This window comes from Urocitellus parryii, chromosome 3, assembly GCF_045843805.1.
Source record: "Urocitellus parryii isolate mUroPar1 chromosome 3, mUroPar1.hap1, whole genome shotgun sequence".
In the NCBI taxonomy this organism is placed as follows: Eukaryota; Metazoa; Chordata; class Mammalia; order Rodentia; family Sciuridae; genus Urocitellus; species Urocitellus parryii.
Window position 1 is genome coordinate 42072466 of NC_135533.1, and position 549655 is coordinate 42622120.

A 549655-nucleotide genomic window follows, 5' to 3' on the forward strand; every position below is an offset into this window, starting at 1 on the left:
TGTTCTTCTTATCATTAAAGTTAACATATTTCCTTTATAAAAATCCTTGTTAAAGAGCACCTGGAAAGATTGCTCTCATGCAAAAATTAGTTCTCATTACTCCGTTGGCTGCATTCATTTGTCAGATTTGCAAAGTGAGAGCAGCACCCAAGAGGTTAGAGGGATAAGAAACAGGAAGTTGGTGCTATAAAAGGAAGTCTAAAATGGGAAGGAGAGGACTAGAGGCAAAATTCAGTCTGCTTTTGATTAAGGCAGGCTGTGATTTTTACATAAAGATGTGATGAAGAAAATTGAGACTGGAGTCTTCACTTCCTAAATGACAGCCTCAGGGCTCAGGACAATTCTCAGTTCCACCCCAAAACAGTGTTCTTTGCTTGGTGCTCTCCTTCTAGTAGCAAAGTGGGGACTCCTGCTTGAATGTCCAGCCAAAGCATGAAGAGTGAAAGTAATAAGAGTTGCAAGCTTGGGATTGTCTGCATTTATAACACCTTGCATAAGACCTGACCAGCTGATGCTACCTGAGATCTGCATTTTAATGAAAATGTGAGAAAACCAAGAACTCCTCCTAAAATAGCAGAAGGGTGAAATTCCCAATGCTCTTGATCAAATGCAAGTTTCACTAAATGATTTTACTTAATAACAATATTAGATTCTATCTTGCATCTGGCAAAGATGACTTTATTTAAAACACCAACTTTTGCTAGTCAGCCATTAATTTCTCCATTTCCTGCTTTATACATTGCCTGTTGTTTCTGCATCTGGGTGATAGGTTATCATGGTCATTCTAATATGTCAACCATTCTGAACCTGTATTTCCCCTTGGTTTCACACTGTGCTTTCTGGAGTCTCTTGGCTACAGGGGTCTGTTCTGCTGTGGTATAAAAAGTACAGAAAGTTCTGTGTTCGTCTTGTTTTTCATTTTTTCATAAGCAAAACATATTTCATTATTGTGGGTATTTCATTATTGTAGGTTTTTTTAGGTCTTTAACTCATGCATTTAGGATACTGCAGGAAATAAACAAGATAGTTCTTGGAATTACAGTCCAACTGAGCAGATGCCAAAAGGAAGGAAAATGTTTGATGTTCTTTTGGTGGATCCTAAAAATACCTACCAAACAAGATAAGACTAGAGCATCTTGTCCCAGAAAATAAGAAAATGCTAAAACACATGTGCGCGCACACACACACACACACACACACACACACACAGAGTTCCCAGTGGGCAAATCTAGAAAAATTTGAGCAACAAAATAGAGTAGTATTGGATTATAACTTAAAGCGTAAAATGAATATAAATTAGCATTAATTGAAGGGAGAAACAGAAGGGAGGGAGGAAGGAAGAAGATTCCTGTGTAGTAGATAAACCTGACAAACTATACCTTGGCCAGGTAAACAAGGTCAACATCAACAGTCATGAGTCATGTTGACAATATGTGTCCTTGAAAATTTCAGGTAAATCCCAATTTAATAATATTCTACAAAATATCTAAGCAATTCTCATCAAAACTATCAAGATCATCAAAAACAAGGAAATTCTGAAAAAATATCATCACAGCCAAGGGAACCCAAGGAGATACAAGGACTAAATATAATGTAGTATCATAGATGAGATCTTGGAACAGAAAAAGAACTAAGATAAAAACTGAGGAAATCAGAATAAAGTACAGACTTTTAGTTAATAATAATAATGTACCAATATCAGTTTGTTCATGGAGACAAATGAAGTATACTTATGTAATGTCAGTAATATGAGAATTGGTTGTGCAGCATATGGGAACACTAGACTGTCCTTATACTTTTTCTGCAAAACTAAAACTATTCTAAAATAAACAGCTTATTTTTTTCTAATTTATTTACTTATGTATTTTTCCTTTGATGTCCTGACCTAATCATTATATCACTCAGAGTCATTTGTGAAATATTCATTGAAAACCAAAAGTAAACTGGGAAAAGTAACGTGTTAGCACAGTTTCACTCTATATGTTAATTCCTATTACCCAAGGTCTTAATTTTTAGATATCATTCTCTCAACGAACCCTAAGCAATGGTGGGGCATCCTCTAATGCATAGGCCTCCGTTCCTCACCCAGAGTGTATATCACCCCCAGAATCAGTAGCAATATACTGGCAGGTGAAAGAAGCCACATGGCAATTATACTGGATGACAGTTCAGGGTGAGGAGGTGGGGCTGTGAGGAGGGGTTGGTGGTAAGAGTTAAAAATATACCAGAGAGGGCTAGGGATATAGCTTAGTTGGTATTCTGCTTACCTCACATGCACAAGGCCCTGGTTTCAATCCCCAGCACCACACACACACATACACACAAATACATCAGAGAATACTAATTTCAAAATAATGTATTTGCAGGCTCCTGTTTAGACTCCTTGGGCATTCAGAACACTTCCGCAAAAGCCAAGTATTATGTATAGATTGGATACATGATACATAAACAAATATACATGGATACATGTTACTGGTTTTCAAGGATATATGGATGCTGCTGTAACTAATAAAACTCACTCACCATGGGTCAGAAGAAGGACAGGTCATGGAGAAGACATCCAATCTCTTGCTTGAGTTCAAAGTCCTTATCTGGTCACCGTCTTACACCACCTTCTGCACACTACTTCAATTCTCCTGGTTCTGACCTCCAACTTCTCTCCCACCTAGGTTCCCTTCTGTCTCTTTTTCACCTGTTGACTCCTGTTGCCCAGTGTCTGTTCAATAGCCATGCTTACTGCTCCCTCTGTAAAGATAAAATTGCTACTTGGGTGGTGCCTATCCATTTACAACTCATCCCAGTCCAGATCTAGTATCACAACTCTTGTATTTTTAACTTCTGCTGATTTTCTTAATTATTTCCCCCTGAAACCGAAAAGCTGAATAAGTACTTGATTTTCCGAGCATTAGCATGGACTTATTGTGAAAAGTCGTCCACATTTTCAGACTAGTTCCCATAACATGACAACAGAGCTCTCAGAAAATACATACCCTATATACCTGCTTTATTCTCATGGTGAGGTCCAGGGAGCATACAGATAGAGGAGGAAAGAGAATATAGAGTGTATCAATTTGTTAGGGCTGCTGTAACACAGTACCACAAAATGAGTGGCACAAACAACAGTTCTGGAGGCTGGAAACCTGAGTTCAAAGCATCAGCAAGGTTGTTGTCGTTGTCGTTGTTTAATATTTTTTGGTTGTTGATGTACCTTTATTTTATTTATTTGTATGTGGTGCTGAGAATCGAACCCAGTGCCTCACACATGTTAGGCAAGCGCTTTTCCATTGAACTATAACCACAGTCCCGGGGTTGATTTTTTTTCTGAGGACTCTGAGGGAAAATTTGTATTATGAGAATGAAAATGAGAACAAATATTTATGGAACATTCTTTGTTCCAACTTTCATGCTAATCTTAAAAACATAATGTGGAAGGAAAAGTTTGACTACCACAATGCATATGGTATTGGGATGCATTTTTAAAGTTCAAAAATAAGGAGAAAGTACTATGTAAAAATACCTACATATATAAGGTAAAAATATAAACTCCAAATAATTGACACAAAATTCAGGATGGTAATTACCTGGGGTGAGAATATGAGATGCATAAAAGGAGGGGGCGCATAGTGGGCCTTCAAATACTGGTAAGATACTCTACATCTTTAGCTGGATGAAAGGTACATGAATGCTTATTTAATTATCCCCTAAATGATACAAATTTTTTTATACGTGTCACAACTTGGTGGGAAGCTGTCTATGAGATGGAGATTCTCATGTAAGACATTAATTTGAGAGTATTCTTAGAATGCAATGAAAAAAGCAGTATTGTGTAGAGGGTGTGGCTGATGCTCAATTTCATCTCAACAGAGTCTCAGCCAAGAGTATAGGGAGTTTGGAGCTGGGATGTCCCTTTAAAGTTGTCCTGATTTGGTGACGGGGGATGAGTCTTTATACAGCCACACTGATCATTCCTGGGATGCAGGCCACCTCAGAGAATGACTTGACCTTGGGCAAAGCTGCTCTCTTCAGCAGGAGTCCTCCACCTAGGGATGACCACTGAGAACTATTGCCTGTAACACTCCCAGCATCTGGGACAAAGTCCTTCATTTTTAAAAGGGATGGAGCCACACACCACAGTGTTTACCACACCACCAGTTTATGCCTGGTATTTTACACACACACACACACACACACACACACACACACACTGTTTAAAAGAAAAGAAAATGTAAAAGGCAGAAAGTCCCAGTTGTAAAAACTCATGATTTAGGAGTGGCACAAGATAAACACAAGACAGAGTCATGAACGTACGTAGAAGGAAGCTGATGAAGAAGAAAACTGAGCCCAGGGTTAGAAGTTCTGTTCATAAAGTGATACCACCCTATGACCAGAGGAGGTGAAACCAGTGAGTCAGACGTGAATTGGTACTATGACCCAGACTAGGATTAACAGACATAGCTTTCCCAGGTGAGTTAGTTTAACAACTACCCAGAAATTAACTAGATACTGCTTTGTCTGCACCCAACTGAAGGCAGCATGGCAGCACAGTGATCCACTATTATAATCTGATCATATTTTAAGATTAGAATTCTTTTTTTTTTGACGTTGTTGTTGTTGTTTTGGATACCAGGGATTGAATTCAGGGGTACTCGACCACTGAACCACATCCTCAGCCCTATTGTGTGTTTTATTTAGAGACAGCATCTCACTGAGTTCCTGAGCTCCTCACTTTTGCTGGCTTTGAACTTGCAATCCTGTCTCAGCCTCCAAAGCTACTAGGATTACAGGCATGTGCTACAGAACCCAACTAAGATTAGAATTCTTGAGATACCTTTCACCAGTAGTAGACCCTATCCATTTTCCCAGGATGAGGATCACCTTGTTTTCTCTCCTATTGCCAACCATCTCATAATAGTAAATGTTAGTGTACATTACTCCTTCACTGTGAACTAGGCAATGTTCTAAGTGCTTTGTGCTTTATATGTATTATCCTGTTTTGTTGTTGTTGTTGTTTTTGTTTGTTTGTTTTTTACTAGGGATTGAACCCAGGGGCAATCAATCTCTGAGACACATCTTGTGCTCTCTTTATGTTTTATTTTGAGACATGATCTCTCTAAGTTGCTTACAGCCTCGCTAAGTTCCTGAGGCTGGCTTCAAACCTGTGATCCCCCTGCCTCTGCCTCCCAAGCCACTGAGAATTAACAGGCATGCACCACTGTACCTGGCTCCATTCATTCTTTATAACAGCTAAATGACACAGGCACTATAATTATTTTTCTATTTTATTATAAGAAAAAGTAGGCAGAAGTGGATTAAATTGATTACTCAACTTCCCCAAGACCAGCATTGACTCTAAGAGAGATTGATTTCTGTCTGAACAATCAAATGCCTCCCAGAGACAGGGGGGAATGAGTGCAGCAGGTATGGGAGGTCTGTGTGTTGCACAGTTCTCTGTGCATGGATGTGGTCAGACTAATTGGTCGTGGGGATGGCTCAGTTCTGAGACTCAGACATAATGTCCAGACATGGAGGGCATTTCCCCCCCGGATGGGAAGAGCAAGTGCTCTGAGCACCAGAAACAGGTTTCACTTGGCTCCAGCTCTGACTCCACAGCAGCCTCCAAGGAACTCCCCTCTGAGTCTTCAAGATAGTTCTACACAGAGTTCAACTCCCAAGAGTAATATAAATAAATAGCTTTTATATTATAAATAAATAGTATTTATTTAAATCTCATAACTAGGATTGTGACCAGAAGTTCTTGTCTGCAGATGGATTCCGAAAGTGAGGTGAGTAGTCACTGTAGATAAGGAAGGATGTGGACAATTTCTCAACTTTATGGAGAACAGCAAAAGCTAAGTGAAAAAGAAAGCAAAAAAAAAAAAAAAAGTATTGGAATAGGAACTTTCAAGGCTCTCCATATCAAAGAGGGGTTAAGAGCTAGACCATGTGGTCAGACTGACTAGGTCAATGGATTAACTCCACAGCTGAGTAACTACCCCTGTACAAGTGGCAGAAACCCTCTATGGATACGCTGATGCCCACCTGGTAGTACCACCATGAAGTAAAAAGAAGCAACAGGTGTCAAGTGCTTACAACCTCATGTGGCCCAAATTATTTTAAGTATCTTTGTTCTATTATTATTTCTTCCTTGGGAGTAGGACATTGTTGGCCTTGACAATTCCATTCCGGGCTTTCTGTTTTTATCTCCAGGAAATCAAGGAGGGGTTCCGGAATCAAGATCATTCAGACTAACAAAGTGACTCACCATTCTGTCTAGAAGGCAGGCAAGTATCTAAGTTAAGAAGCAAGTGTACCTAGAAACGCATCAAACTTTATGATTTAAAAAACAAGGCAAAATCACACTTTCTGGCCCTCTGATTCCTTGTTAATATAAATGCGGTGGATGGAGTGGATTCCATTGGTGGCTCACAAATGGAGTTCTGAAGAGCCCTGGTGTTGCTCAGAGGAGTGTTAGGCATGGAAGGAAATCTGTGCAGGCAGAACTCTACTCCCCACTGCAACCGCAGGGCTCCTCTTGCATCTGTTCCCCAACTGCTACAACTTATAAGAATAAAATACTTGCAGGTGGCAATGGAGCAGAACTACAGGCCCTTGACTCAAAATGTAATCAAGCTCTTCCTGGAGAAGAGTCTCAAAGCTCCTTTTTTTTTTTTTGTAATTAAGGATGCAGCCATTAAAATACTATACCCTTTTCTTTTATTCATGACAAATCCAAATGAGCACAATTTGGAAAGCAGCAGGGAGGAGAGTGAACAAATTAAATTAATTCTGGTGTTGAATATTAATGTAGTGCTACAGAAAAGGAGATACTTTGTGAATTGAAAGCAGTTAAAAAAAATACTTTATCCTTCTTAGGAATTTAGGTCCATCTTTGAGAAGTGATTTTCTCACAATAGATCTATGCATTTGGTCCAATAGGCAAACCCCTGGTAGATTATTTCTCCATTAGACAAAGTGCCTAGGACCCATTATATTTACAAGGGCCCATGAAAAATATTTTAATTTTCATTTTTGTTAAAATCAGAAGATTATATATATATATATATATATATATATATATATATATATATATACATACATACATATAGATAGACACACATATAATAATGAATTTAGAATTGACTATATTTATCTTGATACCAATGCAGTCATAAAATATAATTTTAAATATTTATTTAGGAAGGAAGGGGTCCATGAGGCAAGTGTGCCTATAGTTCCCTCATGTCATAACTCAGCCCCAACTTTCTGCTACTTAAAAGAGTGAAAGGTCACAAAGGGCACCTGATGTGCTGACCCTAAACCCAGCCTGATCTCCACTTCGATGTCAAAACCCTGCAATGTGTCATAAGCTTGTGCTAGCAGCCCTTCCCATTTTTCTCTGATGAGTCAGTCACTTGCTTAAGAATGTTAAAGAAAGTCCCTATTCCAACTATGGTAGCAGGTCAGCAAGATGGGCCTTACCTGGGAATTTGGTGGAACTACACAGTCTAGAGCCCCACTTCAGACCTACTGAGTTTGATTCTTTACTTGCGTAAGATATCAAGAAATTTTACATCCATTAAAATGTGTGAAGTTAAGGATTAAGCCAAATGATTCAGAGCTGCAGAACCCAGAGCAAGATTAAATTCCTGAGGGTAACTGGGATTTCCCTAAAAAAAGGATAGAGGTAGGGGTAATGTTGAAGACTGGGGACCCCAGAGGGAATCAGGAATGGGATAGAAGAGATCCCTTGGTGAAGGTACTACCTTCCAAGGTGCTTTCCTAAAGGACTGGAGTGGGAAAGAGGTTCTTTATGTTTTCTTGGTATTCTAAGTTTGAACACTTAGCTACCCCATGTGAAGATTGCTGAAGGGCCAGCACAATAGAATTGACAGTTACCATCACCACACTCTCCTCCCCTACCTAAGCCCAGGTGAGGAGACTGCATCCTGCCAAACTTGTGCACAGGGCTCCAAGAAAACAATGAGAAGCAAAATGAGCCCAAGTGCACAGTGGAGCCAGAATTAATGCAGAAGATATAGAGACACCAAAGTACCACTTCCAAGTAACCATCTTCCTTGGGATATGAGACCAAAACACCTGCATTCTCTCTACATCCTAGATAGAAGGGAGATTCATACTATTTCTTATGTTACCTTTTTTTTTCTTAAAGAGGTTGTTTCATTGTTTTAGAATCTTTGAAACCCCTTTAAACATCTACCCCAGGTGGATGATTTCTCCATTAGACAAAGTGTCTAGGATCCATGATATTTACAGGGGCCCATGAAAATATTTTGCTTTTCATTTTTGTTGCTTTAAGCAGAACAAATTCTTTGGGGGTGTAGTTCAGTAGTAGTGGTTCCCCAGATTCAGGTCCCAGGACCACAATAAATAAATAAAGCAAGCAAACAAATAAACAGAACAAAACTTCTAAGTTCCTCCTAGCTGTCACATTGACTATTAGGCCTTATCCTACCTCCATGGGGAGGTTTGGGGCCACCTGTCATACTTGCCTTCTCTTCAGCTTCTAACCATTTGCAGAAACACGCACAAGGAGCCTGAAGATGGTAAAGGGAGAGTACCAGGTTTATTACTGGTAAAGTGAAATGAGGAAGCAGAAAGAAGTTCCCACACCAGTAGATAAAGTCTGATTGTTCTATAACCATATTGGTAAATGGCTCTTGGAATCAGCTTGGTCCCTGGTCAAGCCATCAATAAGAATTTGCCTCCATGCACAACTCTTACAAGTCAACCAATCGGCATCAGCCCCATATTTCTGAAAGTTAGCCAATCATAAGCTCGCCTCAATAAATACTCAAAAGAGACAACCTGTCAACAGCTTCATCGGTGCAACTATACTTCTACAGGTATGTCAAAGTCCGTAAACCCCTATAACCCATTATTCTCTGAGCTCCACAATTCCTCAAAACCCTGTGTATGGTGGAAACCCCTTCCACCAGATGATGACACAGCGAGAAGGCACTGTGAACCAGGAAGCCCTTGCCAGACACCTGAATCTATCTGCCTGTGCTTCCATCTTGGACTACTACAAGAAACACTCTCTGTATCTATAAGCTGTCCAGTCTATGGTATTGGGCAATGGGTATCAGAGATTGAATTCAGGGGCACTGGACCACAGAGCCACATCGCAGCCCTATTGTGTATTTTATTTAAAGACAGGGTCTCACTGAGTTGCTAAGTGCTTCACTTTTGCTGAGGCTGGCTTTGAACTCCTGATCTTCCTGCCTCAGCCTCCCAAGCTGCTGGGATTACAGGCATGCGCCACCATGCCCAGCTACTTTGTTATAGTGTCCCATACTAAGACTCTGAGCAGTTGGTGTAGGGAAGGCATTCAGGACCAGTTATGAGATTCGGTACAGCTCTGCCTACCACTGAGACTATGCGCTTTTCTGGGAATGTCAACAAAGGGACATCTTACCCAGCATTATATTTAACAGAATTTATATGTAGAGAAAAATTAAATGCTTTCCACATAATTGTTTCCACTACTTGAGTGAAATTAAGAAAAACATTTTCCTATCACAAATTATTCTGTTTGTTTAGCTCCTAGAAAGAGTATACAGTCTTTTTCACTTGAGAACATATCATCATCTTTAATATCTTTCAGTGATTTGTAAAATGTCAAGAGGAGAATCTGAGACAGTTTCCCAAACCTACTTGACCGAGCATTCTTTATTCTTGGAGCACTGATAATATCTCCTGAAACCAATATTTTGCCAAATAATTTGAGATTCACTGATGAAAATAGTGATTGGAATCACTTAGTATTGGAATCACTTAGTTCTTCAAAATGCAAGTGCCTCTGCCCCATCCAAGACCTGAAGAATCTTCCTTCAACCAGACTGTACCCATTCCAGTAATTCTAAATTGCAGTGAGGGTTGGAAACAGCCAGTCTAGATCATTTCTAAAGCTCCTTATAAGAAAAAAAAAGTGGGACAGGAATATTTGGAAGAAAGGAAATTGTCTGAAATTTGTTTGATACAAGTCAAGTAAAATAAGGCATAAGAAAATATGAAATACTGAAGAAGTGGTAGCAGTATGGAATAGTTTTAGGGCACAAGTGTTTTGACCCAAGTAAATTGAATGCTACTCATTTCCCCCCAAACACTTTCTGAGCTGCTTACCTTTCCACTTATACCTTAAGCTGTGGAATCACACAGGGCCTTGGCCTTGTGCATGCTAAGCTCATGCTCCCCTACTGAGCTACAGCTCCACTTCAAAAGCAAACCCTTTTTACAGATAAACTGTAAAGTACAATCAGGGATCCCTTTCTTGGGTGCTTGACCAAGAATTCATTTTAATAACCATTTTGATTCCAATGTTCTCCTACCCTTTACTCTGCATCTTGGATTTGGGTCCAGAGACTGCTTTTCTGGTTTGACCATGGACTTGCAGTCTGTCAGATTTGTATCAACCTAAGACTCAAGATCTTTCAGAGTGCTGGCACTTCTGCAGACCTCAGTTCCTTTGCAGTTTCACTTGCTCAGCCTGGGAAACCCAGTTTCCCTTTTCTGTGAGCCACGTGGGGCTGGGGTGGGGGCTCTCTTTTCCTCTTTCTGCTCAGTCTTCTTTCCTCTCTATTCCCCCAGTGTTCCCCACCCCAGGGTTCCAGGGTCCTGTGGCCCAGTCAAAGAAAACTCCCAGAAGGTCTTTTACTTCTTCCTGTAGGCTCTGGACACTCATGAAAACAATTTCAAATTGGCAAAAAAAAAAAAAAAAAAAAAAAAGTATGTGAGTCCTGATTACACAGAATCTCAGCTTCCTCAAAATTGCCTCTTTATCTCACACTCATATTTTAAATGTGAAAACAAGCACAGCGAAACACAGGATCGTTTTTATGAAATCTTCTTTGTGACTTGTAAGTCACCATTTTTTGTTCCCTCATAGATCTGCCAGAGCTGTCTGCTTGATTTGCATACAAATTTGAGTTACAATGAGTACTCCTGAGCCACGACAGGCTGTCCACTGTTTGGGTCCTGGATTAGCCCTCATTACATACCCCACTGCAAGATACTTCACTCCTGGGGAGCTGTTGCCTTGATTTACACTATTAAATGTGGCATCAATAGGGTTTCATAACTATTTAACTACTCCTTTTCCTTCTCTTTTACTTTTTCACTAACATTAACGAAAGTAAATTTTGTATTTTCGTAAGTAGAAGATTGAACTATCCCAGAGGTCATGCAAGTATGCAAGAATTTTTTTTTCTCATCTTTCACCCTCATTATCACCTCTATAAGAGAAGTGAAAGCAAAACCCAAGTATTCTCATAGCACTAGAAATGAAATAGCTGTGGGCAAGAGAAAATTAAACTTAACTAAAATGTGCCTTGAAATTTCGTACATTTCTCAGAGTGCTAGAATTAATCAGGAGGCTCAGGATCCTATGCATGATTTTAACAGAATTGTATCAGGGCAAAAAAAAAAATTTTTTTCTAGATTTATATTTTGAAAAGTAGGCCTCGAGCTTAATAATAAGAACACAGCTCAATTTTAAAAAGGACCAAGACCTTAAAACACACATCACCAGAAACACATAGATGACAAACAAGTGTATGAAAGGAAGTCCCACATCATATGTTATCAGGGAAATACAAAGTGAAACAACATTAAGATTCAGCTGAATACCCATCAGAATGGCCAAAATCTAGAACACTGAAAACACCAATGCTGACAAGGATGTGGGGCAACAGGAACTCTCATTTATTGCTGGTGGCAATGCAAAATGACAAAGCCATTTTGGAAAGACAGCTTACTAGTTTCTTGTACAAATAATCATACTCTTATCATGGGATCCAGCAATGGCATTCCTTAGTAATTACCCAATGGAGTTGAAAACATGTCCACACAAAGACCTGCACACTTATGTTTACAGCAGTTTTATTCATAATTTCCAAAACTTGGGAAGCAACCAAGATGTCCCTCAGAGTGTAAATGCATAAGCATTGGTATATCTAAACGGTGGAATATTACTCAGTACTATTATTATTCAGTGCTAAAAAGGAAAGCACTATCAAGCCATAAAAAGACACAGAGGAAATTTACATGCATAATACTAAGTGAAAGAAGACAATCTGAAAAGGTTGCCCAATGTATGATTTCAACTAGAAAAGGCAGTTCTAGAAAAAGTAAAACTATGGAGATAGTGAAAAGATCAGTGACAATGGGCTAGGGAAAGAGAGGGATAAATAGATTTGGAGAGCATTTGAGGGCAGCAAAACTATTTTGTAGTTTATTGTCATGGTAAATACACATGATTAAACATTTGTCCAAGCCCATAGAACATATGAAACCAAGACTGAATCCTAATGTAAACTATGGACTCTGGGTGATAATGACCTGTCACAGTAGGGTCACCAATTGTAACAAATGTAGCACCCTCGTGAGGATATTGATAATGGAGTAGGCAATTTGTGAATGGGAGGAGAGGATGTAGAGGAAATCTCTACCTTTCACTCATCTTTAAAATATAAAATTATATTTTTTGAAAATATGCTTTTGTGTTTTAAAAAAGGGACAATATAATTATTACCCAAGGTGAAAATCACCATTATCACTTATTAATGAAAGGCAAATGATGTATATTATCAATTAGTTTCTAGTAAATAGGATATTCATCTTCATAGATAAGTTTAGATTTCAAAACTGTTAGAGATATTTACAGATTACCAACAGCGAAACAGTGTGATATATAGTATTGTAGTTTCCAACCTTTTCAAATACAAAGACATATTTTGAATATCAACAATATTTCAGGGGATGGAGTTCAGAGGTAGAGCTCTTGGCTAGCATGGCTGTGCCCCTCCATTCAATCCCTGGTAATGAAAAAAAAATCACAATATCACTTTATAACTGGTTTCATTTATTAATCACTCATCAAGAAAAATACATCTTATTTGACCCAGGGAAATCACCTAAGAGTGGACTAAGAAGCTATATAATGAGATCTTTGCACAGTACAGATGATAGCTACTAATTCTACCAAAGTCTCTTTATTGCAAGTTTGAACTGAACACACAAAAATATAGAAAGTCAGTAGTCAGCTTGAAAGAGCAAAATCCTTAAAAGCCCCTAATAGAATTAATAAGAAGAAACCAGGTGATTGGGACGTATCTCTCTCCACCCAAGTCCTTTCTGATTTTTCCTTTTTATTCATTTATTTATTTATTTTTTCCGGACAACTGAAAAAGAGGTGGGACAAGGAGTAGGCGTGAATTAATTGACTTATAGCTTTAGAAGTGGTAGTAGCAAGGACAGAAAGAAGTTGAGTAGAGATTGATGAGGGGATCAGGCATCCTAGGTATATGACCTGCCCTGTGCCTGTCTGGAATGGTCTAGCAGGTCCTGAATGCAGTCTGATCTCTAAGACTCCTCAGGTTCCTATTTTTCTACTGAGACCTGGACAGTTCCTTTTCTTGATATCTCCATTACCCAACTGAGAGGCTTATCTTTCTCAATTTTCCAGTTTCCATGGAATAAATACCTCAGAACCAAAGTAACTTGAGTTTGTCTCTGACCTTCATAACTAAAAATCATAAGTAACATAGAAATTGTTTAGTTAATTTGTTAGTCTTTTCAGAGTGGCTTCTTTCACTTTGTATCATGCATTTAAATTTCTTCTGTGTCTTTTCATGCTTTCCTTTCTAGCGCTGAAAACAAATTTTAAAATCTTAGCACTCTGCAGTACGTTTTTGATCTCCCCACTTTTAACTTTTTTTTTTTTTTTAAGAAAGATGCTCTGTTTAGGTGATATGCAAAATGAAACCCTACTCTCTATACCCATCACTGGTGTAGTAAGTGTGCTCTTTCTTACCGAGACAGTTACCTACAGATGAGGCCCTTCTATGTGTTTTCCTCGTTAGAATGTGACGTCTGAAGGTTCCAAATATTTGTAGTGCCCAAACCCAATTCACTGATTTCTAGAGGGGAAAAAAAAAAATCATGTTGAAATTTGGTTGCCATTATGGCAGTACTGGGAAGTGAGGCCGTTAAGAGGTAATCTGGTTGTGAAGGCTCTACCCTATGAAAGGAATAATCACTTCATGAATTGCCATTAATTAATGGGCTACCACAGGACTGACTTCATCATAAAAGCAGGCTTTCTCTGTATCCCCATGTTTCCCTTCCATGTATGAAGGAGGCAACTTTCAGCAGGAAGGCCCCCGCCAGATGCAAACTAGATATTGTGCCATGCTTTTGGACCTCCCAAATTATAGAACTATGAGTTAATAAACCTCTATTCTTCATAAAGTATCCAGTATCAGGTACCTCATTATAGCAACAGAAAATAGCCGAAGACAGGAAGGTAGGGAGGGATTTCAGAGACACCCTTAATATTCTCTCAAAAGCTCATGTGGATAAGAATTTGGTCTAATTTAGAATTACTGATTGTAGTAACTAGGTACAGAGCTTATTTTTATGTATCATGTCTCAGATTTATTACTTGTATTTGTTACTAAATATGTGATAAATTGTATATGTCTTTGTGTATATGTGTGTGTGAACCATTTCAAGGTTAATCATTCTATTAGTTAAAATTCTAATATTATGACTCTTAAAGTTCTTAAGTTTATGAAATATGGCATAATTGCAATACACATAACATAATTGATTTACAATTTATTGACCTTTTCTTCTTATTGAGAGTGACTACTGGGTTTTTGTTGTAAATACAAAACAAATGAATATTTACTTTCATGTTGTACAATTGAATAAATGAGCTAAAACTTTAAGATATCTAATCCCATAAATACACTTTTACAGAATGATAAAGTCCTAAATTGATATTCGTTAAACTATCCCAAATTGAAGTTTAATTTATATAAACCCATACATTTCTACCTTCCATATTTATTTTTCAGATTTTACAGATATGGCAACCTGGCTTACTTATCAAAGTGCTTAAGGAGGAAGCTTCGCATTCTTATATTGCTGCTTTGGAGCATTTATGACTTGCTTCTTGCTGTACTTTTAACAAAAAGCCTAAATATGTAGCTGGGCACATGGTGCATACCTGTAATTCCAGCAGCTCAAGAGACTGAGGCAGGAGGATCCAGAGTTCAAAGCTAGCTGCAGCAAAAGCAAGGTGCTAAGCAACTCAGTGAGACCCTGTCTCGAAGTAAGTTACAAAATAGGGCTGGGGATGTGGCTCAGTGGTTAAGTGCCCCTGAGCTTAATCCCTGGTACAAAAAAAAAAAAAAAGCCTAAATGTTTAAATAAAGACTCAGGCAAATAGTTGCACAAATAATGGTTTCTTTATTTTTATAGCTTAGTTTAGTATTTGCTTTTATCTGCAACACTCAACTAATGAAAATATCTTATTGGTCCCTGGAAAAGCATAAACTATTTTAACCTAACACATTATTCAGTGACCAAAGGGCTTACAGAGAACCAAAAGAAGGCTATATAGTAGAGCTGAGAATATGAGGGAGGTGTGGTGAAAGGTGAGCTGGGCATGCCAAAACACACAGGACAGAGGTAAATGACTTGAATACTGGGGGAGGGGGTGGCAAATAATTTGTGAAATGACCAGAGTAGGATAAGAGGGAGTGGCAGAACATAAGGTAAAGTGGAGAGTATAATCCTGACCGAGTAGTATTCAAACTCATTTTTAATTTTAAACAAAACAACAATACTCTACTGCAAAATTATACATACATACATGTATGTATATATATATATATATAATATAATATAATATATATATATAATATTTTTACAAATATCTAACCTTTCAATTAAATTAAGCATTAAAAAGCATTTCCCCTAATTTTGTTTTTTGACCTTGATTTGTGCTATAATTGCTCTGGATAAAAGCCTTTATAAAATAGAAGGAAGAGTATGCAGCTTGAAATATACAAATTTCAGGTATATATATATATATATATATATATATATACATATATATATATATATATATGTATATATATATATATGAATAATGTCACTCAAGTAGAAGTAAGGTGATGCTATTAGATTTGTATTTTGAAAATTACAGTGTTTTAGAAAACTTAAAAACACAAAAACCTCTGAATGTGCTTACAGTCATAAGATATTGCACCCATGAAAACAAAGCTGGGGGTTCCTTACAGCTGTGGTATACTAAGGGATTGGTAAATTTGATGAACACACGTCCGACTTTTTCTTCCCTATGATACCCACAAGAAGGAAAATTTTTAAATAAAAACAAACAACATGAGAAAAGGGAAAGGAGGCAAGGCTACCGAAATGCCAGTCTAGAAAGAAGATGGAGGATCATAGTAAAGGAGGCAAGGCTACCGAAATGCCAGTCTAGGAAGAAGATGGAGGATCATAGTGCACTTGAGACCTCCAAAAACCAAGTCCCAAACTGGTGGTGTGAAAGCACCAACCAGGAGACTCCAGAGTCCACAACTTGATAGCATCAAGTACCTTTGGAGATGAGGGTAAAGTGGGGCCCCAGATTAGGAGGTCAAGGTGTAGACTGGGAAGCCAAGTGAGCCTCAGATCCCCTCCCCTATCTGTGCTGCTGAGTGTCCATCTGTCCCTTCCCTATCCTGGTACAAGTCTGGAAGTTCTTTCCCTCTAGTAAAGAGATTTGGGATGATGGATACCATGCATAGTTAAAGGTGGAAATACCATGCCAAAGGCAGGAATTAAGGAGATGTCTGAGCAGCGAATGAAAGGAAAACCTGCTCTCCTCCCATTCATGGTTGCTAAATTACTCCTTCCAGGCCCTTCCCCTTCTGAAAGGAGATGAGGTGTTCTGCTCTGGGGATTCCCTGCAAAACAAGATGAGAATCATAGAAGGACAAAGTCCAATCATCCCAAGTAAAACTCAACTACTTTGTCAAACACCTATAAGCATGAACACGTGCTTTGTTCTGGAGGGAAGTATTATCTTTGAAGGCTATTTGCTTTGCAAACTTCCTTAGGAGAGGTAATTCATAACGAAGGGAAGTTCGGCCTGCTTACTATATGTGCAGACACATGAAAGACCATTAAGAATTACCTCCCCAACCTATACACTCAGACCACCCCATATATTGCCTTCACCACTTTTACAACTAAATTGTAATTACGTAGTTATTTGAGGGAACGTGTTCTTACTACTTTTTTTTCCTTCTCTAAATAACCAGCTTCATAAAGGGAGGGGCCATGTCTATTGTGTTCATTACTACTTCTTCAATCTAGCAGATTGAAGGTACAGAGCACAAGCACAATAAATCTTCTTCAGGAACTGGTTCATTGATTATTAGAATAGAGTACATCAGAGATGCAACCTGAAGGAAGATGAGTGACAGAATACTAATGTCACAAGGTGTAATGTATTTTACTATTTCTTCACATTCTAGGACTTGTTATTTTACTAAGCATCTTTCATACATACTTCATGAAAGCTTCACATATATCTTTGAATTAGATGACAAAGTTAAGAGACTTGTCCAAGATCAATGGATTTTTGAAGGAGAAAAAAATACCTGAAATTTGAATATTTCAAACTACATACTCTTCCTTCTATTTTATAAAGACTTTTATCCAGAGCAATTACAGCACAAAACAAAGTCAAAAAACAAAATTAGGGGAAATGCTTTTTAATGCTTAATTTAATTAAAAGGTTAGATATTTGTAAAAATATTTTATTTATTCATTTTACCTGTCACAGCAAATGTGAATGAATTGAGCTCAATTTCCATCATTCTACAGATTAAAAATAGCAACATTTTATATATTTATAGAATGTTCAACATTTTATATCATTTTATCCTCTTAAAACACAAATAAGGTAGATATTACTACTGCTTCTCAAATGACTTGAGGATCTGGAGGATTTAAATAATAGACAGAAATTGCATAGTTAATCCCCAAGAGTTGAAATATAAACATGTTAGATTGAAAATATGCCTTCTTATAAAAGGAAATTGCCCTCCCAAGATGCAGAAATCCCCTTCTTCAGTATCACTCAAAACAGTATTTTCTAATGTTTTTTGCTATACATTAATCTTTTACTTTGTCTTATTATGTCAAATACTGTGAAATTAAGAATCTATTTCCTAAAATAAGCCTACTCACATAAAAAGTGGCATATAAACTCATGGAGATAATCACATATATACTTTAGAATTTAGATTTTCCCTGGATGTATGAAAATTAGATTTAAATAAATATTAGTAGTTTAAAATTATACTATGCTTTAAGTTCACACTAGTCACGAGATCAGGTATAGCAGATAAAACAGAATTCATGCAAGTAGAATTTTCAAGTGTTATTTCCTCTTTTCATTCATTTTTTCAGTCTCATTTCATATAAAGAAAACATTTATCATTTGTGCCGTTTATTTGGCATTTACCACTTATTCCTTTATAGGGTCATCTTTTTATGCATTGAATTTCTAGCCTTTCACAATCAGAATGTAAGTCACTTTAGGTCGTGGATCCTGTCCTATGGTTTGCAATTCTCTCTCCTCCCCTTCTCCTCCCCTTCTTATTCAGATGAGTTCCTGGCTTTGATCTTTCTATTCTTCTTTATTCACAGGGATAATCTGAGGCAAAAGTAAGTTACAATCCTTCAAAAATCAGCACTTGGGGGCTCGTTTTCAAGGCTATTCCAATACAGAGGAGATGATTTCAAGTTTGACAACTGGTCTTCTATTCCCAAGCTGGACCCCCAAAGTCCTCAGGTGCACAGTCCACCCCATATTTTATTGCTGTTCCCATGTTCTTTATCTGATAAATTTTCATAATATCTTAGTTTCTCGTAGGGTTGGGGGGAAAGCAAAGTTGAGATTGGCTTTCTCCCTAAATAGAAATCCGAATTGCAATTTATACCTCAGAGCTTTGCCATCCTGAGGCAAAGATACTTACTTGTTTTTTTGTTTTTTGTTGTTGTTGTTGTTGTTGTTTAATTCCAGCATCTGACAATCACGGGTAAGATCTGCTCCAGAGAAGCCAGACTTACAGTTGTGTGCTTGCTGGCAAAGCAGCCCTGGTAGCACAAGGGGAGTACTCCAAAGAACAATTGTGGGTACTATAAAGTGAGGGTGGAAAGCAATGAAACACAGAAATAGTGAAAAGTGTTCTGAGGGTATTTGGTCATAACACGGTGTCCCTCTCAGCTCTACTCACCAGAAGCAGCTTGCAAGAGAAGACTGTGGAAAACTGGGTGCCCTAATACACGGCCTAGGACAGTGACTTTGATGGCCCAGCACTTATCTGTGATGTATACAGCTAAAGTTACAAGAAGGAGAAAACAAGGTGATATAAGCATGGAGCCCTCCATCCTGGGAGCAGATTACCAGGAAAGGTGCCAGAGCTACAATGGAAGATATCTGATAGGATAGCTAGAGCTGCAGAGGTGATGAAGGTCAATGTCAAAGAGAAGGACGGCAATGTTAGCACTTCCGAATGTACATGAGTCACTGTGACATTCCGAAAGAACTGAGATGCTGCTGCAGTTCTCTGGACTAGACCTCAGCTAGAGAAATTCTATTTTAATAGGAGATTAGTGTGGCTTGGGGAAAGACAGATGGCAATCTCGTTTTGCTGTCACAGTGCTATTACTGAGTCCAAATAAGAGTTAAAATTATTATCAGACATCATGGGTAAAAATTAAAGATATTCAACCTATCTTTTCACTTCCTACCAGCAAATCTGTGCAAAGTGTTGCTGTCCAGGTCAAAAGTCTTTTCATTCATGTCCTACAATTTACATTGCTACAGAGGGAGGTGGGATTTTGTTTGTCTGTTTGTTTGTTTTGCCAGTAATTTGCCTAATTAATGTCTTCTATTCATGTTGTATATAAAACTATGTCAGAAATCACAAAACTATTTTTTGCATTTTATAGATATACGTTAAACTGAATACCACACTTGATGGACATAAAAGAGAAAAAGGAAGGTTCTTAGTTTGAAAAGAATCAGCATGCATGCAAATAATAAGCACAAGTTTCAGTTTAATTGTTACTCGTGGGAAGAATGAAAGGAATTGGATTTGGAAGGGGTACACTATGCTTTTTTTGTGTACCCAATATATTTTGTACCAAAAATCCAAATAATTAAATGGAAATAAATGCAAGCAATGGTATTTCCTTGCCTCGCTCTGAAGGATCAACCTTGGACAATACTTCAGTGTATATTTCATTTCATTTGGGACATTGTGTAAAGATGCTGCAGCCTAGAATTTATAGGGACAAACCAATTAAACAGTAAAAAGTCAATTAGAGAGATATTTAAGTGGTGACTGTATGTGGAGTTATAAGGAGTACGAGTTATTTGTATGATTTTGGAGTTTCTAGGAAAATTGCTTGCTCTCCTACTCTAGAGTCCCCAAGCTACATTTTAGGACAATCTCTAAGTCCCCATATAGATCATTAGCTCAAACTTTCAGTTCCCAATTCAATATGCGAAATGAAAGAGTCAATCAGTAAGTGTTCCAACAAAGCCTTTTCTAAGCACTTTTGTGCCAAACACTATATGTGCCAGACAGCTAATTAAGAGATAGGCCATGTCCTCCAAGAGCCGATTGTTATTATAATAAGATGATAATAGCTAACATTTATTGAGACCTTTAGTAATGCCTGTGCTTGGTGCTAAGTATTTTACCTGCATTATCTCATTAAATCCTTAGGACATCCCTATGAGGGAGGTACCATTATCCCCAATATACAGATGAAGAAGCAGAAGTTTCCAGAATAAATAACTGAGGGTTAGCTGGAGCTGAACCAAGATTAGAACCCAGGACTTACTGATTATAAAATCTGTATGCCTCATCACTAAGGTACATGGCAAAAATCAATGAAAAAGTTTCTATGGATATCTTAAAGAAAAAATTACTAGCTCTAGCTATAGAACTTAATGATAGGTTCAAAGAAAATGATGTGACTGGACAGAATTTTAAGAATAGATAGGTGCCAAAGAACATTTCAGAAAGAGACATGGTGATGTATACCTGTAATTATAGTGGTGCATGCCTCTAGTATTAGCTATTGAGAGGTTGAGGCAGGAGGATTGCAAGTTCCAAGCCAGCCTACTGCTTCAAAAATAAAAAGGGGCTGGAGATAAAACTCAGTGATAGAGCACTCAAAGCACTTGCTTAGGGTATACCAGCCCCTGGGTTTAATCGCCAGTCAAAAAAAAAAAAAAAAAAAAAAAAAAGAAGAAGAAGAAGAATTCCAAAAAACTTTAACAGAGGCATGAGATAGACAATATTATGTGTAAAGATGTGTAAATAGCTTTCTGTGTTTCAGTGATGCATGCATTTGGGTTCTTAAATAATATCAGCTGGATGCTTAGTTGTTACCAATTCTTTTACCTAAGACTCATTAACATGTAAAATGAGAGGTTTGAACTAGAGTACCCTAGGATTGTGATTCTACAAAACCAGAGGCCTGGGGTATAGCTCAGTTTTGGAGTGCTTTCATGTGCAAGGCCCTGGGTTCAGTTCCTGGACAAAAAGTTTCCTGCTTCAGTGCTGGGAAAAAAAAAAAAAAGTAAATGGAAATAGGTAACCTCTGATCATGAGAAGTTTGAAGTGATAGTTGAGAACATAGAGCACATGCACAGGAAAATAGATTGACATGTATACTTGTAACTTAAAAAGAAACATTACCAAAGAACAAAACAACAACAAAAACCATAAAAAGGAAAAAGAAAAGAACCTAAAGAAAAGATCAGGTCTGGTGCACTTAATTGGAAAACCCAAGATCACACCATTAAAAGAAGGTGAGTCTGGAGTTCGAATAAAAAAAGGGTAGAAATTCTCTCTTAGGTAGCATTGTGTGTAAGAGGAACTTTTGTTTTTTAGTTTTTCATTTTAAAATAACTGATTATCAAGAATACTAGTGCATTTCTCCTTACAGTCATATGATGATCATTTCAATATTTATAACTATTTTGTGTGACTGCTTGAAATCTTTCCAGGTTATATAAAATCTATAATTCCTTTAAATTTTATCAAGAGGGCGGTATTGGGAGGTTACTGAAAGGGTTATCAGAAATTAAACATAATTGCTGTTTGTATCACTATGGGAACCATATGTAAAGTATCACCAAGGTTCCAAGTATAAACATCTATGACTCAAATTATTGCAAAACATTACCATATTTGGGTAAGGTTTTTAGAGGAAGAGAGCAGCCAGTTAATCAAGCAACAACATTTACTGAGTACCCACTGTATATATTACACAGTGACACATTAGGTGTCACTGAGTAAAAATGAAAATATAATTGGAGGAAAAAGCCTAAAACTCAGGAATACATTGATGCAGCAGATACTGTAAACTGAATGGATGGGATGGCAGAGAAATCATCTTCACTCAAATTTTATTTGGTGGAGCGTGCCTAGACTTTAAAGAGGGAGAAAGAAAATCTTGTAGTGGAAAGAATATAAGATATAGACTGAATTATTCCAATCCCAGCTTAATCTTTTAGAAGTTTTGTAGCACTGGACAAATCATTTAGCCTCAGTTTTTCTTCTGTAAAATGGGTGTAATAATACAAATAAGTACCTTACTTCATGAAGTTACAATGAGAAATCAACAAAGCATTGACTTGTAAACTGTAAAAGAGTAAACACGGTATTGATTTATATCCAGTGAGGCCCTTGAACAGTGTGGTTTATTATCTTTCATGTCTTCTTCACAACATCTAACTTCAACAGGATACCTGCTTTTTCCTGCATGTGTCAGCATGCTTCCTCTTCCTGTTCTCTCTCCAAATGAACACTCAGAAAATTACTTAATAATAGTGTCTTGCACCTGAATAGTTATTTGAACTCTTTAAGGTATTCTTACATGTCAATTATATGCAGCTGTCAAATTTGTCCTTCTGGACATATTTCTGATAAAGTCATATCACAGTTCAAATGTTTTCAACAGCCTCTTATTTTCTACTGAATAAAGTCTTAACTTCCATCTAAAGCCTTGCTTCTTAAGACCAGTAGCATTGGCCTAACCTGGGAGCTTGTCAGGAATGCAGATTCTCCAGTCCCATCTCAATCCTATCAAATTGCAACTTCACTTTAACAAATTTCCAGTTGATTCACATATATAGTTTTGACAACAACTTTATCCTCTTGTAAACTTGAAGCCTCAGTGATAGTTGCCAAACTTAGCAAATAAAGGACAGCCAGTAAAATTTGAAATGATAATGGCTTAATATCTCTCAAGTGCTTCATAGAAAAATACTTATAATTTAAAATATTAATTGGTTGTGTGCAATCCAAAATCTCTTAGGTGTCCTATATATAATCTGGCAAGTCGATTCAGGAGGGTAGGCTCTATGTCTAACATTGTATTGTATTTCCCTGCAATAGTACCATGTCTTCCCTAAGTGCTCAATGTTTGTTTAATGAATACAGTTAGCTTCATTACGATTTCTGTGACGGGTACATAATAAAAGACCAATAAGTAGATTGTTGCATGAATAAATGAATATATCAAGAGCAATCTCACAATTATGGACTAGGTTGTGTGTGTGCATATTTTAATTAAAGCTGAGTATTTTTCCTATATTTAAACTGTTTTAAATTGGTTCAGCTTTTCACATTTCAGCTGGCAGAGTTCAGGCCTTGGTGGGAACATAATCAAAGGCTCAGAACGTACTCATCACAGACTGGGTCCATCTGGTCATCAGTTAGGAGAGAACCCTATATTCACGATGCTGACAAGCCTGCAGCTGGCTGGTAGCAGACACCGCCCCCTCCCGGCGCCGCGCACGCGCACCGCTCAGCCGAGCCATCTCCGAAGGCCGGGCGGAGGAGGCGGGGCTCTAGGGGCGCGTGCGCGGCAGCTTGGGCGACGGGCCCCTCCCTTGGCGGGGGCGCGCGGCGCGGAGGACCGCACGGAAAGGGGGAAGTCAGGTGGCCGCTGCCGCCGCCGCCACGGTTTGTCGCCAGAAGGAAGATGGCGGATCTGGAGGAGCAGTTGTCTGATGAGGAGAAGGTAAGAGCAGCGGGGGCGGCGGAGCCGATCCGGTGGAGCCAGCAGCACGGCGTCATATGGGCCCTGAGTCTGGCCTCCAGGGAAGGGCACTGGCTATGCGCTCGGTGCCCTTCCTCCCGCCTGGTTGCTCCCGAGTGCCTGCCCCTGTCAGTCACCCGAGGCCCCGCGCGGGGGCAGGTCTCTTCCAGGCCTGCTAACTCCGCTCCTTGTAGGGTGTGTGCTCCGAAAATAGGAAGCGGGAGCGAGCGGACGGCCGCGGGCCTGCGCGGCGGGCGGGGGCGGGGGCGCGGGCGGCGGCCGCGGGGGACCCCCTAAGGTCCCCGGCCCTGTGCTAGAGACTGGAGACCGTGGAGGGGCTGTGACCTGGCCCGGAGCGGCCCAAGGGCAGTACCCTGCCCAGCGGCCTGGCCTGGGAGTGTGGCCCAGCGAGGGGAAAAATCGCTTAGGAAGCAGACCTTCACTTCTACCGCCTTATTCCCCTCCCCAAAAAGAAGTGCTTCCTTTCCTGATTCTCTAGGGTGTTTCCTTTCCCGTGGAGGTCTCTACCTTCCGCCCTTCCAAACACACACACACGGCCGTCTTCTTTTTTTTTTTTCCTCCTTTTTTCTTTTTTGGCTTTTGCTGTAAGCTTTGCAGTTCCCATGTTCCCTGGAAGGCAGTAGAGTTGTTCACATAGAGATCCCCCCACTCCCATATCTGTTTTCTGCCCAGGATGGCAGTTGTCCCCCTGGGGGCCGATTTGGTAGCAGCACCCGGTCTTGTAGGACTTCTAAAGAGAGGAGATGGTGCAACTCCTTTTACTGTGTGTTAGATGAAGTGACAGCATTGGAACCAGATAAACGACTCAAGTTCTAAGACATTTAAAATTAGAAATCTTATCATTGAAGTAGTTCTCTTTTATTTGCCGGTTTCCTTTGGCAACTTAGAAGGCTCCATAACCGGGAGGTGGGTAAGATGAAAGGGAGGAATTCTGCAGATTTTGAATATTTCCTGGAAAGGACCTTGACTTTTTTTTTTTTTTTAACTGAGAAGTAACTGACATGAATATATCATGATAGCTACAGTTTTGGAGATATCCAGACTCTTAATTTAACAGTGCTTCATTTTTTAAGTTCTGAAACAGTACAGTCGTATAAGAAACATGTACAGTTATATTATGGTGTTTAGGAAATGCCAGTGTCGCTTAAGGAGATTTCAGTTAGAGCCCTCTGTTTTTATATTCTGTGTTCTTGCACCTGAATGTAAAGTTCTGTTTCCTTCCTGATGTGAGCGTGCGGAAGTCAACCTCATCTTCATTTTTGGAAGTCTTTTTTTTTTTTTTCTCCCCCTTCTGTACTGTATAGTTCTCTGAAATCCAAAGAACAGATAGGTAGGTAGATCCCTATATCCTCCAAAGTCGCTTTGCAGTATTCACATGTGTAGAGCCACAAGTTGGTAGCTGAAAATGTATAAGAGTGGGTACATACATACACATACTTAAAATTAAGCAGTGCTAAGAAGTTTTAGAAAGAGTGTGTCATTTTTTTCCCTAAGGTTCTTAAGTGGTTATTAGTATCTCAAGTATCTTGAAATCTGAGGTGAGTGTATTCAGCATGGTAGTTGATATAGACATGCCAGTGTGTTGAAAGGCCTAAAATAATTTTTTTTTTCAAAATGAGATAGAAGATTCTATATTATCTGGCACTCAGGACATTAAGCTTTATGAAGAGGTGTTGTCTTTGTCTACTAATATAATGTTCTATGAGTAAATGAATGAAAAGTCTAAATTTAATTTTGATTTTTTTTTAATTTGAAGTTTTGTAAGAATATAGATACTTACATAAGATTTTATCACTGTATTTTCTAATCTTAAAAACACTGACCAAAGTTTGGGTTAAAGTCAAGTAACCATTTAAGTGAAATTTTAACATTCTTGTCTCTTTATATTTAGGTATTATTTTAATCTTTTGGGAGGAGGATGTTGGGTTTAGGATCAGAAATGGAGAGAGTTTAGAGATGATATTTTTGAACTAATACTTAAATTGTATTACTCTTCATGCTGTCTTATTTTTAATTTTCAAAAAATAAGCTTTTAATACTTTTAAGCTTTTGAAATTTCCATTATAGATTGCAGATATAAGGAAAGAAGCTGTTAAGATGTGTGCTACAATCATGTGTATGCCTGGCTCAGTTAGACAGATACATTTGTTACTTAATTTTTTTAAAATCAGGTTTAAAAGCTTTAAGTAATTCACCCAAGGACACCTAGCTAGGAAGTGGCAGAGATGGAATTTAAACGCAAATTTGTCTGAATCCAAATCTAAGGTTCTTGTTCTTATGCTCCCTTAAGCAAAATTGATTTTAGGACTCTTCTGATTTTGTATGTTGGTTTTTAATTTGTTGACAGCTTATATTGTATTTTTAAATTTTTTTTAAGTTGTAGATGGACACAATACCTTTATTTTATTTATTTGTTTTTATGTGGTGCTAAGGATCGAACCCAGTACCTCATGCATGCTGTGCAAGCACTCTGAAACTGAGCTGCAACCCCAGCCTTCGACAGTGTATTTTGAAAAAGAAAAAAAGTTTTTCCTGTTTTATTTTTTAATAAAAATTTTACACACCTGACATTAAATAGTGTTGGGTTAGTTTATTTTTAACACATTTAAGTGCTTTATGCTACTGATATAGTTTTCATGTATGCCCTATGGTGGAAAGTATTTTAGGAATTAACCTAGAATTATAGCTTTGCTTTTAAAACTTGTATGCAGATGCTTTTTGAGGATTACCACTGTGAAACCAACAAACTGGATTAATAGGAAATAACTTTAACTGAAGAAGCACAATGAAGTTCTTTAAATTAATTAATTGTACTGTATCCCACAGATTTTTTTTTTACATTGTAATAGAAACTCTAGGCAAAAAGCAATTCACGTTTTCCATTCCTGGGTCAGCCATATGGTATGCTAAAGCATTTTTGTGAATTGGAAATAATATGAAATTTTGGTGTAACACTCAAATGAAAAGAACTATTATTGGGCTAGGGCTGTAACTCAGTGGCAAAGCGTTTGCCTAATACATGTGAGGCACTAGGTTCGACCCTCAGCACAACATAAAAATTAACAAATAAAATAAAGGCATTCTGTTCATCTACAACTACAAAAAATTTAAAGAAAGAAAGAAAGAAAGAAAGAAAAGAACCATTACCAAACTTCCCAGAAGGAAGATAGTCATTGATGGGAAAAGCTCTTCCTTTTTTCTTCTTCTTCCTTTCCCCATCCCTCATCCCCCAAATAACCCACTCCTATAGATTCAACTATTATGCCTTTGCAAATATGTCTCAGGTATTTAGCTCTAGCTCTAACTCTTCTCCTGAGCACTGACATTTTAATCTGCTGACGTGTTTATAGGAGATGGTTAACTAGATATTTTCAAATGGAGCTACCTCAAAGTAAATTTATAATCTTCCTTCATTTTTCCTCTACTCAAAGGAAAGCAGAAATCTATCTTCTCCTGCTCATTTTTCTCTTTATTTCTATTGTTGCATTCATCTAGGACTTTAAACTTCAGCTTTATTTTAACTTTTTGTTTTTTCTGTACTTTATAATCTGTATTTTGCCACTTCATTGTAAAAAAAAAAATGCCTTATACAAATTATTTCTTTCTTGGAAAGTTAATTCATTTGTGTTAATATTTGGTTTACTACCTATCAGTTGACCAGATTATTTGGTGACAATACTTCATTGTGCATACAGAATGGAAATTGATTGTACCTGTTATGTGACAATATGACAACAGTAAAGGAAGGAAAATAAAGGAACAAAAGGGGTTAGAAATGTGTCACAACTTTTGTTTCCTTTCTGTTATATTTGTTATTGTTAGGTTTTTAATTGCAGTTTCTAGACTAAACCCCTCAGCTACCTATATCTAATCTGTACTTTAATATATTGGTTCTCTGCTCTCAAATTTTTAGTGGATAGATCCTCCATTCCTTTACCGGGAAGCCCAACTCTTTAAATAGTATTAATGGCTTTGTATTCCATTCTAATCTCAATTGTTCTGACATTTTCAATACATTCAGACATCTAAATACTGGTCCATTTGTAGCAGCTTGAATGAATTATGTCAGCCTCAGTCTCCTCTGAAATTCGAGGACATTATAATAGTAAATGCCTTCTCCATTTAACTGATTATCAGTAGTGCCTGGCATGTTGGCAGCACACTAATAAGTGGTAGATGTTTTTCTCTGATCCTGGCTTCTCATCCCCTTTGGAGTATTGGTACTGCTCTCAGGTCTGTCTCCTTTTTTTGGAAAGATGAACATTTTACTCAACCCTCAAGATTTAGCTCAGATCTCATGGCCTATTTAATCTCTCTTCTGAACTCTATAACACATCATTAATATTAAATACAGTTTTGCTTAATACTTCTTTTTTCCCCTTTTCTCTTGGAATCCCTAAGTACAGAAATAATGTCATTTTTTTAGCATCTGTCATTATTCAGCATGTGATAAAGTAGAACAGTTCAATGAGTAAATGAACATAGAAACCATGGATTCACAGAATTAAGAGAAAATGCTGCAGTGATGCAGGCCTGTAATCCCAGCGGCTTGGGAGGCTAAGGCAAGATGATCATGAGTTCCAAGCCAGTCTCAGCAAAAGTGAGGCACTAAGCAACTCAGTGAGACCCTGTCTCTAAATAAAATACAAATGAGGTCTGTGGATGTGGCTCAGTGGTCCAGTGCCCCTGAGTTCAATCCCTGGTACCTCCCACCCCCCAAAAAAAGAGGGGGAGAGAGAGGGAATGGAGCTAAGTGTGGTGGCATATGCCTGTAATACCAGCAACTCTGGAGGCTGGGGCAGGAGGATTGCAAGTTCAAAGCCAGCTTCAGCAACTTAGTGAGTCCCTACGTAATTTAGCAAGACTCTGTCTCAAAATTAAAAAAAAAAAAAGAGCAGGGGCTGAGGATGTAGTTCATTGGTAAAGCACTGAGTTCAATAACCCATTACCAAGAAGAAGAAGAAGAAGAGAGAGAATGGTAAATTTTATGAAAAAAAAAGTAGTAATAGCATATAATGTCAGGTTTTCAAAGGAAAAATCTATTATGCCTAAATTTTTCATTCTTACATATTGTTATAGAATTTAAAGATTTAAAATGAAGTTCCTGGTGCTCTTTGAGGTACAGGTGATATTGGCCAGGGTTCAAATGGTAAATATTCTTTTTAGGCAGTTGATGTACTTTTCCTTCACTATCCAAATATAATTTTCTTCAGTTATATCAATATAACTTGATGTGTTAAAACAATATAGGCTGCCTTTATATTTCATCATAATTAATAAAAAATTAGTAGTATTCCTATTAACCAAAAGGTAAACTCAACCAGTAAACTATTCATTTAGGATGTATTCATTCCTAATTTCCTTCAGTAGAAGAATTGTTATTTCACAAATATCTACTGTAGACAGGAACTTGGTGGCAGCCATAACATTAGTGAATTTTTCAGATTTGGCACATTAAGGCAGATTTATAGTACATTTCAGTGCATTTGGGAACCATTTTTACATAGAATAAAGGTAACTCCATAGATAGAATATCACATTTTAGTGTAATAATGCAGATATAAAAATGCTTGGAGCAGAGTACCAAAAAATGATTGAAAAGCCCAATAGCAAAACCTGACCTGGATTTTATACTCTGTCCCAAAAGCCTAATCAATCCCGGGAAGTGATAATTTATTGCAGGAGATTTATGTATATCGAAGAAAATAAGATCTTTGTTTTGTAAAGACTACTCTTCCAACAGGTTCCAAAAATACCATAGAGCCTGGCATGGTGGTACATATGCATAATCCTAACTACTTGGGAGGCTGAAGCAGGAGGATCACAACTTCAAGATTAGCCTGAGCAATGTCAAGAGACCCTGTCTCAAAACTAAAAAGGAGCAGAGATATAGCTCAGTGGTAGTGTGTTTGCCTAGCAAACAGGAAGCCCTAGTTTTAGTCTTTGGTACTGGGGTGGTGGGAGGACCAGTAAAAACAACATACATAGATTTGGTTCTAAAAAGAATTTCATAGATTTTATTTTGAATGTTAGATATACAATCTTTACATTCTTACTCATAGACACTTATTTATGTTCAACTATGACTCTAATGGCTGAGAACTTTTCTATCACATTTTAAAATGTTCAGTGTTTCTCTTGAAAAAAAATCAATGGAAATAACTTGGGATAATTGTTTACCTTTACATTCATTCATTTACCAAATACAGATTGGATGTGTCCCTTATTAGAAATACCTAGGATCACAAGTGATCCAGATTTCAGATTTTTTGATTTTGATATACTTGTATGTAGATATCTTGGGAATGGAACCCAAGTCTAAACATGAAATTTATGTGTGTTTTATATATACCGTGTACATATAACCAGAAGGTCATATTTTTAAATTTTGTGCTTGGAACAGAATTTCATGGTGTGGAATTTTCCACTGTGGCATCATGTCGGAATTCACATTTTTGAGCATTTCAGTTTCAGACTTTTGGGTAGAAAAATTCATCATGACTTGACTTTGAGGGGTCAGCTGAGAAGAGAGACAAAAGGGGTAAGAGCGACCCTTGAGTAGAAATGTTGCACACTCAGAACAGAGTCAGAGTTTGCAAAGAGGCTTTTGAGAAAGAGCAGTGCCCAGAAGGACTATGAGGTTGAAAAACACCTTTGGAATTAAGAGAAAGTGACAGGAAACAAATTTTATCCACTACATGCCAGGAACTTTAGCACGTATGCTCTCGATTGTCAGAATAACCTTATATTTTCCACTTTATGGATGGGAACACTGGTGTAGATAAGGCATACTCTGTAAGTAGTGGACTAAGGGGCATCAGTGGCATTCAAGAGAACAGTTTTACCAGGCTTTGGAGTAAGGAGGGAGAAAAGCAGATTACCAGGGTCTGAAAATGAAAAGTATGTTTGTTTTCCCTCTTTCAGAAGTGACCTGTCATTCTTGTCTGCATTGTAAACTACTTATCCTTAAGTACCCAGACCCAAAGACTTCCCAGGTCTTCTTTTGTATCCTGACCTGTCTCTGCTCCCTTAGCAGTTTGTACCTACCTTTGTTTGACCATTTAGCAATTAGAATAGATTTTTCTGGTGTTCTTATTTCCTGTGTTCAGAGCCAGGCCCTGTGTCTTAGTCATCTCTGTAATTCCATTAGAGTTCCTAGCATATGTTAGATTAGATGTTTTCAATTCTGGCTGCAAGTAAAATCAACTGGAGACTTTATCTACGAACATAGACACACAGGCTCCACTCATGGGTGAGGCCATAAGTGTATTTTTTTGTGAAATACAACAAAAATACTTCCCAGGTGACTTGAATATTTGAACATGCAATGTGGGGTTAAGTCTTATTGTAATAGGTGCTCAGTAAATGTTGACCGAAGTACAAATTATTCTTGAAAAAATTAGGTAGAGAAACAAAAGAGAAAGAACAGTTTTTCCTATTTTATTTTAAGGATTTTTTTTTTAAATAAATTTTTAGTTGTAGATGGACACAATACCTTTATTTTATTCATTTGTTTTTATTTGGTGCTGAGGATTGAACCCAATGTCTCATACATGCAAGGCAAGTGCTCTGCCACTGAGCCACAATCCCGGCCCAGGATTTTTTTTTTTTTTTTAAGACTGAAAATTTAGGGGTATTTCGTCCCTGAGGTAAATGATTCGAAGGAGAGAAAAAAAATTGAAGAAAGGAACAGTTTATATAACCTTTTCTTTCTCATTTCAGCCTACTTTGGGTTCATGGGTTTCTAAATGTTTTAAATAAATGATGAAACATCTTTAAAGAAGAATTGATTTTAAGTTAAATAGATGACCTAGATTTAGGTTAAGTCCTTGGGCTCTATTTTTTATTACCATTCAAAATGAGAATTATAAAAGAAAATTTGTTAAGAAAAACTTACTAAGACACATTACCACTCTTCAGTTTACTCATTAAAATAGATTAGTTTATAACACATACATTCAGTAGCAATCACTTGGTCATAACCTATTTAAATAGCATAAAGTTCAAAAAAAATTTTTTGTTCTTAGTTTACTTGTAACTCTCAACAAGGCATAAACAATTTTTAGAGAGTTGTGGGAAACAACTTCAAATAAGTCAGTATAGAAAGTGGAAAAGTGAGTAATAGCTCTTTTAACTTTACTACCAGTTTGTAAGGTAGTGACTCCTTTTAGTGACACATTCCTTAAGAATCAAGTGAAACCTGTGATTTCTTTCTCTGTTGTAAGATCAAACCTATAATTTTCCATATGTAATCCCCTATAGGACATGAATGCAGTATCTGGTTTCCTATCAGAATCACCTGGATTCAAAGTATAGATTTTTAGGTCCTGGTTTGGGAGATTGATTTGGTAGGTTTGGAATGGAGCTTAGGAATGTGTTTTTTTCCCTAAAGCTTTTCTGGTGACTCTGACAGACATCCTTATTTGGGAAATTCCTACCCTAATATCTCTTTGATCACAGAGGAGATGTGTCATGTGTCATGATGTTCAACATGTGGACATTACAGAGCTTATAGGTAGTGATCTGAGATAAAATACAATGCCTGACTCATTTGAATTTAAGATAAACATTCGTTTTTAGTATACATATTTCCCATATACTATACCTTTGAACTAATGGAGAGTACACGACTGTTTGCCTCCAAATTTCATGGTTTCTGATGGCTTTTGTTGGTGGTATATATGCATGTGGTCCTATGCACATGTTGTCTTTTTTTTTTTTTTTTTTTGCTACTGGGGATTAAATCCATTTGTGCTTTACCATTGAACTATCCCCTTTTGATTTTTTTATTTTGAGACAAGGTCTCACTAAGTAGCTAAGGCCTGTCTCAAACTTGCAATCTTCCTGCTTCAGCCTCCAGAGTTGCTGGAATTACAGGCATGTCCTATTCTCCCAGCTGTGTTGTCTGCTTTTTGTATTTTCATCTCCTCTTTCTTCAGTTGCTCAAGATTTTAAAATTAAAAAATAAATAAATATATATTTTTTGGTCAGCTTTCTATAATTATAGCCACTTTGATGAGAATTCCATTTCCTGCTAAAGAGATTGACAGCAGTTTATTAATAACATATACTTGAAAGCTTAGTGAAAGGGGACATAGCACTATGCTGGGCCACATAGGTGTTGCACTTGGGAAGAGTGAAAAAAATGGACTGTGGGAGGTATGCTTTGTAGTAACAAGAAGGTGGGGTGACCCCTGGTTCCTGAGGGATGTTTTGATTGGTTTGAGTAATTCACTGGACTGGCAGAAGCCTACTCCTGAGGCATAAGCAAGAACTGTGTCTGTTTCTTGTGATAAGCAGCTTGTTTGGCTTAGAAACCTTATCTGTGGAAGCAGAGCAAAGAGGGGAACTTACTATTCAAGACATATAGAGGGCCTTAATTTTAGGCCTTAGACCATACATCTCAGTAATACTCTTATCGAAAGTATCACTAATACTACTATAATGAATGATTGATCAGGATATTTTTAATATTATGAGAGTTTCCTTTTCTTTATGACCATTTCTTCTGATAATTTGCAAAGGTTAAGATATTCTACTGCTGTGTGCAATTTTATCACAGTACATAAAAGGTGGCCAGATCATATACATGAAGTGGTATGGAGGTGTGAAAAACAAGAGCCCTTTTTTGAGAAACTGACTGGAGTGGTAAGGTTCTCGTACTGTGTGTATGTGGGAAAGAGTGGATATATTGAAGGAGCTAGAAAATGACAGAAAGAATAAGGAGGCAATAAGTTACTGTTCAAGTGCTTACTCTGTGCTAAGCCCTTGTCCAAGAATGTTATCTCACTTTCTGTAAGACAGGAAATAGTTTTGTTTGCTTAGGGTATACAGGTTGTAAGGAGTGGAACAGCTGTAGTCTGAACCCATGCAGTCTTACTTAAGAGCTTGTGCTGTTAACAGAGTTTACAGCTTTGGAAGAGCCTTGTGTGTCATACAAAGGGCATCATTTTGCTGCAGTGGGGAACCATTGGGTGATTTTTAAGCAGGGAAGGAGCATTGGACCTTGCATTTAAAAATATCAGTCTGTGGGGAAAGTGGAAAGTAAATTTTGGAGAGGGGTGAAACTCGTTGAAGGGCATCTTTGTAAGGAGTATATCAAGCGTCTAACAACAGTACCTGAATGTGAATGGAATAGAGTGAGAAAAGGGGGTTATATTTGAGCAAGAAACATTCATTGTGTGACTGTGGAAGAGAGGGGGAAATGTGCAGTAATTTTTTTTAAGGCAGTGCCAATAATTTCAAGAACAGAAAAGACTAGATTTGGGTGAACAGTCCAAAATATCTTTGAAGCAATTAAATGAAGATTTGTAATAGATAATTATAGTTAGGAAAACTGATCTTGGTTTTGAGATACTGCAAATAGGATTTGAGAGCTATCCTGTGTTGGTAATGTAAGCAATGGAAGCAAGTAAGATTATCCAAAGATTTCTTTTGTCCCCAGCCTGTCTTTTGACAGATCATAAGAATACTGTTCTGTGTTGAGAGGCAGCTATGTAAAAGTCCCTGGACTTTATCTGAAGACTTCATTTAAATCCCAATTCTGGATCACTGTTTCCACTTCCATAAATTAATAATAATAATAGCTGTGTCAAAGAATACTTGTAGGCAATATTTTTTTTAAAGAGAGGATTTTAATATTTATTTTTTAGTTTTCGGCGGACATGACATCTTTGTTTGTATGTGGTGCTGAGGATCCAACCCTCACCGCACACATGCCAGGGGAGCGTGCTACCGCTTGAGCCACATCCCCAGCCCCTGTAGGCAATATTTTAATCTAACAGAGTCAAGGGTTTTTTAAAAAATTAAGAAATAATGACACGTTTTATTTCCCTTAGTTTACCTTTTTAAAAATTGAGAGACCCTTGGTTCATTCCATAAAATTGAGGTTTATGAAGTTTAAAAAAAATTAATATTTGGCTAGAGGTCATTTGCTTTGACTTAGATAAAAATCCAAATTTTAGTGGCACATAGTTACCATGTAGCTAGGAGTTCAGCTTTTTCTCCTGTGTAGCTATCACCAGTGTTTGAGATGAGCAGGTCAAATTAAGGGGAAGGGATATTGGTATATGGAAAGTGAATGCCCTGCAGACTTCGTAAAAGCATAGACATAAGCCACACTTGTGTCACTGTAGGGCACAAAGAAGCTAACATGCAAGTGAATTTACTGTCTACTCCTTTTACTGCCAATAATAGTAGCTAATATTATTTATTAATGCAAGGTCACATAGCTAATGAGTAGTAGAGGTGAAAACCCATCCTGGTCAGTCTTACTCCAGGGATGGTACTCTAAACCATTATGCCATAATGCTTGCTTTATATTAGTATAAGATTTTGCACTTTTGAATATAGGTTATTTGAAAATGAATAGTGTACACACAGAATCCCAGTAATGATAACTCTGAAATGTTCATTTCATTGAAATACTGTTTTTTTTTCAACACATGGTCATAATTACTAACTGCTGAACATGGGACAGAAGCAATACGTTACCTGTCTCCAGGGGAGATTGTGTTTTGAGACTTTGCTATTTGCAAGGCGTCAGGCTAAGCCCTGAGATGTGACACTGGGTTCTCACTCTCTGTTTTTCTTTTTCTTCCCAGACTGAATCAGTGCTAAACTTTGAGGAATCTGGAAGCAAAAGGGCTGGAAAGTTAGCCAATTTTTTAAAAAGGAAATTAAACAAAAATGAAATATGAAAAAAATCACCCACTTGTCTCAGTAAAGTGAATACACAAAGTCATTATTATATACTCTATATATGAAAATAATTTGTTTCTAAGTCTCCAAAATCTTAAATTGATTGAAATAGTTTTTAAACAAAAGTGATAGGATCATATTTTGATTAACCAGAACTCAGACAATTAGAATCCTGTTATCCAAATTTGCTTGACTTGGTTTTAAAGAGACAATGGCTCATTGAGAATTACAGCAGTATCTAAATAACCCTACTAGAATTTTTGTGCATAAATATGAATTATTCATTACTTACTGAGGTAACTGATGAAAGTTTTTAAATAAGTTTTGAAAAAGAGAAATAGAATATTAACTTGCTTTCACATTACTTACATTGATATTTTCTTAGTGTTCATCAAGACCTCTACTAAATACTGTGATAGCGTCTGTCTGTCTCTTTCTCTCTCTCTCTTTTTTTTTTTCTTTTTGGTAACGAGGATTGAACCTGGGGCTACTGAACCATTGAGCCACATCCCCAGCCCTAGTTTGTTATTTAGAGACAGGGTCTTACTTAGTTGCTTAGTGCGTCACCATTGCTGAGACTGGCTTTGAATTCATGATCCTCCTGTCTCAGCCTCCCGAGCCGCTGGGATTGCAGGTGTGTGCCACCACGCCCAGCTCTAGATCTCTTCTTCATTCTGCTCATATAATTGAAATAGAATTTACTTGAGGAAGAAACATTCTAGATTTGCTACCTGAATGATGACCATTAAATTCTTTAGATGGTTTTCAGAAAGATTTTTCGAAATTTATTAAACTGTAGTAAGGGCTGGGGGTATAGTTCAGTTGATAAGAGTTTTTGCCTAGCATGCACAAGGCCTTGGGTTCAATCCCCAGCACCATCAAAAAAAAAAAAAAAAAGTAATGTGCTTTTCATATTCCTGACTGAAAAAAAAGTAACACATTTTGAAAATAGTGCTGAATATATGAGTTTTTTTTTAATCAAATGGGGGAGAACAGGTTATTTTAACAAATTTGTACTAGAATGTTTTATTTGTCCACATGTTTAAAGTTAGAAAAAAGAAAGTTTTTTAAAATATTTACTTTTTAGTTTTAGGTGGATACAGTATCTTTCTTTTATTTTAATATGGCACTGAGGATCGAACCCAGTGCCTCACATGTGCTAGGCTAGCATTCTACTACTTGAGCCACAACCCCAGCCCTAAAGTTAGCAAAATTTAAGGAGAAAACCTACACAGCTTCTGAAGAAAAAAATGTTTTCCCTAATCTCTAAATACATTATTGTTTAGGGCATTATTTTATATAACTACAGGACAGTTATTAAACTTTTGAGAATTTAAACATTTAGACAGTACTATTATATAAATCTACAGATCCTATTATCACTGTAATTACTAATGTTTTCTTTTTCTTCCTTTCATTTTCTTTTCCCCTCTCCTCCTCCTCTTTTGATATAGAACTCAAACCAGAATCTAATTGAATTTTGTGTATTGTCTCTCGTCTTTAATCTGGAGCAGTTTTTCAGCATTGTTTTTCTTTTGTGACCTTAACTCTTTTGAAGAGTTCAGACTAGTTATTTTGTAGACTGCCCCTCATTTTGATTTGTTTGATGTTTCCTGATTAGATTCAGTCTATGAATTTTCTGCAGGAGTTTCACAGAATTGATGGGTTCTCTGTGTATCTCAGAAAGCAAATAATGTCTGTTTTTCTTATTATTATTGATTCCTTTGATTACTTTGTAAAGGTGTGGTTGCAGTACACCTCAATATAAAATTAGTATTTATTCCTTTGTAGTTAACACATTGAAAGATGCTTACAAACCATGTAAATATCCTGTTGTAGTTTTATAATTTTGCCTACAAATTTGGCATCCATTGATTTTGGCCTACCAGAATTACTAAGGTGGTTGGTTACTCAAAGTGATTTTCTTATTCATACATTCCTTCTACAATTGTTAATTGGCATTCTGCTGTAATGAAGAGCCTTCTATTTCCCCTATTTGCTCATTTATTTTATTAGGTCAGTATTGACTCACAGATTCTTATTTTATTCTATACATTACTTTTACTATCACTGATTTGTTGCATGAATTGTAGAATGCTCTTTTTTGTTGTTGTTTTAAAATTTAGTAAGAAAAATCACCCCCAAAAAGTTTGAGTAATAACTTTTGTAATACTTTAGTGTAACCTCAGACATCTGATGGGCAAAAATTATTTTTTTCTTAGTGCTCATATGGTTTACTAATATTTATGATATTACTTTGAATATATCTTTTATTTCCAAAATACTTTATTATCACTTGTGGTCTATGCTATTCCACAAAAAGTGCTATCTAAAATGAGTTTATTGAAGGCATACCCCCATTGTAAGTTGAGAAGTATTTGTAATATTGTTTATTTGAAATTATTATAAAAATGGAATCCTATACTATGACTACATTACCTTTTGAGATTGGTTTATTTCACTCAGCACAATGCTTTTGAGATTCATTCCAGTTGTTGCAAGTATTAATAGTTCCCTGTTATTATTAAGTAGTATTCTGTTGTGTAGATGTACCAGTAAATTGGTACATTTACCCATTTTATGGATATTTGGATTATAAAATGTTTCTAGTTTGGAGCAATTATGAATAAATTTTTGCATGAATGTGAGCTTTCAATTCTGTAGGGAAGATACTTTGTCGCCAGCTTCTGGGCTGGCAACTAAAAACCACACAGAGAAATACCTTTTTGGGGGTTCAGGGACAGCTCTGAGACCTCAGGTTTCAGCTCCCATGCTAGAAGGAGAGGGGAGTAAGGGAGACAAGAGGCAAGAGAGAGAGAGAGAGCACACCTGAAACCACCATATTGGAGAGAAGCCATTCATAGAATATCCCACCCAAATAAGGCAAGGGATTGGGTTTTGGAGGGTGGAGTCTTGCTTGGTGATGTCTTATGGTCAGCAGGTTGATTAACATTTGGAAAGCCACACCCATCTCAGGTGCTGTGTGGGATAACAGGCAGAGCAAGAGGAAAGGCACACATGTGTCGCACAGACCCCAAAGCATGTAATGCTAGACCAGTCCCCTCATATGCTCAAATGCGCCCAGCTCACACACACAGCCCATGACTTGCAACAATACTTGGAGTGGGATTGATCATTGTGTCTTATGGTATGTGCTTACCTTTGTAAGAAATATCTAAAGTGTTTTCTACACTGGTTGTACAATTTTGCCTTTCCTTAGTAATGTATTGAGTTCCATTTGGTTTTCATCCTCATCAGCACTTGTTGTTATCACTTTTTTTTTTTTTAATTTTAGCCATTCTCTTTTGTATGTAGTGGTAGTTCATGATTTCATTATTCATTTACCTAATGACAAATGATATTGAGCATGTTTTTGGTACACTTATCTGTCTTACGTATATCTTCTTTGGTAGAGAATTTTTTCAAGTCTTTTGCTTATTATTTTCGAACTGTTAAGTCTTAAGAGTACTTTACGTGTTTTGAATTAATTCCTTTTATATGATATGTAATTGGCTGATAACCACTTGGAGTATCCTTTATCTGAAATGTTTGGGGGCCAGAAGTGTTTTAATTTCTTTCTTTTCCTTTTCTTTCCTTCTATACTTTTTGGATTTGGGGATATTTGCATTAACTTTAATGATTAAACATCCCTAATCAGAAATACCAAAATCTAAAATTCTTGGACATCATGTCAGCATTTGAAAAATTTCAAATTTTCATATATATTTTATATAAAATATATATTTAAGTTGCAAGATTACCCTTAATTTCCTGGGATAAACCCCATTTGATTATGTAATAATCATCATGTAGTATCGTGTAGTAATTATCCATGATGGATTACCATTTTATATAACATTTATATTATTATACATATATATGTATAAAATAACTATTTTATATAAAATACAAAATTTTTTCAGATTTTCAGATTAAGAATGCTGTACCTATACTTTTTTTTTTCAATTTGCAGCTTGTTTTTTCATTCTTTTAATAGTGCAAGTCCTTGACAGAGCAAAAGTTTTTAATTTTAGTGAATTCTTGCTTATCAATTTTTTTAATAAACCACAATTTTGGCATTATGTCTAAAATTTTTTTACTAAGATTATTAGATCACTAAGATTTTTTCAGGTTGTACTTTTTTCATTTATCTTAGTTCTGTTTTACATTTAAAACTATGATCCACTTAAAGTTAATTTTTGTATAAAGTGTGAAGTTTAGGTTGAGGTTTTTTCTTCTGCTCACGAATATCTAATTATCCCAATATCATTTGTTGAAAATATGTCCTTCCTCCAGTAAATTGCTTTTCTACCTTTATCAGCAATCATTTCACTGCGTATAGATATATATATTTTTGGACTTTGAATTCTTTTCTGTTAATTGTCTCTCCTTTCATTAAACCCAAACTATCTTGATGCTTGTATTGTGGTTCTCAGTTTTGTTCTTTTTCAAAATTGTTTTGACTATTCTAGTTGCCTTGATTTTACTCCTTCACAGTCTTTATATAATAAGCTCCTTCACTAAACGGTAATGTTGGCATGTCCTTTAACATCTCAGAAGCATTTTCGTTAAGTTTTAAACTCTTTGTCAAAATTGGCTTTATTCTTTTAAAATAGGCCTGTCAGTACACCTGTTGAAATTTTTTCTTATTTATCTTTGAACTAGAATTTCCTGAGAACTAGTCAGGTCTCATATTAAACTTTTTGTTAAACCTTCTTCCCTGATTTCTCTCCATATTTTCATGAATTTGTGATTTTATAGATCCATAGGTATGTTAGATTTCTTTAGCATACATAATGCACATTTCTTCACACATAAAGATTTTCTTGTTTTTTTTCACTTTAGTTTAAAAAGAAATAAAATTAACTGTAAGAAAATGTTTATCTGTTGACATCTTTTAATCAATCCTTAACTTCATTGAATTATTTTATTTACATTCAGCCTATGTTGTGGTTATATTAGATAATTAAAACGGTAATAGGAAATTACTTTTAAAGTGTTTGGGTGGAGAAGTATCACTGTGAAAATTTTCTTATCATTTTCATTAAAACTTTAAAGTTGTATAATTTTGTATGATTTTGGGTCATTTAGCAGAGATGTGTGCTATGGTATATTTATATCTTCACTTTTATTTTAGGTACGTATAGCAGCGAAATTCATCATTCATGCCCCTCCTGGAGAATTTAATGAAGTTTTTAATGGTGAGTGTTTAATTTGTAACATTAAGTTTTGATATATGAAAAAAAGCGCTCTGTTTTTCTATCTTTTTTAAGCATAATCACCAAAATAAGCTAAAGATAGCATGGGAAAGTCTGTTTTCTGATTTACAATGAAGTTTTGTTAATTTGAATTTTTTAATGGCTAGATATAATGTACATATCATATATATGATAATTCTGTTTGAACATATTAACCCTTTTTAAAGGATAAAATAAACTTTATACTAGTTACTGAGTAGAATATAACCTTATTCTGGGAAAGGAACATCTTTTTTGGTAAATTGTTTTAAGTAGAACTATAAACACACACAATAAATGTTCATTGAATAGATCATTTAAAGAAGAAAGACAATAGAATTTTTCATTTTAACTGTTTTTTAAATTATGGAGTACAGTTTTGTATTTCTTTTTGAGAAAAACCTATTAGCAATACAAACAGCCAGTAAAAAGGTGGGGAAGCCATTTTCATCATGCATAGAAGATGGTAGCACATGTCAAAAGTTTTGTTATTTTAATTGTATATTATACATCATTTCACAGTATCCCTTTCTTTAGACTTCATTAGCAAACATTTTCATAATTATTTACCTATGGATCACAAGTTTAAAATTCTAGATAATCTTCTGGTTGCTATACAGACTTTGATAGCAGCTGCTCTTTAGCAGTAAGAATGACAAGATTGTAAGAATCACCAGAATAATGGCCTACAGAGAGCTCCTTGCAAAACTTTTTTTTTCTTTTTTTTTTTTTTTTTTTTTTTGCGGTGCTAGGGATCAAATCCAGGCTTTGTGTGGGCTTGGCAAATGCTGAACCACTGAGGCACATCCCCAGCCCACAAAACTTTACTTACACAGTTAAAAGAGAAAGTTGCAGCAAGTATTATAAATATGCTATTATTCCTACTTTATATAAATGCTTTCTACATACGCTTTATATATATTTTGGCCTTTTCACCATGTCTTAAAGGTGAATTTACACATGGCTTTTGAGCTACATTTTTAAACAGTCTGCTCCTGAGTTAAAGTTATAGGCTACATTTGAACCTAAGCAGAAGAGAGACTTCAGTAGATAATGGTGAACCTGTACTGAAGTCAGTAGCTCACAAACTCCCCTATAGTTCAGAGTCAAGAATAAATTATAATTTTAAGAAAGATTTGTCAAATACTGTTCTTATCTTGAATTAAAGACCCTACATATTTTTTAATCAGGAAGGTCCTAAAAGAACTTATGAGTTCTGAGAATTACTTTTCTAAGCCTCATTTGAAATTGACATTGAATTGATACGTCTGTGTTGAGTTCCCATAAATTTAGGCATTTAGGATGAGGCATTAAATAGGTCTAGAGTGGAGAGTGAGCTGTGAAGTAGAAGTAAGATATGGAATTATCTAATAAATTTTAACTTAGGGGATATTTTAAAGTTAAAAAGAAATTAGGGGCTGGGGATGTGGCTCAAGCGGTAGCGTGCTCGCCTGGCATGCGTGCGGCCCGGGTTCGATCCTCAGCACCACATACAAAGATATTGTGTCGGCCAAAAACTAAAAAGTAAATAAATATTAGAAAATTTAAAAAAAAAAAGAAATTAAATATTTGAAGGAGAAATCTTGTATCAGTTTGTTTATTTTCATTGAAAATGTGGAATCAGAATGATTCCAAGAGAAGCAAACAATTTTAGAATTATGAAGTAATAAATATCAGTTCAGTTCCAAAATGCTATTTCCTTAGGCTGGTTACGTTAGAATAAGAGAAAGATAGATTTCTAGTCTTCTTTCATTCTTAAAAACTGATTGGTAGGTCTGGGCTTGGGCTCCAAAATCTTTATTTTATTATTTATTTTGACTATTTTTTTAAAGCCTCTACCCACTACCCTGTGGTTCCAATGGGTAGCCTGGCTTAGAATTATAGCCTAATTCCTTCCTTAAGAGTAAAATTTTATTTTATTTGAATTCTTGTTAGGTTTTCCTTTTTTCTATACTCTCCTCATTAAAAACATGCTCTTTTTTTTTTTTTTCAAAGTACAACTAACTGGATTGAATAGATTCTACTTTTAAATTATTTTCCCACTAAAACTAGAAAAGACATAACTATCATGAGATATCACTGTTGTAAAGTATTATATTTAAAATATTGAACATAAAATCATATTTAATAGAACTTCTCAGTTTGCTTTTTGGGATAAAAATATACATAATTGTCAATGTCTATATTTTAAATTTTTTATGCAGCATCTTAATGGCTGCCCAGTTTTACAATGTGTATAACTATAGCCTGTTCATCTTTTATTTAACCAGTTTCTTAATGTGAAATATGTTATTTCTTTGTATTTTCATTTAATGAAAAAATTAAGATACATTGTTTTATGTACTTTAAAATAGCAACTATGTAAGAGCCAAGTACTTGAGAAAAATAATGAAAGAAAATATACCAAGGCTAGACTAGAAGGCTTTTTGTTTTTGGTGAAACCGTATGATTTTTCTTTCATGTTTTATGAAGTGCTTGGATTTTCCTAATAAAAATATTATTTTTGAATTTATATTTTAATGATTAAAAGCCAAATGTCTATGTAATAATAGTTGAGTCTAAAATTAGGACTGACTTAAGAATCAGTTAAAGGGAAATCTAATGATTTGACTTACTAGTCAAAGAAAATATAATTATTCATTTGTTCCTTGAACATTAGCTATAAAAGAACAGAAATATCTGCATCTAGACTCTGGTCACAAACTGTTACTTAATCACTTTTGTTTTTTTAATACAGAAAATTTATTTGAAAATGATTGTTGTGTTGTCAAGTTAAGAGGCATAATCCTGTCTTTTCTGCAGATCTTATCACACCACTTTTCTGGTGTAGCTTATCTCTACTTTAGTTCTTTGATAATACGTTCCAAACTTCCTGTATCAACTATTAAAAGAGTACAAAATTGCATGTATTTCTATTTAATTCCTTCTTCTATTTCCTAAGAAAAATGTTTTATTTTGTTAAAATACCATGGTGTGTATTTTGTGAATATTTTTGGTCATTAAGTGATATTTGATCTTGCTTTCTATTGGTGGGGTGTTAACACATAACTAAAATTATCTGCATTTCTTATAGTTTTCAAACAAAACATAATAATATAAAAAACATAATGTTTGTTTTATAGATGTTCGGTTACTGCTTAATAATGATAATCTTCTCAGGGAAGGAGCAGCCCAGTAAGTATTTCATATTATATTATCATAACTAAAGTGACTTGGAGAAAGAAAAGATGTTTTAAAAGTGATTTGTAAGCACTAATCCCTGACATAGGTGTTTGTACATCAAGTTCAAACATGTGCAATATGTATGTACTAGACTCTAGGAGAAATATTTTTGATCACAAAGGGACTTTTGAGACTCAACTATAATATAAAATTCTGTATTTATGGTATGTTTGGCCATTGGTCTTATATAAATCATTTGGTACTACATTTTGACATTTGCAAAATTTGGTAAATTATTTTTGAAATGGTAATTGCCTTAATTTTTATGTATATTTAATTTTATTATATGTTTGACCCTAGTAGATTTCTATATCTATGAGGTTTGGGAGTTTATTTTATTCATCTATAAATACTGAAAATAGTCTCTAACACATAAATGTTTACTGAATTTTTGCATGATTCAAAGAAGTGGGCAATTCGAATCCTAATGGTGTCATCTTTGGACTTCATCTCTTTTAATCTTTTTTTTCCTTTTCCCTCTCTTTATCTTTTTGTGAAGGAAGGAAACAAGGCTGTTATTCTTTAGAGTGATTCTAACAGGACATCTTTACTAAAGGGCACAAACTCTCTGTGATTCAAAGTAAAATTAGACTTACTACTGTCAAATCTAGAACACTTTGAAACACCCTGAAATAGCCTTTTATTCAAAGACAAAAGAATGTCAGACTTCACTGTGATGATAAGATAAATAAGCCTTTTAGAGATTTTTTCCAGAGTCAGATATGTCTAATAACAGTCCAAGTTAAATAAAATATAATAATAGAGGCATATCAAAAGCTTATAGAGATAAAGAAATTTTTAAAGTTTTATTTAAAGATGTTTTAAAATAAGATTTTAATATTAAATAAGGGAAATGGTATAGCTAAGCTGAGGGAAAGTATCAGATGTGATCTGATGAATAATAGCAAAGGATGTAAACTATAGGAAGAGCTGGGAGACCTTTGTTGTCTCTATGTCTAGTAGAATGCTTAGCACATAGTAATAAGACCTCAGTAAATATTTGCATGGTTGTAGGGGCCACTAAGTGAATGATGAATGGGTACATGGAGTTTTCTCAACAGAGAGACTTTGGAAGTCATCTAGTCTAAGGTAATGATAATTGCTGTTATAGATGATGGAGCCCATTTTAGCTAATGGTAGGATTGGAACAAAACCCAGAAATTCTATTAGATTAGTGAGTACATTTTGCATTGTAGCATAATTGTCATAATTTAATTTGCTTTATGCGTGTAAGATATAATTCTACTTATTTCATATTCATTATTTCTAATACTAGTTTCCCTTTTCTTCCTTTACCCACTCCCCCCAAGTTAGAGGTGGATGGAATTTGATGTTATGGGCAGTAATTAATAATTGCTTGGCTACGTTGAGGCAATTCTTAGGAAAATTACAGATTTACAGAATTAAGAAAATAAGAGGTGAACAGCTTCCTTCTCCCTCCTTCTCCATGCACTTATATATTTACCCCCATCTTTTTTCGACATGAAATATCAGGTATTTGATAGTTACTAATTTAATGCTGGGTTGCTATTTTTATATTTACTAGTCTCTTTGTTAACTTATCAGTAGTGCTTTGCTCAGTTAAACAGTTCTTTCTAGGGGAGGCTTAAGAGCTAATACAGTGAATAATTGGCTAAAAAACTTTTGAGAGGCATTCATAAATTTTAAAATTCTCAATATGTTAGATTTAATGGAATAAATATAATCTTTTTTGGCGGGGGTAGGGGGATTCTGGGGATTGAACCCAGAGACTTGTGCATGCTAGGCAAGCATTCTACCAACTGAGCTATATCCCCAAGCCCTCAAAATAAGTATGATCTTTATATCATTTTTTGGATAATTTTTCATACTATTAAGTTTTTCCTATGTGTGACAAAATTATCTGATAATGTATTATTCTTTCTTTGTATGAGAATAGAGATAGAGACTTTAATGTTGAATTCAGCTGGTCACCATTTCCTTGCTCATACTCTGCACTTCTAACATGGACGTCTGGGAAAACCTAACTGCTCTTTCCAGCTGTAGTTGCTCTGCTGCCCAATTCATCATACACACTACTGCCAGATTAATCTTCAGAAGTACTTCTGTGTTTTTCTTTCTCAAAAAATTTCTGTGATGCTGCTTTGCCTCCCAAATAATCATTCCATCATCCATTCAAGGCACTTCAGTTTAGTAAATGTCACTGAAGGCCTGCTCTGTGCCTAGTGCTCTGAGCTTGGTGTTTTCTGTGGTGTTAAAAATCCTATGATGTTGAACCTGATTGGCTTCTAGCCATTTTGCTCATACTGGTCCCACTAATTGAAATACTCTTTTCTTACCCATCCCTCCAACATCTACAAAATGGGACAGACCCAATTATTTCAAGCCCATTTGTCAGTATCACATCCACTGTGACATTGTCCCAATTGTCTTCTTACTCTTGTGTTAACAGAATGTTAAAATTACACACACGATTTTACAGAGCATTATTGGTAATTCTCTTATGGTACTTTCTACTTTGTGTTACCAGTATGTTCATCCGTTTTCTCTCTTATTTAATTGAAAACCCTTTGCTGATTTTCACAATCTGTAGTTCGTTTCCTGTTTTTTTAAATATATACAGTACTTAAATAAGTAGCTATGTATTTTATAGATAGCTAATCTTTACTTTCAGGATTTTGAATGAAAAGGCCAGTTATACTTTCTGATGTAATTTTTAAAAATATTTTTTTAGTTGTAGATGGACATAATATATTTATTTATTCATTTATTTTTATGTGGTGCTGAGGATCTAACCCAGTGCCTCACATGTGCAAGACAAGCACTCTATCACTGAGCTACAATCCCAGACCCCTGATATAATTTTATGTTGCTAACATTGGAAGCTGGATAGCAGTTTTTAAAATAGCTGTATCTATGATATATGTCTAGTTAGTTAATATTTATAATAGAGAATTATAATTGTATTAATCTTGCCATGTACAGTGTAGTAGAATTTTATTGACAGGTGACTTGTTTAACTATCATTTTAAGAAGCATTAGATACGTAATTTTAAATAATTGGCCCTTTTTGTTTTTTAGTGCATTTGCACAGTATAACTTGGACCAGTTTACTCCAGTAAAAATTGAAGGTTATGAAGATCAGGTATGTTTAATATAAACATAGAATCTGGCTAATCCTTGTTTGGTTTAAACAACTCCAGGGACATGTGAGAGTTATAAAGTGGTGTATGCTTAAAGATAAAATAAAATATTCATTTTAATCATAGGCACTTATTGACAAAATAATTTAAAATTAACTTCTGTTTTTTTTGAGACTAATATTAGCACAGTTCCTTTTAGAAATACTTAGTTGTAATGCATTTAAGATTTTAGAAAATAATTGTTTTAAATCTACTTTCTTGTTTTTATAGAAAAAAAAATCAATCCTTTATTAATCCAAAATCTAGAATATGTATTAATAAGATTTATGTCATAATTTGGTTGCTCTAGAAATCTACAGTTCTTCATGTGAGTAATTTAGCATTTAGTAATTATTAAATGTTTTTATTTGAAAATGCAAGTTAGAATTAAGTTAAGAAAAGCCACAAAAGGTCACTAGTTTTTTCTTTAGAATTACTAATAATTTAGTAATGATTATAGTGTTGAATCATGTCATGCCTATGTGAAATACAATTTATATAAAACCTTATGAGGAAGGAAATGATAGAATATAAGGTAAGCGGTTAAGAAGGAAGATAAAAGAAAGCCCTTAAGTGGCTAATTATGTCAGAGTTTGTGTTTGATATTATTCATTATATAATACATAGTCTCATAGTTTCAGGGGGAAAGTGAGATGGAGAATGCCTGTAACTGAAGAGGAAACTTAAGCTTGTGTAAACATGTACATGTGTGATTACACAAATGTATAACTCCATATTTACTTTATTATATCAATTGCCTGAATTCTCTGGAGGTTTTGGTTTTTTATCCTCCTTTTTTTTTAAACTATTATAAATATTGTTGCCTTGAATCTTTGAACCACTAGTCACATTGACATATGTTTTTTTAATTGAGATAAATCCCTAAAAGGAAATTTGCAGAATAGAGAGTACATTCTTTTTAAATGCTGGAAAACTTCCAAAATCTTTTTATAAGTATAGCATAATTTTAATACTTAAAAAATATAAAAAGTTTAATTGTATACTAATTTTACATGTGACAAGAGATTTTAAAACTTTGAATATATAGGATCTAGAAATATATCAAAAAGAATAACATAGCAAAACTAAATAGTTTTTTTAGGAATGTGAGAATGGTTCCATGGAAGGCAGTGTTTTTGTCTTATAACAGAAAAATCTGGTATCAGTAGATAATGAAAAAGATTTGAAAAACTCAGAAACCATTTCTTTTTTTTTTTTAAGATAGAGAAGAGAGAATTTTTTTAATATTTATTTTTTTCAGTTTTCAGTGGACACAACATCTTTATTTTTATGTGGTGCTGAGGATCGAACCCAGCACCCTGCACATGCCAAGTGAGCATGTTACTGCTTGAGCCACATCCCCAGCCCAAGAAACCATGTCTTATTAAAAGTAATCCCATCAACTCAGGAGGCTGAGGCAGAAGGATCATGAGTTCAAACCAGTCTCAGCAAAAGTGAGGTATTAAGCAACTCAGTGAGACCCTGTTTCTAAATAAAATACAGAATAGGGCTGGAGGTGTGGCTGTATTGCTAATTGCCCCGAGTTAAATCTCTGGTACCTTCGCCAAAACAAAACAAAACAAACAAAAAAAAACCCTAAGTAAAAGTAGAAATAGAATAAAATCTGTTAAAACAGAGTTGTTTAACAGAAACCAATAGTAAATATTATAAACTATAAATATTAAAACAATTTAAAATTAAAAATTAACTAATTATACCTACTTATTACAGTTATCATTTATCATAAATTAAGGTATACCAAATAAAACAAGAGAATCAGAACTTATAAAGCTTAGAAAAGAAATCTCTATGGTGATATGTTTAAGGGTACCCAGAGTCTGTAGTAGTATAACCCTCAACAAAAAAAACCTTGATGAGATGATTGGATTTAAGGTAAGTACTACATACAAAGTACATTAGCTGTCCTCTGTTGCAGTAGGTAAGTACCTAAACCTACACAGTGGAGATGGGATTGGACAGTTAGTTTCACTTAAAATAATGTTATGAATTTTACATTAAGAAATAAACTTAACAAGAAACACATAGTAGTGTGAAGAAAATAGTAGTTGTTTTCATGAAAACATAAAACTAATATCCGGACAGTAGAAAGGCACATTGGCATTTCATTCTTAGAAACTTTTAAAAATTAATAATAAATCAGTATGGTACAATTTGCATTAGACTATTGATCAGTTTTTTTTAAATTAGTATTTTCCAAAATTTTATATGAAAAAAATACATGCTTGAAATAATCAAGAAAAATGTACAAGAGAACAGTAAGGACAATGAAGGAGAATTGGAGAATTGCCTTACTAGGTAGCAGAAGATGTTTTAAAACCAGTGTTAAGTCACTGTGTTTTTATACATAGTGGATGAATAAGCCAATAAAGTGGCATGGAGAACCAGAATTTAATACATGAATATATGAAAGTTTTATACAGATATCAGCACAACTGATTTCTGCCAGAAACAAAGTTAAGTTGAACCTCTGTCTTACACAATATACAAAGTTAAATTTCAAATGGATTAAAAAATTGTATAATGACGAAAATTTTAGGAGATCTGAAAGTCAGCATGTACAATATAAGGGAAGAAGACCATGTTAAATAAGACTATAAACTCAAAAACTCAAAGATGGGTATTTTGCAACATATAAGTTTTTTTTTAATTGTATACTGAAACAGATACATTAAGCAATGTTTTTTTTTCTTTTTTTATTGATTTTTTTAAATAATTGACAGCAGGATGCGTTAAAATTCTTATTACACATATAGAGCATACTCTAAATGGAGCCAGAGATATGAAAAATTGTGTTCTACATTAAGCAATTCTTACAAACTGATATAGAGAAAAAAAAAACAGCTAAGGGCTGGGGATGTGGCTCAAGCGGTAGCGCTCTCGCCTGGCATGCGTGCGGCCCGGGTTCGATCCTCAGCACCACATACCAACAAAGATGTTGTGTCCGCCGAGAACTAAGAAATAAATAAATAAATATTTAAAAAAAAAAAAACAGCTAAGTATTAAGGAATATTTATTCACAGAAGAGCACATGGCCCACAAAGATAAAACAGTGTTTAGATCTATAGCAGTCATTCAGAAAATGAAATTAAAATCATACTTATTAGACAACTAAAAGTGCTATAATGCCTATTGATGGTGATAATGTCTATTAAAAATGTATAAAATGTATAAACCCCTTACCTGTTCTTCTCACCACCGTTGCTGGTAATCTATCCAATAGGAGAATATCCTTAGTGTGGTTGACAATAGTTAAATATATATTAAAATAGCTAAGAGAATGGGTTTTGAATGTTCTCAACACATAGCAATGATAAATGCTTGAAATTATAGATATGCCAGTTATCCTGATGTAAACATTGCACATGGTCGAAAATATCACTCTGTACCCAGTAAATATATACATTTAGTATGTGTTGGTCACAGTTTTAAATAAAAAAATACATCCAATGGAAATAAAAACATTAGCACATAAAAATATGCACAACAATATTTGTTTCACAATTTTTTAATGTGGCCTTTCTCTCCTTTAAGAAAATAGAATATCTTGGACTGGGGTGGTGGCTCAGTTGGTAAAGCACTTGCCTAGCATGTGTGAGGCACTAGGTTCAGCGCCACATATGAGTAAATAAATAAAGGTCAATCAGCAACTAAAAATTAAAAAAAAAAAGAAAATAGAATATCCAGAAATAAAATGATGGTAATCAGTGGGAAATTGGCTGAATAAATTGTTAAGTCCTCATCATTGGGATATTATATAATCATTAAAAAAAATGGTAAGGGGCTGGGTATACAGCTCAGTTGGCATTGTGCTTGCCTCACATGCATAAGGCCCTGGGTTCGATCCCCAGCACCACAAAAAAAAAAGAAAGAAAGAAAAAAAGAATGGTGAGAAGTGTTATCACAGACTTGGAAGGTTTCTATAAGATGTTTATGTTTTTTTAAAAAAGCCAAATGCAGAGCAGTGTGTTTGTGTGTGTACATTTTTATTCCATTCTTATAAAATAATGACCAAAAAATCATGTATGTATGTGTTTGTAAACATATGTATATATTTATGTATGTAGGATTTCATGATCATGAAAAATTTTAGAACGATGCATTCTGTGCTGTTAGCATGATTTGCATCAGGGATGAAGAAGTCCTGACATAGGTAAAATGGGAAAGAATGGGAAAGTTGTAAGTGAAGGAAATTTTTCAAAAATTAAAACACAGAATATTAAATTTGTGCATGTTTAATCTAAATGTACATAAATGGGTAAGTTATGTTTTTAAAAATTTGAAAGTTAATTAAAAATAACCACAGTGATTAGTTTATAAGAAGCAGAAGCATATACATGAGAGCAGGTGAGACTGTGGGCCCCACAACAGGATAGGACAATGTACTGAAGAGCTTCTTCACTGGACTACAGCCCTTCTTGTAACCTCCCTGATTGAAGGTGATCACTGGTTCCTTAGTTTTGAGGAAATGGAGTCTGATATCAGAAATAATAAACTAGTTCTCAAAGGAAAAGCTTGATTCCAGCAGTATACTAGAGGATGCATGTTTTTGCTAGATGTTATGTTGGAAGAAAAATCTGATCTACTCTGAATGACATTGTTTTTACAGTTTACTAATTTGAAGTATTAACAGTTGTACCATGTGTGAAACCAGTCACTTCGAGTAAAATTGTTTTATAGTTTTTTAAGGGAAAATTTTAAGCAAATGTATACTAGTGTGTATCAGTACTTAAATATTATTTTAAATACTTTTTTCCTAAATTTATTTCCTCATTGAAGGTATTGATAACAGAACATGGTGACTTGGGAAATGGAAAGTTTTTGGATCCAAAAAACAGAATCTGTTTCAAATTTGATCACCTAAGAAAGGAAGCAACTGATCCAAGACCTTACGAAGCAGAAAATGCAATTGAATCATGGAGAACTTCAGTAGAAACTGCTCTGCGAGCTTATGTAAAAGAACATTACCCAAATGGGGTCTGCACTGTAAGTCCTCGTGGGGAGCTTTTTTAATTTTATCTTACGCAAATGTGATGAAGTAGCTATTCCTAGGAATTTTACTGTTTTTTCCAAAAAACTACTGTATTATTATATCGAAAAATAGAAAATGCATTGTACCTCAAATCAAATCCCTATAGAAATTCTAACACATTGATTAAACGTGAGATTCTTTAATCTCATGTTCATGACTCACTTCCATTAAGTCAAATTTCTTTTCACTAATTTACAGAATTTTTGAATAAATAAAATTAATTGAAAGTGGAATCATGGGGCTGGGATTGTGGTTTAGTGGCAGAGTGCTTGCCTAGCACATGTGAGGCACTGGGTTAGATCCTCAGCACCACAAAAAAATAAATAAAGGTATTATGTACATATACAACTAAAAAATTTTTAAAGAAAGAAAGAAAATGGAATCGTGTCCTCAAGTATATTATAGTCAAATTTCTTACTTTTTGATGTGCTTCTTTCATTGGTTTAGCCTGTTTATGTTTTTTTAGGATGAAATGTGTAGAAATTAGTGTTTTTTTTGTTTGCTTGTGAACTTTCATAAGACTGTACCAAGACAGGCTATTTAATAGCACCCAGTTTATGCTTCAGTGATCTTCTCTATAGCTATGGTGATTTTTTTTAAATGCAAATCAGATCATGAAACCCCCCTGCTTGAAATCCTTTATAGAGATTTCCCATTTTATTTAAGATAGAGTCTAGGCATCTAAACATGACTTACAGAGCTGAGTAGGCTTAGCCTCAGTTTGCTCTTCAACCTAAAGGGACCATATGCTGTGTTTCATACCTGCTTTCCCAACATAATTTTTAATATTACCAGTAGCACCCCATTTCTCTCATAGAAGTTTCCTGGTTAGTACTGAATTCATATAATCTGCCTAAGTATTTACTGTCAATGATTATTTAAGAAAAACAACATAACTAAAATAATATTTAAAATTCTTTGAATCATAACTTGATTAGAATTACTTTGGAAGAATATCTCAGCAAGAGTAAGAGAGTGGCTGAGTTTGAGAGTCATCATTTGTACTGGGGGAATTGAAACACATAAATTATTACTTTGAAAGTAGCATAGGTGAAATAATAGCATCATACATCCCAGGCATTCTCTTAATGATCTTTCTTGTCTGTAAGTAAATTAATTCTCTTACCCTTATCTCGGTACTTTTAAAAATGACTCAAGAAGTGGTACCCCCTAAGATTGTGAAGTAAACAAAAATGATAATCAAAAATTAGGTCCAGTTTTTACTTGTGTGGAAATAGTTATATTGGTATCTATATGTTGAAATGTATTACCTAGTTTCTTATGATCCCTGTGTTTGGAATGAAAACATGATAGATCTAATGGACACTTATGAATATAGTACATTTAGTTTTGCCCCATAAATTTGAGCTCATTTGTGATCCACTGATAATTTGATTTGGTGTGCATTTTTGAGAACTTGTTTTTCTAGTTACTATGTTAGAATGAGGACTTACTTTATATCCTTTTGTGTGTTTTTGCCAAAGTGCTTTACAATTTTAAATATTTTATGCATGTTTAAAGTTGAGCATTTTGTGGTCCTAAATTCTCTCTTGTTCTTATTTTCTTTCCTCATAAGGTGTATGGTAAAAAAATAGATGGACAGCAAACCATTATTGCATGCATAGAAAGCCATCAGTTCCAAGCAAAAAACTTTTGGTAAGTTAAAATTTTGTGTAATTGAAGAAATTTTGGTATTGATTATATTGTTGGGAGTTCTTGGTTTAATGATCTGGGCTGTACCTTTTTGTATATGATTGACTAAAAACAGTATATACATGGTATAAAACTTCAGCCTATACTGGCTCCACAAAGGACCTAATCATTAAAGGTAGCAGTAAATCTGTTGACATTCAGTGAAAAGAATGTGGGAGAGCATAGTGTTTTTAGAGTCTAGCAGGCAGCACCCTAAGGGAGCATGTGTGCATATAAGCAGCCCAATTGGCAGGCCCATATGCTCATTCTGTGAAGTGGGTGTTCCTGAATGAAACTTATGTGGGGAGGAGACAAGCAGTTATAAAGTGAAGAACCATTCTGTTGTGAATCTGGGGCCTCTGAAGCAGATGTTTTTATTGGGATTGCTTTGTGTTCGGTTGGCCAGTGTGGGGAAGTAAAATTACAAAAATATGCCTTGTAATTTTGCATACAAATAATTCAATTATTCCTATAGAATCTAGCCCCTAAAAGTACTACTTGTCCTGTTAAGCTCAGATATTTGAAAAGTTGGTGACCTTTTTTATTATTAAACTTATTTCTGGTATACTCCCTGTTCCAGGATTGAATTTTTCCTCCAAGACTTTACAAGTTCAGAATTGAATGAAGTCTTTACTTTTTTCCCTTTTTTTTATTAATACATGCTGAAATTATAAGAGTAAATAGTCATAATGTTTACCTTTTAAGTATATTATTCTGTAACTTATTAGCCAAGTTCATTGGTGGTGCTGTTGAGGGTAAGTGTCAGTAACCCCAATGGACTAGTTTGGACCTTGGCCCGAAGGTGCCCCCATACTTAATTATGTCAGACATAAGTGCAAGGTTACAAGATTAATCAAGAATATTTGGAGAAATGCAGATCCAGCATCACAGAAGGAAAATTATTTCCATATCATTTCTATATGTAAACATATGCCTTAATGACAACATGCACTTTCCTAAAGATACTGGCATACAAAATTACTTTCATGGACTTGATATAAATGTAGTTTCTCTATTTTAGCTCTGTAAACATGTAGTATTAATCTAGCAGAATCCTAAAGCATAAGGCTTTGCAAAATCATTATTAATACATTGTGTCAGGAAATATATAATAAAATCGATCTTATTGAGATTGAAGTACTGTTAAAGGAAAATTCTTATTGTCTTACTTTAATAAAATCTGTTGAAGATGTTATAATAAATTATTAATTAGAGGGGAAATGAAGTCTTGAGTTTTTGCATATACAAAGTGAAGAAAATGTCTCTTGGCATTTTATTTGCACTATTTTACCCCCGCTCCAAGCCCCTCATATTGGTGGTGTTACCTGAACCACCACTATGAGCATTGTATCATTGAAGTTAAAAGTGATTTTCACTTTTTGGAAAAGTAAATTGTGGTTTTCCAAAGTACTAAATATCATGGCACATTAATCTCATGGAATCTAGATATTTAGATACAAAGAAACTTCATTTTACCTAAAATGTAGGTAAAATAAAAATTAGAAGAAACTAGTCTTGGGTGTTTCTTGGATTTCACTAGAGACCTTCTCTCCTTATTCTCTACTTTTTCCTAAGTGTTTAGCGGTATTAGGGCTTAATAAATGTTTATTGAAAGAATGCATATTTGTAAGAGAGGTGCAAAATATTAAAGACTTGGCCACTTACTCCATTGCTGAAGGGGCACTCTCAGTGTCTCTGGAAGAGTTTTGAACTGGTTCTCAAATTGTTACCATTATTACTTGGACTGGAATTCCTTTTTTTCCCCTTTCTTTTCATAATCAGTAGTGATGTATGTATCTTGTCATTATAGTTAGTAATGTATATGTTTAGAACTTACTAGTTGCTTGGTATTGATACCTAAATAAAAAGAATAACTTCTTTTGGAATCTTGAAACAAAGTGAACAGACCTAGGGTCTTTTTCCATTGAGCTGCTTTGAATGTTCTTGAATGTGCTGCTCAAAATCAAGACACATAAGAAAATTTTCTTATTTTGTAGAACATATACATTGTTATAATAAAACTTTCGAGTGGGGGCTGGTGCTATGGCTCAACGGTAGTGCACTTGCCTGGCATGCGTGAGGCACTGGGTTCAGTTCTCACCACCACATATGAATAAATAAATGTCTGTCAACAACTTAAAAAATATATATACATATATATATAAAACTTTCGAATGTTAGGTGTTAACTTTAGGTAAGAGAGTACTGTCATTCAACAAACATTATGATTGGGTAAACTGCAAAAATATTAAAAGGAGCCCAGAAATAATTTTTATAGCAAAATCCAGTATGGTAATCCACTAACACTGTGACTATTTTAGAAAAAAGCTAACAGGTATTAATTTGCATATCAGAAAATCTTGTGTGTGCAAAGAGCAAATAAAGGTGAAAAAAGAGTTGCTATGAAAAGACTATCAGAAAAATAGGATGAAATTCACTGCTAGAGATAGTATACATGTTTGCATTTTCTGTTTCTTACTATGAATGTGTATGACATTTTCTAGTCACTTCTTAAAAATTATTTGGTACTTTGTATAATTTAGGAGATGTTAAACTGCTCTAATTTATATGTATGAAAAACTCTGGTACTGTAACATTTATTTTATTCTCTCTCCCTTAGTACTGGGAATTGAACCCAGGGGCACTCTGCCACTGAGCTACATCCCAGCTCTTTAAAAAAAAAAAAAAAATTAAATTTTTGAAACAGAATCTCTCTAAGTTACCCAGCTTTGCCCCAAATTTGTGTTCTTTCTACCTCAACCTTCTAGGTCTCTGGAATTATAGGTGTGTGCCCTCATTTTATTCATAATTAAAGCATAAGTGATTCAGTTGAACAAGCAAGTTAAAATTTTTATCCAAGAAATAGCATAATATGATTTAGTTTGAGTTATATTTCTAGTCTTAGCTTTAAAATTCTGAAATGATATTTATTTTGTAGGTCGTTTTTTATCATAGGGTGAAGATTAAATTAAATGTCTTATAGCTGAACTTAACCTTTTGATTCTTTTGAATATTTCAGTGATTAAAAGTGAATGTCCAGCACCTATCCCCCAGTACTCTCACACTGTAGCATTGAATTTAAATCTGAAACTTAATATTGATTCAAATTATTTTCCCTGCCTTATTTACAGCTGCTGTTTTTATTTTTAAGGAATGGTCGTTGGAGGTCAGAGTGGAAGTTTACAATCACTCCTTCATCAACCACTCAAGTGGTTGGCATCTTGAAAATTCAGGTATGAAACAACAAGTTTCTGATGTCTGGCGTGTTCTGAACAAAGAAACAACTAATTCATGAGTTTACATTTTCAGAGTATACCAAATGTCTTTTCCAGATTTTTCTTTTTTGCACAGTGAGAAAACTAAGTAGTTCTGTTTAAATCTTTTAAATAATCTTGCAGTTCATTCCCTAGTCATCAAAAATCTGCAAGGATAGCTGACAGATTCTAAAACACAGCTAAAATTAGATGCTGCCATTTGGTCTGCTCTTCATACAATTTGTTCATCTAAGCGTCTTCTGAGTTTGAGTTGTACTCTTCTGTCATCTCAGTTTAGTGGAGTTAGGTGAAGTATAATATTAAAATTTCTGTGGCTATATAACTATATATTACAATGTATAATCATATTACATATATTTTATAAATGTCTCCTGTACTCATCATATTTGGCTTCTTACCTGAGGTTCACTAGAAGTGAATTCTTTGACTCTTAATGTGAACTTAAATGTTTATATAGAACATTTGATAACTATTACAGGCTGATCTTTTTCTGTTTTAGTTCACTAATTTGTTCAGTACATTTGTTGATCAACTGGCATGAAAATAATTATGCCAAGAGCTGTGAAAGAATAAAGATGAATCACATTGCGGCTCTGTCGTCTGACTCTAGTATACATTTCTAATCTTAGACCCATTGCCTTTGTGTCTTGGGACCTGTGCCTGAGGGAACAGAGGATAGAAGCCAAGAGCATGAAATTCAAAATCATCTGAGTTTGAATCCCCAGATCTGCCAGTTATTAATTGTATGATATGAGGAAGTCATTTAAGTTCTTTTTGTTTGTTTCCTCATTCATTAAACAATAACATTAAAAAAGCTTGCCTGATTGAGGATTAGTTAATATGAGTAAATAAATAAAAGAGAAACAATATTTTGAAGGGAATAATTTGAATTCAATTTTGGACATCTTGGATTTTGGTACCATTAGAACAGCTTTGAGGCAAAAGTATCTGGCAGACAGGTCAGTGGAAATTATTCACTTGCCTAAATGCAGGAAAATGTAGACTGAGGACAGGAAGAGTCTTGCTAGAGTTCCAAAGGTCTGGAGCTCCACAGAGAAGTCTGGACTAGAGCTGGCATGTATTCAGTCTACATTGATATAATTGCTGAAGCCATGAGGATCTTGATGGTTCCTATAATGTGTTGTGTGTAATTTCTTTTTCTAATAGGTTCATTATTATGAAGATGGTAACGTTCAGCTAGTGAGTCATAAAGATATACAAGATTACCTAACAGTGTCTGTAAGTATAATTTCACAGGAAAATGAAAACAATATCTTTTGAAAAACTAGAGGAGTTTCAGAACTAACATTTTAATAATATTTTCTTTTCTGATTCTGTTTTTCAAATAGATTAAAAGTGATAATCATAATTCTGTACCTAACATTTTTTAAGCAGCTTTGTTGAGATATAGCACACACCATTGAATTCATGCTTTTAAAATATAAAATTCAGTGCTTTTAGATTAACAGTCAACAATTACTGCAAAGTAATTTTAGAACATTTTCATATTCCTATAAAGAAGCCCTCTATCCCTTTCTCCCCAGCCCTAATCCCAAGCCCAGCCTAGCCCTAAGCATCTACTAATCTACTTTCTGATTTACAGACTTGCCTATTTTGGACATTTTATATGAATGCAGTCATAAAATAATATGCAGTCTTGTGTGACTGACTTCTTTTACTTAGCACATTCTGAATGTTCATCCTTGTTGGATGATACTTCATTCTTTCCTGTTACTGGTATATACCTTTTAGCCATTCATCAGTTGATAGACACTTCTATTATATTTTTACTTTTTGCTACTATGAACATTCGTGTACTGTTTTTAGTATAGACATTTGTTTTTTGTTTTTCTTTAGTATATACGTAGGTGTGGAATTGTTGGGTTGTGTGGTAACTGAATTTAGTATTTTGAAGACTTTCCAGACTTTTCCTGAGTAGCTGCACCATTTTACGGTTCCAAGCAGTATATGAGGATTCCCATTTTTCCACATCCTGGTGAAAACTTGTCTTTTTCATTATAGCTATCCTAGTCAGTATGAAGTAGTATCTTATTGTGGTTTCTCTTTGCATTTTCCTGATGGCTAATGATGTTTAACATTTTTTCATGTATTTACCAACCATTTGTATGTCTTTGGAGAATGTCTGCTTAGTTCCTTTGCCCATTTCTTAACTGGTTATTTCTGTTTTTATTATTTAGTTGCAGCTGTTAATATATTCTGGATACGGATCTGGGATCAGACATGTGTTGTGTAAACATTTTCACCCTTTTGTGTGTTGTCTTTTTCCTTCTTGTTTTTTGTAACAGGGATTGAACTAAGGGACACTAGACCACTGAGCCACATCTCCAGCCCTATTTTGTATTTTATATAGAGAAAGGTTCTCACTGAGTTCCATAGCTCCTCACCGTTGCTGAGAATGGCTTTGATCCTCCTGTCTCAGCCTCCTGAACCGCTGGGATTACAGGCAGGACCCACTACGCCCAGCTCTTTTTACTTCCTTATTAAAATTATTTAATTAATTTATTTATTCAAATTAGATATCTATGACAGCAGAATGCATTTAGATTCATTGTAAACAAATGCAGCACAACTTTTCATTTTTCTGGATGTATATGATATAGCGTTGCACCATATGTGTAGTCATATGTGTACCTAGGGTAATGATGTCTATCTCATTCGACCATCTTTCCTGCCTCTATGCCCCATCCCCTCTCCTCCCTCCCCTTTCCCCAAAGTTCCTCCATTCTTCTCATGCCCCCCCCAATTATGGATCAGCATCCACTTAACAGAGAGAACATTCTCTTTGGTTTTGGGGGATTGGCTTACTTTGCTTAGCATGATATTCTCCAGCCCCATCCATTTACCTGCAAATACCATAATCTTATTCTCTTAATGCTGAGTAATATTCCATTGTGTACTGCAAATTAGTGCGACCAATCTGAAAAGCAGTATGGAGATTTTTTAGAAAACTTGGAATGGAACCACCATTTGACCCAGCTATCCCACTCCTCAGTCTATACCCAAAGGTCTTAAAATCATCATGCTGTAGTGATGGAGCCACATCAATGTTTATAGCAGCTCAATTCACAATAACTAACTGGAACCATCCTACATGCCCTTTGATAGATGAATGGATAAAGAAACTGTGGTGTATATATACACATTGGAATATTACTTTTTTTACTTTCTTAGTGGTATAATTTGTAGAACAGAAATGTAATATGTATATAGTCTCATTTTTCTTTTATCATTTGTGTTTTTGATATATATTACTAGAAACCATTGCGCAACCCGAGGTCATAAAGGTTTGCTTCATTTTCTTCTAGAGTTTTATAGTGTTAGCGCTTATATTTAGGTATGTGATCCTGTCCCTAATTTTAAACTGCATTGTATGTTATGTTATTCCTCCAGAGTTCTTTTCTCATTCTTTCTGTGGCATATATGGCATATATGTTTTCTTGTGAATTTTTTTTTACCCCAAAGATATTGAGAATATAACATTAATGGTGACATTTGTCCATAAATGTTTGTGTTCGTATATAAAAATACCACTTTAGTATAAACGTTAATTGCCAGTGTACAAAAATTAACAAATAAACAATAAAGAAAAGTTATTTTTAATTTTAAGAAAGTTTTAACTCTGGGGTAGAGTGGATACTACCCCAGACAAAGATGCTGTATGTTTTAAAAAATTCTACAGTATTTAGATGGTTTCTACAATTGTGCTAGGTACTATTCTGGTTGCAAAGTCTGCTAGGGAAAGAAACCTAACTTCTGTAAGATTTTATGTGGTACTGAGGATCTAACCAGTGCCTCATGCTTGCGAAACCAGCGCTCTGCCACTGAGCCAAAACCCCAGCCCACATGTCATGTTCTTTGCATAACAAAAGCACTTGGTATTGTCTTCTTTGGGAGTGTGATGTTAGGGAAAAATTCTTCCTAAGAGGGATTTGTTCAGAAAATTATAGACTATGGGATTATAAGAGTTGGTCATAGTGATTACCTTGGCTATTATGTTGGTTCTGAATCTTAGTAATTTTTTTTTTACTTCATTGTATGTAGGTTTTGTTTTATTATTTTAGGAAAGAGAAAAATTTATCTCATTTTCACACATATATTTATGTAATGTATTTAGATACTCATGCACACACATAAAATATAAACAAAGGTACCAATGAATTTTACATTTTTAAAAAATGTAGATTTCTCTTGACTTTAAAATTAGGGAAAAGGTAAACAAAACCAAATACTGGCATGTTAAAAATTTTTTCAGAAAATATTTAGATGGTAAAATAATTTCACTTTAAACTTTAAGATATGCACTTCCAGATTAATAGTTTTGTATATTGCTTTAGCAATAAACATTGCTTAGTAGATAACAATATTTAGGTAAAGATAGTCATTAGTTAGAAATCTGTGTCTAATTTCTTACCTATAAAGGTTGTCTGTTGGATTGCATCTTAAATATTACACTTGAATTTTCATCAGTGTACATTATTAAGATTTAACTTATTTTAATAAGTTAAATGTAGATACCAGGCTCATTCTGTGGACTTTTAAAATACTTTTGCCAGGTTCCCCTTGGACTTAGAGTAATTGATCATACAGTTTTCCTTTTACTTGTTACCATCTTCATCTATGTTATTTATTAAATTATAATATTTTATTAACTATGCATATATTTAAACATAATAGTGTCCTTAGTTTTAAATTGCTGTTTCATTTACTTTTTGTTATATTTTTTATTCAGAGTGAGATGCAGACAGCAAAAGAATTTATAAAGATTGTAGAAGCTGCAGAAAATGAATACCAGGTATGATTTTTTTTTCCAGGTATGATTTTTAAAAGTATAATGTATTTTCACTTATGAATGGCATTGAAATTTTAATTTCAACCATACTCCTGAGTTTTTTCATTTTTTTACCATATGAAATACAGTCATCTTCTTGTGTGTTTGCTTTGAGTACAAGGGCAGACTTGTAAAAGTAGAGTCAAAAAGAGTGGGAAATAAATTCAATTAAATTTTATAAAATTTGTAAAATTTTTAAAATAATAAGCGTCAACTTTAGCTAACTGAAATTTCTGAGTATGGGTCAAGTATGCCAAGATTTCTAATTTTAAGAGATGTTCCTTAAACTATTTGAACTGTTTGTAATCTGCTTTAGATCACATTTGATTTTATGTTCTACCATTTACATTATTTATCAGTTTCTAAACTACACACTTGAATTTAAGCATTTAATTTGTGAATCAGATAAGTTCCTACCCCTTGTAAACAGTCATTCATAAGTTGTTCTGAATGAAATAATAAAATAGATTTAAAATGAGAACAAGTATTAAATCTAATTTATAATTTCATTTCTTTAAATTAAATTATTTAAAATGATTATAAGCTTTTTGTAAATGGTTTTAAACAGCTTTTAATAAAACCATATTGGGATTTTTTTATTTGACTGTAAGCAGTGAAATAGGCTGCTTAAATAAAGATTGTTATGAAAACATTAATGTGTTTATACATTGTTTTGTTCATTTCATTTGTTTTAAACTTCTGACTACTGTTTTTCATAGACTGCCATCAGTGAGAATTATCAGACAATGTCGGACACTACTTTCAAAGCCTTACGTCGACAGTTGCCAGTTACACGTACTAAGATTGATTGGAACAAGATTCTTAGCTACAAGATTGGCAAAGAGATGCAGAATGCATAAGATGAACATTGCATGACCGGATCATTTTAGTGTCTTTGCGTTTAAAAAAAAAAAAAATTGTTGCAAAAGTATTCAGAACTGTCAAGCTGCCCAGTCAACATGGGCTATTGCCATTTAAAATCACTGTAATTAATTAGTTTGGTTAGAGCACAAAGCTTAGCTAATCAACCATTATTTTTCTTTTTTTTTGTTCGAAGAGGGCTGAAAATGAGTTTAGTTTAAGTGTCCTTTACTTTCTGTTATTATTTCCTTTCTTTCTTACAATGAAAAGATGATTCCTCTAGTTTATGGTTCAAAGTTTTTGAAGTATTTCAAAAATATTTTACTTACTGTAACCCTAAAATTGTCTTTTGGCTTATGAAATGGGTAACTTTTGATATTAGCCCAATTCTTTTTAATGGGGTCAATAATGGACATTCTAGTTTAAGGTGGTTGATAGACTTAGCCATATATGCTGCTAAAGAAATTGTCTACCTTCCCTCCCCCTCACCTCTTCCACTTATGTAAGATTGAGATTAAAGAAAAAGCATTTTCTATATCAATTGTGTTAAACCTTTCAGTAAGGTTATTTAGCTAGCTTAGTGTTTAACTAAACTTTTTTTAAACAAGGCCAAGGTCTATTGCTATTTTGAGATTCTGAAATTAAATGAGAATACTTACTCCAGAAATGCATCTAATGCTTTTTTTCTTGTGACAGTTACGCAAATTAGCTTGAATTCCGTATGTCCCTGAGTTATTTTTATCATAAAGCCACAAATGTATTATAACAAGGCAAATTGTAATATATATAATCCTGAACTCATGACCATGTCTCGGTTTATTTTTTTTCCTTGGATTGAAAAGTACTGAAATTCAATGTGACATTAAAATGAAAATTTTCCTATTTATTTGAGTACAAAATCACCAGTGAGTCCTATACTATTTTGAAATATTTTCTTTGGATATTGTAATTCTCAATTCATTGTAACTTAAAAAATCTGGGAGTACATATAGTGTGCAGTCTTAAGTTTTTCCATCTTCCTATGCATCATGAGCATGTTTGTAATATTTTAAAAAATAGATTTACTGATACCACAGGAATTTTAAGCCTGTGGTAAGTGTTAGTATTTACTATAAGGAGTTGGGTGGATTTATGGGTTCTTTCAGTAGAGTTTTAATGCTTATACTGGAGTGGAATCCATTCTTCACATACTCCTACAGATGTCTGGGCCTGGAAATGTTTTTTTAAAAAACAATAACAAAACACCACTTTTATTATGTATAATAAAATATTTCATTAGCTTGAGTTGTATAGATTTTTTAAAATTCTCTCAAAGCATGTTATTTAATTTCTTTTTAAAATCACTTGGACTTTGAAAGCACTGAGAATATAATATGAAATTATGACATCTGGGGCTAATTTTCTCTTTAGTTTAGAAGTTTGGGCATATTGGGATGCCCAGGGAATAATGAATTGATAGCATTAATTATCTGCTCTTGTTTTAAAAGATACTCTCAAAAAATTGAAAACGATTCTGAACTATAGATACCAGGTAAATCTGTATTGAAGCTTGTTTGTATCACTTGGATTATTGTGGATTTATATGGAGACCAATTATTTTGGCTGTTTTATAATTTGGAAGACATTCTTGAAAATAAGCAGCTGTTTTTTAAGATTTGCATGTGAAAGGTAGAATTATCAAAAGTAATTCAGAACACATGCCAAAATAATGGTTACTCAGTAGACTAGTGTTTTGTAGGCTATGAATCACGTTTTATTACAGTAAAAGATGAATGAAGTTCAGAGATATGGTTTTAATAGGAACCTTAAAGGCTACTATGTTGAATAGGCTGAAGTGTGGGAGCAGAAGCAGAACAAGAAGGAGGCTACTGCAGTAGTGCTGTTGAAAGAGACTGCTGTTGTGGACTGAGATGGTTATAGAAGTGGTGAAGTGGTAGATGAAACAGCTAGATTTGCTAAGAGCATGATTGTGGAACATGAAATAAAGAGAATAGATGAGGGTGTTTGAGGCTTGAGAAATTGGGGAAGATTCTGGAAGGAGCAGGTAGGGGTTTGGGGCAGGGATCTGGTTAGGAGCTTGGTTTTAGATTTCAAGGGGAAATACCATGTAACAGGAAGCAAAAGAATGCTCTGGGTTAAAAGAATGGGAGAGAGAATGAGCCTGGGAAACAGTTTGATAGCCAAGATGAAAGACTCCTCCATTAGTGATAACTGGTTTAAAGCTACAAAGTGCAGGCATAGAGTGCTTGAATTGAATTCAAGAATTCTGAATTCTGAATTCAGAATTCTGATTTCTTACAAATTCCTAAAAAGTGAAATTCTTAGTAAGTTAGTTAAGGATAACTATAGACAAGTGTTTCTAGCATTTTAATAGCCTTTTCTATGTTTAAAATTATTTAGACTTTTAATACCACACTGAAAGCTTTGGAAAACGGAAGATGCTTTCAAAAGATCTTCACACTGAGCATTAGCCAGGTATTGAGTATAAAATATAAAGTCACAGTTAGCCAACAGTTGACTCAGGCTTTATAATGGATGCATGTTATAAAACGTCCCAAGAAAAATGTGTCTTTCTGTTCCCTTATGGTGGATTATTTCAAAGCAGAATCACAAAATCGTCTAGATTTTGGTACTTGAAAAACTGAGAGCTTTTTAAAGATACACTTTTTGTTTTGTCATCTGCAAATTCGACATTTTGGGTATTATGCAAAAGCTTTACTGTATGATTGGCCAGGAGTGCTAGCTATTGAAGAATATACAAGTAGTTACCAATTAAATTTAAAAGGGCCAATTAAACTTTTAAGGTCTTGTAGATAACAGAATTCAATGTCATGTCATTTAAGATTAATCAGACTATATCCAAAGGACAATTCTAGGAATTATAAACTTATGAAAATATGAAACTGTTTCTTAAAGGAGTCTAAATTTGTCATGGGCCTGTAGCAGCATTTTCCAGTCTTTTCCTCATCACAACATATATGGAAAAGGCTGGAACTCATAAGGCACATTGCAGAGAATGGGTAAGTCAGCTTGCTGGTTGAGGGAGTCAGTTTTTAGCACACTTTGAATCTACTTAGGAAGTAGAGACACAAATAATACATTGAAGGACATGTTTATTTTAAGATTCAAGGTGGTTCTAGTTACAGTGGTGCACACCTGTAATCCCAATGGCAGGAGGATTGTGAGTTCAAAGCCAGCCTCAGCAAAAAGCAAGACGCTAAGCAACCCTGTCTCTAAATAAAATACAAACTAGGGCTGGGAATGTGATTCAGTGGTTGAGTGCCCCTGAGTTCTATCCATGGTAAACCCCTCCCCCTCCACCACCATCAAAAACAAAACAAAACAAAAAAAAGATTTTAAGATTCTTCAAACCTTACTTACCTAAGGTGTCTAGCCAAGGAAGGTTTTCTGGAAAGGATGAGTTTTAAGCTCTACTTGAGCACACTAATATATATGTATTTTTTTTTAAGTATGCATATAACTGGTAGGCAGGAGATCCCCTCATATCAGTAAAGCAGCAGAATACAGATAACAGACTCCTACAATAGAGATGTCAGAAATCAAAAAATATCCAGTTGAAAACTAAATCTGAGAGCTGGGGTTGTGGCTCAACAATAGAGCACTCACCTAGCATGTGTGGGGCCCTGGGTCCAATCCTCAGCACCACATAAAAATAAAGTTATTGTGTCCAACTACAACTAGAAAATAAAATAAAAAAACCTAAATCTGAGTTGTTAAAACACTACAGTACAAAATGAAATTACTCAGAATAAAGTTAAAAATATAAGTGTTCTTATAATCTATAATATGTCTAATGAGATAATAAGATTTTTTTATCCCTAGTTTTGATATAACATAACAACAGTGTATATTAATTTAATTCAATTTTCATTTTGTGCATTGTGACTGAATCAGACAACAAACATTTCTTCTACACAGACTGACTAGAAAACATGTATCACAGATGCCTTATCAGCCACTCATTGTAGCAACAAATCTCCATTCATTAGCTTGTAGGACTACATGGAATTGAGCTCTGATTTATAGATTAAGAGAAGACTGTGAAGGAAATAAAATTGTTGTTTCTTAGAATAATGGGTTCTTAGGAAAATTTGTAAAATACCCAGTCTTTTTAGCCAAATAAATTTCCAAGCAGTTCTCTTACTAAAAGAATACCCCAGTCTTGCTCACTGAACTGTAGAAACTTATCTTCATCTTTGTCTTCATGTTGTGTGGTGCTAACTTGCCTACCTAGCAAAAGCTATCCTGATTCTGAATACAGATACCTGTCTTCCCAGACTTTTACCTGGAAAAGTGAGTGCTTGCCTCCTGTTTCCCAAAGTAATACCCAAAGGAAATACCCAGGAACTGAAGCTGCAGCTCTCCTAGGTATAAATTAAGCACTTGGGAAGACTTTTTAGTTCTTTTCCAACAGCAAAATATGGAGGATCAGGGTTCTGCCAAGTGTTTCAGGCCCTGAAAGCATCTCAGTTGATGAAAAAGCAAAATGAGGAAAATGAGGGGGAAAGCCAAGAAAAGAAAATCCTGCCCATGTACAGTGACTTTTTTCCTCACTGGGACTTTATGGAGGAAAAAGGAAATAAATTCCATTGAAGGTACTAGAAATGTCAAAAAACCTTAAGCCAATCTAAATATCTGGCAATGAAGAATGAATGCACATAGTGTGGATTGTTCTATTGCATAGCATAGAACTTTTGAGAACTCATAATTCAGAGCTTCATATAGTAACATACTACAAAAATGTTGAGAAAAGCAAGTTATGGAAGGTACACTAGGATATTGTGTTTAAAAATGTGTAAAATAATATATTTGTTTTTATCATTTTATATAAATCAAATGTATAAAACTTGTAATGGACTACAAAGCCAAATCCAGATAATAAATGTGAGGAGGACATATTAAAGAGTGGGATTTGGGAATGGCACAGAGATTCGATTGCACCCCTGGGAGTTTCTTAAACTGGTTCATATGTATATGGGTGTTCATTTCAACATTCTCACTTTTTTATTATGCCTATTTTTCACTTAAAAATTATAACTTAGGCTCACATTTAGAACTTCATGAAATAGATATAAAACCTGACTTAGGTAGAAAAGTGGCAAAGTTCATATCCATATACTAAATTGAAGAGAAAATTTTCCAATACCTTTTGAAAAAGTCACTAAATTCATATGTCTTATAGTGAATTTTATCTGTTTCTGTATTTAGATAATTTTCTGTGTTACAGGAATTGTTCTAGGTGGTAAGAAAAAGTGTAGCAAAAGTTTTAAAATAGTGTCAAAATTTTTTAAAAAACTGATGAAATTTCCTTGTAAAGTTGATAGCAAAATTTCTTTTTTTTTTATTGGTTGTTCAAAACATTACAAAGCTCATGACATATCATCTTTCATACATTTAATTCAAGTGAGTTATGAACTCCCATTTTTACCCCAAATACAAATTGCAGAATCACATCAGTTACACATTCACAATTTTTACATAATGCCATATTAGTGACTGTTGTATTCTGCTGCCTTTCCTATCCCCTACTATCCCCCCTCCCCTCCCCTCCCCTCCCCTCCCATCTTCCCTCTCTACCTCATCTGCTGTTGTTCAATTCTCTCCCTTGTTTCCCCCCCCTTTCCCCTCACAACCTCTTATATGTAATTTTGTGTAACATTGAGGGTCTCCTACCATTTCCATATGCTTTCCCTTCTCTCTCCCTTTCTCTTCCCCCACTCGTCTCTGTTTAATGTTAATCTTTTCCTCATGCTCTTCCTCCCTGTTCTGTTCTTAGTTGCTCTCTTTATATCAAAGAAGACATTTGGCATTTGTTTTTTAAGGATTGGCTAGCTTCGCTTAGCATAATCTGTTCTAATGCCATCCATTTCCCTGCAAATTCTATGATTTTGTCATTTTTTAGTGCTGCATAATACTCCATTGTGTATAGATGCCACATTTTTTTTTATCCATTCATCTATTGAAGGGCATCTAGGTTGGTTCCACAATCTAGCTTTTGTGAATTGTGCCGCTATGATCATTGATGTGGCAGTATCCCTACAGTATGCTCTTTTAAGATCCTCAGGGAATAGTCCGAGAAGGGCGATAGCTGGGTCAAATGGTGGATCCATTCCCAGCTTTCCCAGGAATCTCCATACTGCTTTCCAAATTGGCCCCACCAATTTGCAGTCCCACCAGCAGTGTACAAGTGTACCCTTTTCCCCACATCCTCGCCAGCACTTGTTGTTGTTTGACTTCATAGTGGCTGCCAATCTTACTGGAGTGAGATGATATCTTAGGGTGGTTTTGACTTGCATTTCTCTGACTGCTAGAGATGGTGAGCATTTTTTCATGTACTTGTTGATTGATTGTGTGTCCTACTCTGTGAAGTGTCTGTTCAGGTCCTTGGCCCATTTGTTGATTGGGTTATTTGTTATCTTATTGTTTAATTTTTTGAGTTCTTTGTATATTCTGGATATTAGGGCTCTATCTGAAGTGTGATGGGTAAAAATTTGTTCCCATGATGTAGGCTCCCTATTTACCTCTCTTATTGTTTCTCTTGCTGAGAAAAAACTTTTTAGTTTAAGTAAGTCCCATTTGTTGATTCTTGTTATTAACTCTTGGGCTATGGGCGTCCTATTAAGGAATTTGGAGCCTGACCCCACAGTATGTAGATTGTAGCCAACTTTTTCTTCTATCAGATGCAGTGTCTAATTTGATAACTAGGTCCTTGATCCATTTTGAGTTAAGTTTTGTGCATGGCGAGAGAAAGGGATTCAGTTTCATTTTGTTGCATATGGATTTCCAATTTTCCCAGCACCATTTGTTGAAGATGCTATCCTTCCTCCATTGCATGCTTTTAGCCCCTTTATCAAGTATAAGAAAGTTGTACTTTTGTGGATTGGTTTCTGTGTCCTCTATTCTGTACCATTGGTCCACCTGCCTGTTTTGGTACCAGTACCACGATGTTTTTGTTACTATTGCTTTGTAGTACAGGTTGAACTCTGGTATCGCTATACCTACAGATTCACACTTCCTGCTTAGAATTGCTTGTACTATTCTGGGTCTTTTGTTTTTCCATATGAATTTCATGATTGCTTTATCTATTTCTACAAGAAATGCCGTTGGGATTTTGATTGGCATCACATTAAACCTGTAGAGAACTTTGGGTAATATCGCCATTTTGATTATGTTAGTTCTGCCTATCCATGAACAGGGTACATTTTTTCATCTTCTAAGATCTTCTATCTCTCTCTTTAGGGTTCTGTAGTTTTCGTTGTCTAAATCTTTCACCTCTTTTGTTAGGTTGATTCCCAAGTGTCTTATTTTCTTTGAGGATATTGTGAATGGAGTGGTTTTCCTCATTTCCATTTCAGAAGTTTTGTTGCTGATATACAGGAATGCCTTTGATTTATGAGTGTTGATTTTATATCCTGCCACTTTGCTGAATTCATTTATTAACTCTAGCAGTTTCTTTGTAGACCCTTTTGGGTCTGTTAAATATATTATCATGTCATCCACAAATAGCGATAATTTAAGTTCTTCTTTTCCTATTTTTATGCCTTTAATTTCTTTTGTCTGTCTAATTGCTCTGGCTAGTATTTCAAGAACTAAATTGAATAGAAGTGGTGATAGAGGGCATCCCTGTCTTGTTCCAGATTTTAGAGGGAATGCCTTCAGTTTTTCTCCATTTAGGATGATGCTAGCATGAGGTTTAGCATATATAGCTTTTACCATGTTGAGGTAAGTTCCTGTTAACCCTAGTTTTTCTAGTGTTTTGAACATAAAGGGATGCTGTACTTTGTCAAATGCTTTTTCTGCATCTATCAAGATGATCATATGGTTCTTGTCTTTAAGTCTATTGATGTGGTGGATTACATTTATTGATTTCCGTATATTGAACCAGCCTTGCATCCCAGGGATGAATTCTACTTGATCATGATGCACAATTTTTTTGATGTGCTTTTGTATTTGATTTGCCAGGATTTTATTGAGAATTTTTGTATCCAAGTTCATTAGAGATATTGGTCTGTAGTTTTCTTTCTTTGAAGTGTCTTTGTCTGGTTTCGGGATCAGGGTGATGTTGGCCTCATAGAATGAATTTGGAAGAACTCCTTCTTTTTCTATTTCTTGAAATAGCTTGAAAAGTATTGATATTAATTCTTCTTTGAAGGTTTTGTAGAACTCCACTGTATACCCATCCGGTCCAGGGCTTTTTTTGGTTGGTAGTCTTTTGATGGCTTCTTCTATTTCTTCTTTTGTTATTGGTCTGTTTAAATTGTGTGTGTCTTCCTGACTCAATCTGGGCAGATCGTATGACTTAAGAAATTTATTGATATCTTCATTATCTTCTATTTTATTGGAATATAGGGTTTCAAAATACTTTCTAATTATCTTCTGTATTTCTGTAGTGTCTGTTGTGATATTGCCTTTTTCATCCCGTATGTTAGTAATTTGAGTTCTCTCTCTTCTTCTCTTCATTAGCATGGCTAAGGGCCTGTCGATCTTATTTATTTTTTCAAAGAACCAACTTTTAGTTTTTTCAATTTTTTCAGTGTTTTTTTTTTGTTTGTTTCAATTTTTTTGATTTCTGCTCTAATTTTAATTATTTCTTGTCTTCTACATTTGCTGTTGTTTTGCTCTTCCTTTTCTAGGTTTTTGAGGTGTAGTGTGAATTCATTTATTTGTAGTTTTTTCCTTTTTTTTGAGGAAAGAACTCCAAGAAATGAATTTCCCTCTTAAAACTGCTTTCATTGTGTCCCATAGATTCCGGTATGTTGTGTCTGTATTGTCATTTGTCTCTAAGAATTTTTTTATCTCCTCCTTTATGTCTTCTGTAACCCATTGATCATTCAGTAACATATTGTTCATTTTCCATGTGATGTAGGATTTTTCCTTCCTTCTTTTATCATTGATTTCCAGTTTCATTCCATTATGATCAGATATGGTGCATGATATTATCTCCACACCTTTATATTTACTAAGAGTCGCCCTATGGCATAATATGTGGTCTATCTTTGAGTAGGATCCATGTGCTGCTGAGAAGAACGTGTATCCACTTGATGATGGTTGATATATTCTATATATGTCGGTTAAGTTTAGGTTATTGATTGCGTTATTGAGTTTTATAGTTTCTTTGTTCAGCTTTTGTCTAGAGGATCTGTCCAATGGTGAGAGCGGTGTGTTGAAGTCCCCCATAATTATTGTGTTGTGGTCTATTTGACTCTTGAACTTGAGGAGAGTTTGTTTTATGAACGTTGCAGCACCATTGTTTGGTGCATACAAATTGATAATTGTTATGTCTTGATGGTGGATGGTTCCTTTTAACAATAAATAGTGTCCTTCTTTATCCCTTTTGATTAACTTAGGTTTGAAGTTGATTTTATTCGATATGAGTATGGCCACTCCTGCTTGCTTCCGAGGGCCATGTGAGTGGTATGATTTTTCCCAACCTTTCACCTTCAGCCTGTGTATGTCTTTTCCTAGCATCTGAAGGCAGCATATTGTTGGATTTGTTTTCTAATCCAGGTTACTAGCCTATGTCTCTTGATTGGTGAATTTAAGCCATTAACATTTAAGGTTACAATTGAAATATGGTTTGTACTTCCAGTCATGTTTATTTATTTATTTATTTTAGTTTGGCTAGTTTTTCCTCTTTGGTTATTTTTCTCCACCTTTACTGAGATACCTCCCACTGTTAGTTTTGGGCACTATTTTTCAATTCCTCTTCTTGTAGTATTTTGCTCAAAATGCTTTGCAGTGCTGGTTTTCTGGCTGTGAATTCTTTTAGCTTTTGTTTATCATGAAAGATTTTAATTTCATTGTCAAATATGAATCTTAATTTTGCTGGTTACAGTATTCTTGGTTGGAATCCATTATTTTTCAGCGTTTGAAATACGTTGTTCCAGGATCTTCTCGCTTTCAGCGTCTGTGATGAAAAATCCGTTGTTAACCTAATTTGTTTACTCCTGAATGTGATCTGCCTCCTTTCTCACGTAGCTTTTAATATTCTCTCCTTGTTTTGTATGTTAGCTATCTTCATAATTATATGTCTTGAAGTTGGTCTATTACGGTTTGGGATGTTTGGGGTCCTGTAGGCTTCCAGGATTTGGCAATCCATTCCATCTTTCATCTTTGGGAAGTTTTCTAGGATTATTTCATTTAATAAGTTGTCCATTCCTTTGGTTTGAAACTCTATGCCTTCTTCTATCCCAATGACTCTCAAATTTGGTTTTTTTTTATGAGATCCCATATCTCTTGGATAGATTGCTCGTGAGATTTAAGCATCTTTTCTGTGTTGACTATATTCTTTTCAAGCTGATAAACTTTGTCTTCATTATCTGATGTTCTGACTTCTTGATCTAGTCTATTTGTAATATTCTCGTTTGAGTTTTTAATCTGGTTTATGGTTTCTTGCATTTCTAGGATTACTGTTTGGTTTTTTTTTTTAAATCTCTATCTCCTGGTAAAGCTCGTTCTTTGCAGTTTGAATTTGTTTGTTTAGTTCGTTTTCAAAATATACTTTCAATGCTTGGACTTGCTGTCTCATGTCTTCTCTAATATTCCATTCCAACTGAGTTAGGTATGCCTTGATTTCTTTCCCTGTCCATGTTTCTGATGCTTCTAGGTCCTCCTGTAGATTTAAGTTGTCTTGCATTGTTTGTAGTCCTTTTTTCCCTTGTATTTTCATGTTGTTCACGTTACTTTCCAGCTCTGTTTGACTGCTGTGTAACTGCTTTCTCCTATACATTTGTTTTGGCTTTGTATATCTCGGTTGTCTCTCCTTTGTGGTGGGAGATAATGCCTAGAAATGTTGGGCTTTATTGTACTTTAAAGCTGATTCATTCAATTCATAAAAGGCTTCCAGGTTCTGTATGCATATAGTGATTTGTTGTTTGTTCTTAGGACTATATATTTAGGTTAGGTGCTATGATGGTACAAGGGTTAGTATGTCTTGGCTACTTTAGAAGATTGCTCTACTGAAGGTGGATACTAACAGGCAATTGGATCAGGGTGTTGGTAGTAGCTAGGTATTTAGGAGGCCTATAGACAGCCTCGAGACATTCACCTATTTGCATTTAGACAATTACATGTAATGGAAGACGTAATGCTTGGGATGAAAGTGGGGGGGTAGGGGAATGAAGATGCTCTTAAAAAGAAAGAAGGAGAGAGAGATAGATTAGAGGAGAATGAAAAGAACAATAAAACTTGAAACAGGAAAGAAAGAGAAGGAAGAGGGGAGAACAGAGAGAGAAGAAAAAAAATATATTGAAGTCTGAGAGATCCATTTTCTTCTCTTCCAGTAGGCGGAGCTGTGCCCTCCGAGCAGAGCTTCTGCTCTCTACCTGCCCATAGCAATCCCTGTAAAGCGTCTCCTGGGAGTCTCTCAGACTTGTCAGTCCAGAGCCGTTTCACTTCTCCGGCCCTTACCCCCCTTCCTCCTGTCAGCCAGCCAGCCAGATCCTGTTCACCAGAAGTGGTTCCCCAGAGATCTAGTTACACTTGCAGCCCCACCGCGTGTCCCATTTAAGCCCCAGTGCTGTGGTAAACTGGCTGCTAAGACCTTGGGAGTCACCACTGGTGATATGGGGGGTTGGGGGTCGGGGATCCCCTCTACTTCCCTACAGACATGACCCCTGAAAGGTCCATGAACTTTCCTGGCTGCTTGTATCTGGATGGGGAGGGAGTCACACACCTGCTAAAGTGTATTTTGCTGGGAAGGAATTCCATCGGCCGAACTCCGATGACGTCACCTCTCTGCTATGGCAGGCCCCAGGCTCCTTGCCGGAGTATCCAAAGGGAGGGGTTGCCGCAGTCTGGCTGGGCACAATTCAGGAGCCACTTGTCAAAAGAAACTAACTTTATTTTTAGAACTACAAACGCCAAGCAAAACAGCTCCTCAGGAAAAACCCTCAGAGCCCAACTGCCACCACCGGCTTCCACAAGCCTCTCCCCACACAAACCACTCCACCTCCCACAATCCTCCTGCTCTTGAGGCCGATTGGCTGGGTCGCGTGGGCGGAGCCAAAGAAGTCCCCCAATGAGCAGTTCCGTAGTCTGAAGGGCAGGGAAACAGCCCAATGAACATCACCGCAGAGAAGCCAATCAGCTAGATGTTGCTGGGGCCGCTGTGAGCCAATCATCAGCTGGCAGTCTGAAGGGCAGGGAAACAGCCCAATGAACATCACCGCAGAGGAGCCAATCAGCTAGATGTTGCTGGGGCCACTGTGAGCATCAGCCGGCAGCTGGAAGTTTGCTGGGGCCCCTTTGGCTGTGGCTCTCAACATCTCCCCCTCTCTGTTTAAACAACAAGCATGTGGCTTGGGGACCGTGCCTGCCTTAGGTTGTCCAATACTACATATGGTCCTTACCCGTCTTCGGATGAGCTGACCTCAGGGCGTCAGCCTCCTGTCTTAGGTTGGTACCATTGTAATTGGATCTTACCCGTCATTGACTACCGGTCCAGTATACAGCCACACCTGTGGAGAGGTACCAGCGGGGGGGTGAGGTTCTTTGCCTCACCTCTGTTGGCTCCCAAATAGTTGAACGATCATGACAAGCAGAAGGGAGGAAGATATACCAAGCCAATCGATAGCTCTTGTTGGAAAAATTGTACCACCGATGACATCATCAGCAAAAATACTCCAACACTACCACAAGTCGCTGCACCAACATAGTTCACAATGCATACAAGTGAGTTTACAATGCATACAAGTGACACATAGTTTAGGCAAGTTCTGTAAGCGGTTCAGTGATGGCTATTGCAGAAACTGTAGATTAGTTTTATCCTTGTCTTCACTGGCACAGGGATGAAGATAGGAATTCTGGCAATAATGGCTAAAGAAAAAATTATATAACATTCTAGAAGGTACTAAAAGAAAATAATTTTCTTAACAATTTACATTATCTTCACTGGTACTGGGATGAAGATAGAAATTCTGGCAATAATGGCTAAAGAAAACATTGTGTAACATTCCAGAAGGCACTAAAAGAAAACAATTTTCTTAACAATTTACATTATCTTCACTGGTACTGGGATGAAGATAGAAATTCTGGCAATAATGGCTAAAGAAAACATTGTGTAACATTCCAGAAGGCACTAAAAGAAAACAATTTTCTTAACAATTTACATTATCTTGAAAAGAATTATTAAATATAATGAAAAGGATAGGTGAAAGTAAACAAACAGATCTGTTAACCTCCTTTTTTGTTTATATATTAAAATAATTCTTAACAGTTATTTACCCAATTTAAATTAAACCATTTAAATCACGTGAATAAAAAAAATTTTTTTGGATCCATTTTTTTTTATGAGTGCTCATCATATATGATATATGGACATATGTACATTCAAACATATAACACAAAACACAAGTGTGCACACATAACATAATACATACAACACATAACATAATAGTAAAGGTCTTATAACTTTTTATAGGTGAAATCTCCATTGCAATGTTTAAAAACTCTATAGTCAAAAAAAAAAATAGAACTGATCAGCAAAACATTAACCTAGGTCTGTATGAGCTCAAAAAACAAAATAGAACTTCATGATATGGGAAAGGGCAATAATAAAACAGATATTGAAAAAAGCATCCTGGTTCTGTCGCAGATGTAAGGATAGCCAAATTGGAGTTTTGGATATCAGCTATTATTGATTTGAGCCAAATCATCTTCATTTTGGTCTGTAGAATTCGCTTTAGTTAATCTCTCTGGAATCCAAATTGGCTGCTGTTCTCCCTGTGGAAACACACAAACAGACCCCCGACTCCAGACAATCACTGGGTCAGGATTTTAGTTAATCTCTCCGGAATCCAAATCGGATGCTGTTCTTCCTGTGGAAACATATAAACAGGCCCCCGACTCCAGACAATCACTGGGTCAGGACCTTGGTTAATCTCTCTGGAATCCAAATCGGCTGCTGTTCTTCCTGTGGAAACACACAAACAGACCCCCGACTCCAGACAATTACTGGGTCAGGACCTTTCCATTGTCCTGTTAGAATATCTTTCCAAAGTACCTTGGGCTTATGTACATTTTTTGGACACATATGCCTTTCTGCAGCACTAAGTCCTGATGAATCCAAATTTAAAAAGTTTAGAGTAAAAAGGGTTATTTTATGTTTATCTTTGGGGAATATATACCCCTTCCCAATTCCGTCTTTTTGCTTTAATAAGTACATTTTAATAGTTTGATGAGCTCTTTCAACTATGCCTTGTCCCTGTGGATTGTATGGGATTCCTGTTATATGAGTAATGCCAAATGATGAGCAAAATTGTTTAAAAGAAGTAGACGTATAACCAGGGGCATTATCTGTTTTTAACTGTTTTGGAACGCCCACAGTGGCAAAATTTTGTAAGCAATGAGCTATAACATCTTTAGTTTTTTCTCCGGCATGAAGGGAGCCCATCAAAAATCCAGAAGAAGTATCAACTGTAACATGCAAATATTTTAATTTTCCAAATTCTGGCAAGTGTGTGACATCCATCTGCCAAATATGGTTAGGTATCAGTCCTCTAGGATTGACTCCAAGATTAACTTGTGGTAAAAAGGTCACACAATTTTGACATTGTTTTATTATTTGTCTAGCTTGTTCCTTAGTTATTTTAAAACGCTTTTGTAAAGTATTAGCATTGACATGGAACCTTTTATGAAAATTTATAGCTTCTTCTAGTATAGAGAAAATATGTATGTCATGTGTAGTTTTATCTGCTAAATCACTGCCCAAACTAAGGGCTCCAGGCAATCCTGTATGTGCCCTGATATGTCCTATAAAGAATGGATCTTTTCTGTCCCAGATTAAACTTTGTATAGTGGAAAACAAAGAGAAAACAGTAGAAGAAGGCGAAATCCTACCAGCATCTTCAAGGGATACTATAGCATTAACTATATATTGACTATCAGAAAATAAATACAGAATCTTTATACATCAAAAATGTTTGTAATACTGCATTAAGCTCTACCTTTTGAGCTGATTGTTTGGGTACTAAAAATGTAAAAGTTCAATCAGGTGTAACTATTGCTGCTGTACCATTATTTGACCCATCAGTGAATATATTTGGAGCATTCATGATAGGTGTTTTTCTTGTCATTTTTTGAAAAATTACAGGATGCAATGACCAAAAAGACAATAAAGGATTAGATGGTAAGTGGTTATCAAATGAAACATTAGATTTGCACATGATTATTGCCCAAGTATTTAACTCATTAGCTAATTCATCAATTTGATTCATAGTATATGGAGTAATAATTTTATTAGGAGAAATTCCAAACACTGCCTTTGCTGTTTTTATTCCTTTGAGTATTAATTGTCCTACAGCCTCAGGATACCTAGTAAGAATAGTGTTAGGAGAATAAGATAAATGTATCCATAATAATGGACCTTCTTGCCAAAATACTCCTGTAGGAATATTTTTTGTTGGTAGTACAATAAATAATAAAGGCAAACTTATATCAATTCTATCCAAATGCATATTTTCCATATATGTTTCAATGATTTTTAATGCCTTTCTTGCTTCAGGCGTCAACATTCGGGGTGAATTTGGATCTGATGGACCTTTTAGGATATCAAATAAAGGTCCCAATTCTCCTGTTGGAATACCTAGATGAGGCCTTATCCAATTTATGTCTCCTAATAACTTTTGAAAGTCATTAAGTGATTTGAGTTGATCTACTCGTATTTGAATTTTTGGTGGACAGACCATGGTTGAGGATAATAGAACTCCCAAATAATTAATTGGAAAATTTAATTGTACTTTATCTATTGCTATCTCTAGATTATAATTTTTTAATAAGTTTGTAAATGTGGCATAACATTCTAGCAATGTGTTTTTAGCTTTGTGTGCTAATAATATGTCATCCATATAGTGAAATATTTGTAGCTCAGGATTTTGATTTCTAAGTGGCTGGATTACTTTGTTAACATAAATTTGACACATAGTTGGGCTGTTAGCCACCCCTTGAGGGAGTACTTTCCATTCATATCTCTGATCAGGACCTTCATGATTTAGTGCAGGGATAGTAAATGCAAAACGTGGACTATCCTCAGGATGAATTGGAATTGAAAAAAAACAATCTTTAATATCTATAACTAAAACATACCAAGTTTTTGGCAAAGCAGACAACTGAGGAATCCCCGATTGAGCAGGTCCCATAATGACCATTTCATTATTAATGGCTCTTAAATCTTGCAATAATCTCCATTTACCAGATTTCTTTTTGATGACAAAAATGGGAGTATTATGGGGAGATACAGAAGGTTGTATATGTCCTTCCACTAATTGTTGTTTGACCAGATCATGGGCTACTTGTATCTTTTCTTTAGTCAAGGGCCACTGAGGAACCCATACTGGTCTTTCTGATTTCCAGGTAATTTTTATTGTCTCAGTGGCCCTTTGTGAAAATCCAACCCATGTCTGTCTGTTCCTTGATTTATTTGTATTGGTGCTGCTATACCTTGTTCTTGTTTTTCTAATCTTTTTCCTTTCCTAAAACCTTGTCTAGCCATAATAGTGGGTGCATTTTGATTGATATTATTTGTTAATGTCAAACCTAATTGATCTAAGACATCTCGTCCCCATAAATTTACAGGAAGATGATCCAATACATATGGCTGTATAGTTCCTTCACATCCTTCAGGATCCTTCCAATCTAATACCATTGCACTTCTATCGGGATTATTCGCCACTCCTAGGCCTCGAAGCGTTTGAGTGGCTTGTTGTAATGGCCAATGTTTTGGCCATTCTTGACGAGAGATGATGCTAAGGTCTGCACCTGTATCCAGTAGCCCATTAAATTCATGTCCTTGAATATTTAGTTTTAGCATGGGGCGAGAATCTAAATTTAAAGAAAGCATAGCCCAATCTACACCTGTGGAGCCTAATCCCTTGGAACCTCTTTCTACAGCATGACTGGAAAATTTATCATGTAGGCTTGGTATTATTAGTAACTGTGCTATTCTATCTCCTGGTGAAATTACTGATATACCCTTTGGAGAACTGGCTATAATTTTTATTTCACCTTCATAATCGGGATCAATTACCCCAGGACTTATCAAAAGTCCTTTTAGAGTAGAAGAGCTGCGTCCCAATAATAAGCCTACTGTTCCTTTGGGAAGAGGTCCTTTCACCCCTGTGGGAATGATTTGAACTCCCATCTCTGGAGTTAGTACTGATTTGGCGGAGGCGCAGATGTCCAACCCTGCGCTCCCTCTGGTTTGTCTGATGAGGGATCTGATGCCCTGGGCACTACCCTGATGGGGTTGCTGGGGTTGCTGGGTTCCTCCAGTGCTCCGTATATTTGTGGTTTGGGGCCCCGGAGCATTGGGGCACCCTGTCCATTTTTTGGCAACGGAGCCCGATGCCTTTGTCCAAGATATTGTGGATAAACACCTTGTCCTTGTTTTTTTTTTGATAATGGAGTACCCTCTATGGTGGTTTGAGAACGGCATTCATTAGCCCAATATAATGGAGTACCCTCTATGGTGGTTTGAGAACGGCATTCATTAGCCCAATGTCTCCCTCTACGGCATCGTGGGCAAATACCCGGTATTCTACTCCTTTGATACCTAGTTTTGTTAAATCCTCCTCCTATGGGGCAATTCCTTTTAAAATGTCCTGTTTGTTCACAATTGTAGCATGTTCTTGGCCTGGAATCTAAAGCCTGTTTTACTGCAGCTGCCACAATTTGCCCTTGTTCATTAATGTCTCTGGCATCTAAAGCCTGTTTTACTACAGCTGCCATGACTTGCTCTTGTTCATTAATGTCTCTACATTAATGAACAAGAGCAATGTATCCAAAGGGAGGGGTGGGACTGGCCCGTCCCCCGTTGGCTTCAGCTCCCAGCTCGCTAATTCATGAAGGCTTGGCTAAAGACTTCTTCCTGCCAAGCTGCGTCTTGGAGGCTAGCGGGACCCAGTCACGTTTGCTGCGGGCGGACGGGCCGGCAGCCACGCGACTGTGGCTGGCAGATCTGGACCTTTGCATCTCATGGGGCAATCTGTCACTTCAAAAAATCCTAGTAGCTCCCGGCCGGTCTCCAGTGGAATTTTGCTAGGAGATTCTCCGTTGGTAGAATCTAAGCGTTATCTATGCGTCTTTATGACCCCATCACTGGGGGGGTATTGAAAACGCTGCCTCTCCGCCCGCCGCCATGTTGGACAGCAAAATTTCTTAACCTATCAATAACCAAGAATACTACATTGTGGCCAAGTGTAATTTATCCCTGTACTGCAATAATTATTTCTTGTTGGAAAATCTAGCAATGCATCTTAAAGCTACATTAGTATAGTAAAGAAGAAAGACATATAAATCTTCTCAGTAAATACTACTGTAGCATTTGATAAAACCTAGTACCCCCTCTACAACTACAAAAAAAAAAAAAATTTTTTTTAAAGACAAACCATCCGGGCTGGGGTTGTGGCTCAGTGGAAGAGCGCTCACCTAGCACACGCAAGGCCTGGGTTCTATCCTCTAAAAGGATTGTTTCCAACTACAACTAAAAAATAAGCATTTTTTAAAAAGAAAAAAAACATCCACAGGGGAAAACATTTGCCAACTTATATAATAAATTGCTCATTTTTCCTAATGTCAGATTAGTTCCTGCAACACAATAAAATCTGAAAAGTGATCCTTTGACACCTGAGTCCTAACATCCTAACAGCCCTGGTGGTCTCAGACTGACTGGTGGGACATTTATTGAGGAATAAACATATCTTGTTTAAGTCACTGCTGTTTTAGGTTGGTTCTGGTTTTGGTTTTTTATTACTTCTGCCTCTCATCCTGCACAGAATTTATCCTGAAGGTGTAAGGGTCCGGCGGAGCGTCGGAGGGAGAGACCACACAAGAGACTGGCTTCATGCAATTGCAGAAAGGGATTTATTAATTCAGCATGCTGAGGTTCCAGGCTCACTCAGGAAGATAGAGCAGCCCAGAGCCCAGAGCAGAGGTCAAGCAGAGCTTAAGTACACTTTTTGGAGAGGGTGGGGGGCTTTGCATACATCAGAACAAATCATCATGAGGCACGGGAAAATTGAACAACAACTCTGAGACAGGATTAGTACATTCATTGGCGGGAACAGTCTGGGCAGGGGTGATTGGTTACTCCTAAGCGGGGTACACATTTAAACTGATTGGTTTTGGGACCTGGATGCTTACGTGCTGAGCTACTTGGAGCCCTTAGCTATTAAACAACCAGGGAACCAGGAGAAATATTTACTGGGCAGTTCAGGTATTGTCCTAACAGCTACAGGGATTACAGGTTCCGGGGGTAGCAGAGGAATTTTAACAATACCTGGTCTTTTACTCTTTAGCCCAGGCCTTGCAATTTAGAGACTTTACAATGCCCAGTCTTTTACACTTTAACTCAGGCTTTTGCAGCTTAGAATCAGCTTAGAAATTTTACCTTTACAAAGGGAGGTCCTGCAAATAATAAACCCTACAGTGTGGCTTTGGCTACAGTGTGTGTGAACAGGGGTCCTGCTGACCTTGGAGTACAGTGTGATATGCTAGAATGCTGTCTGCTCTATGAGCCCTATGTCACCACTGCTCTCATCTCTGCCCCTGGGCACTAAATACTAGTGATCTCTTCTAAACCTTCTGACATCCAAAATTACCCATTAGAAGAAGCAAGTATTGTCCCCAGTGACTAGGGGAATTCAGTAAAGCATACATATGGCAGGCTGGAAAGTTGGTGTCCCTTGGTTGGCAATGACAAGACATGAATTCTAACCTCAAATACCTTGGAAAGTAAATTAACTCCGCTTTAACAACTGAAAAGATTTAGAATGGTGACCTGTGCCCTCAGGCTGAAGATGGCTACAAACTGAGGTAGAGGGCCTTAACAGCTATTGTGAGGCGCCTGGAAGGTGGGAACAGACTTCTGAGCCCAATTCAATTCCTTACAACTCAAATTTTACAAGGGTTGCCAATGTACTAATTACTAATTCAGAAATGTTACCAAATCCACTGAACCTGTCAGGATTGTTGGTTCTCACTTGTAACTAACTGCAGATCCAGAACGATAATACTAACAGGACATAAGGTTGAAGGCAGGGATGAAAATACACTAAGCATATTTGCTTTAGACCCAAGTCCATCGTCTGAGAAGGCCTATTAGTTTTCTGTTGTTGTGTAGCAAATGACCACAAAATTAATGTTTTAAAATAAGTTTATCCCCAGCAGCTCAGGAGGCTGAGGCAGAAGGATCACAAGTTCAAAGCCAACCTCAGCAATGGTGAGGCACTGAAAAACCTAAAAATACAAAATAAGGCTGGGGATGTGGCTCAGTGGTTGAGTGCCCCTGAGGTCAATCTCTGGTACCCACTCCCCCCCCCCCCAAAAAAAAAAAGAAAAAATATAAGTTTATCTCAATTTCCAAGGGTCCATTCACATTGTTAGCTGGGTCCTCTCTTCCAGGCCTCACCAAGCTAAATTCAAGATGATATCAGGGGCTGCTATCTCATCTGAGAATTGGATTCTTCTAAGGTCAAGTGATTGTTGGCAAAATTCAATTCCTTTGGAATTTAATTCAGGAATGGAATCACTAATTTATTACCCAATAACCACAGTATGTTTGAGGAAAAAGTTTTTAACCATTACATTGAAATAGAAAGTGTAAACCAGAACTATTCTGGGAAAACTGCTACTTTGGGGTCACCATGGTCAATTACAGTAAGCTTTGAAAGCTGTGCAGCCCCAATTGTAGCCAGGAAGGATAATAGACATTGGAGAAAATTCCCCAGGAAATTACAAGGAGTTCTTCATGGAGAGCAGAAACACAGGACTTTTCCATGGGTTAACCAAGGAACTTAACTGCCAGAGTAGAGACCTTGAAATTCATTTTTACTGTAATTGACATATAGTAACTATATATTTATGAGGTATTATGTGACATTTCAGAACATGTATACAATGTGTTGTGCTCAGATCAGAGTAATTAGCATACCTGTCACCTCAACCATTAATCATTTCTTTATGCTGGGAACATTCAAAATCCTCTCTACTAGCTATTTAGAAATGCCCAATTAATTGTTGTCAACCACAGTTATCCCGCTGTGTGACAGGATGTTAGAAGTTATTTCTCCTGTCCAACTGCACCCATGCAGAGTGGTATTTAATAAGCTATGATAATGTGTTACTTTCATTGTGTTCCATTTATGAATTGTAATCATTCCATTTCTACACCTTCATTATATATTGAGTGTGTGGGGGCAGATAACATTTCACTGGTCAAAGGGATAAGCCATGACAGAAACTCGTAGTTGCTTCTTGAATCTCTATTGTTAGCTGCTCATCAGCTTTCTCAGAATATTAGTGACATTTTCCATCTTCCTTAGATCTAGGCTCAGTTCTGGCTGTTGGGAAAAGTGAATATATTGAAGGGAGCCTTCAGGGTCTTTCCTCGGGGTCAGAACTCCTGCATTCCCTTCTCCTTTCCTTCTTTCTCTACCCTATGCTGGAAACGGATGCCCCACCTTGAGCCATTACATCCAGGCACAAATGGTGTTTCAACCCAATGCTTCACACATTGGAGCCCATGCCAGCAGGAACCATCTATTTGGATTTTTACCAGAGAGGGAATTAAGCTTCTATTTTGTTTAAGTCATTGCTATTTTATTTCTTGTCACTTGCAGCTTAAACTAATCTTAAAAGAAAGAGCCTTACTCTTCACCTCAACCCATCTCATCAGATATATAAAAAGGAAAAAAATCCAAATGGGATTTAAGGTCTAGCCAAATAGAATGATGGACATTTTGGTAGTAATATTCTGGAGTTAAAGAATAACTTTCAAAAAACAACAACATACAAAACAAAAAAAAATCACAAAGGAAAAGATTGACATGTTTCTCCTCCCAAAACATTTAAACATTTCTGACTTCAGAATGTATTCAGTATTCTATAGAAAAATATTCACAAAAGAACCTGTTAACAATGGTTACATATGGTCCCTTCATCAGCCTTTTACCTATTAATTTTGTGTTTGGCATCTTTTGTGGTCAGAGATGTTATCACTACATGACTGACTAAGCATTTCAAAGTATCTGCTTGAAAGGAAAAATGGAGGCTGGGGTTTTGGCTCAGTGGTGGAAAGGTTTGATTCTCAGTGAATATAAATAAATAAAATAAATGTCCATAAACAACCATAAAAGTATATTTTAAAAAGAAAAAAAATCAGTTTGAGATTCTGAGCATACCTTTGAGTGGGATGAGATCATTTTTCTGAAATTTTCACCAGAATGGATGTGGTTGTAGTTCCTGAGAGACGCCAACAGATGGCACTGTTCTCACTTCAGGCTAATCAGTTTATGGAGATGTTGGGAGCGGGCGTTGGGGAGAGGCTAGGACACTGTATCTCACCCTCTAGAATACCTAGGTTTGTCAAACTTGGCTGATACTCATCAGAGGGATGTTGGGAAGGAAACTACATGGTTAGCGTCCAAGAAAAGAATGCTGAGAATGTGCAAACATTTAGCCATAAGTTCAGTTATTGCTAACAAACATTTGTAGAACGTTTGAATACATTCAAGGCAAGAGTAGTAACTCAACTGTTCTTGGTCAGCAGCTTATTTGGAGATCTGAAGAAAGTTATGATTTCTCTTCCCAGAATAATGCTTTCATATCTACACATTGCACACGCACTTTCTCTCTCTTTCACCACCCACCCACATACTTCTTTATACAATTTAAGTGTTTCCTGACCTGAATACTCTCTAGAGATTTTATAGGAAATAAAAACTCACAGACCTCCAGTATTAAATTATTTTCAGCATAATTCATTTACTTAACAAACTCTTCTTGAATTCTTCCTGGTTCTAGACAACTTAGGAATCCAGCAATGAATGAGATAGTAAGACCCTTACCCACTAGTGGCACTAAACAAGTTAACAAAAACAAGAAGTCAGGCAGTGAAAAGTCTATAATAAGAAAATAAAACAGGGCTGGGGCTGGGGCTCAGTGGTAGAGCGCTTTCCTGACATGTGTGAGGCCCTGGGTTTGATCCTCAGCACCACATAAAAATAAATAAATAAAATAAAGGTATTGTGTCTACAACTAAAAAGAAAACAAGGGAAAGTCCTCAGTAAATCTATGGCATGTAAACTCAGAGGAAGGAGTGTGGGGGGGGAATACAGTGAAGAGTATTTCTACAAGGGAACAGCCTCCATGAAGTCCCCAAGGTAGCAACTGGGGGAGTGAGTGAGTTTCATGGAGCTGCTGACATTATTCTCACTTCCTCCCAGGATCCTCTTATTAACCACCTCTAATTGATAAAAAAGAAAGAGGGGGCGGAGGGAGAGAGAAAGGAAGAGAGAGAGGGAGGGAAGGAAGGAAAGGGAAGAAAAAAGGTAGCACTTTTTCTTTATTTCTATAACCTAGTTTAAACCTTAAAGACATCCATTGTATAAAAAGGCACATTCTGCAGTGTTAAATGTCCAGAAGGGCAACATTGCCTTCAGATTTTTGGTCTCAAAAAGATGATGGCCCATGAAAATTAAATTCCTCCTTTGAGAACTTTTTTTTTTTTTTTGTACATATGGGCATTGTTTGTTTTCACCAACTTGTATAAATTCATGAGAAAAAAAAAAAAAAGCCGATTATGTCCCTTCCCTTACTAAATGTTCAGCAAATTTCAAGTTAGAAGCCCTCTGGGTAGAACTACTCAGTCATAACATACCTACCAATTAGCACAACCTACTTATTCTCTTATAAAGCCCTATTTATCTGCAGCATAACATAAGGCTATTTTTGCACCCTAAACATATACCTAACAGTGTCCAGTTTATATTTGGTGCTCTTTAAAATCAACTTGTTCCACCCCCTCAGGACACCTATGAAAATAAAGAAAGAAAGAAAGAAAGAAAGAAAGAAAGAAAGAAAGAAAGAAAGAAAGAAAGAAAGAAAGAAAGAAAGAAAGAAAGAAAGAAAAAACAGGCTGACACACAAGTCAGTAAGTTAATCCATTTACTTTATAGGCTCATGTGAAAGAAATGTAAAGATTTTCTTAGAAGGTGATGAAGATATGAAGAGTGTGACTATATCTTGATTATTATTTCCTGTCTTCCTTCTTTCCCATCCTCTTACTCCCCACCTGTCCTTGGTTGTAAGCTCCCTTAGGGCAGGGAATCTTTCTTTTGTTCACCCTTGTGGAGCTCATCTAGAACACCAAATCCCTGGTGAGTGAATGAACTAAGTGGAACAGAAGGTAGCATACTTGTAGAGCAAGTAGCCTATAAAGTATTGTTTGAAATGTGTGTTCATTCACTTTCCGTTGCTATAACAAAATATGTGAGGTTGGACATCTTACAAATGAAAGAGGCATTGGCTTTGGCAAGGGCCACATGACAAAGAGTATCGTGCCAGAAAGGCTTGCAGGAACAATCACATGGCAAGATAGGAAGCTAGAGAGGAGCCAATCTTGTTCTTGTATAACTACTTCCTCTCAAGAATGCACTTAGGATCCCATGAGAGCTGCCTTAATCCCTTCCAAGGGCAGCACCTCCTGATAGTTAAATATTCCTACTAGATCCCACATCTTCAAAAGGTCCCCCACCACCTCTCATCAATGCAGTACAGGATACTGAGCTTCCACCATGTGAAGCATTGATCATAGATCATTTCATCCATAGAACAAGAATACTTTCTAATATACGTTATTTATTCCTAGAAATAATTTCACAAAACTATTCATACCATGATGCTCACTTTCACTCCCATTTACCCCTCCACTGAATTCCTCATTACATTGTACTTCATATCCCTGTACCTTGTATGCCTGTTCTTTTTTTTAAAATTTTTTTTATTGGTTGTTCACAACATTACAAAGCGCTTGACATATCATATTTCATACATTAGATTGAAGTGGGTTATGAACTCCCAATTTTACCCCAAATGCAAATTGCAGAATCACGTCGGTTACACATCCACAATTTTACATAATGCCCTATTAGTAATTGTTGTATTCTGCTACCTTTCCTATCCCCCCTCCCCTCCCCTCCCATCTTCTCTCTCTATCCCATCTACTGTAATTCATTTCTCTCCTTATTTTTTCCCATTCCCCTCACAACCTCTTATATGTAATTTTGTATAGCAATGAGGGTCTCCCTTCATTTCCATGCAATTTCCCTTTTCTCTCCCTTTCCCTCCCATCTCATGTCTCTGTTTAATGTTAATCTTTTCTTCCTGCTCTTCCTCCCTACTCTGTTCATAGTTGTTCTCATTATATCAAAGAAGACATTTGGTATTTGTTTTTTAGGGATTGGCTAGCTTCACTAATCATAATCTGCTCTAGTGCCATCCATTTCCCTGCAAATTCCATGATTTTGTCATTTTTTTAGTGCTGAGTAATATTCCATGGTATATAAATGCCACATTTTTTTTTATCCATTCATCTATTGAAGGGCATCTGGGTTGGTTCCACAGTCAAGCTATTGTGAATTGCGCTGCTATGAACATCGATGTGGCAGTATTCCTGTAGCATGCTCTTTTAAGGTCTTCAGGGAATAGTCTGAGAAGGGCAATAGCTGGGTCAAATGGTGGATTCATTCCCAGCTTTCCCAGGAATCTCCATACTGCTTTTCAAATTGGCCGCACCAATTTGCAGTCCCACCAGCAATGTACAAGTGTACCCTTTTCCCCACATCCTTGCCAGCACTTGTTGTTGTTTGACTTCATAGTGGCTGCCAATCTTACTGGAGTGAGATGGTATCTTAGGGTGGTTTTGATTTGCATTTCTCTGACAGCTAGAGATGGTGAGCATTTTTTCATGTACTTGTTGATTGATTGTATATCCTCCTTTGAGAAGTGTCTGTTCAGGTCCTTGGCCCATTTGTTGATTGGGTTATTTGTTATCTTATTGTTTAATTTTTTGAGTTCTTTGTATACTCTGGATATTAGGGCTCTATCTGAAGTGTGAGGAGTAAAAATTTGTTCCCATGATGTAGGCTCCCTATTTACCTCTCTTATTGTTTCTCTTGCTGAGAAAAAACTTTTTAGTTTAAGTAAGTCCCATTTGTTGATTCTTGTTATTAACTTTTGTGCTATGGGTGTTCTATTAAGGAATTTGGAGCCCGACCCCACAGTATGTAGATCGTAGCCAACTTTTTCTTCTATCAGACGCAGAGTCTCTGATTTGATATCAAGCTACTTGATCCATTTTGAGTTAACTTTTGTGCATGGCGAGAGAAAGGGATTCAGTTTCATTTTGTTGCATATGGATTTCCAGTTTTCCCAACACCATTTGTTAAAGATGCTATCCTTCCTCCATTGCATGCTTTTAGCCCCTTTATCAAATATAAGATAGTTGTAACTTTGTGGATTAGTCTCTGTGTCCTCTATTCTATACCATTGGTCCACCCGCCTGTTTTGGTACCAGTACCATGCTATTTTTGTCACTATTGCTCTGTAATATTGTTTGAAATCTGGTATCGCTATACCGCCTGATTCACACTTCCTGCTTAGAATTGCTTTTGCTATTCTGGGTCTTTTATTTTTCCATATGAATTTCATGATTGCTTTATCTATTTCTACAAGAAATGCCATTGGGATTTTGATTGGCATTGCATTAAACCTATAGAGAACTTTTGGTAATATCGCCATTTTGATAATGTTAGTTCTGCCTATCCATGAACAGGGTATATTTTTCCATCTTCTAAGATCTTCTTCTACTTCTCTCTTTAGGGTTCTGTAGTTTTCATTGAATAAATCCTTCACCTCTTTTGTTAGGTTGATTCCCAAGTGTCTTATTTTCTTTGAGGATATTGTAAATGGAGTGTTTTTCCTCATTTCCGTTTCAGAAGTTTTGTCGCTGATATACAGAAATGCCTTTGATTTATGCGTGTTGATTTTATATCCTGCCACTTTGCTGAATTCATTTATTAGTTCTAGTAGTTTCTTTGTAGACCCTTTTGGATCTTCTAGGTATAGAATCATGTCATCCGCAAATAGTGATAATTTAAGTTCTTCTTTTCCTATTTTTATGCCTTTAATTTAGTTTGATTGTTTATCCTTTTTTTTTTTAATTTAGTTTGTTTCTCCATGATTATCTTTCCCCTCGCCCTCTGTCTTTACCAAGGCACTTCCCACTGATGGTTTTGGTTATTGTTTTTCATTTCTTCCTCGTGTAGTGTTTTGCTCAAGATGCTTTGCAATGCTGGTTTTCTGGCTGCAAATTCTTTTAACTTTTGTTTATCAAGAAAGATTTTTATTTCGTTGTCATACCTGAAGCTTAATTTTGCTGGATACAGAATTCTTGGTTGGCATCCATTGTCTTTCAGTGTTTGAAATACATTGTTCCATGACCTTCTTGCTTTCAGTGTCTGTGATGAAAAATCCGTTGTTAACCCCTGAATGTAATCTGCCTCCTTTCTCTTGTAGCTTTTAATATTTTCTCTTTGTTCTGTATATTGGATATCTTCATAACAATGTGTCTTGGCGTTGGTCTACTGTGATTTTGTGTGCTCAGTGTCCTGTATGCATCTACAATTTGTATATCTGTTTCCTTTTTTATTTCTGGAAAGTTTTCTGTAATTATTTCATTCAGCAGGTTACTCATTCCCTTGGTTTGAATCTCTGTACCTTCTTCTATCCCGATGACTTGTAAGTTTGGTTTTTTATGTTATCCCATAACTCTTGGATGTTTTTCTCTTGATTTTTTACCAGCCTTTCTGAGTTGGCTAGACTCTTTTCAAGATGATATATTTTGTCTTCATTATCTGACCTTCTGGCTTCTACTTGCTCCATTCTGTTAGTGATACTCTCAATTGAGTTTTTAATTTGGTTTATCGTTTCCTTCATTTCAGGAATTATTGTTTGATTTTTTTATAATCTCTATCTCCTGATAAAGATGCTTAACTTCTTCTTTTATCTGTTTATGTAACTCATTTTCAATGTGTTCTTTCACTGTTTGAATTTGCTGTCTCATATCCTCTTTAAGGTTCCATTCCATCTGTCTAAGGTGTTCCTTGAGTTCTTTATATGACCATTTTTCTGATGACTCTAGGTCCTCCTGAATATTTAGGCTGTCCTGCATTGTTTGTATTCCTTTTCTTACTTGCTTTTTCATGCTGCTCATGTTACTTCTTTTTCTATTTGACTGCTGAGTTACTGTTTACTCCTATAAATTTATTTGATGCTTGGGAGGAAAGGTATTAGAAGGGAAGGGAAGAAGTCACTAAAGAGAATGAGAGTAAGCAGGTAGAATTCAAGGAAGGGGGAATAAGAAAATTGAAAAGAAATGAAAAGACAAAAGAAGAAAAAAAAGGAAATAAAAAAAGGAAAAAAAATTTTTAAATAATAACAATAAAAAAATAAAAATTAAAATTAGAAGAAAAAAATTTAAAAAAATTTTTAAAAACAACAAGAAAGAAAAATGAAAATGAAAAAAAAACCCAAATCAAAAAAAAAAAAAAAAAAGAAAAAAAAACTAATAAATGCAGTCTTAGAGTTTGATTAACTTCTCTTCCAGTAGGTGGAGCTGTGCCCACCAGGCCAAGCTTCCCCTGTCAATACACGGGAACCAATCACTGTGCAGCAGCTCCTTCTCCCAGACTGGGCGAGTCTCCAATCCTGAGTGCCTAGGGCCTCCTCTTGTATCTAGTCACTTCCCCACTTTTCCTCTAGCCAGGCCCCTCTCACGGGTGCCGCTCACCACAATACTAGGTACACTGGTGGGAGCGATACCCTGTAGTTCCGCACCGCGGGTCCTGCGCCATGTCTGATTCCCTCGGTCTGGCTATCGCGCTCACGGGAGAGCTGGGAGGGGCCCTTAGGGGAGAGCTGGGAGGGGCCCTTAAGGTTTCCCCGATGTGTGGAGAGGGAAGGCTAGGGGATTACACACCTGTAGCCGCAGGTTTCAATGAAGTTATCTCCTCCGCCGCAGTCTGATGACGTCAGTTCTCTGCCATGGTGGTATCTCTTGCAAATGGCGACAGTTCGTTTCCCTTTGCCGGGTGACCAATGCAACGGGTGGGTCCTTACTGTCTCTCCCAAGCCCCGTTTCAAACCTGTGGCCGCTACCTATGAAGGCTCGGTTGGCATTACCTCCGTAGGATCAGAAGGGCTGACCAGTTGTTTCAGCCGGATGGATTAGTGCTGAGTCGCAGCTGTTTGTCTGCGGGAAGCAGGCGAACGGGAGCTTGAATTCAGCCGATCTGGGCTCGGTGTGTGTTCTGAGAAGCCCAGACTGCTCGCCCCAGATCCACGTCAGCTCAGCATTGCCTAGTGATCCTGAGCAAACAGAATTTAAACTGTTTACGACTCCCTATGCCCGCACAGCTGAAGAGGTCAGAGACTTGATCTCTCCACGCCAGCCGCCATGTTGGATCCAAGGCTGTGTCTGTATGCCCATTCTTTAAGTCCAAATTCTACCCAGACCTTAAGGCCTGACCCAAAAGCTATGCCGTCCAAAAAAAAAAAAAAAAAAAAAACCTTCTGAAATCAGCTTCTCACCTCTTTCAAGTCAGTAAAATATTTAATTTTTACTTGTCTTAAAAGATTCAACCAATTTGTAAATCTTATCATTATTTGGAGGGCATTTTAATGGACTGTTGCTCCATTTACTGTCACACCTGAAACAGTGAGATGGACAGAATACAAGGAACACCAATTTTCAAGACCCTGGACATAAGATAGTAAAACACAGTGATCCCTAAGAGTTGGGAAACAAGTGAGCACTCCTGAGACAGTTTCCAGGCCCCACTGTGTTGAGGGCAGATTGAGGCACAGACCAAGAAGAACCCTGAATGGAGGAGACCATGCTGAGAGTCTGGGGAGACCAAGGCAGCTAGAGTTCAGAGGAAAGACGTTGTGGTCATTTGTTTTGGTCTTGTAATGCCAGATTCGTGGGACCCCAGTAGATCTCCAGGAGCCAAATCTGATGCAATCACACAAGAGTCTTTATTGCAAGCTCCAGCCTGGGCTCACAACTCTTCCTGATATAGCAGTCCCAGGGAGTGAGTTCTGGTCCTTTGTTCAGTGAGATTTTATAGGTTTTGGGGGGATACTCTATGCGTCACAACATCACACAGCAAATCATTTCACATTGCAGGAAAGTCAAACAACAACTCTTAACATTGATAAGCACATTCACTGGTGGGAACAAGTTGGGTAGGGGTGATTGGTTAGTACAAGAGGGGGATTCCTTTGAACTCACTGATTTAAGCCCTGAGGGGTGTACGTGCTAAACTACAAGGTTTCCCAACATGTTATCAACCACCATAAACTACTGGGGGGTCATCTGTCATCCCAGATATTTTCTCTGTCTCATGCTGATTGGTGGTTGCTAGGGGGTTGCTATGGTTCCTCACCTAGCCTAACTGAGTAGGGACACCTGGCTCCGAAGATCTTTCCTGTTATTTGCAGACAAACCAACTCAGCAGGATGGGTATGTGCCTAGGAGTGCTCTGTGGGTTTTTCCAAGGACAAGGGTCACGCCCCCTTCCTTGGACAGGCTTTGAGGTAGAAGCTTTTTTCAAAAATGGAGTCACATCAGTTTCTCAGTCTTAGAAAAAACTAACATAGGCAGGATGCAGTTGACCAGGAAAACTTGATTGTCTGAAGGGTTATGCCTCAGAGCAAATTTTCATTGACTCTTTCTTAGCCAATGGAAAGATGAAGACTTTGAGAGTAAAATGTAAAATTGCCACAGAGGGTGACGTGTCATTTTGGTAATACAGAGTTAAGTGTTCCTTTCCCTCAAAAGATCGATAGAGATGAATGCTTGGTCTCCATCCAAAGTCATTTTAGATTTAGCAGCTGTAGGAAGCAATGGTGTCATATGATTTATGGGAGTCTGGCAATCTTGAAATGACAGTAAGTTCTCCATCTTGCTCATCTTTAAAGTGGGTGCAGGCAGTCTAGCGGCACATAGATAATCCACAGGGTGCAGGGTGGCAATGCTAAAACTTGTGTTTATGTTTAACTCATGCATTAAATGCCTACATATTGTTCATTGTGTACATAGTATATTAGTATTGTGGATCAAATGTATAACTAAACAGATTTATATACTTTGGGAGTAAGATTGAAATTTTTTTTTATATTGCTGGCCTAAGTTTGGAGACCATACTTATAAGTATTTACTTACTAACTTAGTAATTTACTTACTAAATTCCATGTTGCTTCTACAATATCATGATCAAAACCCTACCAATGCATGGTTAATATCTGAATTTGGAATTTCATTTGCTTACCTCAGTGTTCTCCGCCTATAATTTCTTGGAATTCAGGTGTTTTGTGGACAAAATTAAAATGGCAATCTTAATTTGTGAGAAAGAGAATTATTTTGTCAAAGTTGCTTCTTTCCCATGCTTTTCTGTGAAACCTTTGCTCGATGCTATTACACTCACACAGGATGTAATGATGTCTCAGTCAACCATGTACCATGTGTGTGATGATGTCCCCAAAGTTTATATCACCTAATGATATAGTCATCTTAGTTTGTGTAAGTGCATTCTATGATGTTTGTATAACAAAATCACCTAACAATGTAGTTCTCAGAACATAGCCTGTCATTAAGTGCCATGTGACATGTATTTGCTTTCTGGAGTCTTAGTAGACCAATAAAACAGATGAATAAGTAGTAAATTAGAAATGAAAGAAATAGCAAAGCATAGATTTTTGGGGGGGTGGGGTGGGGAGGTTATCTGCTTTTTTATGGATACATGTTCTTGGTTGTGATTTTAAAATTTGCAGATGTAGAATATATACTCAGATTTATTCTGACCTTGTATGATGGAATTGAATTTGTCAGTATATTAAGGTTTGCTATGAGTCCCTTGACTCCCCAAATATGCTGATGCCCAGAAAAACTTGAGAAGGATTATTTGGTTTTGTGGCTCTGATATCTGTTATCTGTTAATAGTACTTAGAAGAATAACTCTGTGGGCTGGTATAAATTATTTATGCAAAAATAATTGTGAAAGCAGATTTTGAAAGTAGACAAGGAAGGAAGAAAAGTCCTGCAGGAGCTGAAGAGTACAGAAAGCCCAGTAGGAGGTAGAGAAAATAAGCTTCCTTCAAGTTTTGCCTGGGGTAGGCCCTGTATCTTAGAGACTTAAGACTTAAAGTAAAACTCAAAGGTCATTTAGCCCAACTGTGACAGGTGATTAAGGGAAGAGAATTTCAGTTTAAAAAATGGGAAAGTTCCTGCAAACCAGGATGAAATGGTCATTCAACTCCATACCTTCTCCAAGAATCCCTTCTGATATGATGGTCCTAATTTACAGATGAGGCTGGGTGGTCAGCCAAATCTTTATTAGAATATTCTTAGTGATAGAAAACTAGCTAATGGTTCTGTTGGATACTTCCACCTCAAACTGAGATATGTCACCCTGTCATTCACATGCATTAGTTCTTTCTTACATGAAAAGCACACAGGACTTCTATGTCGTAAGTCTAGAAAATCAACTCGTTGAGAGATCCAAAAAAATCAAACAACAACCATACTCATTTTCCCTTCCAACTCGACATATATCTATTTCAATTTAATTCAGCACACAAAATCTGTGCTGAATCCACAAGGGGACCTAATAAATGAACAATGAACAAAACTATGAAGAATACTTAATAAATGTGTCTAAATATGATAGCCCCAAATAAATGACTTTCTTTCAAAATAAAAGTGTAATATGCAATGCATACAAGATACCGAAGTGTGGTAATTAAATCTAGACTATAGGAAATTATTTGCTATAGTTTTTCCTATTAGTCATGCTTGACAAGTTAATTCAAATTGGCCTGGTTTTATAGACATCTTCAGCACAAAGGATGAACAATACACTTGCTCAAAGAGACAAAATTGTACTATAAATAGTATTATAAAGATAATTTTGAGGGGGAGGAAAAAAAACTCAAGGGAAGCCACAGCTTCAATCATAATCATATTCACTAACTTTTATAATTAACAGGGAGATAGAACCCATTATATTTAAATATGCACAAGATGCTAAATTTAGCCAATGGCATTGAAATGCAGAATAAATAAAAATCTGAAATAAATTTCCCAATGTAAGCTAAAGAGGTTAGATTTAATATTAGATATACAGCTAAATGATGATGGAGTAGGAAATGCATTATTTAATATTAGCCTGAAATTCACTTTGAGATAAAAATACTTTGGTTTTTTAATCCTTCCTTTTTTTAAAAAAAACAGGTTTCTGCCAAATATGCCAGATAATTGTGAAATTTTCACACCTCAGTCCTACATGTCAGAAATTAGAACAAAATTATAATCAGTAAAATATAAGAGAATTTATCTTGCTTAAAAGAATAAAATTAATTTTTTAGAAATTTAAGAATAGCAGCCATAAAGAAAAGTAAAATTATGTCACTTGCAGGAAAATGGATAGAATTTGAGAACATTAGGTTAAGGGAATAATCCAAACTCAGAAGGGCAAGGGTCTTATGTTTTCTCTCATGTTGAAAACTAGAGAGAAAAAGGGGATGAAATGAAGATGGGAGGTGATCTCATAAAAATTGAAGGGAGATAGAGAAAATGGAAAATACTGGGGAATTATAGTGGCCAAATTATAGTGTTATATTGTGTGCATATACAAATATGTAACAACAAATCCCACCAGAATGTACGCTATACTTGACCAATAAAAATATGGAAAAAAAGAAATTTGAGAATAAATGCTCTACACTAATCTGTAGAATATATAAAGAACTCAAAATCCTAACACCAAAAAAACAAAACAACACACACACAAAAACAAATAACCCAATCAATAAATGGGCCAAGGAACTGAGTAGACACTTCTCAGAAGAAGATATACAATCAATCAACAAATATATGAAAAAATGTTCGACATCTCTAACAATTAGAGAAATGCAAATCAAAACTACTCTAAGATTTCATCTCACTCCAGTCAGAATGGCAGCTATCCAGTGTTTATAGCAGCACAATTCACAATAGCTAAACTATGGAACCATCCTAGATGCCCCTCAGTAGATGAATGGATAAAGAAAATGTGGTGTATGAACACAATGGAATATTATTCAGCATTAAAAGAGAATAAAATCATGGCATTTGCAGGTAAATGGATGGAACTGGAGAATATAATGCAAAGTGAAATTAGCTAATCCCCAAAAAACAAATCCTGAATGATTTCTCTGATTTAAGGATGCCAATCCATAACATGCTGCAGGGTGAGGGGGAAGATTAAATAAACTCTAGATAAAGCAAAGTGGGAAAGGGGAGGGAGGGGAAGGAAGGGGGCATAGGGGTAGGAAAGATGGTAGAATGCAATGGTCATCATTATCCTAAGTACATGTATGAAGACACGAATGGTGTAACTCTACTTTGTGTACAGAGATATGATAAATTGTGCTCTATATGTGTAATATGAATGTAATACGTTCTGTTGTCATATATAACAAATTAAAATTAAAAATCAAAAAGATAAAAAAAGAATAAATGCTCTATGTCAAAAAAATGAGCTTCACTCATGTCACAGCTATCAGATTTTTCTTATTTCTACTGATAATTCTGTAACATAGTCTAACTGGATTTCTTATTGTTTTAATGTAAAAGATTGTTTAATTATGTATCCAAATCTGTTCCATGATGCCAGGTCGTGGTGGTGCACACCTGTCATTCCAGCAGCTCGGGAGGCTGAAGCAGGACAATCACAAGTTCAAGGCCAGCCTCAGCCACCTAGTGAGAACCTTTACTCAAAGTGAAAAATAATAAGGGCTGGGGGTAAGTTAAATCCCCAGTATGGCAGCAAACAAACAAAACAAAATGAAACTTCTGTCTTGTGCTTTGGAGGTTTGTGTGCATGAATCTGAAATGTGAAGCCAAAATTGCAAAATAACATAGTATGCATGTGGGAGGGGAATAGACAGCCTGTTATTTTTGTACTTGAATTATTTTATATGATGATTATCACTAGGGCTGAATGTTTTTGAAATCATGTCATTTTAGCAATGAGATATCTAGATGTGACTCTGTTTTCTGAAATCCTAGTCCAGTTATGGACTAAAATCAAACAGTTTTAAAATAAAATAATAAGACTGTTCGTTTTAAGATGGTGGAATAGAGAAGGTCTCTTTCCTGGCTGCTCCATGGTGTGAAACCAAGAAAGCAGACAGGCAGCTTCTCAGCAAGGTGGGTGAACTAAAAACAAAAGGGTGGGGGACTTTTCTGAAATTTAATACTGGGCACTCAAAGAAGATGGCAGACTTATAAGGTTGGATATAATAAAATAAGGAAGAAATGCCCAGCACCACAGCCACGGCTACAGCCAGAGGCACCAGCCAGAGCAGTCCCTACAGGGGCACAGTGGAGAGATAAGGGAATTAAGAGAATTTGCATTTTTTAGGAGAACTGGGTATGGAGAGTTTAGAGATCAAAGACACTGCCCAACTAAACCGAAAGACAGTAGAATGAATCACACATAGTTTTCCTATGTTCATACATGAACATACAACCAGTGAAACTCTGCCTTATGTACAAACACAAGAACGGGAAATTATACTCCATGTATGTAGCATATGTCAAAATAAATTCTATTCATGTAAGGCTAAAAAGAAGAAATAAAAAAATTTTAAAATAAAGTAATAAAATTGAGATAGCTGATGATATTTTACATATTCAAAGTATTTTCAACAATCGATTTTTATTTTGATTAAAAGTGCTATAATAAAAACAACTCTTGGATTTGATTGTCAAAAAAATTTTAAAAGGATATTATTACATTTCCACACTATTTAATGTACAACAGAAGGATTAATCCAATTTAGAGTATCTTCTCAAGAGTAAAAGAGATTGAGTGCCATATTAAAGAATAACTAAGTAAGGGAAGTGGGTAATATTTTGAACTCTTAGGATTATTCAGCCTCAGATACAATGGACCAAACAGAACTTTAAAGCATTCCTTAAGATAAAATTCTGATATTTTTGTTGAACATATCTGATCTCTCTGCTATCTCTAAAATTAAAAAAAAAAAAATCCCTTTCATCTTCTTCTAGTCCCTTTGTAACAGTGGTCTACTTTACCTTTTGAATGTAGTTCTGAGGCTTATTTTTAAAAGGGACATGTTTTCCTTTCTTCTTCTCCCTCTCCCCTTCCCTAACCTGGGGGCGGGGGAACAGATTACCCTAGTTATCTGTACTCCACAGGAAGGAGATATCTGCCAGAGGACCTGGGAAGTGAATAATTCCCAAATTAAAAAGTGAAAAGTGAATCCTAACAACCATCAGGGTGCCCTACGACCCCCTGCCAGGGCACACTTGGAATGCAGCCTTTGAAGAGCTTCTTTAAAATCCTCCCCCAACCCCACCCCCACCCCCATTCCTCCTGATGGGCAGAATCACAGCCTATGGGACAGGAGTCCCTTGTGTTTCTCCTTTGCTAGCAAAGCAATAAAACACATTTTTTCTTTTTTCCCAAAACCATGTCCTCATGATTAAATTGGCATTAATTCGCTTTGGGGACAAGGACTGAACTTTCTGTTATACTTTCTTATTATATATTAGCAGTGTAAAGGAAAAGGCTCTGTTGACTTCTCTACTTCTTTTCAAAGGAATCTTAAATTATGGGTTTTTTAAAAATATTTGTTTTTTAGTCATAGATGGACACGATATCTTTATTTTTTATTTTTATGTGGTGCTGAGAATCAAACCCAGTGCCTCCTGCATATTAGGCAAGCTCTCTACCTCTGAGCTACAACTCCAGCGTTTTGTTTTGTTTTGTTTGAAAATAAGGAATTACTGTCCATTGACTGTGAGAAGATGGGATTAGGTTGTCTTCAAATTCTTTATACAAGGCTGGATCTATTTGTGCATTCTTGCATCAGAATTATTCTGTATATTGACAAAACTTATGAAAATAATTCTGATTTTAAAACAAAGCAGGATGCTAAGAAATGTCACTAAGTATTGGCTTCTCTGGGAAAGGCTTTATATAGCTTAACTAAGATATCTTTTTTAGGCATGGGGAAACAAAAGGTAAATATAATTATCACTTATATAATTTCTAAACCTAGCCATGTGAATAGAATCATTCACTGTATATGTCTAAGATGTATGTGCTTATTGTTTATCAACATGCATTCTTACGTATACGTGCAGAATTATTTCTTAAGGAATTTCTCCCCAGGCCTTATGCTATCTAAAGAATCTTTTCAACTATATACTGATAGCTGAAATTCCATCTGTTCAGTACTCTTTGGAGAGTATGTTGACTTGAAAAAATTAGAAATGGCAAATCCTCATACAAACCTGTTTTTCTGCTTTTACCGGTTCTCAGAACTAAACCAGGTAGGATTTGTACTTGTTCAGTTCTAGGTAAGTCACTAAATAAGGATAACCATTTAGGTAGGATATTACCTATGAACATAGGAAACTGACCAATTAATTCATGGGTGAGATTTTTCAAAAAATCAATACATAGTTGCAGTTTCCTTCGTAAGACAATCAGCTCCTTTAACCTTATACATGCAGGTCCTTGAGTTTAAATCTCCAATGAACCCTGAATATCATTTACAAAAAGTAGATTATTAAATTTAAAACAAAGTATAAAACTGAAGACCTGAATCTCATGGGTGCTTTCAAACACTGCTTACAATATGAGAAACAAAAGAAAATACATTTAAGGAACTTTTGAAGTCCTTTGTTAATAGTATTGGTTTCTTATTCAGCTCATATATTTTATGAGAATAAGATATGCATTTTAATATAGCCATATGCAATTAGACAATTTTATCCTTGTGCAAACAAACATTATAAAGTGTACTTACATAGACTAAGATGATTCTGATATCACTAGGCGATATAATCTTATTGGACCACTCTCATATATGAAGTTTATTATTGCTCGCAGTGTTGTTTTGTCTGACTATATATTTATAAGCCAATGTAAAAGGAATTTAGGAACATATTATTTTGACATCATTCCCATAAGTTAATGATCCTTTAACTCCTAGTATCCAATCCAATTCAAATATGATTATACCTCCCAAAAGAACCATTCAAAAAAGCTTACCAATCTGGGCATGGTGGGGCACACCAGTAATCCCAGCAGCTCTGGAGGCTGAGACAGCAGGATCCCACGTTCAAAGCCAGCCTCAGCAATGGCGAGGCACTAAGCAACTCAGTGAGACACTTTCTCTAAATAAAATACAAAATAGGACTGGGGATATGGCTCAGTGGTCAAGTGCCCCTGAGTTCAATCTCTGGTACCAAAAAAAAAAAAAAAAAGCTTACCATATTATGAAAGACCAAATCTTAAATTTTACTTTACTCCTGAAGGTTTTTGTTTGTTTGTTTGTTTGTTTGTTTGTTTTTGGTGTTGGAGCTCAAACCCAGGGTCTCACGCACCAAGTTAAATCTACTTAATGGTATTCTTCTTTGTGTCTGTCTGTAGAATGTAAGATTTGGAATTTCTTTTTATTTCATTGATTTTTCATTCATTCTTAAAGCTCTCAGTATTTATTGAACATGTACCTTGTGCCAAACACAGCACTATTTGTTGTAAAGAGGACTAAAACCATGAACAATAATAAAAATTACTTAACACTAAAGGACTCAATTTACTAACAGAGGGGAAGGATGGGTAAAATTCCCTGCAAAAGGCCCTTTGCACATCTAGATTCAGCCTTTAGGTGGACTCTGGCAACATGGTGGCTATGGTGTTGGCAGGGAGCCCACTGCTTCATTTTTTTTTTTTTTTTTTTAATGGTGCTGGGGACGGAACACAGGGCCTTGTACATGTGAGGCAAGCACTCTACCAACTGAGATATATACCCAGCCCCTTGCTTTATTTTTTATGAATGATGATCAGGCTATCACTAAAAGCTGTGACTGAACAGAGCAAAGTGACACTCTGAGTCTTGACTCCCAGGTAAATGCAGGGAAAAGGAGATGCATGAAAGGGACAGACCTGGGTGAGATGATCTTCCCATTTCTTAACTGGGAAGCCAGAAAAGTGGTTCCCTGAAGTACTCTAGAAGGAGGAGCAGGTGAGGTAGGGTGAGAAGCAAAGAGCTCTCTGTTCTGGATGTGGTAAGCTTGGGGTGACTGTGGGCCATCCCACTGGGAGAGGTGAGGGGAGATTTACTGGGAAATTTGTCCACACAGTTATGGAGACTGAGAAGTCCTATGGCAGACCTCCTGTAAGCTGAAGAACCTGGAGAGGGTGGTGCCTGTGTCAGCCCTGGAGTCTGAAGGCTCAGGAACATGGAGTTTTCAAGTCCAGGGAAAAATGAAGCTCTAGGAGTCAGACACATTCTTTTTTCTTTCTGGGCCCCTGGATGATGCTTGTCCACACACTGAAGATGGAAATTCCCCACCTAGTCCACTCAGTCACTGTTGTGATGGGCAAAAGTTATGACTTACGCAGTAGAGTGGGAGAAATAAAGAATGTCCATGTGCTTCTGCTCTTTTCAATGCTTTATTCACTCAAATCACTCAATAAAATTTCACTCTATAGGTTCTTAATCAAGAAAATGACAATCCTTAATGCTAGGCACTGCAATAGACATAATTCACAAATCTAGAGTAATTCTAAGCACTGCAAACACACTTACTCATGACAGGCTCATGACAGATATTCCCTCTGCATAATGAGCTCAAGTGTCAGATCAAAAGTCTCAAGCCTCAGGATCTAAGTCCAGCAGATGCACACTCACTCAGACCATAGTGATCAGATCAGGAACAAAACAGGCTTCTTCTGGAGTGGAGTTGATAGAGGAGAGGGTCTTAGGGAGAAGTCTTTTTCTCACCAGAGTCAAGAGGCTGCTGTAGTTTGAGAGTGATGAGAACAACACAGAGGATCAGGCAGATGAGAAGAGTTGGCATGTCGGTCTAGGTCCTCATCAGGTTCTCAGGCTTTTGTGCATCATTGTCGGCTGGCTGAATGTCTGTTCATTTGCTCCATCATTTATTCTAAATTTGGGGGCTTCTGACCACCTTTTCAGTCCCTATCAGCTGCTACCAATTTCTCAGTGACATCATTCATCCTGAGGTTAAAGTATCTGGTCTGGGGTTCCTCACCCTGATTTTCTTGCTTCTTGCTCTTATAAGAGTGAGGGCAACATGCCAGAGACTTCACTCTGAGTTTGTCAGGGTGGGGAGAAGTGACTTGTTTGTGCCTGAGGGCCATACTGGAGGGCTCTGTAGGTGTGCCTGGTGAGACTGCAGGTTTTAAACTGGAGTTTTAAAATGGAGTTGTTTAGGCTAAGGCCTAAGGCCATCCTTACAGTCACACACCAATCTTTCCTAGAAATTGAAGGACATGGAAAATAGGTCCCAGAACATTTCCATTATCTATAGCCATTCTCCCACCCACCTTGTCCATGTCACATAGGAGGTTTGGTCACTTAAAGGCTCAGTCCTCAGCTAGAGGGAAGACTGCTGGAGAACATAAAGGAACTGGCACCTGACTCCCTGCCCTAATTGATCTGCTGACTCCAATACAATATACCCTAGGAATTTCCCTACCTATCATCCTATCCCATCCTAATGGATCAGTTGGCCCTAATAAACCCCAGGAACTACCTTCCTGCCCCACCGTAAATGAATCCTATAAAACACAGATAAAACGCTTGTCTTGGTCCAAGGTTGGTTTAAGCCCCTCAGCTGTTTGATAGGCTCCTCTGATCAACAAAGAAGAGCTTGTTGATCCCAGGTTAGCTTCCTGCCTCATTCCTTGTTTTTTTTTTTTTTTTTCTTGGTACCAGGGATTGAACTCAGGGGCACTCAACCACAGAGCCACATTGCCAGCCCTAGTTTGTATTTTATTTAGAGACAAAGTCTCACTAAGTTACTTAGTGTTTCGCTTTTTGCTGAGACTGGCTTTGAACACTTGATCTTCCTGCCTCAGCCTCCTGATCCACTGGGATTATAGGCGTGCCCCACCATACCTGGCTACCTCTGTTCTTTATGCTTACATTTTTGGTTCCCTGACCAGGAATTCACTTCAAGCACCTTTGTGCTTATAGAAATACCTTCAGAGACACATCCCAAAGTAATGCCTTACCATGCTTCTAAGTATTCTTTAATCCAAACTGACACCTAAAATGAACCACCACCATCACCAAGGCCTGTCAGTGGTACTTCATTAGTACTTATTAAATCCTCATATATGTACATCTTTGGATTAGTCCCTACCACTGGTGTGGGCAATATCAAATAAAGAGAATAAATTATTAGCATTTCTACAAAGCCCTTGAAAATCAGGTTATATTTATCCGTCTTTACACCATTCTGCATAGAACCTGCTCTCCAGCCATACTTAAGTAGCCATTTTGCAAGAGCTCATGTTTTCACACTACTGTGTTGAAGCATAAAGGTATGTCTTCAACCCTCTTGGCTGACTGCATACCAGGAAGAAGCAATGATGAGCAATAGAAGACTGTCCCCCCTCAGGAACACCTAGTAGACAATTAGAAAATTGTGGTTCAGCTGAGTCATATTCATGTCCCTTCACTGAGGTTCATTGACAGCAAAATTTAGGTCCCCTGGATGTTCATTTAAATTGAGCAGACAATATCTAGTTTTATGAATTGCAAAGATTCTGGTAGGTTAGTTAATCATTACAGGAAATATACTTATGTTGTTTTATTCTACTAAGATTCTGGGCCTAATTTTTAGATGCAAAAATCATTTGGTAGGGTGCTGCCATAAATAACTACAAAAAAGTATTTTTGTGCCAATTTTTCTTATCTTGGCCTGTATCTCACTGTGGTAGATAAAAAGTGTGGAGGAAACAGGAGCTGAGAGTGAGGAAGAAATTTGTGAAAATATGAGTAGTTCTATTATGCCAGAAATAGGACCTGCACATAAAAGGTTAAATGAGCTGATTTTGTTGTGGAGGAAACTACAACTGGGTGTTGTGACGGAAAAGTGCAATACCTTTCCTCACACAACATAAGGGTGGCCCCCAACACTCCTGTGGAACAGGTCAACAAGAGAAAAAAATAACAAATATATTTAACTAAAGTTTTACACTACACAGAGCCTTCAGAAATGAAGACCCAATGACCCAGGAAAACTCTCTGTTTTTTATGCTCAGGTTTGAGGAAGAATGGACAGTCATTTGGACATGATTGGAAAAAAGAATATGATGTAATGGTAATAGATTGAATGAGAGCCCCAGCAAGCCCTTTGTTTGAATTATTTTTGCTTCTCTGTATATCATACCTTTCTTCCTCTGGAAGTACCCGGCAGGCAGGACCCCTTTAGTATGAGGGTCTCTAAGAAGAAGGGAGGGGATGATGTTTTGTAAGGATGGCCTTGGGCCTTAGCCTAAGCAACTCCATTATAAAACTTCTTCTTAAAATAAACCTGCAGTCTCACCAGGCAAGTCACCAAGCCCTCCAATATGTCAATCAGGCATAGCCTGATAAAAGCAAGTCACTTTCCACAACCCTGGTAAGAGGATGAAGTCACATGTCATTTGTTCTAAACTTGATAAGAGTCAGAAGTATGATATCAGGGCCGAAATCACCAGACCATATGTCCTCTCTAAGAATGAATGTTGTCACTAAGAAACCTGCTAACAGCTGATAGGGACACAAAGGGTGAGCAGAAGCTCCCAAAATTTAATATAAATATTGGAGCAAATGAACAGAGGTTCAGCCAGTGGACACTGATGCACACAAGCCTAAGATCTATACTGACATCCCAACTCTTCTCATCTGCGTGATCCTCTGTGTCGTCCTCACTTCTCTCAAACTCTACAGCAGCCTATTGACTCTGGTGAGAAAAGGACTTCTCATTATGACCATCTCCTCAGCCAACTGTCAATTCCACCCCAGGAAAAGCCTCTGTTGGTTTCTGACCTGATCGCCATGGTCTGAGTGAGTGTGCATCTGCTGGACTTGAGACCAAAGACTTAAGACTTTGAAATCTAACACTTAATGTTAGCATGCAGAGGAAATGGCATGATTAAGTGTGTTTGCAGTGCTGAGTTAACTTAGAATGGTTTGCTTTGAATGGTTTGATTGCTTTGAATGGTTTGATTATGTCTGTTGCAATGCCCAGCATTAAGAATTGTCATTCCTTGATTAAGAACCTATAGAGTAAAATTGTATTAAGTGATTTGAGTGAATAAAACATTGAAAAGAGTAGAAGTGCATGGACACTCTTTATTTCTCCCCTTGACTGCAGGTGTCGCACTTTGCCCATTGCGACACCTTTCTAGGTTTTATGGCTGACTTTGAAGGGGAGTAGTTCTAGCTTTTATGATGCACCTCCAAGTAGGGGAATTCTGGTTTCTATGACTCACTTTGCTTTGGGGAAAAAAATAGGGTCTGGAGGCAGATGGATGGAGGTCAGAAAGACCTTACTTCTGAGGCCTTTCCAATTCCTTCTGACTGAAGTAATCAGCACACCAAAGCAGCCAAAGTGCTTTAAAAAAATTAGTTTTAGTTTTTAGTTGTTGATAGACCTTTATTTATATGTGGTGCTGAGAATCGAACAGTGCCTCACATATGCCAGGCAAGTGCACTATCGCTGAGCCCCAACCCCAGCCTCCAAAGTGCTATACTTTGAGGTATTGCATTCTGAACTCCAACATAAGCAACACAAAATTTATGAATACTTTGCTGTATGCTCAGATTTCTTAATCTGCCTTGGCCACAGCTGTGTGATGGGAAAAACCAGCAAATGCTTCATTGACATCTAACATATAGAAAGTCAAATAATCTATGGATATAAACAGACTTGAAAATTTCAGGAAACTTTTATATAATAAATACAATTCAGCACAAGCAGAAATTTTTCTTAATTTTTTTTGTTTAAAATAGTAGGTTCAGGAAAAGCCAAAATTATCACAGAGAATTGTTTATATTAAAAACAAGCTAATGGGTGTCGACCTACTTTGTATATAAACAGAGATATGAAAAATTGTGCTCTATATGTGTAATAAGAATTGTAATGCATTCCGCTGTCGTGTATTTAAAAAAATAAAATCAATTAAAAAAAACAAACAAGCTAAGAGTCATTTTAATTGTTACCGGAAAAAAGAAAAACAAAACAATAACAACAACAACAAAAAAGAAAAACAAAACCCCAAAACAAAAATAACAAAACACAAAACCTGGAGGATATTCCTCTTGTCAATGTTTCTTTGGAAACTCCCTCCCTATGCTGTTTCAAAAGAGACAGAACAAAGGTAAATACCGTCTGTTAACCAAAAATCTGGCTAATCAGCGACTTCAGACCTACTAATTGGTGACAAGAACACAGCTCTTAAGACTAAGTGTCCTGGGTTCATTCATCCCTCTGAGCTGGAGTCTTGGGAGAAAGAAATAGTGCATTTGGTTTAATACCTCGGTTCTGGAACTTATGATTGCAATTGGGGTTTGGGCTCGACCTGGGGTAAAACATGGGGACAGGTATGAGCCTTAGTTTCTCTGTCCATTCAAGAAGGATAATAGTGTGAACTGTTATAGGGATTAACGGAGATTATACAAAGGGGGAACTCTGCCTGACGTATAGTAAGCGCTCAACGTATGTGACTTATTACTACGTCGAGTTTCCTTCAACGCTCCCCTGGGCCTGTCTTTCCAAATTTGAGTATAATAAATATAAAAGGCATCCCAACGCGGGGCAGGGGGCCACGTGATCGCTCCACGCAAGCCACTTGTAGGCCTACAGAGAGTTAGCCAGGAGCCTGGAGCCGGGACGGCGAGCGCGCCGCGGCCCGCGCGATTTCCCGCCGCGCCCGCGTCCCCGGCGGCGGGCGGGCTCGGGGGCGCCCGGGCCGCGGCGGCGGCGGCGGCGGCGGCGCTAGCGGCGCCTCGGGGCCGGTGAATCATCCCGGCAGACACCGAGAGCCGCGGCAGCAGAGAGCAGCGCTGAAAAATGGCTGAAGCGGCCACGGGCTTTCTGGAGCAGCTCAAGTCCTGCATGGTTTGGTCCTGGACTTATCTGTGCACCGTGTGGTTCTTCATCGTGCTCTTCCTGGTCTACATCCTGCGGGTGCCCTTGAAAATCAACGACAACTTGAGCACAGGTAAGGCCAGGGCAGCGGGGCCCGCGCTCGCCCCTCCCCCGCCCGGGAAAGTTAGTGCAACTCGCGCGGGGCCGCGGCCGGCGGGGGCGGGCGGCCGGGCGCGCGCTCGGGGCCGCGCCGGGGCCCGCGCACCGGACGCCGGCGGCCGCCTGCCCGGGACGCGGCGCCTCAGGTGGCAGCCGGCGGCCTTCTGCGGCCCGCGGGAGGCGGAGGAGGAGTGACGCCGCCTGGCGGGCCCGGCCGGCCGCGACGGCACCGCGGCCCGGTCCGACCTCCGGCCGCGGTCTCCTGGCCGGTTGGCTGGACACCCGGGAGGACGGACGTCGGGAGCGAAGGACTTCCCGGGACGGCTTCCCGTCGGGAGACTGCGTCCGAAGCGCGGGGCCTCAGTGTCAGACCGCTTCCTTCCCCCCTTGCCCCGAGGTGGGCGCTGAACGTCAGAAGCTCGGTCCGGTCCGGTCCAGTCGGAGTGGGCCGGCCGCTGCCCGGTGGGGAGCGGGCCTCCGGGACGCGCCCGCCGCGAGCGGAGCCCCGCAGAGTAGTTGCTCTGATGTTGGCAGGGCGAGGGATTCCCGCAGGTGTGCACAGGAGCTCGGATGACGTGTCAAGTCACCAAACGGAATGTGGAAGGGACACCAGGTGAGACAGGAGATCTGGAATTTCCGATGGTCCCAGTTGAGGTTTTAAAAGATCGCTACTGGTCTCTCCCCCAAAGTTCCACTGGCTAACCCGGTGCTTCCCGCGTGTCTCATGGCCACGGTCTTCGGTGCAGAAGCAACTGGAGCTGAGTCGATAAACAGCCACTACAGACAAGACTACGCCAACAGTAACACTCCAGAGACAATGCAGAAACAAAGTATTTCAAAGGAAGTGTTACAATCCTTGAAATGTGAAAATGATCATGGATTCAAGATAGATGGGCGTTTCTTAAAACAACAGCCACCACCCTTTAATTTCACAGGGGAAATTCCCGTAGTTCCAAATTATGTATGGACATAGATAAGTATTAACACCTGTATCTCCCAGCGAGTGATTTACATACTCTGGAAGTCTAGGTCTGGAAATTCATTTTCTTGTGTATGGCTCCTTTGAGAAAACACTTTTTAAACACTTGCAACAATGTATCCAGTTAGGACTTGTTCATTTAAGATACTAACTTTCAGCATCTTGATTAAGTTGAACTCTTTCCTGTTTACATTTGTTTCATACTATCTCTTGGATTGTATCCCTCAGAGGATACTATCTGTAGGATTCTGTACCCAAGAATCCTCTCCCCATTTACATAGATACTGCTTAGCCCACTGGATCCAGTCATTGTAGAGACCCTGGCTTTCTGATTTTTCATTCTTTAGGGTGGCTACTTGTCATATAATATTGTCTTCCTTGCTTCAGGCAAATATATCACTTTCAAGCCCCAAATAACTTTTTTAAAAAGTTATTTGAGTAGATATATCATGAATTTATTGGTAAATGCATTGATTTTTTTCTTCCTGAAAATTAACTGTAAAAAGTTTTAAATGTGAATTTTTCCCATGAATACACATTCAAATTTTAAAATTTTGCTTAAATTAAGTTAAATTATCATCTGTGCATGTATGTGCGGATGAGCCCACAATACAGTGGCCACATGCCAATTTTATACAGAAGAACCAATAAGCAAAATATTTACTGAGAAAGGGTGCAGTTTTTAAAGAAGAAAATTGTTACATTTTATTCCAGCAACATTAAATCTAGCATTTCTCACTGATACTTTGTCAGTTTGGGTAGGAGCAATTCTTATCTAGGTATATAAGAGGTAGAGTGAGCCTGGGTCTCTTTCCCAGTGATGCTCGACTTCTGTTTCCTGTGTGGTTTCTTGCACATTTTCGTCATAAATGAAGATAAAAGGAGAAGCACACAGAGAACACTCACCTCTCTGATATTTCTATGACAATATAAAGGAGGAAGGAGACTTTGTATTGAGAATGTAAAATTAAGACTAAACCATTTCAGAAAAGATTAGGTTTTTCAAAAGTCAGTGACAGACATTGGAGGCCTTTTTCTTCCCTTTTATTTTATTTACTTTTTATATTTTTGGTATGGGGGATTTAGCCCAGGGGCACTTCACTACTAAGCTACATCCTCAGCCCTTTTTATCATTTTATTTTGAGACATAGCCTTGCTAAATTGCTGGGGCTGGCCTTGAATTTGTAATCCTCCTACCTCAGTCTCCTGAGTTGCTGGCGTTTATAGGCATGCATCACCATGCCCAGTTTTTCCCTTTTAAATTAAAGTGAGAAGCTGGAAGTTAGAAAAACTGCCAAAAGTTTGCTGTCAACTTAATTTCTTCTTTCTCTTGCTAGTTTCCCTTCTGTTTGGGAACAAGTTTCTGAAAGTTCTTGAGGAGGAAGGCTCAGAGAAGAACTCACTAGCTAGCTCCTCCTCTAGGTTAGGCAGACACTGTCTTCCTCTGGTCAAACTTCCCCTGCAGGGAGATCTCAATGGGTCTGACAGGATTAATTTTGCTCTTTAGCATTGTGGTCCTTGTTCTTCCTATGATGAAGGCAAGTTTGTTCTTGGAAAGGCTGTGAATCTAGAACTGCTTTTAGGTGATCTGCAGGTGACACAGGCCTCCCACACCATCACAGTGAAGCAGAGCTATGAGACAGGAGCCAGGGCTTCTGTGATGCAGAAACTGCTCTGCACCTGTAGGGGTGGAATCTAGTAAAAATGTTCTGAGTTGTTCTTAGATCAACTTGGTGTGTTCTTCTTAATATCTTGATTATCTATGGCAATTTTTAAAAAAATATTTATTTATTTATTTATTTATTTATTTATTTATTTATTTATTTATTTATTGGTGTAGATGGACACAACACAATGCCTTTATTTTTATGTGGTGCTGAGGATCAAACCCGGGTCCCACCCGTGCTAGGCAAGCGCTCTACCACTGAGCCACAATCCCAGCCCCAATCTATGGCAATTTTAATATTTTTAACTTTATATGACTGTTTTGTAGCAATTGTGCTTAACTTTAAATTGAAAAAAAATAATTCTCGAATGCCTCCTATGCATAGGAACTGTGGTTGGTACTATGATGAGAAGGATGTTTGTAAAACTCAGGCTAAAAATAAGGAGTTTATAACATGAGTACAAGTTTCCATAATGTAAGGTGGAGGAGGACAACCCAGTGGAAATTTCCCTGGAACTGAACCGGGAAGGGTGAGAGAATTCTAGTACTGAATTTGAGATAGAGATGGATGAACTTTCTCCAAAGACACAAAGATGTGAAAGTGAAGTTCAGATCCAGAGAACCATGAATTGTGGAATTTCATTTAAAACAATAAAGGGAAAGGACCTTAGTGAACAAGCATACCTGTTTTTAGCTCACATGTAGTTTTCTAAGTAAAAAATATTAAGTGGTTCTTTTCAAGGTGTAGTTTAGTTTCATTATACTACTTCCCTGCTCTCACCACTGGGTTTGCTTGATCTTCACTGCTGAGCCAAAACTATTTAGAGTAGGGATACAGTTCCAAGAATTTCATAGTATTCGGTTAGGTCACACACAGAAAACTTTGCAAAGGCAACTATATCTTATATAAGAAAAATGAATTATAAAAAGAAAGGAGAAAATAAACATATTAGAGGAGTAGCTCTACACTGATTAGCTTTGATAATTGATTTTTGATGCTCAGCCTTTAAATTGGATAGGAGAGTCTTAATATAATTTTATGATTTACTGAAAATAGAATGAACTTTTAACCTAATTTTAAAAAACCCCTTAATTATATTACTTGTAAGATTTCAAGTGAATTAATATCATAAGATAATGCTTTTCTAGAAAGCAGAAAATTGATTATAGATTGGGGTAGTCATGAAGTTATTATTCAGAAAAATGATAGATTTATCTTAAAAAATGGCATAACTTTATTCTTTGATGTGGATGGCACTTTCTCTTATAACCTATGTTCTAAGGTTTTAGAGTTGTCTTTAAAACACTTTGCATGACACACTTTTTCTTAAAAATATTCACTTTTGCCATTTTTCACCAAGCAGTTTAAATGATTTTTCAATGTTGTTTCTAGAAATTTCAAAGATGTTTGAAATTCTATGTCATTTCTTTTAGGAAACAAATGCATGATATAATATCTTGGCTTAGGCTAAAAGTTGTTTATATGTTTGCATTTTAAATTAAGATGATAAATACAGAAGCAATTCTCCTGTATTGTTAAATCATATTAGCTACAGCTCAGTTTTTTTTTTTTTTTTTTGGTACCGGGCTCTGAATCCAGGGGCACTCAACCACTGAGCCACACCCCCAGCCCTATTTTGTATTTTATTTAGAGACAGGATCTCACTGAGTTGCTTAGTGCCTCATTATTTGCTGAGGTTGGCTTTGAACTCTCCATCCTCCTGCCTTAACCTCCCAAGCACTGGAATTATAGGTGTGTGCCACTGCATCTGGCAATAATAGGTCTTTATCATTCACTGGATGAATAAATCTCTCAAGTTATAATATGCAAAGTGACTTGGGATTGGAACACTAGAATTGATCAAACATATTACTGGGCATATGCTCCAACTAAATTGTCACTTTTAATTGAGGTCAGAGGCTCAATTCTATGGTGGGTCATATATATCTCACTCATGGTGGTCCAGTTTGTGGACACAGAAAAGGACATTTTTCTGATTAATGTCAGTTTTGAGTTTACAATGTATTTCATATACCTTAGTTGCCTTTACTTACTGTTGGAGATATTTCGTTTAGTCATTAATGAAGCAATCTGTATGATGTCTTTTTCTCAGCCTTCCAGTTTATGTATCTATTTAAAATGAAACTTTATATTCCTAAAGATTTTTTTTTGACTCCAAGATTTCATGTTGGTGTCTTGGGATGAATTTCATTGAGTATAGGTATAGTAGCAATCAAATACATGGACTATATATGTATTTTTCCCCCAGTTTTGATTCTAATTAGTGAATACAATTCCACATTTTATGTGACTTCCTTAAATGGCTTTCCATTGCACAGAAAATAAAATATAGATATATTACCCTGGCTTGCAAAGTGTAATGATCATCCTACCCTTTGAATCTGAACTTCTCTTTTCTCTGATCATGATATCCCATACAAGCTGGGATTCCTTTTTAAACATCCCTAGCTTGTACCTGACTTTGCACCAGCTGTACCCTCTACCCAGAAGGCTTTTCCAATTGATTTGGAATGGCAGTCTACTTGCCATTCACATCTCTGCTCAAATTCTTTTCTTTAGAGGCTTTCCCTACTGACCCTATCTAAAATGGCCATTATGTCACTGGCATCTCACCAGGTTTGAATTTTCTGTATAGCACCAAACACTGTTTAAAGTAATTCTGGCTTATTTGTTAATTTTGCATTGTCTTCATGTCCTTGTAAACTCCATGAGAGTAGTTCTTGTCTTTCTTAGGATCTAGAAAAGAGTGTATTTTGGCTTAACACATGCTGAGTTTGTAATCATTAAATGAATGAAAATTATGCCAGTTGGTTGTGGTGACTCAGCAGTGGAACTGTCCTTTAGGAAATGATTTGGAAATTTACCATGTAGTAATTTCTTATGAAGTCAAGAATTGTGTTTACTGAGTAAAATTATGCATGTTTACTGATGTTTCAGAATATTAATACATTTGATGTGTTCTTTAAGGGAAGAATTTAAGAAAGGATGTTCTTCTGGTCCATATTATAAATTTAATATAAAGAATGTTGAAAATTACTGGCTTTGGGAGCCAATTTGTGTGACACACCTTGTACTTTCTACCAATGCAAGAAAAAAAAATTGCCTATGTGGAGAAGAGGGAGTAGAAGAAAGATTTAGTTGGGAAATTTTTTCAGAACAATATTGGCAGGCACAATGAAACATAATTTACAGAAACATAACATGGCTAGAAATAATTTAGCACCATTTTAAGTTCATGTATTTGCCTGTCCCCTCTTCTAACTTTAGCACTCATTTCTAAGGTTATAAGAGAAGCTAGAGTAAAAATAGTTTTTGATATTATATAAATTTGCTTTGTAGCCAGTTTTACTGAAATATTTCTTTACAAAATATTTTTTTGTCTATTAAGAAAAATAAACTATAGCTCTATTATTACTGTCAGTTATTATTTGGATACACAATCTCATGTCAGTTATATTCTTCCAAGTTTCTGTTCTTGTTTTCCATGTTGAACAATTAGTGTCTTCTAATATGTTGTCTTGTCTGATGTCTCCAGATGTATTTTGTTTCCTTAGAACAAGGACTGTACATAGAAGTCACATCTTAGAAACAAGTTTGGGGTTGGGGATGTGGCCTGACATGCATGAGGTCCTCAGTTCAATCTCTAGTACCACCACCAAAATAAAATTATAAATAAATAAATAAATAAATAAATAGAGTGTAAACTGTTGATTGGAACTAGGGAGGGATGAGGAATTAACCTTTATGAGTCAGGCACTATGCTGCCTGCTTTATCGTTGATCCATAGACTCCTTGGAATTGCTCACAAAAATCTGTTAATATCCTTAATATAGCTGATATTCTTTTTTGTATGTGTAGAATAAAAATTTTTCAAAACAAAATGAGGGGTTGGGGTTGGGGTTCAGTGGTAGAGCGCTCACCTAGCATATGAGAGGCACTGGATTCAATCCTCAGCATCACATAAAGAAATAAATAAAGTAAAAAAAAATTGTTTAACTCCACATGCAAAAAATATGAGTACGGTTATAATACTAGTTGTCCTAACAATACAAGTAAACACATTAAAAGTATTTCAGTAGGGTGGGGGGAAATATTTCAGTGTGAAGGCAGCTTAATTTGTAAACGAGGATGAGAACTTGGTGGAGACTTTTACAGTGCCTTTAGAAGGGAAGATTTCCTTAGTATACTCTGAAGAGCTAGAGAGCAAGGATTGTAACTTTCTCATCTTTGTATTTCTATCAAATGTTGTTGCCCAGTGGCAATACATGACAAGATGGCACACAGCTCAGACTGGACATACCCAAGGCTTTCCAAGATAGATGGCACTAGTGGTCCATTACTTGTTTCACTTCACCACCTAAGTTTTTCCTTCCTCTTAGTTCACAGGGATATTGTTAATACTCAGCACTATTATCATTTGTTTGACAACTAAACTCAAGAAGATTCTCCTGAGGTAATTGGGCAAATGTTCAATAATAAGGGAGAAAAAGAAAGAGCATTCCTCTGTGTTCAGAAGAGGTGATTGCCAGAGAAGCAACTAATGGAGAAAACACTAAGGGGATGAAGGGATGGTGTGGTGTAAACATGACTGGAGAGATGGGTCACAGTAGCTCAATGGTTGCCCAGATGTGGGTCTAAAATGGAATTGACAGTGTGCAAATGCACAAATACCACAACTTAAACAGCCATAAGCACATGCTTAGGCATCATTTGAATGTTTGTATGTTGCCTTCCAGCTTGGTGAGAGAATTGGTCTTTTGATTAGAATGTAGCTTCATAGAAGACGGTTAAATGAATGAGAAAGTGCTTTTAAGACTGCAAAATGCTATATAAATCCAAGGCACTCTGGTAGCTTATTTCCCTAAACTCTTGTATTCTATAGTCTTGCATCTCACAGTGAAATGACAGGTTAAAATAGATAATGGTATCTCTTATGCTGGATATACTTTCTCAGATTTCAATAGTCAGGACAATGGGTTATTGATTGGAACCACATACTGAACGTCTATTGTACACATCCTTACTGTACTTGAGATGTCATTGTGAAGATGTCTATAATGGGTTTTGCATCTTCCAGAAGAGAGAAAATGTGTAATGAAGTGTTTTTTGATGTTACAGTGGAGCAGGACAGTTGCTCATGTGTTCCTCTTACCCATCATTTAAATATAGCAGGCATTCCTGCACTACGTACTGAGCTAAAATAAGAAAGTGAGGAGGCCCAGCTAGTTCCAGCAGTGTTTTGCTAGCCATGGCTGTAGCTAGAGGAATCAGTGTGTAATTTTGGTGCAAAATAAGGCAACGTTTATTTTTGCCCTCTGAATTTTAGGAAACTGGAATTGTGCTAGTTATACTCTTACTCTGTGGAGAACTCTAACTTTGTTTTTGAAGTTGATCTCCAAATCTTGTAAAAGCTCTGGGTAAGTATCCATCTTTTTAGAAGTCTTGAGTAAGCCTGTGAAGAGTTAAAGACTTTAAAGGAATGTTTAGGTCAGGGAACAAGGCCTATTTGTTTTGCTATTTAAAAAAAAAAAGCTTAACAATTTAAAATAGCAGAAACAGTAGAAATACTTTGATGAATAAAATAGTCTTTAAAAATGAAGTAATTTTTACACATAAAGCAGTTTGAGTCTGGAGCTTTGTTCTTTAGAGGTATTTGGTGTAGCTACAAAGTCAGTATTTTATTAGTAAATAGACACAAGCAAAGTTCATACAGTTCCTTCCTTTGGTAAACTTTTATAATTTCTAGTCTACTTGCCTTGGGAATAAGAAATTTTACTCCCCTTTCAAAATTCATCTTTTTATTTCATTTGATAGGTGCTGCTTATTGAATATTCCTAATAGAACAAATAAAATAACGCTGTTGGGGTGTTTTGCAATTTATTACACCCACTTGACTCAATTGGTTCTTTTTCTATGACGTCTATTTAGATTTGTAAAGTGTTATATAGTAAGAATTGGTGTGACCTGGTTTGCAGTTTTCCTGAGGGCTGGGGTTGGTGTGGATGTGTGTATGTATGTGTGTGTGTGTGTGTGTGTGTGTGTGTGTGTGTGTGTGTATTTATTGTATGTGTAGAATTATCCTCATGACATCTTTTATTTTAAACAAAACTAAACAAATTATACTTTTCTTAAGTTCAGGCTCAAAGTTGACATTATGTTTCAAAGAGAAATTTCTTTTTTACATATGTTGCAGAAATGTTTGTAATGACTCTTTGAGGAAGGGATGTTGTAAGTTGTACCCTTACATTTGAGATATGAAGTGTAAGAGGCAAAAATGGAATTTTAAACATTAGAAACTAGCTTCTCAATTATTTATTTTCCCCTAAACTGGAAGTTATGTATGTATTATTATAAAATAAATCTAAAATGTATCTTTACAAATCTTATGACAAATCTAATCAATTATAAAGTCACCATCCTAAGAAAACCTTTTTCTTGCTCTTACATTATTTGAACAGATTCTATTTTTAGAGGGAAAGCCCAGACTGGATGACAATATAACATCAATGAAGTTTGAGAAAATATTTGTAGACATTAATTAGTTTGGATTATAAAAGTATTACTATAAATAGTTGGGTTTTACATTGATCTATTTTTTATTGCTTACTACAGAAAATAATGTAACAATTTCTGTAAGCTTTTAAAGAACAGTTAAAGGATCTATGATTCTTAAAAGTGAGCATTTTTAGTTTTGCCATGTGAATAAATGTGATAGAGAAGAGTAAAGAGATAAAACATGCTGTTTGGATTGGAGATCTAAATTCAAAGCTTTGTTGGACTGGTGAGCTGTTAAGAGAAAATAAAGATTTATTATTGCTCAGTCCAAAGAGAAAACTTAAATGATGTCTTTAAGTATAGTGATTAGTAGGGGAAAGAAGTTGTGTATCAGTGGTCATAGGCCAGGGCTTTTTCCCTACTATTTCTTGAATATTAAGGGCATCCATGGTTTAATGCCCAGCTCAATTTCTAGGTATAAATATGATTTACATGTAAAATATGGGGGCTCAGTGGAAGTATACTTGTTTAGCATGCATGAGGCCCTGCATTTGATGCCTAGCACCTAAAAAAAAAAATAAAAAAAAATTAGAAAAAATAAAACGCTTTTAGAAGTAAAATATAAAGTCCTTTAAAAGTCTTGTTTGTAGCACCTGCAAAAGGAAAATAATATATAAAATTATATAAACATTATGACAGTACCTTTTTAGTGAATTATGCTTTTTTGGTGGTGGTGGGGACTGGGGATTGAACTCAGGGGCACTCACCACTGAGCCACATCCCCATCCCTATTTTGTATTTTATTTAGAGACAGGGCCTCACTGAGTTGCTTAGTGCCTTGCTTTTGCTGAGGCCGGCTTTGAACTCATGATCTTCCTGCCTCATCCTTCCCAGCTGCTGGGATTCCAGGTGTGCGCCACCACACCTGGGGCATTATGCTTTTTTGTTGCAGCCATTTATTATTTCTGTAACATGTTTCATTAAAAACATATGTGAATACTTTTGATAGTTGGCTTTATGGAAATCTCTTTTTAGCATTGATTAGCCAGTCAGAAGATTGAAAATTGCAGGTAAATAGTGTCAGTCCTTTCAAATCAATTTATTTGTTGGAGGTTTTAATTAGTTTAGGCAAAGTTCAGATAGCCTCATAGGCAGGAAGCCCAATTGTCTATGAAATGATGTTTCCACCTTGCATTAAATGAAAACAGTTCTCTCTTAGTCCTGGCATATTGCTTTCGTCCTTTTCTTAGAGCCCCTGGAGAACAAGTAACTATTGCTTCTTGCAGCAGCATGGTGTGCCTGTGAGTCCTTGTCCTAGATTTGTTACAGAAGGATATAGTAATGTTTTCAAAACATGATCATACAATTCTTAAATCAACAACACTGAATGCATCATATGTTACTTTTATAAATAAGATAGATGTTAGGAAATTAAACCACCTATGGTGAATGGCATAAAGTATTGTAAAATATCAAACGATTCACTTTAAGAATTTCTTTCTTTTTTTTTTTTTTTCACCCACTAATGACAAAGCAACTCAGTCTGGGTTTCTCAGGCTATATTTGCCTAGAGAGTAGGACTATAAATATGAATACATAATTACAATTCTGAGTCCATTCTGGAGGACCCCAGCAGCACTTGCCTACCCCAATGGTGATCCCTGATGCTCACCTTCCGTGTAAGTGTTCCAGCTGCACTACTGTCACTTCTGGCTCCTGGTGTTTAGGAGCTCTGTTTCCTCTTCTCACTGATTGCTGCTGTTGGGACATGAAAGAATGTCTTCAGGGAGTCTGTATAAGTCATTGTCCTGGGGGCAGGCCAGGACTGCAGGCCCAGCTGGTCAAGTCCCATTGGATCTTTCTGCTAATTATATCCAGACTTTCCACTTTAAAATTATGACCTAGCTGGGCATGGTGGAGCACACCTGTAATCCCAGCAACTCAAGAAGCTGCGGCAGGATTATCACAAATTTGGTATCAGCCTCAGCAATTTAGTGAGACCTTAAGCAACTTAGTGAGACCCTGTCTCAAAATAAAATATAAAAAGGGCTGTGGATGTGGCTTAGTGGTAAAGCAATACTAGGTTCAATCCACTTACCAAATAAATAAATAAATAAACTTATCTGTAATGAAATTGATGGTGCCACATTTTAGCACAAGGTCAGTGAGGGCTCATTTACGAGTTTTATGATCTTAATACTAGTTACCTTGTTTAAAATTATAGTAAGCATCTCATAGAATTGTTATGAAGACTAACTGAGAAAGAGGAGCAAGGCCCCAGTGATCATCTGCATGCTCAGCACATTGAAGATATTTAGTTATAGCCCTCTGTTGCTGCTGATTCTGTAATCCCAACTTTGTTCTATGACCCAATCAGCTGTTTCTCTTGAGTTAGTTTCTAGATTGATAGTTTTTCAAAAATGCCTCTGTTCATATATTTGTTGATTGATTGTATATCCTCTTCTGAGATGTGTCTGTTCAAGTCCTTGGCCCATTTGTTCATTGGGTTATTTGTTGTTTTGGTACTTAGTTTATTGAGTTCTTTATATACCCTAGAGATTAGTGCTCTGTCTGATGTGTGAGGGGTAAAAATTTGCTCCCAGAATGTAGGCTCTTTATTCACCTCACAGATTGTTTCTTTTGCTGAGAAGAAACTTTTTAGTTTGACTCCATCCCATTTATTGAATCTTGATTTTAATTCTTGTGCTATAGGAGTCTTATTAAGGAAGTTGGGGCCTACTCCCACATGATGAAGATTAAACTTCTTCTATTAAACGCAGAATCTCTGGTGTTCATCATCTATAGCAATTAGAGAAATGCAAATCAAAACTACTTTAAGGGGCTGCGATTATGGCTCAGTGGTAATGCACTTGCCTAGCATGCGTGAGGCACTGGGTTCGATTCTCAGCACTACACACAAATAAATAAAATAAAGGTTCATCAACAACTAAAAAAAAAAAAAAAAAAACTACTCTAAGATATCATCTCATTCCAGTCAGAATGGCAGCTATTATGAAGACAAACAACAATAAGTGTTGGTGAGGATGTGAGGAAAAAGGTACACTCTGGTGTACATTGCTGGTGGGACTACAAATTTGTGCAGCAGCCAATATGAAAAGCAGTATGGAGATTCCTTGGAAATCTGGGAATGGAACCACCATTTGACCCAGCTACCCTCTCCTTGGTCTATACCCAAAAGACTTAAAAACAGCATACTACAGGGACATAGCCACATCAATGTTTATAGCAACACAATTCACAATAGCTAAACTGTGGAGCCAACCTAGATGCCCTTCAGTGGATGAATGGATAAAAAAAAAATGTGGCATATGTACACAATGGAATTTTACTCAGCAATAAAAGAGAATAAAATCATGACATTTGCAGGTAAATGGATGGCGTTGGAGAAGATAATGCTAAGTGAAGTTAGCCAATCCCCAAAAAACAAATGCCGAATGTTTTCTCTGATATAAGGAGGCTGACTCATAATGGGGGAGGGAGGGTGAGCATGGGGGAATAGATGAATTCTAGATAGGGCAGAGGGGTGAGAGGGAAAGAGAGGGGGCAGGGGATTAGCAAGGATGGTGCAATGTGATAGACATCATTATTCAAAGTACATGTATGAAGACACAAATTGGTGTCAACATACTTTATATATAACCAGAGATATGAAAAATTTTGCTGTATATGTGTAATAAGAATTGTAATGCATTCCGTCATTTATTTTTTAAAAAATCAATTAAAAGAAACAAAAAAATGCTTCTGTTCTCCTTTTTCATACTTACTTACATATTTTTCCTCTGTATATTTTCTATTTTCCTTCAATTTTGAGAAGTATAAGACGTGAGGCAGCAGGAGCTCCATTTCTGGTCAGAATGAGGAAGTTTTTATTATATTTTCTAACTTGACTGCTTATCTCTTTATACTCTGTGCCTACTGTCATAATTTTTCTGGAACTTGTTAAACCTCAGGGTCATTTCAAAGCCAAATCACTATTCTCTTCACAAACCTTGTTTTATTGATTTTTTGTACTGTAGAAAAGGACTTTTTATGTTGCATTTCTAGTCTCTTACCATCAGCTAATAAATTCATTGAGTCATACTATTAGCAAGTCATAGTACTTGATGTGGATGTGGAGGAGTGGAATGATGACCAAGACATGGTCTCTGTCTTCAGTATTTTTAGGTATTTAGCATAAAAGGAAAGAGGAAAAGTACACCGCCAACTCTAGTCCAAAATATAGTGTGTAGAGCAAAAAGGACTCAAACAGTACTAAAGAAGGAGATGAGAGAAAGCTTTAAATTTAAGGTGGTAGTTATTGAGTTGCATTGTGCTGTAGAAATTCCCAGGCTGTTGGTGAATATGGGAATGTGAAAACCCTTGATGCCTTCAAAAAACTGCCATGTGTTTGACAGGAGGGTAGAAAAGGAAGAAAAGGTATAATCTGTTGGTCTTAAGTTGGAATTCATTTTTCAAGATAAATAATAATTGAAACTCTGATCCATTACTTATATAGAAAAGGATTGGAGCTGGGTGTGGTGGCACATGCCTCTAATTCCTGCAACTTGGGAGTTCTGAGGTAGAAGGCTTACAAGTTGGAGGCTGGCCTGGGTAACTTAATGAAACCGTGTCTCAAAAATACTAAAAGGACTGTGAGTGTAGCTCAGTGATAAATGCTGTTGGGTTTAATCTCTAGCACCACATACCGCACAAAAAGGATAGGAAATAATAATAACCAGGTAGCACACAACCAATATTTAAAGTATGTTAACTTTATAATAACTTTAATAAACTTTTCATATAGATGTTTTCTCCTTTTAAAATTAAGCTATATTTTTGTAACACTTTCAGATTTGCAGAGAAAATTATGGCAGTAATATGTTTTCTGTGTTCATGTACTTTATACTCCCTTATTAATATCTTATGTGGTATGTAAGATGGCACTTACCATATGGTATTGTTGTTACAATTAACGAACAAATATTTGTACATTATTATTAACTGAAGCTCATACTTTATTCAGATTTTCTTAATTTTTATCTAATGTCCTTTTATTATTCTAAAATATCACATTACACTTAATATAATAGTCATGTCTCCTTAGACTCCTCTTGGCTGTGGCAGCTTTCAGTACTTTCTCTGATTTTGATGACCTTGACTGGTATACTGGTCAAGATATCTGCAGACTGTCCCTTAGTTGAGATTTTTTTTTTGATATTTTTCTGGAACTGTTGGTCTTTGGGAGGAATAACACAGAGGTATTGATTAATACAAAAGTTGTGTACTTAGATCAGGCTGCTCTAATAATTTAGGTAGTTTGTTTGTTTGTTTGTTTGTTTTTTGTACTGAGGATTGAACTTAGTAGTACTCAACCACTGAGCCACATCCTCAGCCCTATTTTATATTTTATTAAGAGACAGGGTCTCACTGAGTTGCTCTGCACCTCCTTTGCTGAGGCTGGGTTTGAACTCACAATCTTCCTGTCTCAGCCTCCTGAGCTGCTGGATTACAGGAGTGTGCCACCATGCACAGCTCCAGATTGGGAGGGGTTTAACATACATTTATTAGTCAGTTCCAGAAGTTGGCAAGTCCAAGATCATGTGTTGGCCGATCTGGTGTCTGGTGAAGGCCTGCTTCCTGGAGTCCCTCACTTCTAAATATGATCACACTGGAGCTTAGATTTCAATGTATGAATCTGGGGGAGAAACAACATTCAATTCATAGCATTGTGGTTTGGCCTTCTAGACTGATTGTTGCAGGTTGTGGGCCAGAGGTCTGTTTTTATATATGGTGTGGTTATTGTTTGTTTTTATATTCAGCTTTCACCCTCCTCATGGGTAGAGAATCTTCATCAATTTTGGTATGTTTTTTGGGTATGCTGTTGTTTTTATGAATTAAAACCATCATGCTAGTTTAGGGAAGACTTTACTTTGTTCAGAACTTTACTGAGAATTTACCATTTTGGAAACTCATGACTTCACAAGCAATACCATCCATAGTATCTGAGTCTCTAATACACCTGTATCAGTCTGCATTTGTAGGGTTTGCATTCATGGTGACTCATGGGTACAAATATCTGTCTACTTCATAAAGTCACAAAAGTATTTGCATTTTTTCGAGGGGGAGAGTACCAGAGATTGAACTCAGGGACACTCAACCAGTGAACCACATCCCCAGCCCTATTTTATTTAGAGACAAGGTCTCACTGAGTTGCTCAGCACCTTGCCGTTGCTGAGGCTGGCTTTGAACTCGAAATCCTCCTGCCTTAGCCTCCCGAGCACTGGAATTACAGGTGTGCGCCACTGCTCCTGGCAGAATTTGTATTTTTAATACAATTAAATTGTTTTAATTAGGGCCAGGATGAAGTAAGACAAGTGAGGTTGCCTTGCTACAAAATTTAAGGAGAGACTTTTAGGGTCCTGCAAGTTCAATTTCAGTGCTTAAATTTTGCACTAGAAGCACCTTGTATACCTCATCCTAGTCCTGACCTTATGACACATGATTTTCTGTTCATTACTTTTTTATATTGTATCTAGGATATTGTGTTGATTTTGAAAAAAAATGTGTGGGGATAGAACAATTAAGTTTGTTAAAGTACAAAAAAATGTGTGTTTAAAATGATCTGTTTATAAAAGAAAGTGTTTGTTAGATCTGAAAATCACTGCTTTAGTGCACATATATGGAAATGTCCATTTCTGCGCTGTATGAACATCTTCTATTTTATTAGGTATTGCCAGATAGCTTTATAGAATGGCTCATCAGTCATACATTGCTATAGTAATGTCACATTAAACAAACAAAATGCTTCAATATAGTGGTTTAAAGCAATAAGTATTTATTTTTCCCTATGAGTTTGTGGGATATTGCAAATTAGATAAGCTGGACTGGATTCTAAACTCCAGATTCTGGGTTCCAGTCTACAAATATGATTGAGGTTGGGTTCAGGTCCACTCCATTTCTCTTATTCTCTTGGACAAACAACTAGTCAGGACAAGTTCTTCTTATGGGAAATTGCAGAACCAAAAGAACATAGGTGAAAATACGTAAATCCTCATGTGTGTCACGCCTAGAACTGGCTCAACTGCATAGGCCAGAGCAAGTTACATAGCCAAGTCAACATATATGGGATAGGGAAATATGCTGTGCTCATTGTAGTGGGTGATATTGCAAAATCATTTGGCAAAGATGTGGATTATAATGCTAATACAGGGAAGATGTCAACATTATGAATAATGATTCAGTTTACCACAGTGATATTACTATTATATATTCTATCTGTAACATATACAAATTCCTATTTTTCAACATCTTCACTAACTCTTTTTTTTTATTGGTTGTTCACAACATTACATAGCTCTTGACATATTATATTACATACATTAGATTGAAGTGGGTTATGAACTCCCAATTTTTACCCCAAATGCAGATTGCAGAATCACATCGGTTACACATCCACATTTTTACATAATGCCCTATTAGTAACTGTTGTATTCTACTACTTTTCCTATCCCCTACTATCCCCCCTCCCCTCCCCTCCCCTCCCATCTTCTCTCTCTACCCCATCTACTGTAATTAATTTCTCTCCTTGTTTATTTTCCCATTCCCCTCACAACCTCTTATATGTAATTTTGTATAGCAATGAGGGTCTCCCTTCATTTCCATGCAATTTCCCTTTTCTCTCCCTTTACCTCCCATCTCATGTCTCTGTTTAAAGTTAATCTTTTTTTCCTGCTCTTCCTCCCTACTCTGTTCATAGTTGCTCTCATTATATCAAAGAGGACATTTGGTATTTGTTTTTTAGGGATTGGCTAGCTTCACTAAGCATAATCTGCTCTAGTGCCATCCATTTCCCTGCAAATTCCATGATTTTGTCATTTTATAGTGCTGCATATGCAAATTCCTATTTTTCAACATCTTCACTAACTCTTGATGTTACCAGATTTCATCATTTTTGTTTGTTAGATTAGTGGGTGTCAAATGACATATTGTTATTTTCATTTCCAATTTCATGTCCTAAAATAAAATGTATTCATTTTCAAAGATTATTTTTTTTCCTCCACTATGAAGTCAGGTAGTGAGAATGATGAACTTTTTGTGACAAAAATAAAAATTTGGAATTTGAGTTTTTTATAAGTATAATTAGTTACAAACTTTAACTATGAACTCATTTCTATTTTCCTTTTGCTTACATGTGTCAGATTTTCTGAGAATCATTAAAATGTCTAGACTCTATTCATGAAAGGCCCATTTGTTCTAAACTCTCATTCTGTAGACAGGATACATTCATAATTTTCTTCCCACTTCTCAGTAGTCTAATTTTACTAAACCCATTTAGTAAGTGAAGTATAGGAATTGTAGTCCAGATTTCCTCTTTGAAAACATGACTCTATTCCAAAATATTGTTAGTTTCAGTACATGAATTTCTGTGCATTTCTCTGGGAAATAAACTCCTTATTTACTGGCACTCCCCTGATATAGAGGCAGTTCTTACTGAAGAGCACCATCCAGGTGAGAGCAGGGTGGGAATGTAAAAGGCACCACAGAATTATTTTTGCCTTGTGAATATCATCTCATTTATTCTAGGGTCTCATAGGTCATTTCTAGGATGGGAGTGTTTAAAAAGAAATATTGGCTCTACATACCAAAAAAAAAAGTTTAACAGGAATTTTATTCTCCACAGCTATATCATAAGACCATAAGTTTTATAACCCAAGCAACAGTTCTAGTGGCCCATTTTATCTTCTGCTTCTCATAAACCAATGGTCTCAGTTATCTCTCCTATTCTTGGTCAGCTGGGCTTTTGCCATCCTGATTTGATCTGCTTTAGTAATTTATCACAAATATTGACTCAACTCCTCTGCAATAAGCCATTTCCCTCCTCCTACCCTCTCAAGTCTGATGATGCTACTCAGGTTGAGTTCTCTGTTCATCTTTATTCTTCTCCATCACAAAAACCCTAGAACTATGGACTAGGACTAGGGTTAGTGGCTTGATGGATTGAAATTCTAGGGAGAACATCAGTTTGAATTCTCCTTGTCAGCTTGTCGGCAAGATGATGGCATCTACACACATACCAACATTTGTGCCATTTCTGTCACAAAAGGAAATAACGACTACTTTTTATTCTACTTTTTGGTTCCTAGCAGCTCCTAGGCAGGAAGCATCCTTCAGAAATAAGAATATGGATAAGAGGCAGGGCTTTTCAGAGGTGCTATTGGCTTCTGTAGGAATCAAGGGGCATCATGTTGCCAGAGAAGGTCTCTTCTGTATCCATAAGGAGTCTGTTTCTTTCACAGATAGGAAAAAGGCCTCCTCTGTGTCAGGGGCTGGTATATTCCATCGGGCTAAAACAGCATATTCTCTTATGACTTGATACTCCAGACTTTAGGATATTTTCTGTGTGATGCTTTGAATTTATGGTGGGATTTCTAAAACTCTCAAGGTCAGTTTTGGTGCATTTCCATCCCTAAAATCCAACTCCTTTGCACCATTGTCTTTACTGCTGCTAAATCAGGGTGAACATCCCTGTTTCATTCTAAATAGGTGATTTTAATCTGGAGCATAGCTGACTTACATTCATATTCTGTATGGTAATGGAGTTTGAATCTTGAGGCCACAATTTCAGTGGGTTGGTTGGGCATACTAGGATTCTCTTAGATAGCTAGTCTTTAGTTACTTGCTTTATTCTTCAACATCAATAAATTTTATCCTGTCAAGTAATCAGGGAAAGGTTAGTTCACTAATGCCAGTAGCTTACCTGAGCCATTCTCTAGCCCCTTCTGGCCAGCCTCACATCCTTTGGTAAGATAGGTAACTTATGGGCCTTTGGCAGACATCTTCAAGGAGAGGAACCATGAGTTATGATGGCTGGGCCAGTGTGTATGGAATATGTCTTTTACTAGAATAAGGGAGAGGTTACTTAATAATATACAGGTGCAAGCTTTTCTGATGTCCTCATATCTCCTTTCCCCAGGGACACTAGTTTCTACTGGGGCTGGTGAAGATGTATCCCACTTCTGATATTTTAATTTCTGCATCCTGAAAGATAACAGAAGAAAACAAAGATAAAATGGACCAGTTGGATTCTTGAAAAAAGGCTCTGGGCTGAAACTTTTCATGAGAATAGTGGGGGAAATGAAAAGCTTTAATATTTGTTATGGAGGTAATTATGGCTGATAAAGATAGAGAACTATGTTAATGAAGGTCCTAGAAGGAAACGGATCATACTTCCAAGCCGGTAATTTAGGAGAATTTAATAAAAGTGATGTTTACAAAGATGTGGGTAGGATAATAATGAAGAATTTTTTATTGATAACAAAGGATCACTTTGTTGATTCAGTTCACTAACTTCACATTTTTCTCTTCTTCCTGGTAGAACTTAATTTTGCTAAAGGATCCTTCATTTTTACAGTTCATAATAATCATTATCTATTCTTTCTTTTACATGTTTAGTTAGAAAATCTTGTCAAATTGATAGTGTCTCATGATCTCTTTTCAATTTCTCTTCTGCCTTTATTTCAGCCCTTATAATCTTATTACAGTAATCTCCCAACTGATCTTCCTGCCTCTAATCTCTTCTAATCTTCCCTGCAACCAGGATATTGCTTTCAAATCCTTTAATATCTTTCTGTTGCCTAGCAAATAAAATAAAGACATCTAAACCTAATGTCTTAGGCCTTTACCATTAGTACCAGTGAACCTTTCTAGCTTGAAGCTCAGTACTTTCCTTCAGGCTTATATTCTTAATCGTTTAAAAAATTCTTCACTTTTGTTATCATGGAGGTCAGATGATTTATCTGCAATTTAGATGCCTTTCTTTAGTTTACCTGAATACAGATTATTTTAAATACCTCAGGTCCTAAATACCCCCACATAACCAGATGTCTCTATCATCTCCTTGTCCTGTGGTTCCTGAGGGCCTTCACCTTTCCCTCCATAGTTTTATTGCTACATTATGATACATCCAGGTCTGTCAGCCCTTGGGCTCTGAGGCTCCCTGGGTCTTTTACTCTCAGTGCATGTTCCTGTGTAACATGAGCTCTTTTATTTGATGTTGGTCACATGAAGCAACGGACAGTTTATATGAAGGACCATCTAATAGTCCTGACTCAAAATTTTTATTTTAAGATAATCTCAAATTTAAAGAAATTTATTGAAATTTTTCTACTGTTTTTTTCCAGGGCCATTTGAGAATACATTGCTGATGTGGTTGGTGCTCTATTACACTGAAAAACTTTGGTGTGTGTTCCCTATAAACAAAGACATTCTTACGCAACCACAGTACAACCATGAAAATGAGAAATTAATTATTAATCAGAAATTGGTACAGTACCACCATCTAATTCTCAGATCCTATTCAAGTTTCACCAGTGGTTTCAATAATTTATAGCAAAATAATCCAGTCTACAATACTATCTTGCATTTATTTGGTTGCTATGTCTCTCTAGACTCCTTTAGTCCGGATTAGTTCCTCAGTCTTTCCTTGACTTTCATGACAAGAAATATTTCTGAGGAGGTGCTTTTAAACTATGTAATTTCTTCATTAGGTTTTAATATATTCTTTAATTCTTTAACCACTTTGGATTCTTGGTTTCCTTTTTTATTCTGTGGACTTGTTGTTTCATTATTATTTTGATAAGTTATCTCATATTTTATCCTGCAGGAGCCTCTGTAATCTGATGTCTGCATTCTCTTGACACATCCCATCATTCTTTAAGGATTTGACTACTTTCTAAGATGTTCAACTTCTTCTTATACTTTTTTTTTTTAATATTTATTTTTTAGTTCTTGGCGGACACAACATCTTTGTTGGTATGTGGTGCTGAGGATCGAACCCGGGCCGCACGCATGCCAGGCGAGCGCGCTACCGCTTGAGCCACATCCCCAGCCCTTCTTCTTATACTTAAGAACCTATTCCAGTCTTGGAATCAGCCATTTCTCTCTAAGGCTCCCTTTTTCCTGTTACTTATTTATTTTTTGGTGTTGGTAATTGAACCCAGGGGTGCTTTACCATGAGCTACGTCCCCAGCCCTGTTAATTTTTTCTTTAAAGATTGATGTGATTATTTTCATACCTTTATTTTATTTATTTATATGTGGTGCTGAGGATCAAACCCAGCGCCTTGCACATGCTAGGCGAGCGCTCTATCGCTGAGCCACAGCCTCAGCCCCCCTAGCCCTGTTAATTTTTTTATACTTTGAGACAAGGTCTTGTTAAATTGCTTAGGACCTTAGCTTTCTGGGATTATAGGTGTGCATCTCTGTGCTGTTTTAGATCACAAGATATACTTATTGCCATTTGGGAGTTGCTGTTCCTAATCCTCTCAGGGGACAGAGCAAGGGAGTATAAAACATATATAGACGTATGAATATTTTATTTGTAAATTCTTTTTGTATCTAGCTCTTATTTGCCTTTTTCTCTTGAAATTCATGTTAATATCTCAAATTCCAACCTTATCTTCAGAATCTACTTGGGCTCTAACATCTGAGGCAGGGCTGCTCCATGCATAGATGCCCTCTTACCCTGCTCTCCACCCCTCTCGGTGTTGTACTCCAAAATAGATGTTTATCTTAGTTGGCCCCAAATATGGCTCAAGAACTGGATTAGTTAGGAAGGGAAAGAGAAAGAAGATGAGGGAGACTACTTTTTTGGGAGAGAGAGAGGTACGGGGGGGGGGGGGGAACACTCAATCACTGAACCACATCCCCAGCCCAATTTTGTATTGTATTTAGAGACAGGCTCTCACTGAGTTGCTTAGCACCTCGATAAATTGCTGAGGCTGGCTTTGAACTCTCAATCCTCCTGCCTCAGCCTCCTGAGCGACTGGGATTATAGGCATGCGCCACTGTGCCCAGCAGAGGGAGACCCAACTTTTATCATCTATTTCTACTTCCCTTCCTTTCTTTTTTTGAAAATCTAAATAATCCATTAATCAATTACTGCAGACCCGGAATTTCAATAGCAGTCTCTTTTTGACTCCTAAAAGTTTTGTCTTCTTTCATTAAGCTATTCCTTCACCTTTTTCTTACAGCCTTGATTCTTAAGGTACTTTTGACATAATTCTGTGAATATGTAAGGATGTGAAGAATTGGACCTTGTTACAAAGAGCATTCAGGAAACATAATTCTGAATGTAAGCTCCACATTGCACACATTTTTTTTTCTCTCTCTGTGGATTGTATTTGAATCTGTGTTTGTGCTGGAGAGAGAAGAAATTTTTTAAAGTTTGGATAACTAATTTATAAAGGCTTCTCTTGTTGTGAAGGGGGTCTTTGTTTTTTCAGTTTCAGGAAATTTCTCCTTTTTTGCCTGGAATAGGTTATAGATTAAGCAGCCTCTCCCTGTGTGGTAGAAGGGCCACTGGTTGTCAGCTTCTGCACTAGTCTGCAAGAAATTCAGGGACATGACTTGTAGGCTCTGTGAGAGCTGGGTATATCTCTTGTGGTTACCTTTGTGTGCCTAGCCCCAGCACTATGCTCTATCACCCAAGAGGCCCTGATGTCAGTTAACATTAGTTTGCCAGCCCTGGTTTGTTCTTGGGTCTGATAGCAAAGTCCATGATCTTTTCACTACACCTTGCCAAGTTTAAGACAGGATGGGCTCTGTCCCCTTAAACTAGTATATGGTGATTTCTAAGTCTGAGAGATTATTATCTAACATATCTTTTTTATTCATGTTGGAGTCTGTTATTTGTGGCCTAAACTCAGTGCTCAGTGATTTTGTAGATATTTCAACTATTATATTATTTGTTCTCTCATTTTTTTCAAGTACCCACTAATAGATGAGAGGTAACTTCATAATTTAATATCTGTGTTACATAAGTTGTTTAATATCTTAGGGTCACTTTTCTTACTTTCACACAGGGGATTTTAATTACTTCTTTACTGATTTTCTGTGAGGTACAGCATATGTAAATATACTCCCACAAGTGGCAGATCGGGTGCTCAGTATGGGTATCATTTGTTCCCTTGCACTTGAAGAAGTTCACAAAAGGATGTTAAGACAGCTGAAATGCACTATCCCAACCACTATTCATTGTTGGGTATTTCATAAAAACCGGTGCTGGTGGGGCACGGTGGCGCACACCTGTAATCCCAGCAGCTCTGGAGGTTGAGGCAGGAGGATTGTGAGTTCAAAGCCAGCTTCAGTAATTTAGCGAGGTGCTAAGCAACTTAGTGAGACCCTGTTTCTAGTAAAATACAAAATAGGGCTAGGGATGTGGTAGTGCTCCTGAGTTTAATCCCTGGTATCCCAAACCAAAAATTAACAACAACAACAACAGCAACAACAACATAAATGGTGCTACCCTTGATTCAGTAGCTGCATAATTATTAAATTATTAAATTTGTTAACAAAATTGGGTTCTGTGCAACACTGTTCATGATTTGAATTTTTGGTAGATAGGTAGTTTTCAATGGCCTCTTCTGCAGTCAGTGGTGGTTAACAGTTTATTCAGAGTAATTCTTTTTGCCACTAGATGGTGCTTGTCCCTGTATTTTCGAGGCTTTTCTATACAAAGTTGCATTATTTGGGGAAAAGCAGTAGGATTGTATATTGGTATTGATATTCATACATACCCGGTGGATGAGATATTTTAAGGTTAAATTGTAGGGTAAGAGGAGCATTTAGATGAGAATTTTAGAGTTCTTTTAGATCATTGTGTTTACTTAATGTCCTTAAGTTTAAACATAAGGTATTTACTTTAAAAAAATGAGAAAAATTAATGAAATTATTGTATTCTTTTTTTTGAGAGGTACATAAAGTTGGGCCTAGATTAACTCATGAGTTTGTTAGAACTATTAAAATAATAAAGCAACTTGTAAGCCCACGTAATGTCTTGTTGATTTTTCAATGTAATCAGAAAACCTTAGGAAACAATTCACACTCAGACATTCTAATAATGGATAATCAGCATCATATATAATTCAGTGCCTCTCATTTTGAACTATATAATGACTGTGAAAAAATGTGCAGCATTTTCTGTACCTGATGAAATCCTGTAAACACCAAGCTGCCTAACGTGGTAATACATAGATAAAAGATGGTCTCTCCCGTTCATGAATTTAGGGATGATTAACTGTGTTTAACTGAGGTTAGTTGCTATGGTAGGGATTGTGTAGAATGAGATGAAAGGATCTTCAGAATTTGTTGCACAGGATTATTTTAGATGAGCTGCAGGAGAAACCTGTTAAGAGATTTTCTACTCATTGTGTTTTCTATGAAGAGCTGACATGACCAGTTTGTGAACCAATACTTTGGTGAAATACAATTTTAATTTTTAGAATTTATCAAATAGCACTCAGAACAGTTCTGGGCACTGAATTATATATGATGCTGATTATTCACTATTAGAATGTCTGAGTGTGAATTGTCTGCTAAGGTTTTCTGATTACATTGAAAAATCGACAAGACATTATGTGGGCCTACAAGTTGCTTTATTATTTTAATAGTTCTAACAAACTCATGAGTTAATCTAGGCCCAACTTTATGTACCTCTCAAAAAAAGGAATACAATAATTTCATTAATATTTCTCATTTTTTAAAAGTAAATATCTTATGTTTAAACTTAAGAGCTGTTATAGTAGAAAATGGGATGACTCTACCTATTCATTCTAATTTAAATGGAAAATGAGGATAGGGGACAAGAGTTAGTGACCTATTGAGAGTTGGTCCTAGCAAAGCAGAGTCAGTCAATTGAGAGCTGGTGGTTAGATAGGGTGAGGAGTTGGTTTTTAAGCAACAGGAACTGACTCTGACTAAGAAAAAGTGAAAAAATTTTGAATCTAATGAAAAACTGAAGAATTAGATTTCAGAAAGGACAACTGTAGAATGTCTTCAGGGATCTAGGTAGCAGGAAATGATGAATAGTCTTCTTGGAATAAAATAGTTTTCATAGTGAATGAATTCAAGCTACTTAATTTTTTCTTTTCTTTTCTTTTTCTTTTTAACCCTGCTAAAGAGACTGTGAGAGCATGAGCATCCATGTCCTAATCCTTATAAGTATCAGATGAGATGGGGAAAGCTAGTGTTGGTGGGGAAGCAGGCTTTGGGGGAAGACTGGATTTACATGTGTTAAGTTGGAGATATTCAGACATTCAAACTGAGATAGCAAGTGGGTATGAGTTGGAGATAGAGAGAACAAATTTTGGATACATGAGTTTATAGGAGTATTTAATGTCATAGGAGTAGATGTGCTTATGGAAGGAGAAAGTATACATAAGAAGGTTTCATTGCCTTTTGGGGCTTTCCAACCCAAAAAAGTTGGGAAAAAGAGAAAGCACCTGCAGAGGAAGTTGAGAGGGGTAATTAAGTTTCTTAGTCGGACCTTTTAGTGAGAACCACACATATAAATATGTTATCTTCTGATCTCCAGCCAGACTCCTCAGCCAGACTCCTTTCAAGTCCTTACTTTTTTAGCAGGACACTAGCCAGAGCCCAGGAATTTATATAAAGTCTGATCCTGTGCCTTATTTTCTTGCAGACAAAGGGAGAAAATCTATTACTTGAAAAATCTCCCTTCCTCACTGTTTTTAGTCCAAAGAAGGGGTTTAAACTATGAATGAGTGTTTGTTAGATTTAGAGACCTCTAAATGGGGATGGTATTTTCCATCTTTTGCCAGCTAACAGATTCCCCATGAAGCGAGATGTAGTGGAGGTACAGGAGTCCATCTGCAGGAGTAGGCTCCCGGGGAGTGTGCCTCCTGGCAAGCAGCCTCCTTGGCCTTTAGGCCTGTTGTGGCATCTGTCCTAGCTATTCAAAGCTGTCGCAAGAAAACTCCTTTTTCAATAATGTTCTGTGCTTAGTCCCATATTCTTGTTCTGGCAAGTGGCCTCTGGTTTGGTTCCGACTCTGTACCACTCACTAAAATTCATCATATCAAATTCCTGTAAGATTGCTCTTGGCACTCAGTTTGAGAAAGGGGGTGGGGGAAAAGATAAATAGATAGATATGGGGAGGGGAAAAGGAGGAGAGGAAAATGGAGGTTTGGGGAAGAGAGAAAGAGAGAGAGGCCCACAGGCACAGACATTACTGACCTTACTACTTGCTCAGACAGAACCTGTCACTAGAGTCTCTTCTCATTCACTTCTGGAATGGATCTTTCTCAACTACCTGGAATCATGCACTGTAACTACACTATTTCTTATTTTCTGAAAATTACCTAGCCATTCCTAATACTATGAACAATTTTTCTCTGTTTTAGAGATGGGTTTCTGTTACTGTTCTACAGGGACAGTCCTTTGGTGAGTAGTTCTGTCTTTGTAATGAGTCCTGTGCTGATGGTATATCTTATCCTTAACACACAGGCTCAGTATAATTCAAGTGCCATTTTCAACCTCCAAGGCCTCTGTAGCAGTCAGGTTGCTCTTCATATGTATGTCACAACATATTCTGTACCTTAGCTGTGCACTGAGATTTTTAATAACTCTAGATATTCCAATCAGAAGAAGGTTACATCTGGTCCCAATTGGTGGCTTCCACCAGCTGTTCCGTGAATCAGCCTAGAGGCCTACCCTGATGAAGCTTGTGAACACAGACCCCTCTTCCAGAATTTAGGTTTTACTATGTTTTCCTGAGTCATTTAACATATTATGAGCTGTAGGTTTTAGAGTTAAATTTATTTTAATTTTCACTATAAAGCAAATTGATCTTTGTGGACAATGTATTCTAATATTATTATGAGCACTAGAGGGCACTCTGTAAAAGATGAAGCAGTTTTTCATTTCTTGATTTTTGAAATATCTGTTATAGCTATTGAAATAATTGAGGCGAGTCATTAAAAATCATTATATTGTAATCAAGTATGCAAGGAATAAATCATTATATCTAAAAGATACATAACATACTTCTCATCCTTGACGAAGGACAAGAATGAGCATCATTCCTTGAATTGACTACTTTGCCTCAGGATGTACTTCCAAAATGCTCATGTTAAAAATGACAGTCTTGGAGATAAATAGTATGAAACCATTATTTATTTATTCAATGAATACTCACTGATGATTTACTCTATTGTAGGCTTCCTAAGGGACACAAAAATGGTGGATACAAACCTTCAATAAATTATAATCAAGTTTGATATTATCAAATAGAAACATGGTATACAAGCCACACACAAAATTTTAACTTTTTAGAAGATACATTAACAAAGTAAAAAGACCACGTGAAATTGATTTTGGCAATATAGTTTATATAACCCAATATAGCAAAAATACCATTATTTCAAAGTGTACCAAATATAAAGAAAAATTATTGCAAGTTGAATATCTTTTATCAGAAATGCTTGGGACTAAAAGTATTTTGGATTTAGGATTTAAAAAAAGATTTTAGAATATTTACATATATGGAATGAAATATCTTGATATTTTGGTATTGGGACCCAAGTCTAAACATAAAATTGATATATGTTTCTTATATACCTTAATGTCCATAGCCTGAAGGCAATTTCATATAATATTTTTAGTGTGCCTACATTTTGGCTGTGACCAGTCGTGTGAGATCAGATATGGAATTTTCCACTTTGTGGGCTTGTGCCAGCACTCAGAATCCTTCAATATTTTGAGTATTTTGATTTTTACATTTTTGGATTAGAGACACTCAACCCATCCTGGTTATTTATGAGATTTACACTTTTTTTTTGTACTAAAACTTTGAAATCCAACATGTACTTTATACTTATAATATGTCTTCTCTTGGATTTGTCAGATTTCAGCTGCTCAGTAATCACACCTAGCTGTGGCTTCCCTTTTGAACAGCACAGCTCTGGGGCCCAATCTTCTGGACAGGCTGCATTCTAGAAATTTAGCAATAGCCTCACTCTCCTCATTGAGGCTTTGTGTGTGTGTGTGTGTGTGTGTGTGTGTGTGTGTGTGTGTGTGTGTATGTTTGGTTCTGGGGTTGGAACCCAGGGCCTTGTGCATGTGAGGCAGACACTCTACCAACTGAGCTATATCCCTAGCCCCATGAGGCATCTTTTATATTACCAAAAAATTTACCCATTGAAGTGTACAATTCTCTCACCTACCTTTTAAGAAAACAGCATCTACTCTTATTCCCAAGATGTAGCATCTTCTCTTGCTTCTCCAAGGTTCTTTTTGTAAAATTTCCTTTTCTGCTTTTATAGTCTCTATATTGTCCACATTTATTTTTAAAGAAAAAAACATTTTGTTTGCCCCCACCCCCACACTATCTCTTCTGCTTGGAAATATCGTCATGTGTCTAGTTTTCCTTGATGAGTAGAAAACTGTATGTGGGTCCTTAGGGGTGAGGAGATGGGTTAGCATTTAACCTTTGATTTCTCTATTGAATGAGCAAATAAGTGAAAATGATTAAATTCTCTTCCAACTTCTTCTTCATTCATCTTAAGCCAGTTTCTTTCTAGATTGGATGAACTTTACCCTTCTACTTTTGTTCAACATGTTAGTTCTGAGTGTACCCAAGAGTCCCCTTCCTCTAGAGCTTAGTAGTCTGGTTTGGTTTTATTCTGTTTTGTGTACACATGGGGAAACTACCTTTTAAAAAAGGTTATAATGACTTAGGTTGCTATAATTCCATTTAAAAAAAGAAAAGAAAAGAAAAGAAAGAAAGGAAGGTAGAAAATGGGTGAACTTTTTTTTCCCCCTCTGTGTTATATAAATAGCAGCATGCAAGCACAGATCTATTCTGCACTCTTCCCTAGAAATCATCAAGGCTCACACCCGTACTCCTTTCCAGGCTTCTAATCAAAACTTACCTTCTCAGTTAAGCCTTCCTTGACCTTTATAATTATAAGTTCCCTCCCATACTCATCTGTATACCCTGGTATTCCCTATTCTCTTTCCTTGCTTTGGTTTTTCTTTAGTACACTTATCACCTGAAATTCTATATACTTTACATCTGTCTCTTTCCCTTCAAAATGAGAGCAGATTTTTTAGATGTTTAATTGAATATAACACTAATACAGAAAAGAATTCGTAAGTTTGCAGCTTGATGAATTTTCACAAAATGACATACCCAAGTCATTGTGTCCCAGATTAATAAATTGAGCATAGCAGCATGCCAGAGGTTTTCCTCATACTTTTCCCTGTTCACTAACACTGACCCAAGCCTTTTTTCAAAGGCTACTCTCTGGTTTTCTATATCATGCATTAGTTTTGCATTTTATATAAATGGAATAAGTGTACAATGTATTTTTCTCCAGTTTTCCTTACTTCAACATTATATTAAGTTTCATCTGTGAAGTTGTATCAATAGTTTGTTCATTTTCATTGATGTTGTATCAATAGTTTGTTCATTCCAGTACTTCATTGTATGATCACAATTTATTTATTCATCCTATTGTTGATGAATATGGGCAGTTTCCAATTGGACTTTTAGCTACTATAATTATCTTTTGTTTTGAAAAAAGCCTGTAAGGATCTTAGGCTATTATTTTTTATTCCCTTATAAATGCTTCCTTTGAGGCAATAAACAGGGCTGTCTACCTGCTTAGATTTGGGGAAGCAGCAATGTTATCCAGCCATATTTTTTTTAGTTGTAGTTGGACTCAGTATCTTTATTTTATTTATTTACTTATTTTTATGTAGTGCTGAGGATCAAACCCAGAACCTTGCACATGCTAGGCAAGCACTCCACAACCCCAGTCCTCCAGCCACATTAGTATCCTCCACTAACTGAGCTCCATGGGAACACCTAATCATCTTTGAAGCAGCAGTGACTCTTGGGTGGGGGTACATGGGGGAGTTAGCCTGGTTTTTATAATAGAATCTACTAGATGTATCTGAGAGGATATATTTACCTTCAAACAAGCAGAAACCAATGGACACAATATTTTTAGATTAAAAAAAGCCTTTGGTGATATTTGTATGCTTAAGACTTAAAAATGAATTCAGTATGGCATTAGATGGAGTATTTTGACATGGAGATCTATCTAGGTACCACAATGGAAAAAAGAAGTAAGTATGCAGTTGTGGAACAGGAAGATTTAGCAGCGGTTTCTGTTGGAAAACTGATGCTGGCAATATATGTTATATTTTTTAGTCCTTTTAAATAAACGACTGGATGATGTACCAGTCATCTTCTGTTTCCTCTTTCAGATTCATATCTCACCCTTTTCCAGCTCTGTGTCCTGCCCTGGAAAGTGCCAGTACTGACTCCTGCAGTCATCCATCTTGCCTCTCACTTCTGGTGGCATATAGTCAACGGGAAGGAGCTGGTAGGAGGTGGGAGGGTGTAGGGGAGTGAGTCATCTGGCAGGGACTCTCCACCAAACCTTTTTCACACTTGCTGTGTAAGTAGCTCCTTTACTAAAATTCTCCTCAAAGTATTCTAATTTTTGTGTGGGATCTGCTTTCTGCTAGGACCCTAAAAATACACATGACAGAATCTGGAGGGTAGTTGAAAGAGAGGAAAGATCCACTCTTCCAGGAGATCTGGATACTAGTCCTGGCTCTGTCCTAACTTGTGAGACAACGTAGTCTCTTCATGTCTAAATTTACTGTGACAAGTTAGCAACAGCAATATTAACCCTCTCTAACTTGGGGTGGATTTGTGATTACATATATATATGACTTTGTCCTAAGTCTTTTTAAAAAATAGCCTACCATGAATGAATGGCATTATTATGATGATGTTTTTCACCAGTGTAAACTGCCAAGTGAGATTAATGAACCCTTCCTAGAGGTGGCATGAATGGGCAGGAAGGTAACATCTAAGCCTTAAGTGGTAAGGGCTGGCACTTGATTGGGAGTCCCAGGACATAGCACTTGAGTGAGAGGAAAGTGTTTTATAGAAGGTCACGAGTGGCATGGCACCATGTCATGTCCTGATTTTCCTTGGATTGACTATGCTACTTCTTCATCACTCCTGGTATTTAGCTCCTGGCATGGGTGATGACTATGAAGAGTAGCAAACTCAAATGCTTGTGGTAGGAGGTCGGTAGGTGAGTGAAATGCAGGAATGTATTAATTCGAATCAGTTGCTGCAGTGGGGGAATGTAGATTGTCTCTGCCTGCAGCATCCCGGATAGCCCCAGATGGCCCTGGGGAGTGTCCCGGACTCAAACTGCTTCCAGGCACAGGTTTGGATTTGCGCTCTCGAAGTGGCATCCTGGTCCCCGGGTGGGGGGCAGGGAAGAGCCGGCTGCCTCCTCTTAGAAAGTCCTTACTGCGCCATGACTGGCTCGCGCATGTGGCAGCCGCCATTTCATGCACCCTTCGGTAAGGAAATATTCAGTAATAGCCTTTTGCTGCAACTTTTTTCCTGATAATCCTTCTTCTTTTGAATTTTCTTTTTCTTTCTGACTAGAGTTCCTGGGCTTTTATCAACACATGCCCTAATTGCTCTTGGTTCCACTGGGGTGCCTTCTTCCCTTAGTAATTTACTTCTCACCCCTTCCATATTTTCGTCACAAAGACAATACAACATTTCAAGACAAAACAAGACACAAACATACTGTATCAATTTTCTCAAAATGGCCATATTTCCTCTCGCCCTATCTAGGCACGAGCAGATTTGCTCCCATCCTATCTATGGACGGGCAGCTTTTTTTCGTCACTTACCCCCGAGTGTCCCGGGGCTCCCAGTATGGGCCACCATCTGCCGCAGTCCGGCTGCAGCAAAATAACTGGGGGGTGATGAACAACTTGTGTACATTGACACAGCAGGAGTGGGAGCCGTTTATTGTAGAACAGGAGGGGTATATATGCATTCCACTTACAGCTTATCTTAATTAACATAAACTAGCAGTCAACCAATAAGGAATCTCCACACTCAATGGCTCACTGGTGTTACTTCACAAACCACTCCCTCTGCAAAATGCCAGGCGCCATCTTGACTTGTTTACAGACTCTAACAGGCAGGTATGAAATCTTTATTATGTTCTCTCCTTCAGTTCATTAGTTATCATTTTCTGAATAAGCCCATTACTCTTTATTGATCTTAGAGTGTCACTTGATATGATTTAGATATTTCAGTGTTTTTTTCACAGTGCAAATGAATAACTCCCTTTGCCAAGGTATATGGATAAAATCCCTAAATGACATTTGGATAATATTTGTACTTTCTAGTACAAAATTGAATGGGTATCTATAACTGATTTTTCCTTCCAATTTGTGTCCTATAAAACATTAGTTCTGGAGATGTTCCACAAGCAAGGGGTTCTAATATCCATTAATTTGAATAAATACCACTTACCCTATGGCCCTCTTGGAGAGTCACAAGGCAAATTTGCCTGCAAAAGTTAAGTCCTGCAGGGAGGCAAGTTAACCTTGTTTAATCCAGAAGTATATTCATTTACTCAGTCATTCATCTGTCATATATTTATTGAGCATTTACTATATGTCTCTTTAAGAAGTACCATTGACTTTTTATTTGATGGAAGAACTGTGCTGTTCTTCCAGGATATACTGTCCTCATGGAACTGATGTTCTGATAGGAAAAACTGATAATGAAGAACTGAGTTAATAAATGAATTCCTCATAGATTGAGAGAAGTAGCAGGAAGAAACTAAACAGAGGGCAGTGAATAAGATAACCAGGGCATGTACTGAGCTTGAAGAGGCAGGGAAGGCCTCACTTAGGAGGTGACACTTAAGAAAAGAAACCTAAAGAAAGAGAAAGAGCAAGCTCTGTGCACTGTCAGGGGACAAATATTTTAGGCAGGAGGAAGAGCAAGGGTAAAAGTAACATTAGTAAAGTACTTTGTGCCCCTACCATGTGCTAAGCACTTTGCATGAGTATCTTTTTCATCATTTTATAGATGAGAATCTCAACTCATGATACCTTCTGCCTGAGGTTTCAGAGCTTGTCAGTTTGTGTGGGACAGGGATGGAACTCAGGCATACTTGTGATGTACCTCCTTCCAAATTACTAGAGGTTGGAATCTCCACACCCTCCCTTTTAAAGTAGTAGGTTTGTTAATAAACTTTGGTGCTCTAGATTGGATAACTCTGGTTTACAAGAAATTACAAGAAAATCACTTCCTCCTCTTTAGAGCTTCAAATAGAAAAATACTTCTATAGCCTTATCAAAATCTTTTAAATGAGTTTATATACTCAGCATCTTATATACTTGGAGTCCAGATTTCTGGGCTTCTTCGTGGGCACATTTCCAAGATGTGTTATATGTGCTAACAGCAGACTGAAGTGAGGAAGTGTATACAGTGACAGATGAAGATGGGGCAGTCCTGAATTTGGAAGGAGCAAATAGTCACCTGTATCTCTGAGGCTTCGGAAAGCTACACAGAGGGGCTGGGATTGTGGCTCAGCAGTAGAGCGCTCGCCTAGCACAGGCCGGGTTCGATCCTCAGCACCACATAAAAATAAAGGCATTGTGTTGTGTCCATCTATACCTAAAAAATAAATATTAAAAAAAAGCTACACAAAGTCATGGGAAGGTCTTCCTATATTAAAAAACAAAGTTTGGCCCTCAGTAGGTGATATATAGTGAAGAAAGAGAGTTAAGGGTCATTACTCGTCTTACCTGCACCAATTAACATTATCTTATAGAACAGTTTATTTAGGAGCTATTGTGAGGGAATTGATCCATTATGTGGATACAGAACAACTTGTTCTAATATTAAATTTTCTGTTTCTAATGTTGCTTGTGTTTGGAGTTTTGTTCCAAAGCCAGTTGTTTAAAAAAAAAGTTTGGAAATAATTGTGGATTACCTAAGTACTCTCTATTATGGCCACTGAAGAATTCCGTCTTTGCCGTGGACCACTCTCAAATGAGGAGGCAGGTCATATGCTCAGGAAGCCTTAGGGCAGTGCTGTCCAAGAGAACTTTTTGCATTAATGGAAATATTCTGTAACACAGTGTCTGTTTACTTTGTGACTGGTGTAAATGAAGAACTAAATTTGAATTTGAACTAAGTTCAATAACTGGTCAAAAAGCAGAATGACCTTTGGGACTTTTTCAAGAAGCTTGCTTCATAGTCCCTTTAGGTATTATTCCTGTATTCCATATCACCGTCATTTGCATTTGCAGTTAATTCTGTAATCTATAAAAATATTTGCATTATAAAGAGAGGCTGCTTCTGAGATTTGTGTGACTTAAGAAGTAGTGAAATATATATATGAAGGTTGGGAGGGCAGCCCAGAGGCCACTAGAAGCCACACAGAACCCTGCCTGTGGGCTTTGTGTTGACACAGTGACAGGTTTTGCTATGGGGCTTTAGTGCCTGTGGGCTAGGGAGGCTAATTGTAATTATATTCTTCTTAAAATATCTATAGTGCGTCTTTGAGAGGTACCATTGATTTTTTATTTTATTTTATTTTTGACAGTAAGAGTTTTATTAAAACTTAGAAATCTCAGAATTCAAAGTTTTCTGAAAAACTCCTATATTTGGTAGACATTCTTCAAAGCTCTGGACATGAGGGTTTTCTGCACTAAAGCCTGGGGTGTTGTGAATCTAGGACTTTATCCCAGCACCACGCAGGTAGTAGAACATTTCAAAGTTAACGTTGAAAGATGCTGAAGAAGCTATTGGTATTTGTTTAGAGCAGCCACAATGAACCTGGAACCTTGTCTAGTGGGCATACAAATCCACAGAACCACTGAAACACTGTCATGCTGCAGTTGAAGGAAACAAAGCAGGAGGTCTCATCATTTGAGCTGGAACCTCACCCCAGCTGCATTCACCTTCCTGTTAGAAGACGGATCAGTCAAACTGCTTTTGTACTATGTAGACCATGTACACATTTTCAAGTTTACAGGCATCGTCTTCAAAGAACACAGTAGAAAACTACCAATCCTAGGTGCAGTTGAGTAGTTTCCCTGCTGTTTTCTGGTGCACAGATATCTGCCTAGAAAGGAACTGGCCACTTGGTAAATGAGCTGGAAGGAGAGGCTTTATGTTCCTGTGAGTTATTAAAAGGACAGTCCTTAGGTGATAAATTTGCAGGGATCAGATAATGATACTTTCCAAAGAGATCCACATGGACTGTTAACAGACTTTACAAGCCTTCAAGATTGTCCCTGGGCCAAACTTGGAAGATAGTATACCTTTTGTAACTCATTTGACCAGAAACCATTTTTAATAGTCTTGTGTTACTTCCTTTTAAAGATATTTTTGTCGTAATTATGGCTGCTAGATTGTTATTGCATAAATTATTTCAGGAGGTATATTTAAAAAGGGAAAGATGACCATTTTGCTCCATTTTACTTATTTTTCCATCAATATCATAGTAACTGCAAGATGCTTATTTTGTTCTAAGAGGACATATTTAAATACAATTAGATATATCTATTATACCCAAGGACAAAACATAATAAAAGTAGTCAGAAACACTTGACTGAGTAATTTTAGCTGGAGATCAATTAAAATATATATTTTTTAAATGAACACAATGCCTTTATTTTATTTATTTATTTAGTTTTATTTTGGAATTTCAGAGTTCTGATTCAGTATTGTTTTAATGCAGTATTTGTTTATGTTTATAAGTTTCATTAATTAACCTAAGGTAATAGCATGGGAGGTTTTCAGTATAATCTATTTTAAATTAATCAAATATATAGAATCTGTTAGTTTTCTGAGGGTTATAGTAGTGGCTGTGTGTGTGTGTATGTGTGTTTTAAAGGCAGAATCCTATCACTGTGAACCATTGAATGAAAAAAATTGTGCAAATCTATAATGACATAAAATCTGTTCTGTTGTTTATAATAATCAGATGCATCTATTGAATTAGTTATTTTAGAATATGCCTTTTTTCCCCTTTGTGTGGGCTTCAAAAAGTTTCTGAGGAAGGAGTTTGAATGGGTTGTCTGTAGGCTGCAATTGTTGCTAATCTGACAACATTACATGGAGGGTGTATTTGCAGGGTGACGATAATCTGTTTAGATATCTCTCTTTCATTTTTAATTGCCTCTACAACTCTGAGGTCATGATCTCTCAAAATGATACTGCTGCTTTTGTCAGTTGTCTACTTTTCAAATTGAAGAGACTGACTTATGGTATCCTACTATCAATCCTATTTGGGTTCATTTTTTTTTCTTAAGTTTCTTTACATTCATATGAATACTGAGTAGTATAGGTAATATATTTTTGACAGAATAACTTGATCCTAATGTAAAATGTCTTGTGTATATTGAAACATTGTTAATTTATGGAGGAAAACCCCCAATACTTGAGAGTGATTTCCTAGGCAATGATAATCAGAGGTTTAGGGAGGAAGCTCAAGATGTTTTTGACCTTACTTTTGTATTAACTGATTGGCTCAGAATTTTAGTGTTTCATCATGGGCAAGACTCTGGAAGAAAGGATGAAATATTCAGCTTGTTTAAGCTCCTAAATATTTAGAGATATGTTGTCTATGTTGAAAACAATTAAATAGTGTGTAGACATATTTTTTTTTAAATCTTGAAAGGTAGGCATTTTTTGAATTTTTGAACTTTTGAATTTGCAGTCAGTGTCTGCAGATGGAGGCATTTCTTTTGGTAGTTCATTTCAGTACTATGGTATAAATGTATAGGCATAGATTCTAGTGATGAATGTCTGAAAATAGACTTTTTTAAAAAATATATTTATTTGACAGCAGAATGCATTACAATTCTTATTACATATATAGAGCAAGATTTTTCATACCTCTGGTTGTATACAAAGTATATTTACACCAATTCATGTCTTCATATATGTACTTTGGATAATAATGTTCATCACATTCCACCATCATTTATAACCCCATGTCCCCTCCCTTCTCCTCCTGCCCCTCTGCCCTATCTAGAGTTTGTCTATTCCTCCCATGCTCCCTTCTCCCTGAAAATAGACTTTTGATTATAGAAATAAAACATGTTTTTTTCTTTTTATGCTTATTTTTATATTTAACATTTAATGTACTTAAACTTTATATCTGATGTTTAAAAATATCTATAAACCCTTATTTTTAGCTTGCAATGCTTTAGAGATAAGTGGTATTAGTATAATTTAAAATTAGTATGCATTGGGCATAGTGGTGCGTGCTTGTAATCCCAGCAACTCCAGAATCTGAGGCAGAAAGCTTGCAAATTCAAGGTCAGCCTCAGCAACTTAGCAAGACCTTGTCTCAAAGTAAAAAATAATAACAGAAAGGGCTGACAATGTAGCTGAGTGGTTAAATGCCCCTGAGTTCAATCCCTGGTAACCCCCCCCCCCAAAAAAAAGTACATAAGCCAAAAATGTGTAAGTTGCAGAAATGATTAAAAGATAACTTACCTCTCCTGGAATATATTGGGTAGAATGAAACCTTTATAGCACTTTAATTTGTATTTATTTCTTTCTTTTTAAAAAATATTTATGTTTTACTTGTACATGGACACAATCCTTTATTTTATTTTTATGTGGTGCTGAGGATCAAACCCAGTGCCTCATGCATGCTAGGTGGGTCTCTACCACTGAGCTCCAACCCCAACCCTTTAATCTGTACTGCTATAAGGACGATTCAAGTGGAGTTAGGAGTGCTTTAGGTAGTGTGTGGGAAATTGTCATGTTTTATGTTTTCCTTTCCTCAGCTATTTTTGAAACATGGCTATATCTAAATATGTTGCTGCTATATAATGCCTGGAAGTTCACTGCCCTTTGTGTTTTGTTCATTATGATATCATCTCTCTTAATGTATGCTTTTAAAAGAAAAAATACACACATTCCTAGTGTCTTCCTTTTTTTGAGACAGGGTCTTACTAAGTTGCTGAGAATCTTGTTAAGTTACTGAGGCTGGCCTTGAACTTGCAATTCTCCTTTCTCAGCCTCCCAATCCCTGGGATTACAGTCTTGCATCACTGTGCCTGGCTCATCTTTTACATTCTTAAGGAAATGATGTTGGATATAATTTTACCGAAGTGGGATGTGTTTGTTAATACATTGTAATGCTGTTAAAATAATTTGAAACACTTCCATCTCATGTATCATCATTTACTTACAACTTATTATGAGAACAAGTTTTAGATGTTAGGAAGTAATATTACATGAACATAAAATCCAATATTATTTTAACACTGGATAAAGTAGTAAAATCTACAAGTCATTGATTGCCCCAGTTTCAACCAACTTCCCTTTCAGTTATCTCCTGTCTAAAGTGAGTAATAAATGACTTGTTTTCCTCTCTGTGTTCACATTGGTTGTTACTGTTAATATAAAAACATTTTCAGTTTTTATAAAGCTATGTGTCAAATTTTTTTATGAAATGTTAACGGACATTACTGAGAGGTCCCATGAGATTCAGTTCCTTCTTTGCACATTACGCTTCCTCCTAAGTGCTCATGGGCTATGGAAACAGTGACTAACATGGAGGACTGTTTTAAGATCCAGTGTGCTTCTGAATTCCCAGACATCAATACAAAAATAAATTATGCTCATGAAAAGTATGTAGGACGTGTCTCTGCTAAGTAGAAAGAGGGGGCAGGGATGTCCTGGGAAAAGAATCAGAATAGAATGAGAAGATGGAGTTACTTTTGAAAGAATGGTTCCCCTGAAGGAGATCCTCTGACTTTAATCAGGCATTTTAATATTCAAAAAGCTTATGTATTTTGTTTGTTTGACATAAATACATTGATTATACATAGAAATGTTTCATTATTATTATTATTACTATTATTATTATTACTATTATTTTTGTGGTGCTGAGGATTGAATCCAGGGCTTTGTGTATATGAGACAAACACTCTATCAACTGAGCTATATCCCTAGCCCAAGATGTTTTATTATTTAAGAAAGTCAATAATTGTAGCTTAATTAATAATAATAAGCAATACCAACTCCTGACATTTTTCCATTTACAGGGTACTTTTTTCATTATCTCTATGTAAACTTCAGGGCAGCCTCTTTCTTATGTCAGAAAGCCGAGGCACAAGAGTTGCCTAAACAAGGATCCAAAAAGGGATCTTGCTTTAATCCTAGTACTTTCCCCATCTCGCCTTTTTCATGGTCCATTTATAAGTAGAGCCAGTGTACCTTTTTAAAGAAGTATCCATGTTTTTGGAAATAATAAAGCTTTTGAAGGAGGACAGCTATTGTGAGTATGTCACCCTCTTACTTACATCTTTACTTTTAAAATTTCAGTCATTAACTTTTTCAAATCCTACTCATCATCCTTGTATTTTAAGGCACTGTTATCAGTGGGTAGCTGAATAACATAGTCATCTATTCTGAATGATTCCTGTGTTTTCTGATATTTAAGTTGCTTTCTACTCAAGCTTGTTCATTTATTCATTCAATAAGCATCACTAGGCATAAGAGTAAATATAAAATTTTAATTATTTATGCTATATAATGTTTTTATTCACAACTTAAATTTGCATAAACTTTGCATAACTGCCATTTAAAATTAACATTTTAACAAATTTAAGAACAAAAATATACCTAATCTTTGCTAAGCCTTTATCCTTTATAATTCTTTTAGCTAGTTATTCTGATTCTAAATATATAGTTTCTGGTTATAGTAGTCTTAATGTATTTTGAGACTAATTCGTTCTTTAGCTACTAGATTTCACAGTTTTTAGGCTTAAAATGATACTGCTTTTTTTCCTCTTTAAGGTGGGCAGAGTGCTTTTCATAGTGAGCTTGGTTGCTTTTGTAATAATGAAGAAATTAACATAAAGTCCAAAGTGAAAACCATCAGCAATTCTACTGTAAGAAATATTGACTGTATAGTTTACATTTTTAAAAAATCATTTATTTTTAAAATTTCTTTTTTATTTTGATTTTTATTGTTTCTTTTTAGTCATACATAACATTAGGATTTATTTTTTATTTTATTTTTTTGTGGTGCTGGGGGGTATTGAACCCAGGGCCTTGTGTATAGCGAGGCAAGCACTCTACCAACTGAGCTATATCTCCAGCCCCCTAGAATTTATTTTTACATAATTTTAAAAAGTATGAAATATAATTTACTTGAATTCAGTCCCTGGTATTTCCTCTTTCCCTTCCCTCCTCCCTCTCCCTGTTGTCTTTCCTCTACTCTTCTGATCTTCCTGTTATTTACTGTTAGATTTTTTTTTGGTTAGTGTCTTGTGGATTTACATGATAGACTCACTGTGGTACATTCATGTATGTATGTAGGAAAGTTAGGTCAGATTCATTCCTCTGTTCTTCCCTTATCCTATCCCTTCTCCTTTCCCTTTATTTCTTTTTATTTATTTCCCTTTATTCTTCTTCATCTAGTCCACTGGTCTTTTTTCTATTTTGATGGAATCTGCCTCCACCCCCACCCCCATGTTCCCCCCCCCCTCTTTATTTTGGTCTAGCTTCCACAGATCAGGAGGAAAAAAAAGAAATTGACCTTTGACTTTTTGGGATTGGCTTATTCCACTTGGCATGATAGTCTCCAGTTCCATACATTTACCAGAAAAATGTCATAATTTCATTCATTATAGCTGAGTAATATTCCATTGTGTATATACACCATATTTTCTTTATCCATTCCACAACTTAGCTATTGTGAATTTCACTGCTATAAATATTGATATTCATATATCACTACAGTATGCTGATTTTAGATCTTTTGGATATATATACCAAGCAGTGGGATAGCTGAATCATATGGTTCCATTCCTAGTTTTTTGAGAAATCTCCATACTGCTTTTCAGAGTGGTTACACTAATTTGCATTCCCACCAACAACTTATTGAGTTTATCTTTTCCTCACATCCTCACTAGCATTTATTGTTACTTGTGTTCTTATAATTATCATTCTGACTTGAGTGAGATGAAATGTCAGTGTAGTTTTGATTTGCATTTCCCTCATTGCTAGAGATGTTGAACATTTTTTTTCATATATTTGTTGGCCAGTTATATTTCTTCTTTTGAGAAGTGTCTGTTAATTATTTGTGCCTATTTATTAATTGGGCTGTTTGGGTTTTTTTTGGTGTCCAGTTTTGTAATTCTTTATTTGTTCTGGATATTAATGCCCTACCAGAGGAGCAGGTGACAAAGATTTTCTCCCAGTCTGTAGGCTTATGCTTTAAGCTCTTGTTTCTTTTGCTGTGTAGAAGCTTAATTGTGGTCAAATATACCTAAGATTTATCCTGTTAACCATTTTTTTTTTTCAGTGCTGCGATGGAGCCTGGAGCTTCATCTATGCTAGGTAAGCACTCTGCCACTAAGCTACATCCCTACCCCCTTTTTATTTTTTACTTTGAGACAGGGTTTCACTGAGTTGCCCAGGCAGGCCTTGAACTTGTGATCCTTCTGCCTCAGCTTCTTGAGTAGCTGATATTTTGGGTGTGTGCCACCAAACCTGGTCCTCTTAACCATTTGTAAGAGCACAGTTCATTAGTTTTAAGTATCTTCACATTGCTGTGCAGCCAATCTTCAGGACTCTTATTTTATAAAACCGAAGTTCTATGTCAACTAAACAACAATTTCTCATTTTTCTCTTTCCCCAGCCTCTGGCAACTGACATTCTATTTTTTGTGTCTATGAATTTGTCTATATTGGGTACCTCATATAAATGGGGTCATATCTTTGTGTGACTGACTTATCTCATAATGGTTTATCTCAAAACAGCCATAATGTCCTCGAGGTTCGTACATGTCATAACATATACAAAATTTCTCTCTATTTTTTTATTATCTGCTCTTTAAAAAACTCTATAATATAGTCATATTATTTCTATTTATAAATTATTTTTTCTACCCAATAATATGCTGCAGATGTCTTCACACATCAATAGTTATATACCTTTTTTATAAATATAAAATATTTCTACAAGTTGACCATCCCTTATCTGAAATGCTTGTGACCAAGTGTTTTAATTTTCAGATTTTGGAATATTGCATATTTATAATGGCATATCTTGGGGATGGAGAAATATAGACACAAAAATTGTTGATATTTCATATATACCTCATTCACATAGCTTGAAGATAAACTTATACAATATTTTTAGTACACCTGCATTTTGACTTTCATGAGTCCAGGTGTAAAATTTTCCATTCCAGAGTGTCATTTGTACTCTAAAAATGCTTTGAATTTTCAAGCATTGCAGATTTCAAATTTTTAGATTATGGATGCTCAACCTATACCAAATATAGCATCCCTGTTCTACAGATGGAGAAACTGAGGCTGAAAGGAGAATAATTTTCAATTGATATGGAACAGCGCCAGGGACAAAGTCCAGGACTGTTTGATTCTAGAATCAGACATATGCAATGTGGTTTATATAGGTCAAGAGTGTGATTATTGTGGAAAAATGAAGCAGTTTTGAAGACAAATTTTGTTGAAAGCGAAAGACTTGACTTTTTGTTTTTGTTGTAGGGAAGCTGCTGCCATTTGGCAGGCACAAATATCTGTTTCTAAAAACATTCACCAAGCATTATACTTTACCATTTTTTTTTAAAGAGAGAGTGTGTGTGTGAGAGAGAGAGAGAAAGAGAGAGAGAGAGAGAATTTTTATTATTTATTTTTTAGTTCTCGGCGGACACAACATCTTTGTTGGTATGTGGTGCTGAGGATCGAACCTGGGCCGCACCGCATGCCAGGCGAGCGCGCTACTGCTTGAGCCACATCCCCAGCCCTATACTTTACCATGTTAAGGCTGGGTTATTTCTAAGAAAATAGTAGTTGTCCTGGTCAGAAAGAGATTTTCAATGGCCTTTCAAAAGGTTAAAGATGGAAGAACAAAGAGGAAATTATCTGCCTCTTATCTGAAGTATAATGAGAAGTGAAAATGTCATCCACGTGAACTTTGGTAGAAATATGCTGAAACCCTCCAATGAGCTGGGTCTGATATCAAGATCAGTGTAGCTCATTACCAAATTGTTGTATTTTAGGACTATACCTCAGAAATAATCTAAACTTTATAATTTCATAAATGAGGTTCTGTCCTGAAACACCTACCAAGTAGTTAACTGTGCACTTAGGATGTAATCTTTAATTTCTTTCTATTTTTGTGGTGCTGGGGATTAAACCTAGGACTTTGTGCATATGAGGCAAGCATTCTACCAACTGAGCTATATCTCCAGCCCGATATTTAATTTCTTACTTCTCAAGTGAACAGAAACAGTTTTTTTTTTTTTCCATACCAAACTCACTATTGCTTGTGTTTCATACTGTAAATGTGAGATAGGGAAGGAACAAGTTAGTGTGGGCTGTCAGGACCAGGTGTTCTCACTGTATCACAAGAAATGAAAGGACTTGGAATGTAAGTTTTCTTGAGTTACCAGTCCTGGTCCATCAGTTAATGGAATCCATTAAGTTTGTTAGTCTAGTCAATGGCAGAGATCTAATTGAAGATTAGTACTCTTTCAGAGAAAGTTCAAATCAACTACAGTAACAATGATAGAACAGAGGTTTGCAAACTATATTCATGGGCTGCCCATTTTTGTATGGCTTGTAAGCTGGGAATGTTTTCTAAATAGTTTTAAATGGTTAGGAAAATTCAAAAGAAGAATAATATTTTGTGATATGTGAAAATGATAAGAAATTCAGTTTTGGAGACTATAAAGTTTTATTAGAACATTGCTATATTTATTCACATATATATTGCTTATGGCTACTTTTGGATTAAAATAGCAGAGTTGGATAGTTGTGATAGAAACTGGATGGCACCACAAAATATAAAATATTTACAGTTCGGCCCTTTGAAGAAAGAGTTTTCCAATTCCTGTAAAATAGCAAGAATAATTTACGTTTTGGAGTATCGTGAAAATCTGTGACCTTCTTTGCTTACCTAGAACTCTAGCTGGATGCTACCATGTTTCTTGAAGAATTTCTCCACTGTTTTTGTCTCTGGGACACCCACAGTAGTCCATTCATGATTATTTTTCATGACTTCCTTTGCTTATTTTCCAGTGGTTCTTTTTGCCAACCAGGCGAACAGATCAAAGAGCATACAGAAAGGTCTTTGGTTTGCCTCAAGAAGCTTTTATACAGAGGGATCTGTCTGGCTTGCATACCTCCCTGTTGGTTATAGAAACCTGGATTTGGACTCTGATATTCACACTAGAGTATTGATTCAAATGTATATGACTTTTACTGTCAGAGAATAGGCTGAGTAAACATATTTATTGTTGCATTCCTATTTGTAGGAAGAAAATATATTAATCTTTTATATTTTTATAAGACATTTTAGTAACTTTAGTCATGTTTCTCACAATTCCTAATTTTACATTAAGATAGTGTGTTGTTTTTTAATGGTTAACTTTAAATACTTAAAATAATGTCTTTTTATAATCATCTTTGATACAGTAAAAATATTAATGGTTGGAATATTTTACTTTACCTCTTATGAAAGTTGCTTCCCACTCCTTCCAGCTGTGGTTACTTTGTGTCAGTTCCCTTGAGGCCCATGAAGGAAGAGAGGCCTGCCCTGCTACTTTATAATAAAGGTTTGTGCTTTGTGGCCACTGACAGCCTTGGATTCTTCCACCATGTTTTAAAATCATAACAAATAGATGTTGTTCATCCAGAAGAGTTCTTGTCTGAAGATTTGGTGTTTGGTAAAGCAGATCTTTTATCAGGTTATACTTGTGCCTTTGCTTATTTTTTTTTTTTTTTTTTTTTTTTTTTAGAGAGTGAGAGAGGAGAGAGAGAGAGAGAGAGAGAGAGAGAGAGAGAGAGAGAGAGAGAGAATTTTTAATATTTATTTTTTAGTTCTCGGCGGACACAACATCTTTGTTGGTATGTGGTGCTGAGGATCGAACCCGGGCCGCACGCGTGCCAGGCGAGCGCGCTACCGCTTGAGCCACATCCCCAGCCCCAATGTGCCTTTGCTTATAACAGTGATTTTGTGCCCATTGGGGATGATTTTTTTTTTGTGTGTGAATCATTATTATATGTAATAGTGGGATTTGTTATTACATATTCATACATGCACACAATATTACAGTGTAAATTGGTGTGCTGAGGATGAGTCTGTGACTTGGTTCTTTGCATAGAGATCAGATAGCACTGGTCTGGGTCATAGCATTGAGGTGAGCAGTTGAATTACCTCCTCATATCATAGATCTGTTTTGTTATCTGGTTGGTGCTGGATGTTCAACTGTCTTAACTAAAATTTTTGAGTAATGGGCAGTAGAGCTCACTAATGGGAGGAGTTGGGTTAACTCTGTAGGAATTTTCTTCTTTCAGAAAATCCTTTTTACAGTGGTGTCTTCTCACAGGTTGGGATAGCCTCTGGTGCAGTAAGCAAGGTCAATGAAGAATGACAGAGTGTGGAAAGGAAATGCTGAGGCAGATCAAGCTGGAGTGGGTGGTAAGAAGCCTGGGAGAAAGGCAAGATGAGATGTCTTAGATAAAGTTTGTTCTAATTTCAGCGGTAAAGGGAAGTGGGGTAAGGCATACCCTTAAGGCATTTGGCTTAGCTCTAACGTGCTCATGAAAGTGAGAATCAAGACTGGAGAGGAAACCCCGTATTATTTCTTAAATGTGAAAAAAACAGGGTGAGCTTTTGTAAGTTAGCCCTGGGGTTTTTAAACCTTGAATAGCAAAGTGAGTTATTGTATGGACTGGGAATGTAAGTTATTATGGTAAATTTACAATTTTCAGAGCTAAGATGGAAGAGTGAGAGGGGAGTTGTTCTCCTCCTCTGGGTTGGGTCAAGAGCCATGGACCCAAGTGGCAGAACCTATTTCGGGTAGGAAAGCCATGCAGGGCAAATGGAGGAGAGCTGTATCTCTGCCCTGGAGCTGTCACTACAGAATGGTGGGCACTCCCTGTCTGGCTGTCTCAAGTCCTGCAAGGAGGGTCTCCATCCCAAACTTTATTACTGGCATCAACGCTGCATGGTCCTAAGAGCTGTGATCCACAAGGCCATGAACCCTCCAGCAGGCAAGGCCTCCAACAGCTATTTTTAGTTGTGTTTTATGAGTGTGTATTTTTCTACTCATTCTCATGCTTAGTTACCTGGGACCTGTCTAGAAAGGAACATTGTGTCTGTGAACAAGAAGAGATTTCCTGTGAACTTCAGCATTCAACATAAATGCCCTGGAGTAGCACAATACATCTAGTATTGTGATATCCCACCTGTGAGACGGACTGTTTCAAAAGCTCTGACAATATAGAAGGGACAGTACAGACTAGATAAGTAGGAATGGAGTTACTTGAGTTTTCTCATCCAGCTATAATGGGTTCGAAGTAGAACTCTAGCTCATTAGAATTAGATTGGATTTTAGGGATCATCCTGTTTAGCCTCCTCATCTCACCAGTGAAGGTACAGACACAGGACTTATCTCAGACCAAAGTGGTAATGAACAGCAGTGTTGGTTAGACCCCAGGTCTCTTGATTCAATAAGGGTACCTCTTCCTTGTTAGATCATGAAGATTGAAATTGTAGTAGGAATCTGGGTTGGGGTTCAGGGGGTGTAGTGTGCACTTATTATAACCTATGATGACTCAGTAAATTGTAGTTACAACAGTGGCCCCTGGTCCATAAGCCAGAACTGGTGACTCGGGAAGAACCTCTGACTAGATAAATTGTTATACAGTTTGGGAGGACTATGATGTAATTGGGAGGAGGCATCTAGGCACATTAGCAATTCACATTTGCTGAGGGTGACATGGAAATAGAAAAGATCCTTGAGGAGATGATCAGGGGGTTCTGGTTGAAGGCTCTTCTGAGCAAGCTTTGAAGTTTTAGTGAGATGAACCTGCCCAAAGTATTCATAGTGTCCAGGCTAGCAATATCTACCGTGACATTTGGAGAACTGAGTAGAAAAGGACTTGGTATTTGTTGGGTGTGCAGTGAGTAGTATAGATCCTTTTATAGTTATCACTTTTTGTCCCTGAGTATTTATTTCTGCTTATGTGGCTAATGCAACTCTCATTTTAAGCTATTATAGTGACTTTAAACATTGTTTCTTTTATTCTGACTTTCTAATTTTTCTATAGGTTAGAATTGAAAGTAGCATAAAGATAATTTTTATAGACTTGAATTGAAATATTCGGCAAGCCATAGGTCAGTTTTTACTGGGAAGATTGAACCTAGAGTTTTGAATGATTTTCCTTTTTTTGCTTCCATTTATTGATCATGTACTCCATTTATTGATCATCTAGAGGCAGTGCTGTACAGTGGTTAAGCACAAGGACTTTGAGCTAGGCTACTTGGGTTGAATCCTGGCTCTGTTAATTATAGTATGTGACTATAGGCAAGTTAAGTTACTGATTTTCTATTCCTTACTTTTCTCATCTATAAAATGGGAATATACTTTATGGGGCTATTGTAAATGTTACATAAGTTAATATATGAGTTAGAACAATTCCTGGTGCACACAAATTGTATCTACATATTATAGTTATTATTTTCCAGGCATTGATTGAGGCCCTTTGTCAACTTATGAGTATACTAAGGCTCAGAGAGATTTTAAAACTTGCTTAACACCATTCAGATAATAAATGTCTAAGGTGAGACTGGAATCTTCTCTGTCTGACTCAAAACCTGGCTTTTAACCATTCCATTGGATTTCTGAACTATGGTAAATCACTTCACTGTAAGTAGGTTGTATTGTAGGTTTTATATCTATCTACCCATCTGTCTTTCCTCTTTTTTTTTTTTTTTTCCGACTGGGGATTGAACCCAGGGCCTCATGCTTTCCAGGTAAACAGTCTACCACTGAGCCACATCCCCAGCCCCCATCTGTCTTTCCAACTCAGATTTTTTTCATTATTTTCTTGCTGTTAATTATATGAATTTCCTTAAACTATCTGTGACTTAAACAAGAATGAATGAATATGAAAGAATAAAATCACTAAAAATAATACTACTTGAATAATTAGATAAGGACTTTAAAAATCCATGCCAATAGTACTAAATTGTAAAAGCCATAAAATGTCATTTCATGTGACATCTGATAATGGCAATCAGTGCTTCCACATACTTGTAAGCTTTGTGGAAATTCAAATAGTTATTTGTAGGTATTTTAAGATTACTGTTTTAGAACAATCATGATGTTAATTTTTTTAACAATTTGCACACTTTAATTACCAGAAATAAACTTTATCAGCTCATGAAAAGCTTCCCGATTTATATACAAGGCAAGGTAAAGAGAAAAAATGAGATGGGCCTTTTTAGCAGCAGTGACAGGAGACATTGAGGAGAATTAACAGCTTTTGACTTCACAGAGTGGGTGTATGAGGGGCTCTGCTGTTGCAGTGAAGCAATGACTAGATGACTGACAAAATTATTGGAGGGAATCTGTTAATAATATTTAGCTCAGTATTTATAGATTTCTGTACAACATGCTTTTGATATCATATTGGATTCGAAGTCATATTTTTAAAGTACTGTCAACTTTATGATTACCCTTTGGAGAAACATATTTGGTGGAGGGAAAGCAAAAATAAAAGCAAAACAGAACAAAACAGTGTAAAAATGTGAATGTGTAACTGATGTGATTCTGCAATTTGTATTTGGGGTAAAAATGGGAGTTCATAACCTACTTGAGTCAAATGTATGAAAGATGATATGTCATGAGCTTTGTAATGTTTTGAACAACCAATAAAAAAAAATAAAAAGAACAAAATACCCCACTACTCCAACAGAATCATTCCAAACAGCCAGTTCCTTGTCTTCTACAAAGTAGTTGCAGTTTGGAAGCTTAATAGTTCTAACTTGGAAATTGTCCAAACATTCAGGTTGCTTGAAAAAAAAAAGGAAAATTGAGAAACATTTTATTTATTTATATCTTATTCTTTGCTGAGGTGCAGTGTTGTATCAAGATGAAGTAGCCATTGTTAATTTAAAGTTTTAGCTGGGACATACTCAAGATCAGAACAGTTGGCAGTGAAGCAAAAGATGGCTTTGGGTATTTGGCAATGTGACACTGAAGATTACAACACATAGAGTCTGTTCAATAATGACCACATGTCCTTTCCAGCTGATATCTGTTTCATGACTTTGATATATGGCTTGGAGGTTAAGGTTTTAGGTAGACTTCAAGGAATTGTTTTTTCATCACCTTTATTAGATTTGTTTTCAATTTAATCAAGTGCATTTCAAATAAATCAAGTATGCCTCTGTACTCATGAATGAACAGAACAACAAAATTCTGACTAAGAATTTGGACACTGACTCCTTCAGGCTGTGTAGCTTCGTAACACTGAGAAGTGGGATGACACATGAATACCTTCTTTTTAACTTAGATAACTACAAGAATTTTTTCCCCCTAGTGTTTTAACCTTATAATACAGGGATGAAATGGGAACAAATGAAACAGACTTTTTTCTAAGGATGACTTTGAAAGAATAGTCAAAAGGAGGAAAGCCACAGTGGTGGCTGGAGATAAGAAATGTGGTAAGCTTGGTGTCACATGGTGGGAGGCGTTCCCAGAGTAGTTTGCCTGTCCAGGGAGCCAGTTCATTTTGTGGCTGATAGAGTTGCACTTTGGAAAATACACGGGTTCCTGTTTACTGATTCATTATGGATTATACAGGTAAAATTTAATTTAAAATATATTCTGCCTATATAGAATGACTTAAATTATAATATTTGAATTTGTATTTAAAATTATGTTGGTTTTTGTGTACTTTAAAAATATATACCAATTTATTCCTTACTATGAATCCATTGCATACAAATTGTGATTAATTTAGGATAAGTAACTTACAGAGAATTAAATATTAAACATACACACAGTAAGTTCTGTTTCAGAATTGTGGAACAAAAAAATCCTATTAAAAGGAAAAGAGCATACACACACACACACACACACACACACACACACACTTCTTTCAGAGAAGGGCTTAAAGCAGGATTTTATAGATTTATACAAATCTATTTGGGGCAATTAACCTTACCTACTTTTAGAAGTTTGAAGCATGAAAGAACACACTTGAAACCAGATGTAAAGAAATCAAATTTGTAAAATTCTACTAAATAGTTTTCCTATGAGTATTTACTTTTTGTTTTTAGTAGTGGGATTGAACCCAGGGGCACTTTACCACTGAGCCACATCCCCAATCCTCCCTCCCCATTTAAAAAATATTTTATTTAGAGACAGGGTCTCATTGAGTTGCTTAGGGTCTCACTAAATTCCTGAGGCTGGCTTTGAACTCAGATCCTTCTGCCTCAGCCTCCCAAACTATTGGGATTACAAGCCTGCACCACTGTGCTCAGCGATGGGTATGTTTTTCATAATAAATTTTTACCTTTTCCCCCAAATAACAGTCATTGATTAGTTCTTTCATTTTAACTAATACTATATATATGAATAGTTGATATTTTAAGATATACGACTTTAACAAACACATATCAACAAGAATATTAAGAAAATAAAAACTTTAATGTGAACAAAGTAAGTGACTTTAGAGAAATTCATAGATATAACACTTTTAAAATTTGTTGTGTGTTTGTTGTAGAGAGAATATGTGGTTTAAGTTTTTGCCACATTCATAAATACATTGATTAAATTAGCTGTGTGGTATGGTAGGAAGCTATTTTGAATAGTCTTATATAGTGTTTTTTATAAACATGAATACATTTGCAAATATAGTTATTTTTTAGTCTATTAAACTTTGAAGGGAAGAACTCGTGTTTTTAGTTCATGGGAGAATGAATTATTTTAGATTAGAAAAGAAAATTTATTCTGTAGTCAGCACAATTCAGTACAACGGTTTTTGTACTAATGGCATTATCATAGCACTAAAGAAGATACTTTCCAATAGAAAGCTGACATTTGATGAGTCAAGAATAGATTTATTGGGGCTGGAGTTATGGCTCAGAAGTAGAGCGCTCGCCTTGCACGTGCAAGGCCCTGGGTTCGATCCTCAGTCCCACATATAAATAAATATAATTTAGTTAAAAAAAGAATAGATTTATTGTAAAAAAAATTAGTGTCCTCAAATACTCCTCTTTTTGGCCTTTTCCATACTCTTCCTTCCATGTTGTTTCCAGGTTATTCATGTGGTTTAACCTCACTGTTTCATGTCTCTGTTGAAATGTCACCATTTTAGGGCCCTACCTGACAGTTTTACCTAAAGCAACCCTCCTGTTGAGTCATTCACATTCTTCTAATTCCTCTTTCTCCCTAATATATACATCCACTTTACACGTTACATATTTGTCTGTCTTCTGTCTGCCCTGCCCTCTAGAGCATAACCTTCATGGGGAAGGGAGTGAGTTTGTGGCTACACTTGTAGAATATGAACAGAAGGCTCCCAGAAAAATAGTTGTTGAGTGAATGCATGAATGGGATTTCCTTTAAATCTGTTAAATTTAAGATTTTAACTATTATCTTTCTTTATTAATAGCTTTCTAATTTTACAGTTATCTTGACCACTAAATTAGTGTGAATGTTAATCTTTTCTTTCATTGCTAAATTTATCCTGAAATTAAGAGTACTGTCTTTATGAATGGAAGGGCAATGCCATATGCAGGGACAATTAGACAGAATGGATCCAAAGATCACATTGGTTTTGGAATATTTTTGGAGACAGAATGGTGAGGGACTTTGGATCAGCTTTATTCCTCCTTCATTTTCCTTCATTACTCCTTCCTTCTTTCCTTCCTTCCTTTCTTGCTCTTTCATTGAATTCAGGGGCACTCATCCACTGAGCTACATCCCCAGCCCTAGTTTGAGACAGGGTCTCACTGAGTTGCCTAGCACCTTGCCATTGCTGAGGCTGGCTTTAAACTTGCCATCCTTCTGTCTCAGCCTCCCCAGCTGCTGGGATTACTGGTATGTGCCACCCTGCCCCGCTCCTTCATTACATTTTCCTTAGGCAATTTTCTTAAAATCTGTATTGTTTTCTGAACTGACTAGAGGAGAGAATTGGAGCAAAAACTAAATTTCTGGAACCATGTTTGTCCACTATGGGTCTTTAATGATATGGATATAGACCTTCTAAAGTATTTATAAATACCTCAGGCTTCCAGTATGCAGAAGCCTTCATAGGATGACTCCTATGATTTGTGTCTAGTGTTATTGGCAAGTGAGGTGCCTTATGTTTTTTAGCATATTGATTATGTTTCTAGTTGTTGAAAAGTAGACTTCTTGAAAAGAGTATTGCATCTTTTAACTTACTCTTGGAAGTCTATGTCACAAAGAAAATATAGGCTCTCAGGAAAATGCATTTTCATGTTCATATATACACCATCATGAATGAGTTAAAAGAAGAATAATGTAAGTAAGTTAGTAAAAGCTTTTTTGCAAATAGATTGTGGCCTCTGCTGGAGAATGCCTCCTACCTAGGGATCATTTTCTTATTCTCCTTTTCCTGTCCCTTTTCTGATGTCCACATCCATACACAGAGTGAGTATTCACATACAATCTCTTATATGCAATTTAAAAGAGATTTTTTTCCCCCTGGAAAAATAATTAATAAAAATAAGAGACAACTTCCGTAAGATAATTTCCTGGCTTTAAGATTCAAACATTTTGAATTTCTTACTTCCAGTTACATCTAAGTATTGTTATTATATTTCCCCTTTGTTATTGACTTGACTGATTATTTTTAAAGGGGTGTATTTTTATTAATTTTCAATTTTATTAACACTGCAGTTTTAAAAAAAAATTTCTGTCATTTTTAGTTTTCTTTGGTGACATTTCTCTTTTAAGGATTTTTTCCCCTTTACATTTTCATTTCTCTTTATTACAGTTGAGTCTTTAAAATGCCATATAATTTTGGCAATTATTTATTCATTTTTCAAGAGATATCGTGGCAGAGTGGTTCAGAGCTTTGCTTTGGAATCGGACTGCCTGGGTTTGAATCCCAGCATGTCATTTACTATCTGCATTACCTTGAATTTTAGTCAGCTTTTTTGCTGCTGTGACTTAAAGATCCAACAAGAACAATTGCAGAAGATGAGAAGTTTATTTGGGGGCTCATGGTTTCAGAGGTCTCAGCCCATGGACAGCAGGCTCCATTCCTTGGGGCTTGAGTTGAGGCTGAACATCATGACAGAGGGTGTGGCAGAGGGAAGCAGCTCACATGATGATCAGAAAGCAGAGAGGGAGATCTCTACATGCCAGATTCGAATGTATACCCCAAAGCCATGCCCCTAATTCCCACTTCCTCCAGCCACACCCTACCACTTCAGTTACCACTCAATTCCTATCAGGGGATTAAAACACTGATTAGGTTAAGACTCTCACAAGCCAATAATTTCTCCTTTGAACCTCTTACATTATCTCCCATGGGAGTTTCTGAGGGGACACCTCACATCCAAACCATAATACCTTGGCAAATTATTCAACCATCTGTCAAATGTGGATAAGAGTGATATCTAATTCATAGGTTTGTTTATAAAGATTAAATTAGTTAATACATGTGAAGTTCCCTGAATAGTGCTCAGCATAAAGTAAATACTAGCTATTGTTATTCTTTTTTATAACAGAGGTTTGTTCTGTAATTTATATAGCATCATCACACTTTCTTCATGATGGTTCAGTTTTTTCAGTAACCTCAAGGTCAAGCTGCCTCAAATAAACTGTAGTACATTCATACAGTGAATTATGAAACCATTAAAAGGATGAGATAGAGCTACACATACTGACCAGAAAAACTACTGATGATATTTTTAGATGGTTAATTAAAAAATTTATTTATTTATTTATTTTTATTTATATATAACAGCAGAATGCATTACAATTCTTATTACATATACAGAGCTCAATTTTTCATATCTCTGGTTGCTTACATAGTATACTCACACCGATTCCTGTCTTCATACATGTACTTTGGATAATAATGATCATCACATTTGATAATTTTTAATTCTACATTCATATCTCAGTTTAATGTTTGAAAACTTTTTATATTGACAGATCTTTGTAAAAAATAATAAATTATTGGAAAAGGTATATACCTTGAATGAATGGGTAGAGAGGAGACTTTTAAACTCTTGAACTTCCTGCTGTGTATGATTTAAAAGTGGGGGATATATGATTATATACATATGCACACACACACTCATATATTTTGTGCATTACAGTATTTTTAAAACATTAAAACTTCTTTCCTTGCTTGTGTTGAATAGACATTCTAATGAAAGTTTGTTTCTTCTAGTATGTTATGTATGTTTTTCATACAGGTTTCTAACAATATGATAATGCAAGAAAACTTTTATTTTTCCAGTGAGTCAAGAGACAAGTTATTAATTGTCTCTTTGTGTGAGTAGATTAATATATATATACACATATATGACCATACATACATATATATGTATGTATAGGTCACAAATGCCCACCAATACACAGCTATAATATACAGGTATGTGCACATAACCTTAAAATATCTGGATTTCTCTGAAAATTGACTGTAATTATCATAAGGCAAAATTAAGAAAAATAAGGCAAAAAAAACAAGATAGGACAAATATATGAGTATAAGTGTATTTCTAGAGCAGTGGTTTTCACATATGAATAATAGTTGCAAAATAAGTGATAATGTAATTGCTAGCATTTGAGTGCTCATTGTGTGCCAAGCAGTGCTTAGAGCACTTACAGAGTTATTTTTTGGTACATTTATAAAGTGCATGTAAATTCCCAGAATATCTGTGCAGTAGTATGCATATTTCCATTTCTTTGTGACTGAGTGTATAATCCTTGATTTGTTAATCTACCTTAAGTTTAGAGAAAATAACTTTGAACTTTTCTGTAATTGCTTTTAAAAGGTGGATTGCCCCCCCCCCCCCACCTCATTTCTGATATTCTTAATTCCCTTGAAAAGTTTGGTTTGCTGCAATAAAACCAAGAACCCTGATCTGCATATCTTTGTGGTTAGTTTCTATAAAGCTAGTGTTTAAATTTCTTTGAGATCTCTTACTGTATAGCATCACAGGGATGAAGAGCTCCTTAGGAGGGGGAATGTATATGTGGTTTTTGGTGTTGTGCATTTTATGACGAAGGAATTCCCCTTTGAATCACACTGCTCCCTGAAGCCCTTGGAGCCTCTGGCTCAAGCCGCGCAGTCAGTCTGTGCAGTGTCCCTGACGTCATCCAGCGTATGCATAAGCCCTGCTATTGTCTTACTGCTACGGCAGGGCTGAGGATTGCAGTATCCGCTGTTGCTGCTGCTCCCAGTCCTGCCCTGCTCCTACCTAGTCCTGCCTCACCGCATCCCAGAAGAGCCACGTCGGCTTTCCTTTGCCTGGTGGATTTTCAAAAGCTGCCTTTCGGTTTTGGGTGCTGTAGGAGACCATGCTTTTCAATCACACGGGAGAAAACTGAAAACTGAATCCTGAATCTGGCAGCTGGACACAGCTCGGACTGCATTGTCTGGCTTCATGACCCCTGCTGTGTAGCCAGCTCATCTCTCCACTCACAACCACACTCTCCTTGATTTTCTTCCTTCCTTTTTTTCCCCCCTCATTCTTCTAATTTTTTAAAAAGCAGCTTCTGGAGCCAGCCATGTTTGGCACTGAATCTTCATGTAAGTAAATGGATTCCACTTCTCTGCTTTTGAGAAATCTGCTTGCTGTCATGGTTTCATTGGCTTGGAGTTCATACCAATTTACCTTAGGTCATTAACACCATTTGTATTTTGGCTCTAATTATAGAGAAATCGGTCTCAGAGAAGGGACTCCCCTTAACTGGGTTATTCATTCTTAAGGTTAGGGATGTCACTGTGCTCAAAACCAGGCCTCCAAGAGGGAGGTAACAAGACAGGATCCAGGCAGCCTCCCTGGAACGTGCTAATTGATGGGATCAGGCCTGTCACTGATCTATTGTTTGTGGACCCATAATGATGCTTAAACCCTAAAATAGATGCTGGAAGAATCTGAGATGATAGTGTTTATAATAAGACTGGGAAGAAGGGCTTGCAATTTTCATCTGAGGAGAGAAAAGGGTATTATTTTACACTCTTCCTTTTTATAAGTCTATAAAAACATAAGAGTAGATGTTATATGTATATTACAAAAGAATAAGAAATACCTTTATTTTTAAGGTGGATTTTTCCTACAGTGGCTTCAGTTTTGATATTTTGCCTGGCAGCACAATCCAGCAGCATCCTATCTGTCTTAAAACTTATACAATGAAATTGCTTTGGTGCAGAGCAGGCCCTGCACAATGGGCTGAGCTTGGATAGCAGTTATAGACACCTAAAGTTGGTTTTAAAAAATTATTACCAACCCATTTGATGATTATTTAATGTTGGGTATAGAATAATGTTACTTGTCAATGCAGTTGTACAGGCTCTGCACGGTATTTTTTCATCATCTATAAGCAAAGGTTATAGTTTAAGAATGTCTATGGAGATTCAACCTGCTGGGCTAGAACGTCAAACACTGGCACCACACTGGCTTTGCAGGGGAAAGAGGGTTAAGGCAGGAAATTTAGGACATCTATTTCTTTTGAATTTGTAATTTGACCTTTACTTTTTGATCTCAGGTGTCAGTGTTACAATTTGCATAGTTGATGATTGTTGGAGAATAGTAGCATTTGAGAGCTAGTACTCCTCAATTCTTTTGTTTCTTGATCGACTCTTTCACAGGTTAATTTTTGTCATTTCATTGTAGAAGCTTCCCATCTCTGAAACTGCCACATTGCCTAACCAAGTTTAAGACAAAATAATAGTGAGATGTAATGTTTTATTCATCAGGTGATAGTATTATTTCCTAATAACTTAAAAATAATTTTTAAATTTACTTACTGGTAAATTTGGAATTATTGTCATTCAGGAAATAGAAATAGATCATTAAGTGTCAGCAACCATCTCCCAGTTTCATTTCAGTCATGGAATTTTACTTAAGTAGGACTCTAGATATGGACAGAAATATCTATTCTGAATACTAAAGGAAAATTAGTCCTGTTATTTTAATATTAATTATTTTAGCTGAAAATGGAAGTTGAAACTCAGTGTGGGAGTCTTTGGGTTCTTGGACTGTCTGGCCTGTTTTACCAAGCAGATACACAGCCTTTCTTGATCATCAAACTTGATCTTTTGATAATAGCATCTATACTCTATATGGTATATTTGAAAATTTCTGGCTGCTTTTGGTGTCCATAGCTACCACACATTACTAAACAGAACAGAATACCATTCAGAAGACAGAATACTATCACACAGGTTTTTGACATTTTTTGCTTTTACCGAGTATTAGGTTTTTTTAAAAATTGCTTACTTGTCTCTAGAAACCCATACGTAGGTAGATTCATTCTGTTAAGGAACATAAATGTTGAAAATGGCCTGCTTTCTTTAGACTTAACTTGGGTTCAAGTGCTCAGAGTTGAGACAAGTAGATTTTCTTTGTGTTTTAAGGCATAGCTTTCTAAGCTTTTGATTTCCAACTTGTGGAGGTTATTTTAAAAGCTTGAAACTATCTATATTTAGAATATGCAGAAAAACAGTCACATTTGAAATTCTGGTTAGTTTAGGAGGGCTCTCCCAAACCACTTATGGTGTTCTTCCTAAACCATCATAAGAAATACCTGTTTAACCATCCAACCTGTGTGTAATTTATGGGAGGTTCTGGAAACGTTAATTTTTTTCTGACTTTTCCAAAAATTTTGTGATTTTTATCCTTCGTTTCTGGTTGTAGCATTTTACTTGTAGTGAATGCTTCTACTCTTCAAATTGAGGTGTGGTTTATGAGCAAATGCATGGTGAGTCTAATTGTACATGCTGCTCAGTGCATTTGTGCCCATGTTCACACCTGTAGATCCACTACCCAGCTTCTTTCCATTTTACCAGGAAATGTGCCTGTGGCCTTTCCTGGTCTATATTACTTCCCTTCTTTGCCAAGAGGTAACCACCATTTTGACTTTTGATGACATAGCTTCGTGTCATAAATGGCTCTTTTAAATTTTATTTTTCCTCCTTGCTCTTTGCTTATGAGATGGAAATGTCTTAACTTTCAAATATTGGATTAATTAAGTTGATTTTATGTTTCAGATTTTTGAAGTCAGAAATTTGCAGTAGCTTAGAAATCACATTATTATGTCTGTCTCACTGAAATAATGTTGCTTGATTTAAATAACTACCCAAAACACAACCAAAAATTTTAAAAAATAAAAAAAAATAAAACTTTTAAAGGAATATATCTTAGTTAATCAATGTTAAAGACTTATATAGATCTGGCAACAGAATTAATTAAGGGTTCTTTTATGTCTAACATCATTTTAGTTGCTGCCTTTAACAGTACCAGGTTTTTTTTTAAATTAGTTGTTGATAGACCTTTATTTTATTTATTTTTATATGTGGTGCTGAGAATTGAATCCAGTGCCTCATACTTGCCAGGCAAGTGTGCCACCGCTGAGCCACAGCCCAAGCACAAACAGTACCAGTTTTATCTCTTTGACTTAGTGGATCTTATTCTCCTGTAGTTGTATAGATTGGCTACAATCTATTTTGGCCTCATTTTGAAATGAAAGTCAACTGTAGTAATTGTAGACTAATCATTATAAAGTGGAAAGTGTAGTAACTCTGAGGTGTTCTCTAACTCTGTCACCATCTTGCTTTATTTCATTGAACATTTTCTTTATTAAAATTTTCCATGTGTAAAGATTAGGGTAATGTATCTTCTGTTTATCTGCTTTGAGGAAATGCAATTTTAGTTTCTGAGGTACGAGTAATTTAGGTATAAGAGGAGCTATTCATTAAAGTTTTATTGAGGAAAATATTATTAAAATGCAGATGTGTGGGGCTAGGGTTGCCTAGCACACGTGAAGTGCTAGGTTTGATCCTCAGCACCAAATAAAAATAAATTAATAAAATAAAGGTATTGTGTCTAACTACAACTAAAAAAAAAAAAAAAAACATTTTAAAAGGGCAGATTTGGAGCTGGGCATAGTGGCACATACCTGTAATCCCAGTGACTAGGGAGGATGAGGCAGGAAGGAACATCTCAAGTTTGAGGCTAACCCAGGCAATTTAGCAAGACCTTGTCTCAAAATAAAAACAGAAAGAGCTGGGATGTAGCTCGGTGGTGGAGCACCCCTGGGTTCAATCCCCAGTACCAAATAAATAATACAAAAAATACAGATTTGGGATACTCATTTTGTTTTAATGATAGCTTATATTTTTTAAATTAATCAGTTGAGTTGTTCAAAATTCAAAAAAAAAAATAATTTCCCTCTTAAACAAATGTTCATCTTTTATTTTTGTGGAGCAAAGAAAACTAGTTTTGTAGTGCTGCCATTGGGTTATATCCTCCCTCATAAAGCTAGTTATTCTCCACAGAATAAAAACTTTAATATTTGTGATGAACTTTTATTCAGTTCACACTTACTGGGCACATTTTCCCTTCTTTCCCATGTTTAACTGTGTCATTTCTCAAGGGTACCATTGAAAGATTCTATTTAAGATGTGCTGTGCTGGGAATTGTGCCCTGGTCTAACACATTATTGTGTCTTCCATAGCACTTGCCTTATTAGACCAGTGAGGAGAGAAATCCCTTCCCTATGGAGAAACAGGGTGTCCTTGGAGCAAACTGCATCATTAATCCCTCTTCACAAGATTTTGTCATGGTTGTAATAGACTAAAGAGAACATCTAGAGAAAGGGGAAGAATCATCCAAGCAAAAACAAAGTGGTAGTTAGTGAAAGACCCACCCGGGGAGATTAGCATACATGGGAAAATGATGGGCTTGTAAGGAGATCAGTTCTCTTTAGGTTTGATGTGGCTGGTTCGTGTGTCTTCCTTGCCATCTTTTGGATCCCTACATAACTTGGGATAGGTAGTCAGAATCTGGGAAGGATTGGAGGGACATGCCCCATGTGATTTGTCTGTGATGGCCACTAGAGATTTCACTCTTGCATTTTATTTTCATTACTGATAAGTGCTTCAAGTTGGAATTGACAGCTTGTCGGTTTTAATACTGAGTATGATATTGTGTTGCCAAGAACAAGGTAGAGTCTCAAATTTTGAGCCGTTGTGTGAGAGATAGTCAAATGAACATACTTTAGCAATATTAGGTCCCTAGGATACTATAATTAAACAGGCATCTCTTGAAGAGTTATACTCTTTTATGTACATTTCAGGACCTTTCTTGACAATTTGTCACAAGTGAGATTAGACTTGGATTTATTGTTTTGGTGTAATGGCTATGAATTGATGTGAATAGTGATGATGGTTATTCAAAAACGGCCAGTCAGGCCAGGTGGTAATGGCCCACACTTGTAATCCTGGAGATTTTGGAGGTTATGCAGGAGGAATGCAAGTTCAAGGCTGGCCTTGACAGTTTAGTGAGACCCTGCTTCAAAATAAATAATTAAAAGGGCTGGTGATATAGCTCAGTGGCAAAGAGCCCTTGTTGGATCCCCAATGTACAAAAAATATACAAAACAAAAAAATACAAAACAAAAAACAACTGGTTAAAAACAAAAAGAAAAAAATGACTATTTACAATTGGACCATTTTTCAATATAAGTCCCTAATTTTTATTAAATCATGTCAGAATCTGCTATTTCTGATGTTAATGTTTTTGGCATTTTACTACTATATTTTGTTTTCCTTTTTATCTAATTTGTCATATGAAAGTAGATAATTTAGAGATACCAGCTATTTTCCTTTCTAACGACTTTAATGTTGTGTGAGTATTTTTAGCTATATTGGATTTCTAGATGTTTTAAACCGATTTAAAGCAAAAAATAGAAGAGTGTGTACACCCAAACTGCTGTCTAACTCTACACTTAGAGGATTGTGTGTAAAAGGAAGATATTATTATTGTATGACTTTGGGTAAATAAAGTACCACAGACTGCTGTAAGTCACAAATATGAAAAAATAACTATGAATTACAGGGACTTTTTTGTAGGGACATGGTCATACAGGAAACTGTGGGAGTTAAAGCCAATATAGTATTTTTCACTTGTCTTACTCTTTCATATTTTGTGTCAATGTAAGTTCTGATGTGAAATTTCCTTTTTGACTTTTTTGTCTGTTAATAGTTGACATTGTAATTTTTAGACTCTAGGGAATATTTAAAACCAAGATAGGAATAATTTTTTTCTTCTGGATATTTATATTCTTATTTCAGTTGTACAAAAAGTATAATAAAAATATCCAGTGGTTTCTTAGTTTCACTTCAGTGCTTACCTCCTTATTTGTTAGTCTGTAGTTTGTTCAGCAAAAATTATATATGTGTTTTCAGTTATATATGTGTTTTCATTGTCACAGTGGACCAGATTCATATCCTGAATAAATTGTGAGAGTCTATCAGGGAAAATTACCATATATGGAAGCGTTCCCTATAGAATCCCCATGGAGTTTCACAGGATGTGAATAGCACTCATTGTTGTTATGGATTCTGAGCTAGAAAAGTCACTGATTATGTATACTTTTAAAGCATTAATAATGGTAAATGCACTAAATTATGTTCAAATATTAAACTTTTAATACAAGACTATATGGGACCCTAGAGTACAAACCATACAATCATTTTTTATTTGTTGCTTTTTAAGAGTATTGATTGATTTCTCTTCATTTTCCCTAATGAATATAAAGCATTAATTAACATACTTGGTTAGTATGTTTTTAATTAGAATATATGCAAACTTTTTCAGTTAAAAATCATATTTACTGTGTGATATTTGTAAGATTTTTACTCTTTTCATTTGATTTAGTAATGCATTCAGGTATATTTGAATTGTAAAACACAGATCAAATTTAATGCATGTTGTAGAAATGCCAGAAGGAGTGACTTAGTGCAGAGACTCTGGCCCTCAGTTGCTTGGATTCAAATTGTGACTCTATCACACATTACCAGGATTTGGCCACCTAACCATCTAAACTCAAAGTCTGGCTTATTGAATGGACTTTTGGCATTAGGGGAATTGGCCTTGTGGAACCAGGACATCTGCAGTAGGGACGAGCTTATCAAAGGAGAATCCCATCTAATAGTGGGAAAGATTGGCTAAACAAGGGGAGACTGAAAGTTCCATCATGGAGATCTTTGAAGGGGAACACTGCAAAGAACTGAATGAAATGGATCAGGATTGGCAAATGCCCAGAATATTTCTCACTTTTCGTTGCTCCTGTGATAGGCATCACTAATTGGTTGTAGCACTCTTGTAGAAATGGTCACTAAAAGTTAGAATGTTCTCCACTTAAAATACTTGACAGTACAAATATTTTCATGTCAGTTTAAGAGTTGCATACATGAGTATTTAAATAAACTTACAAAAACTTAATTAAGGAACAAATTAGGAATCTTATGTACTCCAGAAATGTCCCTTTAGATGTAACATAATTTGTTTCACATTATGGTTCTCAGTAGTGCCAATGGGTTAATGATTCAGAGCTGCCACCTGTCTGGAAATTTACACCAGTTTAAGATGTAACTCTAGAACTTAGCAGAGTAACTGCCCTTATCAAGTACTTATTCTTTAAAATTTGAATCTGCTATGGATTAAGGTAATAGCATTGAAAATATGATGTGCTTGTAGGGGGTTATACTGAATTTAATAAAATTTTCTAGGCTAAGGAATTTATCACATTACTAGTATGTCAAAACATATCAGTGAAAAACTCTTAACTTATCATTCTTTATAACAGGAGCAGGTGACACAAACAGAATAATAGAATATGGGCTTTTATTACTAAGTTCAAATTTGCTGCTATATATTATATTTGCCATACATTGATAATTTGACCATATCTGATCTAAGTTCACTTATTGTTTTTAAAGGTTAAATAATGGTAATGAGTTTCTTTAAACTTTTTTTTTAAGAGAGAGAGAGAGAGAAAGAGAATTTTTTTTTTAATATTTATTTTTTAGTTCTCGGGGGACACAACATCTTTGTATGTGGTTCTGAGGATCGAACCTGGGCCTCACACATGCCAGGCGAGCGCGCTACTGCTTGAGCCACATCCCCATGAATTTCTTTAATCATCAATTTATATATAACCACAAAAACTGAGAATTGTTTGTTTGCAATCCTGAAGTGATTCCAGGAATCAGAAAACTTATTTTCTCTTTCTTCATGAGGGTTTTAGAACAAGATTCATGTTTTTTGTTTTTTTTTTTTTGGCATATTTTGGGTAATAGCAGGCATGATGGGAATGCATATAAATTTGGAAGTTACAGTGACTCTATTGGAGTATGTACTACTTCCTCACCCCTGGTTACCTCTAGGGAGAGGTTTTTGGTGAGGTCTGGCTTGGAGATACATATGGATGGTCAAAGCCAGGCCTTGCCTCTGAAATCTGGAATTTCTTGATAGAAACTTTTTCTAAATTTGTTTTAGTATATTGGTAATTCAGTTATCTTTTACTGTAAAACAAACTGCCCCTAAACTTAGTGGGCTTAAAACAAGTATGTATTATCTTTCATAGCTCTTTGGGTTGTCTAGGCATTGCAGATAGTTCTCATAAAGTGTCTTTTATGCAGTTTAGTCAGATTTCTATTGGTACGGGAGTCATCTTAAAGGATTATCTGAACTGAAGGTCCTGGGCAGCTCTGGTTCCTGGCTGTCAGTTGGGACTGGCTGTTTGTTGTCTTGGTGCTCAATGGACTTGTAGGCAAGAAATGCCTATCTTTGGCTTTTTCATCCTTCACCCTTTAGAAAGCATGGTGCTAGGTTCTTGGGGGAAATATCCCATGACTGGAGTAATCCAAGAGTCCTAGATAGAAACTGCACAGTTCCTTATGATCTCTTCTTAGAAGTCTCAGAAGTCCCTTATACCATATTATATTATAGGCTATCTAAATCACTGAGATGAGCCAGATTCAAAGGAAGGGAATTAGATCCCTTCCTGTGGTGAGGGAGTGGCAAGGTCACATTACAGAAGAGCATGTAATATGGAAAATATCATAGTGACCATCTTTGGAAAATACAGTAGTTTCCAAAGTTTGCTCCATGAAGTTGGTTCTTCAGAGATGCTGCTGAGATTCTCTAAATCAGAGATCTGCAAACTTTTACTATAAAGGGCCAGAACATATTTAGATTTGTATACTGTTTTCTTTGCAGTTACTCAACTCTACTATTGTAGTACGAAAGCAGGCAAAGATAAATGAGTGTGGTTGTGTTCCAATAAAACACAACTATGGACACTAAATTTTGAATTTCATAAAATTTTTACATATCAAAATGTTATTTTTCTTTTTTTATTTGTTCTAATCATTTTAAATGTAAAAAACAAAACACCAGCAATCTTAGCATCAGGGCCATATAAAAACCAAATGATGAGCAGACTGGCCCATGGATCTTAGTTTGCTGATCATTGTTCTCTCTTGGTGTTTGATTTAAATTTTATTTTTAATTGCTAAAAATCTGAAAGACAAAGATACACATTGACATATTATAAATAACTATTTTTGATATATTGGAAGTGCCAATACATGAACTTTTATTTTTCAGTGATTAACTTTAGTATTAAAAATTATAAATTTGAACTTACAAATGTATGTATATTTTATATATTATTGGACTTATGCATAATATTTTGTTAGAAAAGGTTCTGCTAAAAGTGAGTTAAAGAAAAAAATAAAACCTGAGGGTATTTGAAGTCTTCAATTCTCATCTGTTCTCACAATAATGTTAGCTGACAAAATTAAGATAGTTTCTGAATATCTATTTTATTCAATTCCTCAGATATTTATTGAATGGGAATAAAGTATTATGAAACCTTGAGATAAGAGAATAAAAAGTCTTCCAAGAAATCTAAGTTTATCTGGGCCACAAGGTGAGGCAGTGAGGGGAGAGAACACGGTAGTGATACTACAACTCTATGTTTCCACTAGGTAAGGCAGCATGGATGAGACTTTTTTTTTTTTTTTTTTTTTTTTTGGATACCAGTACACATGAATCAAGGAAAACAATTTGGTTTGTAAAATATGAGACTATGATAAGATAAACCGTTTTTTTGGAAATAGCTTTATTGATGAACAATTTATATATGATAAAAAGTATCCACTTTCATTTGTAAAGTTTGATGAATTTCTTGACATATGTATTTACTCAAATGGCCACCATATCATTACATTCAAGGTAAAATATTTTTCTGTCACCCTAAGACGTTCCCTTGTGCCCTTCTATAGTCTATCTCTATCGTCTCTATCTAGAAGTTCAGATAAATGGGCTATACAATATGTACTACTTTTGTTAGACTTGTTTTGTTTAGCATAATGTTTTCAGCTATTTGTTGTGGTTGTTGATAGTTCAGTTCTTTTTATTGCTGGATAGCACAAATAATGTACTGGGTTTATCCATCTATCTGTTGATGCTGTTAATTCCTGTTTTGAGTTCTTACAAATAAAACTGTCTGAACACTCATGTCTAATTCTTTATGTGAACATATGTTTTCATTTCTCATTCTCAACAATTGCATACCCAAAATGCAATTGTTAAGAAACTGTCAAACCATATTCCAAAGTAATTATAACTATTTTACTGCTGCAGTCTGGCTGGACACAAAATAATCGAGCCACCACAAAAGCCTTGTAGATTCAAACAGCAACTCTTTATTCCCAAACTCTCACCGGCACTCTACACGCACGTTCTGGGGAAAAATACACCCTCCACCGGGCTCTGCGTACCAAATACCCTCTGAATCCCGTAAGAACTCAACAGGAACTCAAGGAGTGGGCACCTGAGGCAGCAGGATCCACCCTATTCCCAGCAGGATCCACCCTAAACCCAGATCCACCCTAAACCCAGATCCACCCTAAACCCGAATCCCTGAGCAAGGTCACCTTTCAAGTCAAAACTCAAAAACATTCATGCAATGTCACTGCAAATGACCTAGGTCCAAGGTAAGCCCATTTCCACAATGGAGAGTCCTCCCTCTAAGCAACATTGGGTAGGCTGACAAGGAAATTGCCATGCATCGTTCCTACTTGGCTATGGCTCTCAGCATTTTACATTTCCACCAGCAATGATAGGAGTTAAGTTGTTTTACTTGCCAATATTTGCCATCATCTCTCTTTCCAATCTTTGCAGTTTAGTAGGTATGTAGTGGCATATTGTGATTTTATTGTTTTTCTTAAAGATATTCAGCATTTTTTCATGTAATTATTGGTCATTTGTGCATCTTCTTCTATGAAGCACCTATTTAAATAATTTACTTCTTTTAAAAATTAGATTATCTTCTTATTGTTGAGTTCTTCATATATTTTTATATAAGCCACTCATCAGATATATGTATTGATCATATTTTCTTATAGTCTCTAGCTTTCCTTTTTATTTTCTTTAATGATGTTTTTATTTTGAAGAAGTTCAGGTTATCAGCTTCTATACTATGTAAAAAATTTTGCCTACTTTAAGATTGTGAAGATTTTTCTCATTTATTCCAAATGTTCTATGTTTTGCTTTTTTGTATACTGTGAATCATCTTGAGTAAATTTATGTGTACAATATGAAGTAAGGATGGATGTTCATATTTTTCCCACCAGAGGAATATTTGCTTGTTTTAGCACCGTTTTTTGAGAAGACTGTCCTTTCCTTATTGAATTGGCAACTTTATAAGAAAATTAATTGATCCTATATTTTTTATATTTTCATTTTATTCCAGAGATCCATGTGTTTAGGCTGATACCATAATCTTAATTGCTATAGTTGTATGATCACTTTTGAAATCAAGTTGTGTAAGCCTTACGAATCTGTTCTCTTTGAATATACTTTTGGCCATACTTGATGCTTTCATAGCCTTATAAACTTTCTAATTTTCTTGATTATAAAGAAAGTCCTGCTGGGATTTTGATTAAAAGTGTATTTAATGTACATGGCTATGTATTTGGGGGAGACTTGACATTTTAACATTATCCGAGTCTTCCAATTCACGAACATGGTATGTTTGCTCTTTCATTTAGGTTTTAGTTTATTTTAGCAATGGTAAAAGCAGTTATGAAATTATAGAATAGCTAATTTGTTTTAGATTGTTAAAAGAATATTTAATTAAAGTAGAATATCATGTAAATGTTGCTTGTAAGACCCTGAAACATTTGTTCTTTCAACAGGATGGATTCTTTCTTTCTTCCTCTTTTTTTTAAAGTTTTTATTATTTTTTAAAATTTATATATGACAGCAGAATGCATTACAATTCTTATTACAATTATAGAGCATAATTTTTCATATCTGGTTATATACATAGTATATTCACACCAATTCGTGTCTTCATACATGTACTTTGGATAGTAATGATCATCACATTCCACCATCTTTAATTGCCCCATGCCCCCTCCCTTCCCCCCTCTGCCCTATCTAGAGTTTGTCCCATCTGCCCTATCTAGAGTCTTCCTCTTTTTTGTTATATCTTAGGATAACCACTTTAATTTGTTTATGTATACTTCCCTCCAGTTCTTGCCTAAATATTCACATTTCTTTAATCAGAGAAATCTGAATTTGGTAGGTTTCACATTCAGAATCAGGATTTCTCCTCTTCTTAAACTCTTGGGTTACCAACTCTATTTTTTTGGGTGGTACTGGGTATTGAACCCAGGGCCTTGTGCATTCGAGGCAAACACTCTAACAACTGAGCTATACCCGCAGCCTTTGGATTATCAACTCTTAAGAATCTTACAAATCTATGGATCCTCATGATTTCAAGATATTTGAAGTCCAATCTCTTTTTTAAAATGGATTTGAGATGACATTTGTCACCTTTAAAAATTAGATAGAACTTGAATTCATCTTTTAAAGAATCTTTTCTAATTATTTGACATTACTTGTAATAATTTTCTAAGTTCTCAAACTTCATGAAGCCCGAATTACTAGATTTAATGATTTAATGTTGCATTTTATGTATATGTACTATAAATATAAATCTTTAAACATATTTATCAATGCTTAAAAAGATACTAATATCAAAGCCATCCACTCTTGTTTTAGATGCTTGAAAATGATAATCCTATAATAAATAACCCTGGTTATCTAATGTAGTGTTTTGAAAGCTACAGGGATAAATATACTTAATGGGTTATGAGTTCATTTGTGCTTTCTCACCCTTTTCTGATTTAGTCCCAGGCCTACTTTGCAAGTTATTTTTAGTATAAATATATAGCACAGTGTTTAAGTAGCTGGGTTTTGAGTCAGGCAGATGAGGGGGCCTAATTTTAGTATGTTGTCTTGAGCATCTTATCTCTTAGTTTCAGTTTATGCTTTTGTAAAATGGGGGTGATTGTTAACCTCATGGGAGCACTGTAATGATTAAGTGAAAAAGGCAGAGTGTTAAGCCCTTAATGACCCATGATAAGAAACTGGAAATTTAATGATTCTTAAAGTTTTCCATAGCAGAAACACCTTACATAGTAGTATCATCAACATACTGTGTGAATTTGATATAACCAGAATATAAGTTAGTATAGGAACAGTAGCATCAAAGACATACAAATGGGAAAGGAAAAAATTGGTTTAAATGCAAAATATTAAGTTTGGTTCCTGCCATCCGGCATCTTCCATTCTAAGGGGACATGGTAAATGAAATTACAATTCATGCAAATATACTCTATATCAATATTGATTTGAATAATCAATATTGCACATATATATTTGTATATTATCAGTCCTCTTGTTTCTTCAGGTATTATCATTCTGAGTTTCTGTGATAGTCACCTTAGCTTTTCTCTGTAGCTATCCTGCCTTCATACCCAGGTCTATTCCATAAGGTGAGCTAGCTGGCTTTCTTTCTTTCTTGATATATAACTGACATACAGTAAAATACAAAGATATTCAATCATTTGAGTTTTGATACAGAATTTTGAGAGCACAACTCAAAGAAAGATATAGAACATTTCTGTCAGTTCAGAAAGTTCCCTTGTACCCTTTCCAAACAGTTTCCCTCCCCACCAGGCAGCCATTAATTTTAAATTAGTTTAAAGTTAGTTTTGTCATGGCCTTAATATATATGGAATTGTGTAATTCCATATATATTCTTTTGTGTCAGTTAGCTTGCAGATCATGTTCCTCAATGCCCAACACCTGTTTAGAACACTCTGAGGCTTCATGGCCTTTTGAACTAAATATAAACTCTTCATCTGGGTGTTCAAGGCCAGCCACCATATGGTCCCAGCTTTCCCATTCCGCCTTAACTCCCACTACTACTCTGTATGTGTACTGCAGCCAAACAGAATGGTCTGCTTTTTCCTGAGTGCCTTTTCTCATGCCAGGTCTTCTATTTAGATCTGCCCTGTTTTCAGCTATTTATATCTTAACCATTCTTTTACTCTTTGCTGGTCATCTCAGTACTAGTTAATAACAAACTTTCCTGGTTTTTCCAATGCAGTTCTCAGCCTGTTTTTTTTTTTTTTTTTTTTAAAAACTTCATTCTATAATTGCCATCATAAACACCTCTTTTAAACAGAACAATTACTCTCAAAATTTTTTTCCAACATCATTCCCCCTCTAACACCTTTCCTCCCATTCACTGCCTCTTACCAAAACAAACAAAATAAAAGAAAACCCCCTCTGCATTTAAAAAATATCCTGTTGGCTTTATAATGGAGGGAGCATGGGTTCTGGGTTATAAGATCTAGAGTCAGATAAGGCAAGAGTCAGATTTTCTGATCTGGAATCCTTATTCTTCTAGCTATGCAATCATGGGTAGATTAATTAACTAGTGCTTTTTTTTCCTTTCTCAGTTGAAAATACAGATAGTACTATGTATGGATCTACTTTGAGTTTTAAATGCCTTAAAATGTTACTTACCTAGAAAAGGGTCAATGAATTCTTAATCATTCTTAATCTTATAATTATTATATTTGTCATTTACATTACTGCCTTATCCTTTCATTGCACTGTGTTTTTTCAAGGACTTGAGTTTACTTAGGTTAGTAACCTCCAGAATTAATATTTAACTAAGTTTTCTATTGATTCATTTGCTATATGAAAGTCTATGATGTGTTCAGGGGAGGGTATCCGTGGGTTTAGGTTTTATCCTTTACATCATTTAACAACTAAATTTCAACTCTCAGAGTGTCTTAATTAAACACAATGTCAGTATTCTCTTTATTCTGAAAAAGGTCTGAAAATGTGAGTAGAATTCATACCTTTATAATGATATCATCTTAACTTATTTCAAACTTGATATTTAAAGAGAATCTTTCTCAATATAAATAGCTGCTTCCTTGTTTATATGTTCATATTTTTGTTAGATTATCTTAAAACATGAATATTATTTTTAAAAGATTTATGGTACTTTGATATAGATCTTGTAGCTTGCTTTGCATTGTTTAGCCTCAATTTAGATGGATTAAGTGGCATTTTTTTTCCAGAAGAATTTGATAAACTTTTCTTGATTTTTAATTGGGATGAACAGAGTTATCTTCATGTAAGGAGGGATATACCTCTGAGTTTACTTTTTGTTTGTTTCTTTTAGGCTTTACACTAGTGACAGACTGAGCTGGTGCTTTCCCCCCTATTTCTTGTTTTTATATGAAATCCCTAGATCCCTGAGTCCTTGGGTCTTCATCTGATGGGAAATCATCAGCCTCACACCTGACTATAGTTTGTTTGTTTTCAGTGTTACATTGTCTTTTTCCAGCCTCTCTTATTGAGGAAGTTGGAGTCTGCGTAATACCAGCTGTGTGTAGTGTCAGAATGGAACAATAATTCAGGGATGCAGAGTAAGTCTAGCCTTTGTTTCCTGAAATTATACATTGATTCCTTTTGCCACTAGACTATTTCAAATGAATGAAAGCAACATCTTCTATTTTTAGTATTTTTTTTTGAGGGACATACTTCTTTAAAAAGCAAATAATTCATCTGCAAATTCAAATTTTATTTGTTTCATCTAATTTGCTTAAAGTAAAGAACACACATAATAGAAATTTTAACTAAGTCAATCTGTTTCATAGTTATTAGACCTTTCTCTTTATAGAAAGTTGATTATTAGGCTTTTTCATTTTTAATAAGGGAAATATCTACATTCTATCCACTGTAGCCAGCAGGAATTACTTTTTTTATGAATATTTTAAAGATTTTCTCTGACCTTTTAAAAATTTGTTCTTTTTAGCTGTACCTGACAGTAGCATGTATTTTAACATATAAGTCATACATGGAGTATATCTTCCCATTTTTTTGTGATTGTATGTGATGTGGAATTACATTGCTTTTATATTCATATATGTACATAGAAAAGTTATGTCTGATTCATTTGACTGTCTTTCCCTCTTTGACATTTTTAAGTAGATAAAACTGAGTTATGGGTTGGAGATGTAGTACCACAAAAACAATTTCTTTTCTTTCTTTCTTTCATTAATTCATTTATTTTTGACATTGGATGTACTCTAATTTTTAGCTTCAAAAATTAGCATTACTCTTGTTTGTCTGTTTTTGTTTGTTTGAAAAGAGGAAATTCTTTGTAGAATATCCAATCTCCAAATATTTCAGTAGTTCAGAATCTAATATGAATCAATAAATATTTGTTACTAATTAAAATGAAAAATCAGATGTTTGGGAATTTTTGAGAAGCAAACACAGAGTATACAGCTATTTTATAACCCATTGTAGAAGTTTCTTATGATATTAGCATTCTAAACCTGAGATACCAGAGTATATTTTTAGAGGTCCCAGGCTGACAAGTAAAATAGTACTTGATGTTTAATAGATCTCCCTGGGAATTGTTTATTACTGTTTGCAAGGTTCATTCCAAGTGTTGAGACTTGACTTTCCTGTGTTTTCTTAGAACCTCCCACTCCTGAAACACTAAAATTTCTCTTTTGCCTTTCATGCCGTTAAAACCACTTCCCTATCAGTGAGCTACTCTGCAGGCAGTCAAGTTGCTGATACAAATGGTTGGATGTGAGTCCAAATGATGCAGAGTATTTTATCAATTGTATTGTGTGAGGCCCCAAAGAGAATCATGTCTGGAATAAAGGATAACATGACATTTATCATTTATCAGTGGATTGGTTAATCTGGACAGGATATTAGTGGGTATTTTGCTCTCAGCTGACTGGACTTCTGCTTGCTGTTAAGAATTGATAGTAGGAATAAGGCTGAATACCAACTGTGCTAGGCTTTGTACTGTTTGTTTTCTGTCCAGACACTGTTTTCCATAAGTGGCATAATCATGTAAGCTGCCCTCTTTCAGAGAAGAGGACAGTTGCCTATCATTGGAGCAACCATGTATAATATTTATATACCTTTGGTTTGGCTGCCTGTTTTGGGTTAAATGTTTCACATTTGGAGGGCAAATGCTTGAATCTTTCAATCTAAACTCAGTTTCATATCCTTTCCTAGGGGTATGAGTAGGCATGATAATAATGTCAGTTTTTCTTTCTAATAGTTCAGAATAAAGACCTGTTTTATACTCTTTTTTGGGAGGTGGGTACTGGAGATTGAACTCAGGGGCACTTGACCACTGAGCCACATCCTCAGCCCTATTTTGTATTTTATTTAGAGACAGGGTCTCACTGAGTTGTTTAGCGCCTTGCTATTGCTGAGGCTGGCTTCGAACACATGATCTTCTGTCTCAACCTCTCAAGCTACTGGGATTACAGGCATGCCCCACCACTCCCAGCTGTTTTATACTCTTAATAAAATTTAACATGTCACTTCATAGTAAGTTTCCTTCTTCTAACCCAATTTAAAAGCCATTGTTGGGCCCACCATTCTTGCTCTAGGAATGTTGGCAGTAAGAGGGGAATGAGCACCTTTGCCCTGAACAGCTGCCATGGAGGTTGCATGGGTAGCTGGAGCAATTGCTTGAATCATGTTTTGTGAGGCAGATTTCCCTCAAATGTTAGTATTTTATGCTGGTGATTAGGAGAATCTGGAATTTTGAGTAGGTCCTGTGACCTTGTATTTTATATGAAAATATGAAGAATTGTATTTTTAAGTTATGCCTTTAATGCACAGTCTGACTACAAAAGCTTTCTGAGGACAGCCATTTTCAAGGTATAGAGGAAAGACTTTGTGATGCCATTTAAACTAAGAAGATACTCAAATGTAATAGATCAAAGGAGGAACAAAACAGGAGCAATGGCAAAAGACTGGCACAAGGTTCACCCTAGCCTCTAAAATCACCTACGAAGAGTAGGCAGTTTGTGTTAGTGTAAAGATAATTGCATGCTGAGATTTTGTTTTTCAAATTCTCCTACTGTGGATGGTAGAAATATATGATTTTATTCTATTTTCATAAAGCTATTAAAATAACTTACCCATTATATATTATATATTCAGCATGCTGTGTTTTACTTAAAGATTTCTTTTCCTGTTGTTTTTAAGGATCCCCAAATGCTTTTACTGATAGACAGTGCTTCTGAATGTGTGAGGGAGGGATCAAATGGGACTTAGCAATAAGGCAAATGGCATCATCTTGAATTTCATAAAATTATTTCTAGATAAAATTGAATCCAATATCTGACATGGTTTAGCTCATCTCTTCCCAACATTTAAGCTACCTACTCAATGGCAAATGGATGTCATGGAAAACAATTTACTGTGGAATGCTTTCTGAGGATATTAGTGTCAGTTTATCTAGGATCAAGAGCTACGTTTAGAACATCATTGTGCTCAGTGTGGAGATGTTGAGGTAGGTTGCATGATTAAACAGAAAGACTGGGGGAAAGGGGAAAGGGCTAGACTTTCTATTATTATATTGTTAAATGAAATATACCCAATGATTGATCGATCTCTCTCTCTCTCTCTCTCTCTCTCTTTCTCTCCCTTATTCTCTCTTTCTCTCTCTCATCTAATATAACTTTCAAAAATAATTTTCGGTAATTCACCCGGAGTCTTTGTTTCTGATGATCTTTTCAAAGCTTCCTAGGAAGACCTGTTCACATCCTGTTTCTACATTGACCTATGTAGGCCAGATTCCAGATTTAATTTTCTCTATCTCTTATATATATATTTTATATATTTACTCTTATTGCACACTGGTTGACACCTTCTAACATTTTCTTTTCTCAAGGATAGGGTAAGAGCTATTCTTTAGAACACCAAACCATGTTAATCTTTTTAGTGTATGTCCAAAGTAATATATCATGTCCTTGACACATGAGAATTCATTTTCATTATAGAAATCTCAAACAATACAAATAACAAAAAAGGAAGTGAGGAAAAAAAAAGAAGACTGAATTTTGGAGCAACACAGACTTGGGATTGAATCTTGGTTCTACCCTTTACTGGATTAGTGATCTTTGGCAACTATATAATCTTTTAATTAAGTACAATACCCAGCCTATAAAGTTGATTTATGGGTGAATGAATGTTTTAGTCAGATTTTGCATCACTGTGACCAAACTACCCAAAAAGATCAGCTTAGAGGATGAAAAGTGTATTAGGGCTCATGCTATCAATTAGTAAGTAATTGTATTTACTCCATGCATGCAAATCCCCTCTTTGGGTAGCACTTTGTACTGAGAAAATTGGTTTACAATAAGTCTGTAGGGAATGACCTTGGGTAAACTTTATTTATTTTAAATATTGGGATTTAATTTAGTGATAGTTCATTTCTTTACCAGTGGGTTTATGTGTACCTGTTTGTCACTATGAAGTGCTGATTGATGCCAGTTCCTCTAAGGAAAAACTATCATTTGCAGAATAGGTTGCTGATATATTTAGACTTTCATATTTACATTTAAAATGGCCTATGCAAAAGTGTCATTGCCCAAAGGGCTTATAGTTAACTTGAATTAATCTAATGTCTTGAAAAATATTCTTCTCTAATTTTATTTTATAGGAATTGTTCCATGGAAACACTCACACACATACACATCCCACCACCAAACCTTATCCGATTCCCCTCACTCCTTCTTTCTGTTCCCTTTACTCTATCCATCCTTTTTCTCTGGATTGATTCAAAGTTACCATTTGTAGAAGATGCTTTCTGGAATGTTAAATATTTCTCTGAGAAACAGCTCTCTGTGCTGTATCTGTCTTATGATGTGAAGGCTGCAAACATGTAGAAGAAAGCCTGAGCAATGTGTCTGCAAGGGTATTACTGATTTCCATTTAAGGAGTTTACAAATGTGTCATCCTGCAGTGCAGGATTGACTCTTTATTGCATATTCATGTTTTACGTTGAGGATAAATATAATTTTAGTAGAACACTGATTGATTTTTTTTTTTTTACTGTGAATTCTGTCTTTACTAGGGTGTTCTGCTTTTATCCTCCAGTGAAGCCTAGAAATATTTATGTACCAAGGAATCATGCTATAGACATTAAGTTAGCCAGAGTTATTACAGTAGCATGGATATTTTAAAATAATTAATATCAGCAAAGAATGAAGACTTGTAAAGCAGTTGTAAAGACGGTCGTATGAATACTTTTAAAGAATTATTAACAGAGGACAAAGATCCACAAAGTGGTTGCTACTGGGAACAGTTATTTGATTGGAATGTTTCCTCTTTTCCATGTGTTTTCCTGTATGTTGTTTCTCATTGTATTATTGCTTTTGACATGTATCTTCTTCAATATTCATATATTAAATCACTTTTCTTTACATGAATGCTTCTTTCTGCATATATTTACTACTGCTTTCCCAAAATAGTTGTGTGAACTATTTTAATAAAGCATATTTTGTTTTGAAGAAAAATAAAGTCCTTTTTCCTAAACCGCATACCCAAACTTCTGGTAGACTGAATAATGGTCCCTGTCTTAGTCTGTTTTCTGCTGCTATAACAGAGTACCATAGACTGAGTAAATAAAAAGCATTCAAAGTTTATTCTGCTCATGGTTCTGAAGTCTGGGAAGTTCAAGACTAAGGATCCACATTCTGGGGAGAGCTTTCATGCTGTGTCTCCCCATGGAAGAAGGTAGAAGGCATGGGGACAATGAGTACTGGAGACAGAGAGAGGATGGTGCCAGCTTATGACTTTGGTAGGGCACTCACACAGTAACTCCCACGATAGGGTGATAATGACATTAATCCATTCATGAGGACAGAGCCCCCAAGACCTGATCATCTCTTAAAGATCCTTCTCTCAACAGTTACAATGGCTATAAATTTCAACATGAATTTTGGAGGGGATGTTCAAATCTTACCATCCCCCCATAGATCCGTTTCTTAATTACTGGAACCTATGGATATGTGCACTGAATGACAGGGAAATTAAAATACAAACCAGATGGCATTAAGGTTACTAATGGACCTACCTTAAAACAAAGCTAATCATGGATCATTCAGGTGGGCTTCATATAATCACAAGGGTTTTTAAGTGTGGAAGAGGAAGATATAAGAAGGAGTCAGAGTAATATATGAGACCTCAACCTGCCTTTTCTGACTTTGAAGACAGAAGAAAAGGGTTACCAGCCCAGGGATATTGGTGACCTTATATAACATTCCAGAAATATACTTGCATAATAAATACCCACATATATTTTTCCCCTTTTAATTTTACCTAAATGAGAGTTTACAACCTATACTTTTATATTTCTTATGTTTGTTGTTTTAGTCATGTGTTTAAAAAAAGATGTAGAGGTCACCATTGAAGTCAGGTACAGTGGCATAGGCCTATGATCCTAGTTACTCTAGAGGCTGAGGGAACAAATCACAAATTCCAGGTCAGCTTCAGGAATTTAGCAAGATCCTATCTCAAAATTTAAAAATGGGCTGGGGTGCAGTTCAGTGTGCAAGCCCAAGGCCTTGGGTTCAGTTCCCAATATGATAAAAAGAAAAAAACCCCTAAACCCCCCAAATGCAAAGAATGCTATTTAGATTAATTGTGTTCCTTTTTTTTAAATGGCTTCCTTTACGTGACTGTACCATAATTTAAATAGTGCTCTGTTGATGGACGATTAGTTTGTTTTCAGTTTGTGAATATATATAAATATATTTGCATACATGGAATTGATAGATCAGTTTATGAATTTAGAATTTTGGTGAATATTGCTAAATTATTCTCCAAAGTAGTCCTTTAGTTTACACCGTGCCACTTCCCCAGCCTCATGCTTCTTAGATAGATGCAGTTGGGCCTCTCTGCCCCCATAGACTGTTGGCTTCTCCTTCCCCAGCACACTCCTCATTGGCTCACCTTGACACTGATTTTTGGGGAGGAGTCCCCTGGATTCTGGTGTCAAGATGTGGGACTGATTAATTGGAACATGGTAAAGATAGCTGAGGTCATTCCCTACCCTAATGACTAAATTGTAACTTGATTCTTAATTAAAATGAAAAGGAAAGTAAGTATAAAACACCAGTAGAGAGATTGTGAAGAATTTCTCTCTATTTCCAATTAAATATTACAGGTGCTGTAGCACAGGCCTGTAATTCTAGCAGCTTGAGAGGCTGAGGCAGGAGGCCCTTAAGTTCAAAGCCAGCCTTAGCAATTTAGCAAGGCTCTAAGCAACTTATTGATAACCTTCTCTCAAAAAATTTAAAGCGGGGCTGGGGATGTGGCTTAAGCGGTAGCGCGCTCGCCTGGCATGCCTGTGGCCTGGGTTCGATCCTCAGCACCACATACAAAGATGTTGTGTCCGCAGAAAACTAAAAAATAAATATTAAAATTCTCTCTCTCTCTCTATCTATCTTTTAAAAAAATTAAAGGGCTGGGGATGTGGTTCAGTGGCTGAGTGCCCCCGGGTTCAATTCCTGGTACCATAAATAAATGAACAAATAGCCAAACATTGTGGCAGAAGGGATTCATCAATTGTCCAGCTAATCTGGATCTCAGAAACCTTATGGTTTCTTTGGCGGTGCTGTATGTACACAGTACTCTGCCATGTCCTGGAGTCTGGTTTCTGTGGGACATCAGTGCAGTCATATTGAAGGGGAGGGGGAACCTTGTGACATCCAACCTTGTGTTTGACCCTATTTGGGATAGAGATGGACATTGAAACACAGTATTTAACTAGTGTGCATGGAGTTTTTTTTTTTTTTTTTAAACTTGTGACTTGTCTCTTAAAAGGGGCACAAGACTTAGGCATATCTTCATTTTAATAATAAAGGAGGTAATATTCTTACAAACAGGAAAAACCATGTAGTATTTTTGGGGTCCTTGAGTTCTTTATAGGACATTTTCCTCCAAGAGTCTTTGATAAAACATTGTTATCATTAATGTATGACAATGACTGTTATACCTCACTTCCAACAAACATGCTTTAAAATGGCAATTCTCCCATTTTATAACTATGTCATGTTAGGATGATAATTTACCTACAAAATGAAGCTAATTGTATGCAGCAAGCATGATAGAATTTTATAATTGTAATCTTTTTTTTAGATTGAGGATTGAAGATAACTTCTTATTTTTTAAAAAATACTTTTAGTTGTAGATGGCACAGTACCTTTAATTTTTATTTTACTTTTTTTTTAGTTATAGGTGGATACAATATCTTTATTTTATTTTTATGTGGTATTGATGATTGAACCCAGTGCCTCATGCATGGTACTGCTCTACATCTGAGCCACAACCCTGGCCCCCTTTATTTTATTAATTTATATTTATATGGTGCTGAGGATGGAGCCTCACACATGCTAGGCAAGTGCTCTACCACTGAGCTACAACTCCAACCCCAATAACTTCTTATTTTAACTTGTTTCTTTAATTAGACATGAGGTTGAACACATATTTTATTAGACATATTTAGCAATGTGTAATATTGGTTTACAGTTTTATTTTAAAATTGTTTTTTTTACTGATGACAGAAACTTACTTTATATTTTGAAGATTAATCTTTTTTGCTGTCATATGTTTTGTAAATAAATTATTACAATTTGTCATTTGTCTTTATGGTATTTTTCTCTCCTGAAGGCATTTACTTTAGCATTTATATAGTCAGAATTATAAATTTTTGTGTATGGCTATTGTTTTGTGTCTTGTTGTCAAAGGCCTTCCCCTCTCCAAATTAAATATATATATATAAACCTCCCGTATTTCTTCCCTAGTATTTCTATACTTTTTTAAACTTTGGAATCTTTAATCCAATAATGGACTTTTCTTTCTTTTTTTTTAGGGAAAAATTCATGCATTAAAGGTTTAAATGAGATTGGCATAATCTATAGGGTCTTATGTAACATAATATATTTTTGGCTTAGTAGTTCTACTCTTTTAAAATTTGTTCATCATGATGGTAACTAGTAAGTAATTCTTGTTTTATTTTTGAAGTTTTCAATATAACTGTTTAGCGGTAGGAAAAATAATGTTTTGAACCACCACTTCAACACACAATTTACCCTTTTGTTTTATTAGAGTTAGTGTTGGAATGGGAGTGTAGCTCAGTGATAGAGCACTTGCCTTTCATGTGCAAAGACCTGGGGTCAACCCCCAGTACTGGCAAAAAAAAAAAAAAAAAAAAAAAGAATTAAGAATTAGTGTAGTAGTTTAAAAAGAATTAAATAGAGATTCAAGATTGAGTTTTCATTGACTCCTCACAAAACACATGCTATTTATAATCTTTGGAACCCCTTCCTATTTTCTGGTTCTCTACTTTCTCCTATCTGATTATACAGTTTAGAGGAGGAAAATGTATTCAGTCTTAGTGATTTTTTAATTTTAACTTCATCTCCCAGTGGAAGAATAAAGACAAGTTATTTCTGGTTTATAGTCTTGGAGTTGTTGTTTGAAATTGGTGTCGATATAAACAATGACTAAGGAAGCAAGCATTTGTGTGTGTTTCTGGGACATATGTGTCTGTTCCTTTTCAGTTTTTCCATTGTAGCCTAACAGAATTTTATTCTGTTATTTGAAGAAGTCATATGTTTGAGACAAATTTAATTTTCAGGTCAAGGAATATTTATTACTTCTGTGATGACTCCTTACATGCCCAAGTCTACAGGACTTCTCAGAAGATGGCAGTACTTGTTATACTCTTAACTGCCTTCAACTGATTAAGTCTTTCATGAGTGAAATGTAAAGGGAGCCTGATCTTCTCTCCCAACTTGAGGAAGTGATTTTCTACACCTTTTTTTTTATACTTTTATTTATTTATTTTTATGTGGTGCTGAGGACTGAATCTAGTGCCTCACACATGCAAGGCAAGTGCTCTACCAATGAGCCCCAACCCAGCCCCATTATTTAGTTTTCAATATATTGTTCTTTCATAGTACATAGCCCTGGGATGGTACTTACCTCTTCCCTTTCCTTCTCTCTCAGATGTCTTTTTTTCCCCCTTAGATTTATAAAGTAGAGAAAAAAAAATTGTTGGGTTTTGATTTACATATCTGATGAAGTGATTCATTTTGGTGAAAGAGAGAGCGAGGTGGATGAAAGAGAAGGAGAGAGAAGGATTTATTTTTCTAATAAAACAAATTTGATAATATCACTAATTTGCTTAAAAAACTGATAAAATCAGGACAGTTGAGAGTTTAACATGTATCAGGCACCATCTACATGCTTTGTATAGTTAATTCAGTTAACCCTTAATGTAGGTTTTATTATTTCATACCAGAGAAAATGAATTCAGGAGTTTTAAAAGAAGTATCTAAGGTCACAGAACTGTGTCAGTGCTAGAGTCAAACCTAGGACTTCCTGCTTCAGAGTTAATGTTTATTTACTCATCTAGACTTGCCCCTCTAGGTGCCATGTATGTGCAGGCATCTTCTGAATTTATGTCTCTAGTTTAGACATGCCTGGTCTACTCCAGTCCTCTCCTGTCAACCTCAGACCTGCTCATCCAGTGGTCTAGTGGACATCTCCACTTGGATGGCCCATAAATACAACAAGTTGAACAAATCTCTAAACTGATTGCTGATACCTCCCCCACCCACTACTTAAAAGTCAATTCCTTTTGAGGCGTGCACTACTTTATCCTTTTGGTTACTCAGGCTAGAATTCTTGAAGTCTTCCACGACTCCTTCAGTTCTTACACTTCATGTTCACTGTGTCAAGAAGTCTTGTTGGCTTTACCTGCAAAATATATCACCAATGCCTCTGCCATTGCTCCCTGAAGCCTCCGTTGCCTGATTTACCAACAATCTATTCGTCAACCAGAGAACCTTCTCACATTCCCACACTCTTCTTACTTGAATTCTCTAATAGCTTTCCTAAAGGACCTGGCCCTGTTTCCTCTCTGATCTTACTCCCATTATATTTCTTCTTTCTAAACTGCTCTGGCCACAAGCCTTCTTGCCATTCTGAACACAGAAGGCACCCTGCTGCCTTAGGATCTTTGCACTTCTTTCTTCCTCTTCCTGGAATGTTCTCAATCCATATCTGCAAATCTCACTCCCTCATTTCCTTCAAGTCTTTGAGCAAATGGTACATTTTATGTGAGGCCTCCCCTGATCACCCTGCTCATTGGCACTCTTCATCTCTCTTGTTGAATTTCCCCTGCCCAATCTATCACCTTCTAAGAGAATGTATAATTTATTTATTAACATGGCTTGTCTGTGTTCCCTGCCTTTTACCCACTCACCTTCAACCTAAATTTCCTTAAGGTTAGAGATTTTTGTTTGCCTGGCTCACTCTTGTATGCATAGCACTTATGCCAAGACCTGGCACATTGTTGCTGACCAGTAAAAGCCGTGGAATGAATAAGTTTATTCACCTACAGGTATCAGTCTGTGTGCTAAAAGTGAGAGATGTAGGGACCATCCACTGCTTTCAAGTTTTCAAAGAAAATCTAGTTGCAGAGAAGTTCTAACTAACTCCCAGTGATGAAAGGAACCAGCATGTGTTGAGCAGTTGCATGCGTTCATTTACTATTATGCATTCCATTATTCAGCCCCCTGAGGAATAAGTTGTCTGTGTTTTGCAGATGAGGAAACCGATTCGGGGAGATTTTGCACCTTGCTGAAAGCTACCCTTATGTAAGTGGCATAAGGAATAGTCAAACTTGTATCAGTCACTGCTTTTTAACCATCCTTTGCTTACTGCTCTGCTATCAGCTCCCTATTGCCTTACCTGGAGGGGTATACCCCTTTCCTCATAATGGCATTCAAGACCCTTCCCAATCTACAGTCTGTTTGGTGAGCCTTATTTTTCCTCTCCTCTGCAGTACTGCCAACTCCAGCTCTTTCTTTAGTCTTGCTTGTCACCCAAAAGGCCATATGCTTGCAGTTTCACACCTCTGTAAAGTGTTTTTCCTCTAACTGAAATGCTTTTTCTTCCCCTTTTTGCCTAGGGAATCCATGCTTCTCCTTTGGTCCCATGTGTTGTTACTTTTGTGAAGCCTTTCTTAGTCTTTCTTGGGAACATGGTTGATCATTGCGCACTGCTTCCCAAAGTGCTTCCCAAAGTGCCGCCTGTCATCCCAAGTGCTGTGTTTGAGTTACTCTACCAGAACTGGGACTTCTGTTCTTCTTCCTTGCTTTATCAATGCCTAGAACAGGACCTACAGTATATCACACACTAAGCAAACATTTCTTGACTTACTGACTTAATGGTGATTTGAACTATAATGGTAATGGAAATTCCTATGGACTTCAAATTTGAAAATGAAAGAATGAGTAGTATTATCTGAGAAAAGTCCAGTTGAAACCTAAGAAATGCTCTGTGGATGAAGCACTCTTTCAAGTATTTATTGCTATAGAGTATTTATTAAATGCATAGATTTAATGGGTTTAAAACCTTGCCCTGCTACCTTCTTGAGGTTTAGCTTTGCCAGGTTACTTATCTCCCTGAGCCTCTTCTTTATCTAGGAAATAGAGAAAAACTTTGGTACCGACCTAACAGAGTTGCCATGAGGATATAATGACAACGTGCACAAAACATATTAAACACAAACTAAATATGTCATTACAACAAAGTTCCCTTTGTACTCTGTGGTGTAGAGCTAAATTGCATTTGATAAATAGAATTAAAAAAAAGAAATTAAGCATGCCATTTGTTTTTGTGTTTCCTTGTTGGTTTCCTTTAGAATGATTTGTTACTCATCTCCACCCCCCTCCCCACCAATGGAGCCTTGTCTTTGGTGACAAGTTGAAATTTTTAAACATATAAATGAATAGTGTTTAGAAATGGTTATTACTGCAGTGAAACTTGGAATCTGAGAGTTATATGTTTTATCAGAACAATTTGATTATAAGTACTGACAATCTTAATGTTTATGACATGGGATAGGGAAGTGAAGCATTTGATTGCACTGAGTCTCACCTTCAACTGTCTTCAAGTCCCTGTTATAGTGTCCTTGTGGCAGAATTATGTTTAGAGAATCCTTGAGGAAAATTTTAAACCATGTGCATGTCCAGTTGCAATACAATTTTACTGACTTAGTGTCTGGAGTTTGTACTCTGTAGGTTGTCAGAAAACTACCTAGGCTGGCAATAATTAAAGGATCTGGATTAGATACATGTAATATGAAGCCTGTGACATCTGAGGGCCGTTTAGCTAGCTTAATAACAGGTATTGGAGACTGGGCATATTTTTCCTGGTTACAAATCTTCATGTCAAATTTTTATTCTGGAAACTGGTCTGAGAAGGCACACTAAGAGATCATTTGCAGAAGTAAACAATTATTTAAGAAAACCACTTGGAAGTCAGGGATTTATTTTCTCTGTCTTGCTCTTATTATCATACATTATAGTAAAAATATCACAAATTACAGATGAAACAAAATATACTTCCATTCATTAAACATACGTGTTTAGCTTTTAAAGAAACAGTAGTGAAAAAGATGGAAATTGTCCTCTTGGAGCTTATAGTTTAATGGATAAAGCAGACAGCAAAAAACAAACAAACAACAACAACCCCCTCCCCCCCCAAATAAAAACAAACAAACAAACAAAAAAACACACGTATTTACCAAGCAGGGAACAAAGATCAAGGATAAGTTATCTCTTAACACTGTTAAGGAGGACAGAGAAAGCCTTTCTGATAACCTGAGAGTTAGGTGCAGGATTCCAGGAAGGCCGCCTGGTGAGGGAGAATGTTGGCAGGGGCTCAGCCAGTGCAGAGGCTCTGAAGTGGGGAAGGGCTTGGCTGTGGCTCCTTCAGAAAGGGGAACAGCACTGCAAATGGTGAGCAAGGCTGGAAAGCAGGCCAGGGCCAGATCACGCAGGGGAGGGGTTCACCTCCATGGCATGGAATTTGGATTTTATTCTGAAGTAGTGAGTCACTATAGGGTTCTGAAACTCAATTAGGTCCAGTGTTTATAATGTATGAAAAGTGGGTTAGAAGTATAGAGCAGGAATGGAACCTGGAGATCAGCTGGGAGGATCTTGGCAAGATGAGAAGTGATGGTGGCTTGGACTGGGTGTTTGGGTGCACACGGAGGGAAGAGGATGAGTTCAGGATGTATTTGGTAGTAGAACTGGCAGAGCTTGTTGGGTTGGATGTGGGGAGGGAGGAAGACAGATAAATGAGGGATGACTGCCAAGTTTCTAGCTTGAGGAACTGGGTGGGTGGGAGTCCCATTAACCGACATAGGGAATTATCTGAAGCAGATAGAGAATGACATACAATAAAGGCCAAAGGAAGTTTGGAGGTTGGCAGCCCTGAGCAGAGTCTAGCCACCCACATGTTTTAATTCCTATTCTCTTGCTTTTTACCAAAATAAAAGCTTTTCATTTGCTGCAGACTCTTTGAACACAGTGCAGTCTCTGTGTCTTCAATAATGTATGCAGTATTCTCAAGCAAAAGTGTTAGTGTCCAAGGCCTTATGATTCTAATCTGGTTTCTCAGAATATTTCATAGGAAAGTTTTTTTTTTTTTTTTAAAAACACCTCTGTCATTTATTACTATGGTACAATTTCAAGGGCCATAATTAATTTACATCAGGGTCAGTCTCTTTCTTGAAGTTGTGTAATTTAGCTAGAAAGGTTATCTTTGCTCCAGGACCTGTTCTACCAACACCTGCAGCTTATTTATAGGAAACTAAACAGATTGATTGATGTGTTTTGGTTTCAGCTGATTTTTTCCCCATACGAACAACCATAAAGGACTTTGAAGGTTCCGCATTGCAACTTTCAGCCTAACATTGGCAGTTACTTCTTGAAGAGAGAGATTATTCTCATTAGATCTTATTTTTTTAAAATAACACATTGTTTTTAGTTATGAATAAAGTATCTTTATGGTAGACAAATTAGAAAGAAAGATATACAACCCCTTGTAATCCTAATACCAAGAAGTAATCTTTTCTTCTAGTTTTTAAAAAAATCTACTGTTATGCTTTTTATTTGATATGCGATTTTATAGCTTCAATTTGTTTTCTTAATATTTTGTTTGTGACTCTTTCCCATATCTTTTTGACTCATATTCAAAGTCAGCATTTTAAGTGACCATGTAATATTCCATGACATGGAGTACTTAGTTATTCCTGTTGTTGAACATTTAAGTTATTTTCTGTTCCTTGTAAAGAAATTTTAATTTCTATTTATTTATTAAATACATGACAATAGTGGAATGCATTACAATCCTTATTGCACATATACAGAACAATTTTTTGTAACTCTGTATATAAAGTATGTTTAAGGGGAAAATCGGACTTTTTGTTTTTTTAACAGAGCACAGTGTTTTAATAAAAGCAACTAAATCTTCTAATCAAACCAGAACAATTGGCAAAGCCACTGTTTTCCCTAGACAGCTTTAGAAGAATGATTTGGTCATCAGAACAACTGCAGCAAGGAACATAGTCTCCTGGCAAGCAATTTCTGAACTTTTACCTCCTATAGTGCTTTCATGCTCCAAGAGATACCAAAGACAAACATGGACCCCCCCTGCTAGAGCCCTCAGCACTGTCACTTGTGGGAATCTTTGCCTTAGTCCTTTGAAACTTTTAAGTATTTTCATTTGTTGCTAGCACCTCTGGCCCTTGCCTTGTAGCACCAACTAGAATTAGGGAGAGACAGGCATAATTCTCTTACCATAGTTTTGGGCTTCCAAGTCTGCAGTGCTTTATCTCAGCTAAATCCTCCACTGTAGCAATCCCTCAAGTTTCACCTCCTTCTAGCTATCTATTCAGTCAACAACTGTTCATTGAGCAGCTTCCAAGTTACAGCAACTAGCTAGATGGTGAGGATATAATGGTGAGTCAGGTGCAGCTGCCCTCATAGTTTCGGGTTAAAGGAAAATAATTACATGAAAAGGAAGAGAGCTTATTACTTATGATTAGAGAGAGTGATGATGTACCAAAGTGAAGTTGTAGATAGCTTCAATCATCACTAGCTTTCCCACACACTCTGAGCACCCTCTACATATTTTAAGACTTGTGTATAACACTGCCTTGGGGATTATCTTCATCTTGAAGCTCTAAAAAGAAAGGCAAAAGAACAGAGTGAAGTGCAGGCCTGCTCAGTAGGGCTGTGTCTCTCCATTGGCTCCTTCTTTTCTTGGAATTGTCAGGCTTGTCCTCAGCTTCTGCAGTGCAGGTGCATTATAATCCTAGCCCACTGCTCCGCCTGAGACAGGATGTGTACCATTTGCCAAAGGTAGAGGTGAGTGGAGCTGGGCTGTCAGTCCACCCAACTGACATTTATTCTTCTTGTGTTTCCCTCTTCATCTTAAAGGAACACCACTAACACAGAATATAAGTGAATTTAGTTTTACCTGGCTATTCCTTTATACACGTGCAGTCTACTATAAATGTGCTGTGTTCCAGATGTAGGCCAGGGTAGCATGTTGTGGTTTTGGTTTCAATTGGTTCCTTTGGTAATTTGGTAAATATGTCTTCAAGGATAACCAAAATAGTTATGCCTACTGTGTTTTTATGTGAACATTTCCCCGGTATACTAGTTCTTAAAAACAAACAAACAACAAAACCATCCAGTATTTCTGATGAATGTTTCTTATAAAACTCTGCTGAACATTTCAGGAGACTACAGCAGACAAATACATTTGGATTTTAGCAATACAACCATTTCATGTATTTCTATGTAAAAATGAATAAATTTGGGCTAGATATAAGGACAAGGAGATGAATTAGGAATATTAGTTATTATGTTTAGTTATGATGTAGCACAGGAAACCCAGACCTGCATTCATTGGTCTGGAGTTAACCTTTTTACTTCATTTCTTATTAATTTCATATTAATGACATGGCCTTGGGCATTTTATTTATTTATTTATTTATTTTGGTGATGGTGATCGAACCCAGGACCTTGTGCATGCAAGGCAAGCACTCTAACAACTGAGCTATATCCCCAGCCTGCCTTGGATTGTAATTATGAATAATAGTAAGTAATAGTAAAATATTTTTGTTCAATTACTAAAAAGTAATTCACTACATTAAGGAATAATTTTATGGGGGATTCTATCCTAAGAATTGAACCCAGGTCCTTTTACATGCTAGGTAAATGCTGTAGCACTGAGCTAAATCCATTGCCCTTTAAAATTTTTATTTTGAGATGGCCTCTTCCTTGAACTTGAGATCTTCCTGCTTCAGCTTCCAGATTAGCTGGGATTTCAGGAATGTACCAACATGCCTGTCTCAAAGGAGAAATTTAATTGATTTAATGCTCTGTGAAACATAGGTACTGTGGTTATTCCTAATTTGTATTTGAAGAAACTAAGATAAAGAGAAATTGAGTGAGTAATCCCAGATCACCCCGTTTGTCTTTGTTGGATCCAGAATTTGCTCTATTGTTGTGACCAGGGGCCTATGCCCTAGTCACTTCACTGCACTTAGCCTTTCTAGGTCCCAATTTGCTTGGGAATTTATTTATTCATAAAATATTAGGTGTATTTTCTATGACTGTATTTGGGTAAGTTCTGTGTCTTCTCATTTCTGATCTTCTTCCTTCTATTTAAATTGGAGCAGGACTTTTTATCCCAGCTAAATGAATCAGGTGAGAAGGGAAAATTAAAATGGTTGTAACCAGGTGAAAAAAGATTTCCATGCATTACTGATGAATATGCTTCTTGCTCAGAGTTATGAGTGTTACGTGAAATTAAATGAGGTAAAATAGAATAAAGTGTAAGTTGAAAGTACTTTTTGTATACAAAGAATGTTCTACCTCAGGGTCATCTCCCTGGAGGAGGGTTTTGGTGACATATTATAAGGTACTGTGATCTTGCCCTCAGTGTCTGAAATGAAGAAAAAGAGGGATCTTATCTACTTTTAGATGATCTAAAGCTGTAGATTTACTTTCCATTGACTCTTTCATATATATATGTATTGCTTTCTTTTTTTTAGTTGTTGGTGGACATTTATTTTATTTATTTGTATGGGGTGCTGAGAATCGAACCCAGGGCCTCACACATGCTAGGCAAGCATGCTTCCACTGAGCTACAACTCCAGCCCTCCATTGATTCTTTGTATTTTCTTTTCTCTAATGATTTGAAAGGTAGAGACTTTAAAATGTAATTATTTCAAAGTATAACTGATTTAAATATTTTAATAAACATTCTTAAAGCTGTATTTCACTACTTAATTTATCTTACTATACTTATATATTCAAAGAGAATAATTTCACTCATTTTCCTAAAGTTAAAAAAATGACACATAATTGAACATATTTATGGCGTACAGTGTGGTGTTTTAATACATGTATATAGTGTATAATGATCAAATCACTGTAATTGATGTGTTTATCACCTTAAACATTTATCATTTATCTATGCTGGGAACACTCAAAATCCTTTCTACTAGCTATTTTGAAATATACAATTAACTGCTGCCGACCATTGTTACTCTACTCTGCTTCTAAGAACATTAGAAGTTATTCCTGTCCAGCTGCTCCAGTATATCCATGAACCATGCTCTCTCGTCTTTCCAGCCTCAAGTAGCCACTATTCTACTTGCTATTTCTATGAGATCAACTTTTTATCATTCACATGTGAGAACATGCAGTCTTTCTGTGCCTAACTTATTTCACTTAACATGATGTCCTCCAGTTCCATCCATTTCCTGAAAATGACAGGTTTTCATTTCATGGCAAGAATAATACACTGTGTGTATATATATACTACATTTCTTTTCTATCCATCTGTTGATGAACACCTAAATTGATTCAACATCTTGGCTGTAGTAAATAGTGATTCAGTAAACATGGGAGTGCAGAGGTCTCTTCAACATACTTATTTCATTTCCTTTGTATATATACTCAGCAGTGGGATTGCTGGGTCATATGGTAGTTCTATTTCTTATTTTTTGAGCCAACTCCATACTGTTTTCTATGACTGTATTAATTTACATTTCCACCAGTGGTGTAGGAGAGCTCCCTTTTCTCTACATTCTCTCCATCATTTTTTTTTTCTTTTTAATAATAGCCATTCTGACTGGGGTGAGATGATATCTCATTGTGGTTTTGATTTGCATTTCTCCTATTATAAGTGATGCTGATCATTTTTTCATGTACTTTGGCCATTTGTATATCTTCTTTTGAGAGATGTATATTCAAATAATTTGCCCATTTTAAAATCAGATTATGGATTTAGTTTTTGCTATTGAGTTTCTTATATATTCTGAATATTAATCCTTGTCCGATTAGTAGTTTGCAGATATTTTCTCCCATTCTTTAGAATCTCTCTTTATTTTGTTGATTGTTTTCTTTGCTCTATAGGAGCTTTTGAGTTTGACATAATCTGATTTGTTAGTTTTTGCTTTTGTTGCCTATATTTTTGGGGGTCATATCAAAAAATCTTTTCCCAGACCAATGTCCTATTGTGTTTCCCTGATGTTATTTTCTAGTAATTTCATAGTTTCAGATCTTACATTTACCTCTTTGATCCATTTTGTTAATTTTTGAATAGAGTGATAAATGGGGATCTAGTTCATTCTTTAGCATATAAATATATAATTTTTTCAGCACCATTTATTGAAGAGATTTTCTGTTCTCTAATGTATGCTTTGGTGTTTTTGCAAAAATAAGTTTACTATAAATATGTGGATTTCTTTCTGGCCTCTTTTCTATTTCTTTGGTCTATGTGTTTTCTTTTATGCCAGTTCCATGTTGTATGGTTGCTGCTAGTATGTTTTGAAGTCAGGTAATATAATATCCCCAGCTTTGTGCTTTTTGCTCAAGACTGCTTAAGGTATTTGGGGTATTTTGTTATTCCATGTGAATTTTATGATTGTTTTTTTCTATTTCTGTGAAAAAATAACTTTGGTATCTTTTTGGGGGGGGGCCACTGGGGATTGAACTAAGGGCACTCAGCCCTATTTTGTATTTTATTTAGAGAAAGGTTCTCACTGAATTGCTTAGTATCTCACTTTTGCTGAGGCTGGCTTTGAACTCCTGCCTCAGCCTCCCTGAGATTATGAGTGTGCACCAGCACGCTTGGCTCATTGGTACCTTAATAGGGATTGTATTAAATTTGTAGATTGGTTTGTGCAGTATGGACATTTTAACAATATTAATCTTCCAATTCATAAACATGAGATGCCTTCTTATTTTTTTGTGTGTTTTCTTCAATATCTTTTACCAGTGTTTTAACAGTTTTTAAAGTTTTTTGTTTTATAGTTTTATTATAAATATCTTTCACTCTCTTTTTTTTAAGATAGATACAATGTCTTTACTTTATTTACTTTTATGTGGTGCTAAGGATCGAACCCAGGGCCTCACGTGTGTGAGGCAAGTGCTCTACCACTGAGCTATAACCCCAGCCCCTCTTTTACTTTCTTAAAATAATCCCTATTATAAATGGAATTGTTTTATTGATTTCTTTTTTATTTAGTTCATTATTAGTATGTAAAAATCCTAGTAATTTTTATATATTAATATTGTATCCTTCTATTTAACTGAAATTTATCAGTTCTAACAGGTTTTTTAGTGGAGTCTTTAGGTTATTCTAAATGTAAGATCATGCTGAGCTGGGTGGGGTCGGAGCTCAGTGGTAGAGAGCTTGCCTAGCATGTACAAGGTTTGAGATTCGTTCTGTGCACACACACACAAACACACACACAATTATATTGTTTGATTTTCCCCTTTCTAATTTATATGGCCTTTATTTCTTTTTCTCTTTTGCAGTACTAGGAACTGAATACAGGGGTACTCTATCACTGAACTATGTCCCCTATCCTTTTTATTTTTTATTATGAGATGGGGTCTCACCAAGTTGCCAAGGCCAGCCTTGAACTTGCCATCCTCCTTCCTCAACCTCCTGAGCTGCTGGGATTGCAGACACGCACCACCGTGCCCAGCTGGCTGAAGTTTATTTCTTTCTGTTGTCTGATTGTTCTGGTGTAGACTTCATCTATTTGTTTTTAATATGCTCCAAAGTGACTTTCTTTTACCTATGTGAGTAATAGCAGGCTTAGGATAAAATTAAATTTATTATTCCTTAGGTTAGGAGTGTTTTTTTCTGTTATGTTGCTTTCCACACAGTGTTCAACCTTATGTTTTGGATATGGTTGATGCTCTTTCCATGTTATTAATATGATATTAATTTTCAAAAATTAATAAGTAAGCCTCCTGAGTTATATAATATTTATTTCCATGCTATGAGTTAGGTCTTTTACCAATAACAGATTGTTTGATTGAGTTAAGTATTACTATGTTGATAGTTTGGATATGAGGTGACCTCCCAAAGCTCCTATGTTAATGAAGCATATTCGGATGTAGAATGATTAGGTTATTGGAACTGTAATTAACCAGTCCATTCTAATTTGAATGGACTAATTGTAGTAAATGTGGGCAGATGGGGCATGATTGGAGGACTGCTGGCAGGTGGCCTACTCTTAGGGATTGTATTTTGTGCTCCTGACTCCTCCTCCTCTCTCTTTGTTTCCTGGTCATCAAGAAGTATACCCTCTGCTGTACCCTTCCATCATCGTGTTCTGCCTCACTGCAGGCTCAAAGTGATAAAGTTGTTCAACCATGGACTGAACTTCTGAAACCATGAACCCAAAGTAAACTTTACTCTTTTAAGTTGGTCTTCTCAGGTATTTTGGTCACTGTGATGATGTAAAGATGATAATACATATGTTTATGCTTGACCAGTTACCTCAAATGTGCAAACACAGCTAATGATAAACAATTGAAGACCTCTAAAGTTAGCTAGATATTAGGCTATTTCAGACCCATACTAAATCATCAATTTGAGCATAGTATATTTATTGGTGTTTATTTTTCTTTTTTACAGAATACCCAGGAAAAGAGAACCTTGAATTTTGTCACTACATAGCATATGAATACAGGCCTTTCACAATAACTTTCTGAGATCAACAATTTGTAATATAAATTGCGTTAAACATCAAGATCTCTTATTTTTGGAGCTGGGGTTGTAGTTCAGTGGTAGAGCACTTGCCTTGCATGTGTCAGGCACTGGGTTTGATTCTTAGCACCACATACAAATAAATAAGTAAAATAAAGGTCCATAAAAAAATCCCTTATTTTTTCAAGCCCTATCTGTAAAGTCTGGCAGCACAGTAAATATATTACAGTGGAATGTTTTGCAGAACCTTAGTTGGTTTGACTGCCCTGACTTAGAATAAGGACTGTTTCTTGTGCCTGGTCCATAGATTCCTGATCTACATGGGTATCATGAGGAGGCAAACTCATTTTTCCGCAAGTTTTAAGTTCATTATTGTTATATTTGCAAGTGGGTATCAACATTTTTAGAAATATGAACTAACTTGTGTAAATGAGTAATTGGAAACACATCTGGTTTTTCTTTTGTGGAATAGATTGTTCTTTAGCCAACCAGGCTACTTATCTAAATAAGACAGGAAAATCAATAACACATTTTCTTTTTGCAAAAGAAGAGTTATTTTTCATAAAGTTTGTTTTTGATGATAACTTTTAATTTTTAGTATCTCCCAGCAAAACATTAACACTTGACTTGCATTAGCTTTAAAAGTCTTCAGAAATTAATGATTGATTTGCATAAAATAAGTTGATTTGTGAAATATAAAATATATTTTGTTTAGTACCAATTGTTATAAATCTTTTCTGTTGGTTGTTAATTGAGAGCTTTTTCATGAATAACTTTGTGCTTCTTCACTGAAAGGCTGAATTTGCTTTGATTTCTTAACTAATTGTAGTGAAATTCACAGAACATCTGAAAAGCACTTCTATGAAATCTAATTTTTAATTTATATTTATTTTTTGGGGGGTGAAGGAGGGGTACAAGGGATTGAACTCAGGGGCACTTGACCACTGAGCTACATCACCATCCCAATTTTTTATTTTATTTTTTATTTTATTTTTTTTAAAAGAGAGAGTGAGAGAGGAGAGAGAGAGGAGAGAGAGAGAGAGAGAGAGAGAGAGAGAGAGAATTTTCAACATTTATTTTTTAGTTCTCGGCGGACACAACATCTTTGTTGGTATGTGGTGCTGAGGATCGAACCCGGGCCGCACGCATGCCAGGCGAGCGCACTACCGCTTGAGCCACATCCCCAGCCCAATTTTGTATTTTATTTAGAGACAGAATCTTACTGAGTTGCTTAGCACCTTGCTTTTGCTAAGGCTGGCTTTGAACTTGCAATCCTTCTGCCTTAGTCTCCCCAGTCACTGGGATTATAGGCATGCACCACTATGCCCAGCTTTAATTTTTATTTTAATATATTTCTGACATTAGGCCTAAGACTTCCACCAATCTTTATGATTTGTTCAAATATTAAAATTTAACTTTGAAATTTCGTACCCATTTGATTAGTATAACCAGTTGACACAGTGCAGAGGAATTTTGTTGTTGTTGTTGTTTAAAGAAAGGTCCCAGTAGCCAAATAGCCCGGACAGGGAGGGTGGGCCTGCTGGACACTGGGTGTTCAGATTCAAAGCCTGTGGATAATGGGGGTCCAACTAGGCCTGGAAGCTGAAGAATCAGTTGAAGCAGAAGATACAGAGAAGGCATAGCTACAAACCTAAGTGTATTGAAAAGCGTTCTAATCATAGTGCTAGAATTCTCCTTTACCTCTCATGATTGCAGTGGATTGTGGCAAACTGCACCTCTTTTTGTGCATATTTGCAGCTAAGAAAGATGAAGGGCCACTGAAACAAAGGCTGGTCATGGAAATTGAACTACAGAGAAGTTGTTCATACAGCAGTATTAAGAAATAGGCATGGATAAGACTTCTTCATCCTGAAGGTGAAAACAAGTGTTGAGAAACAAAGCATCATTTCTGTGTAGATGTGGTGTCTTAATTTATAAATACTTTTCAAGTTAATTTACAAATATAACACAGTTTTGGTCAAAATAAATCTGGGATTTTGGGGAGGAACTTAAAAGGATGATCTAATGGAAAAATAAACATGGGGCTTTCTAAGGACCTTTCTGAAAAGAAAGAACAGTGGTTAATATAACGAGAACATATAAACACAGACCTGTGGAACAATACTTGAGTCTAGAAATAGGTTTAACAGTATATAGGCCCTTAATATGATAAATATATGTTATCCAGAAAGGAAGATCTGAAGTGGTATTGGGAAGCTGAGAAGCAGTATTTTTAAAATACTTGTATCAATATCTTTTATTATATAACTAAATGAATTTGGATTTTTCATTTTGATAAAATTTACCATATTAATAATTTTAAAGTTTACAGTGTAATAGTATTAAATGAATTCATAATGTTATACAGCTGTCAAAAACATCAATCTCCATAGTTTGTCATCTTATAATAAAACAAAATCTGTACCCATTAGACAATTCTCCATTCTGCCCTCCCTGAAACTACTGTTCTACTTTTTGTCTCTCTGATTCTGCTTCTCTGCCTCATATAAATGGAATCATATAGTATTTGTCTTTCTGTGACTGGCTCATTTCATTTTAGCATAATGTCCTCAAGGTCCACCTATGTTGTTCCGTATGGTAGGATTTCTTTTTATGGAAGTATGATAAACCATTGTATGTATATAATATATATCGCTTATCCCTTTATCTGTTGATGGACACTTGGGTTGCTTCCACATTTTAGCTATTATAAATATTGCTACTATAAACATGAATATACAAATATTACTTTGAGACCCCTTTTCAGTTTTGAGGGTATATACCCAGAGTTGGAATTTCTGTGTCACACTGTAATTAAATTTTTAAAATTTTTATGGAACCATTGCTTATTCATTTTTATCCTCAAAATGTTGAGACTTTTATGTATTAATGGACAAAACTGGTAATTTATACAAGGGGATTTACAGCAAGTAAAATGAACATGAAAACATATAATAAAAAAAACATATAATAAAAAAACATATAATAAATAAGTCATGACCAAAGATCTGCTTGAATTTATAGCACACATATGATGTCTTATTATTATTGAGATAATCCTCCTTCCCTTTATAAAAGAGAACAACTCATTTTAGCAAAAATACAGTAAAATTTGTATACTTCTATTTTATAAAGAAATGAAGAAGCTTATTCATCACTCATGAGGAAAACCAGTATAGTCCACTGGGGAATAAAAAAGCAAGTTGTAGATAAAGGTTAAAAAAAACCCTCTTAACTATCATGTTAAGTGAAATAAGCCAGTCATAAAAAGGCAAAGGTTAAATGTTTTATCTGAAATGCAAAAGCTAATCCAAAATAAGGTGGAGTGGGAGGATTAAAAAAAAAGAAAAAAAAAGAATGGAAAAAAGATAGTCGAGTAGATAAAGGAATGAAGGGGAGGGAGGAGGAATGGGATAAAGACAGTGATATGAATCTGACCTAACTTGCATATATGAATATACTACCCATTATGTACATCCACAAGACACTGATTTAAAAAAATAACTAGAAATAGCAGAAAGATTAGTAGAGGAGAGGAAAGGGAATGGGGGTGGTGGGAGGAAGGGAGGGGAAGGAGAAGTATTGGGGACTGAATTAGAACACATTATATTCCATTATGTTATAATTATGTCAGAATAAATTCTATTATAATGTATAACTAAAAAAATTCTCAAATCTTTTGGCCTATTAATTTTATCTCTAGGATTTTATCCCAAGCAAATTGGGTACACATGATACTCAGACTGTATTGTTTCCTATAATAACAAAATATTGTCAGGAACCACGATGTTCATGGTGAGGGAGCTGATGTGTAAGCAATCTTACACTAACATGACAGATCTCATCAGGTCATTATGAAGATGTATAATGTTAAATAGAGCCCATGATTTGATTTCAATAATAGTAAGTATGGGCTGGGGTTGTAGTTCAGTAATAGAATGCTTGCCTAGGACCTGTGAGGCATTTGGGTTCGATCCTCAGCACCATATAAAAATAAATGTCCATCTACAACTGAAAAAAAAAAAGAATAGTAAGTTTGTGTGAAAGCTGATAGGTAATAAAGTAATTCTATCAAGATGAGAGCTTACAGGGTCTTTTAAAATAATTAAAATAATGTTTAATGTAACATTGCATTTCCTGTAAATAAATTGGAACGGAAATCTAATTCCTGCCCTTGTGAAACCAATTGAAAATATCGTGGAATCATGGTAGAATTGAAACTTCAGCACATAGTGTTTCAGGTTCCCAAGGTAAGTGTGATGCAGAGAATCAGATACACTGGACATTTGGCTCTCCGCCTGCAGTTCCAGTCACCCCTGTCAGCTCTGAAGACTACTACACCACATGGGCTGTTCTCCCAAGACTCTATCTATTAGCCCAGCCTTTTCTCTGGTTAGCTTATTAAATTTTTTGAACCTTACACATTTGTGCATGAAGGGTGGGGTTGGGAGTAGTAGAAATAATTCAGGATGTTTTTCACAAGTAATTGGTGCAAATTATTTATCATGTAAAATAATTAGATACCCAGAGCAGATGTATGTAATTATCTAAATCCCTAAGTGATAAGAAAAATTCATGTCAATGCTCTACTTTCCAGAAGCCATTAGTCAAAGCCTTTGTTTACATCTGTAAAGGCACAAGAGGATATAGATTGAATCAGTAATGTAAGCAGAAGGTCTGAATTCACAGCTAGCAGAAAGGGAAGATGATGTGTGTGAAGTGATACTAAGGGTGACACTGAAGTTGAAAGCAAATGTGCAGCCATTGCTCTACAAGAATAATCAGCAGTAGCTGTACTAATAATTGCTTGGAAAATTCATATGTAAGACAGCTTACGAATATGAGCATGTTTTTTCAGAATATATTTCTGGTTTGTCCTGATTCAAAAGCATAAATTGTCACTGATTTGGTGGCATATTATTCATCTGGGTCCGCCATGACAAAATACCGTAGACTCAGTGGCCCAAACACTGGGAATTTATTTCTCACATAAATGGAGAGGCCCATTATGGAGAAGTTATGGAGGTTGGGAAGTCTAAGATCAAGGTGCCAGCTGATTTGGTTCCCTGGAAAGGGTTTTCTTCCTGACTTGCAGAAGGTAAACTTTCTGTGCCTTCACATGGGGTCAGGGGAAAAAAGCTTTCTGGTGTCTCTTTTTATAAGAGCACTAATCCTATCGTGCCCTCCCTCTCTCTAATTGGCTTCCAAGGCCCTATCTCCAAATACCATCACATTGGTTTGGACTTTAACATAGGAATTTTGGAGGGATAGCACATGGTAATCTTGTCAGCAGGGACCCTATTTTGTACTTTTACAAATCCCAGGCAGAGAGTTTGTTCTAGTTGGAGCACATTTGCTATAATGGAGATCAGAGTCAGTAATGTTTGAAGGTAGTAGTTTGTTAATCTTTTGCTTATTGTGATCTGAAATGCAATCACACTTTCTTAGTAATTTGTGGAATTTATTTTAATGACTTAACTTCTGTTAAAATACTTAGCAACAGTATCAGTTCAGGTCATGTGTTTCTTCTTTTCTTCTTTTCTTTTTCTAGAAAATTTGTATTTTTAATAGAGCACATTTTTTTAGGATATTACAAATTTGTGCAGTCTCTTCAAAATGATTATAGTAGTTTATAAATAAATTAAATTACCATCTTACTAAGTGAATGTTTATGTTTATATAGTCTGTTAAACATTGGATGAATTTCAGGATGAGACAAAGGAATAAATGGCCCATTCTGACCTTAGCTGGCTAGCTCTCTTTGTGACCAAACCAGTATATCTTATTCTGTGTAACTCCAGCCTGCCAACCCATGGGCAAGTTTTGTCACTTCAGTTAGAGTTATTGGTGCATTAATTTCCCATAAGACAGATGTAGGGGAACACAAAATACAAGAACTTTCAGTTTTTGTGTCTATCAAAAGAAAAAAAATTTAAGAAATCACTTGTTTTTGGCTATTGTGGAGACTTTTATTAATCTGTACTGATATTAAAAGAAAATTTTAAAAGCATTCTATGATAGGAGCATTGTACTAGAGACAGAAAAAAACACATAAATCAAAATCATATCAAAGAAAGGCTTGGAGCCATGTGTGGTGGTAGACACCTATAATCCAAGCAACTCATTAAGCTGAGGCAGGAGGATTGTGAATTTGGGGCCAGCCTTAGCAATTTATTGATACCCTGTCTCAAACTAAAAAATAAAAAGGGTTGGGGATGTGGCTCAGTGGTAAAGAGCCCCTGAGATAAATCCCCAGTACCAGGGGGAAAAAAATCAAAATAACTAGAAACCAAATCTTAAGTGTTTGATTTTGTTTTTTGTTTCTTCTTTGCATTAGTGTTTACTTTTGTATTTACACTCTGTTTTCTTTTGAAGTCAGAATTAAATGAGAAAGGAATTTGGATTTTAAGGTCATTTTTATAATATTACTGGTGATTTTATGTGAATTGTAAAATATATTTCCAAATATATCTTCCCTCCTTCTCGCCTTCCCTCCCTTCCCAAAGATAAAAGTTTTCAAAATGATAAAGTTTTTGGTTTCATGAATTTTTGTTTTTTATTTTGACACTTATATAAAAAAGTTGCATCTAATATTTTTTGATTTCTTCTGTCTTCCTATAATTTACTTGATTCTTGGAAGAAAACTGAATTAAAAGATGCCTATTACTTGAAAAATGTCTTGGGTACTAATTATAGCCAGTGTGTTTCCTTCACCCAGGGGATATAACTTAATATCAGTGTGTGTCATTGCAGCAATTCCCAATAGGAATTATGTATATTAATATGTATCAGTGCTCTTATATAAGACTTAAAGTAAAATAATTTTGAGAACATTAAGTCCCTACTCAGGGACATAATTAGAGTTTCTCATATTTCTTCAATAATTACAGTAAAGGTATGACAGTGTCATGTGGTATTAATTTAAAGGTGTTTTACTCCCTTTGATTTTTTTTTCTTATGGCATTTAATTAAACAGCAAACAAGTTTCTACTTTTCTGTTAAAGATAAACATTAAAATTTATGGGATAATGTATATGGAAAAAGCTTTTTCCTTTTTCTTATCCTACATTAACATAGTAGTAAATAAAATCACAACCTTTCACTTTTCCTTTAGTTAATATTTTCTTAGAAAAAATTTTAAGAAAAAATGTGATGTGATTATTTATAAAAGATATTAATGAGCTATCAAAGTAATTAAAAAGTTACTTTCCTATAGGCTTCTGCCAGGGGCTTCCAGAAAAGTCTCAGAAGAATTTGCTATTTTAATAACTATTTAATTAACTTGAGAAAAGTCCCAAGTGAACCATAACTATAAACATACTTCAGAAAAGGTAGTAGCTCTAATTTGTGTAATGATGTCTTCTCTAGTGGCAAGACCAAAGTACTGTGGTCCAGGCACAGTGGTGCACACCTGCAATTCCAGGGATTCAGGTGATTGAGGCAGAAGGATTACAATTTCAAGGCCTGCCTCGGCAACTAAGTGAGGCTCTAAACAACTTAGTGAGATCCCATCTCAAAATAAAAAATAAAAATGACTGGGGATGTGGCTCAGTAGTTAAGCATCCTTGGGTTCAATCCCCAGTATCCAAAAGAAAAGGAAAAAGAAAAAAAGTATTGTGGCTTGCAGGTACAATTTGGGTATAATTTATTAATTTTCATAGGTTTTCTTTTTGGGGGGGAGGGGAATACTGGGGATTGAACTCAGCAGCACTTAACCACTGAACCACTTCCTCAGCTCCCTTTTTTTTTTTTTTTGTATTTTATTTAGAGATAGGGTCTTACTGTATTGCTTAGGGCTACACTAAGCTGAGGCTCACTTTGAACTTGCAATCCTCCTGTCTCAGCCCCCTGAGTGTTGGGTTTATAAGTGTGCACCACTGCGCTTGGCTTAGCAGAATTTAAAACATGTAAACCACATTGTTTTCTTCTGAACATTGCTAAAGTATTTTCTGAGATCAGTTGCTTCAGAAACCTATTTTATAGCAGAGGTTTACCACTCTTCTTTAGGGTAACACACCCCCTGGCCTGTGGATTTTTAAGGAAAAGTTTATCTCGTCCTACCATTTACTCCTCAGAATCTTAACCCCAACTCTTCCCCTGTGTCAAAGGACACAGAATTTAGCTTCATGATCTTAGTGGGCTTTGTTTTTGACTCTGGAATTGAACAACACTTAATTTCACATATTAGAAAAAGTATTCTGGTGAGTATAGCAGTAGATGTTGGTTTTTTAGCAGGGGAAAGGAGATGAAGAGAAGCAGCAAAAAATAAAGACAAAAAGTAAATTGATCATTTCAGAGTTATTTTCCTTGTGAGAGCGATAGGGAGACAGAACAATAGAAAAATAAGTGACTGGTTAACATCAGGTTATTTCAAGTTAGTGTGTGTGTGTGTGTGTGTGTGTGTGTGTGTGTGTGTGTGTATAAAAGACAGATGGGCCTTCATTTTTGTGCCAATTGAAAATGACCTATTTGGGAAATTCGGCTCTAATTTCCCTAATCCCAATTCTTGGGGAGTACAGACAGATAAACTGAGTGTCAGCTTGGTGACATGGTGTGTTTGGAACTGAGTCTAACCAGTGACCTCCTGTAAATTTGATTAATACAGGTGTTAACTGTAAGGGTTTCTAGCAAGCAAGTGCCAGGCCACCAGAAGACTAACCCTCCTGTGTTCTCTCCTATCCACAGTAGAATGGAAAAGCTTAGATCATATTTATTAAAACAAAACAGAAAAATAAATAAAGAAAACACTTTGACCTTGAAGGAAAAAAAAAAACAGTGTGAATTTTGTTTTTCTTTTGGGTGTATCTCTCTCTTAAACTGTTGTGTAAAGCACACTGCCTGGAACTCTGTAGTCCTTTAAGTCAGTTAAGGATTAAGTAGACCTGTGAGGTGGAGCTGATACTCTAATACAGTGGCAAGGAACTGAGCCTCAGTAGGGATGTATATGCCACCAAGATCCCATAGCTTGTTGGAAATAGAACCAGGAATTGGAGCTTTTTGCCTCAAGTCTATTGCAGTACACTTTGTTCTGCACCAGCTCACTCCCACTTCCGTGTTCTAGCCAGTGCAGGTTGTGCATGTAGAACAGGAAAGCACAGGGTTCTGCCTTGAATCTTTGCTTTTTCTTCTGGGTGTCCACCAAAGTTGGGCCATCTCTAATGCAAGTTGTCACTATCTCTCCCTTCAACACAGCAGCAGCCTTCTGACTATGTGCCATTCTCCTCAGGGTTGCTGGTTATCTTTTTGAAATATAATTTGTATCATGTCATCCTTCTGCTTAATAACTTTCAGTGACTTTCCACAGCACTTGTAGTGGAATCCAAAATAAGAGATCCAGCATGTCCTGGCTCCAGCTTATCTCTTCCTCACTTGAACAGTGATTGCTTCAGGACCTTTGCACTTGTATTTTCCTTTGTCTGTGGTTCTTCAAGTTCCTTCTCACAACTTCCAATTTATCTGTCAGATTTCAGCTAAAGAATACCTTCTCTTACTTCCCAATCTAAGTGGTCCTGTTTTATTCATGTTCTTTCTCTCTTTTGGCATTTATAATTTGCCTTTGTTTTCATTTAATAATAACATTTAGCAAGCCCTTCCAGTTTGCCAATCATCTGCCTTCAATCCTGTCTTTACATGAGGAAGTAAAATACTTTCCAGTTTATAGCAAGCAGTGAGCCAGGATTTAACCCAGGCTTCCTCTATAAGACAGGGGAGGACAATCTTTGTCTGTGTATTATTGTATTCCCAGTACCCAATATATGTAGGCCCTCAATAGATACATGTTAAATAAATAAACCCATAACACTGACTTTTTAAAAATTACAGCTTTGTTAAAAAATAATTCACATGTAGTAAAATCTACCCTTTTAAAAGGTACAATTAAGTGGTTTTTAGTATATTCTCAGAATTGTGCAGTCATCATCACTATCTAATTTTAGTATTTTTTCATGACTCCAAAAATAAATATATACCACTTCCCATTTCCCTCTCCCACCATTCCCTGGAAAATACTAATCTGCTTTCGGTCTCTGGATTTACTTATTCTAAAAATTTTACATAAATGGAAGTATGCAGTAGGCAGCCTTTTGTGACAGCTTCGGTCTTTTAGCATGTAATGGCCCACTTATGTTGTAGCATGTATGACAAAACTCCATTGCTTTTTCTTTTTCTCTTTTATTTTCATTGCTTTTTCTTATTGAATTCTAATAATATATATTATTTGTCCACTCAACAGTGGATAGACTCTGGGTTGTTTCTACTGTATGGCTTTATGAAAATACTTGAGTGAAGAGTTTGCACAAGTTTTTGTGTGGACATGCCTTTTCAGTTCTCATGGTTATGTATCTAATAGTGGAATTGCTGGGTCATGTGGTAACTCTATTTTTAACATTTTGAAGAACCGCCAAACTGTTTTCTAGAGTGGCACTATGACTAAGAAAACCAGAGCTAAAGAGTATTTAAAACAGTAAAAACACTGAGGCCAGCCTGGGCAACACAGCAAGACCCTGTCTTAAAATAAAAACTCTATCTTAAAATACAAAATATAAAGCTCAGTGGTTGAATGCCCCTGGGTTCAATCCCCACAAGTACCATAAAATAACAACAGAACGTTGAAAACCGATTTCATTCAGGACTATTGCAATAAGGAGAAAGAGACTCCTGTAAAGAACTAGGCTCAATTTTGAATGCAACCAAGAAAAATGGGGATTTACAGCCAAGGGGTGTGGTATGTGTGGGAGGAGGAAAGGTCAGTGGACCAAGAACTACCAAGAGGGTAGGATGAACTGACCGAACAGGATTCTTATTAAAGGTTAGCCAGGGTGATCAGATATCACCCGGGGCGAAGTTGGGGATGAGAAATTTCATCAGATATTGAGGATGATCAAATATCCAGGGTGGGAGATTATGGCTAAACTGATTCAGCAGGATTCTTACTAAAATGGGTCAATGAAAAGATGAACACAGAGGTCCAAAAGTTAATGCCTCATCGGGAAGAGGATTCTAGGAGCCTGGCTTCAATTTGGTCAAGGAGATGTTCTTTGTCCTGCCCCAAACAGGCCCTTTGTGTATTCCCTTCCCAGTGCTCTTCCTTGCCTGTGTTAGCAAGGAGGCTTCCCTTAACTACTCTTAAATTCCACCGGGACATTTCATTTGGTGTCCAACATTATTGGTAGACCTGGTGCTGGCTAAGCTGGCAGGATTTTCCTTAAGGCCGGTAAAGCTGCTTTGTTCCTGTTTCATGCTTACAAATAATAAAGCTCTTATTTTTTTTTTTTAGATCTAAATAGAAAGATTTGTCAGGTCTGACAGTTGAGTTCTCTTTTGAAATCTCATTTATGCTGTAAATAGCCAAAGGTAGCATCATATATTATCAAGCCACAGTTTAGGACACTATTCTCATCATGAATGCATATTTGAAGTAAATAATTACAACTTTTTCTTTTTCCTTTCCCATTTTAACTATTCTTTTTTTTTTTTTTTATTATTCTTTCCTTTCTCTCTCCTGTTGTCCTCTTTTCTTTCTATACTTCAGGATAAGGAGTGGCTCTGATCTAATACTAAGAAGGTTGTTGTTGTTGTTGTTGTTGTTGTTTATTATTTTATTCCACTTACTGAAGTATAGAGTGGGTTGCTTACAAATTAACTGGCAACAACTCAAAACAACTTTAAGTTTCTTACAAACTATTTCATCCTGTGTTTTTTCTGCTTTGCCACTACCCTTCTACAATATGTCACATATCTTCAACTAATACAAATCCAGATTTATTTTGAGAACTTACAAGTGCTCCTGGAAATAATTGACCGTCTTGAAGAGTTGGGAATGCAGAGTTTTTAACCATAAAAATGAAGACCCCCTCCATAACTAGAGCATCTTCACCTTCCCCAAGTTTTAACTGTAGCCCTTTTTGTACAGTGAGCAGCTAATGTAATACGAGCCGCTCCTATTGCATGTGCTGTTATCACAGCAAATGAATTCTAGTGATTAGAATTGTTGGATTACATTAAAATTCACGACACATGCCTCTTACCTTACATGGTGCTCATTCTCTGTGTATTTAACTAATGTGCCATTTTGCCATTCACTTTGGCACAGGGAGCCTGATTTTAGAGAATGTGAAACAGAGAACAGCTGGGGAAGAATGAATACCCAGAACCCAGTGCCAGGATTACCATACTGATGCAGATATTCTGAGAAGGCATCTTTTGAAGCAGGTTAAAAGAAAATGCCAAGTGGAGCTGAAGCAGACCTTGCCCTGGCACGTGATGCTGGTCAAGGAGGTACTTGGCTTCCTTCAGCTGCAATTCTGCTCTCAGATTGCCAGCTGCTTCTGGCCAGCTGCTTGAGCACAGCTAAAATGGAAGAATATTATTACTATGTATTTTTTATTTGAAAATCTGTTGATAATTTCTGAAGTTTATTTTATCGGCAGTAACATATAGATGAAAACTAAAAACTTAGAGATCTAAAAGGAAAATAACTTATCTTCCTCCCTCTGCAAAATTATTTTGAAAAGACTGTGCCTTCCCTTTGTGGATAATTTTCAGACAGGGGGCATTTTTTCACTCCTAATTATAATATAGTTAGATGTAATTAAATTTTAATAAACACAATGCAAAGATGAATTTAGATGGGTGTACAGCATAAATTTATAGGTTTTATGGATGTAGAATTTGTAGAAAGAGAAACTAACTACTGAAATTTAAATGCTGTCCTGCAGTGGGCCCTCAGGTTAGGAGTTTGATTCAACCTTTCTTCTTTGTTACCAGTTCTCCCATTTCATCCTAAACGTGATGTCTAGCAATAGATAATATCACCCCTTTTTATGTTCTTTGGTTATTTTTATTTCTGGAAGAGTCTCCTAACTTGTTCTTTTGAGGAGTCTTTGAATGCTTAACAAGAGACAACACACCAAGATCTTCAGAAATTGTCCTGATCCCTCCAGGTGCATGTGAAAGCACAGTTTGGATCATGGATTACCGAGGTGCCTTCCTGAGCTGTGACTTCCCCTCAGTTTAGTACTTCTTATGCTCTCTGTATAGGAATGTATGCACTAGGCAGCTCACTATGGAAGCAAGATCCCCTTGAAATCCTTTTAAATTAGATTGATTTTTTTATTACTCTGCAATATTATCCATGAGTTTTTTAATATGGAATAAATTTTCTTTTTTTCAGGATTTCTGTGACCCTTTTTAAAAAAATTTATTTATTTACTTTTGCATTACAATTCTTAATACACCATTATGCCATAATTTATCATATTTCTGATTATTTATAAGGTATGTTGACACCAAATTCACATCTTCATACATGTATTTTGTATAATTGCAATAAATTTTCTAACCATCAAGTAAAATTGATGCTCCAGGAAGACATTGCAGTTTTAGATTATTGCTTCCTGATATTCTGGGTACTCTGGTTTGGAGAATCATAGACTTAGTGTGGCTTTGGGGAAATTTTTTTTTTTCTGTTTTTGAAATGTATACCAACTACCTTCAGAACATATGATGATAGAATCTGGATAATTAGAAGAGACAGGAAGATCACAAATTCTAGATTACAAATGGGACCCTATCTCAAAATAAAAAATAAAAAGAGCCAGAGATATGACTCATGGGTAAGACACTCCTAGGTTCAATCACCACTACCACAGCACCAAAAAAATAGATACTATGTGGGCCTTGCATGGTGGTGTGTGCCTGTAATACCAGCAATTGAGGAGGCTGAGGCAGGAAGATGGAGGCCAGCATGGTTTATATTTATTTATTTATTTATTTTTTTAAATCTGGATAATTAGAAGCTTTCTACTCTTAGTGTTGTGAGAAGCAGCCAACCTGAAAGTCTGGTAGCCTGACTTTTAGATCTGGCTGTTAACTTGTGATGTTAGACAAGTTACTTAACATCTTCAGGCCCATTTTCTAATCTGTAAAACAAAGGGATGGATTATGAGTGACAAAGCAACATTTTCCAAAGTGTGTTTTGTGAATTATTACTTGCAAAAGACATTCTAAGAGTGTTTGCCAGGGGCTGGTAGGAGGAGGAAATGGGGAACTGTGGTTTACTGGGCGTAGAGTTTCATTTTGCAAGATAAAAAAGTTCTGGAGATTGATTGCACAACAACATGAATGCATTTAAACTGTATAATTAGAAATGATTAAGGTGGTAAATTTTGTATTACGTGGATTTTACGACAATTTTAAAAAAGTCTTAAAGGTTCTACCTTTAAATGAACAAATTGTGTCTAACACCCTCCTCCTAGAGAGTTCTAGTATACTCCAAACCTCAGAGACATCCTCCACTAAAAAATGTTTCAACTTTAACCCAGTATTTCTCAAATTGTTCCTCCTCAATTAAATTAACATCCATTACTTGGAGTTCCATTTGGGAAGAGGTCATCCCAGATTTTTTCCAGCTCAAACATGTTCTTCAAAGATACCATGTGAGAAAGTAGTTATGATGACACACCTGTAATCCCAGTGACTCTGGAGACTGAGGCAGGAAGATCACAAATTCCTGATTACAAATGGGACCCTATTTCAAAATAAAAAATAAAAAGGGCCAGAGATATGACTCAGGGGTAAGACACTCCTAGGTTCAATCACCACTACCACAGCACCAAAAGATACTATGTGGACCTTGCATGGTGGTGTGTGCCTGTAATACCAGAAATTGAGGAGGCTGAAGCAGGAAGATGGAGGCCAGCGTGGATAATTTAGTTATCTATCTATTTATTTATTTATTTTAAATTTATTTATTTATTTGTTCTAATTTATTATACATGACAGCAGAATGCATTTTGATTCATAGTACACAAATGGAGCACAATTTTTCATTTCTCTGGTTATACACAAAGTAGTCACACCATTAGTGTCTTCATACATGTACCTAGGATAATGATGTCCATCTCATTCCATCTTCAGCCTGGATAATGTAGAGACACCCTGTCTCAAAATAAAAAATAAAAAGGGCTGGGGATGTAGCTCAGTGGTAAAGTATACCTGTTTAATCCCCAGTACCAGGGAAAAGAAAAGAAAAAGACATCATGTGGGTCATGCCAGGGTAAGACCTAGAAAACCTGATTGATAAAGATGAATTCAGGGCTTTCCAACCCTGTTAAGGTCATGGTTTGTTTATAAAGTAATAATTTGGGGGGGCTGGGGTTGTGGCTTGGTGGTAAAGTGCTTGCCTAGCACTTGTGAGGCACTGGGTTCTATTCTCAGCACCACATAAAAATAAATAAATAAATTAAATAAAGGTATTAAAAAAGAAAGTAATAATGTTTTTAGAGCACTCTGGGGGTAAATAGACAAGGTGACTAGGTGCTAGAGGAGCTGGGTAACCCAATAAGCACCCTGGATAATGATCTGGTCATCAGATGTTTAGAAAGTTATCACTGGGGAAGCCTCGTGGAAAGCTTATTCTTTAAGAACCATCAGTTAGCACCTTGTGCCTGTGAGAAAGGCATTGGAGGCAGAACATACTAAACTCCATGCTATCTGCTTTTCTTTGGTAACAATTTATTGTCTGCTTTAGGTGAACCAGAAAATCTCCATTTCCTCTTGAAATAAGTTATTTTTGCCATCATTTATGCTTTACTGTTTTCTCTAAGAATCCTATTTGAGGGAGTTCAAGTTTTAAAACTAAATGTAAAACTGCATTTTTGCTTAGTGACAGGGGTCACTGAGAAGTCTTATTGACAACCTATTTTGGGCTTTTGAGCCAGCAGTTTAATTACCACCTATTGAGCTTGTTTGATTTGTCACTTCTTGGGATCTGGCCAGGCAGAGCTAATTCTTTCTACCAGAGTAAGGCTGGTGGGCAGGAACCAGAGTTGGGAAGAGATGGCAGCCACTTTAGCTACTTCGGCTTTAAGTGTAGATGAAGTTATGTGTCAGCTTAGTCCAGAGTCCAAAGTGGTGTGCAGTCATGAGATCTAGTAAGGGCACACAGAAACCAGGGCAGAAAGGAGTCTGAAGCAAAGGGCAACATCCAAAAGTCACAGGCTTGCAATTCTCAAGTCCTGGAAGCTGTGTTGCCACTCACCAAGGGGGCATTAAGGCTGTGCTTCAGTCACTCAGATTCTGGGCTTTAGTTCCTGCAGAACAAATCTGAAATGAATGTGACAGTAAGCAAGCTACTGGAATGAGACCTGGGTGGGTACAGGGGTTGCAGGCAGGACCAGAAGAAATTTAGTAATAGCTGTGCATGGTAGCACATGCCTGTAATCCCAGCAACGTGGGGAGCTGAGTTAGGCGCATCCTAAGTTTATGGCCAGCCTGAGCAATTTAGTGAGAGCCTCTCAAGATAAAAAATAAAAAGGACTAGTAGTATGGCTCAGTGGTACCACATCCTTGGGTTCAGTCCCCAGTACCACCCTAAAAGAAAGAAAGAAAAAAAAAACCCTACTGTGTAGCATTTTAAATGAACAGGATAGATCTGGAAGTGGACAATAGTCCATGATATATTAAGTCAAAATGCAAACTATACTGTATCATACAACCTGTCCTGCTTTCGGGGGGAATGTATGATCTTAGAGACAGGAACTTTGGGACATGGTAACATAAAACTCCATTCAGATAAATGATACAAACACCTTATTGTACTTTACAGGAATAGGTATTTTGTTTGCTTTTTGTTTTTATCTATTTATCCTTCAGGAAGGCCCACAGTTATTGAATAATCAATATTGGCAACTGTATCCTGAAAAGTGGTGCCAGTGCGTGGTTATGGGCACAAAGTCCGGATCCCAGCTGCCTGGGCTTAAATCTTGTTTCTATTGCTGTCTTGTTGTTTGACTTTGGTAAGTCATCTAAGTTTTCTGTGCCTGTTTCCCCAACTGTAAAATGGGGACAATGTAGTAATTACTTAGTAGGGTATTTATGAGGATTCAATGAGCTAGTATTTGTGAAATATGTAGAGCAGTGCCTGGCCCAGCTCTCTACAAGTATTTGTTAAGCAAATAAACAAAGAAAATATATACTTTCTCAGCTTCCAAGAATCAATCAGGAACTAACCTCAGATTTTTCATCTCATGGGTGATGTTCTCTTAGGACATTAAAAATTTAGAAAGTATTATTCCAAGAACTGTGGGAAAAGTATAGTTAAAAATATCATCAGACTATTATTAGATTAAGTTTTTGATCTTAATTCTTTCTGAAATTAAGAAAAAAGATACTACTGACTTTCAATTGACTGTTCTGTGAATTTATGCTCTAATGATTTAGTAGTAGATGTTGCAACATTTTTTTTTATATATACAGTTATCCTAATATCTAGTGTAGGTGGCTGGTCTTTTTCTCCTCATAGATAATGCTTTGACAGAAAACCACATCCAAACTGCCAACTCTTTCCCTTCCCTCAAACATATTATTAACTAGTTTAACAAAAGATAGTGCAAATGTCACACATGTGTGAATAGCTAGGCCCAGATTGGTACAAAGAAAAGACAAGTAATTTTATAAACTGTGCCATCAAATAAGGAGGCAGAATAATAGGATCTTGTTTTAATAAGATGTTGAGAGATTAAACCACTCAAATCTTTGTAATAATGGTGTCAGGGAAAGTTTAAGAATCATTAGTTAACAAAATGCACAATGGTGTTTCAGTTAGATCCCCTGCAAAGTTAGATTTGATTGGCTTCTCCTTAGACCTTGAACTGTAGTTGGCTGTCATGTTTGTTTACTAGTAAGTAGAGGAGCTGTGGTGAATAATGTCCTGTGCACCTTTTTTGGTACAGGTGCACAGTCCCATAGAAAGATTTAAAATTAATGAGCATTGCAGCTGAACAATGAGTAGACATCACATTGAAGAATTTAGTACTTTTGAGTACAGTTAATTCTTTCTTTCTAGTTCAATTCCAAGAAACTGAACATTTAAGAATTATCCCCTGGTGATAAAGATGATACCAATTGTGTACTAATAAGGTCAGAATAATTCATACTCTTTATTTAGCATTTTTATGAGAAATGAAGATGAAAATAATTACTCTAAAATACTTTGCAAATTTATTAACATATATCCTATTCTTGAAAAGTTATAAATGACTAGTGTTCTTCATATAGTCTGAGTGAATAAGCACCTATACTTCAAAGGTTATAATTTTTTTATTTTGATGATATGTTTTACATCCATTGAACTCAATCATGCTGACAATTTTAGTTTGTTCAGTGATAGAAGTCATACCTACAGATACAAAGGGTGGAGGTGGATGGAGATGGAGTGGAAAGGAAGCTTGATCATTAGGGGTTACACAGTACTTTGCTCCCAAATTAATCCAGTTAGATTCTCAGACTGGACTAACTGGAAGACTTAGAAGTTCAGTCTCCTTCTGCAGCCCATTGTTTTCCCTGAAGTCCACTCCCTTGGCCTGCTGAGAGAAGCCAGGAATGGGGTTGTTTCTGTGCTGTCCTCCACTCTGTGCTTTCTCTTGCTCCTAGGCGAGAGCCTGTCCCTTGGCTGAAGGCTGAGCCAATATGAACAAAGCTAGAGAAGGGCACCTCCCTGCCCTGGAGTTTTCTGGAGCAGTTGCTCCATGAATTGCAGAGGATTCTTATGATTAAATATTTCTCCTAATGTCCCTTAGAAGTAATGAGAGAATTTTAGAATGTACCTTTTTAAAATAGACTGTCAAAAAAAGAGAAAATATCTTGATAAATCCGTGGCAAAACTGTAAGTAGATTTTTTTCATTTCCATGTTATCAATTTAGGGTTTGATAATTATTCAGACTTTAGCTAATCCAGTAAGTGTGTGTGTGTGTGTGTGTGTGTGTGTGTGTAGGTGTGTGTACATATTCAGAAATATGGAATTCTGAATGATTTATAAATATTGCCTCACTATTTTCTATAAAATCCTTTAGAGAAAGAAGTATCAAATATACATCTATTTTGAGGTCTGGCTAGCAGATCCTAAAGAACTATCTCAGATCAGAGGAGTCAGACTAGGAATTCTGCAACTCTTTTATACTGTTGTAAACATTGTGCTTAAAGTATTGTAATGTAAGCTATAATAACTCCAGGTGAGATTCTCATGGCATTTCATCATTTAGATAATATGCAGTAGTAATAATAATTATTAAATAATAATTAAATAAATATAAATGATAATTATTAAGTAATAATTATTATAGGCAGCATGTGGTTTTGCCTTATTTTCAGCAAATTAGAAAACAAAATGCATGTTATCAAACTTTAGATTTTATAATTCAGAGTAGGGGACATTCAAACCATTGTAGGTTTGAGTTCTCTTATGAAGATTTCTAAGGTAGGCTGAGGTTGTGGCTCAGTGGTAGAGCACTTGCCTAGCATTTGTGAGGCACTGGGTTCAATTCTCATGACTGCATACAAATAAATGAATAAAATAAAGGCCCATCAATGTCTAAAAAAATTTTTAAAAGATTTCTAAGGTATTGATTTCTAATAGTGAGATTAGCCTTTTATGATATGAGTTGTAAAAGTGTAGATTTTTAGCTTTAATTCTGTACTAATTTGTCACTAGAGGTTTGGTCATTTGTCTTAGAGCTGAAAAGGATCTAACAGTATAGATTCCTCAGTTTATACTTGGGAGAAAAATTGACCCAGAGATAGAAAACTGTGGGTTCAAGCAAGAGCATGAATGATGCCTAAAAATGTTCTAGGAATCAGTGTAGCTATAAGGAATTGAACCATAAAGTGAAGAATTCTTAGCTATAGCCAGTTATAATGTTAATTTAATAGGGTTATACAACGCTGACACAGAATTTGTAGCTCTTTGATGTTGAGAAGATGCTGCAGGGCATTTCAGTGGCTTAAAAATAGAATAGAAAAAGTTAAGAATTTCAACACAATAATCATGGATTTACAACCTTAGTTTTAGGGAATATTCCTGATTTAGATGTGTTAATTAATCCAGCCATCTGGTGTCCCAAATTAAATGTATTTATTGGGTTATCATATAAATATTGTGAATCCAAGTTACCATGCCACTTTCATTCTTTCTAATGCAAACATTATGCAATTATCAATTTGTTACTATGCAATAGCTTAATGCTGCTTAAAATGCAGGGTGAGGGTTAGAAATTAATGCTCATCAGGAGCTGAATGGCAGCTACATGGTACCAAGATCCATGCTCTCCATCAGCTTCAGTCCTACTGTTGTAAAGCTTGAAAGAGAATAGAACAAAGGGTCGTGTTTGCATGAATGTCTTTATGGGCAATGAAGTTTGAATTAGTACATGCAAACATTTCAAGACAATCAGTGTCCACTGATTTGTTCAGGGTGAGTTGTTCAGGGTGAATTCTCTCTTACTGTTTCATTTGCCTTATAATCAGCTGTAATACAGCAATTAACACATGATCCCAGCCCACTGCAACAGTGAAGGATGATGATAGTGCTTGGGATAGTTATGCTGTTCCTTGCATCCTGCCATATAAATCACAGTTGCTGGCTTCCTGAGTGATTTTTCTTCTCTGTCTTGAGAACAGCTTTTATGTTTTTTAATAAATCTCTGTTTTATTCATATATATTCACAAATGCATTAAATAAATAATTTCATACAAGATTTTGTGATTATAGCATTGTAAACATTAAAATTGCTCAGTGTTTATGTACCATTTTTCTAAAAGTAGAATTCAGATACACACACATGATATATATATATATATATATATATATATATATATATATATATATATATATAATGTTTTTCTCTTTAGTTCCCTTAGATAAACTTCTTAAGACCGAAGGGTTTTCAGCATGATTCACTGTAGCCAAACTATGGAACCAGCCTAGGTGTCCATCTGTGGATGAATGGATAAAGAAAATGTGGTGAATATACACAATGGAATTTTATTCAGGCATAAAGAATGGAATTATGCTATTTGCAGGAAAATGGATGAATCTTAAGAACATTATGTTAAATGAAATTAGTGAAACTCTGAAGGTCAAGGATTATATGTTTTCTCTCATGTGGAAGTTAGAAAGGAAAAAGGAAAAAAAAGGTAGCGGTAGGGAATCTCAAGAAAATCAGTGGAGTAGAGAAAAGAGACAGGGGGGAGAGAGGAAGGGAAGGAGAAGGGAAATACTGGGATTTATATTAGCCAAATTATATTGTTTTATTGTATGCATGTATAATGTGTAACAACAAATCCTACCAGTATGTACAACTATAATGCCCAATAAAAGATATGGAAAAAGAGATAGGAAGGTATTGTTTTTTTTGTTGGTATTATTTTACCAACTTTTAAAAAAATGTCTTGTGTTAAACTTAAATAAATTGAAATATTTTATTTATTGTAAAAATTTTAATTTTTTTCTTTTTGTTTTGTTTCTTTTTCTTAGTATTTATTTTTGAAATCCTTCAAAAAAATTCTCTAAATTCCTGCTTTAGAAAATGATTTGTTAAGCTGGGCTGGTGGTACAGGCTTATAATCACTAACTACTGGAACAGCAGAAGCATGAAGATTACAAATTTGAGGGTAGCCTGGGCAATTTAGTGAGACTCTCGTCTCAAAAGAAACAGGGGATGTTGCTTAATGGTAGAGTGTTTGCCGAGCATGGGTGAGTCCCTGAGTTTATCTGGAGTTTGCAGTCTCCAGTAGTGCAAAAAGAAAAAGGAAAAAACAGACAAACAAAAAAGGAGAATATGACTCATTTATTGAAGTAAAAAAATAGCATACGACAGTTATTAAGTAAAAATAAGTAAATAATACGTGCATGCAAAAAAATTGAGACTAAAGAATGTAAAAAATTATAAAATGTAATCCTGTTCTTCAAAGATAAATACTTTCTAGTTTCTAGTTTTATTTTATGCTTTTAAAACCATTTCTCCCCTAATTAAAAATACTATCACTGTTGGGTGTGGTGGTGCATTCTTATACTCTTAGTGACTTGGAAGGCTGAGGCAGGAGGATTGCAAATTTGAGGCCAACCTCTGCAACTAGGCAAGACCTAATCCTCAGGACCAAACCAAACAAAACAAAACAACAAAACTACTACCACATGTAGTAGAAAATTTAAGGTTCAAAATGAAATAAAATAAAAATCACTTTTCATTACTGAAATGCTTAGTGTATACACACACACACACACATATGTATGTATGTGTGTATACACACACACACACACACATATATATACACACACACACACATACACACACAATTATGCATTATTTCTGTGCTATGCTGCAGAAAGTGTTTATGTACCAAGTACAGATAGTTATGTATTTTTTAAGCTAAAATTAGGTGATCATTTTCTTATGTGATTTGCAATTTGATTTTTACTGGCTGCATATTATTCTATTATATATAGCTATGTAATATTTAACTACTTTCCTTTTTAGATATGTAGCTTCTTGGTTTTTTTTTGCTATTACAAATAATATATTTATAGACATATTTTGCTAAATGTCTTGGAAGATAAAAAGTTGTACGTGTCCATATCATCTCCTTAGGATTAATTCCTAGATGTGCAGTGATTTTTAAACAACAGTGAAAATGTGCTCAGTTTTTACGTACATAATTGTGGGATTGATAGGAAGATGAACAAGATCTCATCAGATTTTTAGAATGACTTTAGCAAGCAAAGTCAGAAATTCCAAATTCAGCATTTTACTTTAAATAGGTAACATCTTAGCCTTACACACTCTGGTTTTAAGTGTTCGAATACTGTAAAATACATCACCATATTTACAGGGAGGAAGCCTGTTGTGCATATTTTAATACCACTCTTGCTTATGTCATTAATATCCATTGTTTGAAGTATGCATATCACACCAAAATGCAAATCCATAGTGAAAAATGTACGCCAGATGTGGTGGTAAATGCCTGTAATCCCAATGAATCAGGACATAGAGGCAGGGGGATCCTCAATTCAAGGCCAACCTCAGCAACTTAGCAAGATGCTGTCTCAAAAAAATTAAAAAAAGCTCAGTGGTAGAGTGCCTCTGGGTTCAATCCCAAGTACCAAACAAATAAACAGACCCCGCCCCCCGCCCACTCCCCCTCCCAAGAAAACCAGTCAAGTCCACATTTATGGATTGTATGATGACATCCAAGGATGGCTCAAATTTCTATTGTTTTTAGCAGACCTCACTCTAGGAAGAGAAAGTAAATTAGTTTTTTTGTTTCAAAATAAAAGCCAAAAATGATCATAATTTGAAAAATGTAAAAGTTACTATCTCAAGTGTAGATTAAAGCAATAATTGCATGATCAGAATAAAATAACAGCTGCTATTTAGTGAGCCCATAGAAGGTGCCATTCTTATTAATTCGCATTAAGTCTAGGATAATAATCTGTACATGGCATATCTGAGTGTTGCAATTTAGCATTTATTTATTTATTTAGCAGTGTTGGGGATTAAACGCAGGACCAATGCATGCCAGGCAAGTGCAGTACCACCAAGCCTCATCCCTAGCCCAAGAGTGTTTCAATTTTAATGAATTGTGGAAATATTTGGACATCTCTCTACAATTTATTAAACATTTCAGTATATTAATAATTTCCTTTAGACTTCAATATTTTTATAGAAATTACTTTAAATGTGATTTGGCACAGAGCTGCGGTAGAGGTTTGAATCAGTTCCTTCATCTTCTTGCTACTTACTATACCTTATCTGAGACATAAAATCTTTTATAATATAGATAACCTTTCAGTACTCTATAATTTCAAATAGTTTTTGTTTAGCTTGATTTTATTTTTTAATTTATGGTTTGACATACTGAAAAAATGAATCTAGATATAATAGCGGTGACAATACAGCAATATGACCACAAGATAATGAGTTTCATTTCTAGGTAGTTCTGTTTGTCCAAAGGATTGGTGTTCTCTAAAATGATGTTTGTAGCAGGATAACTAAAATTAATTTTGAAATATTTTCAGACTTGGTATATCAGAAATCCACTGGAGAAACAAAACTTGTAGAATATTTCGATATCTATATCTGTATCTCTGTCTCCTTTCTTTTAGCCTGTCAAACCATAAAAAACATAAATTAAAAAATAAAATATATAATAATATATATGTACACACACACATATTGGGGGGAGAGAGAGAGAGGAGTTGACTTACATGATTGTGGGGGCTGGCTATACAAGTCTGAAATGGGGAAGGCGGGCCATCAGGAAGGACATGATGGAACTCTTGGGCACAAGGTGAAACTTATGGGCAGGTAAAATCTCTGTCAGGCTCCCCCAGAGTGTCTAGGACAGTTTTAAAGTCAATTGATTGTATACTTTAAGCACATCTACAGAATACCATCACACAATACTTACTATTGATTAAATTAACAGGACTGTAGCTTAAACAAGTTGACACACAAACTTAACATCACAGTTAATGTCTGAGTAATTTCACAAGTCATATAATAATAACAGCATCATTAATATAAAATCATAGTTTGTGACAAAACCCAGAAATACCCAATTTGATAATACTGCTGGTGTCTAGTTTGGCCGTATAAAATATTTTTATGTTACCAAAAATAAAGTCTTCTTTGAAGTACTAATATTTATCAGAGTTGAAATATTGAAAAGAAAGTATATCAGGCTGCCACTCCAAATTAAAAATTTTTTGAAGAATGGCAGCATGATTGGAATACAGATATATTCCCAGCAGGGTTGAAGGCAAGCAAATGGTTATTTAACTCTGCTTTCAAAATGGGACTCAACTCCTCATATGAGTGCATACTTATTTTCCCGATGTTAAGAGGTTCCTTACTAGAAAATACTAGAGATGCACTGCTTTTATTTAATGTAAACCAGGGGTAAGCAAACTCTCTCTAAAGGGCCAGATGGTGAACATCTTTAGCTTTTCATGCCATACAGTTACTGTCACAACTAGTTAACGCTGCTGTTTCAGCATGAATGCAACCATAGAATCACATAAACTAAGGAGCATAGCTATCTTTATAAAGCTTTATTTACTAACAGAGGCAGCAGACTGGATTTTGCCTGAAGGTTGGAATTTACTGATTCCTAAAGATGAATCTGGCATGTTGGTTTAAATATTCACTTACTCATAATACCGCATACATATAATAATGGGATATATTTCAGCACAATTTATAAAGTTAGGAATGTATCAACTATTTATTGATAGCTTGCATTATAATTATTATTTTGCTATTTCAATAAGATCCATGGAGGAATCAGAACAAGTATAGAAATAGGTATAGAAATGCCCAACCTTGTTAGGAAATTAAGGCTATCACATATAAAATACTCAGCAAAGAGTATGGAGGTTATATATATTTTACCTATTATATGTGATTATATAACATTATGTATTGATTTCTTTATTATATACATGTAAGGAGGTATATTCCCTCAATTCAACTCTCAAGAAACAAAGAAAAAAGGAAGCATTTGTGTTTGTTTTTGGCTCAGGACACAAACTAGGCCAGGTGTGGAGATTTCTTTGTAAGCATATCAAGGCAGCACAGTAACACAGGTTATTGAGTGCCAGATTCCTAGCCTTGTTTCCTCCTCCATCTTCTCTTTATTAATAAATAATAGTAATAGGTGAATAATAATAAATGGAAAAAAGGAAGCTGAAGAATTATTTGAGAATATATGTTGAGATGATAGCCTTTTGGTAAAACATCATAAACTTCCAAATACTAGGGTCTGGGAGTGTAACTCAATGGTGGATTCATAGTTTCACAAGGCCCTGGGTTTGATCCCTAGCAACACACACACCACCAAAAACTTGAGTGTGAGATTCTAAATTCAGCCGCAGAAATGGCAGTTTCTGTCGTGTCACCATGTCATAAATTTAGTTTAAGCACAGGCTACAAAATCAAGAGGTTTTGCTAATCCCCCCAAAAGACCAAAGGAATGATGCTGTCTCTGAGAATTAGTTTCACAAATACGCCTTAGGCACACTTACGGTGTGCCTAAGTTTCTGTGTTAGGAAGCTGCTGAAGGTGGCAGTGTCGAGGATGGGTTACACTGAGTTCTGGGAGAGGGCATCAAAGATGACAGGTTGGGCATGTGATCACCCAGGTAAGAGAAAGGAGGATTGAACTGCTGAGGGCAGGACAGATGGAAAGGAATCATCCAACTGGAGATATCTGTGAATACATATGTGTTGATAGCTGCTGTGGGATCCAGCCAGTGGAAGAAGCCTTTAGACAGCACTTAGAAACTCAGGTGTCAGAGCCACTTGTGCCTGAATTTATATCCTGAGGTTGCCACTTTTCAGCTCTATGCCTTCGGAAAAGTGACTTGAGTATTTTTGCTGTTGTTGTTGTTGTTGCTTGTTTGTTTGTGGTATTAGAGATTGAACCCAGGGACACACTTCCACTGAGCTACATCCTCAGCCTTTTAAAATTTTGAGACAGGATTTCCCTAAATTGCCAAGGGTGGCCTCTCAAAGTTGTGATCCGTCTCAGTCTCTGAAGTTTCTGAAAATACAACAGGCAAGCATAGCTGGGCCCAGTGATTTGAGTGATCTGAATTTCACTATCCTTATCTGTAAAAATGGGCATGAAATGCCATTTATAAAGTCGTGAAAATTAACAAAGACAATGAATATAAAGCATTTAACACATTGGTGGTTATTTTTTGAAGTTTCCATGAATATTTAGTATAATTTTTTATTATTATTGTTTATGGGAGGAAATCAAGTTTCAGTGCCATTGTAAATTATTAGCCATTTAAAAATTGCAGATATAAAAGTTTTTGTAACTTTCAGAAACCATGTTATGCCATTTTCTGATTTGGTGGGAATAAAAATATATCTTGTGTTTTTACTTTATCAAAAGTGATAGGAGCAAATTAATTTTAGGTCATCATTTTCCCCCCCTATATCCTGGTTTTCTAATAGTAGGTTCCAATTCTCTGTCGTTTGGGTGTGTCCATCTGTGTAATGCATATGTCATTCATGATGATGGTTCCTAAGATAGTCAGAAAATAAAAGGAAGGTACATACCAATTCTGTGCAATAAAAAGAATAAGGGGGGGGGCGTCCTATAATGGAGGGGGGATGTCAAATCATTAGTGCTTTGTGATAGGAGAGAAACCTGTTATTTCATACTTAAAACAGGTAGATTTTATGTTAAAAACATTCTCTTCCCCAGTGGTTCACAAGTGTTATTTTCCCTGATATTTCTTTTCAGCAGCTAGGGCCCTGTTTTCTTTTCTCTGCAGCTGTTGGTGTGTCTCATGTTACATTTTTCTTGTTTCCAAATCTGGTTTTGCCTGTGAGGAAGCCTGAGAAATATCTCATTTTAATGGTGTCTATGTTCTGTGCCTGTCTGATTTTCACTTTTCAGAAGGCATTTAAACAAGTAGTCATGCCACCTCATGTAATGACATGCCTCTCCTCTCCTCCCTGCTGTAATGAACAGTGTTCCTGGTTTGCACATGTGTGAGCACTATCTGTTAGGCAGTTGCTGAGAGCACTGCAGAACTCGGTGTATTTTGTCTTGTTTTTCAGCACATCATCAGAAACTTACTGTCCCTTCCACTTTTTGCATCAAGACAGCTAGAAGGCAGAAAGGAACATTGCAACACATTTTATTTCTAGCAAATTGAACCTAGTGGTTTTCTTCCAGTAATGTTCTCCTCCCTGTTTTATATAGAATGTTCTGTTCAAATTCTGAAAATAAAACTCAGGAAGAAAACGAAAAGAAAACCTAGGGAAAAATTACACCAACTCTGACTCATAAGAGGTTAACATACTTACCAAGGAAAATATTTTCATAAATCAGTGACATTCCAGTAGAAAAAAATAGGCAAATAAATCATGAATCAGTAGTTCTCTAGAGAGCAAAAACCAGGGAAAGTAAATATGAAAAATTTTTGTCTAGCTAGTAATTAAAGAAATACCTTCCCTTCTTCCCATCTTGTCTCCTTCTCTCACTCCCTCCCCTCTCTCTTTTTTCCTACTTTGGGTCAATAATTTCTCATTTTGAGGAAGCTGGCACTCTCAAACACTGCTGGAATAGACAGTGGCACAACTGTTCTGATGATATGAATTGAGACTTTAAAATGCTTGTAGCCACTGACCCATTGATATAATTTCTAAGAATCCAATTGAAGAAAATAATTTGAGATGCCATGAAAGTATTTAACAAGTTTGGTCCCTGTCATTTATAATAGCATTGGAAAAATGTGAAAAGTTAGAAACAACCTAAATTTACAATAATAGAAGTGGTTACATAAATTACATAAAATCTTCAAGAGGGAATATTATTGTTAAAAATCTTGCTTTATGAGTATATTAAATCGCATTAGAACGTGTTCACATGATAATTTTAAATAAAGAAGAATGAGTGGTGTTTAGCAAAGAATCAGAGAAAGGAACCAGAGCTTACAATGTCTGCATTAAGTCCTGATAAATAGTTCTGCCTGTCCATGTGCAGGCCTGGATTTTATCTTGACACATAGTAAGATAAGTGAATAACAGAATAGAAATGAACATCAGAATGTGTAGACATCATCTTTCATTACTAAATGAATGATAGCCCGGAGGGAGAGTCACAGTCATCTGCTTGAGGTTTGTGTGGTAATAACATGGCTCAGTAATTAGCCTCTAAACCTGCCCCTTTCTCAGGAGGAAGTCATTGCAAGGACTGCATGCCCCCAGACTGAAGCTGTGGTTTGGGACAGCCCCTTGTTTTCAGACCCCAGGGGGTTCCCTGAACCCAGGCACAGAGCCTGGCCCTAAAGTACCAGGTTGTCATTTCAAAAGAGGTATTGAACATTGGGAATCTCCAACAGCAAATCTGAAACTTGGGCATTTTTGTTTTCTCTCTTCAAATACACTCAAAAGAAAGACTTGTCTAGGGGAAAAAAAGAAAAAGTACAGGCTTTGGGGCTAGGCAGAACTATGTTCAAATCAAGTTTCCATCCTTTCAGCAACTTAATGAGTCCCCCTAAGCAACTTAGCAAGACCCTGTCTCAACATACAAAATAAACTGTCATGTGACTTTTAGCTTAATATGCTTTAATTTCATTCTTGTAAGTGTAGGTAATAATGATAAATTTACAGGGCTGTATTGGAGATCAAATGATGAAGAATATATTTCAAACATGTAAAATAGGATCTGACACATAATGGAACTCTGTAGGTGCTCAGTAAATATTAGTCATGTCTTGTCTCACAGTGTATGCTTTGTTTATCTGAATTATATCAAAGGTGGCTTTTTTGCAAATCACTTACATGATTTGTAAGTAAGTAATCATGTTATATATTTCTTGGCACTTTAATCTCTGTATCTATTAGATTTCATGATTTTATAATAGCAACTTTTTTTTTTTTTTGTACCAGGATTGAACCAAAAGGTTCTTAACCACTGAGCCATATTCCTAGCCCTTTTTATTTTTTATTTTGAGATAGGGTCTTGCTAAGTTGCTTAGGGGCCTCTCTAAATGACTTTACTTGTGATCCTCCTATCTCAGCCTCCTAAGCCACTTGTACTAACAACCATATCTAAGAAAAATTTAGCCTGTATAGATCATCAGTAGTAGTGCTGTGTGTGATGGTTTTTCTTTTTTTTGGTGGAAATGCAGTGGGGAAGAATAATTTTTAAACATTTTTCTGTATTTAAATGGTTTTGGGGAAATGACCTTGAAAAGCAATCCTGTTTCCCTATTTAATATTTGAAAATTTTTAATTGAGTTATTTTATTTATAAAAATGAAATTGACACATAAAATTATACATATCTGTGAGGTATTGTGCAATATTTTGATACTTGTGCATGTTGCATGGTGTTCAAATCAGGTTAAGCTTAGCTATTTCCTCAAATATCTATCTTTTCTTTATGGTGAAAACATTGAATATTCTTTTTAAAAATATATAGTACATTATCATTATATGTAGTCACCATACTATGCAATAGCACACTAGAGCTTATCTCTCCTATCTGTCACTTAGGACTCATTGACCATCCTTTCTCCTTTCCTCTCCCCTCCTTCTCTCCATATCCTTTTGGTAACCACCATTCTACTGTGAAATTTTATGATATCTACTTTTTTGATTCCACATATAAGTGAGGTACTGTGGGATTTGTCTTTCCATGCTTGACTTATTTCACTCAACATTTTGTCCTCTGGGTTTATCCCTTTTGTTACAAATGATAGAATTGCATCAGTTTTTACAGCCAAATAATGTTCCATTGTATGTATGTGTGGATATATATCATGTTTCATTATCCATTCATCAGTTTAGAGACACTTGCATTGATTCCATTACTTGTAAATAGTGTGCAGTGAATATGGGAGTGCAGGTGTCACTTTGACATATTGATTTCATGTCCTTGAATATATGCCTAGTGGATTAGTAGCACATATGATAGATCTATATTTTTCTTTTTTATTAATTGCAGTAATGGGAATTGAATTTGGGGCCTGACATATTCTAGGCAACTGCTCTACCTCTGAGCTTCATTCCCATCATGACATTCTTTTTTTTTTTGGAATGCTAGGGATTGAACCCAGCGCCTCATGTATGCTATGAAAGCATTCTATCACTGAGTGGTAGTTCTAATTTTTTGAGGAAACTCCATATATATTTTCATTCATTTATTTATTTTTCCTTCTTCTTCTTCTTTTTTTTTTTGGTGGGGCTGGGGATTGAACCCAGGGCCTTATACATGTGAGGCAAGCACTCTACCAACTGAGCTATATCCCCAGTCTATTTTTTTAATATTTTAAAAATATTTTTTAGTTGTTGATGGACCTTTATTTTATTTATTTGTATGTGGTACTGAGATTCAAACCCAGTTCCTTACACAAAGCTAGGCAAGCACTCTTCCACTGAACTACAGTCCCAGCCCCATAGTGGGGCTGGACTTATATTTATGTACATCTCCACCAAAGTGTAGAGGTTCCCCTTTGTCTGAATCATGTCCCAGATATGTTATTTTTTGTCTTTTTGATAATGGTTATTTTAAACCAGGTGAGATGTTGTTTTACTGTGGTTTTGATTTACATTTCCCTGATGATTAGTGATGTTGAAATTTTTTTTCATATACCTGTTGGCCATTTTTATGCCTTCTTTTGAGAAATGTCTGTTTAGGTTTATTGCCCATTTTCAAATTGAATTATTTAGTTTTTAAAAAATTTTTTGCTGTTGAATTGAATTCCTTAAATAGTGTAGGTATTAACTCTTTAACAGATGTATGGTTTACAAATATTTTTCCCATTTTTAGGCTGTCTCTTTGCTCTTTTGATTGTTTCTTTGCTATGCATAAGCTTTTTAGTTTGATGCCATCCCATAGGTCAAGTTTCTGCTTTTGATAATCATACTTTTGAGATCATATCAAAAAAAATCTTTATAGGTGCCAGGTGCGATGGCATGTGCCAATTATTCCAGCGACTTGGGAGGCTTAGGCAGGAAGACCATAGATGTGAGGCCAGCATGGGCAATTTAGTGAGACCTAGTCTCAAAATAAAGTAAAAAAGGGTAAGATGCAGCTCAGGGTAGAGCAGAGCATGCAGGAAACCCTGAGTTCAATTCTCAGTACTGGAGGTGGGGGGAACCCAATTTTCGCAGACAAGGTCCTGAAGTGATTTCCCAGGTATTTTCTTCTAGTAGTTTCATAGTTTTAGGATGTACATTCAAGTCTTTGATCCATTTTGAGTTGACTTTTTCTGGTAAGAGATAGGAATCTACTTTCATTCTGCTGTATATAAAATTTCCAGCACCATTTAAGAGTCTTTCTTTTCTCCAATCTATATTCTTGGTATTTTCATAAAAAATCAGGGGTAGGAATGATGGTAGAATGAGTTAGACATCATTACCCTAAGTACATGTATGAAGACACAAATGGTAGGAAAATACTTTGTGTATAATCAGTGAAAAATTGTGCTCTATATGTGTAATATGAAATGAATTGCATTCTGCGGATCATGTATAACAAATTAGACTAAATAAATAATTTTAAAAATAAGGTGGCTGTAAGTATATGGCTTTATTTCTAGGGTCTCTATTCTGTTCCATTGGACTGTATATCTATTTTTATGTTAATGCCATGTTGTTTTGATGAATATTAGCTTTGTACTACGTTTTGAAGTCAGGCAGTACAATGCCCCTGGCTTTGTTTTTTTTTTTGCTCAAGATTGCTTTGGCTCTTTGAATTTGTGTGTGTATGTGTATGTATGTGGAGGGGGAGTTTCATACAATTCAATGTGATACCAATGGCATTCTTCATAGAGTCCATAAAAACCACCCATGCTACCTTCTTTTAAAGTTAAAATTAAAAAAAAAAAATAGTAATTTGATGCTTGGCTTCCACTGGAAATTCTTGTCTCTAATATGGCTTGTCAGTTATCTTCTGAGTTTGTGGCATAGAATTTCTGGGTAAAAGGTTAACTGACTCATCCAAACCTACCACTGTGGTTTCAATAACCTTGGGTTTTAACCCAGTCCTGATCTACTTGGAGGAAAACAGCCTGGGTTCTATAGATATATGCATTAGGAAATTATTAATTAAATATATGCTTTTTTTTCTACATGGTGGATGAATGGATCATTCACAATGAGGGATGACAATGTGTAAAAACCATTTGAGATAATAAAAATAGAGATTAAGGAGGGAACAATGCCATCCATTAGGATTGGTAGCATTTGTATTAGGGATAACAGAGTATCTAGAATTTAGATTCATCTTTTAAAGATATTTTTAGAAAATGGCTTATTAGTTTTCAAAACTGTCAGTGCTCTAGTTTCCATCAATGGTCACCATTAGACTCTATATAAAGCTAGGAGCAATTGTGATTTACCACAATAGTTCACTGCTAGCCTTGAAATTGGGGAGATAATTTTAGGTGCTCTTTGGACTAGTAATTTGTCTTCTTGTACAAATACAAGGCCAAATATAGTTACTAGAATTGAAAATCATGGGGCCAAGGGCTTATTTTGGACACCAGGCAGTTTGAGCTGCTGATCACAAGTTCAAGTCGCTTGTGTGGTGGTTTCTCCTGTGGCTTCTTATCTCTGTGGGCTGCACACTCTCACCCAGAGGGAGATGGCTTTAATGTGGCTCCCAGCAGGCCTCCTTTGTGGGACAGTGTTCTCCTTGAAGAGAAATTAGTCTTTGAACTTTTGGAGAAGGTAATGAAGAGAAAAACCAGACTTAGAATCACATCTATATTTTACTATCCTATGGCCTGCAGTTGCTTCTCTGGACTAGAATATCTTCTTTTGAGGCAAAATCTTCAGCTGTTAGCAGAGGGTTTCAAAACAAAGCAAGTAAACTAATAGAAAATACAAAAATCAGAACAGACACTGTGGAAAAAAGTTATTTTTGTTTTGTCATGTAATCCCAGCTGTTAAAACAGGAATATATAAATGTGTAATAGTCAGATTAAAAAATCAAGTCAATTAAAGTGCTTCACTATGTTTTAGTTTTTCTTAAAGGCATGTATAAGAAGAATTTCAGAGACAGTTGACATGTTTCTAGTGGTTAAACATGTATCTTTAAAAAAGTTTGGCATGAGAATGAACCACTGTTATATTTCTTTGAAGGGCTGTCCTTGTTTCAGTGGTGTGAAGGTTTGAGTTTTATTCATAATTCATTTACCAACTCTTTTGATGCATTTCTTTTAACTTAAGACACACTTTATGATTAACTCACTTCTTTCCTGCAGACTTCCTGTAGAAATAACCTATGCAGTTAGTTCGTTTGCCACTACTCAATATGTCTAATCTTTGGCAGTTTGACCATGGCCACATTTTACCAACGTTCTCCAGACTCTTGATCTCATATGGTCAAGAGCCACATCCTGTTGAATTTACCCCTGCAAAGTCTGATTGCCCAACTCCACACACTGGGAACTCCTTTTGAAATAATTCCTAAAGTGCCCATTTATAAACTACTCTATTACTACCAGACACATCTGTCTTAGTTACGGTTCTGTTCATGAATGAAGAGTAGCTCCTCATTGTCTGCTACATTAAGTCCACTTTTCTTTGCCTGGCATTTGAGCTAGTGTTCTCGTCCACTGAGTCTCATCCACCCTGTTCTCTAACTTGATATATTTGTGTATGCTGTATTATTTACCTGGAGGCCATCCATGCCTTCTCTTTTCTCCTTTCAATCTCAAGTTCAAAGACTATTCTTATTTCAGAGCTTAGAAGGAAGAATATTCCATGCATAAGCCTTCTCTGATTCACCTAGATGGAAGTAATATTTGCTTCCTCTACATTTTATCTGTACCTATCTGTGATGTGCCATATTCTGGCCTTGTTATTTGTGTGGGCATCTTACTTACCCTCTCAAACAGAAGGTAGATCTCATTACCGTCTTGTATCCTACCCCCAGTGTCTAGTTAATTATCTTATACTTTTTTTTTAAAGAGAGAGAGAGAGAGAGAATTTTTAATATTTATTTTTCAATTTTCGGCGGACACAACATCTTTGTACATGGTGCTGAGGATCGAACCTGGGCCGCATGCATGCCAGGCGAGTGCGCTACCGCTTGAGCCACATCCCCAGCTCTATCTTATACTTTTGTTTCCTTTTTTTTTTTTTTTTTGGTGCTGGAGATAGAACCTAGGTACTCTACATTGCTAGGCAGACTCTCAGTGGAGCCAAAACCACAGACCTTGTCTTTTAATTTTTATAAGCTAAGTAGATTTTGGATAATTTAATGAACTAGCTAATATTAATAAATGTAGAACTTTTATTGCTGAGCAAATTGACATACTCCTATAACCTCAGTGACTTAGGAGGCTGAGGTGGGAGGATCACAATTCAAGGCCAATTTTAGCAACTTAGTGAGACCATATCTCAAAATAAAAAGGATTGGGAATATAGCTCAGTGATAAAGAGGCCCTGGGTTCAGTCACCAGTACCCCTCTGACCCCAAAAAGAATATATATATAGAGAGATGTTTATGAATATAGATGGTTATTTAATTATTTTCATTATTGTTATTATTCTTACTTAGCCATTTCCATGCAAAATGCTTCCAGTATTTTGAACTCTTAGGTAGTTATCTCTGTTCCAGCACATTAAGCAATGAATTTCTGCATTCAGCTTTGCAGCAGTCATCTTCCTAAATCTAACCAAAAAAGTCTCTATAATGTTATTCTGTGTAACTTCCAGTAAAGGAAGAGAAAATTATAACCTAGTGATCAAATTCCTCTCAAGCCTATGGGAAACTCCCAGCACATTTTGCACCACTGATGCCATGCTGAGCCTCTTGGATACTCCAGCCAAGAGTGTTCTTTTATATGCTTTCTATATCCATTCTAGAAGCACACATATTGTAACTTACTCCAGTGACATCTAGCTTTTCAAGAACTCGGCAATCTGTCATTTCAACTCTATAGAACACCAAGCACAAAGTAAGAACAACAACAACGAAAGCCAACATGTGCAGCATGTGCAGATACACATCAGAGACTCGTCACTAGGAGCACTTCATTTTTATTATCCACCGCTGCTCTTATTTTACATAGTTCCTGTGCATATTTTTTTTTTTTTTTTTTGGAAACTGCTTGGTGTCCATCTGAAAGGCGCATTCCTTGATGGACTTCTGTCTCCCACCCTGCCCCCTGGCTATTAAGTGGAATACTGACTCTATCTTTCCAGAGCAACACTCATAAATGCCTGTTAATTTGTCTTCATCTCTGCGTCTCTCACAAAACCCAGAGCTCCTTGAGGTCAAGGATTAGGTATTATACACCTTTATATCACCAGCATTTTACAGTGTCTGACATATAAATATCTTTTGATGATCAGAGCCCACACAGGAAGGAGAGAAAACAGTTGTAAGTGGAAATGCAACAAAAAATAACAGCTAATACTTGATTAGCAACTCAGATAACAAAAAGTAGTGTGAAAAAACTCAAAAAGCACATCTGTCTGGGATCACTTAGTTCTGGAGGGAAATAGCCTAGAGTATGTCAACAGTTTCTGAAAACATAGCTGCTTGCTAGCACAGTACCAAGTTTGTATTCATTTAGATGACTTAAGAGTTATTAATTAAGGAGGGTGCAGTGACGCATGCCTGTAATCCCAGTACCTCTGGAGACTGAGGCAGAAGGATCTCAAGTTTCAGGCTAACCTCACTAATTTAGCAAGATCCTGTCTCAAAATAAACATTAAAAAGGGCTATGGATGAAGCTCAGTGGTAAAGTACTCCTGGGTTTAATCCCCAATACTATGGGGGTGGTAGGAGGGGTTAGAGTTAGCAATTAAAGATGTAAACATGTTCACGATATTCTGTTTAAGGTTGCAGTCATTTATGTAATGTATTTTAAAAAGATTTTCTTATAAAATTGCTTTAAAAAGAAATGTATCTTTGGTGTTTAATAGGATAAATTCTTAACTATCCCAAATGACTAATTTCCAAGGGTTCTGCATAGCCAAGGTCTTGCTGTATGAGGATAACATAAAGTATTTAAAGGATATTCTCAGCTCCATTCCTCCTTCTCTATTTATGGATGAGCAGTAGTAGTGAGTCTACCTAATATGAATTTCACACTGCACCTTGGGGATAAACACACACACACACACACACACACACACACACACACATCAAAAGAAAGGTCTCTATCATCAGAAATTTTTAGTTTTGCCAGGTTTATACTTCCATATGAAGTTTATATCAGAGGTCAAGGGAGTGGTTGCTATGATTTGCTCACCTAGAACTCTGTCCCTGTGCAGTCATCAAAAACTGAGTACTTCTTTGGTGAGGGTTCTGTGCTGGGTATTGAAGAATTGGTGTGACTGCTTGTAGACTAGAAGTGCCCAGTGCCCAGAGTACATTATCCTGGCAAGATTTCTCTCTCTCATTCTGCAGCATAATTATGGGAAAGTTTTCCCTCCATAGAGACAGATTTTTGGAGTTTTTTTTTGTCTCATGTTCAATAGTTTATGAGAAACAAAAATTTCATAAAATTGTCTTCAACCCTAAATTAAAACATAAATGATTGAAAGTATGAGGCACAGATGGGCCTTGTTCCTATCCTTAACCAGGATAGAGTTCCTCATTATCAACTTACTTGTAAATAAAAGGGAATAGGTAATCTGACATGTTTCAGGTGTCCTTGAGGATGTTAAGGCTTGTGTCCACCAATCTTTGGGCAGTCCTTCATGATGACAGGGAAGGACTGCAGATGCCTGCCTCCAGCAAAACATAGGCGACATGAAGCTCGAACATTGTATTGTTCACACCTGTATAGTTTGCACCAAGTACAGTTTCTCAGTTCACAGTTGAGGAAAGAAAGAAAAGATGTTCTCAGCTCCATTCCTCAGCAGAGCCAGATGCCCAATAAAGCAGAAACAGGATACTTGTAAAATTGCCAAGGTAACATCAAGGGTAGAGGGAAGAGTAGAGAATGATTTATGAGAGTTTCATGCCACAGGAATGGGTCTAAAAATAGGCTTTCTTTTTTTTTTTCCCCCTTACAAAGATAAATGCCACAGGACTTATCAAGGGAATTGTGATGCATAACAGCTCAAGACCTTATCAGCCCAAGGAGACCAGGGCGAAAGCTAGTAAAGAAAAGCAAAAGCAACAAATGAGCAAAAGTGCTCCTGGTGTGCTTTTAATCCTTATTGAGCTGCTGTTTTCTACCCAGATGTCCAATCCATCTTTTAAAAACATGCAAATAGTGTCTGTTGTGTTTTGCTGCCTTTCCTATCCTCTACTATCCCCCACCTCCTCTTCCATCTTCTCTCTCTACCCCATCTACTGTAATTCATTTTTCCCCCTTGTTTTTTTTTCCCCTTTCCCCTCACTTCCTCTTATATGTAATTTTGTATAACAACACAACAGACACTAGTATAGCAATATGTAAAAAAGTGGATTGTAACCAATGTGATTCTGCAATCTGTATACGGGGTAAAAATGGGAGTTCATAACCCACTTGAATCAAAGGTATGAAATATGATATGTCAAGAACTATGTAATGTTTTGAACAACTAATAATAAAAATTTAAAAAAGAAGACTCCAGAAATAAACAATTTATAAATCTTAAAAAAATAAATAATAATATTAAAATCTCAAAAAAACATGCAAATATTATATTGTTAAAATATGCATAGAGGCAAGCTCATTTACTGGGACATAATGTATACATTTTATTTCTATACTTAAAAAAGAAGTTTCTCTTAACTCTGTTTTAACAATAGCAAATTTTTAAGGAGAATTACATATCAGTATGTGGAATAACATGCCCCGGCAGAGCTAGAAGTTGTTGTTGTTGTTGTTATTATTACTGTGTGTGAATAGTTGAGAAAGAAACTCTTGGCACACATCAAATTGGCATTTCTTAGCACCCTTTTTGCACGTATTGTAGTTGGTCAGCATTATCAAATTTCCATGTTGATTTTCATTTTTCATGAATTATTGTGCTGGTAACTGCATCCATTTTACGCTGCTGTGTAACAACCACAAATGTAGCATCTTGAAACACTACACATTTACCATCTCACAGTTTCTGTGGGTGAGGAGACCAGCACAGATAAACTGTTTTTTTGTTTGTTTGTTTGTTTGTTTTGTTTTGTTTTTTTGCTCTTGGTCTCATAAGATTATGATCAAGGTATTACCTAAGCTGTGATTTGAGTCTGCAAATTCAGCTAGGGGAGAATCTATTTCCAGGCTCACTAAGGCTGTTGGCAGAACTCACTGCTGTGAAATTAAGGACTTTAGGTTCTTACTGGCTGTTGTTTAGGCTGCAGTCCATTGTTACATGGGTTTCTCCACATGGCTACTTAATTAAGCCAGTCGGGTGAATTTCTACTATATCTGTTACCAAGATGGAACCTTGCATAGCTGGTTGTTGGAAGCAAGTCCTATGTCCCAACCACACTCAAGGAGAAGGAGTTAAGTAAAGGTATGAATACCAGGAGGGTAGGGATCACTGGGGACACCTTAGGATTTGTCTGTCACAGGGATGTTTTGAGGAAGAGGATGAATTATTTAATTTGAAAGCTGGGCAGTTTGGAAATTTGCTCAAAATTAGTGTGTATAAACTACATCACTAAACTTCCATTTTTCATCCTTTTGCCCTCTGGTACATTAAAAAGGCAGAAGTGAATTTGAAACGTTACTTAGTGGAATCTAATGGAAAAGAGAGGTTAGCAAGGTTGAAAGAATAGTGAAATCAAAAAAGAGGATATTTACTCTTTCCCCCCATGGAGAAATGCAAAGAATATATTAAATTATGTCCATAATCCACTTGAAGATCTGTGGAAACAGTTTGTAACTAGGTTTCTACTCTACGTGCTTTATATAGTCAAGGGACTATGTTCATACTATCTGTAACTAAATCAGAAATCTTACTTTGCATGGAATGGATCATCCATTTTTCTTAGTCTGTCTTAATGTTCCAGTTTTGAGGCTTGGAAGGTATTTACCTTCAGTTTTCATCACATGGAATTAAAACCAGCATGCTTGGGTTATGGATTAAGCTTTAATATGGCTATGTCAGAATTCACAAAGGACTTAAACTAAGAAGGAGGATTGCATATGGTTCCAAGGTGGCTTATGGCTGAATTGATTGTTCCTACAATGTATAGTAAGGCAACCAACAATCAGAGATTTAAAGTCATATGGTAAACTTGAGTGACAATCATTTCTTTACTTTTTAAAATGACTGCCTTCAAATTCACCCTGAGGAAGGTTATAGCCCTGCAAGCAAATAGTGTTGTTGTTTTTTTTTTCTTTCTTCTTCTTCAGTGCTTAGGATTGAACTCAGGAACTCATGCATGCTAGGGAAGCATTCTATCATTGAGCTACATCCACAGCCCTGGAATACCTTTAAAAGGTCATTCTATTAACTGCTGTTTCATTTGTTTAGTAGGTCATCCATGTTTAGCATCAGGACAATCACAGTCCAGGTATTAATTTACTTTTTGGGCCATGGTCTGAGAAACAGTGCTTGGCATCTAAAAGATGCCCAGTAAATGCTAGTGTGACAGCTGTTAGTATTACTGTATTATTTACACATTCAGCTCGGTTTCTTCAACTTTCTGCAACTACGGTAACATAAGATGCTGAAATAAACAAGAAGAATGAAATACACATAAACCAGAAAGGTGGCTGATTTCTCAGAGATATGGCTTCACAGGGCTATTCCATGTGATTCCTGAGTAAGCCTCTTTCTATTCTAATTCCCCTGTATTCAAATTCTGCTTATTGGAGTGATTGATCACTTCCCACAGTGCCCTGGTTGTATTATCTTTCTACCTGCTCTCTTCTCCATTCCATAGAAGTCAGTTAATGTTTGATCCATGTGCCCACTCCAACTCGCTTCTTTCTTCTAAGAGTCATACTCAATTCTTTCACATTTACTCATTGATTAAATGAGAACATTGTGCCCAGGTAGAGGTTAGCATCTTTAGACTCTATGAGATACAGTCCCTGAGGCTGCTTTTGAATAATGAACACAATATTTTATTAGGAGGGCTCTCTGGGTCAAATAAAAAGACTTATGATTTAACAATTTTTATTTCTGTACTGAAATAGGGCATTAGGAAAGTTTTGTGAATTTATTCTTCAAATAGCGTTCCTCTATTCATTTTTTGATTTATTCTACTTAGCCCCAAGAAGTGTGGAGGAGACATTGATGTGTCTGTATTGTTCAGGAATTTGTTTTCTCAAAGTTTTCTGGTTTGGGTTTTAGGTACTTTATAGGATTTTCAGATACTTGCAAAGACAATTGCTAGTGACCCTGATGCCCCGAGGCGAGCTGTGCCTGGTTTAGAACAGTCCATCCTGCAAGGACAGTCCATCCTGCAGTTTGCTGTCCTACTGATTTCATGGAGGGATCTTTAACTGGATTCTCCCCCTCTTCAGGGTGGCTTTCTGCCTTTCCATTCTGATGTTTCACTCACGAATGACAACATCCACGTGGACTGACCTTTAAAGGTCAGAGGTAAATATTAGTAAAGCATTAAAAATGCTTATCTTCCAGCAACCTTGGTTTAGAGCTTCCTCCTTTCTACTGTTTTCCTTTTGTTCTTTGGTTGTGGTGCCATGAACATGAACTTGGGGGTAGGCTGGCATGCATTAAGGTCTTTGTTCAGCCTCCAATTGCAAAATAAGGTGAATGATAATATTGACCTCATGGAGTTGAGGTGAGAATTAAATTCTCTATTATGTGGAAGAGCTTGTCATAAATTTTACAAATATAGATAAATGGATTGCAATAACAAGTACTGAGTTTTGATATTTGTGTTCAGAATTGCCAAATGCTATGTCTTAGCCAAAATAGCCAGGAAGAATTTAAGATTAAGAAGTTACTAAACGGGCACCTCCCAGTCTTAGATGTTTCTATTATTGCTTCTCTCATCCTCTGTTGGTGTCTCTATTTTTCATGCATGCTATTCTTTCTTTTAGCTCCAACCAACTATATGTAAGTAGATTTAACAGAGCAGTACATTTTAATTATTAATTACTTCTGTTCTATAACCTTTAAGAAAAACAAAATAATGAAATATGTATTCTTGTCCCTTTAAAAACTCAAATAATGTACATTTTTAAAAAATTTATCAATTAATTCTTGAATTTTTGCCTCCAATCGATCAGTGATTTTCAGAAGGAAATCTATTCTTTCCATTTCTTTATACCTTTGTTACTAAAAAGTTAGCAGCAGTGCTACTAAAACAAATCTTTCCTTTTTATTTTAGAAAAGGGTTTAATTGAATTCTATGCTCAGTTTCCCGAAACCTACTAAAAAGTATCTAGTATAGATATGAATGTTCATAATTACAGAATAACAAATTATATAGCTTTAGGGACTTCATAAAAATACTGAAGAATGTGAAGCCATTCATCATGTGAAGAGTAGAATTTAGAAAATTTTAGGTACCTCAAATTCAGACTGGCAGTTATAAACTCTAGGACTTCTTTTGTTTGATTTTTTTTTTTTCCTTTTTACAACCCTGCTTCCTTCCCTAACCCGAACCCTAACCCTAACTAATTTATGCATGGGAAATGACAGTTTGGGTTTTTTTAGTAGCTAAGCAAAACCTCCTCAACTGTACCTACCTCTTCTTGTTCTAGTTCTGGGCTGATCACTTTTTTCATGCCTTTCTCTACCTCCCCAGAGTCCCTTCAGTTCAAGACCTGAGCCTTGACTGAGGACATTGTGTTTGTCCAGTGTTTTTTGATTGCAAATGACAGACCATGATCAAATTCCTTCATTTAAGAGAGGGTGCAGGTAGAAGAGAGCTTATTGAGAGAATGGCTGAGTGGCAAGAACAAAATGGAATCAGTATGCCCTTTCACATCCATCTTCACAAGGGGGCTACTGCTCACAAGCTCTTTCCCTCTATAACACTTGCATCTGCTTAGAAAGTCCACACTCTGTCCTTAGCACCTGTGCACTTATGTCCCTTCATCTGCTCAAATTGTATTCTTGTACCCCTTTCTAACCCTTCTGCTTGTTTACCTCCTGCTTATTATAGGACTGAGTTTAGATGTCCCATTATCACGGACATCTTCCTGACCACTCCTCACCCCATGTACATGGGGTGCATTTCTTTTATGTGTTTTTATAACATCCTGCGCATAGGGCCTATCTGAGCACTTATAAAACTTTATAGCAGTTACTTCTTTACTTGTGTGTTTCCCAACTGCATTGTGGACTTCTAGATGGTGGGAACTATGTCTGGTTCAGTCTTTCATTTTTTTATCCATGTTCTCATTCATAAACAGAGAAAAAGATTTGTTGAATGAATGAATGTAGGATCTTCATTCATTTTGGTGATATTACTTTGCTTTCTGGGCTGAACTTGGGGCAGTCCTACTTCTAAGGACGTTGATTGTGAAATCAGATTGCATGTGATTCTTTCCACAAAAAAACAGTAAACAAATATGATTATCGTTGTAAAAAAACATTTTATCTGTTATTGTTTTGGAAATAATCAGTTTTGTGTAGTATCTAACTGAAAATGACAATAAATTAAAATATATTTATAAAATATACAGTTAATGAGTAACCTGATTAACTCTGTAGTTGGTGTGAACAGAGTCTTGGAAGGAAGATCATTTTTTAAAAGTATTTTTTTGTTGTTAATGGATCTTTATTTATATGCAGTGCTGAGAATTGAACCTAGTGCCTCACACATGTTAGGCATGTGCTCTCCCACTGAGCTACAAACCCAGCTGGAAGGTCATTTTTAATGGTTTTGTTTCATCTCTCTTTTTTTTTTTTAAAAAAAATTGAGCTTGATCATTTTCTTAAGTAGTCTAACAACCTTTTAAGTAAGTTGGAAAAACTTAGTGATATTTGCAAACTTTTTCAATTTGCCATTCCTGCATAGGGATAATCATAATACTGCAGTCTTTAATTACTATTTAGCATTTTAATATAGTTGTTTCCATTTGTTCTGAGGTTGAAATAATGCTTGTTGTCTTGCCAAGGGCCCTGATTTTCAGGTCCCACACACACAAAAAGGAGCACCTTCCCCTTTTGACTGACAGTTTCAGTAACCAACTTTGATTAAACCCTTTAGGGGTTGTGAATCCATGGAAAGCAACCACAATAGTTTGGGGAGATAGAAATTTAAAAGCTGCTCTTTTTTCTTACATAAAGCTTTTTTTTCCAGCCATTTGTATAATTCAACACTGGGTTTTCTGACCTATGTAACGGTTCGCCATTTTAATGGGATTTTGGTATAGTTCTAAGAATTCTTGTAGTTAGAAACAAATTATTTCACCAGAAAGAAAAAAGAAAGAAGGGATTTGTTTTACCTACATATTCACAAATTCCTTTTCTCTCTCTCTCTCTCTCTTTTTTTCTTTCAGTGAGCATGTTTTTGAACACATTAACACCGAAGTTCTACGTGGCCCTGACTGGTACTTCTTCACTAATATCGGGGCTTATTTTGGTAAGTGGTGCAATCCTTCCCACTGAAAAATGTACCGATTACTAAAATATGGTAGTATGTGTACGAGAAAAAAATTTGGAAGAATATACAATAGCAGTTTGCAGTGATCATCTTGCATACTTGTAAATGCTCAGTGGGTGGTTATAGGATTTTTACTACCCAGGTTACATACTTTTGCGATATTTGAAATATGGTATTTGTGCAATCATATGTTAATTTTATTGAAAAGTTAAAACAAATGTAAATAAAATGGAAAATCAAGGAAGACACAAATCTATGTCAAACTCTAATGTTTAAGATATTATAAAATTAATGCTACTCAGTCCAATTAAAATTTTTTCCATCACCCTCATGAAAATGGATAATTGAACATAATCAACATCAGTAGAAATATAGCTCATAGCTCAGTTTCTTTAAATGCATTTAAATAAATTGTGTCAATTCTAAGCTTTTTTTGCCTTTCTCTTGTTTCTTTTTCTCTATCAAAATTTACATTTCTTTCTTTATTGCCTCCTTTTAAGAAATTTCCAAAAGACAAAAAGTAATATAACATTATGCATATCCTTTTGTTCCAAATAGTTGCAGGTGTGCAAAATTATATCTAATAGTTCATTTTAGTAACCTCAAATGTATATACCATCTAAACTTGGTGGAACTTCTCTAACATAATTGCTATTTAAGGAGAATGAAGTTTTATATAGAATTTTTTTCTTACACATAACCTTTATTGATTATTATAGAAACTGGCACAAGAAAAATACTACAGAGTCGATGTTGAGAAAAATGGACAAAAAAGAGGAAAACAAAAGTTTTCAAGCAGAAGGGTACAAAGATGTGGAGCAAAGAGCACAAATGGACCTAGAATAATGTGAGATTTCAGAAACTTTGAGCTTATGAGGAACCAGAGAAAAAAGTTGGAGACAGGGATACAGGGAAGAAAGCTCCAAGCAGATGGAAGATGGAAGGGAAGGTGTGTAGGAACATCTATTTGTGATGACAGCATATTAAGGCTCTCCTTGCTGTGTTTATCACATGCACTGCTGAACTCAGACATGAGATGTTTAGAGTTGATGTTATTGAGCCAGGAATGTGAAGAATATCAGCAAGAATCATTCAGTATAGATACATAAGTGAAAATACAAATAGAAAGCTCAGCACTGGCTGCAAAAACCAACCCAAGGTTAGGGGAGGTACCATAAAGCTTGAGACCCACTTGCTTCAGGTTCCTGATAGCTGGGATTACATGTGTGTGTCACCATATCTGGTTCTATTAGTCTTCTTAAGTAGACTGAGCAGAATTCAGACTTAGAAAATGTTTTCACATGCTTGGCAAATTCTTAGTAAGTATCTTCTGAAAATAAGGCAATCTTTTAGCATATCTAATTTTAGGGGGATGGGAGAGGTATTACAAGCTCCCATCGAGTAGTCATATTTTTTAAAAAAAAATTAATATTTTTTCCTAAAACATCTTAAAAAATATATTTTTTTTATTAAACAAATAGAAAACAAAGTGACCTTTTCTTGAATACAATTGTATACTGAAACCACTAACTCTTTCTGATGTGGTGAGGTAGGCTTTAGTTTGTGCTTCTTCTTCTTGGGATATTTAAGACCCTTGCCTTCTTGGGCTGACCTAAAGCACTTCCCAGGTGAACTCATTTACTCTTCCCAACACTACAGTCAGGTAAGTGCTAGCGTTGTTTCCATTTTATTTACAAGTTAGTTGAATGGTTAGAATAGGCAAGTTGGTACCTGCCTTAAGTCACACTAGCAACCTGTGCTTTTCTCACTGTCACTACTGGCTTTCTGGTTCTTTCCACTGTTTTTTCTAGCCTCCTGCACAAATGCAGGCCCAGCTTTTATTCTAGCAATATCATGGTTTGGTTTCATAGGTTCTAAATTAATTGTCACAATGTGGTATATTTTCTTTTCTTTTTTTTTAAATTTTTAAAAATTTTTTTTATTGTTGGTTGTTCAAAACATTACATAGTTCTTGATATATCATATTTCACATTTTGATTCAAGCGGGTTATGAACTCCCATTTTACCCCGTATACAGCTTGCAGAATCACATCAGTTACACTTCATTGCTTTACATATTGATATACTCTTGTCTGTTGTATTCTGCTGCCTTTCCTATCCTCTACTATCCCCCCTCCCCTCCCCTCCCCTCTCTCTACCCCCACTACTGTAATTCATTCCTCCCCCTTGTATTGTTTTTCCCTTTCCCCTCACTTCCTCTTGTATGTAATTTTGTATAACCCTGAGGGTCTCCTTCCATTTCCATGCAATTTCCCTTCTCTCTCCCTTTCCCTCCCACCTCTCATCCTTGTTTAATGTTGGTCTTCTTCTCGTGCTCTTCTTCCCTAGTCTGTTCTTAGTTACTCTCCTTATATCAAAGAAGACATTTGGCATTTGTTTTTTAGGGCTTGGCTAGCTTCGCTTAGCATAATCTGCTCTAATGCCATCCATTTTCTACCAAATTCTATGATTTTGTCATTTTTTAATGCAGAGTAATACTCCATTGTGTATAAATGCCACATTTTTTTTTATCCATTCGTCTATTGAGGGGCATCTAGGTTGGTTCCACAGTCTTGCTATTGTGAATTGTGCTGCTGTGAACTTCTATGTAGCAGTGTCCCTGTAGCATGCTCTTTTTAGGTCTTTAGGGAATAGACCGAGAAGGGGAATAGCTGGGTCAAATGGTGGTTCCATTCCCAGCTTTCCAAGAAATCTCCATACTGCTTTCCAAATTGGCTGCACCAATTTGCAGTCCCACCAACAATGAACAAGTGTACCCTTTTCCCCACAACCTCGCCAGCACTTATTGTTGTTTGACTTCATAATGGCTGCCAATCTTACTGGAGTGAGATGGTATCTTAGGGTGGTTTTGATTTGCATTTCTCTGACTGCTAGAGATGGTGAGTATTTTTTCATGTACTTATTGATTGATTGTATGTCCTCCTCTGAGAAGTGTCTATTCAAGTCCTTGGCCCATTTGTTGATTGGGTTATTTGTTATCTTATTGTCTAATTTTCTGAGTTCTTTATATATTCTGGATATTAGGGCTCTATCTGAAGTGTGAGGAGTAAAGATTTGTTCCCATGATGTAGGCTCCCTATTTACCTCTCTTATTGTTTCTTTTGCTGAGAAAAAACTTTTTAGTTTGAGTAAGTCCCATTTGTTGATTCTAGATGTTAACTCTTGTGCTATGGGTGTCCTATTGAGGAATTTGGAGCCCGACCCCACAGCATGTAGGTCGTAGCCAACTTTTTCTTCTATCAGATGCAGTGTCTCTGATTTGATATCAAGCTCCTTGATCCATTTTGAGTTAACTTTTGTGCTTGGCGAGAGAAAGGGATTCGGTTTCATTTTGTTGCATATGGATTTCCAGTTTTCCCAGCTGTGGTATATTTTCTTTCACTCTGGTGCATCAGGCCTAGTGGTCATTTTTTTCCTTCTGACCCAGGGATGACAGAGTCCCCTCAGCAATAAAGAGATTTTGGATTTCCCTCAATGGTGTCTGTGGCCACCCTAGCATACCTAGCTGGCGAGGCATTTTCCAGCATGAGGTGCAGCTTGCTGAAACTGGACCATCACTATCAGAATGTCTTAGGTACATTGACTTGGGGCATTTTCTGAAAGCAGGATACTCCTGACTGATGTAGACTTTGAGTAGAGGAAAATCTCTCTTGCAGGAAGATTTCTAAAGGTCTTTCTCAAAACTGCTGGCCTGTACTGAAAGCACAGCAATTGCAGTGTGTGGCAATAGCTCTTGATAACCTTCAGCTCCTATTTTAGAGATTCTTGACACTAGCCTTTGACTCAGCTTTACTAGGCCCTGAAATGAACCCAGGGTGAGTTTTCTATGCAGCCACTATTCTTTTCTACTGGAGAGGAAGCACCGGGTAAATGGTCAGGTGCTTTGCAAAATAGCTATATGCATAGAATGCTTAGCACTTTGTTTCCTGGCCCTGGGGAAACAATTACCTAACTACTCTCCCCTGAACAATGTTCTGAGAGCCTACTGTAAGTGGCTACCCCTCAGGGGAAATTCCTTGTTTGGGGACCTCAGGATTCCTATGCTGGAGGCAGAACTATCATACCATCTGATGTCTTAGGAGAAGAGAGGTAAAAACCTGACATTTTATCTGTGTAGCAGAAGTTAACTAACTGAACAAAAACATAAAAATAATAAAATTCATTTGGAAAATGCTGCTCTCTTTTACACTAACAAATTTAAATGTAAGTGTATATTTTACTAGATATCACTGGTAGCTCTCATTTCACAAGCCAAATGCAGTAGTGAGTTTCATAAGCCACCTCTCTAATGCTTCTCTTTTGGTTCCTGTGACCATCCAGGCAGCTGTCTCCCTTGCAGACTTTAAGCTGCCCTCTGCCTGCTTGGCACAATCTTTCCTGTCCCCAACCAGCTCCAGCCACAGGAACCGCACCTGTCCTCACACTCCAACCTGCCAATTTAATCTTGTTTCTGCTAGTAAGAACATGTCGCTTGTTTGAAAAAGCCTCTTCAGGCTATACTTATTTTAGTGGAGAACAATTTCTGGGTTTTCTTTTTGCTTTTGACAGTGGTAAGGTGGATAGGTAGGGAAAATGGTCCTCTTAATTTTTTTTAAAAAGTCAGTAAAATGGAGAAATTGCTTTATATTGAATTGACATTTATACATAGATCCCTTTATCCCTATAAACTTGTATATAGGAGCATGCCTATATACAAGTTAATAAAGGAGATTTGCATGTATATATTAAATGCAGAGAGGTATTAAAAAGTCATACAGGACATAATTTTTAAAAGTCAGAATCACGAACAAAAAGGAAAGAAAATGAGAATAGCAAATAAAATAGTAAGTTCATGCATTTGATGTAAAATAAATCTGTTTTTAAGAGGGTGGCAAAAGAGATAAAGACAGTTGGGTAGGAATCAACTGTAGCAAAAGGTCCATGTGTTGAGTTCCCACTCTATGCCAGGTATTGTGTCAAGTGGTTTGCATATATTATTTTGCTTAGTTATCATTGAAATTCTAAATGGTAGATGTAACCTGTGTCTTTGTGGTGTTGAATATAAACAGACACAATGATTAAGTAATTTGACCAAGGTTTTAGAGCAGATAAATGGTGATATCTGAATCCAGATCTCTCTGACCATGCCCTATTTTGTCTCCTGTCCCTAAGTAAGGAAGTGAGGCTAGGAGATTGTTACAGCTCCTTTCAACTCTTTTTCATCCATCTAAAGAACTTGAACTGCATTTCAAGTAGTATTTTAATATGAATCATCCAAATGACAGAGATTCTGGAGCTAAGCGTAAAAAAAGACTTGATTTGAAGGGCTCTTAGAGCTCTGTCAACTATGAAATGTGTTGTCTCTTGGTTCTAGAATGTAGTATGAAAGAGATGCTAAGGCAGCCCTGTGGCAGCAGGATGTGCAGGTTGTGAGAGAAACTGAGGCTCATTTCTTGGGTTCACCATGAAAACTAATGAATCTCTGAAGGAGACCAAGTACCAGGCAGAGAAAGCAGACAGATGCCTGTCACAGTCTATGAGGAGCATTTTGATAGATCCAGTCAACCATTAGATACTTCCTCAGCAGAAGTGAGGAAGATGAACAAATCAGTGGCAGATGACGGGACAAAAATGCCTGTTTGTTTTTCAGATTACATTCAAGCACAAATGTGGAGGTTTGAAATTCCTGCAAGTGTGGGGCTGAGGCAGGAACCCTCAGAAGCCATCCAATAAACCAGTAAAGACCTAAGGAATAGGCATCCAGATATGACTTGTTCAGGTTACCTTCTAGGTAAAGGTAGATTGTAGACTAGAATTTAAGTGTTCACCACTTTGCTATAGCATCATTTGGCCTCATAAAAGTATTGCTTAGGAAGGTGTGTAGTAGCAGGTTGTAGCAGTTGATATTTTCATTTTAACAGGCCCACAGAAATAAAAGGGAGGAGTGGGCTAAGGAAGAAAGATAAAAAGGAAAGAAAAAGAAGAAAGAGACCAAAAGGAAGACTACAACCTTCTCACAAGGAGAAATTTTTTCTTTTCTTTTTCCTATTTGGCCATGCATTAGGTCAGATTTGGCCAGTCTGGAACATAGAACAACACTTAGCACAATTTACAACTTTATTTTGCTTATGTGATCATTTGCCATCCTCTTTCTTTCTAGATCAGAAGTATCACTAACACAGGGACCATATTTGTGCTTTTGTGTACTACTGTATACCCTGCACATATAAAGAATATTTGTTGATTACACAGAAGATCCAGTGAATGAATGAATTTACTGCATCAGAATTATTTGGGGAGCTTGTTTAAAATGATGGATTTTGAACACCACCTGAATCACAATCTCTAGAAGAGGAACCTTCTAGAGGAAAGGTGCCACCACAGCATTAGTTAGCAGGGCTTGGGACGAGTGACACAGGCCAGTTTCTCCCAGTTCTTTGTGGTCTCCATTACCCCAAGGAGAGTGATCTTCCCTATCAGACCACAGAAATGGATGCTAAAATGGAAAAACATCATCTTGTGAACATGCAGACACTGAAGTAGAGACAGGTCCTTGTTTTTTGACCTTCAAGAGAGCCTCACCTTCCTCTTTTCTCTTTTTGTAAAGCCTTTGCAACAGGAATGGGGATAGAAGGGCATGAATGCCAGTTCTTCACATAGACCACAACTGTTTAGGTTAACAGGTGGCTAAGAAGGGTCTGATTAACATCTGGGAAGTAGAAGGCAAAGATCCACTTGATAGCTATTCAGCATTCTTAAGCAAAACATAGAGAAGCTGAAGATTTAAAAATTTCCTTTTAAAGTTATGTTCATCATTAGCCAGTGATACATAACTGTAATCTCAACAAATTTGGAAGCTGAGGTAGGAGGGTTCAATATTCAAGGGCAGTCACAGCAATCTAGTGAGACCCTGACTCAAAATAAAAAAAAGGGCTAGGGATGTAGCTCAGTGGTAAAGTGCCTCCCCAGCACAGAAGGAAGGAAGGAAGAAAGGAAGGAAGGAAGGAAGGAAGGAAGGAAGGAAGGAAGGAAGGGAGGAAAGGAGGAAGGAAGGAAGGAAATGTCTTTCTCTGAAAGATATTCAAAGACATGAGACTTTGAAAGAGTCACTGGGCATGAAGAATAAATTTCAGAATTTGAAAAGAAATTTAAAATGTTTACAGATATTACTATAATGTATGCTAATTGCCTTTGTTTATCTGATTCAAGCTCAAATGGTCTCCTTCTTCCTAAAATCACTGCCACTAGATATGCTTTGAAGACTTGGAGCAGGTGTCAGTCTGGAGTCTTTCTGTCTGAGATTAGACTGCCAGAAAGTTTCCTATTTCCACATCCATTTCCCTCATCACTGTGCACATTCTCATGCAACATCATCATCTACGTTAATTCTTAGGAAGCAGTTAGCCAATTTCAGACTTTGACATTTTGCATTTCCCATAGATTTATTGGAATTGATGTAGAGTTAGTAAGGTTCTGCTATGTGGGAACCTTGAAGCATTTCTGCATGCAATGTAGGGTCTAGGAAAGTCCCTGACTCATAAAAGAATTGTTGTATGCAGAGAGCACACAGTTCTAAGGAAGAAGTCTTGTTGGTTGAGAAGAATCTAGGCATCTTCAGAGAAGATTCAGATTTTGCAATCTGCACGATGGATGGAAATGCCTTGCTTGTGTTTCTTTGCCAGATTTTTGTTCCCTTCCTGCAGGTAAAAATGAAACCAGTTTGCACCTTCTGCTGGCTACAAACCTGAATCTCTGCCCTAAGCTCCAGTACTCCTTGGTCATCCTCTCAGCTTCTGTCAAATAGTAATGGAGGTGATGACTGGGCATTTGTAACTGGGTCCTTGTCAAAAAAAACTCTTTGTTTTAAATGTGACCTGGGCCCTGGCTTGAAGCCCTACCCTGCAAGGTATAGGTCTAAACCACTTCCTCAACGCTCCGATTTCTGACTCTATCCCCATGTCCCTCATTCCCGGAAGATAAGCCTTAGCTGTACCTCCTCAGAGATCAGTGTCATCCAACTTTATCTCCTTTATTGCCTTCTTTAAAAAATGTATATTTTTGTAGTTGTAGATGGAAAAAATGCCTTTATTTTATTTATTTATTTTAATGTGGTGCTATGGCTCGAAGCCAGTGCCTCACACATGCTAGGGAAAGTGCTCTGCCCCTGGGCTCCAGCCACAGCTCCCCATTTGTTGCCTTCTTATGTGTGTAACAGCTCAAATCACTGCCCACTTTCCATTGTAGGTTACTTTTTGAGGTAGGGCAAATGTGCTTCCCGGGACTTTGGCATTATGCCTCCTGGTCATTTATACCTTTTCCACCTTCAGTTTCTCTTTTCATTGGATTCTTTCCTCTTCCACAAATATGTGTGAACCTCTTTTTCAACAAGCAAAATAAACACAAAACTTCCCATGATTCTGCTGTTGCTTCAGAGAGTATCCCATAACATCAACCAGAGCATCCCTTATCATCCACCCTGTCAACCTTCCAGCATCCACCATCAGGTCTTCTAATCATCCCTCTCTCCCTTCTCTCATCCAGAATTAGTTGAGTGCTTTCTCTGACTTTATTTTATACATGAGAAGACTGAGTTTCAGAGAAACAATAGGACCAATCAAGTCACAAAACCAAGTTTTCTCGTTGAAAGGCCTTTTACCTTTAAACTAGCTGGTAGGGTCACTGTTGACTTCCCAATGCCAAACCCAGATGATACTTTTTAATTCTTATCTTACTTGATCTGTATAACTTTTCAAATGGAGAAATTAAGGTTTTCAGTCTATAAAATGCATACATTTAAGTTTTTGTTTATCTGGCAGATTAGAAAGGTTTTTTATTCCTCTGTGGCAGGCCCAGTAAGCTACTAACTTGTCCAATAACTACTTTTAAAACCTCAGTTTGTTTATGAGAGCTTTACTGTTCATATTGTAGGTATGCATAAGGAAAAGAATTCAAAGTGACACCAAATGTATGTACATTAAATAACACTGTATTCCCATTTGGACGTGTGTAGCTTTTCTAAAATAGTTCTAGGTGCTCATCCAAAATCTGTTGTGTTTCTGGATAAGGGGAAGATTGTTATACTAAGACCTTACATTATAAGACGTGGTTTGAAGTTTCAGAAGGTTTCAAATCTTCCTTTGCTAGTTATTCAGCAAATCCCAGAAGGACAGGGGTCCTTTTTATACTAGTGTCCTCTGTGCACAGCAAGGGCTATACTCCTGATATGATATGACAGCCTGAGAAACCCTCTATTCCCCATCACAGCTGCCTGAATAACCCAGTCTTTACTAAGGTCTATTATTCCTGCATTAGAAATACTGGGTGAAAGGTCTATTCTATTATAATGCAAATGTCCAGTTAAATGAGTCATTTGCCCCTCAGATGAATTATCTAGTACCACTTTATAGACTACTTCTGGATTGGTTTTTATAACAACAAAGCACAGAGAGAATGTGTCAGAGGGAACTTAAAGGGAAATAGTAGGCTACAATTGTCAGTGTTGTTTACATGAAGCAAAGGCATTCTAAAAAGAGTCCTGATAGGGATGGCAGAGAGCTGGAACTCCAGGCCAAGGCTGTTTAATTAGATGCGTGATTTGGTCAGGTCTGCATCTTGATGGATAGTTTTTTCTCACATATTTTCCTCACATGTAAATGAAGTCTTTACATGTCCTTTAAGGTTCGTTTTAGTGCTGACATTCTGTGGTTCTGCCAGAGGAACTGAGAAATCTGAAGAATCTCAACATTTTTTTTCTCTGTGACCAGTACAGGCATGCCAGGAGCAACCTGTGGGAGGATTTGTTGGTCTGTGGCATGGACCAGGGATCGAATTTTTGTAACCCTGGAACTTAGCTCATGACTGGTTGGAAACACTTAGTAGAGCCTAATGGAATGAGCAAATAAAGTGCTGGCAGGTGCCCTGGTAGTGTGACATAGAAAGCAGAGCAAAGAGTTGGGGCAAATAAGCCTCTTCCCTACAAGCAATTGAGAGCCACTGCCAGCTCTGTGACCAGTGGCCTGGGTTCTTTGGAGTCTTCCTCCCCTTCTAATAGAAGAAAAGGTGTAGATTTCCTTAAGGCTTTGTTGAAAGGTCAGGACTGTATGGTGAGCTGCACTCTTTGTCACCATGATTAATCAGGGATTTCCTCTAACAGTCTAGCAAGACAATGATGTATAAACCTGTACTGTGGACTGGCAAAAAAAAAAAAAAAAAAAGGGTGTGTCATAGCAGTGCATGTATATAGGCCATAGGAGGCATGTACATCATTGCGATAACAGATGGCAGCTTTGTTATTGCTTTTGAGGACCAACTATGTGTCAGGTACTTAGTAGTTTTTTTTTTTTTAATATAAGGTTGGTGTGAAAATTGAGAACCCTTGAGGATAAATAATATCATTTCTACTTCAGAGTTGAAGGAACTGATATTTAAATAACTCATCTGGGGTTATGGACTCCCTTATGGATCCATGGTCTGTAAATTTACTTTTTTTTTCCTTCAAGCAAAATCTCTCATTCCTAGAATTTCAAACATTACATATTGGTCCTGTCCCTTCTTAACTGTCATACTATTGCCCCTACTTTGCCCAGAGAAGTTACTATGTGTGTGTGTGTGTGTATTTGTGTTTTACTGAGGATTGAACCCCTAGGACCAGGGCTAGGATATATGCTCAGCAAGTGCTCTACCACTGTGCTATATTTCTAACACCCACCACATTTTAAAAAGTGTTGAGACAGGGCCTCTCTAAGTTGCTTATGCTGGCCTCAAACTTGCAATCTTCCTGTCATACCCTTCCAAGTAGCTGGGATTACAGGTGTGTGCATCTGTGCCCAGTTTATTTAAATGTCTTAACATGTGAAAATTCAAATAGCTGGCAGGAACAGCTCCCTGGAATTAAATCAAGATGTCCTATTATAGGATTGGAAACATTTGGTCTTATTGATATTTTCTTCTCATATTCATAGATTTTCTTTTTGTCTTTTAAGAAATTTTTGGTACAACAAAACATCAGCTTTTAAATAATAGCCTAAAGTTTATTCAAGAGCAAATAACAAAATACTGTTTCTATAAAATAAGTAAGGATAAATTAATTAATTCTATGTCAATTGCACCTTCCATGTTATAGTACTAAATATAGTATAGTTATTCTATAAGTTTCTGGGATATAGGGGATTCTAATAAATAATTCTGAGAAAGAAATTGACTGCTTAAGGACCAAGTCCCCAGTCAAAGGGAGGAGAGGCAAGTATGAGAGGGAGCAGCTTTGTTCAGTGGTAGGAAGTATTGGCTGTAGAGGTGGGGTGCAGGTAATGGAGTGGTGGCAGCTTAGGAAGTCCTGGCTTCTGCCTGGTCAACTAACTAACTTTGTTCCTTCATTTTATTAATAAACATTACTTCTTTTCTCCTTTGCAATTCTTCATACATACAGAACTAAGAAACATTAATGGTACAGAGCAAATGTTTTTTGTTTAAAAAAATACTCCCTAACAAGTGGAACATTGCTTGATTTCAGCAGGTGGGTGACATCCATACAGGAAATGATCTCTCATTCTCTTTTTTTTCATGCTTGGGGTTTTGAACCCAGGGCCTCATGTATGCCAGGCAAGCACTTTACTACCACTGAGCCACATCCCCAGCCCTCTCATTCTCTTTTTATATTTTAATTTTTTTTTTGAGACAGAGTCTCATTATATTGTCCAAGCTTGCCTTGAACTCCTCGGTTTCAAGTAATCCTCCTGCCAGGTAGCTGGGACTATAGATGTGGGTCATTGTCTCTACCCGTCTCTTATTGTTTTATTCAGTAAAACCAACATTTCTCTAAGATCTTGTTTTAAAAAGGAGGAGGGGGACTTCTCTTAAAAATTCAGGCAGGTGAATGCCTGTAATTGCAGTAGCTTGGGAGACTGAAGCAGGAGGATCGAGAATTCAAAGCAGCCTCAGCAACTTACTGAGACACTAAGCAACTCAGTGAGATCCTGTCTCAAAATGTTAAAAAGGGCTGGGGATGTGGCTCAGTGGTTAAGTGTCTCTGGGTTCATGCCCTGGGACAAAAAGAAAAAAATGTTTTGCATGAATATAAAATGTCAAAATTGGAAATATAGTGAGCTATACTTTGAAAAGTGGCTTACTCGGATTCATTTCTGGCAGTCTTTCAGCTAAAGTGATCTTATTATTTGAATATCATATTAATTTGGAGGAAACTAATATAGAACATCTTAACAATGTTTTTTGTGTTTGTTATTTTTATTTTAATTTCCATATTAAAAGTAAAATAAATTTATTAAGTTCTGTGAACAATTTCCAAGGCTCCTACCATTTTTAGATCCTTATTATTGTGCAAACCAAGGTTTAAAAATATGCAAATATTGTTATATAAATGAGAATACATATAACATGTGTAGGATGTAAAGCTTAATCACAAAGACCCTAGAATCCCAAACCAGCCTTAAAACCTAGAATATTACCAATAACATTGAAGCTGTGTGTCCCTATTCCTCAAGTTCATCCCTCTTTGCTAAATATCAACTGCTATTCTGAATTTTATAATTTGGGTTCTCTCTCTCATGCTTTTAAAATCGTATCACATACACATACATTTAAAAATGATCTGCTATTTAGTTTTTTTAAAAATATTTTTTCTTTATATATGACAGTGGAATACATTACAGTTCTTATTATACATATAGAGCACAATTTTTCATATCTCTGGTTGTATACCAAATATATCCACACCAATTCGTGTCTTCATACATGTACTTTGGATAATAATACAATATTTTTAATCCATGATTATAGTTACATAACTTTTTTGAAAACCAGTCTTCAGCAGAGAGAATCACTTTGTGAACTTTCAATATTATTGGTATATTAATTTTATTAAGATCTTTGACTGTTAGGATAAACTAAGTCAATTTTTGGAAGGTGGACAGAATTGGAAAACAAATTTTATGTACAGAAATCATAAATGGTAAAAAGAGATAAATATCCTTACTGTTTTTATATTCTAGATATTTGAATGGTGGTATTTTCGCAAATACGGAACATCGTTCATTGAACAAGTCTCAGTAAGCCACTTGCGCCCCCTTCTGGGAGGGGTTGACAACAACTCCTCCAACAATTCTAACTCCAGCAATGGGGACTCAGATTCCAACAGGCAGAGTGTCTCAGGTATGGAAAACTTATTACGAGATTATTATGAATATGAGATACCAAGAATCTGTTGAGGGTTAAGCTTCAGGAAAATATGAAGTTAATTTTCTGAAGGATTTGACAAATCTCTATCAGAAAAGTAGGGTGTAAGCATTCTAGGGAAAGGAAATGTTTATGTTGTTAATTTTACTTTTTCTCCCATTTATTTTAGCTAGTGGTCATTTATTTCAGTGTACTCAACCGGAGACCAACATCATTACTGGTAGTTTCTCAAACTTTAGTGAATGGATACATTTTCTTTTATGATAATTTGTCTAACTAGATCTGATTACTCATTTGCTTAAAAGTCTTGGTTCCCATTTCATTGAATGTAAACTCCTGTTCCTGATTCCTCAGCACACACAGCACAAGCTGCTTTAATCTATCTTGCCAACTTTGGTATCTGTCACAGTCCATGCCCTTTGTCATATGTCTACCTTGAAGCCACTTCATTTTTTGTACACACCATGTTTCCCATGATCCTGTGCCTAGAATGTTTTTTCCTGGGTTGGTTCATCCATCACTGTCCATCAGCTGTCACACTTCCTATGAAGCTTTATCTGCTAGGTGTACACTTTCTACTTTTATTCATCCTTCATATTTTTTCCTTTAGTAACACTTGTCAGACTGCACTGTAATTTTTAAGATGTTCTAATATCTTTAGCATTTGCACAGCATTTATTATATCTTTGCACTTCAATGAGAAGATGAGAGGATCTGTGCTTTCTCTGCTTGTAAAACAAGAGGGAAGAATACAACTCTGAACTGAGTCTCTTCATTGACTCTGTAAACATTTCCTAAGTACTTTGTAAGAACCTTTCTTTGTATTGGCTCTTTTGAATATTATGAAAAGTCAGTCCTTGTCCCAGTGGAACACTCTGCCTATTGAAGAAAACAAAGCCATAAGTGCTCTGATTGTAAGAGGGAAGCATATAGTGCTGTGGAAGACAAGGAGGCCCCGGACCAAACTGGGAGAAGGAGATTGCTTCTTGAAGGCAAAGACACCAATTCTGAGACCTGAAGGATAAAGAAGTTGAAGAGTTAGACTAGATTTTCTTCATTCTCTGCTCAACAGCTCAATCCACATTTCATAACTGTCTAGCCATTGAGGAACATTGTACATATATTTTGTTGCCAATGTTGATGCAATACTCTTTTTAATAGACTCTTTGAATGGTGGTATTTTGACAACTGAGAGGTACTAGGAAGCTTTCCGTACACATTATTTCATTCTAAAGGATACATGTGTGGGCGTTGGCACCACCCAGGTAACAAAATTCTTTGGGACTTTGTAAACTCATCTACTTTGTGAAAGAAAGGGAAAGAGACCTGAGAAAAGTAAACTATTACTTTAACAGCTGCTCTAATAAATGTGACTTGTTTTTCTAATGAGGAATCTTGATCTTTCAGTCATAACCATCATAAGCAGTTGTGGATAATCACTACCACTGTTCATCTGCTGTGAATGCCCCATGGATTAAAGGTGCTGTTGGCTGACTCAAATTACTGTACACTTTGAATGATACAGAACATTGTAGAAAATTATCACATTGAAAAAGAAAACATCCTTATTTAAGGGCATTCTTTATAGTGAATACATTTATATTTTCATTTAAGTCCTTCCTTTCTCTTTAGCCAGTTTAAATCTTTAGATATTCCTTAATGCAATAAAGAGTTCATACTCTTCTTGTTACCACTATAATTTCACTCTCTTTCTTAGTGGATGCCTTGATTAAACTTATTCATTATGTTAATCTCAGTGCTATTCTTCATAAAGGAGAACCTAAGCCCTTTTGAAAAATACATTCAGCCAGGCACCTGTATTCCCAAGTCATTGGGAAGATCATTATTGGTGCCTATGAATTCTAGACCACCGAGCAGCCCAGTCTCAAAAATAAAACAAAAAGATTAAAAAATGTATTCAACAATAACTGTGGGAATTCTCAGTTTTATTTGTATCTAGTCTGTATGTGGCAAGAATTAACTTTTGATTATCACTCAATTACATTACTATTTATTGAGTGCCTACTATGCATTTCATATTTCCATTAATTTCCTGTATAATAGAGTATTGATGATCTGATTTTATAATGATGTTCATTTTTTTTTCTGATGAAAACGTTTTTTATGACTCCACATTTACTCTTTTTTTTAATGGTTGTTCACAACATTACAAAGCTCTTGACATATCATATTTCATACATTAGAATCAAGTGGGTTATGAACTCCCATTTTTACCCCAAATACAGATTGCAGAATCACATCGGTTACACATCCACATTTTTACATACTGCCATATTAGTGACTGTTGTATTCTGCTACCTATAATGATGTTTAAATAATTACTTTTTAAAAATGAGAATTTCCTTGTCTAAGTATGTTTTGGGCTCAGTCTTCCCACCTCTTGATGTTTGGGTTACTAATATTTGTCTAATATTATCTAACATTTGTCTAACAAAGTTAACATTTATGAATGCGTTCCTTGCTTTATTTAGAAGTAAACTGCTCTTTTTCTTTCAAATGTATAGTCTCTGATAAACCCTGCTGATACATCTTTCTATCATACCATGTTTCTCATTGCCTTTTCTTAATTCAGTTATGTTTGTGAGCTGATGATGCATAGGGATTTAACATGTGGACGACTGCTCTGTCTGAAGGGAAGGGATTCTTGGAGCATAATAACGTTATGAATTGAGATTTATGTAGGCATCTATTTGATAATTTACCTTTTTCTCAAATAAGTTGCCATGAAGACAAAGATCTGCAGCATTCACCTTCTTCCAGATGCTAGGAAAAAGTACAAGGTGCTCTAGCACTTAAGCATCCTTGCCAAAGTCAAGTTTAAATCCTCAGAAATACTTTAATAGCATTTTGGAAAGAGTTGGATCTTAGGACAAACTGTGATATAGTCATTTGGCTTCCTATCTCAAATTATCTCATTTTAATCTTACTTAATTTTCATAAGATAGATATTTTAAATTCTAAATATTCTAATGATTCTGAATTCTAAATAATTCTAATCCACATAAATATGTATATTCTGAATTTTAAATTCATTATATCACTAGAGGCAGTTCGAGCACTGATATAATAAAGGTAATAAATCAAAGCAATGGAGATGAAGAAATTTCTATATAGAGAAAAAATACATGTTAAGCTCTTCATAGATATCTATTTTTTCTCTCCATAGAAGTTTCTTCATTAAGCTCTTCATAGATCCTAAACTTTCATAACAACAGAATGAATGGTTTTCTCCCTAGGAAGCCACATAGTTCCAATAATAACCAACACTCTTGGTACCTGCTATCAGCTTTACATGATATTATTTCACTTAATCCTTACAACAACCCCATTAAGCAGGTTCTGTAATTATCTCCATTTTTTGCCTCGGGAAGCTGAAGTCATGGGCCCAAAGTCACATGACTCATAACCTGGACAGTCTTTCTTCAGAATCCAGGTTCTTAAACTGAAAAATTTAAGTAACCCTCTCCACACCCTCCTGGGTATAAAAGTGAGGTTTAATGTAACTATTAAGCAAGTAAAATCATGTTATTAAAGCCCTGTACTATAGTGCATGACATTATTGCTGAAGTGACATGGACCTAATGTTTTTTTTAAAAAAATATTTTTAGTTGTAGATGGACAAAATACATCTTGTTTGTTTGTTTATTTATTCATTCATGGTGCTGAGGGGCTAACCTAGTGCCTCTTACATTCTATGTAAACACTCTAGCACTGAGCTATAACCCCAGCCTGGACCTGACTTATCTTTAAAAACAGCTCAGTGGCCAATGGTTGACAGCATAGCCTCTGAGGTCATACAGATGTGGCCCTAATCCTGGCTCCGTCACTTTCACAGTGAGTGATCTTGGTCATGTCATTTAACATATCTAAGCCTGAGTATCTCAATATGGAAATATGGGAATAAATAATATCTACATCACAAATGTAGTTTGGAAATAAAATGAAGCCCATGCAGAAGTATCAAGTCAGAGGACAGCTGTTTGGCAGTGTCTCCCGGATGAACTGAGTTCTCTGTGAATGTGATGAGGGAAAATGCCACAAGCACTTGAGGATGTATCTGTGGGGTTAGCTGGGCTTATTTGCTAGCTCAGTTACTCTTTTACATCCATGTATTTGAATCTTGCATTTCAAATATTTCCCTCTGCAAAATTGCAAATTGTCATGTGTCAATGACCTTTGGGATTGTTCTTAGTAGTCTCAATGAAGACAAACTCAATTTGTACTAGCCAAAATTTATCGCATGTGTTGAAAATAATTGTCTTTGCCAATGCTGATTAAAGCTTTCCAAAATCTTTGCCAATAAAATTTATGTTTTATTATAGATTAGATTTTTAGCTAAATGGTAAATATCCTAAATAGTTTTAGCTGCTGGCAAATTTTTATTTAATGAACTTATTTCACAATTTCCACATTATTTGTTAGAGTGGATTGACTTAGGTCAGAAATGACCAGTGAGAAATAGATGACAGATAAAATTAAAGATTTAACTATCTTGGTAATATTCTTGAAGAAAGTAATATGCTATCTTGAATAAAGTAGGTCAATAAAAATGGGCTCAAAATTTGTATTTACTTACACCATTGCTTTTTTCATTAAAGAATTTGAAATAGTAACATATTTGTTGAATTAAAAGCTATCTATATGTTACTTTGTGCCTTTAGTTCTAATCATTTTTTCAAAATGATTATTTTGAAATGTGAAATATTTAAAACAATTTTTTTTAAAAATGAAGACTTTGCTCTTAAGGATTTCTTATAATTGATCTGTATGATAGAAAGGATTGGGTATTCATGTCTGAGGTACTAGAATAATGAATACAGGCATAATCACATGCCATAAATTAACTTGGGTTAATTTGAGGATTGAAGTACAACCAATGATATTGTACTTTAGACCTAAAATGCTTAAGGGTATTATTGAAGTCACTAACATTTGCCCAAGGAGTTTTCAAAACTATTCCTCTAATGGAAAATTTAGTTAGGAAGTCACAGGATTTTCAAATATGGTATTGCAGGTTGACAGTTTTATTGCTTATCATAGGTAAAAGTTGAGGAGTCTGGACATCAGGCATTTTCAACTTATTTGCTGTGGACCTTTGGGATACTATCTGGCTTTTCAGTATTTTACTTTTGTAAAAGGGGTCTCACATATGCCTCTCACTAATTTGGGTAAAGGGTAAACATGACTTGTACTTTAAGCCCTTTTGTAGAAAGGATCAATGACAATTAAGCTTATAACTCTAACAAAAATTAGTACTACTGCTGTTTATAATATTGTCAGATTTGAGATTTGGGGGAAAAAGTGGTCAGTTTTTATTATAAAAAATCTTTCTTTAGTTCCACTCATGGAGTCCACGTCTCCTCTTTTCCTCTTTATTTTGTTCTTGTTTCTGCACATGAGAAAAAAACATTTGACCCTTGACTATCTGGGTCTGGCCTATTTCACTTGGATGATGTTCACCAGTTCCATCCATTTACCAGCAAAGGCCAAAATTTCATTCTTCTTCATGGCTGAGTAAAACTCCTTTGTGTATAGATACCATATTTTCTTCATCCATTCAGTGGAGTAGCTGAAGGGGATTGAGGGCAAGGAAGGAGGTACAGGAAGAAGGAGGAACTGCAGAATGAAATTGAGCAAATTATGTTATGTATGTATATGACTATACCACAGTGAATTTCATTTTATGTGTGTCTATAAAATACCAATTTAAAAAAAATAAATAGAAGGAAGAGCAATGGAATAGAGGAAGGGAAATCAGGGAGAGAGGAGAGGAAGTAAGAGGAGTACTTGGGACTGAAATGGAGCAAATTATATTCCATGATTTTCAAAATGAATTTCACTATTATGTATAACTATAATGAACTAAAAAAGACATTAAAAAAGGAAATCTTACTATGCTAGAATTAGTATTTTATATGTTTAAAGCTCTCTAACATTTATTTTTATTTTAGAAAATGTTTCAGAGTTAAATTGGACATAGAAAATTAGTTTTTTCCATGTGATTAAAAGTCCTATGACTTTGAGCCTTTTGTCTTTTTTGAGAATTGATTTCCTCTTTTTCTTGAGGACTATGACAAAGAGGAAAGTCTGTGGTTCTTTCAGAAAGCTTAGTGCTTTTATAGAGCTTCTTTTGGTGAGATGCCAGGTAGTGGCTCAGTACCCTTTGTACTTTCCTGCCCCAGCTAGATGCAGATACAGTCATAAGCTGTATCTGCATTTTTTTTTAAATACTGGGGATTTACCCCAGGGAGTGATCTACCATTGAGCTACACCCCAAGCCTTTTCTTATTTTTTTATTTTGGAACAGGGTCACACTTAGCTGCTGAGGCTGGCCTCAACTTGTCCCCCTCCTGCCTCAGCCTCCCTACTTCCTAGGATTGCAGTCGGGCACCACCACACCTGGCTATATCTGTTTTTGCAAGTCAGGGCCTAGTGCAAGTGTTAATGCATAAAGAATAAGAGAGTATGAAGTAAGTATGATTGAAGTGAAAAGTTTTAGTAGGAATTAACCCTACTAAGTAAGTTTTTTCCTGCAAGCTTGCTTTTAGAAGTCCTTAATCATACTAAGAATTATTTTTAGGTGTTCTTTCTCTCCCACCCCAAAACTTATATGTGTCCTACTTTGAGAAGGGAATGAATCTGCTCTGTAGACATTGGAAACTAAACAGGTGCTATTTCAATGCTTGCTTGTTTATCTCTCTTGAATTGTATTCTTGCATGCATATTGTGGTCACACATTTCTGCCAACAGTTGTGGGTAGAGATTGTACTATGGAAGCTGCAGATGGAACTGGGGAAAGCATATTTTTGTGTCAGGGGCTTATTTATAACTAAACTATTAATGACATTAGTAAGCCCTTGTTGGGGTCCCAACCAACATTTATTGCTTTCCAACTGCACTAAAAATGTGCATGTTAATGGAAAATTGGAGAATGTAAAATTTCTTTTGGAGGTAAAATTCTAAATCTGATTTTACATAAGGAATTTATTTCTCAAAGTACATATAAGATAAGAAACAGGACCACATGTGGAAAAACTCTTCCTGTTTGGAGATCTGAGTTTAATTTCTTCTCTTAAATCTTCATACTTTAATATGTTTGGCATTTACACCCTTTGTCCGTATCACTAAACCACATCAGGCAGCCTTATATTTATGTGGCATGTTCCCTAGACTGATTCCAGACTAAGAGTTTTTGTAATAAAGATAAGATGATGGAACAGAACAAAAAAGAAAATGCACTGGTCTAATTTAAAGCAAAACTTTGATCTATGTTAATATATGACCTCTAGATTGCTTGTTTCTTAAAAGAAAGTAACCTGTCCTGCATCTTCAATTTAAAGGTTTTAATTTGTGAAGATATTTCTTACGTACTACATTATGTATATTTTCTTAACATTGAACAGAGTATATCTGATTCAGTTATTTAGATCTTCATTTCTAAGTTTCAGGGACAGTTAAAAAACTGCATACAGGATACGTATCACAGGACACCAATATCAACAAGGATTTTTTTTAAAGTTCAGTTCTCTAACAAGAAGTCATGAAAGCAGTATTTCATAGTGTTTACTGCACCCCCTGCTGGCCACATAATGGTACTTCCTAAATAAAAATAATGTCTACATGCTGCTCAGTGAACACTTTAAATACACACACACACACACACACACACACACACGCACACACACACAGAGTTTATCTTTAGAGTTATTTTTGTTTAGAAATACTTTAAATTTCATCTGATATATAATAGATTTGAAATTTTAATTGAAGTCAATTTTCTTTCTAATTTGCCAAATATTGTTTGAACAGTGTTTATCCTTCTAGGCTGTATAATAATGTATTTGTTTGCCATAGTCATTTTACTGATATTTCAGATAAAATTCAATAGGGAGGAATCATCTTCCCACATATCCCTATTTTTCTATTGTGAACATCCTTGTACATACATCTCTGGGTATGTTTACTATATGCTGACCACAAACTTATAATACTTGTGAGGCTTTGAGATGAGCAATTTGAATCATGAAAGAGTTTTTCTGAGGAAAGGTTGGCAGTGGTGAGGTCCAAAGAGTTACAGCAGCCAGAAGGGCAGAGATCATGTTGTTTGGCTCACCAGTGTGTCTCCAACCATGACCTGGAGTCAGTGTGTTCATGACCCCTTTGTGAGGCTTTATGTTTGAAGAAAAAATAAGTATTTAAGAGAAACATAATTCTTATTTAGTGCCACATAAACTGACAGCCAACAAATCTCAGTTTTTCAAGAGCAAAATTCAGAGATACTGCACCAAGTGAAGAAATATAATTTCCTAAATGGCAGGTTAGTCTAAATGACAAAAAAAAAAAAATTAGGGTCATTACTTAAAAACATTAAGCAAATTTAAGCCTAATTTAAAGGCAAATGCATCTTCTTTAAATGAAAGCACATGTTTCTGTTATGTGTATACCCTTCATTTGCTATTTTAAAAAATATTTATTGAGATGATACTGCTTTATGCCCTGTCATTATCACACTGTATTATAGTTGATGTTTTACTCAATAACCCCTTGGTGCTCACATCAATGCCCATGGGATAGATGAAAGGTCAATGTTAGATGTGAAGGACTGAGGATAGAACCCTAAGTAATCACCATGTGGTCTTTAATGTTCTTTAGATTTCTGCAATAATTTTGTGTGCATATGTCTTTGGGTGTGTTTTTCATTAATTTTACACACAGACACAGACACACAGATATTTTTATTTTCTAATAAAACTATATTCATCCAAAGAAATATATTATTATGGATCAGTAGAAAGTCTTAATCACAGGGTGTTTTAAAAAATTGGAGCTTAGTAGTCACACACTTACTGAAACACTGTCTTGAAGCTCCTGATTGATTTTCTAAGTCAAAGCCCTATAATTATAAATTTCTGTGGTCCTTGACCAAGAGGTGCAATCTCGTAGTAGCTAACAACAAAGATATTACAGTTATGATTAGCATGTGTGTCTGAGTAAGTAAATGATGTTAAAAATGCTTTCTTTTTACAGCATTTTCCCTAAAATAGTCATAATTTCATTAATTTTCTTACTTTCCAGGAAGGCAAAGCAAACTGGTGAATTGTCATGAAATCTCAATTAGGAGTTTAAAGCTCTGTGTATTATATTTTAGAGCTGACATTTAGTTTGTAATGTGTGATGTTATTGTGAGACATATTTTAGAGCAAGAGAAAGGCATGTTACTTCTTCCTGTACTTTTAGCTTATAATTTTAGAAATAATTTCATAGAATCTGTTTAGATTTCTCAAAATAACTATAGAAATTATGAATTAGATGATTTTGTCATGTACTTTCATTTGGCAAATGAGGAAGTTTGGACCCAGAAAGATTAGGTGAAACTTGCCTAAACCACATTTTCTGATTAACTTGTCAGAATTTTTCTACATAGCTTCCCTGTAAAGGATAGAAAATAAAATTATCTTATCAAATGACCAGGAAGGGTGTTTTGTCAAGTTAATTAGCTTCTAATGTCATTGAACTTATGTGTAACATTTTCATATTTCTCTTTGTTTCAGAATGCAAAGTATGGAGAAATCCACTAAATTTATTTAGGGGTGCTGAATATAATCGGTAAGCATTTTGACAGCTTGGGAAACAAGTGAGTCTGGTTCAGAGAGAAAAGACAGCAGCAAATGTTTTTGCTGGTTCATTTAGGGGTCATGTTACAGTGTTTAGTGCTTCCATTTTTTCAAAAATATTAAAATGTTTTGATTTTTCTGTTTCATAATTAGGTTAGCACAGGATTTGAGATGATATACAAAAATGTATTGTTTTTATATATTTTCTACTACAGTCATTCGTTTCAGTATTATATTATACAATCAAAACATTTTTAAGCTTACCTGGAACATGGGTATAAAGTACCAGACAGGTTATGTTGGAATTTAATTTAGTGAAGTAAATCAGGCAAGTCAGAATTTTCTTTTGTTCGTAGTTTTGGGGAAATGTCTATTCATAATATTAATTAGGGAAGGTTTTCAATAGCAAGGACTAGTAAAATTTTAAGGCAAAAATAGAGAGGGAAATGTTTGCTTCTTTTCTGCTATATAATTCCTGAAGGAAGAACAAGATGATTTAAATTGTTTTTTAAAAATTTTCATTAGCAAAACCATTTTAATTTAAATCATAACAAGTTAATGGTTTATATTTCAACTCCTCTGCAGCTTACTATTTTATAGGTCTTGCTTTCTTCCCTCAGAACTGTCTGACTATCTTCCTTCCTCTTTACAGGTACACCTGGGTAACAGGACGAGAGCCTCTGACTTACTATGACATGAATCTTTCTGCGCAAGACCATCAGACATTCTTTACTTGTGACTCTGACCATCTGCGTCCTGCAGATGCAAGTATGGAAAATTCTTCAGATAGTCACTGGGAGAGAGGGTTTTTCATCTTGTTTAAGAACCATAGTTTCTGCTTTTAGAATATCTGCTCTATAAAAGCCCAATAAATAAAATATTAAATTGCTGATTGACAGTAGAACCTAGAATTCTAATGCTGAAAGCTTTATCTACAATGAAGTATCAATGTAGAAATGAGGCTTATTATAATTTAGAACATGATTTTTAAAAAATGTATCAAAGTTGGATGGATAAATTTTGAAAACATGTAAATCTTACCTGAAGCTAATAAAATTCATGGTTGAGATGGAAAGGTCATATTGCCTTGATGATATTCTAACTAGAAGTTGGGATTCATGGAATCTAAATGATTAATGAATACATTTTAGTAACTTAAATGCCTATTTAAGTCCCCTAATTTTGAGTGGGGTTGTGGCCTTGTCTACTAGAGTCTGTATGTGTTTTCCTTCCTAGAGAGACTTGGTTAAGCATGTATTTTACCCTGCTTAAGTTACAAATAATCCTGGTGATATAATTTGTATTGCTAAGCTTAGTCAAAGTAAATAGAACAAAAGCTTCTTAAACAGAAAGTTCTATATGCCCTTAAAAAACTGACTTATAGAATACAAATTTATCAAACAAATTAAGGAAGGAGATGATTATTCTTTGTTTTTTAGTTACTCTTTGCCATGGTGGAACATCATAGTATAAAGGTTACCAAGCATTAAGCTTCTTACAATATAGTCACACACTGCTTTGACATATAGAAACTAGATTTGCAGACAAAATTGAGGAATAAATACACATGTTAAGCAAAAGCCTAATGCACCTCTTAATGACCCAACTCCTAATTCTTCAAATGGTTTCAGAATGTTCTAATATCTAGATCCTGTAGCAAGTATGTAGGAAAATGACAGATAGAAATTATTTTGCATCTAAGTAGAATGAAGAAATTAGTAGCAATGGACATTTTAAAATATGTAAAATCATATGTATTCTCTTAACAAGAAATGATATTAATATGCAAAAGAAATAAAATCTGTTAGGATGCCTTTTCTTGATGTTTTCAGTCTATAAGATTTAGTTTTACAGTTATATGAGCACACAAAAAAGTTCAGTATCAGCAATGAAATAGAAAATTAGAATATATTTGTGTGACTTTGTAAATTTGGGCTGACCCTATTGGTAATGAAAGTCTCTTGTAACTTTAAGCTGAAAGCTATTACTTTTTATGTTGTTCTGTATTGAATCTTCCTAATTATATGTACTGATTGACTTGCTTTTTTCCTCTTTCTCTAACGTAGTAATGCAGAAAGCCTGGAGAGAGAGAAACCCCCAAGCTAGGATTTCTGCAGCCCATGAAGCCTTGGAGATAAATGAGTAAGTGGAGGGAAAATCTTGCTGTTAAAGAGGAACTTTCATCTTTTGCTTAATATATTTGGTTCCCATTGATGGGATGCTTCCATTAAACTATGTATGACATTAGAGGATTATTTGGGGGATATTATTTTATAAAATTTTCTTTTTATGAAGGATAGCCATGTGGAGGTGGTTTTCATCATTTTAGAGAGCAGTGTAGTAGCTTTGTTTTAGGACCCTAAATTAAATCCTTTTAGGGATGTTGTGACCAGATAAAATAAATACAGTTCTTTACATGTCTAAAATATTTTGAAAGGGAAATTTTTCCAGATGTAGAATGCTTCTCTGTACTATCACATTTTCCAGGTAGGACTTCCAGTAGTGGGGAGACATAATAAAGTCATAAGGTGAAAAAAATAACATTAAAATTATTTTACAGTCAAGGCAAAAGATAAGAGGAAATGCTGTCCTTGGTGTTGTTTAACATGCTATGGGTTACCAAGGAAGGCTGGGAAATCTCTTCTGGAGATCTCAGAAAATGAGAAAGATTCTTAAAGTTAGAGTCATAAAAACTTAGGGTTGGCAAAGACCTTAAAGGTCACTTAGCTCAACCACCCATCTGGTGCTTGAATCACCTCGAGATTATCCTTGCCAAGTGGTCATTGTTAAACTATTTTATGATTTTTCTGAAGAAGGTTACAGAATCTTCTCCAGAGGTCTTAAAGAGAAAAGAAAAAAGATTCACTTGAGACTTGGGAATTCTGCCATTGTAATCAGTTGATCTAAATGGTTTCTGATTCTGTCATGCAACATATTTACTTTCCACTTTCTTGTCATCTACAAATTTGATATGCCTGCCTTCTGTGTTTCATCATGTTTCTGAGCAAACTATCAGGGCCAAGAGTAGAACCCTGTGACATGACATATAGAAACTATGTTGTAGGTCCATATCTTCATGAGTCACCATTCTTGGTATTATTCAAATGATTACTGAGCCACCCAGTTATACTGTGATTCAGCCCATATTTTCCATTTGCTCTTAATGCCAGTTGTAGCTGTGGATCTTTAATTCATAATAAATCTACTATGAAAAACTATGTTAGAACAACTTATTTATTCTTAGGGAATTTAAGCTGGCTTCGAGTGGTTACTGCTTTCTTTTTAATGTGCTTGGAGACCATCTCTTTAATAATGAGAATATTGTTTCAAATTACTTCTCTGTAGTTTGGGAAGTTAGCCTTCTTCCCCTTTTTGAAAAGCTATACTACATTTGTCATCTCATCTTCGAGTGCCTCTCCATTCTTTGTGATTTCTATCCTATGGAGCTATCTCCATAGGGAGCAATTCCATGGCCTGCCTGCAAGGTCTGTTGGTTTCCTGGGATTCATCCATCCCAATACAGAAGTTTGTTCAGATGGATCAGTTATTTGCTATCTTACATCTTTTTACTCATTTTAGAGTTTAATTTCTTTCCCCCTTTTCAGTCTGACAAACATTTTCCTTGATAGAGAAGCCAGGTGCAAGATGGGTAGGAGAGAGTGTCTGCTTTCTCTCTGGTATCTACTGCTGTTAAGCATGAACTTTCTCTGTGTTGCTGATGGTGTTTGTCTTTTTCTGTTGCTTTTTGTTGTGGTTTTGGAGAAGTGGGGATGGTGATGGGGCCTTAAATCTAATTTTAAAGTAGGGAATAGATAATTGTATTAGTTATTTTAAAACTGATTTTTGGTTTTGTTTGTTGTGTGTGTGTGTGTGTGTGTGTGTGTGTGTTAGTGGTTTGTTCATTTTGTTTTTTTGTCTTTTTATTTGGTGGGGACAAAGCCTCAGATAATTTGGAGTTTTAGCACTCCTGATTTTATTCTTATGAATTCACCCCACTCTCTTGCAACCCTTCATTACATGCTCTCTTTCCATCTTTTTTTTACATGTCCTTTAAAAACTCTGACCTGGGAGACATCTCTGTGAAGCTGTGTTTTGGTTACTTATGTGCCACCCCTTTCTTCCCGAGAGTCATTGGTGATTGTAGTTATATAGTTTTACATTTGGAAGCTGCTTAATCCTCTTAAACCATTTTTCCTTCTGAGTCTCATGCCATTAAGTCATGCCTCTTTTCTTTGAATTTTTTGAAGTCTACCTCCCCCTCTTTGATTACCCTGAACTCCAAAATGACATAGTGACTCTCTCTGAATGTTCCTATGGATTTCCATTTCACCAACTATTTTTTTCTTCTTGGTCAGAATTAGGTCCAGAGTTGAAGTTCCCCTAATTGCTTCCTCTACCATCTGGGAGATAAAATTGTTACCAAAGTAAGTCAAGAACCTGTCGGGTGCCCTACTTCTAACCAAATGAGACTTCTAGCAGACATCTGGATGGTTGACACCCCCATCACCACACTTTCTTGCTTCTGTTTGTGTATTGTGTTGTGACCAGGACGCATCATCTACCTCTTCCATTGAGCTGAGCAGTCTGTTCTGTACTCCCCAACCATTAGCACTTCTATTGCTCTCTCCTCTTTCCTTCACTCACAAGCTCTTAGCATGTTTCTACCCCAAACTCATGAGTTTCCACATAGATGTATGTTTCTTGGCCAGTAGTTCTACTCTGCCTCTCCTCCTAAGAATACTGTTTCAAATATAAATATGAGAAGCAAGCAAGCTAGCCCCAACCATTCTTGAGTTCCCAGCCCACCCACTGCAGCCTTAGACCTAATTCCTCCGATGCTCTATCTACCACTCAGTATTATAAGCTCAATTTTCACTTCATTACCCTTGACCCATATTTATATGTCGGCATCTGAAGCCTTAAGTATATCCTCTGATGCCTGCCCCAATTGTTTTCTCCAGTGAATCACTGGACAGTTTCAGCATCATTCCTGTTCTTTCTCAGTCATATATGCTGCCCTCCATAGTAACTGGTTATCCAGATTTTTTTTTTTAATCCCCTTGGGCATTTTTTTCGCCTTCAGTTTAAAACCAACTTAATAGTTCCTGCCTGAAAGTAGATGGGTTGACTAAGGAACTTACCAGACCCCTCCTTAAGACTGAGATTAACTAGTGACCCCAAACCTCACATTAGCTGTTAAGTTCAGGCTCCTTTTCCTAGTTGGCTGTGGCAGTTAATTAATAGTAAAAATAACATTTGGTCTTACTTTATGTTTATTTTCTCTCTTGGGGTCTGATGGAGATATGCAGGAAAATGGCTGCAAAGAGGCAGTGGGGAAGAAGGGGGAGACTGGGTGGTGCAGATCAGGACCTGAGTGATCTGCTCTGGCCTCACCATTTCCTTACTACATTCCCTTCCTTGGAAATGGGTTGTTCCTTGTATGATTGGGAGGTTTAAATGTCCAAGAGTCCCACTTGTTCATGAGTTAATTGCATATCCTTTCTGGCTTCCTGCCTTAGAGGTTTGTTGAAAGGATTATATGAGATGATACATGTTAAGCACCTGTTACAGTGCTTAATATATACCAAGCAACAAAGGGCAGCTAGTTGTCAAAGGTATGAGATTTAACTCTTTTTAGCTACTGTGGCTGAGTCAGATTTCAAGCTCTTTAGGAACAATACATTATATGTAGGTTTTTCTAGTAGTTTCTGAAGAAAAAAAAATCAGTGCTATTATGAGACATTGAAGCACTATTTTCATAAATGAGTAACTTGATTTAAGGAATTTCTCACTCTGATGAAATTCTTGAATTGAAGAGGATTTACATTTAATAAACAAAAGTAAACTTTAATGAAATACCTCTAACTTTCAGTGTCAGAAAGAGATACTTAGTAATAACTCTTATCCTCACCATTAGTAGCTGACATTTGTTGAGCACAAACCACATGCTGGCTACTGTACTGATGAGCACTTCACATGAATCCCCTTATTTAACCCTCACAATGAAACAACAGATTCCACATCACCCTTCATCAGGGAGGCAGAGTAATAACTTGCCCAAAGTGACGCACTAATAAGGGGCAGCGTCCGTATATGAGCCCCATGCTCCTAACACTAAGCATCCTTCTTCTCAAGCTAAAATATAGACGTTTCCTTCGTGCCATTATTTTGTGTCAACAGCTACAAACAGGTGCATGAACCAGTTGGCCACTCTGCATGTTTTGGCGTAACTCCTTGCCCTTCTGCATGAACTCCTCCAGTCTGTGACCATGTCCTTGGATTTGTAATTGATGGTGGTTATTATCTAAATGGACAGGTGTGCAACTGCTTATATTCTCTTGGCTGAAGAGGAAGCTACAACCATTGCTGAAGCAGAAAAACTGTTTAAGCAGGCCCTGAAGGCTGGAGATGGCTGTTACCGGCGTTCTCAGCAGCTACAGCATCATGGATCCCAGTATGAAGCCCAACATAGTAAGGTTTTTTTCAGGCTGATGCATTGGGGTATCAGAATTGCAAATGATTAATCAGAGCAAAATTTCAGTGCAGTTCAAAATTTGATTCTTCTAGATGAGGACAAATTCTGGATTTTGCTTTTCTTGTTTTTTTTTTTTTTCTTCTTCTTATAAGAGTACAGTTAGCTTCATTACTCTTTACATTCACATTCTCTGTCTTGGCTGTAGACTCCCAATGCAAGAAATAGATGTCAGTAAACTTTAACAGTATTCTTGTTTCGCTCCAGAATTCTTACATATTTCTGCTTGTCAGTTGCTTCTCTCTTATCTTTAAGTTTGGAAACAAAACTTAAGTCAGTGTTAATGTTATCAAAGTTTTTATATTATAGGTCTTCTATAGCATGATATGATATAGGCCCATTAAGAATACAACAGTTATTGGTAATTATATCAGCATTTAAATTTTATTTAAGAAAATTTGAGATGGTTTGTAGACAGAAAGAACCATGAGTTCCTAATTGTTAACTGTTTTTACAATAAAAACAACACATTCTTTTATTTAAGATAGCTCTTTAAAATCTGAATCCTTTCATTTTAGTACACTAAACTGAGAGCCAGTGTTATTTTGGAAGACGAGTATAGAAATAAGAAAATTATTTCTGAAATTCCCTAAGCACCTGTCTCATCTTTCTTGGTTATTTAAAAAGAAATTCAGTGATTCTTGTGGGAGAAAAGTTTGTATGGTTTCACCAAAATTTACACTATTTCTTTAAGGTGGAATTTCTCACATCATTTCTCTCTCCTTCAATTTGCAGAGTAGAAGTGTACCTCCTTTCTACTTGAGATTATACAATTAAATGTTAATATTGAACTTGGATTTATTGTAGGTGCTGACTGTATTAGTCTCTATGACTAAGGTGCCAGTAAGATCCTTGCATTACAGTCTGTACATACATAAATATGCCCATAAAATCCACCAATACACAGGTTTTAATTTTTATTCTGCAGTGAGTGTATATGTTAAGGAGGTCTCTAATTAACATCTATATCTGACTTTTTTAAAAAAAGTATAACTCATTGCATTTTTGAAGATATGTAATAAATGTCTACTTGGTGAACTAAATGGAAATTAATATGTAAAATTACATAAACTGTGATACAACTTAAGAATATTTTCTTTCTTTTTTTCTCTAAATTAAATCCTTTCAACCTGTTGCCTAAATCTATCCAAAAAATATAATCACATCTTTAAAATAATTTGTAGGTCCTTGGCAGTTTTTCAGCACACATCTTGATCTCATTGTTTAAAATTTGAAATGTTCAGACTTGGTCTTAACATCTTTTAATAGCTGCATATTATACATGTACTTAATCTATAGCAGGTGTGTCATATTTTTCTCAAACATGGTAATTTTATTGAGGATTAAGCATATGCATGTTCTCACTAGTCTGGAAACATATCCAAAAAGACATATAATTAAATAAAAGATTAGGACAAGAAGTTGTTAATGTACTTTTTAAGGGCCATTTTAGTGACTATTGTTATAACTATTTAACTTGTCAATGCTTTCTCCAACACTAGGGTAGGTTTTCATTTTGGTGCATACTCTATTGTCATATCTGGAATGTGTTATATTGTCATCTAAAATCGACTGCTTTGGGGACCTGGAGATGATTATGATGTCACTAGTGTTAGAGAAAGAATAATATGAAACAGAAGTTCAACATGAGGCTTCTCCAGACTAAATGTCAAGAATAAAAAAAAAATAGTTCATCAATATGCAACCTGGGATTCACCTTTTTTGCATTTTTACCAAAAGCATGTACACTGGAAGTATGTAGAACTCTTGCTTGTAAACCAAATGCAATGTGGGTATGTTAATTTTCCCAGCACTTAGTGACGGATGATTTTATTTATTATCAAATATTCAGCATCCAAACTCAAAAGCGTGGATTTTGGTAACAAGTAAGATGATTTGGCCTTTGAGAGTCTGAGTTCTTTGACTTCAGTCTGGTTCCATCCTGCCCTTAACAAAGTTGTCATTGCTCCTGGCACTAAGGAAAAGCCACAGGCACAATCTCTTCTCACTGAGGTTGTTTTTTTTTTTTTTTTTTTTAGGGCAAAGTAAATGAGCCTCTGCATTTTTTCTTGCTGCTGAACTGAAAGTCTTGTTTTTAAATTTTTGGTGTTTTATATCTCCCTATTCAGGACGAGACACCAACGTTTTGGTCTACATCAAAAGAAGGCTAGCGATGTGTGCCAGAAGGCTCGGGAGGACCAGGGAAGCAGTGAAAATGATGCGAGATGTGAGTTTGAATTTGTGTTTGGGGTCAGTGGCTGTGGTTATGGCTGGGAGCTGTGGGAGCCAACTGAATAGACCCAGCAGAGGCAGCCAGTTATGGTGTGAGGGTCCCTGTGTGCCTGGACCAATTCCCAGCTGACTGGATGAATGACCTTAGACAAGTCACTCCAGTTCTTTGCCATTGTTCCTCATCTATAACATAACAATAACAGTCTTCAAAAGAACTTAAAATTACTCTGAGAATCAAATGAAATAATTCATGCAAAGCTTTTAATGTAGTGACTGGCACATGAAAAAAAATCAATAGATGTCCTTATTAAAAAACTTTGGGACTCTAGCTGGCAAGCAGTAAGAGATCAGCCATTTTAATTAACTAACTCTTTTTGTGTGTAGTGGTGAGGAAGATTTGAAAATAGCTCAAATTGTTAAGTTCAGTAATATTATGAGTGTGTTCTTATGTAGTCATTTCAAGCATTTTCCTATATTCTTGAGAATCAGGGCACTTTATTACTTGTAGTCAACATAAGAATCAAGAAAAATGAAAGTAGGTAAAAGTTTGAGAACAAAAGAGAATCTAGGGAGGTTATTATTATGAAAACAAAACTAGTTTTAAGGGAAAGAAGTTAAAGAACTTTACTTCCATTTTGTTGTTGTTACAAAGAAAAACTTTCCTCAAAGAAACTGACACTGGTATTTCTAAGCCGTTTCCCTTTTAAAAAACAATCTCAGAAAACCTAGATCAACATGTCATCCTTCTACTGTGTTCCTGAATTAGAAGACTTAGATCCTCTAATTCTGTCCATGGGGTGAGATCAAAGTGGCATCTTGCACATACGACTGTGCGAATCAGTGAGCCTTTTCTCAGCTTGTCTCTGGAAGGGCAGTGTCTCATGGGAATTTTTAGATACTCTTTGGAGGAGGAAACTTGTGCTCAAGGCCCTCCCTAGTTATTTCTTCAAGTTACAGCACAATATGAAGGCCCAGGTGAGAACCATGCTTGGGTCTGCCCACTCCGTTAAGCAGCAGTGTAACCCCCAAATCTGAGCATCAAGACGAGGAAGATTATGAAGATGATATATGCTCACTCAGAATTAAATTCTTTTCATTGAAGAAAGAATTTAAAGAATGTTATATAGCATATGAGCTAATTTTAAGAAAAAGATTTCTGAAAATATGAACTTGCTCTCAAAGTGAAATCCCTTGATATATCCATTCCTTGACATAACTAAGAAACAGTGCAGCCACTTTGGCTCTGCAGGAGCTGGGAACTTTATGATGGACAAGATGTTTCTCTCAATCTTGTACAATCACAGTCCCCCTTTCTTATTACCTCTTTTTAACCTTATTAACTTAGAATAGCAGGCATACATGGAGGATCAAATATTTGTGATTTTATTTGTTTTATCCTTAAACAAGCTCAGAGAAAAACCAAGTTCTGATTACTTTAATTTCAGTTATTTCTATCAGTCTCATTCTGCTTATCATTTTCAGTATATACATATAAAATTTCAGGATTAAAATCAATATATCTATCTACCATGTATCTTCTGTTTTGTTTTTTATTTAATATAACTTTATAATTCTGTTTATTGACCTAATCCAAATATGGGTTTTGGGAGAAAGTCTGGGATGCAGTGAAAGAAACACTGGGCAGAGTCAAAAAACCTGGATATGAATCTTAGCTTTGCTTTTTACTGGCTTTGTGTCTCAGGGCAATTTAGGTGCCTTTTATGGCCTTTTTATTTGGTCTTCCATAAATTGGAGATGATGATTCTTATCTAAAAGAGCAATTGATAGGGAGAATTAAGTAAGATAATGTGAAAACACCTGGCATATAATAGGCATACTTAAAATATTTTCCCTCTATTTTTAAGCTGTTCTATAATTTACTTGCCTGTTTGCCTGATGGACATCTTGGGATAATTCTAATATCTTTCTTCTTTTAATTAAAAAAAACATTTTAAATGTATTTTTATTTTTATTTGATAAATAAGTGTCCCCCTCTCTGTTTAAACAACAAGCATGTGGCTTAGGGACTGTGCCTGCCTTAGGTTGTCCAATACTACATATTGTCCTTACCCGTCATCGGATGAGCTGACCTCAAGGCGTCAGATTCCTGTCTTAGATTGGAACCATTGCAATTGGATCTTACCCTTCATTGACTACCGGTCCAGCATACAGCCACACCTGTGGATAGGTCTTTGTACAAGCGTCGGGGGGTGAGGTTCTTTGCCTCACCTCTGTTGGCCCCCAAATTTTAGCTGAACGACCATCACAAGCAGAAGGGAGGAGGATACACCAAGCCAATTGACGGATCCTTTTGGAAAAATTGTACCACCAATGACACCATCAGCAAAAATACCCCAGCACTACCACAAGCCACTGCACCAACAGATAGTTCACAATGCATATAAGTGATACATAGTCCAGGCAAGTTCTGCAAGCAGTTCAGTGATAGCTATTGCAGAAACTGTAGATTGGTTTTACCTTTGTATTCACTGGCACTGGGATGAAGATAGGAATTTTGGCAATAATGGCTAAAGAAAAAATTATGTAACATTCCAGCAGGCACTAAAAGAAAACAATTTTCTGAACAATTTACATTATCCTGAACAGAATTATTAAATAAAAGGAAAGGTGAAAGTAAACAAACAGATCTGTTAACCTCCTTTTTTGTTCACATATTAAAACAATCCTCAACACCTGTTTATCCAATTTAAATTAAACCATTTAAATCACATGAATAAGAAAAAAAATATTTGGATCCATTTTTTCATGAACGCTCATCATATATGATATATGGACATATGCACATACAAACATACAACACAAAACACATGTGTGTACACATAATATAATACATACAACACATAACATAATAGTAAAGGCCTTGTAACTTTTTACAGGTGAAATCTCCATTGCAATGTTTAAAAACTCCATAGTTAAAAAATAGAACTGATCAGCAAAACATTAAACTAGGTCTGTATGAGCTCAAAAAACAAAATAGAACTTTATGATGTGGGAAAGGGCAATAATAACATAGATATTGAAAAAAGCATCCTAGTTTCATTAACCTCCAGGTGTGGGAGAACCCTGTTGCAGATGTAAGGATAGCCAAACTGGAGTTCTGGATATCAGCTGTTATGGATTTGAGCCAAATCATCTTCTTTTTGGTCTGTAGAAATTGCTTTAGTTAATCTCTCTGGAATCCAAATCGGCTGCTGTTCTCCCTGTGGAAACACACAAACAGACCTCCAACTCCAGACAATCACTGGGTCAGGACCTTTTCATTGTCCTGTTAGAATATCCTTCCAAAGTACCTTGGGCTTATGTACATTTTTTGGACACATATGCCTTTCCGCAGCACTAAGCCCTGATGAATCCAAATTTAAAAAGTTTAGAGTAAAAAGGGTTATTTTAAGTTTATCGTTGGGCGATATATACCCCTTTCCAATTCCCTCTTTTTGCTTTAATAAGTACATTTTAATAGTTTGATGAGCTCTTTCAACTATGCCTTGTCCCTGTGGATTGTATGGGATTCCTGTGATATGAGTAATGCCAAATGATGAGCAAAATTGTTTAAAAGATGGTCGCGGGTTTGATCCCCGTACCTGCCATCAAATGCAGCAGTCTGGCTGGGCACAATTTACGAGCCACTTATCAAACAGAAACGAACTTTATTTTTAGAACACACATGCTGCACCACATGAGCTCTTCAGGAATTCCCTCAGAGCCTAACTGCCACCACTGGCTTCCGGTGAGCCTCTCAACCCCCACTCCTCCTGCTCTTGAGGCCGATTGGCTGGGTTGCGTGGGCAGAGCCAAAAGAGTCCCCCAATGAGCAGCTCCGTGGTCTGAAAGGGTGGGGAAACAGCCCAATGAGCATCACCGCAGAGGAGCCAATCAGCTGGCAGCTGGAATTTTGCTGGGGCCTATGTGAGCCAATCAGCTGGAAGTTTGCTGGAGTCCCTTCTGCTGTGGCTCTCAACATAAGTGTACATATTTATGAGGTACAGTGTGATATTTCAGTACATGTATACAATGTGCAATGATTAGACCAGGGTAAGTGGCAATGCTGTTCACCTCAAACTGACTTATTTTTCTTGAATGAATCAGTCATTCAATGAAGTAACCTCTAGCTTTTTCTATCTCTGTGTGCATGCAAATGCATGCATATTTTATGCTTGTTTGTGTCTATATTGATTCGTGTGCTTCTTTTATTCCATTTCTAAAACATCCTGTCATATTTCTAAAATACCAATATATGTTGCCTTTTCTCTTTGGAGTATCCAGTAGATGTGGCCCCTGCTGTTCTGACGGTCTAGTGAGAGACACTGTCAGACATGGTGATATGTTTTGAAGAAAACTATTCAAAGTATTCTTTCCTTCTGCCACTCCTTCTGTCAACCCTCGCACCCCAAACGGAAGCAGAGAGTAGTCTCCCTGTAGAAGCTGCAGCTGTGTGAGCCTCACAGGAGACAGTTGCAAGTCAGGCCTGACATTCTGACTCTGCTCAGGTTGCAGACCATGCTTCACAGAGGGTTCACTCCTATAACAAGATGCACATGAACCATTGTGCTGTAAAACTTCCTCTGATAAAAAAGCACAATGGATTACAGGCAGCCTGCTTATAAAGTGTTAAGCACAAGGATCTAATTTTTCTTTTCTTTTTTTTTTTTTTGAGAGAGAGAGAGAAAATTTTTTAATATTTATTTTTTAGTTTTCAGTGGACACAACATCCCTGTATGTGGTGCTGAGGATTGAACCCGAGCCACACGCATGCCAGGCGAGCGCGCTACTGCTTGAGCCACATCCCCAGCCCCAGGATCTAATTTTTCATTAAGACACAGTCATACTTGGGCTGGGGTTGTAGCTCAGTGGTAGAGCACTTGCGTCGCACTTATGAGGCCCTGGGTTCAACCCTTAGCACCACATAAAGAAACAAACAAACAAATAAATAAATAAAAGATATTATGTCCATCTAAAACTAAAAAATTATTTAAAAAAAAAGACACAACCATCCTCTCCCCATGTACATGGACTTAAAATTTCCTAGAGCAGATTTTAAAGTGGAAATGGAAATTTGAGAGTCAGATGCCTTCCATGTAGAATGCAGTTGCATTTAAAAAAACTTCTCTGGAAACCACTTAAGGAAGGTCAAACCATTAGTTGGTGAGATACTCTGAAAGAGAGGAAGGGGATTCTAGGAAGGTGGCTGTACATAATTTCCTACATTTCTATGACTCAGGACTATACTATGGCTCAAATAGAATATTAATATTGTCCATAAAATATTGATAAGGTCAGCATACATTGAGTCCATAGTGTCTGGATTCACATCTTCTCATTTTCTAAAGCAATACATTAATCATTTTGGATTCCCCTAGATGTTAAAAAACCCACTTTAATTAGCTTTCATTTGCTATCAAGAATCTTGAAGTACTTTACTGCTGGCACTGGGCAAAGATAAGAAAGCATGTTGGCTTTTAAACTTCCGGTGATGCTGATTATTCAAAATGAAGTGAACACCACATTTTCTACTTTTTTAAATGTAAGGAAAAGTTTGTTTCTTCTCATTTTTGGTGATTTTGCCTTCTTAACTTTTGGAATACAACTTTTATTTATTTATTTATTTTGCCTTTTAACTCATACCAATTAGGTAGCTTCAAGTTTTCCTGTATCTTTCCCTAGACTATTTGAGTAGTTCGAAATGAAATTCATAAGGCTGAAGACTATGGTCATTCCCTATCAGACCAGCTATGGATTAGCTGGTATGGATGGAATAGTTAGTCCCTATGAAAGAACCCAAAAGCTCCAGTCATTTTGTCTAGAGCAGGGTTTCTCAGCTACAACACTACTGACATTCCACTTGTTGTAGAGGGCTCTTCTGCACATTGTAGGCTGTTTAGCAGCATCCCTGGCCTGTACCTACTAGATGCCAATAGTAACCCATGGCTCTGTTACTTCCCAGTTGTCTTCAGACATTGCTAAATGTCTCTGGTTGTGGGGGGAAATCCATTCCCATTAAGATCCACTGGTCTAGGGAATCCTGAGGTGAGCAGATATGTTTCTAGGCAGACATTGGGTTTTATCCATATATATAGTCTGAACTTCTCCTAGTACAGGCACTGGCCTCCAAAGCAGCCCAAGACTTACCCAGCCTGGTTGCCAGGAGGAGGCTTTTGCCCAGATGGGATTCCCTAACGAGGCATCTCAAGGCAAGAAGAGTAACTCACATGGAGGTTTTGTGGGGGTCCTGATGAAAGGACTGAGAAAGAGTCTGATGTAGGATAGTAGTCTCCCGTGCTCCTCCAGCCTGCTTCTGGCTCATTGTTTGCCTTATTTGCCTAAAATCTACAGGTCCTTTGAAAGTCAGTTTCCCTTGCTTTTTGCATTTTTTTTCAGATCTCTGAGCCATTTGCTTCTTTCCTGTTTCACTTTCTCTGTAGGACTACTTTTTTTCCATATCCTGCCCTACCATTTGATATAGGTTCTCACTCCCTTTTTGAATATTTTATCCACTTTATTCTAGGAAGCTATGCTATTTTACTTCTCCTAAAATCTTAGTCTCCACATCTTCCCAATTTCCAAAATTTGAAGTGTTCCCTGGTCAATCCAGGGCAACAACATCCAGTTTCAGAGTTTTAAACATAGTCTAAATGCTGGCAAACATTTCTGTAGTATTTACTGTGTTCCAGACATTGTTGTAAGTGCTGTACAAATGTAAACTCTTAATTCTCTGGTGCTCGCTCAGGGTCACACAGGTAGTGAGCACTCATGAGAGCATGGTCAATCACCTGCATCAAAAGGGCCCAGGGTGCTGGTTTAGTACTCAACTCTTGGCAATGGTGTAGGGATTAAGTGGAATAATGCATGCAAAACACTTGACATAGGGCTTCATGCGTAGTAAGGATTCATGGTGGCTGTTGTTCATAACTATTATTGCCTAAGCTATATTGGCAAGTGAAAAGTGTAAACATTAGGTACAATTTGATTCTATTTTTGCAATTAAAAAGTCAATGCTAATATAGACCAATGCTTCTTAAACTTTTTGGTCTTAGAACACCTTTAAAATTATTGAGGACTACAAAACTTTTGTATGGTTGAATTTATTATCTCTATTCACTATTTTAGCAATTGAAACTATGAATTTTTAGAAAATATATTCACTTTAAAATAACAATTACAAATTGTTAACAAATGATTTTTTGTGAAAAATAACTATATGGTTCAGACAAAATTCAGTTAGAAGAATAACATTGCTTTTATGTTTTTGGAAATCTCTTTAGTGTCTGATTGAATCAAATTGGAGATAGAGTCTCATGTCTGATTCTGGATTTAGTCTATTGTGTTTTTACCCAACATGTGGCCTCTGGGGGTGCCACTGTGTGTACTCATGAGATAGAGTGAAAAAGGAAAATATGTATGTGTATATATTTCTATAAAATAGTAGTAGCAGTACTAACATTTTTGATCTGAGAACTACCTGAAATAGTGTCAGGATCCCATAATGGTTCCCTAATCATACCTTGAGAGCCACTTCCATAAGAAAACTCTTGAATTTTTAAAAATAAAAACTGAGAACACTTTCAAAAGAGCAAAATAGTGGATGCAAAAATGGTATAAAATAGGGAAGAAACAGGGAAACATGGATATGGTGAGGGAAACTTCACCCACTTAAAATTTTAGATTAAAACTAGACCTGTGACTGATACATTACCAGGTGTGTTCCTTTCTTGGAGCTGCCATATCAAACTGGGTGATTTAAACAACAGAAATTTGTTGTCTCATGTTAAATTAGGGCTAAAAATCCAACATCAAGGTATGGCAGGGCTACGCTCCCTCCAAAGGCTCTTGCTAAGAATTCTTCTTTTTCTAGTGAAGTTGGCAATCTCTGGCCTTTTTAAACTGATAGACATATTACTCCAGTCTCTGTCTCTGTCTTCACATGATGTTTTCCCTGTGCACCCGTGTGTCCAAATTTTCCTCTTCTTATATGGGTACCAGTCATACTAGATTTATGACCTTATCCTAACTCAATTATGTCTGCAAAAACCCAGTTTCCAAATAAGGTAACATTGATGGATACTGAGGTTTTGGATGTTAGTATGTCTATCCTGAGGACACAATTCAACTCACAATAGCATAGATATTCTCTGAATATACTTTGATTCCTTCTAAAATTTCTCTGCTATATCAGGTCAGGCAAAACCATATTTCATATGCTTCAACCTTGTTCAACCCATTATCAGCCAAGCCTGTAAAAGTTACAACTGCAAACTTCTCGTTTTGAGTTCTTACTCTTAGCTCTTTGTAAAAGGTAGTCAGAGGAAGCTGCAGTCAATTACCCCATCCTTGGGCTTGTTGTGCCTTTTAGTACTTTCATCTCCTTCTCCAGGATTTTCAACTGAGAAATAGAGGAGCTTCAGTTCTTATTGTCAATAACATATACCAATTATAGCTATGTGCCAGACATTCTGCTAAGACATTTACATATACTGTCTTATTTAACTCACACAGAGCAAGGGTATACTGTTAAATTACAAGAATAATTTATGCTCTTCGTACCAAGTTGAAGAATCAGGTGGTTACAATGCCATGTTTTCCTATGATGCCATCTCTCTGACATGGCATCACTTATTATTATTGTCAACACTTATTGCTTCCAACCACCTTTACTGGCTCATACAAATACATATCTGATCACGTAAGGATTTTGAGCCAAGTTGATTTGAAAAAAATTTTAACAAATCAACTTTAACAAATCTTTGACAAATCTTTGTTCCATGAAAGAAATAAGCCTTTATGGGGATGCTGAATTTCTGAGCATCTCCTAAGGGGCTCCCATACTCAAGAAAACATACAAGTTTTAAAACAATTTCCCTTGACCTCTTTTCACACTTATTTTTATTTTCAATTTTTGTCTCAAATCACTTATTTGTGGGCCCTGTTCAATAAGGGGAGATTAGATTAGGGATGGATGAGCAGAGAAAAATGAGTTTTTTAAAGCCAATTTTAAAAATGGTAACCGAAGCTCACTTGATTTGGAACTTCTTGAATCAGGTACCATATTTTTCCTGTATGTTCCTTCCAGCACCCAGAACAGTATCATTTTGATAGATAGTAAAATATTTGAGTTGATAAATCTAAGTTGTGCCTTGCAAATTCCTAGTTAATGCTGTACTTGTGACCTTTAAGTCCCAATTTTCTTGTGGATTATGATGCTTGTTATTGGTTTAATTCTGTTTTTATACCTCCTTTTAAAGTAGTAATATTTATTTTTAAATTAATACGAATTAAAATAAGTTCTACTTAGAAAATTATTGTAGATGTTCATTATAATCTATTCCTTCTAGGTTGTCAGAGGTATCCTGGGATGTGAGTGATTGTCCTTTGGCAATTAACTTAATAGTATTAATTGTTGGGGGATGTCCTTCAAATGATTTGTGAAAAGAAGCATTTCTAATGAAAGCATACTTTAGAAATTATAAACCTTTGGGACTAATTAATACCTTCCAAACACTGAGAAAGGCTTATGTTCTACTATGTTCATGAGTTTAAATCTTCACAAAACCAATAATATGTAATAGAGAGTTAATATGCCCTTCCCAGATTTTGTGTGAAACATATTTTAGGAAATATTTTACAACAGAAATTATGCTCTTATTATAAAAGTGAAAGGATCTTTTTTGAAGAGAATTCTAAATGAATATTTTGATGATAAATTTCTATGCCCTTTTATCTCTTTTCCTCATTCTTAAATTTTCTAGTTTTGTTATCTCCTCCTTCTTTCTATTCCATTAGTTGCATTATTTCTTTTGGGCTCAGGTTTCTTGTTTCTTTCCTTAATATTGCTATGGGTCATTATGAGTATCTTGGTTGATGACTTGATTTAGAAGTTGTTAAGGTTGGCTTTTGAAGGAAGAGTATGGTCCCATTATGTGAGATGAGAGATGGGAAGATGGTCTTTAATATGTCTAGATAATCAAGTATCACTTAAACAAACTTACTTTCAAAGCTTTAAAGACACCCAGATGTATCATTAAACTAAAGACCAACTACATAGTGACATATATTAATTATTTTATTTGTTTCTGAAGTGGATGTTGACATTTCTAGATTCTATCTTTGCCATAGGTAAAAATAAAGAAAAAGTGAATTTTGAAAGTAAAAGCTATGTACAAAAAAACTCACTCGTCTTCAAAGTTAGACTTTATATGAACCCCTGTAGTCGTCTTCTTTTTTTCATTATGATTTGCTTTTCTGGGTTTGCCTGATATTTTTGTTTTAAGTTTATTGAATAAATTACTGGCAATTAGTATATCATATATAAAGGAAAAGTGTTTAATATCTATGCCCCTTTAATAGAATAGGTAAGGAATTTGTCAATTGTTGGTTTGCTTCATGATAAACACATCAATAACAATGAACCACGTTTTGTCAGAATTATATTCTTGTGTTCAGTATGCATCCTGAAGGATAGGTGTTAATCCCTGATGGGTATGGGAGTATTAACTAAAAATATTGCTGTTTTGTTTATCATCAGGTATTGTCATTACATGAAAGTCTCTTTGTGATATAGTAACTATGTGACTGACAGCCTGAGCTGTCACTGTCAGGATCTTTTCAACGTGGTGGGCAGGATTTACTGCTAACCAGAACCTTCAGTTTGTGTAGCTGACCCACCACTGGTTCTAGCCAGATGCCTGCATCTGAGAGATTGATGTGACTTCCTTCCTCCAAACTCCTGTTCTTGGATTGTTTTCCCAGGTACTGATCTCTGGCTTCTGTTTCTCACCTCAATTTACAATTAGTTCTTCTGCATTTCTGATGTTCTGTATTTTATCTTCTCAGAATTCTGTCCTGGTTTCATTTAGTGGCTCTAGACTCTCCACTGCTTTTTTGATTCCACACCTTCTTTCTCCCTTTTTACCTCACAGTCTTGATTTTGGTCTTGCTGCCCACTTGTTCTAAACCACTCCCCATTCTTCCATTCATCCATTAATTCAACAAAAACATGGAGTTTTCACTCCAAGTCAGTTCCCATTCTAGGTGGTTGGTGTAATCAATGAACAAAATAAAGACCAATTCCCTCACCTAGCTTACATTCTAGCAAGGAGGAGAGACAAAAAAGAATAAACATAATTGGTGTATTTTTATAATATTTTAGAAAGTGATAAATTAGATAAAGTAGAGCAGAATAAGAATGAGGAACGCCAGTGATCAGGAATGGGAGCCCAGAGAGGTCACAGTTCTCAATCAGATGATCAGGTATGGATGACATAGAAGGTAACATTTAATTGAAAACCAAAGGAGGCATGGAAGCAAGTCATGTAATATGTGCTCAAAGACTCTGAGACAGGAGTATACCTGGAATGTTTGCCCACCAGCCAAGGAGTCTTGGGTGGATGAAGCAGAATAAGCCCAGGGGAGAGAAGGGAGAGGGGCTTAGAGATCATATAGGGTCTTTGAATCATAGTAAGGACTTCAGCTTTTACCCTTAGTGGAATGAGGAGCCTTGCAAAGTTTTGAGCAGAGGAGTGACATGACAAGTCTTAATTCTGACTCTGTGGTAAGGGAAAAACAGGGAGGTCAATCAGAAGGCTCTTGTATTCATCTTGGCAGGAGACCAAGATGACTCAGGCCAGGGTGGTAGCAGAGGAGGTAGTGCAAAATGATCAGATTCTACATAAGATTTTGAAGGCAGGGCTGATTTGCTAATCAGTCAAATATGCAGTATGGGAAAAAGAGAAATCAGAATGATTATAAGGATTTTGCCTTAGAAAGAAGGAAATGAATTTCTATTAGCTAACATGAGGAAGCCTGCAGTGAAACAGTTTTTTTTTAAAGGTTAAGAATTTAGGTTTAAGAGGAACAGGACAGGATGCCCACTTGTACTTCTCCTATTCAACATAATCTTTGAAACTCTAGCCAGAGCAATTAGGCAACAGAAGGAAATTAAAGGGATATGAACAGGAAAAGAAGAGTTCAAGTTATTTGTTTGCTGATAACATGATCATATATTTACAAGACCCCAAAACTTCACCAGAAGACTTCTAAAGCTCATAAATAAATTCAGCAAAGTTTTAGGAAACAAGACCAACATGCATAACTCAATTGTGTTCTAATATTCCAATGAGGAATCTGCTGAAAAAGAAATTAGGAAAACTATCACATTTATGATAGACAAAACAAAAAAAACTTGGGAATCAATTTAACAAAAGAGATGAAAGACCTCTACAATGAAAACTATAGAATATTAAAGAAAGAAATTGAAGGAGACCTTAGAAGATGGAAAGACCTTCTATGTTCTTGGATAGGCAAAATTAATATTGTTAAATGGTCATATTACCAAAAGCACTACATAGATTCAGTGCAATTGCTATTAAAATTCCAATGGTGTTCTTCACAGAACTAGAAAAAGCAATTATGAAATGTATTTGAAAAATAAGAGGCCTAGAATAGCCAAAGCAATCCTTAAAAGAAAAGTGAAGCAGGAGGCATCACAATACCAGATCACAAATTACACTACAGAGCTACAGTTAAAAAAAACAAAACAAAACAAAACAACAAACAAACCAGCATGGTATTAGCACCAAAACAGGCATGAAGACAAATGAAACAGAATAGAAGACACAAAGATAAGTCTATATAAATACAGTTATCTCATACTAGACAAAAGTACCAAAAACATACACTGGAGAAAAGATAGCCTTTTGAACAAATGGTGCTGGGAAAACTGGAAATCCATATGTTGTAGAATGAAATTTAACCCCTTTTGCACTGCACAAAACTCAGCTGAAGGTGGATCAAAGACCTAGAATTAGAAACTCTGCACCTGCTAGTAGAAAATGTAGGTCTAACATTTCAACATGTTGGCTCAGTAACTGATTTCCTTAACAAGACTCCTAAAGCATAAGAAGTAAAATCAAGAATCAATGAATGGGATTGCATCAAATTGAAAAAGCTTCTTTACAGCAAAGGAAACAGTCAAGAATGTGAAGAGAGAGCCAATAGGATGGGAGAAAATCTTTGCCAGCTGCTCCTTACATAGGCCATTAATATAACTCAATCAATAAATGGGCAAAGGAACTATCAACTAAACAGACACTTCTCAAAAGAAGAAACACAAATGGTCAACAAATATATGAAAAAATGTTCAACATCTTGAGGAGTTGGAGAAATGCAAATTAAAATTACACTGAGATTTCACATCACTCCAGTAAGAATGGCAATTGTTAAAAATACAGATAACAATAAATGTTGGTAGGATGTGGGGAAAAAGGTGCAGTCATGCATTGTTGGTGGGAGTGCAAATTGATGTAACCATTCTGGAAAACAATAGGGAGATTCCTCAGGAAACTAGAAATAGAACTACCATATGACCCAGCTGTCTCACTCCTCTGTATATATTGATTTAAAATAAGTATACTGGGCTGGGGATGTGGCTCAAGTGGTAGCACGCTCGCCTGGCATGTACGGGGTGCTGGGTCCACTGAAAACTAAAAATAAATATTAAAACATTCTCTCTTTCTCTTTCTCTCTCTCTCTCTCTCAAAAAAAAAAATCAGCATACTAAGGTGAAGCAGCCACATCAGTGTTTATAGCAGCACAATTCACAGTAGCTATGATGCCCAACCTACATGCCCTTCAACAGATGAAAGGGTATAGAAAATGTGGTATATATATACATAATGAAATATATTAAAAAGAATAACTTTATGATGTTTGATGAAAAATGGATAGAACTGGAGAATGTTTTCTCTGATATGTAGAACCTAATCCAAAATAAAGGGAGGGAGGGAGATTAAAAAAAAAAAAAAAAGGATAGAAGAAAGACCAGTGGAACAGACAAGGGAGAATGAAGGCAAGGGAGGAAGGATGGGGTAGGGAAAGACAATGGAATGAATCTGACCTAATTTTCCTATGTACATTTATGAATTAATCACAGTGAATCTCACCACAATGTCCATCCACACAACGCTAATAAAAAAAACTATAAGTAAATAGCAGAAAGATAAGTAGCATAGAGGTAAGGGAATAGGAGAACAGGAGGGAGGAAGAAAGGGGAAGGGGAAGTTCTAGGGACTGAATTAAAAGAATTCTACAATTCCCCACTTCTATAATTATGTCAAAATAAATCCTGTTGTCATGTATACCTTTAAAAGAACCAAGAAAAAAGAATTCAGCTTTGAACACTCTATATTTGAGAAAATAGCTCTTCATTTTTACCTTAAATGATGATTTTTTGACCTTCTAGATCCTAAAAAAATTTTTGTTTTGTTGAAGTGAGGAAATCATTGAACAGAAGGAAAGTAACAGGACATCTGAATTTTATTCAATCCCTTCTAAAAGCACAGGGGGTGAGGATCTTCAATTACTGTACAACTTGATCTTATAATTGCAGGGAGATGAAACCTCATCAATTCCTCAGAAGCCATGACTACAGTATCTTGCAAAATATATAATGTAGTGGTGTGTGTGTGTGTGTGTGTGTGTGTGTGTGTGTGTGTGTTTAATTTACATACCAATAGATCTCTATTTTACCTTTTTACTCAGCACTATTTTTCAGGTCTGTCTGGTTTTGCTGTGTGTGTCTAGTGCATAGCTTCTCACTGCTGCTTTATCCTCTATGTTCCAAGTTGTGTTTTACTGAGTCTATCCTAATGGAGGACCCCAGGTTTTTCCATCTATCCTTTATCCCTGCAGCACTATAGTGAACATCCTCACATACATGGAGAAACTTTCTATAGGATGGAAACCCAGGAATGGTTTGCTGGATTTTCAGATTGCTGAACATATGATATTTCAGTGTGTCTGCCATTTTACTGATGAGAAGGGCTGTAGGAGTGTTTAAATTCTCATTAGTAGCAAAACATTAGAAAAACTAGGAATGGTAGGAATGTACCTTAACACTGTAAAAGCAATATGTAATTATGCCCATCATCTCAGTTTTAGCACTCTGTATATTTAATATATGCATTTTAAAATTTATTTTAAATTCATTATAGCTTTTCATGATGTTATTTCATAGTTTTAAAGTACCATACAGTTGTTTTATTCATTTTGTATTTTATTTTATTTGCCTCTTATTACCTTTATTTTCCCTTATTAATCTTGGCAGGAGTTTGTTATATTAATCTTTTACAAAGAATTAGGATTTGGATTATTTTCTTAACCTTTTTGTTTGTAATTCTACTATTTTTCCCCTCAGGTTTGATTAGTTTTTTTCTCCTTCTCATCTTTCTCTCCTCTGTGTGTTTGTTTCCTTTTTACTGATTTCTTAAGTTCACATTAAGCTCTTCTGGATTTTAAGCACTTCTTTATTCTCTTTCTTGTAATTTCATCTTATCCTACGTAGCATGTTTTAGCTTCTTGTCTTAATTGATTTCTTCATATTATATTGAAAGGACTTATCTATTGATGGGGGGATTTGAGAGGGCTCCCTCGGAGGCCTAATATGAAGTCAGTTTTATAAACTGTGTGTGAAAGGAATACATTCCCCATTAGATATAAAAGTATATATGCATTTACTAGTTTGATCTTTTTAATCATGCTTCTCAAATTTTCTGCATTTTGGCTTGTTTTATCTCTTTTCTCTATGAAGTTCTGAGAAAGATAAGGTAGTCTCCTCCGGTTTCCATGCTCAATTATTTGTTACTTTCTATATTTTGAGTCTATATTGTTAGATGTATTTATATTGGTGATTATTCTGTCTTATTGATTTTGTTAATATATTTTTATTTACAGTATATAATATCCTTCCTTTGTCCCTTGTGCTTTTTTGCCTTAATTTTTTCAAGTTGGGGTAAGATTGATGTCTCCATATTATTTGGATTCATTCTTGCTTGGTATACTTTTTTACAAATTTTAAAATCAAGCTTTCTGTAACTTTTTAAAAATCAGTTTGTGATAAATATTTTAAAAACTTTTTATTTGTGCATTAGAATTATACATAACAGTGGGATTCATTATTATAGATTCATGCAAGAATACACTATAATAATATAATTTGATCAATTCTGTTCCCTAGTATCTCTTCGTTCCTCCTTTCTTCCTCCTCCCTAGTCCTCTTTCTCTACTGGTGTCCCTTCTGTTTTTATGAGACCACCCCCCATATTTTTTTTTTGTTTTTCCTTTTTCCTCTGTAGCTTCCCTGTATAATTGAAATATACAACCTTTGACTTTCTAAGTCTGACTTATTTTGTTTAACATAATACTCTCAAGTTACATTTATAACTTTGTGTGTGTGTGTGTGTGTGTGTGTGTGTGTATAATACATGGACACAATTTTTTATTTTATTTATTTTTATGTGGTGCTGAGGATCGAACCCAGTGCTTCATGCATGATAGGCAAAACATTAGAAAAACTAGGAATAGTAGGAACATACCTCAACACTGTAAAAGCATATGTAATTATGCCCACCGAGCCATAACCCCAGCCCTGCCCCCTTCTTTTTTTGTGAGTTACTGGGGATTGAACTCAGGGGTACTCAACCCTGAGTCACATCCCCAGCCCTATTTTGTATTTTATTTAGAGACAGGATTTCACTGAGTTGCTTAGCTTAGTTCCTACTTTTGTGGAAGCTGGCTTTGAACTTGTGATCCTCCTGCCTCAGCCTCCTGAGCCACTGGGATTACAGATATGCACCACTGTGCCTGGCCATTTGTAACTTTTTGATAGGTGTTTTGATCTGTAAAAAATTGCTGAATATTTTCTTTATTTAAATCTCAGGCTTTTGTACTTTGGGTTGCTTCACTTACCCCATTTGTTGTTTGTTGATATTATTATTCTGTCCAGAGTAACAATAATTGCTGTTTTAGTCTCTTTGATTTTTTTACATGTCATATTTTCTCTTTCCCTTTCTTCTTTTCTACTGGAAAGATTTTTAAAGTTTTTGTGTTATTCTTCTGCCAGCCTTCTAAGTGGTCCCAACTTATTATAATCTGGGTTTGTATTTCATTTTTTTTAACTTTTTAAATTTTTTTAGTTGTCAGTGGACCTTTATTTTATTTTTTAAAATTTATTTATATGCGATGCTGAGACTTGAATCTAGTGCCCTACACATGTTAGGCAAGCACTCTACCACTGAGCCGTCACCCCAGGCTTACATTTCTTAATAATCTTACCAATGTCTATGAATTCTTCCAAATGCTATAATTAACTTAGTATGTAATCTAAGCTACTTTTAAAAACCCAGATTAGAATGTGTTACTTTTCTTTTTGAGAGCCTTAGTGATTTACCATTGCATTTAGAATAAAATGCAAACTATACACAGCCTACAGGCCCTCCTGTGATCTCATCCCTGTCTCCTGTTTACTACTCATCAGGCTGTAGCCACATTGGTCTTCTCTGAGTATGCCATGCTCAGTCCTTTCTCAGAGCCCTGCATTTCTCTACCTCAGCTCCTCACTTGGTTGGCTCCTTCTTAACATTTAGGCTCAGTGAAAATATCACTCAATTAATTTTTATTGAATGAGTGGATAGATGACTACCCAGACAGGAAGTAGATTGGCAGAATTTTCTAACCCACATTTTATTAGATGCCCAAACAAGAAGACTCGACTATGAACTTTGGATTCCCCACACAAAAAAGCTCTTTCCCCTTCAGTGTGTTTAGTGAGCACCTCCCAACTGGAAAGAGGCAGATTCATTTCCACTCAACTCCTCAACCAGTTGCTCTGTAGTCAGATGTTGATTAGTGTGGTTGCTTCCCCCACAGCCCACTTTCACTCTTTCTTCCAACTCCAAATATGCAGCCTCTCTGGGGCTCTTCTCAGAATGCTATAGCCTCTTCAGCTTCCTCTGCAGTAGTTTAATCAAGTTCCATTTATAGTTCATCTTGGAGAAATTTGTTAAAATCTATGGTTCAGTGTCTGCCAGCCATTCCCCATCCACCTTCACTGCTTTCATCACAGACACATACTTATCTCCTTGTGTGCCATCTCATTATCATTACAACAGGCTTTTGTGGGAGGGAGGGGGTAGACATATTTGTTCAGTGTTCCCTCTTCATTTGTAAGTCTTACGCCTGAGTTTTCATTTACTACTCTGATGAGAATTTCAGAGAGACTTTGCAAGTAGACTCGGAATTTATGCCTTAATAAATTGACTCTGCCTGGTGTTCTCACTCATTATTGGTTTTAAGGGGAGAAATTATTTAATGTCTTTCTCTAACAAGTCTGAGGACTTTTCATGCTGCTTCCAGAGCACAACATATGTGCTTTTGGATATAGAAATTGACACTCTTGTCTTATTTTTCATGATCAACCTTGCCTTCTACTTTTCAGCAATAGAGAAACACATACAGGAACCCCGAGTTTCAGTTAGTGGGTCTGGTAGGACAACTCTAAGAGGATTCTTGTTTCCATTTGAGATATTTAAGAGGTATACTTGAGAGAAGCTGGAAGTTTCTTTTGTTTTTGCCTCGTGTGTTGAGTGCTGCATAATAGAGAGGGAGAAGAGACCTTGGTGATTTCTGAATTTCCTGCCTGGGAAACTAGGATACTGTGGTGCCCTTGTGGGGATTGAGATTGCAGAAGAAGAAAGCTGGTTGAGAGATAGGGAGAATTATTTCAATTTTAGACATGCTACTCTTAAGTACAAATCATCCAAATGAAAGTGTTTAGTAGGCAGTAGGACATACAGTCTGGAGAGAGATCTGTACTGGAGGAAGTTCCAGTACAGAAGTTCCAGTAAGGACTGCGTAGAAGGTAATTATCATCATGAGTGAGGGTGAGATTATGGAAGGAAGAGTAAATACAGTAAAAAACAAGGAAGAGGATAGCAGTGCAGAATAATTCAGTCAGAGGAGACTTGAAAACTAGTGACCAGAGAGAGAGGGGAAGAAAGTCTGGAAAATGTGTCATGAAAACTATAGCAAGAGAGTGTTTCAGGAGGGAGGAACAGTATCACATGCCACAGAAAGGAAACTATACATGTGATGGCAACAGTCCTTAGACCAGGATTCATTACATAGTGTTCAGCAATATTTGTTATGAGGAAAAGCATTTGTTACATTTTACTCCAAAGAGGTAGCTGGTGGTTTTTGGTAAATGCAAGATCAGTAGGATGTAAAGGATGCAACATAGACCACATTGTCTCCTGTACATGAGGTAACGTGTCTACTGGAGTAGTGGACAGCTCTTCAGTAAGTTATGTGGAAAAAGAAAAGAGAATGAATGGTTATGGTACCTAGAAAGGAACTGTAAGCAGCTAGAGACGTGAGCATGTGAAACATTAGTGGGAAAAGACTGAGAAGAAAAGGAAAAGTTGAACACACATACAAAAGAGAGAGAACCACTGACAATGAAGTTATTAGGAGTAGTGATGAATTACAGCAAATCAGGAGGGTAAGATTGACAGGAGGAACACTATGGCTTGAATGTCTGTTTTCTTTTGAAATTTACATGTTGAGCGTCAGTCCCCGGTTTGATATTTGGAGACCGGGCCTTTTAGAAATAATATGTTATGCCTTGTAAGAAGAGACGAGAGAGAAGATATCTCTTTGACACATAGGGATATATCAAGAAGGCAACTAACTGAACTTTCTACTTCCACTCATGTCCCTTTGCATCCACACTGAACCTAGTTGCTAGACTGGAGCCATTTGAGACATACATTAGATAATGTTGCTCAGCGACATAAAACCTTCCTGTGGTCTCTTGACTTACCTAGAGTTTCAGCTCAAACAGTGGCCTGTGAAGCCCTGTACAGTCAAGGCCTATTGCCTTGCCTCCTCCAGCTACACTGGCCTTCTTGCTGTCTGTTGACCTTGGGTTGCCAGCCTCACTCCCAGGCTCAGCACCTTCTCATGGCTGTAACTTTCCCTGGAATTCTCTTACTTGCTCCTGAATCTAGTTCCTGCAGGAGTGTCTGTCTTCTTTGTGGTCTTGCCTTCCCCAGTTGCTCTATTGAAAATTGCATCTGCCTGCACTACACCACCTTCCCTAACCCTGTGCCTACCTTATTCATTCTTCTCACAATTTATCACCATCTGGCAATCCATACTTTTTTTTTAAATTTTTCGTTTTCTGTCCCTGGAATTTTACTTGCATGAGGGCACAGTTTTTTAAAAAATTATATTTATTATCATTTTCCAGTAGAACAGTGCCTAGCACACTCAATAACTAGTTGCTCAATAACTATTTGAAAAATGAATTGCTAAGTAGATTGGAAAAAAAAAAGAAATATTATAATCAAGGAAAACCTAGACGTGAAGTGTTTAGCCTTTTCAATTTGGTGGAGGTCATGCCATTTACTAAAAGAAAGATGAACAGGAAAAGAATGTTTTCTAATGGTAAAGCAGGATTCTGGGTGACTTGTGTTAAGTTTGACATACCTATTATATCTCCAGGTGGGATTTTGGAACAGTAATTGGATATGGCTCTAGAACTCCTAAATTATGTTTGTAGAGAGAAAGAGAAGAGAAAAAGAAAGTTAACGAGTGGGTCCCAGTTGTCTCTAGCATTGAGAGGTGGGGTAGAGGAGCATGTGCTGGCTTCTGAGAAGGACTGCTAGAAAGCTAAGATTAAAACCAAGAGAGTGGTCGCTCACCAGAGCAAAAGGAAGAAAGAATTTTAAGAGTAATGGGAGTGGCCTGAAAAAGATAGGGACCAAACAACAACAACAACAACAACAACAACAACAACAAAAACACACACAAAACAAAAAACAAGAATAAGAAGGACAAGACATTGGTGACCTTAGTAAAATTCGAGAAGGAAGTCTAATGTGGAAGTAATAGTGTAAGATAGTTGGAGAACAGAACATTCTGGCCAGAACACTGCATATTTGAACTTTAGGTGAGACATATCTAGATAGTGTCAAGCTGTGGAATTTGGCTATGACCTTGGGTTGCTGAATTATAGTGGAGAGAGAGTCTTGTTTTAAAAAGCATCTGTCTAGGTTATTAGTTAGCATGTCCACATGGACTGAAATCATCTACTTTGAGGATGGGTCTTAAGGTCAAGAGTAAGAAAACAGCCAGGTATCAAAATCTTCAGTGTGTGTTACTTGGTGGAAAACATGGCCAAGGAATGGTCACAGGGGCTACTGCATCATGGCATGAGCTTCCAAGGAGTTGGAACTGGCGCCCAATTGCTAAATAGTAATGGTATTGTGTTCTTTGGGGAACCAGGAGAAGCCAGGCCTACGTCTGCCTACTAGATAAAGGTTTGTGGCAGAGATCAACACCTGCAAAAGAATGGATGAACTCAGGCTAGTGTTCTGCAAATAATGTATGGGTGTGTTGGGAATCTGTAATCATGGACACAGATTCCGGGAGGGCTCAGGGGGAAGGGTTGGTGAGGAAGGAGAGCACTATAAGTAGAAGTGATTACAGTATAGGTTGTAGAGGAGTGTCACAGGTGAGTACCTACCTTTGTTGCCCTGAATGAATCTTCCATTATAGCTCATTTTCAGTCTGACCCTGTTGTGATATGCCTGCCAAAGTATTTGTTAACTCTGCCCTGGATAACCAATGAGTTAATCTCCTGAATTGAGTATTTACCATTACCCATGTGAACGTGGAAGGATGTTTGCCAAACACAATGATTGCGGCTTTGGCATGAATAGTCTTTTCTGACAGTAATTGCTGGCCAATGTGTGTAGTTGCTTGCCGAGGCCACTCCTGGAATAGGAGAGCAGTGCCATGTCATCACAGAGTGAAAGATGCTTATGGTCCTCCTGTTCATGGCCTGCTTCCAAGCTATTCAAATATGCATCAAATTGTCCAGGTTTGCTCATGATCTCAGGGCTATTTTCAGCTGTTTCAGCCTTATTTTAAGCTATTTCAAATGAGACAGAAATGTTGTACTCAAAGTGTTGCCCATCAGTTTTTGAGGAGGGTATTAACCCTTCTTTCCCCCAAAACAGTACAAAGGCCACTTCTTTTTTTCCCCTCTGGGGGATCCTGACATTATAGTTTGCCATAGTTTGGAACAGGAAAATTTCCCCCTAATATGGATAAAGTTTTGGAAAGGAATGTTCTTAGATGTAAGCTAAAAAACTGTCACTGAGGCAGGCAGTGGTCAAAGAAGAGAATCTCTGAAGATTTCTAGGTTCTGCCCAGGGTTGTGCTTGTTTTATCTTTAGTTGATTGAGGAACAAATGGAGAGGAAGTTTTGTGCTGAAAGTGTTTTTGTTAGGAGCTATGTAAACAAAAAGTTTGTCTTGTTCACTGAAACTTTTAAAGCAAATTACCTTTCTGGAATAAATAGAACACAATTTTGACAGGAAAAAGTAGGTAATTATTTAGATAGTCTTTTGAGTCTGTAGAAAATACAGAACTCGCTTAAGATCATCTTCATGCCTGCAACCCTTGTTGGGATCTTTAGTTCTTGTTAGTGGATGCATTTTATAGAATGTGACGGTTCAGTGAAGCGCTAGTTAACTGGTGATTTCACTAACTGTCCATGCAAATCAGGTATTGAATGTGTTACTTTTCAATAGATGCGGCTTAATATTTGCCTGTGAATTAGTTCTGAAAATGACTTTTCTTATTAGTGTGTTTAATCCTCTCAAGGCTGCATTTTGTGGTGATCTGTGTAAATGGAACTCTCATGGGCCTCTGAGGACTCTAATGTAAGCAAGTATTTCCCTTTCATGGCCCATAGTGAGAGTAAAAATCACTGACAAAATAACAACCAAGTAATATAGAGTGTCCTTTCTATTTTCTATTTATGCCTCTATCTGAAACTGTAATTAAATAATGTCAAACTTGTGACTATAAGAAAATAGTATCTGCTGTTTGAATACAATACAGGCCAAATTCTATAAACTTTAATTAGGCTAAGCCTGCATTGACCTCAGTAGGAATCTGGCTAAGGCTCTCTTTTAATTACCTCTTCCTTAAAATATGTAAGAATTTTCCCATTGCTTTTCTCACTCAAGGAACAATACATGAATAGCTAAACTAATAAAATGTTTAAATAGATACAAATCAAACTTGAAAGCTTTAAACTGTTGTTTTCATCCTGTAAGTCAGCTGAGAAAAAACATACAGACTGTAGTTCTAAATTATGTCCATAGAGTATTTCAAATCCAGTGAATTAACTCTCCTCTCCCCCCACCCCCATTTGAGCTCATAAATGTTAACCTCAGAAGTGCCTCAAATTCTTCCATTGAAATAAACTTGAACTGACAATAGCCAGATGATGTAAAATTGAAACTGAAATTCTATCCTTGGCCCATCCCATGTTCTTCCCCACAGGTATTAGAGGAATTATAGGAGAGATGGTGTTTTCCTTCTACATAAACTGTAATACTTGGGCAAAACAGGGCATATAAATTTCTTGCTGCCAGGAGAAAGCAATTACCAGTGTGGAGAAGATAGCAAGCAATAAATAAACAGAACTATGCTAGATAGTGAGTGAGTTTAAAGATTTATTTAGAATGACTTAGCTTATAGAAAACAGGCCTCTGTATTTATTATATGCTTTCATTCAAGCTTGATATGGAAACTGCAGTCTTTTCTTAATAGAAAGGCTAATTATGTCACCAAGTCATTTTTATACATTATTTTAAAATAAACATGTAGAGATATACTGCATGGTATTATGCAACTAAAAACAAAAAGGAAATTAGTCACACCATGGCAAAACAAATAATATTTCAAAAATGCACTATACCTTTGTCAACATCATATAAAGATAATGGCCCCATACTGTGTCTGGGTGGGAGCCATGTGTACCTTGTGAAGTAGGTGTCATCCTCCAGGATTCAGAAACTCCACCATCCTGGAACGTAAAACTAGATCTGATTGCAAAGGTAGCCATGCTCTTGACTTCCAAAATGTGTCTTCTCTCCCATGATAAACACACACTCTCTCTCCCCCACTTCTCTTTCTGCATTACTGTGACCAAAATACCTGACCAAAAAACTTAAGTGAGAGCAAGTTTATTTTGGCTCTCAGCTTCAGAGATTTACTCCAAGGTTTACTGACTCTGTTCCTCTGGGTCCAAGGTGAAGCAGAACATCATAGCAGAAAGGCCTGGTAGAGGGAAGCTGCTCTATTCATGGAGGCCAGGAAGCAGAGAGATAGAGGAAGAGGCCACAAGGATAGTGAACCCTTTCAGGGCACACCCCCAGTGACCCATATCTTTCAGCCATGCCCCACCTGCCTATAGTTACCACCAGTTAGTCCAGTCAAATTAGAATGGACCAATTAGTTTACAACTCTTATAATTTAATAATTTCACCTCCTGCATTAATATAGATTTGTGGGATACCTCATATCCAAACCATAAAAAATACATTCCTTTTTATTTTGAAAACAATGAGCATGGGGGTCATTGATGTGGTTCTAGGGTAAGAAACAAGATGGAATTCTATGACAAAATTTTTTTTATTAGTCTATCTATGCCTAACCCCAATATTAATGCTGAGGATTAGACAGGGAGAAACTTACTTATAGTTAGTTTAACTCTGAAGTATCCTTCAGGATGAAATAGTTATTTTCATAGTTCCTCATACCAAATCTGTAATGAACCTACTCCCTGCAACTCAGAGAATTAAGAAGTGGAAATCTTACTAAGCTATGATTCATGTAATATTAACAATAATTTGATATCATTATAGAATTCATATACAGTGTGTCAAAATCTGTTGAAACAAATTATTTTCCCCAGAATATTTTTGGGGAAAATTCTCTAAATGTTCTTTAGTCAGAGACATCTTGTTTTAGATACTAGCAACAATTTCAGGAGCAATACAGTCAAACCCCAAATGAGAATATACAATTTTGCCTCAAAAGACAGAAAACACAACAACTCTACATCTCATGAAAATTGATCTCTTCATGACCTGAGGAATCACACATGAAAAGTACATCTAATGAACTTACTATTTTTGAGGAAGAAATCTTTTAAAATACAAAAGCATATAAAGAATAACATAAAATAACAGTTTTACTATCTAGAATTAAAAACAAATAACACTACATGTAATAAGCTGATAATATTTATCTATTTATTTAGCGCATTTTCATTCCTCTTCTTTTCAATTAACAGAAATAATATAGGTAAGTGACAGCCTCCCTGTGACTACCGTTCACATCCTTTCCCTCCTCTATGGTGCTAATGCGTTAATTTCTTCAGCTTGTTTTCATACATTTTAATAATACGTACCCATAAACTACATGTGGTTTTTTCTTATGTGTGTTTTAAAATTGGATTAAATGGTGTCATATTTGCAGTGTATTTCATCACTCAGAACTGCTCGGTTTTGTCCACATTCAGAGAAGTTCAGTTCTAGCTCTTTTTTTTTTTTTTTTTTTTTTTTTGCTGCTCATGTGAGTAGACTCCATTTCATCTATTCAGTCCCCCATTTACAGAAATTCAGTCCCTCCTACTCAATGCTTATCTCAGTGTGTCACTCCTTAGAGATGCATAAATGGTGGGCAAGGGATTGGGTTTGGTTTAGTGTGGGCTTTCTTCCATAGTACTATAGTCTACTGAACCAGCTATGTGTAAGAGATGGTATGTTTTAAAAGTACATTATCCCTATGAAACTCTCATGAAAACTCTTTGGTTTTTTTAATCTGATTCCTATGAATAAGGGGTTGGCATACCAAGACGTATGGGCTAAATCTAACCTGTGGCCTGTTTCTGTAAATAAAATTTTATGAGAAGAACCTTGCTCTTTCATTTACATATTATCCGTGGCTGCTTTCAAGCAATGATGTTGGTGTTGAGTAGTTGCGGCAGATACCATATGGCTTAAAAAAACCACAAAATAGTTATTCCCTGACCCTTTTAGAAATGTTTGTTGATCCCTCCAATAATACTACTGCCTGTTATTTCTCTATTTAATTCTTCTCTGTTTTGCCTTTTGGGTTATCTAATATTCAGCTACATAAACAAATAAAATGATCTCAGAAGATAATAGAAGCCATAGAAAATGGCAGTGTGAGTGGGGTGGGTGGTAGACAGAACCTGAGAAGATGGCCACATGAGCTGAGATCCAGGAGGTTAGGAAACCAGAGTAAGTTGTACAAAATCACACAGGTAGTAAGTGGCAGAGGTTGGATTTAAACTCAGAAATAATTCCGAATACAGGGTTTTTTCCTATGACACAGCTACTTCTTAAATCCATGTAAACACAGTACAAAGCAGATACTTAAGTATTGTATCAGAAGCATAAGCAAAGTGGCTTAGTTCTCCTGCACTTGGCAGTCCAGAGAGGAGGGGTCTGATGTGTTGAAAGTTGGACGCAGTGCTGATGACTGGGGCTGAATCATTGTCCCGGCATTAACCTTGGCTGAATCACTTGAATTTGCAGCCTTCCTTGTGTCTTGGTGGGGCGGGGGTGGGAAGAGCTTGTCTGTAAAGTGAGGAGGGTGTTTGGATGATCTCCATGGGCTCTTCTGGCTCTCACTTTCTATGCTGCTGTGACTTTAGGAGGTGGCATTTGATCTGTACTTTGGAGGGTGGGGTGATTTTGACAGGCTGCCTTGTAAATGAGAGAAAAAGGTATTCCAGGTGGTGAAATCAGCTTGAGCAAAAACATAGTGGCCAGTAACTGTAGAAAGAATTCTAGGAATGGTGTGTAACAGTCTGGTCTGACAAGGGTAGAGTTGAATTCTGCAGAAGACTGGAGAGGCAAGAGGGATCTGGCAATGAGCTGAGAAAGGGACTTAAAGTAGTGCTTAGGAGCTGGGAGGTTTTTTTTTGTTTGTTTGTTTTTTTACTCTGGAATTACAGGATTTGAAAGGTCTATATCCTTGACCTGTGACTGGACTCTCTGCATAAAGAGTTTCAGCGGTAGGGTCTTCTCTAGACCATCAACTACACATGTAGGCAGCTGTAAATATGTAATATGTAAATATTTTCTTACACTTTTGTGAAAGAAATTTCTTCTGTATGTAGAGTCAAAACTTACAGTTTCTAGCTATACCTTTTTTCCAAGATGTGGATAATAGAAGATGTAAATAGAAGAACAACATGTTCAGGGATATGTAACCTAAGAGCCTGAAGTAGGTCTGTGGCAGCACTCATAGAATATGTCCCCAAAGGAATAGAATGTAAGAAAACATTCCATTCATGAAGTATGTATAGAGCACCATGATGGATCAGTCCCTGACCAGACCACTCATGGAGAAGGTGGATCAGGAGACTATTGTGACTAGGACTCTGGTAGTTTAGTCAGGTGCACTTCGCTTGCAGATGGAGGGTAAAAAGTCAATAGTTGGGGGCAGGCTAAGGAGTCATAAAGTTGAGTTGGTCAGATTGACTAAGGAGGAAGAAGGGAGAGTGCTCTAGGGCTGGGCGGCTGGAAGATAGAAACATGAGTGAAGGTGACACATTTAAGAAACGGAAAGCTTTTCCATTGTTGGAGCATAGTGTGCATGAAGTGACTGAAATAAGGCTGCTGGGGCCGACAGGGACTGGTCATGGAGGACTGTTTGCCATGCAAAAGATTTTGGATTGTATCCTGAATTTGACATGAAGCCAGTATTCTTAAAAATATTCACTCTCCCCCCCCCCAATGTATCTAATGTATGCAAAGGGCTTCTAAAACTATTAGAACATACAGAAAATATGGAAGAAATTTAAAAAAATACTTTTAATCTCACCAACCATAAATAGTCACTGTTTAAAACTTTTTAGTATATTTCTAACAAAGTATGTTTTATGCATAAAGACATAAGAAAAGCATGATCTAATTGCAAAACATAGTTTGTATCCTGTTTTTTCTAATGTTACATTGTTTTCCAGCACTTCTAGGCATGCTATTAAAAGTTCTTTGAGAAATTCTACTGATTACATGTAATAGTCCAGAGGATGACTCTGACCATAATTTAGTGTCTAATAATTGGTTAAAATTTAAGATGCTTGCATTTTTTTCTAGTAGAAATAATGTGATAAACAAGGTATTTGTAAATTTGTATTCACATCTGATTATTTCCTTGGGATGGATCTAGCTACCTCTGTAGTCTAGTGGGATAGCTGTGGCCCTCCAGGGCATGATGGATCCAGTGTGTATATTTAGAAGCCTTTATGATAGCATTGTGAAGGGTAGATAGGAAAGAGGTTGTGTGTTGCCATGACCAAAATGCCCTAACAAGAACAATTTAGAGAAGGAAAACTGTGTTTGGGGCTCACAGTTTCAGAGGTCTCAGTCTAGAGTCTCCATTGCTCTGGGCCCAAGATGAGGCAGAACATCATGGCCCAAGGGTGAGGCAGAGGAAAACTGCTTACCTCATGTCATCCAGGAAGATAGGCTGATGAAGAGAAGGTGCATCCATCCAGGGCACACCCCCACTGATTGACCTACTCCAGCCATGCCTCACCTGCCTACAGTCTATTCATTTAAACTAGGATGGACTGAAGAGGCTACAGCTTTCACAGTCCAATCACTTCACCTTTGAATATTTCTGCATTAGCAAGGAGCTAATCAATAGAGGTGAACCTGAGGCAGGCCAACTAAGGTGGCTACTTAAGCAATTTAGACAAAGTACAAGGCCAGAAGCTAACTTATTGTCAGCACATCAGAGAAAAGACAAGATGGTACTGATTCTTAAGGCTTTTTAATTTTTTTTCATATACAGCTTTCTATGAACTTGATGAAAGATATCAGCACTTTTTACATATTAATTAAGGTATTTGGGGGACTTTCTAAAGTGGTTGTAGTGTTGTAGAAGAGGGTGACAGGCACATTAACAGCACTGTTCTCCAAAATAGAAAATACCAACGAGGAAGAACAAGTTTGAAGGGTTAATCTAGAGAAGGGGAAGTTATCAATTCAATGTTAGGTATGTTGCCTTTAAGGACACAGGGGTTGACCTGCAGGGAGATCATTTATAAATTGATCCGACAGCTTAGTAGAGAGGTTGGAGCAGGATGTTGGCATGTGGGAGCCATCCCATAAAGACTGAGACTCTGGATACAAAAGTAATTCTAGACATCAGCTGTTTGTAAGAGGAAGTGGAACACAACCTGAAAACTGATTTACTCCTAAGTAGCAGGTGATGGGGAGCTTCAAGTACTGTACGGAAAAACCCAGGAGAAAATGGTGTCAAGGAAGCCAGGAGAGACAAGAGTTTCAAGGAAAAACTCATCAAACTGTCAAATGGTGCAGAGGTCAAGCAAGAAGAGGACTGGAGGGTATCCACAAGAGGGATTTGAGTCAGCTATATTGTGGGACAGGACCAGTAGATGGAGAAGAGTTGTGGGGAGAGCTGCTACAGTGAGTGGTGCAGCGGGGAGGTAACAGGCTAGGAGAGCATTCATAGGCTTGGTTTCTAAGATTATTACAAAGGACTAAGGAGAGTGATAGAGATAGCAGAAGGTTCACTCTTCCATCTTGTTTATGTTAAATAAAGAAAGCTAAGTTTCCAAATTGTCATATGAATTAGATTACTCCTCAACATGTGCTCTTCCTCATGTTTAAAAGCCTCTCATTGGTGATTATTTTGGGGCGGCACAGTATACTCTGTCCAAGCTCCTAGTGAAAGAGCAGCTGCTCAAGCTCCTCACAAAAGTTCTGTTCAAACTATCTGAGACTGCCATGTTGGTGCACAGGGTCTGACTGGGTTTTAATAAAACTCAATTTTTAATCTTTAGCAACTAATATTTGGAAATACAGTTTTTAAATTACAGAATGCGATTTGTTTCCTTGAAGTTTGATGTTACCTGAGGAATTGGTCAAAACCAATAAATGTTTAAATGTTGCAGTTTAGAGAATGCCTTTATTGTGTTGCCAATTGCTGAGTGGCAGAGAGCTTTTCTTCTAACAAACTTTAATTAGCGAGAAAAAAATTGAAGGGTGATGTCAGCCAGAATCAAAGTAAACCAGAACAAGAAATACTTTTATTGGTTTCAGAACAGCAACAATGCGTGGTGTCATCTTATTCACTTCCATTACTAACAATGAAAATACTGCAGGTCCCTCAGTGGGGTTCAGACTGTCAGTCATGAACACATGATCATTTTGATAGGTGTTTTTCACTGGTAATATGATGCTCTTTGGGGTTCCAGAAAATTATTTATTTTTAAAGATATGGTAAATGATTCTTGGCTTTATAAAACAAAACAATATGGTAAATGTTCCTAATAAAGGAAGAAGTCCCTGCAGTGCATCCACTTAGTTCCTCCGTGGCAGTGGATTAGCCTGTTTTTCTCTCAGCATAATTGCTTTAAAGATGTTGACATAAAAAAGAATTATCAATTGTTTAGAAGTCTTTATAGTAGAAATCAGTTGATCCATTTGGAGGAGCATAAATATACGAGTGCTTTATGAAGGATCTGATCGTCTTTTACAATGAGATACCTTTCTCTAAGATAAGATTTTACTGTGAAATTCTTGGTCCTTTCTTCTTTGTCTTTGCTTTCCCATGAAGTTTAATTTTATTTATTTTAACTCCATTTGGACCTCACTTCTTCTCCATGTAACCTAGAAGGTTTGGGCCATTCCTTTAACCATTGTTTCACCATTACAGCCAACTCTCTTGCTCCTTGACTTTTCATGGAACCTAATCTGGTCTGCCCACACTCAACGTCATCATTAAATGTCTTGCTGTCACTGGACTGCTGACCACTGCTAGCTGGGACTCAACAACCATGGCAGTGGTAGCCTCTGTAAATTCATGGTCTGCAATCTGTTGGGTCCTGGAGATGGCCTTTGCCATTCTTATATTTTTACCTAATTATTCTTTTCCTTTGTGAATTAGATTAGCCACTAATTCACTCCTATCTTTAAACTTCCTCCCACCATGTATTCCCTGTTTCAGAAGGCCACCAGGCAGGAACTTGTGAACTTCCTTCTTGACCACCACTCCTGTCCCTACTGATAAATTTTCTCTCAACTGTGTCACCTTCTAGCTACTTTTCTACTTTTTTCTCCTTACCTTTGCCCCACCCCTCCCAGGATGCTCAAAAGAATAGTGCCTGATTTCTTATCCTTCTGTTCTCTGGATTTCGTCCAAACTGCTTTTAACAAGCTTACCACTGATCTGGGAAAGCCTGTGAGTTATTTTTTAGCTTTTACCTTATTTGGTTTCTCTATAACATTTTGTCATTATTGACCATCTTCTTCAGTTTTTTATGAAAATCTTTCTTTTTTGGATTTTCTTCACTGTAAGTAGAATCTCACAAAGAAAAACCTGCCATTTTTCTGGGATAGGAATATAGCTCCATGGTAGTTCCCTGAGTTTGATCTCCAGAAACACACAAGCACATTAAACTATAACCAGAAATTCCATTTTTCTAAAATTTCAGGGAAAAAATAGAAAAAAATTATTTGAGTTTTAAAACATAATAATGTGAAAACTTATAATCCAGTATTATGAATTATACTTTTATACTAGAAAAATATTATGCTTTGGTAATAGCTTTAAAAAAAAATAAGAAACCTGATTCTGTGGTACATGTCTGTAATCCTAGCAACTGAGTCAGGAGGCTCAAAAGTTCCAGGTCAGCCTCAGCAACTTTGTGGATCTCTGTTTCAAAATAAAAGAAAAGAACTGGGGATGTAAGTTCAGTGGTAGGGCACTTGCCAAGCATGCATGAGACCCTGGGTTCAAGCCTTGGTACAAAAATTTTTTAAAAAATTTGGGCTGGGGTCGTGGCTCAGTGGTAGAGCACTTGCCTAGCACGTGTGAGGCACTGGGTTTGATCCTCAGCACCATATAAAAAAGTAAACTAATAAAACAAAGTTTAAAAATGTTTTTAAAAAGAGAAATATTTATTTCTTAAAATGTTCTGACTGTAGTAATCATTTCACTGTGTATATCCAAACATCATGTTGTACATTCCTTGGTGTCTTCTTTTCTAGTTAATGAAGGAGTTCCCTCTTCTGAGCATGTTCAACATCCATGAAAATCTTTTAGAAGCCCTTCTGGAACTTCAAGCATATGCTGACGTTCAGGCAGTCTTAGCAAAATATGACGGTGAGTCCTTGGCTGTTTGTATGTTCTTGAGAACTCGCTCTCTTCTTGACATGTCCCAGTGATTAAACTGAAAGGATCATTTCAAGTAGCATAGCAGCTAGGTAATTCTCTTCTCAAAGAATTTCACCTCCAGTCTCATGATGGTGTTTTAGAGAATCTTTAGAAATTCATGCTTAGTAGGGGCAGAAACTTCATGTGGCCTGTTCCCAATCCTCTCCGTCCTCCCCACAGACTCCCCTGGTGCTCTCTCCCCAGCAGGTCATTATATTCACTCTGCTTTATTCCTTCATGGTCAGGAGTCACTGTGCTGGCAGCAGAGTGTTAGAGGTCTAGGACAGCACTGACTGTTAGAGGTCTTGCTGTGACACCACATTGGTTCCCTGTGAGCACTACCTGTTGGTCATGTTGAGCCTCTGGAGCAGTATAGAACAGCTAGTAGTCCTTGTGCTTGTGACAGCTCAGTAAACATTTGAAGATAAAACCCTGTCTGTTTTACCCTAGGTCTTTTCCTCACTAGCAGAATATCCCCATTTCTTTTTTTAGAATGGGCTTTAAAGTCTCTTCACCATTCTGGTTGCTGTTCTTAAAAAACCAGAAGATTAACTGGTACGTCCTAGAGATTTTAAACTCTTCTGTTCATATTACCATTATTTGTGAACTCACCATTTGATTCTTTGTACAGAAATTATCTGCATAAGTCAGGCACAATGGCTCATGCGTATAATCACAGTGACTTGGGAGGCTGAGGCAGGGGGATAGAAAGTTTGCTGCCAGCCTCAGTTACTGGGCGAGACCCTGTCTTAAAACAAAAAAATAAAAAGGACCAGGAGTGTATCTCAGGGGTAAAGCAGTCTTGGGTTTAATTCTTAACACCATACACAAAAAAATTATCTGTATAATTACCTGTCATGACCTAGCTATTAGAAGTTCTGCAGAACTTCATATTATTCTGTCTTATTTTGTTGACTTTCTCCCTGAAATAAATGTGTTTGCATGTAAAATGAATATTATGGAGTGTTACTTATATTGCATAATCATTTTTTTTGTTTTATAAGATATTCTTTCTTTAGTAAGCATGTTTAATTCATTTAAAGAATTTTTCAGATTACAAAGTCTCAGGAATTCGTCAAGCATGTAGGGCAAACTTTCATTTAGGTCTTATTTTTCATAAAATTCCACAAAATTCTTTATAAGGAATCTCTGAAATGGGTTGGAGCTGTTTTCCTTACAGTTGAGCGAAATTGAGGCCTTTTGAGACTTTTTGTTTTTGCTTAAATTGGTGGGAACTAAATGCCCTCTGCCAGTGATAGCATCGTTTTGCTATGTGGACATGAACACCCTGTGTAAGAAGATATGTGCTACCTAGTATGGAACTTATTTTAGAAAAAGAAAAGTATCTGTGGAACACTTTAAAGTAAACAAAATAAAGACTGTTTGGCCTTCATGTCAGCTCACTTTTATTCTCTGTTTACGTGCTGGAATTTTCCTGTTCTTCTGAACAGTGGTCTAAGCTTGAGAGCCTAAGCTAAGGGGCTTTCCTGTAGCCACAGTGCCCACACATTGGGCTGCTGCTGCTCCTGCTTCCTCTTCTTCTTCTTCTTCTTTTAATTCTTTTTTAGTTGTCAATGAATCTTTATTTTATTTATTTATTTTTATGTGGTGCTGAGGATGGAACCCAGTACCTCACACATGCTAGGTAAGTGCTCTACCACTAAGCCACAACCAAGCCCAAGCTTCTTTTAATACCAAAGAAACCTAGTCCCATGTCCATGGGTTCAGGTGGCAGTGCACTTTTCCAGATGTCACAACAAGGTTCCAGTGTTCCTATCCCATTACTGACCAGTACTCAGCCTGATATATCAAGGCGTAAGAAATAGAGGTTTAACCAATAGTGCCTTGGGGATCACACGTCTCATAAGAGTCCTTTCATGAAGATCTCAGTTCATTTACAGAAATCATCAGCCTGTGTTATAAAACTGATTGCAAAATAAAGAAATGAACTCATTTGGAGCCTTCATTGTCTCCCTGTGTCCCATCGCACAGCCTCTGTTCCACAATAACCAAAAGCTGATTTATTAGATTCTGATAACATATGTTCGTATTATTTGTTACAACAGCCTGTCCCACCCTCCACTAAAACTTGGCTCACACTTTGAAAAATTCCTTTGTTGCAAATGGACAAACTCACCATATCAAGGGCCTGTGTTGAGCTTTGTTTATGTTGTGTACCTGGCAACAGAGATGATGTTCTTGTTCATTATTCATGGAAAAAGAGCCTCATTAGTGGCAGGCCACATACTGTTGCTGAGATGCCTTGTTAGAGGTTTTCAGTTCAGCAGTTGTCAATAGAGTGCAGATGACCTAACCTCCACTAAATTCTGTAGGGAGTTTTGGTGCTGACTTGGCTCAGGCCTGTATCATTTACAGTAGAAATATAATGAAGTGGCTGCTGAAGTTACTGTTCTTGAGGGGTGCACTGCAACCACTCACAACTGTTGAAAAACATGCCTCTTGTTCCTCATCCCATACCCTGAAGTGGGTTCTTTCAAGTTCCTCCCTGTTACTTTTTCTGGAGACCCAAAGGACCTTGACTGGGCTGCTGGCCTCTTATCAGGCCCTGTGCAAAGTAGTGGGTGCTTCAGAAGGTTTGAAGGCCAGACAGCTTGTAGGGACACCCTGTTCTTCACCCTGGCTCAAGTGTCATCATTCTTATCTATGAGATATTGGAGGCAGTGGTTTGAATTCCAGCCCCTACATCCCTCTGCACAAAGCCACACCCAAAGCAACAGGATTATATGTTATCTTTGCAAACCAGGATTCTCTAGTTGCATAGCTGTTTCTTGGAAGATTTATAAGAATGGCAGTTGTTCATTACATTTGTTTAGGTAGCTGAATGTCTTAAGTGGTATGAGGGGAAGTGACACAGTGGGATCAATGCTATTTTTCTAAACGTGGCAAAAAAGGGTTTAGAAAAATGGCAAGACACAGGGAAAAAAGGAAATGTTTTTTTGTTTTGTTTTTTGGGGGGAGGGGGAAGCAATATGTACTCTCCTTGCCTCATTATTCTTTATCATTAAAAAAATTTGGCTTTGGGCTGGAGATGTGGCTCAGCGGTGGCGCGCTCGCCTGGCATGCGTGCGGCCCGGGTTCGATCCTCAGCGCCACATGCCAACGGGGATGTTGTGTCCGCCGAGAACTAAAAGAATAAATATTAAAAATTCTCTCTCTCTCTCTCTCTCCTCTCTCACTCTCTCTTTAAAAAAAAAAATTTGGCTTTGAGTCTCAATATCTTTCATATTCTCAAACTCCTCTTATAGTGAAGCACTTTGGAAACCCTGGGTCTCTACTAGGATTACCTGGTTAATTGATTGAACCTCCTTATAATCTGCAACCTAATTTTGGTTTTGCCCTTGAGATAACATCTTGTGTTTTATTATTCTTGTCATTAGTCTGAAACACTACTTGTTCACTGCCAAGAATTTTCATACTCTTCTATTTCCAATTTATTAACCAACATTATATGGCGCAGTTTTTATCCAGGTGGTTGGTCCTGGTTCTATAATGACCTTCACCAAATGATTAAAACAACATCAGCAACATCACTTCCTAGCATTTAATTGGTTCTTATAATGTGTCTGTGTCATATATGATTTTAAGCTTTCACAGATGAACCCATTTATCCTCACCATAAGTGTATTTGTTAGCTCCACTTTTTAGCTGTGGTGTGGCTGAGAAGTACCTTGCTCTCAGGAAGAGCCAAAGATGTTAAAGTAAAGGCATGTAGATGGTATGAGAGGAATGAGATCAACTGAGATCATTGTTAAATACAATATGAATGCCACGAGGAAAGAAGAGCCAAGGATACAAAACAAGGGATCCACTCCAGGCTGAGGCGCCTAACTAGCACTTACTCTCTCTGCTGGTGACAGTATATATATATATATATATATATATATATATATATATATATTTAATTATCAATACCATTGTACTTGTTATTATTAGCTACAATTTATTGAGAAACTTTCATGTCCAAGCATATCATAGGCATTATCTGTACCATCAAATAACTTGCCATGAGGCAGTAATTCCATTTTGAGCAGATGCAGAAACTGAGGTTTATAAGTTGAAGTTACTTGCAAGACCACACATTCCTAGACAACTGCAGGGCTGGGATTCACATCCAGATCCAGCAGCTGTAAATCCCATGTGTTTCCTATAAACATAAGCCTTGCAGAAGCTACATGCTCTGCCCCTCTCATCCTTAAAGTCATGAATTACGTGGTCTAGGGCTGTGGTGCAAAGTTTTGGTAATGCCAAATTGTCTTGTAAGATTTCTTTCTAATCGTTCTTTAAGAAATGAATGTATGTCATGTTTTTGCTTATTTTTTTCTGAAATGATCTTCAATCAATTTGTATTTGATTTCTTTTCTCACAAAGGGAAGTTGATGTGTAGTGATCATTTATTTTGTGATTTATCACTCTTTTTTCAGTCATACATTTGTTATAGAGATAGCAATGTTTTCAAGATCATGAGTTCATCAGAACCTTCATTTGAAGCCATTGTAGCAGTTGTTATGAGCTTTTCAAAAATCATTTATAGGCCACCTAGTTTGAAGGGTCAGTCTCAAAGATTAGAGTGGTAGCTTGGAAAAGGATTCATGCATTTCTTATTCATGATCATTTGTGCATTTAAGTTTTAGAAGAATCACATGGTGCAAGTGAATGTGAGGGCTACAGGGTACCTTTGGGAGCATCCAGCTCTGCCTGTCTGGCTAATTCTAAAAAGAAGCCATGACCAGTGGTGAGGAAGTGGACTGGGTCCTTGCTTGGCCCTTCCAGTCCTCACTGAGTGAACTCAAACAAATCAATCTTCTAAGCCTTTCTCTCGTTCTCTGGAAATGAAATCAGGGTTTGGAAAGGCTAAGCAAATTGCCCAAGATCCCACAGTTGATAATTTGTTGGGAGGATTAAAGTAGTTTAATTCCTGGTAAGTATTTAGAACTTCATGGAATATACAAATTAAGAATTCAGAAACTGTTAGCTACTCTAAAGAACCCAGATTGCTAATCCTGAACCTCATGATTCTTGATCAATCTCATTCAAATAGAAAACCAGCTGGGCTGGGGACATAGCTCAGTTGGCAGAGTGCTTGTCTAGCATGCACAAGGCTCTGGGTTCATCTTCTCAAGGCCACTTAAAAGCAGTTATAGTGGATAATTTAAGACTACAAAAACAGTTATAATTAAACCGTGATGTTAAAAGACTGTCCATTTCAGCCTACAGTATTATTACAATTAAAGTAAAGGGATACTTTCTATTCCCTTTTATTAGTTATGTACTCATTCATATATTATTTTGTATATGTGCATATCCTCAAACTAAGAAATACATAACGATATGTGGAATAAATCAATTAAATTTGTGGTTCTTGGTCTCAAGATGATTTTAACCTTATCAGGGAACTAAATATGCATAAATGTTCTGAACAAATATATGATAAATAACATTAGGGATATTTTTAAAACGATTATCTTAGAATTGCAGAAGTGAGATTATTTCTGACCCTGATGGGGCACAGAAAGAAGAGGAAGAAGGTGAGATCAGGATCTGGGATGTTTTCATTAATGACATAGCAGTAGTTCTGAGTCTTGAAGCAGATTTGCAAATACAAATACCAGTACAACTTGGAAGGCATTCATGGCAGGAGCAACAACTTGAATAAAGATAGGTTAAGCAGAAAAATATAGAACATATTGAGAGAAGTAAATGGTTTAAGAGTTTGGAATTATACCAGAAACCTTACGCCTAGTAGAGGAAAATGTAGGCCCAAATCTTCATCACATCAGCCTAGGATCTGACTTCCTTAACAAGACTTCCTAAAGCACAAGAAATACAATAAAGAATTAATAAATGCGATGGACCCAAACTAAAAAGCTTCTTCTCCACCAAAGAAATAATCAATGAAGTGAAGAGAAAGCCTACATTTTGGGAGCAAATTTTTGTCACATGCATGTCAGATAGAGCACTAATCTCCAGGATATATAAAGAATTAAAAAAACTTAACACCAAAAATACAAAAAACCCAATCAATAAATGGGCTAAGGAACTGAACAGACACATCACAGAAGAAGATATATATTCAATCAACAAATATATGAAAAAATGTTCAACATCTCTAGTAATTAGAGAAATGCAAATCAAAACTACTCTAAGATTTCATCTCACACCAGTCAGAATGGCAGTTATCAAAAATACAGACAACAATAAATGTTGGTGGGGATGTGGGGGAAAAGGCACACTCATACATTGCTGGTAGGACTTCAAATTGGTGCAACATACTGGACAGCAGTATGGAGATTCCTTAGAAAACTTGGAATGGAACCAGCTATTCCAGAATACTATAGTAATGCAGTCACATCAATGTTTATAGCAGCTCAATTCACAGTAGATAAAATGTGGAAGCAACCTAGTTGCCCTTCACTAGATGAATGGATAAAGAAAATATAGAATATATATATATATATATATATATATATACAATGGAATATTACTCAGCATTAAAAGATAATAAAATTATGGCATTTGCAGGTAAATGGATGGATGTGGAAAATATCATGCTAAGCGAAGTAAGCCAATCCCCCCAAACCAAAGGTTGAATGTTCTGATTAGTGGATGCTGATCCATACTGAGGGGAAACATGCGAAAAATGGAGGAATTTTGATGGGGCAAAAGGGAGAGAGGCATGGAGAGGGGAAATGGGAGCAGGAAAGATGGTGGAATGAGATGGACATCATTACCCTAGGTACATGTATGAGTGCACATATGGTGAGACACCACATTGTGTACAGCCATAGAAATGTACAGTTGTGCTGCCATTGTGTACATGAATCAAAATGCATTCTTCTGTCATATAAACCTAATTAAAATAAACAATTAATTAAAAAATAGAAAACCATACACAAAATGTTAGTTGAAATGTGAGAATAAGAGCCCAATTTTGTTCTCCCCCACAAGGCAGTGTCATGGCCTATTTTTAAAATCATTTCAAGTATCTAATAAGATACATACTGATATTTCATAAGAACTCAAATACTTAAATTTATCTCTATTAATTCTTAAATTTTTGGAAACCTGAAAACAGAAATGCCAAGGATTTTTATTCCTGGTCAAAAGACAGATCATTTCTTTGCATTCAGAACATCTTCAGCCTTCGAGTAATTTGCACCAATGGAAATAGAGATCCAAGCTCTTTTGGATATTTATGCCATTAAATCATTTCGTGATTGTCCTAAATTTGGGGCCAAAAACTTCTTTGTAAGGAACAGCTAGTCTTTTTTATTATCATGAATATATATATAACTGCAACAACTATATCAATACCATTTTTATTGATGCCATCAAGTTCATCCTAAATTATCATTATTATCTGCCATCTGGTCATATGCAAAGGGTATACTTTTTAGAATGGGATGTGTTTCTAACACTGGAGGAAATATTTTCATCATAGTAGATTGAAAACAGAAGTTGTAAAGAAAGCCATTAGGGAACCTATTTTCAGACTATTCAGAGAAAAAGCTTTTTGCTGATATTGTTTTGCAGAGTAAGCATGTAGTTATAAGTAAAAATTTCATAAACCTTTTTCATGGCCTGAGGCCTTATAATCAGCAAAAGTTATTTAACCATCATCACTGAAATGGTCACTGGATACCCTGTCTTTTTGTTAGTCTGTTTTCCATTTATGTTTGAGGAGTAAGCAAGGATAGAGGGATTTGAGATGTCAGGAAGACCAGGGAATGAGATCTGTATTCATCAGCACTCTACATGTCAGGCTGCCCACACCTCCAAAACAGTGTCTTTTGGTCAAGTGTAAGATGTGAATTTTGATACCACAGGCACAAGCAACTCTGGAAACATTCACTATAAAATTAGACTACATTTGCAAAAAAAAAAAAAAAAAAAAGATTTGGAGTACTGCCAATCCCTTTTAGCAGCTCTAAACCTAGACCAGCTCCCTTCTCTGGGCTTGCTGTTATTTAAAAGATCAAGAATGTGCTTGAAGATAATACTTATGTAAAAGATGAGCAAATGAACCACATTGCTACTTCAAAGAAGAAAATAATCAAGAGTTGCTGAGAAATGATAGCTCTTCAAAGCTTTGGACTAAATACTCTGCTGATTGGGACACCAAGAGGTAGATCTGCCAAGAGGACTAGCCTTAAAGGTTACTTTAAAGCAAATGATAGGCTGTCAGGTGAAGGACTATAAGAGTTCTGATGATAAATGTCATTTCAATGAGGACTGTGTGCATGGGAAACTTCTTTCATGATGGAGAAGACATTCCATGAGTGCATACATCTGTAATTCACATAGTTGACACATGTACAAACCCTGTATATTTATGTTGGCTTTAGTAATCCTTATTGCCCAGTTATCCTAATTTACCAAGGTAGCATTCCTCCCCAGCCAGCCATTAGCACCACAGAAACTGCCGTGTTTGGCTTCAAGGCACCAGCCACAGAAGGGCCCTCTGACAGACCTCCATGGGCAATCCAGTCCAAAAGTTGCAATAACATCTGGTGTTTGGCTTTGTAGCATACAATGAAATTTTCTGGGTGTAGTTGAACGTGTGTAGCCTGCCCTTCCTCCTGACCAAAATTACTAAGGTCATGTAGAATTTCCGAATTGAATCATCAAAATCCCAGGTGGCAATTTTTTTTTCTGGGTTCTTGTGTGTCAATCCTTTTTATTTTTTCAGTGAATTTTCCCCTCTGGTTGAAAGAGGGCCTTGAATTGATTTTTTGATCATGGGGCAAAAGGATTCTGTAGTTCTATTGTCTTCTTTGCATAATATCATAAATAGGAGTAAAGAGAGAAATTTATGTAGCACATCCACATTAAAAAATGGAATAGTAACAACACATCACAATCCACAAACAGGTTGCGAAGAAGAGGTGGGCCGCTTTTGTCTTCATTCCCTGCCCCCGTTTTTTGTTTGTCTCTTTCATGGTTCCAGAAGCATCTGTGAAGGACACATGTGTTGGACTAACACGAACTTCAAGTATGTCTGGTCAATTTGTTGCTTGACCAAGAAAAGGGATACATGTTGAGTATCACAACTTGGAATCACAACTATTTCAGATTTTGCAGGCTGGTTTTGTTTTTTGTTTTTCTGGTTTTTTATTTTGGAATGTTTGTATAGTTGATCATCTGACATCAAAATTCTCCATAATTCAAAACTTCTTTGCTGCTTAAAACATTTTGGATAATAGAGCATTTTGGATTTTGGATTTTCAAATTGGGGTATTCTACCAGCACTTAGTACTTTACAATCCTAAAAGGTTACATAGAGTAACTAGGATTTTTTTTTCATATTATTTCATCAAAGATCTATCAAATCCTTATGTTAAAGATACTATAAGGTGCTTCTGGATTCAGATACAGATATGACCTAGTATGTGTCACCACAGTTTCATGCTAATGGAGAAAGATGTTAGACACACACACACACACACACATACACACACACACACACACACACACACACGTGATGTGTTTGATGAAGATGAAGCAGTGTATCTGTTAGGAACTTGCTATAACCAGTTCAAAGAATGAAGTCTTTGAGAGTAAGCCCTATGTCCTTTAATCTCAGACCTCTGTGTAATAGGGTAGTCATTTGGAGCATCTGTGGTCAATGACTGAATCAGTAGATGTCCATGCCGCTATTGCATAGTGTCTTCATTTGTGAAGAAGTTTGAGATTTATTTATCTATTGGAAACTACCACTGAAAAAATTTTAGAAACATAGATATGAAAATTGACCCTCAATTGACTTATCTCATGCATAGGAACAGTAATAATTCATTTTAAGCTACAGTTTGGATGAACTGAAGAAATTAGCTGAAAAAAAATCACTAAAAATTGTTTTATCCTATCTAAATTTTTACCCCACAAGTTTTTTTCCCCAAGATTATTGCGTTGGATTTTTGCTATCATGAGCCATTTATGACTTTTGAAAACTACAGAGGAATTCTTCCTATGATGACCTTTACTTGCAGCAGAATCCTTCCAATAAAGGGTCCTTAAGGAGCAAGGAGAGGTGTGGCTGGCCTTCCTTGTTCTAGCCAAAGATTCTTCTACTTTTCTTCAACCTTGTTTCGGCTTTTACAATTTTTTTTCTTCCTACTGCAGGAAGGAAGTATTCCACTGCAGTTTCAAACCGACATCTAGATTAGTGAACCAACACAGTGCATTGTGCTGGGACTCCACAAAGACAAATGTGGTTAACACATGTTGAGAAATAATGCATTTCTGACTCCCTCTTAAAACCCCCAACAACACTGACCAATTTGGTTTCCAGGAGCTAAATTGTTCAGCTAAATAGAAGGATGCCGCTATCAAGGGATTTGAGATTTTAGTACATTATTCAGGATTTCATTCAGCAAACACTGACTACCAATTATAGTTTAAACATTGTTTTGTGTTGTGGGCTGAAAGTGATAAAGAAACACAGATTTACTCCTAAGTATACTGTAGGAGTAGCAAAGAAGGGAACGAACAATTGCCCTAGGTATAAGGAATTTGATAGACTTTAAGCCAAGAATAAAGGGATGCCTCACCCAGCAAGGGGAAGTGAGAGAAACCTTCCCAAAGGAGGTGCTATCTGAACTGAACCAGACAGTGAAGATGCATAGGCCAAAAAGAGCACATTAGAATTTCAGGGGCACAATTTATTTTTAGTCAGTTTTTGTTTGTTTGTTTGTTTGTTTGTTTGTTTTTTGTCACTGTGACTCAAACACCTAAGAAGAACAACTTAAAAGAGGAAAAGTTTATTTTGGTTCAGAGTTTCAGAGGTTCAGTCCATGGTTGGCTGACTGTAGCTCTGGGCCCAAGGTATGGCAGAACATCATGGTAGAAGGGTGTAATGGCAGAAAGCTGCCAGTTCATGACAGCCAGGAAGCAGAGAGAGAAGGAGGAGCTCTGCTCATCAGGGACAAAATATAAACCACAAAGGTACCACCCCAATGACCTACTTCCTCCAGCCAGACCCTACCTGCCTGCAGTTACCATCCAGTTAATCCACGTCAGCAGTTAAAACTCTCGTAACCCAATCATTTCACCTCTGAACAGTCTTGCATTGTCTTACATATGAACTTTTGGGAGACATTTCATGTCTACACCATAACAACAATTAATGTATCTTACGTGGGGTACTCCTTGAATCCCACAGAGCAGAGAGATGGAGAATGGGTATGCTGCAGGACGAAGATGCCTTAGGTGAGTTAACCAGGAGCCAGACCTCAAAGGACTTTGGGTCTAGCTCCAGTTTAATTCTAAAGGCCTTTGAGAGACCTGGTAGCAAGTTCAGCAGAGGAAGGTTGTAATCTGACTCCACATTGAGAGTGGCATTGTGGCTTCACATTTATCCTTGTGTGGCTCAAAGTTATTGAGAGTCCAACACAAAGTGAAAGCTCTCAGACCTAAAAGACTGGAGCACATTGAAGAGGGCCCAGAGGTGATTTCAGACACTGTTTTGAAGCACTGTTTTATCGAGGGAAGGATTTGCAAGGTTTTCCAACACTAGTATAAAATTGTTAGTAGAATTTGGTTTTTCTGGGCTGGGGATGTGGCTCAAGCGGTGGCGCGCTCGCCTGGCGTGCATGCGGGCCGGGTTCGATCCCCAGCACCACATACCAACAGGGATGTTGTGTCCGCCAAGAACTGAAGAATAAATGTTAAAAATTCTCTCTCTCTCTCTCTCTCTCTCTCTCTCTCTCTCTCTCTCTCTCTCTCTCCTCTCTCACTCTCTCTTTAAAAAAAAAAAAAAGAATTTGGTTTTTCTTCTTTAAACAAAAAACAGGAATTCCAATGCTGAGACTTTTTTTGTTTCCTGGGTGAGAAAAACTTTCTGTTTTAAACTATAACCACTTATTTTCATTTGCTCTCTGGTGATCTTTTCACTACGGCAAATTGAGGCTGATGTAGACACAGCACAAACCTCAGATAATCTTTCAGGGGAGTAACTAAGACATGAGGAAGAGGCTGCCAGTGCCCACGTAATCCATCAACACCTACATACTTCTGCTGGGTCGTAACAATGTCATGAGGAGGAAAAATGTGAAAGGTGGGGAACAGGTGGGGTACTTACCTATCCTTTACATTAAAGGTTGAAATTGAAAAGTGAAGTCCATGATATCAATTCCTGTCAAGGTAGATCTACAAGTTTCATTTGCTAAAACAAAGCATCTAATCAACTTTGACCTTGTTGACACTTCAGGTCCTGATAAAGTAGAAAAAGCCCATGAGTAACACCCTGGATATAATTTCTACAAAAAGAAGAACTATTAGTGGAGGTTAATAGAAATCATAAACAAAAGGAGAATAATCATAGATACATCCTTGAATCTAAACCCAAACAAAGCCCAATAACAACAAAAAGCCAAAGCCATGTTCTTTTTAATTAATTCAAAGGAAACATAAATATGAACCTATAGATTCAATAAATATAACCTACTATGTGCTGACATGATTTGGCATAGGCTATAAAGGTTTGTTTTCTAACTGGGAAATGGTTCAGGAGAGATGGGAGACTCTAAATGATGAAATTATGATTCCTCCCAGTGGAAAAGATGCAAAAGAAGTACAAATGATTAAAGTATGTGAAAACATCAGAATGACAAGTAGCTAAGTCTCAGTATATACAAGTGAGGCAAAAACCTATACACAGGTGTTTAGGAAAGTCCAGAGGAAGTAAGTCTTGAGGCTTGAACAGCTTGAGAGCTGTTCCCCCACATGCCAAGTAGAACTAGAAGAAAGCATGAGAAAGATGTCAGGGAAAGTAAAAGCCAGTGTCATTACTAGCAGTCCTAGACAGGGGCAACACAGGCAGGACATGATCTCCAGGACCCCCCTGCTAGTCGTTAGCTGGTAGCTCTTAAGAATATCCCTTAGCTCCTCTAGGCTTGTATTTCTTCATCTGAAAAAGAAAAAGACATTGAAGGGAATGACAATGGCTGTCTTGGGCTAATGTCTAATTCTTTGCTTCTGTCTTCTGGTAGTACTATTTGGAGCATAAAATATTGTATTAATACCTATTCATTCTATTTTCCATTTCCTTCAATACTTTGGTTCATTTCTTAGATTTTCAGCAAATAAGTAAATCCCAGCAAAATTCTAGAAAATATGTTTCTATCGTTTATGGATTCTTAAGAGAAAAGGAAGTGATTAAAGATTCAACATGAATATACAAAAGAAGCTCTAGCAAATAAACACAGATGAGATAAGGGATGTGAAAATATTTAGAATCTACACAGTAGTACTTAAAAGTGTATCTTATTAGTTTAAATAGCTATTTTAAAAATCTAAATTGGAGGAATGTCATAGAAGAGTTTATATCTTTATTTAAACAAACCATTTGATAATATTTTTGATGCTATTCTTTGAGGTAACATGAAGCAATATGGTCATAATACCTAATTAATAAATAGTTGTACATGTATCATTGCAGATAGTTGCAGATTGATGGTGATCACTAGAATCCTTTCCCCAGGTTCTTTCTTGGTATTACCGTTGTTGTTATTGTTTAATCAGAACTTGGAGATAGTACAGCACAGTTAAAGTGCTGTGGACAAATTATACACACACACACACACCACACATATGCTAGTTGTGTGATATTTGCATATTTCTTAACTATACTGTGCTTCCTTAGCCCCTACTATGAAACCCTATCTCACAGGGTTACTCTGAGGATTGAATAGGATAATGTGAATAAGAGATAAACACCAGTGACTTCCCCTTAGTGAACCCTTGATTAATTGCCTAAGTCTGGCTGAATGCTAGCAGCATTTTTTTTAATATTTGTTTTTAGTTGTAGGTAGACATAGTAACCTTTATTTTTTATTTTTATGTGGTGCTGAGGATCGAACCCAGTGCCTCACGTGTGCTAGGCGAGCATTCTACCACTGAGCCACAACCCCAGCCCACTAGCAGCAATTTTGATGATGGTACTGATTGTATGGGAGGAAGCGTGCTTGTGAAATGTATGGATGGTACAGAGCTGCTAGTGATAGCCTCAATCAAAAAGATGACAAATATGCTATAGTGATGTGCTGAAACCCTTAGAATTTAATGATAAAGGTATAATTTTAAGATTTAAAATTTAATGGAGTCAAATGTGAAATCCTGCCTATAGGCTTTTAAAATTTCAGAAAACTTTCATGGTTTACGTGAAAGAGGAAAGAATAAATTTTGGCTGATATCAACCTGGATTGAATCTGAAGGGTTTTGATGGCCACAGAATCATAGGAACAAATGAGGGGTCCCAGCTGCTCAAAACCGGGGTTATCCTAGTGGTGTTCAGGGAGGTGTAGTCACCAGAGCTCCTCAGACTGCGCATTTCCTCTGAGCTCTGTGCCATTCAGATTTAGGAGACTTAAAAGATGATTTACATTTCTAATTCTCATTTTTTAAAATCGCCCATTGTCCAATAACAACAATAGGTTGAGAAATTCTTAAAAATATGTTAATTGAGGAGCTGGAGGTATCCTAGGGAAAAAAAGTGGTACAGAGGAGATATTTTAATCACTTAATGTTTGAAAGGCTGACTTGAGACATAATTGGATTATGTTTTGTAATAGAAGGTCAAATTAGTGATTCTGAATAAGTGTTCATAGAGAGAATGGAGTGGGGCAGAATGATAAACAGAAAACTGTTTCAGAGATTCAACTGGTAAGACAGCTTCAGGTGAATACGGGGTTGTAGGGTTTATTTTTAAATTACTGAGGTAGAAATTACATATTGTAAAATGCACAAGTCTTAAGTATAGAGAGAAATGACTTTGTACTTATGTATACACCCATCTGACCACCACCCAGAATGAAACATGGAACTTTCCACTATCTCAGAAGGTTGCCTCATACCCTCTTGCAGCCAATAACTGCTCTACAGCCCAGAAGTAACAACTTTCCTGATCTCTATCATCAAATATTAGTTTTCCAAACTTCATGCAACTACTTTAGAACACTGTTGAGCAGTTTCCAGTGAAGTTTAACAAATATCTCCCTTTTGATCAAGTAATTCCATTTCCAGTTACATATCCAAGAGAAGTGAAATGTTTTTTTTTTTTGTTGTTGTTGTTGTTTAACTTACACAAGAATGGTCACAGCAGCCTTATTCATCTAACTTAAACCTGGAAGATAATACAAATATTCATTACCAAGAGAACAGATAAACATGAGTATATCCACACAATGAAATAATACTCAGCAAGGAAAAAGAATGCTGTAGTGATAACATGTGAATACATGGCTGAATCTCAAAATATCATGCTGAGTAAAAGAAGCCATATATAAAAGAGTATTGTTAGTCAGTTTTTTTTTTTTCTCTGTAACAAAAATACCTGACAGGAACAATTTAGAGAAGGAAAAGTTTATTTTGGCTCATGGTTCCAGAGGTTTAGTCCATGATTGGTCAAGTTAATTTCTCTGAACTCAAGGTAAGGCAGAACTTCATGGCAGAAGGACTCAGTAGAGGAATGCTTCTCCATTTATGGTAACCAGGAAGCAGAGAGGGAGAATGGGGGAAGAGCCACAGGGAAGAGGACAAGTCAGTCCAAGATGGACTGATTAGGGTACTGCTGTCACAATCAAATCACTTCACCTCCCAACATTCCTGCATTACCACAAGGAATTTGGGGGACACCTCATATCCAAACCTTGACAGATGCATACTCTCTGATTTAATTTATGTGAAGTTCAGGATTATAGCTTTTAATGAAAGATTTTTATGACAATTTGATTTTGCATTCCTAACACACTTGGGGAAATTTCTTTCCCCTTCATGAAAGGACTTGTTTGAACACAAGCAGGCAAAGAAGTAAAAGAGAAATTGAGCTAATGCCAGCAGGTCAGCTCTGATTAAGTGAGAAACATTTATTTAGCATTCCTTGTTTCTGCAATGAATGATGGAATTATGTGATATTTATTTATATCCTTTCCTTTTGTTTCCTCCTTGAGCTTTGTGTGTGAATGTGTGTGTTTTGTGGGGATTGAACCAGGGCCTTGTGTATTCTAAGCACGTGCTCTACCACTGAGCGTACACTTAACCTGAATTATAATTCTTAAGACTTGTGAGTAATAATCACAGCTGAATGCCATTTGCAAAAGGCAAAAATACACTACAGAGTTAAAGAGCTTTTTTATACAAAGCTAACTACTTATAACGATCATTGAGTCTTCCTCAAAATAAAATTTCTGAGAAAATAACAGGCAGTATTGGAAAGCAGGTGATTTGTTATTCTCTGCTGAAAACTTCTGATACTAACATTTTCATCACTGCTGAAAGCTACCTTCTTCTTTGTACCATTTACTCATTTTGGTAGTGGTAAAAGCCATGAAATCATGGTAGGCAGTCAAAACTGTAGAGGACAGGATTGGGGATGTATCAGTGCTAGAGCATTTGCCTAGCTGGCATGCACGAGGTTACGGGTTCAACCCAGCACCTCAAAAACCAATTAAAAAAAAAAGAAATATAGAGAACAGATTAGAGTCATCAGGGGATGCAGGAGGAAGTTCAAGGAGGGTCAGATATAAAGGGGAAGCACAGGGAAGTATCTTTGTGATGCAACCATTCTGTACCCTGGTGGTGGTGGTTCTAGGAATCTAAATATGGGATGAAATTGAATTGCATGTAGATGCACCCCTGAACACATATAAAAATGGTGAAAAATGATCAATACCTGTAGTTTACTTCAAGTGCTATACCAATGTCATAGTTTCTTTCTTTTTTTTTTATGTTGTACTATAATTATATAAGATGTCACTACTGGGGGAAGCTGAACTTGAGTGAAGCCTTCAGAGGTCTCTTGGTACTTCTTCACAAATTCTTGTGAGCATGGAACATAATAAATTTAAAAATTATTATTAAAATTAAAAAAAATTATAGTAGGCACCGATAATCAAGTCTCAGCCTTCTGAAGGTGGGGTAGGAATAAAAGATGTAGGGCTCAGAAGGCAAGCAGCCTATCTTAATTAATTCTCCTAGAAGGTAGTATATGTGGTTTTTCTTAAAAGTAAGCCACATATCAGTTTCTGGCTCTGATTTGGATGTTAGGCGGAAATTAAATTAAAATATGTAAATGAGGTGATGTCCTGGGGCAGGCACACTGCCAAAGGAGCACACTGACTTTCACTGGGGTTTTTAGGTGTACTTGACAGATCTACGGGCTGACTGTGCTTCATACCATTGTCTGTACTGTGTCTGGCTCACCAGTATATTTTCCCACGAGCTTGCTCCAGTCATTTTATAGAATAAAATTCTTCTTTCTAGCATCATCATATTGTTATTCTTTAAAAATTCAGTTTTATATGTAAATCACAGGAAACTTTGGAAATAGAGAAAAATCAGTAGAAAAAATTAATTATAATATTATTTTTCAGAAAAAAAATCCAATATTGATATTTGGAATATATATTATTTTAGTCTTTTTACTACTTTGCATATAAATTCTTCTAAAAATGAATATTAATTCATTTTTATAAGCATATTTTATTTATCCCTATGTGTACAAATGTTCAATAGAACATTTACATCTAGAAAAATGGAACAGGAACATTTACATTGTATGAGAGGGTGGAGTACGGTTCTGGATTAAAGACTTCTTTGATTAGGCATCTCTAGTCCTTGCTGGAACACCTCCGTTATATTTTTTTCTGAATTTCTATCTGGTTAAAAATGTCTATTTGTTGATTAGGTAATCAAAATTTTATCCTTCTCATTGAGAAGTTGTTCATTAACAAGAGGTTTTCTTTAGTTTATTGGGTGAGGCTCTGTCTTGCTCTTCCACTTTCAATTGATTATGATCATTTTGCAGCCTCAGCTCCTTCCTTGGGTTTTTTGTGGTCCTCTCTACACAGAAAGGTACCAGCTTGACCCCTGGATCATACCAGGAAAGGCGGCAACAGGACTTTTTTTTTTTATTGGTTGTTCAAAACATTACAAAGCTCTTGACATATCATATTTCATACTTTAGATTCAAGTGGGTTATGAATTCCCATTTCTACCCCGTATACAGATTGCAGAATCACATCGGTTACACATCCACAGTTTTACATAATGCCATATTAGTAACTGGGCAACAGGACTTAGACCACTTATATATATAAAATGTATAAAAAATACAGTTTTTTTAAAATTAGCTTTTAATAGCAATCACTAAGAGACCCTAGAAAATAACATGTTTCCTGTATTGATTGTCCACACTGGAAAGCTGCTAAGTGTTTAGATGTTAGAAAAGCAAGTCAAACCTCTGAGCCTGACATTCTTTTCTTGGTCATAAGCACACCATTCACACCACTCTGTAGTATGTGTGTGTTGGGGGAATTTTGCTTGAATACAACTTATGAGATTCAGACTATAAACTCCTCTTTCTCCTTTAGTTCTAGGCTGGTACTATATCCTTGCAAAGGCTTAGTCTGTTTATGGCACTACAGAAAACCATTAGGGGAGGGAGGAAGGCGGTGGCAAGGAAGGAACTTGATAATGTTAAGTGAGCTGATCAGAAGATGAAGGACCATCTTGTCCTAAAGAACCATCCTCCCACAAGGCTGATGTAGGGGTGCTTTATGTAGAAGATGGTGAGGACCTTCTCACATGTAGAGGTTTGCAGTCAAATGACACACATTGGATTCTTACTGTTGAGTCACAAGAAGCTTTTCAGTTCTGTAAATCATAAGAATAAAGATCATTATGTCTGCAGGCTGTTCTTACCACCAATGAGCTTGCCCACATGCAGTTTCTGACATTACACAATAGACATGCTAGAGGGGCAGCTCCCATAGCCTCTTGCTGATCACCAGCTCACACTAATGCAAGAAAACATAATTTACCTGATTATCATGGAAGAGAATATTCAAGTGAAGTTAAGTCAGTCACAAGATCTGCTCTCAATGCTTGTCTTTAATATTTTCTATAATTGTGTTTTATCATTGTCATTAATATTTCCCACAAAGAGAAATTTCTCAGGCTAGACCTCATGGTAAATACTTGTTGTTCTTTCCTTGGGCTGCTATCAGCTAATTCTTGGCCTTTCCTTTTCAGTCCTACTGTAGTATAAACCTTTCTAAGTTGAAAACAGCTCTATGAAGAAACTTACAGGGCATTCCAGGTGTTAAGAGATCCTCTAACCGACAGTAAATTTTGCAGCAACTGGAAATAACATTTTTTTTACCTATTTTTAGTTAAGAACGTCTTCCTATATCATAGCATAATTTAGGTTATAAGGGCTAAAGAAATACTAATTCATCCTATTCTAAGAAAAATCCCCAGATTATTATTTAAGAACAAATATATCCCCCCAAGGGACTGCCCTCTTTGAGTTGATCTACTCTTTTTATTTGTTCTTTTTAGTTACAACAATAGAGTATATTTTGATATATTTATACAAACATGGAGTATAGCTTGTTCTAATTAGGATCCCAGTCTTGTGGTTGTACCTGATGTGGAGATTCGCTGTGGTGTACTCATGTATGTACATAGGATAGTTATGTCAGACTTTTAGTTGTACCCTATACTTTATTTTTCAACTTGTTATCTGAATCTCTTACCTGCCCCCACCACTCTATCTGAGGTTTTCTAAAAAACTAAAAGGAACTATTATTCTGGTTGGAAATTCAACTTCACATGAAAGGAGATTTATCAGGGATTTGAATGAGCAAAACTTTTATCCTTCCCTAAAGATTCCATGTTTATATACCCTTTACAAATATATATATATATTTTTTAAAATATATGTATATATATATAAAATATATGTATATATATACAAAAATATTATATATAATGCAAATATATATAATATATAATGCAAATATATATTATATATATAAACAGGCATATTTCCTTGAGTTTGACTTTTATGTTTTCAATAAGCACTATTAAAAACTGAATATGAACGTCTTGAAATTTAATACAAAGGAAATTTGGCTCAAATCTGACCACTGAAGGATAATTTATTTAGCTGTGCAGGTTTTTAAAAATTTAGATAATTTTTTTCCTTCATATTAGTATTTCATATGCATGTTAAATTAATTTTTATAACTGACAAAAAGTTTCTATTTACCTTTCATATCACAGGTATTCATGTAATAATTAAATTTATGTATTTATATTTATTCTCTGTTTAAACTCAGCATATCAAAGAAAATGCATATTTAAAAGCAGAAGATGATTACCGAAGAGTCAGATTTGAAATATGAATTGTTCACAAAAATAAGAATTACCTTAGTTTCATGTACCACTTTGTTATAGTAAGGAAGAACTGAAGTTCTTATGTAAGGTGTGCATTAAAATATTCTTAATATGTACTTCATTGCATTGGCATGATTAAAATGCTCATGTATTGAAAATCCTTGTTGTTTTTACGGCAAACTTACAAGAGCTCCTGCTTTTTTTTCTCTCTAACAGATATAAGCTTACCAAAGTCGGCAACAATATGCTACACAGCTGCCTTGCTCAAAGCAAGAGCTGTCTCTGACAAGTAAGTGAGCAATGACTGGTGCGGTACCAATGGCCTCCCTGACTTCAGCTGTGTTGCCTCTGAGGGCTTTCTCTGGAAGTTTCCTAGTCTATGAGACTCCTGCTTATGAGCATGCATTTCCCAAATCCTGCTGATCTTTTCTTTCACTACTAGAAGGAGGAAATGTGTATCGCAGGTATTGTAAGGGTGTGGGGTACCTAAAGAAGGATTTATTATTGAAAGCCCGTGCTTCTGAGGTGACTTTTTTCTTTTTGTCAGACAGTAGATACCAAAAGGCCTGCTTGGAACTTCCACAAAAATGCTGTCCTTTTGTTGTTTTTTTTTTTTTTTTCTTTTTTTGGATAGTCCTCTTCTTTCCGCAGTCCACGACTGGATAATACAGTGTGGCCTAGGGGATGTCATCTCACAGTCTTTGCCTTATCAGTTCCACATCAGCTCCCCACTCAGAGTCTGTTTCCTTTGAGATGCCGTCTCAGTGGGGCATTGCCCATTTTGTTCAGGCAGGTGACTATGGCATGTAGAATTTCTGTAAACATCCAGGGATGACTGGCAGGTGAAAGAGTAGAGATGGCTTAACTGTTTTTGAGTTCATAAACGCTTCCACTTCCCTGATACAATTCCTCTTGTAGCACTGAAAAGCAGAGAACAGGAAACAGCCTCTGCTGTGTCAGACAGGTTTGCTGTTAAGTGTGTGTGCACTTTAAGACCGAAGTAATTTTCTTTCATTCTTTTTTATCCTGTAGATCGCCAGTACCTACTGCAACATCTTTTCTCCCTACACAGCGACTCCAGCTTGGGAGGGCAGGGCCAGGGTTGTCACAGCTTCCCATGTGGTGTCTGCCTGCCAAGCACAGCTCTGGAGTTAGCCCTGGGTGTGAGGTGAGAAAGAGATTGCATGGTCTGGTTTTTTTCATTCACTGGGCAGGTGTCTCGCCCACAGTTTGGGCATGCACCCCCTCTGCCGGGACGGCCCAAGCAGGCTCGCCTGCGGCTGAAGCTGCAAAGACTTAACCTTCCATCGCAGCACTGACATTGGGTTGGGAGCCTCCTTTAAAATTCTCCCCAGTTCTGTTTTTAACCAAGTGCGCTCTTCTGTAACCTGGTTTTCTCTTTTTCCTACACTATCTGCCCTTGTCAGTCCTTCCCCGACCCCTCACCTAAGCAGGTACTTCATAGAAAATTTAGATTAGCTATTTAGACAGAAAGACTTGACAGCTGAATTCAATTCCTGCCTCTATTAGATGCAAGCACGCTTTCTGCTTCTGCTGGGGTTTTTGCTGGCCTCCATCTGAGGGGTCACTCAGAGGTTCCATGTAGTGGAAGTTTGGAGAGCTAATGCCATTGGCTCGCTATGGTTTTATGGGCCCTTGATGTGTAGATGCCTTTCTGGATTGATGCCCAAGCAGTGGTCCCAACTGGATGGTGTTTGTCTTTCTGCTTTTCAGATTCTCTCCCGAGGCTGCATCTCGGCGGGGGCTGAGCACAGCAGAGATGAATGCAGTAGAGGCCATTCACAGAGCTGTGGAATTTAATCCTCACGTGCCAAAAGTGAGTCTGTGCAATCCCCACAGGAGCTCGTTATGATAGCTGAGAAAGCGTTCACTTAACACCATGTCATGTCTCCAATATGCCCAGCTTTAAAAAAATGAATTGCAACCAATAAGTGTTGAGGTCCTGTAGAGTCTATAGGCATTAAGTCTCTCTCTAAAGCAAAAGCTACACTCAAGAGACCTTGGAACTGATTTTTGGACCTCACCTAATAAGGTATATAGATAGACCTTTTTAGGCAGGACAGGTCTGAAATTAGAAAAACGTGAAGCTCCCAAGAGTTTGATGCATTTGATAGGAATTTCACACCAGTTATAATCTTACATAGACCAAACTTGGGAAATAAATTTTGTTGTGGATAAAACTGGTAAAAATACTTACTAATGAGGCAAATCTTTGTAAGTAAATAGTTATTAATCAGTATTGGCAAAAAAATAATAGGGAAAACCTGAAAGTATGTAGTATTTTGATTTGTGATATCATTCTATTAGTTATATGTAGTTACGAATACTTGTCTTAGCTGTTAACCATAGGATTTATCAATTTGTAAATCCCAGTATTACCCATATTTTTCTCTGAAGTAGATTTTAATGGAATCAGGAGATGGATGTGTATTTTTGATTTACCTGTGTTTGAGTACCTGCTCTGTGGTAGGTATCTAGATTAGGGTCAATTCCAATCTCTTGACATTAAGCACATCCTAACTTATAAGAAACTATTCCTACAATTCATATCGGGTATCATAAGGCCTAATTTTCTTAGAAAACTGTCTGATGAAAATTTTCTGGAGAAAAATGACCAAGGACAGCTATTTACTTGTGTTGTTGCAGTACTTAAGCAAAAGGGGTGTGTGTGTATGTGTGTGTGTGTGTGTGTGTGTGTGTGTGTGTGTGTGAATGTGTGTATTGAGATGATTTATGGAGTTACCTACTGTAATTTATTTTGTTGGTGTCTAGAGTGACAGAGATAAGTGATCTAATATCATTCCTGAGGTTTTACTCAAGGTCATCTTTTCACATAATAGGAAATTGAAGAGCCATGCACAGTGCCATATTTGCAGAAGGATGCATTTATCCACTCTATTGCCAGCAGATAGTAACCCACAAAATATTTGCAGACTTAAGTATTATATATAGTGTGCTATAAATATGTATTCATATAATTTACTTAAGCTAAAAATGCTTATTGAATTTTGACTAAAATTTAAAACTAATCATAAAAATATTGTCCTGAGTTACAATAAACTTAGGTCATCCATCAATATTTATTGAATACCATTCTATAATGACAGAGCCAGTCTATGTGCATAAATAAGGCTCTTTTAGAAGTAGTTATTGAGCAGTAGAGTTCTGAATTCTAAGGCAAAAAGAGTTCAGATTCTGGCTGTTATTAATCAGACATGAAACCTTGGACTTAGCACTTCTGCTCAAAAGTTTCCCCTCATCTTTCAAATTAAGATAAAAATATAAGCCCTGCCTATCTTCTGAGATAAATATCAAGTGAGATAATGTATTTGAAGTTCTTGAAAAACACTGACCATGTTATCTGTTAATTATTAAAACAGTTGATACTTGACTTGTTGGAGGCCCCTCAAGTTTAGAAACCAGGTTTTAACTTTTCCAATAATGTTAATTAGAACCTAAGAATCCCAAGTGCAAGATAGAAAATCTGTATAATTCTTGTTGGTTAGATATTTTGATTAGTCATTTAATACTATGATAATGGTCTGAAATGGTTAATTGAGCCTCTAAAATGTTATAAAAGGCCCTTAGAAATAGTTCCTGGAAGAATTTGGCACAGTCAGTTGGCATTTCTGCAAAACAGAATTATCCTACAAGTGGAAACATTTCAAATATTTTTTACTAATATATATTTTAATTGACACATAGTAATTATACATATTAATGGGGTACAATGAAGCATTTCAATGCATGCATATAGTGCAAAGTGACCAGATCAGGGCACCTCTACCATCTCAGATGTACATCATTTCTTTGAGAACATTTCAAATATCTCCATTTTCTAATTGGGAAGTAGAGAAGTCAGAGTACCTAGGTAAACTGATTTTATACCCTTTGCTTTGTTGGTAATCATAGGAAGGGGAAAAAAATCTCTTTATCTGTTCACATGTCCACAGGGAAAGGTCCTTGTGATTCACTGGCCTCATCTGTTTGGAATTACCCATGAACTCTGGTGCATGGGTATGGTACACAGGATGCTCTAGGCATCTTTACACATGTTCTGCTATTCATTGGATGACTTGTAGGCAGAGAATAACCTTAAGTCTAATGAGACATCAGTGAAGGCTTTACACTTTGTGTAAAAAAAGACCTTAAAGAACATCTTGGTCACCTTTCCATCCTAAATGTAGCTCTCTCCTCATAATGATATTCTAATTATTGATTTCTGTACTGAACCTCATAGGCCCTCTCATTTACTTTTCATAACAACATGGTAAAGTGTATCATTGCTGTTATTCATATTACATATGAGGACAAGTTAGAAAGGTTAAAGAACCTGCTCGTGGTCATGCAGCAGGGTTATCTGCTCTTAAATATCACCTTTCATTTCATCTCAGATCCTACCAGTGGGCAGAGCCTAGACCTGATAGGCATGTTGCATTCCAAGGCATTCAACTCCTTGTGGACAATCCAGATTTCTTCAAGATGGTAAACATGTCCATGGCTTGTTTTTATCTATCACAGGGAATTCTCCTGGGCCTCCTTCATGCTCATTTTGCAGTCTACTTAGACTGAGGGATAAATATCCATTATAGAAGCTGAGAACTGCCTTCTATTGCTCTCCAGCATGGTTTAATCTGGTATCCCATTAAGCAAAGGTATATTGGAAATATTTCACCATCAATGCTCATTATTATTTACCCAGGAGGGTGACTCCTAGGAACTCTCTTCATCTGCAAACATGAGGAGTAGGGAGTAAGTATCGCTCCTCATTACACCACTGGTGAATCAATAAAATTTGCGAACAGCCACCCATCTCCATTCTGAAGGAGAGCCTTTAAAGTAGTCAGTCAGATGCTAACCACTAAGATTTCTGAAGTTTTAGGTTGCAGCAGATTAGTAAGGAGGAAGCAGGCACATGGACTCAGCCTTACAAATCCAATTGTTAACTCCCCTGCCAAAACATTGCATCTGTGTCCGCAGCGCCCACAGAAAAAGGTATTTTAATGCTTTTTTATGCATTTTATGCCTTAGAGGGTCCTTTGGGACCCTTCATATTCTGACCCAACTTGTGTTTCATTTTTCCTAGCTCCTTCTACACTCTGTTTCTCTTTGCAGAAGCAACCTCCCCTTCTTCCCTCTTTGTTTTCTCTGGGAAAACCCACTTTTGCTCATCCCCCCACCATTAAAGTCACCACCAAGAAGCCTGTCCTTCCTTATCATCAGAATTATTCTCTCTCCTCTGTGTTCTCTTGCTGTACTGCCATGATTATGCACTTGCTGTTTACCTTTTTTTAATGGCAGTTGTATGTTTTAGGATCTTGATGCTGTTAATTTTTAAGAACTGAATAAACAGTTCATGAAAAAGAAATATTTAACCTAAATGGGGGTTTTCTCCCCCCATTTAATGGAAACAAAACTGAAGATTTTTATTTAAAGTAAGTATTCTCCACTTTGAAAGAAAAATTTACTCATGTGGTGCTGGATGTATGAGGAACTACTCTCAATTCAATATCTTCATCTTTTTATTATAGTTTATTGGATTTAGGGTTTTTTTTACCCACAAATATGTTTCCTCACCTGCCAATTTTGAGATTCCCCTTGGGTCAGAGTCAGGGAGACATTTCTGTCAGTGACTCATTATTTCATACAGACCTGATTAACTAGTGCTTACGTGTTATTGGTGTGCTATGTCTACACCACAAGCCCTTCCCTGTGAGGAGGCACATTTTTGTTTTTTGAGCATGTTATATTAACTCCTTCAGGGTGGCAAAGATAAACCTTTACTTTTTGTCAAGTTTCCAAGAAAAAAAAAAGAAATAGAGGCTAAGTATTTATTATAATCAGTATTAGATACTCTTTTTCCCTCGATATTGGTGTCATAAAGCAACTTCTTTTTATGTTAAAGAAATCACTCATGATCCTAAGATCTACTCATATTTAAAACAATTTTATTTTAGTCTTTTATGCATTTTAATGCTTACATTTTCATATTTTAAAAATTAATGTATAGTCTTTGGACTATGTAGGTATTAGGGACATATGTATGGTTTCTTGGGGAGAATCATAAGATTTCTAGAGATTTTGACCTAAAAAGATCATCCTCCAACTTAACATTTAAGCCAAAGTCTTTCTGAATATGTGCCTTTGACTCTTCTAAAGATGGTCTCTATAAATGTTTTCTGGATACTTCGTGGGGTGGGGGATGGTTGTGTATGCGTTAAATAAAAATAGCATGTAATGTGAATTCTATCCCTTAAATTTCTTAGCATACAGTACTGTTAGCTGTATGCATGTTGTTGTACAGTAGATCTCTTGAAGTTCTTCATCCTACATGACTAAAACTCCATTCCCATTGAACAACTTTCTATTTCCTTCTCATCCCACCCCCTGGCAACCACTATTCTAACTTTGCTTCAGGGAGTTTGACTACTATAGATATCTCATATAGGTAGAATCACAGTATTAGTGACTGGCTTATTTCACTTAGTGTAATATCTTCAAAGTCTTCATTGGTGGTATAGAGCAGGATGCCCTCTTTTTAAGGCTGAATAATATTCCATTACATCTTTAAAAAAATTTGGTAGTTGTAGATGGACAGAATGCCCTTATTTTATTTATTTTTATGTGGTGCTAAGGATCAAACCCAGTGCCTCACACATGCTAGACAAGTGCTCTACCACTGGGCTACAACCCCAGCCCTTCCATTACATTTTCTGTATTCATTTATCTGTCCATGAATATTTAGGTTGTTTCCACCTCTTGGATGTTGTAGTAAACATGGCAATGAAAATATTGCTTTGAGATCCTATTCTTGCTTCTTTTGGATGAACACCCAATAGTGGGATTACTGGGTGATAGGGTAGTTCCATTTTTCATTTTTTGAGGAACCTCTATACACTTTTTAAAAATAATTTGCATTCCCACCAACAGTGTACAAGGGTTCTAAGTTACCCACATATTCACCAACAATTGTTCTTTTATTCATAGTAGTCATCTAACAGTTATGTGATAAAATTTCTTATTGTGGTTTTGATTTGCATTTCTCTGATATTTAGTGATGTTGAATATCTTTTTCTATGCCAGTTGGCCTCTTGTATGTCTTCTTTGGAGAAATAGATATGTAAGTCCTTTGCCTATTTAAACATTAGATTATTAAAGGTTTTGGTTCTTGAGTTGTAAGAGTTCCTTATATATTTTAGATATTAACTCCTTGTCAGATAAATGGCTTGAAAAAATTTCCTCCCATTCCATAGGCTGTCTTTTCATCCTGTTGGTTGGTTCTTTTATTACATAGAATTTTTTCAGTTTGATGTAGTCCCACTTTATTTTTGTGTTGTGGCATGTTCTTTTGGTATTGTATGCTAGAACCAATGTTGTGAAGCTTTCCCCGTTTTCTTCTAGGAGTTTCATAGTTTCAGCTCTTACATTCAAGTCTTTAACATATTTTGAGTTGTTTTTGTTATATAAGATATAGGTACAATTTCATTCTTTGACATGTGGATACCCAGTTTTTCCAGAACCATTTGTTAAGAGGAGTGATTCACTTCTGGAGTCCTCCACTATAGATATCAGGTTGACACAACAGGTCAACTTCTAAGTAAACCTCTATGGGCAGAAATATGTATATTTTTTCAGGCCTTGGGATTGTGTCCTTAGGGTAGATTTGCAGAATAGAAATTACTGAAACAATTGTGGAATCTCTTTAAGGCTCTTAAGCTCTCCGTATTTATTCCAAATTGCTTCCCAGAGAGAGAGAAAGCGGGGCAGGGAGAAGAAGGAGAAAGAAAGAAATTGTAACAGTTTACACTTTCATGAATAGGTAACTCCTTCACCATTTCATCACTAACATTGAGCAATTTGCTTTAAAAAGAAGGAAGAGCAACAACAAACATTTATAAAGTTGTTAAATACAATGGAATTTTGTTCCTTTAATTTGAATTTATTTGTCACTGATAGTAAGGTGGAAAATTGTTGGTGTTTGTTTATTCTTTTCTAAATTCTTAAGTCTATTATGTAAAATTCCTGTCATTACTAGGAAAATACATTAAAGTAATAGTTTCATAGTGCAAATGATAGTAAATGCAGTTACCTCCTGTAATGCACCCAGTACATGCTCAATATGTGTTCACGCTGCTGTCATCTCTCTTCCCCTTTCCTTTCAGCTCTAGTTCTTTGCTTGCAGCCTGTAGGGGAAATAGAGGCTTCCTAGAAATGCATTAGCAGGTATTGATGGGGCCACTCTTATCTGCAGAAGGACAACCAGAGAATGTAACATTGGTACCACAGCACCTCTGACCTTGAGTAATCTCAGATCCCTTTAGGTCTCCAGATTTTGTCGTAGCATGTTGTGGCTATAGCTATTATCTTTTGGAATTCAGCACCTGATAGCTGCTTGGGAAGTCCATTGCTTGTGGCTGATTAAACAGTGCCCATTTCTGCTTGGTGTTTATATTCTTGTTCTGAGCAAGGTACTACTCTACTCCCACCAGGTCTTCTACCCCAGAATCACACTTCATGCATAAGACGAAATTTTCCTATCTCAGGACCCTTCCTCCTCTGCTTATCTCCCCATACTTCCTCAGTTAGACCAGGCCTGTAAGACCATTGAAGGTATGAATGAGGTTGCTGCATGAAGGATCTCTGCTTCCTACAGATGTAGCTCAGTGGTGTAACACTTGCCTAGCATGCTTGAGGCCCTGGGTTCAATAGTCAGTACTGCTAAAATCAATCAATCAATCATTTCTGCTTTTTTCACCTTCATTACCCCTTTTACTATGTGTTAGTCACCTTCTGTTACTGTAACAAATACAAAGGTTCATCGGGGCTCACAGTTTTGGAAGTTTCAATTTATGATCAGTTGGCCCTCCTCCATTTGGGCCAATGATAAGGTAGCACATCATGGTTGGCAGCACATGGGAAAACCATTTACCTCATGACCGAGATGCCAAAGAGAAAAAAGAAGTGCCCAGAGTCTCAATATTCTCTCCAAGGGCATGTCCCCAATGACCTGAAGGCCTCCTAATAGGCCCTACCTCTTGAAGTTTCCACTACTTGCCAGTAGCACCAAACCAGGGAACCAAGTCTTTAGCACACGGGCCTTGGGGAACATTTCATATCCAATCCGTAGCATTTTCCCCTCTCTGAAGGCTGAGGCCATGCCTTTCTTTCCATGATGTAACTTTAATTTTCCTTCCTAGGTAAGAAGATTGTAGAGCAATTTTAGTAGACCCTAATACACACTCTGGAACTCATCATGATTAGTTCCTCCAGCAAGGTGTTTCCAGTTTCTGTTAAGTTCTGACTCTTCCCCAAGTCTTTCTTTTGCTCATTTAAAAAGACAAACAGTTATTTGTTTTATTCCTAGGAGGTTTTCTACCAGTTGGAATTAAGCTGTTAGAATGATGTTCCCCTGCCAATCTCAGGGCAGGAGGAGCAGGGTAAGAGGGAGAGATGGCGGTGGTTTGGAGATCTCCTCCAGGGTGAGCTATGTGGTCAGGGGTTTCAGGTGCCTAGAGTAATAGAGGAGTTAGGGGCCCATCTGAAAGTCATCAAATGCTTCTTTCAGAGTAGGACTGACTTTGGAGTCTCCCAGCCTTAGTCTCTCATCAGCCCTTTCCTTCCTGTCCGTATATTTTCCGAGTTGGTATCCATTCTTATTATTAGAGGGAAAAGGCCTCAAGACCAGAGAACATGAATTCTTTTTCTACCCTCAGCTGGAAGCTAACTCACCTTTCTATGTCTCCTATCAACCACAGCACATTTGAACTATTTTTACTTAACTGGTACCACTTCCCTCCAACAGAATAATCAGGAGCCATCTCCACAAATTTATTTCCTCATGGAGGGGAATATATATATTTTGATAGACCTTTAGTTTATTTATTTATTTATATGTGGTGCTGAAAATCAAACCCAGTGCCTCACACATGCCAGGCAAGTATGCTACTGCTGAGCCACGGCCCCAGCCCCTGGAGGGGATAATCTTCCTGCTGCTTTCCATCAGCTTCCACATTCTTTAAAGATGTCCAATTCTGCAGTAGTGTCCTTTTTTCCTTTTAATAGTGTATTCACTACATTTAGTACCTATGATGCATCAGGCACTGGGATGCTGATTGCAATGTGGTCCATACTCCACAGGAATGTCCAGTTATTGAGAAGACAGACCAGCCAGTATCCCTGTGAGATAGGCACCATGCTTTAGGACCTCACAGAAGGGAGACAGCCAGCTCACTCAGGGCTCAGGTAAATAGTCAGGCTACTCTCTTGTTTCCTGAGGCCAGGTCCTGTGCTTGCTGCACAAATATTCTCCAAGGGTGCAGCACTGTGGGTGTGTCCTGACTGTCTACAGAATGCCCAAATCTCTTGCTCAACTCTGAAAACCTTGGACATAGTGGTTCTCAGAATTGACTTTTGGCTAATAGGAAAGTCTGACCCAATCAGTATCATCAAGAAGAGCTCCCAAGTACCAGGTCCTCTTCTCTACCAGCACAGTCCTCACAGACAGTGGGGGGTCCAGCTTGTGCTTAGACCACTCACAGTCGTTTTCACTTCTAAACACCTACAAAAATAAAAGTAATTTTTAAATTCTAAAAACCCACAAAAATAAAAGCAGTTTAAAATAAAACTAGAACTGCTTTTATTTATAAATAAAGCAAATAATAGTAGAACTTCTCTGGTTGAAACTGGCATAAAATATCTGGGAGCCCAGTACGGTAGTAAACTTTCTATCACTCTGACAAAAATCCTGAGATAATCAGCTTACAAGGAGGAAAAAATTTTGGCTCAGTTTTGGAGGTTTCCATCCATGGTCAGTTGGCCATGGCTTTGGGGCCTGTGGTGAGTCAGCACATCATGGTTTGAGCATGTGGAAGAAGAAGCTGCTTTACCTCATGGCAGCCAAGAAGCAAAGGGAGAGGAAGGGGCCAGGGTCTCAAGAACCCCTTCAAGGACATGCACCAGGTGATCCAACTCCCTTCTACTAGGCCCAAACTCTTAAAGGTTCTACTACATCTCAATAGCACCATGAGTTGGGAAACCACACCTTTAACATGTGGGCCTTTGAGAGACATTCACATCCAAACTATGACACCCAGCAATCCAAGGTGTAGAGACACCTTGAATACAGTTGAGAAAATTACAGATGTCTACAGTCCACCAAAAACACAAGCCTCTGAGACCCTCCTATTACCATTACCCCCAATCCCCATAGAACAGAAGGCCCCAGTGAGAAGAGGGCTGAGGAGTCAGGACCAGCTCCTCGTTGAGGTGCCTGGGTGTTGTGGGTGAAGCTGTGAAGGAGAAAATCCCCCAGCACCCAGAAGGATAGCTTTTGTTGTAATCTTGACTAAAATCCCAGAACCATGGAGCCATGTGTTCTTCTCACTGGTCCCTTCCCACCCCTGTTGGGGGAAGGCGGCCGCCCCACTCCTGAAACTCATTTTACCAGCAAGGCAGCTTGGGCCAGTCAGAAAATTAAACTAATAGATATTTAGTTTTTAAATTATAAGTCTGGAAGTATGAAGAGTTATGAGAAAATAGAAAGAATTAAGAATGTTATGACAGAAATGCATTCCCATTAAAAATTTACTTTTTTTAAATAAAAAGGCCCATCTAATGTTAATCTAGACTCAAATTTCATGGGGATTTCAAGAGACTTGTGGAGGAAAACATCTTGGTAATTGTATATGCGAGTGGACATTGTTATAGTGATGGAAATTCTTCTTTCATGCAAACACTAAAGCAGTCCTCCCCTTATATCTTGGTAAAGCTGATTGACAGAGTATAAAATTGCTTTTTAATCCAATTTAGGAAACAATGTATAGTGGGTTTTAGCATTTAAAAATGCTTGAAGCGTGGAAGAAGAAATTCAGAATACCCTGGCAGATTATCTATGATATTGTATATCAATGGCACATTTCAGAAACATTATTTCAATATAAGTTTCTGTGAATTGAGTCATATTTTGTTCCAAGGCTTTTTTTGGGTTAGAGTAAGGAGAATGTATTGTAGAAGAAATATGACCCAGAGAAAAATGAACAGAAACCAGTTTATAAGCCACATTTCTCAGGAATAAAAAATGTCTAAGTCTCTTTAACAAAAAGTGCTACGGTTGCTCCCATCAAAGGTACCCATGCAAAGGCCACCCTAAGCCAATGCCACTCCTGCCGTGATCACCCCCATCAAATCCATCCTCAGCAAGGTCACCTCAATTTAGGCCACCCCATCTTTGGCCACTTCTCAAACCTCATCCTATTTCATCTCTTCATAGTGTCTGACTGAACCCTCACTTTTATTTTATTTTTGTTTTTCTGCTTGGACATTGAACCCAGAGGCTCACTCATACAGAACATATGCCCTTCTACTTCGCCAAACCCCCAGCCACTGACTACTTCATATCTTGAGGACGTTTCAGTTTCATGACATCTTCGCAGTGCCACTCCTGAGCTCTGGGCAATATCCTCCTGCGTCTTTTCCTCTCCCACCCACCTCTTTGTGTTGGCCTTAGAAGGAGCCCTCTCCTCTTGGCTCCCCTCTCCTTGGTGGTCCTGTGGGCTCCCACAGTCCCACTCCCCACTCTGGCCTAGACACCCATATCTGAGTCTCCCCCTTGTCTCTCTCATGCTGCAGACCTGGACCTACTGCCTCCAGACCTTCTCTCCAGGGATGTTCTGCAAGCTCTTTGTCCTTGTTACTTCCTACTGCTAAGCCTCTTTTCCCTCTGGAATCTGTATCCCAGCCAAGGAACTCATGTTATTCTGATTTCCTAAGCTAAAAATTTCACAGTCACCTTGAGTCCAGATTCTCTCACCCACATCAGGCACTAAGTCCTGGGAAGTCCCTTATCCTCCCACTTGGTTTTGTCACCTCTCCTGGGAGTGTGACAGGAGCTTTCCAAGGCTTTGCTAATTCCCATCTCTTCCCTGCAGGTGCTCTTACACACAACTCGCTCATTTCTTTCAAAACCACACAGAACATCAACTCATTCCCCAATTGCTGTTGCAGTGTTTCTCCTAAGACCTTTCTGAGGTCCCTCCCTGGACACACCCCAGTCTTATTTCTTATCACATTCACATTCTCTAAGAGTCTTTTTAATTCCTTTGTACAACTTATTCTGTCTTTGAAAGTTTGAGAACTACATAGTAACTCAAGGTAAAGGGCACACTCGGGGAGCAAGTCACAGAAACCTTTCAACTGTTTTTGTTTCCCTTCCTTGGAGAACAGCAGAAAGCCTGAGTTCCAAGGCTTTTTGTTACATGTACCCTGTGCAGCCCAGGGAAATCTACCTAACTTCCCCAAACCTTCACTTTCCCATCGGCATAATGGGAATAATATCAGTTCCTCTCAGAGTCACTGAGGCAATGCTTGGCATAAGTTAGTACTTAACCAATGTTGGCAGATGCTATCATGCTATTACTCATGCTCACCAGATTATAGCCACATTATGCCTTTTGAAGTTTTTGGGTCAGTGCTGAGCCTTGCTCTTGCCTAGATGGCTCCTTCCCCCATCTTTGCAGGGTAAAGTCTTGTTCATTTAATTGGATTGACTCATATCTTTTTTTTTTTTTCCTGTGAAGCCTTCTCAGACACAATGCCTTCCATTTGCTTTGTAACCGCTAAATGTACTCTTCCTCAGGCACTCATCATGTTGAATTTTATTGTTTCCTTGACTACACATACTCTTGTTTTTGCTCTCTTCCTCTTTCTGTACCTCACCAACACTCCCACAAAGATCACGAACCGTCAAAGTAGGGACTTAACCTGATGCATATTTATGTTCCTGAAATAAATTTTGAGTGCTCCCATTTCTGTGTCCTTGAGGGCACACCGCATATGCCCATGTCTGTGCCCTTAAGGTACCCTGTGGGTGCTCCTGGATCCATATACTTGGGGCATGTTGTGCACGCTTGTATGTCTGTGTCCTTGGAGCACACTGTGGCAATCCCGTATTTCTGCCTTTGGGGTACAGTGTGCATGTTCTCATAGTGGTGTCCTCAGGTTACACTGAACCACTTGTATCTGTGTCCTTTAGATACATTTTACATACTCCCATGTCTGTGTCCTTGGGTAAGCTGTGGGTGTTCCCCTATTTATACTCCGGGGATACACTAAAGGGACCCCCATATTTCTGTCCTTGGGCCACACCATGACACTGCAATATCTTTCTTTGGGATATACTTTGGGCACTTTCATATTTTTCAAATCATGAATACATGAGAAAACCAGGAATAAGCAAGCACCTGGTGATATGGCCCCTGAGTGATGCTACATATCACCAGGTTTAATTTGGTCATTCAGATGCACCTTATGCTTATTTCCATATTGGCCAGTTGATCTCCTGTAGTCAGTTCCCTTCAACTAATCTGTTATTATGGCAAAACTGCTCATGTGTTTTATGTAGAAATAAGACTCAATTATCTTTGGGGCACCTACATGAAAAAAACACAACTCACCTCTACAATAATAATATGAGCATTTCTTTGTTCTCTTTTTCTATGTATGTATGTATGTATGTATGTATGTATATATGTCAGCAAAAATAGCCACCATTCAGTGAATACATAAATACATAAGTACAGGTACTTTTTAACATTTTTACATATATTACATAATCTTCAAAATCAGAACCAACAAGATGTTTGTTTTTGTTACCACATTTTTACAGAAGAACAAACAGAGGTGCCAAGAAATTAAGTAGCATGTCTAGGGTCTTACAGCTATGTGATAGAGCAGGATTCCAGACAGCAGTTCCAGTGGAATATGGCAGATGTGAGGAGGCTGGGACCTCTGTGACATACACCTCATACTCCATCACAGCATGAGCTGAGTGAGCCACAGTTACTTGTGATATTTTTATTTTATTCCACTTGTGCATTTTATTAAGCCTTTGGAGTAGGTAAACATTGAAGTTGAGAATATATAGCCTGTCTTCCAAATGGCACTAGTTTTCTTCTCTGAACTCTTTACTGATGTTTTTAAAAATGTGTTTTTTTGGATTTAGAATCTTTTGTTAAAGCAAGTTGTTGACATGCAAAAAATTACTATGTCTGGTTATCTTTTTTGTTGGTTGTATGGTTTAATTTTTGTGTTTTTGATGCAAGTCTAGAAAATAGGTTTGTATCATAAAAATACATACACACCTATATACATGTACACATAGAGGAAAAAATAGTAGTGCTTGTTATAGAAAACTTAGTAAGCACAGAAAGAACACAAAAGAAATTAATCTTCCCTAAAATCGAATATTTAGCCACCATTAACTTTTGATCTGTGGCCTTCCAATACACATTTTTATTGTCAAAAATAATAACCTGCTATATTTTTTATAGTACACTGATTTTTTTTTCCTTTAGCAGTGTATAATGAACATTTTCTATGTTAACAAATATTTTTCCACCACTGGGTTTTGTGAGTAACTTGATAGCCATCATCTAAATGTGCTATAATTTAATTTTCCTGATCTTCCACATTTTGTTTGCTGTATTATTGCTGATGATTTTCATATGACTTGTGCTATTATTGGCATTGGAAATCATAAATTAATTCCTGGACATTAATATCTCTGAGAAGAATAATTTTTGAATCATTTTCACTCAAACTATTTTACAATTTTGAGACCTTAACAAAAGACACCTTAACTGTTACCTGGGGTAGGCTCTGATGGGCCACATCTCTTCTACAGCTTTCCTCACAAGTGAGCAGTCGCTGTTCCAACTGTAAGACCAAAGCCTCTGCTCTTCCGTGAATATCCTGCTTTATATGCTCTTGTAGTAGGCATAAGGAACTAGATTCTGACACAAATAGATTTTGAAAAGTTGCTTCCGAAATCTTTAGAAGCACTGTACTTCAGTCAGCGTGATTGAGAATTTGGGAAGGAAGTTGGAGGCAGGCTGCCGGCAGAATAGCGTAGAATGCCACTTAGCTAGTAGAAGCCAAGTCGTGAATGCAGACAGGCAAAGCGTGTTCTCTGATTTGTGTGCTACAGTTATTCTAATTGATTTCTGCATACTTGTGGATAGGGATCTGCCCTCTTCCATTTATTTTTCTCTTGACAAGTAGGATGTGAAATGTTGTTCCATGCCTTTCTAATTTAAATGTTGCACATGTTGAGAACTGATCTTGCCAGCCATTTTAAGCTTGGCCAAAAACATAACACATTGTTGTTATTAGCCTTCATCCTTTGGTTAGGGCCAACATTCTGTTTGGAACTCTAAAGGAGTATAAATCTCCTTTATAGGCATAACCTATTTCAGCCATAAAATAGATAAAATGAGACAGCAGAGCTAAGTTTCCTTGGTGAGTTGCTTTGGTCGGCCTCCGTGGGCTGGCAGGGTCAGGGATGCTCCTTTTCAGAGTATTCTTAGGAAGCAAGATTTCAATTTAATTTGCCTTTTATATGAATATACTCCCCAATGTGCAAGGTACTTTAGGAAGTGCAGTAGGAGAAACTAAGATGAAGATGACAAGGTTCATGTTCTTTATCCAGCCGAGAAAAAGACTTGGAGGACGTAATATAAGGCGGTGTATAAAAGCATGTTTATCAAAGATCAGAGAGAGCTTAGAGAAGCAAAACATTACCTCACAGCTTGCGTTCAGGGTATGGACAATGTCCTTGAAGCCATCTGCAGCCCACTCTGCCTGCCGGCTGAGAGAGCCCTCTGTCTCGTACACGTGTGCACCACTATTTTTCAAATGTCTGTAGAGGCTCTGGTGCTCAGCAATGCTTTTAAATGGATTTTTGTTTTGTTACCCTCATTGTAGCTATTGTCATACTGTGTGTTTTTCAACTAGTAGATGCTACACTCAAAGTCCCATCATGGGAATCTGTAAAAATTTGTTCATGTTAAAAATAGGTTCAGTTATTTGAAGATTGGGAACCAATGTCTACAGTAGTGCTATCCAAAAGAACTTTATGTAATAGGGGAAATGATCCCTATTGTCCAATACAGTGGTCATTTACCAACTGCAGCCCACAAAGACATGAAATATGGTTAGTGAGATGGAAGACTGAATTTTAAAAGTTTTGTGTGATTTTAGTTTAAATTTAAGTGGCCACACATGATAGAAGCCACCATACAGAATAGAGACAGTGCAGATCTAGAGTCTCCCAGCATCAGTAATTTTCTGAACCCTGTCTCCATAAAGTTTTCCCTGTTCTACCTCCTCTTAGTTTGTTTGCAACCCACAGATATGTTTGAATACCAGGCCCATTTTCAAGTTGCCTCTGTTTTTCAAAGTTCTTTAGACCAAGAGAAAAAATGCCTAATGAAACAATTTTTTAACTTTCCTTGTCATAGCAATAAAAGGCATGATACTCTCCCCTTTTCTGTCAATCTCATCTGATTCTCAGGGGCCTTGAAGAGATTTCAGTACATTTGGGACACTTGAGCTAATTGTTTTCATATTTGGTTTGTTTCAAAATTCATACAGCATAATCCTTATTTTAAAGGTTCTTTATTTGATAGGCAGGGCAGCTATAAATAATTAAAATAATATTAGAGACAGATCAAAATGTTATTTGGTGCTCTCATTAGACAAGAAATTTTCCTTCTCATGTGTTTTTCTGTTTTTAAGGGTAACCAAGTGATCTTCCTTCTCTACCTTACTCAAACAGTTAATACAGTTTATAGTACTTTCAAGTTATATATCTTTCTCATGACTCATAGCCTTGAAGTCTTTTAAGACCATCATTGACAGTAGCAATATACATTATAATGGCTTCTTTTAAGGCAACAAAATCACAAGAAGATGGCCAGGTATCTCTGAGCATAAACTTTACCATTTATATTTATATTGTAATTGATATTCATTGTAAATACAGTTCTAGTTTGATTGCTGCTAGGTAACTCTCTTACCATTACATTTCCCAAAAGATTTTTGTCCTGTACTATTTTAAAACAAGATGCAGAAAGAAAGCAATGGTTTGTCAAAAACGGAAAATGACCCAAAGGTTTTGGAACACATACTATGAGGAGTTGCCATCAAAATGATAAATTCCTCTCATGGACCATCCTGGAAAGCAGTCATTGTAGTGAGGTCTTTCTGTCTAGGAGGACTTTCTATCCCAGCTACCTGCTAGGGGTGACAGTCATATTATTGTTCTCTTGCTTCTTTCTGGGTAGCTCTCTCCTACTTTCCTCATCTTTCTCCTTTGAGGCCAGAGGCTTAGAGGTTTCTCATAATATCAGATCGAGATTTTAAATGTTTCCATTGCTGGCCAAGAAGTCCAAATATGTCCTTGCAGCTCCTGCTGGCCTATACATGCTGTCTCTACATGTGCCAACAGGAGAGGAAGCTTAGAGGCAACTGGCTGATGCCCGAAGGGTGTAAATCCCCAGCTAGTTGACAACAAAACGCTGATAGTAGAATCATAATCCCCATTCCACATATCAAGACTCTTCTACACTTCTGCTCTATCCTTCTTTTATAAATTTCTATTGACAAAAAAGAGAAAGAAAGAAAGAAAGAAAGAAAGAAAGAAAGAAAGAAAAGAAAAGAAAAGAAAAAATCCAATTGTTTCTGACATTAAAAAATTTGAATATCTTTTGTGGCATTTCCTTTAGTTGAATTTGTCTCATGTTAATTAAGCAGATTCCACTTTGGTCTGCTGATCTCCTTTTTAAAGCCTAGTGGTGGTTGTCTGAGGTGATCATAGGTTCATGCCATGATATTTTGGGGCTGGATCAGGGAAAGAAAATACTGAAGAATGCAGCACCAGGTGAATGCCAGCCAGAATACCAGTTCATACCCATTCTTTCCCTACCTTCTCACTTCCTTGGTAGTAAATAGGAGCTAAGACCCCTATAGTCTTTAGGAGAGGATCTGAAAGAACATCGCAGTCTAGGGTCTACTGCACCTTTCCCTCAGGCCGCCACCCTTCCTCTCTCCTGTATCTGAGCAGCTATGGACGGCTGTTTTCAAAGAACAGAGTCCTTCTCTTTGGCATATCTGTACAGAAAAAAAATAATAATAATGGGCAGTACTAGTCAATCCCAATCTCTAGAGCTGTTGATGAGTCATACAACTCCATGACCTTCATGTGTCCATTTTATATATTTTCATTCTGGTTACAAAATTATACCAAATTATTGTGTCTTCTACATTTTCCTTTATACTGTTTGAGTCTATATTTATTTCTTTGATTAGAGTATCTTAGCCTGAAAGCCTCTGATCTTCACTGTAGGAAACTAGTACAAGGCTAATCATCTGTCAGCAAACCTTGAATTGCTGGATGTTTTAGTAATTGCCTTCAAATGTAGTAATGAGATTGCAGGTTTGATGAAATGCTTATAAATGGTGGCTTTAGGGAAATCAACCTATTTCAATATTGAATTCCAAATTACTATGTATTAACACATCTGTCTCCTGACTTTTTTATTTCAGTACCTACTAGAAATGAAAAGTCTAATCCTGCCCCCAGAACATATCCTGAAGAGAGGAGACAGTGAAGCAATAGCATATGCATTCTTTCATCTCGCCCACTGGAAGAGGGTGGAAGGGGCTTTGAATCTTTTGCATTGTACGTGGGAAGGCAGTAAGTAATTTTCTTTCTTCGAAACATTTTTTAAGAACATGAAAAAGTGCTTAAACTGTTTTTGCCCCAAGTGTTCCTAATGAATAATGAGGATTTGCATGTCTTGCTCTGTTTTCTATGAAGGCCCATCACTAAGACAGTTAATTACTTAGGTGCTCCAGTTCTCTAGTAGTGGTGGGTATGTGTCATCAAACAATGCCATAACTCTAAGACTTGGAAGGCAAATTTATACAATAGATTGAATAGATCTGGACTGTTCTGGAGAACCAGTCTACTATCCTAAAAACTTTCTTAGGAGACTTGGACATGTCCTTATTATCATAAAATCTTTAGCATGGAATTAGGCTTTGTGCTAGACACTGATTACTATTTCTTGATGGTCTTTCTAGGAGAGCTGGATAAAAGCCACAGTAGTTCTACACTATAGCTAGGTTGGCCATCTGCAAGGGCAAGGCAGGTATGTTTTGGAACAAGAGCAGAGGCTGCTGGACTCTGGCGTGTGGTGGGAAGTGTTGCATTATTATAATAGATATATTCCTGGTATGGGGAATGAATATGTCTGAGTACAAGCTCCCTACAGATATTATTCATTCTGTGTAAGGAGAGGAGGCTCTGTTGGCAGGTTAAACAGTCTCTTTGTCCTGGAGAAGTGCGTAGTTGAGTTGGGAGGAATGACCAGCAGCAGGTGCAGCTGCCTGGTGATTTCTCCAGGGTGGAGCAGCCCTGGGTAACTTTATAAATCAGATGAGATTTGGACTGAGCCTTGATGGACCAGGACAGTAATGTAAGCAAGGACACAAAGGGAAGAAATGGTCATAAATGGAGCTGTTTGGGAGAATGTAAATTAAGGAAAAGCCCTAAGATTATTAGACAACACGTGCATTAAAATTCTGCTAATATTAATTTAAGCAAAACAAGCACAACATGTACCATGATTTTTTTCTCTCATAGGAAAACAAAAATGATAAATATTAGAATCTTCTGATAATTTTTCCCTAGTTCACCCCTGCACTGATCTGCCTCACAAACAAGTGTCTTTTTCACTCTGTTTATCTTTTCTGCTTCCATTTTCATTTTGATAATCTTCTTCCTTTTCCTGCCCTTCCATAGCCCAGCTAGAATCCATCTTGATGCAGGAAGGGAGGTAGCAGGGAGCAAAATGGGATTGAGTAAAAATAAGTTTTGGAGAGATGGTATTCAAAGCAGATTGAAAGTTTTTTATTTAGTGGTTTTGACATATTTCTTTAGAGAATTAATAGTGGGTTCACTTATGTATTTTACTATTTATAACCTGATGGATGTTGAGTTTACCAATGTTGCCACCCCTACTTGGTAAGTGTAATAACATACCCAGGTAATCTTGTCAGCATCAGTAATCATATTTGGATATGTACAACAGCACACTCCACCAAGAGTGTGTGGGTACATGCACAATCCCCTCTGGCTTGGGCTCCTTAATGCACTTAAGGTGTTCTAACCAAAAAGGACAAAAGAATTTTTTTTATCAAAACATGAGAAAGCTCCTGAAAAGCTCAGCAGATTTGAATACAAGAAGCCTTATCTAGTGTTAGTTGTGGAAAAGATAGAGAAATTGGTCTACCAAATAAGAACATATTTAGAGATTGGCATTTGATCTGATTGATTAGATTTAACCCTGTAAAAAGAGCCCAAAGAGGGGTGAGGCAAGTTGTGATAAAGATATGGTATTAGGAATGATATCATCATAAAAATTAAAGTCCTATGGGGAATAACTGAAAATTCTCTTTGTAAATTAGTAACCCAATAATGATGGGGAGGTGCTCTGGATCAACTGGGAATGATAGTGACATATGAATAGGGAAATGTGAATAGACATAGGGATCTGCAAAATCAAGCAGAGGAATACTATCAGGGAGGTGTGATTGCCTCAATTTAGACTGGCAGAATGCTTTATTAGGATAAAAAGAGGGGGGCGAACTTGTAGGCATAAGCTGTATGTCAAGAAAACCATACCTATAGGAAAAGGAAATTTGACCTTTGATCTTTATCAATAAAAAGTTCCTGTGAAAATCAGGTAGCTGTGATCCCACCCAAAGTCAGTTAACTGCCAGTTTTCAAAGATTTCCAGGACATCTGACTTCAGAATGAGAACCATGAGAATGCCTACCATGTGCTAAATGCTTCAGAGGATGTACACTGAAGCAGCATTTGTATAACTGGGTGATTTATAGAGGATTTGCATTTGCATCATTTCACCTACCCTTCCTGATAGTCTTCTAAGTTAGGCAGGACAGAAATGTCAACCTCAATTTCTCAGAAGCAGAAGAATCATTAAGATGAGTGATTTGAGGCTGGGGATGTAGCTCATTTGGTAGAGTGCTTGCCTCCCATGCACAAGGCTCTGAGTTCAATCCCCAGCATCACCAAAAAAAAAAAAAAAAGGGACTTGTTGAAGGTCTTGAAGTCCTGTTGGTAGGGCCAGTAGGTAAACCCAGGTTCACTTTTCCTTCATTGCATTGAATAGGTTAAGGATACAGATCAGCCAATTCTGAGATAGTTGCTAGAAAGCCCACAATTTAAATTTACATCACTACTTACAGGCTAGGGCATATTTCTGACAGCTGGTTCCTTTCTAGTGTTTAGAAAGTTAACCATTCTGTATAAAATTATATTTTCTTGTTTGATATTAAGTTAAACATTTCAATATAGAATGAGACAAAATTTTATAAAATAAATAATACATATGTATAAACAAAGGAAAGAGACTGGAAATAAATACACTTAACTGTCTTAAGTGGTTACTACTGAGTTGTGGATAAGATTTTTTCCCCTTAATATTTGTACCTTTCAAATTGCCTACAACAAGCATATGTATTTTCAACAAGCATATACATACATATATACATACATACATACATACACACATACATATATACATACATACACACATATATATGCTTAGAAATATAATGTTTATAGTTTTAGAAATATAATCTTTCATTACAAGTGCTCTTGGTTACTATGAAAAAAAAAAGCTATAGGTCTGCCATGCAATTTTTTTTTGTAATCAGTAATTTTTTTTAAGTCTTAACACAAATAATTGTATAAATCAATATATCTCACTGTGGCATTTTTGCCATGCAGTTTAGAAGAAAGAATTACCACTCAAGCTCCAGACAATTGTCTGCAATCTCTTGACCTCACTTCTAGATCTGTGTTCATTCTGAATTACATTAGAGGTTCAGAGTTCTGTATTTTAAATTAGAGGACTTGGATTAGAATTCTGACTCAGCTGCTTTAGTAGTATTTACTTAACTTACCTAAGTTTGGGAAACCATAAAGCACTGATGGCATTTAATGCCTACCCCACTCCAGTTTGGTGGCTTCAAAGTAATTGCCCCAGCTCCCTCTCAGGAGGTCTGCAGGCCTGGCCTGCATCCTGAGCCTGAGCCCAAGAGGCGCAATTCCCCCAGCGCACCACTTGGTGGTGCCTCTTGACATCTCAGCCTCATCAGCTAGGTTTTGTCCTCTGAATCATATTTTTCTTCATTCTGAAATTCAAAGCCATTCCTCAACTCTCACCCAACTTCCATTTTTCATTAGAAAGAGAATATAGGGAGAAGGATAATACTGTCTCATTTCAGCAGATTCAACATTAAAAAATCATTATTAGATTATTCTTTGAAAATTTTTAAAAAGTCAGTCGGTTAAAAGTGTTGGTTAAGAGGTAGTGGTGGGGTTTTTTGTTGTTTTGTTTCTTGCTTGTTAATGAATTTATTATGTTAGAGCATTAGTCATCCTGTGTAATTAAGTGAGTTTTCCATCAATCAACCTAAAAAACTCCTATTTTTGATAAAACCCCAAAGTCTTGCTAATGTATAACAGAGATTGTTTGGGTTTGAAACATATGGTAGTTAAAGAAAAAAAAAATCCTGAATCCTCAATCACAAATACATCAGCATTTCAAAGGTTTCCAAAATGTTTGATTCATCACTGTACCAGCCCCTGAAATTACACAATATGTTCCTCAAAGTCAAGATAATTAAGAAAGGGGGAAAGTTTTAATTTATAAGATTTTATAAAATGTTTCTTGGATTATTACACAGCTGCCACCTTATCTGAATTATGCTTATTTTAAACACTTTAGGTTCTGGTTATCCTCAAACACACGCATCCCTGCCAGTATGAGCTGAATATAAAAAACATATATGAATGAAGGGTCTCATTTCAACTCAGTCTTATTTACAATGGTATTGGTCCTTATGGGGCCCTGTTTTAAATGGCACATCTTCTGCTTTACCTGTATTAAATACTGATGTGCTCTTATCTCCCTCCTACTGTCATCTTTTCAAGGCTCTATTTTGACTCTATTTATTTTACAAAGCCAGGTCATTTCCTGACCACAACTGTGAACTTTAATTTTCTCATTCTATATATCAGAAGACTAGTATGCCATGGGGTAAATCACTTAGCCTTTGTTTCTTTCTTTTTTTCACTTAACCAATTATTTTCTTTTTGAAGTCCCCCCACCAAGAATCCACTAAATATCCACTAAATAATGTATAAGATTTGAAGATGGTGTTTTTTAGGGGGACTAAGGCAGGGTATTTCCTTTGAGAGGGGAAAATGGCCCATTGTTGAAGCATAGGATGAGATTGTGATTCTAATTTATTCTCTTTGAACCTAATGGCAAATACCGCTCACTGTAACATGTGGTTCTTAAGCATTTCCTCCAAGCAAACCTTTCCTCCATAAGGCTGGCACCTTTTGGACTACTAAAGAGAGGACCCACCCTGTCCCCCAGTAGATTCAAGAGGAGCATAATAGATCCATTGTACACTTTATAATTTGGGAGGAAGAATGAATGGTCATGGCTAGCTTACCCTGAGCCAGTTCCCCACCCACTGCCCAGCACAGCCAGCTTGCTCCTTCCCTTTGGTCAGTGTGATGGTTAATCTGAATTGTCAACTTGATTGGATAAGGGATATTGACAATAAGAGGTTTCTGGTTGTCTCGGTGAGCATGACAGCCTCCAAAACTGAATGTATTCAGATACCTGAGTTGTTTATTTGCTTTTTATTTTTCTTAAGAGATAGGATCTCCCTGTTGCCTAGGCTGACCCTCAACTTCTGGGCTCAAGCAATCCTCATGCCTTAGTCTCCCCAGTAGGTGGAACTATAGGCAGGTGAATTCTCCTGTGCCTGGCTTCACCTGAACTTTTAAAGAGACTTTGGTATTTTCCTGATTGTATATTAATTTATTCATTCCTTATTGAGCAAATATTTATTTCATTTATGTGTCAGGCATTGTGTTTGGGGATAGGAAGACAACAAAGACTCTGAAACGCTTTGTGAGAAACACTAACGTGTACACACATGCATGTGCATGTGCATACAAACAAGTGTGTGTGGGGGTGTGTATGTGTGTGTGTGTGTGTGTGTGTGTGTGTGTATGGGGGGGAGAGAGAGGGAGTGAGATAGTGTGGATACATGCAGTACTAACATGAAAGTAGGAACAGAGGGTTAAAGAGCTGAGGGGTACTAACAAGATTAGCAAGTCCACTATCAAACCATAGAATTTTTCTTCAAAATTAGGATGGAGCACCATTAAATCCAACTAAGGAAAAATTATTTTCCCAAGGCTGTTTTCTTCCACTTTTAAAGTGAAAGACTGTGGATCACAAATCAGGCTTTTGACTTTTGACTTTTCCTCACTTCTGCACCAAAATGCCTCATGAAAACAGTTGGCCTTCATGGTTGTTATTTGCATTGCAGTCAAAAGTAGAACATCAATGATGATAATTTTCTCTTCTACCATTTGTACATATAATTGTCAACAAACAAGCAGAATCTTTACTTATTAACAAGTGTGACTGAACACAGAAAACAGAAACTTTATGTTTAGTAGAGAAGGGAAGGTAAAGAGAAGCCTCATCTTTGCTGCACATCCAGGCACTATGTAGCCACCTCGTCTCTGCTGTTGTCCTCAGTTCATTTGCCAGACTTGTGAGGACTGCGGTGTTTTCATTTTACAGCTAAACAGACAGACAGGAAACAATTAATGACCCACCTAGAGCCATGCACTTTTTGGTGGAGTCAGGTCCTGTTCCTGTAGATGTCACTCTGTTGCTCCCATGTAGACACGCGCCACACAGCCTGTCCCTCTTCAGGGCCCTCAGCACAATGGGAACTGTAGCATTTACTTGGAAGTTTATTGGAACAAGTTCCCCGCACTCAGGCGTGAACTCTGTGAGTGCAGGGACAGGGTGTTCTTGGCTCTCTGTGTGTAGGTTACATAAGAAGGCACTCACATTTTGATAAGTGACCAATTATAAGAGGTAGAACTGGGACTCAAACTCAGTTTTCTCTATTCCAAATAATCTGTATAAAATTCTCTGAGATCCTCTTTGACAAGGTAACATATACAAACGTTCAAAAATTACCTTATATTCTCATCCACATGATGGGTAGGATGAGAGGTCATTAATTTGTTCACATATCCATCCATCTGTCCGTTCTTTGGTTCTATTGATTCCCTCACTGATATTGGTGGACAACCTCTGATTGGGACAGCACTGATAAGCTTAGAGCCTAGAAAATGTGTTTAGTCAAGGATGGAAGAAAGTAGTGTTATGCCTCAGACTTGATTGTGGAGGATAGTACGTGTTCATTGACTAAATCTCAGCTTCATTTGAACCCTTTAACTGAGATCAACGTAGGAGGAGAGGATGGCACACAAAGGAAAATGCAGAAGTGACATCCATATGCCCTGTATCAACTTGGAACAGCCTTGATGTTTTTGTTTTGTTTTAAACCAAATACATGCATATTTGTAGTTTTCTCTGAAGTGTGGCTTTTCTCAAAGATTTTTAGGAGGTCTGTAGTCATTTATAGAACAGATCTGTTCAAATGACCTTTTGTCATTCTTATTTACACCACCAAATCATTGTGTTCTTAATTCCTGCACTTGCAAAGTTTCTACACTTTTGGCTAAAGCCATGAGGCTCTCATGGAACCGTTGCATGTCTTTACTGTGAAAAGGACCAGGCAGTGGGAGGTGAGGCTGGCAGAGCTTATGCAGTGCCTCTTCCTGGCTCTCTCCAGACCTCCCTTGCTTATCTCACACTTTGTTGGACCCTGCACAGCAGGGTGGGTAAAGGATAGAATTGCAAGCACAAATTGTATTTGCTTTTGTTTAGTGAAGCCAAAAGCCTTAATATTATTTTATGAAATCAATGTAAATGACAACTGACATAAGAAAGAGATCTTAAGAGCACCATAAACATCTTTATGATCATGGGAGTAGAAGCATAATGCAGGCCATGTGGATGGATGGATGGATGGATGGATATTCATTATTCTTTGAATTATATATATAATCAATACCTCCACTCTCCAGAAAAGATGAGAACCAATTAGAAGAAGATAAAGACTAAATCAATGCACAAAATTCTGTATGCATACCAAGTACTGGAGAAAAAAAAAAGTCATTTAGCATTTGACTGAAAGACACCAGCCAACCATTAGATTTCTACGGTTGAACACTCTCAAGATCTTGTGCTCCTATATTTCATTTAAAAAATTGTTCCCTGAAGTACAAACTGACTTCAATTTTGAATAAAATTTAACATTCAAATTTATAGCCACCTTGAAAACTAAGGGTTTATTTATATCATATGAACTTGAACAGATTCTTTAATTATAGCAGCCTGGTTACACATGGAGAATCTGGATTTTAAAAAACTTCCTTGTAGGTTTTTCCACATTTTTTGGATGCTTTCAGAGAAGCCATCATTTATGGGAAATGGTATTAAGATCCTGCTGTACTATAGTTTAAATGTAAAAGCTGTGCTTCCCAGAAGAGATTTTTAGCTTATGCTATAAAAGTCACTAAAAGGTTTTTTCGTTTTTTGGGTTTTGTTTTGGTTTGTTTTCATCTTCTTGAAAGCCTGGTTCTATTGAGAGAGATGCCAGTTCCTTCAAATGATGATTCTATATTAACAACCTGTGCAAGGAACCTCTTCTCTTGCTTGTTCTAATGGGCAAAAGTCATCTTTGTTTGTGTGAAAGGAAAGTTCTGATTGAACGAGGCTGAGCCCTTCATTTTACGAAGAGTTAAAGTCTGGGGTGTTTTTAATGTTTTAATCTCTGTTTAAGAGGTTTCTGTTATGAGAGGAAAATTGATAACATTTTTACCTCAGCAAACTGCCAGCAAACTGGCTCAGCTCTAATCCCACATTTATAGTGATTTATATTCTCCGTGGCAATGTTCTGTAACCTCACAGTGATACCACTGTGGTGTAGATTGACTGCATTCCAAATGCTGGAATCACATACATAATGTTTTTACTTTTAAATAATATTCAGACACCAGAATAAATACCATATGTGCACTGATGCTGGTTACAATGGGACCTTGTCATTTCTTGTGAGGGAGAACATTCTTTGTTTCTGATTCCTGTTTGAAATAAGTATGCAAAAGATAAATATGTACATTGACAGCATTTTAAGAAGGCTTTAGTAATTACACAGCTGAGGATGTAGCTACAACTACAATTCCTTAAAATGTGGCATTTGAAACAAAAAAAATATTGCTATATTGCCACCATTCCTCTCTGACACACATGAAGGCCAGGATTGTTATCTGACATCCCGAGAGTAGGGTACAGCTTTTATGTTATACATCTACCATGTGCTGAAGTTAAAGGACATCTGTTAAAGAAAAATTACCTCCATGAGCACTGTTCATAGGAACAGTGAGACTAACATGCTGATGACATTGTAACAGGGAAAATAACACACTCGATAATGGGAAAGGATGGATTGATTGGAAAGCCATAATTCAGTGTGAGGCCTAATGTCATCTGATGCCACAAAAGCAGAATTTAGGTGGCCTGACTTCATCAAAATACAGATAATCAATCTCTCCAAATACATTTTTCCCCACATGATATTGAAGATTTAAAAGTTTCATAAAGTTTAGAAATACTTCCCAAGTCATGTATTTTTAGATTTTTGTTTTTATCCCTCTTGGTTGGAATTCTAATCCACTTAGACATATTTTTAAAATAGACATGGTAGAATGCCTTTCATACTTGTACATCTGTAACAAGCTCCAACAAGTCAATCCACATTTGCTTCTAGGGGAAGCATTTCAATCCAGGTTTGCATTATTGCCATTGGCTGAGCTATATTGAATTAGTGCTTATAACATTTTTATAATATTTTAAAGATGATGTGACCCTAGGCATTGATATTGATGGCTTCCCTACCCCCACTGCACCTCTCTCCCCACCCTGTTCTGTGATGTTTGCCCAGAATATATAGTGTAAGATTAATGTGTGAGTAATACATCATAGTGTATCTCTGACATTTTATCTGGCACATGACTCAGAGTTTGGTAAGTCTTGCCTTCCCTGTAGGAGTGTTTCCCATTGTAAAAATGCTCAAACATCCCTTTTTGAGGCTGGGAAGTTATTAGACAAACATTAAACTAACATATTGTCTCCTCTTTTCAGCTTTTCGGATGATCCCTTATCCCTTGGAGAAGGGGCACCTATTCTATCCATACCCAATCTGCACAGAAACAGCAGACCGGGAGCTGCTACCCTGTAAGTTTCACCTCTTTGTAATCCTCTCTTCAGCCAGGGAAGGTGGTGTGACCAAAGGTGGGGATGGGAAGAAGTGGGAATGATAAATGTTTATAATGTTCTTTGTTTTTTATTACTTTTCTCCCAACCCTTGGCCTTGTTCGATAGCATATATATTAAAGTGAATTATGTGAGTGGGTTGGACTTCCTGCCTCTCAAAGTCTCTCCACAGTCATCAAAGGGATAGATGCCAAAGTACTGAAATGTAGAAGAGAAGGCATCATGTGCAGATTGGTCTGAGCACAGAGAACTCCAGTGTGGGACCAAGACCCACTGTGCTGGTCCATCATGGCGCAGGTCAGATGTGGTCTGCGAAGGCTAGAGATGGAAGAGAAAGGGATGACTTCAGAAGGAGATGCAGAGGAGCTGTGGATGGGAGGGCAGCCCTTGGATGCTGGCACTACCACCAGAGGCGGAGTCGGGTGGCAGGGCGGTGTGCTTTCCGAGGTGATGCAATGCTCTTGGCCAGAGGGATTTCCCACGAGCACCCCGTGGATTGCATGGAATGAATTGGCTAACATGTGCAGGGCACACGTGCAGCCTCAGCACTGTATGAAAGCACACAAGGAAAACCCTGCCCTCGAGTGCCTTACAAGCCAGCAGGCTAATGACCCGCACCACATGTGGAAAGTATTATTTTGGTTTACTGTAATACAGCATTGTTTTGACAATCCAGGCTAAATAGTTATTATCAAATCATACTGTGTACAAAGATCATGTCCAGGCTCTTCATGTGGCCCTGACTTAGGACATATTTTTCCTCCTCGGATAATAACCTCCAAATTTTGGCTCTTCTCTCTTCTCTGTCCTTTCTGCTGCCACCTTCTTCCTTGTACCAATCCCGGTTATGCCAGTATATCAATGTTATGACACAGATAGACACTTGCCCAGAGGAATGGTGTAGCTGGGGAGCTCTGGTGTGCAGTCAGTTTTCAAATGCCAGCTATGTATCTCCTACATGGTGGTTGCTACCAGAATGAAGTGGCAGGAGGGCCTCACGTGTTTCCTTGCCAGCCAGACCCAATGTGAGATTTGTTCCCTAGGGAATTTGGAGATGTTAGTGATGTGTTTCTCATTGTCCAAGTTTTATTGTAAGAAGTGTCTGGTGCCTCGAACAACATTAGATTTGATTTCAGAAATCCCCTGCTGTGGGCCCACAGTTTACCTTTTGACTCCCCTCTTCAGGGAGATCCTTGTTAAAGTTTACATTTTCTGCTAAAAAAGATGGTTTTCTTAAAAGTACAATGTTTTTTACTGTTTTAATTGAGCCCAATTAAGTTTCCATGGGGTTGGATTAGCTATTAGAATAAGATTATAGTTCCTAAAAGAAACTTTATAGGGATAATCTTTATAAGCCTTAAATAGAAAATGATGGCTCACATTTATTAAATTGAATGCCATAGTTCAAGTCTGGTCTCCCTCCAAAATCTACTTTGGGCTGAATTTTGAGGATGAGGATAGGAAGAGGGCTGTTTATTTTAAATGATACCCATATTTTTCACATTATAAGTAAAATATTGCCACATTAGGCCCTTAAGTGCACCTCTACCCTATATTTGAATCCCAGCAGATTGACCCACCTAGATGCAGGTAGGCATGCTTGCCTGTGCTTTGTCCCTCCCTGATCATCTCTACCCTCAGTTTTTAGCAGTGTAGCTGAGGACTCTGAGTAACAACTGCCTAATGGTCAAGGAATGGCCTTTAGATCTGTATATCCCTGGGAATGGACCACTTGGAACCTTTTGGTTAGAGGGCAGTGTTGTTCATCTGCAGTTCCCCAGCCCCCTCCACCAGGGTCCCTGGCAGCTGGTTCTTCCTCCTCCGTGCAGATAGCCCATACCTCCCCTGGTCAGCACTGCACCATGCAGACAGTCACAGGCAGTCACATAATGAGTAGAAAGAGGGAGTCGGTTCTCTTGGCTTTTGTACAACTGTTTGGTTTTCCTCAAACATAGTGTTTGAAGTTTAAAAGTTATGAAGATACTCTAGAGAACACCAGTTTTCCTTTTTTTTTTCTTTTTCCGGTGATTGTTCTAAGTATATTAATCAGGAGTCTTCTACGGTTGTGTCAGATAACCCTAGCAACCTTGACTCTCACCCCTTGCAGGTTGAACAGGCCAGTGTGTGAGGTCCTTGCTAAGTGTCTATCAGGGCAGCACTCTCCACTTACATACTTAGAGTGTGCCAGGAAAAGTACAAGATAAACTAACATTGCCTCATTATAATAACTTAAAAAATACAAGTTAAAAATGTAGACAGGGTATTTTTCAGTATGCTAACTTTGAACTTTCCAAGGCTTTGTACAATGTATATATGTTTGATAATTAAGATAAAGTTTTGTCATTTCATTTGTGTTCACTTTTGAGAAAGGAATATTTTATAGTAGACATAGTTAGTACTGCTTTTTTTTTGTCCATGAGTGTGTTTTATCCCCAAATTAACCCTGTCGTACCTCCAGCTGGAGCAGCAAAAGGCTGGGTCCGTTGTGACCTGTGGTTGTCAAGTGTCCTATCTGTTCCATTTCCCATGGGTTTCAGCCAGAGCTCTGAATAGTCAGTCCACCAGGTAGGAACTCCCAAAGATGCTCTTTACTCCAGCCCTAACATTCCCTCTGGTCTTCTCCACAGCTTTCCATGAAGTCTCAGTTTACCCGAAGAAGGAGCTTCCCTTCTTTATTCTCTTCACTGCTGGATTGTGCTCCTTTACAGCCATGCTGGCCCTCCTGACACACCAGTTCCCGGAACTCATGGGGGTCTTTGCAAAAGCTGTGAGTGTTTGCCTAAAGGGAAGCCTCAGGGAATGGACAGGGAAATCTAAGGGAGGTAGTGGAAGAGGAATGGGGGATTGTCACACAGAAATGTTTACCAACTGCAGAGTTCACTATTTAATTTCATTATCACCAGTGGAACCAAAGGGTTAAGGGTCAGAGGGAAGTACAGGTAACTGTTGATTCATGCCTTGCTTTCTTCCACAAAATAGATTTCCAAATAATACATAAGCACAAAAACATGAAATAATTTAGGAAATCCTATTAAATGAGAAGTGGGTGGGATCGTTACTTAGTTTTGTGTACGTTAAATGGCATTAGTTCTAATCTTGGATACTGTGCCTCTACCCTTGTGAAGGATGAGATTTACATTTACAAAGATTATTTAAATGTATTTTTTAAATGTCTGCAGACCTTTGACTTGTTTGGGAATGAACCATGAGAGGGTGTGGAAGCATACAGTATTAAAATGCTGACAGGACATTGAGAAATAGGGAAATCCAGTGAGAATCTTGAAGGAGGACTATGGAGTAGAGCTTTAATAAGAAAAGCTCCCTGCACTGACAGCCAACTACCACTTTTTCCTTGTTGAAAACTGATGATTGCATCCTGCTCATGCATGAGGGTAAGGTTCCTGATTGTGCCACAGATGGTTTTCAAACAGAGGGAATAGGAAAAGTGTGTCAGTTATTTCCCTGGAACTCTGTTCAGATTTCAAGGCGAGTGGAATCAGGACTATCTCTAACTGGGCTGGGTTGATTTAATCCCTTTCCAGATGATTGACATTTTCTGCTCAACAGAGTTCAGGGACTGGATTTGCGGGAGTATTTGCATGAGTGTTGAAGATGAACTGGAAATCCCACTGGCACCGAACTGTCACCATTTCCAAATCTGAACTTATCACCCTTGCCCCACCATCAAAACTGCTCCCCCTCCTGTATTCCTGACCTCCTCCAGGAGCCTGCTACGCCCTTCCTTTCTCACTTCCTGCTTCCTGTCCTGCTCAGCCTTCAACCTGGGTGGGTTGTGGGTTCTAACATCCTGAGCCACCAGGCAGCCAGTACCTGACCTCCTCTCCTTCCCTTCTTTCTCTCTTATAGCATTTCTATTAGTTCAGGTCCTTGTTCTTTTGCCTGGATGTCTCTAATTGTCTTAACTAGGCTCCTTGCTTCCAGTCTTATCCTCTTTCATACTGACCCAAGAATGATCTTGCTAAATTGCAAATCTAAGCATGTTACTTCCCTGCTTGAGTTTCTCCATTGGTTGCCTACCTACTTCAGGATAAAGTCCCAGTTCTCAAGCAACACATGCAGGGCGTTTTATCATCTGGACCTTGCTTGCCTCTTCAATCTCATCCCTACCGATTAATTACTGGATAGACCTGCTCTTCAGCCATAGTGAATTATTTACCATGCACAGATGCAGCCAGGCCCTTGTGCACCTCAGTGCCTTCATACATGCTGTTTGTTATGGGAAATACCATTCACCCTCACCACCCCACTGTCCACTCTACCAAATGCCTCTTCATGGGGCTGAGGATGTGGCTCAAGTGGTAGCGTGCTCGCCTGAGTTCGATCCTCAGCACCACATACAAACAAAAGATGTTGTGTCCGCCGATAACTAAAAAATAAATATTAAAAAAAATTCTCTCTTAAAAAAATGCCTCTTCATTCTCTTATCCTCAGCTTTCTTTGAATTTCTCCTAAGCTGAGTGAAGGTGTCTTCCCTTCATGATCCTACGACTTATATGATCACATTTACTGTTCTATATGTTGGGAAATCCTGTGCCCCTTTAGAATGGGAGCTCCTTGTGAGCAGGACTGTGCCTTTCTCATCTCTGAGTCCCCAAATCTTTGCACAGTATGGCACATAGCAGGCTTTCAACAAATGATTATTAAATAAATAAACAGTAGTGGTCCCTGCAGAAAAAAAAGTCAATGTAAAAATCAGATGCTGCTTGATATTTTGTCCCTTCCTTTATACTTGTAATCATAGACTTGAAAGGGATTTTTAATGAAGTGCTTTCAATAGTAACTCCAAAGGAAGTCATCTAGACTCATCTTGAACTGTTAGCCATGGGGAGCTCAGCTTCTGAACATAAGCCTATTTCATTGTTGGATCATTCAGAGGTCCTTATTATACTACTAAAGTCTGCCTTCATTTAATTTCCACCTTTTATTTCTATTCTGCCCTTAAAGAGTACGTCAAGCAGGTCTATTTCCTTTTGCAAATTCTTAGGATAGCTTGTTTGTTCATTCATCTTTAACCTCTGACTGACTACCTTCTATTTCCTCCAGGCAGACTATTTTGAATTTCCTTAAGTCTTCTCTAACTGATGTGATTTCTAAACCCAGTATCACTCAGGCTGCCATCTTGGATGTTTCTCTGTTTATGGGCCTATGCTGTGCATTATTTTCACGTACTCCCCATCCAACCTCGAGGAAAAGTAGTTGCCAAAACACTGAGAAAATTAGAGTATAACTTAGTAAAAGGTAAAGGGAGAATACATTTACAGCATTAAGCAATAAATGTTCCTCCTTTTCTATTTCTCTCTTAAACATTTTAAAAACATATTTGTAAAAGTATCTTAGTCATTCTGGTATTGGTCATTGAAATAATGAATAGCATTTGGTAGTAGTTTGGGATCAGTACCAAGGTTCTCAGCCTCTAACATGCATAGGGTTCACCCATCCATACCACCAACATTCAGAATCTTGATGTTCACACCTAGGAGTCTATATTGTGAAGAAATACCGTGCCAGACATTGAGGATGGGGACTGAGGACCATGTTCCCTTCTAAGTACTCTAGTCTCATGAAGGCCAAACCTGTGAGCAGTTATTTGAAGCTGCATTGTAGGCTCTCAGAGCTGTTCAGACAAAGGCCTTCCAGGAATCAGTGGGTTCAGCCTAGCTGAGTCTTGGAATCATTAAGAGAGCTTAAATATTGCTGATGCCTGCCCCACCTACTGCCCAGGAACTCCTGCTTAACTGACCTGAGAGCAGCATGGGCATCTGAGTTGTCACATGCTCCCTAAGTGATTCAGGTGTGCAAGTAGAGCTGAGAATCACAGAATTGAATGAAGAGTAATATAATAACTTGAGATGATTTTAACCATCGAGGGGATTGTGAAGCAAGGAGAGAATTAACAAAATATGACGGGATATTCTCTAGAGTGGCTGTACAACAGTCCAGTCCTACGGTACTATAATTACTACAAGTACTACAGCATTCCAGAATATTGGAGAACTGAGTTCCTGATAGATGTTAGACAAGAGGCTACTTTCCTCATTTAAGCTTCCAAAACTTTGGTTTTGACTCTAGAATCTAGTAATTGAACAAAGCATAAATCTACCTTTAGGGTTCTCTTGTTTTATATTCCCCCAAAGTGTAGTAATTTGGTAAGCTACCCAGAATTTTCTAATATAATTTTGGTAAGTTTACTTTTAAACCTCTGCCTGGAGGATCATCACATTCATCTTCCCCTTCATGCAGGTCTAGCAATTTCCAAAACGTCTGGAGAGACTTGGTGGTAAAGTAAGATGGATGGCCTGAATGAGACAAACCCACTCCATTCCTAAACACCCCCCTTTCAGGTTTTCTCCACATCTCACCCTGGTCACTCCATCAGGCCCCTCCCGAAGCCGCTGCCCCACACCCACAGGTTATCACAGCTGCCCTGCCCCACAGGCTGCGTGCTCTCATTTGCAGCTTGTGAAAGTGATTTTCTCAGCCCTCTCCTGAGATAATGTCCCGGTATAATGACTTTTAGTAGACACAGAAAGAACTCTCCAGTGTGTTTACACCCGACTCGCAGCCAGTAAGGAAGCTCATAGCCAAGTGTAAGCCACTGGGAAATAGAGGAGGCTTCAACTGGCTTTTCCCCTAATCTAATCTACCTCAATGACTTAGGGCTAACTGTTTCTAGAATGTTTGGTTACCAAGATAAGGTTGCTCATATAAATAAGTTATCATTGCAAGCCCAGCTCCTCACAGAACGTGGGAAGGTCAGCAGTCTGACCCCTTTGCTCTCAAGGGTCCTGCCTTTCCTCCTCTGGTCTCTCTCCTTCCCAGAGCCTGAGCCCTCTGACTTCTGGCTCATCTTCACTTATAGGCCCTGACCTCTTTGAAGTCTGATATTGATTACAGTGAGATGTCAATTCTCTGCTTGCAATAGGGCACCTGGAACTTATTCAGATAAGCAGAGGCGTTTCTAATGCTAAGGAAGCATGTTGGGAGCCATGACCTTCTTCTAAGTAATGGTGCTTCGGAAAGGAGGATCAGGCCATTGAAGTGTCACTCTCTCTTTTTTATTAGTTCAGTTGCTTTTTCTCACCACAGGACACTGATTGAATTATGGAGCGTTTTGGTTAAAATTTTGACCATGTATCTCTGCCCTCTAGACAGAAGTTTTGGACATTGAGATAGATGGCTGCTGCAGGTTGCCTGGTTTTCCTCACTCAGACTTAACTTTTCAGGCAATAAATTTCCCTTAAATCTATAAGTAAAACTGCTGTTTCTCTTTATGCATTGGTGGTTGTTTTTGTTGTTGTTGTTTTGTTTTGTTTTGTTTTTGCCAAATAGTATTAATTTTCAAACATCCCAAGGCATCCTGAGGAGCAGGACTTGCTCCTCCAAACTTTTTTTTTTTTTTTTTTTTTTTTTTTTTTTTTTTTTTACTACCTCCTGATGGAAGCCAATGACTTTGATCTGTCACAAAAAAAAAAAAAAAAAAAAAGGGCTTAGTGGCTTCCTCTGCCTCTCCACATTATCTTCTTCCTTGTGGGAAATGGGGTGGGGAGAGATCTGGAGAGGTACACTAAGAAGGAAAATGGCTTAGTAATCAGGGGGTGCCTCTCAACTAGATTGTACAAGAGAGTAAACTAGGCTTTCTAGAAAAAAGCTCAAAGGAACCTTTCGGAGTTATCGCAAGGATAGAACATTTTAGACACACAAGAGAGAAATTATTACATACATTGGAGGCAGTGGGGCTTCATTCTTTCCTAGAACCTTGTTGAAAAGGCAGGTATTGGTCCAGGAAAGAAGGGACCCTTGCATCTTGCTGTGCATGTGGGATGAGGAGGCAGCTGTAGGCATCTAGCAGGGTAAAGCCATCCTCTTGGTTTTCAGAGGTTTTACTTTTGTGTGTGTGTGTTTTAATTCAGATAAGGTCCAGGGCCCAGAATGATGCAAACAAACAAAAAAAGGGTCTTTATTTTGAATCAATTTAGTAACATCATCTCCCTTCATTCTCTATCTCAAAGTGAGGCTCCCTGACACCCCCCACGTTTTAGTGTGCAGAATTGTCCAGCATATAGACATTTCCTTTTATCTAACTGCACTGCTCATGCTTATATTCAGCAGTTCCTTCCCCACTCTATCACAGCTTCAGCAGTTCTAAATCTGGTTTGGGTCAAGTCTTTAGGGTATGATAACCAGCAGCAATATCACCTTGTTTATTGAGCTCCATCTTCTAACACCTGTCAGTGGTCAGTGGTTTTTCCACACCACTTTAGAACTTAGCTCCTTTTTATGGAGTCATTATAAGCAAATGTTGTGGTCTGTGGAGCCTTGGTGGTCTCTCTCTATATATGTGTATGTGTCACATACACATATATAATTATGTATATGTAAAATCTTATAATGTTGTATTTGTTTAATGTGATCTGTAGTCTTGCTCCACATTATCCTCTCATAACCAGGATTTTACAAACACTTTCAGAGGAAGCTTGAGCACTGGTTACTCATTCCTGGGCCCAGTGTTCCCCATGATGCCTTCCAACTGCATTCATGGTGGCCAGTCCAGCTTAAGTGAGAAGGGGATATTGTCTATCCTGCAGGGTGAACATCCCAAGTGCCTGTGCACTCAACCAAGGATAATTTAAAGTTATCAGAAATCACTATAGATGTAACTCCCTCTGGAAGAAAGAGTCATCCTACTTTGCTCAAGCACTGACTACAAATCTAGCCTGGCATTGATACCATTACTTCCCAGCATTCTTCTAGTCACTTTTGAACTCCACCATTAACTATTCCAACTAAAAAGAATCAGTTACTATCTTCTGGCCATACTGGTTGCTTTCTCAATTCTGTTCTGGATGTTGATTGAACTTAGAGGGCCTACAGTGCTCATATATCTGTCCTCAACATCCATACCTCATCTCTATCTTTTGGCATTCCCAGCATCCATTAGAATCTATTTCAGTTGTCGCACTTTACAGAGTTTTTCCTGACCCTTTCCACAGAAAGCTTCTCTCCCTCTTCTGAACCCTCCTGGTGCTTTCTCTGGCCTTCTGTCGTGATTGCTGTCATGGTCTCTTTGGTTATTCCTTTGCTCTGTTCAGATCCTAATGGCCTTCCCTCCTCTACCACTGAGCTTTGAGCCTCCTGACAGTGGTGGTTTTGTCCTAGACTCCTCTATATCTCACTCAGAACTTCAGTACTGACCTGAGTAAATGTATTTTAGTTGATGTAAAAGATGAATTGGAGAGACTATCTTGAGTTTTCTTTTATAAATCTCACACTTGATGATCCAGCTATAATGTGTTACAGGTCCTTTAAAACAACAACAACACAAGAACTAGAAGGTCCGTCCGTCCGTCCGTCCTTCCTTCCTTCCTTCCTTTCTTCCTTCCTTCCTTCCTTCCTTTCTTCCTTCCTTTTTTTTTTTTTTTTTTAAAAAAGAAGGTCTTTTCTGAGGCCAGTGAAGTTGGGACACTCATCCACTATACCTCTTTTGGAAGACCTTCAACCCATAGATCATGTGCTCAGGAGAGGAGCCCATTTTAATTTCACTGACTTCATTGTCTGCTAAACTTGTGTGCCCTCAAAACCACGTTCCCCTCTGCTTATGTACTTACCCCCTGCATTACACATGCATGGGAAATTTTTGTGCTAAGGATAAGGAATTAGGACAAAGGACTTCATAGTAAAAGAACAAGGTGTTAAACCCTAGAAAGTAAGTGCCTTGGCTCTGAACAGAGGGCAAGAGAACCATCCAAATATCCCTCTCCTCCCTGAATAGAACAGGGCACTTCTGCCAGATGCTAGATGGTTTGTGGAATGAAGCTGATTCCTTTTTTTTTTAATTGGCACTGGGAATAAACCCAGGGCCTTATGCATGCTAAGCAAAAACTACCACTGAGCCACACCCCAATCCATCTAACCCATATTCTTTACAAGAATATAACCAGAATGGACTTATGACAAGTGAGTCTCAGGCAAAGCGGCTTGGCTTTCTTAAAAGCACATCTAATGAGTATTATTCACTACATGAAAAGCAGAAAGGAATTTTGTAACCAAATGAAAGAGTCTGCAAAGATGCATTACTCAGAACAGCCCCCTTGAACAAGGACAAGTGCTTCATAGAATAGCAGCTTGCTGCCTTCCCCAGGCTCCCATGATACATGTCACCAAGTGGGTCATTCAGAAACAAACCTGGGCCTTGCAGGCATTTGGGATTCAACAGCATGTCAAAACAATAGACATACAGGTTTGCTTTTTTTTTTTTAATTGTCTTTTTCATTTGAAATGAGTTCTACACCCAGCTAGACAAGCAGGTGGTCTAAATTGTCACTGTTTTCTAACTCCTCTGCCCACTTGCTACCCATCTGACATTCCTGTTTGATAACACCCATCATGTACATGGGCAGCTAGCAGATCCCGGACCTCAGAGCCATGGCAGCTCCCTGTGAGGGAGGCCATCAGCAGACACTTCTCCGCTTATCTACCAGTGCTGGGGCGGGGCCGGAATGCAGTTTTGACTGGCTTGTGATGTTTCCTGTAAACATGAAGATGACTGCAGCCTGTGAGCCCCCCCACAATGATGAAACATCCTGAGATGCAGGCGTGGGTTGGAGAGGTTCCTTCTGTCATCTTGAACAAGCCTCCCTGACTCCTGGGTCTTTGTGTTCTTTTCAGTTCCTCAGCACTTTGTTTGCCCCCCTAAACTTTGTCATGGAGAAAGTGGAAAGCATCCTCCCATCCAGTCTGTGGCACCAGCTGACGCGGATCTGAGGGGAACCACCATCCTTCAGCCTCTTCACCCAGCTAGCTGCCACCGGCTCTTCTGTGCCAACTCCTCGTGGACCGCAAGAAAGCATGACTTTGAAAAGGGAAGCCATTCCGAGATTTTAAAATGTTCATGGACTGTCTGTTCCATATTAAAAGCTGTTTTTGTTGTACAAAATCCATTGATGTTCAGTTCTATTTTATTTTGCCTCCAGAAAAGAAGAAAACAGTAAAAAATAAACTTTTGTGTATTGCAGCAACCAGTTGTGTCTTCTTATATATTCCTTCCAACCATTGCCGATGGAACTCATCTCAGCAGGTCCTTAGAATCCATCACAGCTGGTAGATTAGAAAATGAAATGGCAAAACTACTAACCCCAAATCAAATATCCTCATAGGCCATGGACACACACACACACACACACACACACACACACACACATATGAAAAGCTTCCAGAATCAATGTCAGGGAGCATGAATGAAACAGAGGTTATGTGCCTTCATAGGTTCTAGCTCAGAGACTCTACTTATTATACAGTACTCAACACTGCAGTTCCAGGAATCATTTTGTGTTCTCTGAAAACTAGTTGTGCAAAGGCAACTTCTGATGAGACTCAACCATCTATTGTAGACCCTGACTACCTACATTGCCAAGGTTTTCCCATAAGGAAATTTCATAGTTTTTAATTGTGTTTGCATTCCTGATGCTTAATATGAGCATTCTTTGAGCATTTTAGTGATCTGAACCAAAATTATCATTTGTCCTCACCACCTTTAAAAAGCCTTCCACATGATTCATACCTTGCAGAGCATCTGGCTTTACTTAAGTAAGAGAAGAAAAATAAATAAACTGGAATCCTCTATCTGAAGTAAAAAGCACTTCTATTTAAAAATCTGAATCCAGTGCTTTAAAAAAGGACTGTCCTTTACATAGTTTGTTTTCCCTTTTATTTAGAATCCTGAACCTTCTGCACTGTGTTATGGTCAATGGTGTGCAAGGGAGCTCTACCCAGGCACTTTCCCTGCTGACCTGTGGTTTCTGCCCAAGAGCAGGGCAGAAATTGAGGAGCATGTGGCCTTCTGATACTTTGGTAGACTTTTCCTTTTTGTGCAAAGCCCTGATGGGAATATACAGCTTGCTTTTCCTCTCAAAGAAAATTTCCGGTAAGAGCTTGATCCCATGTACACACCAGTCATATTGTTTGGGGGGCAGCAGCCATATCTGCCTTGTTGAACTCTTGGCCTCTCCTTCCTGCACAAGCACTTGACAGAGTAGATGCTCAAATGATTGGGTGAATGAATTGGTGTAGTACATGATGGGTACTAACATTTTTATCTTTTTAGGGGAGAGAGATTGACTGCAGCTGAAAAGGACCAGGAAGGCTTAGAATTGTAGTTTAGAGCTAGAAGAAAAAGGAATTGTTTAATATAATTTAAATATGATGTTTAATATGATTTAATAGATGAGGAAACAAGAGATTCTGGCCTGTTTAAGCCAGAATTCCAGATTGTGATAAGGCCTAAGTGAAAGGTTTGAGAGCTGTAGGCTGTGGGAAGTGGCAATGGCCCAAAGCAAGTTATTGATAGAAACCCCAAGTTACAGGAAATGCAGCAAAGAAATGTAAGCCAAGGATTTAAATGTGCCTAGTGAATTTAATAATTTGGACTTGCATGGGAAGCCGAGACAGAAGTTAGACTTTACGGGGTAGAGAGAGTGAATCGGAAGGATACAGGTAGAAAACAGATGCAACAGAGAGAAGACACAGAGGCGAGGGAGTGAGGGGAGGGATCAGTGAAGGAGAGAAGTCCATGGACCAGAAGTGGAGCCAATCAGACGAGGAGAAAGGAGACATTTCTGAATTTGAGGGAAGCAAATTATATGAACTTATTAGACCTTCACCCCATAATCCAGAGTTGCTCTTCAGGTAGAGACTGTTATATCAGTTCTCCCTTCCTTCCACTACCTTTTCAACCATTCAACCCACAACTCACTTGGAGTGCTGGCCTCCCAGGGCCTGGATGCCATGGAGGTTGTTGTCTTCTAGCTCTGTCGTGTTTTGCTGCCCCGAAGGACCAGTGTTCAAGCTGTTTTTATTTTGAAGGTTTTATATGTCTCTGAGGAGGCAAAGTCAGAGTAAACAAAAATAACAGCAAAAGTGTAGATGATGATGTTTTTTGGTGTAAGTTCTTATGCTTTTTACACAAGGTCCAGGAGGGTTCCCAACTTTCATGGAGGTGACAACTGGAATCCAACTCTCCCTCTGCCTTCTGCTTCTATTTCTACATGAAAGTGTATCAAAATCTTTTCTGATGGGCTTTTCTATGAAGACTCTTCCAACAGGAAAGTAAGTGTCCCTTACTTATAACTAATATGTATTTGGTGATACAGATGCAAGCATTCTAATTTAATATAATCAAATTGAATCTACCAGTATATATAGGAAATAATACAATATGACCAAATGCAATGAACTATAGGTTTGTTTTCAACTTCTTTATCAGTACTTACCAGTATCAAAGTCATTACAGCTTTACAATGAATTGAGGACCCCTTTTTATTTTTATGTGGCCTTTAATAAAACCTGAAATTATTATCTGATTTCCAAATTAGATAAAATTGGACATAAAACTTCTGATTTTTGCTTTGTTAATAGTAGATTTCTCTCTAACTGCTATAGTGATCAGTTTATGCAGATTTTTCACTTCTTACTTAGTTTTTCTAGGAAATGACCATTTTCTGTAGGCATTTAACTATGTTACCACAGAGTAGCAGGATGTATAATTTATGTATTTAATCTATTCTGTATCTGTGGTTATTTTTCTTTTTTTCACTCCTGATTGTATTTTTGCTGTTCCCTCTTTCTCACTTTTAATTAGCCTCACAAACTTTATTTTATTCTTTCAAAGAAACAAGTTTTTGATTTACCAATGCATTCAACAATTATTTTTATGTGATTTATTAATTTCAGTTTTTATATATTTATTTGCGCATGCTAGTTTCTCTTATCTATAAGAAGTATAGTCTTTCTAATTTTCTTAGATGAGCTTGTGGTTTACTTTTATTTTATTCTAAAAACAGGTGTGTGTAAGGCTCTATGTTTCCTGAGGTATTTTTAAAGAACATTTAAAAATTACCACAGATGCAGAATAGATAAAATACACAAATTAGCTTTATTTTTCCATACATTTTACTATGAAATATTCTCCTTTTCATTTTTTTTTCCTAGAGATTTAGAAATTCCTGTTTTGGTTTTTCCTAAAGGAGTGATCATATGTGAGTATTTCCTAATAATTGGTTCTCTATTACTGCCTTTAAGGAATGAGTTTTTAATGTTATTGTACAAAATCTAATGGAAACATAAAAGCACAATATACCTTATTACTTCACAGCCGGAGGTCACTTCTAAGTAAACTTTTGATCCTTTGTTTTATGTTTTTTAAAAAAAAATGTATCTTAAATGTGAAAATTTAAGAGCATTGTCAAAGTGTTGAAGACATGTTTATGCTCCTTCCATGGATCCTCCTCATTTTTCTCATTGCTCATGACATGCACTTCACCAAGCTGAAACAAACCTGTATGCTGAGTCCCCCCACCCGCCAAGAGCTGAGAGCTGCAGGTGAGTGGCACCTTTAGTAAATACTGAAAAGGAGAAGCCGTTTTGCTTCTGCTTTGTAGTAGTGACAGCTAGGGCTAGTTGTTCTAGGAGCTGAAATGTCTGGAGGGCTAGGGGTTGGGAGATCTAAACCATGCTTGAAGGACCTAGTCTTGCCATTCTGGGTTTTGAGGTTTGGGATGGCTAAGGCTGAGCAGACAGAAACGGTTGAAATGAAAATGCCCAAGTGGAGGTTGGACGGACCTCTACCAGAAATGTTCTGGATAGCTGCACAGGCTTGAGGGATGATGACCTTCAGGTGACTTCAGTTATCTCCTTCAGAGTAACATCCACAACTCTCCAGCAGGACCAAAGACAGCAGACAGGAAGCAAGTTCTCTTTCCCTCTTCTCCATCTTGTCTCCTGTTATGTTTACTCCCAGTGGGTTCCACAGGCCCTTGGGTCCCACCATGTATGTAACCCACCTTAGGAAGAAAGTTGTGGCATTAGAAACCTCAGCCGACTGTCATTAAAAGGCAAGCAAGCCTCAAGAGGGTGTGTTTGTCCAGGGAAGGGACAATACAGGGGTTTTACAGAGTGTGTAAGGAAAATAATTTTTAAAAGTTCTTTAAAAACACTGCTTTCCTCTCTGAGCCCCCCTCCCACTAAGCCAGGGGAATTTCATCTCAGTCATGAGCAGGGTTCTGTCCACCCTGAGACTGGATCTGCATTCAGAAGGGCCATATCCTGGTTGCTTCTAAAAACACTGCATTGTTCAGGTTCATAGCATTTCTGATGCCCTTGGCTACCTGCTTTAGTGGTATGCACAAGCTATAGGACCTCAGTGTTCCCCTGGGACCAGGTTCCCCCTATGTGTTCCCTGACACCCCCTTCTGAGGTCTGGGTGCTGCCTTTCAGTTTCTGATGTCTTCCCCACAGACACACAGGACATCTCTACAGGCCCCTCCAACTACAAACTCTTTCAGGCTGTTTCTGCCTGATGATTTTCAGGAACAAAACACTGCAAACTCTGGGCTCCTCCTTGAAATGGCAAAAGGAAAAATGCAAGAACAAACATGAATTAACACCTCTAAAATATTTTTTTTAAAGAGAGAGTGAGAGAGGAGAGAGAGAGAAAGAGAGAGAGAATTTTTTTTAATATTTATTTTTTAGTTCTCGGCGGACACAACATCTTTGTTGGTATGTGGTGCTGAGGATTGAACCCGGGCCGCACGCATGCCAGGCCAGCGCGCTACTGCTTGAGCCACATCCCCAGCCCACCTCTAAAATATTTGCTCTACAAATCAGATAAACTCCTTCACATTCAGTGCAAATTAGATTCATTTGTCCACTCATTCTTTCACTAAAATTATCGAGGGCCTCCTATGTGCAAAAAAATATCATCATGCCTTTCCAATTGCACCTTGAATGGCAGTACTTTTTTCATGATTCTTACTTTGTATATTCACCTGTCTGTCTCCTCCACTGAACCACAAGGAATTTGACTTCCACGGTATGATATTCTGAGGATACTAGACACTCATAACATAGCTCACTCCTGGGACCAAGTCAAATGAGGATTTTTCCCTACCAGCAAGCAATTTCACATTGCGCATCAGCTGGGCATTCTCTACTCTAATCCAATTGTGGTGGTATGTACCTGGAGATAGTGGCAGATTTTGCAGGTTGAGGCCTTTGTCCCAAAGACTGCCCCCACTTCAGACACCAATCAAAAGCCTGGGACTACAGAACTGCTGACCTCCCAGCTACCAGTTGGGGTTTCCACAACTCCCTCTTTAGGCTCAAGTAACTTGCTAAAGTATCTCACAAGACTCGCTTATAATGTTTTAAAGGATATGAATAAAACAACCAGATAAAGACACACATAGGACAAAATCTGGAAGGATTCCAAGCACAGGGTCTTCTGTTCCCATGGAGTTTGGTGGCACCACCCTTCCAGCATATGGACCACAAGGAAGTTTTGTTCACCTTCCCATAGACCTTCAGTGTTCATTAGTTCAGAAGCTCTCCAAACCCTGTCCTTTTGGTGTTTGATGGAAACTTCTTGCATTAGCAAAACCATGTAGATATGATTGGAAAAAGGGGATGACCTAATGCTAATAGACTAATGCTAATAATCTAATGCTAAAGGAGTAGAGAAACCCAGCAAGACCTCTGTGTCTAGATTATTCTTGGCCTCTATGGGCAGCATTCCTTCCTCCCAGGGATGTTGTAGGCCCCTTCTAAAGTGGAGTGGCAGGGGGCAGGGATGTCTCATGATTTCTTATCAGACAAGGTGAATCAGAGAATTTCTTTTTAGCTAGCTCCTGGCCTTGGAGAAAGAAATTCTAGTTTCTGTGTCTTGCCTTGGAGAGAAAAAGGAGCAGGTGAAAGGAAGGCAGGGGAAGGTCAGGGTGGGGAGATTATGCTTTCTGAGGTCTCATTCATCCCGACACTAGTGTCTTTCACTTTTACCACTCAGGCTGTTCTGAAGCTGCTTCAGGAACCAAGGACAAAAAGCCAAATATTTTAACCGAAGTAATGCTTATTATTCTAGTCATTTAGCAAATAGTAAGAGTCAGAGCCAGGAACCATGAATGAAAAACATGACTGTGCTATATTAGCCAGAAGTCTTCAGAGAAATGGCCAATAGCACACATGCACGCTCCCTCCTCACACACACACCTATTGGGTCTGCAAGTTGGAGACCCAGGAAAGCTGGAGGTATAATTCAATCTGAGTCTGAAAGTCTGACAACTGGGGGACCCAGTGAGTAACTCCAAGTTCAAGGGCTGGAGAAGATGAAATGTCCTATCTCATGCAGACTGGCAGGAAAAAGGAGGGGAATTCCTCCATGTTCTACCTTTTGTTCTGTTCAGTTCTTCAACAGGTGTGATGATGCCATCCACATCCCGGGGACCATCAACTGAGTCCAATCTGGGTGCTAATCTCACCTGGAAACACCCTCACAGATACATTTAGAAATAATGTTTAATCTGGGCAGCCCATGGCCCACTTGGGTTGACACCTAAAACCCATCATCACATGTATGTAATTCATAATCCTCCAAGTGACTCTGTGAACTAGTGCCTGATGTCATCAACCCTGTGGAACTGTGACTGATCCAGGAGCTGGGGTTGGACTCCCGAGCATCTGGGCACTGTTCATTTGCTACAGGATGCTTGCTCACAAGTCTCCAACTCCATGCCTACCTCCTCTTTCCAGCTGGGAACAGAATCCTCCTCAGCTGACCTTTAGCACTGTGGAAAAGTGCACCAGGGGACACTGCCGCTCACCACCCCAGAAAAGTGCAGAGCCTAAGCAGCCCTCAAAAGACAAGGTGGACTTCATTTTTTTTTCATGTTCAAATCATGTGTGTTTTGATAGGAGATCTGGAACTAATGTTCCCAGACTAGAAGATTTAAGGATAAAAACCAGTGTATCGCTATGGATTTGAAACAGGAAGAGGATTCTGTAATGAACATAGACCAGTATTTCCCACATTGAGTTTTGAAAAATGTTCGTTCAGTGAAATGTTTTTTGGGAGCTGCATTTCAGCCTTTCCCATTCTCTTGGAAATTCCTGATGTCAAAAGAAATGAGAAGTCCTATAATAAAAAAAAAAAAAAAAAACCTGCTTAACTCAGCACTTCTCCTCCAAATTAGATCCTAGAACACTCTCTTCTTTCCTAAATACTTTTTAACATCTCACAATGTTCACTATGGAAAACTTTGGATTAGACTAACACTGAATTAAAAGGAGGTTTCCACAAACAAGACATGTGGTGAGTCTGAGCATCTCATCCATTCTGCCCCTATTGGGGCCTGCCAAATAGAATTTGGAGAAGAATCCCAGATTGCTCACAGCCTGAAATGCTGCTGTACTTTCTAATCAGGCATTGTGTGCTTTGTGTCCACTACTGTCTGCTTAGGAGGACCCCTCATGCTGGCCATGACTGTTAGCCATGGACCCCACAGGAGGATTTTAGGGAACTTTTACCTGCCCATGGATACCAATACAAATAGGAGAAATTAAGGATCAAGGTAACTGTCAAAATTTGGGTGTCCCCTTCTCTCTCCAGTCACCTAAGAAAAATCCAATGGCTGTTTCTGAGAGAGCCTGTTAAAACCCTAGCTTTTTTGACTATGACAACCAATCAGTAATGACCATTTACCCCTGGAGACCGCACTAAGTGGAAACCCCACCAAGTTGCGTTTTCAGGAGCCTTCCCACCAACCCTAAGTCCTTTGAGTCTAATATCTAACAAATTATATTTTACATTTTTTAAAAGCAGGTTACTGACAAATAGGATGATCCCTGTGCAATTAAAATCTGATGTCAGAGTGAGAAAATCCCTTGCTAACTGGGAACTCCCACGTCACTCATTCTATATTAATGATATTTATTCTCCCTCATTGTTCTATTCTTAAAAAATGGCTCCCCTGGTTGCAATGTTATGTTAAGTATATTACATGTTACTCCGAAGTCAGTTCATATATTACATCTCGTTACACTCCTGGGTATACATTTCTGAATAGCTCTCACTCCACAGTTACAGTTCCACATTAAATATGGGCTGCCATGAGTGGAGCCTGAGAGAGTTGTCCATTTATTTCTGGCTTCTTGTTTTCCCTGAAAGTTCTTCCTTTTTTTTTTTTTTTTTTTTTTTTTTGCTGTACACTTGTCCAGTAAGAAAAGTCTACCTGATTCTTTCTCCAGTGTTCTGTAGAGAAGGTCAGAAGTTGGAACCATTTGACGGAGTCCTTGTAGCCTTCTGTTGGGGCCAGCAACAGTTTGGCACAAGAGTAGCAACATGGATTAGGAGAGATGGGGAGCAGTGGTGCCAGAAACCATTATGACAAAAGGCTGCAATCAATACCTTCCCTCTACAACATTAACAGCAGAATGAGTTTTATGCAGTCATGTAGTTTTTGTCTCTGTGGCTTGCAGGCTCTCAAGCATCTGTGTCACAGCATCATTAAAAGACAGTTCCAGGGATTTCGTAGGATGCAATCTTTTTACTCTCTTCAGTAGAACCTACTGTGACAACACATTTTTATTTCCATTTGCTGCAGAATCCTAGCTCTAATGAGCCACCACTTTTCTTCTTTGCTTTCATTCATTCACTCCATATACATTATACATTGGGTTTCACCCAGCTCTGGGAATGTAACAGTGAACAAGTAAAATTCCAATGTGCTCATCCTGTGAGGTCCATAGCCCTGGGGGTAAGTCCTCAGAGCAGTCCCAGGTGCAGCGCTCACATGACTGTTCCTGTAATTCTCCCCTCTGGTGTGGCTCAGAAGAGTGGTAAACAAGCAAAATCAAACAGCTTGCATGTCCTGTCCAAGGGGACTTATGTGATGATTCTCAATGGGCCACAAAGGCTCTCAAAAGGTGAACAAGTCAAGAGCCACTTTTCTCCCATGCCACTTTGATTCCCCCTTACACTTTCTTTCAAATTATCGGAGTCCTTGCCCAACACAGTGTGACGAGCCCCAGGCACCTCTCTTTTTCAAGATAAGGGGGAATCTTCAGAAGAATAGTGACTGCAAAAGGACCAAGACACAAGTGTCCCTGGAGCCCACTGCTGTCTCCCTTGGTTGCAAAGCTGAAGGCCTGAGACCTTTGACAAAGGAGAAACAGATTGTTTCCAAAATACATCTCAGCCTCTTAGGGCTGTCTGTAGCCATATAAGGAGCTGGTCAAGAGCTATTTATCAGAGAGGTTCCTGAGGGCAAAGAGAACAGACCGGATACTTGAATTAGCTGAGCTGTCCCCAGTTCTGATGAGTCAGTAGCTGTCAGGAGGAGTATCAGCTATTCAAATGGCACAGTTATTATGATTTCATATGCAAGTGCTGCCAAGGACCCCACTTTTTCCTTTCAACTCCATTGAGCATCTCTGCCCATATTTTCATAGGGTCTTAGACTTCAGAAAATATAGTTTCTAAAAAATAGGCAAGCTAATGGTGGTTTTATAAAAAAAAATATTTTGTTTATTTTATTTTTATGTGGTGCTGAGTATCGAACCCAGGGCCTCGCACATGCTAGGTGAGCCCACTACTGCTGAGCCACAACCCCAGCCCTGCTATTGGTGTTTTAATGAAAGTTTTAAATGAAACTGCTCAATGAACATGGTCACTTCAGCCAAAGATGAATCAAAAGGGTTATTGTGGTAATTTGTCTGTTTTCCTACATGAGCCAAATCTGAACAGAGAAATTGAGACATGACAGGTGCTCCAGACCTCAATTTCTGTGCCTTGTTCAACTGTGATTATATCCACAGACAAACCCAAGGGTACTCTCGGGCTTCCGTAGAAGACCAACAAGTTCCTCTTGGGTCTCAGTAGCAAATGTTTTCATGTATGTAGATTTTCAGGACCCATGCAAATTTGCCTTGAAAAATATCTCTAGATGTTTTTTAGTTCTGAAAAATATAACCAGGTATTTAAGAAACATACTGGATTTTTAAAAAATCTAGAGCTCCGCTTAACCCACAGGTAGTTTTACATAATAGGACAGGCTGATAAGGTAAGCTTTGAGGTATTTGTTTCATTGTTTTCATTGTTATCTCCCCAGGTTGTTTTCTCCATATCCCCTGTAAAAGATATGGATCCCAAAATCTGATTTGATTTGTCCTATCATGAATAGGAAGATTTTCCTCCAAATTTCCCTCTGTTGATTCCATTGTGATGACCTTCAGAACTTCACATTTTAAGGTCTTTCTGTAGTCCTCCTGTCATACTATGAACTTACTTTTGCATTCTCAAAGTTTAGCATAGTGTTTGTGTTGGAGGAGGTCAGAAAATGCCCAGCAGAAGAAGGAGGAAGGACAGAGGGAAGGAAGGCAGTGAGAGTCCTAGATGTGCTTTCCTCCCAGCCTGAATTATGAAAGAGCTTGAGCCCATGGGTTTATGGCTAGAGTATGCAGCACCCTCTGTAAAATGTAGTTTGGCAAATGGAACTGAAATGTTTCATCAGGTGTCTTCAGGCCCAATCTACAGTAGTTACTGTCTTAAAAGTCTCTCCATGTGTAAATAGTAAAGACCAAAGCTAGTCTGAGGCTGGGAATCTGAGTAATCCTAGCTCCTTTGCTTGTTCCTCCACACCTCATTTCATAGTGCATGTCCTGCTGTAAACCAGACTGCTGGAAAAGGAAGACATACAAAGGGTTCAGAAGGATAACAAACTATCCAAAGAGAGAAATAAAGAAAATAATCTATTTACAGTAGCATCAAAAGGAATAAAATACATGGGAATAAACTGAACATAAAAAACAATGATGAAATAAACTTAAGAAGACAGAAATAATGGAAAGACATCTATGTTCATAAATTGGAAAGCTCAATATTCATGGTTAAAATGTCCCTGTTACCTGTAGATTTACAGAACCAATGTAATCCTTATAAAAATTTCAATGGCATTTTAAAAAAATAAATAGAAAATACAAACCTAAAATTCAGTAAATATCACAAAAAAGACTCTGAATAGCCAAAATAATCTTGAACAGATGAACAAAGTCAAAGGTATCATATCTCCTGAATTCACAATATATTAAAAAGCTACAATAAATAAAACAGTATGGTACTGGCATAAAGACAGACTTAATAAGCCAATGAAACAGAATAAGAAATACAGAAATAAACTCATAAACCCATAAATACACATATAACCAATCAGTCATGTGTATTATGAAATGCTAATAATACTCATTAGGAAAATGCTAAATGAAATAAGCTAATCACTGAATGAAAAATACTTCACAATTCCATTCATATAAGGAATCTAAAATAGTCAAACGTTAGAAGCAGAGAGGGGAATAGTGCTTGCCAGGGGCAGGAGAGGGGAGGTGGAGAGTTGCTCTTCACTGGTATGAAGTTTCAGTCATACAGGATGATTAATCCTAGAGACGTGCTGTACAACATTGTGCTTAAAGTTGATAATACTGCACTACGCACCTAAATATGTAAGAGGATAGATCGCAAATTATCTGTGCTTACCAGAATAATAGTGTTTTAAAAATCATCCATATTGGTTTGTGGAATCCTCCTACTTCCTTGTTCTATTTCTATCCTGACAGACAACTCTCAGTGTTCTTAATAGAAAGAAAGTTTTTCTTTAGAATAGGTTTTCTCCATTCATCCCTAATTGCACTTTAGGCCAGGCACTTCTTTGTGGTGAAGGAGTGTCCTGTGCATTATAGGACATTTAGCAACATCACTCATCTCCACCCACTAACCCCATCCCACAGTTAGGATAACAAAAAAGGTTTCCAGAAATTGTCGTATCTCCTCCAGGCCTAAACCACTTCTGGCTAAGAACCACTGCTTTAGGAAGAGTCCTGACAAGCAGAGAACATGGGCACCCCAAGTATCCATGGTGAGTGTCAGATGCAGTATGATATGGAGGTACATGACCTGATGAAGTCATTTGCTCAGACATGCAGCAAGTCTCACTGTGAGGGTGAAGCCCCCCTTCTGGCTGCTACAGATGAAAATGGTGAGAACATATAAAGTACACATTTCTTTCAGTCTTTACCAAGTTTTCTATTTCCAATGAAGTTAAAGTAGAAAAAGTCTCTATATTAATTTCCTAGGGCATTGCAAAAATTTACCACAAATGGAGTCACTTAAAACAACAGGAGTGTATTATTTCACAGGTCTAGAGGTCCCAAATCAAGGTGTCAACAGGGTGGCACCACCCCCAAAGACCCTAGGGAGAATCCTTTCTCCTCTTCCAGTTTTGGTCGCTCCACGTGTTCTTGGCTTGAGGCTACATTGCTCCAGTCTTTGCCTCCATCCTCACAAGGCCTCCTCCTGTGCGACTCATAAGAATACTTGTCATTGGATCATCAAGATAATCCAGGATGATCTCATCCAGATATCCTTAACTTAATCATATATGCAAAGGCCCTTTTCTCAAATAAGGTCACATTCCAGGCTGCGAATATACTTTGTTGGCAGCCCCCCATCCAACCTATTATATACTCTAAAACAAAGCTCCATGTTTGAAAAACAGAGAGAGTAATATTTTTATATTTTGTTTTTTTAAACATTTGAAACAAACACAAACTTCCAGAAAAGTTGGAAGTTGTAGCTCAGAAACATGTTTTTGAGATTTGGTTGCTGACACAGTGCCCGTTCTCCTGATACATTAGTGTGCATTTCCTACAAAGATAATGTTATGGTTGGATCTGAAATGTCCCCCACAGGCTCATGTGTTGAAGGCTTGTCTCTAGGGCAGTAGTGTTCAAAGGTGGGGCTCTTGGGAAGTAACTGGACCAGGAGGACGCTAATCTCATCAATGGAGTCTAAAGCTGAATGGGCTATTAGGATATAGGGCCCAGTGGGAGGAAGTGTCACTGGGGGCATAATTTTGAAGGGTATATTCTTGTCCATGGCCCCTTATTCTCTGCTTCCTGGCTGCTATGAGATGTAGAGCTTTCCTTTGCTCTGCCAAATCTCTGCTCTGCCACTCTTCTGCAAAGCCTTCTTTGATCCTCCCTGCACAAGGATTGCTCCTCTTGTCTCCCTCAGGGTATGCTATAGCTTGAACGTTCCCACCAAAACTGATGTTGAAATTTAATCCGCACCTTGAAGTATAAAGAGGGAGGAAATAAGTCAATTATGGTGTTTGGAAGTGGGCTCCTTGGAGGTAATTAAAGTTAAATGAGGCTGTGAGGAGCCCTAATCCAATGGGACTGCGGCTGTTTAAGAAGGGGAGACACTTGAGCTAGGATACTCTCTCTCCACATGATGCTCTGCCCTGCCTTGGGACTCTGCCGAGAGTCTCCACCAGCACGAAGACTTCAGCAGATGCAGCCACCTAATCATGAACTTCCAGCCTCAAGACTGTGAGCCAAATAAACCTTTAAGCTTTACAAATGACCCATTCTATGGTATTCAGGTATAGCAACAGAAAATGGGCTAAGACCATGTATTTCATTTAGCCCTTGATTTACTTTGCCTAGATTGTGATCATTTTGATTCCTGTCTACAAGTTCTTTAACAGCAACTTTTGATTAACACATACTCTTTGTCCTAATTTAACATTTGCCTTAACTCTTCAAAGTGGGATTGCTAGCCCCACTAGAAATGAAAAAAACTGAGGCTCAAAAGGTTTAAATTTCTTCTTAAGATAACACAGTTGGTGAGCTATGGAACCAGAGGGTGAGTCCATTCACTCTCTGAGGTGAGCTCTTACTTTCTTCTAGACCAGTGGATCCCAGTCTTCATGGTGCATTAAAATCATGTGGGGTCTCCTTAGAAACCATCGCTCCATCAAGACATTCTGATTGAATGCTACAGAATATAATCTGAGCATTGAGCTTTTTACAAAATGGTCCTCAGGTGATTTCTAATGTGCTAGATAATTTGGAAACCTTGGCCCTAGTTTTTCAGGGCTTCCCCCAGTGTCTGGCACACAAAGGAGGTCAATACATGATTGCTTAATCTTTTCTCCCTGTGCTTTTCTGGTCCATTGGACAATCTCCCTAAATTCTGAGGCTGGCAACAATTTGAAAGCAAAGGAAAAGAGCTGAGAAAGACATAAGCTTTCAGTCTAACTGGAGCCCCGAATTCATTTCCGATGAAATTTCCCAAACCAAAAGGAAAAAAATTAGGAAGAGCCGGCCAAAGGTAAACTCAAGCTAAGCTTGCTCCTCACTTGGCAAGAGAAGCCCCCTCCTCAGACCCCTCCAGGCCCCTGTGTCTTCACCCCAGCAGCTGTGTGTTGACACAATTTGTTTCTACAAATTGATCCCAAGACAGCACCTACCTTCTTGGGAAGAGAGGCTGAGGTTCTGCAGGGAAGGTGAGGACTGTGACAACATCAGGTCACACTCCCTGAATCCTCAACACTGTTCCTGTGGCAGGCTGTCACAGCCACGCACTGCCCAAGAAACTGCTGGGGGGAAAAAATCTCACTGGGTCAGTTGCTCCCCTTTGAATAATTTAAGACTATTATATTACAGCCAAATTTATGGAAGGAAATTTGAAAACTAGACTTTTTCTTCAAAATGTTTGTCCCATTAAGACTTTATTTACAACTTGAAATATTAAATCCTGTCAATGAGGAAACATTACCTGATAAAACTGCTATGAGTTTACACGTGCTTCCTGTCTAATTTGTAGACTATGCATTCTTAGAAAATTGTATGAAAGCTTCTGTTTTGTTGCATTTAAGGAGCAAACAACTCAGAAGACCTTTCAGCATCCACGAAGGCTGTAAAACTACGCCTCGCAGATGTTATTGGATCCAGATGTTGGTCATTGCTAGCAATAATCTAGAACATATGAGAGGTATGGGCATCTTTTCTGTCTGTTCAAAGTTCAGGAATAATTAAATAATTCACTGACCAAACTTTATTTGGAGTCCTCACTCCATGCCCACACACATGCTGTTTGAAATATAAGACCAAGTACTTGACAGAACCTGTGAATCACACAGTAGTGTTCCTTTAGAGAGCTTCCTGAAGCTATATTAACCAGCTTCAGTCAAGTGATATCCTAAGGCAATAATTAAGGAGATGCTTCAAATGGTCCAGGTGGGTAGCTTGTCATGGAAGCTAGGCTAGAAAACCAGGTGGACTTCATGATTTTGATGCTAACTTTGGTAACACCTTCTTCACTGCAAGAGAGTCAGATAAGAAGTTTACTTACTAAATACTTCCCAGCTCTGTGGTAAGTCTGAGGGTCTATCATTTAATAGAGTGGGGTGGCCATGGAGGCCTTTACCTGAGGTGCGTGCTCAACATGGAAGAGGGTAAACGTCAGCAGGCTCAGCCAGGAAACACTACACTATTTACAGTAACAAAGATAAATCAATAGAAGGAATCAGTAACTGGAAAACAGAAAGGTAACCTTGATGTACGACAGGTTTAGCAAGTACATGAAGTAGCTACCTCCCCTAGAGGTAGAGGAACAAAGGAAAAGGTTGCACTATTAAAATATGGAAATTTGAAGTCTCTGGAGCTGATGGAGGGGCCCTAGCCAGATGGTGCTGGTGTCCACAGAGAGGCTGGGGGGATTGGGGGAGGAGGTTGCTGCAAACTGGATCTGCTTCTGCTATTGGAATAACACAGACAGGAATATCCAATAGAAAGGACAGGGCCCTCTCTTCCTCTTTCTCTGGCCTTACAGACCCCTCCAGCACCTCTTTTCAAAGAGCCTATAAAGGTGCTAGGGGCAAAACAGAAATGTGGTTTGCAATTTCAGCCCAGCAGCCAGTAGCCAGTGCCCACCACAGAGGGGTGGTTTGAGCTCAGAGACAAGCTCCCTACCCAGCCCAAGAAGGAATGGGAACAGGGGCAGGTACACTCAGAGAAATTGTTAAGCAAAATAGTAACATTATCCACCAGGTTCATGAACCTACTTTGTATCATTTTACCCACTCACCTCTTAATCCTCTCAGCAGAACTGTGGCTCAGAGAGGTTAAGTAACTCTCCAACCTTACCCAGTACATGACACACAGAATGGAGTCTGAACTCCATTCTGAACTGAGTATTTGATTTCAAAGCTCCTTCCACAGCAAAATGCATGGCGTGTACTAACAATGTGCTTGGTATATGTGGGCAGCAATGCATGCGGACTAGAGGAGAATGAAGTTAGAAAGGCAAGTTTGGGCTCCATTGTGGAGGGATAAGGGCTTTGCACCTTTCAGGCAATGGGAACTAGTGAGGATTTTGGAAGACTTGAAATGATGGAAACTATTTTAGAGTGATTTATGGGGAAGAGAGGACAATCGAGTGCTAGCAAGCCATAGTGTATATTAATTACGATAACTTAGAAATGAGGTAGGTGGTGCCAATGAAGAAAAGGGGGATGGGAAGAAGTATTTGGAAGAAAGAATAAATGGAAATGCTTAGGCATAGGTATTATATGAAGAGTAGGATTCAGTGATAATCCTGAAGTTTGGGGAGCTAGATAACTAAAAGAATAACGATACTGCCTTCAGAAATGGAAATTGTGGTCATTCTGGAGTGTTTTCCTTTTAAAATTTGGCCTCTGCCTCCCAGCTTGGCCCCTTTTCCACAACACATCATGAACATAGGATTCTCTGCTCTCTCATCTTTAATTGATGGTTTAGAATTAATTGAGAGTTAACTGCTATGTGGTTGGGGAAAAGAATAAAATGAACCTTGGGACTGGATTCTATAACCAATCTGCTGTTATTCACTAGTTACTTGACTTTATCGAAGTCAAGTATGGCTAAGAGGAGTCACTGGAATCATGGATAGCAATGATTCTCAACATTCAGTATACATCCTAATCATCTAGGGAGCTTTAGAAAAGCTCCAACATCTGGCCCATCTTTAGAAAGTCTGACTCAATTAGTCTAAGACCCAACTTTCCCCCAACCCAGAGTGGCCCTAAGGGCAGGGTCTGGGAATGGAGCAGGTGGTACAGGGCAGGTCTCGAGATGGGTTGAAAAGTGTGAGTGGGAACCAGTGGTACTTGTAGTAGTTGCCGTTGCAATTGTGGTTGTTGTGACTAATAGCTCTGGTTATCTATGTGAATGCCTGTTTATATATATTCTCAGCTGATCCCAAGGAGTTCTACTAATGTCTAAGTGCTGTCCGAAGAAGAGATCTCACCCAGAACTGGTTTACTAGTTTCACCTTGCAAAACAAAGAGGCCAGGAAACAAAAGATCTCTGGTCAACCATAGAGCCCAGCAGAACATTTTAGATTTTCATAGTTTCAACCCCAAATGAAGACATTCAGGATTTCAACTGGAATTTAATTAAAAACAAAACAAAACAAACAAAAAAAAAAAAACACAAGAATCTGCCAGTATCTAATTGCTGGAGAGTGCCATAGGGCTTTCTGAGATGGTTAGATTATATACATGACTGATTCCTGGAAGGGTAGTACATAATTTTGGAGTGGTTCAAGAGAGCCCCAGTTAACCTAGATAGTAAGTACTAATGTAGAAGTCTGACCAACACAACCCTTGAAATTCCATCATGATATAAAAATGGTGGATCTCTGCTCTCACAGCTCAAGTTTTTCCTCTAGTATTAAAACATTGCTTATCCTTCTCTCATCCCTGAAGGGATGGTTAGTTTGAGTTTTTAAAGTGCCATTTATACCTAAATATAGTGTCTTTAAATATAAAACTCACACCTGGAAGGCTGTGAAGCTCAAGATGAGAAAGAAGTTGCACCCAGAAGCAGGCACACTGAGGAAGGGCAGATCACATCCCAGCATGGTCTCACCTGCTCACTCACCAAAATGGCCCCATTTGCTCACATTTTTACCCACAATTCCTTCTTCTCTCTGTCTTTCAAAATGCTGTGAGTGTTGCGTTTCAGACATAAACTATCAAGACCTTCCTGTTGGACAGAACTCATATGATGGTTTATTGAAAGGTAGTGGTGAAATAGGGGCTAGTCACCCCAATTCATATGCTACATGTTTCAGATGTACACCAGCAAAGCCACAATATTCCAGCTGGACTGGAATCCCCTTAGTGAAGCACAGACTTGATGTCAAGAAGCCTGATGTGGGCTGGGGATGTGGCTCGAGCGGTAGCGCGCTCGCCTGGCATGCGTGCGTCCCGGGTTCGATCCTCAGCACCACATACCAACAAAGATGTTGTGTCCGCCAATAACTAAAAAATAAATATTAAAATTCTCTCTCTCTCTCTCTCTTTTTTTTTTAAAAAGAAGAAGCCTGATGTGAGCATGTGGAGTATGAAGCATGCATACACATCATTGTCCCCAAATTAGCATTACCCCTCTCTGTAGTTGTTTCCTGAGGCTAAACTGTGGGCTACGTGTGTTTGTATCACTTTTTGTATCGATGGCTTCAAGTCACCTCTTGTCCTTAGGATGATGGAAATAAACATCAAACTCACCTTCCATGATCACGCTTTTCTTGGCCCAAGTCTCAGGCTAAATTGGTAACCATGGGAGAAAATGGTGAGGAAAGAGTCCATATAGGAAGACTCTCCCTTCCCTGGAATTTTAAGTTTTCTTGTTCTTATTGCTTCTATAACTCTCGAGTGCCTTTACGTTTTTCAAATTCATTTTTTTTTCTGGTTGTCATGGTAGGATTAGCCTGCTCTGACCTTCTACATTTTACTGAAAGGAGAGGCTCAGATCAGCTTCCTAAGCTAATGGATCTGGTACGATACCTACGAAGCATAGAAATGAAGACACAAATCATTTTGGAGCAGAATTTCTTGCTGAGAGCAGTCATGTGTGTACCCAGACTTAGTTATTCTAATACGAGTGCACTACTAGACCCTTCTTACCCTAGGGAGAGGATAGAGTACAATCTTTTAAAAATTCCTGTGGCTTTTCAGTTTGCAAATGCGTGTGAGACACCACCCTCTTCTTTCCAAGAGTTGAAATTAGAGAAAGCTGTTTTTACGATCGTGGCCCTAACAAATATCTGCTGGCATAAAAGGACCCCAAGGGCCTCAAAGGAGGATTCCTTTTAGAGAATCTACTGGGGGATTTGGTCTCATCAAATAAGCATGGAGGTTCCTGGGAAAGGAGAGCTTCTGACCAAGCGTGTAGGTAGGTGAGACATCCATCACCTACATCCATCACCAGGACATATTGTCACTCTGAGAACAATGGCTGTCCATGTGAGTGAGAACTATAGGAGCTATCTATACCTGGGGCAAAAGTGTAAACTTTGGGTTGTTTTGGGGTCTAGATCAGCAGGGCTGTCCAACCTGATCTTTGAGCTGGAGTCCTGCCACTCCATGGGACTCCTATGCAATGAATGAAGCAACCTAGTGAAAGCAGAAGCGACACTACCCACAGACACATTTGATTTAGAGAGTCCTGGGGATTCTTGGACAATTTGCAAAAGTAGCTGAGAGGGAAGCGGGATGGAGATTGAGAGGTGTGTGTGATCCTGGATTTTTGCTAATTGCAATATATGCATGAGCAAGCAATAAACTGGGGAAAATGTGTACAGCTGGTAAAGAAGGTTTATCAGTTATCGAAGCATTCAAGCTCCAGTTATTCATTAGTAATGGGAGTAGAGACAGAGTATAGAGGAAGAAAATTCTTAACAACATGTTAATATTTATGTATTTTAAGACACTCAGCTCTTGGATACCAGTAGGCTTTTGTGATCCTTTTCATTATCTACAGGAAATTAATCAGAATGTGAATTTCTGATGCTTTTATAGGTGGTTCATTATATATGTGATCCTAAAGATTTACTTGAAGACACTTCCTGCTTTCAGTAAGTTGACCTTTTAACTGAAATTGTAGCTTTATAGGTTAGATTAATTTTAGTGAAACATTGATATTTTATACTAGATTTTTTAAATGGTTTTCTTTCCATTCAAAGTCTCTAATTTTTATTACTAAATCTTCATAGCCTTTTTCTTATAGTCCTGTACTGTCATAATTATTTATTTCTATTTTTTTAAATACTATTTTTTAGGTTTAAGTGGACACAATATCATCATTTTACATTTGTGTGGTGCTGAGGATCGAACCCAGTGCCTCATTCATGCTAGGCGAGCACTCTACCACTAAGCCACAAGCCCTGCCCCCTCTAGTTTGTTTTTGTTGTGGTGGCAGTAGTACTGGGGATTGAACCCAGGGACACTCTTATCTCTAACCTACATTCCCAGCCCTTTTAAATTTTTATTTAGAGGCAGAGTCTCTCTGAGTTGTGCAGACTGGCCTCAAACTTACAAATCCTCCCACCTCAGGCTTTGAAGTAGCTGGAATTACAGATATGTGCCCCTGTACCTGGCTAATTCTAAGTATTTTTGTTTCTATTATAAGTAATAAAATCCTAATCCACTTCCCCAGTTTCTGTAAGTTCTCCTCACATCCACCCACACCTGCAAATCCACTCTCCTTTTAGATTGATTGAAGAATTTTAAGAATAATTTTCATTTCTCTACATGATAAGAAATTATGCATTTTGTTTTCAGGGGAAACCTTAAGATTTATTTTTATTAAACAATGTCTAAAGTTAGTTTATCATTCTTTCTGTTCTTCCAAGCAATATAAAAAGCCTTAAAGTGCTTAAATTTGATCACTTCTTTTCTATCTTGATACTATTGGCAAAACTTTAAATTGTACTTTGTTTTATTACTAGAATTTAGTAATTGCTGTTTAACTTTTAAAATAATTCAGTATTGGGGCTGGAATTGTGGCTCAGCAGTAGAGTGTTCGCCTAGCACGGGCAGGAGGGTTTGATCCTCAGCACCACATAAAAATAAAGGCATTGTGTTGTGTCCATCTACACCTAAAAAATAAATATTTTTAAAAAAATAATAATAATTCAGTATCAGCTAAATTTAATTGCACATATACAAATTTCATTGTTTCCACTTCCAGGAGTTATGGTCACCAAAGATGTCAAATGCAAAGTCTTTCCTGTCACTGCCTATCAGACATGATTTCAATCCCTTTAGTCCATATGGCTCAAAGTAATCTTTTACACAATGTTCTTCAGGGTCTTCCTAAATGCCACAAACAAATACCTTTCTCATAGGTAACTTAGTTTTGTTTTTAACTGACATATAGCAATTGTGTATATTTATGGTGTATAGGTATATAGCTATATCTTTATGTTTTGTGCATATTTATGGTATATAGGTGTATATTTTTGTTTTGATACACATATATATTGTGAATAATCAAGTCAGGCCAATTAGTATAACTATTATCCTAAATATTTACCACGGGTAGGGGGTACCAGGGATTAAACTCAGGAACACTCAACCACTGAGCCACATCTCCAGCCCTGTTTTGTATTTTATTTAGAGACAGTGTCTCAATGAGTTGCTTAGCACCTTACTTTTGCTTAGGCTGGCTTTGAACTCACAATCATTCTGCCTCAGCCACCAAGCCACTGGGATTGCAGTAGTGCAACACCATGCCCAACTTCTTGTAGCTATTTTGAAATATATAAGACATTATTAGTAAGTATAGTCACTGAGTGGTATAACAGAACACCAGCACTTATTCCTCCTACCTAACTAAACGTTTGAACCTGTTACCCAACTTCTCCCTTTCCTTCTCCATGCTGTAGCTTCCAGCCTCCGGTAACCACGATATCTCCACTACCATGAGCTCAACTTCATCAGATTCAACATAAGCTGTATTTGAATCTCTCAAGAGTCCCTCAAGGGATCAAGTACTAAGAACTTAGTTCTAAGCTTGGTGCTATTGGATGTGATGGAAACTTGAGGAGGTACTGCCCAGTAGGAGGTATGCAGGTCACTGGGTCATGCCCTCAAAAGGACAGTAGGGCCCCAGCCCCTTCCTCTTCTTCTCTTTTACTTCCCAGCCACGAGGTGAGTGATTTTGCTTGGCCATGTCCTCTTTGCCATGATTTGCTACCTTGCCATAGGCCCCAATGCAATGGGGGCCAATCAATCTTTAGTTGAAAACCCCAAAACTGTGAACCAAAATAACCCTTTTCTCTTTATAAGGTGATTTATCTCAGGTATTGGTTATAGTGTCAGAAAGTTGGCTAAGATAATATATAAATGAGAACATATGGTATTGGTCTCTCTGTACATAGTTTATTTCAATTAACATAGTGTCCTCTAGGTTCATTCATGTTGTTGCAAATGACAGAATTTCTTGTTTTTTTGGGTTTTTTTTTTAAGATTGAATGGTATTCTATTGTGTATAGATGCTCCTTGATTTACTACAGGATTATGACCTGAAAAAACCATCATAAATTTATATTGTGAAGTCAAAAATGCATTTACAACTAACCTACCAAACATCATAGCTTAGCAATACAGTGCAATGTAGAGGATCAGGTGTTTTTTCTTCTGATTGAGTGGCTGACTAGGAGGTATGCTCACTGCTACCATCAAGAATCACACAAGAGCATCCTACTTCATATTGCTAGACTGGGAAAAGGTCAAAATTCAACATTTGAAACATGGTTTCTACTCATTATATATTAATTTTGTACCATTATGAAGTTGAACCATGGTTAAGTTGGGGACCATCAGTATATAGACCACCATTTTAAAAATCTATTCATCCATTGGTGGATAGGATAGGATATTCATCCATTGATTCATAGATTAATTCTGTATCTTGGCTACTATCAGTAATGCTTCCAAAAACATGGGAATTCAAACATCTCTTCAACATACTGATCTTAATTCCTTTGGGTATGTATATATCCAGAAGTAGGATTGCTGGATCACATAGTAATTCAATTTTTAGTTCTTTTGGAAACCTCCATACTCTTTCCCAAAATGGCTGTACTAATTTATATCACTAACAGAGAGTTCACTGAACACCTCGGCTTTGGAAGTCTTTTTTAAGACAGGCTTCTCTGGTTTCATAACGCCTCTGCCTTGTGTTGTCTTCCATTGGTAACTGAATCTTTTTTTTTATTTGTTCTTTTTAGATACACATGGCAGTAAAGTGCATTTTGACATATTATACATACATGGAGTATAACTTATTCTAATTAGATCTCGTTCTTGTGGTTGTACATGATGTGGAGTTTCACTGGTCATGCATTCATATGTGAACATAGTAAAGTTATGTCCAATTACACTCTACTGTCTTCTTGCACTATAGTAGAATAAAGAAGAAACCCAAAGGTTCTGGAGGGCTCAATGCTTGATTCTTTACTTAGCATGCTGTGAGAATAACCCAGTTCTTACAATGGCTCTCTAGTTTCTGACTGATTATGTTCAAGTCCAAACTTTAAAGATGAGCTTCTGCAGTTCTTTGTGCTCTTGGGAGACTAACTTAGGATGGGAGCAGGAAGACAGACTGCAGCAATGCTTCCTCACTGTTGCCACAGACAGAAAATCACTGAGATTTAATATCATGGTAATATTTTTAACTTCTGGGTGTTCTTTTTAGTTATTTTTCAAATATCTTATTTAATCTTTTTTCATAAGGATCATGTACTTTATTCATGTTTATCATTTTTATCATTCCTCAACACTTAATTTGTATTGTCTAGAATTTTATTATTTGATATTTTGGGGAGCCTCATTCTATGTTTTGTTCTGTCTATGACTCTTGATCATGGTGGCCTTTTTGTGGTATTCTTTGTAATTTTGGATTATGAACTCAGGTTTGGTGAAGATTTATTTGAAAAATCTTCTTCAGCTTGGTTGAAATTGTGACCCTCAAAGCCGTCTTGCTCTTGCCTCTGCTAGGCACCTCAATCTAGAATTGTTTTTTTTTTGTTTGTTTGTTTGTTTTTTGGTACTAGGGATGGAACTCAGAGGGTCACTCAGCCACTGAGCCACATCCCCATCTCTATTTCGTATTTTATTTAGAGACAGGATCTCACTGAGTGGCTTAGCACCTCGAAATTGATGAGGCTGGCTTTGAACTCGTAATTCACCTTTTCTCAGCCTCTCGAGCTGCTGGGATTACTGGCATACGCCACAGTGACTGGCTTGTTCTGTGTTTTTTTTTTTAAGACTAATTTTTTTTTTCTTTTCGTACCAGGAATAGAACCTACGGGCACTTAACCACTCTGCCACATTCCTTTTTTTATATTTTATTAGAGACAGAGTCTTGCTAAGTTGCTTAGGGCTTCACTAAATTGCTGAGGCTAGCTTTGAACTTGCTATCCTCCTGCCTCAGTCTCCAGAGATGCTAGGATTATAAGTGTGTGCCACTGAGCCTGGCTAAGACTAACTTCTTGACTAGGCAATTCCTGGAGTATTAAAATTATGCAAATTCTAATACCAAACTAGGTAAGAAGAGTCTGGTAGCTACAAATTGCCAGAGGATACATTTTCCCTACCTCAATCCCAATTCACAAGAAACTAGTGATATGCCATATAATATTTCAGTCATTGGTCAACCACATATATGACAGTGACTCCATAAGATTATATTGCCTAGGGACATCACAGCCATCTTAGTTTAATAAGTTTACCATATGATGCTTGCTTAATGACAAAATTGCCTGATGACTCACTTCTCAAAATGTATCTCCATTGTTAAGTGATGTATGACTAGGGCTCCTCGTTAATCAGATTTTTCATTTGTTGAATGTATATCCTTTTGAGCGCAGTGACTTTATGCAGAAGGAGATGAGAGGTTAGATCCTAATGTCAATTCTCTACTTCAAGAAAGCCCAAGACTTTATTTCCTGCACCACAATTCTTCTAGATAAATTAGTGAACCTCCATTGGGCCATCAAGGCTTGACTTGTCAACTTCCTCTTCTTTTTTGGCCTTTGAAGCATTCCTGTATTCAAGAGCAGGGGTTGGGAGAGTTCAGGTACACATTTAAAAGGGTGCCTATTTGATCTTATGATGAATTCATAGATATATTGTATCATGAGGGTTTTTTTAAGGGGGTGGGGGTTGGAAGGGAATGTTTGATGGAAAGTTGTACCAGATATATGGTGAGTAATCAATTCTTGAATTCATGGATAAAGCTGAATAACATCCTTGTATTTTAAAAGAAATTTTTGGAAGAGAAGTTCTCAATACCAGACAGCATTGGTAAAGGCAAGAATTTTTTGCCCCATTCAAAGTCAATGAAAAGAAAATGACATTGTGAGTGATTTTTCCTCCCTCATGGGTGTCAACACAATCTACATAGGGATGTGACTCTGTTATTGTTTCTATACAAAAAAATGCTAGGTATCCAAGAAATGGAAAAATTGCTTTTGGATGTCATTTCACTCTATTTATTGCTCCAAAAGAGTTAATCACATTCTAGGCAGGATTGAACTCCTAAGATTTTATTTATTTGTTTATTTGTTTATGTATTAATTTATTAATTGTACCATCTTCTCTATAATCTCACACTTCTTATCAGCTTTCTCACAAAGTAAAGTGCATATCTGGGGAAAGTTGTTTTAAAAATCATGAATAAACATGAGTGTAAATCTGTTCCATATACTTTTAGAACAATTGTAATAAAAATTCTCCACCCTTTCCCCTGACCCCTCATTTAAGATTCCATTTAGATAAAGATCCTCTCTTTGACTCTCTCTACAATTCTCAGAGATTCATGTAAGGACTTATTCCTGATCCCCATATTTTCTGAAGAGATTTCCCATTTACTAACTTAGCCACCATCAGAAATAATCCCAAACACAAAGCCAGAATAAAGCAAGTAGTCAATTAGAGGTCAACTGAAAGTCATGCTGGGATTCTGTACTATTACTTCAGCCCTTCTGAACTGTTTCTGGATCAGAAGATAGGGAAGCATCACCTATCATCCCTAGAAACAATATCCTGTCACTCAGGGTTTACAAGTCCTTCCAGGTTGCTTTATGGAAAGAAAGACTACCCATAATTCATGTCAAAAAAGGTGAAAATATTATTGCTAATAAATGCTAGTATCATATTTACATATACTTTGTGCCTTTAAAATATTTAAAAATACTTATTACATTTGAATGCAATTCTAAAAAAAATATTTCCTAGGCATTGTTGCTAAGAAAACTCTATGTCCCTTCTTAGTGTATCAAAAGACTTATGAAAGATATTTTAAAAATTATTGACATGTTCATTCAACTTGAGTAATCAAGCATTTAGAATGGAGAACTTTTAAATAAATCAAGACTCAGACCACGTTTAAGTTGATGTATCACATTTTAGAGCCATTTTCAACTAGATGGAACATACACATGTCAGAAAGTAGATTTCTCATAACCAGAATATACAAAGAACTCAAAAAATTAGACAATAAGATAACAAATAACCCAATCAATAAATGGGCCAAGGACTTGAATAGACACTTCTCAGAGGAGGACATACAATCAATCAATAAGTACATGAAAAAATGCTCACCATCGCTAGCAGTCAGAGAAATGCAAATCAAAACTACCCTAAGATACCATCTCACTCCAGTAAGATTGGCAGCCATTAGGAAGTCAAACAACAATAAGTGCTGGAGAGGATGCGGGGAAAAGGGCACTCTTGTTCATTGCTGGTGGGGCTGCAAATTGGTGCAGCCAATTTGGAAAGCAGTATGGAGATTTCTTGGAAAGCTGGGAATGGAACCACCATTTGACCCAGCTATTCCCCTTCTAGGTCTATTCCCAAAAGACCTAAAAAGAGCATGCTACAGGGACACTGCTACATCGATGTTCATAGCAGCACAATTCACGATAGCAAGATTGTGGAATCAGCCTAGATGCCCTTCAATAGATGAATGGATTAAAAAATGTGGCATTTATACACAATGGAGTATTACTCTGCATTAAAAAATGACAAAATCATAGAATTTGGAGGGAAATGGATGGCATTAGAGCAGATTATGCTAAGTGAAGCTAGTCAATCTTTAAAAAACAAATACCAAATGACTCCTTTGATATAAGGGGAGTAAACAAGGACAGGGTAGGGACGAAGAGCTTGAGAAGAAGATTTACATTAAACAGGGATGAGAGGTGGGAGGGAAAGGGAGTGAGAAGGGAAATCGCATGGAAATGGAAGGCGATCCTCAGGGTTATACAAAAATGACATATAAGAGGAAAGGAGGGGTAAGACAAGATAATACAAATGGAAGAAATGATTTACAGTAGAAGGGGTAGAGAGAGAAAAGGGGAGGGGAGGGGAGGAGAGGGGGGATAGTAGAGAATAGGACAGACAGCAGAATACATCAGACACGAGAAAGGCAATATGTCAATCAATGGAAGGGTAACTGATGTGATACAGCAATCTGTATACGGGGTAAAATTGGGAGTTCATAACCCACTTGAATCAAACTGTGAAATATGATGTATTAAGAACTATGTAATATTTTGAACGACCAACAATAAAAAAAAAGTAGATTTCTCATGTTTGAAAATCTGGTTTCTATGAATTCCTCAAAACTATTTATTTTAGATAAAAGTCCTTTTTAAAAATATAATCAGGATTGAGATTATGGTTCAGCGGTATAGCATTCGCCTAGCAAGTATGAGGCCCTGGGTTCGATCCTCAGCACCAAATAAAAAAAAAAAATAAAGGTATTGTGTCCAACTACAACTAAAAATATAAATTTTTTTGCCATTGTGTCTGTTTTTATTAGCTATCAATTAAAATATAAATTATATATATATAATTAAAAGTTACTTCCAGGTGGGCTTTGTTTATGTGTAGCTACATATAATTTGCTATCTGGATTTCATATAAATTAAATAAAAATCACAGAAATCCTTTGGCAATGCACTTGAATCTAGGCTGTGCCTCTTAAAAGCTTAGAAAAGGCTTCCATGACCTGGGCCAAATTACTAAATCTCTGAAACTTGCCTCCACTCAAAAATGGGGCTAATCACATCCATATCTAAGAATGGTTCTGGGCACTAAATTCAATCACACACATAAAAGTGCTCATAAAATAGAAAGTTAAATGCTAGGTGGTGGCCCTCCCAAACACTCTGGGCAAGGGCATGTCCGTCTTGGTCCCTGCTGTATTTCTAAGACATAGCACAGAGGTTGACTCATAGGAGATGCTAATACAGACTTATTGAATGAATAATAACTGTTCTTTCCTGAGGATGATTCAGAGTGTATTGCTTACATCACAGTCCGAACCATGAAGTCTCTCTCTTTCTCTCTCTCTCTTTTTTCCCTTTTGTTTTCTCATGAATAAAATTCAGTGGTTGGAATAAATTATCTACAAAGTTTCTTCCAAATGTGACATTCAGTGATTCCAGAAATCCTCCCTCTCAGAAGGGGGAAATGTCATGTAACTTCACTGTTCTGTTCAAGTGTCACATCTTCATGTCAGAACAACCTAATTTTCAAAAACTGTTGAATTATCCGTCTACAGGAATCAAAGCAGAGGGATCATCTTGACTCAATCATTTAGTCAGTTTGGAAAAATTAAAAGAAATTCACCAATGAATGGTTAGATGACAAGTATTCAGATTCATTTGTCTGTGTAGACAGTCTACTGAGTAATTCTTACTCCCATTACTGAACTCCGTAGAAAAGGAAAATTTCTCATCTGTGAATCATGATTCTAATAAAATCTCCAAGGGCTGGTGTAAATACTTTTAAAAACACGAGTGCTTATTATTTCATGAGAATTGTTGAGAAGATAAGGCATTGTTTATAGTTACAGCAATATATAGGAAAATTAAACCCTTACTCCCTTCTTTTAGTCGTACTCTGAGGCTGGGAATATTTGTCTTGATTAAGCATGATTCCAAAACGACGACTCCGAGTTCAAGGCCTCCCTTACTATTGGAGAATGATGACCAAGGGGCAGATGCCAAAGTTTATATGGGCGGGTAGACTTTCCAAGACTCCAGTTCAGATTTAGTTGCCTGTATTTCCTGATACTTGTTCGGCTGGTGTGGGACCTCCACCTGTAACACAAAGCCCCTAAACATTTACAGATGGGTTTATGAGGTCTGCCAGCCTGCTGCAGTAACCATTGTGAGCAATCTGGCTGAGCGGATGCTGGATGCGTCTCTGTCATTTAATTATTTGAATTGGGTTTACGGGCAGTAATGTGATTCCTCTCGTCTGTGGAACTTAGGAGAGCCCGTGATGCTGTTAAAATAGGACTGGGTGGACTGCCTGGGGAAATCCAGAGCCCATGATTCAATTACAGGGGCTTTCGCAGGGTCAGTCACTACTTGGAAATTACAAACCTAAGTTGAGTCCAAAAATAGTCAAAATGTTAAATTGACCATGCTGATCAGCTATTAATCACGTTGTTATGTGGCGCTAGATAGCACCATGCAGGAATAGGCCACGGGTTATTTTTTCACCCAAGTGGTTACTGACTGCTCTTCACTTCTTTGAGCAGCATAAAATGTGAATTTAATTTGGCCCCTGAAAAATTACCAAGTCAAAGAAGACAGGCTTTCAGGGGCCTTCTGTAAAAAGCCAGTTGTCATCTGCTCCAAGTTCTGGCTATCGCTTTCTCCTCCCATCCCAGATTCCCTCCAGCCTGTGCTGACCCATGCTTTGTCAGCTCACTTGGGACCGCTCTTTGACTACTTCACCCTGCTAAGAATCACCCACATAAGGCTGGGGTTACCTGTGGTAGGGGCGACTGGTATCATGACCCTATGCTGGAACCTCTTATCTCTTTGCTTGAAACTCAGATTTTCTCCCATTTTGCAATGTCTCCTCTTTATTACTACTCCCTCTCTCTTGCTGTCCTGAAAAACTTAGAATTGTTCAGTGATTTAATGCAGAACAAGAATGCTCTCACTCCTCCACCTTCCTGGACATCTTGGGGATTTTGTTGTTTTTTCCCACTGAGTATTGTGAAATTGAAAATTTCCTAAGAATTCTGCCTCCAGCTTCTAAAACCGCATTGTTGTTTCTCCTCATCAACCTCCCATCGTTTGTTTGATTTCCTATGGTAAAAGCCCTCCTCAGAAACTCAGGAGCCTCATACTTCCCCAGGCCCCAGGGACATACAACGCAGGCCCGAGTGAGCTTCAAGTCAGTCTTTCTTGCTCTGCTCCACGATGCCAAGGAGTTCTACAATTACACATTTTCCAAAAGATTTCTTCCTAGCTGGCCTGATACATTAATACTGAGAAAATATAAATCCCTTTAAACTAATATTCCAGTGAGGAGTTCCTAACTGAAACTGGCTTGTGTTTCAATTGAAGACTTAATCCAAAGTCTTAATGAGACCGTTGGTTCCATGGGGGGCATTTGGCAATGTCTGGACACATTTTGGGGTTGTCAAAACTGGGGGCTGAGGTAGTTGCTTCAGGCATCTGGTAGGCAAAGACCATGGTTGCTTCTGTTTAGGATTAAACTGCACCAGACAACTCTCTTTCACAATGGATGGGATAGTAGGGAAATTTCATGGCCAAATATTTGGGGGGAATATTCTTTGAAAAACACACAGACACATGAATCGCCTCTTTTTCTGATTACACAGATAGACATGGGAGTTTCTGGAAGGGAAGATAGTGTCCTAGAGGGACAGTGGGCAGCCTAACTGTGGGGACATGTTGGGATGCTTGGAGTGCAGGACCTGCCTTGCTAAATCAGGTTATTCATCCCCAAAATATAGGTTACTAGGGAAGAGGAAAGGAGTTTAGGATTGTCTGTTGAAGGAGAGTTTATTTCCATCTTCTGAACTTTTTTTTTTTGCTTAAAATAAGCAACCTATGCATTGAGGATGCACAGAACTCCAAGGGGGAAGGAATCTTGTATGTTTCTAATCAAGCTGAAAAAATGCCATTTCAGCCATCAGTAGGGAAAGCAATAATTCAGGGAGGTGACAGGAGTGGGCTACCTGCTGTGGAGAGATGCTGAATTTACAAACACTGCCACAGGATGCCAGCCCTGGGAAGGGGTCAGCACTCAGACGGCACCCAAAGGAAAACACAGAGTGAAAATCTGGAATAATTCTCAATCTTGAATTTAAGCCTTCCCCATTCACTCACAAGAATAGTTATCAGTAAGTTAATTGTTTCCCCTGTAAGTCTTGAAGATGTTTCTTGATGGAGTTATTTGAAGGTTGGTCCTGAGAAAAGACGAAGGAATAGTTCCCATAACCTACAGGGATTTCTTTTCACCAGAAGGTCTGGCAAGACTACCACAAGTTAAAAATAACAAAGTTAACACTGAAAATTCACTTTATTATGTTTTGATTTCACAGAAAATGTAGACTTGTAAATAACAATAGTTCTTTGTACAATCTGCGTGACACTTTTATTAGCTTGTGGAAGTGGGAGGTTTGGTTAAACAGGAATTCATGTGAATATCAGGGAGACAAAAACAGCCAGGGCTGGAACAACTATGATTTAGAAAAATAATAATCATGTTGGGCTTTGCAAACCACCTGTCACCTTGCTGATCCCCAGAAAAATGTAAAGAACACACTCATGGATGAGTGAAAATTTTCTCTGCTTAGGTAAGGAGGTAAGGAGGTCAAAATCAGCACACCTTACCTGTCGCCTCACACCAGCAGATTGCCTTTCAGAAGTTCAGCACCGGCCTGACAAAAGCTATTTACCAGTTTTGGAACTGGCGGGGTCTGTTTGTTCAGTACAATCTTGCTCTTAAGACAAGGAAACCCAGGTCCAAGTACAGTAAATAGACACAAAAGAAGTTTCTGGTCCATTGGACGCTATTCTGAGTCTTTATTTTGAGAGCGGGCAAGAGGGAGATGAATGTTTTTTATCTGAGTGAAACAACACTAGCCCCAGGCCAACCTTTAATAACTGAGAAGTAATAACAAGATCTTGGCCCGCAAACGCCATCAAGCACAGCACGTGCACGGTCATGTCACCGCTTCTGACACAGCCTGTGTTAGGTCTCTTACAGCTGATGGTGAGGCTCCTTGCTAAATTAATGCGGACCCCCAACCCTCAATGCAAACACCCAATGTGAAACTGGATTTTTCTGACTTTAAAGTAACTGTCTTAGAAACGTGATGCCCGAATCTTTCCAAGCTTTGTAATCATTTCAATAAAAGGGAATATAGTTCTGACAATTTCAAAACACCTCTTGAAATTAACATGGGTCATCTCGAGCAAAGCCACACACCGGGGGATGGAGGGTCTGAGTCATGGCTTGGGGCCCTGAGCCTGAGGAAGGAAGTGCTGGGCGGCAGGGACAGGGAAGCAACCGCAGGAAGAAGGGTAGGAGTGACCAACAAGAGTGGAAAATGCCACTGCTCATGATCACAGAGCTCCACTGCTCACTTGGCAAAAGCTACCTGTCCCCTCCCATCCATCATCTGGTCCCACCCAGATTAAATTGCCATTTGATAGATTCTTCTTCTCTGGTGTCTATTTCAACTGGTAACATGGGATAAGCCAGTATTATGGGGGTCTCCAGGCCTCTCCCTCTTCCATCAGCAATGTGCCTGGTGCTAAGGGAGCACAGAGGTGGAGCAAGGTGGGACCGTGGCACTGGGGAGCTTCTGTGAGTGAGGTTGAGCCATTCGAGGGGACAGACTAGCCTCTGAAGACAGTACATGTACTCTTTCAGACAGTAAGGGGCATTCAGGAGGCTGTAAATAGAACGTATCTTGACCAGAGACTGTTGTTCTGAGAATACAGACAAATATCAGTCAGCACCATAAACCCAGTCAGTAAAGCAAATTTGTTGGAGACAGAACTTATATGCTAAATCTCAGGGTCACATGCAGATTATAGAAAATGCCAGTGAACTAATCAAGATCTATTGTAGAAATGTATTCAGATATTATGGAAAACTAAAGGGGTTATCTTGGGTCTAGAAAACTTTGATTTATAGTAAAACTTTTATAGGGGGGCGGAATTGGAACTGGATGGATTTTCCCATCATTATTATTACTTTTTTGGAGGTGATTTGTGCCAAACAAATTACTTCAAGGCATCAAGTAATCAAGAATTTAGCGCATTTCAGAATCCTAGAATGTTGATCCTCTACTAAATCCTAAAGAAAATGAGTTTTAAATTATCTTCACTTACCTTAAATTTTTCTTTTAAATATAAATGTACTCTTTCAGAACTCAAAGCAGATAAAAACATTTCACTGTCTTCTTATGCCCTTCTCAATGAGGACTCCACTGCCCCTTGCAAGCACTGCCACACTCTCCCCTACATACTGGGACAATCTGTGTAGATCAGTTGGATGGATAGGCCTTAGTCCCCTTGCTAATCTTAGGAGGGGTGAATTTCAGCATGAAAATAAGATCAGATATGAATATCCCAAGAATAAATAAAAAAAGTGAACATCCCCTTAGAAGCTAAAATTACCTGGAGTCCACTGAGTTAATTCTGAGACAGACTAGTTTCATTGATTGGATAACGTGCTTGACCTTCTCAAATCCCCTTACAGTGTGGTCCCACTTGTGATGGATCACTGGGGTAGTGGCTGACATTTGTAGAGATTCCTTTACTTCTCTTGGTTTCAGTTTCCCCTAACTAGGGAGAGCTGACATGTCCTCTGAGATCCCCACCCCCATCCTAAATATACCCATGGATTTATGATTTCACAGATCACCTGGTAATAAGAAGGGCATATGGCTTTGGGACCCCATGGAAATGTCATGAAGGCATCTATGCCATGCTTAAGTACAACTGAAGGCCAGGCAGCTGTCCCCTGGCCTGGCCTGCCCTACTCTGTGTCATAGCAGCTACTGTTCTGCTCTACTCTTCCCACCCTGGGAATCTATTATAAAATAAAAAGAGGAAATAATAATTTATTAGACAACCAACTTGGAGACTTAGGAGTGAGGGAAAAGGGACAGATTCACTCATTTTTTAAGAGGAATCAAATACCAATTATAACAAAGTAGTCCAGTCAGTTGTTTTTCGTAAGTTTTCATCTAAGTGACCTACAGCAAGGATAGAAAAACACAAAGTTCAAAGCGTGAAAGAATGAACAAGCCTCAATGATCTGACACCAGATGTACGTAATGAAACATCTTGTTAATGTAGCTCTTTTTAAAGAGCTACATTAGAACAAGAACCAAACTGCACCAAGCAATGAGAAACAGCTTTGTAGATTTTACCTTTCTTTCATTTAATATAAAAAAATGGGACAGGCAACCTCTTAATTTTCCCTAAATGTCATCTTTTGGCTGATGGTAGAAGCTAACCACTATTTGCATATTGATGTTCCCATAATTACAGTTGGGTCCCTTAAATATAGTTTCCAACTTGTGATTTGTTTGCAATGTAATGTAGTAGGGTTACTGACTTTACAGGCAAGGCTATGTGTCATTTGCTTTAGGCTACAGGATCACGTCATCTTGTAAGCATCAAATGAACACAATTAAAAGTGACAGGTCTTTAAAATGTGCTGGAAGGGTGATGGGTACTAGCCGATGCTCCTCAGCATATGTGGCCAACTTCTCCTGGGCATCTGGTAAAGGCTGTTCTGGGCATTGCTTAGCTCTGGAAACCTCTCTGTCAGCATTTTGGTTTGCTGGTCATATCATTCCAGAAGTTTTCATTCTCAAAGTTGTTTCAATTACAAAATTCCATGGATCAGATGCATAAGACCGAATAGGAATTTCCCCTTTCTTTATCTGCACAAACACGTTTTTCTGATATTCCTCTTACTAAGTTATTTCCCACCATATTCACCCAATAGTTACAGAATATGGCTGGATGGTCCATCTTCCTATGAATTCCCTTCAGATCCTAGTGAAGTCTCATTTCTAAAGATTCTTTAATATGGAGGAGACAGTCATGCATAGCAATTACTCTCTGTGGATCTGGCTATTGTGAAGATTCAAAACACCATCATACCAAAGGATACACATTCCCACTTTGTTACATCAGAGTTTAATATGGCAATAAATGCCTTGAAAAGTATGCATTTTAAAACTGAAGTTTATTGAAAGCCATCCTTTCTTCAAACAATTGCCAATTACCCCTGGGCATGGTAGCTGCGGACATTACTCAATCAGACAAAAGCTTTGCTTGGTCTTTTCAAGAATTAAAGATAATTTGGTGGCCGTTGATTATACTTTCCTCATTTCCCAGAGGGAAGTATGGAATCTCTTAGCTGTGATCATTTATTGGAAGACACAGAGAAAGCTACTTTGAGACGCTCTTTGCCCCTGGACAGCTGCTCAAAAAAAGAGAAAGAGTCTAGGTGACAGAGGCTGGGGCCCATCGCTCTCCCTCTCTAAGAACCTGTCATGCCATTTCCAAACAGAACTTACCAGGAAGAGAGGTGACCCCAGAATGCTGGAAGACAGACAGAATAGGGTATACTTTATGTCCTGGAGGCCCCAGCAAGGGAGAAAAGACTTCTGTTGAGACAAAGGCCACATGCCTTAGGAAATATCCCCCAGGAAACAACCCAGAGGTCCAGTGTCCTTGCAGATCCAATGGAGTCCTTGCAGGAAGGAAGGTGGACAGTGAGGTCCTCTGGAGTCATGTGGAGGTTGTCCAGTCGGCATTCTTGGGAGCCTTGCATGTGTGCACATCCAGGGCTTCCAGGCAGTCTTGACAGCGCACGGCGCAGCACCAGTGGAACTTACACTCGCACTTGGTCATCCGGGTGATGCGGGAGGTGTCATAACCTCTGCCACAGCACATGACTTCACAGCTGTCCATGCCTCTGGAAGTCAGGTTGCACACACGGCCTGCTGTACCCAGGGAGCCTGGAAGACAACCCAGGAAGGTGTCATTGAAAGGGTTTGAGTGGATTACAATATGTCTCAGGAGGAGAAGCAGGAGGTCCATCCTCTGGCACAGGGCCCCGGCCCCACCTCTACACAGCCTGGTGCTGTAACCCCGATTTATGGGTCCATGCAGCTGATCATATCATTTCCAGAAGCTGCAGGGAGCTTGCAGGGGCCAGGAGGACAGAATTCAGGAAGGAGGGTCATGAAACTTTGGGTTTGCCTTGGGCAACCTGAATTCAGCTCTGAATTTCAGAGTAGTTTTACCTGGCCTTGGGTAAGGGCATCATTGGGTGGGCAAAGCCAGATCCTGATTCCCACTCTCCCAACCTCAAACCATATTAAAAGAAGCAGTGACCAAGGTTAGTTCTCTCCAAATTTGTAGGGGTATAGAATCCACAAAGGGAGGAAAATCCACCTCCGCAGACCTGCTTACACTAAAAGCTTATTAGAAAAAAACTGGAACTCTGGTTGCTGGTGGGGAGAGGTAGACATCATTTGTGTGAAACCCTGGGGAGGGAGGGACCAGCCCTGCCTGGTTTATCTCCCCCATCCTAGGCAATCAAGCAGGCTACAGAGACATGTGGGAGGCACCTGTGGAGGCCAGGATTCATGGCCTTCACAGAACAGAACCGGCATTAAAAACCTGTTAGGAATTACGAGTGGAAAGTCATCTTTGTTAATCAGGGAAATGTTTGCTAAATGGTAATCTATATTTATGTATTCGCTTTCTGAAAAAGAATGAAAAAGACAGAAAGCCTCTTAATTTGCTCTATTTCTGGGGAAACACACAGAAGTCTTTTACAATAGCATTATCAAACAGCAGAACCAAGTGCAGTGGACATTTTGGTAGAGTTTTCTCAGCTAATAATGATCCTTTCCATTTCTTTCACAGAGCTCAGCACCCCAGCAGCCATGTTGAACATTACGCTGCTCACTGGCACTGAATGAGTGGACCAAGGGTGCGTACCTGACTCATGTGCAGCTTATCAGGCAGATTTCCATGGGGCTGTGTGATTTTGACAGTCACTACCTCCATGGCAGTCATGTTCTGTGATGAGGTCTGTGGACTAGCAGAGATCCAGAGAAAGACAGGAATGAAGTGAATACACAGAAATAGCAAAGATGGATCAGGGAAAGAGAATACTGTCTGACACTAGACTATTTTCTGGTTCTGCTTCCATTTCTCCTAGAGGCCTGGCTGGTCTCCAACCTTTGAGTTCCTAGAGACTGTATTCTTCTAATAATTGTCCCCTTTTAGCTTAAACTGATCCCATTTCCATTACTTGCAATCAACAATAATAAATAATTGACAAACTAGAGAAGCCAAACTCCTTATGGGGGGGGGGGGGGACCCTTATATCAGGATGGAAAACATGGTGATTTAGCTTGTTTTCAGTTGCTCCATCACTGAACCAGGAATGTCTCCCTTTTCACAATTTGTACAATGCCTCGTGACACTCTGTTTATCTCAAACTGCTCTGTGTTAGAATTATCTACATAAATGTCATGTTGCCCTGCCTGTTCAGAGTGACCAGGGAAGCAGTAGGGTTCAAGCAGGGCGTGGGGTCAAAAAGAGCAGGGGTGGGGGCAGAACAACTCTGCCTGATCAGCCGCCAAGAGCAGGAAGACAGGCAGAGGAATTTCATGAGGACAGGAAGGATGGCAGAGGGCCGGAGCCAGGGTGGAGGGTGGGTCAGCCAGGGGTGGCCCCAAGCCTACATCATGCTGAAGAAGCAAAGCAAAGGGTTAGAAGCAGAAGCAGATGGGCCTGGATTGGGGGACAACCATGAGGACGATCCTCAAAATCACTGATTGTGCAAAAAGGACTCCCTGCCAAATGGTGCCTCTTAACAGCACACCCATTATTTCATTCAATAAACATTTAGTGAACACAAACATGTGTAAGATGCTGTGTTGGCTGCCTGGGGTTTTGCGGGGAGGGAGGGAATAAAATAAATAGGACCGAGTTCTTATATTCAGGGGCTTCAAAACATAGCACAAGATAAATGTGTGGGAAGAGATGCTTCCACTACGTTTGGAAAATTGTTTCATTTGCTCAGGGCCTACTGAAAACCACAGTAGAGTCATGTGCAAAGTAGCACAGCAGGCAAAGCTCAAAGACAGTACAGCGAGGTTATTTAGAGCATGGACAATTCAGAGTTCAGTCATAGAGCTGATATGCGTATATTGTGTGATCGTGGACAAGTTACTTAATCTCATTAAGCTTCAGTTTCCTCTCATGCAAAACTGGGATAAAAGCAATTCCTTCCTCAAAAGGCTTGTGTGGGGATGAATAAGATAATGTGTGAAAGCGCGTGGCATAAGTGCTCTATAAATGTTAACCATCCAATCACTTAGCAAATGTTTACTGAGTACCTACTATGTGCGAGGCACAGTTTTGGTAGTTTGAGATTTATTAGTGAACAAAGAAAAGAGCTTCCCCCAAAAAACATATGTCCAAGGGGCCATGGGCCAACCATATTATAATAATTAAATTTTTGGTATTAATAGTAGAAAACAGAACCAGAAAAAGGGTCCTCAACTGCTTGGTTTTACAGAAAAGGTGGCATTAGAGACAGGATGCAGAGGATAAGATTTGCAGGGAATAAACAGGGTGAAAGGCATCCCAGAATAAGAGAGAATGTCCTAGAGGAAATTCCAAGGACAAGCTCTCAAGAGTTCAGATTCAGGGGCAAGTTCATGAGTGTGCCAAGGAACAGGATGCCTCTTAGGCAAAGAGCATAGAAAAGGAGACCAGAGCAACAGCAAGCTCATGCCTGGCTACAGCTTGCACTTCACTCCTTGGTGGGTGGTAAGCTAGGCCAGACTTTTAATTAAGGGAAAACATACCAGAATGGTAAGTCTGGAAGCACAGCTTGGGGCAGGGAGGTAAACCTTGAGGCTGTGTCACAGTCTAGGCCAAAAACAATGAGTGAGGACAGAAGTAGACCAGTACCCAACAGGCCACAGGGTGAAGCACCAGAACTTGGTGATTTACTGAATTTGGGGGTGGGGGTAGAGGTGTCAAGTAGGAATACTGGAAACTGGCTCCACAGCAAGAGGTGACTGGTGCCGTTTGATGAGAGCAGTTTCAGTGGATGATCTGGACGATGTTGTGGTAGAAGAGCAAATGGGAGGAGAGGACATGAGGGCAGAGCCTGTGGGCCAAGTGTTCAAGAAACTTGATAATGAAGTGGATGAAAAAGGGCACAGCTGCAAGCACTGCTGAGGCCCAAGCGGAGGATTCAAGGTTGGTTCAGGCCATGACATTCCTTCATAGTCTGTGACACAGCAACAGACATCGAACACAAGGTTTTCATTTCAGACTAGGTTTGCACATGAAGAACAAAAATGGGGAAAACTGGTCAATGATATTCAAAGTCAGGCTAGTGATTTCTCGGAGGGTAGAGAGAAAAGGAGGATGAGGGAGGCTTCTCGAATCTTCTGGAATGCCGAGCCTCTTCTGTTCCTTGATTCCCATGGGCACAGGTTTGTGGGTATGTTCATTTGAGAAAATGTGTATGTGTGGCATGGGCACAACCCTGCATGTGTGGTCTATTTCAATAACAAGAAGGTGGTGGCGGTGGAGAGGAGGAGGAGGGCCACATGTGCCAAGGCCAGGAAAGCAGGAAAGCTCTCCGAAACAAATGAGGAGAGAGGTATTCCCCAGACCAGAATATGTCACAAGGGGAGAGAATCAAGAGTTGAGGTTGGAGAGGTGAGAAGAGGCTTACCGTGACTGGCTTTGAGTAATGTCAGAAAGGGTTTAAACTTCAACCTGAGGGCAAAGGAATTTTTTTGGGGGGGTGGGAGGCAGTGGTTACTGGGAATTGAACTCGGGGCACTCAACCACTGAGTCACATCCCCAACCCTATTTTGTATTTTAATTAAAGACAGGGTCTCACTGAGTTGCTTAGCACCTTGCTTTTGCTGAGGCTGGCTTTGAACTCATGATCCTCCTGCCTCAGCCTCCCCAGCCTCTGGGATTACAGGCATGTAGCACTGTGCCTGGCTAGGGCAAAGGAAATCTATTGGGGGTTTCAACACTATATGATTATAGTGTTGAAAAAAAGGGCAACACTATATGATTCATGTTTCAGAAGGATCATCAGTGTTCTGGGGTTGAGTGACATGAAACAGGTCAGACTCAGGGCAGGGGACCCACCAAGTGCTCTGGGGGGACTCAAGGCAGGCTGGCTTGAGAGGGTGGTGGTGCAATGGGAGAAGTTAGTGAACAACAGAAGTTGAGGAGGCAGGACCAACAAGACATGGTGACTATCAGATGGATGGGAGGATAGAGGCATCAGGAGTGACTTTAAGGTTCTGGCTTGGGTGACTATATTGATGCTGGGGATTCCCTAAGGTGAGAAATGCCTGGAAGGAACAAACTTTGAGAAAGATAAGGAGCTTAAATTTTCAGCATGTTGAGATTGCCGTGGCTGTGGGTTATCAGGTAGAAATGACTGAAAACCCTGTCTGGGACTCAAGAGGGAGGTTGGGATACAGATGTGGACTTGGAAACTTTTATCTAGAAGTGGTAATTGAAATAATAGGTTTGAGGGAGCCCCAACAGGTGAGAAAGGACTTTTGCTTGGCATTACAGAGGTGACTCTAAATTTCTAACTTTTTGTGTTTTGTTCATAAACCTTGCCCACCAGTAAACATTCTTCACTTCCACTGATCTACAATATGAAAGCATGAATATATTACTATGTGTTAGAATATTTATCCCCTTTGGGGCTGTGAGGCTTCGGGGAATAAGAGATTCCAGGGTCTTGTTCCTGAGTCCACAGTGGCTCAAAGGCTAACGAGGTCTGAGTGGTGTGCTCACTCAGTCTTGTGTAATGCTCATGGGTTCCCCAAATGCATGAAATTGGCCTGGACTCTAAACAGAGAGATTGCTCAGTGAAGTGACCTCAACACCATCAGAACTCAGAGAGGAGCAGACACAGCAATAACCACTGACACGGTTGAAAGTTAAAAGTGGTTTCAGTAAAGGAAACAAAGGCTGGCAATGAGATGTCTCAGTAGTTCAGTGCTCAGCTAGAAAATGCAGAGAAACACAGGGAATCTGGACATGCCACTCTCCGCTGGCTGCCCACACAGGGTGTAATGAGGGCCCAGGAGAAGCAAGATGAGAGAGGATTTTTGAGGAGTGAGAGCCCCTGATGTGGAAAAAAGGGTGAAGTCGCAGCCTGGAGTCTTAATGGGCCCCCCTGAGGTATCAGGATACCAGGGAATGGGCTGAGGGGGAGGGGGAGGGTGTCTATGAAGTAGGAGAGGATGCCTGGCTATAGACTGCAAATTGGCCCTGCTTTGGGATATGGATCTCATTAGATCTAATGACAAACTATAGGGCAGAAGGGCAGTTCGGATGCTTGCTGCCATTTTAGCAGAACATAGATCCATTTCATCAAAACTCTGAAAAGAGCATTTTTAGAGTGCAGAATCTATATAAAATTTGCTTGTACTGGTTTCCTTTAATGGAATCATAACAAAGACTCATTATTATTGAGAGCAGCAGGTCTACACTATCTTACCAACCTCCTGTCAGAGAGCTTCACCATTATGCTTAAAATAAAAGATCAGAATCAAAATTGTGTGTGTGTGTATGTGTGTGTGTATGTGTGTATGTATGTATGTGTGTTTGGTGAAAGAGAGCCACTGAGTTTTATGATGTGCCTACTTGTTTGGGACATATAAAATTTTAGATATTCCCCCCCCCCAATAATATATGAACATATATTTAATGAGTCACTCATACCCCTATTTGGGCCATGATGGGAATCTTAGAGGATAGAAACCCAGCTATACCTAAATGCCTTAAACCTATAAGGGCAAGTTTTCATATTTTCAAAAATGAGTAGGATAGAAGTTCACCCTTTCCTTTCTGCCCTCTTATCTTCCTTCATTTCTCCTTCTTTCAAATTCTCTGCCCTCTATTTCCCTTTGTCCACCAGTTTTTCCCTCTTTGTTTACAAGTAGAGGTCCAAAGTGTCTGGCGCATTTGCATGTGTGAGGTGCATTGTACCACCCTATCCCATTGCTTTGGCTGTGAAGTATGCCCCCATTGGAGACTGGCCCAGGACAGAGCCCAACCCCCAGACACAAAGACTCTTGTCATCTTTACCCCAAACAATTATTGAGATCTTCTACCTAAACTCAGTGTGCAGGTCTAGGCGGACCCTGGAAGGTCTTCCAGTGCCTCAGCTGGGGGAAGGAGCTGCTTCTGGCCTCCCCATCTGTACTGTCCCCATCCCAACTCACTCAAGAGCTCACATAGGCACCAGGGGAAAGAGAAGAAGAGTCTGAGTTTCTAAATCACATGTGTTAGGGACCACATAACATACTTTGGTGAGGCAGTGCCGAGGGAGCTTTACAGAATCGAGCATACCATCCCCAGAGCTATAAAATTAATAATGGAGTCAGGGTTCCCAGTGTAAAAACATTTCTGTCTCCACCAACATGCATCTTCCTGACAGCAGAGGAGGAACAGAGGGCTTTGGCTAATAGTTCCCAGACCCATACCTCTGGGACCTGGAGGAAGGGCGCTCCAGTGTGTGTTCTCTCTCTCTGGATAGGCCCATGTCTTTGGAAATTCCTGCCACTCAGGCTGACAGAGGCCCATATGTTGACCATTAGGGCATAAAGCAAGATTCACTTAAGCCTGTCATCCAATAGGCTGTTTCTCCTCTGGTTGACTTACACATTGTCAGTAATGACACAGATTTATTGAGGGAACAAAGGAATGTTACTGAGCAAATGTTAGAGACCGCACATTCATCTACTTGCAAGGTTTGCCCTTCCTCACGTTAAGGATCGCACAGCTAACGCTACTTAGGCAAGACAATATCTGCACTTATCTCAGATGATTTTATTCAAGATTTTCATGACATGAAAAAGTTTGACTGGCACAGGAAAACCTTGTCCCATTAAATTAACACATCTTTTAATGGAATTAATGCTATGGCAGGACTTTGTGAGGCTTTCCATATCTGGCATTCCCACCCTACCCACAGTTATTTCCTATCCTACCTGTACCCTCTAAGCAGGCCATCTCCTCACTGTCCCACTGAAGGGACCATGAAGACTTTCTCCTTAAAGAGTTACTCTCATTTCCTATGTTGGCTTTCCTCACCCTCCTTTCCACGGAAAGTCTTCCTATGCTTCAAGATTCAGGCCTACTGGAGCATCTTCCATAGGGTACCTCCGTCTGCTTCAAGCCCCGTGTCCTACAACTGGGCTCAAGTATTGGCTGGAATTGTCTGCCCAAGAACAAGGGTTGGATCTTATCCTTTCTTCTATATCCTGCACAATGCTCAGGTCATCAACAAATATTTGCTGATTTATTAAACTAAAAACAATTCCTTAAAAACTCTAGAACAGGCTTCTCTTTGGCCCAAGGAGGGTACCCTTCTCCAGAGAGTGATCACCCAGTCCTCAGGCACCTGGTGGAAGCAGAACAGTTAAACCTTGTCTCTTCAAATGACTGCTCTGAGTAGATAGAGAACACATAAAAGAAATGTGGCACATGTTTTTAAATGATAGAAATTCAGAATGATAACTTAAGGGAGTTTGTGGCATCAAGTTAAGGTTCTATTATTGCAAGCAGAGTATAATGAATTAAAATTCATTTAGTTATTGAATCATAAGAACCTTATAAACCACTGGATAAAGTACTTTATCTTAAGAGACACAGAGAAGTTAATTTGTCCATGGCTACCCTATTACTAATCAGTAGAAATAGCGATGCGATGGTTAGCAATTTGTAGCAACACAGTCTCCTTATCCATAATGGTGGACTCTTTCCTAATATAGTAAAATTTACTTAAGTTTAAAGAAGAGATGTACAAGTGAAAAATTAATTTTGTGTAGAAAGTTTAAATGAAGTAATCAAATTAATTATTTAATATACTTCAATATCATCCATTTGTTTGCAACACATTAATATGCTAATTAGAAATTAGTTTTTTCCTAACCCTTCCGTCCCCAAACCACATCTATTTGGTAAATTCTTGATTGTTAGTAGTAAAATTAGGTCAAAGGGTTAGAAATAAGAAAATGAACTCTTCATTGTTTTAAAAGTTACTTTTTTTTCAGTTTTCCCAAATTTAATCTGATTGCTACTGTCAATTCAAATTAAGGTATGTTTTAGCATATAATTAGAATAATTCTTCTAAGTATTTATATTTTGAAAGAGAACACATTTCTAAAGATCTTCCCCATAACATAAAATGGCATAGACATAAAAACTCTTTTTGCTTATGTTAACAATAAAATCAGATGAACTACCCAGCAATCCCACTGATAGTAGTAAATGAAGGGTAAAATAACTGAGTATCTGATGGCCACTAAAAGCAGTAGGCACAGTTTGCTGCTATGTTTACTTGGGACCTTTTTTCTCAACCAGGGAAATGGCTAGCAAGCAATATCTGAAGCTCTATCAAAGCCATACGAATGCACTTCAATATGAGGGAAATTTTTCATTTAAAACTTGCATGTAAATGAGAAGTTTTATAAATTTGTGTGTGAAAAGGTAATCAGGTGATGAGAAGACATGCTTTGTAATTCCCTATAAAGAAACCAAGCCATATTTAGGCTATGAAGCTGCACCAATATACCTAAGAATCCGGGTAATCTAGTTGAAATAGTCTATGTTGTTTATAACTTGCCATTCCTTCAATTCAATGATAGGTATTGGAGATTCAGTGAATAAGACAGAGTTCCTGTCATCATGGAATCCCCACTGGAGTCCAGTGGAGCAGAGAGGTAACTAATTAACTAAACTGTGGCACATGCTGTGAATGAAGGAACAGAGCTTGAGTTCTGTTTTGGCCAAGGGGATGGCAGTGAAGATGGAAAAGAGGATGGAATCTGCATTCATTTTAAGAGGTCCTCATGATAGTTTTGGTGATGGAGGAAACAGAGAAGGGGCTTTAACCAATAACCTGCAGGTTTGTGGCTTGACCACCAGAGTAGATGGTATTGCCATTTCCTGAGAAGGGAAAGACTTAAGGGAAAATAAGTTTCAAAAATTGGGCAAATCAGGAGTTCATTTTTTGAACAGAAGCCAATTGATATAAGTGTGAGGAATTTAAGCTGCAGATGAGGGAATGGACACAGGGTGAGGCTACAGGACACAGATGAGGACAGGGATAGCAACAGGAATACAGAAGGCCACATGAAAAAGTAGGCCTCAAACTCCATCATGTTGGTTTAGGCCCCAACTTCCTTAATAAGACTCCTAAAGTGCAAGAATTAAAATCAATAATCAACAAATGAGCATATTATAGTGATGCAGCCACATCACTGTTTATAGCAGCACAATTCACAATAGCTAAACTGTGGAACCAAACTAGATGTCCTTCAGTAGATAAATGGATAAAGAAAATGTGGTATACATACACAATGGAATATTACTCAGCAATAAAAGAGAATAAAATCATGGCATTTGCAGGTAAATGGATGGAGTTGGAGAATATAATGATAAGTGAAGTTACTAATCCCCCAAAAACATGCTGAATGTTTTCTCTGATATAAAGAGGCTGATTCATAGTGGGGTTGGGAGAGGAAGCATGGGAGGATTAGATGAACTCTAGATAGGGCAAAGAGGTGGTAAGGGAAGGAGGGGGTTGGAGGTAGAAAAGATGTTGGAATGAGACAGATATCATTACCCTAAGTATGTGTATAAAGACATGAATGGTGTGAATAAACTTTGTATAGAACCAGAGATATAAAAAATGTATTCTATATGTTTAATATGAATTGTAATACATTCTGCTGTCATATATAATAAATTAGAATAAAAATAAATTAAGAAAAGAAGGTACACACAAAGAAAGAGTGTTCAGACTGAGCTCTGTAAAATTTGCCAACTGTAGATGTATAAATGAAGAAATTAGACACTGAGATTGAGGAAGGCTAGTTATTGGGGATGGAGGAAAATCAGAAGAGTGTGGTGTTATTAAGGTCAAGAAAACAGTGTTTTAAGGAGGGAAAGAATAATTATATTGTAGGCACTTAGGAGTTTGAAAAGAGGATATACAGTGTTTAGTATTAACTAAATAACAATCTAAAATGACCTATGAAAATAATGACTTATGAGCTTCATCAAAATATTTTTCATCAAGTTCTCTTTGGATTTGTCTTGGTGCCTTTCAGATATCAACTCAATGCTTTCTGTAAGTTTTAAATCAGAAAGAGATGAATAACTTAATTTTTATGTTGCCAAATGGCAACTCCAAGGTGAGACCTTGTGCAGAGTAACGAATCAAGGACTGAAGCCTAAGAAACACCCCTTTCTATCCAAGCTTGAGGATTCCTTACCATCCAGAATGTGTGCCCTTGCCTGGTTGCTGCCTGGCTTGTCTATAAGAGCCATGAGAGCAATGAAGCCATGAGGGTAAGGATCAATCCTGCCTTCCCTCTCTTTACATTCCTGGGGCTTCTGTGTCTGGCACATAGAAGAATCTCAATAAATATGTATTCAGTGAAGAGGGATCCACGATGGAGTGGTGCAAATTGAAAATATTATTATGTAAGTAGGGTCTACCCATGGACTAACACGTTGTTCTCTTGCTTTTAAATCAGCTCATGGGCCACAATCTGCATTGACAAGTTTTTTTGCAAACCAGGCTGCACCACAAGGAATGTGAAGAACACCAATCTCTGAACACCATGATTGGGACTGAGTTCTCATGGGTTTTGAGTTCTGTTTGCCAAATATAATTCATGTAGGAAAAACAGTGATACTTGAGAGCTTACACCATCCGCAGCCTGCAGCTGTCAGCCAGGTATCAGGTTTTCAGCAGGCAACAAGTTGCACACCTGCTGAGTTCCATGTGTTTTTGAACTTGACTGGAGAAGAAGTGGAGGACTGCTTGTTTCCTATAGTTGGAGAGGAGACCTCAGGGTGACCTCTGACCCAGGTCAGGGTTTTACATCATAAACAGTGAAAGTGGCCTGTGATTAGGTACAGATGCTTTCTGTGAGAGGATAGCAGCATTCCTTACTTAGAGATGCACCTATCTCTAACTGAAGGGTTTCTTTGATTTACAGATGCCTGGGGCAATAACCGAGTAGATAACTACACTCCTCCCAGAAAGCCCTGCTTCCCAGACCTGGCCTCCAGTTTGGCCTGCAAAATGTCACATGCACGACACTTGGTGTTTCCCACTCTTCAAATCTGGGCTGCATGGAGGAATATTTATAGTTGACCATCAGAACCTTCACTTTTTTCAATTGAAGACTAGGGGGAAATGGCTTATTATTATTGCCACAATAATATGTTCTTTGGTATTTATTTGTTCATTTATTTATTTATTTTGGCTTACTCTTATTTAGGAACAGTTAAAGACACTAATGATGTTAAAAACTTAAAGGGTTTCTAATTAAAAAAAAAATTTCAAGGCAACCTGGGTGCTTAATTCTGGTCCCTGTTGACCTCACCACTTTATGGGCACCTCTCCTCATTAAATTCCTATGTCCTCAAGATGCTTCTTTATTAAAGAGGACCCCTGCTCCCACCTACCACCACCCACATTTCTGAAGGTACATGGTATAACAAGAAAGGTATGGATTTTTGTTTTGATTTTTATGTATTTTGTTTGTTCATCACTTACAGGCCACATGATCTTGGGCAAGTGAAATAACTTCTTGGAGACTCATTTTCCTTCTCTGGAAATGGAGGAGAGTGCTGTGAGGAGTCAGGGAGATGCATGTAAGGTGTGTCATGCAGGCCTGCCTCTGAGTGGGAATTAACCCATGCTCCCAGCATGGATCCCAGTGATGTCTGGGCATACCACAAACACCCCAGGGTCTCCACTCTGTGATGCTTCTCTGTAGTCTTGGTATCATCATTTCAGGACGTCAAGCTAATTCCAGTGAATGCTTTGACAGCCAAAATCATTTTAATGAATTACCTGTAGTGTAAGAGGTTTTCTGAACATGGAGGGCACAAATGCAAAAGAATGACCCTCTTATGCTGGGTGAGCCAAGGCAGGGGTATTTTGGGGCTGATGTTTATTTAGAGCTCTTCAAATAAAGAAAAAAATTCCCCCCTTTTAAGAGATGGGTACTCCAAGAAAATAGAATGTTTTACTGGACTTCTCCCCTAATACTTACAGGCAAACCAGGATCATGCACTGTCTAAATCATTGATTTTTCAAACTCAGATGTGCTTAAATATGAAAAGCATGGAGAATCTCAGGAATAGACCCTGATTCATGAGTCTTTCAAGAGACCCTAATTATGGAAAATAGTAGACTAGATCTGAAGACTTTATCCACTATAGCCACAGCACAGATCTAATTGACAAAGCAAGCTGACTCATGTCTGCTCATGAGTGACTTGAGCAGGAAGCAAGGAGTAAGACCAATCAGTTCCAAATAGAGATGACTTGATGATATTCAACCTGCTCACCACCACTATGCTTCTAGTGCGGGCAAGTGGAAGGAGCTCAAGAAGTTGGATATTACATGTGAATGATTTAAAAAGAAACAAAACAACAAAGATTACAACAAAGTAGAATGGATAGTATGAGATAAAATGTAGGGAAGGGAAAATAAATGATAGTTAAAAAATAAAATTTAAAAAAGAAATTGGATATTACTTGAGGTTAAATTTTACTGCAAATATTTGACCTGTTTTTGAGCCTGACAACTCATAATGTAACCCATTTTGAACATGGGAAAGTTCCATTTACTAGAAAACAGATCCTTCCTAATGCGATTCTAGTGCAGGCAGAGGGGCCCCCAGTGTGTGCTGCTCAACATGCTCACATAAGCTGGGTGGTTCCTTAATGTAGACTGACCAGTCATCAGCACTGACCCAACACCTTTGTTTCACAGAAACAAAAGGCTCCCACAGCCACTGTGAGTTAGAACCAGGTCTTACAATTCTCTGTCACATCTCTATGCCCTAACAAACAGAGGTTAGAAGGTACTTCAGGATGATTCCATACCAAAAACTTCTAGAACTGTGTTGATCAGTTGTGTTGACCACAGAAGTTTGTCCTAGCCAAAATGAAGCCTCATCTTTAGAAGGCCATCACACAACCAAACACCAGCCCCTGAGCAGACAAATGAGTTGAGGCTTTCTCAGAGAACATCAGCATCTCTTACCTGTGGCTACGTGTATAGGACTCCAAATGTGAATGATAGAAAAAATATTATTTTAACAAACTGGACTCTTACCTACATGATATGAAACGTTCTGAATCATCTTTTTACTAGAACTATCATCTGTGGTCAACAGAATGAAAAAGAAACATCACAAGGTTTACATGGATAACTTTTTCTTGCCCTCTGCTGAAGAAGGTATTAATTGATTTTGGTTCAGATAATTTACAAATAATCTAGGAATCTTCCTGGAGATCTGATCTCCAGTATATTGGAGCTGGTTAATTAAGGATATGAAGAAAATGAGGAAAAGAAGGAGGCGGGAGAAGAGGAGGAAAACAGGGTGGTTCCTAGTTATAACACCAACCAAAAACTAAAAAAATTCGCTTCTTTTCAAGTTAGAGAAGCTAAAAATGTGTCTAAGATAGAATAAAAATAAAAAAAATAAAATAGTTAATAAATTACGTAGCTTTCCTCAGAAAGCCCCTGCAACTATGCATTCTGTGCCTGATGTGGCTGAAGGCAGAGTAAAATGGTAGAAAGGACAGACTGACAGTCCCTGTTCAGCCTTTTACTAACTACAAGTCATTGGGCAAAATTCTTAGTCTCTTGGAGCTTCAGTTTCCTCTCCCATAAAATGGGATAATAACAAAACATTACAGACCCCCTGTGAGAGCGGCATGTGGTGGGTACTATAGACATGTCTACTGCTGTTTTAAGACCAAGAAACAGAATTTCTTTTAATGCAGGGAATAGAAAGAGCAAAGTATGCAAGAATAATTTAGTAATTTGAAAAGGTAGTAAGGATTAGATGCAGAATCACCTCTGTGGGACAAAGAAAAGTGTGGCCCTTATTTCACTGAATATCCAGTAAACAAATATTCATCAAGTACAACTTCAATCCAAAAAACCAGAAAAGATATGTTGGAAGCAGGCATGTCCTGTGATATTCAACATGAGATTTTTTTGCTTTGCAAAGTCTTTCTGCATGGAAGATAGGTGAGGCACATATGTGGTTTCAGGGTCAAAGCACAGCCTGGGGCCAGACATCTGTCCTCTCCTATCCATGAGATTGTGAGCATGTCATTCACTTTTCTTATCGGTAGAATGGGCACGATGATATCTAGGACTGCTTCTCTGACTTAAAAAACTAAGTTGTGAATTTCTTGGTTGGTGTTGACTATCTAGGAGTGTCCCTCTTTTTATCCATTTTTTTTTTCCAGTAACAAGTTCCAATGTGCTGATGTCACAGGGCTGCTCCACAGATTCAATAGGACTATGCATACAATGATCTTAACCCAGTAATCAGCATACAGTATTCAAGTCATAGGAACTAAAATTATCAAGATACTGTCATTCTCATGTCCTGTTCAAGGAAGCAGAGGTTAAACATCTAGTTATAGGCAGACCCTGAGGACAATTCTGATTAAAAGCATAGGTTTCATAGTGATTTGGCTGAAAGTTTGGCCTGACAGGTAGGATGACTTGTTAGAGGTCTGGAATGCGGTGGGGCATAGCATCTGGTCCCTGTGTTCAACAGTCATTAATCCATAGGCTGCATGTACAAACCTGCTCCCATGCTATAGAGAAGTAGCTCACAATCTGAAAAAAATTCAATCACTCTAGGGCAAGAAAGAGGCGAAAGCTTTTTTATGTATTCCCAGGTAATCTTGCCTCTTGGCCAATCTAACTTTAGGAGCCAGCTGCCACCTGTGCTTTCTTATTGCTTCTGTTGCAATTATTTTGGAATGAAAAGCAATCTAAGAATTCAGAGGTTTTTTTTTTTTCCTGATATTGAAATACCTTGTTTTCTACCAAGAAATTAACTAAGCCAAAGTGGGCTGTGGACTCCCATCACCTCCTTCTTTGACTCAATCTTATTTTGCTCTGAACTCTTTGCAAAGAAGGTGCTAAGCCTGGAGTTCAGTGTTGACCAGGGAGTGCGAGGTGGAGAATGCACACGTATATAACCAGATAGGTGGGAACAGCTGTGATGTTGAAGCTAACAGAGCCACTCTGAGTGAGTTCAAGATGGAGAAGGTGCCGTCCTTTAGAAGGGTGTGGCTTTAATAAATGAGGTGACTTTTACACAGCCCTTACATACTAACCAATTATGGCCAAGAGACGTGAATAAATTCTTACTAGCAACTTCTAAGTATATTGACAAGGGCAAGGGAATGTGAAATAGGCAAAACTTCAAAAGAGGCTAAATTTAAAGCCCTTTCCATAGTGATAGAGGTGGGAGTGGTAAGCAGGGAGGGGAGATTCTTTGCAAAACTATCCTCCTCGAAGCTTGAGGATCACATGAAAGATGCTGGGTACTACACACAGGGTGTCTTAGTCTACTAACTAGAATTTTGCCCAGGCTGGAAAATTTTGCTAATCTGCATATTTTGACTTTTTGCCATGTACATTCTTGTTGGGTTCTCATTTCTCCAGAATCTGCACATTATTGACATGTTTCTAGAGTCGCTTGGGAGAGCTTTCTGTGCATTTTCAATAGGAATTATAAAGAATATGAACTTAGAACCTAAAGGCAGCAGGCTGAAATGTCAGGCTAAAAATACAGATGGTTGAAAAAGTTCTTTTGAACTTACCTGCCTCTCGGTCCCTGATACAGTAGTCCGGAGAATTCTCAAAATACACGAGGTCATTTTTCGTCGGTTTCTTGAACCTTTTGTTAGCCACAGTGAAACCAGTGCCATCTTGGTTCATGACGACCTGGATGGCTCCATTGTACTTCCTCCAGAGATAATCGCCTGTCTTCCTGAAGTCGGCCATGGCCAGCCAGCATGTCCTCAGGGTGCATGAGCCACTCACACCATGACACTTGCACTCCTGTTTCAGGAACCGCTTCACAGCCTGCCAGAGAGACAGGGGCAGGTTAAAGGAGGAGGCCTCAAGGGAGCCACAGTTTTCCTATCTCCAAGCAACCAGGAAGCAGCTGAGCTGGATCCTGGGGCTCATGACTGGGAGATGTTGGAGCATCACTTGTCACTGTGCTGACTGCAGCAGGCAGGGGTGGTGGGTAGGGAGGGGAGGGGAAGATTCAGATGTGAACCCTACTGGCTATCAGTGTAACAAAAAAGTTCACTATTTAATAGGGTATGTGACCAGTTTAAAGACTGCAGGAATGAATTAGAATATTTTCTAAATAAATGTAGCTTTATTATTTAAAAATGTATACCTTTACCATTAAGTAAATATCTCTTATCCAAAATGCTTGGGATCAGAAAAATTCTGAATTTTGGATTCATTTTTTTTTCAGATTTTGAAATATCTGCAGATAGATAATGAGATATTTGGGGATGAGACCCAAATCTAAACATGAAATTCATTTATGTTCATATACACCTTATACACATAGCTTAAGGGGGCTTTATATAATATTTTAGTGTACCTGTGGTTTGACTGTGTCCTATTTGGTCAGGTGTAGACTTTGCCATTCATGGTGTCACATCAGTGCTCAAAATGTTTCAGATTTTGGAGTATTTCAAATTTCAGATTTTCAAATGAGGGATGCTCAAGCTGTACTCCAATTAGTCAAGAAATTGTAAGTCTGCATCTTTCAAGAACCCAATAATAATAATAACCATTACTACTTATGGAGTGCTTTGTGTTCCAGGCACCGTGACAATGCAGAACACACTCTATCTCAATGACCTTGGGTGTCAGGACAGTCCCATATTAACATTTTCATTTTGCAGAGGAGGAACAAGAAAGAAGGGAGAAAGCTCTTATCTGAAGGCAAATAGTTAATAAAGGGCAGACCCAGGCTGCACTGGGGGCTGACATTAAGTGAAGAAGATTATCCCTCAACTCTCGCCAAGTGATTCAGCTCAGACCATGGGATGAGGTTGCTCTTTTTTTCCCTAACGAGGAAGCAATGAAAATTGGGACAAGTCCATCTTGGCTGGCTCCTAAAATGAAGGCCCCTTTTCTGTGGGTGTGAGGTCTAAGGGGAGGGGCAAGTGGGCCCCAGAATTATCCAGGAAAGTTTCTGCTTTGGTCTCAGGATGAGTTGGCAGCACTGCAACATCTCCAGAGCCATTTGGTCAGAGTTGTCCTGCCCTGCCCTTGGCTCACCTAAATGAATAACGTATCAGCACCCATGATCAAAAGAGCCCTGAGACTGCTCTTCCCATTTTACAGAGGAGAAAACCAGGGATCAGGGAGGGAATATGATTGCCTAAGCTCTAGTGCTGGGATGTGGAATGGCTGGATGCAAATCCCGATTCCAAAGTCTCCCAAATTCATAGTACATGCAAATATGAATTTCTTCAAAATGTTTTTGAAGAACACGCTTTCTGATTAAAAACTCCTCGTGTTCTCTTTTTCATAGAACTTACTACCTTGAAATTGATATTCTTTTCCTCCCCCATTAGTTACCACTGATCTCTTGTCCAATTTATGCTTCCCAAGTTATTATAGTTCTAATCATTCAAACAGCTATTAATATTAAACTGCTGATTAGGAACTGTGACCAAAGACAGAGGATGCAAAGAAGGGCTGTGGGGGAGACCCCTGGTCCTGGAGATTTCTCCAGACTGTGGCTTTGATCTTTGTTTAGTAACAGAACAGAGGAGAAGCCTGCCCACTGAGCAATTTGCATCCCTGAGCCAGGGATATGCGGGATGAGGGCATAGGCAAGTGAAGCAGAAATTTCTCTGAAGGCATTCTCCAAAATGCTAGTCTGAGCAAACTCTTAAGGTAAATATTCCTACGAACTTAAGCAGAAGATTCAACCATTCTTTGTCCTCTCCCTAAGATTTTAATATATTGGCCAGGTATGGGGTATGAGAGGGGTGGCTCTAGCATACAGCCCATGTGAAAGTCCCTGCAGCTCACATGCTCACTTATGCCCCATTGCCCCCCCCCTCAATATTCCAGGCTGCCCCTCACTGATAGCCTTGCTCCAGGTAATTTGGCCTAATGCATGACTTCATTTTGCTCTTTTGCAAACTCAGCTTCTGACAAGGCTACAGTACAACCACCAGGTGTGCATGGATGCTATTCATTCCAGGAAGTCAGTTCCAGTTTGTTCATGTGCCTGGAGATGTGTCTGAAACACTCAAGAGCTGGTGGAGTAATTACAGGCCAGACACCTCAAGGGACCCAGGCTGTTCATCTGTGAATGATGTGATCACTCTTCCCACGTGGGCCTTGGCATTCTCATGGTGTTTCCAGCTTTGCCTCTTACTATAGACTGTGGCACTCTTACACCTGAGAGCTGAGAAATAAGCAGGAAGAACTCCACCAGCTTGGCTTTCCATGTTACAAAGATGTAGTGTCTTTAAAGGGTATCTCAAAGGGAAATTCCTCTGGAATTATACTCCCCCACATGTCCTTCTCCTCATATCTTTATATTCCAGGCATTTGGCATGAGGCTCACCAGATGACCTGGACAGCATACTTCAGGCACAGGCACACCCTGGGAATGCCCTCCTGGCTCCCTCATTCTGCCCCAAGTGGGCCCCCTCTTCCCAGGAGCTTCCCTCCTAAGACCTGGGATAGCACCACCCAAAACCCACTCCATGCCAAGTGCTTTGGAGTTGACTCCATCTATGCTTATTCTAAGTGCATTCCTAGAAAATGAGGTTCTTGACTCCTAAGTCATACTCCTGCTTTTAAGAATGACAGGAAATATGACTGCCCTCCCCTTGTAACACTAAGTTTCTAGATGGCAAACTTCAAAGCTGATTTTTATATGATTAATTGAAGGATTTGCATATTAACTCAAAATACTCAAAGTCCACCTTATAAAGCCTTAGGAACCCATATGGCAGTGCCAGGCTCTGTTGGTCATCTGTGCAACCATCATCTCCTCCCTTCTTACTAACAGTTTTGTTCAGGTATCAGGCAGCCATGTATTCCAGAGATGGTCTCTTTCTGTTCAGGGTGGCCTAAATCAAGAACAGTCATTTCACTGTCATGCCACTGATTTTTCCCAGCATGGGAAATTCAATGATTCAGTTTGGGCCAATATGATATCATAAGAAGTCTTAAGGGAATTTGTAAGAAAGAAAGGGGAAAAAGCATTTTTTCTGTCTCTTAATGTGGTTCTTTGAGGTAGCCTCCTTGGGACATGAAGACAGTCAATGCAAGATGAGGCCATAAGCTGCAGATGCTGTCTTGAAAGATGTCAGGAACTGGGTTCTGGAGGATGTTTTCAAGGAGCAGTTTCCAGCTGGGAACTGCCCTACCTCCAAACTTCTTATAACAGGATAATCAGTTTTCCTTGTTACTCAAGTGTGAAACTTTGCACTGAATGTATTCCACCTGGTACCAAGATCAGTTCTTGATTGTGGATTAGTAATGGGCTTTATCTGATAATTAATCCTGTGGGAGAGTCATGACTTCTCTGAATAGGTTTGTCACATCTCCAGCCCACATTGTTAACATAGCCAGTTCAGTGCTCAGTCACATCAGAGGCTACCTCCATCTCTTCTATTTACTGATTTGCAGACTTAAAATGAAAACCCTTAGCCTTGAAGAGAACAAAACCCTGCTCAATCAGAGAAGCAGAGAGAAGGGGACCTAAATCTAGGTGGCCTGCTTCAGAGTAGTTGAGATAAGGGTAAGATATGGGACCAAGAAACTCACAATGAGGATTCCTAATTAATGAATATTGAATTCCAATATTCCAACATTATAACAATATTACAATAGCAACCATTTATCAACTACCTGTGTGCCAGTGTCCACACCTGAAGGGCATACACGCATTATAATGATTAGGCAAAGTAAGTTATTATTCCCTTTCTACAGTTAGGAAAATCATGGCTTAGGGAGGAAGGTAAAATCCCTAGAGTCAGCTGGAAAGAAGCAAGACTAGGATGTGAATCAGATATGCTTCACTCCCAGATCTATATTTCTAAAAACACATTTAAAATCCTAATATAAATCACATTGGGATTTTCTATAATTTTGAACTATATGTAATATGCTTTCCTCTATTCTTGAAATAAGAATTGACTGGATTATATGATAGGCCTGTTATAATGGTGGTAGGAGGAGAAATAGGAAAGTAGGAGGACATTACATTGTATTTTCCAAGTTAATAGTCATCAAAAATTCATTGGACAGCTAATTCACAGAATACAAAGTACTAACAAAAATATGTTCAATTCACTGGTAATCACAGAAATGAAAGCTGTTATACAACATTGTTATTTTAATTTTGCCTACCAAATTAGCAAACAATAAAAAATGATTAATCATATTTGATGGGTTAAGAGTCTGGGGAAAGATATACTTTAACAAACTGTTGGTGGGATAATACATTGATACATCATCTAAATAAGAGCAGTTTTGCAATATGTCCATCTGTTTTTCTTCTTTTTCTTTCTTTTCCTTTAAATTTTTGGGATTAAACCTAGAATCTTATACATGCTATGCAATTGCTCTACCACTGAGCTACCAGGCTCACCTGTCCAAATTTTAAATGTATACAACTTTGATCCAGTAATTATACTCTGAAAATACATGCATAGATATCAAAGGATACACATCAATATGGATGTTCACTGCAGCATAATTAGCAATAGCAAAATATGAGATAATTTGAGATATGAAATAGATAGGAAATATGAGATGAGATAGGATACATCAATAGGAAAATGGCCAAGTACATTATGGTATATGCTTCATAATAATGGAGTATTACATGGTCTTTGTATAATGAGACAGATCAGTCTTCTAGGTATGAAGGAAGTCAAGTTATAAAACCTAAATGTAGAATATATGTGGTATTATCTAGTTTTTAAAGATCTGCATTTGTGTGTGACTACACAGAGGAAGGGGAAAAGTTCTTTGACAATCTGGCTGCCGTAGGAGAGACTGCATGATTTGGAAAGAGAGGGAACTCCACATAATAAAGTTACCTGAATTTGAGGACTGTTCCCTGGTAACTGGAGAGAGCAGAGCAGTGGTTTGCATTCCTGGCTACACATAAAAATCACCTGGGGATCATTTCCAGCCCCTCTACAGATTGAGTAAATCAGAACCTTGGGTATCGTGGGGCCCAGGTCTGGAGAGTTCCTGCAGATACTCCGGTGATTCTAATCTGCAGCCCTGACTGTGTCACCACCCAGGACGCCGGGAGAGAAGGTAAGAAACCCTGAACCATGGCAGGACTCTGAGGGCCTGGGGAAGGCTAGAGCAATGAGAAAGGCCTGTGACAGGGGCTGGCACTATGTATCCAGGAGCAGGGAAAACTGGATACTGAATTAGAAGTTGTTTCCTAACCTAAGCTTCAAATATGTCTGAACCTCCAAGAAAGATGTGCCACAATGCAGAGATTGTGGGGAGAATGAAAGATGGGTGGTGGTCAGGGAGGGTACAAAGTAAGTACTGATGGATGGATGGATGGGTTGGTGAGCCACAGCAAAGAAGCAGGCTGCAGTGTGGGGGATACCATGAAGTCTCTGGAGGCAATAGGTAAGGGGCTGTGGGAGCTTCCCACTCACAGCCACCAATGGAGGGGCTGATGACATTTTATTAGGACAATAAAAGAATGAGTGCGAGAAGCAGGGAACCTCTGTTCTGTAACTAAAGTCTCCTATAATATCTCTAGATGTTGATTATAAAACTGAAAAACAATAGCATCTATATGATTCAGCAGACCCTCCATATTTATGGATTAACTAACTGCAGGTTGAAAATATTTGGGAAAAAATATCAGAAAGTTTCAAAAAGCAAAATTTGAATTTGCATATTCAGGGCATTATGCTGAACCCAGGAGCATGAAGAGATGTGTAGACACATCCCACGGTGGTCTCACACATCTTCAGTCTCTCTCCAGCACTCACTGTGGGAACATTGTTTGAGCACTTCTTGTTTGTGTACTATGTAGTTAGGCCGATGATGTTTGTGTCTATACTGAACATGTCCAGAATTTTTCTTGTCATTATTCACTAATATAACAACTATTTACATATAATTGACATTTTATTAGGTACTGGAAGTCATCTAGCAATGATTTAAAGTATGTGGGAAGATATGTATAGGATATGCAAATACTGTACCATTTTATATAAGGAATTTAAGCATGCTTGAATTGAGTATCCACAGGGGATCCAGAAATCCATCTCCCATAGTTATTGAGGGATGACTATATTGTTAACTGCTCTGCCAAGTATAGTACAGTGTCAGGACTGCATTTTATTATCTCTAATCCAATATCACAACCTGTCAATGAAAGATGTTCTTGGAGTGGAATTTGGAGTTTTCTAGTCTTACTTGCTACCAGTTGTATTGACTATAGACTCATGTTTTCCATCCCACAATCATTCCACGTACTCCATCTCCTCTCCTTATTTACTAGGGTACTCCGCAATCCTTCATTCTCTTGTTTCAACCTACACAGTCTCCGAGGCTGAGACCCCAAATTCCTGGACACCCTCTGTCCTGGATGTCATGTTTTTTGCATTTTGGTTGATTCTTTCCATTTGCTGCAGCACATTCTTGAGTAACTCCTTCAAGTTATGTGGTGGACACATTTTCTGGAATCTTTCATGTTTAAGATCTCTTCATTCAGCCTTCACACTTGATTAACTAGCTTGGCTGGACATAGAATTCTGAATTAAAAATAATTTTCCCTCAAGACTTGGAAGGCTTTGGCCTCTAGTGTTGCAGGTGGGAAATGTGACGTCTGGTTGATTCTTTGAAAATAGATTTGTTTTTGTTTTCATTTCACTAGGCATCTGCCTACCCTCCAACCCCATGAAAGCTTCTGGAGTCTTTCCCTTATTCTTCATGTTCTGAAATATCACACCTCAGGAATTTTTTATTTCCCCATTAATCCTGCCTAACACTCAGCAGGGCTATTCGTTCTGGACTATCGGGTCCGTTAACATGGAGTCATTCTCTTTAGTATTTTCCTCACCTTCACTTTTTAAAAGTCTTTCTTTATGACCTTCTAATTAGTTACTTGTCAAGCCTTCTGAATTGATCCTCTATTTCTCTTTTAATTTTTCTCATATTTTTTCCAGTACTTTCTTTCTGGCCTCTTGAGGAAGTAATTCCACCAGAGCAACATTTCCAGCTCTCTCCACCCCCTTACTCACTTCTCCCCAGAGGAGAAGTGACTTGTCCAGCTAGTGCGTTTAGAGGAAGGAGTAAGGCGTGTGAACACAGGTTCCTGCTCTTTGGGGACCTGCCAACCTGTAGAGAAGATAAGTTGAGATCAGCTCCCACCATCATGCCCCCTGCAGGGACTCCAGTGCCCAGCCTATGACAGGGATGTGAGTCAGCCTTGCTCTGGTGGGAGCCAGGAAGCATTGTAAGCTGAAGCCACATCTTCTGGTGCAATTTTTTAATGAGTAGGGAAACTCATGTTCACGCCATCTATCTGTCCACTTTCTTGTACTTAGTTTCAAACTCAGGTGAGAAATGGGGGGAGTTGTTTATGGAGCTCCTTAAACTCTTTTAGATATTTGTTTTACTTTTGAGAGATTTATTTGGTTTTCTCTGGAGCTATTTTGTTGTATTGTGGTTCCCCCCCCCTTTTTTTTTATACCAGGGATTGAACCCAAGGGCACTTAACCACTGAGCTACATCTCCTTTTGATTTTTTATTTTATGACAGGAGATGAATTGCTAATGCCGGCCTCAAACTTGTGATCTTCTTCCTTCAGCCTCCCTACTTGCTGGGAATTACAGTATGCACCACCATACATGGCCCTACATTGAGGTATTTTAAAGACAGCATGCCTGGGAGATAAAATGCCAGATTTGCTAGGCCAGATGTAGTCCACTTCTGTAATCCCAGCAACTCAGGAGGCTGAGACAGGAGGATCACAAGTTCAAAATCAGCCTCAGCAACTTAGGTCCTGTCTTAAAAATAAAAAAGGTTAGAGATGTATCTCAGTGGTTGTACCCCTGTGTTCAATACCCAGTAATACACACACACACACACACACACACACACACACACACAAGCCAGATTTCTAGGAGTTCTGTTCAAGGGCAGAAGGGAGGAGATGGGGCACCTGATTTCATCTATGGATTTTTCATTTAATCTCAATTTTCAGGTCTGTGCTTCTCCCTAGTACTTAGGCATATCTGAATTTTTGTCGGGGCCTCTTGGCTCCCACCTTGGCTATTGCCCCATCTGATTTTCCCCATCTGCTTTTATTCTTCTAGACTGTGACTTCTCCATCCTTCTTTATCATTTACAATTTCATTTGCTTTCCATTTATCAGAAATTTGTTGAGCTCTTTCATTTTTTTGACCATTCTCTCCATTATTGACTTAAACCATTTTTATCCCATTTCTATCATTTTAATGAGGTTTGAGAGAAAGAGATGGAACTGTGTATGTGTCTAGCCCACAGCCTTAGTCAGTTTGCACTTTGAGACATTCTGGAAGGAGATGATTATGAGGGGAGAAAATGTTCCCGTTTCATGATATACCTTTCTGCACTGCTCAATTTGTTACTCCGGTTGCTATGTGCAACTACCTGCTTTTACAATAGAAAGAGAAAGAACACAAAAAGAATCAATTACAATGCTTTCTCTCTCCAGTGTGTGCAAGGCTGAAAGCTTCATTCAGAATCTTAGGGCAGAGCCCGCTGCACAGTTATGTCCTGATTTCTATGTTGCTTCCTGAAATCTTTCCTAAAAAGTCTCTTGTTCTACATCCTTCTGTAACTCTTTTTTTTTTTTTTTTTTTTTTTTAGGGGAGGGGGAACCGGGGATTGAACTCAGGGGCCCTCAACCACTGAGCCACATTCCATATTTTGTATTTTATTTAGAGACAGGGTCTTACTGAGTTGCTTAGTGCCTCACTTTTGCTGAGGCTGGCTTTGAACTCGTGATCCTCTTGCCTCAGCCTCCCGAGCCACTGAGATAACAGGTGTGTACCACCAGGCCTGGCTCTTCTTCAACTATTAATGCAGTTGCATTAAGATTCCATTCAGACTTTTCTTATACTTCTCTCTTTCACCCTCACTGTCCTCATTGGCTCTTCATATCACCAAACTGGCTAGCATAATTCTTTTATTTATTTATTAATGCATATTATTTGTACAAATTAATGGGCTTCAGTGTGTCATTTCTATACACACATATATGGAAGCACATTTTTTAATCAACCCATCCCTTCGTTATATGCCTGAATCCCATCTAATTTCTACACTGTGACATCCTGTCAACACATACATGCTCATTTGATATGACCACTTAAAAAAAAAAACAAATTAATTTAATGACTTCTAAGGACAGTGGTTTTCATTTTGTGGCTAGCATCATAGTAACCATTTTAATTTTATTATAACCTTTCTCAATAAAAACTATTCCATAGGCTCATAATTCTATTGATGTTAAAATCCTAGAAGATTGTTTAAGTTTTTGATTTTGAGAATTTTAATCTTTTGATCTGCAGAACTTATTTTCTACAGTTAGAATTTTAAAAACTTAAAAAAAAACTATTTAAAGTCCTTAAAAAAACTTCTAGATATTACTATCCCATACCACAGAGACAGAAGTCTGGAAGTTATTGTTGTTTTAAATCTATGGAAGAAGGAAATGCATTTATTGTGTGGAATAATTCTATTTTCTATTTCTCTGACCCAGCTTATTATCAAAGTATAATAATGAGGCATGACATTCATTAGGTTGTTACCATATGTAAAACCATGCTAATAACTTTATATTCACGATTTTATTTAATCCACACAAGCACGTAAAATATATATTCTTACTATCCCCATTTTACAGATAAGGATACTGAAACACCTAGAAGTAGATGCCTCCAGGCAGAGAGATAAGTCAAACAGACTGTCCAACACCAAAATCTGTGCTAATTCATTCTCTAGTGTTTCTCATACTGGGGTTCTTAAACCCCCAATTTTCATGTTCCCAGAATTCAGTGAGTCCTATAATTTTGTATACATGTTTGCCTATTTAAATGTTGTTGAATAGAATTACTTTGCCAGTTAAAAAGACAAACTTCTCCCAAGGAGAATGAAATTATGGTTTCTGAAGTCAACTTTTCTGAATACTGAGTCCAAACAGCTTCTGGGGTGTTTCTTCAATTTCTTTGCAGAGCATAAGAAGTTTTTTTCCAGTAGGTACCTGCATTTGTCTGAGTTTATGGATGCCGTACTGTGACATACTAATTCTTTTCTATAAGAGCAACAGGCCACCCACTTTATATTGTGTGAAATATTTGCCAATGTAACAACTGACCTTGCCTTAGAACTCCTATTTAGAATTTATTTTAGATCTTTTTTAAAAAAGTATTTATTTTTATTTTAGATATTTACATGGTGTGTTTAAACTACACTATTTAGTTGAACTTCAGTGTTTGAAAAGGTGTTAGTACTTCACTTTTCAGTTGGGTGTATTCCACAAAGCAGCTAACATGTTTCTGGTCTCATATCAGATTTCCTGAGGGAAATACACATTAAAAACATATTATTTAATTTTCAGATGCTGGCTCAAAGCCAGTTACATTTATTAACAATTAAATCCTTTTGACAGGTCCACATCTCTAAGATAGGTGTTATTGAAAATTGGACCAATTTATACCCTTCAACTATTTGTGCTCTGGAACTGGAAAAACAAGGAGTATTTATTAGCAAACTGTACAGTTGATTTGCTTATGCAAACATTTATTAACTTCAATAAAGTATTGTGCTTTCTTGAGCACTGTCATCCTTTAAAAACAGTGACTGTGGGTGGGCTTAGCTAGAAAATATAAGGTGTGGAATTTATATTTGTGAAACTCAAGAACATTACCATTGACTAACCACGTATATAATAATTCTAATTGACTAATGAGGCAGGTCTAAGAAACATTTTCCATTAATAATGGAACTTTACATGAAACTGTAACAATTTTGTTAAGAGTTATTCCCTGTTTGGGGACTTTACTTCTGGTTAGTTTTTGTTCACATGATATATGAAGATCTACAGTACCAAGTATATACTCTTTTGGGGTCCAACAGGACAGGAATGAGGCTGGCAGAACAGATTGTTTTTCATACTGGAGATTTAACCCAGGGGCACTTTTACAACTGAGCCACATCCCCAGCCCTTTATTTATTTATTTATTTATTTTATTTTGAGTCAGGATCTCCCTAAATTGCTTAGGGTCTTGCTAACCTGCTGAGACTAGCATTGAACTTAGTTCTATCTCAGCCTCCCAACCAGCTGGGATTACAGGCATGCACCACTGTGCCCAGCTGGCAGAATTGATTTTATAAACTAAAGATACCAATCAGAAAACACATATCTGCTAAATGCAATCTGTGCCTATAAAGATGCTCAAGATTATTGAAGGGAGGGTTAGGAAGAATAGGAAGTTAATGCAGCCTGGCTCTATAGTCCAGTGTGGTTTTATCATTTTATTTCCTATTGATATTCCTTACCTTTTAAGAGTATATTTCTTTTTAATCATACTCTGGTTCTCTGAGGTCAGACCCATTACTTCTTTATTAGTTATTTCAAGTGGTATCAAGGGATCTACTCTTTGAAGTCTTTATTAGAACTCAGATTTCCTTGCCTGTAAGGTTGCACTTACATCTTGTACAATATTCATTTTCTGTTTACTTTGGAGGCATTTCTTGTGGATGGAACTTAGAACTATCTGCTCTGTCCCAGCACACAAGTGGGCCACACTCAGAGGCCCTACTATTGCCAAGAATTGACCTTGGGGGCACTTCTTGGGCAGAGCATGCAAGAAGAAACTCTGCAGCCCCTCCCTCCTCCTATGAGTTTCTCCCATATAAAATACAGGGTGCCAGTTAAATTAGAATTCTAGATCATGTCAATTTATTTGCTAATTGTGGTCACTCTATTAAACCCCTGTCTCTTCATATGCAAAATGTGGATAATACTGGTATCTAGCTTTTAGACTTGTTAAAACCTGATGCATCTGTGCACCCTAACTAGGGTAACTTGTCCAAGGTTTTACACAACACCAGAGCTAGTTTTCTGATTTCAGAGCCCTGCCCTCTATATTGTCTCAGTTAAGATAACTTCTGTAGCTAAGAATTCCTAATGAGTAGAGTGACCAATAAGAATATTAACCATTATTTTAAAATATGAATATCAATAGAGGTGCCATATGCTGATTATTAATAAACACCAGGAAGCTTACTATATCAGATCATATTGAAGGCTAAAACTGAAATTCAGGGAGATAGAAATTTCACAATTTTCCTAGTAGATCTACTTTGTAAGTCATTAATCAAATATATGATACAAGGTTTGAACTTTGTTCTCTATCACTCTTTCAAACTGGACTCCAGAGAAATCAACAGTTGCATAAAAATTGAACTTGAGCATTTAAGTCTTCTCCACTGTGCAGTGCCTTTCTCTTGCCTTTTCAGAGACATCTAAATGTCATTGGATGGTATTTCAGATTCTCCGGAGTTGGCTGAGAATCATGTTTCAAGTCCCCTTAACTTTGTCTTGACCTCCACCCCCGAGCCCCCATCATTCCTAACTTTATGAAGTACTTTCTGCTCCACTATCATCCTTTGTCATACAGTCCCTTAGCCTGAAAAGCATTTCCCTGTCTCAGTCATGGGAAATCTTCATCTCCAGCTCAAACACCCAGTTCTCTTGTGACACATTCTTTATCTCCTTGACTCACTGTTCCTCTAACTGATTTTACCATGATACCAGGTAGCATAGTTTGCCTTGTGATTGCCCTGCACTTGTATCCCTGATTAAAAGTTGGTTTCCTGTGGTAAGGGGCTTCATTGTCTCATTTTTTTTTTTTTGCATCTGTATTAGAACCAAAAATAGTGACTTCCCCAAAGTGATTCCTTAGTAAATTATCCTGTTGAGCCAAGTTTAGTCCAACAACATAGAGGAACAGCACTCGAGAACTTGCTGTGCCATTAGTTGGCATTCTGTGAATCCCCCAAATAAGGCCAAGGTGCTTTGCACATGCTCACAATGACTAGCAGTTAATTCTTTCAGCTTTTAAACAATGTTTCCCCCTGTTGTTAAACACGAATAGATATTCATTCTATAAAATGTGTGAAGAAACATAAAGGGGAAAAAGTAATCCCCTTTTAAGGACAGCAGCTACTGTTTATTCTTCTTTTTATTAAATATAGAAATACTGTTTGTTTTTCATAGATTCTCCAGGGAGGGAGACAATAAAGAAATGTAGAGGAGTGCCCACAGGCAAACACAATTGGGTTTGAACCCTAAGTCCAACATTTCATGATTTTATGACCCTGGGTTACTCACTTCATCCCTCTAAGGCCATTTCTCATCTGAAAAGTAGAACTACTAATGCTATTTTTATTCCTATAAGAGTTTTGGGCAAAGCCTATCATAAAACATTTGATGGTACTTTATAAATTAGAAAATAGTATCTGCCTGTTTTTAGAAATGTGTGGATTGTACATAAGATAAGTCTAGTGACTGATGGAACAATCAAACTGATTCCCAAGTAGCAGTTCACAATGATTTGTGCTGGGCTTTCTTGCTTGAATTATAAACCACCGTCATTTCAATAACAGGAAAAGAATTAGTTTTTACTGAGCACCTACTATAGGCCAGTTTCTGTGTCATTTGCCTTACACTTATCTTCTCATAGCCCCACACATTACCTTTTTATAGTTCATATAAAAACACCTGAAATTCAGTGAGATGGTGTTGCAAGATTAATATTAAAGTGGGTCTAATCTCAAATGTTATTTCTGTTTTCACTAGAGTAAGAAAACTTTTTGAGAAAATGTTTTTATGTTGTTTTTTTACTCTCATGGAAATTTCTAGAGTGATTAAATGGGAAGTATTTGATTTGATACATGGATTATTTTTGTATAGATTCTCTTAGGGAAATTTAAGAAGTTATGATTATTTCATCTTAGAGGAAAGAGTTGACTAATTTAAAAGCCCTTCATAAAATCATGAAAGGGAACAAGTGGTGGATATTGGCCAGGTAGCATTTGCTTGTAATTTAGTTAAGCCTTCCTTAAGATACAATTTGGAAGTTTTTGTAGCACGGCTTCTTTAGAACAGCTGGGGGGAGCTGTGGAATTTCCTTTTTGAAAGAGTATGTGATTTCAAACCAGGTAGACTTATCTTTTTGGTTCTATTTGGAAGTGGATTACTAGACTCAATCAAAGATGAGTCTCAAGAGAACATGAAGAAAAAAAGTTATTAATTCCGCTGAAATTGTGATTAAATCAAGCCATATTATGGCACAGAGGATCTAAATGATGATACGGCACAGAAACACATGAGGGTGCTCTAACCAGCCACCATCATAAATAAATGAAACCATTCAAGTATTGGGGGGAATTAAGGCCGGGTATGAATGGCAGTGTTGAATTCCGACTTTTAGCATTGGCCAAATAGAACAAACTTGGAATAGACGGCTCTTCTTTTAAATATGTTGGTCTCTCCACCATCACCACTCCCAGTTTGAAAAGTAGAAGATGTACATATTGGGCAATTTGGAAAATACTAAAAACTACAAAGAAGAAGAAGAAAGTGAAGGGAAAAAAAAAAAAAAAAAGGACTGATATTGCCGCCTGGGCCTGTTGGAGGCGTAGCTCAGGAGGCCTGCCTTCAAACACAAGCCCAGCCTGTTCTCATTTTGATTCCACAGACCTTCTGCTGGTACGAAGGGGGAGTAGGAACTGGGGGTCTGATGACCGCAAGAAGAGAATTAGAGACGCATGTTTATCTCAATACATTTACTCTCATTAAAGTTCATATTCACTGACATCATGCATCTCCTTGAAAAAGTCTGCCCACCCACCATTAATTAAAGCCACATTTTAAAAAGTCAGCGTGTGCACTTTTATTCCAATCAAAAGTAGCCTCCTAAGTTTTGCAGAGTAGGCAGGAGAATATCTGAGGTCTGACAGCTGTTCACCTCTACACAGTGAACAATCATGTGATTTACATTAAAAGTTCTGTTTATTCAGGGCCTAGAATATAATAGCTAAGACCTATTGTCTTGAAGAGTTGAAACACTCATTATCTAATGACCTATTACAACAAATTAACATTTATTTTGATAAGTCAGGATTCTTTTGGATACAGTGCAAGACCATATGCCTTCATCTTTCCAAACAGAGAAATCTAACTATATGCTCTGTTTGAATAATTAAGCAGCACACTCCTATCAAAGACACCACACTTTATAACTTGTATATACACTATCAGTGTCAAAACAAAGGTCAATACAAATTATTTTTTATCTAAACCATTGCACAAACAGCAATTACCAATAGTTGTAGGATTGCTCAACCGTAGTCTATATTCTTGGCAGTAATCACTATAAGTTCATAAATTCATGAAAATAAGGAATGTTGATTTTCAAAGTTCAAGAAAGGTACTATTTGTAAACAGTTCAGGCCACACTCATTTTACTCCATCTGCTAAGCAAGAATTCTTTCGTTCCAACTTCCTTTAAATGAGATTTGTTCTCTCCAGGAGCCTAGTAAAAAGGTTTTCATCCAAACAGATCTGCATTCTTTTCTATTCTTTTTCCTATTAAAGCTCCCCCTGGGGGCCTTTCAATTTTATGCTGATTTTTCTTTATATATTAATATCATGCACATTTTTATGTTGTGTTGATAAAAGACAAATTATGGTTATCTCTTCCCATTGGCAATCAGATTATTTTATATTGGTTTTGACCAAATATTTGTTTGTTCAGCCAGTTTATGCCTTCTACACAAAGGCCTGAAATGCAGTATTCAGATTCTTTTGTGATTCTAGTCAAGCCACCACATAGAAAAACACAGATTGTCAATGGATTTGAATATTGGCATTGAAATGGTTTAATTCTAGGTCAAATTGTCCCTGGACTAGAAGTCAAAACCTGAGTTCTAGCCCTGATTTTTCTATCAGCTCACCTTGAGGGCCTCAGTTTCCTCATCTAACAAATAGGTGATAGAGAGTGGCGACTGACCGGACATAGTCCAGGAGGTTTGTCAGGATAAAAGGATAGGGATCATGTCTTCCCCTGGTCCTCTTACCAGAAACCACGAAGTGGGTTTCTGGTCCCTAGTAGGACTTTGATGAATTGGAGTTGAGTTTGGCTTTAAAAGAGAGTATCCCTGAATCCAGAAGAAGCCACCAAACCATGCCTGAGAAATTACTTTCATGATAAGTGCAGAAGATGCTCTGGGTCTTGACATCCCATAGAAACAAACACTGGATGTGCCATTGCTATGTGGAATGAAAGCACTGTCATCCTAACCCATAGAATATATCTACTGCCTGATGATAGTATCCAGAGGGATCATAAAACCCTCAACTCAACATAACGCCAAAAGCAATGGGTGGACTCCTTCAGTTCAGCTATGGGAAAGAAGGTGGGGTGTGGGTGGGAATCTCTCAGCCTGTTGGTGGTTTTCCTTAGGACAAACATCTCTGGCCTGGGGTGGGGGGTGGGTAGTGGGAAGTTGTGACTACCCAGCATTTTATCTCTCTAGGAAAGCTTCAGATAAGCTTTAAGTGACTCATGCGACCATGCGGTCCTCAAGAAGAGCATGGCTGCATTCCCATACCTTCCTGCCAGCTCTGTTGTTGTGAAGATTCATCAGGGCTCTGGCATCCTTTCCCTTCTTTTCCTTAGCATCCACAAATGCTCGGGCAAATTTGATCCCGTAGTCAATGTTATCACTGCAGCCACCCCAGTCGAAGGTGCCCTTGCTGTCCTTGGCGGTTCCCTTCTTCTTGGGATCACAGGAACAGGATTTTAATTCTCCTTGGCTACAGGCCCTGGTGATGGCAAATACAACTCCAGCTGAGGAGATGGCGTAAACAAAGGCAGATTCCCGACTACCTGAAACAAAAATGCTTTTCTTAAAAGTGGTCTGAGAGCACTAGTCCTGAAAACTTTCATACGGTGTGACTTTTTTAAAACCTCGGTGGGCCTCCAACATCCTCTGCCGTTAAACAGAAGGTACCCGTATGCTGGAAGGACACTTTTAAACAGCCAAGGCTCTTTTTAAATATGAATCATCTCCATCGTCGATTTAGACATCTGTCAGAACACTCTTCTTGAATACAAATTATAAAAAAAAAAAGAAGGCTTCACCCAGCTTCTGGTTTTGATGAATTTTATTTGCATACATGCCCAACATTCACCTTGAACCCTACATGTCCTAGAAGAGTGGAGTGTGGCATCTCTTGCCTTAGTTTCTTCATTCATAAAATACAGTCTGAATTATGATACAATTCTATCATTCAATCAGTAATTTGGTATTCAGGATATCACAGCTCCCCTGGGGGCAAAAACCTTCTGAGATGGGTGTGGTGGCCCATCTACTCCAGAGGCTGAGTTGGGAGGCCAGGAGTTCAAGGTCAGCCCGGGCAAAACAAATCTGAACAAAACCCTTCCAAACCTCCAGGCGCTACTGAGGACACCCATGTGCTTTTAAATTACAGACACTGAAATACTGAATTCAAAGAAATGGGGGCTGAGGTAGGAAGAGAATTCAGGCAGTAACCAGCCCCTGGTGTTAACACTGGAGAGCTTTGGCTTGACATCAACTTTCACAAGTAATTGAGAGATTGTTGAAGGCAATATGCAATATCCTCGAGTTACATACTATGTCTAACTATTAAGGTGAATTTACTTTCTTCTGGAACACCTGCACTAATCACTGGTATTGGGTAAAAGACAGTGAAAAGCTTTTCTTTGGTTTTTCTGGAAGGAAACAAATTTACCGCTTATAATTAGACTTGGGCAAGAACCCTTTGGGGTGCTTTCTTAGAATTGTTCTTTATTAGAGAGCAGGCTACTTTCACTTACAGGCTGAAAGGGACATATTTCAGTGCAATAACTACATTAAATTATTTTAATAATCTGTAGTAACTCATAACACCGTGTTGTGGTATAGTGACAGATATAAGGCTCTTTAGGGTCCGTGTGCACCTCGTTTTTCAAGTGGAGCTGTATTTCATTGTTATTAGCATGCCTTTTTATTAATGGTTCTGCAGCAAATATATTAACAATCAAAATAGAAGCTGGACGAACTAATGCCAATGCTAGGCAGAAAGCAGAGAAGCATTTGGTGATTCAATATGTCAAGACGAGTGTGACTTTTTGAACCACACAGCTGGGAGAACAAACCACCTTTTCGCATCGAAGCCCTGCTTGTTTCCGTTTGTCATTCAGTGCTAAAATTTATTATACATCCCTTGCAATATTCGCTCTGCTAGTCTCGTTATTAAAAATAAGGAAAACATACCTACAGCCTATTAAATGGCACTTACCTCAGCCTTCAGAAAATATCTCCCCCAAACTCTAACCATCAAAAAAGGAATCCGTCGTGCCCTATAGCTAGGTAAAATCAATTAGAGGAATATTTGCCATAGGTAGCAGGTTGTGTTCTCCAGAGAGGAATGTATGGACCTGGGAGCTGTTTTAAAGAGTCTCAGCTCACATTATAAGGATTGCAGATATTCTAAGTGGAACTGAGATGTTGTGTTTAAAAGGTGACTAATAGATGCAAATGTGGCTTAATTCAGGTGGTAGCTTTTGAATACTTACAATTTGTATTATATCCATTTTAAAGTTTAGGAAAATACCTTTTTTATAGTTACCCCCAGTTATCTTCTAAAGCTTGGTTTTGTATTTAGAGTATGGTGTCCATGTTTAGAGACACTAATGGGGGGGGAATTCCTAAACACTTAATATATTTAACACTGTTCTTATTTTTTTAAGGAGAAAAGAAGTCTTAGGAAGTAGTCTTTTAGGGGAAAGGAATGAAAGCTGTAGATGAGCCTATATTAGTGACCAGACAGTATTTTGAAAGCAGTTAGAGATATACTTTCTAGGAACAAAGTTCATTCTCACATAACCTGCAAAAAATCACATTAACTTGTTGGTTAAAAGGAAAAAAAATCACAATCTGATACATTTTAGAAATAATTTCAAAAGGAAAAATATCACTTTTCTGAATATCCTATAATTTATTACTCAAATATATTACTAAATGGTTAGGGTTTTTTATTTATTTAAATAAAAAATTAGCACATTGACTGACTTTTCATTTTACCTCCAGATGTAGATATGGCCTTAAGATGTTTTCAGTTAAGTGTTTTGGATGAATCACTAAAATGCTATGTGTGAAATAGTAGCACATTTCAAGAGTTGGCTTTGTAACAAAACAAATTTTGATCTTGGGCCTCTTCTTAAGGGAAAAAAATGATTCTTTGTTAGGCCATCGCAAAACTCAACAAAATCCAAATATAAATGGTGATATTTGTACTTCCTCATGTGTCACTATTGAAGTTTCTCTTGTTTGGGGGTTAAGATAAATCACGCAATGTCTATTAAGTGCATAGGCACAGTTTTTGTTTGGGTTGGGGAATTATTCCCTGGTAAAACAAACACTAGAAACTGGAGTTTCTGGAAGATCATGGGTTAAACCGGTTGTTCTACTCTGTTTTACAATTTTTGTTCTGATGGTTTTTTTTTTTTTTTTAAATTTATAAGGATGAGACCTAATCACCTTTTGTTTCTTGAGGCCTGTTCTAGATTTCTGGAGGTATATTCTTCTAAGAAAATGTTTGGGTTTTCTCTGCCCATGACTAGTAACTGCCTGTTGAAAGAATAAATCACAAATATTCCTAAAAATTGTTTCATCTTACTCTAGCTCTCTACAGCAAAAGAGGCGAAAGTTCTCCATTTTCCATGGTCATGGGATATTTTAGTAACTCTCATGTTCTCCCTATAATGGTGCTGCCCTTTGCCTTTCCTATTCATCTGGGAGCACATTTAGGTTTCCAGAGAAGAGTTCTTCACAGCTCTTAGATGTAAATTTCCCTCCAAGCAATTAATGGTAAAAAAAAAAAAAAAAAAAAAAAAAATCTTTGGATAGCCTCATTGGAATTTCATGATTATTTCCAAGATCAGCTGCTTTAGGCCAAATTCAGTCCTCCCACAACCAACACAAAACCTCATTGATAGTCACAGAAGTTTGCATACATTCCGGAAAGGAGTCTGGCCTTCAGTGAAGAATGGAAAGAAACTCTGTGGCTGATTTGAGTTCTGAGTACTTTGGAAAAGTATCCAGCCTCCTCTGAAGGAGGAGGCACAAGTTGAAGTCTCTTGTGTACCAGAGGCCTTAGAGTAGGTCAGAGTAGATCCATTGCCTCTAATTCTCACCTTGTCTCTCTCAGCAGCTCTACAAAGTAGTTTATGTATGAATCCCCAGCTTTGGCAGAAATACCATCTTTGGGATCACAAATCAAAATTCCTTTCTCTGATTTGTGATAGAAAGAGTTTTTTTTTTTCTTATATAGAGACATCTTAATGGATCTAAAAGTGTGAAGTGATCATTTTATAAAGAAGAAGTGCATTCAATTAGAAATCATTGAATAATGGTTGTGGAGCACTTTGAAAATGAAAAATCTCATGCATCTTAAACATTTAGAGCCTGAAAATAATATATTCCAAGAGGACTTGTTCTAGATATTTGCAAATTCTTTTTGACAAGGTCCAGCACTTCAATTGATTCACTGGTGAGCTAATCTAGGTGAAGTATTAAAATTCCATGAAGCTGAAATTTACTATTATCCTTTCAAAAATTTGCGATGTCATATCGAAACTCCAAAAGGAATGCAGAAGAATATAGTTCTTAAACTAGAGAATAAAATTGCAGAATATCGCAGTAAATTAACTTTAGGGATACTCTAAGAGTGAGAGTACTACGCCCTTGGGGGATTTTAGAGACATTCAGTTATGCATTTGGCCTCATAAAACCCTGGGGCTGTGATGATTACATGATAGAAACACCCTGTGTTAAGCATTACCAAGTGCACAGCCCAGATGAGTTTCTTAGGAATGGGGGTGGGGGTGGGCAAAAACAAGTGTAAAGTTCCCTTTTGCATGTAACCTTTCATGTTTTCAGTCTAATTTCCCAATAGTAAATGAGCTGTGCTATTTCCTGGAGAATACTCATAATGCCAGGTTAATAGATGGGTAAATTTAGATGTAAAATCTCATTTGCGTCTAGTGTTTGTTCTCTGGTTGTGTACTAGCTAGTGAGCTACTTTCAATATTGAGAAGTCTGAAGAAGTTTATTTTGTAATTAGATAATGTCTAAGTTTCCTACTAGGGAAAAATAAATTTATGTATTCATGATCCTCCATAAAAAAATCTTATGTAGCTGGAAAATAACAGGTGCTTACTACAAGTTCATCCAGTCATTCACTGTAATGAATGAGTGGGGCCTACAGTGTGTATTGCTCCATCAAGGTACCAGGAATACAAGCTAGTCTCTTCCCTTATGGAATGGACAACCTATTGAAAATAATGTCTAATTTAGATACAGAGCAATGCAAATCTGAGTAGCCAAACTGAAAGATCAAAGGTGGTGAGGTGTGATTTGTCTTTGTTTCTAAAAGACATTTTCAATATGTATTTTTTGTAATGATGACAATCTTTGGCTAATACAAGATTTGAGCATTTGACCCTGACCTGCTCAAAATTCAAATCCTGAAAGTTCAAATACTGAAAGTTAAGGACAGAAGTAAAAAGAGTCCTATGGCTGCCACTTTCCTTCTGGAGACAAAATCTGAACCTGGAGGGACAGGCAGGGTTGAAATAATAAAGAGTAAAAAGACTATTGCCTGAGGTACTCCATTCCTACATTAGGACTGGCATCCATAAGGCTTTAGACAAGTTCCTTGATTACTCTAGGCCTCATCTGTAAAATTAGACAGCACCAAACTGACTAAACAGGATGCAGAAAAAGATGAGCAGGACCTTTGAAAGACCAAGAGAGGGCAGGGGTGTGTAAGGAGAAGTTCATGAAGCAGGGCTAAGGCAGGAGTGGGGAATGAACTTACTTCGAAGCAGGACCCTGCCGAAGAGGCTGTGATCCCTGTCCAGGGTGTTGCAGTTCCAGCGGTGCTGGCGGAACTGGTGCTGGCACTCTGCTGTCCACTCAGCCACACCCAGGCCAATGGCACGCATCACATCTGGGTGTCGGTGGCACAGCTGCCGCTGGCGGCTCACCAGGCCTGGCACATTGTCACACATCACCCTGGAGGAACCACCTGTAGCTCTCATGTACCTGTGGGGGATCAACACAGAAGTGAGCACAACATAAACAGCTAGAGGAGGCTCAGTGTTCCCTAGTAGATCAGGGTTTAAATATGGATTCCTTATTCTTTTGGTAATTTTGAAAAGCAAGGACTATTTAATTATCATCAGTAGGAAAGCAGGCAAGAGAAGTGTGGTGAGTGATGTGGAAGACACCCCCAAATGAAGTGGTGAGTGTCTCTTGGACAGGAAGCAGGGGCCATCAGATGATGCTCAGGGCAGGGTTACAGAGGCAAGGTCTGCAGTTGGGAAGCTGAAAGCAGAGTGGGGGAGAGGCAGTGTGTCTTGGGAAGAACACATCAGAACTTCTTCCAAGAAGGCTTTACTCTCAGTGACCAGTGTGTCTGGACTTGGCTCTGGGAGAAGCTGATCTTTAAAACCTCCTTGCTCTATTCATTTGACCTAATGTCTAATAAACCGTCTATATCTGTCTAATCAACACCTGCTGGGTTCTTATGTCACACTGTGCTCACACACATGCCACTCTTTCCTTACTAAAAAACTCTTTAAATATTTCCATTTGCTAGCTCTCTTTGGCTTGTATAGAAAACCTTGGGAAAAAAAAAAGTTCTTTCTATTGTTATTAAGGACACTAAATGTTTGGAAGAAGCAAACAGTGTTATAGCTCCATAAAGTACTTTTTGAAAAGAAACTTTAACAAAAAATTACATCATCATCTCTACCCAGATGTTCTCTATTAGTTGTGAAATGTTTAGAAAGGTACCTTTTATATAAACCCAAGCTGCCATAGGTGTCTTTTGAAGCGATCAAACAAGGAGAATGTCTTTTTCTTGTATTTTCATTATTTTATATGATCATAAAATCGTTACAGCTGTGACTTCCAAAAAATATATTTAAGTGACAGCTGAGAGACAATGTGACAAAATGTCTGAGCAATAAATAATGTTTATACACCCATGGAAACAGAAATGGTCATTTTATTGAAAAATGGTCAGTCTGATAAATCAATCTTTGATCCTATGTCAGCAATGTCAAGGCTAAATGTCTTAGTGTTCAGAATGAGCTTAAAAAGGAATTGAACGGTCTTCTCATCAGCACTTCTCCCTGCTCCTTTGAAGAGCTCCAGTGTCTTCCTAAAAAGTTCTCTTCTTTAGCATTTCATTTGGCTGACATTCCTTACTGTTGCCAAAGTCTAGAAAATAGCCCATGATAACCAATCTTTCTGAATCATTATTTTAATGTCTGTTATGAAACTTTCAGGTGCACGGAAGTTACAGAGTTCTCAATTCCATCTCTTTCCAAGATCAGCAAGTGGAAAGATAGGGAAGAGTCTGGATGGGGTGGGAATCTAGTACTTTTAATGATGCTAAGACCTGTTACCGATCAACATTCCATCATTATGCAAAATAAATAAATCACAGATCAGCATATCAACTGAACAACAAAAACTCTCAAGGTGACAGTTTTGAACAGCATAATGTCTTAGGTACCTTAGGGTTAGTAGTTTGCATCAAGGTGATAGTCTCTACCTGGAGGCAGCAACATGTTCTTCTGCCTTGCTGGGTGAAACATCAGGAATGTGGAAGGACGGGAAATAACACAAAATCACAGGCTTTGGGCTCTACAATCCCTGACTGACTGAATTGGTTTATCTTAAGGCAGTTTTTTGAGGACGCGGTATGAGGGGGGGAGGTTGTAGTTTTCAAGATGAAGTACACACACACACACACACACACACACACACGCACACACGCCTTTGCTAGAGCAAGAGACTCGCTAAGATAAGAAATTGGCCGATTTTGCTGTCGCTAGCTCAGCTGAATCCAAATAATCAAACATTAGGGATCTTATTCGAGGGGGCATGTGATTTTTTGGAGTTGTCAAAGCCGAAATGGGTTTCCAGAAAAGCGAAGGAGGGAGCAATAAGAGGGCAGCAGTGGGGGCTCAGGCCGAATCCACAACTGCCACGGTTGCAGGGAAGCATCGACTAGAGAGGTCTGTGTGACCAGTGTGGTCCCCACTCCCATTTCCAAAAATCCACTCCGCGTTGATATGCATGGACTTACCACCATGAAGAGCTGACCTCAGGGGTGAGCCAGGTCAAGAGCAGAGGGAGCCAGAGCCAAATTCCACCGAGACGGGCGTTCATATTAATCCCCTTGAGTCCGCATCAGGTCAGACTCCGTGTGCGGGCGCCATGCGTGCCCCAGCAGAAGCGCTCAGCGCGGGAGCGCCTCGTCACGGCTGCCGGCGCCTCGCCGCGCCCCCGCCCCCTGCTCGCTCGCGTCTGCTGCGAGTGGCGAGACTCCCTGATAAAGTTTCAAAAGACGAGCCCAGGGAGCGATAAAGGGCAACCCGGGCCGCCTCGCCCACAGCCCAATTCCCCAGGCACAGCAAGCACAGGCAGTGCAAGAGCTCTGCGCGCCCCTGTCCGTTCTCCCCGCGGAGCGCAGCCCAGAGAGGAGGCGCTGCGCCAGGCGGGGCTGGGGGCACCAAGCTTTGTACAGGGGTGGATGAAATGATGGCAAAAGATGTCTGGGGGTAAGGGGAGGCAGGGGAGGAGGAACACCTCTGCGTGGCTGAGAACACCGGGGAGGCAGGCACCTTTAGGGAAGCTCCCTACCACAGAGCATCAGTGGGCTCCAAACGTGCTTTCCAGATCGGCGAGGCTCCCCTAAGGCAAACAAGTCCCCAATGAAGGGGAGGTAAAGGACATTACTGTGTAGAGGATTTAAGAACCCAGAGATGATTTCCAACCAATTGCTTCTCTTTTCTCCTTGACACTGGGAGGAAGCGAGCACTTGTAAATTTGGAGCTGCCTTTTCTATGCGGGGCAAGATTGGGGATAGAGGGGCTGGGCCGCTGGGAAATGAAGACCTATAGTCTGGATTCCTCAGTGTTGGGAGCTCGCAGGGAGAAGAACCGGGAGGGTTCCTGACCTTCGGGACCTCACCCAGCAGTTTTGGCCAAAGCGCTGGGGAAGGTGCGGTTTTTTACGCACATCCAGCTCCTCCCCAGCGCTGTTAGCGCAAAAGATCACGTAGGGAGGACCTAAGACAGCCAAGCCTTCACCGGGTCTAAGCCTCAGGTTGGGTTCTACCTCCCACTGCCCAGGTGCTCAGCCCAGGTGCCTTGAGGAGGTAAAAGCACCCTTGACCCTGGCCCCTGAGCCCTGTAGAGCCAAGAAGGGGGCTTGGCCCATGGGTGGAGCATCTTGAACAGCATTTGGCTTGTAGCCCCGCCGTTTATCACCGGAAAGGAAGGAAGACCAGGAACTCGCATCGGCCGTGAACTGTTCCATTGCTCTTTTCCTGGGGCGGGGGACCCACCACCCGCCTGGGGAGCGTGCCCTAGGGAATATGGAGTGTGTATATGCGCCTGCGAGGGCGGTGGTGCCTCATTGTTCCCTGGTTGGGGCAGGGGCGTCCGGATAGGAAGCAAAGGGGTGGGCGGGCTCCCCCACCCCGCCCACCTCTTGGGCCAGGACCCTCAGAATGTCAGCTCTAGCCCAGAGCTAGCGGGATGAGAGCCTGGAGGAGGCAAAACCCAGAGATGCCAAAAACCTGAAAGATGCTGTCATCGCCACCCCCTTCCCCCACTCCGGTCCCTGGCAGGTCCGGCCCCTCCCAGGCTGACCCAGATACATCCCAGTTTGGGTCCGGAAAGGGAGGGGAGGGAAACAAGCACCGCGCCACCCACGACTGGGGAAGAGCAGGGCTCTGCGCCAACGCTGCTCCATATCACTGGGCTGCAACCCAAGGGAAGTTCTGCTCGGTTTGTGCTGGTCGCAAGGGCCGGGAGGTGGGCATGTTTCTGCTCTGTACGTGTGTATGCTGGTGGGGGAGGGGCACGATAGCACTAACTTGGAATACCTTATGTACCTCTATGGTGAAGCTCAGGAGTCTCCTTCCTCTGTGAAGCACAGGAATAAGCTAAAATTTACCTCCACTTGCTTTCGTTCCACAGTTTCTTGACGTGAATCCAGGCACTGGGACGAAGAGAAGAGATGGTTGGTCCCTCAGGAACCATAATTTGCCAAAGTTTCACTTCTAGCAGTGAATAAAGCAGGGGTGTGAATGTGTATGTTGGGAAAGGTAGGCAACTATATGCTTCTCTCATGGAGAATGAATTTTTAAACTTTATTAGAAACTCCAATTCGAAGTTCCACCCATCTCAGCACATCGTGTCCTCACAGCTCAGGGGTGTTAGAAATACATGGAGCGTTACCATCAGCGGAGAAGCCCTTCTTTTCCGCCCAGGGAATTATTGAGGGAGACCTGCCCTTCAGTTGATGGAGGCCAATGGAATGACCTAAACCTGAAACAGATCTCCTGGAAAAAAGAATGGACCATTCTCAAAGCTAGTTAAATCTGCTCCAAAGAACTTCATCCTGGGGCAGGTGGTCCTGGGAACTACCATAGGTCTTACAGAGAAGAAATCAGTTTGGGTAAAAGGCAAAAGACTGAAAAAGTTCAGGAAAATCTAAATCCAGATGTGGAAAAGGTCCACCCAAACACCCCTTCCTGACCTGTCTAGAGGCAGTCTGGACCAGATGACTTGTCTCTTCCAGATCTGTGATTCCATTTCCCTCCCTGCTCCACCCCTATTCATTTATGAGCCATTACTTAGCCCCATACAACTTCTCTTCCTACCCAGTAGTCTTTATTTCCTTCTCATCTGTACCTGTTCTCTTTTGTATCCTTTGAAGATGGGGTATTCACTAGGACAGGTAGTTGAGAAATGCTCCAAAAAAATAGGAAGAAAGAATGTTACAGCAAACTTCACTTCTTTTGCAATGGAAACTTCCAGTCTAAAGAAGAGTTAATAAATAATGAAGCAAATTGCATATGACTTCAGCCTAGCTATAGCAGATGATGAGGTAAGGAAAGACCGAATTTAGAGTTTCTTTATGAATTTAATATATGATTTATTCTTTAATGAGAAATATCAGAATTGACTATAAGATTCACTTACAGTATACAGAACCCATTTTTTTTTTAGATTCATGTTAGTTTGCTTGTAACTTCAGTATAGTGTTGCAGCCAAATGAGTCAGTCTATTTTCTTAGTTAGATCCATTGTTTGTCCAATCTCCCAGGGCAGAGAAAGAGAACTAATTTACTACCAAACCATCTCCACCCTTTAAAAATGGAGTTACTTCTTCAACCAAATAGTCAATTGTCTTTCATTCTGAACTGGTTTCTTCCTAAGGCAGTAGGAAGAAAGTACTGACTTTCAGTATAGCTACTCATTAACCAAAGGAAAAGTTCTAATTTCAGCCATTTAAATCTTAAGTGTGCATTTAAATTAATGTGCACTGAAAACGTTGGTTTCCAGCTCTGAGAGAGTAACAGTTATCTAATATTTTCTACAGGATAAGAACTGTAAAACTGGGCAAAACTCTACAAGGCATATCTTTTCAGGCATTGTAGAGTAGGCACCACATGGCTGTGATCCTCAAGAGAAAGGGAACACATGAGGTGAACTCCATAACATCCTATCATATGTCTTGGTTTTTCTAAAGAGTACATTTGTTTTTGGGGATGTAGAACCCAAGCTGAGCAGTAGTCTCAGTTGAGGAAGGAGAGAAGAATTGAGGCTGCTGAAACAGCTTAAATTGGCAGAGTAGTATTTCTACAAGTAGAAAGCTATGAAAAGTGGGGCTCCAGATACCTACGTGGAGGTTCAGCATGAGTCCTTGGGCAAGAAGTGGGCTGTATATCATGGAAAGACCTTGTAATGCCTAACAGATTGCTTGCCGCATGCCATACAGTGTTAAGAGACACTGTATGACAGCTTAGCAGGGTAGAGAGACCTCACTGAGTACTTTACTGATTTGGGGGAGATGATAGAAAAACCATGCTTTAGTGTAAAAAGTGTGTCTTAGAACAAAATTTTAAAATCTTTTTTCTTTATATCACATGCTCTAATAAAGAATAAGAACAATTGGACACGTCAAGGGAATAAAACACTTATTATATAAGAATAAAACACTTATTAAAAGAAGACAACATAGTGGGACAGGCTTATAGCTCAGTGGTAGAGCACTTGAGTAGTATGAGTGAGGGACTGGCTTGAGTCTCAGTACACCAAAACAAACAAACCAAAAAACATATTGCAGACTTTCTACCATGTATAATTTATAATAAAAATTATTAGATATATGAAAAAAGAAAGTAATTAATACTAAGAGAAAACAGTCAATGGAAACTGGCTATGAGATGGCCTGGATATAAGAAATGGTAGGAAAAAGCTTAAATTAATTATTATAACATGATCAGGTATTTAAAGGACAATATGGTCAGAGTGAACAAATAGGGAAAAAATTCAGTAGAAAAATATAAGCCACAAGAAACAAGAAAATCCTAGAACAAAAAGTACAATAATTTACAAAATCTGTACTTCTAACAGTATGGTATTTAATTTGAAGAACAGAGAGAAGACTTATTAATAATTAAATAAATAGAATCTTAGAGATCTGCTGTGGTGTAATACCAATCAGCCTACTACACACCACACACACACACACACACACACACACACACACACACACACACAGAATTCCAGAAAAAAAGGGAAAGAAAGTAGAGCAAATAATATCCATTTCTAGAAATAATCCCCAAATTCATTATGACAGAAAATGAATTTGTAGATTTAAGAAGGTCAGAAAACCCCATGAAGATTCAATTGAAAGTATATCACATCTACACACTTCATGACCAAACAGTTTAAAAAACAGAGATGAGAAAAATATCTAAAGCTGGTAGAGCAGAAAGATACATCAAATGCAAGACAACAAGAATATGAATTATACCTGGCTTTTCATCAGCAACAGTGGAAGTCAGAAGACAATGACATGACATTTTTAACATGATGAATTAAATAAAAAGTCCACACAGAAATATATAATCCGTGAAAATGTCCTTTGAAAATGAGTTGGCATTCTTTTGTTGTTTCTGCTTCCTCTTAACTAGGGAATTACAGCTGTGCTTCATGAATAGGGGCAAAAATGAAACAACAGCCTGATCAAGATCTAATGCCAAAGCCTAGATAAAAATAAGGTAAGTCATGGGGTAAGCCAAATAAAAATGCCATTTGGAAGAACATAGCATCATTCAGGGGTTCCTCAAAGTTTGATCTATTATATCCAGCATCAAATTAAACAAACCAAGGATCCCAAAACAAGACTGGGGCGGGGGGGGGAAGGGACAGAAAAATAAAAAATGTACCTATAAGTAATTTACAATTCTGATTTATATGAGATATATAAAAATAACTAAAATTAAAATTCAAAAAATTTTTAAAAAGAGCATATAATTTTAACAAAGAATTGGAATCTATACTGAAGACCTACATAAAAATCCAGAAGTGGGGAGAGGGAGGAAAGCAGTGGCTGAAATTACAAATTAGATAGATGGATTGGGGAGCTATCTACCTATAATCAGAATAGTGGATTAGTAATCCAGAAGAGATGTCAATATTAATTCAGGTTAATGCACAGAGAGAATTTAAAGGACTGAAAATACAGAAAGTATGATTAGTATGATAGAATGAAAAGATCTGACATAATGGGAGATCTAGAAGAGAAGAGAGAAAATAGGACTAAATAAATATTTTGGGGAAGGGATACTGCCAGTCGTGACTTCTATATTCATCATAAAGATCCTCCCAAAATGAAGACAAACTAGCTTTCAAACAAAAGGTGAGAAAATCCATTATTAGCAGAGATGAATAAATAGGATGAAGGAAAATGATCCCAGATGGAATATGGAATAGCAAGAAAGAATGAAGAACACTAGGAATGGTAAATTTGTAGAAAAAACATAAAATAATATTGATGGAAAAAACAATGATTTTAATAACTTTTGAAGTTTAAAATGTATAGAAGAAAAATACATATCACTAGCACAAAAAGCATCAGGGACTTCCAATTCTAGGTAAAACAGAGTAAGAAAACTCTATACTGTCTCTCTTACTGAAAATAACCATAAAACTTGGACAGAATGCATGAAGAAGCTCTTTCAGGACTCTGAAAAGACAATGGTAACAGGTGAATTGGGAAGACTAAAATTTCAAGTATTATGAAATGGTAATGAGTCTCCCAGTTTGTTTTTACTCTGGGATCCTATAGCCTGGACCCAAGGCAGTCAAAACTTTCAAGTGGAAACCTGGCACAGACAGAGAGTACTATAGAAAAAGTATATAGAGAAGTGCACTAGTTTTGATTTAAGGACTTGGAAAGGGGTTACTAGCAAAGAGTGAGTGGAAGAAGCCCTCTGCCTGCCTGCCTTCAATTCTTTTACATTGCAACCCTTCTGGGCAGTCCTGTATTGATATTAGCAGCAGTGACAATGGCAGCAGTGGGGATCTACAGGTACCTAACATTCTGAGAGATGGGAAAATCTCCAGGGGAACTGTGGTTGTAGGAAGGTGGTACATAATTCCATGGCTTTTTTTTTCATTTTTCTTTAAACATGTATCCAGATATGTGTGCAGTCACAGGAAACATATGGCAGAGTGAGATAATGAAAACCAAAGTTTCTGGCTGGAGCACTTGAGAACCAGAAGACAAAGAGGAGTCCTTGAGAACCAGAAAAAGTATCTAGGAAGTCATGGGGAATTAGAAATCTTTAGTAAGCAATCCCATAAAGTTCTATGTGAACTCCTGTGCTTACCCTTTAAGCTGTGTGTATGTGGATATGCCAGAAGATCCTACCAAAGACTTTGGGAATAGAACTATAGGATAGACCACCACCCAGGTCCTGGATAAGCCACTAGGTTTTATGTACATAAGAAAGTCATGATACCATTGGAAAGGATTTGAAAACTGATCTAGAACCAGAACATACAGAGCCTGGTGGGAATTTGTACTCTTAACTGGGTTGATGGCACACTAAAACAAGAGTGTCAGCATTCTCCACATGTAAGATTTAAATAAGACCTAGAGTCTCTTCACATTCTTGCATCAAGTAATTTTATTGTATCCTGGGCACACACACACACACACACACAATAGGAATACACAACTCAAATAAGATAACCAAGAGACGCTATTACCTAGATAATAGATGTTGAAATTTTCAAAGACTTCAAAGCAGATATTAAAACTTTCCAGGAAGTAAGGATGAATACTCTTGAAATAGAAAGTCTCAGCAAAGAAATATAAGATGAAAAGAGGAAACATACAAATTTTAGAATTGAAAAATACACTAACTGAAGCACTTATTTCACTTGATAGAGTTAATTGAGATGACAGAGGAAATAATTAAATTGAAGACAAGTAAATAGAAACTAACTTAACAGAGAGTTAAAAAAAAGAATAAAAAGAAATGACCTCAGGGATACAACAAGATAAAACAATATTTCATTTGAATTTTAGGAAGAGAGGAGAAATAGTCCATTCAATAAGAAAATAATTTCAGAAATAATGCTTAAAGCCTTCCTAAATTTGGCCAAAGGCATAAACTACAGATTCAAAAGTTCAGAAAAGCTGGCATGGTGGTATATGTCTGTAATCCCAGGTACATGGAAGGCTAAGGTAGTATGATTTGCAAGTTTAAGGGCAACTTGGCAACTTAGCAAGACCTTGTCTCAAAGAAAAAACTAAAAACTAATTCAGCTATACAGTGCTACTGGGTTCAATCAACAGTACTGAGGGAGAGGGAGCTCACAAAATAAAACAGAATAAACCCAAAGAAATCAATGCTAAGACTCATAATAAAATTACCAAAAACTAAAGACAAAGACAACATCTTATGTAAACAGAAAAAGACAAATAATGCAATACTTATGAAAAACAAAGGGGAATGATGGTTTAAATGAGTTCAGATTTCTCAAATTATGAAGGCAGAAGAATGTGGAAGAGCACTTTTTAAAAACACTGAAAGAAAAGAACCTTTAGCTCCAAATTCTGTATTCAGTAAAAAAATTCCTTCATAAATGAAAATGAAATGAAGACATTCTCAAGTAAAGGAAAACAAAGAGAAATCACTGTCAGCCATCCTGTTCTAAAAGAATTGCTAACAGAAATGTTCAGAAAGTAGGGGAAGGATACAAAAAGGAAACCTAAAGAATCTGAGTGAAGAAATGGCAAGAGAAATGATAGGTATATGGGTAATATAATAATATTATTTGAGCTCTCTCTAGTTTCTGAAACTGTTTTGATGGTTGAAGGAAAAAAATTGCAATATCCATGAATAGGGTTTTCACCTGCATGCAGAAATAATACATGAGGAACTACAATATAAAGAGGAAGGAAAGGGACTTGCACAATAAAAACTTTCTACATTTCACTTGACATGGTAAAATGTTAATTCTAAGTGACTGTAAAAATTATATATGTATAACATAATTCCTACAATAATCACTTTAAAATCAATAGATTAAAATGAAACAAAAAATTCAAATCCAAAAGAAGATAAGAAAGGTGGAATGGATGAAAAATTAAGAGAATGAATAGCAAACAAGTAATAAAATGGTAGATTTTAATTCCAAAATAATAATTTTGTAAAACACATATAGTCCAAACATAACAATTTAAAAAGAGATGATCTGAATGGATTAAAACCACAAGACTCAGCTAGATATTACCTATAAGAAATTAACTTAAATTGCAACAATATAGGTAGGTAAAAAGGAGAAGGACAGAAAATGATAAAATTTTGATTAGTGTGATTAACTAGTGTTTGTATCAACACTAATCAAAAGAGCTGAAAATTATAAATTTATGCAGGATAATGAGGGACATAATGACAGAAAAAGGTCAATTCACTAAGAAGACACAGTAATAAATGTGTATACACTAAGCAGCAAAACTTCAAAATACACAAAGTAAATATTGACAGAACTGAAAGAAACAATACCCATTTCTAATTGGAGATGTTAACACTCCACTCTCAGTAATAATTGATAGAAAAATTATCAAGTTGTCAAATAATTCAACAATATTATCAACCAAATGAATTAAATCAAAATCTATAGAACACTTCACTCTACAATAGTAGAATGTACATTCTTTTTAAATGCACATGAAATATTCACTAAGCTGGATTGTATGCTGGGTAATTAAATAAACTTTAACAAATTAATAGAATCAATATCCAAGGTATGTTCTTGGGTTATAAAGAAATTAAGTGAGAATTCAAGAAGAGAATGAGGATAAGAAAAATCTTCACACTCTTGGATATTAAACACTGTGTGTGTGTGTGTGTGTGTGTGTGTGTTATTAGGGACTGAACCCAGAGCTTCATGCATGCTAGGCAAGTGATCTAGCACTGAGCTATATGTCCAGTCCTAACAATGCATTTTTAATAATCTATGAATAAAAGAATCCTCAAGGGATGTTAGAATATATTTGAACTGAAGGAAAAAAAGCATCATTGTGAATCCATAATATAGATGTTATGGACATATCTATTCCAAGAGTATAGTTAGTTATAATCTCCAAGGTAACCAATAAAAAGTAAAATATGTAATTGTTCTAGTTATCTATTGCTGTATAACAAACCACCCCCAAACTTCGTGCTTTTAAAACTAACTAAAATTATTATCTTTCACAGTTTTGTAGGTTGCCTAGACAGCTTGGTGGTTCATGTATGGGATCCATCATGTAGTTGTAGTGGTTTTAGTCAGGATTAGAGTCATCTGAGAGTTGAATCTGAGGGCCCATATTGCTTTTATAGTCATATGTCTGGCAGCCTTGTGATCCTCTACATCACCTGGATTTCTTATAGGCTGGTTTGAACTCCTTAGACAAAGAAAGTAAAAATTGCCAAGTTACTTTAAAAATTACATTTGGATCTCATCAAAGCAGTCACAGGACCTGTCCATATTTAAGAGGGTAAGAAATAGACCCTACTTCTTGATAGGAGTAATAAGGTAACACCAAAGAAGAGCACGTAACAATATTATTGTTGTCATCTCTGGAAGATAGAATCTTCCAGGCTTCCCCTTGGACACAGCGATTCATATTCTTTCCACATGCAAAATAAACTCACTCACTCTCCCTTCTAAGTCCACCAAAGTCCTATTCCAATATGTTATTGGCTTGAAGTCCAGGAACTTGTCAACAAATAAATTCGAAGTTGAGATAAAGTTCCTCAGATATTGATTCTAAAATGTATATGAAAATGCAATAGGCTTAGAACAAACATGGAAGTTTTGAAGATATACTAAGTTGGAAGATTTATGCTAGGAGATATCAAGGTTGCTTATATAAAGCTGTAAAAATTGGGGCTAAAATTGGATGGTAGGGTGCAAGAATAGTCAAATAGACAAACAAAACCTAATAGTGAATAAAAAAAAATACCATGTAAATAGTGCCAACTTGAATTTCAGCAAAGCACAAAGAAATTTAATAAAGAAGAAAGTTTCTTTTGATATCTGGGCATAGAGCAACTAGATATCTGAATAAAGGACATTAATGTTGAGCCCTACCTCCCATAATTAAAAAAATAATTTGACATGGATTATAAACCTAGATGTGAAAGCTGAAACAATCAAGCTTCAATAATAAAATACAGGACAATACCTTAGTGATCTTTACATAAGCAAAAATTTCTTAAGTAGAACTTAAAAAACATTATGAAAGGAAAGAGAAATATATTGAACATAATTAAAATTAAGAATTTTTTTCAAGATACCATTAAAAAAGTGAAAAAGACTCAGACTGAGAACATATTTTGCAATACTATAATCAGTGGAAGACTTTTATCCTGCATAAAGAACTATCAGTTAAAAAAAAGCTAGACACACTAACTATAAAATGTAGAAGAAACTTGAATTGGCAATTCACAAAAAAGGACATTCAAATGATATACTGATAAGTACATGAATAGATGCTTAAGGTGAAGTGAAACAAAAGAATAAGTGTTAACATCTCCTCCTTTTTAATTCATGTAGAGCAACTAAATGTTAAGGGTGATCTCTAAAAGAATTTAAAAGGATGTAAATTCATAGTTCAATAGGGGAAAGGAAGGGGTTGGATAAAAAAACTTCAAAAGTTCAGAGAAAAGAAGGTAGAAAAGGAGGCCGGGTGCAGTGGCCCATGCCTGTAATTTGAGTTCAAAGCCAGCTTTAGCAATTTAACCAGGCACTTAACAACTCAGTGAGACCCTGTCTCTAAAATAAAATACAAAAAGGGGTTGGGGGTGTGGCTCAGTGGTTAAGCACCTCTGGGTTCAATCCCCAGTACAAAAAAAAAAAAAAAAAAAAAAGGAAAAAAACCTTATGGGATGGTAGAAATAAATGCAAATAGACCAATAATCACAATAAACATAAACAAGCTAAACTTCTTATCTCTGTTTAAATACATAGGCTGGTAGATAGGTTTCCTTCTAAAACTACTTATATAACACTTAAGGAAATATTAGAACTTGATAAAGAAAGAATAAAATTATAACTATAATAGAATGAGGCAAATTAGATTTTAAGACAAAATGTTAGAAGAAAAAATGTTGATCACATAATAATAAAATAAAATTTTCCTGAAGATAAATTTAAATAATTTTACATTTCCAACAATGTAGTCTCATATCTTCATAGCAAAAATAAACAGAAATACTAGATTATACTGACAAATACATATTAGTGAGAAAAGCTAACCCATCTCTCTTGGTAATTTATTGAATCAGTATGTGGTTGCTATATAACACACCACCCCAAAATTTAGATGCTATCATTCATTAACTATTATTTTGTGGGTCAGAAATTTGGACTTAGTCTAAATTTAGATTTGGTCCAAGTGGGCAGTTTTTCTGTTCATCTTTACTGTAACTAGTTCATATAATGAAAGATCAGCCAAACTGCAAGAGAATAAACCCTAATGCACACACATTCTAATGCACACACGCTTTTTTTTTTTTTTTTTTTTTGCATATAGAGTGTGCATTTATTGATAATTTACTTTAGAAATGTGCACCTGTGGGTGTTATCTTCTTCTTTTTTTTTTTTTTTGTTTTTTGTGCTTCTTTTTTTTTTTAATTTTTTTTTATTATTTATTTATTTATTTTTTTAATTGTTGGTCATTCAAAACATTACATAGTTCTTAATACATCATATTTCACAGTTTGATTCAAGTGGGTTATGAACTCCCAATTTTACCCCGTATACAGATTGCTGTATCACATCAGTTACCCTTCCATTGATTGACATATTGCCTTTCTCTTGTCTGATGTATTCTGCTGTCTGTCCTATTCTCTACTATCCCCCCTCCCCTCCCCTCCCCTCCCCTCCCCTCCCTTCCCCTTTTCTCTCTCTACCCCTTCTACTGTAAATCATTTCTTCCATTTGTATTATCTTGTCTTACCCCTCCTTTCCTCTTATATGTCATTTTTGTATAACCCTGAGAATCGCCTTCCATTACCATGCGATTTCCCTTCTCACTCCCTTTCCCTCCCACCTCTCATCCCTGTTTAATGTAAATCTTCTTCTCAAGCTCTTCGTCCCTACCCTGTCCTTGTTTACTCCCCTTATATCAAAGGAGTCATTTGGTATTTGTTTTTTAAAGATTGACTAGCTTCACTTAGCATAATCTGCTCTAATGCCATCCATTTCCCTCCAAATTCTATGATTTTGTCATTTTTTAATGCAGAATAATACTCCATAGTATATAAATGCCACATTTTTTTTATCCATTCATCTATTGAAGGGCATCTAGGCTGGTTCCACAGTCTTGCTATCGTGAATTGAGCTGCTATGAACATCGATGTTGCAGTGTCCCTGTAGCATGCTCTTGTTAGGGCTTTAGGGAATAGACCTAGAAGGGGAATAGCTGGGTCGAATGGTGGTTCCATTCCCAGCTTTCCAAGAAATCTCCATACTGCTTTCCAAATTGGCTGCACTAATTTGCAGTCCCACCAGCAATGAACAAGAGTGCCCTTTTCCCCGCATCCTCTCCAGCACTTATTGTTGTTTGACTTCCTAATGGCTGCCAGTCTTACTGGAGTGAGATGGTATCTTAGGGTAGTTTTGATTTGCATTTCTCTGACTGCTAGCGATGGTGAGCATTTTTTCATGTACTTGTTGATTGATTGTATGTCCTCCTCTGAGAAGTGTCTGTTCAGGTCCTTGGCCCATTTATTGATTGGGTTATTTGTTATCTTATTGTCTAATTTTTTGAGTTCTTTGTATATTCTGGTTATTAGGGCTCTATCTGAAGTGTGTGGAGTAAAGATTTGTTCCCAGGATGTAGGTTCCCTGTTTATCTCTCTTATTGTTTCTTTTGCTGAGAAAAAACTTTTTAGTTTGAGTAAGTCCCATTTGTTGATTCTATTTGTTAACTCTAGCGCTATGGGTGTCCTATTGAGGAATTTGGAGCCCGATCCCACAGCGTGTAGATCATAACCAACTTTTTCTTCTATCAGATGCCATGCACACACGCTTTTTTAAGCCTTTGCTGCATCATGTTTGTTAATGTGACATTGGAACAAAAAAACCATGTGGCCTGTCTAGATACAGGGGTAGAGAAGAGATTCCTTTTTTTTTTTTTTTTTTTTTTAAATGTACCTTCTATTTTATTGCAAGGGCATGAATGTCGGGTGGGTGGCAGGGGCAGAAGATTTTGTGGTCATTTTTTACATTCTACATATTGATAGAGCATGAAGACAAAAAATTAGTAAGACTATAGGAATATTTGAATAACAAGCAATTTTATATGATTAATGGTTATAAAACATGTATTTAAGAATTTTAAAATATGTTATCTGTTAAAATGAGCATGATATAGTTAACAAAAAGTTTATTATATACAAAGCTACAAAACTAATCTCAGCAAAAACCAAAGAATTATTCTTTTATTAACCCCATTTTTCAGGCTGAAACTCAATGGAGCTATGAATTAGTTACAAGAGAACTTTTCAAAAAGGCAGGTTTAGAAAATTTCAAATATTTTTAAATAATTCATTGATCAAAAGAGAATTCATAAGAGGAATTATAAAATATTTTAAATGGAAAAACAATAGAAATATATTTAGAATATATTTTAAAATATTTAGATGAAAAATTTTAGCTTTGCTTATGTAAGAAAAGAACAATGTAAAATAATGAGCTCAAAACCTCCTTTCAAAGTAGAAAAAGAACAAAGAATAAATTCAGGAAAGCAAAAGGAAGGAAATAAGAAAGAATATAAATTCATAAAATTTAGAAATGGATTCATTAAGAATGTTAAAAAAAACTACACAAATGCTAGCTCTTAAAAAGATTAGTAAAATAGACAAATTTTTCACAAAACATCTAGGGAAAAAAATTTAAAAGGCATGTAATACTAGGAAAAAAGAATAATTACAGATTCAATAAGATTTATAAAAAGAGAACCCCAGCTCATTTTTTAAACGGCAACTGTTACCCTGATAACAAAACTAGACAAGAGACAGGTGTGGTGGTACTTGCCTGTAATCCCAGTGGCTTGGGAGGCTGACAGGCAGGAGGATCATGAGTTCAAAGCCAGCCTCAGCAACAGGGAGGCACTAAGCAACTCAGTGAGACCCTTTCTCTAAATAAAATACAAAATAGTACTGGGGATGTGGCTCAGTGTTTGAGTGCCCTTGAGTAAACACCCCCTGGTAAAATTATGTGCCCTGGTAAACACCCCCTCCAAAAAAAAAAAAAAACCTACACAAGGACAATATAAGAATGGAAACAATTTCATTTATGATTATAGACATAAATATCAAAATTATATATTGATAAACCATGTATGTGAATGATAATCAAGAAATTCAGGCATACTCCAACATTTAAAAAATTCTGTCAATGTAATTCAAAGTATAAATATATAAAAATGAAAAATGTGATTATTTTGAAATATGCAGAATATTTTATTAACTCAGTGTTTACATGAATTATGTTTTTAAACTGCTTTATGTAAGAGCAACAGAAAAAAACTTTCTTAACTATTATCATATCTAATAATAAAATATTATTTAATAATAAAATATACTGAATATGATATTTAATAATAAATGGGTGTCATATTTAATAATAATAAGATAGTAGAAGTAGTCCTCAAAGTAATGAAATGAGGACATCCATAATAAATTATGGGACTGAGATCTTAAAATAAGGAAATGAGAAATATAAGAAATGCAAAGAAAGAGATGATATTTATTTGCAGATAATGTGAATATCTCCATAGAAAACCTAAAAGTATCAATGTACAGAACTATTGAAATAACTAAGGTAATTGAGCAGCATTTCTGGATTCAAGATCAAATGAAGAAATAACATATTTCTAAGCCAACAATAAACAATTTAAATATAGTATTAAATTACTATTATGCTACTAGATATTGAGATATTTTCTAAAGTCTCAGTACTTAAAATAGTGTGGTATTGGCAGCAAACAGATAATGGAATTAAATACCAAATTCAAAAATAGATCTGGACATACATTAGAAATTAGGTGTAGGCAATAAGCACCATTTTGAATCAATGAAGAAAAGATGTATTATTCAATGCTGGTGCTATTAAAATTGGTTCACAATAAGAAAAAGAAAGCAATTGGACTGGTATTTCACAGTGTACAAAAATAACTTTCAAATTTATTAAGAATAAAAATATGAAAAAAAATATTTGTAGATATCCTAACAGTTTAGGCAACAAAGAACACACAGATAAAATACAGTAGATAAGATAGTCCAACACATGTAACAGCAGATTAATTAATTTCAAATATTTAAAAACAATCCTGTAGAAAAATAAGTGATAGTAAAAAGTAAACTACAAGGGAAAAATGGCCTATAAATATAGAGATGCTCCATCTCATTAGTAATCAGAAAAGTACAAAATGAAACCAAAAAATTAACTTTTTTGGCTCCATCATATAGGAGAAAAAACTAAGGCAGTTAATACTAAGAGTTATACTAAGAGGTATGCCGTGAAGGTAATGAACATTCATGTACTTCAGGTAGGTCTACAAATTATTGTAAGACTCTTGAAGAGCAATATGACAGTGATGCCGTCTGGCTCTTGCCTGGTAACAGATGGCAGGATAATTCAAGGAGGTTTGATTTACAAAGAGACTTTAAGAAGGTATGAGGTGAGGAGCTTTACCACTCACAGGCCAAAGGGACAAGGGAAGGAGTGAAGGTTCCTGGAACCCAGAACATGCAAATCTTGTAGAGACTGCTGAAGAGGAGCAGTGCCCTTCAGTTAAGGGCCACAGATAGCCCAAGAAATCTTGCAGGGAGGGAACAAGGTAAATGAATAACTGAAAAAATAACCAGGCAATACTTTCCATCGGATATTTTGCTGGCATTCCTCATTGGGTAAATCCAACCAGCAACTGAAGGGCTAATTAATGTTGTTCACAGAATCAGCCTCCCTGTGTGATCTCTTTTCCAGAGAAAAGTTCTCAAGGGACAAACAGAAGATAATCTAGCAATATCAGTAAGAATAAAAAATATTTTTGTCCTACAACTGGTTATTCCACTGCTAAATATGGCAAAGAAACTGTCATATATATGTATAAACACATGCATGTTGGTACAATTAAATACTGTTGAGAAGACTAAGTAAAATATAACTCAAAATTTTATCAATGGGGAAAATTAGGCAGGTAAAATGTGGGTAGACATGTGATGACAAATATAGCTCTCTCTGTTACCACAAAATGGTACAATAAGCTAGGTTTTATAGACAAATAGTTTCTGTTTCTATTCTGCAATTGATTACACATCTTTGCATTTAGCATACAATTCGTTGAAAAGGGAGGGGAAATAAAGGCAGTCTTTTTCATTAATTTATTCTTTGATCTTTTAACTATTGTGGATTCTGAACACATCATCTGTGTCCGGTTAGATAATTTAAATATTTTAAATTAAATGTCATGACATTATAGAAAATGTTGATCCTGGGAATTTGAAAAAATGGACTCTTCTCATGTAGAGTATCATTTTTAGTGCAATATGTTGTAACAAATGTTTTATTATATAACAAAATAATAAATGTTTTATTATATAATAACATTGTAAATTATATACTGTTTATTCAATGTATATCATAAGGCATGTATTATAGAAAAGCCTTTATGTACTTAGTTCACTTAATACTTACAAATTTTTTAAAAATATTTTTTAGTTGTAAATGGATCTTTTATTTTATTTATTTATGTGAGGTGCTGAGGATTGAACTCAGGGCCCAACACATGCCAGGCAAATTCTCTACCATTGAGCCACAACTCCAGCACAATCTTTATAAATTTTATTATATGTTTATTTGAATATAGGTTTTTACTAAATTAGGTAAGTAGCTGGCATATAGTAAATGTCCAGTTAAAGGTAATTGTTTTTAGTATGATTATTTTTATTCTTTTTTTATAGAGACAAAGCAGAAATTTGGAGGGCTTGGGTAGCTTTCTAAAGCTAGTAGGTGACAGAACTTAAACTGGAATTCAGGTCCATCAGGCCCCAAGTTTACATTAATTGTAAAATTCTATAACTTCTATATTTATGCCAGTAACATTCTAACAACTACCTGAGCTCATGATGATATTTATTTTTCAGATTAGGAAACCAAGTTTCACAGAGTACAATTATTAACTATTAATAATTATTAACATATTTTGTGACTTACGCAAGGATGCTGTTGATTAGTGACAGTTGGTTTCCCTGGAAAGCAAATTCTGGTGGATATTAAGCATAAAGGAACTTTATTGGGCAGTGCTCACATGGTCAATCATATGCAAGAAAAGGGAAAGAAACAGAATGAGGCAGAATAAGATGGGTTATCATGCAGTCTCCAAGAAGGCCTTGGCCAGCCCCACTGGGCATTCTAAAATGGGATGGTCTTTCAGAGTTATCTCAAGATTAGGGCCTGTGAAACTGTAGGCTTTTATACATCTATGTTGACCCATCATTCTTGGGAATAGGACATACTTTGGGGGAACTCAGCTCCCGTTAGCACAGAAAATCCCCAAAGAGAGCTGACCAGTCAGGGCAATTTGCTGGCTGCATTCCCAGGAGCTGGGAAAGTATCATTTCTTCCTAAAGGAAGAGTTAGGAGCCACAGAACATAACCACTACAGTAAACCTTACTAAGAATAAAATCTATAATTTTTCTTTCATTCTATGCTGTCATTCCTGTTTTATCTAAAAAAATTTTTAAGGACTTTACATACTAACTTTCCATTTCATATTTCAAGTTCAATCTTGGCATGCAAAGCTAACCAATTAGCTTTAATGTATTAATTACAAACATGACAATTCATTGTAATATCACTATTAACTATACAGTTAATTGTATTACTGCTGAAAATTCAAAGTGTTTTATTTTAATAACTTGCATTGTGGGCAGGAGAACTTATACAATAAGCAATTCCAAAGACTGGTTTAATCAAATGAGCTTTGAATTCATGATGCAGAACTGTCTTTACATCTGGCCTATATCTCCCCTAAAATATTTCACACATAGGAAAGTTTGCCAATTTTTCCTTTGTTAAAGCTGTTTTTGTAGGAGGGTTGTAGGTTGAGATAGAACCCTAATCCCATAGGGAAAGATAAGTAAATCTATGGCCACACTTTGTGGAAACTTTAAAAAACAAAACAGAATAAAACAAAGGACCCCTCAACCACTCTCCTATGAAACAGTCTTACAAAACGGTATTTATCTTTAAAGTTTTACATTCTTAATGCTAATTCTTCAGCTTTTCTTAAGAGCAAAATTACTCAAGTTTTCTGATTTCATATAAAATATGGGTTTAGCACTTGGACACACTAAATACTTAGTAATTGTTTAAATGAATGAGAACATCATTATAAGTAAATTAACCCAAATTTTAAAAATAATGGCAATAGGCAGGCACAGTGGCACATTCATGTAATCCCAGTGACTCTGATGGCTGAGCAGGAGGATTGCAAGTTCAAGGCCAGCCTCAGCAATTTAGCAAGGCTGTAGCAACACAGAAAGACCTTGTTTTGAAATAAAAAATAGAAAAGGGCTGGCGATGTAGTTCAGTGCACCTCTGGGTTCAATCCCCAGCACCAAAAAAAAAAAAAAAAAAAAAAAAAGGCGGGGGGGGGGGCGGGAGGAATAACCAAACATTAAGAAATTAAGAATAACTCTAGTAATACAAAATCTCGAAAGGTGCAAATCAACAGCAAAATCATATGTGGGGTTCAATTTGTCTAAGAATTAAATTCCCTAATGGTTGTGTTTTAATTTCGGAACTCTAATTTGGTTTCATTTCCAAAGGTGGCATTATTCTGATTTCTTTAATTTGAGAGGTCATCTGATCTATAGATGAGGAAACCAAGACCCAGATAATGTACAAGCTAGTGATCATGGGGCTAATAGAACCAAGGATACTTTCTGCTCCATCTCACTGTTAGTTGAAGTGGTGAGGAGCAGATTAGGGGTTGAGAGGGAGGGGCAGCATTCAACCATAGACACTGACTATTGTCTTTTGATTAAAGTGTGAATCCCATTATTTATGTATAATTATAATGTACCAATATAAAGACTAAAGTGTTAGAAAGGTACCAGGAATGAAGAAAATTTATGTAAACAATTATGAAAAACCAGCTGAGAAGGAAAGTTTAAAAATGCTATCTATTGAGGTAAGTCCTGAGAAGGTACTATTCTTTATTTTCTATCCTTCAAAAAATATCATACAATATTAAAATTTGTTCATTTAAATATAGATAAGATAATCTGAATTCACAGGTAGATAAATAGATAAATATAATAGAGCCTTTCTCAGTTTAGAATTAGTTTCTCTAGTAACTAACAAATGTGTCATATAAGTCCAGTATAACATTTTTATTGGCACTTGAAATAAATGTATTACTCACTAGTGGATGTGCCAAAAAGAAAATCCCCACCCTATTTCCACCCCCACAGAGCACAAATGATTATTTTTTAAGCAGTGACAGAGTAACTTGGAGTGCAAAACAGAAGTCATCATGGTTATCTGGGTTCTTAAAGATTAGTTGTGGTTATAGTGTTAAGATCAAAAAAAGCTTTTTTAAGCCCTATAAAAATGTTCATGAAAACAACAACAATATAAGTTTTGATTCTGGTACTTGAAATTGTGGCTAGCTTCATTTTTGAGTAATACCCTTTCCAACATTTAAGTATCTTGTTCCCTGCATTTAATAAATTAATTCACAATTTAGATGTTAGTTGAAATACCTTCTATAGAAAACCTTTCAGAATTGAGAATATAGGCTTAGTGTTCATCATTTATTTAGACCTAATATATAATAATTATACTTAGGTGGTCTTTTTTTTTTCCTTTTGCTTCCAAAGAACTAAAGTGCTCTTAGAACTTTCAACATCCTATTGTATTAACCCTAAAGCTTACTTAGCTAACTGTTTCTGTTTCTTTTTTTTTTTAATTTTTGTACTGGAAATTGAACCTAAGGAAATGTAACCACTGAGCCAAATCCCCAGCCCATTTTTTATATTTTTATTCAGAGACAGGGTCTTGCTAAGTTGCTTAGTGCCTTGCTAAGTTGCTGAAGTTGGTTTTGAACACATAAACCTCCTGCCTTAGCCTCCTGAGCGCTGGGATTACAGGTATGTGCCACAGTACCTGGCATATTTCTGGCTTTCAAAAAAGCATATTCCACACTGTTCTGGATCCAGCACTATATTTAAATATAAAGCAGATACCTCAGAAATATTGGCTAAGTGGTTTCACTGTCAAGGTGGTAGTACGAGTTCCATGAATACATCCCTTAGAGAAATAAGAAAAGCTAGAGGAAATCATAAAAATATAACCATTTCAAGTTTTTGGAAAGTATCCAAAGGGCACAGAACAAATGAATAATCATTTATTTAAGAAAAAAATCTACTAAAATTCTATAAGAGCAATGCGACCATAATATTTGTGCCATTACCTACTCTGTTCCTCCCTACACTCCCCATGAGGCCAACTTGGCAAAGTTTCACTCTGGTTGGATATGACAAAGAAAGTTCCCAAACCAGGAGAGTTACCACGTCTCATCCAAAGAGGCAGGCTACCATCATCTGCTATCCCCTTCATTTCTAAGGTAAAGTGGCTAAATTATGGTGAATATGCCTAGAAATAAGACTTGAACAACATTGTATATAAACTACACCTAACATATCTATAAAAGACTTCATCCAACAAAGGTAGAATATGCATTCTTTTTTAGCATAAATGGGACATTCTATAAGATAGAGCATAAAATGAGCCTCAGAAAATTTTAAAAGGCTACAATCATACAAAGGACATTTTAAAAATCATAATAAAGTAAAATAAAAATTAATAACACAAAGAAATTTGGAAAATTAACAAATGTGGAAATTAAACAACATAATCCTAAAAAAAAGCAAATGGGTCAAAGAAGACATCACTAGGGAAATTAGAAAATATCTTCAGATGATGAAAGTGAAAATACAAAATAATGAAACTTATGGGATGCAGCTAGATGAGTACTTGAAGGGAGAATTATGGTTGCAAAAACAAATCTTAAAAAGATCAACTACCCAAAATGAACAACCTAAATTTTTACTTTGAGATATTTGAAAAGGAAGAGCAAACTAAACCCAAAGCAAGCAGAAGAGTATGACTGCAGCAGAAATTAAGGACAGTGAATAGAAAAACAAAAGAAAAAAATCAACAAAACAAAAACTTGGTTTTATGAAAAGATCAACAAATAGAGAAACAGCCAGACTGGCCCAGAGGAAAAAGAGAGAAAGGAATGGAGAGGAGAGGACAGGAGAGAAAAGAGAAAACTTATTAAAATTAGAAATGAAAGGGAATATTACTGTCAACCTACAGAAACAAAAGAATTTTCTCTCTCTCTCTCTCTCTCTCTCTTTATATATATATATATATATATATATATATATATATATATATATATATATATATAACAAAATAGGCAATTTAGTTGAAATAGAAAAACTCCTAGAAAGACACAAATTACTGAAACTGATTTAAGAAGAACCCAAAAGTTGAAAAGATACAAAACAAGTAAAGACAATGATTAGTAATCATAAACTTGCCACAAAGGAAAGCACAAACCCAGATAGCCTAATTAGCAAAGAATTCCAAATATTTAAACAGGAATTAATATCTATCATTCACACACTTTCCCACAAAACAGAAAGAAACATTTCTCAATTTATTCTATGAGGTATTACCAATACCCGATAAAGACATCATAAGAAAACTACAGACTAATATTCTTTATGAATATCAATAGAAAAATCCTCAACAAAATAGCTATGCATTGCTTAATGATAGTGATACTTTCTGAGAAATGCACTGTTGGGCAATTTTGTCACTGTGCAAACATAGAGTATATTTACACAAACTAAGACTTCACAAGGCAGTATAGTCTTATGGGACTACTGTCACATATACAGTTAGTTGTTGACTGAGATGCTGATATGAGGTGCTTGACTGTACTAGCAAATCATATCCAGAAGTATTTTAAAAGGATTAAACACATGACAAGTGGAGCTTATTCCAGGAATTCAAGATTGGTAACACACCATATCAAGAGAAAAAAGGACAAAACTATATGGTGGGAACAGATACAGAACAGCATATGGCAAAATTCAACACCCATTCCTGATAAAAACACTCAACAGACTAGAAACAGAGAACTTCCTGAACCTTATTAAGTACATTTATGAAAAACCCACAGCTAGCATCATACTGGATTGTGAAAGACTGAATGCTTTTCCTCTAAGATCAAGAACAAGATAACAATGTCTGTTCTTGCTACTTCTATTTAATATTATATTGGAAGTTCTAGGCCAGGGCAATTGGATAAGAAAATATAATGAAAGTCATGAAGTTTGGGAAAGAAGAAGTAAAATTTTATGTCTGTTTGTAGAAAACATGAGCTTGCATATGGAAAATCCCAAGACAGCTCCAAAAAAAACCTATTTAAAATAATAAACAAACTCAGCAGGGTCAAAGGAATCAACATATACATGAAAAATTGATTATATTTCAACAGAGTAGCAATCAATCAACTGAAAATGAAATTAAGAAGTAACACAAAGACAAAAGAAAAACAAAATGTATACTCTGAAAACTATAGAACACTTTTGAGAGAAATTAAAGAACATCTAAAGGATATAGGATCACATATCCAATGATTTCATTGATGCGAAAGGTATAGAATAGGTAACTCTGTACAGAAAGAAAGTGGATTAGTGGTTCCCCGGGCTGGGAGGCATAGTGTGGTAGAGTTCGGAATGAGAAGTAAATGGTGAGGTGCTTTTTTTAAAAATTCTAATTTGTTATACATGATGGAGAGGTGCTTCTTTTTGCAATAATAAAAATGTTCTAAAATTGGTTTTGGTTATAGCTAGAAAACAAATATACCAAGAGTCATAAATTTTACCCTCTAAATGGGTGAATAATCTCAAGAAAGCTATTTAGAAAAAATTAGTTAACAATATAAGATCACTCCAGTCAGAATGGCAATTATCATTATCAAGAATACAAGTAACAATAAATGTTGGCAAGGATGTGCGGAAAAGGTTCATTTACACATTGCTAGTGGGACTGCAAATTGGTGCAACCAGTAATGGAAAGCAGTAAGGAGATTCCTTAGAAAACTTGTAATGGAACCACCATTTGACCAAGTTATACCACTCCTAGGTTTATACCAAAAGGTCTTAAAATCAGCATACTACAAGTGACGCAGCCACATCAATGTTTACAGCAGTTCATTTCACAATACTCAAGCTATGGAACTAACCTAAGTGCCCTTCAACAGACGAATGGATAAAGACAATGTGGTATATAGACACACAATGAAATATTACTCAGCCATAAAGAATGAAATTATGACATTTGCCAGTAAATGGAAGGAACTGGAGAATATCATGCTAAGTGAAACAAGCCAATTCTAAAAAAAACAAAGGCCACATGTTCTCTCTGCCTTGTGGATACAGACAAATATTCTCTCAGCTTTATGGATTCCACAACTAGGGAGGTTGGAAAGGAGAAGAATAGAAGTCCACAGGATTAGACAAAGTACAATAAAGGGAAGGGAATGGGGAGGGGAATATGAAAGACAGCAGAATTAATTGGAAATCACTTTCTTACCCTTGCACATGAATACACGACCAGGGTAACTCTACAACACGTATAACCACAAGAATAGGATCCTAATTAGAATAAATATACTCCAAGTATGTCCAATATGTCAAAATACTCTACTGTCATGTATAGCTAAAGAAAACCAAATATATGTGATCATAGTTTCATAGTATTTACTATTTTTAATTTATAATTTACAAATTCTTATGATATATCCTTTATTCGTATTTTATAACTTTGCCTTTGTTGTATATAACAAATGTGATGAACTTGCTCATATTGATTCTCTTCTAATTCTAGATTTAGTACCCTAAGCAAAATACCTAGGGAAATTATCCTTGCTAATAGTAGATCAATGTTTTACATTTCTCTTTAGAACATATTTAGTATTTTCTTTTCAATCGTATGTATATTTTAGAACATGATCAAACTATCCTATGTACATGTATGAATATACCATAGTACATTTCAAATTTATGTATATCTATATTACACTAATTAAAAAAAATAATAGGGAACAATAAGTAAAGGTCAAGAAGGGGAAGGGAGAGGGGAGGAAAAGGGGAAGTACTGGAAACTGACCTGGAGCAAAATTATATTCTATAGTTATATGAGTATGTCAAAATGAACCCAATATTATATCTATAATAAAAAAATAAAAATAATAATACCTACCTTTTAAACTTGTTTTCAAATTCGGGATATCGTACAGGTATTTTAAGTTTTATTTTTTGCTTTTATTGGTGCATTACAGTTGTACATAAGGACTGGGATCATTTTGACATAATCACACATGATGAAATTTCATTTACTCCATTTAAGTCCCTAATGCCCCCTTTTCCCCTTCCCTCCTCCCTGTTCCCCCTATTTCTACTCTACTAAGCTTCATAACCCCTTTTAACAGTTTTTAAAAAATCCCTTTAAGTCTTTAATAATTTTAGATATTGTATGTATTGCTGAATTTTTGTGCACATACCCAAGTAATTCCCAGCAAGATTGAGATACAGAAATTTCCAGCATTCTTCCTTCCTAGTTAATATTTTGACTTCTACTTCCATAAATAAGATTGACCTATTCTGACTCTACATAAATGGAATAATCATATAGTACAAAATTTTGTTTGGCTTTTAAAACAAATTCATAAGATTCACCCATGTTTTTATATGTAGTCAGTTTGCTCTATTTTATCACTAGGCAGTATTCCACTGTATAAATATTGTTATTTATCCCTTCTGCTGAAGAATGTTTTGGTGGTTAGAAATTTTGGGCTACTGAGAAGCTTACTATGAAACTTTCATATATGTGTTTTGTGATGTGTACAATTCATTTTTCTAGAGCATATATTTAGGATTAGTACTGCTGGTTCATCAGGGAAACATGTTTAAAAGTTTTAATAGACACCATCAGTTTTCAAAAATGGCTTTCACTAATTTAAAGTTTAACTATCAATGTATAAGTTTTATTCTATATCAATACTACTTTATCTCCTTGGGTTTTTAATTTACATTTCTCTGTGACTAATACTGCCAACCACCTGTTGGGCTGAATTTTGGCCAATGAGCTTGAAGTTGTTGACCTTTGTCTGACCTCATTTGGCCACTCTTCAATCTTTCCCAGTTCTTCTTGTCTCCCCTCCTATGAATGTTGGTGCCCTGAGTTCAGTTCTCTGTCAACATCATTCCCTTGTATCTAACTCAGACTTACCATATTTTTGAAGTTATAAATCCCCAGTTTTAATCTGTTCTCGCTCCTGAATTTCTAATGTATTCTACTGTTTATTCAGATCTCTTCTCTACCCTTCTAATTACTCTGTCTTTCTCTGAGACTTATCTTGGTAAGTCAGTTTTATCCTTCTGATTGTTCAAACCAAAAAATGTAATACTTGGGTATTGGATTTTGCTTCTAAGTAAATCCTATTGGTTCTTTAGAAACCTGTGTTGAACACACTGATTTCATTATTTCCATTGCTAACTCATTGTAGTAACCTTCTAAATAGCCCCATAGCTTCCACACTTTGTGTTCCTAGTCTGTTTTAAAATAGCAGTAGTAGAGGTCCTTTTAAAATATACATCAGATCCTATTAATTCTTCATTCAAAATCTGTCAATAGTTTTTCAGCTCACTTAATTTAAAACTAAGAAGTTACAGCAATCCAGTCTCCTATTATTTCTGAGTTAATATTTTCTTTAGTCACTCACTTGATTCTAGCCATTCTGGGTTTCTGGAACACTTTGGTCTTGTAGTGATAGTTTCTGTTCTTGAATGGATTTATCCAGATATCTGTATGGCTTGCTTTGTAAACTTTTGTTTTTCACAAAAGACCTGAAATTTGTGAGGTCTTTCTGCTATTTAAAATACTAATTTCATCTTGTATTTTCCTGTTTCACCTTGTATAATTTTTTTAAAAAAGCATTTATGGTATTTATGCTTTGTAGTTTATTTCTATTAAAATGTAAGTTCTACAAGGGCAGGGATCATTGATTTCCTAACATCAAAAAATGGATGGTACATGGGAAGTGTTCAGTAAATATTTAAGTGAATGAATGAATGCTGGAAAGAGCATGAGATTTTAAGTTAAGCAGTATAAACTGAACTCCCAGCTTGTATTATTAGTGGTGTGAATTTCAACAATTTACTTCAACGGTGTCTCTAAGACTTAATTTCTGTAAAATAGGAATGTATTTCTCATAACACTATACTATGAAGTAAATAAAATGTTTATGAAGACCTTATCATAGACATTCAGATATTGATCTATTCATCTCTCCCCAAGAAAACCCCTGGTAGTCCCCTCCCCATAGTTTTTTACAGTATAATCAGTTTCCTTTTGAGCAGTACAATTTCTACATTTTCAGAATAAAGTTATGGAAATATGAGTTAAAATCATGAATTTTTTTCAAGAATTCTCTCCCTTTGCTTGATGGTTACTTCCCAAGCAATTTAAAATAAATGCATCTGTTTAAGTATGGCACTAAATTAAACAAGATTTAAATACCATATTGCCTGCTAAATTGTGCCTGTCTTTTATTAATTTATTAATTTCATTTAAAAAATTGGAATATCAATATTTTGATTATTATAAAATACATCTTATATTATGAGAAATATATGCCATATTCTACTTTCATAATATCTTTCAGAATGTTATACCTAATTTGTCATATTTCAGAAATATTTTCCATTAAAAATTCTAATGTACTTTGTGCTTTTTACACTATTATGATTTTCTGCTTTTGTACTTTGCATTTGAAATATTTTTCCTACATACTTAATTCATAATTAAAAGTTTTGACATTTTACCTTCATCCTTTGCATTTTCTGAAATGCCTTTAAAATCAATAATTTCCTAAAAATATCTCAAAAATGCAGTAAGAAATTCCTTATTATGTAGTAATAGAAGAGGTAAATAAGGACTAAAATAAAGCTACTGACTTATGAACTCTTTGCAAATTCTCTAAGACTATCAATGACAAAGGAACACACTTTAAAATATAAAGAATATTAAATAAAACTTTTATTTTGAATGTGATTTAGTCGTATGTTCAAACTAAAGAATTATGTATAATTTACTTCTTGATCAAAATTAACAAAATTATAAACTATATTTACAACTCAAATTGACAAATCACTTTCTAAAGAAAAACTCTCTGCTTCATATTATCATAATTTTCCTATGGAGTACAGGCAAAGAATGAAGTTATGTTGTACCACAGATAGTTATTAAAAGCAAATGAGGATAGTTTGAATAAGACATACAGACATAATTTAAAACAAATATTAGGGTTATTTTCTCTGAAAAGTTAGCTTGCAAATGAAAAGAATTAGCCCAAAACCACATATTGTAATAGCTGTCCTCTTCAAAATTCTACTCTTCCATGTAGATACTTCTTCCATTAATGGTATATGAGTTGGATCATTTTCCCGTTCATTTTGCAGCTAATATTTAGAATGGAAAAAAGAAAAGAGTTAATATGCAATAAACTGAAAATAAAACATCTTTTGATCTGAAAAAATAGATCCATATTAATTTGCTTGATTTTGGGGGGGCAACTCAAGATTCTAATGAATATTTAAAGTGAACACATATCTTGAAAAACAGTCTTTCACCATTATCCCATTGCTGTAAATTATTAGTTTTACTTTAAAAATAAATGCTTTCATAGATTGTCACATTTTAAAATGGTGTTTTTAGGTCATGAGATAAAGTTTCTTTAATGTTAACTTAAAGTCTGTATTTTATCTGTGAGGAATAGCAATTGATATTTATTTACTTTCATATTAAATACCAATTAATGTCTTAAAAAAGTGAACCATTCTTGTAACAAACCTACAATAGATGAAATGTAACAAAAACTGGAAGATCAGATGCTTATGCTAGCAACTTAATACTTTATTTAAATATAATTACAGAAACACATGTCAACAAAAACTGAAGTGGTCCTTTTATAAATAATGTGTTAAAGAAGCCTCATGCATTGTGGGAGTGGGGAAATAGAGAGACAGGGCAGGAGGCAGGGAGGATGGAGGGAAGGAAGTGAAGAAAGAAAGGAAAGGAGAAATGGCTGCTGGTGGTGGGTCAGGAGGAAGAGAATAAGCAGAAACCAAAAGATCCTTGAGATAAAAAGAATCAGGCACATTTATAGAGTGATATTTACTAGAAACATCCTGTGCTGGAGTGGTGATATAAATACTTTCAACATCAGCAGAAATAACGACTTCTAAATTCTACAGTGTAAATATTTAATTTTAAAAGCCTGCAAAATTAATTTTAAATTTATAGCAGAAAAACAGACTTCAATGCCAATATCATTAAGACTGTATTCTTGGTGTAACTTCCAAATGGCTTCATTCAGCAACAGATTCCTTTTTGACACTGATGCTCCATTTACTGAATCCTGAGACAGTCATTCCTTTTATTAACCAATTACTTAGAATGACCCTTTCTGACAGGAGCTGTCAGTGTGTTGGTTCGAAAGAGAGTGATGTGGTGTTAAAGTCTAGCCTTGACCTCTCCCACCCTCTCTCTTTGTTACTTCCATAGATTTATCTGTGATAACTCATGTTTCTTTTTTTAAAAATCCCCTTCAGTTATTATTGGTAAATTTTGAAATATTACAAACTTAACAAGCATAATAATATATTCCAAACCTGGAAGCCATAATAATTCCTAAGTCAAATCCCATTATGATAATTATTACTTGAAAACTTATCTCAAAAAAAAATCCATAGCTTGCTCAACAATTAAGATTTTCCTGCCTAGAGAACTGTATGTTATTATTATAGACTAATAATGTGTGTTCTTAAGGCTATTCCTTATACAAAAATTTGTAAATTCTAGATAGAGAAGGTCACAGAAAAAAAGGCCTTCTATGTAGTCAAAGAAAGATGAAAATTTTCTTTAAAGGTACACATTATCAAAATAAAATTTATGGTACTTGAATGTATTATCTATGTTTTAAAGTCAGTAAGTCTCTAAAGCCATGGTTTTTAATTTCATTCATTTCAGAAAATTCTGGTTCTCTCTTTCCAATTTTATCTCAGGACTCCATATGCACTCCCCACTTATCCACTCCATCTTTGTAACTTTGAATTGGAGAAACCAAATTAATAACCAACCTTGAGGCAAATATGTCTTAGGGAATTTCCTACATTAAAAGCTGATGCTTTGTGAAGTTTCTATACACAAAGCTTTCCAAATTTTCCCTGAATCCCCACAAAAATATTACGTTAAGTTAAATATTCTTCTAGATAAGTTAAAGGTATTGCATATGAATGGTGCTATAATTTTTTGTTGTCTTCAAGTTCAGGCTCTATCTATCTTGTGCAGAACAGGTGGCTGACATACAGCAGGCACTCCTATGTTAGTTGAATGAATAAAGTCAGAACACAACTTCTAAAATACCTCTTTCATGACTAAAGAATTATTTTCTCAGAAAATTATAAAATTTATTGCCTATTTCCCCATTTAAAATATCTTCTTCCCACTATTATTTTGTAGAAAATTTGCTTCATAACTTTTTTTATTCTCACTTTTAAAAGACTCCTATTGATTAAACATTGTTATAGTCAGAATGAAAAACTAGCTGGAACATGTATAAAGTTTATTTTGAGGAAAATACCTTTTTTTTAAAAAAAAATCTTTCTTAGCTGTCAATGGACATTTATTTATTTATTTATTTATTTATTTATTTAATGTGGTGCTGAGAATTGAACCCAGTGTCTCAGTGTCTACAGCAGTAGAACCCAGTGCTCTATCACTGAGCCACAATCCCAGCCTGAGGAAAATACCTTTTTTGATATACTAAAAACTAGCTGGAATATGTATAAAGTTTACTTTGAGGAAAATACCTTTTTTAAAAAAAATTTTTTCTTAGTTGTCAATGGACATTTATTTATTTATTTATTTTTATGTGGTGCTGAGAATTGAACCCAGTGTCTCACAGTGTCTATAGTAGTAGAACCCAGTACTCTACCACTGAGCCACAATCCCAGCCTGAGGAAAATACCTTTTTTGATATACTATTAGTGAACATGTTGAATGAATTATAAGTAGTAGCTGTAAAATTTAATATATAACCTAACTTTCACATAATATACATCCAAAAGCATTATAGAAATAAAATTTATTTATTAAATAGACATGAAGAAGTCAGAAATGAGTTCCTTAGTTGCCTCTAAATGTTTTCCTTTACTCTCTTCTCCTTCAATAAAGGTTCCTATTTTTAGCAGTTGAGATCTTGGTATAGCTAATTTTCTTTAAATTACCTGCCTGTTAAACCAGATATATACTTCTATGTGAATATCAAAACAGAACCCCAAAGACCTACACTCTTTGAAAAACAGAAGTTAAATTACAAATTAATATAGAAAGTCTGGCCAATAGAAGAAATATTTCATCCACCATTATATTAACAGAGCTATATTTCATTTTGGCCTTTTTGCAACTATATAACTACTGAAGATAGAAATATTTTTAGAGTCTTTGGGACATCTTACCAGACCATTTTTTTAAAAGTGTGCCACAAGTTTCATTGAGAATATCAGTCTGGTAAACTCCACTTAGAAAGAATATCCCTGGAGTGACACCCTTTCCCTTGCAATCAAACACAAGAGGAGGACATGTTGTTTCTTTAGTATGCATTTCCTTAATGACCAACAAAATTTGTTTTCCATGTGTATTTCTTACTTTGAATATTGTCCTTTTCCCACTTGTCTAAGTATTCTACTTGTTACTCTTATCAGAACTGCTCCATTGTCAAGCATTTTTTGTTGTAAAACATTTCCCATAATTACCCGCTCCCCTTTTTAATGTTAAGTATATACCTTTTGAATTAAGTCTTTTAGTTTGCAGACTTCTTCACTCAAATCTTCAACATTACTAACAAGTTCTTCACAAACTGAAGTAAAATTCCGGGGAGAAGCCCATTCTAGTACTATCTGTTAATAGTTTCAAAAATTACATTTTAAATAATGGAAACAACTTTATCTAACTTTACATGCACAATGGTTATACAGAATTTCTAAACATTACATTATATATTTGAGAAGGATTGTTTTTCAGGATAAATCCTGACACCAAAAATAAGTCAGTAATTTTATATAAATAGTAATACATATAATATATATAATAGTAATTTTATATAAACAATCAGAAATTTTATGCAAATAGTTAAATCAGTTGCTAAATGCATTTCCTAAGTATAATTACATATAACACAGAAATTAACGTAATTTGTTCTGGTGAACAAATCAACTCATGAAAGTTTTTTAACTTTCATGAAATGATTCCCATACTAGTATTACATAAGATCATAGGAAAACAAATGCATTTAATTTTTTTTTTTTTTTACTAAGACAAACATCTAAAACCTTAATCATGTGAAAAACTCTAGAAAATAAGTTTGCTTTAGCTGGCCACTTATACTTTCTCTCTAAAACTCCCTGAACTAAAACAACTTTATATTGATAATAGTTTTTTAATAACACTCAACACACTGTTTTGTTTCAACTTTCACTTGGGTCTCCTGTCACTTTATATTTTAAACAATTAAATCCACTTTAAGACAAATGGGAAGTTCAATACATAGATTGGTTTAATTTTTCTTCTGATTCATTTTCCTTTTCCTGAGGGTGAGAACACAAATTTTTTCAATTAATCAGTACATAAAGGAATAATATTAAACTAATTTACTTAATTGGATATTACATTGAACAACTGATATAATTTTACCAGATCAGTACTTTTTATTGAATTATCATGAACTTTCTTCAGTATTCATACTTTTTTTTTCACCTAATAATTTTGGTATAATACCTTATGAGAATTTACAGGTAACTCAGTAATGATATTCTGCACAGCTGTAATTAAATGGCCACACTGTTTGTTTAATTTCAGAAGAAAGTTGAGGAACTCATCACCACTAAAGAAAGAAAACAAACAGAAATCACTTAAGAGCAATATACTTCCTTCTTTGTGCTAGATACAAAAAATATCTAGTTATAAAATTAACAGATTCTTTAAAATAGATTAGGTAATATGTATTGGGAACTGAATTAGGCCTTGAATTACACCAATTAAAAAAAGAGGAAAAAAATAAGTCTTCAATAATAAGGATCTCATACTTCAAGATGAATGAAGACACACAACTATAAAATTGTTATTTATAGGAAGAAGGAAGGAACCAATACTAGAATATCTACTATATGAAGATACTATATTACTTATTTTTACATGCATTATTTCTTCCAATCTTCTCCAACAACCACTAATGTTAATGCTAGTTTACAACTGAGATATCTATAATTGAGTTATTAAATGATTTTAAACAAGAAAGTAAAAAAATCTGACTTTTGTAGAAGAAAGTTTATTGAAAGAGTGCTGTGGATTAAAGGAACACAAAAATCAAATTAGAATAGCTGGGAGACTAATAGAAAGATACATCTAAGAGATGATGAAGGAAAGCTTAAACTAAGGATCTGACAGTCTCATTGGAAGGAGGAGGTTGAGTGGTAGTTTAACAAACTTTTAAGATAATAATTTGAAAAATTTTATGATAGATTGCATATGAAATAAAAGGAAGAATCTAGGATGATTCTCAGTTATTTGCTTTCGATGAAAGTTGGTGCCAAGCAGAGAACTGAATTTAAGGATGCGTGGTGAGGAGAATAGGGGATGAAGAGAAAACACTGTGGCATAATAATTAAGAGCACGGACTCTTGCATCTAGAGTCAACCTGTTTGGAATCAGCTTCCATACTTACTAGCTTTATGAACCTGAGCAAGCCTAATCTTGAGCCAAATGTTTCCATATCTCTAGAATGGTGACAATAGCACTTTCAGGAGGACTGCAGGAGGCAATATAAAGCATTTTGTCTAGCAAACAGCTGGCATTCAAGCAGACTTAATTATGCTAATAACTGCAATGATAATGAAGACAGGCAGGTGGCAACCACTAGTAAGTAGTAGATAATGTAGGTCTGACAAGGTATTTATCCTGAGGTCTACGGACTCCTGAGGTTAGATATAATTCAGAGAGAGGTTCAGCCGAATTCCGTGGGGGAAAAAAATTACATTTTTATTTTCACTAACCATTAATTGGAATTCAGCCTTTCTTGTGAACATAATAACAAATCATACTGATTTGGACAACAGAAATCAAAATTATGGTCACAAAGAAGACAGAGAAAAAGGGCATACTATAAAGAGAGGAGAATTAATAGAAGTGAACAAAAAAGACATTAAAAGAAAAGTAGTTTTAGAAGTAGAAGAATAAGGAATAAGGAGTTAAAAGTTGTTATGAATTCCAGTAAAGGTGATGATTTCAAGAAGAAAAGGTTAAACACATTAAATAAGGTAACACCATTGATTTTGGCTAAGAGAAGATGCTACTATGACATTTCAGTAACAAACTAATTTACAGTGAAAAGTACAAAGATACACAACTTAATAGATAAGTAAGTCAAGGATGTGAACAGCTCATTTAGAGAAAAAGAAACAAAAATTGAAAAGATAATAAATAATGGGAATTCAAAATGCTACATTCTACCAAAATGACAAGAATTAAGTAGATCATTAACATCAAGAATTGACAAATTCATGACCTGACCTTTCTGGAGAAGGCTTTAATAGTATCTACTAAAATAAAAATAGACACAAAATCTATTGCTATAGGACCAAATGATACTTTTAAATCCAAACAGAAATTTTTAGATGTAGAATTCTTTCAATATAAACTATATAAAGTTTCTTTTACACCGTTTCTTGGAGGAAAGGTTATAAAAAGCAAGCAAGGTCAGCCTTAAGTGAAACTAATAGCAAACTTTTCTCTAAGATACCTTACAAGAATGTATATAATATTTTCATTTAGGAAAAGTCTTATCTCTTAGCTTGAAAAAAAAATTAGGTTGAAAAATTAAGTTTTATAAAATATTAGCTTTATGAACATAATAGGTGTACACACACACACTCATCACCAACAATGAAAAGGACCTTATGGTTGCTTTCAATAAGCAAATTGCAAATTAAAAATTTATACTATTTAGCAAAAAAAGTATTTATAAAAGTATTTTCAAAGTACATATAATTTTTATTCCATTTCCTTTCTGATCTTTATATAGAACTTAAAGATTATAAGACATTACTTCTACCCAAGCAACAGCACTAATTACTTTTTTTTTGTTTCCAGGTAACATTTATTTATACTTACAATTTAGAACTTAGTGCTCTTTAAATATGCAAATTTTGTTTACTATCAAATAAAAAGAATAACTACTCAACAAGTAATTTATTAATGTCATATATATTTCATGAACTCAAGGAAATTATGATCCATTGAGAACTGCCATTCAAAGTATCAAGTGATATCAGTTATATAATTCCGGTAGATGATTTGCAGATATATATGTGGAATATTAATTTACCAGCTCTTATTCTAAAAACAGTAAGGAACTCAATAGGAACTCAGTTCAAATAAGCAAATAATATTATTAGCAAAACCACAATTTTAATAAATGTAAAGAAAATATATACCTATCTTGTGACTAATTTTCAGGGCCACTGAATATAGACAGCCAAATCATACAAAACAAAATCTTCAGAGTACCATTTTTTATCTTATACTATGTGAATGGTGTCTCTCCATCAGAACCATACGTTGTATAACCTACACAACTTTGCATGACAGCCCAAATAATTTTGCACCTATTTAAAGAATTCAAAATTAGCAAATATGACATAAGTATGGCTTATTTGATTAAATGTGTGTGTGTGTGTGTGTGTGTGTGGTGTGTGTGTGTGTGTGTGTGTGTGTATGTGTGTGTGTGTGGTGTGTGTGTGTTTTAACTAAGCTAACTACAACCAGACCCATCCCTGTCAGAGGATTACACTTTATGTTCCCATAACATGAAGCCTGGGCACGTGATTTGCTTTGTCAAATAAAATATAACTGGAAGTAACTATGTAACTTTTGAACAGAAGCTTAAAAAGTCACGTACTGGTTCTGCTGATTGTCTAGTTTATTTCTTTTTTTCCCTTTGCCATAAAAAGAGCATATCACAGAATTGGACTGTTCCTTTATCATGTTCTCAGAATAATAATGTGGAAAGCCACTGCAGCTGATCAATAACAACTAAGAAATAAACTTCACTGTTAAAACTGACAGAGATTTAGAAGTTATTTGTTATAACACAATGTAAGCAGACTAATATGATAGTCCATATTTAAAATTTGAAGTCAAGCACTAAGATAAACTTAAAATCTATAATAAAATTATTATATTCAGGTACCATGTACTCATTGTAGAATATCTTAAAAAGCTTAAAGCATCAACATTTTTACCATCCAAAGATAATAACTGGTATTAATAATTGATAATAAGTGGAAAATATTGTACCATAATATTTTTTATAGTATACATTTTATTCCAGTACTGTTCTTAGAAATGTACATAAATGACATTATACTTCATGTTTTTACATCATACTTTTTATGCTTATATTTTAACTATTTTTCCATGACACCAAGGTTCAAAATAATCTTGATAAGAAAAATAATTATACGATATAATCTAATTCAACTACTCTTTGGATGTTAAATATTTAGTTTTAATTGTAGAATGTTTAGATATTTTATTTGTTCTAATTAGTTATATATGACAGTAGAATGCATTTTGACATATCATACATAAAGGGAGTATAACTTCTCATTTTTCTGGTTGTACATGATATAGAATTACACTGGTCATGTAATCATATATTCACAAAGGGTCAGAATGTATGATTCATTCTATTATCCTCCTACCTCCACATTCTCTCCTCGCTTCACTTCTTAGAATGTTTATAAACAATGGAGGTGAATAATATGTTACATGTAACATTTTGGATCTATGTAGACTTTTTTCTTTTTGGAGAAGGAGCAGTTTCTTAATAGTCATAATTCTGAGAAACTTGACACATTCAAGTGGATGTCAGGTAGCTCAGAGCTCAGAGGAAAGATATGGGCAGAAATTGATAAAAATTTCAGATGTGAAAACTGATTGTTTCTGTTCAAAATATCTCAAAGTTGCTGTGGAATGGCTACTAACATTTTAAAATTGCCCTTTTTATTCTACAAATCTACTAAATCAGAAAAAAGTAAATGAAGTAAGCATATACATTCTTGGAACAGAAATTATTGAAAAGATTTTACCCATACAAGAAAAGCATCTTAAAATAAATCAGTAGCTAAATTGTTGAGGTCACATTACCAAGAGATTATAATAAATCAATTCAACTTTTCTTGCTGTTAGTTTTCTTATGACTTAATGACTAATTTCTTCTTTAAAGAATGACTTTGAACAAATGGGAAGTACAACATTTTTCATAACAGCATGTAAACAAAGTCTTTGATTTAATAATAAGGTCAAATTCCTGGAATATATGTCTGCCAGTTTTATTTTTTAAAAAATTCAGCAGTTTTAATAAGTGATCCATTCAGGATTCTGCACATTCTTTAAGTCTATTAAATCCCACAAAGAAAATTCATACTGGCAACTCTGACAGCATACAAATAAATGATATCAGAAAATTTAATTTGTAAGTCGGTTTGTAGAACATATTCCTTCACAGAAACAATAATGAAAAAAAAGTAAAGAAAATGAACAAACATAATCAAAGTTTGCTGATTTTAAAGTTTTCAAAAATGGAATTCTTTGCAATGCATTTTAGGGAAGGGGAAATGTCTGTCAGGTAAACTTCATAATAAAGTTTTTAAGAAATCTGAATAAGATAAATTATTCTCTGAAAGACTTCTCTAAATTCTAAAATGGAATGGAGATCCATTTGTTTATAATAGTTATAATGTTAGCTTTAGACAGGCTGCCCTAGTGATGATACTGTTTCATTTTTAAGTGTTATATTTTACAGAATACTGCAATTCATTGGCTATCAATTTATTCCATAAACTTTGTACAGTTAGGTCCCAGGCAATTAAAAACAAGACTAACATATGCAAGAAGTTCTGCAGGTCATTATGATGATATGGCCAGGTTATAACATTATTTCTGGGGAGAAAATAAAAATGGAATATGTTGAAATAATAAATAGTACTTGTCAGGGAAAATTGTTACTATACTTTCAATTTTTAAAAAATTTGAAAATAATACTAACCTGGTATTAAATGCAAGATTAAAGGACTCTTGAGGAAACAGAAAAATGTAAAGATTTCTTAAAGGGAACTTGTAGGCACTTTATGTGGGTTTGTGGTAGGGATGGGGGCTTCTGGGGATTGAACCCGGGGCTTTCTACATGCTAGGCAAGCATCTACCATGGAGCTATATACCTATATGTTTCTATTTTTTTTAAATTCCAATTTAAGTGAGGTTCTCACATAGTTACCTAGGCTAGCACCCAACTTGTGATCCTCCTGTCTCAGCCTCCCAGTAGCTAGGATTACAGACATATAATCATGTCTAGCTACTTCTAGGCACTTTTAAGAGCTCTAGAGGTAAAATTTTTTAATTTGTCCTCTGCAAGTCATTATTCCTATATTTAGTATCTGTAATAATGGTCATTATTTATGTTTTTGGTACTGGAGATTGTACCTAAGGGAGCTCTATCACTGAGCTACATCCCCAGCCCTTTTTGATACAGAGTCTCCCTAATTTACTTAGGGTCTCACTAAGTTAAGGAGGTTGGCCTCAATTTGTGTTCCTCCTGCTTTAGCCTTTGGGTAACCAGGATAATAATGGTTATTTTTTGACCCAGATGAAACAAAAAGGGAAATGGTGATGAGAATTTTCTAATTATTAAAAGAACAACAGGAAAAAAATGAGTTAGGAGAAGCACACATAAGCAAAAGAGACTGGGTAAGATGTAATTAACGTGACCACATACAATGAGAAACAGAAGATGAGGGAAAACATATTTGGTATGCAGTCTCCAAACAGTGACGAAAGATACCATAAAAAAAAGAAAATCTCATAGGTTGATTATCAGGTAGTGTTGCTAAGTAGGAGAAGCTAAAAATTACTTGGTAAAAGAAAAACAATTATTATGGATTATTAGAATTCCAAAATCAAGGTGTTTTACTATAGGGAATGTCTACATACAAAAATTTTTACAAAAATTACTAAATATATAATCATAATCTAAAGCAAAATAATCCTTATGGGTTTTCTAGTCTATGTTTAAATCCTTCTATAAGCAAAAACCTCCAGATGTTAAGTATTATATGTAATGAAACAATTACCTTATTTATTCTGGACATCATATATTTATTAATGCAGTCTAAGAGTGATAGCTTTTCATGGCTAGGCATATGATACTATCAAGATAAATTAGTAATCCATTAAAATTGTGGTGATTCTTCAGGTGTATTTAGTTATATCTAACCCATTCTGTAGTAATATAGTTAATTTTTAACTCTTCATTTATCCTTACTAAATATAATCCTATTAAGTTTGGGGGAATTTGCCTCAACCTGCCAAAAACTTTAAAATCTTATTTAGTCCTTGAAATCATACAGAGCATTTCCTCTGACTATAATGGAATCAAACTGGAAATCAATAACTACAACAAGAATCTCCAAACACATAGAAATCACATGACATACTTTTAAATCCATGAATCTAAGAGGAAGTCTCAAAGGAAATCAAAGTATATATAGAAGTGAATAAAAATGACCATATAACATATTAAAACTTGTGTAATGCAATTAAAGAAGTCCTGAGAGGGAAATGAAAAAGGCTAAATACTCACATAAGCAAAACCAAAATGTCTTAAATAAATAATCTAGACTTATACCTCAGGAATCTAGAAAAAGAGCAAAAAAAAATTCAAAGTAAGCAGAAGGAAAAAACAATAATAGCAGAAATCAATAAAGTTAAAAATAGAAAATTTTACTCAAATTAAAGATAGGTTCTTTATAAAATTAATAAACCTCTAGCAAGACAAGTACAGATAAAAAATAGAAGACATAAATCACCAATACTGGGAACGAAATAGGGTATTATAACAGATCTCACAGTCATCAAAAAGATTGCAGGGAATAATACTAGCAAGAAATTTATGCTGGTAAATTCAAACAAAATTAGAAGATATGAACCATTTCCTCAAAATCTATAAACTACTAAACCTAGCCAAGATGAAAGAGAGAAAATTGAATAGTCCTATAACCATTAAAGAAATTAAATTTATGATTAAAAAGTTCCTCCAAAAGTTCACTAGAACCAGATGAGTACATGGGAAAAGTCCAATTAAAATGTTTAACAAAGAATTAACATTAATCCTACACAACCTACTGATGAGTTTTCTGGAAAACTCAGAAAAGGAGAAAAACTTCCTACATCATTTTATAAGGCCAATTACTCTGATATCAAAACTAGACAAAGCATAAAACCTAAAGAGCAATATTTCACATGAACTTACATGCAAAAATTCTTAGTAAAATACTGACAAAATTAAATTCAACAATTCATAGAAAGAATAATAAACCATACCACATGGGATTAATACCAGGTATGAAAGGCTAGTTCAATAATTAGAAATCAAACAAAGCAATTTACCACATTTATATGACTATAGAAAAAAATCTGTGTAACAATGTCAATTGGTATAGAAAAAGCATTTGATAAAATTCAACAACCATCATGATAAAAATATTTACAATAGGAACCGAGCTAAATTTTCTTTCTCATAAAGAGTTACTACAAAAATCTCTATGTATCTAAAATCACAGTTAATAGTATAAAAGTGGAGTGATTTTCCCTTAAGAATGAGAACAAGACAAGAATGCCCACTTTTCACCTCTTTTATTCAACAAAATACTGGAAGTTCTGTCCACTATAATAAAGCAAGAAAAATAAATAAAAGGCATACAGATTGGAAATGAAGAAATTAACCCATTTCTCTGCAGACTACATGATTTGTGTAGAAAATCTCAAAGAACCTGGACAAAACTATGTCTAATAAGTGAGTTCAGCAATGATAAAGTACTTACAATCAGACCATGGAAATAAACTGCATGTGGAAACAAATAAAAATCCAATATCATTAACAATTGCTCTAAAGATAATAAAATGCTTAAGTTTTGTACATAGTTTGTTAGATTTATGCCTATGTAATGAAAATTATAAAATGTTGATGAAATGAAGATCTCAAACTTGTAGGGATATCTATGTTCAAGGATTTACTAGACTTAACATAGTTAAGATATCTTCTCAAATTTTGTATAGGATTAGTACAATTACTATAAAAATTTCAAAAAAGGTTTTGTAGACGTAGAAGAGCTTAATTAAAATATATATATGAAAAGAAAAGTTTTTGGATTGCCAAAACAATTTTGAGAAAGAATAAAATGAGATGAATCTTTCTTCCTGATGTTAAGACTTACTGTAAATATACAGTTAGTAATACCGTATTCAGAATGATTATTCTAATTGGAAAATCTGAAATCTGAATCAAATTTCTAAGTACTTTGGATTTTTGAATTAGGGATGCTCAACAGGTATAATCCATGCAAATATTCCCAAATCCGAAAAACTTCAAAATCTGAAATATTTATGATCCCAAGCATTTCAGATAAAAGTAGATACTCAATCTATACTTACAAAGGGATAGACACTGCAAGAACCCAGAATAGAGGACTCAGAACAATCTATACAAACAGTCCAATTCAATTTTAACAAATAATGAAAAACAAATCTGCAGAAGGAATAACAATTTTAACAGTGCTGGAACAAATGGACATCCAAAGCCCCAAAATTAACTTCAGCCTGCATTGTACCAACACAAAAATGAACTCAAAATGTATCATGGACTTAAATATAAAACTAAAAACTTCCGGGAAAAAAAGGATAGAAAAAAATTTAGAACCTAATTTCTTAAACTTGACACCAGAGTATGATCTGTAAGAGGAAAATGTGATAAGCTAGTCCTCAAGATTTAAGTTTTGTTCTATGAAAGATGAAAAATCACAGGCTAAAAAAAATTAGCACATATCCAACAAAAGACTTGAATATAGACCACGCCCCAATATCAATATTAAAAAAAACAATCAATCCAATATAAATTGGGCAAAAGACAGAGACATTTCACCAAAAAGGATACACAGATGACAAATAAGACACGAAAAGGTGTTCAACACGATTACCCTTTAGGTAAATGCAAATAAAATCACAATGATCTGTTACTATACACATATAGAAATGGCTAAAAATAATTAGTGCTTACATCAAATGCTGATGAGTATTCAGAGAAACTGGATCACTAATATACAGTTGGGGAATATAAGAGAATACTGACATTTTGGAAAAAAAGTTGATTAGTTAAAACAAAACAAATATATAGCTCCCATACAACCTTTAAAATGCCCTCCTGAACATTTTATCCAGAGAAATGAAAACTTCCTTTATAAAAGAGTTTTATAAATATAAATATATATACATATACATACATGTATATATATAATTAATATTTCTTTAGTTGTAGTTGGACTCTACCTTTATTTTATTTGTTTATTTATATGTGGTGTTGACAATCAAACCCAGGGCCTCACGTGTGCCAGGCAAGCACTATATCGCTGAGCCACAACCCCGGCCGTATAAATATATATTCATAGCATAGAATAAACAGATTCTAAAATCTAATTAAATGTCCTTCAATGGATAAATGGTTAAACTATGGTAAATGCATACCATGGAATATTACTCATTCACAAAAGGAATAAACTATTGTACTGATACATGCAAAAATATTGACTAAACTTAACAATGATTGCAAGAAGTCAATTTTAAGAAGACATTTACTGTATGATTCTATTTATATAATAGTCATGAAATAATATCATCATAACAAATTATCATTTGCTCAGGGTTAAAAATGGAGAAATGGATGAGCATCGCTGTAAAGGGGTTGGATAAGGAAGCCTGTGGTATAGGGATATTAAAAGTATTGAGAGTGGTTACATGAAACTACATATGATATAATCACACAGAATTATATATACACACAAATAAATGAAAGCATGTATAACTGGTAAAATATGAATAAACCCTGGATTGCACTAATATCAATATTCTGGTTTTGATATTGTACTACAGTTATGTAAGAATTAACAGAGGGTCAAACTGCATGAAGGATGCATGGGACCTCCTTGTGTACCTATGAAATATCACGTGAATCTAAATTATTTTAAAATCAAACATTAAGTTAAAAAACATTCAATTCTCTAAATTTATTAATAAAATCAAATATTATTTTCAAAGTAGATTTTGGATTAGTAACAATCAGTGTTTAACAAATTTATATTATTGGAAATGAAATTTATAGCTTGACAACAATTTCTAACATAGTAAAGGCTGAACATGCTCATATGAGAAATGCTTTCTTATTAACATAAGAGAAAATATCACTACTTTGAATTTTTCAGTTTGACATCTAAAATAATTTAAAGGGAGTAAAAACTATACCCGGAAAAGCATAGCATTCTATTTCTGAGCAAAGAATATTCCAAAATCTGTTTCTTTGGGAAAATATTATTATCAAATCAAATGACATAGACATGATCAAAATTAAACTAAAAAAGAACAGTTGAGTCTAAATAATATTAATATAAATTGATAAGTTAATTTTACCTGATTTCCAACTTTGCCACTTCAGGTAACTCTCCAAAATTTATCTCCTCTACCTCCAGTTCTTTAACAGCAGCCAGAATTTTCTGCTGATCTTTAGAGGTAATTCCATTCTAAGTAGAAATAATTTTAAGGTGTAGTTAAGATAATTATACTTGAATAATTTAATCTTCAAACTTATTAAAGAAGTTTTCAACTTGCATCCTGAAAAACAGACATATTAGAAAATAATATACTAAAACATGGTTTGATTGTGTAACTAATGAGGATATTTACATCATTAAAATATTTAGGCATATTGTTAATTACAGAAATATTTTTGCAATACATAATAGTTACAATAGACTAACAAATCCAATTACTAGATTTTAATACATAATGGTCAAATCAACAAGATACAAGTTGATTTACTTAAGTAGTATGCTTGTTTTGATTTTTAGTGATACTAATAATTTCAAGTTTCTAATGTGTTCAGGGAACAAAATCATTGCTTTTTAGATAGCCTATTAAAGTATCTTTAATATTTCTCACATTACTTTTGAATTGTTACTTAATATTATTAGATGTGAACATAATGTCTTTTAAAAATTATTTTTAGATATACATGACACTAGAGTATATTTTGACATATTAATCATACATGGAGTATAACTTATCCTAATTAGGATCCTCTTCTTGTAGCTGTATATGATGTGGAGTTCCACTGGTTGTACATTCATATATGAACAAAATAATGTCTTGATAGTTTTGAAAGACCAACAATAGTGGTACTATTTGGAAGACACATACCTATGCCTACAAACATTTAAAAAATACCTCTTATTTCTAAGAAGTCTATTTTACAAATCTATTCACATTTGGAAATAAAACACTGGTTTTAATTGAGATATCATGGCCACCTGGAGGAACAAAACCAAAACTTTAAGTCTTTGAATGTTTCTAAAGTAACAATACTGTAATCAGATTTTAGAATTGGTTATTCATAATCATATTTAATCAAGAACCTAATAAAATATGAATCACAGTCTGTAACCCTAGAAATTTTGAAACAGAAAATAAAAGGAGGCCCAATTAAAAAAAATCAATATATCTGGAGTTTTGAAAATGATACTAACCTTTGCAAATTCATCTTTTTTCATGGTCAAAAGTTGTCTTAAAGTTATATCCCTTTCCTGTAGAAAAGGGAAAATAAAACCCCATCACCTTTCAATATAAATAGTAAAAAGCAAAGTAGGTAAGTGTATATAAGATAGTTAACTGCTGTACTCTTAAACCACTTCCAGCTTTCTAGAGGGGATAGAGATGTAGACAGAGAACTACACTATTGGGTAGATAGTATATATTCACTTAAAAAAGTATAAATATAACTAGTATTCCAGATTCAAATAAAATGATTACTTTCAAATTACTTTTCAATTTTGCTTACATGAAAACAGATCTATAAAATGGAATATAAATTATATTTATACTGAAGAGTTCTCCAAATAGAAAAAAGTTTCAAATAGTACAATAAAACCCAACTCTAAAACACCTGAACAGAATGTGCACACTCCTAAGGGGAATCTATTTTAAGTACTACTTTACTACTTCAGTATCCTCATAGTAATTCTCATCTACTCAAATCCACAATGTATGTTTACGGCACCTAGGTAATGGTTGGCATATGATCTAATTTAACTTTCAAGACACCTTATGTTAGCTACTACTGTTCTTAAGAAAAAAAAAGTTTAAGTAACGTATTTCAGTCAATAACCAGGGCAAGAATCTGATATCAGGTTTGTTTGGTTTAAAAGCATGCTTCTAGTGTTTTATACAAGAAAATCAGCAACTTCAAAAACAAATGGCTTATGTATTTACAGAGGACTTAGATAGCTGGCAAAGGTTGTCAAATTCAACCAGCATAAACTTTATTTAAATATCTATAATAATAAAATTTGGGGATACTTACTACAAGTTTAAAATGAGATGTATTGCAAATTATGCAGAAAAGGTATAGCATTAATTCATAGGCATCTTTATGAACTGAAATTTAATGTTAGGTTAAACAACAAATCAACATATATATAAAACTCATTGTAGTTTACCCAAAATCTCACCTTTAATAAGTCTGTCATATGTTCCAGTCCAAGACCGTGTAAAAATATTTCCAGATCTCCAAATGCTGTGTATGAACTATACATATTTATAGCAATGTCAATTTCAGAACAGACCATAAATGTACAACTAATAAATATATACTTATATTTTACAGAAAAAATAGAATAGTAAGAATGAGTCTATATAGAATATATTTGTAAATTTACACTCCAGATTTGATGATGTATCAAAGGAATGAGCAAGTCTTAATTCTTCCTGCCCACCCTTGGGTTGGATATTGAATCTAGGAATTTTTGCACAGGCTAAGCAAGTGCTCTACCACTGAGCTACACCCTCAACCCAAAGCACGGTTTCCTAAACAATGATATGAGAGAAAATGCTGATGGTAAAATGTAGTTCATCTTTCCTAAGAATGAAAATATTCATTAACATATATTCCTTGTAAAATTTATGCATGTAAAAATCTCTTCAATTGTGATAAATAAAAATTAAATATCAGCTTTAAATGTTTACCCCATGTTTTTTAAATGTTTACCCATGGTTTATGGTCATATACCAAAAAATAGTATTCAGGAAAAAATATTTTTAGTTTTAGTTTAAAAAATGAGTAATACGCTAAAAATACTCAGAAGCAAGGGATAATACAGTTTGAATACTAACACAGAAGCTGAATCCCTTAAAAATAAATTTTATTGGTATTTTACTAAAAGTTTACATTTAAAGCCAAAGTCGTTATATGATTAATATTAGTACACATAAATAAAACCCTCTAAAATTAGGGAGAACAATGTGCTTAAAATCCAGACATTTCTAAGTGATATTTAAAAATGCCTGTCAAAGTTTAAAATATCATATATCTCAAATAAGTCACCACATTTACTATAAGTAGTAAAAGCATGCATTTTTCACTTCTGTATAGGAATTCCATTGAACTAAAATATGTTACCCAAATATGTGATCTTTTTCCTTATCAGAATCTGCTGTTAATAGTTTACAAATAGTCTCTTCTTTAGTTAGCTGTTGAAGCTTTCCTTCCAAAGGATTTAAAGTCAACGAAAGAAAGTTGAAGATCTGAAAAGATTCACAAATTAGTCAAATACAGTTAATATTTTATATACTATAATTGCACTTAGAACGAATGACATATGATTAATTTTCAACTGGAAAATAAAATTTTAGCAAGGTGTAAGGGTCAGAACTTTCATGACCTGTTGCCCTGAGAATAACTTTTATAAAATCAAGTAAATGCTTTCTTGACCTAAAATAACCAGAAAAGAGTTTTAACTAATTCAAAATAGTAAAATTAGAGAAAGTAGTATTTTTAGTAATACATAATACAAAACTAAAACACCATTTTAACAAATGACTCAGAATGATTAAGTAGTAAGGTAGTACTTGAAATACATTGCTAAGTGGGAAGGAAGCAATAAACTTGCTTAAATATATACAAATCCCAACTATATACCTCAAAGCAATGTGGTAAAATTTCTTAGTTTTACAATCTAACTTCTTAATTTTACAATCTAACTTCAAGGCTATGTCATGTAATCAGTCAAAATATAATATCAAATCTCATGTTAATAAATGATTTATGATTCAATATAACCTGTGATGCTCTTAATTATTATATCAAATTCAGTATCATCTACCCAAAATTTAATGTAGTAAACTGATTTTTAGTCTTCAAATTTTCAAATTAGAAGAAATAATACAAACAGCGTTTTGATTTTATTTTATTTTTTAGTATACTGGAGATTGAACCCAGAGGTGCTTAACCACTGAGATACATCCTAGTCCTTTTTTATATTTTATTTAGAGACAAGGTCTTGCTGAATTGCTAAATGCCTCAATAATCTGCAGTGCTTGCCTTTGAACTCTCCATCCTCCTGCCTCAGCCTTCAAGTTGCTGAGATTACAGGCATGCACTGCCTTGTGGGCTCTCTTTTTGAAATTTTGCAAGACTTTAGCAATTAGTCTCTAGAATAATTTTAGAAATATACATTTTATTTGGAAAATAATATGCATGTTTATTAGACTGCTCAAAAATTAATGAAAGTTATTTTACATGCAGTATAAGTGGAATGGTCTGACAATTATGTGATAGAACCTGCAGAATTTCATATACTTTAAAATTCAGAATCTCAGTGTTATGAACTCTTGAACTTAATTTACAATGGTATTGTACTTGATCTATGCTTAGAAAGTACAGACCTCTGGCTAAAGCTTTAATATTCAAACCGAAAGTTTGTATTCATAAACTAATTTAATATATGGCAAATATTTATCATTGAGTTTTAAAATCTGAATGACAGCAGATTATACACCCGAGTATGTTATCACTTTACCACAAAGCTTGTCACACATATAGGAATAATTGTTGCTTAAAGGATTTAATGTTTAAATTGTCTAACATCTACAAATTAAAATTGTACAACAATGTTTTAAGTCCATTCTTTACTGTTGCAATATGTAAGTTAATTTTAAAAAATCTAAACCAGTTTGTAATGTTAGTCTAATTTCATTACTAGCAACACAGTAAGAGCAACATCTTTTTATATAACTTATCACATTATAAATGTCTTAATTTAGTAGATGAATAGTAGAAAAATATTAATTGGTTGGATAAAAAATTATTTATACATTTAATAATATCTGAAAAACTACTATTACACTTGTGAATTCCAACAAAATAACATAAAAATTCTACATAAGATAATGTGACATACCACAGAAAAATTACTTTAACATATTTATGGCTACCTCAAGATGTTTATTTCTTTTTGCAATCTCACTTGGTGTCTTTCCATCTTTGGTTTGTAGCATTTTATTAGCTCCAAGTTCAAGCAACTTCAAAACTACATTTTTATGACCTTGACGTGCTGCCCATGTTAAAGCCTATAAGGGGAGGAAAAGCAGATTGCTTAAAGAGAAGGAGTGTACATGAGATAGATAGAAAATGTTTCCAAGAGTATTAATGGCACAATAAAAAAGAGAAAATGGTTAATTAACAGGATGACGCAATCTTTTCATTTAACAGTATAATGTAAACATATTTCCCACATTGTAATGTAAACATATTTCCTACACTATAATTGCAAAGCAGATTGCAATATTCACTGATTTTATAAAACCAAATAATATTTTAAAGTTAGGCACTGTTATGGAACAAAATGATTTATTTGCCAATCACCAAAATGTTTTCTACAAAAAAAGAATCCTTAGTATATTTAGAGTCCAGGTTTTTTGTACATTATAACTTTTGTCATAAATAATGACTACAAGAGTCAAATAATTCCTTTTTTCTATTCATTTGTTGCTGTTTTTCACCAGTGATAATATCCTAGCTCTTCTATAATTATTACTTCTTAAAAACCCTCTTTGTAATAAAACAACCAAATATGTATTTTGTAGATTATAAACAATAATAACAAAATAGCAAAAATTAAAAAGCAATATTGTAAAAGTGTTCCTTACAGCATAACCATTCTCATCCTGGGCATTAACTTCTGCTCCATGTGCAACAAGGAGAGCAACAACCTGAGGGTGACCATCCCGTGCAGCATACATTATAGGAGTCATAAGTCTTCTAAGGAGGAGGAAAAAAAGAAAATTTGTGTTAAGACTGCCATTAACAACTGCTCAATTTCATGAATTTAATTATATACAATACTATCAGTATTATTTTGAAAGCAAAAAAAGGCATAAAAGCATTTAATAAGTCAGGTGATTTAAAAATTTAATTTCTAGCAAAAAGTAAATATAAAGAGATGACACTTAAAGTACTGAATGCTAACACAGCACCCTCTAGTGAAGAAAAGTATTAAAATATCACTAAACCACACTTTCTAATGATTTATTAATTTATATATTCACCTAGGAAATTATTAGGTTACCTGCATTATGCTTATGCTGGGGATACAGTGATGAATTACACAAATAAGGCTCCTACTTCACTGGATTTGCTAATTCTAAATGCTTATTACATTTTATTTGGCAAATTGCCAAAAAATGTAAAATTTAAAACTTTCCCTTATTTTTTAATGTATCCTTATCATAATTCTATTTTAGTTTAAGACTAAAATAATTTTATTTTGAGTTGAAGGCTTACTCTAATCAAGAAAGAGATCAGTCCAATAATTTAGCCTGCGTAACATTTTTTAAAAGTTCTTTCTGGGAGAGAACAATGGTTTCTCTTTAGTTTATTATTTCCCAAAATTAGAAATTCAGTCCCTCTACTACTCATGGAAGTTAGTCAGCTTAGTCCTATTCAAAAGGACACTAGAATATTCTATAAGTTCTACTTGGGTTGAATTTAACGCATGGCCTATTTTCAAAGGGGATCTGATATTCTGGTACCAATCTTCCTTAATCACCCCTCAATATCTGATTTAAAAACAAATAACTTCAGAAAACAACAAATAAAATAAGTTCAAAATTCTGCATTTTTATCTAAGAAAGTTTATGTTGGATATTCCTATTACTTACAATACCTATAAACAGAATTTTTCTCTATAAGGATTATTAGTGTTAGGTATATTCTGAATTTGATTATTTCATACCAATGTTTATAGCACAAAACAATTCACACATTCATCTGTTTCTTCTGTCTCCTAGTATAATTTGATTGTCTTATTTTAAACTATATGCTAACTTAAAACATTCCCTTCTTTACCTTGAATGTTCCCTACCTAATGGTTTTATTAAGAAAGACCATTTTGATAAAGTGAAGATAGGATTTTCTGGATAATTAAGCAAACATAAAAAGTACATGCTTTTATGAAATTATGAGTCAACTAATTATTCTAATTCTTTACTACATCTAAACGAGACCTCCTGGTGTCTCTCCTCCATTCCACATCCCCTCACAAAGCCCAAATCTGTACCTCCTCAAATCTTTCCTATTTCACTAAGCCATCATTAAATCCATTACTCAGGCACAGGACTAAGTAATGAGTCTTCTCTATCACTCCATATATAAGTCATCAGGAGGTCCTACGGGCTCTACCTTCAAAATATATTCTGCATCTGAGCACATCTCATCACCTTGTTAGCCATGGCAGTAGTCCAAACCATATCATCTTTCTCTGATCTGTATTATCGTAAGAGCCTCATAATTGTTTTCTATGCTTTTAATCTTGTCCACTTAATTCTCTTTAAAAATGCCAAGTTGTTCCCTTTCAGGGGAACAATATTACACTGGTTTCGGACTACTGAGAAAAGCTGAATGTATCAAATGGAACAGCAAAATCCTATGCCAGTCTAGCTTATCCAAAATTAATTGACTTTTTAATCCTGTCTAAGTGAAACCAGCAATAATGTTGCATGACAATTTTGAAAGGAAAAAGAGTAATTCTAGTATTTCCTTCTTGTTAAAGTTTAATGAAGTAACAATTTCATTAACTCCACAGGAATATTTTTAAAAATTATATTAACTGATCTATTCAAGTAACATGGTAACTATTTGTGCTACTGACACTCTTTCAATGCTAATTTTCATCTTATTAAGATTCAATGTAGGAGCTGGGTTGTGGCTCAGTGGTAGAGCACTCGCCTAGCATGTGCGAGGCCCTGGGTTCAATCCTCAGCACCACATAAATAAAATAAAGATATTGTGTCTGACTACAACTAAAAAATAAATATTAAAAAAAGATTCAATGTAAAGAAGTCTTACTCTTTTCAAACTACTGCAATTTGGTTCTGCTTGCTCCTTCTAACAAACAACTTTTTTTTAGCTTGTTGTATTTTCATTAATTTTGACTTTTATCGTTATCAGAAATTTTCCTTTGTTTTACTTCACTTAACACTAGTAATGTTTAATATCAAGGTGACTTTCACACTCTTTTTCTTCAACCATTCTATTGATCAGGATTTAGATATTTTTGTTGTCGTTGTTGTTGTTGTTTTTAGGGCAATATCTCGGTCTTTTAGGTGATAAATCCACTTCATTCACATTTAGCATAATGACTGGTATACTTGACAAAATTCTTTTCTGTTTTTGCTGGTTTACTACTCATTACATTTTCCTCTTGAAAATCTGGTGACTCTATGCTTAACAAAAAAAATCTATTAAACATTATATTTTTCTTTGCTCTTAATATCCTGAAACACATAGTGCAACTGCACTCAAAATGTTAGCTGTGCCTCTACTCAAGATGATGACTTTACATTCCCATGTGTATGCAAAAAAGTGTTTATTTTGCCCTTACTCTTGAATGGAAGAATGACTAAAGATATAATTACAGATCCCAAGTTTATTTCTCAGACTATTTGTCTCCTTCCATATATAGCTTCTATATTGTGAAATACGATAGAAATTTCTGTATAGAAATTGTCTTGTTAGGTAAACTGTGTCTTTAGTAAGCAACTTTTAGGAATTTTGCTTTATTCTTGGTATTTTGAAGTTCACTGTAACATGTGTTTATTGTAATTTTTAATTAAAATGTATATGCTATCTATTTGCTATTAATTTGCCATGAGCACAATAGATCTTTTAACCCTTAGGATTTGTGTCTTCAGTTTGGGAATATTCTTGGCCATTATTGCTTCAAATACAGCATAGCTTCCATTTTCTTCTTCTGGAACTCCTATTAGATATATGTTAGAGTTTCTGCCAAGATTTTTCATTTATTTTACCTTTTCCTTTATATTTTCCATGTGTTACCCTCTGTGTTGTATTCTAGGCAATTTCTTCATATCTAGCTTCTAGTCCATTAATACACCCTTCAGTTGAGTCCCTTCTGCAATTTTTCATTTTATTTAGTTTTAATAGTCAACAATGGTTTTCATAATTCACTGTACCTGTTTCATAATCTCTATTTGTTATTTGTAAAGGCAAATCCCTCTTTTATTCCTCAGAGCAATAAAGTCCTTTTTAGATTCTATTTTCACTAATCTAAGTCAGTCTTTTGTAGAATTTATTGTCCCCATTTCATTTCATGATGCTTACCTTGCCTAGATTTTAGTGATTTATGGATGTACACCCACCATTTAGATCCTCTAAATACAAAAAGACTCAAGTCACTAACCTTCACTTTGCCTATTACTAATGAAGATTTTAGATATTGAAAGAGTTACCATTTGATTCTTTCATCAGTTATTTCTTTTCCATTCATGTCATTCATGTTCATTGTTCACTTGTATCTACATATTTGGTTTTGCTCTTTAGAATGGGATCTATAATATCATTATGTTACCAAACTGGTCATTATTTGTGATTTGAAAACCAAATGAAATTTGAAGTTTAGTATTAAAAAAAACTATCTCATTTTATACTTTTTATTTCTAACAGTTTCTGAGTTGATTATCTTGGGTTTACCAAATATATAATCAATATAATCTTAATTATAATTTTGTACTCTCTTTCCTAATTAAAAAAAAAAAGACCTAATGGCTTAATCTGAGGCAACAGAGTTTAATGTCATAAGATGGAGGTCAGCAAAATTTTCCTGTAAAAGGCAAGAGAGTATACCTTTTAGGGCTGGTGTAACACACTGGGATATGCATGCCACAGCCACTCAACTTTGCTGTTTTAGCATGAATATTGGCATAGACAAGACATAAATTAATCAGCACAGCTGTATTCCAATAAAGCTTTAGAAATCTGCCAACTTCTGGTTTAGAGTTTAAACTATGGTTTATACTAGGTTCAAATCTAACTTTCAGCCTTTCTTGGGTGAATAATATTAAGCATGTTTCTTAAGTTTTTATTGCCTCAGTTTCTACACATATGCATAAAAATACTTTCTACACTTGTGGCAATTATTTTTTATACTACCATAATCTGTGATAATGAATAATAATGTTCAGTAAGAAAACTACCAGACACAAAAAAACTACTTTGTCATTATTAGTTATTTTTATTAACTACATTTCATTTTCTTTTTTTTTTTTGCATAACTAGAATGCTTAATCTTTCCTAAAACAACAGTAAAGCAAAAACAAAGACTGCTTATAAGAATCTTGTCTTGTTCCTGACATCAATGCAAGTGCTGGTAGTGTTTTTCCATTAAGCATATGACTAGTTTTGGCTTCAGATATATGTTTATAAAATTAAAAAACCATTCCTCTAATCAAATTTTATGAAGGTTATAAAAATAGAAATCTGAAATAGATTTTTAACTTTCATAAAATGCCATTTGGCATCTATTATAATGGTAACCTTCCGTATCTTAACAAAAAATACCTTGACCTAAAATATTTTCCCTAATATTGAGCCATTTTTCCATAGTTGACATGAATTTTATTTGATCATGGTATATTATTAATTTAATTTACTGATAACATTAAATTTACTGATAATTCATTAAGGATTTAGGATTTGTATCTATGTTTGTAACTGAGATTGATGTATTTGTTTTTTGGGGGACAGATAATTTTTAAAATTGAGTCTCAGAACAGTGTTGTTGCTTTATTAAAAAAGGAACTGAAAGACTTATAGTTTTTTATGTTCTAGTACTATTTAGAGAGAATTAGTGTAATCTGTTCCTTGGAAGTTTAAAAGAAGTAACTTGTTAAATTTTCATCTGAGGCTGATACTTTTTTTGGAAATTAGGTCTCAAATTTTTTCTCAAAAGATGAATAAAAATCACAACATAAAATTTCTTTTAAAGTATACATACAAAACAAATTAGAAACAGCATCTTCCTCACATATAACAATAAAAAATTCTGTAAGATGAAATATACAGAAAGATCTTGTAAATAAGTAAAATACATTTGGACCACCAAATAAACTCCCAACAAAATACGCAATTAATACACAAATATAAATATGTAACAAAATGTCTAACACTAATCAATTAAAGATTACTGAAAAGCATGTAAGCAAAAAATGAGGCATCATTATTTGCAAATCAGATTGTAAAACAGAGCATTAAAAAAAAATCTAGTGCTGTCACTATGTATGGCCTCTCAACTACTCTTGCAGATAGTTACTCAACTTTTTCTGAAGATAATTTAGTGGGCTGGGGTTGTAGCTCAGTGGTAGAGCGCTCATGTAGCATGCATGAGGCACTGGGTTCGATCCTCAGCACCACATTAAAACAAAATAATGTGTCCACCTAAAACTAAAGATACTAAAATTTTTTTAATTTAATAAAACTAAAGAAATGTTTTTTAAAAAGATAATTTAGTAATACCTCTCACAATTTTTAATATGCATAAACCTTTGTCTCAGTAATTTCACTTTATAAATGTGTCGTAAAAAAAAAAAAATCCATGCAAGGTGCCAAAAAATTCTCCATAGTACTTTCGTGTAACACTAAAAAACTGAAAACCATCCAAATGTGTATTTGAAGTTGTTGTAAGCAGCAAGTAAAACCATAAAACCATGTGAACCTGAGCAATAGTGTGTTTCATTGGCTCTACTGTACTTCAAGACAGAATTTTTTATTTTTATTTTTAATTATCAGCATAAGAGTCATTAAAATTTTGAAAAATAACATTTTTCAAAATTTTAATAGAAATTTTTTATTGTGAGAATTTTAAATAAAAAATGAAAATTAAAAAACTCTATTTTGAAGTACAGTGGAACCAATGAAACCAGTGTTGCTCATATTCATGCAAATTTAATTGCTGTTTACAATTCTGAATATACAATCCATGGCTTTGGCAAGCGCAATAATTTTCTGGTTTCAATTCACCGCTGTCAGAATAACCTTTAAAAAACACTAATAAGTTCATTCTTCTTAAATTGTTCAACAGCTTTCAGGATCAAATTCCTATTTTTTGTAGCTTGGATAATGGGAGGTAATTATCTAGCCAATGCCAAATTCTGACCCATTCTTGGTTGTACTATTTAAAACTGCCTGAAAGAAACATGATTTTTCCTCTTTCTCTACTTCCCCTCCCTCTCTACTGAATAATCATTCATACCATCTTTTAATTGACTTAACTCCTATTCATTCTCCAAAACTAAAGTCTGGGAAATTAGCTTTTAGGAAGCTTTCACTTGTTATCTAGTTTTGTTAAGCTTTCCTACTTTCTGTGCATTGAGACATCCTCTATTACACGGATGTCTTACTATGTGGAAAATTTCTATTCTATGGTATTCTTTTCTACTGTATTGTCAAGTTCTTGAAGCAGGGACTGGCTCTTCCATTTTCTGTCCCTACGACTTAACACATATTACGTGTTTAAGAAAAACCAGCTGAATTTGCTAGTGATATTAAGTAACTTTTTCTTCCTCTACCATGTTTCCTTAAAATTTTTAGTTAACAGTTTTTAAAAAGTGTTGTTTTAAAAGAAAATTTATGTACATTATGTAAAACCAGAATTAAATTTTTTCCTGGACGATACAGTCTTTAATAAAAAGTCTTTTTGGTTATTCCAATAAAACCTCCACTAGAGGGCATTCAAAGAAAAGTAAAAACAAAATTCTCAACCTGGCAAGGGGAAAAACATTATTTGACAATGGTGTAATTTCTCTGATCTAAGGGTAAAATAGTTAATTTGTATTTATGTACATTTCAGTATTATGTACTCTTTTTTAATCTGCTTAAAACAATCATAGCTGGGAGATAAATGAAACAATTATGATAGACTATGATTGACAATGATAAAATGCTTGGAATTAGAAATCCACTTCCAGCCATCAGTCATTTTATTAAACTAACACTGAAAAAAGATATAAAATCTAGCAAAATACAAAATATGTCTGAAGGTTGCTATGGTTTGGATATAGTTTGGAAGTCCACTTAAGGTTTATGTGTGTGGAAAGTGTGGTCTCCAAAGTGGCGGTAGGAGATGATGTGAAAACATTAAGAAGTGAGGCACAGTGAGAGGTCCTTGGGTCAATTGGTGAATTCCCTTGAAAGGTATTCTGTGTGTCCCTGGTTAGCTCTCATAAAAAGATTATAATAAAAGTCCAAGCCTCACCTTACCCAGTCTCTGGTTCTGTGTAAGATATGACTCCTGCTTTCACACATTCCCACCATTGTTTCTGCCATGAACTCCGTAAGTCCTTACCATAAGTGAAATGATACAGGTGCCATATCCTTGAACCTCCAAAGATGTGAGCTAAATAAGACTCTTTACTTTGTAAGGAGCCTATCTTAGGAATTTAATTATAAATACCAAAACTGACTTATACAAAGGTATAAGAGAAAAAACAAGGATGTCAGAACTTGAGAAGTTTGCAGAGCTTCACAAGATTGCCAAGGTCATAAAAAGAATAAGTAACAGGATCTTGAGCATGAATTTCTTATACCAAGATAGTGTACAAACAAATAATTTTTGATTTTTTAAAAATAGGGTAACTGCCAGGTATGGTGGCACATGCCTGTAATCTTAGCAGCTCAGGAGACTGAGGCAGGAGGATCGCAAGTTCAGAGCTAGCCTCATTATCAGCAAGGTACTAAGCAACTCAGTGAGACCCTGTCTCTAAATAAAAAAGAGGGCTGGGGATGTGGCTCAGTACCCTGCCCACCCAAAAATAGGGTAGCTAATTACAGTTTTTTCTTAATAATGAAAAATTATGACTCTTACTCTCATACTATAATTTTACAATTAGGAAAACAATATAAAAATGACAAATGAAGGACAAATATATTAAAGCTTATTAAGTTTATTTTTTGTATTCTCATCAAAAACTTCTGATTATTATTACACTGTTGAGAATCAATATACTAAATCTAGATAACTTATAAATAATAAATTATGAACTCATATGCTAGTTCCCTGCCTTCAACAGATAATTCTTTAGGGAATTCATTTTAGTAGAATAATTTTTTTTTTTTTACCTTTGTCCTGTTCATTTTCTGCTTTCAAAAACACCAGCTGATTTCTAAGTATATGAACAGCCAGGTTAATGCTATGGAACACTAATGTTGTTACTACATACATGTAAAATTGCTAACAAAGATAAAATCAGTTCCAACACATAAGGAAAATATAGGTAAATAAAAAGATAGGCAATTTATAAATATATAAAGTTAGTAATATAAGGAAAGATGTTGTAGTGAACTGAAAATTAGAAAATAAAAACTACAAAAATGCTCAGGATGGGGATGTAGCTCATTAGTCTCTCTCAAAAAAAAAAAAACCTTGTACCATCACAGACTCATTTTTATCCATCAGACTGATAAAATCACAAAGTTTAACAGGTTGACAAGCATGCAAAAAATGGATGCTCTCTCACATAGTTCACAGTGTAAAGTGGAAACACTTTTTAGACAACTATTCGGATGTCGTTTGCAAAATTTTGAATGTACAAAATTTTTTAGCATTTTAATTTCTACAAGTCTTTTGCAGAATTAATATGCATCAAGAATATCATCATCATCTTTGTTATGGCAAATATTTCAAGGCTTACTCTGTGACTGGGTACTGTTTTAAACACCAAACACCTTTATGAAGTGAGTGACATTTTTATGTCTGTATTATAAAAAATAAACTGAACAAATAAATAACTAACTCAAATTGCAGTGCTAGTAAATAATAAAGCAGGGATTCAAACCTTGGCAATCCGACTCAAGAGACATTACTCAAACTACCATACAACACAAGAATGTAAATACTACTAAGTACTAACAAAGATCCCAAACACATTTCTGAGTAAAAAGAACTGTGTGTGTATGTAATTTAAAATAATAATAAAAGAGAATGAAAACACTGGCCAAACTGATTAAAAGCAGATATCTCTGAGATAAAAGTTCAAGAAATTTGTTTAGTCAAGGAAAGCTCACACTTCACCACATGGACTACATATTATTTTAATATTGTATGACAAAATGTATTGACTATTTATACATTTAAGTAGGACAAGAATAAAGTCACAAAATAAATGATATTTTCCAGTAATATTTTCTAAATAAGTTATTTTAAAAAACTGTTTCCAAAAGAATGTTTCTGCCTGTATTTTGAAAAGAAAGACGTATCAAATATTTACCTACAATTAGAAAACAAGTTAGTATTAACATACTTTATATTCAAAGATATAAAAATTGTGCTCTATATATGTAATAAGAATTGTAATGCATTCTGCTATTATATATTTAAAAAATAAAAGAACAAAAAATTTAAAAAAGAAAGAAAACAAGTTAGTATTGAAAGCAAAACTGTAAATCTACCAAGCTGCTCCAGTGACATTTACAATTAAATTTATATTCTAAGAAAGAAAGCAACATTTTCCCCAGGGAATCTTCTGTCAATTAAAACAGGTAATAATATTCAATAAGTTAACAACCACACAGTTATTACGTCAAAACCTTGGGCATTAGTTAATATGTGCTATCTTATCAATGGTAATAAAACATCTATTGAAATTAAAATGTCATATCATTTTACAAAACTCTTATCTCATGACTAAACAATATGAATATAACAAACTCTTATGCTAGAAAAATTGCTTTCTAAATGAAAAGAAATCTCTCTTTTTTAATACAAGATTTCAGTGAGGAAGAAGAATAAACTCTCAAAAATTCTAAAAATAAAATGTTAATTACATGCAATTTTAAAAATATTATTATTACTCTAACAAGAAGAAAGCCAACTTCATTCTTCAGGCTAAATTGAAGTGTTTCAAATTATGTTGTGTATTCAATAATCTAATATAGACCTTCTCAAAATTTTAACTTATAATACCATTTTTTATTGCATTGTCAATATAAAAAGAAAATAAGAAATGGTAAGTCCATACAACATCATAAATGTCAAGTTCCAATTAACTTGATCATGGCCACTTTGTTTTCAGGCCTGAATATGATTAAGCTAAATTAAGTAAAAACATTACTCTGTTCAATACTTCCTTATCCAGTTTGTGGACTTTTTAAATGAAAATATTCAACTACCTACTACAATTTACAGAAAGACAATAAAAACAAATAAAATACTCAGATATAGGCAGCTTAACACAAATATGCGTTTTGTAACAATTAAAAAGTCATGCCGTTTAATTGGTTTGTGTTAAGAACTCCTAAATACAGGTAGAAAAGATGGGAAACATAAGTACATTCTATTGAAAGATGCTGTTTGGATTAAACTATTGTAAATATCCTTATCAAACCTCTGCTACATTCAAAGGCACTTACATATTTGAGCACAAATTTTCTGTTCTGTACAAATAACATACCTTGTACCCCTGAGTTATAAGAATTATTTAGATAATATTTAAAAGCAATTAACATGGGGCTTGGTATACAGAAAATATTCAACAAAAGTTTGATTTAAAAACAAAAAACCGAGCTGGGGATGTGGCTCAAGCGGTAGTGCGCTCGCCTGGCATGCGTGCGGCCCGAGTTCGATCCTCAGCACCACATACAAACAAAGATATTGTGTCTGCTGAAAACTAAAAAAATAAATATTAAAATATATTCTCTCTCTCTCTCTCTCTCTCTCTCTCTCTCTCTCTCTCTCTTAAAAAAAAAGGCTTAGTGAGACCCTGTCTAAAATTTTAAAAAATAAATAAAAACAAAAAACCTAACGCCCTCAAAGAAAAATTTTAAAGCTAAAATAAATAAACCAGTAAATTACCATATTGGCTTGACACAGTATACTATGCTAAGTATCCTCTGTAAAAAGATCTAAGAGAAACACAAGATGTGATTTGTGTCCCAGCAAGTTTAACTTAAAAATGGATTTCAAGTAGCCAGTTCTTTAACATTAGTCACACAGGAGGGAAAATAAAAATAATAAAAGAAAATAAGATTAAAAGAACAAGCTAGATACCTATGTACAAATTATGAAAAGCCCATTGTGAGGTATTAAATTAATGTTATTTCCAAAGAGATTTTAAACAAAAATTTTAAAAAGAAGTTTCGATAGAAAACAAAGAATAACAGAGTTGACACACAAAAAAATTATAAACAAATAAACAATTCAAAAATGTCCAAAATACTGATTTTTACTTCTAGTAATAGCAAGTTAGATCAAAATTTGGCCCCAAATTTTAATGCATCTAAAAGAGCTGGATGAAAACAAATTTCAATTTCTTGAAAACTGTAGAACTAAGATACCAAGGAACCAAAATCTAGATAGCAAAAAGCCAGAGAGGTGAAGGTTAAATTCACAGTTGTTTTTTCCCTGAGGACATCTGCCAGTTCAGATGGAAAGCTCATTTTGGTGGCCTTTATATCAGGAGAAACAAAACTGAAAGCCCTGGACCTATAGGAGGTAGATAGCTTGATAAACCATAAAGACAAATTAAGCTGAGACTCAAGAGTCTGTTTCTCCAGGGTCAAGGATAAATCAGTTCTTTGTGTTGTATACTCCAAAATGGTCCAGAACCTCCATCCCAAATTTAAGATTACACAAGTCCTGGATTGATAATACCCCAAACATGTTTTAAAAATATACAAAATTCTCTCTCATAGAACCTCCTAAGCCTTATAATTAGTCCTATAAGCAGATTTTAAACCTAATGACTAGCACCTAGTCATGAATGAAGAGCATTGATAAACATTACTAATAGAAACAAACAGATTTCAGAAATGGAAATGCTCAATCTAAATGCTATGTTTATGACATTAAAGAAATTTGGGGGGGAAGCAGAATGTAGTGGGGATTAAATCCAAGAGCACTCAACCACTGAGCCACATCCAAGAGCCACATCCCCAGCCCTATTTTGCATTTTATTTAGAGACTGGGTCTCACTGAGTCACTTAGCACCTCACTTTTGCTGACCTGACTCAACCTCTTGAGCCATTGGGATTATAAGCATGGCCACCAAGCCTGGCTACAGAAATTGTAATCTAAAGCTTGAAAATAGTATCAGGGAAAAAAATGAGCTATAAAGTGACACCACAATTTTAAAAAGAAGCAAACCAGTTCTAGAAAGTAAAAAGTCTGATTCAATTGGTGAGTTTAACAACAGATTAGAAGGTGTGAGTTATAGAACTGTATGCAGTATTCAAAAGGGATCTAGCTGAACAATAAAAATATAAATATTTCATGTATATAAATTATATACAATTTAAAAATTGTAAACTATTACAGATTTTTTTCAGTACCATTCAGAAAAATTTCTAATTAAGTATAAAAATTCAACAGCTTCCTCTTAATTTTTATTTTTCTATTTACCAGCTTTTAGTACAAACTGAAACAAGTGATTTGATTCAAATAACTCATTTTCACTACAAAATCTACAAATTCCTAGAATTATCTTTTTGTTCCTAACACACGTAAATCCTTCTCTTTTGTTTCTTTCAATTTATCTACAAACTAAGACCCTGTCTTTTGAACTATTTCCAAGAATGAAGAATTTCATGCTACTTTTACATATCAGAATTGGGACTTCTGTCCCTAGTTTAGAGGTTGACTGCTAAGACTGCTCTTACTTTCACTTTATGAAGAAAGACTATGGGTCTCATTTTAGTTTTTTTAAAAAGTTAGTGTTCAATGTCTTTTGCAACTAGTAAGTATATGACCATGTAGCTTTCATGAAAATTATAAGCTTTATGGCCAATTCTTTACTTGTGCCGTTTTTCTTGAAAGAGAATTTTTCTCAGCAAAAGAGTTGCTCAACAAAAGGAATATGTCAACAGAATGAAAGTAAATTAATCTAAAGATGTTTTTCTTCCTCACATCTAAATAATGGTTCCCTAAAAAACTTCTGGCACATATTACATGAAACTAAATAAAAATAATATGATTTGTCTATATAATCCCACAAATTTCACTGTACTCTAGGATTTTTTCCCTTTTATATGGATGTATGTTATGCCTACCCCAGTAAATTCATTAATACTATCTTTATAAAATCTGCAGCTTAAAAAGCACTATTTACCATGACTTATTTTCTTTTCTGGACAAGGAAGAAAATACAATTCAGTAACTGTTTCAAGCTTTGAACATTAAAGAAGACAAAGTAGCTGAAAGTTGACTTCTCAAGTTATTTCTCATATCTATTAAATACATAGCTTTCTTTCTTTAACCATGCTATAAAATTATCTATTTTAGTTGAGTACATACCAATCTGAATCTTGTGCTCTTTCAAGTTCATTAGCTTTTCTAGGGTCTTCAGCTTTAAAATTGCCTTACAGCATGATAGCTTTATGATTTTTAGCATGAGATACTAATCTTGTGTCATTTTAATTCAAATGTAATCTGTTTTACCAGATATATCCTATGTATCTTAAAGATGCCATCTAGTTCTTGAGAGGCAAAATAGTCTAAAACTTATGACATTGGCTTACTTAACTTCATATTGAGTATTTAGAAGATGGTATAAGTAAGTGAGAGGGCAAAGACCTGACTATCTATAATACTTTGGGGAAAACAGTAAAAGAAATTTTAAAATCTGAGATACATCAAGCAAAAACCAATTTTCCATTGAACCCAGAGAAGCAAGTCTTATGCTACTTCAAAAGGTATAAATCAAAACCACAACAGATTTGGAAGTGTACTTTAGCTAGTGAAGTACATGTCCCAATTTCAAGGTGCAAGTTACACCTAATTAGGGATATCTTTTTAAATTTTTTTAAAAAATATATTTCAGATATACAGAGACATAATACCTTTATTTGTTATACATGGACACAATACCTTTATTTGTTTGTTTATGTGGTGCTGAGAATCGAACCCAGTGCCTTATAAGAACTAGGCATGTGCTCTACTCTCAAGTCATAACCCCAGCCCTAATTAGGGATATATTAAATGACAGAATAAAAATTTCTGTGAATTGATGTGCTAAAAAATATGTAGATAGAATCTTTTTCAGTTCTTTGTAATCTCTATTTGTTTAAACATTGATTATCTACTGTATAAGTCTTGGCCTTTTTCATACTAAATCAGGGTTTCTCAATTTTGTCATTTTGGGATTGGTTATTCTTTGGAGGCTGTCCCATACACTGTAAGATATTTAGCAGCCTATCTGACCTCACCCACTGAACACAGTGGGTAATGTCTGTCAGGTATGAAAGGCAAAAATTGCCAAATGGACATTGCCAAATGGCCCCTGGGCAGCCAAAGACCACCCTTGAAATCACTCCAATTAGATCAAAATCATTTTCATCTGGTAATTATCTAAAGATGTACACTATTCATTTTTATTATTACAGATGTTTCAACAGATCCAAGATTATTTTCTATGTATCTAGACACTATTACATGTAAATTATTACCTAATTAATTGGTGAAGTCTTAGGCATATATACACGCTTTCAATATATTGTCAGTATTTGTGTAAAACTTGTTAAACAGAGAAAGTACTTAACAGGCTTTACTTCTGTACCTTGATCATCATATTCTTTTGAGTGTATTAATAGAAAACTTTTGTTTGATGTCAACTGGTCCTTCTCAGTCCAGATGTCTATAATATTCCTCTAAAAGTTAAAAGTTCAATTTTTATGATATCCTCTTCTCTTGGTACTCTTATATAATTGGAACTAGAAACTTATGACCTAATTTCATCCATAAACTATTTGGCCAAGTAAACAAACACTGTTTATGATTTTTAAAAAGTCATACTATGAAGTGCTTAACAGGATGATAATGAAAAGTATCTTCAACATTTTTGAACCAACAGTAAGGCTCTTACCTACAAGCTACATTTGGATCAGCATTTCTTGAAAGTAGCAGCTCTACACACTTCAAGATCTGTTCTTCAGAGCCACGAGCAGAACATGCAGTTATCAAAATAGTTTGCTTATCTACAATGAATAACAAAACAAGGAAATAACCTTATACTTTAGGAAGTATATCCTCATACTTTAGAAAGTATATCTAATTGACTTCCTTACCTTTAAAATATTCTATATGTTTATTGCACTCTAGAATTCTATAAACTCTTCCCAAATCTCATGCATAAGATTAATTTACCAAAACAAGAGATCAGGGATAAATCCCTTTCATCCCCATTTAGTATATGCACAATGCACTTCTTAACTTCCTTCCTCTATTTCATTTCCTCAAGAGAATAGCAAGTGATGAGGCACATGACTGTGCCACACTGCCTGAATATGAACAGTTTTTGGTTCATTAAAATTTGCCTTCCTCAACTTATGACTGGAAAATGAGCTGTACTCTCTAGTTTCACTCCTTCTCACCCATTTGACAGTTCTTGAAATCTAGCTTATAACCTTCCTATTGAAATTGGTACAACTGCCACATTTAATCTTTGTCTTCTTGATCTGTATGAACTCACCCTGTTCCCTAAAACTGTTCTTCCCTTGGCTCCTATGGCATCAATGGGAAAGAGGATAGATTTAAAAAGAAAAAAAAAAAGAAAAGAAAAACCATTTCTCAATTAAGAACTCAGTAATTCAAAAAAGGTCACCATAGCTATGATCTATATTAGACATAGCATGTGACACAGCATACAACATAGCATATGACAAGTTGTATAACAAAAGGATATTCAAAGGTAGTATCATCTGTCCTAGCTCTGCCACTGATAAACTGTGGGTCCAGTCATGTCTTAATATCTCATTAGATCTAATTCATAAGTAAATTGAAATTAATACCTACAATCTTTATGTGTACATTCTGAGAAAAATAGAAAGTATTTTATAACTGTATGTATTCCTCTGATTACAAGGAAGAGAAGTAGAAAAAGAAGTTCTTGGACAGAAATTTTTCTATGCTTTTAAAAATCCCAAGCTTAAGTATAGCTTTGAGTGGTATTTTTAACAACAAAATAAAAAACCTGATTAATCATGAAAATAAGAAAGATTTTTGTAAAATAAAGAAGAAACGATAGCTATAGTTTTTCAAGTATCTAATGTACATACAAAAAAAACTAATGTGAAAATCAATTCTAAAATAATTATGAAGTAAATTCAATGGCCTATTATAAACAAGTTAAGCCAGGTACAATGGCAAATGTGTGTAATCCCAATGAACTGGAGGCTGAGGTAAGAGAATCTTAAGTTTGAGGCCAGCCTTGGCAAGTTGGTGAGACTTTGTCTCAAAATAAAAAACATAAAGGACTGGGATGTAACTCAGTGGTAGAGCACCCTGACTTTAATCACCAGGACTGCAAAACAAAACAACAACAACAAAAAAGTGATTTATTAAATAAATATAACAAACTGGATTTGCATATATACTTTTTAAAATATTTATTTATTTATTTGTTTATTTGGGGGAGGGAGCTGCTAAGGATTGAAGTCAGGGTCATTCAACCATGGAGCTACATCCCAGCCCTATTCTGTATTTTATTTAGAGACAGGGTTTTACTGAGTTGCTTAGCACCACACTGTTGCTGAGGCTGGCTTTGAACTCTCAATCCTCCTGTCTCAGCCTCCCAAGCCTCTAGGATTACAGTCATGCACCACAGTGCCCAGTTGCATATATACTTTTGTTCTTTAAGAGTATTCAAAGAACTACCAAGTGGGAATTACTTACTAAGAAAAACAGAAATAAATATATTTAATAAACTACTTTTGAAACAACTTCAAGTGATATAATTCAAAGTTGAGTTTACAATTTCATAAACTAATTTTCAGGTACTTTTCCAAAAAATTAGCAGTCTTTTGATTTTTTCAATGTATTTTTTATTTAAAAATAGCCAAACCTTCTTCTTCAGAAATTAGATATACATACCTATATGTAATTTAAAAAATACATATATGGAATCTATCTTCTTGGAAAGACTTTTTCAAAATGGATAGGTTTCTAATTTGACTTTGCATATTATTTAACCAATTCAACTAACAGAAAGATTTTTTCCCAAACTGCTTTAATTTATTCCCCCTTGCCTAACTGCTGCTTGGGATTCAAAGATTCATGGTATACATAACCAGTTAAGTTATCTCAAACATCTTACCCTTATCAAAGCTTGCATTAGCACCTCTGTCCAAAAGGACCCGAACCATCTCTACATTGGCAACACTAGCAGCATACATCAAAGGAGTCCATCCATATCGAAAGCTGGAATCTACACTAATGCCTGTCAACACAAAAACAAGGTTTTAAAAGTCTCACCATAAAAAAACAAAACAATAGCAAGAAGACCCTCACTGTAGTGTGTGTAACATATATATGCATGGAGACATACACCATATAGTTTTTTCTAGAAGAGGATTTCTTGGTAATAATGATACTAGAAAAATAGTAATATTGTGACTAATAAATTTGTTAACTTTAGTTTCACTATAGATGCTATATTCTAAGAGACCTGACCTGACCAATGTTTTATAAAATATAAATATAAAATAGTTTATAGTATAATAAGTTTTTCTATGCCACTTTTTTTCTCTCTAGGGGAGTTGGGGAAGGTTTCAGGGAGGGAATATGTCTTTTAGATTAGAATATTATACTCGGGCAATATCCAAGATTGTGAATACCACAAATTTCCCTAAGACATCCTAACTTCCCTTCAACACAAAACTTACCCATAGGTAATCAGATAAAAAATGAAGTTAAAAAGATAGGTTACATTATAAAACATCTTTTAGGAAATACAAACTATACTTTGTGAACAAGGGATTAACATCATTATATCGGTATTATAAAGACAACACAGATATATCACTGTTGAGAATGGCAGGATGCAGGGAGACCAACTTACAAACATCAAACTAAGCACAGGAGAGAAAGAGCAAGATGGGGTAGGAGGTTGTATAAAGAATATTCAAAAGTAGTATCATCAGAATTTAACATTACTTTGAGAAAGTGAAAAAAAAGAACAAATTGAAAATTACTATCAGGTTCTACCTTAGAAAAATGAATAATAAGCAATGAGCTAGAATTCTCTTCACAGATGAGATATCAGGCCTTAGGAGTAGGATAAAGTTTCAGAGTGGAATTAGGGATAGATACTAACTAGGACAAGAATCCAATGACCTTCAAATCTTTAAATACTTAATGATAAAAATCCTTGAAATTATATGATTTTCCTAATAATACTGATTAGTTTGGTTACATACACACTCACAAAAAAATAAGAAAGAAAAAGTGTTTTAGGACTGGGAAAGAGCATAGAAAATGTAATATAAGGATAAAGTAATGAACACAATCCATTACAATTAGGTAAAACCTTTTTTATAAGGTCGTAGAGATTGATTGGCAATCTCTCTCTTCAACCTAAGTAGTATTTGTTAGTCTCAAGAAGGAAAACAACATTTTTATTTCAAAAAAGGAATACCTGTAGGTGGAAATACCACTGAATATGGATTTGGCTTTAACATTGTATAATTTACAGATTTTATAGTCTGTGGCTATAAATTGTTCCACTTGCAAAGATGAAGGGACTATCACCAAGAAAATACAAACTTGGGGCAGGGATCACTTTTTTCTGTTGAAACATCAACTCACTGAAAGACCATGTATCTCCAATTCCCAACTGTCTCACTTTAATTGGTATAAGGTAAATGAAAAACACTGGGAGAAAATAATACTTAAGCATCTTAGTACCTACATAAAATGCTATCCCAACTGGTCACCTCTAACAAATTTTCTTCAACTGGAGGGGAGGGGGGATAGTAGAGGATAGGAAAGGTAGCAGAACACAACAGTCACTAGTATGGCAATATGTAAAACCGTGGATGTGTAACCGATGTGATTCTGCAATCTGTATACGGGGTAAAAATGGGAGTTCATAACCCAGTTGAATCAAATGTATGAAATATGATATGTCAAGAGCTTTGTAATGTTTTGAACAACCAATTAAAACAAATAAAAATAAACTACTACAACTGAAAGCATATGATGAGTTCAGAAAAAAAAATCGTTTTCTCATTCTTTTCTTATTGATAGTACTGCTTGAATTGTGATAGTAAATGTAGAAAAAGGAAAAGACATGAAACAAAAATAAATAATTAATTTTGGTATAAAAATCCTTATCAATCATCACCTCTAATATTTAAATTATTAAGTTCTAGGTATAGTGTTTAAAACAGGTATTTTAAAGGATTAACACAATATACTTATATAACTCAAAAACATCAAAAATAACACTACATTGTTTATGGATATATACATATATTATAAAAATACAAAAATTCATAGGAATAATACACCTCAACTGTAAGAAAAGTGGTCATCTGTGTGTGTGGGTGGAAGGGTGTTTCTGTACCTTTCTTGAATATGTAAAATACTTCATGGAGAACTAAAAATGTTAGTAAATGCCTGTTACTTTTTTTTTTTTTTTGTACTGGGGATTGAACCCAGAGGCGCTTAACCTCTAAGCCACATCCCCAGCCCTTTTATATATTTTATTTAGAGACAGTGTCTCGCTGAGTTGCTTAGGTCATTGCTAGGTTACTGAGGCTGGCTTTGAACTCATGATCCTCCTGCTTCAGCCTCCTGAGCTCCTGGGATTACAGGTTTGTGCCATCTTACCTAGCATGATTTCACTTTTAGTTAAAGTTTTTCAATGGTGTTGAAATATGTTTCAAAAAAATGAAATAAATTCAAAGGCAAAATAACAGAAATAGTTTTTAAAATGTTAAATAAGGAGAAGCAGAGTAAAATACCCCAAAACCAACAGTAATAGGGGTGAGAGTAGGGACAAAAAGGTATCTGTCTACCTTATACCCATATATTTATTATTGGTTTTTTAAATGTTTTCACTTTTAATAATTAAATCCAAATTTCAAATGATTGACTAAAAACTTAGCAGTAGGCTCTTTCAAAAGACTCAAAAACCCATATTTGCTACCAATCATATCCAGTCCTAATCTTCCAAGAGCCTCCATCACCTTCATTGTGCCTAGTCCCACTATTCCCAGGACAAATTTCCAAAAAAAAAAAAAAAAAAAAAATTCTGCCTATTCTACTCCATCCAAAACTACAAACACTATACATATAGTCATATTAGTTATTCTGGCCTCTTTCTCCTTATTAAAATTTCATTCAAGTTCATTCTTCAAATAGAAACCCAAGTTCCACCATCTGTCCACCAAATCAAACATCTTTTTCATTTGCTAAGAATAATAACTAACATTTATATATTGTTTATATGTTCTATGTCCTTAATTTACATGTTATCTTATTTTAATTATCTTTCCCCAACAACCCTTTTTTATAAATGCATTCTCATGGTTAGTAATCAAAGATGGATCCGACTTGTTTCCAAAAGGTTTTAATTTCTACAAAAACCATGTATCATTTCTAACACTGAATAAAAATATTTTGCTATATACAATCTCATCTATTTTGTGTGTGAATGTTTTGTAGCTATAACTAGATGGTAAATGCCTGCTATATCTTTGCATAATTTCAACCATTTCAATCAACAATTTACATTTGTATGTGAAAGTAATTTTAAAAATATTTAATTCACAGAAGAGTATAATGGAACCCAGGACAGAATTGTGATGTTTTACATAAACAAACAGATGTTCCACAAGTTTAATTTTCCTAAGAAACTACAGTGAGTGCGCAATAAACCTGGAACAAATATCCAGGTTTAAATATTATTTTTTTAAATAATATTTAAGCTCAGACCTTATTCCACCACAACAAAAATACAGGAGGAGGAAAAACCATAAAACTACAAAATATATAAATAGAAACAATTCTTGAGAAATGTAAATTACAGCCAAGTAAATGCTGAAAAACAAAAACCACTTCTTGAATGAACTGGAAGAGCCGATGGAAGCTAATTAGGGTGGCACTCTCAATGTAAGGGCAAAGAAAATAAGCCAGACAGAACTCAAAAGAACAACTGATGTATTAACTATTGGTTGCATTTTCATTGGAAAGCAACAGAAGCCTCCTGAAACCAGGAATGCTTGTGAACTTAGAAAACTGTGTTCAGCTGACTTTACCCCTTAACTCTCACCAGAATCTAGGAGCTCCTTCACTAAGGAAATATCTCCAGTGGTCAATGCTTTCTTAAACGTTTCATTCTTTTCTTCTATAGGCAACGGCCTTTTTAATTTCTAAAAAATAAAAAGCACAAAATGAAACTCATGTTATACATCTCTTCATTTCCAGTACATCAGGAAATTGTAATGTCTGATGAGGTACACGGTATGTCAGGGTTTTGGTCGACATATAACATTAGCGAAGACTCCATGTCTAAAACTATCTTTAGAGGGAGTGAACGATGATAGGTCCAAACCCAAGCAAGGAGCTCCATCCACGAGACAAAGCAGTGCATCCGATGAAAACCACATTTGGGGAACAAAAGGAAAAAGTGCGGGTTCGATTCGGTTCAAACTCCCCAATTTAGAAACACAGGTAAAAAGGAAAACACTGGCAAGGAAGTTAGTAAGTTTCCCCGGGCTGGGCCTGGCCTTCGAAAGCCAGGAGCCAACAACAGCTGCTGTCAACACAAGGCCTCCTCTGCTACCTGGGATGCCCGGTCGAGGTACCCAATCTCCCAGCCGTCATCCTCGCTATCGCTACTCTCGCCTCCACCCGCCACCGCCATGCCCCGAAGGGGGCCCGCAGCAGTGCCCGCCGCCATGCCCGCCTAGTCGCTCTTCCAGCGCTTGCGCAGTGTGTGCGCACAGGGATGCGCGGGAAGGAGCCACGCGCGAGCGCCTTGGCCTCCGGGCGCAGGCGCATATCTGCGCGCAGCCCACACTTCACCTTGGGGGCTCCGACTAAGGGAGAAAAGGGGTGGAGATCAGGGGTGGCAACTCATGGCGTGTCCGCCTGGTCAGCCAAGCTGACAGGATCCAGACCAGGACTTCCAATTCCTTTCAGGAATTCTCCCGCCATTTCGTATTTGTTTGACGAAGTTTTTGCTGGGCGTGGAATGCCCAGTTGTGGTTGGAGCCAAAGACGACCAGGCTTTCCTAGTCTTTCGCCATCCCCCAGCCAAACCTGCTGTTAAACGTGTATACCCTGGGAGAGGTCTCCTGTTGATGGTGCGCCACCCACGCTCAAGATGCCGTCAGACAAATGCCAGCCAACAAGGAGCCAGGAGAAAGTTTTGTTTGTTTGTTTGTTTGTTTTTTGCAGTGGGGGAGGAGAGTACCAGGGATTGAACTCGGGGGCGCTCAGCCACTGAGCCACGTCCCCAGGACTATTTTGTATTTCACTTAGAGAGAGGGTCTCACTGAGTTGTTTAGTGCCTCGCTTTTGCTGAGGCTGGCTTTGAACTCATGATCCTCCTGCCTCAGCCTCTGGGTTACAAGCCTGTGCTGCTGCCGCCAAGCTTCAAAGAATTCTTTACACTTCACTTGATCTCAGATTTAGAAACTTTAGACCATGAGAACACTTGGCTGCTATGAAATATAGATGCCCCAGAGGAAAAAACAACCATGAATGAAGAGTGTAGGGGAACAGTGGATCCAAAGAGCTGGAAAGAATGAAAAGATTTAAACAACCAGACAGGAAGTAAATAATTCAAATAACTTCAGGTGAAAGAAGTCCAAGGTCAAAAACTTTACCACTTCTAACTTCTAGATGGAATGTTGATAATACATTGATTATCTTGCCACCACAGAAAAGTCGATTCTTCAGGGAATAGAGCACATTTATGCACCAAGATTATTTAAAAGGAAAGTAGCCATGCACCGTTCTTTAAAAAGTTCTAAGCAGTATATTATTTTCCTTGAAGATTCTTTGTTACAAAATTTTGAAATTATTTACTTGAGGGATTCTCAAAGATAAGTAGTTTTAAGTAAGTTCTTTTGGGCTCACACTTGTCTTTCTAAATGCATTCATTCAGTACATGTTATGGATCACTAAATATAGCCAGGCACACCTAGGTTTGACTAGACAACATCAAAGACAAACCAAGCTCCCTCGTGGAGCTCACATTTTAATGAGAGAAAGATAGTATGCAAATAAATGAGACTTTCAGATAGTAAGGGCCTTAAAGAAAATAAACTAGTGTAGCTCAGTTTCTATAATCAAATCACTTAGATTGTTTCCTGGTGGAATCATTAGTTGTAGCTGTGAACCCTTGAGCAATTTACTTTGCTTCTTTCTGTACCAGTTAACTTTTCTGTAAAATGGAGATGCTGATAATTTTCACCAAAAAGAATTGTTATGAAGATCAGATTAAGTAAATAGGCTTGGAATAGGGCCCATCTCAATGTAAGGTTAATAAATCCTAGCTGCTGCTGTTGTTATTGTTGTTGTTATTATTATAAGTTTAGATAGGGTAGTTAAGTTTGAAGAGGGTCCCAAATGACAAAGATTAGTTAGTCATAAAAAACCGGAGAGTAGAGCTTGCCTGGCAGTAAAGATGTATAGGCAAGTCTGTAAGGCAGGGAAAAGTTGAGATCCAGGTCTAGAAACATGGTGGATAAATAAGGGCCCAAAGGGCAAAGTTTAAGGATGTACTCACCAGTAAATGCAGTGAGGGCCCCCTTAAACTTTGAATCTTGGGCACCCTAATCCTTGCTTTTCTTGGAGCTTCATGAAGGAAGAAGTGTGAGATAAGAGGACTTTGTGGGCCTTAAGTAAGGAGTTTGGGTTTTACTGTTAAGAGCTACTTATAAATGAAACGTTTTTAAGCTAATGAAAGATGTGTCCTGAAAATGTATGTGTGTGTGTGTGTGTGTGTGTGTGTGAGAGAGAGAGAGAGAGAGAGAGAGAGAGAATTTAAAGACATTCTTTTTTAGAGAAGTCTTTTGGTTTGAATAGCTGGATAAGTAGTGGTATCATTTATTATGATGAGGGAAGATAACAGAATAAACTTGAAAATATAATGAGCATCTCAAAATTAATTCAAAACCAGACAACCAAGGGTAATTGTCAGGTAAGTGTTTAGAGGTAAAGAGCTCAAGAGAGCCTGTCTTGGATATATGCATTTGGGAGTTATCCACATACAAGTATTTTTTTTTTTACCTTGGGATTTATCCAGCAAGAGCTTTTGTAAATACAGATTACATTATCCTAGAACGTATATGGAAAGGAAAAGGAACTAGAATACTTAAAACAATTCTGAAGAAGAAGAATGAAGTAAGAGGAATTGCTGTACTTTATTTCAAGATGTGTAGCTTTTGATTTAGGACTTTGTGATACAGATCAATGGAACAGAATGGAGAACCTAGAAATGGCACCATGCAATTACAGTATGGCTAATTGGACAAAGATGCAAGATCAATTTAATGGAGGAAGGGTATAGTCATTTCAAAAAGTAGTGCTGGAGCAATTGAATATTCATAGGTTAAAAATGAAAAGAATATCAACATAACCTTCATGCCTTTTACAAAATTAACTCAAATTGATCATAAATCTACATGAATGTTAATAGAAACATTATTCATATTTTCCAAAATCAGAAAACAACTCAAATATCCACTAATTGATGAATGGGTAATTAAAAGTATTATATCCACATCATCTGTTTTGTTCCTGATGGCCAGATATAAATTACCACAAATGACATGGCTTATAACATCAGACATTTTTTTCTCTCACTGTTCTGGAAGGTAGACGTCTGAAATCAAGGTGTCATCAGGGCCATGCTTCTTCTGAGGGCTCCGGGGAAAGATACTTACTTTCTTGTCTTTTTCTAGCTTCTGGTGATTGCTGGAGACCCTTGGCAGGCTTGTAGATGCATCACTTTAATTTCTGCTTCCCTTTTTACATGGCATTCTCTGTGTATCAATACTTCCCTCTTATAAGAATACCAGTAATATTAGGGTATAGATTAGTGTATAGAATTTACCCTAATCTCTCATAACCACATCTTAACTTGATTACATCTGCAAAGTCCCTATTTCCAAATGTCTCATTTATAGTTTCTAGGTGGACATGAACTTTTGGATGACACTATTCAATTCAATATACCATATATATCACTTAGCATAATGTTTCCAAGACCCATGCCATAATATATACCCATCTTATGCTGAATTATGTGTGGTATTAATTTCAGAGCATGATTTTATGAGGTAGCATGTCCAATTACAAGGTTATTATAATTGGGAAATAGAGCAATGGCAAGAAAACTGGAGAGGAGAGGTTGCATTCAAAATTTATTGTGAATTATAATCAATAGGATTTGGTAATTAGATGTGAAGGCTGATGAGGAGAGAAGTTAAAGTAGATAATAAAATAACAAATAATACAGAGGTGGCAAGAGCATGAATGTTTAAGGAACATTAATGTCCAGATAAATGTGGAGTTCCTCAGAGAGTCCTAGGCTGTTGGTTACACATAAGAAGTCATCTCCCTAAAAGGCAATGATATATTAAAGTGATGATTACCAAGAAAGAAAGAAGATGAGATTGGGGTCTGGGAATATATCCTTAGGGATCTCTATTCCTTTAGGAAGCCACCAAAGGAAAGGGAGCAATACAAGGGGCTTAAGAAATAGTAATCAAATAAGCAGAAGATAAGGGAGAGATCAGTGCTTCAAAAATTTTGCACTAAATTATAACCCAAATAATATCAATAATAATGATAATATTCATATGATAGTGCTTCCTATATTTTAGTTAATATCCTAAGGGTTTACCTATATTAACTTAGTTAACTTCACAGAATCCTATGGAAGTAAATGCTGTATCAATGTAACAGAAGGGGGGCTGGGGATATAGCTCAGTTGGGTAGAGTGTTTGTCTCCCATGTACAAGGCCATGGGTTCAATCCCCAGCCCTACCCAAAAAAACAAAACAATGTAACAGAAGGGGAAATGAAGGCACAGCAGGTTCTGTACTTTCATGTGTTCTAATGCTTCACTAAGCATTTTATATCCACTAATTCATATAATTTTCAGTATACTTTTTTCAGATGCCATTATCTCTCCATTTTACAGATAAGAGAACAGAAGTATAGAAAGGTTATGTAAACTGTCCAAGATCAGATAAGTAGGATAAACTGAATTTGTACAGGTTGTTTGTTTCTAGAGTTGTGCTCAGGTTTAACTTAGAAAGTATAATGCCAGTGTAAGCACTCTGTCCTTTGGGGATACTTGTTTGTAACATTTGTTTGATTCCCACACTGTAGAGGGAAGCACTCCTTTCCAAAGATTTCATCTTCTTACTAGAAAACCAGACTCAGAATAAACTATGATTCATTTACAGGTAAATCACAAGTTTTATTCCTGGCCAGATAAGACATGGGTAATTTGGTTTTGTCTGAAAACATTTGGGAATTTCCCAAGTGTGACTTCCTGGAATGGGTCAGAAAACCACCTACCCACTACATTAAAGACTGCAGTGTTCTGCTTGGTTCACTGATGACAGGAAACTGGTAAAACAAAGAGGGCAAGGAACCAGCTATACACAAGAGTAAATGTTACTCAAATTTAGGCTTTTCCTAGTTCTTGAGTTTGTTTTTTATTAACTTTTAAGTTTTGACTCAGACATTAGTGATGATTAGGTAATACAGTTCATTTTGCCATAACAAATGATGATGCTGTATTTCATGGGAACTTGTCTTATTGTCAGTTTTATCACATTTTCATAATTCTTTCTTATTTTCTATAGGAGTATGTATGGTATTATTTTCAAAATTTTGAAAATATCCTATGGGGATCCTAAAATCTTAATCTGGTATGAGTTTCAGTTGGGTTAATTCTCTCATTTGGAGATAATTTTGCAGGCATAAAATGGCAAAAAATACATATTTTTTCAATTATTAGAATTTATGTTCTCAAGACAATTAAGGTAAAAGATAAGCAATATCTTTTATGTTAATATCTTTTTATTATATACCATTAGTTGAGTCCATGAAACTTACTGTGCTGCTACTGTATTTTCTAGGCATCAGGGAACAAATTGTAAGGAAGACAGGTAAGATTCTTGACCTCAGAATATTTATAGTTTAGCCAGAGAACCAAATGAATAAGTATATTAAATATCAGGTAATAATTTCTATTAAGCAAAATTAGCCAGGTAAAGGGGATAGAGGGTAATAGAGGCAAATGGAAATTTAAAATAGGAATTTCAGGGAAGGCCTCTCTTAGGTGTATTCTTTTTTTTTAAAGAAAATTATTTATTTATTTTAATTAGGTATATATGACAGCAGAATGCATTTTGATTCTTGTACACAATTGCGGCCCAACTTTTCAATTCTCTGTACACAATGTAGTATCTCATCATATGTGCAGTCATACATGTACTTAGGGTAATTATGTCCGTCACATTCCACTATCTTTCCTGCCCCCTTACCCCCCTCTTCCTCACCTTTTCCTAATCAAAGTTCCTCCATTTTTCCCATGCCCTCCCCCAATTATGGATCAGCATCTATTTATCAGAGAGAACATTCAGCCTTTGGCTTTTGGGGATTGGCTTACTTAACTTAGAATGATATTCTCCAACTCCATCCATTTACCTGAAAATGCCATCATTTTATTCTCTTTTAATGCAGAGTAATATTCCATTGTGTATATATACCACTGTTTCTTTATTCATTCATCTATTGAAGGGTATCTAGGTTGCTTCCGAAGTTTAGCTATTATGAATTGAGCTGCTATAAACATTGATATGGCTGTGTTACTATAGTATGTTGTTTTTAAGTCCTTTGGATATAGACTGAGGAGTGAGATAGCTGGTTCAAATGGTGGTTCCATTCCAAGTTTTCTAAGGAATCTCCATACTACCTTCAAGATTGGTTGTACCAATCTGCATTCCCACCAGCAATGTATAAATGTTCCTTTCCCCCCACATCCTTACCAACACTTATTATTGTTTGTATTCTTGATAATTGCCATTCTGACTGGCGTGAGATGAACTCTTAGTTTTGATTTGCATTTCTATAATTACTAGAGATTTGAACATTTTTTCATATATTTGTATATCTTCTTCTGAGAAGTGTCTGTTCATCTCCTTAGCCCATTTATTGATTGGGTTGTTTGTTTTTGATGTTAAGCTTTTTGAGTTCTTTATATATCCTGAAGATTAGTGCTTTATCTATGTGCATGTGGCAGAAATTTGCTCCTAAAATGTAGGCTTTCTCTTCACCTCATTGATTATTTATTTCTTTTGCTGAGAAGAAGCTTCTAATTTTAGTCCTTCCCATTTATTAATTTTTTATTTTATTTCTTGTGCTTTGGGAGTCTTGTTAAGGATATCAGAGCCTAATCTGACATGATGATGATTTGGGCCTACTTTTCCTCTATTAGACACAGGGTCTCTGGTCTAATTCCTAGATCCTTGATCCACTTTGAGTTAAGTTTTGTGCATGGTGAGAGATAAGGATTTAGTTGCATTTTACTGCATGTGACTTTCCAGTTCTCCCGGTACCATTTGTTGAAGAAGCTATCTTTTCTCCAATGTATGTTTTCTGCTCTCTTAATATGATGGGAAATAATAAGGATCTGATTTACCATTATAAAAAATATCACTGGCTTGCAAGGAGAAAAGGCTATATGTATAGAAGCATACCAATCACATGAATTAGTGAATATAAAGAAAGATTTCAGGAATTGGGTCTAGGGCAGTTTTAATAAGAAACTGTAAAAAGTACTTAGAATGTTGAAGTTAAGGTATTAAAACAAGAGTGACTTCTTATCTGCTTCTTTAAGGAATATTCTTAGATCAGAGCACATACTAAATCCGTAAAGTAGAAAAAATTCACCTGGAATTTATGAAAATGGATGTTGGTTAAGGGTATCAAGTAATACAGTATGGAGGATCAAATTAATAAAAGTGTTTGTGCTTTGTTTGTTTCTTCAAATATTCTAGTAGGGAGCTCACAGTTGAAAATGGTTGTTGAAGAAGGATGCAGCAGGCTCTCAGTTATCTAATGGAGTCTACTTGTCAAATTCAGGATATTTGCATGTTCTATAGAGATAGCAGATAAGAATGTCTAATAAGTTAGAAGTAGGATGATAGGGAAAGAGAGTTCAGGATGACATCCAAATTATTAACCTAAACAATTTGGAGAATGATGATTGTGTTCAATGGTGGAAAATGGATGAAAAAGCAGAGTTGAATATGTATGCATGGGGTAAATTGGGCATTGAAAGTAAGAGTACAAATTTGGAGCCAGGCATGGTGGCACACAGCTATAATTCCAGTAGCTTGGGAAGCTGAGGAAGGAGGATCAAACCAGCCTTAGCAAAAACGAGATGCTAAGCAGCTCAGTGAGACCCAGTGTCTAAATAAAAGGAAAAAATAGGCTGGGAATATGGTTAAGTGGTCAAGTACCTAGTGGTTCATTTCCCAGTACCACCCCCCCAAAAAAAGTGTACCAATTTAGACTTCATGATATAGAAGATGTTAATTAAATTCTAAAATGGATGTAAAATAGAAAGGTAGATAAAGATTCACAATTAGAAAGAATTGTTTCGTGGAATAAGTTTCTTTGATTTTATGTTTCTTTCTTGTTTGAATTAACTAAATATTTGCTTATTTACTTCACTTGTAAAGGCAACCTTTTTAGACTTTTTACTGTCTGTAGAATTTTATTTCATTTTATTCATTATTTTCTTTTGAGATTTTTAATGTATCTCCTGCTGCCTTATAGATACATATGGTAGAAGACAGTTCTTAAGATTATGCTAACCTTTATTTAACCACAACATTATAATTGTAGACTCTGAGGAATAGAAATGGCTTATCAATACAAAGGCATTCTTGTGGTGAAAAACACTGCAAAAAATTGCAAGTTTAAAAACTGGATTAAAAAGCAACTAATAATGAAATTCTATAAACTTATTTCCAAAATTTTCTTGAATACAGGACACTTTAAAATTAGTAGTGTATTGATAAACACCAAGGAGAGCTCAAAACATACAACTGGCTCTTGAATTAAAGTAGATACTAAAATATGGGCTTTTTGACAAATTATTTGCTACAAGAAATCAAATTAATCAAGTATTTACAATGTATTCTAAATAATATTATAACTGTTGAAATTATAAGACAAGGTATTAAACTAATATATATCACAGATTAATGAATAAAATTAAAAACTTAACTATGTCATTAACTGGAAAATTCATTTGGTTCTCTATCACCACATTCTGTATCTGCAGATTCAACCAACTGAAGATAGAAATTTTAAATTCTAAAAATTGCTTCTGTGCTGAACATGTATAGTCTTTTCTCTTTATCATCATTCTCCAAACAATATGGCATAGAACTTATTTATATAGCATTGTTATTGTACTAGAGAATATAAGTAATTTAGAGATGATTTAACGTATATGGGAGGGTTCTCATTTGTTTTATGCAAACATTATTCTATTTTTCATCAAGGAATTGAGCACCCACAAATTTTGGATCCAGGGAGTTCTGGAACCAATCCTCCTTATATACCAAGGGACAGATATAATACTTGTAGCTAAAATGTATTTAGCATTTACAATGGCTGGGGATTATTCCATGCATTTTATATAAATTAACCCTGTATCAGTTAGGAATACTTTTAGCTGCAAGAAACAATATTCACTATTATTCACTTAAAAACAAATGGTTTATTTTTTCATGTTAAAAGAAGTCTGATAGCTTATATTGGTTCACTTCAATCATTTCTGTTAGTATTCCATTGGGTATATGTCCTGCACTTTGTTTATCTGTTTACCAGTTGATGATGAACACGTAAATTGTTTTCATCTTTTGTATACTGGGAATAGTACTAACAATGAAACACGAGACTATAGGGGTTTCTTTGGCATAATGATTTCATTTTATTTGGGTATATATCCAGGAGTGGGATTTCTAGATTTTATGGTAGTTCTGTTTTAAATTTTTTGAGGAACTTCTATATCATTCTCCATGATTGCTATACTAATTTACATCTCCACCAATAATGTGCTAGGGTTCTCTTTATATCCTTTATGATAAATTTTAAGAAAATTTTTAAAAATAAAATTTCCATACATCTATAATAAAAAGTTTAAAACTAAGCATTTAAATGTTTCTCAACAATTTCTTAACAATAATCTCTTAGATACCACATTTTATGAAAACTAGTTTTATTGGTTACTTAAAAGTTTGCAAAAAAATGAGGGAGAGGTGGTGAGGCAAGACACAGTATTTTAATAGTTTTATTTTATAAAGTAGAACTCTGAGTAATTGTAAATTCTATGTTGGAAATAAGCTGTAGACTTTGTTGTTATTGATTGAAAGAAATGAAAACCTTATGAATATTATTCATGTCAAGTATTCTTGCTATTCAAATGAATCTTTTGTTTCTTGAAATTAATTTTACATTACTTTTCACATTATAATAGACAACATTTATTTCTTTTGTTTCTACAATGTTTTGTAAATACACAAAGTTGAGATAATTTTTTCTGTCTAAGAGAATTCTCTTAGATGTATACCATCATGCCAAAATAGCTCTGTAGCTCTAATTTTTCAATGGTGCAAGAGTGTGGAAGATATCAATTTAACTCTAGAAAATGGATTTATACCTTATTGCTAACATGGAATGCTCATAAGATAGCTATTTTTTTTTGGAGAGAGGGGTTACTAGGGATTGAACCCAGGGGAACTTAACCACTGAGCTATATCCCCAGCCCTTTTTGTATTTTATTTAGAGACACGGTCTTGCTGGTTGCTTAGGATCAGCTAAGTTGCTGAGGCTGGCTTTCCTTCTGCCTCAGTCTCCAGTGTTGCTGGGATTACAGGCATGAACAACCACACCGGCTAATAAGACAGTTTTATGAACCCAAAGAAAGTGACCTCTGCACAAAAATACCTTATATTTATTTATATGTATACAATAATTGAAATTAATTATAACCTGCATGTATTTGACTTTAAAGCCATGTTTGGAATTGTCACATAGAAATAGAACAGTGGTATATATGGAATTTTTTGACCTCCAAAAAACTTTTCAGAAACTTGTTTCATATGATTCATTATTTATAGAACAAACAAGTCCTCAAAAGGGGGCTATTTGAATACTATTTAATATATTTTGGTGAGATAATACATTTTATTATATTTTGCTCTGACCTAGATTTATGGTCATGGCTTTTCTTACGTTCTTACAGTAGCCAGATTGATCAGATGTATGTAAATCATTAAATTGCTATGAGTAAAGAATAGATTTTCTGACGTTTCATAGGCTTATGCTGACAATAGCAAAATAAAGAGAAAAAGAGTTATGGTGAAATGGGATTACCAAAAACACCCACAAAATAAATGTAGGATATTTTTCCTGCTATTTTTAAGTCGGCAAAATACTGTGAGAATTTTACATCATCTTCATTTCGCAGTTGTGAAAACTGAGGTTCAGGGATTTTAATTACCTTGGCCAGAATCACTGTGTTTGCATGTTCACTGGATCTCTTTTGATCCATAGGTACCCAACTAATATTGCCTGACACTAAGTTACTAGCATTTGAGAAAAAAACAAAGGAGGAATATTATGTTGTAAATATATTTTCTGTGCTTTAAATATTACCATTCTTTCAAAGTATCCATTTTCTAAAAAGGATAGGTACATACTGGTTGAAGATACCTGTAAGAAACATAAAAGCCCTGTGAAACATATCTTAATTGATGTGTTCTCAAGAATCAGACTACAGGTTCTACTCAACATCATGGTGATGCATAAAATATACTGGTAGTTATGGTAGAGAAAGGGCTGAGGTTGAAGGACTGAGCTGAATATTCAATCCTAAGAATACCCCAATATTCAATCTTTAGAATACCCCAAACATGAATAGGAATTAGCCAGGGAAATGAAGTGAAGGATATTGAGACAAGGCACAACAAAAGATGACTGTAGGCAACAGGTGATACTCAGCAATAGGTGAACACTGGTGGCTTCTTCTAATCTGGTAGGCTTGGGGAACAGGAGCCAGGCCACAACAGAGGGAAAGCAAGGAGAGGATGAGCAAAAACTAGGCAATGTTCCTCCACTTTTAATCCCCTGTGTCACACATTCCTTCTTCTTCTTGTTACCCTTGTGAGCTTATTCATATTACGTTGCTCATCCTCTCCTTGCTTTCTCTTAAACACACTAGTTTCTCTCCTGTCCTAAGTCCTTTGCTGTAGCTGTTCCTTCTGTTCAAATAGTCTCCAAAGATATTCACTAGACTAATTCTTTCATGATTTTCATGTGTTTTCTCAAATCTTACCCTCTCAATAAGGCCTATCATGACCCTCATATTTAATATTCCAAGCTGCTCCTTCACCATCTGGCACGCCCTTGTCTTCTTATTCCATACCTCTTAACACCTTTGAACATACTACAGTGTATTATTTGCTATTTATTATGTTTATCCCCTACTGAAATATAAGCTCTAATAGCAGACATTTATATTTTGTTCCCTGATGTATCTTAAGACCTTAGAAAAGTGCTTTAGGCAAGTTGACTAAAGTTGATGCCCATCACAAATGTCACTTCTGAGCCTGTACCTATCCTTTCAAGCTAGTAAAACATATGTAGCATCAATATGAATGACAAAGCAGTAGTTTCTAGGGATCTAGTCCTATTCTCTTTTAGCTAACTCTCACTGTCACTCTCCTTACTATTATAGGGCTTGAATATCATGCATCAGCTGCCTCCCCACACCATGCCCTAATCACCTTAGCCTCACAAATAAGTTTGGTCAGGTGCCTCATGGATTCCACCATTTTTTTCTTTCTTCCCTTTCTAGTTTCTTATGTTAAGTGATGGCACTTCTGCCAGTGATTCTGCATCTTCTGGACCAGGCTGCTGTTCCCATAGGAATTATAGCACTTATTTCACCACTTAGGCTTTGTCACTGAAGTTCATCCCTGTGTTTCTAGATACTTAGCAATTATATATATATATATATATATATATATATATATATATATATATATATATATATATAGAGAGAGAGAGAGAGAGAGAGAGAGAGAGAGAGAGAGAAGAATGTCTTTTTTGTGTAATACTTTGCTGGCCAGGCTTCCCAAATATTTCCTTACTTGTGAAACTTTGACAAGAATTATATCTTATTGAAAGAAACCATACCATTCTTTTCATCATTCCTGCTTTCTAGTCCATTAGGATTATCTACTTATTGAACACTTTTATCAGCATCAGCTCAACTGTAATATATGTATTATTATATTACCTTTTATATACTTAGAACAGCTTTGAGGAATGAGGGTAATTCTTGGTTTTATAGATAAGTTACCCAAGAGCAAACAGCTTAAATATTTACCAAGTGTCACATGACTAATGGTTACAGGGTGGAATTCACAGCCAAAACAATTGGGCTCTTTAGTAGATGTTGATGTACAACTAGCTCCATTTTATTCTGCTGGCAATTCCATCCTCCAGCTAATATGACTGCAGGCTGATAACTCAGAGAACTGCTATCTCCTGAGACTATGATTCCTCCCTTTTCCCCCAATATGTCTTAACCAATGACTGAATGACAGGGGGTTACAAAGGGCTGACCACTTGACTCAAGGTGGGGATAATTCTGTGGTTCAATTTGTGTTCAATGGTTTTCCTTTGGGATCAAAATAAAACTAATGTCTACCTGGGCAGCATACTTGCTTCTTCTGACCTATCCTACCCCTCACTTATCTTCTTTTGGGAGAGCAGCCAATAAATCTCTTGGACAAGAAAATCATATCAAATTTTCCTAGGGAATTTGACTTATGTAGACTCCTGATTCCATTTTTTAACCACTACAATACATTGCCTTCCTTTTTAAATTGAACCAAGCTTTATTCTGTTCTCTTTTTCCTTAGGATAAATTCCCCAATTGTTCATGTAAATGAATAGTTCAATAAAGTGAATCCTAATGATGAATGCTTCTTATGATCAGCTTCATTTGATCTTAAACTATATTCTTTTCACTGAGACTATTTTAAAGTTGAACATGGATAAATTTTTGTAATCAGTCATGAAATTTGCTGGCTCAGGCATGTTCAGTGAAAATTTAAGAATATATTCCTCTGGAAAGTATTAGGTTTAATGTTTTGCATTTTTTGATAATAAAATTATATCACTAGAAATAAAATTTGAATACTTTCTGATAATAGAAAACTAGGTTCCATGGAATAGTATACATTTTCTCTATAACAGAGTATTAATGGTCTTGCCTATAAAATATAGTTTTTGTTAAGTAAATTGCATGTGCATCCAGAATTTAAAATGTATATAGAAATAAGGATATAATATAGAATGCCTGGCTTGCAATTGGAAACACCAAAGATTAAGAAACAAAATGATCTGCCTAGGTGGTATTATTTTTTCCAAACACACATTAATGGACTACCATTGACTGGAAATGGTACATCTTATCATTACAAATAACTTCTGTGTAATTGATCCACACAAAGCATTCCCGTGGAAGTCCTTGTTGATTACGAATTGTACATTTTTACTTCAAAAACAGGGAAGCAGGCAGAATTTGTAATGAATGGTGTAATTGTTGAATATTTAAGTAAACATAATTTTGCTTGGGAATGAACAGTATGATTTACGTAATGGGAAGTCATGCCAACCAATCAACATGAGTTCAAGAAATGATAAATAACTATCTGAAAAAAAGAGGAACAAGTAGATGTAACTTATTAACATTAGAAAAAATACCTTTGACAGTCTCCCTTTCCTCTGCTGTGCCCCTCCAACCCCACACACGACACAAACCCACGTATACACACAAATCAACAACAACAACAAAAAACCCACTACACCTTAAAAAGATAAACTAACTACAGGATTGGGGGAAGAAAAGCTTTGTTTTATTTAAAAATTACTTATTTATTAAAAAGAAGATTGTACTTGACTCCCACAGTAAATAGTGCTGATATGAGTTAGAATTTTTATAGACCAGGTACTCATATTAAATTTCTGAGTTTTAACAATTATGGTATACAAATGATTTTCGGATATGAAAAAATTAACAAAAAAGTTTTTAAATTCTGAAGTGCTGGGAGAGAGAACTGAAGAGTTGAACTTTGGTATGACTAAGCATAAGATAAATTATATGGCTCTAAAAAATCCATAAATAATGACTAACATTTAAATTATCTTTATTTTTTGTGGTAAAAATACATAACACAGAATTTACCATTTTAACTATTTTAGGAGCACTAAGTACATTTCAGTGACATTGAGTACCTTCACAATGTTGTACAATAATCTCCATCATGAATTTCCAAAAATTTTGTTTTCTAAACAGAAACTCTATCCATTTAACAACATCTCCTCACTCTTCTGCCTGCCAGCTCCTGGTAACCCCTATTCTGGACTAATCTAGTTACCTCTTATAAGTGGAATTATAAAATATTTGTCCTTTTGTGTCTGACTTATTTAATTAAGCAATGTTTTCAAGGTTAATTCATGTTGTAGCATGTATCAGAACTTCACTCCTTTTCATGGCTGAATAATATTATATGTACTTTAAAAAAAGAAAGTGTATAACATCAGACATGAACTATGTTGAGTATTTTTATAAATTTTTTATTTGTTCTAATTAGTTAAACATGACAGTAATTCTATGATACATAATACATAAATGGAGTTTTATGTATTATGTTGAGTATTTTATGGTAAATATCTCATGTAATCCTCACAGAAACTAATATAGGAGATCTATTACCTCCAGTTTATAGATTAGAATACTGGGCCTAATTTAAGTAGCATGCTTGAGTAAGTGGTATAATTAGGATCTGAACTAGGTCTATCTTTAGTGTCTACTTGTTTACTTTCACATTAGTTATATGTCCTTTCTTGAAATACTCATATAGTTTTGATCCCTGAACTTGAGAAAACACATAAAGCTGGAGTAGAAGGTGTAGAGAATGGCATCTTAGAGTAAACAAGAATTGAAGGATTTTGCTGCTGTAATGTTATCAATAAATAATTTTTTTTTATTTTTGGATAAATGAAGGTAGAAAGTGACAAAGACTGGATCCTGAATCCTGAAGGCTATGTTTAGGATAAACATAACCATATGAAACATAGAATCTTCCCATAAAAATTTTCCTTACTGCAAAAGGAATTGTTATATTATTTTAAAAGTAGAGATCATACAGAGTTAAAATAGAAATAGTTGTAAATAAAAGTTTATTCATGTATTTGATTAAGAGAAAAATAATTATGTTATGGAAGTTCAACCCTAAAAGTTTAGTTACCTATGCTAATAGGCAACTATACTGTCTCATATCACATACTATAGCTACACCTTTAAATTCAAATAAACTGGCTAAAAGGTTACCTATTATGGTTTCCATCTCCCTCAAAAATCCATCAATCTGTACTTTCACATTTCCAGTGAGAGAAGAACACATAATCTCCTGTTGTCATTGAATAATACAGTCATCCAATTATATGTTGAGACTATTTCTTCCTCCATTTACTTCTCAGGCTGTGGTCTTATGTCTTTCACAAGACTATGGAGAATAAGTCAAATGTTTTCATCCCTATGGTAGCCTTTCAAATATTTGGAGACAACACCATGTTATTGCCAACTTTCTTTCTCTCTGCTCAAGATGATTAGCAGATAGGACTTGAAAGGCCAAAATGATAAAGAAGTTATGCCCAAATTAAACCCTTAAGATACTTGTAGATTTCCAAACAGCTACAAGCACTCTACAACTGTAGAGGAAAAGATTTATCATGGGGACTTCATTAAAATTAAGAATTTCTTCACATAAGCAATACCATTAATAAAATGGAAATCCAACCCACAGAGGAGAAGAAAATATTTGCAGTATATTTTATCTCATAAAGGACTTGTATCTAGAACATGTGAAAAATTCCTAAAAGTCAATGAATAAGAAACACACATTATAACAGAAAATGAAATTAACTGCAAAAGTACTTTGTAAATAAATACATTTGGTTGCCAATAAACATAAAAATGTACTTAAAATCATTAATCATCAGAAAACCATTTTAAAACCATGAGATACTATTACCTAACACAATAGCTAACATTAAAACAAAGCAAAACAAATGCCTTGACAATTCTAAGTATTATCTTGGATGTGCAACAACTAGAACTCCCATATTTTCTTGATAAGATGTAAATTATGAATTGATGCTAACACCTTTGAAAACTGTGACAATATTTACTAAAACTGAACATATGCAAATCTCATAACAAAGATTTTTTAACTTCTAGATAATCCCTAAAAAATGCAAAAACTGAAAGATCCAAATATTGACAGAGTAGAATGGATAAATGTATCCACTGCATATAAACGATGGATTACTATGTAGAAATGCAATGACTATTTTACATACAACAACATGGATGAATCTCACAAAAATAAATTAAGCAAAAGAAGCCAGAAACTAAAGAGTTCATACTGTGATTTCACTTACTTGAAATTTTAAAACCAGCAAAACAAATCTATAGTCTTAGAAGTAAGTATAGTTCTTTCAGGGTAAATTAATGAGAAAAAAGTGACAGAAGGAAGGCTTCTGATTTGCTGGTATACTCTATTTCTTCATCTGGTAATGGTTACTTGGTTGCGTCCTACATGCAAAAATTCATTAAAACACATACATATCAATCGGACACTTTTCTGTATATATACAGTGGATAGGCACTCTTGGGTTAAATCCCTGGCATAAAAAAAGTGAATTTTACAATGAAAAATAATTCCTACAATTTGGTCTAAAATATCAATTACTTAAATATGTTGCACTGCCATGTTGTACAATTAATGAGTCTGTATATTTATAATAAACACAATATAAAGATTTTGAAACTTATGCTATACTCAACAATTTGAATTTTGTAGCAAGAGAGTCTGAAAATATCAAGAGATTGTCATTTTCTCATCTTCTTCCCCTAGAAAAAGAATTCTAGCTCAGCCTTTTTAAGAATGAGAGCTGGCAATAAATGAGCCAATTACTGATCCAAATTTACATTATTCCGGGGTTTTATAATTTATGCAAAATGCTCAATGTAGATTTAGCACATTTGGAGCACTCAACCAAGACAGCTATTGTTAAATTATTTTTGGACTTGGTTTACACTATAGATTTATTTTGAGTTTGCTAATTTTTTTTAAATTTTTTATTTATTTTTTTATTGGTTGTTCAAAACATTACAAAGCTCATGACTTATCATCTTTCATACATTTGATTCAAGTGAGTTATGAACTCCCATTTTTACCCCAAATACAAATTGCAGAATCACACCGGTTACACACTCACATTTTTACCTCATGGCATATTAGTGTCTGTTGTATTCTGCTGCCTTTCCTATCCCCTACTATCCCCCCTCCCCTCCCCTCCCATCTTCCCTCTCTACCTCATCTGCTGTTGTTCAATTCTCTCCCTTGTTTCCCCCCCTTTCCCCTCACAACCTCTTATATGTAATTTTGTGTAACATTGAGGGTCTCCTACCATTTCCATATGCTTTCCCTTCTCTCTCCTTTTCTCTCCCCCCACTCATCTCTGTTTAATGTTAATCTTTTCCTCATGCTCTTCCTCCCTGTTCTGTTCTTAGTTGCTCTCTTTATATCAAAGAAGACATTCTCGGACTATTCCCTGAGGATCTTAAAAGAGCGTACTATAGGGATACTGCCACATCAATGATCATAGCGGCACAATTCACAATAGCTAGACTGTGGAATCAACCTAGATGCCCTTCAATAGATGAATGGATAAAAAAATGTGGCATCTATACACAATGAAGTATTATGCAGCACTAAAAAATGACAAAATCATAGAATTTGCAGGGAAATGGATGGCATTAGAACAGATTATGCTAAGCGAAGCTAGCCAATACTTAAAAAACAAATGAGTTTGCTAATTAATTAAACATCAAAGTCTATCAAAAATGTTACCATTGTGAATCTCATGCTTGTGTAAATTTTGAAACTGTAGGAATTCCTGTTTTATTTTATTGTGGTAGAATTTGATCCATGTTTATCAGGATCTTTAAGGATTGTGATTGATTTTCATTTTAAGCATTGGTGAAAATGTTGTTCAGGGAGGATTCAAGCTAAAGACCTATAGACCATCCTTATTCTATCTTGGCTCACAGTGATCCAGTGATCAGACCCTTCTGGATGGTCATTCAATCAATTATAAATGCTACTAATGGAACTCGTATTTGATCTACATTTACTTTGTTACTAAGAATGTAAAAATAAAAATGACATAAAAAAGCTCTCATAATGACATTTTTAGATGTTGTATCCTTATTTTAATTTGGACATTTGTGTGAATACCAAAATATTTCCAAATTCCATTTTTAAAAATCCAGTTCTAACTCATATAACTAGTAGGCTTCATGTATGAATATTTCTTCTAATATAAATAGTGTATGATGTGATGGCAAGTTAATGTGGTCTAATGATTTTTTTTTAAATTTTTTAAAGAGAGAGAGAGAGAGAAAGGGAGAATGTTTTAATATTTATCTTTCAGTTTTTGGTGGACACAACATCTTTATTTTATGTGGTGCTGAGGATCAAACCCAGTGCCCCGCGCATGCCAGGCAAGCGCGTTACCGCTTGAGTCACATCCCCAGTCCCTAATGAAAAAAATTTATGACACTAAATATATCTTGTTCAGAATGTGCTTTCACAATACACTGCATCTAAAGCTTCTTTACTTTTCACTTTTCTTTGTTGCCAGCAGAGGGCAGATAAGGAAGAGAACCAAATAAAAGGCCTCTTCTCTGGGTTGATTCAAACACTTCTCTAAAATATTTACAAAGTAATTATTTTTGTGCTTTATCGTTAACAAATTTGAAAACAATTGATCTAAGCATAAATTTTAATTTCTTACATATACATTTGGTTTAATTACTGAATCTCCCCAAAAATTAGCACTTGGAATTTCTTTTTCTTTTGTCTTTTGCCATTCTGGGGATTGAACCCAGGACTTTGTGCATGCTAGACAAGTGCTTTAACATGGAATTTTATTGCCAGACCTTGAATTTTTAATTAAGTTTATAAATAGAATTGCATTTTAAAAATCAGACTCTTCTTTATATTTTGAAGTGATGTCTAAAATATCCCATTTTATTTGAGGTAACGTCTACTAATTAGATACCTTCCTTTTATATTTTCTAGCTCAATTATGGATAAGTTTAGGTGAATATTTTCTATATACTTTTTTTTTGGTACAAGGGACTGAAGCCAGATGCTCTTGACCACTGAGTCACATCCTTGTTCTTTTTATTTATTTTTCATTTTGAAACAGGGTCTCACTAAGTTATTGAGGGCTTCATTAAGTTGCTGAGGCTGACTTTGAACTTTTGATCCTACTGCCTCAGCCTCCTGAGTTGCTGGGATTACAGGTATACACCACCATGCCCTGCCCATATACATTTTAATATAGAAAATTGGTTATCTATTTTAACATGCAAAGGTCTTAATCATGGTTTGAAGTTTATTAATCAAGTAATGTGTCTCTTAAACAACTGAAGGAAGCTCAAATGATATGCAATAGATTTTTTTTTCACTTTGGCAATAGTGTATCCCATAGGAATGTTTAAATACAGTTTTAGTGGGTATAATAAGATATTTTCTCTTAAAACTTTAAATTTGTTTAATCAATAATAAAACATCCTTTTCAAAACATTAGATAGTATGATATATCCCGAAATTCAACAGCTCAGGGCAGTTTGCATGTAATCCATGTAAAATCAAAAGTAAACTGGCAACATGGATCCTGACTTTTCTTCTTGAATAATACCATTGTTGTGGAAATAGAAGAGAAGGGAGAAATTGAATAGTTTCCATAGCTGGAAAGATATATCTCCCTGACATTTACTCCAAGTACTAGCAATTCCTTCTTTCCTCTTCTTACTGAAAACCTTATCTTTAAGAATCTTTCTTTTTTTTTTTAAGCCCACAGAAGGGTACTTATAGTGCTAAGAACATTGTCAGCACAAAGTAAGTGTTTCATAAATATGAGTTATTATTATAAAGCCATATACTTATTTTTAGTTTAGTTCACTATGTGGCATTACTGGAGATTGAACCCAGGTTGTTTTATCACAAAGCTAAACCCTCAGCCATTTTTAAATCCTGTTTTGAGGCAAGGTCTCAGAAAGTTGCCCAGACTGGCCTCAGTCTTTTCATCTTCCTGCCTCAGGCTCCCAAGTCACTTAGATAACAGGCATGAGCCACCAGGCTCCATTAGTTTAGTCCATTTATTGAACTAGCCTGGGGAATCATATAAAGTTGAAAAAATGGATTCTTCAACAAAAGGAAAATAGAAAAACTATCTCATTCTTCAAGTGATAATCTTCTCTATTGTTCCTTTTTAGTCATACATAACATTAGGAATCATTTTGATATAATTTCAAAAAGCATGGAAAATAACTTGCTCAAATTCAGTTCCTAGTATTTAACCCCATTCCCTTCTCTCTACTTTACTGATTTTTCTGCTATTTACTTTTAGATTTTTTTTTTGTTAGTGTCTTCTGAATGTAGATGAAATTAAGATTCATTGGGTATGCTCATATATGTACATATGAAAGTTAGGTTAGATTCATTCCTCTGTTCTTCACTTTTCCTGACGTCCTTTCTCCCTCACCCTCAGTTCCTTTCATCTTGTCCACAAATCTTTCTTCTGTTTTGATGGAATCCCCCCTCTCCCTTTCCCTTTCTCTTTTCCTCCTCCTTATTTTGAACTAGCTTCCACATATCAGAGAATACATTTGACCTTTGGCTTTCTGAATCTGACTTCACTTAGCATGATAGTTTCCAGTTCCACCCATTTACCAGAAAATATCAAAATGTCATTATCTTTATGGTTAAGTAATACTCCATTGTGTATCATTTATCCATTCTTCTGTTGAAGGGCACCTAATTGGTTCCATAGCTTGGCTATTGTGAATTGTGCTGCTATAAATGTTGATGTGGCTGTATCATGGTAGTAAGCTAATTTTAGGTCTTTTGGATATATTCCAAGGAGTGGAATTTCTGGATCATGTCGTGCGAGAAATCTCCATACTGTGTTCTAGAATGGTTGCACTAATTCGTAGTCTCACCAACAATGTATGAGTGTACCTTTTTCCCAACCTCCTGGCCAACACTTATTCATTTCTATTCTTGATAATTACCATACTGACTGGAGTGAGATAAAATCTCAGTGTAGTAATGACAAGTATTTTCCTGATTATGAGAGATGTTGACAGTTTTTCATATTTTGTTATCCCATTGATTTTCTTCTTTTGAGAAGTGTCTTTTTAGTTCTTTTGCCCATTAATTAATTGGGTTATTTGCTTTTGGTGTCAAGTTTTCTTGTGTTCTTTATATAATCTGGATATTAATGTCCTGTCTGAGGAACAGGTGGAAAAGATCTTTTTCCAATCTATAGGCACTCTTTTAATGTCTTAATTGTTTCCTTTGCTGTGAATAAGCTTTTTAATTTGATGCCATTCAACTTTTTAATTGATTTTTGGTTTTATTTATTATACTTTAAGAGTCATTTTAAGTCAGTTTGTGTGCCCACATATTGGCTTGTTGACCTTACATTTTTTTCTAGCAGTTGCAGAGGTTCAGGTCTAATCTCCAGGTCTTTGACCCACTTTGAGTTGACTTTTGTGCAGGTTGAGAGATGAAGGTCAAGTTTCATTCTTCTACATATAGATTTCCAGTTTTCCCAGCACCATTTGTTAAAAAGGCTATCTTTTCTCCAATGAGTGTTTTTGGTACCTTTCTCTAGTGGCAGATAATTGTATTTATGTTGATTTATCTTTGTGTCTTCTATTCTATTCCATTGGTTTTCATGTCTGTTTTGGTGTCAGTGCAATGCTGTTTTTGTTACTATAGCTCTGTAGTATATTTTGAGATCTGGTATCGTGATGCCTCCAGCATTATTCTTTTTGCTCAGGATTGCTTTTGGCTATTCTAGGTCTCTTATTTTTCCAAATGGATTTTAGAATTGATTTTTCTAGTTCTGTGAAAAACAAAATTGGTAAATTGGGGATTGCATTAAATCCGTATGATGTTTTTGGTAGTATGGCCATTTTAATAATATTGATTCTGCCTATCTAAGAACACTAGAGGTCTTTCCATCTTCTAAGGTCTTCTTCAATTTCTTTCCTAAGTGTTCTATAATTTTCATTGTAGAGATCCTTCACATATTTTGTTAGATTAATTCCTAAGTATTTTATTACTTTTTTGAGTTCATTGTGAATGAAATAGTTTTCCTATTTTCTTTTTCAGTAGGTGTGTTATTGGAGTATACAAAAGTGATTAATTTACGTGTATTGATCTTGTGTCCTGCTGCTTTACTAAAATTGTTTATCAGCTCTAGAAGTCTTCTGGTAGTTTTTTTTTTTTTTTTTTTTTTTGTGGGGGTTGGCTTTGGAATTCTATTTTAAATTTAATCAATGAAAATAATCTCTTGACTTGGGTGACTCAACACATTATTGAGCAAACTGGAGAAATAATGTCACTTAATTTGCTTAGACTAAATGCTCCAGATGACGAATGGGTATTGAGTTTTCTAACTAACAACTTACGTGATAGGGTAAGATCTAGTTCTTGAAAGGGAGTAAAGCAGAATGGGAACAAAAAGTTTTACCTTTTTTTTTTTTTTTTAGTTGTAGGACACCATACCTTTATTTTTATTTATTTATGTGGTACTGAGGATTGAACTCAGTGCCCCATGCATGCAAGGCAAGCACACTGCCACTGAGCCACAACCTCCAGCCACAAAGCTTTACCTTTAATAAGGAATCCCATTGGTCTCAATAAGGAGTACTTCAAAATACTAAACTAAAAAGAACTTCCTCTGATCACCTGCTGAAGACATGCTTATAGCTTAGGACATAAGTGGGAGGGGACACAAAAAGGGGATCTTCTTCAGGACTTAACAAAAATAAAAATTTTCTGGTTAGGCAAAGAGTAAGAAGGCTTCAAGCCTGGGAATGCTGTCCCAACCTCTTTACTGATTTTGCAAACAATCTCTTCCTGTTCTACTAGGCCACTGCCCCTTTTTATTCCAACTTCATCTTTCTAAAATGCAATACAATGTTCCTTCTTCACTCGAAATCCATACAGTCACATATTTATGATGATTCAACTTACAATTTTTTTGACATTACAATGATATAAACACAATATATTCAGTACAAATTGCATTTAAAATTTTGCTTTTCTTTTTTTTTTTCATGTTAGGGATATGAAGTTTTTGATACTCTCTTAGTGCTGGGTACCAGCAGTGAGCTCCATCACCTTCATGAGATCATGAATGTGAACATTCAGTACTTTTTTTGCCATACGATTTATTTTTATTTTTTTTAGTCATACATGACAGCAGAATGTATTTTGACATATAATGCATACATGGAATGTACATATATCAATCATAATATCTATTCTATTCTGCTGCACTTCCTATCCCCCCTTCTTCTCCACTCTTCTTCCATCATTTCTCTCTAACATCCAGTACTTTTAAGTGCACCATATTGATAAGCTCTAATGTTCAGTCAGATGGATATAATAATGCAATTTTTTTCTGTTTTACAATATTTTCAGCGTATGATGGGTTTATCTGTATATGATCCCATCACAAGTCCAGGAGTATTTGAATTGATTTCCTTTTGCAAGCAATAGAAGGAATAGGACTCCTTACCCTGTTGTTTATGACTCCAAACAATATAATCCCAGTCTGATTTTCCACATTTACTTCCTCCTCTACTTTTCACTCACCAATAGCAGTGTTGTTCTTGAAGTCTGTCTCACTTTGATCATATCTTTCTCATTTTCTCTGCCTATCAATGACCCCTTTCTTTCAAGATCTATCTTAAATATCATTGTCTCTTGAAGACATTCTTAATTGGAAATTGTCTTTGGTGCCACTGACTCTTGTGGCTATTTTTATTTCTAGAGAGCCCTCATCTTATTCTCTCTTGTATTACAGGTATTTATATATTTGTTTCTCTTTTTATGATGACTGGAAACTCCTTGAGAATAGGGACTTTGTCTTATCAACAAGTATCTGAAAATACACATCTATTTCTATATAAAATCCTGTTAATTATGTTGTTATGAAATATACAACATAGTGCCAACAAAAATTTCAACATGAACTTAAAAGTTATTTATTTTAAAATACCATAAGCTTTTTAATATGTCTGTGCAATGTCACAAAATAAAGCCCAGTATGTATATTTATAGATAATTACATGAAATTCCATACTCAAGCCCAACAAAATTTCAAATTACACTCCACTTATAAAATTTAACCTTTACTCTTTCTGCCAACCACAGACCATCATTTGAGTTTTGGTCTGAACACAGCTCAATGACTTGATCTCTGATCTGAACTTTGTAATAAGAGCTACCCCATCAGCTGGGCTCCTATTGACTATAGAATAGTAAGAAGAGGGTATTGCTCCTTAATTCCTCCCTTCTTTACCCTTTGCCCTGTAGTATGAACCTCTTGGGACTTAAGGGAACCAACCACAAAGTCACCTTTGCTAAATGCCAAAAAAATCTGTGTAATGTTAAGGGAACAGTTGAATTTTCTAGTGCAAATTATTTCCTAGGTATTATACAATTTAAGATCTCTTGTTAATAATTTAAAGGAAAATAACAAGGCACAGTGGCACATGTGTCTCTATAATCCCAGAGACTCAGGAGGCTAAGGCAAGAGAATTGCAAGTTCGAGGCCAGCCTCAGCAATGAAGTAAGATGGTGAGACCCTGTCTCAAAAAAAAAAAAAAAAAAAAAAAAAGTGGCTGGGATGTGTTTCAGTGATTGAGTGACTCTGGGTTCACTACCCAGTAAACCCTACCCCTCTAAAAAAACATGTGTTGCAAAAAAAAAAGAAAAAGTTTTATTTTTAAAACATGTTTTGCTAAACGGTTTTCAATAGAAGTGTAAAATTTCATTCATTTTGGACAACATCAACTACTTTCAAAGTGCCCCTTACCCTCCTCCAGCTAAATATGACACCTCTTTGCTAATTCCTAGCAATCCTACTTGAATATTTAAAACTGTAAGTCAATAATGGTAAATATAGAAGAACAAGAGTGTAGAGTGGAGAAATGGAAATCACATAGATGGAATACAATTATTTAGGTAAAATTTTTATAGAGAACTTTAAAGTGAAGTCTCTTTTAAACCAATATTTTTCTAGAATTCAAATATTTGTTACAGAATACAATGAAAATAGAATGGCTAAGTCCACTGTTATTTTATAAGTCATAAAACTTTTACAGTGAGTAGTTAATATTTCCTGAAATTTTGACATGGTTGATGAATTCCATCTTCTGAATAATGACTACAGATTTTTAAAATAACTGAAGACCAGTTTGATTGTTCTGGGGGTGTTTTTTTACATGAAATGTTTCCCACTGGGGATAGAAAGTTTTTTAAGGTCACAGAGTAACCCAATTTGAAGCTAGTTTTATGCAGTCCCTGCTCTAAGCCCTAGATCCTATGTCATCTTTGCAAGAGAAATAATTAACTAAGAAATGTAAGTGTGAAGAGTATTAATTTTTAAACTGCAAAAATGAAACAAAGGGATCTTGCCTGGCTTGAGATATTATTATTAAATATTATTAAAGATTTAAATATTAATTTCTTGTTGCATAGAAAATGTGCCAAAGAGCAATAAAATGATTTCCCTTGTTTTTCACAGAAGAATTTTATTTTAGGATAGTTTCAGACTTACAGAAAAATTATGAAGACACTAAGAGAGGTCCTGTACAGCTCACACTCAGTTTCCCCTATTACATTGTCATAATAAATGAACCAATATTGACATATTAGCATTAACTAACGTCCTTACTTAATTCAAAGATCTTTCCTAGGATACCACATTATACTTAGTCCTCATATCGCCTTAGACTTCTTAAGCTCGGATTGTTTCACAGACTTTCCTTATTTTTGCTGACCTAGACAGTTTTGAGGAAATCTATTCAGATATTTTGTACAATACTCTTCAGTGGGGATTTGTCTGATGTTTTCATCATAATTAGATGGGAGTTGAATATAGGAAGACCATAAAGATCAAAAGCCATTTTTATCACATCATATGGAGGAGGCATACTACCAACACGACCTATTACTGTTCATGTTGTTCTTGGTAACCTAGAAGAGGAAGTGTGTTGAATTTCTCCACCATAAAGTTTTTCTTCCAACATCCTTAGTACTGTACTGTACTCTATGGAAGGAAATCACCATAAGCAGCTCACACTTAAGTAATGGGACAGACAAATGTCTTACCTCTTTGATAGTGAAGTACCTATTTAATTATTTAGAATTCTCCTGTACTAGAAATTAGTTTATTCTCTTCCATTTACTTATTTAATCATAATTTATGTCAATATTGTCTCTTGAATAGTTATTTTATGCTTTGGGTTATAATTAAAAGCTATGTTATTACATTATTTATTGTATTGCTCAAATTGTTCCAGCTTTGGTTATTGGAGGGTCACTTTTACATGGTTCTTGGGTTCCTTTGAAATATCCCTTAAAAATTTTTTTGATTGTTTTTTATTTTCTTACTTTCCTACTTTCTGACAATACCAGATGTTCTAGGCTCAACTTGAATATTTCTGCTTCAGTCCTGAAAGGAGCTATGGTCCCTTTGATTGGAGAACAGTATTAGAAACCAAGGTCTGGGCATTGTGGTCTGCTGGTTGTCACTGATAAATTATTAGTTTTAGGTTTTTCAGTTGACAGAACAAGATATATGTGTGGATATTGACCTGTACATACATATACTCTATAAATATTTCATTATAAAGCCATCTGTTTCTTTTTTCTGTTTTTTAATTTGTTCTTTTTGGTTATACATGACAGTAGAATGTATTTTGACATACATACATGGAGTATAACTTCACATTTGTTTGGTTGTACATGATATGGAGTTACACTGGTCGTGTATTCATATATAAACATGGGAAAGTTATGTATGATTTATTATACTGTCTTTCCCATTCCCATCCTCCCTCCCTTACCTCCCACTCCCCTTTGTCCAATCCAGTGAACACCTCCCAACCATTGGGTGTCAGCATCTGCATATCAGAGAGAACATTCAGCCTTTGGTTTTTTGGTATTGGAAGTCATCTGTTTTTTTTTTTAATCAAGTTAAATATGAATTTATGTAGTGTCTCCAATTCTAATCTAGTACTACATAGATCATTCTAGTTTCTTCCTTCACTTATCTACAGCTTCCTATTCCAACAGTGATAAACCTGGTTTCTACCATCAACCATCTACTTGATTTTTTATTTCTGGTATTGTGTATAGTAATTTCAGAATATTACCCTGTGTGATACACCTTTATCACCTGGGATAGTGCTCATGTAGGTTCTCTTACCTTTAGTTTCATAGATTATTCATTTCGAAATTGCTTAGACCAGAACCTTTCCCTTCCACTTCTTTCAGTGTTACACTCGTAACACAAATTCTTTTGTTGCATTCTGAATTCTGTCCTGGGATTACTCACTTCTCTGATGTCCCAAATCATTATTTTTTTTTGATACACATACATTAAAGATTGTTATTTGTCCTGTGTAGTTCAATAGGCTTTAGCAAAGGCATAGTGTCACATATCCAGTTAGTATCATATAGAATAGTTTTGCCTAAAAATATCACATTCCTTATGTGTTACCTATTTAACCCTTCTTCTCCCCATCCTGATCTCCAGGCAACCACTGATCTTTTTACCTTCTCTATGAAGTTATGCCATTTCCAGAATACAAATAATAAAAGTCATACAGTATGTAGACTTTTCATGCTGGATTCTTTCATTACCAATATATATGTAAGGTTCATTGCAGGAAGCCACTGTGAATTACTTGAGGGTCTTTACTTGATATGGCAATCAGGGAGATTTTAGGTTTGGCATTGTGAACTACCCATGGCTCCCCCAACACAATTGATTGCCCAATGCACTTGACCTTTATCTCTGCTCTACTAAGAAGATCTCTTACAGTAGCTCTGGAGATGGAAGTAACCCATAGGGAACTGAATAGCCCACCTACTACTTTTTTGCTAAAGAACATTCTATGGAAGGCCTTTGATATTCCCTGATATAAATAAAGCAAGTGCAGGCTCCATTTTGTTCTTTTTGGTGTGGAAGCTCCATGGTGTGATTGGCTAGCCTATTCTGACCCCACTTTCTGAAAATATTTTCTGCGTCTATGGTTTCTTGGTCGCTCTATTTTTCTTAGCTTTTATTGCGCAGCCAGCCCATTCCACCCAGGGGAACCCCATTTCCACAACTGGCACAGGCTGTGGGTGGGACATCTTGTCTTTACATGGCTTGATAGCTCATCCCTTTTTATTGCTAAATTAGTATTCTGTCACATAGATGTAGCAGTTTGTTCAGTCACTGATTGAAGTATATCTTGTTTACATCCCGTTTGGGACAAATAGGAATAAAGCTACTCTAAACATTTGCATTTAGATTTTTGTGTGGACATAAAGTTTTCAAATCAGTTGGGTAAATACCTAGGAGCATGGCTGTTATATTGTAGTACTAAGACTACATTTAGCTATGTAAGAAACTGCCAAACTGTATTTCACAGTGGCTCTTGCCAGCAATTGGTATTAAGGAATGTTTTTCTTGGGGGGATGGGAGCTCAGCCTTTCTAAAAGATAAGTAAGGGTATCTCATTGTTGTTGTAATTTGCAATTCCCTAATGACAAGTGATCAAGTGATGAAGAGTATCTTTTCATATGCTTATTTGCCATCTGTATATCTCCTTTGAGGTGGTGTCTGTTCAGATGTTTTGTTTGCTTTTTAATTGGGCTGTATTCTTATTGTTGAATTTTATTTTCCGTTGTTTTTGAAGGAAGTAAATAAACAAAAATAAAAGTAGTTGAAAAAATAAACATTTAAAAATCATAAAGAATTCTACCATACTTATTTAATTCTACCATACAAATAAAAAATAATTGGAAGAGTAAGTTCAGCATTCAGTGACTCATTAATGTGAGGATGTGAAAATTTGAAACACACAGTTGCATAATTTGTTGAGCATTTACCTGTATCAGTCAACATGCTCAATTTTTAGCTTTTATATCAACTCAATTTTCATTACAACCCTATGCAATAGAAGCTCTTGTTTTCTGGTTTTACAACTGAGAAAACCTCAGTTCACACTCTGTAGAAGAGTTCTAAAGCTCTGTGCCATGTTGTTTGATAGACCATGTATATGTGTATGTAGATAGATAGATAGACAGATTTTTTTTTTTTTGAGACCAGATAACATTGTGTTACCCAGGCTAGCCAGGAGACAATATATTTTCAAATTGCTAAAATTTCCAAATCTATTCATGTTTGTATGAGAACACATTTAGTTGAGTAAGTAGAGTTCTATATTTTTTTCTCAGATGTTTAAATCTAAATTTTGCATAGTTTTTTTTTTACATCTTTACTTTCCCGAAAACAAGCAAGATAAAATGTAATAAACAAATAAACTGTTTTTTCCCACCACATTTCAGATGAGAAGAATAATTTCCAAGAGTCGTTTGCTTTGTTATTTGAGAGGTAACAAACAAAATAAATTCCTAAAGACAATTAGAATCATGACCAAACTGGGTCTTGAAAAACAGAGCAGTGCAATCGCAGCTGGTGGCTGGGTTGGTGGCTGGCCATGAGCCTGCAGCATGGGACTGGATGTTCCGCCATGGCTTGGCACTCCTCCAGGGAGCTGTCAGTCCCTGGGTTCCCACAGTGCCAAGCACGAGGCAGGTGCAGAAAGGTTCAAGGTTTCTGTTCCCCATTAGTGTTGAGGGCATGCAGGTCAGGTCGTCTGACATGAGGGGCAGGCAGAGTGGAGTTCCTGCTTTGCTCTGGGAGAGGGCTGCGCATTGACAGAGGCTGATGAACCTACTGTTGCTCCTCTTAACGTGCCTCAATCTGACTCTGAGATGAGCAGGAGTTTGCAGAGTCCTTTTAAAAAAACAGGAGGCTTCTAGACTTTTTTTTGGGTAGGGGCAAAATATGTTCTAAAAATTATGTTTTGTTTTGCATTTTACATTTAAAATTAATGTTCTTAATATGTAGAAAAGAAATGCAGTAGAATTCGGACACTTAGGCAAAATACATAAGATTCACAGGATTGTTAAAAGTTACCTGATGAAAGTATTTTTTTGTTTATTGTATTTTACTTCCTCCTAAATAGAGTGTTTTTGTGACTACATTTAATGGTGCCTGTGAACATTTGGTACTCAATTCTAAAACCAGGAATAGGAGAAGAATGTAGGCCTGGGATGGGGAACAGAAGAGAAAGCTAAAGGAGATCTAGGAAGTTAATGTAATTTTGCAGGGCCAGGTTGAATCCAGAATAAATTAAAGAGACACTGATGCTGGTAATTTCCTTTGGGCTCAGGCAACAAATGATTTTCTTTTTCAAAGTATTAGTCATATTTAGATCTAAAGACTGTTGGAAGTTGTAGCATAATTCTGTCTTGTTTACTGTGTCCCCTGCCTGGCACAGAGCTGGAGCATAAAAGGATTTCTGAAAACATTTGCAGAATGGAATCAGAAAGCCACTCTATTTCACAGTAAGCATATCTTGTCTTTGTTTTGAAAATATATATTATATATATTCTAAAAGTTTAGAGACTTAGGTCATAAGATGATGATATCATCAGACACCCAAGAAGGCTTTTCTTCCTCTTCAGTGTTTATCCACACATATGTATGCATCTACTTCTTGGATTACAGATATGGTCATATCTCTTTTTAACATTTAAATATTGAAGTTAGCAAGAAGTCTAGAAATTTTTTCTTAAGGACTTCCTTCACCCCCCAGTTTTCCAAGAACCCCCCGGGATTTTCCTATTCCAAAGGGGTAATTTGTTTCCAAACACCAGAGAAGTGGAGACTATGGAAAATCTGGCCAGTTTACTGCCATATGCTCCACCCCATTTTCTGCTGCAGGAGCTTCTGTCACTACAGCATTGTGTCACTGATGAAAATAGGTCCTCCCACAGAGTTGAATGAATACTGGGTCACTGCTACCATTAGCACAGTGTTGGAACAGATCCCCGCACAGGTCATAGCAGTTTCTCTCATTCTGTTTTAATTTCAGTCAGTACTGCCTTATAAGTGGACTTCTAAAGGTGCTACTGTAGTTTCCAAAGCCCACTCCAAGATCTGTGGGGTAAAGGCAAGCTACCAGTTTCAGCTACAAAGTCTAGCAACCTATCTCCCACCATGGAGTAGATCATGGCATGAAATCTTTCCTCTCATGGTAGGATGTGTTCTCCTTGGTGGTCCTTAGTCTCTCTATTTGAATACTTCAACTTGGATCATCTTAGTCCATCAAATTAGATTCTTACTATGTTGAACCTCAAAAGAAACACAAGAAGTAGATTTTGTCAAGTCACAGCAAAGACCTTATTCCTCTTTTACTCTTCCTGGATACGTCCCTACTTTCCATTCCTCTGATAAAAAGGGTTCACTCAATGAAGTCAGAAGAAATAAAGAAAAAGAAGAAAAACCTCCTTTGCAATAAGTCTTGTTTTCACCTACACAGAGAAGCAAGAAGACAAATTCTAAAAGGGAGATATTCTCTCTCTCTCTCTCTTTTCCATGTTAAACAAACAAAACCATTCCATGTGGTCTAGTTATAGGCAGAGCATAGTAATTAAGTGTCTAGCTTTGGAGCCACGCCACTGGGCTTATTCACATTCATGTTCTTTTTTGAATTTGAATGTGGCATTTAGCCTTTTGTACCTCAATTTTTTCATTTGTTTAATGCGATGCTGTTTTTATATGCAAGGTTCCTCCCTGCCCAGGTGTATAATGCAATTTATACAGAAAAAAGTAAACAATGTACAATTTTTCTTGCAAAGATATTACCATACTAAATTTGCTTTTAGTAAAATTAAATCTAATTTTTAGTTAAAACTTCATAACTGTCAAATTTGTTTAGATAAAAATCAGGATACAAATTTATCAATTTAATTTTATTTCCTTGGTATTATAGATTTCGTTCCAGAAAGCAATTTTCAAATGTTTTCAAATATTTCTTGTCTTTGTTTGGGAAAAAAATATATATATAATATAAATATATAATATTTATAAATATGTAAATATTATTATACACACACACACACATACACACACCATATGAATTCCAAGGTGTTTTGTTATCATTTTGTCAGTGTTTTTGTCAATGTTGCTTCTTGGCAGTCTTGGAAGTGAGCAGATCCCAGTCACTTTGTCAGACCCACTGATGCAGAGGGGCAGTCATTGAACGAGGAACTGGTTGTCCTTTTGACCATATGGATTATTCACCATAGTTGCACCAATCACATTGAACTTGAGATCAATAAATATGCCCTAAAACAATATCTCCTAGGTTCTGTCTATTCAGGGTAATTAAAGCAGATCAAAAAGGAAAACCTAAATCTGTGAATCCTTAAATTCTAGCGTTTTAGGCCTCAAATCCTGCCTTGGGGAAATCATATCGTATTCTTGTTTTGGTTTTATTTGTTTGTAATAGGTTGGTGTAAGAAATGACTATAGAATAAATGTTGTGTTACCTGTTTTTATTATGATTACAACTGTGGCCAGATGAAATCTGGCACCCTGTTTAGAGAGAAAAGTTATAAATAAGCAAATAATCTATTACTTAATGTGCTCCATTGCCTTGTTAAATGCAACTTTCTCTTTGATGTAGTGTATCAATTAATACAGAACTCACTGAAGAAAAACATCACCACTTCTCTTAGGGATCAAATTTATGAAACCATTATTTTAATTCTACAGATAACATCTGGCTTTCAGCATGATATCACCAATGAAAATTTAATTTGGTGTTATAAATTCTCTTGTTTTTAAAAAAGCTTCAGTAGGAAAATAAGAAGAGAACCAATATAAATAATGAAACATTTCATGAACAGCAGCTTTAGGAAATCTCAGAATAATTGTTAGCTTCTACATTTATAGCAAAGTTGCATTCAGGATATTGTTTGTAAATTGTTCCAGTTATTAGTGGCACTAATAAAGTTCCCATTTTGTGCAGCTTGGGGATTTTTAAGATTTCCTTTATGAGGAACTACTTTTAAGTTACAGAGGAACCATCAGGGTGCCAATTTCCATCTGGACACAGTTGTTACAAATATACCAATGTTGATGAGCTGAAAATTAGAGGAACCTAAAGAGAGTTTTCAAATGTCATTTAAATGCAAAATGAGTAAGGATATTTCCACCATATAGTATAGTATTTTGCCTCTAAATCAAAATCATCTTAGTTACTTGACTTTACCCCTTTTTCTTCTAGTTCAATACAAGAAAATAACTTCATAGTGAATGAGAAAAGCCCAGTGTTCCTGAGAATTCTGACAGCCGTTAGTGAGTTCAGATTTCTCTAGCATTCCATTTTGCAATGCTACTATTTTCTGATTTACAACTAATAATGTATAATGATAATCTATAACATTAGTTGAATTCTTATTAGGTTTTAAACCCTTTATGCCCATTAAATATATCACATTTAACTAATTCTATCCTGCAGTTCTCAACTAGAGGTGATTTCTCATCCCCTTACTCAGGGTATTTGTCAATCTCTGAAGACAGTATAGGTTGTCACAACTTGAGGGTAGGGGTAGTTCTATTAGTACCTAGTGGTTTGAAATTAGAGATGCTACTAAATGTATAGGACAACCCCACATCCAAAGAATTGTTCAATCATAAATGTCAATAGTGCTTGACATAATAAAAATCTTCCCATTCAATAATTTATTTGATGTATATCATTGGCCTCATTTTCAGAAAAGAGAAATGGAGATACAGAAAGGTTATATAAATTATCCCCAAGATCACAGAACTAAATAAGTGATGGTTTCAGGATTGAGAACCTAGTTCTTTCTTGCCTTAAAACCCACCCTCTCTTTATATTCTGCTATCATCTCCAAAAGCTCTGATGACCATGAATAGATTCTGAGTTTTGAAGGGTAGAGATATGCTCTCCTGCTGTGTATCTGCCTTAGCACCATGCTCTCACTTGCTAAGAGACTAATAGCAACGACTCATCTCTAGAGCATCATCAGACCTTTCCTTTCGGATGACGTTTCAACCATTAGGTCAGTAACCCAAAAGATTATATAAGGTGTAAGTTAAAAGAAAAACAAGGCACTATTTCTGTCTAAAGGAGGTTGTTGGAGAGAAGATATATATATATATATATATATAGTATTATGAAGGTGCTTATAAACAGACTTGTCAGACCAAACATAATATTGAAAGCAGTAAAAGTAAATGAGAAACTGGCCTATTCATGGGCCAGGGAACATCTTTTGGGTCCTGAAACATCTTTGTAAGACTGTAACATGCATTGTTATTTTTTGTGGCATACTGTGGAATAGCTGTGACTGCTCCTACCTGTCCAGCTTAGATAAATTTATAAGCATGCTGCCTATTCAGATGAAGCTGATGAGGCCTTGCCTTCTCTCTTTTGATGAACTTTTCTTCCCTCTGAGGTGACATTTTCATCCTCCTTCTACTTTTCTAGTTTTTAGTGCACTCCTGGTTGCTACCCACTTAACACTATTACAGCTCACTCAGGAGAGAATCTGAGGAACACTCTCAAATTAAGTTGAACATGATGAATAAATAGAGTGTAGTGAAAGTTCACTCTCGTGATCTTTAGTGGAGAAAATTGAGCTATCATCTGGTAAGGTGAGCAATATGGGAAAGGAAGATTGTCTCTTGTAATCTTTCATACAGTGAGATCCTTTGTAGGAAGCGCCTGCATATTGCTGCATGTACAGGAGGTACTAAATAGGTGTCTACTTTCTTTTCCCCCCTTCTGCTCCTTCCTCTTCTTCCTTCCTCCTCTTTCTCTTTCTCCTTCCTTCCCTCTCTCTCTCCCTTCTCCTTTTTCCTCTTTCTTTTTCCTCCTCCTTCCTTGCTTGCTTCTAACATATCTTTAAAATGATGTCAAATACGTGGCCTCTCACTCTTGTATATTTAAAGTCAGTGCTGCCTAAAGCATTAGGAAATTCTGTAGAAATGTATGTAGTCATTAAATGCTTGTGCTCAGGCAATCGACTAGGTTCAAACCCCAGTTTCTTCTGTCATTATATTCTCTGAAACTTGCTTGGGAAAATTAATAAACTTCTTGTACCTCGGTCTCTTTATCTGCAGTATATAGATAACAAAAATACCTGTTCCACAAAGGTTTTATAAAGATTAAAAGAGGAAAATCATGCTGTGTATTTGTCATTGTGCCCAGCATATATGGCAAATTTCCAACAAATGAAAGCTATTATAATATTGTTAAAAAATGATATGAGCTGGCACTTGAGTAACTTGGAAAGAATTTCTCTGTTTCTTATTACCACCATCCACCCTCACCTGGCCTATTGATTTCCTCTGAGATCCACGTTTAGGATTTCAGTCATGACCTTCAGCCCTATTTGAACACGTTTCTGGTACATACATTTGCATTACCACATTAGGTATGTTCCTAGATGCAAATCCTGAGTATCATATCTCAATTAGTTCATTTGGACAGGTCTTCTAGTAATGTTAAAGTTCTGAATGGTGAAGTCTTTTTCTGACCAAACAAACTTTGACTGGGATACTTTGTGATAAAAATCTAGGGTCTCTCTATGTATGTGTGTATGTACATGCTTAAAATAAAATATTATAGTTAAATGTCATTCATCAAAAATATGTAACTCCAGTGACTAATTGATTTGAGATTTCTGCTTTCCTGTCTCATTGCTGAACAGGGCTAGAGTTTTGACTTTATAAGACTAATGTGGGCAGAAAAAAATGGGCAGGTCTAAGTGATAATATATAAATATATAAATACAGGAAGGATTGTTTGATTAGAAATAAATTACTGATAGAAGAGATGGTTTGGAGTCAGACCTGAGTTTGAATCTTAACTCCACTGTTGTAGGCATTTACTAAACTTCTCTTATA

At 36.5% G+C, this 549655-nt stretch overlaps 4 protein-coding genes and 1 non-coding gene across 14 annotated transcripts; 2 read left to right on the forward strand and 3 right to left on the reverse strand.

Annotated features, from left to right (window-relative positions):
• Positions 1–23739: 23739 nt before the first annotated feature.
• On the forward strand, positions 23740–64304 carry Capza2 (capping actin protein of muscle Z-line subunit alpha 2). The gene is made up of 10 exons (XM_026410299.2): positions 23740–23934; positions 40811–40874; positions 44033–44084; positions 47193–47256; positions 52091–52297; positions 53920–53999; positions 57187–57268; positions 58478–58549; positions 62061–62123; positions 62879–64304. The coding sequence occupies exons 1-10, from the start codon at positions 23896–23898 to the stop codon at positions 63017–63019; spliced, it is 864 nt and encodes a 287-aa protein (XP_026266084.1). The 5' UTR covers positions 23740–23895; the 3' UTR covers positions 63020–64304.
• A 43425-nt stretch (positions 64305–107729) lies between these two features.
• St7 (suppression of tumorigenicity 7) lies at positions 107730–367497 on the forward strand. Of its 10 annotated transcripts, none has more exons than XM_026410557.2 (17): positions 107919–107980; positions 149162–149196; positions 243472–243554; positions 256580–256739; positions 266336–266390; positions 267051–267166; positions 268465–268540; positions 270754–270822; positions 272715–272869; positions 275060–275157; positions 306929–307043; positions 327507–327579; positions 329025–329127; positions 346692–346842; positions 356339–356431; positions 359098–359237; positions 367157–367497. In XM_026410557.2, exons 2-17 carry the CDS (start codon positions 149169–149171, stop codon positions 367250–367252), a joined length of 1611 nt encoding a protein of 536 aa, XP_026266342.1. In that variant the 5' UTR covers positions 107919–107980; positions 149162–149168; the 3' UTR covers positions 367253–367497. The 10 variants fall into 10 exon arrangements, with proteins under 10 accessions (XP_026266340.1, XP_026266348.1, XP_077652835.1 ...); XM_026410559.2 differs by lacking the exon at positions 107919–107980 and adding an exon at positions 115916–116090; XM_026410554.2 differs by lacking the exon at positions 149162–149196 and having other exon boundaries at positions 107731–107980.
• On the reverse strand, positions 175341–175412 carry Trnas-cga (transfer RNA serine (anticodon CGA)). Its single transcript has one exon. It is a non-coding gene; the product is annotated as a tRNA-Ser (tRNA).
• Positions 367498–402057: 34560 nt separating the features above from the next.
• Wnt2 (Wnt family member 2) lies at positions 402058–443214 on the reverse strand. Its single transcript, XM_026410568.2, has 5 exons — positions 443030–443214; positions 440747–440973; positions 435451–435728; positions 418554–418818; positions 402058–402814 (listed from the first exon to the last, which is right to left on the reverse strand). The coding sequence occupies exons 1-5, from the start codon at positions 443110–443112 to the stop codon at positions 402585–402587; spliced, it is 1083 nt and encodes a 360-aa protein (XP_026266353.1). The 5' UTR covers positions 443113–443214; the 3' UTR covers positions 402058–402584.
• A 27559-nt stretch (positions 443215–470773) lies between these two features.
• Positions 470774–513482, reverse strand: Asz1 (ankyrin repeat, SAM and basic leucine zipper domain containing 1). Its single transcript, XM_026410565.2, has 13 exons — positions 513366–513482; positions 512853–512952; positions 508893–509015; positions 506664–506775; positions 491667–491778; positions 490953–491087; positions 489139–489263; positions 488192–488267; positions 487211–487267; positions 486099–486208; positions 475305–475410; positions 474314–474427; positions 470774–470926 (listed from the first exon to the last, which is right to left on the reverse strand). The coding sequence occupies exons 1-13, from the start codon at positions 513480–513482 to the stop codon at positions 470774–470776; spliced, it is 1440 nt and encodes a 479-aa protein (XP_026266350.1).
• Between the last annotated feature and the right edge of the window lie 36173 nt (positions 513483–549655).

Bases quoted from the DNA above. Each gene is read 5' to 3' on its own strand.
- St7 (XM_026410554.2), top strand. From the start codon at position 107,830: ATGGCTGAAGCGGCCACGGGCTTTCTGGAGCAGCTCAAGTCCTGCATG. The intron at 266,391-267,050 runs GTAAGCATTTTG...TCCTCTTTACAG, and splicing joins AGGGGTGCTGAATATAATCG to GTACACCTGGGTAACAGGAC. The intron at 272,870-275,059 runs GTAAGGTTTTTT...CTCCCTATTCAG, and splicing joins CCAGTATGAAGCCCAACATA to GACGAGACACCAACGTTTTG.
- Capza2 (XM_026410299.2), top strand. From the start codon at position 23,896: ATGGCGGATCTGGAGGAGCAGTTGTCTGATGAGGAGAAG. The intron at 52,298-53,919 runs GTAAGTCCTCGT...TTTCCTCATAAG, and splicing joins ACCCAAATGGGGTCTGCACT to GTGTATGGTAAAAAAATAGA. The intron at 57,269-58,477 runs GTATGAAACAAC...TTTTTCTAATAG, and splicing joins TTGGCATCTTGAAAATTCAG to GTTCATTATTATGAAGATGG.
- Wnt2 (XM_026410568.2), bottom strand. From the start codon at position 443,112: ATGAACGCCCGTCTCGGTGGAATTTGGCTCTGGCTCCCTCTGCTCTTG. The intron at 435,729-440,746 runs GTAAGTTCATTC...TTTTTGTTTCAG, and splicing joins CGGCAGGGTCCTGCTTCGAA to GTAGTCGGGAATCTGCCTTT. The intron at 418,819-435,450 runs GTATGGGAATGC...TCTCTCTGGCAG, and splicing joins ACAACAGAGCTGGCAGGAAG to GCTGTGAAGCGGTTCCTGAA.
- Asz1 (XM_026410565.2), bottom strand. From the start codon at position 513,482: ATGGCGGCGGGCACTGCTGCGGGCCCCCTTCGGGGCATGGCGGTGGCG. The intron at 512,953-513,365 runs GTAGCAGAGGAG...TTTATTTTTTAG, and splicing joins ACCTCGACCGGGCATCCCAG to AAATTAAAAAGGCCGTTGCC. The intron at 475,411-486,098 runs GTAAAATTAACT...TTCTTTCTTTAG, and splicing joins GTGGCAAAGTTGGAAATCAG to TGGTGATGAGTTCCTCAACT.